Raw genomic sequence first — 576716 nt, 5'->3', positions numbered from 1 at the left:
GTGTGTTCAGGCGTGGGGCTGGAAGCGTGGCTTAGGTGGCTTGCCCACTTCTAGAATGTCGTGTGCTGGGGGCATGCTCTGTGCTCTACTTTTGTTCCCAGTTCAGTTCAGTTCAGCCGCTCAGTCATGTCCGACTCTTCGCGACCCCATAAATCACAGCACACCAGGCCTCCCTGTTCATCACCGTCTCCCAGAGTTCACTCAGACTCACGTCCATCGAGTCAGTGATGCCGTCCGCTGCTTTTTCTCCAGGCTCTCTAAAAGTGGCATTTGGATTTTTTGGGTCTCTTTGTATCATTTGTCTAGAATTTGCCCTAACTGAGCATTCATGTGGTTATTTTTAGTTCTATATAGTTTCTTTGTATACTATACAAAGTAAAGTTGTTGCAGGAGAGTTGTGTCCACCTGCAAGCAAAGCAGTGCTGCAGCAAAGGGTCTCAAGTTCACTTACTCCCTTAAGTGCCCTGGCCTGGAAGTGGCGCACATGGCCCTTGCTCACATGCTATTGGACAGAACGTGGTCACATGGTCTTACCTCACTGAAAGGGAAGCTGGGAAATGTAGTCTAGCTATGTGTCCAGCTTCAAATCTATCCACAGGAAGGGGAGAACAGAGTTGGGTGGGCAGCTGGCAGTCTCTGCCACGTGATGATAGAACGTACTTACAGGTTTATGATGAGAATTAAATGAGAGGATTTGTGTAACATCCTTAGCTTAGTGCATGGTGCGAAGTTAATGATATGTGTTTGTTCTAGGCTTATTCACAAGGAATTAGAGGGTCAGAGCATTTCTGAGCTAGGGGCCTTTTAAAGATCTAGCTTAGTGGGTTTAATACTGTGTTCAGTTGACCCCTTCCAGACCTCTCAGGAACCCCTGGGGTGTTGGAAGATGAGTGGGGAGTCCAGCCCCAACCTGATTTCAACCAGAGATACTCCTACATCACCCAGTTCACATACTGGGCTCCAGATAAGATTCAATTGAAGAGAAGGGTCTGCAGATTAAAAAAAAAAAACCCTTATAAACCACTTAATGGCCACTAGGGTGATCCCCTGAAGTCACCCAGCAGGGTCTTCCAACCTCCCTCGTCTCAACCTTGTTTCCCCAAGGTTGAGGTTGTCCAGGGCTGAACCCCAGCTTCATCAGGGCCACCAGAGGGGAGGCTAGTGGGGATGGTGATGGGAACAGAAGTGACAAGGGGATCAGCCATTGCCAGAGGCTATGGGCTGAAATCAACCGGAGCTTATCCCCAGTCCACCAATTGTCCCTGCCTCTGATGGGATGAGGGCTTCCTAGTCTGACTCTCCTGACCTAGGGCCAGGAAGCAAGTGGGGACTCTGGGATCAGCACAGTATATGAGTCTCTGGTGAGACTGCTTGGGCGGGGGCTTTGCTCCCAAGTCCAGGACTTCACATCTTTGCCTATACATTTCATCCTGGCATGTTGGCCTGGTGTCCAGGGCCCCAGCCTACCCAGATGGTTCAAAGCTGGCTCTGTTGTCTCCTGGCCTCACTGCATCTGTGAAAGTGACGAGCTTGCTTCCTGTCCTGTGTACTACCAGGAAGCTGTGGAGTTGAGTGTTAGGAACTCAGGCTTGGGGTCAGCAAACCCGGGTTCAAATTCTGGCTCATTTGCTTATGTGTGTGTGTGTGTGTGACCTTCAGCGTCGCCTTATCTCCCAGGCCTTCAGTTTCTCATCAGGCAAATGGGTATGATAGTACCTATTTCAGAGGGTTAGTGTAAGGATTGGGCTTCCCTGGTGGCTCAGAGGTTAAAGCGTCTGCCTCTAATGTGGGAGACCTGGGTTCGATCCCTGGATCGGGAAGATCCCCTGCAGAAGGAAATGGCACCCCACTCCAGGATTCTTGCCTGGAAAATCCCATGGACGGAGGAGCCTGGTGGGCTACAGTCCACAGATGGGGACTGCAACCGTGAAATTAAAAGACATTTGTGCCTTGAAAAAAAAGCTATGACCGACCTAGACAGCATATTAAGAAGCAGAGACATTACTTTGCCAACAAAGGTCCATCTAGTTAAAGCTATGGTTTTCCAATAGTCATGTATGGATGTGAGAGTTGAACTATAAAGAAAGCTGAGCACTGAAGAATTGATGCTTTTGAACTGTGGTGTTGGAGAAGAATCTTGAGAGTCCCTTGGACTGCAAGGGGATCCAACCAGATCATCCTAAAGGAGATCAGTCCTGAATATTCATTGGAATGACTGATGCTGAAGCTGAAACTCCAATATTTTGGTCACCTGATGTGAAGTACTGACTCATTTGAAAAGACCCCGATGCTGGGAAAAATTGAAGGTGGGGGGAGAAGGGGACAACAGAGGATAAGATGGTTGGATGGCATCACTGACTCAATGGACATGAGGTTGGGTAAACTCCGGGAGTTGGTTATTAAGCAAGATAATGTGTGGAAAGACCTCAGTGTTAAGTCCTCAATAAATCACAGCTATTGTCAATTATTTGTCATCTTAGCCAAGAGAAAGTGTAAAATTCTAAAAAAAAAGTAACAATAATAGACTTTCTATAAAAAACCCTGAAAGACATAAGTAAAAGTCTATTCCTCGTCTTGTCTTTCTTTCTCCATCCATTTCTGTATCTTTCCCCACTGGTTATACTTTTAAAAATGGTCTTTAATGAGCCACAGCCCCCAGATTACAGTCAAGAAACCTCATCACACTTTGTCTTGTAAGCGCTCTCATCAGCTTGCCCTGTCCTCTCTTCCTCTCTCAGCTCCCACTACCCTTCCCCTCTCCTCCCTCTCCCCTCTTTCCTGTTCCAGCTCCACTGAACTGCAGACCCAGATGCCACATCTTTGCCTGTGCAGTTTCCTCCGCTTGAAGTACCTGATCTCTCTCTCTTCTCATCAGCCTCCTTCTCACTCTTCAAAACCCAGTTCACCTGTCTCTTCCTCTTTGTGAAACTGTCCTTGACTGCCCACCTCCCTTATCCACAATATCATCCTGCTGGATGGACTGATACAGTTTTCTTGACCCCTGCATATAGGTCTGTAAAGTCAAAGCTGTGGTTTTTCCAGTAGTCATGTACAAATGTCAGAGTTGGACCATAAAGAAGGCTGAGCACCAAAGAACTGATGCTTTCGAACTGTGGTGCTGGAGAAGTCTCTTAAGAGTCCCTTGAACCTCAAGGAGATCAAACCAGTCAATCCTAAAGGAAATCAGTCCTGAATATTCTTTGGAAGGACTAATGCTGAATGAAGCTCCAATCCTTTGGCCACCTGATGTGAAGAGCCGACTCATTGGAAAAGACCCTGATGCTGGGAAAGATTGAAGACAGAAGGAGAAGGAGGGTGACAGGATGAGATGTTTGGATGGCATCACTGACTCAATGGACACGAGTTTGGTCCAACTCTGGGAGATAATGAAGGATAGGGAAGCCTGGCATGCTACAGTCCATGGGATCGCAAAAAGTCAGACATGACTGAGCGGCTGAACAACGACAACAATATGGCCCAGGGCCACAACCAGGCCACGGAGCTGGCTCTCAGCCTCCCCCATCCCCGAAGCCCAGTGTGAGGCCTCTCCCAGAGCAGGTGATGGGGAAAGTCTTTGAAGGGTTATGTTTCTTGTGGTTTACTTTTATATATAACCACAACCCTTTTGCTGGATTCAGCTCTGTGTTTCTAATTTCTCTTTTGTCCCAGGGACCACTGTGTGGAAGCCAGCCTGGCACTGTGGCTCTGATGGAGCTGGTTCTCCCTAGAGGTAGGTTGGTTGAATTTAATGAAGTTAATGGCCAGGGAGGGATTTGCTCCAGACAGCAAGCAGAGCGTGAACTCTGTCTCTGAGATGAATAGAGGTTCCTTAAGTGCAGCCATGGAGAGAGGAAGGAGGTGTTGGCATTTCTCCTCTCCCACTGGGTCTCTTTGGAGAGCTTCAATAGGACAAGCTTCAGGCTCCTGAGGGCCTTTGCCCATGGACCTCTTAGAATGGGACTGCTGCTACTGCTAAGTCACTTCAGTCGTGTCCGACTCTGTGCGACCCCAGAGACGGCAGCCCACCAGGTCCCCCGTCCCTGGGATTCTCCAGGCAAGAACACTAGAGTGGGTTGCCATTTCCTTCTCCAGTGCATGACAGTGAAAAGTGAAAGTGAAGTCGCTCAGTCATGTCTGACTCTTAGCGACCCCATGGACTGCAGCCTACCAGGCTCCTCCATCCATGGGATTTTTCAGGCAAGAGTACTGGAGTGGGGTGCCATTGCCTTCTCCAGAATGGGACTAGTGCATGTGATTGGGGTTTGGAAGCAGTATGAGCAGGTACAAATGTCTAGAACCTTCTGCCAGAGACCCTGGCAGTTGCCACAGCCTCTAAAGAGCCTTCTGTAGTCCCTCTGACTTGGAGATGGAGAAAGCCAGGTAGACACATGCCTGGTTGGCCCAGCTGCCTCAACTGAGTGTGTGGGCTCTGTCCCCCTGGTCATCTTGACCACTCTTTGGCTCTTGGACAGTTAATTTCCCTTCTGTTTTGTCCTTCTCTTCCTGTGTCACTCCTACCATTTCTGCACATCCTAGCTTAGCCTGTATTTCAAGACTCACTCCAAATACCATCTCCTCTGTGAAGCCTTCCTTGATTTTCCACCTCTCTCTCTAAGCTGGGATGGATTTTCCCCTTTCAATTAACAGGATACTTTTGGCATTGATTATCTGATATTCTAATATATTTATTTAATTTATTTAGTTGTAAAAGCAATGCTTACTTATTTTAGAAGTCAAATGAAATAGAGATTCGCAAAAAAAAAAAAAAAAAAAATCAAGAATTTACTGCTTCCACTTTTCTTCCCTCTCCAATCCTGCTCCTTTCCCCAGGAACCTCTGGTTTGGAGAGTTCTTTTCATTGCTTTCTTTGTGATTCATGCTAACACACACACACACACACACACACACACACACACAACTTGCGTAGATAGCTTCTTACATGGTTCCCAATGACCCTTACCTCCTGTATTCATGCCCTGTGCATGCTCCTGTCCTTAAGTGTGAGCTGGACCCAGTGACCTGCTTCTAATGACTAGAATATGGCAACGGTGATAGGATGTCACTTCTGGGATTAGTTACAAAAGACTGCAGCTTCTGCCGTCTTGGTCTTCTCTCTCTGGCTCTCCTTTTTGGCTTGTTCTGATACAGAGAGCCACCTGGCAAGGAAGTAGGGTGGTTTCTGGCCAACCACTGGTGAGGAACTGAAGACCTCCATCCAAAAGCCTTGGAGAAGTTGATCGTGCCAGCAACCATGCAGGTGAGCTTGAAAACAGATCCTTCCACAATCAAGCCTTTGGATGACTGCATCCCTGGCAGACACCTTTGTAAAAAAAATTATTTGTTTATTAGTTTTGTCTGTGCTGGGTTTCCGTTGTGGTGTGCAGGCATTCTCTAGTTGAAGTGAGAGGGAGCTACTCTTTGTGGTCGTGCGTCAGCTTATTGCAGCGGCTTCTCTTGCTGTGGAGCACGGGCTCTAGGGCGCAGGCTCAGTAGGTGTGGTGAACAAACTTAGTTGCCCCATGGAATGTGGGATCTTAATTCCCAGACCAAGGATTGAACCTGTGTCCCCTGTATTGGCAGGAGAATTCTTAACCATGGGACGACCAGAGAAGTCCCTCAGCAGAAGCCTTGAAGGCAGCCTCATGAGAGATTCTGAGCCAGAGGACCCAGCTAAGAAGTGCTTGGATTCCTGACCCAGAGAAACTGTGAGATGATACATGGGTGTTGTCTCAAGCATCTAAGCTTTGGGGTAATTTGTTATGAAGCAATAGATAAGCAATATCTATTATGTGCAAGTGCTTTTATTTCTATAGGATAAATTCATAATAGAGTTAGTGAAGAGTCAACAGGCATACTTATTCTAACTGTTAGCAGATTACTTCTAAAAGATTGTAGCAATTCCTGTTCTGTCCAGTCCTTTCCCTTACATAGTCATCAGAACTGGATATTATCAATCATTTACAATTTTTGCTACTCCAATATGTGAAAATGGCATCTTATTTTTGTTATCATTTGCATTTCCTTTACTCCTAGGGAAAGTGTTAGTCTCTCAGTCATGTCCAACTCTTTGTGATTCCATGGACTGTAGCCCACCAGGCTCCTCCGTCCATGCGATTTTCCAGGCAAGACTACTGGAGTGGGTTGCCATTTCCTTCTTCAGAGGATCTTCCTGACCCAGGGATCAAACCCGGGTCTCCCATATTGCAGGTAGGCTCTTTAACATGTGAACTACAGGGAAGCAAAATTTTTGGTGGTGTCGTGCAGCGTATGGGATCTTACTTCCCCGACCAACAATCTAACTTGTGCTCCCTGCGGCGGAGTCACAGAGTCTTAACCACTAGACCATCAGGGAAATCCCCACTACTAGGGAGGTTGAGCATTTTTCCCTTATATTTATTGTCCATCTCTATTATATTAGGCAAACATTTATTAATCCCCTACTGTTGTATTATAAAATATTTCTAGGACATGGGCCTTGCCTTCAGAGAGCTCACAGATCAATGGGGAATATGAACATGTATAAATATATATATAATAGCACTGTAAGTGCTGAAATGAATATTTGCATCTGATGTTCTGGAAACAGAAGGAAAAGAGACCAAAATTTCCTGGCGTTCCTTGATAAGAGAGATGGAGAAATGGATATTTGAGCAGGACACTGAAGGAAGTGCAGAAATTTGTCCCAAGGAGGAGAGTATAGCAGGGGCAAAGACCCAGAGGCATGACCACGCTGGTGTTCAGCAGGCTGGATCAGAGGAGGCAGAGTGATGGGAGAAGAGGAAGGATGGGGCTGCAGCCGGTTACTTACGGCTGATTGTGAGGATTCAGATGCTGGGCTCAGGGCTTTGGATACCATCATGCAAGTGCTCGGAGACCCTACTGTAGACTTTTCAGCAGGAGAGTGGCCTGATGGATTGACGTGATTGGGTATGTTGGTGCACCTGTCACATCTCAGTGATTAGAGGACACACCCCCTGAAGGTTTGAATCAGTTACATTTCTGTGTCTCTCCCAGCACCCAGCAGGCATCCATACAGATCCATGGGCTGAATGAAAAAATGGACCCAGACCCACGGATGGGACTGGCAAATGTGGGCTGAAAATATCAGTGGGGACATTGAGTTGAGAGACTTGGCTGGGACAGGTGGGACTCAGGAAGTGGGAGGAGAGGTGCTGGTATTAAAAGATGATCCGGGACCACACAAGCCTACCCCATGCCCAAGACCCGTCCTGCACGGGTTCCCTGCACCCGAGCCCTGTCTGGGGTGCTCTTGCTGCTGACCACACACACAGGCGCCTTCTCTTCATCCTGATCCTTAGAGACGCCTTACGCATTGGCCCCAACAGACAGATGGCTTGCTTCCTTCTTCTGCTTTGCCTGAGCATCTTCTGCTTCCCAACTAGCTGTGATGAAGGTGAACCATGCTCCTCATTGTATTTTAATAAGACTAGATGTTCTCATGGAGGAAAGAGAATGAGCTAAAAGGAGCCCTTTATATTTCTTTTGGGCAACAACCCTCCCTGACAAATGTAGTTCCTTCCCTCGTGCATGCACCCCAATCGATTTTCCCTCCGAGTCCCTCAGGCGTTGCCAGCCTCGTAATGGTAACCGATGGGGACACACCGAGCTTCTGTTGTTAGCGGGGCTGCCAATAGCCTTGGCCTGTCTAGGACCCACCCACGGAAGGTTTAAAACAATTCTGCTAATAATAATAAAAGCTACCATTTATTAAGTGCCTGCTAAGTGCCAGGCACTGTGCTGAGTGCTGTATGCCTGTCCTCTGGGTCAGCCCTCACCAGTCCGGTGACATCTGTACCAGCAGATCTTGTTTTATTGTACTTTGCAGATGTTCCATTTTTTCCAGATGGAAGGTTTGTGGCTACCACGCATCGGACAAATCTGCCGGTGCTGTTTCCCAGCAGCATTTACTCGGTTCATGTCTCTGGGCTGCGTTTTGGTGATTCCCACAATGCTTTGTCAACTTCCTTCAATAAAAAATACAGATGTAAAAATCTCAAATAAAATATTAGCTAAATGAATTTTAAAACAAAAATTTATACGGCATGAAGCTTCCCTGTACGGTACTATCATGGTGGACACATGTCATTATAAATTTGTCTGAACCTATAGAAGGCGCAACACCAAGGGTGAGCCCTGATTTTAACTGTGGACTTTGTTTGGTAACAATGTGTCAATCCACGATTCTCAACTGTAACAAATGTACCACCCTGGTGGGGGATGTTGGCAATGTGGGAGGTGACGCCTGAGTGAGCACATGGGGTGTGTGGGAAATCTCTGTGCTTTCTGCCCAACTTTGCTGTGAACCCAAAACTACTTGAAACAATCAAATCTATTAAAATTTTTCATTATTATTATATTTATTATGGTGACCTATGATCAGTGACATTTGATGTTACTACTGCAAAAAGATGACAACCTGCTGAAGCTTCAGATGATGGTTAGTATTATTTAACAATAAAGCATTTTAAAATTGAGTTATGTATACTGGTTTTCAGACGTAATAGTACTGCACACTTAATAGACTTCCCTGCTGGCTCAGGTGGTAAAGAATCTGCCTGCAATGCAGGAGACCCAGGTTTAATACCTGGGTTGGGAAGATGGCCTGGAAAAGGGAATGGCACCCCACTCCAGTATTCTTGCCTGGAGAATCCCATGGATAGAGGAGCCTGGTGGGCTACAGTCCAGAGGGTCACAAAGAGTTGGACACAACTGAGTGACTAAGCACGTGTACACACACACACACACACACACACACCTTTTATACGCACCAGGTAATCAAAAAATCATATGATATGTTTTATTTCAATATTCGCTTTATTGTGGTGGTCTGGAACCAAACTTGCAGTATTTCGGCCGTCTGACTATATTGTTTTGCCTCCACTTTACAGGTGAGGAAACAGAGGCCCAGGGGAATTAAATAACCAGGTCAATGCAATCCTGACACTAGGGAGAGGGGCCAGGACTTAACTGTCTCTGTGTGGAAGCCCAGCACCCTGCAGATTCATGTCCCAGCTTTAACCAATTCAAACCCTCCACTGCGGGTTCCCATTGTGTGCCTTGAAGGAATGAGACTTCAGATGGTGCCAAGTTGGTCATTTGTACAGTGTTTCCACATGAGTCTCTCCTTATGACTATGGGGGTAGGGGGTTGGGTTCCTGTCCAGGAGTTTCATTCAGAGGAAGAGGAACAAAATGGGCTGGTCTGAACCAACAGTCCTGATGAGCTTTCTTACTCCTCAGCTAAAAGGCACAAGGGTATGATAGGGAGCTGAATTAGATGACAAGGAACCTGGTCCCTGGAGCGTGGCCTGGAGGCAGGGAACTAGATTCTGGGATCACAGACAGGTGGTCTTACCTGGGCAGTGGGTGCCCCAGGTGAGTTGGCAGGAAAAGCTTAGAGTGTCTTTGGTGGGGGCAGGAGGGGGGCAGTTATCTTTGTCTGCTTCTGATGAAGTTTTCCCTTCTCTCCTCTCCTCTCTGCCCTCTTCCTCACTCTTTTTATTTCAATATGAAAATAGCACTTATTGTTTTTCTGAACATAAAATTCCATGCTCTTTGTAAAAACAACAGACAGTGTAAAAGTGTGAGAAAAAAAAAAAAGTGTGAGGATAAATGTAAAAATAACCCATAACCCCCACCATTCAGAAATGGACCCCACGACATTTTGGTGTGTAGCCATTCAGACTTGTTCCATCTTTGCCAGGATGGAGTCATATCATGCAAACTGGATTCCGTCGGAACTTCTCACTTCACAGTGGACCGTAATTCCATCTTGGCAATATCTATAGAGCTGCCTTGTCGTTTCATGTGCTGCGTGGGCTTTCATTTTTGGATAGTCGTCACTTAGTTAGATCTTATTGGTTGTATGTCTTTCCTAAAAAACAAACAACAGAACAGAATAGATGTGTGTCTCAAGGAGCAAGTCATGGCAACTTCTCACATTGTTCTGCTACACGGAACTGCCCCGGAACTGAGGGCCTTAGGGTTCAAGGGGGACCAAGGAGAGGAGGAAGAGGCTCACAGATCAGAGGAAGGGGACAATGAGAGGGAGAGAACATTCAGATACCAAACTGGCAGGACTCCAGGGCGTGAGCGAAGGGGATGTTGGGAGACATTGTTTATGCAGGCGGCAGCGCTCTGGGTGATGGACAGAGCTTTCTCGGGTAACCTGACATTCTAGACAGAAACAAATCCCTGGCCCACGAAGGAATGAGATGTCAAACTTCCATTCATCCATCAAATATGCATCAACATCCATCCCATATGTCAGGCTCGGTGCCAGGCACTGGAGATACAGAATCAAATAAATCACGGTCGTAAAAAGATTCATGGGAACGGAGGGAAGGGGAAGACTGTGACCTCTCTGGGACATCTTGGGGGACGGCATTTGAATCAGGCGGGGAGCAGAGAGGAGGGGAGGGCTGGAAGTATCAACTGGAAAAATAGCATATACTGTGGCAGTGAGGTGGAAAAGCAGACCCCATGACTGACATGTAGGGAGGAGGACGGGGTTGGAGGGAGGAAATTAACTGATGGAGGCTGATTAGGACCAGATCTTGAAGAGTTTTGAACGTCAGATGTCACGCTCAAGGATTTGTCTTATAAGCTTTTGGGCATCATTGAAGAAAGATTTGGAGCATACAGAAGATCTGATTCAGCAAGGATCCTGGCTACTCTCATGGAAGAAACTGGGGGCAGGGGGACCAGCTCAGGGCTCTGTGTGGTCTGTGGGAGAGATGGGGAGGAATCAAGCACCTGCCTTGGGGGTGGAGACTGTGGGGGCCATTGAAAGAGGAGCTAAGGACATAGAAGGTACTGGATTTGGTTTGGAGCAGATGTGGGGGATGGGGGGAGAGGGGAAACCAGGAGTGGGGCAGATCTCTGACTGTCCAGGGCGAGAAGCCCTATCAGCTCAGAGAGCACAGGTGGTGGGGAGGCCGGGGTGAGGCTGGGTCACAGACACAGCAACAGGGATTGTGCTCTCTCTCGTGGGCTGCCCAGGGCAGGAGTCAGCAAGTGATCTGCTTTGGTCTGTGTTTTGCTTCTTGATTGCCATAGACTCAGAGGCTCACTGTCAAGGGGGCCTGGAAGATGGTTCCACCCACCTCCACATTTTATGGAAGAGGAAACTGAGACCCAGAGAGGGCAGCCACAGGTGCAGGGTCACGCAGCAAGTCGCAGGAAAAGCTGGGGCCACTTCCCAGAGGCAGTGAGTCCCGGGACAAGGCGGCAGGACCAGGAGCAGAAGCAGCGGTGGGCTGTCGAGTCCGGCACCCCCGGCTTGGAATCTGGGCTCTGCTACCGTTCAGCGACCTTGGGCAGGTCCAGCAATGCCTCCAAGCTTGTTTCCTCATCTGGAATGTTGGACTAACAATCCTTGTCCTGCAGAGCAGTCACACAGAATGAATGAGACGTGAGAGAAAGACGTCTTGTCTTGTGCTTCAGCAAATACTGCCTCTCTACCTCTTTCTCTCTCTAAATCTTGACCTCATCTTTCCAATCTCCCATCTCTGGGCCAATTTTTTCATTCTTAATTAAAATTGTACAAGTTTCCTGAATCGACAAGGATTCAAATGAATGTAAACTTCATACCTTTAGCTTAACTCCTCTGGGACTCAGTGTTCTTCTCTGTAAAATGGGAGAAAATCCTCCCTACCTCCCAGGATTTGAGTGGCAGGGATTAAAGGAGACGAGGCAGGTAAAGCATTTAGCACAATGGCCAGCCCAAGACACACACTTAACGTCATCTCGGCATCTCTGGAGACTGATCACCTGAGCTCCTGGGAGGCATGGGAGACACTGTGCCTGCCCTTGGCAGGGCCACACCTGCATCAGAAGTACTGGCAAACTTTGTAGCCACACCTGCATCAGAAGTACTGGCAAGCTTGGTATTTCACAGCACTCTCCAGGGTACCCCGAAGCAGCTCAGAAAGGCTGATTTAGAAGGCATGTTTTCTTTCCTGCGTCTCTTTTTAACTTGGTTTGCTTTGATTTTTCAATTTGTTACTAATTGTGTATGAGTTACCTTCCTCTGTGATCTGTACATTAAATATGACTGTTCAGGGTGAGGAGGAGGCTGTGTTCATTCATTCCTTCCATCCTCCTTTCTGGTAACGAAAACAAGGCTTTGCACACGCGTTCGGCATGTAGTCTATTGTTTTCTGTCTCAATAGGGAGGGACGTTTGGATGGTGAGTGACCTTGGACAAGGTGGGTCAACTCCCTGGACTTGTGGATTAGCCTTTTGAATTTGATAGGCGCGAAAGAAAAGACGTCTGCTATCTGGTCTGCTCTAAAGAGCAATTTACCTTCTCACACTGAGAGTAAAAGCCGAAGTCCTTGGCTTGTCCCATTTTCAGGGCCTTTGCACACACTGCTTCCTCTACCGGGAATGTTCTTCACTCAGAGAGCCCTGTATCTTCTTGCTTCTCTACTTCTTAATAAACATTGTTTATAATATTATGATCGTGGAGTAGAAAATGTCAACCCTCTCTAGTATTCCTGCCTGGAAAATTCCATGGACCCAGGAACCTGGCAGGCTGTAGATCACAGGATTGCAAAGAGTCAGACTTGACTGAGGCACTGAGCACACACATGCCATTACAATGTGGTCGATATTATTTTTAAGGGTTCAGTGTGTTTTTATTGATTACAGTTATGTGATGTTGTAGTACTTCTATCATATGTATCACGTACAGTAACGTTTGTATGTGTGCAAGCTAGGTCGCTCAGTCATGTCTGACTCTGTGTGACCCTACAGACTGCAGACCTCCAGGCTCTTCTGTCCATGGGATTCTCCAGGCAAGAATACTGGAGTGGGTTGCCACTTTCTTCTCCAGGGGATCTTCCTGACCTAGGGTTTGAGCCCACGTCTCTTATATCTCTTGCGTTGGCAGGTGGGTTCTTTACCACTAGCGCCATCTGGGAAGACCAACAGTTGTGTGTCTGATACTAGAATAACTTACAGATAAATTCTAATCCTGAACACAGAATAGCTCTACTTCTATTAACCGTAAAAAAGCAAAACCACCGAGTTTAGCTTGGAAGATTTTAAATTCAGGCCGTTATTTCACAATTTGGAAGGCTGAGCAGTTCAACTTTAAGATGACTTTCTTGCTGTTGAAGTTGGTTCTGTTGGAGCGTGACCTGGGACCTCTTCTTGTCTCAGGCGCTCTTGCAGATAACGCACCTCTGTGATGGGATCCTGTAACTGGTCTTGGACTGTCCCAGTCAGTACTCTAGACTCAGCATCCCAGTCCCAGCCTTTTCCCAACCTGAGTGTGCTAGTGGAGAAACACCCTCAGTGCCTTTCTCAAAATGTCGTAATATCAGAGCATCCTCTTCTGTGATGCTCAGACCCTCCCTGTTTTCTTCAAGGGCCTCTGGGATCACACGGGTGCCCACCATGCCAACGGTTCTCCAAGCTGGGAAACTGACTGAGCTCCGAAACTGAGGTAGGACAAATACTATTTATAAATGATAAATACTTCTTTGTTTCTTTATCAGTGAGGCCTTCCTGAAACAGCCCATCAAAAACACTTTCCCATCGCTATCTCCTCTCCCTAGTTTATTTTCCAACCTAGTATTTCCCAGGTGGCTCAGTGGTAAAGAATCTGCCTGCCAATGCAGGAGACATGGGTTTGATCCCTGGGTTGGGAAAATCCCCTGGAGAAGGAAATGGCACCCCACTCCAGTATTCTTGCCTGGAAAATCCCATGGACAGAGGAGCCTGGCGGGCTACAGTCCATTGGGTCTCAAAAGAGTTGGACACAACTTAGCAATTAAACAAAAATTTACCACTAGTTATCATTTGCTTGTGGGTCCTTTAATTTTCTCTGTTCTAGACACACAGGGACTGTGTCCGGTTTGGCTCTGCAGGGTGTCCGCCATGCCCCAGCCACGCCTGGCCCAGAGTAGATACTCAGTAATAAGTTGTTGAATGGATATTAGTTGTGGGACTTGAAGTTTGAGCAGCTTAGGGGTGATAGGAGAGGCAGGGCAGCTGTTTAAGTCTGACACAGCATCTCTCAGCCCACCCACCAATCAGGTGCACTGCTGTGAGGGTGGAGGTCTTTGGGGTCGCCATTTGATCCCTTTAATCTCATTTTCTTAAAGTTTATTTTTAATTGGAGGATAATTGCTTTACAATGTGTTGGCTTCTGCCATACAACAGCATGACTCAGCCACAGGTGTACATATGTCCCCTCCCTCCTGAAGCTCCCTCCCTCCCTCCACCCCATCCCAACCCTCTAGGTTGCCACAGAGCACCACGTTGAGTTCCCTGTGTTATACAGCAGCTTCCCATTAGCGATCTGTCTTGCATATGGTAATGTATAAGTTTCAACGTTACTCTTTCAATTTTTCCCACCCTTTCTTCCCACCGCCCCCGCAACTCAGCTGTACACAAAAATCCATTCCCTAAGTCTGCATCTCCATTCTTACCATGCAGACAGGTTCATCAGTACCATTTTTCTGGATTCCATATATATGTGTTAATATACAATACCTGCTTTTCTCTTCCTGACTTGCTTCACTCTGTATAATAGGCTCTAGGTTCATTCACTTCATTAGGACTGGCTCGAAAGCATTCCTTTTTATGTTTGAGTAATATTCCATTGTATTTATGTACCACAACTTTATCCATTCATCTGTTGACTCACATCTAAGTTGCTTCCGTGTCGTAGCTATTGTAAATAGTGCTGCAATGAACACTGAGATACGTGTGTCTTTTTCAGTTACGGTTTTCTCAGGGTTTAGGCCCAATAGTGGGATCACTAGGTCATATGGTAGTTTTATTCCTAGTTTGTTTTTTTTTTTTTTAAGGAATCTCCTTTCTCCATAGTGATTGTATCAATTTACATTTCCACCAACAGTGCAGGGGAGTTCCCTTTTCTCCACACCCTCTCCAGCATTTAGTTGTGGATTTTTTTGAGGATGGCCATTCTGACTGGTGTGAGGTGATACCTCATTATGGTTTTTATTTGCTTTTCTTTAATAATGAGAGATGTTGAGCATTTATTCAAGTATTTATCAGCCATTGTACTCTTTGGAGAAATGTCTGTTTAGGTCTTCTGCCCACTTTTTGATTGTTGCTGGTTTTTCTGATACTGAGCTGTGTGAGTGGCTTGTATGTTTTTTAGGTTAATCCTTTGTCAGTTGTTTCAGTTTCTATTATTTTCTCTCATTCTGAGGGTTGTCTTTTCACCTTGTTTATAGTATCCTTTGCTCTGCAAAAGCTTTTAAGTGTAATTAGGTCCCACTTGTTTATTTTTGTTTTTATTTCCTTTTCTCTAGGAGGTGGGTCAAAGAGGATGCTATGTCATTTATGTCAAAGAGTATTCTGCCTATGTTTTCCTCTAGGAGTTTTACAGTTTCTGGTCTTACATTTAGGTCTTTAAGCCATTTTGAGTTTATTTTTGTGACCTTAGAAAGTGTTCTGATTTCATTCTTTTTTAAAACAATTTTTTACTGGAGTATAATTGCTTTGCAGTATTGTATCAGCTTCTGCCACACGTCGGCATGAATCAGCCATAGGCTTATGTATGTCCCCTTTTCCTGAAGCTCCCTCCCACCTCCTGCTCCTTCCTACCCCTGTAGGGTGTCCCAGAGCAGTGGGTTTGAGCTCCCTGCAGCATACAGCAACGTCCCACTGGCTCTCTATTTTCCACGTGGTAATGTGTATGTTTCCATGTAACTCCCTCAATTCTTCCCCTCCCTCCCTCACCTACTGTGTCCACAAGGCTGTTTTCCATGCCTTCTCCTCCACTGTTGCTCTGTAAATAGGTTCACCTGTATCCTCTTTCTAGAGTCTATATATACGCATTAATATACGATACTTGTTTTTCTCTTTCTGACTTACTTCACTCTGTATAATAGGCTCTAGGTTCATCCACGTTATTCGAACTGACTCAAATGTGAATGTCTTTAACCATCATTGCTGTGTTTAACCATCTCCAGCATTTATTGTTTGCAGAGTTTTTGATGATGGCCATTCTGACCAGTGTGAGGTTGTACCTCATTGTGGTTTTGATTTGCATTTCTCTAATAATGAGAGATGTTGAGCATCTTTTCATGCGTTTGTCAGCCGTCTGCACGTCTTCTTTGGAGAAATGTCTGTTTAGGTCTTCTGCCCACTTTTTGATTGTATTGTTTTTCTGATACTGAGCTGTGTGAGCTGCTTACATATTGTTTAGATTAATCCTTTGTCATTGTTTCAGTTGCTATTATTTTGTCTCATTCTGAGGGTTGTCTTTTCACCTTGTTTATAGTTTCCTTTGCTGTGTGAAAGCTTCTAAGTGTAATTAGGTCCACTTGTTTATTTTTATTTCCATTACTCTAGGAGGTGGGTCACAGAGGATGCTGCTGTGGATTTATGTCATCGAGTGTTCTGCCTATGTTTTCCTCTAGGAGTGTTACAGTTTCTGATCTTACATTTAGGTCTTTAAGCCATTTTGAGTTTATTTTCTTGTATGGTGTTAGGAGGTGTTCTAGTTTCATTCTCTTACATGTAGCTATCCAGTTTTCACAGCACCGCTTCTTGAAGAGGCTGTCTTTTCTCCTTTGTGTATTTTTGCCTCCTTTGTCAAAGATAAGGTGCTCATAAGTGTGTGGTTTTATCTCTGGGCTTTCTATTTTGTTCCATTGATCTATGTTTCTGTTTCTGTGCCAGTACCATACTGTCTTGATGACTGTAGCTTTGTAGTATAATCTGAAGTCAGGAAGCTTGATTCTTCCAGGTTCATTCTTCTTTCTCAAGATTGCTTTGGATATTCAGGGTCTTTTGTGTTTTCATACAAATTGTGAAATCTTTTATTCTAGGTCTGTGAAAAATGTCATTGGTAACTTGGTAGAGATTGCATTGAATCTGTAGATCTCTGTGTAGTATAGTCATTTTCACAATATTGATCCTTCCAATCCAGGAATACGATATATCTCTCCATCTGTTTGTGTCGTCTTTGATTTCTTCCATCAGTGTCTTATAGTTTTCTGTACACAGGTTTTTCGTCTCGTTCAGTTCAGTTCAGTTGCTCAGTCATGTCCGACTCTTTGCAACCCCATGGACTGCAGCACGCCAGGCTTCCCTGTCCATCACCAACTCCTGGAGCCTACTCAAACTCATGTCCATCACATTGGTGATGCCATCCAACTATCTCATCCTCTGTCGTCCCCTTCTCCTCCTGCCTTCAATCTTTCCCAGATTCAGGGTCTTTTCAGATGAGTCACTTGTTTGCATCAGGTGGCCAAAGTATTGGAGCTTCAGCTTCAACATCAGTCCTTCCAATGAATGTTCAGGACTGATCTCGTTTAGGATGGACTGGTTGGATATCCTTGCAGTCCAAGGGACTCTCAAGGATCTTCTCCAACACCACAGTTCAAAAGCATCAATTCTTTGGCACTCAGCTTTCTTTATAGTCCAGCTCTCACATTCATACATGACTACTGGAAAAACCATAGCCTTGACTAGATGGATCTTTGTTGTCAAAGTAATGTCTCTGCATTTTAATATGCTATCTAGGTTGGTCATAGGTTTTCTTCCAAGGAGCAGCTTTTTTAAATTTCATGGCTGCAGTCACCATCTGCAATGATTTTGGAGCCCCCAAAATAAAGTCTCTCACTGTTTCCACTGTTGCCCCATCTATTTGCCATGAAGTGATGGGACCAAATGCCATGATTGCCATTTTCTGAATGTTGAATTTTAAGCCAACTTTTTCACTCTCCTCTTTCATTTTCATCAAGAGGCTCTTTAGTTCTTCTTTGCTTTCTGCCATAAGGGTGGTGTCATCTGCATATCTGAGGTTATTATTTCCCCCGGCAATCTTGATTCCAGCTTGTGCTTCATCCCACCTGGAATTTCGCATGATATACTCTGCATATAAGTTAAACAAGCAGGGTGACAATATACAACCTTGGTGTACTCCTTTCCTGATTTGGAACCAGTCTGTTCCATGTCCAGTTCTAACCGTTGCTTCTTGACCTACATACAGGTTTCTCAGGAGGCAGGTCAGGTGGTCTGGTATTCCCATCTCTTGAAGAATTTTCCAGTTTGTTGTGATCCACACAGTCAAAGGCTTTGGCATAGTCAACAAAGCAGAAGTAGATGTTTTTCTGGAACTCTCTTGCTTTTTGGATCATCAGTGATGATCCAACGGATGTTGGCAATTTGATCCCTGGTTCCTCTGCCTTTTCTAAATTCAGCTTGAACATCTGGAAGTTCACATTTCACATACTGTTGAAGCCTGACTTGGAGAGTTTTGAGCATTACTTTGGTAGCATATGAGATGAGTGCAATTGTGTGGTAGTTTGAGCATTCTTTGGCATTGCCTTTCTTTGGGATTGGAACGAAAACTGACCTTTCCAGTCCTGTGGCCACTGCTGAGTTTTCCAAATTTGCTGGCATATTGAGTGCAGCACTTTCACAGCATCATCTTTTAGGCTTTGAATTAGTTCAACTGGAATTCCATCACCTCCACTAGCTTTGTTCATAGTGATGCTTCCTAAGGCCCACTTGACTTTGCATTCCAGGATGTCTGGCTCTAAGTGAGTGATCACACCATCATGTTTATCTGGGTCATGAAGATCTGTTTTGTATGGTTCTTCTGTGTATACTTGCCATCTCTTTTTAATATCTTCTGCTTCTGTTAGGTCTGTACCATTTCTGTCCTTTATTGTGCCCAGATTTGTATGAAATGGTCCCTTGGTATCACTAATTTTCTTGAAAAGGTCTCTGGTCTTTCCCATTTTTATTGTTTTCCTCTATTTCTTTGCATTGATCACTGAGGAAGGCTTTCTTATATTTTGTGCTATTCTTTGGAACTCTGAATTCAAATGGGTATATCTTTCCTTTTCACTTCTCTTCTTTCCTCAGCTATTTGTAAGGCCTCCTCAGACAACCATTTTGCCTTTTTGCATTTCTTTTCCTTGGGGATGGTCTTGATCACTCTCTCCTGTACAATGTCATGAACCTCCGTCCATAGTTCTTCAGGCACTCTGCTTATCAGATCTAATCTCTTGAATCTATTTGCCACTTCCACTGTATAACCATAACGGATTTGATTTAGGTCATACTTGAATAGTCTAGTGGTTTTCCCTACTTTCTTCAATTTAAGTCTGAATTTTGCAATAAGGATTTGATGATCTGAGCTGCAGTCAGCTCCTGGTCTTGTTTTTGCTGACTGTATGGAGCTTCTCCATCTTTGCCTGCAAAGAATATAATTAATCTGATTTCAGTATTGACTATCTGGTGATGTCCTTGTGTAGAGTTTTGTGTTGTTGGAAGAGGGTGTTGCTATGACCAGTGCGTTCTCTTGGCAAAACTCTTTAAGCCTTTGACCTGCTTCATTTTATACTCCAAGGCCAAATTTGCCTGTTTCTCCAGGTATCTCTCAACTTCCTACTTTTGCATTCCAGTCCCCTATAACGAAAAAGACATCTTTTTTGGGTGTTAGTTCTAGAAGGTCTTGTAGGTTTTCATAGAACCATTTAACTTCAGCTTCTTCAGCATTACTGGTTGGGGCACAGACGGATTACTGTGATATTGAATGGTTTGCCTTGGAAACAAACAGAGATCATTCTGTCATTTCTGAGATTGCACCCAAGTACTACATTTCAGACTCTTATTGACTATGATGGCTGTTCAATTTCTTCTAAGGGATTCTTGCCCACAGTAGTAGCTATAATGGTCTTCTGAGGTAAATTCGCCCATTCCAGTTCATTTTAGTTCACTGATTACTAAAATGTTGATGTTCACTCTTGCCATCTCCTGTTTGACTACTTCCAATTTACCTTGATTCATGGACCTAACATTCCAGGTTCCTATGCAATATTGTCCTTTACAGCATTGGACTTTACTTCCATCACCGGTTTTGTCTCCTTAGGTAGGTTTATTCCTAGGCATTTTATTCTTTTTGCTGCGATGGTAAATGGGATTGTTCCCTTAATTTCTCTTTCTGATTTTTCATTGTTTGCGTACAGGAATGCAAGGGACTTCTGTGTATTAAATTTGTATTTTGCAATTTTACTAAATTCACTGATTAGCTCTAGTAATTTTCTGGTGGCAACTTTAGGGTTTTCTATGTATAGAATCATGTCATCTACAAATGGTGAGAGTTTTACGTCTTTACCAATCAGGATTCCTTTCAGTTCTTTTTCTTCTCTGGTTGCTGTGGCCAGGACTTCCAACACTCGGCTGAATAACTGTGGTAAGAATGGGTGCCCCTGTGACGTCCCTAATCTTAGAGGAAATGTTTCCAGTTTTTCAGCACTGAGCATGTTTGCTGTGGGTTTGTCACGCTCTGTGCTATGCTTAGTCACTCAGTCACGTGCGAGTCTTTATAATCCCATGGACTGTAGCCCTCCAGGCTCCTCTGTCCATGGGGATTCTCCAGGCGAGAATACTGGAGTGGGTTGCCATGCCTTCCTCCAGAGGATCTCACTAACCCAGGGGAAAAAAAACCTAGATCTCTCGCATTGCAGGCAGATAATTTACCTCTAAGCCACCAGGGAAGCCCAAGAATACTGGAGTGGATAGCCTATGCCTTCTCCAGGAAATCTTCCTGACCTAGGAATCAAACCAGGATCTCCTGCATTGCAGGCAGATTCTTTACCAACAGAGCCACCAGGAAAGCCCAGGGGCTTGTCATATATGGCCTTTATTATGTTGAGATATGTTCTTTTTATGCCCATTTTCCCTTCACGCTCATTTTTAAAAAATTGATATTTATTTATTTGATTGTGCTGTGTCTAGTTGTGGTACACAGGATCTTTCGTTGTGGTATGTGGGATCTAGCTCTTTGACGGGATCAAACCCATGCTCCCTGCATTGGGACTGTGGAGTCTCAGCCACTGGACCGCCAGGGAAGTTCCCCTTCACTCTCATTTTTATACAATAACATTTTCCCTCTATTGAGCACAGGTCTGTACAGGGCTCTCTTCCAAGTGTCTCTGTGGATGAACTCATTTAATCCTCGTGAAGATCCTGTGAGCTGGGTACCAGTTGTGTCCCCACTTATAGATGGGGAGACTGAGGCACAGGCGTGTGATAGTTGGCCTGAGACTGCACAGCTAGTGAGTGGAAAAACTGAAATTTGAACCCAAGTATTTCTGGGTCTAGAAACCCCGGGTGCTGGAGTGACTCCTGCTTTCCAAGGGCCAGAGCAAGGAAGGCGCTGGCCCAAGGCATACAACCCCTTCAGGAGAAGCTAGAACTCAGGCCTTCTGCCTCCAGGATGGAACTCCTTTCATAACCGCAGGCTGCTTGGGAAGGGTGGGAGTTGGGAGTCAGCCCGATTGGAATTCAAATCCTTCCTGCAGCCAACCATTTGGCAGCTGCCTCCAGAGTCCTGCTGGGCCCAATGGCCTGGGAGCTGAGTACTTGCCCTGCTAGCACTGATCACTGAGGAAGAGAGCAGGGTCACCTGGACCCCACGTGCCCGGCCCCTGCCTTTTGATCTTACCAGAAAGAACCAGGGGCACCCTTCTCTGCCCTCAGCTTCTGAGGTTGGTGGGCCAGAGTTGACAGTGGCTTATCTGGGTGATGTAAGAGTTGCAGCCACCTGGGTCTAAGCTCCCCAGGTGTGGAGCATCTTCTTGCCCATGAATTTTGAAACCATGTGTTATAGGGGAGGACTTTATAAGTTTGTAAAGCATCCTCTCTATCTGTAGGCCCACCACTACCTGTCTCCAGGGCCTTTTGCCTCCAGTGGGTCAATGTACCTGGCAGGACCTTGATGTGGAGTCAATACTGGACTTGCAGTTAGATTACCCAGACAATATTTAGACTTTGACGCCTGCTTCTGGGTAACTTGGGGCAAATTTCTCAGCATCTCTGGTCTCCATTCCTCCATCTCTAAAACTGCCTCGCTTTGAAAGGGCTGTTGTGAAGTTTTCATGTGATATAGTAAGTCAGAGCTTCTCAAACTTTCCCACCAAAGCAAAACCTAATGGCAAAAGAGAGTAAACAGGTACCCTGAGGGTTTGAGGGTGTAGCTTTAAAGCAGCCTGCCACAAGCTCACAATTTATTTGAAGTCTTACTGGGCTTAAAAATTTATGTGTATTTTGCATTCTGCTCCATAATATATCCGTGTTCTTTCTTTTAGCACAAAGACAATGTTTTAAGTTATTTAACCACTGGGTAATTTTAATGCCAGCGAGATGGGCCACGTGGTTCTGCAAACTCCCTGGCCCATGGATGGGAGGCCCCCCCAGGGCATGTGCACCCCAGTTTAAGCAGCGTTTGTATACCACACGTGCTCTGGAGAAAGCAGAATAATGTTACATAAAGGTCAGAGAGTTTTAACGTGACTCTTAGCAGTAATGCGAAGAGGAACAGTGGATAAGGCGGATGAAGGAAGAAGAAAAAGAAGTGCAGGCAGGCTGTGAATGGGGATCCTGGACAGACCAGGCTTCAGCGCTGGTTCCTAGACCTTACCCATCCTCCTGCTGGGCACCTCCCTTCTCCCTTCCTCACTTAAGTGAGAAAGATCTCTAAGCCTCTTGGTCTATAAGTCCCAGAGAGTTTATGTGAAAACTGGGGTGGATCACGGGCCCAGCTCCCGGGGACTGGTCAGCAGGCACATGGGCTGGACTGTACCCTGGCACTGCTAGTTCCTCCTGTCCTTTCCTACTGGGTGACCAAAGTCTTGATACCACTAAGGAGGCTTCTGCCTGCCCCCTGGCACAGTGAGCCATGCAGTCATCCACTCCTTTGGCTGAGGCTGACTTTCCTCCACATGCCAGCCTCCTCAGAGTGTTTTCTTTAGCACTGGAGGATTGGCTCTCCATATTCCTTTAATGTCATAGGGTGTGAGATCCTTCCAGCAACTGCTCCCAATCCTCCTGGCCGGCCCTTCATGTAAATGCTCCCAGGAGAGCCACAGCAATGTCCCAGAAGCCCTCAGGTGGGTATGCAGATTAAGCTCCAGGGTAACACGGGCTAAAGAAGGTGCAAACCTCCTTTAGTCTCTTTTTCTGCTCCTTTTGGTATCTTTTCAAAATTGCAAAGCTCCCATGCAGAAATACGCACACTGCACAATATCACAAAACGTCTGAAAGCAAATATTTCCAAAGAATTGTGGGAGTGCAAGCAAATACCTTCTTTTCTTTCTCTGTTATTTCTGGGCAGAAGCAGATAATGAGTTACCCTTTTCACAATCAATGTTCGGTGGATTTTTGGCTACATTATTCGGAGCAAATATAAACAGGGTAAGTTAAAGGCATAGATTATTACGAAATAAAATTGGGATACGTGAAGCTTAAAACTCTTAATTTTAAACGACTCCACACAATCGGCCAGAACTTGATCCTCTGTAATTCTTTGCAAATAGCGTTTGCATTTTATTATCGAATGTGTTTTATAGCGGCGTAGGATGAGATTCGGCTCATGTTTTTGCATAAATATAATAAAAGGAGGCTTCCCAGTGAACATGGATTTGGGAAATAGTGTTTACTTATTTCTCTCAATTCAAAAGAGTGTGAACTGGAAATTTTTTGTTTCAGTTATTTTTTTTTTTCAAACACAAAGGCTGTGTATTGTTTCTTTCCATAAAGAACACAAGCCAATCTGGGGACAATTATGGTTTTGTATTTCTCTCTGGGGAGCACCGGCCCACACTGTGAACTTGCCAATCAGCAAACAAGGCTCCGTGCTGCCCAGACAGGCTGTGACTTGGCATGGAGATGACAGAGTTGTACAGAGCCAGGGCTCCAGGCTCTGTATCAGCAGCTGGTCTCCCCTGGGGCGGGCAGGCCTGGGAGAAGCTCCAGAGGGTGAGGGCCCTGTGGATTAGAGGCTGAGGAGGGAGCCAGCGAGAAGGGTGGGAGCAGAACCGAGGTACGAGGCAGGCGCCCTTACCACCATTCTTTCTGCTTATCTAGCCTTTCCAGAGGCTGCTGAGGTGATGAGGGGGGTATGCTGATTTCTGGTGGGCCCTGGAATCTCAAAGAGGCCACTTTGGGTCTAGAGCAGGTAGGTAGGAAACTAAAGAAATGGTGAGGGGGTCTGGAGTTGGCCAGGTCTAAGCCAGATCTGAATTCTTTCTCTGCCACTCACTAGCTCTTTGGGTAAGAGGCTTCACCTCTTTGAGCCTCATTTTCCTTATCTGCAGAATGGGATGATAATCGGACTTAATTCAAGATTGTTGTAGAGTTATGCTGGAGAAAAAAAATAAAAAGAGGAAGTAGGCACTTTGCTCGGTGCCTGGCCCATATTACTGAGTATTCTGGTTAGTTCACGCTGAGCTGCAACACCTACACTCAGAGGATGTGACCGTTCTGGACTTGGGCTCCAGCCTGCCTTATGTTAGGATTAGTTATTTAGGTCTGTCTTGATTATAGTCAAGGTAATCAAGGGTTGGGGCAGACTTAGCCTGACTCAAGTGCCTTGAATGCTCAGCAATTGAGGTTTCTCTTTTTAATCAGCCACTTCCGCCCTATTTTGAGCCTTCCCTTTGTGAAGGGTGGTTCTCCCTGGGGACTGGATGGGGGTGGGTCTAGGTTGGCTCGCTTATCCTTGGAGTACTCTTCCTGCAATATGTACTAATTACCACCAGGTGGCAGTAGAGTCCCAGGCCCCCTTTGGAAGCCAGAAAACAGCAGAGGATTTCCATTCTTGGGAGACATTGAAAAATGGATTTCTATTTATTAAACCAGTTCAATGAAATTAACCTACTCACCACCCCCTACTTTAAGCACGGGCAAGTTAATGAGACAAAATGCAAAGTGTTTGGTGCACTCAATTATCTTTTCTTAACTAATCTTTAAAGAGCATACAATCTGGTGCTCCCGTTCCTGTAGGGAAGGCTTTCTCTTCTCCTAATCCCCAAGTTTGCTCCACTTGGTCTTACCACTCGCTGGAGCTTCCTCCTGTTCTTGCTTATATTCACTCACTCAGCTAACACGTACTGTTCCTCTGCTCTGTGCCTGGTCCCATGGGGGATGCTCTGACTTTAGGGAGCTCACAGCCTTGAGGGGAGGACAGTGTTATGGAAACAGCAGGAGCTCACCAACCCAAATGCTCACAATGTTTGGGCAGATAACAGAGATGAGGAAGCAGGTCTGCAGTAAGAATAGGGAGCTGGGGGGCCTTGGCCATCTGGAGACTTTTGTTGTTGTTCAGTTGAGAAGTCATAGCTGACTCTTTGCAACACCATGGACTGCAATATGCCAGGCTTCCCTGTCCTGCACTATGTCCTGGAGTTTGCTCAGACTCATGTCCCTTGAGTCAGTGATGCCATCCAGCCATCTCTTCTGCCATCACCTCCTTCTTTTCCTGCCTTCAATGTTTCTGAGCTTCAGGGTCTTTTCCAATGAGCCAGCTCTGAAGACTTAGTGCTCATCTAAACAGCAGCTCAGCTACCACTCAGCTCCCCTGATTGTTGTCAGATCTTCCCATCCTTCACGATAAATTAATATATTGATTTTTAGACATAATTTGTTGTTGGCTGTGCTGGGTTTCTGTTGCTGCGTGCAGGCTTCTCTAGCTGCAGCGAGTGGGGGCCGCTTTCCAGTTATGGTGCGCAGGCTTCTCTAGCTGCAGCGAGTGGGGGCCGCTTTCCAGTTGTGGTGTGTACGCTTCTCTTGCTGTGGAGCACGGGCACCAGGGCACACAGGCTTCAGCAGGGCAGTCTTAGTTGCCCTGCGACATGTGAGATCTTCCCAGGTCAGGGATCGAACCGATGGACCCCTGCACTGGCAGCTGGATTCCCAACCGCTGGCTGTCTGGAGACTTGGTTGTTGTTCTTAGGTAAGAACTCCCTATTCCTACCACTGACCTAATACAGTGATTTTTTAAAATATAAAATTATTTACTTTAAATCTCTTACTGGGCCAGACTTGGCTCTGGAGCTGTGAGTTTGAGACTGTGAATGAGAGACTCATGCTGAGTGGCAGGGTAATCAGGAAGCTGTGTCTGGGGGCTGCAGGCACCCAGAGGAGTGCCCTGGCTCTGCCTGGAGCATATGCTAGTTCATTCATCCACTCACCAACTATTGCTTGCCTTCCTGTCGTGAGCAGAGCTCTGTGCTGAGTGCTGGGGATTCATGGTAGCCCAGCTCCCCTTGCATGGGGTATGTAGCCTCGTAGCAGGGCGCAGATGCCCTGCACGGTCCATGCTGTTTATGGTTTGGTTGTAAACTCTGCCACCTGAGGGACTGGTGTGCAGTGCGCTCAGACTCTGAGAATGGGTCAGGGAGGGCTTCGAGGAACTGATGTTTAATCTGACATCTGGAGGATAACTAGTTTTTCTTATCCACTTACCAGGTCAGTCACTTCTTCCTCCAGAGGTGAACTAAACACCCATTGGGGAGGGTCTTGCTCGGGCAGGGTCATGGTCTGGAGAAAAGGCTGCTTCTCAGGCAGGAGTCTCAGATGGTCGGTGTTGGAAACTTTTCCTCACGTGGAATGTGCTGGACAGAACAGCAGTGCATTGGGAATGAGATGAGGGAGGTGAGAAGTTTCTCCTGCCCTGTTCTGGGGCGCATGCTATGGGAGGAGAGGCTCTGGAAGGAGTGAGCAGCCCCTTCAGAGAGCCGAGGGAGGGCCACTGAGCAGCATTTCAGAAAGGAAGATGAGGCAGAGATGGAAGCAGAGACCCCTGGCTCCTGGGGCAAGGAGATTCCAGCTGCTGTGATGAGTGGTGCTCACAGTGGAGCCGAAAGCTGTGGACATGGAGGATGAGGATGCTCAGGGCCCAGAGTTACACCAACAGGGCTCAGAAATGGGGTGCACAGTTCCCCCAAGTTTGATGTGTGGGAGAAAGAACCCATCAGATCTGGATGCATATCCGGCTTCCCCACCTAGAGCTTACGATCTTGGGCAAATCACTTAAACTTCCTCAGCCTCAGTGTCCTCCTTCAGGATGGATGTTTTGTGCTCTGGGTGGTGGAGTCGGTGACGTCACAGGATCATCCGTAGAAGGGCCTCGCCTGGGGGCCGGCGCAGTGATGGCCAGTCTGTCTGAGTCCTGCCTCCTGCCCTTCTCAGTGGTACCGCCACTGGCAGGAACTTCCTGCCTTCTGCTCTCCTCACACCCACCAACCCAGAATTTGTCCTTATATCCTCAAGTCCTGAAGGTCACAGGGATGTCCTTAAAGTCAAAGGTCTCCACTCCAGCCTGTACCCTCTCTACACCCTCAGCCTCATCTGGACCTTATCCTGACCACTCTGTTCGCACACGTCTCTTTAGGAAACAGACTACCCATTCAAGAGAAGATCCATACATTTCCCAGTACGTTCTTTTCGGAACTGAGAAGACCAAGTTCATGCTCATCCCCAGCTCAGGATGCCTGGGAGAGCTGGGGCCAGAAGGAGGCTTGTCCTCAGCCTGGCTCTGACGTCCCCTCTCTGTGTGACCTTGGGCTGGATAACACATTAGAAAGTGGAACACTTCACGAATGCTGCTGTGTGTATTGTATGGAACACAGTGATCAGGAGATTTTCCTTGCCATCTTCCTACTTTTTTTCTGTTGAAGTGGAGGACTCAGGTCTTTCCCACCTAATTGTTAAAGCCCACAGTCTCCATCAGCCCATGAACCAGCATCCTAAGCTCCACCTGTTGCTCAGCCTGTGTGAGGCTCCAGGGTGAAGGCAGGAACAGGAGATGATCTTGCTGGAAACTTCCCTCAAGGAGGCTCTGTGAGGATGGGTCAGAGTTCAACACTGGGGCCTGGGGGCACTTGGCTGCCCTGCCCTGCCCCTCACCCTTCAGCAAGATCTTAAGGTTATTGCAGGTACGAAGCCTCATGCCTGACATACGGGAAGCTCCCATCAGGCCCTTGATGGGCCACTGTTATCTCTAGGAATTGTTGTTTATAAATGAGACCATGTGTGTGAATCACACACTCATGCCTGACCCAGAATAGCTATTTATCATAATCCTGCCCACGGTCATCATAAATAATGCACACAGCATGCGGGCGGGGTGCAGAGCTGGTCTTCAGTAAAGATTCTTAGAAAGTCCTGGGGGATTCTGATTGTAAACCAGTATCTCAGGGCCTCGGCATGCCAAGGGCTGGGTACACAGTGGTGCGGATGCTAAATGAAGTGGCTGGCATGACGCCGGGCATGTGCTGACGCCCAGGGCACACTTCTTCCCGTTGTCACCCTCCAGCATCAGGGGCACGTATCTCACATCAGAAGATGGGAGCCCCAGGCTGGAGGGTCCCTCTAGTAACCCCCAGGCACATAGCTGCCTCCCTCTCTATTGCCAGAGCTCCCTCCTCCTCTCCGGCTCCTTGAGCCCGGGGTCCCAGCTCTGGCTCAGCCAGTGACCTCTCTGGGCTGTTGTTAAAGCTTCCCTGCTCCTCCCACTCTAGGGCCATCCTCTGATGGACGAGCTCTTGCAGCCTCTGGGTTCACCCTGAAACTGAGACCTCTGTCTCTGCACCCAGAATCTAGGTTAGGGAGGGCAGCTCTGTAGCCCCCCTTCTCCTACCCTGGTTCCCAAGCCCTGGCTCAGAGGGCATCTGCAGCTTCCAGGCCTTGGGATGATCTTGGCGTGAAGTCTGAGGACCTGAGGGTACCTGGGTTCAGGGCCTCCATTCATCTCTCCAGGACACCCGGGGAAGCTGGTCATGCTGCTGAACATCACGCACCCCTCTTCAGGCAGACACATGAATGCTCACGCCCCTGTACGTGCTCCATCGGATGCACGGGATTCAAGCACACACACTCATACGCAGGGCTACTGCTGCACACTGTGTAGGCTCCAGGTCCAATGCACGTATGTGAGTACACACCCCTGGGCACTCATCTTTCCTTACACGCTGCAGGAAAGGAGACATGCCTTCACTTGGGGGCATGCATTTGCAGTCACACACATGCACACACAAAGGACTGAGTCCTTTCAGGTACACCCCACCCCCCATGCCCTCCCGAAGCACAGGTACACGAAAATATACCTTGCACATCTGTGTCACCCTCCTCACTCACCACAGACCCACACACCCCGGCACACCCCCTCCTCCTAAACTGGGCTCCAGAGCGATGCAGCGCCCCCTAAGTGCTCAGACATCCCAGCCACACACTGCTGCTCAGCCCCTCACGGGGCCCTCCAAGTGCACGCTTATAAAAACATTCCTCCTGTGATGGAGTGCTTCCTTTGGGCCTCTTCGGCTTGTAACAGATTAAAGGCGAACAGGCATTTGTCACGGGGAAGTGTACCCAGTTGTGCTGGAAAATGGACTTTTCGATGAGCGTGAGAGCTTGAACCTGTCACAGAGGGGAGGGCCCGTGTTACTGCAGCCTGCCGGGCTGCCGTGTCCGTCGCCCGCGTTATCGGCTGTGGCAGGCATCACCTCCGACTGAAAGGATCCCATTACGGTAAGTAATGACTTAATCACAGCCAGTTTGTGATGGAGATGACCTCTACGCATCCTGCATGCCTCCTCGATGGATGGCATCTCTCCACACCATGACTAACAGTGCTCCGTTCTGCTTCCCTGCCGGAGGGCCACCGGGCCCAGCTGGGACACAGGATCAGGCGGCTTGGGAAGGCTGCAGGTGGGACAAGGGCAACGATGGGAGAGATAGTTACTGAGATGATGGGCCCCACTGGCTCAGACAGGCAGGAAAACTGAGACCTGGAGAGCACGCCTCACAAGTCCACTGTCTTGACTTTAACTCCACGCCTTTTCACAGAACCTTGAACTTTAAAGCAGAATGCCAAGGACATGAAGAACTTCCATCAGGCGGGTGCCAGGATCTGCATTTGGCATTTTCCACACTTTATCTTGCTCCACTCCTAGAAGGTAGTGTATTACCACTGTCCCACTTTACAGATGAGGAAACTGAGGCTCAGAAAGCAAATACGTGACTAGCCCAAGGTCCCAGAGCAAGTGAATGAGAAGGCTAGGAACTGACCTCGGGGCTACGAGCCCTGAAGCCAGCATTCCTGGCCATTATGTCCAGAGAGCCTCCCATCAGCTGTCAGTGGTCTTGTGCTTTTGGGGGTCCCAGCGCCCTCCTCCTTCCCAAGCAGAGTGGGAGCTAAGTCTCCCGCACCCATGGGTTCACATGCCAGGAGGACTTCTGTCTTCTGCCTGGAGGTTGTGTGTGCCAGGCGCTCATCATCCACCCACAGCCAGCACATGGACATGGAAGCAACCTCTGTGTCTCTCTACAGATGAATGGATAAAGGAGATGTGCATACATACAGTGGGACACTACTCAACCATTAAAAAGAGTGAAAGAATGACATTTCAGCGACACGGATGGACCCAGAGATTATCATACTAAACGAAGTAAGCTAGACAAAAATTATAGATCACTTACAGGTGGGATCTCAAAAATCATACAAATGGATTTATTTAGAAAAAGATTAACAGGCATAGAAAACAAACATAGTTACCAAAAGGGGAAGTGGTGGGGGGTTGAATGTATTGGGAGAAGGGGATTAACAGACACATACTACCATATATAGAACAGATAAGCAACAGGGACTTACTGTGTAGCGTGGGGAACTATTTTCAACATCTTGTAATAAACCACGTTGAAAAGTGAAAGTGTTAGTTGCTCAGTTGTGTCCAACTCTTTGCAGCCCCACAGACTGTCACCTGCCAGGCTCCTCTGTCCGTGGCATTCTGCAGGCAAGAATATTGGAGTCGGTTGCCATTTCCTTCTCCAGGGGATCTTCCCAACCCAGGGATTGAACCTGGGTCTCCTGAATTGCATACAGATTCTTCACCATCTGAGCCACCAGGGAAGCCCTTATAAGCCATACTGGAAAAGAATTTTTTAAAAAGAGTATAGATACATACGTGTATATGTACAACTGAATCACTTTGCTGTACAGGTGAAACTAACACAATATTGTAAATCAACGATACCTCAATTTAAAGGAAAAAACGAGGCTGCAGAGGTGTTCTTTTCTGCAGGCTGGTCTCTGCCACTATACTCGTCTGCAAGGCTCCCTAAGACAAAGCTGCTGCCACCCGACGGGGGGAAGCAGCCACTGAGTTAGTTGCATTTACTTGGCAACATTTATTCAAGGGATATTTATTAAGTGCCTACTACTGGGTCAAGCAGCCATTGAGTCTCATTCACTTAGCAATGAATTTGCTGAATTTAATTCAGCAAATATTTATCAGGTGCCTACTACGTGCTGGCTGGATGCAGTGATGAGCTAGACAGACATGATTCCTTCTTCCCTGGAGGTGAGCCCAGGAGATGCAAAGAAATCCCAGCTCAGCGCCCTGGGGAGCGTTTGTTGAGGACATACTCTATGCCAGGGACAGATGAGTCCCTTCCTGGCATCGTCCTGACAGCTCTGTGAGAAGATACTAGAGTGACACCCATATTTTCATAGAGAAAGTGACTTGTGTGAAAGAGCATAAGTGACCTCCCCGGGGCTGCACAGCTGGTATGTGATGGAGCTGAGTCTTGAGCCCAGATGTGCCGAAAGCTCGTGCTTTTCACACCTACCTATGTGGCTCTGCCCTCTTGTCTCCTGGCAATGTCCCAGCAGCGGATCTGGGGCCCTGCAGATCTGGGCAGTAGGGGTGGATTTTGGGGGTGGCGCTGCACTCTCCACCTGGAGAGCTGCTTCCTTCCCTCCCTCCTGCCTCTCCCCCCACCCCCAGCTTCCCCCAGCCCCCAGTGTCTGGGTCTTGCCTTCTCTGCAGTTGGGGAGAGCTTATTCTCATGCTAATTGCAAAACTAATTGTTCTTATTGCAAAATCCATTATATAGTATATTTATATTGCAGATAATGAGCTGTTTGGATTAAATAGCTCACTAAAAGTCAATAAAAAGAAATTTGCTTCACTGTTCCTCCCCTCATTTTTCACCGGCACCGTTAACACAGCCGTCCTTCTCCCTGAAGGCTGGAATTCATTAAAACGCCTGGAGCAGCAAGGGGGTGTTGCTGTGTGGTTTCCCCTTCTCTTGGAAAAGGCATTGGGAGGAGAGGGTTGGAAGGCAAGAAGCAAGTTCTTCCCCTGGTTTTACTGAGGCAGGGGTGACTAACGCAGGAAAGTACATCTTAATTTCTAGCAGAATTGAAAATCATGTAACCTCTAGTGTGAAACTTGGGGCTGGATGGGTTGGGGGGGGTATGTTGGGAGTGGGGGGCACTGAGGAAGGAGCTGTCAGTCCCTGCCACCCTTCAAAGGGCTGGAGAAAATAGCCAAAGGCCTCAATGCTGGACTCTATAGGATGAAAGTTGTGGATAAGGCCCCGCTTGGGGTCAGGAATGAGGGCTCAAGAAGACAGGCTGGGCAGGTTTTGAGAGCGTGAATGTCAGGTTTGAAGTCAGGGTCTGGATTTCCAGGTTCTGATCCCCTTTTAGCACCACAGCATCTCTGTGTCTTCCAGAACTTTCCTAGTCTATTTCTCTGGCCTTGGTTCTAAACCTGAAGCTGGCTTGTCTAAGCTGAGTCCTGCCAGGAGCAGGGCTGGTCAGTGACGTTCCGGAGTTACTAGTCCTGGGGCTTCTGCCTTCACTGTGTTTGATGTGATAAAGCCTGGGTTTCTCAGGAAGGGCTGGAGTCCAGTCTTAAACCCTGGTCCCTGTACTTGACGTTCTATGGCACAGAGTAATCAAAGTGGGGGCTACGAGAAGGGCCTGTTTCTTATGTCTTTTCCTAGGAGCCATCCTCATTTTGGGGCTGATAAAATGGCATGGTCTGATAAAATGGCATGATCTGAGAATGGGATGGCCCAGATAGAAGTTGCCAGCTTCCTCAGACCCACGGAGTGTTCATCTTCTCTAAGGTCCATCCATCTATCCATTCATGCATCCATCCAACAAACACGTACTGAGGGCCGGTAATGTTCAAGACATTGTGTAAGGTCTTGGCGATAACTGAATAAAAACACACAAAGTCTTTATTCTCATGGAACGTATAGTCTGATGGGGACATGGGAGCAGATACTAATCAAATAGTCACACAAATGAGTGATTAATTAAAATCGAGGCAAGTGCCTTAGAAGGAAAGAAAGAACAGTTCTAAGAAAGCAGTCCTAGGAGGAACTAGTGTAGATGATGGGGCCAATGAAGGCTTCGTGAAGGCTGCAACATCTGAGCCGAGCTCTGCAGGGTGAATGTTTTAGACAAGAAGGGGAGGGGTAAGCTTGGACAAAGGCCCAGCCCAGGGAGGGGACGACGGATGGGAGTAGGATAGCAAAAAGCCAGAAAGGGTGAGGCTGGGATGGTGGGCTGGGACCAGGGCATATAGGGCCGTATCTGTCGAGAAATTAAGGAGTTTAGTCTTTACTGTAGGAGCAAAGGGAAGCCACTGGGTGTTTACAGCAGTGGGGTGATATGACCTGCACTCTGAAAAGCTCACTCTGCTGCCAATGACAGAGGTATCACTGGAAGGCTTGAGGTGCCGAGAAGGATGGTGGGGCCAATAGAGGGAGCAGAATGGAAGACAGAAGCGTGGGAAGGATGGGGAGGAGGATATTTGCCCAAAGGAAGTCAAAATTGTATCAGCAAGGGAAGTGAGATGCTATCTTCCCATTTAGTGCTGTGCTGAGCAGACTGTATGTCGGGAGGCTGATTTCAAACTCTCAAATGATAGAGGTGTGGAACCTGGCTTCAGCATCCCCAGAGAGTTCCCCAAACTGTTCTTGGGAGCTTGTCTGGGGGCCCTTACAGCATCTCCAGGGATGCTCAGCTCAGGGCTTGTGGGGCCAGTAAAGTCATGGCGGAGTTTCCTGGTAGGATGGCAAAGAGACACCAAATCACTCCAGCCCCGGTGTTGGCCAGCCCAGAGAAGGGACTTCAGGGCCCCCCAGACAGAGCAAACGGGCTTAATAACCAAGGGAAGGCAGCCTGAGAAGACCCTGCTCCAGGCAGCTGAAATGGCTGTAATCTACAGCCATCTTTACTTAACGACTTCAAAGGGAGATGGAAAGAGAGTGAGGCAGTGGGAAGGCTGGAGCAACTTGAGTGTGGCTGAGATCAAAGGCAACAGAACGTGGTGCCATGCATCCCCCTTCTGGGCCTCAGCATCCACATAAACGCTGGAGTGAAAGGGCCTTTCTATGGAGAAAACAGGTTCCAGAACATGGAGTCTAGCAGAAGGGACACCAGAAGCCACTTTCAGCCCAGCCCAGCCCAGCTCGACCCCTCTGGGAGAGGGGGTCTGAGGAGCTCAGGGTCCCTGTGTTCTGATGCTTATAAACCCCCTGCCCTGGCAATGACCGAGGATGTCCAAGAGGAAAGAACGACCTCTCTGAGGCTCTGGGGAGCCCTCTGTGAGGGTCTGTGTCTGCCCTTGGTTCTCATCCACTCCTTCAGAAAGTTAAGAAGTTGGTGGGTCAACTGGTACACGGAGTATAAGTAGGGAACCAATAAGTAAGAACAGGAAGGGCTGGTTCTTTCTGCTGCCTCGCTGGGGTTGCGTGATAGTTGCAGATTGCCCCCCTTTGCATGGCAGGCTTGTGATCCACCTTGCTTGGGAGCAGGGGCAGGGACTATTTGGCCATCGTATGGTAAACAAGCTTTCCTTCATAGGTCTTGATGGGGACCCTGGACCTGGGCAATGAGAGATTTGTGAGTGTGTGTGTGTGTGTGTGTGTGTGCGAGAGTAAGTGTGCCCTTCTCTGTGCCTGTGTGTATCCTAGGTGGTAGGGAAGCTGTGAATTTAAGATTCGGAGTGTATGTCTGAATTTGGGTGTTTCAGGGGTTTTGTGATGTATAAACTTGTGTGAAGCGTCTCTCTGAACGTGTCTGTGTTGCTGTGTGTGTGTGTGTGTGTGTGTGAGTGTGTGTGCTCCTGTTGCATGGTCCAAGGGCAGGAGGTGTTGTGCTTCTTTGGGAGAAGGGAGAGGTCTGGGGAGGGGAGGAGTGTGTGTGCACGAGCGTGCCGAGTGGCAGGAATGACAAATGATTAATCTATAGAAATCTATATTCTATTCTTCCATGCATCCACTCCGCCCTACTCACGCTCCCATGCATCACCTCCGGAAATCCATCACCCGACTCCCAGCCAAGGACGGACTGTGAGGAGCGAATGCTTACCTTATTGATGGACTTGGCTGGGCTTTTTATACATTTGGATGGACGGAAAAAGAGTGCTCACTCTGGCCTCGTCATTCACTCTCCCATTCATTTATTCATTCATTCAATCACTGGTCCAGCAAATAGTTCTCGTGTGCCCACTGTGTGCCAGGAATGGTCCTGGGTGCTCAGGGAACAGTGATGAATATAAGTAGACATCATCCTAAATTTCTCTAAATTCTGGGCCAGGGGGGTTTGCAGATAGCACGCTGGCCGTTTCAGCTGATGTGTTGCGGGAGGTACGGGGAGCTCTGGGAGAATAGAGGGGGTGGGAAATTAACCTGAGCTGGAGCTCACAGAAGGCTGTTAAAGGAGGTGACACCTCAGAGGAGCCCCAGAGAACGGGAGGAGAGGGGCCACCAGGCAGAGGCAGCAGCATGGGCGAAGGGCCAGAGGTAAAGAGAATTTCCCCTTTGGGGAAAACCAAGAGTGGTTCTGATGGCTGGGGCTGGAGCATAAAGATGAAGCGGCAAGAGATGAGGATGCATAGAAGGGGCTGATGACTGAAAAGAGGCTGGAGTACCCTGTTATGGAGGCTGGATTTCCCCCCGAGGGCAACACAGGGAGTCCCTGATGGGTCTAGGTGGGGCATGTTGCATTTTTAAGACAATCTCTGGTTGATGGTTGGGAGACTAGACTGGAGGCAGGGAGGCCAGCCATGAGGCTGCCCTAGCAGCTCCAGTAAGGATGGTGATGGCTTGGATTAGGATGGTGGTTAGGATGAAGGGATGTGAGCTGAGTCCAGAGACTCAGAGCTTGGCCAGGGATTGGATATTGTGGTGAGAGAGCAGTAAGCTTGGCCCTAGGTTGCTGGGCAAGTTATTCTTGCTCCCTCAGCCTCAATTTTCCACCTCTAAAGTGGGGTGACAGTTCCAGCTTCACAGGGTGGCTGTGAGGTTATTTGTGGCCACCTTTAGGGTCTTCTTTGGCAACAGTGTGTCTGTTTCTCCTCTCCCACTGGATGAGTCATCTCCTGATTTGCTCTTTTCTAGGAGAAGGCAATGGCATCCCACTCCAGTACTCTTGCCTGGAGAATACCATGGACGGAGGAGCCTGGTAGGCTGTAGTCCATGGGGTCGCTAAGAGTTGGACACAATTGAGCAACTTCACTTTCACTTTTCACTTTCCTGTATTGGAGAAGGAAATGGCAACCCACTCCTGTGTTCTTGCCTGGAGAATTCCAGGGACAGAGGAGCCTGGTAGGAGGCCATCTATGGGGTCGCACAGAGTTGGACACGACTGAAGCGACTTAGCAGCAGCAGCAGCAGCAGCAGCAGGAGATTTTCTAGAAGACTCTTGAGAGTCCCTTGGACTGCAAGGAAATCAAGCCAGTCAATCATAAAGGAAATCAACCCTGAATATTCATTGGAAGGATTGTTGCTGAAGCTGAAGCTCCAATATTTTGGCCACCTGATGCAATGAGCCGATTCACTGGGAAAGACCCTGATACTGGGAAAGACCCTGATGCTGGGAAAGATTGAGGACAAGAGAAGAAGGGGGAGGCAGAGAATGAGGTAGTTAGATACCATCACTGACTTGATGGACATGAGTTTGAGCAAACTCTGAGAGACAGTGAAGGACAGGGAAGCCTGGTGTGCTGCAGTTCATGGGGCTGCAAAGAATAGGACACGACTTAGTGGCTAAACAGTGATGAGGAGGTTTTGGGCTGCTCCACCCCCTGGGGGTGTTTCTTACCCTGCACCCCAGGCAACCCCCGCACTGTGGTGCCCCCCAGAAGCCCTCTGCTTTTAGCCCCTGAGGTCCTGCAAGCCACAGATGGGCAAACTGGCACTCAGCGAGGAAAGGACCTGTTGTTTAACCTTGTTGGTGCCCAAGGGGCCACACATCCTTAGGCAGGCTGACTCTCTAACTGCTGCCTTTCTTAGGCAGCACCACTTCTTAGAAGTGATTAGGGAGATGAGCTTCGTGGGCCAAGGCGTGAGTTTCCAGTCTTTCCTGGGGGAAAGAGCACAGGCCAGGCCTCAAGGAGGCTCCAAGGGCTGCTAATTTTTCACCTGACCATTGTGTGGTGTGACCAAACATCCAGAGAAGAGGTTTTCCTATGATTCTTCCTCTCCCCCCTCCCCAGGGCAGCCAAACAATTTCTGATCTAGGAAGCCTTCTTAACTTCAATGTACTGCTTCTGTACATTGGATAATGTTCCATTTGGCAAAACAACAGTCCTTTTAAGACACAGGCAGAGTTGACACTTATGACAGCAAAAACATTTTTTTTTCTCTTTTCTCTGTTTCCCTTCTGAGCGTGCATCTAATGATACTGTAAAGTCTGTAGTGCAAAGGCCTCTCCTCTGGGGAGTGGCAGCAAGCGGGGCTGTCTGATGGAGGAGGCGGTGGGGAGGGGAGAGGGAGGCAGGAGGGCGGCTTGGTTCGCCTTTCTGCCTGGGTCTTTGATGCATTGCTGTTTTTGCTGTATTTGCAGAGGAAATGAGACTGTGGACCAAAGGGGATGAGGCTCTTCTCAGGAAAAGCTGGGAAGTGCCAGGGAGATGGCCCTGCACTCTTAGAATATTTTCAAATTAAGTGACAGCGGGCGCAACATGATGGGGGAGACAGCTTGCGTTTCTTTGGAGCGTTCAGTCACAATTTATCATTATCCAATTTTTTTTCCCTTGGGTTTTTCTCTCTCACACATTTTTTATCCTGATCTGACAGCTAAATGAGGAATCACACTGCCTACGTTATCTGTTTTGTTCAGGAATTAATCCTGTCGTCAAACACCGACTGCCAAGCGGTTTGCGGGAGCCGGCTGGCTGTGCCATCCGGGACATAGAGTCAGTGGGGCCCTTTCAGCTGGTGGTCCTGAGGACCTGCTTGGGAAAGGCTGCCTCTGGGAGATGCACAAGCTTCTGGAGGAGCTTTGCATGTCCCTGATCCCTGGCCACAGGCTCCTTGGCTGGAAGAATGCTCTGGGAGTGTGTCCATCCCAATCTTTCATCAAGTTCATGAAGTCATTAGATATAAAGTCAGTGGGTGGAGGTCATGGTGTCCCTCCCTCTGCCTCTGGCAGCTTTGGGAAGAAAGGCAACACCTTCTCTGATTTCTGAGAAGGTGTTAATTCAGCCGACAGTTGTCCTCTTGGAAAAACCCATGTGTGTGTGCGTGTGTGTGTGTGTGTGCATGCATGCGTGCGCACGCGCTAACTTGCTTCAGTTGTGTCTGACTCTTTGTGACCCCATGGACTGCAGCCCGCCAGGCTCCTCTGTCCATGGGATTCTCCAGGCAAGAATACTGGAGTGGGCTGCCATTTCCTTCTCCAGGGGATCTTCCCCACCCAGGGATCAAACCTGTGTCTCATGTCTCCTGCATTGGCAGGTGGGTTCTTTACCACTGGGGCCCTGCCTTTCTTTTCTCCTTTCTCAATTTTGTTTCCTCCAGTAGTGATGAATAAGATGTGATTGTAAATAAGATAGATCTGGTCTCTGTGATTAAATCATTGTGAATGGGGTGAGTTCTAGGAAGAGGAGGCGCAGGGCAGTTCCAGACCCTGTAAACGGTGCCCCAGCTGAAGGGTCAGCTGCAGGAAGCTAGGTGAGTGACTTGGGGGTGGTGGTCATGGGGATGGAAAGAGGAATCCAGGAAGAGGCACAGGGTCCCAGGACCCTCGACTCCATCTGCACACATGGGTGTCATTGTTTGACTGATGTCAATCTCGCCTATAAGTCAGTTCGTTGTATGAGAGAGGGACCATGCCTGATTTTGTTCATCCATGAGGCCAGCTGCGAGCACAGAACAGGTGGAAGTGTCCATAAGGACCGTAAGCAGGTGTCCACCAAGGGGCAGGAGGAGAGAGGTGATGCTTTGAGCTGAGGCACTGACCCTACCCAAGGTCCTCAGGTTCCTCTCTGACTGGCAGTTTCCTACCAGTAACTGGTGCTCTGGAAATACTCTTGTCTCTAGATATCACCTTAGATGGCCCCCAGCTTGGATGGAGCGGGAGAGGATTATTGCAGGATGGAGCAGGGCAGCCAAATTGCTAAGAACACAGACTCTGCAGCGGGGCGTCCTGCCCCACTTCAACATCAGCTACTTCCTGTTTGTGAGAACACGGAACCTCAGTTTCCTCCTCTGTCACGTGCTTGATATGTACATGACAATAATAGGCTCTGCCTCCAGAAAGACAAATATCATCTGATGCCGCTCATGTGCTGTGCTCTGCTCAGTCTCTCCGTTTGTCCGACTCTGCGGCCCCATGGACTGTAGCCCACCAGGCTCCTCGGTCCATGAGATTCTCCAGGCAAGAATACTGGAGTGGGCTGCCATGCCCTCCTCCACAGGACCTTCCCAACCCATGGATCAAACCCAGTTCCCCTGCATTGCAGGCATATTCTTTACCATCTGAGCCACCAGGGAAGCCCAGAACACTGGAGTGGGTCACTCATCCCTTCTTCAGGGGATCTTCCTGACCCAGGAATCGAACTGGGGCCTCCTGCATTGCAGGCAGACTCTTTACCAGCTGAGCTACCAAGAAGGCCCCAATATCACTCATACACAGAATCTAAAAAAAATGATTGTTGTTGTTCACTCATTGTGAAGTTGTGTCTAACTCCTCGTGATCCAATAGACTGTAAACCATCAGGCTCCTCTGCGCATGGAATTCTCCAGGCAAGAGTACTGGAGTGGGCTGCCATCTCCTCCTCCAGGGGGTCTTTCCAGCTCAGGAACTGAACCAGTATCTGCGGCACTGGCTGCAGATTCTTTATCTTTGAGCACCAGGGGAGGTCCCCCCAAATGATACAAATGAACTTATTTACGAAACAGAAATGGATTTAGAGAGAAAACAAACTTACAATTTCCAAAGTGGAGGAGGATAAATTAGGAGTTTGGCATTAACATAGACACATTACCATATATAAAATAAACAATAAGGACCTACTGTATAGCACAACTATATTCAACGCCTTGTAATAACTTTTAATGGAAAAGACTGAAAAAGAATACATCTATGTCTATATAACTGAATCACTTTGTTGTACACCTGAAATTAACACAACATTGTAGATCAACTATACTTCTACTGAAAAAAAAAAAAAGAAAAGAATTGGCTCTGTCCCTTAGAGATACAACCAGGATGAAATGCGATGCTGTGTAGCTGGGGTTTGACACTGTTGCTGCCCACTACTGACTGTCGCAGCCCTGTTTTAAGAGGGGCCTGAGAAGCCTGTTGCAGGCCGTCTCTCTCCCACTCCAGGCCCCAGAGCACTCCTGCGTTTGTCCTTCTCTGACCAGCACAATGACCTCCAGGTCCATGCATCCTCTCATTCCTTCCAGCTTGGCTAGGTGGGGATTCTGGTGAAGAAGCAGATGGCAGCTGGGGCTGAGTGTGACAGTGATTACGCTCTGAAAGGGTGATAATTTATTCTGTTCAGCCTTGACTCGGAGTTGGAAGGAGAAATCTATTACTTCTGGAAGGCAAGGCTGAGGGTGACCTCCACTCTCTGACCTTGAACAGGCAGCTGGCCCTTGTTTTCCTGGCTCCTTAGCTGGGGGAAAGTGGAAAGTAGGTCTGGTAGGACCCCAGGGAGCTTTCTTGGAGAGGGACCTCCAGGGAGAATTGGAAGTGGTGAGGTGCGGGTGGCCTGGGGGAGAGGCAGGTGGGCAACAGCAGGACCCCGGTCCCAGGCAGAAGGAGTGGCCCAGGAGCGGTGCTGCTCTCCGTTTCTCTGACTTGGCGGGGGTACCGGGCCCAGCTCCTGCTCGTCTTCCTCATGAGTGGAGGATGCCTTCTAAGCAGTGAGGAGAAAGATGTAAAATTAATCCCCACTCTAATAAAACAGCCTCCCGATTAAATATGTATGAACACATATTGATTTGCGGATTAAACTGAAAAGAAAATTGAGCCTGTAATTGAGCTGGGGAGCATGTACAGGGTGAGACTGGGGATGTACTTCTCCAAACACACCTGCTGGGCCTAGGCCAGGTTCTGGGGCTGCAGGGCCAGGGAACAGGGGGAGCTCTATGTGCGGAGCCTCCAGTGGCACCTTGGGTACACGGCAGTAACAGGCAGCTCTCCAGAAGAAGGAAGAAGCTGAGATGGGATTCAGCTCATGGCTGTTTGACTCCAAGTCTAAGGTCCTGTTTACTATGGGCCAGACTGGGCAGTCTGATTATACGAGAGCTTGCGGAGTTGTAGAATCGTGCATCCTCTAAGCTGGAAGGGCTTTTGTCTTGAGTGCCTGAAACTGATCACCTTCCCCCACTGACACAAGGACATCAAACATCTCCTTGGGTGTCTCCAGGGATAGGGAGCTCACTATCTTTTGTGGGGAGCTGAGAGCTCTTGGAAAGAACCAAAGATAGTCTATCATGTCCATCTATGGGCTCCGTATCTGCTCGTTGCGTTGGAAAGAGGAGGACAAATGGTAAAGAACCCACCTGCAAGGCAGGAGACATAAGAGACATGGGTTTGATCCCTGGGCCAGGAAGATCCCCTGGAAAAGGAAATGGCAACCCACTCCAGTATTCTTGTCTGGAAAATTCCAGGGACAGAAGAGCCTGGAGGGCTACAGTCCAGAGGATCACAAAGAATTGCACGAGAAGAAGCATGCTGTCATCATGATCGTGGAGGCTGTTTGCTGAACACCTACTATATTCAGGCACCTTACCTACATGCTGATCCTCACAACAGCCCTAGAAAGTAGACATATTTTCTCAGTTGGGCAGAGGGGAGACTGAGTTTTAGAGGCTGGAGATATGGAAAGACACTGTGCAGCCCAACCACAGCTTGCTTGAGCTGGCCATTTTTTCTCTGTCCTGGAGAAGTGTGGCCTCCTGGTTCCTTGCTATTAACCCCTCAAGATTCCCCAGACCTGAGCCCAGCTGTGTGTGGTCCAAGCAGGATGGCCCTGTCTCCCTGAGCCTGGCTCAGGCCCCGGGACCACAGGTTTCTGCACATGCCTCTTCCTTGCTGGGACTCTGGCATCCTTCCTCAGTCTGCATCCCCTCCCCTCTGCTCTTCTCTGCTGTCCCCACCCACTGCCCTGACCCCTTCTGGCATCTGCCTTTCCCTACAGCTCTAGGCCCACACATCCTCAAGGTGCACTGCACTTCACCGTGTGTAGAGCAGTTCCACACTTGTTACCTCATTCACAGTCCACAGCAACCTGATATCCCATATGACAGGTGAAGAATTTGAGGAATCGGTGAGTGAGGCAATTTGCCCCAAATCACAGTGACATTGCTAGGTATGTCTGTCCAGGTGACGTTACACCTGTCCCAGGAGTAGATGCCTTTTTCAGGGCCCACACGCGATACAAAGAGGCTGTGTGATAGAGTGGAAAGTGTATACAGACTTGGGTTCAAGCCCCTGTGCTGCCTTTAGCCGGCTGTGTGATCTTGGACAAATTACGTAACGTCTCCGAGTCATATTTTTCAGGCTTAGCTTGGTGCCATCTATGGGGCTGGAGCCAGAACTCATATGGAATTACCTTTTAGAAGTGCCCCCAGAACTCGGGGTTTGCCCACTACGGCTAATCATCAGAGAGACATCTACCAGGACAGCTCCCCACTCACTGTGGATTTGGGATTAGGAGAAAGAAAGACGTATAATGTGGAGTGAAGGGACAGGAAACCCCAGTGCCACATGGCAGTACCCTGTTCATCCGGACCCCCGAGGATGGCTGAAGGCCCACAGGCCCCCAGCTGCAGCTGCCTCCGCCCTGTGGTTATTAAAACAATAATTTAATTTTAATAAGAGCCTGAAAAGTTCTTCAGGAAGCTGCTACCACCGCTCTGTCCCTGATTAAAAGAATGAATCAGGCAGGATCCAGCTTCCACCTAGCTAGGTTGGGAATGGGAACATTGCGCTGAGCTCTCTCCAGAGACTCCAGCAACTCCAGCATCCACGGAGGGAACCGCGGAGGCTTTGGGGCTGCGTCCTTCTCCATGGAGGTGGGAGGGCTGGCGGTGGAGGGCCCAGGCTTATACCATCAGAGTCCTGGGCCTGCCTCCTGGCTCCACTGTTGACCAGCTGCAGAGCTGGCAGGTAGGGACTTAGCCTCTCTGAGCCTCAGTTTCTTCTTCTGCGAAATGAGCATCATGATTTCTGGCTCAGACTCTGGGTGAGATAATATGAAAAAGGACAATAGGGACAATGTGCAGAGCCCACGCGTGGCTTATGTATGGCCGGGATGAGAACCCACGGATTAGAGTCCTGGTCATCGGGTTTCTCTCTCCTGTCTTAAGTCAGTGTTTCTGTGCCCCTGTTACATGTAGGTGATGACTCGAACTCGGCTTCTGAGTCCAAGTCTAGGGGCCTTCATGACCCTAACACACAGGCTGTGGGAAATTTCCTCCTCCTTCGGATGGTCTGTAGAATCTTGGGACTGTAAATTCTGGACATTCATAGGACCTAAGGGGGTCATTTGATATATAGTTCATCCCCCTGTCTGGTAGGCAATCATTCCCACAGACAGAGTACAGGGAGGGGGTACCCTCTTCTTTCTCCTGCATCCTTGCCTAAATCTCATGATGGCTGGAAGAAGAAACGTGTGGGGAGGCTTTAAAAACAGGGTCTCCCGTATCTCAGCCTGGCAAAGGTGAGTCTGTGGGGACTTCTGCCCCTCCTCTCCAGGTCCTCTTTCCCAGTTCCCCTCAAGGAAAGCCTTGGCCGTTTTATGGTTTCTTAGGAATGCCTACTTGGTGAAGGAAACCAAATTCCCTCATATTCAAGATGGTCCTGTATGCTGAGCATGTGGGTTTGTCCCCTGCAGGCTGAAGGTCCCTGAGTTTCTTGAGCTGGTTGTCACCACAGTCCTGTCCAGGTGGCTTAGTTCCCAGGACATGCCCTTAACTTCCTTCTGCCTCCCAACCACCATCACAAAGTATTTCTGGAAGGTATTTGGTCCAGGCTGTCAAGAGCAGAGTTCATTTGTCACCTCCCCCTAGAGGAAGGCAAAGGGTCCAAGTGAGATTCCATCACTCACATTCCTGGTATTTTTCCACTCTGCTTAGCCTGAAACCCAAGCCTCTCACTGTGACTTTCAAGGTTTTACCTATCTGAGAGCTGGAGATTTCTCGTTTGTCTCCTAAGACCCAGCCTTCACTCTTGTCCACTCATACAAGGTCCAGGAGGCTGACCCAGAAGGATGTCCTCGGGCTCCTGGCTGGCGCTGGCCCCTGGCTGTTACCAGCAGCAGATGGGGGAGGGAGAGAGCGAGGCTGGCAGTTGATATCATCGGTGCTCTCCCCGTGGGGCCACTGCAGCTTGGGTGTGTTCCCTCCCTCTTTACACAGCTTGATCTGCATCTAGCACCTGCTCCCTTCTTCACTCTCTTGCTGGGGATTCTTCCAGTTCTAGAGATCCGTTCCATCCTCGTCAGGTCCCTGCACACACCTGTTTAAAAAGTCCCTTTATCAAACTGTCCTCACATGACCCAGCTCTCATGCACCATCGTAGTCCTGCCAGGATCCTGGGTGACACACCCTTGCCCACCTGTCTGATCCTCCAGGGCTCCTGTCCAGCAGGTGTGACAGCCCTTTACAGCTGGAAGTCCCTTCTGGTTAGATGGTGCCTGTGCCCAGTTCAGTTCAGTTCAGTCACTCAGTCACGTCTGACTCTTTGTGACCCCATGGACTGCAGCACACCAGGCCTCCCTGTCCATCACCTACTCCCGGAGCTCACTCAAACTCATGTCCGTTGAGTTGGTGATGCCATCCAACCATCTCATCCTCTGTCATCCCCTTCTACTCCTGCCTTCAATCTTTCCCAGCATCAGAGTCTTTTCCAGTGAGTCAGTTCTTTGCATCAGGTGGCCAAAGTATTGAAGCTTCAGCTTCAGCGTCAGTCCTTCCAATGAATGTTCAGGACTGATTTCCTTCAGGATGGACTGGTTGGATCTCCTTGGAGTCCAAGGGACTCTCAAGAGTCTTCTCCAACCCCCCAGGTCAAAAGCATTAATTCTTTGGCACTCAGCTTTCTTTATAGTCCAACTCTCACATCTTTACATGACTACTGGAAAAACCATAGCCTTGACTAGATGGATGTTTGTTGGCAAAGTAATGTCTCTGCTTTTTAATAAGCTGTCTAGTTTGGTCATAACATTTCTTCCAAGGAGCAAGTGTCTTTTAATTTCATGGCTGCAGTCACCATCTGCAGTGATTTTGGAGCCCCCCCCAAATAAAGTCTGTCACTATTTCCATTGTTTCCCCATCTATTTGCCATGAAGTGATGGGACTGGATGTCATGATCTTAGTTTTCTGAACATTGAGCTTTAAGCCAACTTTAAGCCTGTGCCCAGCCAGTTGTTAAATACCGTGAATGTCACCCTTGACTTCATCTTCTCTTTGTCTCCCCTTCACTCAGTATGTTCCAGCCACACTGGCTTGTCATACTTCTCTTTGAACAATTCGGTCCTGAACCTACTGCTTCTCTGACCACCCTTATCTCCCAGCACCTTTTATTACACCTGCCTGTATCAGTCAGGGGCCCAGCAAGAGGAAAAGGCACGCTCAACTGGGAATATGAAGAGATGCAACCAGTGTGAGGGATCTGGTGACCAGAAGCTATGAGAAGCTGTTAGCACCCAGGGACCTGGGGCAACCTGCAGGAAGGAGAGCTGTCAGAGCCTGGAGACACTGGCGCTGCCACCATAGAAGGACGAGCTCTGTAGACCCAGGCAGCAAGGCACAGAGGGAGCAGGAGAAGAAACACTGGGCCTCCCTCCGCTGGTGCCCTCGATTCTTACTGGTTCCTTGTTGTCTGAACCCAGCTGGAAGCAGCTGGCAAGGGAGCCCTGGAGTGCAGGCCACAGGGCTCACCCTTTAGAGTGCAGAGTAGAGGTGGGGGCAAAGAACAGAATCGAGGTCAGGGGAAGAAGTGGAAAACCGGCCACACCCCGTGTTGCCTTTGTTGAGCTTATTGCCACCTGAAAGAGTCTTCTTTTGGGGTTGGCTGGTTGTCTCCTGGTTCTCTTCTCTATTGGAATGTCAGCTCCACAAGGACAGGGACCTTTCATCTTGCAACTTGGGACCCACCCCAGCACTGGGCAATGTGCCTGGCTCAGGGCAGGTCCTCCACAACTGTATTAAATGAAAGAATTAGGAGGGAATGACAACCTGCATGAGGCTTGAGGTTCATTCAGGCCCGCAGCTCTGTGGCTCAGGGTTCCCCAGGCCATCTTGGTCTACCTTGCGTTCAGCCTGGGGGTGCGCACCCCAGGGCAAGGAGGGAGTGTGTGCGCATTCTTCCAGGTTGGAGCCTGACGTTGACCCAGGCTTCATGGCCACTGTTGCTATGCAGCGATTAGACCTAAGGGGTGGGGTGGAAGCCCAAAGTCCCCCTTCCCCATGTCACAGGGGCTGAGCTGCTTGCTGGCCCGGCTTTGGAAGGATGGCGGAGAGTGGACAAGTTGCACTCTAGGAAGCTCCAGGCTTGGGGACAGGGTCCTGGCATGGACCCTGTGAAGGGACCCATCTTTGTTCCCTTCTAACCATAGAGGCAGAGACTGGAAGAGGAAAGAGAGGGTGAGCAAGAAGGAGAAACGGGTTTATTCTTCTGTTTTGGTCAGATGACTTGTTTCCACTGTTTCCATCCCATCTGGAGTCCCTGAAGTTCTCAGTGGGTCCTGGGAACAGTTCCAGAAGGAGCCCTTGGCCGTGGGGGGCCCATCACTTGGTGTATCTGGGTGCAGGGTGTTCCCTCAGGTCCTCCATTCCTTTGCTTAGCAACTGTGCACTCAGCACCTACTATGCACCTCACTCTGGAGACGAGCATGAACGAGGCACGGGCCAATCCCTCTACACATGGCCGATGTTTCCAGGGCCTCCTAATGGTGGTGTTACTCACATCCCCCAGCCATTCCCACAGCAATGTGCTCACTGATACGTAACCTAACAGAGGCAGTGGACCCTGCCGTGGGCGTTTGTGCGAATTATTGTGTCAGAGCAGCTCTGCAGGGAGACCTCACTCAGGTGATGTCCGCATTGCTCAGCAGGTCCCGCTAGAGCGTTACTTACATGACTGTGTGCCCTCCACGCCCTGGTGCTCATCGCTCAGGCTGCCCTCTCAGACATCCTTGGCATCCCTCACATGCGGCTCGACCTTCGCCGGACGTGTCTCTCAGGACCTGGATCACGCACCCTCTTTATATTATTGAGTCCATCACGGGAAAGCGGCTCAATTCACTCTGACTTAGATCTCCTAAATGTACAGGAAAATACTGTCTGTGGTGACGGGTGGTGGTGGAAGGGGGCAAGAGTCTAACCTTACTTTACTTTCTGTATGTCAAGGGCAGAAACGGGATCAGCAGAGACAGAAACGGAAGTCCAAATGCTCTGGGAGCAGGGAGAGAGGTTGCAAAACGGCTGCGGCTCCTTGCAAATGATGTATGAAATGCAGACCATATGCTGCGGCGAGCCTTCGTGCACAGGAGCTTGGCTGGGCTCCCCGGTGTCTCCCAGCGGAGCTGTTTGCTGCGGTTCTGCGCTCCCAGCCCCCACCGTTCTGGGAGTCCTCATCAGATCTCAGACTGTGGCAAGGCCACAGCCCCTCCTTCCTCTGGCTTCTTCCCAGGAGAAGGTGCTGCACACAGTAGGTGCTCAACCCATGCAGCAAACATCGTTTCTGCCTAGTCTGAATCTCATCCTCTGAAATCTGAGCAGAGCAGCGGAGGGCAGGGGGTGGGAACGAGAGTGGTAGTGAGTTGGGGACACCATCCAGCCCGATCTTGGCATTTCCTAGACCAGGAAGTTGAGCACAGAAGGGGACTTGACCACACCCAAGGTCACACAGCAGGTGGCAGAGCCAGGGCTGGATCCTAAGTCTCTTGACCTCCAGCCCTGGGGATTCATAATGAAAAGGGCTTCCCTTCTCCTGGGTGCATTCCAAATCTTGAGTTCTAATTGAATGGTTTTGGGCAAACCCTGTAACTTCTCAGAGCCTGTGTTCCTTCCTCATCTGTCAAATGGAGACTGGCGCACTCATCTGATGAGCGTTTTTATCTCAGTGAGCCTAGCCCTGAGCTTGGCTCATGGAAGGCATGCATCAAATGATGACTGGCTTATCTCCAGTCTGGGGCTTTCTCCAGAGCTCCAGCAGCTGGCGCCTAAAAGTCAGGATGTTAAAGAGGAAAAGCTGAATGCTGGTCTGAGGTTGCGGTACCCACAAGCACCTGGGCTGGAAGTCCCAGAGTCGCCCATCTCAGAGCCCACCTTCTGCTCCATCCGAGCAGGCAGTTCCCTGTTCTCCCCCATCTGTCCCCTCCCCTCCACTCTCTACCCTGCTACCTGCAGCCTATCTGTTAGTTTCTGAATTAGTCAAGGTTTTAACATTTTTTTCAAGTGATAAAACTCCAACTTAAATGGGAATTCAGTGCAAAAGGCAATTTACTGGTTCATGATAACGGCATTCTTCCGAGTGCTAAGGCCAAAATTCTAGGCAGCTTTCATCCTTGACACCAATTCCTCTCTCACATCCCACTTTCCATTCATTAATAAACCCTTGTTGGTTTCAACTTCAGGTTACCTCGGAATTCATGATTTTCTCCCCACTTCCAGGGCAAGCCCCCACCATCTCTCACCTGGATGGTCACAAGGGCCTCTTAATGAGCCTCCTGGCTCCTGCCCTTGACCCCCTGTCCTTTTAGAACTGAAGTCAGATCACGTCCCTCCTCTGCCCAGAAGCCTCCAAGGCTTCCCCATCACACAGCGTAGAGTCAAAATCCTCCCCACTGGGCTCTCCCTGACCTCCTCTTCCTCCCCCTCCCTCCCACATACCAGCCTCAGGGCATCTGCAGTTAGCTCTCCAGTGGCAGGGAATGCTGCTCCTTTAAGGACCCTGCGGCCCATCCTGGGCCCTGCTCAGGTATCCCCTTCTCCAAGCGACTCCCGTGTATCAGACCCACTCTTCATGTGCCCTGCTGTTTTTGCTCTCATGGTCCTCACCAGCTGACATTCATCAATTCGCTGTATGTGCTTTTCCACTGGAGAGAAGCCTCCACAAGAAGCAGCATGCTGTCAGTGCCTGGAACACAGTAGGTGCTCAATAAAAAATTTTGGAATGAATGGATGGATACGTGCCAGGTGCTGTGCTAGGGGCTGGGGCACAAAGTAAACATGCAGAGTGGTCCCAGACCTTTCTATTTTGCTATGCCTTGAAAGTGATGAATGTTAAATAATTTTGATTCAATTACTATTCAATACATTAAAACAAATGATGATTTAATTATGAAATTGAGAAATATGCTACAGGGGAATGGCACTGATATGACAGTGAATTAACCAAGAGCCCTGAAGCAGAGGAAAGGGTGTAGGGAGAAGGTATATCTGGGAGGACTTCTTTGAGGAGGTGATATTTCAGGCAAGACTTGAAAAACAGGGAGTTGTCTCAGCAAACACAGGAGGGGAAAGCAGTCCAGGTTGGAATGTACAAAGTCTTGGATTGGGAAAAAGTCAGTGCTTGAATGGAGCAATAGGAAGCCAGGTGGGCAGAGCAGAGTGGAGGGGGAAGGGATTGGAGGGAAGGAGCCCAGGATGGGAGTGAGGCTGTGAGCTCCCTGAGGGCAGGGGCCACTGTTCCTGTTTCACGTACCTCCAGCCCAGGCTCAGTCCTGGCATACTACTGGCAATGGGTGCCGTGCCAGGAACACTGGATAAGGAGTCTGGCAGATGCTAATCTTTCCTTGCTGTGTGTGTCTTTGCGCCAGGCCCATTGCTTCTTTGAGCACATCTGTACCTTCATATTTGATGCAGGGACCGGTGATAGAACCACATGGCTCCAGGTACCTGCTGTGTATCGTGGGGGGCCCATGCAGTCGGATGGGTTGCCAGCAGTGAGGATGTGAAGTTGTGTCCTGAGCAGGGGCTCCTGGAGGCATTCCGAACTTAGGCAATGTCTTTTCCTGGGCATCTTCTAGGACAAGAACCATGATCTGTCACAGGGTGGGAGCTTCCCTATCCACAGACAGCCAAAAAGAAAACAAAACACCCTTCAGCTGGAGTCACCCCCATTCATTATTGTTCCCTTGACTTGGAAAGTCAGGGAACCGCAGCCCATTTGGTTCCTTCCCGTTTCCCCCAGAGGGACCTGCCCAAGTGCACAGCCTGTCTCGGACACGGTTTACGTCTCCTGCGAATGCGTGACGCTTACGGTGAAATGAGATGCCCGCGTCTTGCAAGACTCGATCGTAAAGGGTGGCGATGACGGGCTCGAAGCAATAGGTCATGTTGATATTTTCACATTAGTTTTCTATTCTTATTACATTTTGATGGATGGAGAGAGTGGGGATTTTATCGTAATCTCATTCCTGTCTTAAACTGCTAATTCATGCCTGAGTTCCCTCTTCCATTTTGTTTCTACAAATTCAGTCAAGTGCTGATGGGATGAAGATTTAGTATGCAGCTGCAAGAAGAGGCATGCAGATAGGAAAAATGTTAGCTGGGGAGCAGCATTTTTAAGAGAACAGTCTAATCAAGTCATTTTGTTATGAAAGTGCCTTGTTACCCCGGGAGGTTGGGCTCCCCATATATAACAGTAATAACTACATAGCAACGGAACACTGTCTTACACTCATACGGTGCTTTTCGTTTTTCAAAGTGATCTATTTAAATGAGTTCTTTCCCCCCTCAAATCCTTCCAACAGCTCCATGTAACCAGGAGGATATGATTATTCCTATTTTACAGATGAAGGAACTGAGGCTCAGAGAAGGGAAGTGACCTGGACTAGCACCTCCCATTTCTTGTGTGCGGAGATGAATCACTGGGAGGTCTGGGGAAAGAATTTGCATTTCTAACTAGCTCCCAGGTGAGGTTCGCTTGGAGTAACAAAGATTTGATGATGTATATTTCTGTTCCTGTGTTGTTCTGGGCCTTTCTGTATATTTCGTGGCTTCCTTTCAACTGCCCTCCCCCAGCCTATCCATTTTGGCAGCTTAAACCTGCTCCTCACCGCCTCCCAGGATCCTAGCGTATTTATGGTCTCCCTTCTCCAGAGTTTCCTGGCGTACCTCATTAGTCTGCCCACCTCTTCTCCCTCTGTCTTTGATTTTTCCTTTTTCCTGGGGTGGCTGCTTTATTTCAGCTCAGCTGACAAGCCCGCACTGGTCCTTGGAACCCCCAGATTTCTCAGGAGGGCCTCCGACCCCCCCACCTTGGCATTTGGAGCGCTGTGAACTGGGGGTGGATCCTGCCAGCTGCCGTAGACCAGGGTGCTATAAGATGGGTGAAGGGGTCCTTCAACCCAGCGAACAAAAGAATCATGTAGGAATCACGGGGCCTGCAGGGCCTTTTGTGTGCAGAGTCCTATATAGTTACAAAAGGTCTAGGCAGCTGTGAACATCAGAACTTCACAACCACCCCAGGGACTCCCTCTTGGGACACATGAGGAAACTGAGGCTCCGAGAATTTCCATGACCTTGCCCAAGGTCACAAGCCACTCTGGGCAGAACCTGAACTCAAAGCAGTTCTTCCCACCCCAAGTCTGATGCTCTTAGTGGCTGCCTTGAAATACATCAGGGCTGCCTTGAAATACGCCCAGGCCAGCTCTTTCTGGGGGCATTGACAGCTGGTTCCGCATTTTGGACCAGGAGTGGAAGTCACACTGCAGAGCCCTTTCTGACTGCTTTCTGCCAGCTTGCGACGTGCAGGGTAAGTTCCATCACTGTGAGCCGAGCTGGCCGGCTTGTCAGTAGGCACGTGTGGCTTGAAACCTTCAGGTAGATTCCCCAGCTTCCTCTGCCTGCTTCGAGGCTGCTCCGGGTTCTCGCTGCCTTTCAATCACTTTCCCTCTCCCGCTGTTTTCTCTGTTTCTCTTTTTCTCTCCCCTTGTCTCTCTCTCTTTTCGGAGAATAAAAATGACTGGACTTGGCATTATCTGCTGGTTTCCATGGTAATAAAATCTGTTTCCGATAATGGCCCTTCCCTGGCTGTGGTTAGTTTTGGTAATTTTAGCAACACTGTTGCACAGGCCACCTGCATTTCAATACCAAGCGAGCTGGATGCCACTGCTGCTTTCAGGTTGAATAGAAATAAGGGAAAGTGCTTGCTCTCGAATTTTGAGGCGGGATAAATGCTCGAGAAGAAAAGGAAAAGTTATGTAAACCCTGCAAGTGCGAACATGAGTGTGGCTTAAGACACGAGTGTGATCCTGTCACTCCCCTCCTTAATACCTTCCCTCCACTGTGACCTCGGGGCTGGCAGGGTGAGTCCGCACCTGGCCGCCAATCCGCAGGTCCATCTTGGCTCCGGGGCCTCTCTTTCTCTAAGGCCCTGGTCTTAGAAGTGCTGTTGCTTGCTTTTGAGTCTTTGCACATGCTGTTCCATCTGCCTGTAATGCCATTCCTAGCTTGCTTGCCTGGTGTGCCCCTAGTCAAGCTTCAAGAGTCTGGCCACGCATACCTGTGCTCCTCTTTTCTAATGTTTCCCTGTAACTCGTACATTTTTCTATGATGCCAACATATCCCACCATATTAACCTTTCTGTTTCTTTTTTTCTCTTTCGTGTCTGAGTGAGTTTTTTAAGAACAGGGATGCTGGTTGGGTTTATCTGTGCGGCTCCAAGGCTTGGTACATAGCATGTACTCAGTCAGTTTAAAATATATATGACAACTGCTGTTAAGAGTGGCTCACTTTCTTCATGCACCAGGTACTCGGCTAAACACTGTATATGCATCTTCTCACTGCCCCTTACCCGATGAGTGACCGTGGAGGTTTTGCGCCCTATGAGGTACCATCATTCTGCCCATTTTATGGAGGACCAAACTGAGACCCCCTCAAAGGGGTCAAGACACTGGCCCCAGAGGACAAGGTTGGTTAATGGAATGCAAAGGGAAATGAACTCAGGTGGAACATTTGAATGACTGGCTCTGAGCTCACGGCCTCCTTGTGAATCTGTAGGAAGATTTTCTTGGAAATCTTTAGGGGGAGCTGTGAGGGTTTTGGTTACAGGCAGAAGTGGTTCTTGTCGATGTCTGGCATGGTGGGGAGGAGGGGGTGGTGGGAGGCCCGGAAAGAGGGAGGAGAGGAGAGCACAGATGTGGGGGAGCTGCATATACAGATTTGCTGATGCCACGAACGTCTGGGGAAGTGTCAGGAAGACCTGGGGTGAAGGGGCTGGAAGCCTCAAATAGCCCAGCCTGAAAATGGACTCTCATCTCAGCCCTTGACCTAGACTTGACTCCTCCTGGGGTGCTGGAGAGAGTCTGATGTGTGTCTGGGCCCCATGAAAGATTTAAGATGTGCGAGCAGTGTCTAGCTTCTGGGAAGGTGAAGCCGAGGGGAGAAATCACAGGGACCACTTGGAAGATGGCTCAGCTTCCTTCTGCGGCCGGCCAGCCGCGTGCCTCGCCGCCTGGACTGGCCGCGCTCTGATTCGCCTGTAAGCCCAGCCCACGGCTCCCCCAGGACCCACTCGGTGGCAGCTGTATTTGGAGTTAAAAATGGTTCCAAAGAAGCACTTAGTTGGGCCTGAGCCCACACGGCGGGCCTTGGGGACACTCAGAATGTTAGGTTTTCTTAAGCGAGTTGTTGCCTCAACTCCTCCCTGTCCTGTGGGATCATGACAGGAGTTTGCAGCAAAGCACAGAGCCCAGGGCAAAGCAGAGGCTTCAGCTCTTTTCACGATCCACCAGGATGGGGCCTGCAGGGCCTTCCCACAGATCAAGGTCTGTGGGAGGCTGAGGGCAGTGGACATGGCTACCGCCCAGCCTCCGGTTCCACAGGGGTTGGAGCTGGGCCAGCCTCCCGGCCTCCTCAGTCTCCCTCCCTTCCCAGCCTCCCTTGCAACACACAGTAACGCAGGACATCTGGCTTGAAAACAGAGAGTAGCCTGATGTTCCTTCCTCACTTGCTTTCATGTGAAATTGGGTGAACTGATTTCAGAGGCTCTGAAAAGGGGGATGACAGGAGGTGATTACTAATAATAGCAGCCAGGGCGTATATAGCACTCACTATATGACAGTGAAGTCTGATTACTATCCCATTTTACAGGTTAGAAAACTGAGGCACAGAGAGGTGAAGTAATGTACCCAAGGTCTCTCACACACACAAGGTGGAGCCATGGTTTGAATTCATATTCACACTCTTTTAACTACCATGCAAGGAGTGGCTGGTGGAAACATGAGTGGAACCTCCTTCCGCCATTCCATTGATAAATGTTTGTGAGCACCTTCCAAGGGCCAGCTTGGGCTCTGCTGTGATGATGGGAGGGTAGGATCCTAGGGCAGGAGAGGCTGTCCCAGATTCCAAGGATGCCTGCTGGGCTCCTGCCCCGTGGATGAGTTGCAAGCTGATGGGGCTGGGAAGCCAGTAATGACCTGGAGCTGGGCTTGGCGATCAGAGACCAGGGTGAGGCCCCCCAGTTCAGTTGCTTTCTACTTGCATGGTCTTGGGCAAGAGACCAGCATGCCTCCTAGTCTGGGTTCTTCTGCCAAATGGGAAGCACATAGTTCACGTCGGCTCTCCCGAAGGCTGACCTGTGTTTCCAAGATATGATAAATGGCTTAGTGTTTTATAAATGTAACGATCTCCCCTGAGGAGAGGGGGTTTTAGAAAATACATATTCTAGAAGGAATAGCCTACTTTCCCTCAATGTGGGGACCTTGAGCAGGGACCTCTTACTGGCTCACCCCCTGCTCCCTACGTGGCTCCTCTTCCTCCATCAAGCTCTCCTGTGCATCGGGAATCACTTTTCTGTCTTGCAAATGATGATGTCAATAACCATTGAACTGAGATGTGAGCTTGGAGATAGGGCAATTGTTGAAACGGCCTCTGGGACCCTTTCAACCAGTCTGGGACTTCTCACATTCAATTTAGGTCGACTTTGTTCCTTGACATTGAGAAGAGCTGCATAAAGTTATTCTTCTTTACTCCTGTTTTGCAGAAAGTAAAACTGAGGTGCCTGGAAGGCTGGCCCAGTCTGGAAAGTCTGACTTGCAACAGGGGACATGCCTCAGCTCTTGCTCAAGGTTTCGCCTCAAGCCAGGCTCCTTCCCTGGGAGGGGTTCTGCTCAAAGTAGGACAGACCTGTGAATCCCCGCAAAGATCCAGAGGAGGCAGAAGATGCCCCCATGCCCCCGCAACTCCCAAGGTTCTTCTCCTCCGAGCTGGGGCTTCCTGCTGTTGGTCCATGATGCCTGCTTGGCAGATGCTCTGAAGCGGCCTGCTCAGGGACCCCCTCCCAAAGCGGCACCTCCACATCATACTGGTCAAAGCTGGAAGGACATCCTAGTATAAGAGGGGAAACTGAGGCTTTGCCCGAGGTCCCTTTCCAGTCATCCTCAGTGAGTCCACAGCTCCCCTGATCTCCTTAGCTGATCCCCATGGAAGGACCAGGGCACCCTAATTCCTCTTCCTGTCAGGTAATAGCTGCCTTGTTTAAACTGTCTCTAGGATTAGTCAAACAACCAGAGATCACAGCCAACAGTCGCCCTGTTCTCTCATTATCGGGTGCCTATAATTAATATTTATAAACCGAGAGGGTGCTTGTCTTCCTTTGCTGAAAAGGAATTCAGTATTTCCAGGCAGTGACTGCAAACATACAGCCTCTTGTTACCCATCAAGCTGGACCACTTCAGTAGACACACTTGTAATTGTAGTTGGCAGAGAACGGATCCGGGCAGCAGGGAGGTGTCGGACAGAGCCCTGGGGTGGGGCTGTGGGGGTGGGGGGCGGGGGGAAGGGAGGCCCGGAGGCAGAGGAGACAGACATTCAGAGAGTGCTCGAGTCACAGAGACCTAGAGACACAGAGAAAGAAGAAAATAAAAAACAAGAGCATGCAAGCAAGACTAAAACCCCAGAGAAAGGCAGATTTAGCCAGAGACCCTGGTGGAGTTGGGGGTGGTGGTGAGGGGGGCGAGAGAAAGAGAACAGGGGAAGACAGAGACAGAGACGTGCGCACAGGAGACAGGCAGACAGACAGACAGACAGAAAGACAGGGAAAGGTGCAGAGGCAGAGAAGAGACTGGAAAAAAAAGAGGAAAAATAAAGACGTGAGAGAACAAGAGAGGGAAAGCTGGCAGAAGCTCACTGAGAGCAAGAGGATGAAGACAAAATATCCAGAGAGTCAGGGAGACACAGGGAGGCCACGGAGTGACCTGGGGAGACGGGCACACAGAACAGGGGTGCTCAGAGCCCTCGGCCTGCCCGCCACGCAGCAGGCCGAACGTGGCACAGAACCTGCCCCTAGTAAGACGTTCAGCCAGCCCAAGACTGGGAACCAGGTTGCTCCCCCAGCGCAGATCCTGGCCTAAGCTCCCCCATACAGAGCCTGACGCCTACGAGCGATGCCCCTCACCCCCGCGCAGATCTGGCCTGCTGTCGGTGGCCCCCGCCTGGGGCTGCGCTGGGCGTGGCGTTGAAACAATCAGTGGAGGAGTCCATTCCAGCCTCCAAACCTTTGCCTTGTGATCTACCCCACCTGCAACCAGCAGGGGGCGCGGGAAGGAGCACTGGGCTGCGAGTCAGAAATTCCAGCTTCTGACTGCTGCACCGGGGCAAGTCTATTTCCTTTCTCCTGCCTCCATTTCCCCAGAGGCTGATGAGCTGTGTCTCCATTTCCCCACAGGCTGGGTGGGACCTGGTTTCAAAGGATCTCTCGGGCTTAGGATTCCAGGACTTTAGACCCAGACTCCCTCCTGTCTTGGCCCCTCCGATTCCAGGAGCAGCTGAGCCACCCTCCCTGGGGCCCGCCTGGGCTGTGGGGCCAGCCATCCCAGCAAGGACAGGGTTCTTCCTGGGACTGCCTGAGGATCTCTGATTTGCACTTCAAAACTCAGGGAGGGTTTTTAGCTGCCCATGCCCCCGGGCCTCGGCAAAGCAGCTGGAGAAGAGGCGGCAGCCCAGAAAGAGGCAGTCTTGAAAGAGGGGCTCTCAGGAGCCGTGAACTTGGCCCTGTGAAAGGGGATGCCGCATGCTTATTCATGAGGGCGGAAGCGAGGTGGTGTGCGTGAAGAGGAGGAGAGGTGGAGAGGGCAGGATGGGGGAGCTGGCAGCTGCCTGGCTTAAAGGAGAGTCAGGGAGATGGAGGGAGATGCTCGAACCAGCCCCTCTATTTTACGGAGAGAGGAAAATGCTGTACAACAATCCACCCCCAAAACTCAGTGGCTTAAAATAAGTTATGAATGTTCATAGGTTTGTGGGTCAGCTGATCTGGGCCAAGCTCGGCTGGGGGCAACTCTGTCTCCTGTGTCTCTCCTCCTCTCCTCCTGAGACCTGGGTATGTCCTCTCCATGGCCAGGACAAATGGAAGAGATAAGCAGAAATACACACGTTCTGTTGAGGCCCAGCCGAGAACTTGGAGCTGGCTCACCCCCCATTGCTACCATCAGGCTGAAGCCAGTCACACGGCCTCACTCAAATGTAGAGATGGTGCAACACACCCACCCGCAGTGAGAGGGCAGTACAGGGTTCAAGTTCCATGGTGAAGGGCGTGAATCCAGGAAGAGGCAAAGAGTTGAGGTCAGTGATCAGTCAGTCAGTTCAGTTGCTCGGTCGTGTCTGACTCTTTGCGACTCCATGGATTACAGCACGCCAGGCTTCCCTGTCCATCACCAACTCCCAGAGCTTGCTCAAACTCATGTCCATCAAGTCGGTGATGCCATCCAACCATCTCATCCTCTGTCATCCCCTTCTCCTCCTCCACAACGATGTGACCTATCAAAAGCACCTACTCTGTGCCAGGCCCTTAGCTAACAGGGCATAGGGACTGCCTCACAAAGCTCGCAACAAACATGTGAAAAGTGAATAAATGATAGAATCACAGATTGTGAAATTAAAGGAGATCACAGGCAGTGTTGGTGGGAGGGAGGAGAAACTGAGGCATCCATGTTGATGGTCTGGGGCAGGCTTTCTGAAGACAGTGGAAGGGTAAGAATAAAGAGATGGAAAAAGAGCATCTCAGACCAAGGATACGGCTAGTGTAGACTTCAAATTTGGTGCTTTCTCCAAGCGGCCCTGCTGCCTCCTGGGGGAAAGAGCCTGGAGATCCTAGGGTGACTTCTTTTCTCCATCATCATGGCCCTCATCATGGTGTCCTCATCACCTCTGTCTGGATGACAATAGCTCCCCAACTGGGCTCCCACATCCTGGTCCTCTCCTATTGGTATACCTCCCATCACAGAGCCCCTTTGTGAACTGGGAATCTGACTATAGCATGCTTTGCTCAGAGTTCTTTAAGGGCTCCCGAGAGCCTACAGGAGGCAGTCCAAGTCCCTGAGCCTTGAATTTTAGGCTCTGTCCAAACCAGTCCAGCAACTTTGTCTCCCACTCCTTCTCTCCAACCAGACCAAACTTCTTTCTAAAACTTCCCCACCCTCTCTTGCCTCTGTAACTTCTGCCTGGATTGCTCGTCCCTCTTGTCTGTCTGGCTAACTCCTGCTTTTCCTTCAAGACCCAGCTCCCTCATGTGGGCTCCCACAGGCCCCTGAACGACCTCTGGTGAAAGTTCTTGCTGCACTGTGTTGAAGCCATCTGAGGAAAGTGCTGGAAGCATCACTGGAGCCAGTGAGATCAGAGCCCTTTTTACTGAATTTCATGGGAACCCCGGATGGCTCTGGATGACTCCCGTTCTCTATCCCAAGACCACAGTCTGTGTCTTCAGGTGGACGGTGGGAACTATGAGGGCTGGGGCTGCATCCTAATCATCTCTATGTCCCAGTTGCCAATCTGGGGACTGGCTGTCCCAGAGGAGGAGTCAACCAATGTTAGGTGTGACGAGAAGAAGGCACTGGTGTGCTTTGGAGTGGCACCATGGGCTGCCCAGAGGAAACTCTTCGACCTTTTTCCAGCCACAGGAAACATCATCCTCTATGTTCTGGCCCAGGGGGCCAGCCGGGTCTTAGGGTGGGTAGCAGGGGAGAGAGGTAGGGCTCCTTTAGGAACCAAAGGAAACTTCCAGACTCCCGGCAGGCACTAGCCGAGGGAGATCTCCACTTGCCTTCAAGCCATGGCCACGGGTGGGAGAGAAGCTGAGTCTCTGCTAGCTTTTGGGACAAAACTTTCAGCAAGAAGCAGGGTGCCTGTCACACGGGGTCTCCAGGGTTTGTTAAACGACCTGCAGGAAGATCTATGTATACTCACGAGCCTAAAGCCTGCTTCTCAACCTGGACATTAGAATCAGTGTTGTTGTTGATGTTTATTTACTAGGTCATATCCGACTCTTTACGACCCCATGGACTGTAGCCTGCCAGGCTCCTCTCTCATGGGATTTTCCAGGCAAGAAGACTGGAGTAGGTTGCCATTTCCTTCTCCAGGGGATCTTCCGGAAGCAGGGATCAAACCCGTGTCTCCTGCTTGGCAGGCGGATTCTTTACCACTGAGCCACCTGGGAAACCCAAATGGAGCTTTTGAAACACATCGGAGCTTGGCTCCAGCCTGGACGAAGGAAGTCAGACTCTGAGGCTGGGTCTCAAACATGCCATTTTCCAAAAAGTCCTATGTCAATTAGGTAAACAGTGCTGAACAGCATCTTAATGGTCTATAGTGGGAGAAGTCTTCCTTGCGTAAGTGAAGACCATTCTGCCTGGGGGTGGTTACATTCCCCGCAGTCATTCAGGACCCAGTTGGGGGAGGCTCTGTCATCCTCAACGCATGATATCCAGGGTCACCTGGGCTTCAATATCAAGTCAGCAGATGGGGAAGAGAGAGTGCAGGATTGCTTGGGAGGATTTTTATGGACCAGCTCTTGAAGCAATGTACACGACTCCCACCCACATTCCACTGGCTAGAGCTCAGTCAATGGTCCCATCTATATGCAAGGGAAATTGGAAAACTTAGTGCTTGGCAGGGAGGCCACTTCCTAGTCACACTAGCAGGGAATCATAAATCTTGGTGGCCAACTGGCCACTCTGTCACAGCTTCCCGGGTGACTCTGACGTGTAGGCTGCGTGGAGAAGGACTGGTCCAGAGCTTCACGACTTGATCAGAATATTGTTCCAGTTCCTCCCCACTCAATCTAGTGTGATGGACTGCAGATGAACCCCCACCTGGGTCGCCATGCCTTCCAACATCATGCTGTTTCTCCCAGCCCAGCACACAGGATGGCTGGGCACCTGCAAAGAATCTCAGGATGCAGCCCTCCTCCCGCAGGGGAGACTCACACAAGGGAGTGGTTGGAGGTGGCTCGAAGAGCCACCTGGGAGGCTTGGCCTCTACTCCGAGGCCATCAGAGGTTTGGAGGTGGGCAAGTGGCAGGATGGGAGGGAGATTTAGGAGGATTAAACTGGTTGTGCAGAAGCTTAGGGGGAAGGTGAGGCTACAGGTCTGTCCTGTTCAGATCAGGTTCTCTGAATGGTCCTGCCTGGTCTGGGGTCTCTTCAGTGCCCAAGAGGGTGATGGCCATGGGTAGGAGAGAAACTGAGTCTCTGCCAGCTTCAGGCACAAAAATTTTTGGGAGAATCAGAGTGCCTGGCATGTGGTTGGGCTCCATGACTTGTTTCCAAGAGGAAGACTTGGAGCCTGTGTCCTCAGTTCAGTTCAGTTTGGTCCCTCATTTGTGTCCAACTCTTTGTGATCCCATGGACTGCAGCATGTCAGGCCTCCCTGTCCATCACCAACACCTGGAGTTTACTCAAACTCGTGTCCATTGAGTTGGTGATGCCATCCAACCATCTCATCCTCTGTCATCCCCTTCTCCTCCTGCCTTCAATCTTTGCTAGCATCAGGGTCTTTTCAAATGAGTCAGCTATTCACGTCAGGTGGCCAAAGTATTGGAGTTTCAGCTTCAACATCAGTCCTTCCAATAAACACCCAGGACTGATCTCCTTTAGGACGGACTGGTTGGATCTCCTTGGAGTCCAAGGGACTCTCAAGAGTCTTCTCCAACACCACAGTTCAAAAGCACCAATTTTTGGCACTCAGCTTTCTTTATAGTCCAACTCTCACATCCATACATGACTACTGGAAAAACCATAGTCTTGACCAGACGGACCTTCGTTGGCAAAGTAGTGTCTCTGCTTTTTCATATGCTATCTAGGTTGGTCATAACTTTCCTTCCAGTGAGTAAGTGTCTTTTAATTTCATGGCTGCAGTCACCATCTACAGTGATTTTGGAGCCCAAAAAATAAAGTCTGACACTGTTTCCACTGTTTCCCCATCTATTTCCCATGAAGTGATGGGACCAGATGCCATGATCTTCGTTTTCTGAATGTGGAGCTTGAAGCCAACTTTTTCACTCTGCTCTTTCACTTTCATCAAGAGGCTCTTTAGTTCTTCTACACTTTCTGCCATAAGTGTGGTGTCATCTGCATACGTGAGGCTATTGATATTTCTCCAGGCAATTTTGATGGGAACCCAGCGTTTCTTCCTCCAGCTCAGCGTTTCTCATGATGTACTCTGCATAGAAGTTAAATAAGCAGGGTGACAATATACACCCTTGACATACTCCTTTTCCTGTTTGGAACCAGTCTGTTGTTCCATGTCCAGTTCTAACTGTTGCTTCCTGACCTGCATACAGATTTCTCAAGAAGCAGGTCAGGTGGTCTGGTATTCCCATCTCTTTCAGAATTTTCCACAGTTTATTGTGATCCACACAGTCAAAGACTTTGGCAGAGTCAATAAAGCGGAAATAGATGTTTTTCTGAAACTCTCTTGCTTTTTTGATGATCCAGCGGATGTTGGCAATTTGATCTCTGGTTCCTCTGCCTTTTCTAAAATCAGCTTGAACATCTGGATTTTCACAGTTCACGTATTGCTGAAGCCTGGCTTGGAGAATTTTGAGCATTACTTTGCTAGTCTGTGAGATGAGTGCAATTGTGCTGTAGTTTGAGCATTCTCTGGCATTGCCTTTCTTTGGGATTGGAATGAAAACTAACCTTTTCCAGTCCTGTGGCCACTGCTGAGTTTTCAAAATTTGCTGGCATGTTGAGTGCAGCGCTTTCACAGCATGAGCCTGTGTCCTACCTCACCTCTAACTCCCCCTTCTTTGACTCTTTGTGATTGGCCATCCTGAAACTATTCAGGGGAATATATTATAGACTCAGGAAGCAATTCTGCAAGCTAATTTCTAATGTCTTATGCTTTGGGAGAGCTGTTGTACGAATTATTTATTGTCTCCCAAGGGGATACCTTTGTGAAGGAAAGACTCCTTTGTGTATACAAGGTCTGGTGTGTTTATAAGGGAAAATACGTACGTTGTAGTTAAATTGTATTCACTCATTTATCTAACAAGTGTTTATGGAGCCCGGATCTGACACCAGGCCTGGGGGACATGACAGTGAGCAGGCCAGACATGGAGGTCCCCATCCTCAAGAAGTTCATGGCCTTTTTGCCTTTGCCCAGACTCAGAAGGGTGTTCTTTGGCAGATGATTCTACATGCTCCACAATGCCCATCACCGAGCCCTATTTAGACCTATTCACATTCAAGCCACCCACTGGCATCCTCTGATAAAGACCTAGTTGGAACACAGACACAAAGGCACCTCGCCATCGGGTGGAGTAAACAAAACAGTTTCCTCTTGAGAAAGCGTTTGTAAGGCATTAGGGCTTTGGAAATTGTGCTCAAAGATGGTGAAAGTCGCAGGACTAGTTTTTGTGCAGGCAGTGGTTCGTTTGGAACATTCCATTTCAGTCAGACTTAATAGTCTTAGCAGATTTTTTTTTTTAAGGTGCTTATTGTGTTTCTGATTATACAAGTAATATATAAAAGTAGAACATTCGGGAAACAAAGAAAGTAGGAGGAAGAAAATAGTGATCTCCCATAATCTTACCTTTGAGAAATTACCAGCAGCAACGTTTTGGTGTTTTTCCTTCCAGTTTTTCTTTTTATGCTTACATTTAAAAAGTCACTATCAAAGTATTACATTATAAGCATTTTCTCACTTTATTAACATTTACCATGAGCATCTTTTAAAATAACTACCTTGTGTTTGAATACATGCATATCATAACGCACTTTAATTCTCTGAAGTATTTAGATTGTTTCTAGGTTTTTTTTTTTTAATATTATAAGCAATGCTGTGCTGTACATCTTCATGGGTGAGGTTTTGTCTGCTCATCTGATTAACTCCTTGGTATTGATTTCTTTAGAAATAGAAAAAATGGGCAAACAATTTGAAGAGGCATTCATAAGACAAGATATGCAGATGGCCATTGCACATAAAAAGCTGTACATTATCATCACCCATCGTAGAAATGCACATTCAAACCACAATGAGATTATATGATACATCAGATGGATAAAATTAAAAAGACTAATGGCATCAGTGCTGGCAAAAATAAGGAGAAAACTAGGCTTCTCATATGTTGTTGGTGCAGCTCAAAATGGTACAGCTATTGGAAAATGGTTTTTCCTGAAGGTAAATACATATGCTATGACCCAGAAATTTTACTTCTAGGTTATACTTAGAAGTGAGTGTATATGCCCATGAAAAAAACCCAACAACAAGAATATTCATAACAGCTCCATTCCATCATAGCCACAAACTAGAAATGATCTAAATACTCATCAAGAGTTAACCGGATACTTTCACACAATGGAATATTATACAGCAACAAAAAGGAATGAACTTCTGGTACATGCAAACATATGGATGAATCTTATAGGTATTAAGTTGAGTGAGAAAAACCAGAAAAAATTTCTGTATGATTTCATTTATATGATGTTCAGTTCAGTTCAGTCACTCATTCATGTCTGATTCTTTGTGACCCCATGGACTACAGCAAGCCAGGCTTCCCTGTCCATCACCAGCTCCCGGAGCTTACTCAAACTCATGTCCATTGAGTTGGTGATGCCATCCAACTATCTCACCCTCTATCATCCCCTTCTCCTCCCGCCTTCAATCTTTCCAGCATCAGGGTCTTTTCAAGTGAGTTAGTTCATCGCATCAGGTGGCCAAAGTACTGTAGCTTCAGCATCAATCCTTCCAATGAATATTTAGGACTGATTTCCTTTAGGATGGACTGGTTTGATCTTCTTGCAGTCCAAGGGACTCTCAAGAGTATTCTCCAACACCACAGTTCAAAAGCAACAGTTCTTTAATGCTCAACTTTCTTTATAATTCAAGAACAGGCAAAATGAATCAATGTTTATTAAAATCAGGATGGTGGTTACTTCTGGGGGAGATACAGACTCCAAAGGTGGGTGAAAGAGGCTTATGGGTTACAGAAATGCTCCTTATCTTGATCTTGGTGGAGGTTACATAGGTGTAGAGAAAAATTAAAGAAGTTATCAAGCTGTATAATGAAAACAAATATTCTTTCAAAATTTTAATTTATTTTTAATTGGAGGGCAATTGCTTTATAATAATGTGTTGGTTTCTGCCGTGCATCAGCTTGAATCAGCCATAGGTATACATATGACCTCTGCCTCTTGAACCTCCCCTTCCTACCCCTCTAGGTTGTCACAGAGCCCAGGTTTGAGTTCCTTACATCATATAGCAATTCTTGCTGGCTCTCTGTTTTACATGTGGTAATGTATATGTTTCCATGCTGCTCTCTCAATTCGCCCCACCCTCTCCTTTCCCTACTGTGTCCACAAGTCTGTACTTTATGTCTGTATCTCCACTGCTGCCCTGCAAATAGGTTCAGCAGTACCATCTTCTAGATTTCACATATATGTACTAATGTATGATATTTGAAAACAAGCATATTTTATATGATTTCTTGTGTGTAGATTATCGTTCATAAAAATATTTTGGGTGGAATTTCAATGACGTCAGAAAGTATTTTTGTCAGAAATTCAGAAATGCCAGAAGCTGGCCTCCCCAGCCACTTGTCACCTGCATTTGAGAACTCGAAGAAGCACAGCACCAGAAACAACAGCAAAACTGGAATCAAGTATGTTTTGTTTTGTTCATAGCTATGAAAGTCCCGAACACAAGGCAGGGTGGGGTGCGTATTAGTCAGGGTTCTCCAGAGAAACAGAACCGATTGGATATATATAGGAGAGATTTATTATAAGGGATTGACTCATGCAGTTATGGAGGCTGGGAAGTTCCACAATCTGCCATGGGCGAGCTGAAGACCTAGGAAAGCTGTTGGTGTATTTCAGTAGGAGTCCAAAGGCCTGAGAGCCAGGAGATCCGAGGGCAAGGAGAGATCAACGTCCCAGCTCAAACCATCAGGCAGGAAGGGCTGACTTCTTCCTTCCTTCATGTTGTGGTCTAATTCAGGCCCTCAATGGGTTGGGTGTGTCCACCCACATTAGGGAAGGCAAACCATTTTATGGAGTCCACTGATTCAAATGCTATTTTCATCCCGAACACTCTCACAGACACATTCAAAATAACATTGAGCTAAATCTCTGGGCACCTCATGATCCGGTCAGATGGACACATAAAACTCACCATTACAGGATGCATAGCTTAAGTTTGAGTCTCGAGTGGGGCTGATGCTTCTCTCCTCCTTGGACTGAAGTGGGGAGAACAGCACCCTTAGGTGTGCCCATTAACTCCATCCCACAGGATAGAAGCAGGAAGCACCATCAGGAGCTCACTACAGGGTGCTGACTTTAATGCACAAAGACCTCATCTACTAAAGGACCTGAGACTGATCAACTGCCACCACCCCCCCAACTATGATCAATCAGATGGTGGCTTCTCCTTATTTGGGAGGTAGTGTGGAGTCCTAAAGGAGAAGGCAATGGCACCCCACTCCAGTACTCTTGCCTGGAAAATCCCATGGACGGAGGAGCCTGGTGGGCTGCAGTCCATGGGGCCGCTGAGAGTTGGACACGACTCAGTGACTTCACTTTCACTTTTCACCTTCATGCATTGGAGAAGGCAATGGCACCCCACTCCAGCACTCTTGCCTGGAAAATCCCATGGACGGAGGAGCCTGGTGGGCTGCCGTCTGTGGGGTCGCACAGAGTCGGATACGGCTGAAGCGACTCAGCAGCAGCAGCAGCAGCAGCAGTGGTGTCCTAAAGGGACCAGGCAGTGGATGACTTTTATGGGGGAGGTAGTTGAAGCATTTCTTCCCATTAGTGATTCCCAGAAGGGCAAAAGGAATGAATATTTTGAAGGTTTTGGTCAAATTGTCCGCTGGAAAGATCACATCAATTTCCATCCTCACCAGCAGTGCACAGGAAAGTGCATCTTCCCACATCTCTTCCAGAACCGATCATTATTATTTTGTCAGGCAGGCTATGAATCTACAAGGTGCTTGCTTTGGAAGCCATCTCCAGAACACATTCTTTCTTGCCTATGTTGCTCTGATTCTAATGCCTGGCTGAGTGAAATGAAACTGGGCATTTTAGCCACAGTGGATTAGATTTGGGATTGGGGAAATAGCTAGACCTTAGCTAGACCTGGTTTTCCCGGGTGGCTCAGAGTTAAAGGGTCTGCCTACAGTGTGGGAGACCTGGGTACTGGAGTCCAGGGTGGGGCTCCGTTTTGGGTGGGGTGTCCATCGAGTCCTGTCTCTGGGTGCCATTCAGAGATTTCTTCTGTAACCAGAAAGCAAGTGGCTGAAGCTTAATCACATCCAAAAGTAGGCTGAGCTATTTCTTTCTGTTTCCAGTGGGCTCTGGGCCAATAGCCAAAAAGATGTTTCTTTGTGACCCGTTCCACTTAGGTGTCTTGATGATGAACCCCCTACAGCAAAGAAATCTGCCCACAGACTTGTCTGTCTTTCCGTACGGACCCAAGCTAATCTGAGCATTTCCCCACCCCCCACTCCTCCACCCTCACCACAAGCCTTTTCTAATATGACCCACAAAAAAGGCTGTTGAAATCAGCCTTTCTTTGACCACTAGTGAGGTTGAACCTTTCTTCTTAGGTTTGTTGGCTACTTGTCCTGCTACTTCTGTGGACTTGCTGTGTCTCTTCTCCAACAATTTCCCTCCAGGGATTTCCTGGTGGTTTGACTGGCCTCAGAGCATCCCCTTCCTTTGCTGGGTGAGGTGTGGTCTCCATGCCTGTTTCGGATCCTGTGCCATCATGGGTGCGCATGGATGTATTTTTGGTGGTGGTGGTAGTTCTTGGCATTTTCGTCTACAAGTACTTTCCTGGGAAGCTGTGTCAGCCCTGCAATTAGTTCCCTCAATCAGGAAAGCAGCTCATCGTGAGATTAGACACAGCTCAAAGGCTGATTGCTGGGAATCTGGGAGAGAGCTGGCGGGCCATAATCTCCCACTTTCTCTCTTACTCTGTCTCTTTTCCTTTTCCCATTTTAAATAACTGCTTGATTGTAAAGAGGGATGATTCACACTTGAGGTTTCTTCTGTAACTTTGTAGGGAGGTTAAGAGAAAAGAACTACCTCTCCTCTTCCCCCTCCCCTCCCGAGCTCCCAAATCCTTTCTGTTCCAGTCGCTCCCACAGAAAGGCAGGAAGAAGGGGGAGAAAAATACAGCTCTGGCTGGGCCCTTCCTACGCTGCTGGGCACAACCAGATGGCCTCTCTCACTCTGACCCTCGCTCCGAGAAACCACATCCTAATTGCAATTCTCTTCCTAACCCATCACCCCATCTAGCTCCAGGGCCCTACCACTCACGCTGTTCAAAAAATGCTTTCTATGTCTAACTCAATCCCTCTTAATGAATTTCATTTAGTTTCATTCTCAAAAGTAATTTATTCCCATCTTCTCTGATGCCTTCCTCTGCGAGTACTGGCCAGCCTTCCCCTCTCTCCCTCCCAGCATCTCTGTATCCCTGCTTCCCTTCCTCCCTCTCTGCTTCCTCTTCCTTGCTTCCTTCTTTCTTTCCTTCCTTCTCTTTCTCTCCTTCCCTTCCTCCAGCAAATGTTAATTGAGAATCTACCATGTGCCATGCGTTGTTCCAGGTATGGAGGCTAAACATTGAACAAACCAGATATAGTCCCTGTATCACGGAACTTACATTCTACTTGGGGGCAAGGCAATAAAAAAAATACACGTGCATTCATATTATAGTGACAGGCAGTGATCCATTCAATCAAAAAGGTAGAACAAGGAGATAAATAGCAACAAGGGATGCCGTTTGTGGTGGGCAGCGGCAGCCTCTTTGAGGAGGTAATTCTTAGCAGAGAGCTGAATGAGGTCACATGGATATCTGGAAGGAAGAGTGTCCTGATACGGGAGCAGCAAGTCCAAAGGCCCTGAGGCAGGAGCATCTTGGTGTATAGTGGCGGCAACATCCTAAGTGAAGGGTAGAGATTTGGCAGTGAGGCTGGAGAGATAGGCAAGGACCAGTCATGCAGGTTCTGGTGGGTCATGATGAAGACTTACTTTTTTATTCTAAGTAGGATGGGAAGCCACTGACAGTTTTTGAGCAGAGGAATCACATGATCTGACATGGGCATTTAATGCCTCATCTGGCTTCTCTCTGCTGATTAGACTGTTGAGGGGCAAAAGTAGAAGCAGAGAAATAACCCAAATAACCCTTTTTTCCTACTCCCCTCTCAGTGAAATAATCCCCTCCCTCCAGCTGACAGCAGGGAGCATTTCAGCTGGAAGTGTCACCGGGAGCTCAGCAACTGTTCAGTGAGGCAGAGCCCAGAAGCCACCAAGGTGTAATTCGTCTTTTACAAAGAGAGGAGTTAAAAGGACAGATTATAAAATTCAGCCCGGTGGTTGTTGTTTTTTCTTTTTTTTTGTTCTATAAGCATCTACTGATTTCTTTCTCTTTCAGATGTTTTGCTGAACAAATTATATTCCTAACATTTTGGGGACCTTCTATGTTTTCCCAAATGCCGCCTAATGATGCCACAGTGCAATTAAGACTAATTTGTTGGCAGAAATAATGGGAAGTTGTTCATTTCTACAAAAGAACAAACCTCTGTGCTCTTATTATTATTATCCTTATTTTTGAGGCCATTATTATTGCTAGAGCATGTGTCAGGCAGGCAGAGAGAAGCAGAAGGGAAGATGAAAAAACATCTGAGAAGGGAAAAGAGGGGGCCTTTGGGGAAGTCAGAGCATTTGGAGTCAACCTCGCAGGGTACAGATTTCAGCTGCACCACCTGCTTGTTGCATGACTTTGGACAAGTGACTCAACCTCATCAAGCCTCAGTCTCCTCCTCTGTAAACTGGGTATATTAATATTATCTATATCATTGGATTGTTGAGGAGTAAATAAGATATTTAATTTAATTTGAGAGAGATGGAATATTGTATCATTTAGGACCAAATTTGGTTGTGACAAACTCAAAATAACAGTGGCTTAAATAAGAGGATGTTTATTTCTCTTTCACCTACAGGTTTGATGTAGGCAATCCAAGGCTGGTGCCAAGTATGCTCCTCAGGGACCCAGGCTCCTTCTAGCTCCTGGGTCTACAATAGTGGCCAAAGCTCCACCCATCATACCTACTGCCCAGGCAGCAGGATGAAGAAGGGAGACGAAGAGGGCATCAAAGGACACATGCCCATGACCTTTAAGGAAGCCTCCCCAAAGAAACCACATGGCGCTTCCACTGATCTCATTAGTTAGAACTCAGTAACAGGGCCATATCTGGCTGCAAGTGATGCTGGGAAATGTAGTCTTTATTCTGGGAGGCCTTTGCCCAGCTGAAAACTGGGGATTCTAATGCAACGGAAAAAAGAGAAATTGGATATTAGGAGATAAGTGGAGGTCCTGCCACAGAGGGCCCTAGAGAAAGGATAAGACAGGAAGAGGGACCCAGAGCCACCCTACACATCAGATTTTGTTTCTCTTTCTCCTCCCCACCCCTCTCCTCCATAGCCAGTCAGCTCCCATGTCCTGTTGGCTCTACAACCTAAAATTCTCTGAAATCCGCCTTCTCCCCTCAGTCTCTACGGAAACAGCCCTAGTTCAGATTTCATCCTCACTCACTTGGACCATTGCCGAGGCTCCTCTCTGTCTCTATTCCCCACCTGTAGTCCCTCCTCTTTGCTAATGAGTTAGTCATGACTGAGAGCCAATGGGGTTCCCATCGCCTATGGGATAAAATACAGCCCCCTGAGCTCAGGCTTCAGCATCCTTCAGGACGGTACCCAATTTTGTGTTGCTTCTGCTCATACACGCTTCCTGGCAGCCAAGCAGGATATTTTGCTGTTAGCTGGATAAGCCACATTCTCTGTCTTTGAATTTGCTTTTTCCTCTTCTTTTTCTCTCTTTCCTGCTTGCAGGGCTCCTATTCACGTTCTAAAACCCACATCAAATGTCCCTTCTCCGTGCAGGTTCGAGAACTGTGCCACTTATTTGACTGTTTGCCTTCAAATCCATCCCTTGCTTTTCCTCTTTTCTTATCACTGGAGGAAGGGAAAGGCTGTGTTTTCTAGGCTCCTGACAAGCTACCTTCTGGCTGAATTTGACCCAACTAGGAACCAGCAGGAGACTGGAGAATGGAAGGGAGAAATTGGGGGCATTTCTCGCCATTTTCTCTGCCTCAAACAGCATCTCTTGTAGCAATTACATCTTCTGCCAGATAGTGGCCCTTCTGAGGTTCCAGAGTCTTCCATGGGGTCTAATTCTCTGCAGGGAAAATCTGATTTTGAAATCTCATAAAAACCATCTCCTCTCACTGTTCTTTCATTCCTGGGGGTTCTAGAGGCTTCCTGCTACTGTTAATTTTTGGACGGTGCAAACCTGACCTCTCAACTCTTTCATCACCTGTGGAACTAACCCCCTGCATTGAATTTGCACCATGTGAAACACCTAAGATGTTTTCTGTTTTCTTCATCAGACCCTAACTGATTCAGGTGCCTGGTCTAGCGCTTGGCCTAGAGCAGGCGCTCAATAAATAGCTGGAGAATGAATACATGAATGGCACTGCCCATCGCCTTTGACCATGGTCTTCCATGGCCATTGACTCTAACATGTTTGCACTTGTTTGTGGATTCATCTGTCCTGACTGTGCGACACAGCTGGTAGTTGGGGATGTAGAGATGAGAATCTAGGCATCCTGACTCCTGGAAACCTTCCTTCCACCTTCTGCAGCTGGGAGCTGGGAAGAAAAGGAGAGGAAAATAGAAGGGAGCTGGTGGAGGGTTCTCCACGAGCCTCTCTGCTTCTCTTATATTAAACACAGGGCTTTGCTTCTGGTTCAGGCAAGGATTTATGAGTGTGTTTAGGCAGTAACACGAGGGAACCTTTGGCGAGAAATGTTCCCTGTCACACTCTGACAGCCTGTGGAGGAAGACAGCTGAAAACATCAGAGAGATTTTCTCGAGCTGGTAGAGGCTCCCAGCCCAACCCCCTGCCACCCCTTTAAATGCACCTGGAACTGTATGGGAGAGAGGGGAGGGTCCTGTTTTTTTGCTTGCTTGTTTGTTTTGGGCAGGATGGTGCTTTGTCAGAGAGGGAGCACTGAGTGTTCTCCGATTTTAGTTTGGGCTTCATTAAAGGCAGAGCCGGGCAAGGAGATTTACACTGCAGTGGAAGAATTTGGATTAGACCCTGGGAAGAATCGTCACCTCACCCTTGATGAGGTGTGAGTCGCTCAGCCGTGTCCAACTCTTGGCAACCCCATGGACTTCAGCCCGTCAGGCTCCTCTGTCCATGGGATTCTCCAGGCAAGAATCCTGGAGTGGGTTGCCATTCCCTTCTCCAGGGGATCTTCCCAACCCAGGAACTGAACCCAGGTCTCCTGCATTGCAGGCAGATTCTTTACTGTCTGAGCCATTAAGGAAGCTCTGTGAAGGCAGTCTCAGGAGCAAATCTCAACAATATTATCTCCCTCCAGTCTCCCTGCTGCCTCCACTCCAGCCCAGCTGGTCCTCATTCTGTCCCTTGAAAGTGCCTTCACCCCTATTGTCTTCTCTGCCTTGCCTGCCCTTCCCCCCACCACTGGCTCCTTTGGACACCAGTGTCCCTCCTCAGGGGCCTCTCCATCTAAACGGTCCACCTACTAGATTATAAGCTTCCCAAAGGCAGGAATCCTTTCTATTGCTTTATCCACTTGTACCCAACACCCAAAATAGCACCTGGATCTTACAAGGCACTCACTAATAATTCTATTTTATTATTTTTAATTTTGTCGAAGTATAGTTGATTTGTAATGGTGTGTTAATTTCAGGTGTACACCAAAGTGATTCTGTTATAAATATATTCATTCTTTTTCAGATTCTTTTCCCATATAGGTTATTACAGAATATTGAGTAGAGTTCCCGGTGCTATATAGCAGATCCTCGCTGATTGTCTATTTTATACATAGTAGTGTGTGTATGTTAAATAATTTTTTGAATGTGGGAGTGAGTTAGTTAACACGTTCAGTTATGGTGGCACAGAAGTGACCCTGGGTAGGTTCAGCTGAGGTCAGTCTGGGAGATGTTTCTGGGAGAAGGGAAGCATGGGCGTAATACAGGACTTCTGATCGTAGGCTGATGCAAGGATTGAATGATGTAATGCCTGCGATGTGCTTTGCTCGGGGCCTAGAACATCATCGAGGGCTGGGTAAGTGTTGGCCGCTGTTATGCTCAGACGTGCTCTGTGACGCTCCATGTGGGAGACGCTCCTGAGTGCTGGGGCTGGTGCCTGGCTTTCTGGGCTGAAGATGGGTGGGTACCAGGCCTGGGCTGGAGGTTGTCTGAGCTGGCCCTAGTGTGGAGGCTGCTGGTGTGGAGGTCAGGGACAGCATGCTCCCTGGGGCTGGGAAAGACTGCCTGCACTGTCTGTGAGCCTCAGAGGACCTTGTAGACAAGGACAGAATACAGCGGCCGGGAACGTGGACTCTGGAGCTGGCTTCCTGAGTTTGAATCCTGGCTCTACTGTTCGCTAGTTGGCAGGTTACCTAACTTCCCTAAACATTGGTCTTCCCATCTATGAAGTTGGACTAGAGTGATGCCTGGCTCACAGGACCCACTCAGCTTCGTAAGGACTTAATAAGAACAAGCCAAGCACTTAGACCCAGGCCTGGTATGAAGTGCTTCATGGGTGCTGGCCAATTACATCAATAACAACAGCAATGAATTTGTTGTTAATTCTCTGGGTGTTCTGAGCTGAATGGTGCCTTCTAGCCCCTCCTCCCATAGATCTCATTTGCTGAAGCCCCAACCTCTAGCAATTCAGAATAGGAACTTATTTGAAGATAAGGCCTTTTCCCTGGTGGCTCAGATGGTAAAGAATCTACCTGCAATGCAGGAGACCTGGGTTCGATCCCTGTGTCAGGGAAGATCCCCTGGGGAAGGAAATGGCAATCCGCTCTAGTATTCTTGCCTGGAAAATCCCATGGACAGAGGAGCCTGGTAGGCTACAGTCCACAGGGTCGCAAAGAGTCGGACACGACTGAGCGACTTCACTTCACTTTTAAAACAGTCCTCATAAAAAGAGACTGAACAGAGATTCACCAGGGATGTGGGCACACAGGGGAAGGCCAGGCCAGGACACAGAGAGAAGAGAGCCATCTACAGCCAAGGAGAGGCCTCAGGAGAAACCAAAGTGGCCAACACATTTATCTTGGACTTTCAGCCTCCAGGATTGTAAAAAGATAAACACATCTCTATTGCTGAAGCCACCCACATGTGGTATTTTGATAGGACAGCCTGAGCAAATTAATATGCCAGGTGAGGAAATTCAGGCACCCAGAGAACTGGGCTGAGTGTCCTCAGCCTCCAGGACATCCCAAAGGTGGGGACAACCACTGTGCAGGCCAGGCCTCCCTCTGCCTGCACCTCCCGGAGCCCAGCCACAGCTCCCGGGCCTCCGCTCTCTCTCCTGCGTGAGGGTCATCATCGACGTGGCCAGAGTTCCTTCACTTGGTCTGTCGGTGATTTGCTCATCTAAGAAGGCTGAGGTCAGCCTTCTTGAGATCTGAGCCTGGTGATAAGAAAGCAAACAAGCAAGAGGGCTGCCTTCCTGGGCACCACCACAAACACAACCTCTCTACCATCGGTCTGTGGGCTGGGGGCCAAGCTCAGCTCTTTCCAAGGATGTTATTAGTTATTTTGCTTCAGTCACAAGGATGGCCTGAGGAGAATGAATGGGAGGGTGTGGCTGACTCTCTGCAAACCTTCCCCACATCTAGACTGGGGAAATAGCTCAAAGCACCTGACGCTGTGGTGGGGCATCTGCAGCCCCCAAAGTGAGGGCTCCTCAGACTGAGAGGCTCTCAAAAAGCTACTCTGGAGGGCCCATAGAAGCATCCTACTTTACACATGGGGGACTTGAGTCCCCAGGAAGGCCCCATTGATTCCAACATAGCAGGAATACTGTTTAGTTTCAGAAACAGGGACAAACTGGAGAGGGTTCAGAAGTGAAATTTAGGAAAAGTGTGCTTGAAACTATTGAGGAGGGCCTTCCCTGGCGATTCAGTGGCTAAGACTCTGTGCTCCCAGTACAGGGGGCCCAGGTTCAATCCCTGGTCAGGGAACTAGATCCCACATGTGGCGACTAAAGATCTTGCGTGCTGCAACTAGGACCCAGGGCAGTCAAATACATAAACAAATGCATATTTTTAAAAAGAGACACCATCCCAGGAGATCAAGTGAAGAAATAAGTAGTGCAGCTTGGAGAAGGTCAGGCTATTCAGAAGGATTCCTGGGGCCAGAGGACGCACACCGGGGCTCTTAGGAAGGAGCCGACAGAACAGCAGAATGGTTCACAAAATGTAAGGAAGTCTCTTCCACAAAATAATCATAAACTTGGATTCCATTGGGCTGTCTTCAACCTCTTCCATCCACCTCACCTTCCCCTCCCAACTCTGCCTCACCCTTGGAGTCGTACCCTTTTCAGTCAGAGCCAATCGCAGAGAAGCAGGCAAGAATGGACCTGCCTGATTGGAGCAGGGAGTGCCTCAGGGTGGGGCCAAGTGCTTGACTGACAAGAAGAGCTATCTGCTTTGGCCGGAGCGGTGGCTGCAGGGACAGACGAGACGCTTAGAGCGGGGCAGCGTGGGTGGGCAGAGGCTCCAGAGCAGCTGGTCAGCTGGGGGCCTTTGGCAGTGGCGGCCGCTCTGCTCAGCTGGTGAAGTGATGTTCTCCTCTGATTGAGCTAATTATGCTGATTGAATTTCCTCCTCTCTTCAGGGCCTCCTGCCTCCTCCTCTCTCCTGTCTCTCCCCTCCCCTCTCCCTTTAGAGAGAAAGGGAAAGGTTTCCTTAATGTGACTGGTAATTGTTATGCACACAGTGTCAGATGTTAATGCAGGCCGTGATTGACAGCTAATCAGCCCATCAGCTGTACAAAAAGAGTGAATAACTCGGTAATTTGATTTCCCCTGATTCCCCTGCGTGGGATGGCAGGAAAGTCTAAATTAGCAATCAGGGAGCCGTTGGCAGATCCTAGAGGGTGGTGGTTGGGATCGAGGGGCTGCGGGTGCAGCTGCAGGTATCCAGGGTGGGGGAGCCCCCTCTGACCTCAACTTGGGTGGTTGGAGGAGGAGTCTCTGCACAGACTGTGAAGAGACGCTGGCATCTCTTAAATCTCATTAAATCCCCATCCTGCGGGCCACCCCTCCCTTGCTGGAGGTCCGGTTGAGAAGGCTTGTACTGGTTTCTGGCCTCTGCTGAGGCCTGGGCCTGGGGTGCGTTCATCCTGTTATCTAGGCGACTACCGTGAGGTGGTTGGGTTAAGGCAGGCAGGTGCCCCCACCCCTATCCTTTGGAGCTGGTTGCCAGGGTTTCCACTGTGTGACCCAAATTCTTCCAATTCAGAGAAATAGTTGTCCCCCGACTCAGCTTCTGGAAGATTCCATTCAGTTAGAACGGAGCACAGGAGAAGCACATATGGGTTATTTGGTCCCCAGTGAAGCCATCTCCAGTCCTCCTGGGCAGGCAGTAGTAGCTAATCACAGTTAGCATCCGCTGGGGACCCGCTGTGGCCCAGGAACTGTGCCAAGGGTTTTGTCTGCATCTGTTGAATAGAGGAAGAAAAATGGAATACCTGTTCCAAGTCCTATGGTGAGAAAGTTGTGGATTCGAACCCAGGGTAGAGCCAGCTTCTTGGCTGTGGCAGCAGAGGTGGGCTGAGCAGTGGTTTCCAACTTGGTCCAGCCTTGGGCGGCCATGTCCTGGCTAAAAGACCTCCCATCTTTCCCCATGAGGCCCTAGTCCTAGAAACCCCCAGCTAGAGAAATGGCTGTGAGTGTCCGTAGTCATACAGACATGTGTGTTAATGTCTGTCCTTTTATAGATGGGGGAACTGAGGCCCAAGGAGGAAAGGGACCTGCCTGAGGCTGCTTGAAGAGCTACTGATCCATCTGGAGCTGGAGCCCAGCCCCCTTGCCCCAGCCTAACAGTGCTCAACCCTGACCTCCTTCTTTGTCTTGTCTCTCCTTCTGTTCCTAGTTGCCCCCTCCAACCCACCCCCATCCCCCGGGTCTGGGGAAGAGACATGACGCAGGAGTCACAATCTGGGTCCTCAAGGGAGCTTGGGAGCCTGGATTTGCAGGGGAACACCAGCCAGATGGAGCAAGAGTTGAGAAGGAAAGCTGGGAAATGGTCTGGGGAGGGGCTGTGGTCAGAGCTGAGTTAGGAGGAGGTGAAGGCCAGTAGAGGCGGAAATCTGGAGAAGCCGTGTCCCTGGGAAGAGTTGCGGGACCGATTTTGTTCCAGCGGATGTGCTGATGAATGAGGGTAATTACCCCTCATTGTGCAGAGGACGAAACTGAGGCTCTGAAAGGACCGAAGATGTTCAAGGTCACACACTGAGGAAGAGGAAAGTCCAGATTCTGCTTTGTGTTGAGATTCCCCCTTGTTGCACTGAAAGACACAGTGGAGGCCAGGTTAGAGGAGCAGGAGGTGGGGGTGGAGCAGCCACAGTTGGGAGCCCGAGCTTTGAGGAGAGGCACCAGGGCTGTGGAGTGGAGCTCGCTGAGCGGAGGAACTCAAATATTTACCTGTGTCTCAGTCAACAAGTGTTTATTGGGAAAGTGCTGTGTATAAGGCTTTGAGCTACCCCAGTGAGCCAAGCAGATGGCTAGCCCAGTTTCATGGAGTTTACTGCCCAGCATGTGTGTGTGTATGTGTGTGTGTGTGAGTATACACGGATATGCGTGCAGGTACATGTGCATGGTGGGAGGAGGTGGGCGATATTAATCATAATACTGGCAGGAATGATTGTAGCCCCTGCTGATGGAGCCCTTATGACCTCAATTATTCCTTCCTGCAGCCCTTTGGTGGTACTCCTATTCTCCCCGTTTCACAGACAGGAAAATAGAGGCATCTTGAGGTTAAGTGACTGGCCCTAGACCACACAGCTAAGAAAGAGTAGAATTGGTTTCTGAACTTGGGCTGCTTGGTTACAAGGTGAGCATTGTTACTAATCACACAAATAAATATATACTAGCGAATTATGATGTGTATGGTGGAGGAAGAAAACAGGTTCTGCTGGGGGATGCTGGGAGGACTGTGTGCATGCCTGGAGCACTGGAGACTTTGCAAAGCACTTGCTGTTCATCGTGTCATTTCATCCCCTACATGGGCCTGGAAAACTGGCTTAGGACCCCTCTGCCACATGGGGCAATGCAGTTCAGAGAAGTCATCGTGTGCCCATGTTTGTGCAGTTAGTGAGGCCCGGAGCTGACGTCCTGAGTGCCCCTCTCCCACCCATGAGGGGGCCCCAGGGGCTGGCTTCTGGGCTGTCTAGGCCACTCAGCCCTGTACTCACCCTCAGTCTTCTCAGAGGTCTGTGGGCTGCCAACCCCAGTGTCTCTGGTGACATTTCCATGGTCTGACTTCTCTGGGCTGTGAGTGTCCGCCTGGAACACCCGAAGGGAAGGCTGACAGGGCCTCAGCTTGGGGAGGCCGTTAGCTTCTGCTCCTGAACTTGCTCATCCACTTCCTGTCCTTTTCATGAGCTGCTGCCCTCAGACTCTACCCAAGGCACCGACTGGGGCTCCTGACTTGTGTCTCCGTGGGGACCCCTGTTCCCCCAGGGAAACTGAGGCTCTGGAATCCTGGACCCAGGAGCCCCACCTCCTGACCCTAGCTTAGCTCCCACTGGTCACAGGGCTGAGCCCTGGAAATGTTCCCACGCCCAGACACTCACTCAGGACACGGCTTCTCTCTGCCCCTATCTGTTTACACACGACCCACACACAAACACACGAGCACAGAAGAAGTCCCAGCTCACAGATGTGCACAGTCACACACAAGCAAACACATTCACGCCCAGCAGATTTATCAAGCACTCACACATACACACAGCTCACACTCATACTCGCAGAGCACGACTAGATGAGCTGGGAGCCAGGCACCCCAGAATTCTGTCTGTTAGGTCTTTGTGACCTTGAACCAGGTTGCCTTTTATTTTCAAGCCTTTTCTGGTAACTCCCCCCATCTCCCCACCCCGGAAGTGATCACCGCCCCCCGCTGTGCACAGCCCACATCTCAGCACTTACAGTTTGCTGCTTCCCCTGCAGACTGGATCACACCCTCCTGGGGGGCCACCTGTGCCTGATTGCAGGGCTGGGCGGGCTCTTAACCCTCTAAATAGGTGCCTGAGCACTCTCCTTTGCACAGGCCTTCTCCTCCTCCCAGGCTCTAACCCAGTGACTCTCACCAAGGATCTTGTTAAAATATAGAATCTGATTTTTGTAGCTCAGGGGGCTGAGATTCTCCATTTTTAACAAGCTCCCAGGTGATAGGATGCTACTGGCTTGTGGACATACTCTGAGTTCCAACACTCACTTCTTAGACCCACCCCACCATCACCTCTGCCACAGACCACAAACAAAGCTGGCTCGAACTCTGCTAAGGACAGGGATGTTCCTACCTGCGGGGGTGAGGTTCCTTTACCATACAAATTCTGAGACTCAAATACTCTTTTCTCCACCAGGTTGAGTTCCATCTCCAGGTAGCCTTGAGGGATTGCAAACGAAGGTCAAGGCCTTCTGGGCTTACGTCCCCCTGGCTGCATGACCTGGGGCTGTCTTCAGTGAGCCTGGGGCTGTCTCCTGTGACTATTCAAAAGTTGGTAAGTTCCCCCTAAAAGGCATTGAGCACTGCATGCAACATCACAGGGAAGTCTGGCCTGAGCAGGTGCAGGGAGGCAATGACCTCCCTTAATCTATACATTATACTTCTATGTTGTTGCTTAGTTGTTAACTCATGTCCAACTCTGCAAGCCCTTAGACTGTAGCCCACCAGGCTCCAATTCCATGGACTGTCCCAGGCAAGAATACTGGGTTGTCACTTCCTTGTCCAGGGGATCTTCCTGATCCAGGGCTCAAACCTGCATCTCCTGCATTGCAAGTGGATTTTAGTGACCGTAATTGTAGAGCTAGGTTTCCAAAGAAAGCAAGGTTTTATTGTTGACGTTTAGTTGCTCAGTCATGTCCGACTCTGCGACCATGGACTATAGCCCATCAGACTCCAGTGTCCATGGAATTTCCAGGCAAGAATACAGGAGTCAGTTCAGTTCAGTCACTCAGTCCTGTTCCACTCTTTGCAACCTCATGGACTGTAACACACCAGGCTTCCTGCCTATCACCAACTCCCGGAGCTTGCTCAAACTCAATTCCATCGAGTTGGTGATTCCATCCAACCATCTCATCCTCTGTCATCCCCTTCTACTCCTGCCTTCAATCTTTCCCAGCATCGGGGTCTTTTCCAATGAGTCAGGCGGCCAAAGTATTGGAGCTTCAGCTTCAGCATCAGTCCTTCCAATAAATATTCAGGAATGATTTCCTTTAGGATTAACTGGTTTGATCTCCTTGCAGTCCAAGGGACTCTCAAGAGCCTTCTCCAACACGATAGTTCAAAAGCATCAGTTCTTCTGTGCTCAGCTTTCTTTATGGTTCAACTCTCGCACCCATATACAACTACTGAAAAAAACTATAGCTTTGACTATATGGACCTTTGTCAGTAATGTCTCTGCTTTTTAATATTCTGTCTAGGTTTGTCAGCATATTAATATGGGAGCATATTTGTCAGAATAATATGGGAGTGGGTTGCCGTTTTCTTAGGATATATCTTAGGCTATATCCTGAGATGAATTAAATTTCTTCAGCCATCACCTCACTCTGCTGGCCCATATTTTCCTCGTGGGCATCTACTGACTCGAGAGCTTTGCCTTCTTATGTACCAGCCCTTGTTGTTGTTTAGTCTCTCAGTCGTGTCCAACTCTTGGTGACCCCATGGACTGTAGCCTGCCAGGCTCCTCTGTCCATGGGGTTTCCCAGGCAAGAATAGTGGAATGGGTTGCCATTTCCTTCTCCATGCAAGAGCCCTAATAGGTGGCAATTTTGTTCCACAACAGGCCCATGGAACATGCTCAGTGAGCAGGGCCCCCTCCTCCTTCCCTGCTGCCCACGCGTGCACTCAGACATCTCTGCAGTTTCCCTGTTGGCTGGCCCCTCAGTGCATTCTCTTTAGCACACATGGAGCTCCTTCGGCAGTTTTGTCTTCCCTGTCCCCTGCTGCCCGTTGCAATTCAGGAAATACAAACCCTGCTCGCTTTTTTTTTTTTTTTTGGTCTCTCTTGGACTTTGGGAACCAGCTGCCGCAGGAGAAGTTCTAGATTAGGGGGAACTGATACAAATGCTTAACCTGTGTTTTCTTGAGGAGTCACTTTAGTGGCCGGGCTTTGAAGACCTTCATGTGCCATGCAGCGGGCAAGGCTCTGTTTGCCTGTGTCATTTGCCTGGACTCGAAAGTCCTCCAGAGAAAGGGCGGGAGGAGATGGAGGCTTTTGGAGTACTGTGCGCGTTCATCCTTCAGTTCTGCATTCGCTCAGTAGGTCTGTATTAAGTAACCATCCCGGCCGGGCACTGCTGTGGTCCTGGAGAAACAGGAGAGAATAAGATAGACGAGGTCCCTGTTTTCATGGGCCAGTGACATCCAATTGGGGTGACAGACAAGATAACCAAATAAAGATGGAGGAGGGAAAAAAAAAGATAGAGGAGAAGAGGCTGCTTTAGTCAAAGATAGTATATGGCATACTGGTGAAGAAATAGGCTCTGAAACTAGAATATCTGGGTTCAAACCCTAATCTGGCCCTGGGCAAGTTAACAGTCTCAGGTGGTGCTAGTGGGAAAGAACCTGCCTGGCAACAAGAAGCATTAAGAGACATGGGTTCTATCCTTGGGTTCTTTGGGAAGATCTCCTAAAGGAGGGCATGGCAATGCACTCCAGTATTTTTGCCTGGAGAATCCCATGGACAGAGAAGCCTGGCGGGCTACAGTCCATGGGGTCGCAGAGTCGGACATGACTGAAGTGACTTAGCATGAACACATGCAAGTTAATGGTCCATGCTTCAGTTTTCTTATTCCCTGTGTTGTTAAAAAGTACCTGGAGTAGTGCTGGCCCACTGTAATTCTTATTACCTGGGGCGGTCTAAAAAGGCTTCTTTGAAGAGGTGATATTTAAGGTTAAGTAGGAGCCAACCATGCACAGATCAGGAGAAAGGAGAGCAGCAGATGCAAAGGTTCTGAGGCAAGACGAAGCTTGGTTTGTTTTGGGGAACTGAAAGAAAGTCAGTGTGGCTGGAGAGGGTGAGTGGAGGGAGAGAAGATCAGATTCAGGTTGAGGGGGCAGGCAGTCAAGTGGTCTGGCTGGGAAGTCACTGTCAGTCGTTTGGAGTATAAGCTAAGGCCGATAGGGCCAATGGGCCAATTAGAACCCAAGTTCTAATTAGGGATATGGTCTGGTTTGCTTTTTCAGCCTTGTGTGTGCTGGTGCAGGGATGGCTTGCAGGGAGCCAGGAGGAGGGGAGAGCTGAGGACTAGACTCTCAGTCCTAGGCGGGCTCTGAGCTAAACCCATCCACCCAGCTTGGAACTCTTGCCAATAACGGTGTTTGGAGAAGACCTCCCCACTGTTCCTGAATCTTAATCCACCAGGGCCCTGAAGAGAGAAGCAAAGATGCCTGGAGGGGAGCTTTTAAGAGATGTTATTTTGCATCCTAATTGCCTGCTAAAAGGCCTGTGGGCAGGGCCAGCTGCAAAGCATTAGCCACCACCAACTCGGGTGACGCGGGCCACAGAGTCTTAAAATATTTATTTTTTGGTGCATTTGGAATTCAGCATCTGCGAGGGAGCCACCGCCAGGAAGAGAGAAGCAGAAGCAGAAACCTGTTGGCAACAGCAACCTGGCGAACAATGCAGGATTGGGCGGGTCCTGCCTCCTGGGCTGGGAGCTGGAGCAGCGCTCTGTGCTGGCTGCTAGTGGCTTGCGCTTGGCTGCCTGGCCCTCCCAGGCACCTCTGGGAGATCAGATCGTGGCTTCCTCCGTTACAAATTGATTTTCTGCCTTATAGTTTGGGCCGGTAGTTTGCAGTCCATCTCACATTCCTTTTGGGTCCATTTGAGGGGGAAAAAAAATCTAACTTTGAGTCCTGGACATGAGTTTAGTGGGCATATTCTGTGTGCAGCTGCAGTGACGTACAGATCTGATTCTCCCCAGGAACGTCAGCAGTGTGGTTAGAGGAGGGCGGAGCTGCAATTCACTCTTGCCACAGGCCAGCACTATCACCTTGGCCAAGGCGCTGTACCTCTGCCTTTTGTCTAAAGAGCGGGATGGAAGCTCCCACCTCACAAGGCTGTCTCGAAGCTTATATGAGGTCACTCATGCAATGCATCTGGGGTGGTGCCTAGGCCATCTGAGATCTCCATGAAACATGGTATTAATATTATTAGTGCATTTTCTAGGGCATGAGCCCTGCTCAGGGGCGCCCCCCTTATATATGGCCCATGGGGAAGCTGGCCATGGACTCCTGGGCACCTGGACACAGGGGAAGGCTCAGGCTAGGGACAAGACTCAGGGAAGTGGGGTTGAGTGGGGGAACATGCATCACCCCACCCCTCTTTCATAGGCATGACTGCTCAGGAGATGGGGTTGGGAGGGGATCTTAAATGTTCAATGACTCAGATCCATCTCTTTTATCCTGGAGCGTCTGCCGAGGCAGGGAGCAGAGCTAGATTACCATGAAGTGCTCCTAATTTGCAGAGAGAGATAAGGAGCTCATCAGGACTGAAGGAGGGGGTGCTGCTCTTCCCCTGCAGCTGCGTGAGCTGGTCCTAGGTGAGCCAGCCGCTCTGGGCTGGGGGTGGGGTGCCTGAGCTCGCTCTGCCTCAGCGGCCCATCACTGGGTGATCTCAGTCCTGGTCTCCACGGCAGGATGTGGCAGGGGAGGGCCGGATACTCCTAGGCAGAGGTGCTTGGGAGAGAGGTATGGACACAGAGAAGCCTGAACTCATATTTCTGAAAATTGGATCTATTATGAGCTTTGTGAATGCCTGTCCTGCCCAAGGGATACATGGCTGTAAGTTGGAGGCTGCGCTGTCTTTGATCTATCCCTCTTCCTTAGTCATCCCACCCAGACCCCTCAGGGGCAGGGGAGGGTGATCCAGTCACCTTTAATTGCTGGGGCTTGCTCAGTCTGGCACCTGGACTCCTGGTGCCCAAAGGTCACAGGGCTGATCTGGAGAAGGAATTCCTAAGGAAGCACCAGGAGGGGCTGGTGCCATCCTAGCTTCAGGAGACCTGTAGGGACAGGCTTCTGCCCAAGGTCCACTTTCCTGACCAAGTAGACACTGGCCTTGGGAGGTGGACAGGCCCTGACAGGGAGGGACAGGATGCGGAAATTTTTTAGGCTCAGAAGGAGGTCAGGTGGGCAATAGAAAGGTCTAGTGGTGGGGGGTGGGGGGTGGGGGGTTGGGGGGAGGACTTCCCTGGTGTCCAGTGGTTAAGAATCTATCTTGCAATGCAGGGTATGTGGGTTTGATTCCTGGCTGGGGAACTAAGATCCCACATGCTGCAGGGCAACTAAGCCTCCCTGCCACAACTACTGAGCCCATGCACTCTAGAGCCCACGCACACTGGAGCCTTCATATGCTGCAACGAAGATCCCGAGTGCTGCAACTAAGAAGACGTTGTCCTTCACATGGCAGTCCTGAGAAGTGGGAACCATCATGCCCATTCTACAGATGAGGAAGCTGAGGCCAGAGAGGGCAACCCCAGGAGGAGGGAGCCAGGATGGGGATGCTGCTCTTCAGACATGGAGGCCTGTTGCTGTTCTTCTCAAAAGCCAGGCTGGGCTAGGACAGGACAGAATCCAGCGACTATCCCTAGTTCTCATCGGCCTGACACCAAGGGAGATCACCGACTCCATCTTCATGTCGTCAAATCCTGTCTGTATCCCTGGGCTCACATCATATTCCTCCTCTCCCAGGAAGTTCTCCCCCTCTCACCGGTGAGCTGTGCTTCCCTGAACACCCTCTCCTTGTTTGCAGGGAAGGTAGCGCCCAACCCCAGGGAGACAGACAGTCACGAAGACCCCAGTGGCACCGTCTCTGTCTCCTAGACTTTAGGCAGGGCGGGACTACAATGTTTGAGGGTTACAGATTTCTCAGATATAGCAGTAAATTTATACGTTTTTTGTCTGGCAGGAAGAACTGTGAAGTTTACATCATCGCAAAATAAACTGAACTGTGACTTCTCTTTCACGATTGATGTGGGTCCTTTGTGTACTTTTGACAGTTCTTGCATGTCATTGGCAGTTACAAGATTTTCATCCCCTCTGTGGAGGATGGTTTCATGCAGCACCTTCCCTCTCTGAATGCTCTGCTTGTATTAAAGATGAGGAAATCATCATTCGGGGTGGGGGGGGGGTGATTGGCCCAAGATCACAGCATGGTAGATCCAAAATTTGAAGCCAGTTATCCGGTCTCAAGCCTACGCATGGTCTTTATATTATACTTATTCATTTATTCAAGAAATAGTCCTTAGTTCCTGCTATGTGCCAGATTCTGTGCCAGGTACTAAGAACAGAGTGACGAGCAAGGTTTTATTCCAGCCTTAAATCCTTTTAGTGTTTGCCTTCTCCTCTGACTCCTACTGGATTCCAACTTTCCCTGGTGGAGCCCTCACTTTCTCAACATCTCTCCTTCCCTGTGTCTACTGCACCAGTTTGAATTTGAAATGTGACTAGTTAAGGAGAGGTTCTCTCAGTGACTGGTTTGGGTGGAAATGTAGCAGGAACTGGCGTTAACGTCCATGGAGAACGGAACCTAACCAGATACAGAAGTTGGATGGAAAGTGATTAGAAGGCCTGGTGGAAAATAAAGAATGAGGTCTACGCAGTAAAGAAGCTGATTGGTTTTTCTCACTCTGTTTTCCTTTTTTGGCTGCACGTCGTGTGGAATCTTAGTTCCCTGATCGCAGATTGAACCCATGGCCCACTGCAGTGGAAGCATGGAGTCCCAGCCCCTGGACCACCAGGGAATCCCCAAAGCTGGTCTACTTTTAACAGCAGGTCCTTTCCACCCCTTGCCAGCCCCAGACTTCTCCCTTGTCCCCTCCATGGCCCTCGAAGAGTTAAACCCAAGCCACTGCCTTTCTGCCTAGTGAGCCAGGTGATGGGATTGAAGTTAATGGTAATTTGAACAAGTCTGGTCAACTAGAAATACATAAAGAGATTGAAACATGAAAATGTCCTAGAAATTTACACAATTGATATATTGTAGCTCAGTCAGCTGTTAACTCCTTTGTATGAAAAGTGGCTGAAATAATTGGTAACCAACCTCACATTTGTTTACTGAACCTTTGCAAAGAAGGACATGGAGGAGTCAGCTGTGTGGCAGGAATACCCCAGATGGCCCCAGCATGGCCCTCAGAGCAATCCCCTACCAGGCACGAATCACTGCTTGGTGGGTCACTTATGTGCTGGGCCATCTTCTGGGCACTGGGGACGCGATGGTCAACCAGAGGGAGAGAGCCTTGCCCTCCTGGAGCCTGCTTGCTATTGGGAGAGACTGATGATGGATACATGAATACTTGGGTGATAAAGTCAGGAGGTGAGGATCACTAGGGAGAAAAGAGGGCAGGGAGTGGGTGAGGGGGAGGCTAGGAGAGCTTCTGGACAGTTCCCTTGGGATTTTAATTCTTAAAATATTCCAAGTGCAGGCCTCACCTGGCTCTCTGCTCTATTGCTCCCATTCTATTATATTTGCTAGCTGCATGTTTTTTGAAAACTGACTTGACCTCTCTGAGCTTCAGCTGTCTCATCTGTCAAATGGGAATAAGACCTGTCACAGGGTTATCTGGGATAAAATGTGTTAAAGCTCACTGTTCACTGGAAAGCATTCAATGTAAATACGTGAACTGTTAGGACTGGAATTGTGGTGCAAGGTCATTCATTCATTTGTTTGTCTGTTCTTTCCTTTGCCAAATATTTATCACGCTCTTCCTATATGCACTGAAGGGCATTCCACTCCGGATTTGTTATTCTGCCCCAAGCATAGAAAGACTTTGGCCTAGTTGTGATTGGGCTGGAATATTTAAATAAGACTTTACCAGAGGCTTGGGGATGAGAGCAGGGAGATGAACATGGTGTAATTCATAGGTTGTGTGTAAATGAGCATATGTGTATGTCTGTGTCTATGTGCATATTTGTGTGTGTGTGTGAGAATATGAGTGTGTGTAGGTGTTTGGGAATCATGCTTCATTGCAGGGGGCATGGAGACTTTGCCCTATTTGGCGTCAGTAATGTTTCCAAACCTCTTAGACCCACCCCCTATCACCCTGCAGGGCACAGCACAACCCAGAGGGTGCCATTCCCATTCGGCAGATGACATGGAGGCTTCTCAGTGTCTCTGGCTTAGCGAGACCAGCACCACACAGCCCAAGTTCCTAGGCCAGCCTCCACATCACACAGCATCTTGTATACCCCATTTCAACTTCTTGGAGCTCTGAAGACTCTCAGATTCTGTCTCATCCGCTCTAGGGGTGGACGAGGACCTGGCCTGGCGGGAGTTGGTGTGCTCCCCACACCCCTCCAGCATTGCTGCCTGGTGCTCCTGGCTTCAGTCCTGGGCGCATACACACAGTCCACCACAGGCCAGTATGGGCCCTCAACCTGGGGCCATGGAAAGAGCTTTGTAGCCAGACCCTGGCTGAGACCAAGCTCACTGAGCCTCAGTTTTCATGTCTGTAATATGCTCCTAACTTCCTATGATTGCAGGGCCATTGTTAGAATAAAGGATGATAGACCTGCAGCCCCTGCATGGGGCCTGGCCTCTAGTAGGTGTTTGCTGCTGCTGCTAAGTCACTTCAGTCGTGTCTGACTCTGTGCAACCCCATAGATGTCAGCCCACCAGATTCCCCCATCCCTGGGATTCTCCAGGCAAGAATACTGGAGTGGGTTGCCATTTCCTTCTCCAATGCATGCATACATGCATGCATGCTAAGTCGCTTCAGCCATGTCTGACTCTGTGCGACCCCATGGACAGCAGCCCACCAGGCTCCTCTGTCCACGGGATTCTCCAGGCGAGAGTACTGGAGTGGGGTGCCATTTCCATCTCCACTAGTAGGTGTTTAGGGAACACTTATTCCCTTTATCCCCCAATGCTGCCACTATTCCTGGTAAGAGGGGCTTGTGTTTCTCACAATTCTTCCAGGACAGAAACCCAGTCCTGAACTTTTGTCCAGGAGAGTGGAACCCTGGGTTTTCTGCTCCGTTCCTGCCAGATTCCTCCTTCCTTGCAGCAAGACCATATCCCCTTCCTGGGCACCTGGCAACTGCCCGGAGACCTGAATGTATTCCTGCTCAGCCTTGGTCCTTAATCCTCTGATCCTTCCATCCAGCTCTAAGTATTGCTTCTGTCCAGAGACACCTGTTGCACTGCCTCCAGCCTCCACTGGGCTCTGAGGAGGTGGGAATCCTGGTGACGTGGCTGCCTCCTCCATATTCTCCTTTGTGAAGGCTCAGGAAACAAGTGTGAGATTGATTGCAAACTATTTCCACCTCTGTGTGGCTCTCTATGATGGTCCTGCCTGCTCGATGCTGTGCCTCAGTTGCTAGCATCTTCTACCCAACCCGTTCCCTGCAGCTCACTCCATCCGTGTTCTCTATTGGTTCTCCCACCGTGGGATTCCCATGTATTAGGACAAAACCTTCCACCCACTCATGTGTGTTCTCTTCTCTGGAGTTGCACATCATGAGTGCCATCCCTCCTACCTGTGGCACTCTTTAGGGTAGTGGTTCTCCACCTTGACTCCACATTAGGAGCACCTGAGGAACTTTTAAAAAATATTAGTGCCTAGGTCCATCTCAGATCAGTTGGAACAGAATCTCTGGGGGAGAGGTCTGGGTATTAGTGTTTTCTAAATTTCCTCCAGATGATTCTAAGAAACAGCCAGGGCTGAGATCCATTGCTTTAGAAGATGAATGATTGCTAGCTTTACTTTCCCCCACCCTCATCTCCTAGGAACTACTTACAACTTTCATAGGATTCCTTTTTGACCTTTCATCATTCTAGTCACTGTTCACATTATAGGTGACTGCCTAGGTCAAGACTAAAACCTCCTTTGCTCATAATATTATACCTCTATTAATATGACCCCAAATCAAATGAGCTCTTTCTGTCTATATACCATTCCATGACTTATTTAAGTTCGCTTAGCCTCTTCCCTTCAATAGCTCCTCTATTTTTCTACTGTTTCCACCAACATAACAATGCCTCTTCAAATAGAATGAGAAGTTAATTCGACAAACACATGCAATCAATTCCAGGAAAACCTTCCCGGACTTGGTGCAACTTTCTGCAGGGTTCAGAGTGATTACTGGAGCTCCTTTTGTTTCAACAGGTCTATCCCGAGGTTAGCTCCATTCATCGCCCCTGATTTGGGATGCACATAACAGGTTTCTAACTCCCATACATTCAATACCTGCTCTTCTTAAACTTAAATAACAGATTCCATTAAAAGAGCATTAGCAAGGCACTCCTGTAATTAATCTTCTCCAAAGAACTAATAGTTCAGAAGGCACGCAGTGGAGCAAGGGCATCATACATCACTAAGCTCATTTATCCTAATTGATTTATCTAAGAACTGCTGGGGCAGCTGGCCTTGTGCCCGCTGACCCATGGTGGGGGCCCCGTGGGTGCTTGGAGTTGGGGAAAGGATAGTGTGGCTGGAGCTGGCTTCATCCTGATCACCAGGCAACAAACAACATAATGGGCCAACCTCAGAGGCGGGCCAGCTCAGGGAAGCTTTTAGAGGCTCTCAGCAGCCCTTGTAGTGCACCCAGATTACACACAGAGCTATTTCACATCATTAACCCCCCCTGCTTTGTTCTGGGTGCTGCATGCTCTCTCTGCATCAGGCTGGGCTTCAAAGCAACTACTTTGCCAAAGCAGGTATAACTATGGTGGCAGGATGACCCTGGAGCACAGGGACACATTTGCTAGCTGTTTGTTTGTTTGCTGGCCTCCCAGACCTGGAGCTGGGGATGATGCGCTGAGGACCTGCATCTTCTCAGCCTGCCTGCTTAGGTTCCTACTGCCATTGGCACCAGGGGCTGAGGAGTCGGCAACCCTGGGCTCCAAGACCCATCAGAGGTCACTCTGGTGATAATCTCCCTGCCCTCTCCACCCCCAGCCCCAAACCACTCCTTCCTCAGGCTAGTCAACAATATGTGGGCAACTGGGAATGGTCCTCTAGTGCAGGAAAAGCTTGGGTTATGCATGGTCCCACCTCTATTTCCCCTAAGAAGCAGGAAACGAGGCACCAACAAGGGCGAGCAGAGTCCAAGGGGACAGACTGCTGTGCCAGGTGATGCCCTCTCTGACCTCCAGGAGCTCTTCTGCTAGGTGCTTTGTGCCACGACTGACCCTTCCCCAGGCTCATCTGCTTTTCTCTCATAACCTCCCGTCTGGAGCCCTTCCTGATGCCCAGCCCATAGTGCTGAATCTCCCTCCGAATTCCCTCTGCCTCCCCTGCTCCAGCCCATCTTGATCTCTGTTTCCCCAGTCTCCGTCCTTCCCAGCTTCTCCTTTCACAGATGCACAAGCTGGGTAGGCCCCTGGACTGGCGTGCTTGCTGCCAGCCTCTGTTATTGCCTGGGTTTATGTTTGCCTTCTGCAATGTTTTCCTGCTTATGTCTCCCAGGTCCTAGTTGGAAATAGAGTCCTGCCCTGCAAACCAGCCCATCTGTCTGGAGCACTAATGTGCCCAATCCCCATCTAGCTTTTGCCAGCTCTGTCCTCTCCTTGGGGCTGAATCCTGTTCTCTGTATCCCTGGCCAAACCTGACAGACCACAAGAAATCGTGTTGCTGCTATCCTCTGCTCCATGTGCCATTTTTGTACCCTACCCACTAGACCGACAGATCCTTGTATGGTGAACCAAGGTCACTCCTCCTGGAACCTGGAAATTCTGGCTCCTGTTCCCACCCCCACCCCCCACCCTCCTTTCCCCTGTTAGAGTCCTAACTTGCAGCAAGCCTGCATAATGTGGGACATCTACAGACTCAGTGGCTCATTCCTTCCTTCCTTTGAGCTTCAGTTTCTTTATCTGTGAGATGAGAAGGTTGGAAATAATGATTCCCAGGGGTTCTTTTACATTTGAAACAAAATGGAAAGCAAGAGACCCTGAAGACAAGAGGGATTAATACGTTGGTCAAATCAAGCTGGGTCTACTCTCCTCTTTGCCTGGGGCCGCCACATCACACAGGACTTGGCAGTGGATTTACAGAAGACTCTCAGCACAAGGGCCCTGGGCTCTCACCTTTGGAAAATGGTGCAATTTAATGGTAATGCAATTACAGATGTGCTGAGATTGAAACAGCCCATCTTATCTCAAACTCATCTTCCCCACCAAGTATCAGGGCAGGTGATGATTCCTAATAGCTGCTGAAATAAATTCACCAGGCAGCTGGGGGCTCCTAGAGAGGAGATCTGTGTGCAGAGAAAGGGAAGTTGAGAAGAGGGGAGAGAAACGGAGACAGGGAGGAAGGGAGCAGGTGAGAGAAAGGGAAGGAGAGAGCAGAAGAGAATGACACACGGAGAAATGGGGGAAGATAGAAAGAGGGTTAGAGGGAGGGGATGGCTAGGAAAGAGAGTAGAGGGAGGCAAAGAGAAAGAGAAAGTGACAAAGCAGGAAGAGAAGGAGGGAGCTAGTTACAAGGAGGGAGGGAAATAGAGAGGAAGGAGAAAATGGTGAGAGAGGGAAAAGAGAGGAGAAGAGAGGAAGTGTGATGGAGAGAGACACAGAGATGGAGGGACTGACAGAGACAATGAAGAAGATATCCGGGGGGAGAGGGCGGGAGAGAGAGGAGGGAGTGGAAAAGAGATTGAGAGGGTGTCAAGAAGTGGGTAGGTGAGAGAAAAGGACCAGTGTAGGGGTGGAGATGATGAGGAGATAGAAAGAGATACTGAGGTGAGGGGCCGTGAGTAGAGGGAATAGAGATGGGTCTGTACTTCTGAAATACTGGGCTTCCCAGACTCACCGGAGGCTCTGTGCCATGCTGAGGAGGTATCCAAACAGAAAAGAAAAAAGAAACAGATAAATCATGAAGTAGCTAGTAATACTGTTCTTAAAGACGAAGGCAGCCATCAGAGAGAGCAAGCAGGAGAGAAGGCATCTGAGGATTGGATCCAGAATTATACAGAGGCTTGGGAGCTCTGGAAAGAAGGAAAATGTAATGATCCAAGACCTTAGAATAGGCACAGCTCCCCAGACAATCAGCCAGTCCCTCTAGCCTCTATTCATTCCCACTCTCTGGCAATTCTGGGACGGCTTGGATTCAGAACCACGGACAGCTCCAAGCATCCCTCCAGGATTCAAGCTCCACAGCCTAGGGCGGTGGTACACCAGATCCCTTCCTGCAGCCCACTCCCACGTGGGCCCCTTGCTTCCCCTGAAAATGGCTCCTTTGGGCAGTTGGAATGCAGACCTGTGAGCTGCTGAATAGATTACTTATTTTTCAGACATGGTTTTGATCCTGGTGTTACTTCACTGGATCACTGAATGGAAAGGGCTCACAGAGAAAATGGCCTTTTTTATAACCCTGGCAAAATGCTCCCACACTGATGAGATGAGCCACCCAGCGAGTGTGCGTGCGCACATATGATACATAACTAACCAGAAGCATAATCTTCTAAATTGAAAGCCATAATGTTTGCTGTTGGAGCTAAATATTAACAGGGCGTTGTCTCCCAATGACCCTCGGGAGGCAGCTGGCTTAGCGGGAGGCTGTTGTCATATTCAAGCAACTTGATTAAATTCCTTTCTGCCATCAGAATTAAGAAATAAATAGTTTTATGAGGGTCATGTCACAAAGGACAGAGAAATGAAATGCTCAAGAAAGAGGGTGGAGCTGGATGCCTGCCAATACCTGCTTTGTAGTCCTGGAGGGAGCATCCTCACCCTTCCTAGGGTGAACTCAGGACTGCAGGCTGACTGCAGCTCTCTCCTTCCTTGGGGCATTTCTGCTGACCCAGCTCTGCAGCCTCCTTCATCCCTGTTTATCTGAGAGCAGAATGGATATGTGGGATCCCTCTCAGGAGGCCTCTCAAAGACTCACAGAGAATGCAGTAAAATCTAGCAGCTTAAGTCATGGCCTCTGAAGCTAGACTACCAGGGTTCAAATGACAGCTCTGCCACTGACTAGCTGTGTGATCTTAGGCAACTCACCTAGCCTCTCTGTGCTGAAGTTTCTTTAGCTATAAAATGGAGTGGTACCTGCCCTGCAGAGACATTGTGAGGATTTAATGAACACTAAGATGCTTAGTACATAGTAAGCACTATATAAGCAGTTAGTATTATAATTATTATCATACCATATAAGCATTTACTATTATTATTATTATCATTAATATCTTCATTTAGGTTGAGCCATATAAAATTGCTGTTTTGTAGATCAAAAAATTTAATACTAGCAACTTGATATGTAGTTTATACAGCAAGGTTTTTTTCCTTCTGTGGCCATCCTTTCCTGCTCTGTCATCCAGACTCAGCTTCAGCAGTGTTGCAAAGGTTCTATTACATAAAGATATGTTAACAATGCACTGCTTTTATACTCAGAAAAAATAATTTTGTAAAAATGGAAAAATTCCAGCTAACCTCAGACTCAGAAAGTTTAATCTGCATTTCCTTTGGAAGGAGGAAATCCTAGGGAATTATTATCTACTGGCTACCTTAAAGGGCTTCCCTAGTAGCTCAGTGGGTAAAGAATCTGCCTGCAATGCAGGAGACCCCAGTTTGATTCCTGGGTTGGGAAGATCTGCTGGAGAAGGGATATGCTACCCACTCCAGTATTCTTGGGCTTCCTTGATGGCTCAACTGGTAAAAATTACACTGGTTGTTCTCTGTGTGTTAAGTTTGTCTCAATGATTCTGTGAAGTGTGCATGGGAACCCCATCTTTTAGATTAAGAAACTGAAGCTCCCGGAAGTTGAATGATTTGTTGAAAATCACACAACCAGGGAGGGAGAACAAGAGTTCAGATCTACTGCCTCATTCTTGAGAAAGAGGGTAGAATGTGCTACATGTTTGATGAATACTGTCTGACTTCATCCATCTTTCTCTTTGGATTTCTCCTCCTGGTCTCCTCTCCTTGCACCTGTGTCTCCAACACAGACCTCTTTCTTTTCTCTTCTGTAAAGTGATGAAAATACAAGATCATGCAAATTGCCCCACTGTCTGTCCAGAAAGCCCACACTGACTTTTAATAATCTAGTCTTAGTAAGAGCCATGTTTAAATGAATGGCCCTAGCTTCTGGAGACCTGATCTTGTAAGTAAAATCCTGTTCATAGTAAACAGTCCAGAAAAAACGGGGAGGGAGTATAAATCACATGACCAGGAGCAGAACTTAAGTGAGCAGGATGGTGGTGGTGGTGGGGGTGGGGGGGGTGGGGAGACTTGTAAAGTAACCACCTGAAATGTTATTTGTATTGGAAAAAAAAGCCATGGAGGGAAAACAAGTAATACATGAAACCTCATTTTTTTTCTTACTTTGAGTCCATTTTGCCCCCAGAGAGAAGCAGGCAGAAAACGTTCTGTTCTGACCATGAATACAGTGTGGTCAGCCTGACCTGGAAAACTGTCTGTAGTGGTTCTTAGGAGGGTAAAGAAGAGGGGCAAGTGGCTTAGATAACCTTGGCATGGGCGGAGCCTGTGAGAGGGGCTGGCTTCCAATTTGTAAAGTCGTTGAGCCACTTGGGTGTCTCTCCAGCAGGAGCTCAGCCTAGGAAGCACCCTAGGGGCAGTTGGGGGCTTAGATGTGGGTGGAGGAAGAGAGGTACTATCATTCATGCTTTAACATCTTTATCTGATGCTCATCACAACTCTTTCGATGGTACTGTTATCTCTATTTTATAGAGCAACTATTAGTAACAATAGTAGCAGTGGGAACAGTCAAGTGGCAGCAGTGGTAGAAGTAGCTGTTGTAACTGTTTACTTTGAATCCAAGATATTTCGTAAGAACTTGTAGACATAAGCAGATATACTGGGTGTCTGTCCGCCATTGGCTTATATCCCCCCCTACACCCCTTCATACTGTAGAGATGTCACGGGGAAGTGCTATCCAGCCAGGGACTGTTTCTATTCCCAATCTGCCTTGCATCTATTAATGGATGGGGCCCATGGCTTGGTTTCATCAGTGGAATGTGAAGGGAGATAATGCATCTTCCTTCTGGTCCAAAGTGGATAAGAATAAGGTGTGTCTTCTCCAAATTTCCTTTCTACCCATTGACTGGATTCAGAGAGCTTCAAGCTTCTAAGGGGATGGAAAAGCCACTGGCTAGAAGTGGCCTGGGCCCCCAAGTCACATCTAAACAGAAACAATTTCATTTAACTGTGATGTGAATGAGAAATACACTCTATTGTGTTAAGCTACTGAAATGTTGGGGCTTATCTGTTACAGCAGCTATTGTTGTTGCTTAGTCACCGAGTCGTGTCTGACTCTTTGTGACCCCATGGACTGTTGCCTGCCAGGCTCCTCTATCTGTGGGATTTCCCAGGCAAGAATACTGGAGTGGGTCACCATTTCCTTCTCCAGGAGATCTTCCCAATCCAGGGATCAAACCCAACTTTCCTGCATTGGCAGGCAGATTCTTTATTGCTGAGCCATCAGGGAAGCCTATTACAGCAGCTACTTTGACTCTAACTAATATGCATACATTATCTCACTTAATTTTTGCAACAATTTTTATGTGGCAGATATCAAGAACCCATTGTAAAGACAAAGCAGCCTAAGCTCAGACGGTAAGTTTGCCCAAGACCACATAATCAGGAAGTGATTCAGCCAGGATTTGAACCTAGATTTTTCTGACTTCAGGCTTACAGCATCGAGTTGCCTCACTGTGATTTTCAAGACAGGGGAGAGTGCAGAAAGAATGAAGGGATTTCTAGGGTAAAACTATGGTATGAAAACCTGTCCTTTCCCCAGAATTAGAGCCAGCCTTGTGGGGCATTTCAGAACAGCTTTAGGGCTAATGAGTCAGAAAGGGAAACCTTCTGGCTTAGGTTCAGGGTTTAGGGCTTAGGTTCAGGAAGAGGAAGGAAGGGAAGAAAATGGCATAATGTGGGATCTGAACCTAAGAACTCCACACAGGTCACAGGGGCCCCCACGAGGCTTAAGTGAGGGCTTGAGGCCAACAGCATGAGCTTGATCTTTCCCTTCCAGGGTCCTCCCTCTGAGTGAGACATGGAGAACAAGAACAAGAGTGACAATCACAGCAATTGTCATAGGAGACGTAGCAGTGGAAGTAGCGGGAACTGGTGCTCATGTAGCACTTGCTATGTACCAAGTACTCTCATTCCGCAATGCATGCTCTTCAGCTCCCAGTAAGGACGGAGCTCTACATCAAGCTCCCACTAGCTCTCTGTTTTACACATGGTAGTGTGTATGTGGGGCTTCTCCAGTGGCTCAGCAGTAAAGAATCCGCCTGCAATGCAGGAGCCGCAGGAGCCTTGAGTTTGATCCCTGGGTCAAGAAGATCCACTGGAGGAGGAAATGGCAACTCACTCCAGTGTTCTTGCCTGAAGAATCCCATGGACAGAGGAGCCTGGCAGACCACAGTTCATAGGGTCACAAAGAGTCAGGCACAACTACAGCAGTTTAGCAGCAGTAGCAGTGTGTATATGTCAATCCTAATCTCCCAACTCACCCCACCATCCTCTTCCCTCACTGGGTCTATTCTCTATGTCCGCATTTTTATTCCTGACCTGCAAATATGTTCCTCTGTACCATTTTTCTAGATCCCATATCGGTTCAGTTCAGCTCAGTCATTCAGTGGTGTATGACTCTTTGCAACCCCATGGACTGCAGCATGCCAGGCCTCCCTGTCCATCACCAACTCCCCGAACTTACTCAAACTCACGTCCATCGAGTTGGTGATGCCATCCAACCATCTCATCCTCTGTCATCCTCTTCTCCTCCTGCCTTCAATCTTTCCCAGCATCAGGGTCTTTTCCAATGAGTTGGCTTTTCGCACCAGGTGGCCAAAGTATTGGAGCTTCAGCTTCAACATCTGTCCTTCCAATAAATATTCAAGGTTGATTTCCTTTAGGATTGACTGGTTTGATCTCCTTGCAGTCCAAGGGACTGTCAAGAGTCTTCTCCAATACCACAGTTCAAAAGCATCAATTCTTTGGCACTCAGCTTTCTTTATGGTCCAACTCTCACATCCATACATAACTACTGGGAAAACCGTAGCTTTGACTAGACAGATCTTTGTTGGTAAAGTGATGTCTCTACTTTTTAATATGCTGTTTAGGTTTGTCATAATTTTTCTTCCAAGGAGCAAGCATCTTTTAATTCCACATATATGTGTTATATGCAATATATATTTTCCCTTTTTGACTTACTTCATTCTGTATGACAGACTCTGTATAGCACAGAGAGCTCAGCTTTGTGCTCTGTGCTGACCTAGTTAGGTGGGATAAGGGGGTGAGAGGGAGGTCCAAGGGGAAGGAGATAGACATTATGTACATAGAGCTGATTCACTCTGTTGTACAGCGGAAGCTAATGCAACACTGTAATGTAATTATACTCCAGTTAAAAAAAAGAATGGAGCTGATTACAGAAGCATGACTGGGGCCAGCACTGTCTGCAGATAAGGATCCAGGTCCAACCTCAAGCAGAGCCATTTCGTAAGATAAGACTAGAACGAAAATTTAGAACTCCATGTGCCTGGGCTTGGTGAAGGCTGACTCAGTGGCTGTCTAGATTTGCTTATGAGCCTTCAAAGCTCTGGCTCTTAGTTCTCTTGGGCAACTGCCTCTGAAATTCCAGCTGACTTTTTGTGGGATCTCCCTAGGGGCAAAGAGTGGGTGAGGTCAGTGATTGGGATTTACTAGGTGTATGAGGTGGTGGATCAAGGAACATGCCTCTGTATGTTCTAAGAGGGCTTCCCAGGCGGTGCTAGCGGTAAAGAACCTGCCTGCCAGTGCTAGGAGACATAAGAGATGTGGGTTCAATCCCTGGGTTGAAACAATCCCCTGGAGGAGGACACGGCATCCCACTCCAGTATTCTTGCCTGGAGAATCCCACTGACACAGAAGCCTAGAGGGCTATGGTCCACAGGGTCATAAAGAATCAGACACAACTGAAGCAACTTCACATACACACACATGTTCTGAGAACAGAAATTCAGAACTGAGCAGGTCTAGGTCTTTGGGGTAAAGAAATCACCCAGGCTGGATCAAAGCTCAAATATGGGTGAAGGACTTTCCTGGTGGTCCAGTGGTTCAGATTCCATGCTTCTGATGCAGGGGACCCAGGTGTGAACCCTGGTCAAGGAACTAGGATCCCATGTGCTGCAAAGCACAACCCAAAGATGAAAAATTTAAAAAGAAATTAAAATTATTGTTAATGGAGTGGGACACATATATATATATCTGTGGCCAATTCATGTTGAGGTATGACAAAAACCATCACAATATTGTAAAGTAATTATCCTCCAATTAAAATAAGCTGTTTAATTAAAAATGGCAGAACAGGGAGAGAGTGTGGGCCCTACTATATGTGGAAACACACCCTCCCAAAACTTTTCCTGCAGTGAGAATTAGTGCTACCTATATCAGTTAGGTTTGCTGTGTAACAAACTGCCTTGGCACTTAGTGGCAGCAGGGTGCTTCTACGATATGGGTTTGGCTTGGCTAATCTCAGCTGGATTACTTATGTCAGCTGGGCCTGAATGGATTAGAATGGCCTTACACATTTAGTGGTATGGCTGCTGTTGGTTCAGGGGATGAGAGCGAGTGAACCACGTGTTCTCATCTTCCAACAGGCTAACCTGGGTGGGTCACATGGTAGTTGCCAGAATCCAAGAGCAGCAAGAGGCAACAGGCAAGGAGCAAGCACTTTTCAAGTTTCTGCTGGTGATGTGTTTCTTATACTGCCCCCCTGAAAGTAAGTCATGAGGTTAATTCCAGAGTCAGTGTGCAAGCGGGTGTACCCAGGGGCCAGGCTCTAGGGAGATGTGAACAAGTCAGGCCATGCCTTTGCTTTAGTGTCTGTATCTGTGGCAGAGGTTGTACAGTTAAGAAGAGGGCCTTGGGACTTCCCTGCAGTCCCAGTGGCTGTGACTCTGTGCTGCCAATGCAGGGAGCCTGGGTTCAATCCTTGGTCAGGGAACTAGATCCCACTACTGCAAGTAAGTGCCCTCATGACGCAACTAAAGATTCTGCATGCGGCAAGGAAGATCAAAGATCCTGTGTGCCATAGCTAAAACCTGGTGCAGTCAACCAACCAATCAATAATTAAAGATAAAAGACATGGAGCCAGCCTAAATGTCCATGAACTGGTGAAGGGATAAAGAAGGTTTGATATATATACAATGGAATATTACTCAGTCATAAAAAGAGCGAAACAATGCCATTTGCAGCAACGTGGATGAACTAGAAATTATCATACTACGTGAAGTCAGTCTGATAGAGAAAGACAGATGCTATATGGCGTCACTAATAAATGGAATAAAGAAAAAAACGAAAGAAGACAGTCTCTTTGGGAGACCCTCCCTAAAGGGGTTTAGATCTAGGAGGTCTGGGTTGAAGTCCTGGATTTACTCCTAAATGTCCTAGGACAAGCGACCTCAGTTTCCCTACTTCTGTATTGGATGACAGTACTATTGTGAAGATCAAATGAGGCGATGCTTGTGGAAGTCTTTTGCAAACCGTGAAACCCCGTACAAATGTCAGTTGTTACTTGCCTTCTGCACTAGGAATGTAGGTGGGCCTTATTAACCACTTGGAAATTATCCACTTGGTGGCAAACCCTCAGCCTCCAGGATGACTTAGCTTGGCTCCCCACCCACTCTGGAGCAGCCTCACTCATCACAGTATGCTTGGGGAATGCAAAATCACTTTAATATTGGCTAGAGACAAGAGTAATTAGGAAGGTAAATCTGCTGAAAAAAAATCATATTATGCAAATATGATTAGCAATGACTTTGGGTTTCTTTATTATCTCAGAGTTTCAGTTCCTTGGCACAAATGTGGAGAGTTGGTTACTGTGTTCACTGGGGTGACTCCTAGTAGGTGCTCAGAAAATGGGAGCTTGTGAACACAGGAGTGGGGAGAGGCGCCTGCAACCCTGGGCACTGGGAAGGGGGCTCCTCTGTCAGTCCATCAGGGAGAGGCTGTGGGTCCCCCAATCAAGTCTTGAGCTGATCCTTGTGGAGGAAGTCAAAGGAGCAGACCTCACTGATGATAAGCCTCCCCGGGAGGGAAAGAGGCCCTCTCTTCCAGGCTGGAGGCAAACCTGAAGAAGAAAGAGCTGGAGACGTGGTCCCGGAACAGCTGGTTCCTGCCATGGGGCTCCCCCTGTTAGAGGCTGGTGGCATCACAGTGGTTTGAGTGTGACCCTGGCTCTGCCTGTGTGAGCCACCAGATGGTAGATGGTGAGGGTCTGGGGCTGTCTCATGCCTGCTGGGTTCTGGTGTGTTAATTTACAGTAGGGGCATTCTTTCCCAGGATTAGAACACACTGCGGACTCTGCCAGATTCGTGCGTTCTCTGCACAGGGCTGGGGATGGTACCTCCTTGGCTTTTGGAGCTCCTTTTATAAAAGTCAAAAAAAAAAAAAAAAGAAGAAAAAGAGGTACCTACTTATTGAGTGTTTACTCAGTATCAGATGCTGTGCGACCTGCTTCATGTTATGACCTTGTTTAACTTTCCTAACAGTTAAACAAGGTGGGCACTATTAGGATCATTCCTATTTAGGTTAAGGAGCTGGCTACGATGGATGTTCACTAAATTTATTGTGGTAATCGTTTAACAGTATATGTTAAGTCTAATCATTATGCTGTACAACTTAAACCTATAGCGGTATTGTTATTTTAAAAAGTTAATTTAGTTATATTTTTGGCTGAGCTGGGTCCTCAGTGCTGCACACGGGCTTTCTCTAGTTTTGGCGAACAGGGGCTCCTCTCTTAGAGCAGGTTTGTGTGGCTTCTCATCGCTTGGGCTCTAGAGTGCCTGGCGCAGTAATTATGGCACACAGGCTTAACTGCTCCATCGCATGTGGGATCTTCCCAGACCAGGGATCGAATCCATGTCCCCTGAACTGACAGGGAGATTCCTAACCACTGGACCTCCAGGGAAGCCCAGCTGTCTGTTATTTATATCTCAATAAAACTGTGGGAGTAAAGAAGCAGCAGAAACTGAGGCCCAGAGCGGCTAAGCGATTTTCTCAAGGACGTCTCTGTCAGTAGTGGAGTCGGGATTTGAACTTGGGCCCTGTGGGATTCTGAAGTCTATGCTGTGCACCCAAGGCTGTGCACGTCCCCCTTTCCCTGCGGGGCATCCCATGAATGAGTCGGTGGTGACGCCTTCCTGCACTCACCTTCCTGTCTTCCCCTGCACATCCCTGTGCACGTGCGTGTGACCCCACGGAGGCTCTGATGTGCTCCAGCTTCTCCAGAATTTTCTGGAAGCTGGCAGTCCCTTCTCCACCCTGGGAGGGTAGGCCCTGTTTCTCCTCCTGGCTTTCCATACACTGATTTCAGCCCACTTTCTCAGGTCGTGGGAACATCTCGGTCTGTAGCAGGTAAAGGGTCCTGGGGGAACTCCTGAGATGGTCTTGTGGGCTCCCTCATAACTCATCCTCCAGCCCAGCCCTCCCTAGGTTTTCTGAGAACCCACCATGTCTGTGTGCCCCCACTTCTCTCCTGTGCCTTTGGCGGCGTGGGGCCCCAAGGTGACTCCCCCGCTCCCACCTGTGAAAGGAGTGCAGAGCATCAGGGAAGTTCTCAGAAGAATGCCTCCTGCCCCAGGTGTGTGCGTCTGTCACCAAGTGGGTGGGCAGACGGGATGGGGAGCAGCCAGCACCCCACTCAGGACCAGAGCAGCTGTGCTGGGGTGGGGAAACAGCTGTCCCAGCCCATCCCGGGGTCCCCAGGTCTCTGCAGGCTCCCTCAGTCCTCTCATGGGACTTCCCTGGTGGCTCAGATGGTAAAGAATCTGCCTACAGTGCAGGAGACCTGGGCTCAATCCCTGGGTGGGGAAGATCCCCTGGAGAAGGTAAATGGCAACCCACTCCAGTATTCTCGCCTGAAGAATTCCATGAACAGAGGAGACTGGTGGGCTACGGTCCACAGGGTCGCAAAGAGTTAAGCACGACTGAGCTACTTTCACTGACTCACTGACTTCAGTCCTCTCTAGTCAGCGAGTCAGGCACAGACAGGCCTTCCCTGACCTTCCTTTCCAACAGGCTCTGGATCGTTCTCTTTCCTGGAGCAGCTCCGAGTCACTGAGGCTGACATGTCCAGAGCTGGCCACCTCTTGCCCACATCCTGTTCAGGAAGGGCATCTGTGACGGTTCCTCACTTTCATGTTGAATGGAGGCTGGATCTCTCCAATGCGTGCTGCTCCCTCATCCCTCCTCCATCCACATGGCCTCGGGGTTAGCTCTGCCAAGACCCCGAGGTGGCCCAGCACACCTGACACCAGTCTCATCCTGGTTCACTATCACACAGAGGCCACAGTAATCTCCAAACGTGAACTGCCTACGAGTGACACTCAAGTCACTTGGACAGCATCCAAGCCCTGCTATGATCTGGCCTCCACCTCTCCTGTCCATGACCCCTGACACCCGTCATAGCGTGCTCCATACCGATCTGCCTTGCCTTATAATACGCTACCTGTGTGTGCAATGACATCCCCTCTTCTCTCAAGACAGTGTGAGGCTGTGTCCCCTACCACCCCGTCATCTTTGTCGGCTCCCAGGGCTGTGCGGCTCCTCCCCCAAAAGCCCACTCACCCTCTAGGTTCCCCCAGCGCTCTGTCTGCTTGCCTATTACAACCCGATTGCATTGAAGTTATTGGTTTGCACTCTCATCTCCCAACTGGCCATCAGCTCCTCAAGGGCACAGACACAGGATTATTTATTGCCGAATCCCCAGCCCAGCTGAGGGCCCAGCACATAGTAGGCGCTCAATTAGTGCTGGTTGAATCGAATTCCCTCACCACTCCTGGAACTGATTCAATTTGAAAATGACATTGAATCCAGAGAATTGATTTCTGTCTCCCCCAAGGGTGTGTGAAGATACAATTCATCTCCTTGTTGGTTGCTCTTTTTTACAGAAAACTCCTGTTTCTGGATGGAATTGAGCCTGCAAGACTGTGCAGGAGGGGCAGGAGGCCGTAAAGTGGAGCAGAGTTTGCTTTTCTCAGGGTAAGGTGTACAACAGCCGAGGCACCCTGTCATATCATGGCAGTGGAAGACTGGGGACCCCTGTGTTCCTATCTGCAATCCAGCCAGAGGCTAAAAGTTGCCTTTCATCCCTCCTGGCTGAAAAATAGGGGGAATAAATTACCCAGGCACTAAAAGTTGCATTAAGCAAATAAACATTTCGACAAGAATTATATGTGACATTCAAGAGAAAGCAAATAAACCCTAAGTTATGGGGACCTGTCAATGCTCTAGGAGAATTAAGTAACTAAAAATTGTTAGTAGCATCGGCGACAGGCTCTTAAACCTTCCCTGGCTCCCGCCCCCACTGCAGGGGCTTGGAGAGAGATCACATGTTCCCTGTCGTGTGTCTCCTGAGAAAGTCTCAGTCTCCCGGGAACTCAGGTCTGGAGAAGCCTCAGAAAGCCTGCAGGCCAGCGCTTTCAAGCACTGTTCCGAGGACTCCTAGGATCCTGCATAAACACTGCAGGGTCTGTAGGGAGGGGCAGCCCAGCAGGCAGAACCCCCCCCCCCCCCACCGCCCCCCGTCCTTTCACCCGCCACCAGCTTACACCTCTGCCCTGTCCAACCAAGGAAACTCCTCTTTGATCTGGATTATATTCTTTAGGGACCCCAAGAAACTCTCTTCAGGTAGATGGTTCTGCTACTAAGTGGCTTGAAAACCAGTCCTGAGCTTCATAGGTGGTGCTAGCTATTAAGAAAATACCTGCCCATGCAGGAGACGTAAGAGACATAGTTTGATCCCTGGATCATGAAGATCCCCTGGAGAAGGGCAGGGCAACACACTCCAGTGTTCTTGCCTGGAGAATCCCATGGGCAGAGAAGCCTGGCGGGCTACGGTCCATAGGATCGCAAGGAGTCAGACATGACTGAAGCGAATTAGCACACACGTACTCACCTCCTGGAGCTAACATGCTCTAGGGAATGGAGTTGGAGAAATCTCCCTTAGAAGACTTTGGTAAATGATTGTTCAGCCTCTTTTGAACACTCCTGAGGACAGGGAGCTCATTCTGGAATTTTCATCAGACTCCTCTACTCTCCTTTGCATGAGATTCCATCCTGGGAGTCTGGTGCCAGAGACTTGAGTTGGAATCCAGGTTTTGTCACCTATTCAAAGTTTAAATCTGTGTCTCAGTTTCCCTATTGGTGAAAAGGAGACAAAATGTATTAGTCTCCTTCGGCTGCTGGTCACAAATTATTTCAAGGCTTAAAAAAGCAATAGATAGCCAGTGGGAAGCTGCAGTGTAGCTCAGGTAGCTCAGTTCAGTGCTCTGGGATGACCTAGAGGGGTGGGATAGGGGTGGGTTTGTGGGAAGCTCAAGAGGAAGGGGATATATGCATACTTATAGCTGATTCATGTTGTTGTATAGCAGAAACCAACATAACACTGTAAAGTAATTATATTCCAATTAAAAAATATATGGCCTTTATGACTATAAAAATAAATGAATAAATAACACACACTCACACAATCCAAACAGAGAACCCCACAGATTTGTTACTATATAGTTTTGGAGGTCAGAAGCTCAAAATGGGTCTTAAGGAATTAAATTCAGGGGTCTCAAGGCCCGTGTCCCTTCTTGAGTCTCCAGGAGCACCCTTGCCTTTCTGGAGGCCACCTGCATCCCTCAGCTCACGGCCCCGTCTTCACTCTTCACAACACGTGGCTCTAGTCCCTGCCACAGCTCTAGTCTGCTCCTCTGACCCTGACCCTCTACCCTCTTATAAGGACCCAGTGATGATACTGGGCCCGCCAGGATGATTAGGCTGATCTCCCCAACTCAGGGTCTTTAATGTGACTGCATCTCCAGAGACCCTTCTGCCATGTTAGGTGACATCCTCACAGGTTCTGAGAGTTGGGATGTGGACAGTTTCGCGGGCCTTTGTTCTGCCCACCACATAATGATAGTGCTTATCTCCAAGGGTTGCAGTGAAGGTTAAACAAGGAAGTGAATGTCAAGTACTCAGTGCAGAGCCTAGCACACATTTGGAGCTCAGTAAGTCAAATGTCCCTCCTGTGTGTGACTCCTCTGAATATGCCCACATCCTCCATGCCCTCCTATAGCCCAGGGAGAGAATGTTTCAGATCTTGGCTTTTAGATGGTGGAGGCCTTATAGAGCTGATGCAAGAGTTTAGACCCAGACCTGAGGCTGTAGGAAGCCCTTGGGGTTGTCCAAGCAGGGGAGGGCCATGGCAAATTTGCTTTGTAGAATGAACTTTCCAACCACAAGCTGGAAGGGATAAAGCAAGTGCTAGGAGAATGGGATGGATGCTGCACCTTGGTCCAGGTGAGATGAGGAGACCTGGACCAAGGCCAAGGGGGCTGTGGCTGGACTCAAGAGCTATTTAGGAGGTGGAGGTAGGAAACCTGATGATTGATTGGATGCCTGGGTATGCGGGGCAGAATCCAGGAGGAGTGCCAGGTTCCGGTTTTGGCATCTGGGGCTGTTCTCTGATGATGGGGAACCAGGAGGAGGAACAGATTCAAGGGGGGTGAAGAGGAGGTGATAAATCCAGGGTGGGGCCTACTGGGGTGGAAATGCCAGTGTGATGCCCAAGGCAGGACGTCTGAGTGGGTGTTGGATAGATGGGTCTGGACTAGAGACGGCCCTTGCAGAGCAAGTTCTCAACTTAGAGGCAGTACCCGAGGGCCTGGTGGGTGGGTCAGATCACTGTAGAGGGAGGAGGAGAGGGATGTGTGAAGGATCCCAGGAAGCCACAGTGTCCATGGGACTAAAGCATAGTCAACAATAGAGGAGCCACACAGGTCAGGGAGTTCCCAAATGCAGCGCCCCCACATTCATTCCCCCGCTGCTGGACCTGCTGGAGGTATGTCACCCATAGCGGTACACCTGAGACCACACTTTGGGATTACAGTGGATGCATTTTCCACCTTCATCAGCAGCAACACAGTACCTTGCTTAATCTGTATAACCAGCCTGTTCTGGAGGGATTTTCCTTTTCACTTTAAAGTGAGGTTGTCAAGGCTCCAAGAGGCCCAGAGACTTGCTGGAGGCCCATAGCTTGGTCTAGTGGCTAGAATTGGGTGTTTGGATTTCACGGTGGCTCAGTGGTAAAGAATCCGCTTGCCAACGCAGGAGATGCGGGTTCAACCCCTGTGTTGGGACGATCCCCTGGAGAAGGAAATGGTAACCCACTCCAGTGTTCTTGCCTGAAGAATTCCATGGAAAGAGAAGCCTGGCGGGCTACAGTCCATGGGATCACAAAGAGTTGGACACGACTTACCAACTAAGCAACACCACCACCACCACCAACATAGCCAGCAGGGATCTGTGAGGGAATTCGATCCTACATCTGACTGCCGTGGATTAAGAGCCTCTCCACTCACCATGCACACAAGTGTTACAGGTTTGCACATCAGCAGGCCTTCCAGTGAGTTTTGGGTGAGGCTGAGGCTTTGCAGTTTCCAGGCTACAAACCCAGGCCTTCATGCCAAGCGTCCTTTGGGAGCTCTGGTAACATGTGGGAAGCCCTGGGTATCTTCGGAGCCTGGGGAATACAAGTTCAGATCCAAGACCCTGTCCTTTCTCAGAGGAAAGGAGGGTGTCACATTCCTCAATCTCAGATGTCTTGTCGAAGTCCAGCCATCAGGAGCTGACAGTGAACACTGCCTTAGGAACCTTAACGTGGGATCTCAAGGCAAGGGTCCTAGACAGGGCAACCTCCAGATTTCCAGAATCTCTGAACGACTAGGAGTAATATGGGTCCTAATATGCACTGGACTCTGTTCCGAGTGCCTGGCACAGAGTAGCTCATTGAATTCACACAACAGCCCTGGGAAATAGGCGCTATGGCTTGCCCCATTTTCTAGATGAGGATACTGAAGCCCAGATGGGTTGCCCAAGGTCACACAGAGCTGGGATTCCAGCCCTGGCTGAGTTCACAGTTTTACCCATCCTGCTCCTCCTAGCTCTCTGTGATGGGGGCGTGGGGGCGGGCGCACAAGTGTGCTGGCTGCCAGGTGCCCTCTGCTCACCCCTGAGATGATAATGTTGAAGAGGTAGGAGGCAGGACTGACCCAGCCTCGTCTTTTCTTGCCCTTGTTGGATCCATCTTTGTCTCTCACTCAGGAGGCCATGAGGGGGTGCACAGGAGGGTGGGCTGGAGTTGGGTCAAGCTGCTGTTCCCCCACCCTGGACTAGGGCTCTGGTACAGTCAGACGGGCTCTGGTTTGAGAACCAGCTCTTTGATATCTTCTGACCCTGGGCGGCTTCCCCAATCTCTCTGAGGTTCAATTTCCTCATTTATAACATAAGATTAATACTATGACTCCTTCCTCCCAGGATGGTGGGGGTGGGGGTGGTTCCCCTCCAGATCCTCCTTCTCCTTCATCACCGCTATCCCGACCAGCAGTTGTTACCTTCAGGCTGCCACCTGTCCTAGGAGCTTTGCATCAGTACCCCTTTAACCCTCAACAGCAGCCCTGCAAAGTAGGTATTTGATTCCCAGCACAGATGAAGACACTGGCGCCCGGAGAGGCAAAGCAATACCTCTGAGGCCACTGGGCTTGTATCAGTCAAAGGGTCAGGCTTGGACAAAAGCCAGGTCTGCTTTACCATGCTGGGCGCTCCAGTTGAAAACTAGCAGGCCGGGCACACTTAGGTTTCCCTTCCCTTCTGCTCAATATGCCCTTGGCAGAGAATCTTCCCTTCTCAGAGTCCTCCCTGCCAAGAGCCACAGGCTTTCCACTGCCCACTGAAGACCCGAAACAGGGGCAGGAGCCCTGCTGTCCCCTGTGCTCCACAGCCCGCAGCCCACCCACCAGCACCCTCCCTTCTGGGGACCGGCCCTCCCAGCAGCATCTTTGCGGCTCCCACTGCAACAGGGGATCTAAATTTAGACCCTGTGCTCTGTTAACGCTGTGAATAATGCTAATTAGCATAACAATTCTTCCTGCAATTAAGTTGGGGAGAGGGGGTGAGGAGGCGGTGCTTGGTCCAAGAGGAAATTACACAGGGAGGCCTGCCTTATTGCTAGTTTTCGGAGGACTCGCTGGAGGTGTCTACTTGGCATGGCTGTCTTCTTGGATGGCTGGATCCAGAAAAATGCCTATTTGGGGCGGAGGGAGGGAGTGTCTGTCTCTAACCTTATTGTGATGTGTTATTGGTGCATGTATTAAAGTGCAGCTTGGAGCCCTGCAAGGCAATGAATTAGGTTTTGTAAGCAAGCTGTCACCTGCTCTGAAAGGTGTGAAAAAAATTATGAACCACATTGTCCTGGAAACCACAAAATGGCACTTCTTCCCCGAAGTAAACACATAAGTTTGGGATATAAAGTTGAAAGGAAGTTACATCTGGAATGTAGATGTATTTGTTTAGGGAGATCTGCCACTTCTCTCGATTGACCGAGCCATGCCAAGTTGCCTGCCCATGGGTCTGGATAACCCTCTGGTCCAGAAGCTACCCACTGGGCCCCAAGACTCCACCTGCTGCTCTGTCCTTCCCAGGGAGAGGTCGGGAGGTCTGACATCTCCATGGGCTGGGAGGGTAGGACACCCGAGGAAGGGGCTGACAACTCTTCAGATATTTGCAGGCAACTCTTGTGAGCTCTGAGGCTCATCTCTCCGTTTTTTCCTCTCTCTCTTTTTTTATATTTGGCCCTATTGCACAGCATTTGGGATCTTAGTTCCCCAACCAGGATGGAACCTCACCCACCGTGTTGGAAGTGCAGAGTCTTAAACCACTGGACCTCCAGAAAAGTCCTCCCTGGTTTTCTTGAATTCTTTCATAGCACGTAGTTTTTAGACTCAACCTCCATTCTCATCTCCCTCTTCAGAGCATTCTTTCTGAGTAGCATAGAACAGAGAAGGTTGCTCTCCTCCATTACTCTGGTCCAAATACTTCTATTGAGACAGCCTAGCTAAGGTAACTTTTTTTTTTTTTTTAAGGAACCATCTAACTCTCTTGGCTTGTTTAGAGTTTGTGGACCTATAAATGGTAAATAATTCATGCAACCATTAACTCCTCATTCTCTACTTGCGTGAGGCATTTTGCTGGTCTCTGGGATGTAAGAGGTGAATCAGACCTTGTCCCGCCTCAGCAGAAGGGGCAGACCACCTGCGCTGAGGGAAAGAATGGGAGTGGGGTCAATGCCAGGTGCTAGAAGCGAGGTGCACGTGCAGGGGCACCTGGGGCAGGCTTTGCCTGGGCGTGAGGGGTGATCTGGCCTTGAAGGATGTGTAGGCCTTTATCAGCTCATGTTCACAAGAACTTCTGCCAATTCAGACCCCTTCATCTGTGTGCTGGAGACTGATATTTGAAAGTAGAAGCAGGATGTTAGATTTACCCTAATTAAGGGCTGTCTTGATGCTGACCCATAAGCGGTGAACCTGGGATGTGTTGTTGTTTTGTTCTGGGTCGTTTTTAGAATTGACCCAGCTTCTTTAATGAGTCCTCACGCGTGCCACTCAGAAGCACAGTCCCGAGGACAGGACCAGCCGGAGGGTCTTTTGTTGTTCAGTTGCTAAGTCGTGTCCGACTCTTTGCGACCCATGGACTGCAGCACGCCAGGCTTCCCTGTCCTTCACTGTCTCCCGGAGTTTGCTCAGACTCGCATCCACTGAGTTGGTGATGCCCTCCAGCCAGCTCGTCCTCTGAGGGTCTTCAGCGAGTGCTTTCAGTGGCTCAGTTCATGTCTGCCGCTCTGTTCCACTCTAGCCCCACATGGCCTCCTGCCTGTCCCTTCACCAGGAGTTATCAAAGCCCCCATTTGCCCGCTGTCTTGACCAGCCCCCCACCCTGCCTGTGCTTAGCCAGCAGTCTCTCGATGCCCTGGGGCTTATCACCACCATGTACTGAGTTATTGCTCCTATCTAGGCCTTTGGCTCAGTGCTTGGTGCACACAAAGCCCTTGGGGTAGGTAGCACTCAGTGTGTTAAACTGAGATTTTGGAAGCTTCAATCGTTAGCCCAGGGTTCCAGGGCTGGGAAGGGGGATTGGGCACCAACTCCCTTCCATGCTTCCTTCATCCTTGGGGGAGAGACTTTGGATGGAGATTCCAAGTCACCTAATCTGTTCATTGGCTTTAATTTCTGGATGTCACCCGGGGACTCGTAGCTTAAGTGGTGGGACATGTGGTCTGACCCATGTTCTCGCCCCTGTGATCTGTCAAGAGGCTTGGCACAGGGCTTGCTGTTTGGCGGACACTTGTTCTGACTCTTACCCTGCCATAGGCCTTAACATGTGGACAAATGGACACAGAAGCTGAAGTCCAGGTCATTCCAGTCTTCTAGTTGTCTGTCACCCTGCTCTCTTGACTTAAGCCAGGGCAGAGGCGACACACGGGCCATTGGTGAAGGCAGACCCTGCCCTCCCTTGTGAGGATGAGGCCTATGGAGCTTTGCTGGGCAGAGAGGGCATGCACACGCGCACACTCACACACAGACACACACACACACACACGCACGCACGACCTGGCGCCCTCTGCACCGCCATGTGCAGCGAGCTGCTGGCTTTCAGTGATGATGGATGTGTCTCCGTGTGCTGCTCAGCTCTGCCGTCCCCCCTCCCCCATTCTGCACTCAGGACTCGCTGTGTAAACGGCTCCACCCCACTGCCTGGCAGGGGTGGTGGATGGAGGGACTGGGGGAGGGAAAGGAGGAGTGGAGCCATTTGTCTGGGGCACCAGGAGGGGAGTTGGCCACTTACGGCTGTGATGGATGGTGACTCTGCTCTGCCATCTGTTGGGGCTGGCAGGCTGCTTAGCACAGCACTGCACACCTGGCTGGGCCATCCCTGTGGAGCTGCGCCTGCCTGTGTTGGGTCCCGGGGACCAGGCTCCCAACACACCAGGGCAGGAGGCTGGCGGGCAGGAGCTATGTGGCCCCAGGGCCCTGCGGAGGAATGTGTGAGCCTGCTCCGAGAAGAGGGCTTGGTGCATCCCAGCCACCTTTCACTGTTTTCCTTCCCATCAGCCTGGATCTCTGTGAAGACAAGAGGGACCATGCCTGGGCATTTCTGGGCACATCAGAACCTAACTGCCCACCTCCCTTAACAACAAATACTTGCAAAGCCCTGGACACAGTATCTAGCGCCCATGTTCTCAATAGAAGCAAAGTGTGTTGGCCCATGCTTTGCACCCAGGCCTTGGGAGATGGTGATGACCACAAAGACGCTTTCAAGGCCATCTGGCAACTTGGGTGGAGAATGGGAAGTGTCTTGGCCCCCTACTAGTGACACCTTCACCTGTGCAGTGGCCACCCTCTTGGATCTAAGAACATTGGAGTTACAAGAATACCTTGAGGCCATCTATTCAAAATCATTGAATTGAATGGGAAGCTGAGGACTGAGAAGGGAGGGGCCAGCCCAGTGGCCCCCAGTGTCCTGAGCTGGTGCTAGCAACCTGTCTTTCCTCCTCAGCCGGCTTCTCCCCAGGGTCTGGACCCTGGGCATGGTCAGCCAGGCGCAGCTCTAGCGCTTGGGTATAAGTGGCTGCCTCTTCCTTAGAGCTCTGCTGCCTCACCTCATACCTTCATTAGTCAGGCTTGCCCCACCTGTGCTGTCCTGTACGAATATGCATGGGTTCTGGTCTCTTCTTGGGAGCCACCTCCCTCTCCAAGTCAGAGTCTAAACATCACTGTTCTGGGGCCTCCCTCCTCCTTTGAAACAGAATGTTAGCCTTGGGGTGTGTGTGGCTAAGAACCCCCATCCCAACCCACAGGGAGGCACCTTGGGTCTTGTGGTAACAGCAGCTCCTGCTTGGCCAAAGATGGACAGACTTCCCCCAGATCAGCCTCTGAGCCTCAGCTTAGGGCTGAGTTTAGATTGAGTCAAAGAGAAACAGAACGTGGGACATCTTTCCCACACTTGAGTCTGCAGGGGCAAACCCATAGCTGGTCCAGGCATATGCGTTGATCCAATTTTAAGTAATGCATTGGTCAAGAAGTTCATTCGGTTTTCCCATAACATCTTACAGAAAAAAAGACCTGAATGAACTGTTTGACTGACCCAGTAGATTTAGGGGTGCTTCTAATGGAAGGGACAGCACAAGTAAAAGCCTGGTGGCCAGGAGGTCAACTGAAACCGTAACAGATTCTTTTAGGCTGAAAGAGACATTGCAGAGAGGCATCTTATTTTTGTCACTGACCTAGTGGAATTGCTTCATTGTGGAGAGGGGGAGACATGAACATATGGTACATAATATAAGAGACAGAGTAAAATTCCCATAATTCAGGCAGAATTAAGAAGAGAGGGGATGATATAGCTGCAATCTGGCAGGGCTTCTTGGAGGAGGTAGCATCCTAACTCTCAGGTCTTTCTGGAATCTCCTCTCCTGTAGGACCCAAACACATGAGGCAAAAACCCCATCAGGGGCCTGGGTAATGAATAAATAGATGATCTGACCTTCCTCCTGCCCTCTGAACTCTGACAAAGGAAGGAAAGTCCCAAGGGCCCAGGGTGTGCCAGGTAGGTAGGACGTGTGTCCCTCCAGTTCACATTCTCAGGATGACCTCAGGAAAGGCATTGTTGTTTCCACTTTGCAGCCCAAGAAAGGGAGGTTCAGAGAGGTGAAGTGGTTTGCCAAGGTCACACACCTAGGAGGCAGCAGAGAGGGGACTGTATAGACAGGTCTCCAAAGACTGGGTGAGCTTTTCGGTACCGTTACCCTGTGGAGGAGGCACTGGCACCCCACTCCAGTACTCTTGCCTGGAAAATCTCATGGACGGAGGAGCCTGGTAGGCTGCAGTCCATGGGGTCGCGAAGAGTCGGATAGGACTGAGAGACTTCACTTTCACTTTTCACTTTCGTGCATTGAAGAAGGAAATGGCAACCCACTCCAGTGTTCTTGCCTGGAGAATCCCAGGGATGGTGGGGCCTGGTGGGCTGCCGTCTACGGGGTCACACAGAGTCAGACACGACTGAAGCGACTTAGCAGCAGCAACAGCAACACCCTCGGCGGGTAAGCGTAGCTGCCCACTGAAGGGCTGGTTCCACAGGGGGTGGCATTGGCCACTGGAGGTGAGTGCTGAAATGCCAAGCCTGCTTCTAGACATGACAGCTGTTCTTTGTTCGCCAGGCAGCTGTGGGCTGCAGCGTTCCTGGGAGCTGGGAAAGACTGGCTCCCTGCAAAAAAGCAGGAGCATAATTTGGCTCTTCTTAATTGATTTGCAAATGTACTGAAGAATTGGTGGTAATTCCTTTAAAATTTTACTCTCATTCAAATTTTGGAGGTAAACATAATGAGAAAGGAAAGTCAGCACCATATAATGGAAGGAAAAAAAGGTCTAGCATTTTATTTTATTTTTACCCTGGGCATAAGGAAAGCCAACTCACTATGAATATCTCATTATTTGAAATTCAAATATTTCTCTGGAGTTGAGCACAAAAGGAAACTTAAAAAAAATATTAACACACACGCACACATACATACCCTGAACCATTTCTCCTCTTAAGTATGTGACTCAGAATGTCCTAGTTTAGGTTATAATAGCCCAGTTGCAAGAATCAATCAGCCCTAGATAGATGTGTTTACTCAGAAGTGCTTAGAAAGGAGACCAGTCAAAAGAACATTAATATCTTAAAACATTGAAATTATCTTTACCAAAGAACATTAGCTATAAGCATTAATATTTGGGAAATCTTTTTTTTTTTTTTTTTTTTGCCTGCAAAGTGTCTACATTCAGCTGAGCCCAGAGGTCAGGTGTGGGGGAGAGTGAGGAGGTGGTTCTCCGATGAAAGCACAGCATGCTAGAAAGAGCTCAGCAGCCCAAGTCCTTCATTTATTTACATGACAGTTATTAAGCCGTCAAATACAGAGTACAGATGAAAACCATGGGCTTGGCAGTCAAGCAGACCTAGGTGAAAATCCCTGCTCCATCACTTCATTAACTGTGCTGCTTTGTGTGAGTTATTAATTGCCTGGGGGCCTCAGTTTTTCCATCTGTAAAATGGGATTAATAATAGTGTTAGGCAAAGGAGGACCTTTCAGCACACTCAGCACAGGGCCAGTACAAAGTCACCCCTCAACAGAGGGTACTGATGTCAAAGCCTTTTCTATGCAGGGTTCTTATGTCCCAGGCACTGCTAAGAGTGGGGACAAAGGGTAAACCAGACAAACACAGAAACCTTCCTCCAGTGCTTATTAAGTAGGGCAAGGGGCAGTTACAACATCACTTTGCTGAAAAGACTGGGTCTGGCTGCTGGCTGAACCCACTTCTTAGCTGTGTCACCCGGCAAGTCACTTTATCTTTCTGATCGATCCTGATTCCTCATCTGTGAAATGGAGAGAAAACTCTGCTCCTCTTGACTCAGGGAAGTTATGAAAACCAAGGAGATAAACCACAAGGAAGAGTCTCTTGTAATGTAGTGAGATCTGGCGGGGGGAGTTTTTGGCTGGTGTGTTTAACCCCTTCAGGCCCAGGACCCAAGTGGAATCAGGAATAACCAGGAGTCCTCTTCTGTTTGGGTCAGGTTTTCTGGGAGGGACTCTGTTTCCGATTGTAGGGCCTTATGTGGTCCATCGCATTAGGAGTTGATATGTTATCCTGAGAACAATGGGAGGCCAGTGGAGGCTTTAAAGTAGAAAGTGATGGGATGAGACTGAGTTTGGGGAGACAGTTCTGACTGTGTGTGGAGGATGGGCTGGAAGAGGGAGCCTGGGGGAGAGGGCTCAAAAAGAGGTAACAAGGACCCTGACCAGCTCTAGTCAGGCTCGTCTGAGCCCTTTTTCCCACTGGCCTTGTCCTTGGTTTGCCATCCTTGATCTGCTGAACCCGGATAGCAAGAATTCCGCCAAGTCACTTTAGTAAGGTGGAGAAGGCAATGGCACCCCACTCCAGTACTCTTGCCTGGAAAATCCCATGGACAGAGGAGCCTGGTAGGCTACAGTCCATGGGGTCGCTGAGGGTCGGACATGACTGAGCGACTTCACTTTCGCTTTTCACCTTCATACATTGGAGAAGGAAATGGCAACCCACTCCAGTGTTCTTGCCTGGAGAATCCCAGGGACGGGGGAGCCTGGTGGGCTGCCGTCTGTGGGGTCACACAGAGTCGGACACGACTGAAGCGACTTAGCATAGCATAGCATACTTTAGTAAGGATCCTCCCACCTTGGTCATGTGACCAAGTTCCTCTTGGTAGTTTTCTATGCACTGACCCTGTCACCCTGGCTGCTGCCTACACATACCCAGTGGCTCCGGCTCTATCTGGCGCTGAGCTGTACCAAAGTCTTTCTCTCCTATTGCAGCAGCCCAAATAAAATCTGTCCTGCCATTTTCAGCAAGCATCTGGCACAATTTCACTTTGACTCAGTGCAAATGCCAAGCCACATTTAAGAAGACAGAAAGGATGGAGAGGCAAGGGCAGGCTTTGGAGATAGAATAGGAAGATCAGGCAGGAGAGGAAGGGGTCAGGGACCCATCCCAGCTCTCCTGTTGAAGCAACAGAGATGTGAAATCTGGGAGAGAGAGTGGCTTTGGGGAGGAGAATGCCACACTTGGTTTTGAACTGTCGAATTCAGCCTGGTTTTTCTTTCGTGTAATCCCTTTGGTGTTTTCAGCCCAGATGTCACCCTTTGGAGCTTCCCCACCCCATTCCCAAAGTGCTTCCTGAGTTCCCTCTGGGCCTGCTGCCTCTCAGCAGGCTCCCTTTTCCCTTAGCAAAACTCTTGTGTCTCATTCCCGCAGGAACTGGTTCTCTAGTGTCAGGGGACTACTTTAAACAGGAAATCTGGGCTAACGGATGCCTGATGCAGGGCTTCTCCACTCAGTGGATGTATTTGCATTTTAACAGAGGTATGTTGGAGGGAATACTTTTGCCCCAAAGACAATGAAATGAGGTCACAGAGGCCGCAGGCCACTGGTGGTGGACAGACTTGTAGAGAAGGGCAAAGAGAGCCACGGGCTGTGCCATCAGGCAAAGTCAAGTTCAAATCCAGGCTCAGAGCCCTTAACTGGGCAGCTTTGGTGGGGACAGTGTGCCTCCTCTGAGGAGCTAACCTATCACATCTGGGGCATGCCCCGTACCTCTCTGGGCCTCCACTTCCTCGTGTGGAGGGGGATAGTCGTGTCTCCCTTATGAACTAGCACACACATCTTCCCCACCCCTGCAAGCTCCCTTCATTTTTAACTCACCCCCACACACTCTGGTCCTCTCCCTCCTGGGTGGCCTTTGCTCACGCTACCCTTTTCTCTCCCTTGACCTTTGTGTGTGCTGGATGTTCGGTCTGAATCCCCAGTGCCAGAGAATTCCGCTGAAAAGCTTGTTGTTTCCAAAGATAAGTGGAGAAGCCCACCCTGTGACCCCTCAAGCCAGGAGCAGTGGAAGCTGGGGCTTCCAGGAGGTGGCCCTATGATTAATCCCCTGCATTCTCGCCACCATTGTGTCTTCCCTATTGAGATCAACCAATTAGCGGTTCCACACTCCTCTGTGTGGCAGCCACTTATTAACAGAGACAAAGGCAGCATTGATTCCAATTTGTCCTGCATTTGGCTGTTTCTGAAGTTAAAGATTGTGTTTTGGGTAGCAGTGCTGGGGAAGAAACACAGGGGCAATGTAGAGAGAGTGCCTAAAATTAGTTGAAATAATTTTAGCTCTATTGTGAATGGCTAAACTAAATATAAACAGAAGAGAGAAGAAAAATCTTAGTAATGTTAATTACCATAAGCACTAAGAACCCCAAAATGAGGCGTACAATTTGTTTGGTGACACTCTGATAATTAAATAATTTTCTCCCATTGAGGCTCCTTGCAGGTTTGTGCCGAGCCTGGTTCTTCCTGAGCGGTTTTCTCTGGCCCTGAGGGATGTTCCAAATTCTGCTTCCCAGGTTCCTGAATCCACAGGTTTTCTTCAGTCTGCATGAGCGGGGCTCTGCTATTGACCAGTTGAGTAATCAAGTGATCACTGGGTCTTGGGCCAGCCTGAGATATTTGAGAATAAGGTTGAGGTTGTGGTTGACACGGACAGAAAGCTTGCTCACTTCCATCTACCCATCCCTCTAACCATCCGTTTGTCCATCTGTTCACATCCATGCATTTTTTCATTGATTCACTCAATAAGCACCTTCTTTTGTGTAAGGCATTGAGGATGCAGAGCTAATAAGATGCAGTTCTTTCCTCAGAAGAATCTAGCTGGGGAAGGGAAGGATGATACGTATGTAGAGAATTATTTAACAACACAGTGTCAGAAGCCTTAAAATGGAGGTCTAAACAAAGTAGTTTGAGAGCATAATATTGACAGATTCATTTTGCCTAGGGAGTCATGGAAGTCTTCTCAGAGGAGGTGACATTAGTTCTGGGCTTAAAAGCATGAGTAGGAGTTTGCTGAGTGGGAAAGTGGGAAGAGGGACACCCCACCAGGGAGGACAGAGCAGGAACAAAGAAAGGCCCAGTGTTTCCAAGAGTCCTGGAAGACTTGGGTGAGGGTGAGAAGGCTGGTTTAGGAGGAGTAGCAACAACATCCATGACAACAGCGTATTTATTAAGCACCTACTACATACCTGACACTATGCCAAGTGTCTTACCCTCGTTATCTCATTTAATCCTCACCTCCACTCCCCCACCCTGAGACTTTTTATCCCCTCCTTGTTCTGATGGGGATTCTGGGACTCAGAATTTACAAAGCTGGGAAGACCTGTTGGTGATGACTCAGAGCTGTGTTCTTCATCACCGTGTCATTCTGACAGGCTGTGGGCCAGCCTGGGAAGAGCTTAGATGCCAAGCTAAGGAGCTGGGCTTTATTCTGCAGTTGGTGTGGATGCACGCCCAAGAGAAGGCCCTGACACTGAGCTACCATTTGGTCTGGTCAAGGAGTGAGGGCTTTGTCCATTGTGGGGGTGTGCATGTTGGTTTTGCCGCCTGCTCACTCCTCTTCTTGCCTCTGGGGTATCTTCTGTGCCACATGCTGGCCTCTTATGTCCATGGCCCCAACAAGGGCACTGATACAATCAGGGGCAAGGTGTGCCTGGTGACAGCTTCACACACTTTGAAGCCCTTTCTTTCTCTGTGTTACTTTTTGCAACATGGGTCTCATTGTCCCATTGACGCTGAGAAGGCTCAACTCTTAGAGATGTCATGTGACTTGTCCGAGGTCACCTGGTCTGTGTTTTGGTCCTGAACTGTCATCTGGCTCTTCCAACATTATCTTTCTTCCTCTTCCATCATAAAATTCACCCATCCTACATCCTTGAGGAGATCCCATGGTTTGGAAGGAAGAGATGCTGGCAGATTCTCCTCAATTTCTCAATGTCCCTTAGGACGTGGGCCTTCAAACTGAAAAAAGAGCATGATCCATAGCGCAGAGTAAGACCGAGCCAGGTGTGGGGTTAATTACTGCTTCTCAAGTGGTACCATGCCTCTTCCACTCATTACTCCATTTATTATGCTCTTTTGTGTGGCAAAATTTCTCAAAAGAGTTTCTTCAGTTGCTGACTTCAATTTTCACTTCCTAGGCTCTCTTCAACCATCTCCTGTCAGGCTCGGGCCCCATCACTCCATGTCCATGGCTTCGGGCAAGCTCTTTGATGCCCTGTGACCACCTCTTGCCATCACTGCTCTCCTCTTGGATCCTCTCTTCTCTGGTTCCTGTGGTCTCTGTCTATCCTGGATTTTCTCCTGATGCTCAAGCCTCTCCTTTTGGGCTGGGTCTTTATCTCTTGCAGAAGTCACGATCCTCTCCTTATCTCGCCGTGTCCCTGCTGCCGCCACTGGTTTTTCTTCTGTTCTTCCCTCTCAGTGGGTTTCTCTTTATTTCTCAAACCACAATTCATAGTAAGAAATTAATTCTATATTCTGTCCAGAGAGTCACCATTCTATAAAGCAAAAATGTAATGAAACAACATGTTAATCCTTACTAGGTGCAATGCTCTTTAGTATTTTTAGTCTATTCCGTTTCATTTTATTTCATTTGAAAATACCCATTTTGACTCAATCAATGTTGCAACCCACCGATAAGTTTTGGACCCTCATTTGAAAAACACTGTTCTAACTTTGGTCTTTCCCAGCATCGGGGTCTTTTGCTATAAGTCAGCTCTTTGCCGATCCTGACCCAGATGCTGGGAAAAATTGAAGACAAAAGGAGAAGGCGGGGTGGGGGTGGGGAGCAGAGGACAAGATGGTTAGATAGCATCACCGGCTCAATGACCATGAGTCTGAGAAAACTTTGGGAGATAGCAGAGGACAGAGGAGCCTGGTGTGCTGTAGTCCATAGGGTTACAGTCAGACATAACCTAGTGACTGAACAACAACTGGGTCAGACCCAACAATGATCTGGGTCAGGATCGGCAAAGATCTGACTTAAGAAAAAAGACCCTGATCCTGGGAAAGACAAAAGTTAGAACAGTGTGTTTCAAATGAGGGTCCAAAACGTATGGGCTTCCCAGGTGGCACAGTGGCAAAAGAATCCAATCCTTGAGACTCAAAAGACACGGGTTTGATCGCTGGATCAGGAAGATTCCCTGAAATAGGAAACAGCAACCCTCTCCAGTATTGCTGCCTGGAAATTTTGAACAGAGGAGCCTGATGGGCTACAGTCCATGGAGTGGCAAAGAGCTGGACACGACTGAGCTACTGAGCACACACACACACACACACACACACACACACACACACACACACTCCCTCCATCTTATTAAACTAGTTCCACCTAGGGGCCTTTGCACTTGCTGTCCCATCACCTAGAATGTTTCTTTTCCAGAGAGTCTGATAGTTGCCTCCCTCTTTGCTTTTACATTTCAGACAAACATCTTCCTCAAAAAGTCCTTCCCCAACTATCCCATCTAAAGGAACTGCATTACCTCGTCTTTCTCCCTTGACCTTGCTTATCTTCACCTTTCACTATTTGAAACTGATTTGTTCCCTTCCACTCATGTCCTATCTACTACTCTGTCCTAGAGGAGAGAGCTTATTTAGTTTGTTCACTGATGTGGCCTCAGTGTCAGGAGAAGTTAGTTCTCTCAGCTGAAACGAGGTGAGTAAAGAACAAGGGCAGGATGTATCATTTAGGCTGATTTCGGCTTCAAGTTTTAAACAGTGACCCTGTTTATTGCTTTACATAACAAGAAGTCCAGAGACGGTGACCCAGAGACCTATATTCCTTCTGTCTCTTCTCTGTTATCTTCTTTCCCTTAATCTTCAGACTGGTAGCACTACAAGGGATTATACCCTGACATCATGATGTCCAAAGGAAGAAGAAAGATCATCACTTCTTAAAAGAGTGGAAACTGTTCCCAGGTCCCCCAAGCACACTTGCTCTTTCTTTCTTATCGTCTGGACCTAGGTCCCTCACCCACTCCTTAACAAATCATGGATAAGGGGAATAGAATTTTCTTGCCTGGCTTTTACTAATCATATGGGCTGGAATTAACATTGGGGCATCAACTATAATGCTCATGAAACCTGGGGTAAGGTGACATAAATACGTGAAATATCCAGAAATATATATCATGCGATTCTGTATAGCTGCTGGAGGTAGGTTGTAAATTTCACTGTGAGTTTCCCAGCAAACAAGGCAAAAAGGGGAAGCCAAACTGTTAAAATGCTAACAATGTAAACTGTTAAGAATTTTACAGTGCCCCAAACTTGAAATAAACCAGTTGCTTAAGAGAATCCTAACTTTCTTTAAAAAAAGGTGTTTTTTTTTTTTTTTTTTGCTGTGCCACACAGCTTGAGGGATCTTAGTTCCCTGACAAGGGATTGAACCTGGGCCCTTGGTAGTGAGAGTGCGGGAGTCCTAACCACTGGACTACCAGGGAATTCCCTAATCCCAATTTTTTCTAATACTGATATCTGAAAATTTCTCCTTGGATCTTCATAAGTGGGGTATTGTGACTGTCCATTTTCAGGTCATACCCCCACAGGCAATGCAGTAGCATGCTAATGCTACAAAGCAAACTAAAGAAAAAATTCCGAAGTCCTAGCACCAAAGTACAATTTAAAAAACTGATCTGGGGGAGGAGTAAGAGAGGATGGGAGAGGCAGGTTGGAGCAAGTAGTTTAAGCTATGTACTTGGCTTTCTGATGGACTACACTGAATTTTACCCAAGGGTAGAATTTAGATTAGCTAAAAGAACAAATGAACAATTTGTCTCTCAGACAGTCCACCACGAATATCCTTTCTCTCAGCAAAGTTGTGGGCTGCAGGAAGTTCGAGGTTGTGTCCGCTGACAAGAATCCCCACATACAGATTTTCTCAGATCTTCATATGTTTTGATGGTTGACAGAGTAGATGGGACATTTCTAAAGTAAAAATGGAGCCTCCTGACCAGAATAGGTCCCTGAATGGATGTCATGGATATGGGTATGCTTACATTCAGCCTCCCCTGCGCTTGTGAAATCGATATTTTCAATCCACATTCAGGACTTCATACATCTCTAGGGTGACAAATCCCAGCAACCCGTCTTTTTGTTAGTATGCTCATTTTAAACTCTCAACTATGACATATTTGCAGAGAAATTATATGGCCGTTCTATACCTATCCTGACCTGAGTTTATCTTGTTAGCCATCCTACCATCTGGATCTCTGAACCTTGAGTCTGTTACAAAATGTGTTTGCTCCTCTACCTGGGAATCTGGGTATATACAGTATCATCTCTATCTTAATTGAAGGCCCACAAGTGAGAGGTTGGATAGGGATGTTTAGAACATAGGATGCGGGCATGTGTGTGTGTGTGTGTGTGTGTGTGTGTGTGTGTGTGCGCGCGCGCGCGCACGGCCCTAACAGTGTGAGGTGAGAATGTATGTGAATGTTATCCTGTGTGTGAAAGTATCTCAGCATCTGAGTGTCCCCCTGGACAGGTGCATGGGATGACAGGGCAGCCACATTTGAGTGTCTGCACAAGTCTTTGTCCCTTAAGATGGCCTGTAAACTCCAAAGGTCAAATCATGGGTTTCTTTCTTCTTGGAAAGTTGGCTAGTCTCCAAAGATGACACCTAATACTTGTACTTGGTACTTGTGCCCTTGCAAGCACCATCCTGCACGCAGTCAGGGCTGGCCTGTGACTCAACTAACAAAAAAAGATGCAGAGAAGGATGCTGTACCTCATCTTGACCCGAGCCTTAGGAAGTCTTGAAGTTTCTCCTTTTCTGCTTTTTGGAGTCCTGAACTGAGGACCATGCTGGAGAGACCGTGTGAAAAGGCTACATGGAAGAGAACACTAGAGACTTCACAGAAAGGGAAAAGAAACCCAGCCTTCCAGTCACTGCACAAGAAACGTGAATAAGCCAGCTCACATGTCCCTGCCGAGCCTGGTCCCCAGATGAACACTTTACGTGAGCAGAAGAACCACCAAGCTGAGTCCAGTCAGTCCTCAGCATCAACCCTGATGAAGTGGCTGATGTCTTGGATCCTTAACTCTGGGGGTGATTTGTTAGTTGCCACAGAGAACCAAAATGCTTGGGTAACAGTTCCTTTTGCCATCTCTCCAGCCCTGCTTGGGAAAAGGCTGCTGATTTGCAGGGGGTGTGGTGTGGTGTGTGAGGGAGCTAGGGGAGACCAGGTGCTGGGGAAGGGAAAAGCCACTTTCCTGTCCTCCCTCTTTTATTTCTCACCCAGCCTTGGTGGGAGGAGCCTGGGCTGGGAGCCTGCCTTCCTCTAAGTGAATGTTTGGTACCTGGTGTCTTGCCTGCTGGTCCCCTCAGAGCAGCTTGCAGGCCTGTTGGAATTCCACCAGCATGCCATCAGGCAGACAGGCAGCTGTTTAAGTGGGTAATTTCATCAATGGGAAAGGCACTCTGCACTCTGCCTAGAATTCTAATGGGTGAGGCTACTCAGAGAATGCATTTAAACCTGGGAGCACAGTGGCTGCACACTGCTAGTGCCTAAACTGTGGTCTCCACCCTGGGATTCAAACCTGCTTGGGACTGCAAGTAGGAAAGAAAGAGAGAGAGGTTTGGGGATCTACTTACACAAATGCCCAAGAGCCTCTAGGGAAAACTCACCTTAAGAGAAGAAGGTCAAGATGGTAAAACCAGTGTGAGACCACAGGCTGGGTGGGGAAATCTGAGCTCAGGAGAATCTTCTCTTAGAGGAGTTCCCAGCACAGCCCCCGGACCTGGCTCAAGTCCTGGGGCAAAGGAGGGTGGAATAAGAGAGAGAAACCCTCAATTTCTCTCCTTTCTTAGACTGCAAGTAATAGAAGCCCCATGCAAGCTGGCTTGGGTGGAAAAGGAGACTGTTTTGTAAAGCCAACGGGCATCTCCTGGAGACCAAAAGTAGGAATGCGTTTGAGCCCAGAGGACCAAGAATCAGGAGTTCCCCCATTTCTCATTTCTGTTCCTTTCTCATCTCTCTGCACATTACCTTCCTCTGCTTCTTCATACCTAGAGAGCAACAGGACACCTCCCAGACCCAAAGTTTATGTGCACAGTGCCAGCCACCTGCAGAAACTTGGCACTTGACAATCCTCATTCCAAATTCTCAGGAGAGAGATCTGACTGGTTTTGCTTGGTCAAGTGTCTCCCCTGGCCCATCAGCTAGGGTTGGGGGTGTGGCATCATTACAAAAGTGACTTCTGGGGGTTACTTGTTTTAATTTTCTTTTTTCTTAAATTGAGGCATCATTGATTGACAATGTTGTGTTAATTGTTGCTGTAAAGCAAAGTGATTCAGTTATACACATATATGCATTCTTTTTTATTCTTTTTCATCATCGTTTATCACAGGACATTGAATATAGTTCTCTGTGCTATCAAAGCTTACTTCTTCCAGTCAATCACTGATGTCCAGTTTCCTGAGAGTTATCATTGCATCCATTTTTGCTGTGAGATGCAGAGCATTCAGGGTATTGACCCCTTGCCAAAATTTTTGGCTACAATGGGCAAGACTGAGACTAAAGCAGCAGAAGCAAGGCATCTAGGAAATACAATTTAAGGAGGCAATCATGGTGGGTCTTATGAAAGAGCATGGTCAGCCCCTGCGCAACCCTGAGAGTGAGCTGGGCCCTAAATTTTGCACCCTGGCAGGGGAGTCTACACTCCATGCTCCATGCAGGAGTGATGCCCTGGACACTGCTATCCTCAGAACAGACAGTGGGTGCCCACAGGGTGGTACAATGCCCTGGGAGGGTGTGGGTGACACCTCTTTCATGTGCAGGGTTGCCAGGAATAGGGGACATCGTTTCAACGAGTCATAATGTAGCTGAGGCCACATGGTCACCTGACTATATGTGAGATGCTCCTGGGAGGTCCTAGAAGTCTGCAAGAGAATTTAAGTGGGGTTGGGTATGGGTGTGAGTGTGGAGTTCTCCTAGAGTGGGTGGAGGGCAGAACCAAGAAACACCAGCTTACCACTGTTCTTGTGAGCTTATTCCTACCTCTTAGGCTGGGGTCCCTTGGACTGTAAGGAGATCCAACCAGTCCATTCTGAAGGAGATCAGCCCTGGGATTTCTTTGGAAGGAATGATGCTGAAGCTGAAACTCCAGTACTTTGGCCATCTCATGCAAAGAGTTGACTCATTGGAAAAGACTCTGATGCTGGGAGGGATTAGGGGCAGGAGGAGAAAGGGACAACAGAGGATGAGATGGCTGGATGGCATCACTGACTCGATGGACATGAGTCTGAGTGAACTCCGGGAGTTGGTGATGGACAGGGAGGCCTGGCGTGCTGTGATTCATGGGGTCGCAAAGAGTCGGACACAACTGAGTGACTGAACTGAACTGAACTGAGGCTGGGGTGGCTTGGAAAACAGGTTGCATCTCAGTTGGTGCCCGGAGAAACAGTTTCCCTTGCTCACTATCACCTGTTCATTGCAGCGATCCTGGGCACAGCCAGGCATCACCACAATGCATGCATATCTGAATGAACCAAGGCTCAGAGGGGCTGTGCCACTTACTCAGCAGTTTGCATCATGGACTTTGTAGCATTGTTTTAACCTCGTCTCTGCACACATAGGGAAATCGAGGACTAGAAAGTTGAGGTATGTACTCACTGTCACACAATGAGTTGAGTCATGGAAATAAATCCCATTGAATTTAATTTCTAGCCATTATCTATCTTGCGAAACCAAACTGAAGCTTGAGGAGTACACCCTGAATTTCCAGACTGGAGACAAACTCTCTCAATCTGGTGTGACCACAGTCAGCACCCAAACTCTTGCAGACTGTTTTGGCATCCACACTGGTCTTCTCTGCCTGACTTCCCATGCTTCTCTTGCCTCCCCAGATGTCTCTTTGATTTTAGAGGATGTAGGGCAGCTTGATTTGGAGAAGGCGATGGCACCCCACTCCAGTACTCTTGCCTGGAAAATCCCATGGATGGAGGAGCTTGGTAGGCTGTAGTCCACGGGGTCGCTAAGAGTTGGACAGAACTGAGCGACTTCCCTTTCACTTTTCACTGTCATGAACTGGAGAAGGAAATGGCAACCCACTCCAGTGTTCTTGCCTGGAGAATCCCAGAGACGGGGGAGCCTGGTGGGCTTCTGTTTATGGGGTCGCACAGAGTCGGACACGACTGAAGCGACTTAGCAGCAGTAGCAGCAGCAGCAGGGCAGCTTGATTAGGATTTGCCACGGGTCTTTCTCAGCCAGAAGTTTCCAGCCCTGTCCCTGGTAGTCTTCAGGGGCTCCTCTCACCTCGAAGGAAAGCAGAAGGATGAAGTTTGGCAGGCAGCAGTTTGAGGGGTCGATCAACCGTGGGCACCCCTCTCCTGGCCTCACAGTCTTTGCCTAAGCCCCAGGTTCCCTCCAGGCAACCACGGCATCTTTGAAGCTTGAGCTTGTGTTATTTCTCTTTTTTAAAAAATGATACATTTTAAAGCAATAAAATCTGCACATTAAACACTTCGTCTGGGCTGCAGTAGCAATGGCTCCGACAGCCTTCCAGTGCCCTTTCCAGTCAGCTTTGCCAGGGGAGCTCCATTATCTCCAAGCTTTGCAGAGCTTCACCTCTAAAGCACATTTGCAAGGGGTATAGGGAGGGAGTAGGGGGGTTGAAGGAGATGCAAAGCAATACTCTTCTACATAACCCTCGGGTCAAAGAGGAAATCACAATGGAAATAGAAAAATATTTTGAACTGAGCAGGAATGAAAAATAGGAACAAATCAAAACTTGGGAAGGCAGTTAAAAGAATACTCAGGTATGTGTAATTTAGGATAAGAACGCAGAGTGCCTGTGAACTTGGTTGGGAAGAAATATTTATTTTAAATAAGCTGATGCAGAAAGTTAGCATTTCTTTCCACTTAGGAATAGGGACAGTGGATCACAATTGTATTCATGGTATTTGTGATGCCACCAATAGATATCACAGATAATGAATCTACACTCTCCATCAATTTAAGGATCCAAGTCATTTATTTTCTCTCCCTTGGTCTCACAATATGCACTCAGGCTTGCCTAGATACAGGGACAGAAATGGCAACAGTTTATGTTTTTTTTTTTTTTGTTTGTTTGTTTGTTTTATAAGCTATGTCAGCATAAGCACGGAGGAAATATGCCTAGCATTTTGCCAAAGAGGTGGCTTGGACAAGATTTTCAGGTTACCAAACATAGAAATATCCATGAGTGTATCTTGCAAAGAGGTCAATTAATAGACTCTTATAGCAGTCTGAAAAGTTCTCAGATCCACGCACCATCAGTATTATTTATATTTAAAAAGCACTTTTTATTTTGAACAGTTAAAATTCGCAGGAAGTTGCAAGGGTGGTATAGAGAGATCTAGTGGATCCTTTACCCAGTTCCCCCATGATTTACACCTTATGTAAATATCAAAACCAGGATATTTACATTGATAGAAAGTGTGTATATAGCGCTATGTAATTTTTGTCGCATAAGTAACTTTGCATAACCATCACCACTATCAAGATACAGACCTACTCCATCACCACAAAAAATTTAGAGAAGAGCTAACACCTATCCTACTCAAACTCTTCCAGAAAATTGCAGAGGAAGGTAAACTTCCAAACTCATTCTATGAGGCCACCATCACCCTAATACCAAAACCTGACAAAGATGTCACAAAAAAGAAAACTACATCATATCACTGATGAACATAGATGCAAAAATCCTTAACAAAATTCTAGTAATCAGAATCCAACAACACATTAAAAAGATCATACACCATGACCAAGTGGGCTTTATCCCAGGGATGCAAGGATTCTTCAATATCCGCAAATCAATCAATGTAATTCACCACATTAACAAATTGAAAAATAAAAGCCATATGATTATCTCAATAGATGCAGAGAAAGCCTTTGACAAAATTCAACATCCATTTATGATAAAAACTCTCCAGAAAGCAGGAATAGAAAGAACATACCTCAACATAATAAAAGCTATATATGACAAACCCACAGCAAACATTATCCTCAATGGTGAAAAACTGAAAGCCTTTCCCCTAAAGTCAGGAACAAGACAAGGGTGCCCACTTTCACTGCTACTATTCAACATAGTTCTGGAAGTTTTGGCCACAGCAATCAGAGCAGAAAAAGAAATAAAAGGAATCCAAATTGGAAAAGAAGAAGTAAAACTCTCACTGCAGATGACATGATCCTCTACATAGAAAACCCTAAAGACTCCACCAGAAAATTACTAGAGCTAATCAATGAATATAGTAAAGTTGCAGGATATAAAATCAACACACAGAAATCGCTTGCATTCCTATACACTAATAATGAGAAAGTAGAAAAAGAAATTAAGGAGACAATTCCATTTACCATTGCAACAAAAAGAATAAAATACTTTAGGAATATATCTACCTAAAGAAACTAAAGACCTATATATAGAAAACTATAAAACATTGGTGAAAGAAATCAAAGAGGACACTAATAGATGGAGAAATATACCATGTTCATGGATCAGAAGAATCAATATAGTGAAAATGAGTATACTACCCAAAGCAATCTACAGATTCAATGCAATCCCTATCAAGCTACCAGCGGTATTTTTCACAGAGCTAGAACAAATAATTTCACAATTTGTATGGAAATACAAAAAACCTCGAATAGCCAAAGCAATCTTGAGAAAGAAGAATGGAACTGGAGGAATCAACCTGTCTGACTTCAGGCTCTACTACAAAGCCACAGTCATCAAGACAGTATGGTACTGGCACGAAGACAGAAATATAGATCAATGGAACAAAATAGAAAGCCCAGAGATAAATCCACACACCTATGGACACCTTATCTTCGACAAAGGAGGCGAGAATATACAATGGATTAAAGACAATCTCTTTAACAAGTGGTGCTGGGAAAACTGGTCAACCACTTGTAAAAGAATGAAACTAGAACACTTTCTAACACCATACACAAAAATAAACTCAAAATGGATTAAAGATCTAAATGTAAGACCAGAAACTATAAAACTCCTAGAGGAGAACATAGACAAAACACTCTCCGACATAAATCACAGCAGGATCCTCTATGATCCACTTCCCAGAATACTGGAAATAAAAGCAAAAATAAACAAATGGGATCTAATTAAAATTAAAAGGTTTTGCACAACAAAGGAAACTATAAGCAAGGTGAAAAGACAGCCTTCAGAATGGGAGAAAATAATAGCAAACGAAGCAACTGACAAACAACTAATCTCAAAAATATACAAGTAACTTATGCAGCTCAATTCCAGAAAAATAAACGACCCTATCAAAAAATGGGCCAAAGAACTAAATAGACATTTCTCCAAAGAAGACATACAGATGGCTAACAAACACATGAAACGATGCTCAACATCACTCATCAGAGAAATGCAAATCAAGACCACAATGAGGTACCATTTCACACCAGTCAGAATGGCTGCGATCCAAAAGTCTACAAACAATAAATGGGTGTGGAGAGGGTGTGGAGAAAAGGGAACCCTCTTACACTGTTGGTCGGAATGCAAACTAGTATAACCACTATGGAGAACAGTGTGGAGATTCCTTTAAAAACTGGAAATAGAACTGCCATATGACCCAGCAATCCCACTGCTGGGCATACACACCGAGGAAACCAGAATTGAAAGAGACACATGTACCCTAATGTTCATCGCAGCACTGTTTATAATAGCCAGGACATGGAAGCAACCTAGATGTCCATCAGTAGATGAATGGATAAGAAAGTTGTGATACATATACACAATGGAGTATTACTCAGCCATTAAGAAGAATACATTTGAATCAGGTCTAATGAGGTGGATGAAACTGGAGCCAATTATACAGAGTGAAGCAAGCCAGAAAGAAAAACACCAATACAGTATACTAACACATATATATGGAATTTAGAAAGATGGTAATGATAACCCTGTATGCGAGACAGCAAAAGAGACACAGATGTATAGAACAGACTTTTGGACTCTGTGGGAGAGGGAGAGGGTGGGATGATTTGGGAGAATGGCATTGAAACATGTATACTATCATGTAAGAAATGAATCGCCAGTCTAGGTTTGATACAGGATACAGGATGCTTGGGGCTGGTGCACGGGGATGATCCAGAGAGATGATATGGGGTGGGAGGTGGGAGGGGGCGTTCAGGATTGGGAACTCATGTATACCCGTGGCTGATTCATGTCAATGTATGGCAAAACCAATACAGTATCGTAAAGCAAAATAAAGTAAAAATTAAAATTAAAAAAAATAAAAGTAAAAAAAAAAAAGAAAATAAATCAAATAGTGAAAAAAGGAGGAATTGTTAACACCAGAAGAAATGAAAATTGTACAAGAAAGGAAGTATAATCATGGTTCACACTTGGCACAATAGTGAAAAATACTATATGAAATATGTATGGGGAGGGAGGTGGGAGCGGGGTTCAGGATTGGGAACTCACATACACCCATGGCGGATTCATGTCAATGTATGGCAAAACCAATACAGTATTGTAAAGCAAAATTAAAAAAAAAAAAAAGATACAGACCTACTCCATCACCACAAAAGATCTCCATCATGCTACCCCTTTAATCATGTCCTATATGTGACCATCTCTACCCTCTGGCAATCACTGACTTATCCTCCGTCTTCAAAATTTTTTAATGGCAAGCTGCTGCTGCTAAGTCACTTCAGTCCTACCTTACTCTGTGTGACCCCATAGACGGCAGCCCACCAGGCTCCTCTGTCCCTGGGATTCTCTAATCAAGGATACTGGAGTGGGTTGCCATTTCCTTCTCCAATGCGTGAAAGTTAAAAGTGGAAGTGAAGTTGCTCAGTCATGTCTGACTCTCTGCGACCCCATGGACTGTAGCCTACCAGGCTCCTCCGTCCATGGGATTTTCCAGGCAAGAATATTGGAGTGGGCTGCCATTTCCTTCTCCATTTAATGGCAAGAATGTTCTATAAATGGCGTCTTCCAGTATGAGACTTTTGAGATTGACTCTTTTAACTTAGATAATGTCCTTGAGATCTATCCAGATTGTTGCTTGTATTAATAGTTTATTCCTTTTTAGCATAGTCATGGTATGAACATACCAGTTTGTTTAATCATTCATTAATTATTGAACATTTTGGGTTTTTTTTCCCAGTTTTTGTTATTTTTGAAGTGAGTTTCCTGTAGATATCATATAGTTGAATCATTTTTTAACTCACCTTGCTGATCCATTTTTTTCCTTAGTATATTTAGATAATTTATAGTTAATATAATTATGAATATGTTTGGGCTTAAGTCTACTGTTATATTTATTTATTTTCATTTTCTGTTCATGTTCTCTTGGTTTTTTTGTTGCCTTGTTTTCTTGTTCCTGACCTCCTGTGGGTTACCTGAATATTTTATAAGAATTCATTTTAAATTGGCTCTGCTGTTTTGAGTGTGTATCTTTGTATACTTTTTTGAAGTGGTGGCTTCTAGGTATTACATTATATATACATAGCTTATCACAGTCTACTGGTGTCAACATTTGTCAGTCTGAGTGATGCATAAGGGAGTGATAATTCCCTTTGTATCCCTCCACTTTCCCCCATATATAATATAATTGTCTGGAAAATTTGCTCCACATACAGTGAGAATCACTGTATGACTTTCACTTCACTATTAAATGTAACTTAGAAAACGCAAGAGGAGGAATGTCTACTTGGCTGTATTTTTGCTCTTTTCATTGCTTTTCTCCCCCTGATGTTCCAAGATTCATTATTTTATTGTTTTATTTCTGTATTTCCTTATTGTCTAATCTGCAAATCATTCTTTTATTGTATATTTGTTAACTAAACTATTTCTTAGTTTTCTTTCCTCTAATATCTTTTCTTTCCTCTTGATATCTTCATTTCTGAAGGGTATTTTTACTGAATGTAGGTTCCTAGTTTGATAGTTTCTTTCTCTTAGCACTTGAAACATTGTGCCATATCCTTCTGGCATCTATGGTTTCCGATGAGAAATAACCGTCATTCAAACTGCTTTCCCTCTAGAGATAAGGTTTTGCTTTTCTCTGCTTTCAAGTTTTTCTTTGTATGTGTGTCTTTAGTTTACATAAATTTGACTATAGTGTGTCTCGGTGTGAATTTCTTTGGGTTTTAGCTGTTTGAGGTTGCAGCTTCTTAAATTTGTAGGTTTGTATCTTTTGTCAAATTAAGGAAAATTTCAACCATTACTTCTTTGAATATTTTTTTCAGCCCACCCTCTTTTTTCTCTCCTTCTAGAACTCTAATAACATGAAAGTTAGATCTTTTATTACAGTTCCATAGTTCACTGAGCTTATGTTCCTTTTTTTGGGAGGGGTCTATTTTCCCTCTTATTCAGATTTGGTAATTTCTATGCTGCCAGTTCACTAGCTTTTTCTTCTGTTCTCTTCATTCTGCTATTGAATCAATCCATTGAATTTAAGATTTTCAATTCTAACATTTCTATTTGGTTCTTCTTTATATGTTCTGTTGCTGAATTTCTTTTTTTGTTTTTAAACAAAGTTTGTTTCAAATGTGTTTGTGATTGTTGAAACATTTGAAACATTTTTATGATGATGGTTGCTATTAAATCCTTTTCAGGTAATTCTAACTGCTGTTATCTCCATGTTGGTATCTGTTGATTGTCTTTCTCATTCAAGCTGCAATTGTCCTGATTCTCGGTGTGATGAGTAATTTTTTTTTTTAATTGAAACCTGATATTTTGGGTATGTTGTGATGAGACTCTGTATCTTATTTCAATCACCTGTTTTATCTGGCTTCATCAGACACAGCTCTCATGGGAGAAGAAGAGTTCTGTATTGCTACTGTTGGGTGGCAATGGAAGCTCAGGTTCCCCATTCAACGTCCACTGATACCATAGTGGGGAAAGGATTGCTTGTTACCATGGTGTGGGAGTGGGAGTTCAGGCTCTCTATAAAGCTTTTATTGATAACCTCTGGTTGGCAGAGGCGGAAGTGCCTCATTTCTGCTCCCCACATGGCTTCCACTAACATAATAGGGGGTGGTGGTGATGTTCATGGTGGTGGTGGCAATAGTGGTAGAGAGGCCTCATTATTAGTAATTCTGGATGGTGGTGACAGTTTTGACTCTTCTTAGGCCTGATACCACCTCTGCAGGAAGCATGAGGAGCACATTGATACTGCTGGGTCAGAGCAGAGGTCCTGCTGCTGCTGCTGCTGCTAAGTCGCTTCAGTTGTGTCCGATTCTGTGCAACCTCATAGACGGCAGCCCACCAGACCCTGTTGTTTCTACTGACACAGCATAGAGAAGCCTCATTACCACTTAGCAGGGGTGAAGGTCCCAGTTCCCCACTTGATCTTTTCTGATGCCACCCAGAGGGGGAGAGGGGAGGGTGGAACACCTCATTATCATTTGATGAGGATGAAAGTCCAGTTTTCTCACTTAGCCTTTGCTGGTGGGGGTGGGAACGGGGCTAAAGTTTTTCTTCGATGTTTGGTTGGAGTAGAGCAGTTATTCTCGCTAGGCTGCCCTTTCTTGGTCCTTTAGCTAGAAGGAACAGACTTTTCTCGAGGCTTTTTCTGTCTGCATCCGTGGACATTCCCAGGCTGCCAGTTTCTCCAGCAGCCAGTGGGTTATATGAGGCAAAAAGAAAATCTGGGGAGCTCACTGGAGTCATTCCTGGGGTCCTAAAGACCCTAGTCAGCCTGTCATCATCTCTTCACCTTTCAGAGTCTTATGTTTATTTTGTATATAATGTCCAGGTTTTCAGCTATACTCAGCAGGAGGAATAGGGAAAAGTATGTCTACACTATCTTTCTGGAAGCAGAAGTTCAGCCTCAATTACTAGGACAATGACATACGAAAGGAAGAAAAAACCAGATCAAGCTTTTTTGCAGATGTTGGGGCATTTTGATTACTTTGCCCTAAAGCTATGTCAGCAACTTGGAGAGCCAGTTTGCCTAAAGTCCTGGGCGTCTCCATAATTAATATCAGGCCTTGGTGTGATTATTAATAGAGTACCTCCACAGTTTGGCCTTACAGATTTTGATTGAGTAGGTTCAACCTTGGAAAAAAGAAACTTGCTCGATAAGCTAGTTTTTGTGAGTCGCTTGTCATGAAGGCGAAAGACAAACTCATTCAGCTCGTCCATATTTTCACATCAGGTTTTGATGTCTCAGAAACTTTGGCCATCAGCTCTCCTTGCAAACCTGGCATGTATTAGTGAGGGAGAACAGGATTTTCAAGGCACGTTCTACAAGGTAAGTATTCAAATGAGTCCTTATTACAAAATTTACCCATTTTGCTTCCCCGTTGAGAACACAACGGGAATCAAGAAGCAGAGCCGTTGAGGGGAAGCGTTACTGTGATTGAGGCATGGCTCTGCCTCAGTCAGGACGTGTCAGCGACCGCTCTTGCCACTTCTGCAATTTTGCAGAAGTTTACCTCCATCTGTTCACTTTCTCCAGTTGATACTGTGGTTTTCTCAGAAGCTCGCATTAACTTGTTAACATTTTCTTAACCAGCTATTTCACGTCAGGAAATTTGCATTGAACATCTTACAGGCGTCGTCGTTATAAACACTGCGAACAAAGATCAATAAAATGCCCTAAACATCAACATCTGTTCAGTCACGTGACTGTAAGGTAAAGACCCCACTTTCCCTTGGTCTCCTGACGGGTTGCTCAAACGTGCCTTTCTGAGCACATTAAAATGCTTAACTTTTCAGTTCAGTCTGTAAGGGTTTTTTTTTTTTTTTTTTTCCTAGCTTGGCTTCCTCTTTTGACGGAAACCTTCAACCATATGTAATAGTGTGGCCCCATCCCTCATCACGTGGGTTTTCCTTCCAAGGTGATTTAACAAAAATGTGGTAAAATATACATAACATAAAATTTACCATTTACCCAGATAAACGGATGGTAAATTTACCCAGATCCCTGAGTTGAGAAGATCGCCAGGAGGAAGGCATGGCAACCCACTCCAGTATTCTTTCTGGGAAAATCCCATAGACAGAAGAGCCTGGTGGGCTATGGTCCATAGGGTCACAAAATATCAGACATGACTGAAGTGACTGAGCATACATACTGCATCTTTTTTATCCATTCATCTGCCAATGGACATTTAGATTGTTTCCATATCTTGGCTATGTAAACTGTGCTGGTATGAACATTGGGAATTCTTGTTTGTTTTTTGTGAGAAAGAGTTCTCACTTATTTCATTAGATATTAAAGAGGCATCCTTCTCTATTCCACCATCTTTTCTGGACATTGCATCTTGGATTATTATTTTATTTTATTTATTTTGAAATTGTTATAGATTCACAGAAATTGCAAAAGTAGCATTTAGAGAACGCTTGGATTCTTCATTCAGTTTCTCTCAAAGATAACATCTCTGTAACTATATATACAGTTCATTATCAAAACCAGAAAACCACTGTTACAATGCACAGACCTTATTGAGAGTTTACCAGTTTTACATGCCCTCACTTATGTGTGTGTAGTTAGTTCTATGCAATTTGATCGCATGTGTTTTTCATATAACCACAGCTGCAATCATGATATAGAACTGTGGCATCACCACGAGGATCCTTTGTGCTTTCCCTTTCTGGTCCTAGCCACTGTCCTGCCCATACCTCTCTCTGTCCCCAACACCTAGCAACTACTAATCTGTCCTCCTCTGTAATTTTTTTATTTGATAATTTTGCATAAGTGGAATCATACAGTATGTGACCTTTTGTGATGGCTTTTCTTCTCACTCAGCGTAATGTCCTCAAGATCCACCCAGGTTGTTTTGGGTGTTGACAGGGTGTTCCCTTTCTTTTGGATTGCTGAGTAGTATTCCATGGTATAGACTTGCTGTGATTTGTTTAGCCATGAACTGATTGTAGGACATTTTGGTTATGTCCAGCCTTTGGCTCTTACAAAGAAACATACTATGAACAATCACATACAAGCTTTTATGTGGACATACATTTCCTTTTTCTGAGACAGTTGTCGAGGAGCGTGATTGCTGGGTCACACGGTAAGTGCATGTTCAGTGCTTTAAGGGCTTGCCGAACTAGTTTCTGTGGTGGCTGTGCCATCTTACATGCTCACAAGCAATGTATGAGAAATCCCCATCAGCATTTGGTGTTTGGTATTGCCACTATTATTAAATTTAGCTTTCCTAATAGATTGTACATTTTATTTAAAGTGTCACTTCAGAAGTGGTGGTCTCACACAGTCATCGCTCCAGGTTTTCCTGAAACAGAGATGCTAAACTTTAGGCTCAGCTACAGTCCCCAACACTCATATTTAAAACAAGCTTTAAGGCATCCTGCACTTCCCTCTCCAATTGCTACTACATTGTGGTAGCATCTTCTTCATCCTCAAATCTTCATGGGGAGCTTCAGAGGCTAGAACAAGGTTACCACCATGCTTGACGCTTTGAGGTTCTGAATTTTCCTCATTATCTGGCTGGAATAGTTCACTAATTTCAAACTAATGCTCTAGGCTTCCTACTTTGATCTATGATCCCATTTGATTTCATAATTGTTACATGATTGTACTATGAAATGACATAAGGAGAATGAAACGAAAGTCATGCAATCTAGAATTTGGGAGATTTTTTGAGGATTCAATGTGGAATGAATCACTGAATCCCCTTCCTGAGCCCTAGTTCCCATTTTTGTGTACATAATGCCAGCAGACAGACTTAATACCTTCTCATCCCTTCTACCCTATAAAGAATACTGGGAGTTTAGTCTGGAGAAACTGAATGCATGAAATTTGGAACTGAGATTCAGCAAAGTTAGCTGAAGATCTACAGATGAGATAATCGTACCATCAGCCTCATCACTCTGCTTAGTATAAAGACCACCTTGACCCCCTAGTAGGAAAGAAGGGTTTTCTCTGGAGAAACTGAACTGCCCTGGAGAAAAGACCTCCACACACTGATTTTTGGGGAATTCACACAAGCAATGGCTTGTTTCTTTCCTCATTACCCTAATATAAGCCCACTATGCATCAATCTTGCCCAGATCTCTGAATTTTAAGCCAGTTCTTAATTAAACATAGACAATCAAATGGCAAATAAGGAAAGAGAGAAATCTCTTTCATCCTGAAAAAGAAATCTAAGTAAAAACCAAAACTGAATAAAGGAATCTGGGAGCAGCAAAGATAATACAGCAAACAGAAGAAAACTTCCCAAACAGCCACCAACCCAGTCCTAATATGTATTTTCAGAGAGCAATGAGAAGGTATCGCATCAATAAAACAAACGAAGGTCTTATAAAGATCTCATGAGAATAAAAATTGTAGTTCAAATAAAAATGGGTGGAACACTAAGTCAAGGAAACATGACAAAAAGCAGAAAAAAATATATATAAAGGGCTGGAAATTATTGAGAATGGTGAAAAGAGACATAGAGAATAAATCCTAGAAATTTCACATCTGATTAAGAAGTTTCCAGGAAGAAAGAAGAGGAAAAAATGGAAGGAAACAGAGGAAAAAATCTATGAAAAAAATTTCCAAATGAAGGATATCAGGCTCCTAATTAAAAAGGCGCCTATCATAAACAGGAATCAGAATGAGGGAGAAAAGACCTCGGTTAAGGCACACCATAGAGAGGTTTTCAGTTCAGTTCAGTCGCTCAGTCGTGTCTGACTCTTTATGACCCCACGGACTGCAGCACACCAGCCCTCCCTGTCCAACACCAAATCCAGGAGCTTGCTCAAACTCATGTCTGTTGAGTCAGTGATGTCATCCAACCATCTCATCCTCTGTTGTCCCCTTCTCCTCCTTTCAATCTTTCCCAGCATCAGGGTCTTTCCCATTGAGTCGGTTCTTTATATCAGTTGGCCAAAGTATTGGAGTTTCAGCTTCAGCATCAGTCCTTCCAATGAATATTCAGGACTGATTTCTTTGAGAGAGGTTTTAGAACCTGGAATTAGGAGATTCCCCTAAAAGCTTCCAAAGAAAAAACAGTGCAAAAGAAGTCATACACAAAGGGCTAGAATCAGCGTGATATCAGAATTCTGAGTAGCAACATTGGGTACCAGAAAGCAACTGAACAATAGCAGCAAAAATCAGATGGGAATATAATTTTCAGCCAGAAACTTTATACCTTGCCAGTCCAGTGTGAAGGCAGAATTAAGACATCTTCATGTATCCATAGACAATTTGCCTACTTGAAACTCTTTCATAGAAAGTGTGGAGAAAATATCTCAGCAATCCTGAGTAGTTCAAAAGAGGGGACATCATGGAATCCAGGAAACAGAGGATTCAACTCTGGAGAACACTTAAGAGAAAGTACAGGCTGACAACAGACAGAGCCACCAGCTGTGAGTGGAGGAGAAAGTTGTGGAGATGGATATGGGAGAAGAATTAAGGATATGCATATGGAAAATTCTGCAAATGGAAATAACAATCAATTTTTAAAAACCACCCAAAAGCCTGTACATGAAAGGATATGTAATTGTACGCTGCTCAGCTCTGCAGTAAAACCACAAATAATTTGACGTGTGATAATGATGCAAACACTTCCATTGATGAGAAGACTTTCTTTTACAAGTAAATGAAAACTCAAAGTGGCTTAAGCTGTAAAGGGAATTGTGCTCTTGCCTGGAAAACCCCACGGATGGAGGAGCGTGGTGGGCTGCAGTCCATGGGGTTGCTAGGAGTCGGACACGACTGAGCGACTTCCCTTTCACTTTTCACTTTCATGCATTGGAGAAGGAAATGGCAACCCACTCCAGTGTTCTTGCCTCGAGAATCCCAGGGACGGGGGAGCCTGGTGGGCTGCCGTCTATGGGGTCACACTGAGTCGGACACGACTGAAGTGACTTAGCAGCAGCAGCAGCTCACATGATAGACATTTCGAAGTCAATTTAGGCTCCAGATAAGGCTTGATGCAGGAGCCATCTAAAATCTTTAACTTCCACCACTTCCTTTGGCTATAGCTATTCAAAGTATTATGGCTTTCCTCATGGGAGCAAGGTAGTTTCCAGTATTTTCTAGGGGTTGCTAGGATTCAGTCCATCAGCAAGAGAATATTTCTCTAGGGGCTTCTGCAGAAAAACATGAAAATTCTATTCCAGTTTCCTCCAGAAAACTTATTGGTCAATGCTGCGTTGCATGCCTTTTCTTGACCAATCCAATAGCCTGGGGGATGGGATTCAACAAGACAGGGCCCAACCCTGTAGCCAGAGATCGTGTCCATTTCCAAGGAAAGTGGTGACTATGTAGGGGAACAGTGGGTTCCCAAATGGAAATCAAGATGTAGTTAAAAGAGGAAAGAATGAAGGTTAGGTTGCCACTAAACTGCAATTGTCTATTTTACAACACAATTCAACGAAAAATAGTGAAATGGCTGGAGGGAGCCATGCAGATAGGGGGAATAAAGAAGCCAAGCCCACATCCATCATAATTGAAAATCAATAGAGAATGTCTGGAAATTAGGGATCAATAAATAGCAGTTTAAACATATTACTTAGACACATGGAGGGAGCTAATAGATAAAAAACAGCTGCGAGAGTTATAAAGAGATATGAATCACTATGTCTAGGGAGTTAGGCTGGGGATAGGGTGGAATAGGGGAAGGCATTATGGTTTTTCATGAGAAGCTTTTTGTATGATTTGATTTTAAAACTATGTTCAAATGCATCACTTTGATTAAAGATTTAAAAAAATCTCCAAGCTGTCATGAAAAAACGTTAAATTATATGATACGGAAAAGCAGGAGGTTGCTGACTCTGCCTTGTGAAAAAGACAGGGCAAAGTACAAAAATTCAAAATGGCACCTCCAGCCATTTTTTAGTTAAATCCACATGCCACAGATGTGTGTAGTATTCTGTGACTTCCTGTACCTTTAGCACACTGCTGTATATCCCCAGGGAAGGAAAGAATATGCCCTAGCTTGAAAAGTATAGATTAAGGCACATCAAGGCAAAGAATTTGAAATGTTTTAAAAAGGACAAACTCAAACTTTACCCTAGAGGAACACCAAGCCCAGGTCCCCTGTGAGCATAAGACAACACAACCACGCAAAGAAGAGGCTGAAGAGACGCTGGCTTTGGGGGCTGTCCCAAGCTTCGCCTTGGCGCTCTGCTTTCCCTGGGGGCTGGGCTGTTGCACTGCTCTTCCTTTCCTCACAGTTTCGCTGCTTCTGTTTCTCCTTAGACCACACGAGCTGCTTTCAGCGCTCACAGCCTTTTCTTAAGTTTGTGTTACCAGCCTGATCCAAAACCATTTGTTCCTCCTGGGACCCTGGGCCCAGCAGGATAACGTCACCTAAAGAGCCATTTCTGCAGCGCAGGGGCACACATGCAGGATGGCCCCCTTGGGGAGACATAAGTGTGAAAGGACAGATCACAAAAACAGAGGATAGTTTAAGCACTACCATCCTTCCCAGCTGCTCTATGTGGAGACAACCTCCAAATGATAAAGGCAGGCTCCAGTACTGATGACAAGAAATGAGCAGATAAGGTTCTGCTTTAAAAATGAGTGGCTTTCTGTGTCAGCAAGGGGAGATTTCTATGTATGTTTGAGGGCAAATTACGTCCGAATTTAAGACAAATCCTTTCTTGGGATTTTGGGTTTCAACAGCTGTAAAGCAAAACATTCTTCTCTGAAACAGCATTTTGGGAGCAGTGAGGAACTCAGCAGCTCCTCAAGATGGTGATAATGCTATGTGTCCACTTTGGGTTGTGTTAACGTGTCTGCAGATTAGGGAAACAGGGACCTGAGGTCTTTCCCCCCCACCCCCACCCCTACTCTTGCTGGACCCCAGAGGAGACTGGGAGGAGGGCGAGGATTTTAATTAACGTAGGGAAGACAGAGACAAACAGTTCTGTTGTGGAAAGGAAGCTGGTGGGACCAGTGTTGCAGCCCAGTGGAGCCCAAGGAGGCAGATAGCCCTCTGCACTGTAATTCCCTTTTACTTCCCCTAAGGTTTCAGCAAAATTTTGTTAAATGTTGCAATCTGGCTTACAATCTGGTTTCTGTGCTTGGGGAGAATTTGGGATGGGACTCTTAAGAGAGCAGAAATAATTCATGGAAATGCAACACACGAATAAAGGAACACGTTGACCAGAAGTGCGATAGCTGCTTAATATTCAACAACAACCAGGGTTTCTTCGTGGGGCACGGGACATGGAAATATCCCTCAGGGATTTTCAGAGCTCCTTGGGGAAAGAACATGAGGAAGGGTGAAGCTTTCTTTCAGTTAAGCCATTTAGGGACTCAGACTATCATTTCCAAGATTTTAAGTGAGAAGTTTGATTTTTGGAAGTCTGTAGAACTTTGGAGTATATTGGGCTTATTTTTAAGACCTTGAGTATAGTTCTGGGACTAACTCTAGTGTCTGAGCCATTTGTTTCTCTAGTTCAGTATTTTCCCAAATTCTTAATGGGGAACCATATAGCCAGTGAAGGATAACAAAGACCCAAACCCACACAACTGCAGGTATCTACAGCATTTAAATGCAGCAGGTTAGCTGTACTGTACCTAATACCACAATTGGACACACTCACTGAGCCAGTTCAAATGGACAATTCCCTTGAGCTCAAGCCTCATTTTCAATATTTCAGCTGCAATCCCTGACCTGCTTAAGCCTGAACTCATTCATTTTACATTCACTTATTGGCCACCCCCCCCCCCAACCCACCGCAATTATTACCAGCAATTCTCAGTGACTCTTGGGAAAACCTTGGAGTCTTTTTTTTTAAGAAGGGCAGGGGGGGAAACAGAAGCAGAAAATCACAGAGAATTATAGAAAAGCAACCAACTTCTCCTTCTTTCTAAATAAATATCTTTTCAGTTAGAATATCAGATTCTTTGCATGAGCCAGATGTGTAAGGCCCACACTGGAATTTCGCATTTTGTTTAGATGGCATACCCTTCCCACAGGACAGCAGGTAAGACATTTAGTCACTAGCAAGTATTCAAAGCCTACAGAAACAAAACCAAACTCCCACAATAGTTTTCATTCAAATTGCCATTGTGAAATTAAAAAAACCCCAAACTGAAGATCACACTCAATTAGAATTACGCTAATGGAGCCCCAAGTTTGTCTTCTTGATTTCATTGATCGAATCCCCTAGTTTTCAGCCATCGTTTTGCTGATACACAGTGTGTTGGCCCCACACTGGGCTGAGTTTTCAGGGAAGTAGCCCCAGCCACCTGGAACCCTCACAGCAGGGAGCCTCTCCCTGGTGGCTTCTGAGCAGCTGCTCTGAGCACCAGGAGGAGAGGTGTTCCCCTGGAGGGGTGGGGAAGCCCCTCACAGATGTCGTTTCTTCTTTCCTTTTCTTATTTTGCGCTGAGATTTCCCCCAGATTGTTGGCTCTCAGCAGCCATCCTTTGGAACTTGATCTCCTTTTTCCTCTCTGGTCTTCTAATCCACGAATTCTGAGCTGTCTTGTGGCTAAAAACTTTACAAGAGCCTAGTCCAGGCATTCGGTGGGAGGTGGGAACCTGTAACGTTCCAGCCCTCCCTTTGGCATCAGAGACAGCTGTTTATCCTCTGTATGACCTTGTGTGAGTAATTCCAACTTGGACCTGAAATGTGGGGATAACACAGTCCTAGCCCATGGGGTCGCTGCAATGATTAATGAGGTGGTGTGTGTGTAGCACTTGGTTCATTGCCTGGCACAATGGAGTGCCTCCAATAAATTACTGTTATTAATATCACCTCCTGTTGGGAAATAAGAAAGGGGACATCATTTAGCTTTATCTAAAATACTTTCATATAAAGTACTGAAGTACTTTCATATAAAATTCAATCAATAATAGCAATTGTTAGGCCAAGGCCCTGTTGGTTCTCATTTTCGGCTTGTCCTAGAGCAGAAACAGAATAAATAAGTGCAACTGAATTGTTTAAGAGTGTATCAACTCCCAGATAATCAATATGTAACTAAAGTCTTCTTTGAAGCAGGCCTAAAAGGCAAAGTAGACGTTTGTCTGACAGGCAAGAGGCCAGCCAGGATGGCAAACATGGAGCTGGCATCTTGTCCTCCGTGCACTCCCCACCCTTGCTGCATCTCCCCTGCCTAGGGCAGACATCATTAATCAATCATAGCATCTCATCTTGCTGAACCTGGATTCTGCCCTATGATGGTTTTCCTCCTGTGGTTTTCCTGTAGTAAAATATTCTAAAGCAAATCTTAAATATCATGTCATTATGATCCTGCAGGATACATTTCTAAAGAAAATGGCTGCCTTCTTACATAACAACAAGGCATTGCCTTAACAACAACAAAAATCCTTTGTGTTGTCTGATACCCAGTTCATGATAATATTCTCCTGATTGTTTCAGAATATTTAGGATTATGTTTAACACAGCTGTGGACCAGCAGTCAGAGTCTTTTAAGCGTGAGTCAGAAGCATCTTCAGGTTGCCCTTTGAGGAATGGAAACAAGGGACTTCTACTCCTAGATGGCTTTGTGCCTTCAAAGGCTTTCTCCTAGGGGTGGGGGCATCCATAATCTACCTTCCTCTCAGGGAGTTGCTAGTTCCTCAAATCCTTTCATCCGCCAGGAGGCAGGGGGACCTTTTTATAAACAGGACTCTGGAACTCTGGGGTCCCCAGGTTTTCCAGGGGTGACTATAGCTGATCAGGCCCTACTACGAGTGGTCATACTAATGGGGGGTTATGGGGGCCCTTAGCCCCCAGGAAGCTGCTGATCCTACCCTGGAGGGCTGATCATGGGAGTTAGATCTCCCCCTGCCCAGGTGGTCTCAGGTCATAGGTGTGTCCCCTCTGCATGCCAGGGAGCAGGTGCCCCGTGTGCCTTGGAGTCAACTGCCGGTGTGCCCGCAGAGACTGGTATGGATTTTCCATTTCCTGCGCACATCTTTGAGGAGATTGGAGACTCGATTTCAGGATGACTGGGCCTGCACAAAGGCGGTGATGATGACTATTGTCTGGGAAATGGCCTATTGTGGAGACGGGTTGGGGAGGGCAGCAAATTAGGGACTGTCGATTCCTTCCCCGGGGAGCTGAGACTGTGCCCTGGCAGACATAGGTCTGATTTAATGCAGGACATGCTGAAATCAGAGAGGACATTCTGCAAGGAGGAGCCGCAGAGGATCTCAACTGAGACCCTTGGTTCTCAGAGTCTTCCTGAGGTCAGGGGTTTGGGGGTCAGGACAAGAACGGGAACAGGACAGCCTAGTCAGGGCTTCCTGGGAAACTTTGGGGTGGAAAAAGAGACCCGAGGGTTTGTATGTTGATTTCAGCTTCTTTATGACCCCGCCTTAGCCCTTCTAGGGGGAGTAGGACATAGTTATTTCCTGTTTCTCTCTGTTTTGCTTCTTTCCCTGTCTCCCTCTCTCCTTCCTTTTATTTCTTCATGCATCTACCCAGTAACTGTCAAGAGCCTTCCTGTGTTAGCCACTGTGCCCAGGGAATAGGGTAAGACGGCTTGAAAGCAGACGTGGTTTCTGCTTTTATGGGATCTACAGTTGGTGGCAGAGACAGACACCAACTGAGGGAACACAGAGATAAATGCAATGGCTACAAGTTGTAGGAAGGATTATGAGGAAAATAAAAGGGCTGCGATAGGACATTAGGCAGTGTTCTGCCTAGCGGCAGCTGTTAACCTCTGACCAGCTCTCTGCCCTTGCCCATTGCTTCCCTCACAGTTATGACTTCTTACCTTCCTCTGCGACCGTTGGCTCTGCGTGGAGCCAGCTGACAGGGCGCCTCCCTGACTGTTGGCAGGAAGGATTTGAGAGCTCTGGGACAATCCTCTGGGACTCTGACTCCAGGTTAGTTCTCAACCTTGAGCCCCAGACCTATTTCTGTGTCAGAGATTCTGTCCTTAAAAAAAATTCCTAAAAGTTTTAAATGGAGATGTAATTTACATACAGTGAAATACACAGGCCTTTAGTTCTGTCTATTTTTACTTCATGTGTTTACAAGCTGTGTTCTTAGATGCATACACATTTGGGATTGTTCTGTCTTCTTGATTATTTGACTCTCCTCCTATGAAAAGTCCCTCCTTTCTTCTAGTTGTAGTCCTTGTCTTGAATCTACTTCATCTGATATTAGTAAACCGTTTGTTTTAATTCGTGTATCTTTTCACTTTAAACTTATCTGTGTTTTTATTTGTTTTATTTTAAAAGTTCTTCCAGATTCATCAAATTTGAATATTTTGCAGAATCTGCCTATCCTTCTCTAGCTATATCCATTTTGTGGGACTATTTGGGAGTAGATTACATACATTCTTCATCCCTTTGATGTTTCAGCATGCATTTAATAAGAACAAGAATATCCTCTTATGATACCCCAAAAGGGTTAGCAATTAGAAATTTTAACACTAATACAATATTTTAATCTAATATATAGTCATTACTTTAATTGTCCCAGATCTTAAAAAAAATTCTTTTTTTTGTGTATTGTTGAGTTACAAAATGTTACTTTCTGCTTGCTGTAAGGCAAAATGGATCCGTTATACATATACATATAGCCACTCTTTTTTTAGATTCTTTTCCCATGTAAGTCATTACACAGAACTTGGCAGAGTTCCCTATGCTGTACAGTAGGTACTTTTTAGATATATACATATATATATATATATATATAACATTTTAGTTAACATATATAAAAATAAAAATAAATGTCAAAAATAGAACAAAAGTTCTATATATAGTTAACTAAACTCTCTATATAAAACTAAACTATATATATATATCAATTTTATTTATGTAGTTGTGAGTATATGTCAATCTCAATTTCCCAATTTCTCTCTCCTCTTTGTGTGTTCTTACAAAGTGTGTGTCTTATTATAAAAGGATATAAGTTGGTCTTGCTTTTTTATTGTCAGACAATTTCTTTTAGTTGAAATGTTTAGTTCATTTACATTTAATATAATTATTTATTTGGTTGGATTGCAAGTACCATTTTGCTATTTGATATCTGTTTCTCCACTATGTGTTTTAAAAATTATCTTTCTTCCTTTTCGGCTTCCTTTGGGTTCTTGAGAATTTTTAATATCCTGTTTTTACCTCATCTACTAGTTTTTTTTAAAATTCTGCAGCTCTTGTTAAAGGATTGTTCTAGGAATTGCAGTATAAGAATGCAAGGATCTTATAACAGTAGATTTTAATTTCCATCTTCTTTTGTTCTATTTTTGACATTTATTTTTATTTTTCAGTTCAGTTCAGTTCAGTCGCTCAGTCATGTCTGACTTTTGTGATTCCATGAATCGCAGCATGCCAGGCCTCCCTGTCCATCACCAACTCCCAGAGCTTCTTCAAACTCATGTCCATTGAGTCGGTGATGCCATCCAGCCATCTCATCCTCTGTCGTCCCCTTCTCCTCCTGCCCCCAATCCCTCCCAGCATCAGAGTCTTGTCCAATGAGTCAGCTTTTCGCATGAGGTGGCCAAAGTACTGGAGCTTCAGCTTTAGCATCAGTCCTTCCTGGTGTTCACCCAGGGCTGATCTCCCTTAGAATGGACTGGTTGGATCTCCTTGCAGTCCAAGGCACTCTCAAGAGTCTTCTCCAACACCACAGTTCAAAAGCATCAATTCTTCGGCGCTCAGCTTTCTTCACAGTCCAACTCTTACATCCGTACACGACCACAGGAAAAACCATAGCCTTGACTAGACGGACCTTTGTTGGCAAAGTAATGTCTCTGCTTTTGAATATGCTATCTAGGTTGGTCATAACTTTTCTTCCAAGGAGTAAGCATCTTTTCATGGCTGCAATCACCATCTGCAGTGATTTTGGAGCCCCCCAAAATAAAGTCAGCCACTGTTTCCACTGTTTCCCCATCTATTTCCCATGAAGTGATGGGACCAGATGTCATGATCTTTGTTTTCTGAATGTTGAGCTTTAAGCCGACTTTTTCACTCTCCTCTTTAACTTTCATCAAAAGGCTCTTTAGTTCCTCTTCACTTTCTGCCATGAGTGGTGTCATCTGCATATCTGAGGTTATTGATATTTCTCCCGGAAATCTTGATTCATTGACTATGCCAAAGTCTTTGACAGTGTGGATCACAATACACTGTAGAAAATTCTGAAAGAGATGGGAATACCAGACCACCTTACCTGCCTCTTGAGAAACCTATATGCAGGTCAGGAACAACAGTTAGAACTGGACATGGAACAACAGACTGGTTCCAAATAGGAAAAGGTGTACATCAAGGCTGTATATTGTCACCCTGCTTATTTAACTTATATGCAGAGTACATCATGAGAAATGTGAGGCTGGAAGAAGCACAAGCTGGAATCAAGGTTTTTATTTTTACATATGTTAATTCCCACAATATAGTATTGTTAGTTTTTGGTCTAAATAGTCATTTTTCTTTTAAAGAGATTAAGAATTGAGAAAAGTTTTTAACACTGACTTTTATTTATGACTATTTCTGGCTCACTTTATTTCTTGATGGGGATCTTAGTTTTCATCTGGTGCTATTTCTCTTTAGCCTAACGAACTTCTTTTAGCATTTCTTATAGTGCAGATCTGCTGGTGATGAATTCTCCCAGCTTTGGCTTATTTAAAAATGTCTCTATTTCATCTTAATTCTTGAAAAAAATTTTTTTTGAATACAGACTTTTTAGGGTGATGGATTATTTTTCTTCTAGCACTTTAAGTTCTCCTTGCCTTCCAGCTTGTATTGTGTCTAGTGGTATATCTAGTGGTGATAAGTCTTATATTTTTATCTTAATTCTCCTATCTGTAGGCATTTTTTTGTGAGAAGGGAGCTGCTTTTCTTTTTCTCTTTGTTTTTCAGAAATTTTGTTTTGTGCCTTGATGGTGTTCTTATTGGTGTGTGTTTATATTGCTTGGAGTTTGTTGAACTTCTTGGATTTGTGGGCAGACATATTCATGACATTTGAAACATTTTCAGTGTTTTCAAAAATTAATATACTTTTTAGAGCAATTTTAGGTTCACAGTGAACTTGAGCAGAAAGTTCAGAATTTCCACTTATCCCCTCCCATCATACACACACAGTCTCCTCTGCCAACAGCATTCTGCATCAGTGTGGTTTATTATAATTAATGACCAACACTAACACTCTCTGACATAAATCGCAGCAAGATCTTTTTTGACCCACCTCCTAGAGTAATGAAAATAAAAACAAAAATAAACAAATGGGACCTAGTTAAACTCAAAAGTTTTTGCACAGCAAAGGAAATCATAAACAAACAAACAAACAAAAAAACCCAGAGAATGGGAGAAAATATTTGCAAACAAAGCAACTGACACGGGATTAATCTCCAAAATAGACAAACAGCTCATGTAGCTCAATAACCAAAAAGCAAACAACCCAATCAAAATATGGGCTGAAATCCTCAATAGCCATTTCTCCAGAGGAGACACACTGATGGTCAAAACACATGAAAAGATGCTCAGCATCACTAATTATTAGATAAATACAAGTTGAAACTATAATGAGGAATCACCTCACACTGGTCAGAATGGCTACCATCAAAAAATATACAAGCAATAAATGCTGGAGAGGATGTGGAGAAAAGGTAACCTTCCCCCGCACACTGTTGGTGGGAATGTAAACTGGTAAAGCCACTCTGGAGAACAGTACAGAGGTTCCTTAAAAAAACTAAAAATAGAGCTATTATAGTGATCCAGCGAGTCCATTCCTGGGCATATACTCAGAGAAAACCATAATTTAAGAAGATTGCTATATTTGTTTTTATTTGTTGTTCAGTTGCTAAGTCGCATCTGACTTTTTGTGACCTCATGGACTGTAGCACTCCAGGTTCCCCTGTCTTCCACTGTCTCCTGGAGTTTCTCAAATTAATGTCCATTGAGTCAGTGATGCTATCTAACCATCTATTCCTCTGCCACTCCCTTCTCCTTTTGCCTTCAATCTTTCCCAGCATCAAGGTCCTTTCCAATGAGTCAGTTCTTCATATCAGGTGACTGAATTATTGGAGCTTCAGCTTCAGCATCAGTCCTTCCAGTGAATATTCAGGACTGATTTCCTTTAGGATGGACTAGTTGGATCTCCTTGCAGTCCAAGGGACTCTCCAGAGTCTTCTCCAGAACCACAGTTCAAAAGCATCAATTTTTCGGCACTCAGCTTTCTTTGTGGTCCAGCTGTCACATCCATACATGACTACTGGAAAAACCATAGCTTTGACTCTATGGATCTTTGTTGGCAAATTGATATCTCTGCTTTTTAATATGCTGTCTAGATTTGTCATAGCTTTCCTTTCAAGAAGCAAGTGTCTTTTAATTTCTTGGCTGCAATCACCATCTGCAGTGATTTTGGAGCCCCCCCAAAATAAAGTCTGACACTGTTTCCACTGTTTCCCCATCTATTTCCCATGAAGTGATGGGACCAGATGCTATGATCTTAGTTTTTTTTTTTTTTAATGTTGAGTTTCAAGCTAACGTTTTTCACTCTCCACTTTCACCCTCATCAAGAAGCTCTTTAGCTCCTCTTCACTTTCTGTCATTAGAGTGATATCATTTGCATATCTGAGGTTGTTTATATTTCTCCCAGCAATCTTGATTCCAACCTGTGATTCATCTAGCCTGGTGTTTTGTGTGATGTACTCTGCATATAAGTTAAATAAGCAGGGTGACAATATATAGCCTGGTCATGGTCTTTTCCCAGTTTTGAACCAAAAGATGCACACACCCCAATAGCCAGGACATGGAAGCAGCCTAAATGTCCATTGACAGATTAGTGGGTAAACAAGGTGTGGTACATATATACAAAGGAACATTAACACGTGACATATAACAAAGGAGCATCACTCAGCCGTACAAGATGGATGAACCAAGAGATTCTCAAATGGAGTAAAGTCAGACAAATATTGTTTTGTATTTCTTATATGTGAAATCTAAAAAAAAAAGGTACGAATGAACTTATTTACAAACCAGAAATAGAGTTACAGATGGAAAAAACAATCATGCAGTTACCAGGGGAGAAAGGGGGAGGGATAAATTGGGAATGGCATATGCACACAACTATATATAAAACACATAACCAATAAGGACCTACTGTATAACACAGTACTCTGTAATGACCTGTATGGAAAAGGATCTTACAAAGGTTGGATGTATGTATGTAGATAACTGATTCACTTTGCTGTATAGCAGAAAGTGGCACAACATTGTAAATCAACTATATTTCAATTAAAAAATTGTTTTAAAATGATGATCATTGACATAGTTTTATCAACCAAAGTCCGTGGTTCATATTACAGTTCACCGTTTGCTGTTATATATTCTCAGTGAAAGTGTCAGTCACTGAGTCGGGTTCAACTCTTTGTGACCCCATGGACTGTAGCCCGCCAGGCTCCTCTGTCCATGGAATTCTCCAGGTAAGAATACTGGAGTGGGTTGCTATTCCCTTCTCAGGGGAATCTTCCCAAGCCAGGGATCGAAACTGGGTCACCTGCATTGCAGTTTTGACAGAAGGGTATGATATGTATTCACCATTACAGTATTAAATAGAGTAGTTTCACTGCTCTAAAAATCCTCTGTACTCCTTCCCTCCCCCTAATTCCTGGAATCCACTAGCCTTTTTACTGTCTCCATAGTTTTGCCTTCTCCAGAATGTCATATACTAGAAATAATACAATATATAGGCTTTGCCTTCTTTTACCAGTGATTGCCTTCTTTCACTTCGTAATATGTTTTAAAATGTTCTTGTATGTCTTTTCACTGCTTGCTAACTTGTTATTTTAATTACTGAATATTTTATTGTTTGGGTGTATTGCAGTATGTTTATTCATTCACCTATTGAAGGACATCTTGTTTGCCTTCTAACTTGGGCAACTATTCATAAAGTCAATATACACATTTATGTACAAGTTTTTTTGGGGGGTAAATATAAGTTTTCAACTCATTTGAGTAAATACCAAGAAATGTGATTGCTGGGTCATATGGTACAGCTATCTTTAGCTTTGAAAGTGACTGCCAAACTGTCTTCTAAAGTATCTTACCATTTTGTATTTTTACCAACAATGAGTAAGAGTTCATGTTGCTTCACAGACTTACCAGTATTTGGTATTGTCAGCGTTTTGGATTTGGTCATTCTCTATAGGTATATAGTGATGTATCACTGTTGTTTTAATTTGTAATTTCCTAATGATATATAAAGTTCAACACCTCCTCATAAGCTTATTTGCCATCTATATATCATCTTTGATGATAATTCTGTTCAGATATTTTGCACATTATAATTTTTTTTCTTATTGTTGAGTTTTAAGAGATTTTGGTATTCTTTTTAATCAGATATATCTTTTGTAATATTTTCTCCCAGTCTGTGGCTTATCTTTTCATTCTTGACAGTAATTATTAAAACAATTTTTTTTTCAACTCCAGTCTCTCTTTTCTTTCTTGGGGTTCAATTCCATCTATGTGACACTTTTTGGTATTGTTCTACTTCCAGTTTTCCATTTTTTTTCTGTGTACTTCAGTTTTCATGTCAAGTACTGCCTTTTCAAATACACTGATCTTTAAAAAACTTTTTCCAAACTGTTGTTTAATTCCAGTTAATTTTTATTTCCAGATGGTGCATTTTTCAGTTTTATTATTTTTATTTGGTTCCTTTTATAGGTTCCACTTTCTATTGAGATTTCCCATTGGTTTATTCACTATATGGTGCTCTTCTATAAATCCTTAAACTTATTTATAAAGGCTGTTTTAAAGTTCTTTACTGGTAATTCCAATACCTGTGTCATCTCTAGGTCTATTTCTACTGGTAAAAATCTCTCATGGTTATGGGTTGTATTTTCCTGCATTAAAAAACTATATATTGGACATTATGGATGCTGTATGGCTGCAGTCTAGACTTTTGTTGTCTTCTTTTAAAGAACATTGTGTTTTTGTTCTGGGAGGCAGTTAATGCACTGGTGAATCAGCTTGGTTCTGCCATTTCTTGGCTTTAGGTTTTGATAGAGTGAGTGTAGACTAGTCCTTGAGATCTGGTCTTCCCTCAGTCTCTGCTGAATGTCTGTGGTGTTCGGTAAGCTCTCTCCACCCTGGCTGCTCATCTTCCACCTCCGTGAGACCATCAGAATCTCTGTTTGGGTCCCAGTATGCCAGAAGCTGTTCCCTGTCAGGCAGCATAAATTCTCACTCTGTACGTACTCAGCTTTGTAACCAAAGACTCAATAAAGTCCCTGTGCAGATTCTGGTACTGTTCTGTGCCCCTCCCAACTCTTCTGTAACCTGCCCCACAGATTCCAGCTGCCCAAGCTCCTTCAGACATCATGTCTCACTTCCTCCACCCAGTGGGACTCTGCTCGCTCTCTGGGGGCCACTCTCTGTGCTGAGGTCTGGAGAGTGCCCACTGGCAGGAAGTTGGGATCGAGCTTGAATTAAACATCAAGCTCCTGTGCTTTCCTTTCTCAAGGATCACAGCCAGTTAGGAGTTACAATGCTGCAGACATGAAAGCCAGAGAAAACCATGCAGTTTTATTGCAGCTCCATTTCCCTTATCCTTCCTCCACCCTAGGCTTTCCTGGGGCCATTTTCTTGCAGGTGGGGATGAAAGAGTGGAGCAGGAGGCCAACGGGGAAAAGAAGCCTGGAGAAGGAAACTGGGGTATCGCCTGCTATATTTTGTTTACCTCTTCCCAGTGGAGCCCCAAAGAAGGAGGCAGCTGTGTGTTATTGAGCTCGTTGGAGAGGCAGGGAGGGAGGAGGGTGCTGGGAAGTGCAATTAGCCAACGGTTTGAGACTGATGAAGTGGATAATGAGAGGTGCTAGGACAGATTTTTGTGCTAAAAAAAGGAGACAGGGGAGAAACTGTTGCACATTAACCTGCTCAGGTCTGATCTGTCAGAAGCTGATTCCCTGCCAAGAGGACAAGGACCAGAAGGTTCAAAGGCTGGGCCAACACCTCCTTCCCAGGCAGCCTTCCTCAGCATTCTTATCATCCCCCTTCTCATCATTAACATCTATTGAGGTCATATGGGCCAGGCCTTATGCCAAACAACTCTCATGCTTTACCTCATTCAATGTCTAAAACAACCTTATGAAGTCGATCTTATTATAACCCATTTTGTAGATGAGCAAACTGAGATGCAAAGAGGTGAAAGACCTTTCCTAAGTCACATTGTTAGTAAACAGTGAAGCTGAGTCTCTTCTGTGGTCTGACACCAGAACCTGATGGACGCAGTCTTGGTCTCATGGTGAGGATACATTTGACTCCGCTGACTGTCCTCAAAAGAGAAGGGACACGTCTTCCTAGCACCTGCTATGTATGAGGCTCTGTGTTACATCTTGAATCAAGCAGGTTACATTTCTTCTGTTTTGTTTTTCAATTATTTCTAATAACACCCAATGAAGAAGATACTATTTTTACTCTAATTTTACAGAGGAGGAAACTGAGTACATATTAGAAAAATAAAATATCTTGTCCCCCAAACCAAATGGCAACCCACCCCAGTGTTCTTGCCTGGAGAATCCCAGGGATGGGGGAGCCTGGTGGGCTGCCGTCTATGGGGTCGCACAGAGTCGGACATGACTGAAGCAACTTATCAGCAGCAAAACCAAATCTAGCAAGCTATGGATCAATATTAAGATATAGTAAACTCCTAGCCAACAATTATATATTGAACACTTACTGAGTACCAGGCTTTATTCTAGGTATTAGAGCAATAAGTAAAACAGACAAAAACCCTGCCCTTGTGGAGCTTGTATTCTAGTGTGGGCAGAGAGGGGGCACTGGTAGATAGTAAACAAACCAGGTGGAGGTAAGTGATATAGAGAAAACCAAGGCAGGGAAGGAGAGGAGGGAGGGTTTGGTATGGAGGATATAATGTTGCATAAAATGTCAGGAAGGATGTGCTGAGAATATGACTTTTATGCAAAAGTCTGAAGAAGCTGAGGAATCCAGCCCTTGGATATGTTATGGGAGAGTGTTCTAGGCTAAGTTAGGAACAGCAAGTGCAAAGGTCAGGAGGCACTGAGTCTCCCAATTCTGTGGACAGTCTTCATGAAAGTGATTGTGTGAAGGGTGTCTTCTGGGGCCGTGTAGCGAGGGGACCTGCAGTGGGGGATAAGAGAAGTGTGGCAGGAGCAGTCATAGAGGCGAGAGGAGGGACCAAGAGTCAGAGGGGTAACTGCAGCTGAGTGTGTGGGGCTCTTTACCCATCATATGGGCAGAAAGGCCCCTCCGAGGGGAACAGAGAAGGGGGTTGACAGTGACCCCTGAAGTGACCGCCAGTTACTTTGATAGCCTCCAATTTGCCCCTGAGTTTTGCCTTCTCCTCATGTCCTGCCACCCCAATGCCTCCTGCCCCCTGGTTGAGTGATCCCACTTTAAATGCCAAAATGCCCACCAGCTCTCTCCCTTTGCCCAGGTGAGAACCTGGCACTGTGAAAAGAACTCACCCAGTATGTGTGAGAAAAGAGGGAACCTTGACTGTGTGCAGGCACCTGCCCCTGGGCCTGGGAAAGGACCAGAGAAGCCCTCACCTCTGAGTGGCTTAAGGCTTGAGTGAGGTGATGCCCACTTGGGGCAGAGATGGGAGGTCATCCTCTCATCTACACAAGGGCTGGCCCTGTGACACATAGCACGTGCATGCTAAGTCACTTTGGTTGTGTCTGACTCTTTGCGACCCTGTGGACTGTAGCCTGCTAGGCTCTTTGTCCATGGGGATTCTCCAGGCAAGAATACTGGAGTGGGTTGCCATTCCCTCCTCCATGGGATCTTCCCAACCCAGGGATTGAACCTGGGTTTCCTGCATTGCCATCTGAGCCACCAGGGAAGCCCAAGAATACTGGAGTGGGTAGCCTATCCCTTCTCCAGGTGATTTTCCTGACCCAGGAGTTGAACTGGGGTCGCCTACATTGTAGGTAGATTCTTTACCAGCTGAGCTACCAGGAAGCCCACGAATCCCACTACTCAGCCCTCAAATCATACATACAGTTTATCTAGGCCAGAGATTGGCACATTTTTTCTGATAAAGGGCCAAATAGTAAATATTTCAGACTTTTTATGCCTTTTGGTCTCTGTTGTAGCTACTCAGCTCTGCCATTGCAGCATGAAATCAACTGTAGACAATATATATTATAAATGAATAGGTGTGGCCACGTTCCAATACAACTTCATTTACTAAACAGGTGATGGTCTGGATTTGGCCAATGGGCCATAATTTGCCAGCCCCTAATCTATATCAATCCCTTCAGTTATCAAAAAGAGGAGAAAGAAGCCCAGAGTCAACAAGTCACCCATCCCGCGGTGGCCACATCACTCAGGGACTGAGGAAAGGCAGGCAGGCATGCAGGAAGCCTGATTCTCCAGATTCTTCCCTGAATTATTCTCTTATTGTTCCACTTGAGTTAGCTTTCTCTCCCCTGTTGGTTTGTCAGTTGCATGCATGTTAGTTACTCATTAAATATTCATTTGATTGGCTTCATATAACAACACATCTTTGACAATACATATAACAATACATTTCTTGGAAGCTTCTGCGTCGATCCTTTGGAGAGAGCTGTGAGATCAGAGAAAGGGACCATGAGTTGGTTCAACTTCCCAGGTGATGAGCTTGCCTGGTAGTCCAGTGGTTAAGAATCTGCTGGCAAAAGCAGAGGACATGGGTTTGGTTCCTGGTCCAAGAAGATACCACATGCTGTGAGGCAACTGAGCTCCTGCGTCACAAGTACTGAGCCCTTGGGCTGCAACTACTGAAGCCCGCATGCCTAGACCCTGTGCTCCGCAACAAGAGAAGCCGCTGCAATGAGAAGCGTGTACACCACAACGAAGAGTAAGCCCCACTTGCTGCAACTAGAGAAGGCCCTAGGCAGCAATGAAGACTCAGTGAAGCCAAAAATAAAACAAATAAATACTAAAAACAAAACAAACACCACCCTAAAACCTTAAACAAAGCAAGACAAAAACAGGGTCTCCAGGTGAGTCAAGAGTTCCTTATTCCCGGCCCTGGAGGATGTTGTCAGCATAAGAACAGCCTTGCTGCACCAGTGAGGCAAGGCTCTGCAACCGTGAAATTCTGCCTTTGGTTTCTCCAAGAAAACAATCTTTTAAACAATTCTTTAAAAAGAATCTTGTCTATTAATGTGATTATTAATCTGGAAAAAACCCCACTTCTCAATAAAATGAATCTATGACAAGACAGATGTAATAAACCTGGTTAGGATTTATGATGTGCCCAGGCAGCGTTTTGCAAAAGATAATGTTCCTCTGTAATGTTGATTTGCCGGATGAGAACCATGTAATTTATTCTGTCAATGTACATAAGAAATGTTATCTGTGTGCAGAATGACTGATGGCCTCATGAAAGCTGGCAGGGAAACAAATAAAACAATTTGGGCCTTAAAAATATAATCACCTAATGATCGTGTCCTGACGCTTGTGACAGAGAGAGCAGGATTGGGAGCTGTGGCTGCCATGAATTCACCTTCTGGAGTGGGGGCACTTCCCTTTGAGCTTGGCACCAGAGGGCAGCAGGGAGCCCTGAGAAGCTCTCTTGGCAGTCCAGGTTCCTCCCTCTGGGCCTTTGCCCAGATTGTTCCTGCTTTCCGGCTGTTATCCACGTGTCCTTCAAGGCCTGGCTTCCAGGGTCTCTCCTCTATGGTGGATTCCCTTCCCTGGTGGCTCAGAGGTTAAAGCGTCTGCCTGCAATGCGGGAGACTTGGGTTTGATCCCTGGGTTGGGAAGATCCCCTGGAGAAGGAAATGCAACCCACTCCAGTATTCTTGCCTGGAGAATCCCATGGACAGAGGAGCCTGGCGGCCTGCAGTCCATGGGGTCGCACAGAGTCAGACACGACTGAGCGACTTCACTTTCGCTTTCTTTCCTCTATGGTGAGCTGCAGTGTCGGGGGCTCTGCTAACACACATGCTGGCAACAACAGGGATTTTGCTTTCACGGGACTCTTGAAGTCACCCTCTGGGCCTCTTTTAGGCCACTCCCTTGGCATTTGCTCCCTTGGAATTCAGTGACTGATGTCATCTCCTCTTTGAGACTGAAGCCTGTCTTGATTTAGCTTTCTCATTGGCAGGATCATTTTGCAAGTGCTCACGAGATTTTGCTGAGTAAATTAATATTCAGAGGTAGAGCTATCATATGTTGAATGGTTTGAGTGTGTCAGGGACTTTACAACATGGCTACACGATGGAACCAGCCTAAGAGGTGGGAGCCGTCACTGTATGCAGTGGGAACTGGGGCTCAGAGGCCTTCTGACGTGTCCAAGGTCATATGCATCTAGCAGAGGATCCAGGTTCCAAACCCAGACTGCAGCGTCTACTGTGGTTGGATATGAACTCCTACACCATTGACCACCCTCTTCTTGAGACTCTTTCCTTCTTTGGTTTCCATACACTGTATCGCCTGGTTTTCCTGCCACTGTTCTGACCACACTCTAGGGGATAGCTTCTTCACAGCTCCCTGAAGCATTGGTTGAAAAGTCCATGGGTGGGGCCAGCAAAGGTTATGGAAAAGGAACAACAGGGACGTGTCTGAGCCAAGGCCACAGGGAAGCCTAGGCCAGGAGGACACAAGGCTTTGACCTGGACAACATGCAGCTTTGAAGAGAGGCTAGAGGGTAGGGCCGAGGACTGGGCAAGGCCTCTCATTAGGTCAGGGCCAGGTGGGAAGTACCTGGGGCATCAAGGGCCAGTCCTGAGGAGGACACAATGTCAGCTGTGGGGCAGGGAAGCCTACACCCCAGGCCTAAAGGTCTTGAAGTGGAGCTTGGATCTGGAGGGCAGTTTCGACAGGCAGGCTCAATGGCACCAAGGCTGGGCCATTAGCCCTTGAGTCTGGGGAATGTGATTGGATCATTTGGGGCAACGGTGAGAAACAGTATTCATCCGATTTGAATGGAGAAATTCTAATGAATGGATTACTCATGGAGGTATGGGCAGAATGAAAGGAATCAACAAGGGGCCACCCAGAGAAGCACACAGCAGAGAGTTTGTACCACCCTTACAGTCAAAGAGACAAAAGGAGGAGGCTTCTCTGCCGGCTCAGAAGGTAAAGAATCTGCCTGCAAGGCAGGAAACTCGGGTTCAATCCCTGGGTCAGGAAGATCCCCTGGAGAAGGGAAAGGCTACCCACTCCAGTATTCTTGTCTGGAGAGTTCCATGGACAGAGTAGCCTGGTGGGCTACAGTCCATGGGGCCGCAAAGAGGTGGACACGACTGAGCAACTAACGTATGCACAAGGTTACTGGGGTCCAGAGAGAGTTGGAGCTGGTGGTGGTGGGTCATAGCTGTTGAGAGCTGTTAGTCACAGAGGGATGTAGCTACTCCCAGAGACATGGCACCAAAGCAGGCATGAGTGGAGAAGAAATGACTCAACCTCTCTTTCCTCCTAGCCGGCAGTGACTCCCATCGCTTGAATTCGGCATCAAGGTCAGATTCCTAGGTCACGGAGCAGGTTAGAAAAGGAGGTAGAGTTGACCTGGCCAGCAGAGTGACTCACTGTTGACTCTCCCCAGCTGGGTACTGAGGGTGTATCTGGAGCTTATGGTGCAAAACTGACTCGTGTGCTGGCTGGTCTACAGGTGGAACCATGAGAAGATGTGGGTTTGGGATCTGGGGAGGCACAGGAAGGAAGGGAGAGGAGGAAGACTGGCAGTCCCCCAGGGAGACGGAGGTCTCCCTACTTGGCCCCTTTGTCTTTGTCTTGCTTGAATTTCAAGTAAGGATTGAGCATGGAGTTTGGGCTGAGATGAGGCTGAGACCATGATTTTAGGCTCAGTTTTACTAAGGATAGAATAGGGGTATTAGATCAAAGCAGCAATTCTCAAATGGTGTTCCGAGGAACTCCAGAGCTTAGTGGCGATGTCTCAGGGATCAGTGAGTATGTGAAGGGGAAGGCCAAGAGAGTTGGCTAAAGGAACCCCTAACCAATGCTAGTCCTGCTAGTTGACTAAAACGGAAAATCTTTCTTGCATTTGACTTCAGTAGAGCAGCTTAGATGAGCTGGACTGGAAGCATTTCACCCTGGATCTGGCTAATGCCTGGGAAAGAGGTGAGGTAATTACAAAAGCTTTTGGTTATCTCAGAATGTGGTCCATGATGCAAGGAGCAAAATATTGGAAGGCAGTTAGTGTGAGTCCCAGGCATGCCCTAGAAGATGCTATAAACCAAATTGGAGAGCCAGCAGGGAGGGAGAGAGTAGTCAAGGGTCATTTTGAAAATGAAAAAGTGAAAGTGAAAGTCGCTCAGTCGTGTCCAACTCTTTGCAACCCCATAGACTATACAGTCCATGGAATTCTCCAGGCCAGAATGCTGGAGTGGGTAGCCTTTTCCTTCTCCAGGGGACCTTCCTGACCCAGGGATCAAACCCAGGTCTCCCGCATTGCAGGCGGATTCTTTATCAGTTGAGCCACAGTCATTCTATGGGGAGAGAGTATAGAAACGTATCCAATGAAGCGTACTACTCTGAGAATCTCCTGGCTGAACCCTAAGGTTGCTTGTCATATCTGGTTGTTTTTTCAGGTACAGATATAAATGTCTCCAAGGTGGGTGGAGAGTGACAGTTCTAACTAAATTCTTTGGTGCATAGAGATGCTGACTCTCAGGGAGGCCACCTGACAGCCAGCAGTTTCCCAGGCCTTCTAAGTGCTCTCCCTGGTCCTGAATAAGGCCCTGTTCAGATTTTCCCCAGTGGCTTAAATCTCCTGCTCTCCGCGTTTGAGTCCTGAGCAGCCTAACTCAGCAACTCTGGCTTTTGCCAACCTGGTTCTGACTTCCATTTCTTGGGTTTTCTCTTTTTACCTCTTCTGTAAATGTCCCTGTGTCAGAATCCCACAGGGCTGACATCTTCCCTGGGGTTCAGCACTGAGCAACACTCACCCAGTTTAAGAGATCCCACCTTTGACTTTAGGTCTCGAGCCTCCTTTCCACCTCCCCCGCACGTCTTCCCTACTCATCCTGCCAAGACCCATACAGTTTTAAGCACAAGCTCACAGTCACAACCACAAGGGATCTGCTTTTTGCTGCAATGTACATGGAAAGAACAAATTGAAGAAGTGTTAACAAACAGCTTTGCATGTGCAAGTTAGTTTAATTTGTTTGTGGCTTACAATGATAACAGGGGCTAACACTTCTGGATCAATTACAATGTGCCAAATACTATGCTAGGTTCTTCACGCACACCATTTCAGCCCTCTGAGATTGTGCTTTTACTATCCTCAGTTACACAAATGAAGAAACTGAGGCTCAGAGAGGAAGTGCTTTGCCCAAGATCACACAGCTAAGAAGTGATGGAGCCTGGGAGTTCCTATTAGAGTCTGTGTGCTGAACAACTCTGCTAGTTACTGTTTGGGTTTGGGAAGAGAAATGAACAAACCCTTCAAACCTTCCAGAGGGCCCTTTTCAGCCACAAATTGAGCAAATGATACAAAACTGCAACAAGCAACGCAGAAATACTGATCAATAAAGCACCATCTCCAAGAAGCAGAGCAATTAGGTGAGGAAATGGAATAGCTTTCCTGTCTGTAAAATAATTGGCTCATATTAATTTTAAAATATTTTCACTTCATTGTCTAGAAGAAATTCAACTTTGATTCCTTCTACTTGGATCACTCCTCCTTGTCCCCTTGCACGGCTGAACTTTTCTCATCCTTCAGGTCTCAGTTTGAATGTCTCTCCTCAAAGGAGCCTTCTATAATTCTCCAAACGTAAAGTAGGTCAACCCCAAGTTTCAGTGCTGGCCCTCTGCTCCATCATAGCAATTCTTTGCATTGTCATCACGTACAATTGTGTGTATGTTTTTGTGTGTGAAATTGTTCTGTCTCCTCTAACAGGCTCTAACTTGGTGAGGCTGTGGACTATACTTGGTATATTCACCCTGTAGGCCCTGTACCCAGCAACATGTCATTTATGCAGCAGGTACCTAGCTAGCATTTGTTCAAAAGATAGATGAATAAATGTGGAATATTCTAATTTACAAGAGTTCAGAAATCTATTTTTATGTTCTCTGATCTTATTTAGTAACAAATCACTTAAGAGAAGTTTGATAGCCATTGCAGTATGTAAACTGGGCAATCATGTAAATACGGTTATAACTTTCTGGTTATCAATGATGCCCTCGTATTCTTGGGAGGGGGAGAAACAGAGTAAGAGAAAGAGCAATGCGCAGGGAGTTGGGTGATCTGGGTATGAGCCTTGCTTTTGCTGTTACTTGCTGTGTGACCTTGGGCATGACCTTTTCCCTTTCTGGTCCTGAGCTTCCTCAGCTGTAAAATGAGCTTGGACTGGCAGCTCTCTAAGGATTCTTTCAGCTGGAAAAGTTTAAACTCTGAAAATTACATAAATTGAACTTGTGTATGGCTGAAATGATTGGATTGGGGGCATCAAAGCATGTTTTGGGCAATGCTAGAGCTGAAATGGCATTTTATTGGGGTCCAGTCTCAACCTAAAGTCCGGGTGATGTCTTGTGCAGTCTCCCAGTCACTCTCTGCATGGTGCTGAGCCATGGAGGAGAGCAGAGCTACCCCCCTTCCTTTCTGATGGGGCTCATCCTTTGTCTGCCCCAGAAGTCCCGCAAAGCCTGGGAAGAAAGAAGCTGCAAAAAAACAATAATAATTTCCCCCTTTTAATCCTCCACTGCCATTCTCTCATCCTCAGACCACAGAGCATCCAACTGCTCCTCAGCAGCATGGCTAGAACAAGAGTCAGAGAAGATGCGACTGAGTTTCCAGGCTCTGTGGCCCGAGGAGCCTGGAGGTGCCTGCAGGTCACGGGGTCTGCCTGGACCAGTGCCGCAGTGCCTATTAATCGGTACTTAAGTGGATTCATCAGCGTGGAGCGGCAGCGGCGGCTGCTGAGCTCAGCCTGGGCCCAAAGAGCCGGGAGCTGGGTTAATAACACCTTATTTAGCAGAAAATTCCACTCCACTGGAGCATGTTTCAGAGGAGTTTGATTTGAATGAGGATTGATGTCAATCCTGCAAGGCAAAGGCGCCTGAAGCTGCTGCCACAGCCACCGCTTGTGAAACAAGCCTTTTGTGGTGACCAAGGGGTGCATCAGAACACTGCAGTGATCCACGCACCTCCACTCCACCCAGGCTAGGGAGCCACAGGCTTGCCCATCCCAGGTGGGTCGGATGGACAGTCCTTAGAGGACCAGTCAGCAGAAACCCTGTTGCACTGGGGATTCCTGGGCTTTGGAGCCAATATGAAGGTGAAGGTGAAGTCACTCAGTCGTGTCCGACTCTTTGCAACCCCAGGGACTGTAGCCTACCAGGCTCCTCTGTCCATGGGATTCTCCAGGGTTCAAATTTGGAACTGCCAGTTCTTAGCCGGGTGATCTTGGGCAACTTGTGTAACCTCTGATAGTCTTGGTAGACTCATGCCTACCACAGAGATATTGATACCCACCTTGAAGAGTTGATGTGAGGATTCAGGAGCGAGGGCACCGTGGGTTAGAGAACTAATACATTTCCTGCCAAGGAGGTGGCCCTAAGCCCACTAGAGACCCCATCTGACTCCTGTCCCAGGCTGAGGTGGGGATGGCAGGGGTGGGAGAACGAGTATGGGTTGGGTCCAGTCGGGAGTTTGGGAGGGGCTCGTATGGTTTCACCGTGACTTGCCTCTCAGGCTTTTGCTCCAGCCCCTGGTGAAGAATCAGACCTTGTCTGCCCTCAGCGCCAAAACGTAGGGCTGGCAGGGCCTGGTGGCTCCAGATCCAAGGCTATCCCTGGGATCTGGGTTAGAGTCAGTACGATCGGGTGGCTAGTTTCTGTCAATTTGTCTGATGAAGGATGATAAGAAATAAAATATCTTTTTTTCCTCCAGTTTTAAAATCCTCTGCTCAGGGTGCTCAGGGCTGGTGCACTGGGATGACCCAGAGGGATGGGATGGGGAGGGAAGTGGGAAGGGTTAGGGTTAGGGTTAGGATGGGGAACACGTGTACACCCATGGCTGATTCATGTCAATGTATGGCAAAACCCACTACAATATTGTGAAGTAATTAGCCTCCAATTAAAATAAATAAAAATAAAATAAAATCCTCTGCTATTGTGGTGATTCTCAACTTGCACACTTACATATGCCGTGTGCTGTTAGAGAAAGGCCTAGAGGGTGAATCTGGAGGCCTGTGTCCTTACCTTTCCTGAGGCCTTGGACCCTCCCCTCTCATTGGCCTTCAGGACCCCACTAAAGATGGAAAGCTGTGATCTCTAACAGCTGCAACATTTCCAGATTTTGAATCTGAGCAGGGAAGACGTTCTGCATCACTGTCTTCACAGGCCTGGCCAGAGCCACCGTCCCTTCTTCAAGGCAGGAATCAAGAGCCAAGGTTACGTGATTTGCAGCTGCAGAGGGCCCTGAGAATGGGCTTCATTGTGTCTCTACTGAAGGACTTGGTGAGAGCCTCTGAATGGGGCCTAGAGCAGTTTTCATGTTTATTTTTAAATCTCTTTGGGCTTGCTGTTCTTGGTGGTGCTGGTTTTAATTCTTCTCCTTCTTTGGCCCTTTCATACAGAAGCTGGATGACAAGGCATGGCACGATTGTGTTTGCCCAAGTGCAGATAAGATCAGTCTTGGCAGATCTGCTGAGCCCCAGCTTCTAAAGAGAAATGGAACATAATAAACAGGTGTGGGGGGGGGAGTAAACAGGGAGGATTAAATCTGAACAAAGGCAGGAACATCTGGGACATACAAAAGCTTATTCGGAGAATTGCCTGGGAGAAAAAGAAATGAAGAAGAAAGCAGCCCACTCTTACCTGACTCCCCTACTGGTCTTCAGGAGCACAATGCACCCAGGGCGGGGGCCTCTTGAGAAAAATCTGTGCTCCAAGAGGATCCCAGATGGCAAAACTCTGGTCAGCCCCCACGTGTTGCTGCAGCAGAGGCCAAGGAACACGCAGGCCCCCAGCCCCTTAGTCAGCCTCATTGTCTCCTCCCAGGAGTTACTTCACTCTCCACTGGGGATTTCTGGAATCTCTTCTCTCAGAAAGCCTTTCTGGGCTGCCCAGAGATAAGCAATGCTCTTCATTGCATTGCATCTGGGATGATTCCCTCTGGGTCTGCTTGTTTGATAGAGTGTGAGTCTCATTTCAGCTCCTGATTGACTGATTAGACCAAGGGAAAGAAAAGAGTATTTTACACGAGCCCCTTGGACTGATCTACTTCTCTGCAGCCATACTTGTCCTGCTGCCCTGGGAATGGCAACCATCACTCGTCCCCAGTTAGATTCGCTTAACCAGCCCCTTGCTGCCTGTCCCATCCCTCCAATTAATTCTCAGTGCTGAGGTCAGATAGATTTTAACAAGATGAAGATCCGACCATGTTAGGCCTCCAGTTAAAACTCTTGATGAGAGAAAAGCAGGCTCAGAATGGCAGAACAAGAACCTCCTTGAACATGCTCCTCCATAAAAGCAATAAGAACACATGAAAAAATGCTCAAAATTAACATTTTCAGAACTCTGGAAGTTAGTCAAAGACTTGCAACAATCCAGAGTGTTTATTCAAGAAAAATGATATTAATATAATCTCAGCAAAAACAATGAGCTCTGCAGCATTTTAGCTTGTCCTATTCCCATGCCTCTTTCCCCAGCTCTGCAGTAGCCTTGAGAACTAGCAGCATCAGAACCACAGTAGCTGTGAAAGCTAGCAGTCACTGGATGGGGAAAGAGAAATTTGGAGATCCCCAAAACCTCCATCCTCAGAGAATTGTCACGATTTGGCTTGTACAGCAGTTCCCTGGAAAAGCCTTATTCACAGGACTTGCCTTTATTTGATCTGACTCAGAGCTTTTTCAGTGAGACCCTTTATCCATAGAGCATTTGTCAAAAATAATTATAGGCAATTGTTTACCATCACACTTACCTGAGGTGGTGATGCCTGCTGGGCAAACAAGAACCTGGCCCAAACCTTAAATCTGGTGAATGAGAAGTCCATAGGGAACTTTGAAAAGCTCTGACAAAATCCTGAGGATTTAGAAGGCTACACACACCTGTGCAAGGCTGTGTGTATCCCCAGGAATGACTGAAAAAAAAATCCCAGTCTCTTGCTTCTAGCAAATCTTGGGATTCTGAACAAACAGGAATGAAGCGTTCAGGCAGAGTCATAAATTGCCAGAGCCTAGAAGGTGTGCACCAATAGACACATAGAAAAATACACCAACACACCCTCAGAAAAAGATGGGAGAGGTTTTATCGGGTGAAAGCATTTAGGAAATCTCCATTCAGTCGTTAGATAATCAATAAACTAACTGAACAGAGACCTCAGTGGCTGCACATGACAAAGAACATAGACTACAGAACTAGGTCAGAAAAGACACTAAATAAATACCAACAGCAACGTCACAACCAGCAATAATGGAAGCCCAGGGATGGGGGAGCATCTGGTCTCCAGAGCTGCCACATCATATTATTCAAAATGTTTAGTTTTCAACAACAACAAAAATAAGAGACATGAAAAGAAACAGGAAAGTATGGTCCACACAAAGGAAAAAAAAAGTCAAGAGAAATTCTTCCTGAGGAAGTCCAGATGTTGGATTTACTAGACAAAGTTTGCTAATAACCTTGTATTATAAATTGCTTGAAGAAACTAAAGGAAAGCACAAAGAATTAAACGAAAATTGGAGAACAGTGTGCCACCAAATAGAGACTATCAACAAACAGATAGAAATTATTTTAAAAGACTCAGATAGAAATTTTGGAGTCGAAAAGTAAAGTGTCTGAAATGAAAAATTCACTAGACAATCTCAGCAGTGTATTTGAACTGATGGGAAAAAAGATAAGGAAACTTGACGATAAGTCAACTTAGATTATCTTGTCTGAGAAACAGAAAGAAAAAGAAGGAAAAAAATGAACACAGCCCCAGAGACCACTGGACACCGTTGTTGTTGTTGTTGTTGTTGTTTAGTCATTAAGTCGTGTCCGACTCTGCGCGACCCCATGGACTGCAGCACGCCAGGCCTCCCTGTCCCTCACCATCTCCTGGAGTTTGCCCCAGTTCATGTCCATTGAATTGGTTAAGCATACCTATATATATGCATAATGAGAGTGCCAGAAGGTGAAGAGAAAGAGAAAGGGGCAAAAAGAATGTTTAAATAAATTATGTCTTTCCAAGAAATAAAAGAGGAAGAAATACTTTCCAACTTGTTCTGTAAGGCCAGTATTATCCTAATACCAAAGACAGACAAAAACATTACAAGAAAACTATAGACGAAAATCCCTTGTAAACATAACACAAAATCATCAACAAAATACCAGCAAGATGAACCAAGAAATAAATAAAAGTGATTATACATCATGAATGAGAGGATTATCCCAGGAACGCCAAGTTGTTTTAATATCTGAAAAGGAATCAATAAAGTACACCATATTAATAGAATTTTTAAAAAACCTAGCGGTCACCTCAATAGATTCAGGAAAAGTATTTGACAACACATATTTTCCTTTCAGATAAGAACACTCAATAAAAAAGGAGTAGAAGTGATGTGTAAAGTGTAACGTGACCTCCTTTACAAGTGATGAAAGACTGATAACAGAATGATGAAGACTGATAACTTTCCCTCTAAGACTAGGAATAAGACAAGGATGTCCACTCTCACTACTTCTATTTAACATTGTAGTGGAGGTTTTAGCTAGGACAAATAGGCCAATAAAAGGAAGAAAAATGCATTCTGATTGGAAAGGAAGAAGTAAAACTGTCTCTCTTTGCAGATGATATTGAATATAGAAAATACTAAAAATGCACACACACAAACTCTTAGAATGGTTCTTGCATGATTGCAGAACATAAGATCAATAAACCAAAATCATTTATATTTCTATACCCTATCAACAATCCAAAAATGGAACTAATAAAGTTTCCAATAACATAAACTTAACAATAACATAAAATCATAAAATACTTAGGAATAAGTTTAAAGTGTAAGACTTGTACATCAAAAACTACAGTTGAAAACTGTTACTCAATAACAAAAAAGCAAACAGCTCTATTCAAAAGTGAGCAAAAGGCCTAATAGACATTTTTTTCCAAAGAATACACACAGATGGCCAATAGGCACATGAAAAGATGCTCATCATTGCTAAATTATTAGAGAAGTGCACATCAAAACTCCAACGAGGTACCACCCTACACCAATCAGAATGGTCATCATTAAAAAGTCTAAAATTAATAAACGCTGGAGAGGATGTGGAGAAAAGAGAACCCTTGTATACTACTGGTTGAAATGTAGGCTGGTGCAGCCACTGTGGCTCATAAAGCTAAAAATAGAATTACCATATGAGCCAGCAATCCCACTCCTGGGCATATATCCAGACAAAACTGTAATTCAAAACGATACATTCATCCCTTTGTTCATAGCAGCACTGCGCAAAATAGCCAAGATATAGAAACAACCTCATGTCCATTGACAGATGAACGGTTAAAGCAGATGTGGGGCATATATACACGGGAATGCTACTCAGCCATAAAAATGAAACACTGTCCTTTGCAGCGATATGGGTGGATCTAGAGATTATCATAGTAAGGGACGCGTTAGAAACAGACAGACACCATATACTCTCACTTATATGTGGAATCTAAAACATGACACCAGTGAACCAGTGACGTTGCTCAGCTGTGTCCGACTCTTTGCAATCCCATGGACTGTAGCCCACCAGGCTCCTCCATCCACGGGATTTTCCAGGCAAGAGTACTGGAGTGGGTTTCCATTTCCTTCTCCAGGGGATCTTCCCAACCTGGGGATCGAACCCAGGTCTCCCACATTGCAGGCAGACACTTAACCATCTGAGCCACCAGGGAAGCCCCCCAAATATGACTCAAATGAACCTATCTATGAAACAGAAATGAAATCACAGACATAGGGAACGGACTGGTGGTAGCCAAAGGAGAATGGGTGTGGGGGGGATGGAGTGAGAAGTTGGGGTGAGCAGGTTAAGCTTTTATATATAGAATGGATAAACAACAAAGACCCACTCTATAGCACAGAGACCTATATTCAATATCCTGTGATAAATCATAATGAAAAAGAATATTAAAAAGTACATATTTATAAGCACAATTGAGTCACTTTGCTGTAAAGCAGAAATTGAAACAATATTGTGACTCAACTAAACTTCAATTAAAAAAGTTGAGAAGTTAAAGAAGACCTAAATAAATGGGAAGACATTCATGTTCATGATCCGAAGGCTTAATATGATGAAGAATGTAGTACTCCTCAGGCTAATCGACAGATTAAATGTTGTCCATATCAGAATCTAAGCTGGCCTCTTTGTAGAAATTGACAAAATTCTAAATTCTAAAATTCTGATTCTAATCTTCATATGGAATTACAAGGATTCATAACAGCCAAAATTATCTTGAAAACCAGGAACAAAGTAAGAGGAACTCATACTTCTTGATTTCAAAACTTAATACAAAGCAATAGTAATCAAGACAATGTGATACTGGCATAGATATAGACATACTGATCAACTGAACAGAACCGAGTCCAGAAATAAGTCCATATATCAATGTCAATTAATTTCAGGACAATGCAATGGGAGAAAGAATGGCCTTTTCAACAAACGACTAGTGCTAAACACTATTGCTGGGCACTAGACAGCCACACGCAGAAGAATCCCTATCTCAATTATACACATTAATGAACTAAAAATGAATCAAATACCTAAATGTAAAAGCTAAAACTATAAAAATCTTAGACAAAAACATAGGACCTTGGAATTGGCAACAATCTCTTGGATTTGACACCAAAAGCATACATGAAAAAACAAAACGAAAATTAGACAAATTGGATTTCATCAAAATTAATGCTTTCATGCTTCAAAAGACACCATACAGAAATGGAAAAGACAGCCTAATGAAACAAAATATATTTCAAGCATATATCCGATAAGGAACTTGTATCCAAAATACATAAAGAATTCTTACTGCACTAATGAAAAGACAGATTAATCAATTTTTAAAAATAGGTAAATAATTTGAATAGGCTTATTTCCAAAGAAAAACATGCAAATTGCCAATAAGCACACAAAAAAATGCTCAATACTATTACTCATTAGGGATATGAAAATCGAAACTATGATGAGCTACTACCTTATACTCATTGGGATCACTGAAATAAAAAAGGAAGGCAATAACAACTATTGATAAAGATATGTGGAAATTATAATCCTGACATATTGTTAGTTGAATGTAGTGATGTAGTCGCTTTTTGAACAGTTGGTAATTGCTCAAAAAGCTAAACAGAGTTACTACATGATCCAACAATTCCACTCCTAAACACATATTCAAGATAAATGAAATCTTATATTTATACAAATAGTAGTACATGAATGTTTATGTCAGCATTATTCATGATAGCTCCAAGGTGGAAACAACACAAATATCTACCGCATGATGAGTAAACAAACAAAATGTGGTATATCCATCAATGGACTATTATTTGGCCCCTAAAAGCAATGAAGTACTGATACATGGTGCAACACGAATGAACACTGAAAGTATTACACTAAACGAGAGAAGCCGGTTACAAAAGATCCATAATATGTGATTCTATTCATATGCAATGTCCAGAATAGGCAAATCTGTTGAGATAGAAAGTAGATCAGTGGTTGCCAGGGGCTAAGGGGAAGGGAAAATGGCGAGCGACTGCTAATGTATATGGGGTTTCTTTTGGGGGTAATTAAAACATTCTAAAATGAGGTAGATGGTTATTCAACTCAGTGTATATACTAAAAATCAGTGAATTGTACACTTCAAGAAGGTGAATTTTATGGTATGTGAATTACATCTCAATAAAATTCTATGTTAAAAAAACTCTGTGGCTTCTTAATTGCTCTCAGGATGGATTCCATCTCCTTAGTGTGACCTACGAGGGTCCTGCAGCATGTGGCTCCTGCTGATCCTTTTGCTTCCCACCTCCCCACCTCCAGCATTTAATGCTGCAGCCTAAGAACTAATTCCTAAACATGCCTCCCAAGCTTTTACCTCTGTAGCTTTGAGCTTGCAGGATATGCAAGGCAGAGGGTTTGAGCAGGGGCTCAAGAGTCAGTCAGGTCTGGGTTCACGTCCCAGCTTTGCAATCTATGTTGTTTACGTGCAGTCTCCCTGCCCTACAAGGACCAGACCACTGCAGGCTGCATTTATGAACACTGATGGATGCACTAAAAAGCCTGAGAACCTCTTAAACTGGTTGGTTCCATGGCTTGCCTTTCCCTCAGGCTTTCCTAGGGATCCCATGTTTATTAGCTATTTACGAGATATTGGTAACTTAATCCAGGAGATACAGAAGCTGGTTGGGTGGTGGTGGGCTCTCAAGTTGAGAAGCCAGGTAGAGTCAGGGGAATGGGATAAGTACCCAGAAGAAGCTGGAGAGAGATGATGGTGGGAGAAAGGAGAGACTGAGCTGCACTCCGATCCTTCATTCTGTGAGAGGCTCTGTATCTTTTTCATAATGTTCCCTGTCTCTTCATATGAGCTTTCTGTTCTTTTGAAAACCAAGTGGGCCTCCCAGATACCCTGCTTAAAAAGGACAAGAACACCTTTTCCTGCCCTTTAAGACCTCAATGGGACCATAGACAGAAGCTTTGTCCCATCATTTAGTAATACACCTTCTGTTATTATTCATTATACCATTATATCATTCAAGATCGGGTGGAAAATTTTCGAGCTTTAGCTCTCCTAATTAGGGAACTTTTCAAGATGATAGTCTTGACCTTTAAATGTTGTACGTCCCAAATTTAATTTTTCATCTTTCCTTGCCTCACAAGTACTTATAAACCAACCACCTGCCATCACTGTGCACTTTGGGGCCGTCACCACTGGCCTGCCAATCCCTCTGGTGGGAAGCCCGGCTGTCAGCCTGACTCCTCCTCCTTTCTCAGCCTCCAACAGTGCATCCTTCCTGCAAAGTTCTCTCTACCAAGCTGCCTCTCCACTGGCCTCCCCGCCTCCAGCCTCTCCCCCTTTTCTGTTGCTGTGCACACATTTGCTGTATGACACTCCACAAAACACTGCCTGTGATCAGCTAAAGTAACTAACAGCTGTCAAGTACCCACTGTGGAGTGGTAGCCTGTGTCAAGAACTTTACATTTTAATTCGCTCTCCCAACAATCTCAAGAAGAGGCTTTCGTTTTTCTCCATTTTTATAAATGAGAAAATTGAGGTTCAAAGAGGTTAAGTAGCTTTCAGTTCTATCTCTCACTCTGTACGATGTCCTGCTTTAAATTCAGGTGTGTCTGGCCCCCCTCTTTCTTGCTCACTGGACTCGGTCAAACCATTCCCCTTCTCAGAGAATGTTCATATTTCTATTTTCCAGACATAACATTTAAAGTTTTCCCCTTGTTATTCAAGTCCCCCCATGAGCTGTCCCCACCCTGGATCTCCGACTAGACTGGCCAGATGGTTGCTCATGTTTTCCCTTGTTCCTTTGAATTTTCATTTGGCTTTTACACCTCACAATGAAAAGTTCTCCCTCTCATTCTAGCAGGCATGGTCCCTGAAGTATGCCTACTGTGGGCTTTCCCTGAATACGAATAGATTAGCTCCTTTTTGCTCTGCAATAGGAGAAGGGATTTGGCGCATTCAGAACTTGCTTCTTGAAAGAGAGGGCAAGAGGACCGGGAATGAAGGGAAAGCAGGACATTTGTGATCACTGAGCCCAGTGATTATTATTGGGAATAATTAGGATGTCTATATAATTTATGATCCAAGCTAAAACACACTTTTGAGAGTAAAAAGGGTAATTGTGTGTATGCTCAGTCATGTCCAACTCTTTGCGACCCCATGGACTATAGCCAGGCAGGCTCTTCTGTCCATGGAATTTTCCAGGCAAGAATACCAGAACAGGTTGCCATTTCCTACTCCAGGGGATCTTCCTGACCCAGGGATCGAACCTGAATCTCCTGAGTTTCCTGCATTGGCAGGCGTGTTCTTTACCACTGCACCTATTCATTCTAAAATTGGGACAATGGGCAAAAACTGAGACTCCCAGGAAAACAGGCTGTGTGACCATCCTGGTAATTACCTCCATTATGAATCCCGCTTTTCCAAGAAAGAAATCAGAATTCACTTTCCCAGCCCCGTCCTAGCGAGTAGGCATATGACCTGGAATCCTGCAATTGGCTCTGAGACACTGCAGTTCAGAAGAGGGGAAGAAAGGTCCATGGGAAAGCTATGCTGTTAGCAAGGGGTGGCAGTGGTGGAGGGCCATCAGGCTTTCAGAGGGAGCAGTGACAGAGGTCCTGGGGATGGTGCCTTATGACCTACTCTGGGAAGCAAGCTTCAGTGCCTGGGCCTTCGACTTGTGTGCTAAGTTGCTTCGGTCGTGTCTGACTCTTTGAGACCCCAAGGACTGTAGCCCACCATGCTGCTCTATCCGTGGGATTTGCCAGGCAAGAATATTGGAGTGGGTTGCTATGACCTCCTCCAGGGGATCTTCCCGACCCAGGTATTGAACCTGCGTCTCTTATGTCTCCTGCATTGGCAGGCGGGTTCTTTACCACTAGCGCCACCTGGGAAGCCTGGGCCTTGGACCGAGGGACCCTATTAGCATGTGGGCCAGGCAGGATAGAAGACCAGCTCTTTGGCCTTCTCTGACATTCTGTGAGCTGTCTAATATCTCCTGATACATATGTTTTCTTTGTAAAACCAGTTAGAGTGGGATGTGGGTTCTGACTCATGCAACAGGGAAATGTGTAGGTTTTTGTTATTTTTTTTTTTTTTGGTATGAGAGAGAGAGAGAGAGAGAGAGAGAGAGTGTGTGTGTGTGTGTGTGTGTGTGTGTGTGTGCATGATGGAAACAAATTTTCCAAAGCATAGAAGCTAGCAGCCTTAGAACCGTGGGTAATAGAGTTAAAAACACTTTTGTTCCCAGCCCTGGGCATCCTCTAGGGGCTGACAGTCAGGCAGCTCAGCTGTGTGGCTACCCTGAGACCAAGAGTCTGCTCTTACAGGAAGAACAACTGGGGCTCCGCAGAACCTGAGGCCTCATAAAATGCATCTTTCATCTTGCTTTCCTGTCTTTGGCCTGTTACTACATTTTTTCTTGACTTGCTATTCTGAGAACTTTCTCTCAGTCTGTGATGGGAGATTCCTGGAGGGCAGGGTCTGTCTAGGGACCCTTGTCCAGTCCATGTATGGTGAATATTTTGTCTAGTGGTCTCCAACTCTAGACAGAGCTGATGGAGCCCTCCCAGTCTCAGTGCCCCAGGGCAGCCAGTCCAGCATCAGCTTAATCTTGTCCTTGCCACATCCTTCAAAACCTGATTCAAGGGACTTCCTTTGTGGTCCAGTGGTTAAGAATCTGCCTTCCAAAGCAGGGGATGCGGGTTTGATCCCTGGCACAAAACTAAGATCCTACATGCCCTGGGGCAACTAGGCCCATATCCTGCAACCAGAGAAGTCCCTGTGTGCAGCAATGAAGACCCAGTGCAGCCAAAATAAATTAAAAAACAAAACAAAACTGATTCAGATTCTTCCTCCTGCTCCAAGTCCTCCTTGCTCACTCAGCTCAGTGTCATCCTCCCAGGGCCAATCTGCTCCCACCCCTGCCATCCATAGCTCCCATCACCTGGACTGCTTATTCAACAATTAATCACATTGTTTTGTTTAGAATTATTCAGCTATCTCTTCCTTTAAAATGATCAAATTTGTTACATGATTCTGTTTGGTTTCCCTGAGTAGCTGGTGAGTTCTTGGAGGGAAGAGATGATGATTTATACTCCTAATTTCTTGCCCTTATTTTTCTTTATAGAATTAACTGAGTGGTTTCCTTGCAGGAGATGTTGAAAAATATTTTGTGTGAAAAAAAAAAAAACCACCAATATGAAGTAGAAAACTTTCTAAACTGTTTGCTTGTATTATTGGCTGTTTTTAAGTACACAGAAGCCTGCTATTTACATATTTAGGCCAGTTTCTGTGTGTATACCCATGGGGACAGCCCATTTTCCCACGAAGTCACAAGTCACCAGTTCAGCATTATGGCTAAAGAGGATTTTCTGCTCTCCTCCACTCCTCCTGGGGGAAGCACTCTTTGGAACAAGCAAGGGTGTTGGCCTGTCTTATGCGGCACATTCTATATCAAAGACAGCGTGGTCTAAGTCATGAGAGCAGGGGCTCCAGAACCAGGCCCTCTGGGTGTCATTCCCAGATCTTCCATCTTTAGTGATTACACTCTAAGCAAATTATTTACTCTCTCTGTGCCTTGGTTTCTCCATGTGATGAGGATAGTCTTAATATCTACCTTATAGGAATGTGTATTGTCACCTTACTTATTTAACTTATATGCAGAGGACATCATGTGAAATGCTGGGCTGGATGAAGCACAAGCTGGAACCAAGATTGCCAGGAGAAATGTCAATAACTTCAGAAATGCAGACAACACCACCCTTATGGCAGAAAGCAAGAGGAACTAGAGAGAGCCTCCTGATGAAGGTGAAAGAGGAGCAAGAAAAAGCTTACTTAAAACTCAACATTCAGAAAACTAATAGCATCCAGTTCCATCACTTCATGGCAACTCAATGGGGAAACAATGGAAACAGTGACAGACTTTGTTTTCTTGTGTTCCCAAATCACTGCAAATGATGACTGCAGCCATGAAATTAAAAGACGCTTGCTTCTTGGAAGTAAAGCTACGACAGACCTAGACAGCGTATTAAAAAGCAGAGACATTATTTTGACAACAAAGGTCTGTCTGAGTCAAAGCTGTGATTTTTCCAGTAGTCATGTATAGATGTGAGTGTTGGACCATACAGAAGGCTGAGTGCTGAAGAATTGATGCTTTTGAACTGTGGTGTTGGAGAAAATTCTTGAGAGGCTCTTGGACAGCAAGAAGGAGATCCAACCAGTCCATCCTAAAGTAAATCAGTCCTGAATATTCATTGGAAGGACTGATGCTGAACCTGAAGCTCCAATGCTTGGGCCACCTGATGCAAAGAACTGACTCATTTGAAAAGACCCTGATGCTGGGAAAGATTAAGGGCAGGAGAAGGGGATGACAGACGATGAGATGGTTGGATGGCATCACTGACTCGATGGACATGAGTTTGACAAGCTCTGGGAGACGGTGAAGGACAGGGAAGCCTGGCATGCTATGGTCCATGGGGTTGCAAAGAGTCGGACAGGACTGAGCGACTGAACAACAATAGCAACAAGGACTGTTTGAAGATTAAATTAGCTATGACATGTGGCATGCTCAGAGGCACTGTTAAAAGTACTGCCATGATCATTATTTAAAGGTGATACTGTTGATAATGCAGAGCATGTGTCAAATAGAAAGTCATCTAACAAATCCAAATGGTTTACCAAAGTCTCTGGCCTGCACACATACCTATGGAAACCTCCAAATGAAGACAGGAGCTGAAGCTCGGTGAGAGGGGCCATGGAGATAAGGGCACTCTCCTGGCGCTTGGAGACTCTGTTCTGAATGACCTTCCAGCACTGACGGCCTGGCCCCTCCCACTGTGTACCAGACAGATTCACATTCATCCTAAAGCAAGTGTTGTTGTTTTTTTTTTTGCTCCCAACTCACATTGGAGATCCCAGAAAAGCAGTTCTGTTTCTCCTTTGGGCAGTTCTTTGGTCTCTCATCCATCTTTCTGTGGCTATTTCCTATGAATTCCATCTACCTCCTTCCTCCCACTTTTTTTTTTTTTTGCCAGTAGAGAACCCACTTCTGATTTCATGCCCATGGCAGCCATCACTGATAATACGGCCCTCCATTCCTCCTGAGACAACACTTCCTAGCTTCACTGCAATTGCATGGAGACGTGGAGCCCGTTTTGAGCAATGGAATGTGAGATATGGTGACAAAACGCATAAGAGCATGTTTGAGATCTCTCACATGCCTTTCTCCTGCTTGCCTCAGTGACCAAGACCAGGCTACAGAGGGTGGCACCTTAGTCAGCCTGGATCCTTGAGTGGCTGTGAGAAGCAGAGACCCCAGGCCAACCCACAGTGAGCCTGAAGTGTGAGCAAGTAATAAGACGCGGTTCATGAAACCCCGAGGCTTGGAGCTTAAGTGGGGAGTGCAGTGTGGCCTAAGCTAGTCTGACAACTACCAGGATGCTTGCATGACTCTCCTCTAGGGATTTGCAGACAAAAGCCTCCTCCCTGCCCCTGGTCTTGGTCACTCTTTAGGGTACCAGCAGCCTATTGTCTGTAACAGCATCTAAAGCCAAGACACTCTGTTGGCTGTTTCATACGTTTTGAACTTGGAATTGTAATTGCTCTGTCCCTACCTAGCTCCCCTACAATGCATTCTCCACCCAGCAGCCAAAATGATCTTTTGAAAAAACACAATATCAAGTCAGATCATGTGACTCTCTTGCTCAAAGCCAGTCCATTCAGCCTCCCTTCCAAAACATAACACTCAGAACCAGTGCAGAGTCCTTGCTTAGAGATCCTGACAATTTCCTCGGCCTTGTCTTCTGCAGTCCTCCAGCCACGTTTGTTCCTGTTTTAGCGTCTTCTTACCTGGTTGTTCCCTCTGCGTGACTTGTTCTTCCCTCTTCTTATTAACCAGGTTTCAGCTTAAATGTCGTCTCAGAGGGGTTTTCTTTGACTATCACTACCAAAGTGCCTTTTACCTATACCCTTGCAGCTCTCTTCTGCCACTCTGATTAATGCCCTTAGAGCACTGACCACCATCTGAAAGCATCTTCCTTAATTATTTATTTACCTGTCTCTTCTCTTCCCTCCTCACTAGAATATAAGCTCAAAGAGCTTTTTTGGGCCTTTTCTGTCTTGTTCACTATCATATCCCCCGTGGTTAGCACAGTACCTGATACATAAGGGAGTCTCCATAAATATTTCCTCAAGGAACAGATGAATCAGTGAACAGCTCATCGTCCATATTACTGCTCACATACCACCCCCTCCTCTGTGAAGCTAGCTGCCTTTGAATTTGACCTCTTTGGTGAAACAGCTAGTTCCTTCCTTAGCCTTTCTGATCTGATGTTCCTTCAGAAGAGTTCAAGGCGACACTACTTTCTATGAGCCAAAGAAAGTGTCAACATATGGGTGAAAACCCACTCCAGCATTCTTGCCTGTAGAATCCCAGGGACAGAGGAGCCTGGTGGGCTGCTGTCTGTTGGGTTACACAGAGCTGGACACGACTGAAGCGACTTAGCAGCAGCAGCAGCATGGGTGAAAAAGCCCTCCCTTTTCTAGAGCGTAAAGCCCCTTCTTTATATGTAGCAGTCTCCTCTGGTTATTCCATCCTGGGACTTGGGGTTAGTCTGTTACTATGGTATAGCCCAGGCTGTCCTGATGGATAGAAGGACTTTGGGGAGATTCCTCTCTCCATAGATCAGGTTGTGCCCTCTGTGCCATCAGGTTATGGAAGGATAAACAACTCAAAACCCAAACCATAGAATGTTAATGTCAGCGGGGAACTGAATGGCTAGCAAGTTTTCCTTTTGCAGATGAGGAAACTGAGGCCACAACAAAGGAGGGAAACTGCCCAAGGCCTTTGGCTTGTTGGTCACATGTCTAGGAATTCCCATCCCAGTGACTCTTGCTGGGGAACAGAGCCCATTTCCCATTTAAGAACATGCAGACGGTATGTATTCCCTTTCTCAGGCTCCCTCATAGCTAAGATGCGGACACATGACCCTGACTCTGCCCATCAGGCCACCAGCCTCAGTCTCTCCAGCAGGAGTTAATAGCGTAAAGAGAGGTGGGAGTGGCTCAGCAAGTTCAAGTTCCCAGAGCATCTGGAGCACAATTCTTGCTGGAGGGGTCAAGTGTCCGTGGTTGGGAATGGTGATGTCTCAGCTGAGGGGGTTTGCTCTCACAGAGGGTGACAGTGGTCAAGTTGCTAACACTCCCCATAGAGTGTTACTAAGGGCCTGGTTGCTGAGGGCCTGGTCTGTGGCTGGCCATTGTTCTACTGTATGACCCTGAGCCCTGTTCTCCAAAATGTGCTGTGATTCTGTGATTCCCAACAGCCCCATATAATAAATCTCTTTTCTCCTTAAATCAAGCCTGGATGTTTTTGTTGCCTGCAACAGAAAATCCTGACTGATCTGTTTAGTCGTTTACTTATGCTTGTGGCTCACCTGGTAAAGAATCTGCCTGCAATGCAGGAGACCTGGGTTTGATCCCTGGGTTGGGAAGATCCCCTGGTGAAGGGAAAGGCTACCCACTCCAGTATTCTGGCTGGAGAATTCCATGGACTGTAGAGCCCATGGGGTCACAAAGAGTCGAACACGACTGAGAAGATTTTACTTTCACCTATGCAGTCTATGCTTTTAGACGTCTGCTGTGTGTCAGGCACTGTACTAGGCATCAGGGAAACGATGGTAAGCAAGACAGATGAAGTGGCTCTCTGGAAGCTTCTATAGCAGATGGTTAGACAAGTGGACAGAGAAAACACATTAAATTGCCATACATACTCCACTGGAGGACATCCATAGTGATATGGAGAGTGTTAGCAACTTGACCCCATCTAGCAATGATCATAGAGTACTTCCTAGAGGGGGTGATATTTATGTGGAAGGAGGAGTAAGCATTTTCCAGTCAAAAAAAAAGAAGGGCAAAAAGACAGTTCTGGAGACATCTATAAGGGTCAGAGGTCAGAGAGCATGGTCTTCTGAGGTACAGTGAGGTGTCCATGGGAAGAGTGATACACGAGAAACAGATGGGCCCTGGGAGGGCAGGACCTTGTCTCCCACTTCAAGGAGTTTGGAAATCATCTTAACAGCAAAAAAAAAAAAAAGAAAAAAGCCACTGAAAGTTTTAAAACTGGCTGATGACCATGCTAGGACTCCATCCCAGCTATCCTTTCTCCCAGTCAGCACTTTTCCCCTGCACCAGTTGCCTTCAATTTTTCAACAAAGATGGAATTTGGGTCCTGCAAGTCACAGCTGAAGCAATTCAACAGGAAGGTGGAAAGTCACACATGCTTCACAATGGTCTCAGAGGAAATGCGATTTCTTTGCCTATTTTTTTCCTGTGACTGTGGGACTGTTTGTGCCTTCACAGTCCAAGGTGACACTGCCAGTGCTGAGAAAGCGTGGTGACATCGAGAGCAAGATTGAGGAGCACTCTGGCTGCCTCTGAAGGATGGTCCAAGGAGAGTCAGTGAACAGCTGTCCTCCGCGTCTGCTCAGAGCTGGGAGGGGGGACACAGGCTGAGGGGACAGGACGGGGAGCCTCAGACCCCACCTGGGGAGACAGGTGAAGCAGCCCCAGTCTTGGACCAGTGACTTGCCAGGGCCCCTTCCACAGAGTAAGTGCACACTGGGGCACGTGGGGGCCTGGGAAGGTGGGCTCTGGAGGGAGAGCGACCATCGAAGGCTCTGAGTCCCACACTGTGTAGCAAATTTGAGTTTAGTTCAGGGAATATAAGTGCAAAGCAAAGGCTTTGGAATCAGTCTGCACTATACTCAAATTCCAGCACAGTCACTGCTTGCTGTGTGACCTCAGGTAAGTTACTTAACCCCTCTGTTCCTTATTTCCCCCATCCATAAAATGAATATAAATAATAATAACAATCACTTCAAAGGCTTGTGCAGTTGGAATGAGATAAACTCTGTAAAGCTCTTCAGTCTTGTGACCTTGGGAGTGGGGCCAGGCAGTGAGAGTCTAGGGACCCAGGAGAGTTTGGGTCAAGGCCATCAGCACCTTGGCTATGATCAAATCAACCTAAATGCAACTGGAAACTGACCTTAGGGGGATTAGGAAGCAGGTGCCTGCTCTGCCCCAAGAGAGGAGACAGGAAAGAGCTTGGTGGGTCCCAGAGCTTCAGCCAAGAGAGACAGAGTTTGGGACAGGCAGGCTTCTGGTCTAATCAGGGAAACTGAGGTACAGATTGAGCAAATACGGTGAGAGGTGAGCAAGGACTGCTCCACATGTGAGTGAGGAGCCCGTTAACCAGAGCCACTAATTCATACAAAACTAATGAATTGAGCCCTAGTTACACGCCAGTGTCTGGGCTGGCACTGGAGAGACGGCAGTGAGCAAAAGAGATCATGGTGGCGGTCCATGGGAGCTTCCACTCTAGCGGAGAAGAGTAAGTTGTAAGTACATGAAGTGACAGCTGTGCCAAGGGAAGTAGAAGATGCCAAGAACTATACAACAGTGGGACTCAGTGAGGCGTGGGGTGGCAGTCAGGGAGGTCTCCCAGGAGGAAGTGATTTTTTAAATTTTATTTTTAAAATTAATTTTATTGGAGTATAGTTTACTTACAATGTTGTGTTAATTTCTGCTGTACAGCAAAGTGAGTCAGGTATCCATATACATATATCCACTCTTTCATAGGTTCTTTTCTCATATAGGTGATTACAGTGTATTAGTGAAGTTCCCTGTGCTTTATGGTAAATCCTTGTTGCTTATCTATTTTATATGTGGTAGTAGAGTGTTGAGTGGGAGAAGGAAATGGCAACCCACTCCAGTGTTCTTGCCTGGAGAATCCCAGGGGCAGAGGAGCCTGGTGGGCTGCCGTCTATGGGGTTGCACAGTCGGACACGACTGAAGCGACTTAGCAGCAGCAGCAGAGGGTTGAGGGTTAGTCATGCAGTCGTGTTCAACTCTTTGCCACCCCATGGACTGTAGCCTGCCTGGCTCTTCTGCCCATGGGATTCTGCAGGCAAGAATACTGGAGTGGCTTGCCATTCCCTTCTCCAGGGGATCTTCCCAGCCCAGAAATCAAACCCAGGTCTCCTGCATTGCAGGCGGATTCTCTACCACCTGAGCCACCAGAGAAGCCCAATATAGTAGTATGTGTATGTCAATCCCAACCTCCCAATTTATCCCTCCCTCCCCTTTCACCTTTGGAAACCCTAAATTTGTTTTCAACATCTGTGACTCTATTTCTGTTTTGTAAATAGGTTCATTTGTACCTTTTTTTTTTTTTTTTGAATCACTGGGGAAGTCCTTTTTTTTTTTTCTTAGATTCCACATATAAGCTATAGCATATGCTATTTGTCTTTCTTTGATGTAGGAAGTGATGTTTCAGTTGAGAGCTGAGGAAGTAGTGAGGGGAGAGGAGAGCATTGCAGGTAGAGAGCTAGCATGGGAAAGATGGGCAGGGAAAACATGCTTTTTTGAGAAAGGGACAGAAATCCAGCATCTTAGAGTTAGAGATGAGGGTGATAGAGCTTGAGGTGCCTGAACAAGTAGGCCAGCCAGGACTCTGGGAACCAGGTTGAAGAGTCTGGACTTTACCTGCAGACAACGAGCAAGTTAAGAACTGATTTTATTTATTTTTATTTAAAAAAATGTCTGTTTGTTTATTTTTGGCAGTGCTGGGTCTTTGTTGCTGCTGGGGCCTTTCCCTAGTTGGGCAGGCAGGCGCTACTCTCCAGCGGCGGTGTGCGGGGTCCTCACTGGGGTGGCTTCTCTTGCGGGGCGTGGTCTCTAGGGCGCAAGGGCTTCAGTAGTTGTGGTGTGTGGGCCTAGTTGCTCCGTGGCACGTGGAATCTCCCTGGATCAGGGATTGAACCTGTGTCTCCTGCATTGACAGGTAGATTCTATATCACTGAACCACTAGGAAAACCCAAGAACTGATTTTAAATAGCAGGTGAGTGACACTAATGGGGATTCATTCTCCAGAGCTGGGCAGTGAGCCACCAGCCCAACTGTATGCCGTGGTCCAATGGGACAGAGCTTCTGAATGTCTTTCCTGCCTGGGTCATTATGTGCTCTGGGTGGGGTTGCAGGGGTGGGGAGGGGCCACTTAGACCCTCTGGAAGAGAAGCTGACAGCCACACAAGATGAGAATGGTCTTCATGTGCCCTTCCAAAGGAGACCATGCAAGTCCCTCTTTGTGGCAGTCGCTGCAGGGCTGGGGGCGGGGCAAGAGAGGAGGGGGGTGAGCAGTCAGCTTCCCCAGAGCCCCTCGTCCTTTGTACCATGACACCAATGGAAGTTACGATGACTCTCAAGGTGATTGACTTCTGGGATCAAGACATTTCTCAGTGTGAAACTCAGTTTAAGAAAAAAATCGATGTTTCACATTCAGCGGTGTTTGGTTAAAAAAAGAAAAATAGCTGCAGCTTGTGCTTTAACGGCAGAAAAGAGTGAGCCCCATCAATTACAGCGGGGAAAACAACAGTGTCTTGCGGCGGTTTTGTTCCTTGTACTCCAAAAATATTAAGTCATTTAGCCCTACAAACCGTCCGCTTGGCGAGTGGCAATGTCTTCATTTGAAAAGCGCTGGAGCCCTGAGGCTCTCCTAAACCAGGAATGCTGGGGAGCCTAGGCCCTAACACAGAGAAAACTCTGGGGTCCTCTGTCTAACCTGAGATTCCCTCCCACAGAAGCTGGCTGCCTCATCCCACAAGGCTTGATCCACATGCCCCACCCAGGCCATTGACTCCAAGCCCTGAGAAGCAGCCGTCCCCGTGCCTGTAGCATTTAGTGCCGACTTCAAGTCGAGCCCCTAGGAAGTGACAGGCACCTCCATCCCTCCAAGCTGAACCCAAGTTCAAGGACAGCTTATGCCAGTGTTCTTACCCTGGAGCTCACTGCAGTCACCTGGGCTCTGAAAAACTCCAGTGCTCAGACCACACTACACCTGAACTAAATCACAGTATCTGGGGGAGGGATCCTCGCATCAGTATTTCTTTGAAAAATCTTTTCATCTGAGGCCAGTTATGCAGGCCAGGTCCAGAAGCAGACAATATAGAGCTCTTTTAGAGCGTCTGCTCTGAGTCAAATGCCACCCTTCCCACGCTCCAGTCACTCCTCTTACAAGCCCTGTTTGCCCTGGTGAAGTTGAGTATGTGAGATAAGGATGTCAGAGGGGGAGGTATATGCTATTCTGGATGGTTCTTCTTAGGGGCCATACTTTAACAGGGATGCCAGGGTTCAGCCGGACACATTCAGATAATCAGTATGCCTACAGGGACTGAGACTGAGGGAAACAACTCAAACCAACTAGTCTTATAGAAGCCTGATGTACAAGCCAGCTGCCACTTATTACAGGGGGACTATGCTGCTGCTACTGCTGCTGCTAAGTTGCTTCAGTCGTGTCTGACTCTGTGTGACTCCATAGACTGCAGCCCACCAGGCTCCCCCGTCCCTGGGATTCTCCAGGCAAGAACATTGGAGTGGGTTGCTATTTCCTTCTCCAATGCATGAAAGTGAAAAGTGACAGTGAAGTCGCTCAGTCGTGTCCGACTCGGCGACCCCGTGGACTGCAGCCTATCAGGCTCCTCGGTCCATGGGATTTTCCAGGCAAGAGTACTGGAGTGGGGTGCCATTGCCTTCTCTGAGAGGGAGACTATGCTGCTGCTGCTGCTGCTGCTGCTGCTGCTGCTGCTGCTGCTGCTGCTGCTGCTGCTGCTAAGTCGCTTCAGTCGTGTCCGACTCTGTGCGACCCCATAGATGGCAGCCCGCCAGGCTCCCCCATCCCAGGGATTTTCCAGGCAAGAGTACTGGAGTGGGGTGCTATTGCCTTCTCTGAGAGGGAGACTATAGAACCCTTATATTTACCATTCAGAGAAACTTCCTTATGGTAAAAAAATATTTGCTATGTATTTCCTTCTTGTCTTTATTTTTCCCATACATATTTTTCCTTTTCACAAACTGTAGTCCAACAATTCTTAAAATATACCCAATCTTCAGTGATTTCCTGTGTAACTATATAACATTCATAATCGTGCTAAAGTTCCATTGAGGAATTACACCATAGTTTACTTAGAGGCTGAGTTTTCAGGCATTTTACTTTTTTTTCATATTTCAGATGTGACATCATATAAGTAGTTATTTCCATATTAAGCACTCATGGTTTAGGCTTGATCCTAGGAGTGGGACTCATGACTCTGAGATGGGATTATCTCTGGGATAGCCAAAGATCTTGAATCTTCTCTCCATCACTATGCATTGTGCAAATATTTGATGAGATCAGTAATTTCCTCATTTTCCAGAAGGTGTGAACAGGTGCTTCTGGAGGGGATGAGGGATGCTCTGTGGTCAGTTAAATTACAAAGTTGGCTTAAACAAAATATGTGTTTTAAAATCAAGACTTTTGTGAAAATTTAAAGTTGAGTCAAATAAAGTTAAGATAAGAACTCCTTTATATCAGGGCTTGTCTGGGCCTTTACTATTTGCTGATGTGCGTCACCAGTGCTGGTATTTCCAAAGCTAACTTGGCCCTGGACATCTTTTTTCTTTTAATTTTTATTGTAATATAGTTGATTTACAATGTTGTGCTAGCTTCAAGTGTACAGCAAAGTGAATCAGTTATATCCATACATATATTCACTCTTTTTCTTTTTTAGATTCTTTTCCCTTCTAGGCCATCAGAGTGTGCTGAGTAGGGTTTCCTGTGCTATACAGCAGGCTCTTATTAGTTATCTGTTTATAGTATAAATAGTATAGTAGTGTGTATATGTCAATCCCAATCTCCCAACTTATCACTCCCCCCTCCCCTGGTGACCATAAATTTGTTTTCTACATCTGTGACTTTATTTTATAAATAATTTCATTTGTACCCTTTTTTTTTAGAGTCCACGTATAAATGATATCATATTATGTCTGTCTTTCTGTGTCAGACTTACTTCACTCAGTTTGACAGTCTCTAGGTAAATCTACATTGCCACAGTTGGCATTATTTTGTTCTCTTTATGGCCGAGTAGTAGTCCAGTGTATATATGTGCTCTTCTTTATCCATTCCTCTGTTGATGAATATTTAGATTGTCTGCAAGTCCTGGCTGTTGTAAATAGTGTTGCAATGAACATTGGGGTGCATATATCTTCTTGAATTAGGATTTTCTGTAGGTATATGCCTACGAGTGGCATTCCTGGGTCATATGACAGTTCTATTTTTAGTGTTTTGAGGAATCTCCATACTGTTCTCCATCTGGACATATTTATAGTGAAACCTCCTGATGGGGTCAGTTTTCCACACAAGATATTTTGGGAAAAGCCAGGCTAGGAGGTCTTGAAGAGTCCTTTCTGCTCTGAGGTTCTGAGATTTTCCATCCAAGTAGCAAATCCAGCTTCTGCTCCCCCCTCGTAATTCCAGGGCTCCCTTTTCTAGTCCATTTCCCCTGATGCTGTCCTACACTGGGTCTTCATTCTCTCTCACTTGAATTGCCCCAACAGCCTTCCGCCGGCCACCTCTTCCCTGCTGCTTCACCCTCTGCAGCTTGGCAGACCCTCGGCTTCAAGCTCCGTTGCTCTGACTGCATTATTCCTGGCTCACAGGCTCACATCCCACCGCTCCACCCAGCTCTCCTAACCTGGTTGACGTCTGCCCTTTTCCCCTCATGCACTCAAGGAACACATGAGCCTGTACGCGGTGCCAGGACCTCCATCCAAAGGAGACCAGATTTTGGCTGCCCTGGGGAGTCCCAGAGGGGAGTGGGCAGCCGTGAGGTGGCAATAGGGAGACAGGGAGAGAGCAGTGTGAAGACTACCCCCTCTACGTCTTCTTAAATAGCATATAATCAGAAGGAGAAGATGCTGCCTCTGGTGAAGAGACCAGTGCCCTGGGCTCATGCTCCCCCATCTCCATGGCAACCAGCACGTGAGGCCTACGCAATGGAGTTGGCAGCTGGGGGTCTGGGTCTCACCTCTTTTTTTCCTGGAACCCATGCCCTTATACTCATAGGCCCTTATACTTCTTTTCCTCTCTCTTCCTTCTCTCTCTGCCCTCCTTTTTCCTACATTTATCCATCAGCTCATATTTAATGAACCTCTCCAAGTGTGGGTCTTCGACCCGAAGATCCTGTGTAGGCCCAAGATCCTGTGTAGGCCCAGTCTCTGGATTTCAGCCGAGCATTTATCAGGGGCTCCCGTGACACACAGAGAACAGAGCTGTCATAAGGGAGACCATTTATTGCATCCCTACCGGGTTCCAGGCCTCTTTCATATACAGTATTTTATTTACTCATAAATCATAAATTGTCAGAGCTAGAGAGGGCCTTAGGGACTATCATTCCAGTGGTTTTCAAACTAACTCTTGGCGATGAACTTTTTTTCCTAAGTGAAACTTTTCTGCAGAAGCTCTGTATACAAAGCAGATAAAAGAGGTGCTACTTTGGTTGGAGCAAGGTGGCACAGAGCTCAGATCTTTTCACCTTGTCCTCCTCTTTGCCTGTAGGGGATGCTAAGGCCAATGGAAAACCACTGGAAAGCCACTGAGCCTCACCTCTTATTTATGGAAGAGACCTGAAGCTCAGAGAAAGAAGGGCACTTCCAAGGTTACACAGTGAGTGAAGGCTGTCTAGACTTGGCTTTGCATCTCCTGACCCACAGTATGGTGTGTTTCAAGTTTCTCGCCCTATCTGGGGCTATGCGCTTGTGTGAACAAAGCTCTGGAAGCTTCTGTCTGGCTGCCAAGCCTTCTGTTTACACTGTGACCAGTTGTGTCCAAGATAGAGTGATGCTGTGGAGCAGCTGGTGTAGGCAGCCCCTGCTGATGCCATTGGAACTGGCCAGATGTGCGGGTACCAGCTGCCTTCACAGGGCAGGCTAGCCACTTGTGCCACTGAGATCCACCTGATCCAAGGCTACAGCTACTCTGAACATTTCTAGCACCTCTTGGGAAACAAGCCCCTCTCTCTTTCCCAGCAAAAGCAGCCCCCCACCCTTGATGCCAGAATGGGAAATAAGCTGCTCTTTGTCCTGCGAGTAGCTGACCCTGAGGGAGCCACTGGTCATTGGGAGGCCAGATTCCCAGCACCCTGCCTAGGGGGAAGTCTGTTCAGCAGGAGTTGCCATGGTCAACTTGAGTTGCCGTGTTCAGCAGACCAGAAAAATGTCAGCTGGCCATGCATGTTGAGAGGAGAGTGCCGGGAGTGTTAGAGTAGGAGCCGGGTGGATCCTTCATGAAAACAACTTTCAGGTTCATCAAAAAGGTGTTCACACCACTTATACAAGAGGAGTGAAGGACAGCCAGGCCTGATTCTGCTACAAGGCTGACACTTGTTTGGGTAAAGTGAGATTTGAAACTAGCTATAGAGATGCGGATGATTGTGGTTGAAAGGGTGGAGTAGGTGATGGAGACAGTGATGGGGAGGTGGCAAGCCTTCCTTGGTTACCCGTTAAACATTACCTGAGAGGCTTCTGTGCCAGAGACTGCCAGGGACCAGGAACACAGACAGACACAACTGCTCCCCTCAAGGGGCTTCCTTGAACCACTCCCTGCCCCACGTCCAGGTCGATACTCCTGCTATTTGCTCTTGGGAATGCGTGAGTTTCCTTTGTGGCACATATCACAGTGTGTGATTAGGAATTTGTGTAATTATTTGGTTTCTGCTTGTGTCCACTTCTATTGCACAAGTTTTGGTCACTACTGTGTCCTCAGGTCCAGTAGAGTGCTTGGCATATACTAGGTACGCCTAAGATATTTACTGGATGAATAAAAAGAGTCACTTTTGGTGATCACAGCATGGGCCCCCTTCAGAGTCCCAGAGTTTCCCCTTTCAAGGAAAGACTGTACACTCACAGTTCAGGGGCTGTACATCTCTGGTTGGGGGCAAGCAGGTGAAGACATTTTTGGCTCAAGGGATGTAAAATCCTTTAATGCCAATGAGTGAGGGTGGGTAGGATTGATGGCAGAGCGTGGGGCCGGTGGGCAGCAGAGAGGAGAGGGCTGCGGCTCTTATCAAATGGAATCCCTGGCCTTCCTTCTGTCCCCCGTCAGAGTCAGGGGCAGGAAGAGGATGTGTACACATCAGGAAGCCATGACAAGTTGTCCTGCTCATTTAGGCTTTAAGGGAGTGTTGGAGAAACTGAGGTCCCAGTAGATCATGCCCCCTTGGCTTCCAGGTTCTTGGATGGGGCGTAGCATTGGCACCATCAAAGCATGTGGCAAGAAATCCTGCCATGCCATGGGGAGAGCCAGGAGACCTGCAGAGTGCGCCCCCAGGACCTGGGCTGGGGACTCTCTCATCGTGGGAGCCTGTAGGGAAGCCTGTTGTGAGGATGGGGGTGGAGGAGGGGGATGGGGGAGTCCTCCCCAGGTGGTTCTTGGCAGTGACTTCCTAACCCCGGAAGCTCAAGGAAGCATTGAGACAGACACTTTGAGAGGAAGTGTGACACCTGGATATTACACACTGTAATGGAACCAGCCAAGTGGTAAATGTAGCTTTTAAATAGATTTTGTGTTCCCCATTAACTGCCCTGATGTTGATTAGCCCTGACAGCCAAGGAGAAGGGACTGGTCAGCAACTTTCCCCTGACAAGGCCTCCGGCTCCTGGGGGCTACGAGAGCTCGGCCTCCCTTTTTGGCCGTGTACAGGAAATTGCATAGACAGGCTGATGGAAAGTGTGGTGGGGAGTGCTTTCCAGAAGGAATCTGGTGGGCAGGCTTGGGCCCAGGCTTCTATTCTCTTTTCACTTTTTTTTGCCTACCCCTGCGCCGTAAGTAGAATTGACCATGGTGATTTGGAGGAAGACATAGAGAATGACCTCCCTTTAATACACAGGTGTGGAAAGGGGGCCACACTAACGAGGAAGTTGCTCAGTCTGAAGGTGTCCTGGGAACAAATTACCATTTGGAGTCTGAAAGACTTGAATGGCCAACTGGTTCTGACCTATTTAACGACCTGGTCTAGAGATACCTTCAGACTTGGTTTTGGAGACAGGTCCACACTCAAGAGTCAAGGAGGACATGTGGAACGCAAGGACCATCCCACCAGGATGCCAGGATTTCTAAATCAAGGACAATGAGTGAAACCATGGAAGATTCCAGAAACCTGGTAGCTCTCTGCCCTCATGGAGCAGCAGAAGGAAGCTGTGGGGTTGCCCTTGGGAAGAAAGAAGCAGGAGCAGCTGGGGGGATTGAATTCTGTCCGATCAAGTTTCATAGGTATTATGGTAGCTCCAGAAGATGGAGAAAGCAGGATGTGTCCTTGATCTTGCAGAAAGAAGGAATTCAGGGAAAGCTGATCTGGGGCAGAAGAATGACCCCAGGAATTTAACCCCAGGGAGTTGAGCCTAGAGGAATGGGAGGAGGTTGGTGGGATGTGTTTCTCATTCTCTTCTGTCATCGTATATTCTTGAAGGCGTTTTTGTCAGCTAATGTCATATGTTGCCCAGTTCAGGCCCCACGTCCAGAATATCTGGCCAATGGAGAAATGTCCCCTCTATGTGCCTTTCTCTGGGTGAACTGCTTTTGCTCAGCCCTGGACATGAGGAGACAAGGTTGTAAAGTGATGGAAGCTTATCATCAATAGTTCCCACCTCCTTTTACAACTGTCTCTGGGGGTTGCCTGCCTCTGCCTCACAATCCTTCATCTCCTCTCTCTGGCAAGGTCCACTCCTCCCACCCTCAAGACGAAACCTCTAAGAATTCTTTCAACTCACTAGCGGTAAATTGCAGAGCTGTGTTTTAACTCTATTCTGTCTGACTCCATGCTCACGCTCTTTCAATCACCCCACATGGTTTTCACATCAAAATGCTCATCATAGCACAATCTACAAAATAAAAAAACTGAAAATAACCTTAATGTTCAACAATTAGGGGGTTGTTTAGTAAATCATGGTACATCCGTTTGTTTGAACATTATGCAGACATTAAAAGTGATCATTATAGAGACTGTAGAACAACTTGGGAAAAGGTTTATGATCAGACACAAAGGGAACACACAACGCAAATACTACAATTGCTTTAGTTGCAATGATGGAAAATATGTCAGTGTGTCAACCAGGACTGAAAGATAATATGCAGAAGTGAGAAATGACTGTGGTAGGGTGGAAGACAGGTGGGTTTTTTTTTCTTTTAAAATGATTTGCTTCTTTTTTATTCTTCTTTTGCTTAATCCTTTTCCCTTTGAGATACCTTTTTAGTGTTGGTATAGAGCATACAGAATATAAGATCAGATAAGGTCAGAATCTGAGAGACCCCCTAGGCTGCAGATTCTGACTCTTTCATGTTAAGGGGCCCCATTCAGAGAGACAGCCTCTGTATTGTCATTAAGAGTATGAGTGTTACAGTGAGATAGGCACGGATCAGAGTCCCAGATCTATTACTAGCGGCTATATGGCCCTGAGCCTGACCCAGAGCAAGCACCCCTAACTTTGCAAAAGTTCAGTCAATGCAATCAGATATAGAAGATAAAATTCCAACACATTTAAGTACATTTTAAGGGCATAAAATATCTTACCAACACCTCCTCCATCATCTGTCTTCAGTGCTGTTTTAATTTCCCTAAACTCTTCCAAAGCAAAACATAATGTTTAATGGATGGGGAAGGGAAGAGGGCTACCGCATCGGTTGTTGTTCATGGTCCTGAATCATTGCTACACATGCTAGTGCTATTGCTAAGTCGCTTCAGTCGTGTCCGACTCTGCGTGACCCCATAGATGGCAGCCCACCAGGCTCCCTGTCCCTGGGATTCTCCAGGCAAGAACACTGGAGTGGGTTGCCATTTCCTTCTCCAACGAGTACAGGATTATTTGAGACATTGAAGGGGGCTGATGTCTCCCCTGCCCTACTCCATTCCTCCCTGAAACTGGTTTTATGATATCAAGTTTATCGTGGTCTTTATCAGTGAAAGAATGAAAACATTAGGATTTCTAGAGCTGGGAGGAAAGAGAATTAGAATAAGCCACAGACTGGAGGTCACAGAACAAGTTACAGATTGATTTCCCAGGTGGCTCAGTGGTAAACAAACCCCCTGCCAGTGCAGAAGACATAAGGGACGCAGGTTTGATCCCAGGGTCGGGAGGGTCCCCTGGAGAAGGAGGTGGCAACCCACTCCAGTATTCTTGTCTGGAGAATCCCATGGATGGAGAATCCTGGCGGGCTGCATACAGTCCATAGGGCTGCAAAGAGAGGGACATGACTGAAGCAACTGAGCAGGCAAGCAGGCAGGCATGGATTGGAAACAGGGGAGGAAGCTGACAGGTCAGCCCTGACTGAGTTATGACCCTGGTTAATGGCACCAAGGCATACCATATACTGAACAGAAAGCTAAAGCTTTAAAGTCACAGTGGCCTTTGGAAGCATTGAAGTTGGGAGTGAAAAACTACAGGATCAACAGTTGGTGGTGGTGCCTCTTCCCTAATCTACAATTGTTACAGAGTCTTGCTGTATTTTATAAAGTGTAAAAAAGTGGCTTTGATGATCTGTTCTATAGACTATCTCTGAAGTGGTGCCTGATAGCAACTAGAAAACACCAAGTCTGATAGGAAGTAGTCTTTGCCCACTCTGTCTCTGTCATATTTGTTCTCTATTTATTTCTGTCTTAATCTGCTCAGGTAGTCTCTCTCTCTCTCTTCCTCCCTCCTCCCCCTCTTTCCTCAATCTATTTTTGCTTGTCAGAAAAACACCATGTAATTTTCTTTAAAAATTAATTCTACGCTACAAAATATGTCTAAAATATTCAAGAGGGAAAAAGTTTCCTTTAAGAGTTGCTTGCATTAGAACTGCTTCTTCTAGCATAATCAGGTTAATGAGCACTCCCTTAGAATTTAATGCAAAGTAACTTTCACACTGGTGGTAAGCTTCAAAGATGGCTGAATAGATAACTAATAGCATAGCTTCCCTTGGCAATCAAGATAAACTTTGATCCTGATTGGTTAAAAACAGTCAAGGAAAGGATGGAATTGAGTCCAAACAGCCATATTTGTCACCAGTGCTCTTTGAAGCAATGAGAAGAGAAGAATGGCAATAATGGAAAGTGGAAGAGGATAGGGATGGATCATGAACCTGAAGCTAGTTTCAGAAAATTGTCTTTTTGGACTATGGGAATTTGATCTGGCTTTCACTGGAGGAACTAGAAGGCTGGAGTGACATATAATTCTAATAAAACCAAGAGCAAGCAAAAACTAGTTTCTGTGTGTTTGAATATAGAGGCTGGTCAATGCATGAGTTGCTGGCACAGGGGATCAGATAGAATTGAGTCCATGCTGTTCATTAGCTCCAAAAACCAGAGCCCAAGGCAGAGCAAACACAACCCAGGAAGGCTGCTGATATAAGGACATGTTCAAAGAAAATTTGCAATCCAGTCAGTCTTTGAAGCCTGGAGACTCTTTATACTTAATGCCATTTTAATTCATTCATTTTCTCTATCCCCACCGCCTTTACCCAAGACTTTATCGTGTCTCACCTGAACCACTGCTGTGTCTTCCTAACTTGTTTCCACATTGGCCAGAAAGGGTTCTAGTCACCACTCAAATCCAGTCACCTTATTTCCTGCTTAAATCTTTTCAAAGGGACTGGAATACTTGGCACAACATGAGGATACACGATATACACGCTCTAGTATTGAATGCAAGTTCCCACTCCAGTTCTCACTCCAGTTCCTCTTCCAGCCAGCCACACTTCCCATCTCTCCCTCCCAATGCCCCAACATGCAGTCCACTGTGAAACGTTCTGAACATCCTGCTGGCCCACTAATTTTTGTATTGTGCTCTCCCTTTTCTCTGGGTTAATCATTCTGAGTGAAATTCTCTCTTCCTCTCCGACCCTTTTCCAACTACCCCATGTCCTTCAGGATTCAGGGAAGGATGACCCTTGGTTCTCCTGACCACTACCTCCTTCAAGGTCTTGGCTGATCACCCTTACGCTGTGTTTCCCAAGCGCTCAACACATATCTCTCTATGGATGGCTCTCACCTTGTCTTGTAACCGTGTATTTACCTGTCTTTTTGTCTTTACTATAGGCTGCTAGAGGCCAGGGACTGTGTCTTGTTTCTTTCAGCACCCAAGCTCTTAGCATGGTGCCTGGCATATGATAGGCACTGAGTAAATGTTTGTTGAATAAATAAATGAACCTGAGATTTCCAAGTTGAAATTAATTACAGACAAGGTTGAAAGTGAGGAGGGAATAAATCTGTCCCCTGACACTGCATTTATTTAAGTCTGTCTTTAAATAGAATTTTCTCCTAATTTTAATATATAATTGGGGAGTTAATGTCACCAATATTTGTGAAATTTTGTGCTTTCAAGAGAAGAAAAAAATTTCCTCTATACACAAATGACAACCATAAGTAAAATATGAATGGTGATAAGATGAAATGCTTTGGGAGAATAGAGGAGAGACAGAGAGAGACAGGGAGAGATTGCTGCTGAGCATGCTGAGACAGAGGCATTTTACAGCAGTTAGGGATTGTCTACCCTGACCCCAGGCTTCCCTGGTGGCTCAGCCAGTAAAGAATGCATCTGCAAGGTGGGAGACCTGGGTTCAACCCCTGGGTTGGGAAGATCCTCTGGAGGAGGGCAGGGCAATCCACTCCAGCATTCTTGCCTGGAGAATCCCCACGGGATCTCAAAGAGCTGGACATGACTGAAGGACTAAACACACCCTGACCCCGTGCCTTTAACTTACTTGGTGCCCACTCATGCACCATGACTCATGGCTAAAATGCTGAGTTTCTGGAACCTTAATCAACTCTGACCATGGCAGTGGAACAGTGTCTCATTTTTTCTCACCCCTGTTCTCATCCCCAGTTTGTCCCACTGTCTCTCTGGCTTCTGACCCTTCTGACTGGGTCTTTTCTTCCTGGTCTCATGCTTGCTTAAAGATGTACTCTCTAAGCTTGTCTTGGACTCTCTTAAGGTTTATGTCTATCAGTTTCTCCCTGCTACTGGCTGTTTTGGAGGAGCCCTAGGATCTTACATGTGTTATCTAATTGGCTCCCTGCAATAGGGGATAGGAAGGAAGTGAGCCTTAAAGAATAATGGGAGCTTAATAGGCAGAAATGACTGACAGGGCCTAAACTTTTCCAAGTGAGGGACAGAGTGAGTCCATGCGTGAGTGGGAGATCAGAGATAGGGTGTTGATTTGGCCATTGTGTCTATCCCAACCACAGCTGCTGTTTCGTGAGAAAGCATGATTCAAGGAGGGCAGTTGCTGTGAGCAGAGTTGGGAGCATGGCCAAGATCTCAGACCCGGATAGTACATTAAGAAATGCCAATCTGCATAGGTCATTTTAGGGATCAAAATTGACAGGGGCAACCAAGAGACAAAAACCAAGAGGAACGAGTGGCTGGCATCAGGCAGGATCACCCACCCACCCCAGACTTGAGACTGCCCCAGCAGGTACAAACCTACCTGCATCCTAACGTTTCCTGGACCTCAGTATAACATCTGAAAACTTCACGTAGAAGGGCTACATCTATATTATTAAATACTAAAGAGATATGAGTTCAAAAAACAGATATGAGTTCATTGGTTTGGATAATTTGGAAAATAACAGAGGGCTTTTGAGAGACTTATTTGAGAGGAAGAATAATGAGATGAGTTATAGGAAGTTGGAGGAAAGAACTATCTTCCCTCAACAAGCATGGCACAGAGGAAGGCAAGAACTCCGTAGCCAGATGGCTAAATGGAGGCTTTTATGCTGTTATTTTAATAGGTGTAGGTTGCATGCAAAAGGCTACCTGGATAGATGGTGTACATCCACTTCTGGCCATGCGCTCCCCAAGAAGGACCCCACCTTCACCAGGGCTTCAGCGCAGGCAGCACAGCCCAGCGCTGGGCAAGATGAAGAAGCTTGCTGGGACTGTCATCTGAACACTGGGCCCTTGGATCTTCTGGGGTCTGTGAAGACAGCAGGGCTTCTCTTTCTGTCTTTTGAACTGTTGTCATCATCCCCCAAAACTCAACACAAAGGATGCATTTACCTGTGATCAGACTGTACAAGGCTGATGACTCAAATGGCAGATTTCTTTGCTTCTGGCTGGAAGTACAGCAACTCAGTATGGCAACGTGAGTGAACCCCTGCTGCTCTGAAACTCTGATTGCCAGTTATAGATGTTTTTGATGAATAAAAAATGGGAATGCGAATTAATTATTACTTATGAAATGCAGATTGTTTGGTAGACAAATATCTTTCAAACTTTAGGGCCCATCAGGGAGGCTCATAAAAGTAACAATGAGAAGATGATGAGAAGGTTGGAATTCATGGATCCAGGGACAGTTTTGAAAACTCCATTCCACAGTAAGTGATGGCAATAGTCTCTGTCTCTCTCTGGGTTTCTGGTCCAGACTTTCTGCCTCCTTGACCCTGGGTTTCTAATTTTCTCTGCTTATGCCTTTCTCATCCTGTTCCATCTTAGGCCTCCTTGATGCAAAGCACAGCTCCATGGTCTTTGTCTCCTTTCTCATCCGCCACTGTTTCTCAGGCATCGTAACTGTTGTCTCTCTCTCATGGCCTCTGCATCTCCTGGTTTCTCTGGGGTCACTCTTCTTGTGGTTTCTCTCCCAGTGCCTCCTCTTTCTCTCTACCTCCCCTCCATCTCCCTCTTCTTTTCTTCTCCCTTCCGGGCTTTGGTCTACTCATGGTCCCTTTGACATCGTCTACCTCCTCCCTATCATCTCCGTCTCCCCGGTTCTCAGTGTTTCCATCCCCTCGCCCCATTTTATTTTCTCATTGCTCTCTGAAATCATGTCTCTCCTACCCTGACCTGTTACTGGACTGGACAGGACTCTTTATGGGAGCAGGGTGTTGCCTCACTCATGGCTGTATCTGCAGAACCTAGAACAATGCTTGGCACATGAAGGGGAAGGTCAATAAATATTTTTTAGCTCAGTGGATTCTCTGTCTCAGGCTCTACCCTACCCCTCTCCCCCCACTCTCACTTTTTAAAAAAATTTCTACAACACACATCTGTTCTGGGCTTTCCATCTCTCTGTTGTGGTCCCTAACCTTTGACTCTTCCTCATGGTCTCTGTCTGCCCTGGCATTCCCCTCAGGGTCTCTGGTTCTCTCCTCTCTTAGCAGATGGGGCTGGAGAGCAGCCTGGTCCAGTTCAGAATCCAGACCAGTTGTCTCAGACTCTGCCTCCTGCGCAGCCTGCTGTTCGGCCTCTCTCTAGGACCTTGGAAGCCAATAGTGGTGGCCCCTGATAAGACAGATAAGGCTGTCTCTGATTTGCATCACCCACCCTCCCTGCAGCTGCTTTGTCCAGTCCAGAGTTTTGAGAGCATCCCTGGACAGTGACTGTAGGTGACTGGTCCCTGCCTGGGTTGTGGCGTGGGGGCCACTTTCTTGGCAGCTTCTTGCTTGTGAATTCTAGACAAACAACATTGTTCCTGGGACTAGCAGCTGACTCCCTGGACCCATAACTCTCATTGGCTTCAGCCAAACATATTGCAGGGGCAGAACCCTAGGGAAGGGTCAGCTCTTGGAGCAACAAAACCTTTTGGGATGAGGTTCCATGTTGTCAAGATTAAGAGCATGAGTCACACAAGCTAAGGTAAAATTCCAGTTAAGCCACAGACCTTATGTCTCAGTTTTCACATCTGTAAAATGTGAATGATCACCTTTATCTTGTAGGGTGGGAGTGGATTAAATGTGATGATACCTGCAATCATGGTATCTGGTCTGCAATAAATACCGTGTAAACAGTAGATATTAGAAATGGTGGCAAGCAGAGGGTACACACGGGAGATTTCCTTCTGAAGGAAGGAGGCACGGCACTAGTCCTATGACAGGTGAGTGTATTTTCAGCAGTGATACATCCAGAGCTGAAGAACTCTAGAGGCAGATGGAGCCTCACCTGGCCATCTGGTCCAGCCCCCTGCCTTAGGCAGATGACTTTGCAGACCACCTGGAGCAGGTGGAAGATGTTCTCTTTCAGAGTTTCCCCAGGGGCAGACACACTGCAGCCTTCTCCATCACCCATCGCTACTTCCTTTGCAGTCAAGTTGGCTTCCTAGGATCCCATCTAAAGCCTCTTGCTTTCACACTGGCCTGGTGGCTTGTGGCGAGTGCTCTGCAGGCCTGGAGAAGAGCCCTACGCTATCATCCATCATGGTGGTGGCCCTTTGGACAGTGTCTCCCAGGCTGTGGCCGCAACTTCTGATGGAAGCCTTCAGGGTCCCCAAGGACCTTGCCGTACGAAGTTAGGGATAACACAGAGTCTGCAGTGCAGAGCCAAGAACTCACTTGAAAATAACTCCAAGTCTTTCTCCAATTTTCTGGAAATTGATGAGTGTTTCCAAGGGCTGGTTGGGCCTTGCCTTCCTCTCCAACACTCCGAAGTTCACAAGCCCTACCCCACACGCTGAGTCAGCCTCACTGTGATTCTTCACCAGGCTGGCCCACTTCCCTTGATGCCTTGATGTGGCCCCATGGATCTGGGCACCTGCAGATGCTGACAGAGAGGGAAAGAGTTTTGGGTGAGACTTGTTCCCATCTTTGCTCCAGATGACTCACCACCTGCCTTAGTTTTTCTCTTCCCATCGTTACGTAATCCTGACTTCAGGATTAAAAATATTCCACTGACTACCCCGTCCATCTGTCATTCTCTCTCTTTCTCTCCCTCATATTTATACATATGATCTTATTTTTAAAATACTTTGGAAAGAGCACTTCCATCATACGCATTATATCAGACATGGGTTTCCGAGTCATCATTGGCTTCCTCCAGAACAGCAGTCCTGGAGGAGTGAGATTTCCCCAAACCTCCAGGACTGCAGTCTGCCTGGTGCCTCTGTCACTCTCGTAGGCTTGCGGCATTCAGAGGACCTGTGTCGGGAGCTGTCCAGCCCTCCCTCAGGGCAGCTCCTTGGCCAGACTTGCCAGTCTTACAGCCTGGGCTGGGTGTGTCTCCCTTACCAGCCTGGGAGTTAGAGAAGGTTGTCTGGCTAGCTCAGGGTTCAGGTGGTAGATGGCCTGAGTCCAGTCCTCAGGATGGGGGCACATGCCTCCAGCTCTGCTCCCCATCTTACGACCCAGCTCCCCTTGTCTCCATATGCCAGGAATCATCCTTGGATTGATGGAGAAAAAGCACCAGGGTTCATTTCTGTTGTCTTTGTTGTCATACAATCTGAGGACTGTTGAGAGCCAGAGGGAGCAATGCTTTTGACTGAGGACTCCTTTATTCATTCTTTGCTCATTTGATATACTGATAGGGGGGTGGTTTACCAGGTAGGTACTCAGTGGGCCAGACTTCCCAAGAGGGTGCAGCCAAGGTAGGAGAGCCTACTCGTGAAGGCCAGCTAACTTGGCATCACAGGGTTCCAGTGTGTTCTCTGCTGGATGCTAGTCATGTGACAATCATTGGAGCTCTCAGAGTCTGAGTGTCCCCACACGTGCCATGGACACTGTGAATTCTGCCTCCTGGGGCTGGCGCAGCTCTCAAGGGATTGACGGTGCCTTGGAGCAGCAATACCGAGCAGAATGTATCATCGTTCCCTTTGTGTGCTTTCAGACCCCTCATGAACCTTGCTCATGAGCCCTGCCTCCTATTTTGCCTCCTCTGATCTACACTTCACGTGGGCCAGCAGAGTATTTAATCCAGAGTTTATACTGCTATTTCCCCACTGGTCACAGCACCCAGTTTAAACTCCTCAGAATGACACCCAAGGCCTGCCTCCCTTATCCTCTGTGGACTCCATGGCTGGCTGATTAGGCCCTGCTCTTTCTGTTCTGTGTGCTTGAGTTCATTGATTAACTCTCTGTGTCCAGTTTCCTGAACTGTCAAATGGCGCAAATAAGAGTATAGGCAGACCTGGAGGTACCCCAGGCTTGGTTCCAGATCGCCATGATAAAGCCAATATCAAAATAAAGAAATGAGTTTTTTTGGTTTCTCAGAGCATGTAAAAGTAGCTTTATACTATATTGTAGTCTATGAAGTGTGCAATGGCATTACGCCTAAAGAAACAGTGTATGTACCTTGGAATCACACTCCCAGACTTCAGACTATACTACAGAGCTACAGTAATCAAAGCAGTATGGTACTCACACAAAAACAGACTTATAAATTAATGGAATAGGATTGAGAGTCCAGAAAGAGACCCATGCATTTATGGTCAATTAATCTATGACAAAATAGGCAAGAATATACAATGGAGAAAAGACAGTCTCTTCAATAAGTGGTGCTGGGGAAACTGGAGAGTTACAGTAAAAAATGAAATTAGAACATTCTCTAACATCATATACAAAGAAGAGAGAAACAAACCCAAAATGGATTAAAGACCTAAATGCGAGACCAGATACTATAAAATTTCTAGAAGAAAACACAGGCAGAACACTCTTTAACCTAAGTCACAGCAATATCTTTTGGGATCTGTCTCCTAAAGCAAAGGAACTAAGAGCAAATATAAACAAAGGGGGCCTAATTAAACTTAAAAGCTTTCGCACCACAAAGGAAACAGTCAACAAAATGAAAAGAAAACCTACCGAATGGGAGAAACTATTTGCAAATGATGTGACCAACATATATAAACAGCTCACACAACCCAACATCAGAAAAACAAACAACCTGATTAAAAAATGAGCAGACGAACTGAATAAACATTTTTCAAAAGAGGAAATGCAGATGGTCAACAGGCACATGAAGAGATGCTCAGCACCACTAATTATCATGGAAATACAAATCAAAACCACAATGAGATATCACCTCACACATCTGAGTAGCTATCATCAAAAAGAACACAAAGAACAAATACTGGCCAGGATGTGCAGAAAAGGAACCCTTGTATACTGCTGATGGAAGAGTACATCGGTGCAGCCACTGTGGAAAACAGTGTGGGGATTTCTCAAAAATGTGAAAATAGGACTACTGCATGACCCAGCAATTCCACTCCTGGGCATATATCTGAAACAAACAAAAACACTAGTCCAAAAAGATACACGCGCCTGCTGTTCATTTCAGCATTATACAATCACCAAGATATGGAAGCAACATAAGTGTCCATCAGCAGATGAATGTGTAAAGAAAATGGAGTATACACATGTAATGGATATTACTCAGCCATAAAAAAAGAACTAAATTTTGCCATTTGCAATGACAGAGATGGACTTGGAGAGCATTATGCTAAGTGAAATAAGTTAGGAGAGAAAGATGATTACTTATATGAGGAATCTAAAAAAATACCACAAAGTAGTGAATATAACAAAAAAGAAGCAGACTCACAGACGTAGAGAACAAACTGATGGTTATAAGTGGGAAGGGGGTGGAAGGGCAATAAAGGGGAGTGGGAGGCACAAACTACTAGGTATGAGTAAGGTGCAACATGGGGAATATGGTCAAAATTTTGAAATGATTGTAAATAGAAGGTAACTTTAAAATTTGTATGCATTCTAAAAAATTATAAAATAAAATAATAGATTGATAAAAACCAATGTATGCACCTTAATTTTAAAATGCTTTATTTCAAAAAAATGCTAGCAATTCTCCTCCAATTAAAAATAAAAAAAATTAAAATAATACGAACAAAATCACTGCAGATGGTGATTGCAGCCATGAAATTAAAAGACGCTTACTCCTTGGAAGGAAAGTTATGACCAACCTAGATAGGATACTCAGAAGCAGAGACATTACTTTGCCAACAATGGTCCGTCTAGTCAAGGCTATGGTCTTTCCAGTGGTCGTGTATGGATGTGAGAGTTGGACTGTGAAGAAAGCTGAGTGCCGAAGAATTGATGCTTTTGAACTGTGGTGTTGGAGAAGACTCTTGAGAGTCCCTTGGACTGCAAGGAGATCCAACCAGTCCATTCTAAAGGAGATCAGTCCTGGGTGTTCTTTGGAAGGAATGATGCTGAAGCTGAAACTCCAGTACTTTGGCCACCTCATGCGAACAGTTGACTCATTGGAAAAGACTCTGATGCTGGGAGGGATTGGGGGCAGGAGGAGAAGGGAATGACAGAGGATGAGATGGCTGGATGGCATCACTGACTCGATGGACGTGAGTTTGAGTGAACTCCGGGAGTTGGCGATGGACAGGGAGGCCTGGCGTGCTGCGATTCATGGGGTTGCAAAGAGTCAGACACGACTGAGCGACTGAACTGAACTGAACCACCATCTGAGCCATAATCTTTTTGCAATAATAACATCAAACTTCACAGATCACAGGAAATATAATCACAATGAAAAATTTGAAATATTGTGAGAATTACCAAAATGTGACACAGAGACACTAAATGAGCAAATGCTGTTGGAAAAATGGCGCTGATAGACTTGCTCAATGCGGGGTTGCCACATACCTTGAAACTGTAAAAACAAACAAACAAAAAACCACATTTCCGTGAAGCATGTGAAAGCAAAGTACAATAAAACAAGGTCTGCTTATAGATATCCAAAGAGAATAAACCAGTGGAAATGTGGAAAATGCTTGAAACAGTAAGAAATGGTTAGTAAGGGTTTGTTGCTGCTGCTGCTGCTGCTAAGTCACTTCAGTCATGTCCGACTCTGTGCGACCCCATAGACGGAAGCCCACCAGGCTCCCCCATCCCTGGGATTCTCCAGGCAAGAATTACCAGTATCAATTAGTCTGCGTGCCTTTATACATGCTGTTTCCTCTGTGGGGAATATTCCATTTCCACGACCTCCCTCCACCCTCCCTCTGGAAAGCTCCCACTCATTTCAAGATGCGTTTTAAAGAGGAGCTCCTGTGTGAAACCTGCCTCCGTTCAAATACACAGGCCCCGCCCTTCTCAGGGCCCTGCTTCCTGCCTCACTGTGTACAACTCGGTTTATCAGCAGGCTGCCTTTCCAGTACTGAGCACCCACCATTCCTCTCTCGCCTCCTTCCCCTCCCCTAGGTCTTACTATGCTCAGGTTCTGTGAGCTAGTAATTGTTGACTTTGGGGCCAGTCTGGTTGAGCCGTGTTTCCTTCACCTCCAGCACATACCTTTGGGCTTGTGTGAGCTCCTCCAGTGAACCAGGCGATGGCTAAGTGATCCCTCCCAATCATCCCAAGAGAGACTGCGTCCATTGCATGGATGAGGAAAGTAAAGGCCAAGTGAATTAACCACGGCCCCAAAGAACTGACACTGGCTTACTTTGGCTTCAGGATCAGGCATGGGCCTCCTTTCTGCCCGCATGCCTGGGCCTCCCAACCCTGGGGTGCCCACACTTGCCTTCTTCATCCTGCCCCAAACTGAAAGCCTGGCAGGAACCTGCTTCTGTGGCCTGGGTGGGGTAGGGCAGGGAGAGGAGGGCTGACCAGACCCCTGCCCCTCTTTCCTGGCCTAAGTCATGCGTCTGTTCTTCCATGAGGTGTGCCCCCACACCCAGAGCAGGACCTGCCCCTGGTGAGACTGAGGAGGTCACCGAGCACAGGGACCTCTGCTCCATCGCCAGCGTGACCCAGAGGTACCCTGGCTGCCCACCCTGGGCTGGCCTCAGCTCAAGGGGGATGTCTGGCAGGAAAGAAGAAGAAGGGAAGGAAAATTGCTTTTTCGCTGCCCCACCGCAATCGCCTCCAGGCTGTTATATAATCAATAAAATATCAGTGCCTGTGAGAAGCACCCAACCTCCCATCCCCCTCCTCCCAGGAAAGCCAGGCTCTCATCTCAGGGTCTGCTCTGATCGTGACCCGGTGGGTGGAATGGCTTTCAGGACGGTTTGGCGGTGGAAGGCGTCCAGCACGCTGGCTCCTGCAGCGTGCGAGCTGGCTGCCCCTTCCCCTTCCAGCAGCCTCTGTCTCTCCCTCGCCCCCATCCTGCCTGCCTCCAAAGTCATCCAAGTCTGGTTCAAAGCACCACCTTGTTTGTGCCATTTGTCCCGGGGTGGGACTATCACAGCTGACAGCTCTCAGTGCACACTCCCCACCCCACATACACACGCCCTCCCCGTGCACAGCAGACACACGGCCACACTCTCACACATCCAGAGGCAGCCTGTCTTGCATGTATCTTTTGACATTCTCAGTTCCCCCTCACAAATGCACCATGGAGTCGGAGACACACTCACATGTGCCTACACACACACACACACACACACACACACACTTGTACACACACACACACACACACTGCACATCCATCCTAAATTCTGAGCTGCTTCTGCCCATCCCTTCATTTCTCTCTCTCTGTAGGAGATGAGGGAAATTTGGCAGGCAGGTCTCTTTGTCTCTGAGTCTGTCTCCATTGGGCTCTCTGGCTTACTCCCCGTGGCCCACAGCATCTGTACACATGGGCACGCAGAAGCCTGTGAGGCTGCACACACATCCACTCCTCACACATAACCATGCAGGACCCAGTCAGTCGCAGGGTTCTGATCTATGAGGTGGGAGACCTGGGAGGGATGGGGCAGACAGTGAGGGATTCTAGGAGGTGGTCCGGCTCAGAAGCCTGGCAGACAGCCTTGGCATTGGGACCTCTGATGACAGAAACAACAATACCCAGAAGAGGACGCCACTTCTGTGTAGAAGGCAGATGCAGCGTGGGACTCAGAGTAGACTCTCAGGTTTGAAAATCTAGCTCTGGCACTTTCCTGCTGGTCCAGTCATTAAGACTTTGCCTTCCAATGCAGGGGTGCGGGGTTTGATCCCCAGTCGGGGGGCTAAGACCGCAATCCCTTGTGGCCAAAAAACCAAAGCATAAAACAGAAGCAATGTTGTAATAAATTCAATAATTCAATGGGCTTTAAAAATGGTTCACATCAGAAAAATCTTTAAAAAGGAAAAAATCTGGCACTACCACTTACTAGCTGTGTGGCTTTGGGCAAGTTATGTAACCTCTCTGTGCCTTGGTTTCCCTAAACCAGGGGAAATGTAAAATGAAAGTGTATCAGCACCATCGTCAGGATGGTCATGAATTAAATAAATTACATGGGTAAAATGCTTAGGACACTAGATGTGCTAGCTACCTGCTGGTCCAGTTGGGACAAGCCATAGTCCTGCTATTCAACCTTCTGGGGACAAAGTAGGGACCTGGGTGGGCTGGCATCTTCAGGGGCAGAGTCAAGCATCAACAGGCGCAGCTGAAGGGCAAAGAAAGGACACAGATGCTCACTGATGTGTACTGGGCCTGCGGGCCTGGGATCTCATTGACGGTATGCCAGAACCCACATGGCGGGCATTCTCATTTGCATTTTCAGCTGCAGAGACTAAGGCTTAGGTAGCTAAGGCTTGCCTCAGAATGCCCAGTGGGCTATACCAGGGTCCCTGGGATCTTCCCCTAACCAGGGTAGAGCTGGAGGTAGGAGATGGCCAAGCAGCTTCCTAGTGACCCCAGTAGTAAAAAGCAGGGGGTGGGGCAGGAGACCAGGCACCTTAAATCACAGACAGACGTTGGAAGTCCCAGCATCCGCCTTTGGCGCCCTGGTCCTGTGACCCAGTGGGAGCTGTGTGGAGCTGGGGTTAGGAGTAAAGTTGGTTTTGTGTTTAGTGAGTAAATGCACATCTTCTCCCTCCAGGAGCAATTTCTTTCCTTTGCTCCCCTTCAACGGTGAGCACTAAGCTGTTTCTTCCCCTAAAGGGCAGAAGTCCAACCCCACTGGGTAGATCAGGGAGAGGGGAGACAGTGGCAGGCAGGCTGCTGAGTCACCTGCCTCAGCTGCTGGGCATAGGATGCAAGGCTGGGTGGGTTAACATTCGGGCTAATTCACACACACACACACAAACACACACACACACACACACACACACACTCATTAACATTTTGCAAGGAAAAGCTGAGTTTCCAGGGGTGGCAGCACCCCTGCTCTAGTCTGGGAGGGAAAAGGGTCCTCTGGCTCTTCAGCTCTGCATATGTCGGGGTGGTGGGCGGCAGGGACTGGGAGGAGACGGCAAGGATGATGCTAGTGCTCTGGGTGATGGTGGGCGGTGGGCAGAGAAGTTGCACAGGGGCAACTGGAGCTGTCAGCAATGATCTCACAGCCCAGCCACACAGATGCAACTCCTCCAAGTGCTCAATGAGACTTCACATTCACCCAGGCAGGGCAGAGACTGTGTCTTAGTTACCTCCATCTAGTGGCACGTGAAGACCTACTATGTGCCCAGAACTGTACTAGGTGTTTTGATCCCTCCACCTGTAGAGCTTGCAGGCTCGGGGAGGAAGCAACCCACAGAAGCAGTCATGATACGTTCCTGCACGCAGACATACGGGAGCTGTAGAAGCATATAGCAGATATATAGGTCTACTCTCTAGGGCCAGACTATGAGCTACATGAGGACCGTTCCCTGTTCCCACTGGACCCCCTTGCACATTTTAAAGGTCAATAAATATGTGTCAGCTTAGTGAAGGAAGAGATGAGTGACATTCAGCTTGGGTCTGGAGTATGATGAGCCGGCCAGGCTCAGGAGAGTGGGAGCAGTGTTCCAGGCAGAGGGAACAGCAGGGGCAAAGGCTTGGAGGCAAGAAAGCACTGGTTCAGCACCTTTGGAGGAGTGGAGGTGGGCATGGGGCGGGTCAGGAGGGGAGAAGTAAAGCAGGTGATAAGGTTCTGGAGGCAGAAACAGGGCCAGGTCATGATGGGATCACAGCCCTTTGGGGGTCTTTGGGGTCATGAGGAAGAAGGAGGTGTGAGAATGGTTTGTGGTTCATCCTGGTGTGGAGGTGGATTGGGCTGGGGCATCCTGAGTGCAGGGGGGCCCCCAGGGGCTGTGGCAGTACCTGAGAAGGGAGACTACAGCAACCCACCTAGGGGAGGGGGTGGTGGCCGAGGGGATGGAGGGAAGACATGGAAGAGCAGGACTTGGAGATGGATGGATGCAGGAGGGTGAGGGGCCAGGTAGAGTCATGGGTGCTCCCAGCTTCTGTTAGGACCATTGGACAGAAGGTGGTAGCCTTTGCTGAAATAGAAAATGAACGCATAGGCAGAGGCGTGGAGCAGACATGGAGAGCACGTTTCATGAATAAATTAAACAGAAATGTTTGTACCAGGGATGCGATTGCACTCAGGTCTCCTCAAACCACTCCATCCCCCATTTGTTCTCCACACAGAGCCTGAGAGGTTGCCCTTAAGCATGGATCTGACCACATCATTTCTCATCAAAACACTCAATGACTCCCCAGTGCTCCTACGATGAAGTCTAAAATCCTTATCACGGCCTCTAAGACCTTGTGCAATGAGGCCACGCTTGCCACTCAGCTCTCGTCTCAGGCAGGCACTTTCCCCTTGTTCAGTATGTAGCAACCCATGGGCCTGGTTCCATTTCCCCCTTGGCCTAAGCCCCTCCCTGCTTCAAGGCCCTCACAGGGGCTGTTCCCTCTGCTAGCATGCTTTCCCCCCTACTTCCTATGTCACCAGCTTCTTCTCATTCCTTATATTTTGACTTTAAAAGTCACTTTATCAGGGAAAACTTCCTTTACTCTCAGACCAGGCTAGCTTCTTTATCCTTCCTCCTCTGCAAGTTTCCAAAATTATAGTTAAATTTGGATAATTGCACCTCCACACCCCCTCCACTCCCCCTTCAAACTCTACGCTCTGGAGGGTGGTGACCACATCTGTTTACTTGCATCCTGTAGCCCCAGGGCTGAGCACAGTACCTGGCAAAAGAATGAGTAGTTGTCACTGAGTGAATGCAGTATGTGATATATTTAAGATTATTTGTATCATGATGTATGTTTAGCAACAGTTAATTTGCAACATTAGGCAAGTCAACAGAGACCAAAATAGCAGAAGCATTCCCTTTCAAATATAACCCTCCATAGAGATGACTCCCGGGCCTGCACCTCCATCCAACACTCTCTGAGCACAGCCTTTCCCTACTTCTAGTCAGTGTCTTCACCTGCCCTCTGGACCTCTGACCCTAGGTATTTGTCAGGCATCTCAGGCCCAAACCTGGGCTGAGCTTGGCCTGGTCAGGCCCCATATGCCTTCCAGGGATGGGAAGAGTGACCTTGCATCATTAGGTCTTCCTTCTAGTCTTTTCCATGCACTCCCATTTGGGGAGGTGGGATGCGGGGGCAGGACGTGGAGACCACCAAGCAGAGGGGCGTGGCCGAGAGGCCTGTGGGCTTCTGGAGGGACTGGTCAGCATTCCACAAAAGGGTCTGGGCAGATCCACAGGCCACAACAGGGATCAGGCAGAGGCTGCTGCTGAGCAGATAAACAGGTGTGCAGCCAGAGGCAGAGGCCAAGCCGAAATGCCAAGGCACGGGCTGAGAGAGCATTCCTTCATTCCTCTATAATTTATGATCCTGCCTACATCTGCAAATGATGTGAGGTCACTTGCTACAAAAATACTGATAAAAGCCTACAGGGAGATTCAAAATAGATGGTAGGGAGATCAACAACCAAACAGATGAAGGGGAAGAAGACAGCAGCGGGCACAGAAGCGTCGTCTCCTATTAGAACAGTGTTTACGGTTTGCTGGCCTCGGTCCTGACAATCCCAGCCTCATATGACCTCTGCAGTCCCCCCAGATTCTACGGACGGCCAGAGAGGCAAAGTCACTCGCCCAAAGGCAGTCAGCTGGCCAGTGGCAGGGAGCGGTGGCTGTGGCCAGGGGAAGGGGAAGGGTAGGATGGGGCAGTCCAGGAGCATCTGTCCTCTCAATTTTCTTGCCGTCCCCTCCCAGCTTTGGGCTGCAGGCCCTTGATCTTGCCCGTGCTTTGCAGAAAATGTTCTGCACCTTTGTCTACTCTATATAGTAGGGCCAGATTGGTCTCCTGCAGCCCTGGGGTTGTGACCCCATTGCTGCTGGTTCAACAGCTCTCCACCATCTGCGGGAGAACCAACACCCCCTCTGCCAGCACCATCCTCTCTGCTCAAGCTGACCTGCAGTGTCAGCTCAGGTCCAGTTCCTCTTCTTTCCCACCAGGGAGCGGCCACAGTGGAATCTGAACACATTCCAAATCCATGCTGGTCTGTCCCAACTCTTGCACCTTTCTGCTTGGAGAGAAAAGACAAAAGTGTGGTCAGGTGCATGGACCCTGGAGCCAGGCTGCCTGTGCCCAGATTCCAGGGCTTCTACTTTAGCAGTGCAAGCTTGGGCAAGTTCCATCCGCTCTCTGCTCCTCAGTTTCCTCATCTGCCAAATGGCCTGCCAGTTGGGTTTTCATGAGCATTAAATGAGGAGGTAATACCCTAAGGGCATAGCATTGGGCCTGGCCCTGCTGAGTGCTGCTTCTGCGAGGGGTTCATATTCTTCATCCCACTTGCTGGGGGAAGGGCCCCTAAAACTGCCTCCCCCACCCCAGCAGCCACTGAAATCCTAAACATCCTGAGTAAACATTCTAGCTGGACTCCCTCTCCTGCTTCCGTGACCAACTTCTGCTTGCAGGAATGGTTCCAGCCCTGTCTTTCCCCCAGTCTGAGCATTCCTTTGAGTTCTAGGATGTTTTGATCATGAGGGTTTTCCTTTGTTTCTGAGAGCGTCTTGATCCCTAACAAGACAGTGAACTCCCAGGGCAGGGGCCCTCTCTTATCTTACTGTGTGAATCATAGCAGATGTTTTGCAAACACTTGTTAGGTTTATGTTTTATAACATGAACCCCCTCCTGGCCTGGTAAGTCACTCTGCTCACTCTTACAGGGGGTTCTCTAGGCTTGGAGCTGAGACAGTGGACAGGCTTTTACAGATACTGTTGTATATGCTACTAGAGCCGTGTGATGCAGTCATGTGTGGGGGTGGGAGGAGGCTGCCAGCCAGGCGTCGGGTAGCAGGAGAGCAGAATCCCATACCTGGAGGGAAATATGGGCTGGGAGGTAGGACTAAGGCTGGCTGGAGCAGATGGTCTCAGCCAAGGACAAGAGCAGACATGGGAGCTGGGGGCCAGGAGGCTGACCCAGGGGAAGGAGGGGTCCGTGATTAGAGAAAAAAGAAACATGTGATCTTCTCTTATTGTTCCGATCTTCTTACTTCTTCCATACTAGCATTCCAGTCCTTCAAGACCTCTCTCTCTCTCCCAGCACAAGCATGCCATCTTCTAGTGCCTGACCTTGGGAAAGCATTTGACTTCTGCAGCCCCATCTGTGTAGAGGGACTAACGGTCCTCTCTTCATGGCATTCTGTTGAAAAATATGATATAAAGTATGGGTTCCCAGGATTTCCCTGGTGGCTCAGACAGTAAGAGTCCACCTGCATTGTGGGAGACTTGGGTTTGATCTCTGGGTTGGGAAGATCCCTTGGAAGAGGGCACGGCAACCCACTCCAGTGTTTTTGCCTGAAGAATCCCCATGGACAGAGAAGCCTGGTGGGCTGCAGTCCATGGGTAGCAAAGAGTTGGACACAACTGAGCAACTAAGTACCGCACACATGCGTTCCCAAGCCTAACTGGGAGGGGAAACACCAGGCATCACCTATAAAGTCAGACACCAGGCCCCACTTTATTCCAGCTGAATCAGATTTTTCATGGTAAGGAGCTCAAGAAACTGTATTTTAAATAAACAAGAACAAAACTGCAGGTATTCTAGTGCAGCTGGTCCAAAACAGTGTTTGAGAACCACATTAAAAAAAAAATGTCAAAATAAGTTCTCAGTCAATGTTAATATCCTTTCTTATTCCCTTTTTTCCTTTCTTTCTAACTAATATGGAGGGTCGCCAGGCTTACTTAATGAAAAGCCCCAAATACCCAATGGTTGGAGAGAATTTCTGTGTGACTGCTGTTTAGGGTGCTTGTTTCGTGGGTCAGGGTGGCAGCAACCCCTGGCAAGGCCCTCAGAAAACTATCACCCGAGGAGTGAGTCTGTAGATGTTGAGGGGAGGATCGTTAGGAAATAAGCATTTTGAATCATTTCCCCTCTCCAGTAATTAAGATCTTCTGGCCGTGATTTGTTTTTACGCTGTGTGTTTACTCAACAAACTCACTCATTGATTCAACAAGCATGGAGCATCTTCTTGGCACCAGACTGAGAGACGCACTGAGGACTCAGAGATTAAGAAGCAAATAACACACACGCAGTCTCTGTTCCTCAGTCTAGGGGGGGAGGCAGATCACCGAAATGAAAGCAACTGATCCTGCTGGAACAGGACCTGTGGGACCCCAGAGGAGGGAAGGTTGGGCTGGACATGGAGCCCTTTTAGGTCTCACACAAGAGGTGCTGTCTGCATGGATGTGAAACATAGTGGGGACAGGCATGGCCTCTGTGTGTCATTAAGCAAGTTACTCAACCTCTCTGTTCCTGGATTGCCTCTCTTGTAAAATGAGAATGATGATTTGCTTTATTCTGTAGGATTTCTGTATTAGATAAGTTAACATACGAAGATACTTAGAGCAGGGCCTGGCGTATAGAAACATGTTTTTTAATGTGAACACATGCACATTATTATTATTTTAAGAGTGCACGAGGCTTGCCACCCAGAGAAAGGGAAGGCACTCTGGACAGGGAGAAATGACGTGGAAAGGAACTGAGGTAAGAAGCATAGGGTGAGCTCAGGAGCTGGTGAGCAGTTTGGTGTGACCAGGCGTCAGGTCAGAGGCAGGGCCATATCTAGAGATGAGGTTTTTGGGACACAGACATCTCCATGCATGGGGCTATAAGGGTTTCCGTTCTACTTCCCTGGTGGTCCAGTGGCTAAAACTTCAAACTCCCAGTGCAAGGGGCCTGAGTTCCGTACCTTATCAGGGAACTAGGTCCCGCATGCTGCAACTAAGACCCGGTACAGCCAGATAAATAAATATATCTCAGATTGTTACTGGGGTTGAGATCGAAACATGTACTCTCTGCTATATTCAAATGGATAACCCACAAGGTCTGACTGTATAGCACAGGGAACTCTGCTCAATGTTACCTGGCAGTCTGGATGGGAGGGGAGTGTGAGGGAGAATGGATACATGTATATGTATGGCTGAGTCCCTTCGCAGTGTGCCTGAATCTGTCACAACATTGTTAATCGGCTGTACTTCAATACAAAATAAAATGTTTAAAACAAAAATGAAAGTACCCGATGAACAAAACAGGGCTTCTCTTCCAGTTCCAGTCCATATTATCTCTCACTGGGAACCAGTTGAGCCCAAATTAACTGGACTTCACGGTGACCTGAAAACCATTTGGTAAGAGCTGTGGTCATTTATGGACTGCTCACTTGAGTCTCCACCCCAGCTGCCACCACAGTGAAGCGTCATCTGCCCCGTCCCCCTCACCCCCAACCTTGTGCTGGATCAGCTCGTTCCTGATGCCTCCTCACCTGACCCAGCCAAAGGCAGGTTCTGAGTCATTCTGCAGGTGTCAGTCCAGTGGGTTGTAGACATTCGCCTTGTTTTGGGCCGCATGGGCCCCTGGCCCATCCTCTTGTGTTTGGCTAGCCTCCAGGCCCACATGCTCTTCATCTCCAAGGCTGCTTTCCCAGCCCCCTTTATAGCCAGAGAGTTGGCAGTTGACCTGGGCTCCATCAGCCAAACTCACTTGTACAGACTCGCTGAGAAAATGAAGAGTAAATTGGGAATGGGGGCTCCTGTGGAATGCATTTTGCTGTTAAGCAGGAGTGTCAGGGTTGTTGGCTCTGGGTGGGCGGCAGGGGTAGAGGATAGAATTCCTGGGGCCGCAGTGGCATTGGCACTGGAACCCAGGACCAGGTGTGCAAAATGCAAGTTCTCAGCCATGGTGTGAGCAGCTTGGCCTGGTGCTTGGCAGGAGGGGAGGCGGCAGAGGCGGCTTCCTCGTCAGAACAGCTCTGCTGTGTGGTTTTGGAAGCTCAGGCTCAAGCCGGTTCTCTGGACACTCACCATTCACTGAAAGATTATCATTCCTGCTTGGACATATTTAGAGTCAGTTTTCATTGCTTGTAACTAAAAGCCCTCTTGATACACAGCTCTGCCCACTTACTGCCTGTGCGTCTTTGGGCGAAACCATTCTCTGCCTTGAATCCCTCCTCTATTTTATATACATATATATATTTATTTGTATTATTTATATATGTACTTAATATATTATATTTCATATGAAATGCTAACAGTAGCCACTCTGAGGCCTGTTACTAAGACTCAGTGAGGCTCCGCACATTCCTTCGCACATATATTAAGGCTATTTTCACTAAATCTAAGAAAGATAAGGAAAAGGCCTTTGTTAGCTAAAAAGGCACTGAGAAGTGAAGTGACTTATCCAAAAGCCACAAAGTGAGCAAGGGAGAAGGTTTGGGGCCTCCAACGCTCAGATTCTTTCCTCTCTCCCGAGCTGCCTTGCCGAGTGTGCGTGTGCGTGTGTGTGTGTGTGTGTGTGTGTGCGCGCGACATTCTTTATTGCATAAAGCCACTGTATTATGTGTGCTGTCAGATATCCTATTAAAAAGCAAAGTGGAAAAAACAGTGAGCAGTCTTCCTCTGCCTGTGCTTTCACTGATTACAAAATTAAATTAAGCTTTGTGGCTTGCTGCTGCTGTTTGATGGGGAATACAATGAATTGCTCTTTGCCTCCCTATAAGAGGTCCCAGAAAGCAGTGCTGGGGGAGCTGGGCCCAAGATAGTATTTCTTCTTCCCAATGCCCGGGGGGCAGAGTCTTCCTCTCTCCAGAAATGTTAAGCCCCTGAACCAGGCTGCCTTTTTATTAGGTTAATAAAACACCAGGCCCATCAAGTCTCAGGCTCGTAAAGGTCAGTGAGTCACGTCTGAGTGCAGGGGAGAGCTGGTAGGGCAGCGGCCAGCTCCCCAGGGCCAGGGGAGGGAGGAAGCTCTCCCTCCAGGCCAGCTCTGACTTTGGGGCTAGGATGAAAGACACAGGCAGGGCTGTGAAGGCAGAATGGTCAGGGATCCTTACATGCCCTGCTGGCTCCCTAGACCTCAGCCAAGCCGGGTCCCTTCGGAAGGTGGCTGGAGAGAAGGGACCTGAGTCTCAGGGCTGGGCTGGCGATGGACAGGAGAGTTTAGCGTATGGCATCAGTGATCAGAGAGGCTTTGGTGTTACACGGCATGGAGGATAGGAGCAGGATCTTGGAGTCATTGAGTTCAGAATTCGAATCATGTCTATCTGCTTTTGCCTTCCTTCAATCTGCTCTCCCATGTTCCAATCATCTATTGCTGTGTAACACACCACCTCAAAACTTAGCAGCTTAAAACAGCCACCCCCTGCTTGTCTCTCAAAGGTCTGTGAGTTAACTGGGCTCAGCAAGCAGTTATCCTGCTCCATATGGTGTTGACTGAGCTACAGTCTTCCGAGGCTTTACCTGGCTGGCAGCTGGAAACTAAGCTGGTGCTGTTAGCTGGAATGCCTCCATTTGCCACATGCCTCTCTGGGTAGCTTGGGCTTTTCGTCGAAGAGGCTGGGCTCTAATGGGAAAAATCCCAAGTGGCCAAAACAGAAGCTAGAGATCTTTGAAGGTTCCATCTTGAAAATTATTCAGCATCACTTTTGCTGCATTTTCTTGGTCAAAATAGGCCAAGGGCTAAACTTGAGGGGAGGGGAAACAGACTCTGTCTATTGATGAGAGTAAGTAGTGGCCGTGATTAGCGCACCACCCTCCCAAGTCAAACAGCGATCTCCTTAAAACGTAAATAGCCATGTATTCTTTGCTCGTTGGCTTCCCTTTGCCCTTGTGAGAAATTCCAAACTCCTTCACCCTGGTAGCCTCCAGGAATGTGGTCTCTACCCACCCCTCTAGACCTCATCCCATGCTACTCATCGGCTTTCTCACTGTGTCCTGGCATCATCCACTTCCTGTCAGTAACTCCAACATGCCAAACTCCTCTCACCTCCGGGCCTTCGCACGTGCTGCCCACTCTACCTGGCGTCATCCACTCCTTGTCTAACAGCTCTCCTTCACTTCTCAGGAGTTGGGAAAAACAATACTGCGTGACCTCCTTTTTCATGTAGTCACTCAGCAAATATTTACTGTGCTAGACACCGATCTAGGCCTGGGATATTCTGCTTCAGCATCCTCCCCCAGGTTTTTTGCTCTAATTAAAGCCTATAGTTTTGTTGTTTCAATTCTCTTTCCTCTTTTTCATATTCTCTATCTCTCCCCTTGGAAAGAGGGTGGACCTGTCTGGATTCACCCCAGTTTCCCATTTGAGAGTAAATGTTCAACAAGTATGTTTTGAAGGGATGAATGCTGCGTAACTTAGCTTTATGACCTTGGTCAAGGGACCAAACCTCTCTCAGCCTCAATTTCTCTATTCGTAACATGTAGTTATGAAGAGTACCTATCTCAGGAGAGTTGTGAGGATAAAGAGAAATGAATGAAGATAAAGCCCTTGCAATGTTTGATATATAGAGGTGGGCTACAGTCCATAGGGTCACAAAGAGTTGGACGTAACTGAAACAACTTAGCATGCACAAGTCTTCAATATAACGGTCCCTGACCCTTTATAATTATTAATGTTGTCATTATTATTTTATGGAAGTGAGATTTTGGCTCTACTGTGGCAAAAATTAGCCGGCGAATTCTGTAAGGGTGAGGGAACTCTGCTGGCTGCTTCTGAGTTGTGGGTTAAGCACCTAGGACAGTGCCTGACTCTCACGAACTGCCTGATTCAGGTTGCTTAGATGAAGAAACACGGAATGGACGCCTTGTGCTGCTTGAATCGTCTGTCCCACAGCAGGAAGTACTTCTAGCTAACACCTAACATCGTCCTCTCATACCAGCTAATGTCCAGCATTATGAAAACTCGAGAAAAAGCTGCTAGCAGCAGATGGATGCCCTCCCACTGTGGAGCTCTCTGGTCACCGTGTGGCCTGGTCAGTATACCACTGACCCTCCAGAAGGAGGAGCTGCCTTCGTCTCGCCCTGCTCATAGCCATCAGTCATAAAGGACAGCAATCACCATTTACTCGGTGTTTGCTGTGGGCCAAGGACTGTTACTGCTTTTTGTGTAGCATTTGGTCAGGCCAGTAAGCTACTGTCCTGCCTGAGGATCAGAGAGGTTGAGTGGGCTGCCAGCGGTCCAACAGTGAGGATCTGCGTGATTCTGAGTCCAGTCTCTTGTCCACTGTTCTGTGTACCGCATTGCTAGTGCCTGGCCCTGTCCTTCCTGCGGCACTCCCGTAATCTCTATAAACATCTGTCATTACCCTGTGCTTATAGCCCTAAGGCAGAGCTGACTTCATGGGCACACAACCTGGGCAGTCACACAGAGCCCCAAGCTCAGATGGTCCCCATGCTTGGTTGAACGCTCTGCTATCGCTGTCTTGAAATCCTTAATAAGTTTTGAACAAGGAGCCCTGCATTTTCACTTTGCACTGGGCCCCTAAGTTATGTGGCCAGTGCTACCATACCAGCTCCCCTACCAGCCTGTGAAATGTTACAGGATAACCCATGAGTATGGTTTCCCTTTTGGATCTTCAGCACCTCGGATTCAAGGGCACTGGGCCAAGGTAAGATAGCCATAAGGGGCAATGCCTTTGGCTGGGACACTCCTCAGAGAAGTGGCTCCACCACCACTTGCTGTGTGGCCTCTGGAAAGTCACATCGCCTCTCTGGGCTCGGCTATCCTTCTTGTTTTCCAGCCCAGTTGGGAGTCAAGGCAACACAGGGCGTGGTGCTTTATGATCCTGAATGTCTGGGGCTAGTGGGGACACAGAGTGTGTGGGAGGGGGGTGTCGGGAGCCCGTTCTTCCTCCAGCAGAGCTGGCTGCTGAGTGGAAGGGTCCAGAAAGGTTCTTCTTGCCAGACTCTGTGCTCACTTCCCCAAGTGGGAATGGTCCTCGGAAGTGACAGTTACGTATGCCCCCCCAGAAGTGGAGATACGGCACATGAAAGTCCTTATACATTCCCCGTGCCCAGCGCAGCCAGACAGTTGGCTGTCCTCCTGGCTGGCATGCCAGCTTCCGGCACTAAGACTCCTTGCCTCCTCCTCCTGCATGTGTAAATGTTAAGTGCTGTGGAGGGCAAACACGCTCAGGAAGCCCGGCCGCTTTTCCATTTACCTGCCCCACTGGTTGGAGATCAGAGAGCTCTGGAGATCAGATGCAAATTTCAACCACAGAGTCTGTACCAACAGTGATGCCGGGGCGGCCCCTGGAGGCTTTGGCTGCAGTGAGGAGAGTGGGGACAGACCCTGTCTTCTCTAAAGCAGAAGAGAACCCTGCCTGGGCTGATTTTGTGGAGGATGACGTTTGGGGCAGACAGCCCCAATCCAGGCACGCTTTAAGGAAGAAACATCCTCTTCTGACAATTTCTCCCACGTCTCTCAGGTCCTCACGCTGTCACCCGTGTCATTTGGGCCTAGCTTCACTGTCCACCAGGCAGACACAGGCTCCTGTGCCCAAGGGCTGGCAGTTGGAAGCGGCTCTCCTCTAGTCCTCTGGGACTAGATCCGCTCAAGAGGTGATACAGGCAGAGAGCATGACTAGGAAGAGACAGATAAATGCCTCATAACTGACTATGTGGGTCAATTAACTGGTCTAGGTTAGTACAGGGCAGTGCTTTGGGGATAATGAATATCCTAGAACGCCCCCTAGAGTTGGCGAGTCTGGGGAGGGGGCAGGGATGGGGTGTCAGAGTGGATGGGAAAATGTCTTACAGCTTTGTAAGTGCCTCATGCAGAGGAGGGCATGTTATCCTTAAGAACTGCAAGTTGTCAGCAAACATTTCAAAGGTCAGCATGAGAAGGCAATTCTTTCAGTATCTTTGCTGCCTGTGACCATCTCCCTGGGCGTCTCTCAGCCCAGCCCCGTGAGTGTGCATCTTTCCTATGTTTCTGGCCCTCTCTCTCCACCGTCCTCTCTCTCAGCCTTTTCTCCTGGCTCTTCCATCTGTCTGGCTCATCTCTGATCTATCTTGTCTGCTCTCTGTGTCTGTCCTTCCTCTCCCCAGACCCCTGACCACCCCTGCCACCATTTCTTCTGCCAGATGCTGTGTCTAAGCCTGCACACAGGTTTTTCATGTCCTGAGTGATTTACGGACATGGCTCCGCCTGAGAGATGCTGAGTGACGTCTGTGCTACTCCAGGAGCTGGTGTCTGCAAAGCAAGCTCCACCCTTGGTCCCCAGGCAACCATCTCTGGGACATGTTCTGAGTTTCTGCTTCCTTCTGATGGCTAGGTTCCTCCCTGGGGTCCCCGTAGATGGATGCCTGGCTCTGAGCCGCACCCCCACCCCCGGCCGTCGCTGCTCAGTCCCTCTGTGCCTCTGATATGACTTCTGGCTCTGCTTCCGTGCATCTCTGCTCCGAGTGCAGTTTCTTTGCCTGCCTGTCTCCATCTCTGAGCCTGGGGTATGTCCCCACCTGCCCATCTTTCTCTCTGGCTGCTCCTCTGCCTCTGCCCAGGCTTCTTTCCAGTTTCGCTCCTGTCCCTCCCTGATTTTGCAAACGGCACTTAAGTGATACCAAAGCAGCAGGACAACCCTCAAGCACGTTCTCCAAGCTGGACTACCCTCCTCAGGCCGCTCAGGCTAACCCGGACCCAGGGCCACGCTGCGCCCCTTCTGCCCCCCTTGTCTTTCACGTCACGTAGGGGAAGTTGCCTGAACTCTTGGTGACACCGCTGTCAGGGCCCGACTTACCAGGAGAGCATGAATAATTAAAAGCTGTAGCTGAGGCTTGTTCCGATTTAAACTGTATTAGTGTTGCCAACTGTCCTGACCCATTTAATATTCATGCCATTCTTGGCTCCTTTAAAGAGAGGGGAGTTTGCTACCTGATTTAAATTGTGCCTGTCAGTTTCGATTAAAGATCAGGTTGACCACAGTTGCAGGGAAATTAAATGAACATTCTCTTAAGCAGTATCATAGAATTTAATGTAGCAATTAATATCTATTGCAATGTGCTGCTGCTAGGAGCGGCTTGGAGTATAATCCAGGGCTCAGGGAGGGGTGAGGCCACCAGGGCCCCCAAAGTCTTGATTCTCCAGAAATGGGGTCCCCAGTGGGCCTGGTCTGTAACTCACTCTCCCTCTAAGACAGGCAGAAAGCAGAGACACAGATGTTGCTTTAGGGTCGGTACAGGTCATGCAACCTTTTGCCCAAGTCACATTTGGGGAAACCAAGGCAGGGGGCATCAGAGGTTTGTGCAAGGCCAGTTTTGATCTGTAACAGACGTGGAACACTGGCTGGTGGGAAGACCAACCTCTCGGGTCCAGGAGTGCCCCAGTGGCAGTCAGGTGTGGTCCACAGCTGAGGAGGGGGCAGAGGTCTTTCAGACAGAAGGGCTGGGAGGACCACTAGGGCCTGCAGAAGTGGAGGTTGTTTAGGCTGAGGGGTGGAAAACAGGTTTTAAAGTGTGGACCGACCTTAATTGATTAATGACACCTGCCTACAGGGGGCGGGTCTTGAGTCTGTGCCATGATCCATCAGCTGGGTCTGCTGGGGGCATGGTGAGGGAAGAGGTTTATGAATGTGCTCCCTCCTGCTGGCAGAAGTTTGGCTTGGATTCCTCTTCTGGAAGATGGAATAATAACTAAACTATCCCTGCAAGAGCCAGTTAAGAGCTAAGTAGGATAATGGAGGCAAACCACGGGCTCAGTCCAGTGGTTAGGGACGCAGGCCCAGAACTGGGTGGGCTGGGGGGTGCATCCTGGCTCTGCCACTTAGTGGGTGCATGTCCTTCAGTGAGGTGGCCTCTCTGACTCAGTTTGACCATCCGCAAAATGCAGATAATAGTGATACTTTTCATGGAGGTCAAATACATGTAGCGCATCTAGAGAAAGACCTGGTCCCAAGGGTCATATGAATATTTGCTGTTATTACTGTGATGGTAAGAACTCATTGGATAAGCAGGAGGGAGATTTGTTGTTGTATATATAACATATCACACTTTGGCCACCTCATGCGAAGAGTTGACTCATTGGAAAAGACTCTGTTGCTGGGAGGGATTGGGGGCAGGAGGAGAAGGGGACGACAGAGGATGAGATGGCTGGATGGCATCACTGACTCAATGAACATGAGTCTGAGTGAACTCCGGGAGTTGGTGATGGACAGGGAGGCCTGGCGTGCTGCAATTCATGGGGTCGCAAAGAGTCGGACACGACTGAGCGACTGAAATGAACTGAACTGAATGATATCACATATATATTTATATACAAGATATTATAAGAATAAGACATTCTTCTTTTTCTAAATTAACATCTGATTCAAATAAAAGTATGCATGTGTATATGTGTGTGTACTATGAAGGTAATAAAATGAACACTGATGTTTCCACCCCAACCCAAGAACTAGAACATTCCCAAACTACTGAAACTCTGCCTTGCTTCTCCCTCATGGTAAATCCTTGCTCCCTGTCAAGGGTCACTCTAGTGAAAATTTGCATTTATCATTCCACTGTTTTCTTAAAAACATAAAGTCTGGGTTTGGAGAGGTTTTTAAAAATTAATTCATTGGCTGCTCTGGGTCTTCATTGCTGCATGAGGACTTTCTCCAGTTGCGGTGAGCAGAGGCTACTCTTCATTGCCATGTGCTGGCGTCGTATTGCAGAACACAAGGTTCTCTCGTTGTGGAGCACAGGCTCTAGGTGTGTGGGCTTCTGTAGTTGCAGCATGTGGGCTTAGTTGCCCCATAGCATGTAGAACCTTCCTAGACTAGGGATAGAACCAATGTCCCCTGCACTGGTGGGTGGATTCTTAACCACTGGACCACCAGGGAAGGCCAAGCTTTTATTTATTTTTTCCTCTTATACAAAAAAGGTAATTATTTTGCAACTTCTTCACTCAAAAATCCCATTTTTAAAGATTCCTTCAAGCTGATTGTGGAGCTGCAGTTCACTTGTTCTTACGGCTGCATAGGGTTCCAGAATGTGCCCATGACACACTTTGTTTATCCAACATTCAGTTATGATCCCCACCCCTGGGGACATCCCTGGCTGTGTCTCCAGGTACACATGGCAAGCGCTTCTCTAAGGTGTGAACAAGGGAGTGATCCCTGGGCCCTAGTGTTAAGACAGCCTCATTTTTATGACTTGATCAAATCCCTGGATGCAACTGAAATCAGACTAGGCCGGCCTGGTCCTGCCCGCAGATGAGGATGGGGCATGGACATATGGCCTCTCAGGGCTCTGGGATGTTGGAGAAACAGTGCCAACTCTTTTGCTTCTGTCCTACTTGTTCCCCTTTTACCTTGAACACTTCATGGAGCTCCCCAGGACTGCAGGAGCTCCTTGGGAAGTGAAACAGGGTGAATCCATGGGCTGCGGCTGAGTGGGCTCTGCATCTGGCAAGATGTGGGCTCTGCATCTGCTCCTCCCACATCTTAGCATCAGGGAGAGGAAAAAAGCAGTACTAGAGGAGAAATGGAAGGGTTATTGATACCTTACCAGTGAGAATTCTTGTCAGTGTATTTTAATGTTATGGTTCAACTTCCCTATGGGGGTAAGAATGTCTGCCTCATGGGTTGTTGTGAGGGTTAATGAATTAATACAGCACTGTGCTTCTATGCAGAGGACACCTTGAGAAACGCTGGGCTGGAAGAAGCACAAGCTGGAATCCAGATTGCCGGGAGAAATATCAATACCCTCAGATATGCAGAAGACACCACCCTTATGGCAGAAAGTGAAGGGGAACTAAAAAGCCTCTTGATGAAAGTGAAAGAGGAGAGTGAAAACGTTGGCTTAAAGCTCAACATTCAGAAAATGAAGATCATGGCAACTGGTCCCATCACTTCATGGGAAATAGATGGGGAAACAGCGGAAACAGCGTCAGACTTTATCTTTTGGGGCTTCAAAATCACTGAAGATGGTGACTGCAGCCATGAAATTAAAAGATGCTTACTCCTTAGAAGAAAAGTTATGATCAACCTAGATAGCATATTGAAAAGCAGAGACATTACTTTGCCAACAAAGGTCTGTCTAGTCAAGACTATGGTTTTTCCAGTGGTAATGTATGGATGCGAGAGTTGGACTGTGAAGAAAGCTGAGTGCCAAAGAATTGATGCTTTTGAACTGTGGTGTTGGAGAAGACTCTTGAGAGTCCCTTGGACTGCAAGGAGATCCAATCAGTCCATTCTGAAGGAGATCAGCCCTGGGTGTTCTTTGGAAGGACTGATGCTAAAGCTGAAACTCCGGTACTTTGGCCACCTCATGCGAAGAGTTGACTCATTGGAAGAGACTCTGATGCTGGGAGGGATTGGGGGCAGGAGGAAAAGGGGATGACAGAGGATGAGATGGTTGGATGGCATCATCGACTCAATGGACGTGAGTTTGAGTGAACTCCGGGAAATGGTGATGGACAGGGAGGCCTGGAGTGCTGCAGTTCATGGGGTCACAAAGAGTCGGACATGACTGAGTGGCTGAACTGAACTGAACTGTGCTTAGAATAGTGCCTGGCATATAATAAGCACCCAGTAAATGTCAGATATTATATTATACTCACAGACACACAGGCATCTGTACACCAGAGCACACATTCGTTTAAACTTTAATACAACCCTATGACAGAGGGATCACTGCTCCCACTTTAAAGATATAGAAACTGAGGCCACATGCTGCTGCTTCTGCTAAGTCACTTTAGTCGTGTCCGACTCTGTGCGACCCCATAGACGGCAGCCCACCAGGCTCCCCCGTCCCTGGGATTCTCCAGGCAGGAACACTGGAGTGGGTTGCCATTTCCTTCTCCAATGCATGAAAGTAAAAAGTGAAAGTGAAGTCACTCAGTCCTGTCCATGCTCCTCCGTCCATGGGACTTTCCAGGCAAGAGTACTGGAGTGGGGTGCCATTGCCTTCTCCACTGAGGCCACATAATACTTGACAATTCAAACACAGGCTCTTCTCAAAAGACAGGCTCTTAACTCTTAATCTGCATGGTCTCTACCCCATTTGCCCTTCTTCCCACATACATACCTGGTCACCCCCAAACATCACATATAGAGATCCTCATTCATTTAACATTTGATTGAGAACATTTTACATAGGGGCTGTCAAGAAGAGACATGTCCTGTAACCATCACTGTGGAAGGTGGCTGTTGTTCTATCCCCACTTGACGGGTGAGGGAACTGCAGTTTGGAGAGATGGAATGGCTTGCCTCAATTCACCTGCTCAGTAAGTGGCAGAGCAGGGATCCAAATCCGTCTTGCGCTCTGGATCCCCTGTGGTTGGCAGACAAGGGGAGAAGTTGCTCTCACACCTTGCAGACAGGGGACAGTTAAGAGTCAAATTACACAGGAGGGGTGTACCCCCTGCCCCTCCCTAGTCTCATGTTGGAGATGGACAGTAAGGGGCTACTGAGATGCTGTGTGAAGCCTCCTGGGATGGCCTCAAGGGCATCACCTAATTCACTGTTGGTTCCTGCCTGAGGAGTGGATGGGAAAGTAAGAGGGGGTCCTTTATAGAATCTAAAGAGAGTGGTGCAGGAGCAGAATACTGGCTATCTGCTTCCAGTGTGGTCCGGGGAAGAAGGTGTTCTCTTTGATCTGTGCAGGGGAGTGTGCAGTGATGGTTGGAGAGTTTCAGGCCATATAGCTCCTGCTGAGACACTTAAGATTCCTTTTCTCAAATCCCTGGGACTGATTCCAGGGCCCCAAGTGGTTTTCAGATGGGAATTCAGTTTCTTTCATTCATGTTGCTGTTGTTCAGTCACTAAGTCATGTCTGACTCTTTGCGACCCTATGGTTTGTCCATGAAGAAGGTAGTCCTGACAGGGTTCCACTCTACTTGGCTATTCTATTTCTCACCACAAAGTGATATATTGGCTCCTGTGAATGTGGCTGAGCAGTGAGGGGTTCTGAAACTCCAGAGAGAATAAGTATATTGCTTGCTAAAGTTGTAAACCTCTGGGCCCTTCTCAGGGTTTATGGTTCTAGGTCCTCTGAGGTGGAATCAAGTATGTGCAGTTCTAATAAGCTTCCTGGATGATTCTAAAGCCAATAGTCCTAGACCACACGTGCAGACACACTAGGTGTTAACTTCTGCAATCAGGCTAGGCTAGGCTCTACTGCACTAACAAATACAGTCTGACATCTTGGGAGGTCACTACAACAATACTAACTAGTATTTGCTCAAATATGTAGTCTGACATGGTTGAGCAGCAAGCCTTGAAGCTTTCTTCCTAATAGTGATTCAGGGATCCAGGCTTCTTCTATCTTGTGATGCTGCCATCCCCAGTGCATGGCCTCCAAGGTCCCTGATGAAGGGGAAGAAAGGGCATGTGGTTTGGCTTACAGTTGATGCAAATCCATTCTGCTTATAATTAGCTGGTCAGACCCCATCACATGACCATGACTTAACTGCAAGGGAGGCTGGAAAATGTAGTCTTCCTTCATGTCTGCTGCTGCTGCTGCTAAGTCGCTTCAGTCGTGTCCAACTCTGTGCGACCCCATAGACGGCAGCCCACCAGGCTCCCCCGTCCCTGGGATTCTCCAGGCAAGAACACTGGAGTGGGTTGCCATTTTCTTCTCCAATGCCTGAAAGTGAAAAGTGAAAGGGAAGTCGCTCAGTCGTGTCCGACTCTTAGCGACCCCATGGACTGCAGCCTACCAGGCTCCTCCGTCCATGGGATTTTCATGAAATAGGATTTGGGAAATATAAAGCATTCTCTCTGTCACAAAGCTTGATCCACTTTGGCGCATTAATAATGCCAAATTTCCACAGTTGCAGTGTTGAGGACAAGTGTTAGTCCGTGTCTAACCCTGGGAGGCCCTGCCAGCTTCTCTTTCATGTCTTTTGGCCCATTTTGAAAGAGGGTCGATCTCTGTTCCTGTGGGTCACAGCTCAATTCACAGCAAGGTCACCACTCATCCATCCTGCCCATATGGTGAAGGACTGGTCTATAGGATTCATCTTTGACTGAGTGCAGTGTTGGCTGAAGTAGAGTTTTCGGAAGCCACAGTCAGACTCGGGAAGTTCTGTGATCGAGTAGTGATGTCTGCCATGGGATGGGAGGGGGCAGTGGCAGCACGAATGCCATGCATTTGGCATCCTTGGCGTGGCTCTTGTCAGAACTGACTCTGCACAGCCTACTCCAACTTCTCTGAGTTAAAGTCTAGCCTTCTGGGAGCAAAATTAAGCATGAGGGTAGGAATGGCTTCTGGTATATAATAAAAGATCAGTAAAAGTTAGCTATTATCCAGGTGGCTTCTGAATTCAGGATAGTCTCTGCATTCCTCTCATGGTAAGATTCCCAAGGGTTAAATTCAACTTTGTAGACATGTGCTGATCAAGACAGAGTAGAATAAAACTTCCCCCTTTCTACACTCTACCTCCACTGACAGAGCCAAAGACTGTATTAGGTTTTTGGTGATATCACACCAGTGATGTGCTCTGATCTGTTTTCTGAGACCACAGATCTGTCTCACATATATTACACCCAAGCCCAGTGTCTCAGTCTCCCTGTCTTTGTTCAGATTTTCTTTACCTGAGATTCGGACTGTGCACTGACTCCTGTTTTATTTTGTTTCATTCAATTCACCTTCCAGATAGTCAAGGTCTCCTTTTTTTTATGGCATGAATGCTCTTTTGTCCAATCTTAAATTGACTTTTCACAACCAGTGTAAAGACCGAGTTGGTTGGTGAAGAAATCTAAGCTGTGATAGTAACAACCATCCACCCAGCGCTTGCTGCATGTCTAGTATTATGTTCTTTACAATATATTATCTCATTTGAGCTCTATAACAACATCGTGAAGTACATATACTAATTAGCACCATTTATAGGTGGAGAAACTGCTATCAGTCCCAAGGTTTCATTAGTAGAAAATGTTAGGGCTGGGACTTAAACCAAGGTTTTTCTAAAGCCAGAGTTGTTGGTCTGAACCACGGCACCATACTGCTAGAGTGGAAGGGAGACCAAAGCAGAGCCTGATGCTCGGGAATCTTAGTTGCAGAATGAATCCACTCCAGGTGCTTTTAAAATAAAGGGATTTATTTTACAGGTCAAGTAGCACACAGAATTATTGAGAGGGTCAGGAAATAAAGCCAAGAGAATGTCCCATCATAAAATAGAACTGCTCTACTGAAGCCTCTTGGCCACCACCTCCCACTGCGCAGTGCCTATGACTAGGGACTTCACAGAAGACTCTTAGCCAAAATTCCTGTAGATGATGCCACAGACACCACATCACCAGGCTCACAACGGCCTTCCACATCTCATCAGACCTCTCTGCTTGGCAAAACCTAGGTTACATGCAAAAGCTTAGTTACAGAAGGTGTCAGAGAAAGGTAGTTTTTAGCTTCTTAGAATCTGCTATACAGGAAGACATCTCCGAGGTGACAGTGAGTTATCCACCATACTTGGGAACGTCTGGGAATTTAAAGAAAATCTTAGCATCCTATCCTCTGAATGAGCTCCTGCTCAGCACACACGTCTCTTCTCAGATGTGAAGTCTGTGTGCTTCCTCAGGTTGATTCACCATGCCTTCTTCCCTGGCCTTCTAGAATCCCTCACCTTGCTGAAAGCCACCGCACTGTATTCCACACCATGTCTCCATGCCCCACTAGCCCAAGCCTTCCTCAAGGCTAGGACCATGTGTCTTTATCTGTATCTGAGGGACCCAGCATGTGAGCCATCATATAGTCAGCACTAGCAGTTCTATTTTGAAAGCATGAGTGATTATGTGGGTGTTTGTAGAAGACACCCTCCTATCCTGGCTATTTTCAGAAGTGTGTGTCCTGCAGGGAAGTGTGTGGGATGCTGCTGCTCTCTGAACCTGAGGGCAGTGCAGAGATATGGTCCCCCTTCCCAGGAATTTATTTCTTACTGTTCTCAGGAATGCATTTACTCCTTACTGTATCTGTGATACTGCCCCATTCCTTGGGAACCCTGGAGCAAAGTACATAGAGATCACTGAGATCAGCTTGCCTCACAGACCCAAGAATCATAAGTCTAGGCCACATGACATCCAAGAAACAGCCCAAAGGATTGAATTTAATAATAATAATAAAAAATATAATTGTACAAATCCCTTCCTCGTGGGTGGTTCCCTGCCAGGTCAGGCTCTCTGAATCACTGTGACCACCTGCATCCCATGACAGACAGTACAAACCCTTCTCCCAGGGAGCTTTTCATGTTTGCCTCCAGGAGACCCACTCAGTCTTATCTTCCTCTTGTGGGTTTTTGCTATGCTGCTGGATTCTGTCCAGGCTCTTGGTTGCAAGTTATAGAAACTCAACTTTAAAGTGCAACCCCAAAGGAACTGTATTAGAAAACTCATATGATTGTTGAAGGGGTGTAGCTTGGTCTTGGGGAGAACTAGAACTACTAGGTTTTCTCTATCTCTGTATGTCTATTTTTATATCTCTACTCTCTCTCACTCTCACGCACACACTCTGTATCTCTCTTGCTCCATCTTTCTTATCTTTATGAGTCAGCTTTGTTTCCTCAGACCAAATTTCTCCACATGTCAAGAAATGACTACTGGTACGTTCCATGCCTTGCACCCCTCAGTTTAATCAGCAGAGAGGACCAACCCTTCTTCCCTTAATTCTGGGTCCAAAACTCTCAGGGAAGGCCTCTGTCTGGCCCAGTGCAGGTCTCTCATCCATGATTAATCTATACCTGAAGTACAGAGTTGGTGATGGACAGGGAAGCCGGGCGTGCTGCAGTAATGGGGTCACAAAGAACTGGACACAACTGAGCAACTGAACTGAACTACACAGGGGTATAGCTACTACCATGAGGTGGGTATACCATGAGAGTAGGAATACCTGCTACCATGGGGTAGGTATTATAATTAGCAGCCCACCAAAAAATCACACTGTTGGAGAGAGAATAGGAATCACTATACTAAAGAAGGGGCAGCTGCTTCTAGAAGATGAATGGGGTGCTAGGCAGACATAATGTTAAATGAGCCCCATCCAATCAGCACTGCATAAGGCCCCATGTATATCACGTACTCCCAGACTTCTGGGGCCAAATTTACTGCTTGGAACCACAAACATCCTCCTGAACATCCTGCATTAGTACATCAAAGCTAAAGCAAATGCCAAGATGGTCTTCATGGCCAGTGTTGAGAAGGTCAGTAATTCCCATTCTGACCCAAGTTAATCATTAAAAAAGCCACAAAGCAGACTGACAGCTAAGTTTTATCTCATCTTCAATTGGTAGTGGCTGGCTGAAGCTCTGTATTGAAGAGGTCTCAATCTACTCCCAGCCTCAGCAAGACAGAGTGTCATGATCGATTAGTCATGTCTGCCACAGGCAGAGTATTGGGGCTGGTTGAGGGCACCACTTCTGCTGTAAAATGCTCTATAATAAAAGGCATTGAGGAAGAGAGCTCCAAACACTGGCCAGATTGGAGAAGCATGTTTGGGGTGTCCATTGCTGAACTTCCCCTGAGAGGCTAGTTTCTGAGTGGACAGCTGGCCACTGTCCCTTTCAGGGATTTCTTTTTTTCAGCCTTCCCTATACTCTCAATAGCTATTTCCCACGTAGGATCACAGCTTCAGGTCTGCATGTGTATCTGTGCTGCTGCTGCTGCTAAGTTGCTTCAGTCGTGTCCAACTCTGTGCAACCCCATAGACGGCAGTCCACCAGGCTCCCCCGTCCCTGGGATTCTCCAGGCAAGAACACTGGAGTGGGTTGCCATGTCCTTCTCCAGTGCATGAAAGTGAAATGTGAAAGTGAAGTCACTCAGTCGCGTCTGACTCTTAGCGACCCCATGGACTGCAGCCTACCAGGCTCTTCTGCCCAAGGGATTTTCCAGGCCAAGAGTACTGGAGTCGGGTGCCATTGCCTTCTCCGTGTGTATCTGTAGGTGCCTCATTATTTAAAACCAGCCAATCGCATCCTGACTATGTTGCTATGGGGACCTCCTGTCCCATAAATGGTACTGAGGTGATTGGCTGATTGTGTGGTTCAGACTTTGAGGACTCCCTTAGCTACAGCTTTAATTCTTTTCTACAGCTCTAATTCATCCTAATGGTCAAGTGTTGAGAGACTAACACCGATTAAACAAGAGGTCCTATTATGCCCAGTAGAAGCCCAAACGATGCTTGCTCTGTGTGTTCTGAGATAGCTGTAGTTGTTTGTAGTAGCATCTTGTTGGTGGCACAGCTGCTAAAAAGAAACTCTGATTCTAGGCTTTCCTCTTAATCAGTTAAAAATAGTCCTGAGCCTTTGATTAGATCGTTCTAGGAAAGTTAAGAGAGCTGGGCGCTGAGTGGAGCTAACATCACAGCTTGGATCGTTCAGTTTCCCAAGCACTGATTGCTGCTTTTGGTGTGCCGGCAAAAGATGGGATGTACAGATGTGGCCTCTGTTCTGTCCTCCATGGGCTCAGGACTCAAACCCTGGCTGCTTGTGACCAGGGCCAGGAAAAAGAAAACTGCACCAAATGATCTAATTGGCCCATAAGCCAACACGTTGTGAATGTTTTAAGCCTCTGTTAGAAATTTGCCCTTGACCTCCAGGATCAAGTTCAGTCTTCAAAACTCTGCATAATTTTCCTGTTGTTAGAGGTTATATTCACTGGGCCCAAGGCCCTCAGGGTGTATACATTGCTATGTAAAAGAAAACCACCATCCATCCATCCATTTATCAAGATAGAGTGCCATGACTGATTAGTGATGTCTGCCACAGGCAGAGGTGGAGGATTGGTGACTGCGCCATTTTCTGTGCTCCATCTTCCTGGTCCCAAGCCCTCTGGAGCTAGCCTCCCCTTTTTGCTAACTTCTGCTAAGGGGGTCAGGGTCCCTGTAATCAGGGACCTCTGCCTGTTTTTCCTATCTCAGGTACAGGAAAGAACTGATATAGTCTTGGGCTCCATAGGACACTCTAGTCAGGGGAACTGCTAGGATTTCATCTCATCTTTTTCTCTCTCATTATCTCTCTGTCTGTCTCACTTCAGGCCAGCCAGCCTCTTCTCTGCCCACAAGTGGCCCCAGAGTACCAAGGTCTCCCTTCCCCAAGCTAAGACCTCTGGGTAGGTAGACCACAGGTACCCCATCCAACCTGCGCCACCTGGTTACCTAAGCCCTCTTCTGGGGCAGTGGGCAATGGGGAAAGCCATGATGTGGTATCCAGAACTACTGGCAGGAAGCCTCATAGTGGGAGGCAGAGAGGTCCAGGTGGAGGTTTCCAAGTTCTCTGCAGCTGTGGGCTGCGGAGTCGAGTGCATCCCCATGTGAATCTAGTGTGACTGCACACTAGTTACAGAGCCTCCCAGGCCCTGAGCTCTCTGTCGCTGGAGGTTTGCAAGAAACAAAGTGGCAAATGGCTTCTGGGAGATTTCTTACCAGGCAGAGATTCAAGGGCTCTTATTGTCTTTGTGTGTGAAAAGGACCTCACAAGGTTATTGTGTGGGTTGAATACTGTACTCAGGGTACACTGGGTCCCTCTGGTCTCTGCAGAAGCTGGTGGTCCCTCTGGCTCTATGGCCCCCATCCTGGTTCTGAATGGCCACCCCAGCTTGGCAGGATTCTCCCAGGGCTCTTCTGGTTCTCATCCTTGAAGAGCTTTCACTAAACCAGCAGGGGAGCCCCTCCGAGCCTCATCTCCTGCAATCATGAGCTCGGGCCTGGTTCCAGCTCTGTCTCCTCTCCTCCTCCTCGTCATTTCCTCTCCTTCTCCAGGCGTAGATTCTTCACCCCCGTTTTGCTCCCTCCTAATCATCAGCCCACTCCCTATTTGCATTTATAAGCAACCTCATCTACATAGGGGCTTCCCTGATAGCTCAGTTGGTAAAGAATTCATCTGCAATGCAGGAGACCCCAGTTCGATTCCTGGGTTGGGAAGATCCCCTGGAGAGGGAATAGGCTACCCACTCCAGTACTGGGCTTCTCTTGTGGCTCAGCTGGTAAAGAGTCCGGCTGCAATGTGGGAGACCTGGGTTCGATCCCTGGATTCATCTCCTGGAGAAGGGAAAGGCTACCCATTCCAGTATTCTGGCCTGGAGAATTCCATGGACTGTACAGTCCATGGGGTCGCACAGAGTTGGACACCACTGAGCGACTTTCACTTTCACTCTTCTTTCATCTGCATAGAATGTCTATCTGATGGCTTCTGGGTGATGGGGACAATCTGTGCTACTACACAACCCTCTGGAATTTGCATCTCATTCTATTCCTGCTCGGGGTGACTCACTTTCTTTACAGCAAAGTCAGTTTGGCTCGTTTGATGAAAGCAAAAGTTGCTCAGCCATCTCTGACTCTTTGCAACTCCACAGACTATACAGTCCATGGAATTCTCCGGGCCAGAATCCTGGAGTGGGTAGCCTTTCCCTTCTCCAGGGGATCTTCCCTACCCAGGAACTGAACCAGGGTCTCCTGCATAGCTTGTTTGATATTTGTGTTAAAAAGATTGAGGAGATAGAGAAGACTATAACTTTATGTGAGCCAGGCGGCTGATGTGACTATGAGGAGGTATCATTAGAAGTCAGAACGAGGGAGGAGAGGGCCTGTTTTGGCCCTGCCCTTGCCTGGGGTGTCCACACCACATTCTGGGGGTGTTGAGAAGAGGAGTATCTGGATCAGCATGACAAGGGCTATTGTGGCAACCATGGGAGGGAGGTCCTGCCACCCTCCCAGGTCCTGCCACCCTCCCATTTTACAAATGGGGAAGTAGAGACTTAGGGAGGTTAATGTGCCGTGTTCACGGGCACTAAAGTAGTAAATGGCTGAATCAGGATTTGAACCTGAGCAGTCTGACAATCTGGCCAGATAGGCTGAGGAGAGAGCTGGACAGGACTGGGCACTCTGAGCCCTCAGTGACCCATCTTGGGAAAACTCTATTAGAAAATCATTGAAAGGTGTTGTGGAGACCTTTCTTTACAGGGAGATCTGGCTTCTAATCCTATCTCTTCCATTTTCCAGCTGGGTGACCTTGGCAAGTTCTTTAACATCTCTGAGCCTTAATGCCATCATTGGTAAAGTGTGGATGACGTTAGTTCAGACTCAGGGCTGTTTTGAGGAATAAGGGAGCTAATGTGTGTTGAGAGGGCACAAAGCCTATCTCAGAAACGTGAGGTCCTGGGATCTGAGGTTTATGCCGGCACGTCCCATCCCAGTGTGTTTGTCGTGAGGAGGTTACATGCAGGATCCAGTGTGGAGGAGGAAGACAGAGGCTGGAGTTGACAGCTGCTTCTCTTTTTGCGTCTTACAGGCACTTGAAGCCTGTCTGCCTTCCTCTGAGGGGTCTGACAAGTGGAATCATACAGTTTAGCAGGAACACTAATGAGTCTCTGGATACGAGATGTGTCACTGGCTGTGAGCAGGGCTGGCTGCAGGCAAGGCCTCCAGAAGACACCTCGAGGAGGTTTCCACCTGGCTCCCAGACAGCCCCTCCCCACCGTGTCCCCTGCCCTCTGGAGCTGGGCTGGCGGGACTGGCAGGGGGAGGCCAAATGGGGTCTGGGCACTCTGAGCCCTCAGGACCTGTTTCTGGAAAATCTAGTCAGGAAGCATGCTGAGAGATGCTGTGCAGGGTCTGGGGGCTAGTGGAGTGCTGTCTGGCTCCCCTGGGTCCTGGGCAATTGCAGGAGGGACAGAGGCAGCTGTGTTCTTCTTACCTCTAGTAAGTCAGGAAAGATGCAATGTGGTCCAGCCCACGGGCAGCCCAGGATGAAAACACCTCTGGGAGAAATTACCCCCGATCTCTCCTCCCTGCTCCTCATGGTCAGCAACAATCTTCTTTTATTTTCCTGGGAAGACAGAAGCAATCGGAAGTGAACTTCACAAACTCCCACCACCCACGTCCACAGAGCTCCCTGTGCCCATGTGGTCTGCCTCTGGCCTGGGACTATGGAGGAGCCACCCAGCTCCAGGGCAAGGCCAGTCCCTGCACTTGGCCATGGGACTTGAGTCTGTGGACCTACTGGAGGACATGACACGCAGCTGTCCCCGCCACCTGTTCCCACTGGATCATTCCCATCATAAACATGGTGCTCTAATTATACACTCGATCTTTAAAAAGACCCCTCACTAGACTGCACCCTCTCTGACAGCTCCAGGCCCCTTTGCAGCGAAGCCCCAGAGAGGGTGTCAGTGTCTGTTGGGTCCAAGCCTCTTTCACACTTTCTCTCTTGAGCCCATCTCCCCAGGACTGCCCTGAGCACTTCCAAACCCAGCAGTCAGTCCTCTGACCCTCGGCGGCAGGTGACTCACTGGCCGTGTCCTCTCCCTTGAAGCCCCTTTTCCACGTGGCTTCCTCCACTGCTGTTCCTGTCTCCCTGCGGGTTCCTCACCATCTCCCAGCCCCTGAACGCTGAAGGGCTTCAGGGTTCATTCTTTTTCTCTGTCTGTACCCCGTCCCTGCACTATCCTTTACAGGCCATTCAGTCTACCCTCCTACTCTCCAGTGTCTTCCCCAGATCACTCAGAATTAAATCTAAAGTTCCCACTGAAGTGCCCAGGGCCACATGTGATCAAGCCCCTCTGATGTCACTTCCAAACACACAGAGTTGTTAAATGAATAAATGGGTGGGCAGCAGGGGTGATCGTGTTCCTGGCCAAGCCAGCATCACCACCCTTCCTCTCCAGGCTCTTAGCTGATCTGCCTCGTGCTCCCTGCCCTCAAGGGACTGCTTAGCCCCTTCCCTGTCCTTTGTGAGATGTACCTGACAACCAATCCCGGGCCTGCTGGTTTCCCCAATGCATGACCACCCCCTTTCCCATCTTCGTTTCCAAGGCAGCCATAGGAGCTGCTGATGGTTGCTGAAGCAGGCCAGGCTTTTTCATATCCCTACACCTTGACACCTGCCAATCTGCCTGGAGCTTCCTTTTTATCCTTCACCCTGCTTGTTCCTATTCTTCCTTCAAGAGCCAACTCAGGCGTCATCTCCTTCAGGACGACTTCCCTGCAGCACCAAACTAAGGAGTGCCTGGGACACCTGTTTTAAGAGCCCCTCAGTCTTCACTGAAACTTACAGACCTGGAGAAAACTTTGTTCAGCAGAACTCCTCTCAGACAGAGTCCTGGGGATGTACTTTGATAAGCAACTGGAGGTATGGATATTGGTGGGGAGTGAGGCCCTCAAAAGGGAAAGAAGAAGAATGGGTGGGTCTGATAACTTTTGAGCTTTTATTTTGAGAGGCAGGATATATGCAAATATAGGGGCAGAGCTGAATTGCTCAGGACCTAGGGGACAGGCTGAGCCTCTTATCAAAACAGGTGAATGATGTTGGTTAGAATTGGCACTGGATCGTGTGGGGGGTTCTTGTGGCTGTTCATTAGGCTCTTCTCACTCTCCAGTCTGAGTTAGAAGCCCCCAGTTCTCTACGCAGCATCTTTTCTCCAGGAACTGCCATGCTCTGTGAACTTCTGTATCCCCCCCCACCCCAAACTGTGGTCTCTTGGACGGTGAAGTCTATGTTATTTCTGTCTTTATGACCCTAGCTGTTAGCAAGTAAGAATGGCATGCAGTAGGTATTTAATAAATGTTTAGGATTCCCCAGTGGCTGAGAGGGTAAAGACTCTGCCCGCAATGTGGGAGACCTGAGTTGGATCCCTGGGTCAGCAATATCCCCTGGAGAAGAAAATGGCAACCCTCTCTAGTATTCTTGCCTGGAAAATCCCATGGGCAGATGAGGAGGCTGGCAGGCTAGTCCATAGGGTCGCAAAGAGTCAGACATGACTTCACTTTCACTTTTCTGATTGAACAGATGGATTTTTCCCCTTCTCACACACATGCTGGGTGACTTCTTTCCGTGCCTGAGATTTGAGGTTTGTAATCCATTCTGAGCTCTGTGTGTCATCAGTTTGTGGGTGTACAGATTAGACCATGAGTGTGTCATAGAATGTTTAGGGGACCTCAGAGGATGCACTGGGCTTAGGCTCAGGAAACACAGGGTCCTTCCCACTGGGTGGCCTTAAGATGGTCATTTTCATCTAAGTGTCTATCTTTCTATGAGAAAGAGTAGTGGATCTCAAAAGTCCTCACTCTGAGAGAAACTATGAGGGTAAGGGAGGGCTCCTGAGGTCTGGAGTCAAAAGAACTGACTCATCCCTACAGACCTCAGTTTCTTCATCTCTAAAATGGGGGCAGTGGGGAGGATTTAATAACCTAAGAGCTGTGAATATGCTCAGGAAGCTACATGGGACTGTGTCCATGGAAGGGGCTGCAGACAAAGGCTGCTATGTGTGATTGCCCCCATATCTGGCAGCCACCATCTGTCTCATAATCTAGCCCTGATTCACGTCCCTAGAGACCTTTCGGACTTTCACTCACACTTTCTTCCTGTCCTCTGCCTTCTCATTCATCAGTTCATTCGTTCAACACTTTTATTGAGGCCCCGAGGCTGCGATTGTACAAAGCAACCAAAACTAGGTATCAGTCCAGCCATTAGAAGCTAGTGGCCTAGGGAGCAGTGATGGCAGTTTACTAAGATTCTGTGCCAGGCCCTGAGTTAGGGGCTTCCATTGTGGTGATCTCATTTCATCCTCATGTATTACTTTCTCCATTTTGTAAATGTGGAAACTGAGTAGAAAGGCTAAGTTACTCGCCCAGCTAGAAATGCTGGAGATAGGATTTGAATTCAGGTCATTTGGTTTACGAGTCTGAACATCCCCCCATCCCATTAAGCTGTTCCATGTTGCTGGGCCCATGTTCACAACCAGTTGTTAAAGATAGAGAGGCATGTGATATCTGCCTCGAGCTCACATCCGCCCCCTTCCGCATGCACACACATGCACACAGAGGGAGTGAGGAGTTCCCAATGCAGCCAAGGGGGCAGACATCGCCTGGGGCTCATCACTGAGCCCTTGGCCATTTGCTCACCTGGGTGCACAGTCCAGGACACGGAATGAGAGGACCTCGGACTGTGGGCTTCCTATGCTCCCACAGCCCTGCCACTTCTGCTGTTCTCTCTGTTCTTGCTCCCAGGTCACAGGGTGACAGCCTTTTCCTCCTTCCTGAGGAAGCTGTGATCTGAGCCAGCACTGGGGCTTATGTCAGAGCTGCTCAGAGGAGGATCTAGAAAAACCCTGTCACCGCGGGACCAGAGCCTGCTGGGCTTGATGTCTCTAGAGGGAGTTTGGGGCAAACCCCTCACACTCACAGACTCTCCACTGATGACAGCAAGAAAGAATCCCCCAGAGATGGAGGGGAAATAGTGTTAATTGCTCAGTTGTGTCTGACTCTTTGCGAACCCATGGACTGTAGCCCACCAGGCTTCTCTGTCCATGGGATTCTCCAGGCAAGAGTACTCCAGTGGGTAGCCATTCTCTTCTCCAGGGATCTTCCCAACCCAGGGACTGAACCAGGATTTCCTGCATTGCAGGCAGGTTCTTTACCATCTTAGCCACCAGGGAAGGTCAGGAGGGGGAATAAGATAGGGTTTAGTTCTCACTGTTGTCTCCTACAAACCCTTCTGTGGGTGTTTGTGCTTGAATATGTGCAGGAGAGTGCCTGTGAGTGCAGGTGCATATATGTATATTCATGGGGGCTGTTGTGATGCCTGACTCTGCTTCTCTGAGTGTGTGTATCTCCCTGGATGTGTTTATTTGTTAGCTCTTGCTGCATCAGAGACCACACTATTGCTCATTGTCCAGGTGTCTGTGGATTGCCTGGGCTCAGCTGATCCATGCTGGGCTCTGCTGGAGCAACTCTGCTGCTCTCTCTCACCCTCCTGCTGGAACCCGTGGCTAGACAGGCATGTTTTTTCCACGGTGTTGATATAAGCGTTGGAGGTATAAGGGTCAGAGAAGTCGAAACACATGAGGCTGCTTAAGTCCTCACCTTGGAGCTGGCGCATCATCACATCCACCTTATTCTATTGGCCGAAGCAAGTCACATGACTGAATGCAAAGTTAAAATCAGGGAAATGTGTTCTGCTCCTCTCCGTGGGAAGCATTGCAAAGTCACATGGCAAAGGATGGGAATCCAGGGAGGGTCAATATTGTGTTGCTATCCTAAGCATGCATCTGTGTTGGCACAGGCTCGTTCACATGTAGGCAGTGTCTGTGGGTATGTGCATGAGGGTATACAGCTTTATGTATGCACAAGTGCCCCTCCACACGAGTGCAAATGTGTGTGTGCAGTGGTGTACACACATGAGAATGCCAAGCTGAGCATGTACCTGCCTTTCTGCAGGTATTTGCATAAAAGCATCCCCTAGACACATGCATGCCAGCATTCAGCCTGTCTACACCAGGGAGAGAACAGGCTGATCCTGTAAAGTGAGTCAAACCCTCACCAAGATACCCATGGGATGCTCCAGCGAGTCTGGCGCCGTCTACGTGTGCTGAGGTAGATCTTGCTGCTTTAGTGGCCCCGAGAAAATTCACTGGTCAGTTGTCTTGTAGTCTGTTATTACCCAGATGTCTGTGTGTTCCAAACAATTGTTTTTAAATTGCTTCATTAGTCTGTCTCGGAGAACCAAATCTGCTACACTTGACTGGCTCAGATTTTCTGGAGCAGTGCTAGTGGGAGCTGGGCAGGTAGCTTGCTTGCACCTCCTAGAAGGGGGCACAAACGAGGGTTACCCCAGCAGAGATGAGGAGGAGGTGCCCCAACCCGGTTGACAAAAGAGGCAGCAATGAAAGGCTGGAGTTAGAAGAGATGATTTCAAGTCCAGAATCTGACATTCACACTCTGCATGGATGGATGCTGGACTATAAAGAAAGCTGAGCACCAAAGAATTGATGCTTTGAACTGTGGAGTTGGAGAAGACTCTTGAGAGTCCCTTGGACTGCAAGGAGATCCAACCAGTCCATTCTAAAGGAAATCAGTCCTAAATATTCATTGGAAGGACTGATGCTGAAGCTGAAGCTTCAATACTTTGGCCACCTGATGCGAAGAACTGACTCACTAGAAGAGACCCTGACACTGGGAAAGACTGAAGGCAGGAGAAGGGGATGGCAGAGGATGAGATGGTTGGATAGCATTACTGACTCGATGTACATGAATTTGAGGGAGCTGCAAGAGTTGGTGATGAACAGGGAAGCCTGGCATGCTGCAGTCCATGAGGTCACAAAGAGTCGGACACGACTGAGTGACTGAACTGAACTGATGACCTTATATAAGCTCCTTGAGCCTCAGTTTTCCCTTCTGCCCGATGGAGTCATTTTCACAATATTGTAAGTGGGCATGAAGATGGAGGGAGATGCTGCATATGGCCAGTGGCTGGAATATGGCTGGCCCCTTTCCCCTGCTTTCAAAAAGAGCCTCTGATCTCCCTGCAGAGGCCAGGCCACCCTCAGGACTGAGCAACTGAGTAGATGGCACCAGTGGCCTCTCAGGTGAGTCACTGACATTCCAGGTAACTTTACCTGCCGACTCAAATCTAACAGACCCTGCTGTGCCCAAGAACCACCCTGCTGGCAAAGACAGGACACAGGACCCAGAGTCACGCTGCCTGGACTCAGTCCCCTGCTCCCCACTCCCCACTGGCATGTGGTGGGCTAGCGGCCAGTCCTTCCCAAGGCCCAGGCTGCCCCTTTGAAAGCAGGGGTCATAAGAGTTCCCAGTTCACTGGGCATGTTTTCTGCACAGTTAGTGCTCCGCCCTGCAACCTCCATACTCCATCTCCCTCGCTGGATGGGAATCATCTGGGAAGGCTTATCCCAGTCCCTGCCTCCCTAGCTAGAGGAGACAGTCTCTGATGACTCGGGGTCAGGGCTGGGGAGCCGCCTGGGGCTGAGCTGTGCCGTCTCCTCCTCTCATTAGCTGTCTCCCCTTCAGCAGCCAGGGTGCTACAGAGATGCCCCGGCACCCCTGCCCCTCACCCACTACGGCCATATTTTCTGTAAAGGGCCACATAGGAAGTGTTTTGGAATCTGTGGGCCAGCTATGATCTCTGCCACATATTCTTCTCTGTGTCTTGTTGTTTGTTTCAACCCTTTAAACATGGACAAACCACTCTGAGCTTGACAGTCACCCAAAAACAGGCTAGATGTGACCCTCGGGATGTCATCTGCCAATCCCCGGAGAGACAGGTTATGTGAAAAATGTATGTTAAACCAAAGTTTTCAAGTCTGTGAGTGAGAACACTGCATGCCTCTGGGTCAATAATGCCAGGTATTTAAAGTCATTTTTCCCTTGTAGGTAAGAGGTTGTGTTCCCAAGACTTCTGGACTCTTGGTCTCTTCATGGGTGTGATGTGCTTGCCACCCCCTGAATGTTCATTCAGCACCCATTACGTCCAAGGCGTGGTCCAGGTGCCTCCCTCTAATTGATGTTACCTATTTCTCAAACAACCTTGAAAATGAAAATGACTCAGTCGTGTCTGACTATTAGTCCATGGGGTTCTCCAGGTCAGAATACTGGAGTGGGTAGCCTTTCCCTTCTTCAGGGGATCTTCCCAACCCAGGGATTGAACCTAGGTCTCCCACATTGCAGATGGATTCTTTACCAGCTGAGCCACAAGGGAAGCCCAAGAATACTGGAATGGGTAGCCTATCCCTTCTCCAGGGGATCTTCCCAACGCAGGAATTGAACAGGGGTCTCCTGCATTGCAGGCAGATTCCTTACCAACTGAGCTATCTAGCAACCTTAATGGAGTGGAAATTCTCAAGTCCATTGTACACAGGGAGTCAGAGCTGACATGACAACTCTGGCCACTCCACTCCAAAGCCCTCACTACAGAGAAGCTTCTGCAGGAAGATTTGAAGGGGACATGAAGGAAGAGCAGGGTAGGGAGAGGGTGGAGGAAGAGAAAGCACTGGAATTCTTTCAGCTCCATCCCATATTATAACACTGACTAAATAGCATCCTGAGTTTTGAGAATGTGTTTATAATTTTTTTTTTGGTAAAAGATGATATGTGTTCATTCTTTATAAAAACCAGCCACAGAAATGAACCAAGGAGAAAGTAGAAAAGTCACCCTTAATCCTATTCCCAGCAGCAACCCCTGGTACCATTTTGGTGAACGTTCTCAGACACCTCTGTCTGATTGTAAACACATATGTACATGGCTTTAAATGAACAGGAGCAGACTCCACATGCTGTTGTGTAAAATCTTTTTTCTCTCGACAATATGTTGCGGACATCTTTCTATGTCAATAAATATAGAGCAACAGCTTTGTGTTCAATGGCTGCATGATATTCCATCACATGTACAAACAGGACTTTTAAATGCAAAAGAGGCATTGCGTTCCCCCAGTTCCCAAAGGGGGTGTTCGTGGGACGATGCTTGGAAAGCAGCCTGGGTGCCTGAGCCACAACACCAGAGCTGCCAGGGCCAAAGTTCTCAGACTCACCCCCTTAGAGACCAGGTCACACCAGGTGGGCTCCTGCAACCTTAGGTTCTGGAGAGCAGCCTTGAGCGGGGCTATTGAACATAATCAGGGGCCCCAACTCGCTCCTAGAAAGACATTGCCATCCTCATGGACCCAGCTCTCCTGGGGTTTCTTTTTGAGGTACCCCAGTGGAGCATGGCTGATATCTCCATTCTACAGAGGCTGTGGTGTTCCGAATTTGCATGTCAGAGAAATGGAGCCAATCGCTCACTGAGACAGTATGGTGAGTGATTAAACACAACTCACTGATTCTGTGATCCTGGGCAAGTTATTAAAAATGCCCTCAATGCAGTTTCCCCATCTGTACACTGGGGATAATCATAGTCCCTAAATCACAGAGCTGTGGAGGGGATTAAATGAGATCGTGAAAACCAGCTCTGAATACACTGTCTGGTGTATGTAAGTGTTCAGTCAATATCAGTTCCTCTCCTGCCCCAACCACCTTCTTTTTCTCCATCATTCTTCTCCTTCATCCTTTTTGGAGACCTGCAGCTTTTTTTTCTGACACCAGCCTAGACAAGCAAGGGATGAATAATCTCTTCATACAGGGATGGGCTCTCTGGGAAATGGCTGTGAGTCCTGGGGGTCAGACAAGAGAAGACCTGGGGTGGCGATCTTGGTTTTCCAGTCCCTTCAAGAAGCAGATGGGTGGGGAAGGGATGAAGGACTCAGGCTTAGACCTCCGTCAATGGAGGAAGGTGCTGGGACACTGGGATGGGTCAGTAAGGGCGGAAGTTTCTAGTAAGAGAGCTTCAGTGGGCTACCTCGAGAGGTAATAACCTCCCCATCACTGCAGGGCTGTGGGCACTCAGGTAGGGATGACCCATGAGAAATCTTTTCAGGTCCGAGTCTTTGAGAATGGTCTTCAGCCTGCGGCTGCTCGCCAGCTTGATGGGAGGCAGAGGGTACCGTGGGGCGAAGGTAGTGTTTCTCACCTGCTCCCCTGGGGTAGGCGGGGCCCCAGCTGCTGCCTCTGTGATTTGCATTCAGCCCTTGTCTGTGACAAACTCAGCATGCGGCAGGCTGCTCCCAGAGTTGAGCTATTTTAAGTGCTTCCCCTCCGCCCCTAAGGGTGCCATGTGTTTATCTTGCTTTCGAGTTAAAAGGGAAAATCAATTTCACTCTTACCTTAGGAAGATTTGGGGGTGGGGGCCATGGGGTGGCTTCATTTCATTAAAATGAAAGTGGGATTGGAGAGTGGGGCTGGGGGCAGGGGGCGGGGGCGCGCAGGAAGGGCTGCAGAGTCCGACCTCAGAGGCCAGTTATGAATAAACAATAGCCTGGTCCCTCCCCGTCAGCCCAGATTGTGGGGCCGCAGGAGGCCCAGGGTTCACCTGGGTGATAAGGGATAGGACTGTGGGAGAGAGGGAGGGAGAGCGGAGCCCAGCTCATCACTGCGATGGGTGTGTGTGAGTGTGAGTGTGTGCGTGTGAGTGTGTGCGTGTGTGAGTATGTGTGTGTGTGTGTGTGTGTGATGGGAGGAAAAAGAGAGGGAGGAATGGGAGAGAGAGAGGTGTCTTTTGGCTTTTGTTTCCCCGAATGCCCATTTAGAGAATAAATTCTATTTATTGAACTCCTATTGCATTCCGGGGGCCACACTAAGCACAAAGGATCTGACAGAGATCAATTAACAGTCTCTACCCTTAAAGACCTGTCTGCGAGGGAGGAAAGGAGGCCAGGAACTACTGAGCTTCTAGCGGGTGACATCCCACCATTCTGAATTCTCTCATTTAATCCTTGGGTCAAGATTACCTCTCCATTAAAGGTAAGGAAATTGAGCTGTGCATTCCCTGGGGAGGACGAAAGTCGCTCACTGATGGCTGTAGCTCCAGCCTCTGGAATAGTGTCTGGCGCGTGGTGCGGATGCTGACAGAATGAGAGAAGATGGGTGGAGCACTCCCTCTGTAGAGGAACAAAGCAAAGGCTGTACGTGTCACTTCTTTCATCCTTATACTTGTGTGGGGAGGTGGGTCCTGTCAGTCTCTTCCACAGATGAGAAAACTGAGGTTTAGAGACACAAATATCTCGGCCCAAGTTCGCACAGCTGCAGTGGCTGCATTCTGGGGGCCATTGCTTCAGGCAGCCTGGGCCAGCCCCTGGCCGAGGGAGAGACACAGTGCTGGGTGGGGGATGCTAATCCTTTCCCAGCACTCTGAGGGTCAAGAGTTTGGGTAGCTGCTGGGGGATGCTTGGGGTTTGGGCTGGAAGGATATTGGCTGTAGAATATGAGTGGTCAGGACTGCCGTTGAATTTGGACCTCCAGATGCTGACTCAGGTTTCTCCCAGGGTGTGTGTGTGTGTGTGTGTGTGTGTGTGTGTGTGTGCGCATGCACACATGCATGTGTGTGTGTGTATCTTGAGCTAGTCTATGTAGGCATGCATACATGGACCCATGGGCGTGGCATGGTTCTGAGCTCTGGGCACCATTTTCTTGGATGGACATGGCTCTGGCTTAGGATCCTGACGGGCTGTTCCAGACTCAGCTGGGCTAGACTGAGTCTGGCCACCCTCCTCGCCCTCCTCGCCCTCCTCTTTTATAGCTGTCCCCTTGGTGGTCTGCATTTCTACTATCAATCTCCTCAGCAGTTACGAGGGAATCCCAGCTCCAAACCTCAGTCCAAGGCGCTACTCTGGGGCCTGAGGCAGCCACATTGAGCTTCCATCTACAGGGCAGGAGGAGTCTCATCTACAGGATCAGTCTCTCTTTCCTGTCTCTGGAAATGTTGCATGAGAAGAGCCTTTGGGGTTGGAAGTTTAGAGAGAAGAGGAACGGAAGACCAGAGGTAGAGTCTTCCTACAGAGTGGTCAGCGTGCAATAAAAGGTTGCCGTTCAGTCTCCCAGTCGCATCCAGCTCTGTGCCGCCCCATGGACTGCAGCATGCCAGGCTTCCATGTCCTTCAGTATCTCCTGGAGTTTGTTCAAGCTCATGTCCATTGAGTCGGTTATAAAAGGTAGATGGTAAATATACCTTTACTGCTATCCTTCCCTAAGATCACCTACCCTGGGAGCTTCAGAGGAAGCAGTCTGAAGGTTGCTGGGGTAAGGGCTTGGGTTTGGTTGCCCACTTTTCTTTCCCACCCATCCATGTTTCTAACTAGCATTTATTGAAAATCCTTAGGTTCCAGTCTATTCAAGTAATCTCCTTGCCTTCCAGTTGAATGACACTTCCATGCACTGGGCTGATGGAGAATGCAGCCATAAATCAGATGAGGTTCCTGTCCTCAAGGAGCTTACCATCCAAAGGGAACCAGACGTGGAAACAGTCAATGAGGCAGATGTTCCAACGGAGACTTGAGCAAAATGTGGTGGGAGTGAATGTGTGGGGGCGATTCACTCTGATGGAGACTTTCGGGCCAAGTCTCATGAAGGAAGTGGAGTTTAAGCTGCCTCTGATAGGATGGGCAGGGATTTACAAGGTGCTGAAGCAGATGAGGAGAGACTCAGCCTGGGAAATCCAGCTTGAGAGATGTTCAGGGACCTGATGTGCACGGTGGTCTGGGGGCTGTGAGTAGACAGGATCAGGGTAGGGTAGGTGGGAATATGCCCAGAAAAATGTTATCCTGAAACCCACCGTGGGTTCAGTACTCTGCTTAAGACTTTACAACTTTCATTCTATCCTTACATCTATCTTTCAAGGTCAGTATGATCATTCCCAATTCATAGGTAAGATAACTGGGGCCTAAAGAGACAAGTGATTTGTGCAAGGTCAAACCGAAAGTGGCAGAGCCGGGATTTGAACCTGAGTCTATATGAGCCCAGAAGTGGTGCAGCCAAAAAGAGGCTTAGGAATTTGGGATTTATGATATAAGTGGTGGGGAAGGACTTGGGGTCTTAAAGGTTTTGAGGAGAAGCATAGAAAGGTCTCAACTGTTGCCTTAAAAAGATCAGTTTGTAAGGGTGGTGGGAGATGGAGGGAACAAGCTTGGAGAAGTGTGAACTACGGGCTAACCCAGGCAGAAGAGCAGGAACAATGCGATGGAAATGGGAAGCAATGGCAATGGCAGTGGAGGGTCTGGGGAGAATGCAAAGAACAGGGCTCGATGACAGCGGGATCGGGATGGGGAGGTGGTATCTGTGGAACTTTCCCCACCATTTCACAGAACCCTTGGATAGGGAGTGTTCACGAGGCCATGCAGCCCACTCTCCTGTGTACCTGACCCTGATGCTTGAATCCCCTTGTAAACAACCTGGGCTTTGGGAATCCAGTGAACCACTCCACCAGAATTCAAAAACACCTCCGCATTCAATCACACGGCTCCAGCACAGGGGTGTTCACTTTCTTTTGATTCTTGGATGCTTCCGACTATTAAAAAGGTCTCCTTTCAATTGAAGTGAAACTTGCCTCTCCGCACTCTCCACCCAATCAGTCCAATTCTGTCTCTTGGGACAAGGCAGAAAGGGTCTGATGCATATTTCATATGCCCGATCATCAGATACTTGATGACAATTTTCATGTCCTCCCAAACTCTTTTCATCTCTAGGCTATACAGTAATAATGGTAATAATGTGAATATTTATTGTGCCTTTTCTGTCCCCGGCACTGTGCTGAGAGCTTTGCATATCCTGTCTCAGGGGTGGATCATGAGTAGCTTTGAAATGTCTTCATAAGGAGTTCCATTGTGATCCCAAAGGCAGGAGGGCTTATTGCAGAATTTTAAGTAGGAGATGGGGTATTTTAGAAGACTACTCAGGTGGCTGGTGTGAAGGGTGCCCTGGTGGGAGTGAGAATGAGGCAGGAAGGCTGTTAAGAATAATCTAGTTGAGAAATGAATGGGATCTTCATTTCTTCTGTGGTGGTAAAGGGTATGGCAGATAGGATAATTTGAGAGACATTCAAGTGTTAAATCAATAGGGTCTGGGGGGATTTCCCTGGTGGTCCGGTGGTTAAGACTTTGCCTTCTAATGCAGGGAAAGTGAGTTCGATCTGTGGTCAGGGAGATAAGATCCCACATGCCTTGCGGCCAAAAAACCAAAACATAAAACAGAAGCAATTTTGTAACAAATTCAGTAAAGACTTAAAAAAAATGGTCCACATGAAAAAGAATCTTAAGACAAAATAGAGCCTGGGAAGTAGTTGAATATGGGAGGTGAAGGAAAAAGAAGAAGCCAGGTCAACCAAACTTTTGTCCCAGGTGGATTCTATGAGACAGAAAGTCTACGAAGAGTATCTGGATCACCTTTTGAGGGTGATGAGGAGAGATTAAAAGGAGAAATGACTTTCAGCTTTGAATATATGGAAGACAGATGCCAGTGGGATACTATACATTGATTTAACTTGTTCATTCACTTGCTTAACAAACCTTTATTGGGCACTGACTGTGCACTCTGCCAAGTGTGGAGGTTGCAAAAACTTGGTCGCCTCTGTTCTTAAGGGGCTTTCTATCTAGTGGAGGGAGACAGGCATGTAAATTGTCAAGTGTAAAAAATTTGTATTGCGAGATTTCCTTCAGTAGATGAATGGATAAACTGTGGTACATCCATACAATGGAATATTGCTCAGTGCTAAAAAGCAGTGAGTTATCAAGCCATGAAAATATGTGAAGAAACCTTAAATGTATACTGCGAAGTGAAAGAACCCAGTGTGAAAAGGCTGTATGACTCCAGAGATCTAACATTCTGCAGAAGGCAAATCTGTGTAACAAGATAGTAACCAGATCAGTGATTATCAGGAGTTAGAGGGGAAGGAGGAATAAATAGGTGGAGCCTAGAGGATTTTCAGGCTGTGAAACTACTCTGTATGGTACTATAATGATGGACGCATGTCCATTTGTCAAATACATTTGTCAAAACCTTTAGAATATACAACACCAAGAGTGAACCCTAATGAAACCAATTCGCTTTGGATGATAATGATTTGTCGATGTAGGTGCATTGATTATATCAAATGCACCATTCTAGTGAGAGAGGTTGATATATTGGAGACATACATGTGTGGGGAAAGTGTGTGTGTGTTTTCTGCTTAATTTAGCAGTGAACCCAAAACTTCTCTAAAGTCCCTTTTAAAAAATTAATATTACAAGATGCTTATAATATTACATTATTATAATATGCTTACAATATTACAAGAGATTAAAATCATATAAGGAATAGAATTCTAAAGGGGGAGGAGCAGTCAGGGCTTCATCATGGAGGTGACCCTTGACTTGTGAAAGGCATTATGGAGATAATGGATCTACTAGTCCATTAGAGCTCAGGAGAGGGCCCCAGGCAGGTAATGATGATTGAGAATTCATCAGACCATCAGCAAACACCGTGGAAGCCAAGGAAACCCAGGGATGAGTGAGTCAAGTTCACTGGAAAAGAGAAGTGAGGTTGAGACCCCCAAAGATGCCAATGTTTGAGGGGATGAATGACTTTGGAGGAGGTGAGGAGGCATGTTCTCAAAGGGAGGTGAAAAGGAGAAGAGAGGGCCACTGGGTGAAAGGAAAATGCTGGTAAGTGGGAGAGAGGCTAATTCTGTACAAGGGCGGCACTAGGAAGCTTGGAAATGAGGGAAACAGATAAGTCTCTGAGAGCCAATTTGAACCAATGAACTAGAGCAAAGATACGCTGGGTCATCTAAAAATGAAAAGCAGTTCTGGGGCCAGGAGCAGTGGACTGTAACCCATATCGTACATCTAGGAAATCTAAAGTAAGAAGGGAGTTAGTCACTGAGCAGAAGAATCCCCAGAGCCAAGATGAGCTCTGCCCATCTAGGGCTGTCTAAAAGAGGAAACTTTGGCTTCTGGTCTCAGAGAATTTGGTTCCTGAGGACAGGAACAGCAGGCCATAAGACTCTGTCTGGTCCCAGAGGCAAGACCATCTCAATGGCAAGATGGATGGATGGATGGATGGATGGATGCAAGAGACTAAGGTGGCCCCTGGTCCTTTCCTTCAGCATCTTCCTTTGTTCTGAATCTACTGCTCAAGCAGCCTTCCAGCACCCAGGCAAATCTTCTCCTAGGGTATCAAGTCCTGAGCCCAGCCCTTCCCAGCTGGAACTTTGGTATTTATCTCCAATTGCTCATCAAATTCCCACATGCCCTTTCTTCTCTTTACCTGGCCTCACACTTCACTGGCAAAATGTAACTCCCTCATCTTCCCCCTACCAAATCTACTGACCTGCCAATATCCAGTGTCTAAACCTACACCCAGAGCCTTCCCTTCTGTCCCAGGGACAAAGGACTCCTGTGCTATTTCCAAATCCTCCATTTATTCCCCAGACTCCACCCCAGCTAGCCTTCTCGAGGACTTTTCTTTTTGCATCCTCTTGTCCTCATCTTCATCTGCATCCTTAGCTGCAGATGTCCATGCTCCAGAATGACCCTTTTTAAAGAACCCTGCCACTGACCAGATGTCTCTTTCCATATACTGTCCCATTTTCCTGCTTTTTTGCACAGCAAGACACTTCAAGTAATTGTCTACAGTTACTGTCATCTCTTCATCTATGATTCTCTCCTTAACCTTTTCTACCTGGGCTTCCTTTCCCACAACTCCACCCAAACTGCTCTTGTCAAGATGATTTGGGACCCAGATGTGGCCAAATCCAATGCTCATTCCTCATGGGCTCTCCAGCTGGATGAGTCCTTCCTTTTCTTTAAGACGGTTCCTCTCTGAGCTTCCAGGACACCCACTCTCCTTGATCCCTTCCCACTCCATAGTCTCTCTCTTATTTATTTATTTATTTATTTTTATTGAAGGATACTTGTTTTACAGAATTTTGCTGTTTTCTTTAGCATCTTTTGCAGGCTCCGCATCCTCTATTTGTTGGAGGTTTGCTAGCTCCCAGCACTGTGTCTTCAGCCTTGACCTCTGCGAAGCCCCAAGCTCACCTAGCACACTGCGCCGTTGTCTGTGACCTGTGGATGTCTATCAAGCCTCTCAGATGGCACATGGCCAAAACCAAGCTCTTCATTTTTTCACAAAAACTGTGCCCTACCTCAGGAAGTGGCACAACTATTTATCCTGGTGCTTGGACCAGACTCTCAGGAGCCACCTGTGATTCCCCCCCTGTTCTTCTCTCCTGTGCGGGTGTGCATGCTCCGACACTTCAGTCATGTCTGACTTTCTGTGACCCCATGAACTGTAGTCTGCTAGGCTCCTCTGTCCATGGGATTCTCCAGGCAAGAATACTTGAGTGGGTTGCTATGCTCTTCTCCAAGGGATCTTCCCAACCCGGGAATCGAACCCACATCTCCTGCACTGCAGGCAGATTCTTCACCCACTGAGCCACCTGGGAAATCCTTTTCTCTCCTATCACCAGGCCAATTATGAATTCCACAGGTTCTACCTCGAAATTACATTCTGACTCTGCCCTGTTCACATTTCTATGGGACCACTTACAGTAGGTACTGTGGGGTGGCCAGGCACCCATCCTTCCAGCTGCTGAGTCCTTTTTGAGGAGTTTCCCCTCAGCTGAAGAGAGAACTCCCTTGCCTGAGGCTGTGCCCCCTCCCCTGACCCATACCCCATGTCCAGTGACTGGTTGATTCTAAGGTAAGGAAGCCTGGCCCTCTTGCCTTAGCTTAGGACAGCTTGAGGGAGTATCCCAGCTCTGCAGCTTCCCTTGGGGTAGGCAGAGGGCCCTCATGCAATTTCATTAGTCTGATTTCTCCCTCTGCCCAATCCTGCTTTCCACCCTCTCCCATAGGTGCTGTTCCTAAGTGCATTCCCCAATGAAGCACATGCATACAAATTACAGAATTTCAGAGCTGGTCTCCTGGAAACCTGATCTGTACCACTCTAGTCAAAACTACCAATGATTTCCCCACTTCACCACCACACAGCCAGCCAACTGATCTCTCTGTTTTGGCACTTGCCTCCCTATAATCTATGTGGCAACCAGAGTGATCTTCTAAAACAAAAACCGCATCATCGACTCCCCTGCCTTAGACCTCTATTCAATCACTGTTGCACCCGGAATAAAATCCAAACTCCCCACCACAGTCTACAGAATCCCACTGATGTCTCTGGCTTCATCGGCCGCCTCTCACCTACTTGCTCAACTCTGTTTCAGCACACTGGTCTTCTTTCTGCTCCTTGGGCAACCCACGATTTTCCCTATATTAGAGTTTTCCTCTGGCCTAGAATTCTCTTCTTCCAGGGTCTTCCAAGGTCCCATAGCTCTTTATTTTCATTTAGACCCCAGTTCAAATGTCACATCCCTAGAGAAGCCTTTTCCATCCACCCAGTTGAAAGTAGCCAGCCCCTTGATGTAGCAGCCTCTATCATTTCACCCTATCTTACTGTCATGATAATTCCTACCATTCTCTGAAGTCATACTGTTTGTTGACTTATTTTAACCTGTGCCCTAATGTGTAGAAAGTAATCTCCACTGAGAGTGGAGACTGTGCCTAGGCTGTTGAGTTCTTTAGTGCTACACCTGCAAGACCCAGAAGTGTGCAAGTATATGAATGAATGAATACATGAATGCATAAGGAAAGTTACCAGGAGTCACCCTGTCAAGGATCTGATCCCTCTTGGGTCCTCTGAAAGAGATTTAGATTCAGTGAGTGTCTTTGGAGGACAAGACTCTGAGGCACGTCAGTCACCAACATCAGAGGCCACAGAGAAGTCAACTGCAGAAAGGATTCAAACCATTCATCAGATTCAGTAACTAGGAGATGACTGTGACCTTGAGAAGAAGAGCTTCAGTGGAGTATTCAGTGGAGTAGAGGAAACAGGAATCAAATTGCAGCAAAACGGGAGTGAACAGAAAAGCAAGTCATGAATACAGAAAACTCTAGGAAGAGATTTTTCAGGGGTGAAAAATAAAGAAGCTCCCATTGATTTTTGAGATGGGTTTTGCTTGGTTATACTCTAAGGGAAAATTGCTAATCTGGAATCACCGCTAGCACTGGCTAATAGTCGTAAGCTGTGCCAGACTCTCTTCTAAGCTCTGTGTGTATTCATTTTCCATTGCTATAACAAATTACCACAAATTTAGTAGCTTAAAAGTATTTATTATTTCGCAGTGTGTGTCAGGAATCCTGACATGGCTTTATTGGATCCCCTTGCTTAGAGTCTCACAGTCAAATGTAGATTGACACCTACAATCAAAGTGTCAACTGGGCTGTATTCTCATCTGGAGGCTCAACTGGGGCAAATTAAACCCACTGAGATTATTGGCAGGATTCAGATCCTTGTGGTTGCAACTCTGAGTTCATTGGCTCTTGCTGGTTGTTGGCTAGGGTCTTCGCTGAGGTCCTAGAAGCCGCTTGAACTTGCTACAAGCCACTTGCAGTCCCCAGAGGATGCACAGAGCTTCCCAATGAGGCTGTGAGCTTCATCAAGCCAGTGAGGGAATCTCTGTTTTCTAAGATGGAGTATTATATAATGTGACATAATCACGGGAATGACATCTTATCATCTTTGTCATATTCTGTTGATCAGAAATGTAGCACAAGTCCTGCCCACACCATCAGAGGGGATTACACAGAAGCCTGAACAGCAGGAGACGGGGATCATGAGAACGCCCTCGAGTCTATCTACCCTGATGGGTATGAAACCATTTGTGTGCCTGCGTGCTCAGCCATGTCTGGCTATTTGTGACCCCCATGGATGAGCCCACCAGGCCACTCTGTCCATAAGATTTCCCAGGCAAGAATACTGGAGTGCGTTGCCATTTCCTTGTCCAGGGGATCTTCCCAACCCAGGGATCAGACCTCCATCTTCAGTGTCTCCTGCATTGGCAGGTGGATTCTTAACCATTGAGCCACCTGAGAAACCCTTAAACCCATATAATTCTCACAAAAACACTATGAGACAGGCCTTTCTATTATCCCCATTTTATGTAGGAGAATGCCGGTGATAAGAGAAAAAGGAGAATTAACGGAGCAAGACCCTCAAGGCAACAGGGAAGGAGAAAATGCAGAGCAGAGCTGAAGAATTCTCCTGTAATTGAAAGAGAGACACCTCAGCCATGGATGTTGAAGAGAACAAGGGAAGGCTCCAGATTGGCTTTTAAGAGTGGAGTAATAGCCTAGCTATCTACCCAAGACAAATGAAAACATATGTCCACAAAAAATGTGCATGTGTGTGTCCACAGTGGTATTATTCATAACAGCCTCAAAAATGGAAACAACTCAAATGTCTATCATTTGGTGAATAGCTACACAAAATGTGTTACATCCAAACAATGGACTGTGTGTGTTAGCCACTCAGTTGTGCCTGACTCTTTGAGATCCCCCTGGTGCAGCCCACCAGGCTCCTCTGTCCATGAGATTCTCCAGGCAAGGATACTAGAGCGGAGCGCCATTTCCTTCTCCATCTCCAAACAATGGAATACTATCCAGCAATAGAAGCAAACCAATAATGATGCATACTACAACGTGGATGAACCTCAAAAACATGCCAAGTGAAAGAAGTCAGATACGAAAGGTTGCATGTTGCATGACTCCATTTATATGATGTGTCCAGCAAGACATATCCGCAGAGAGAGAAAGTAGATGTGTGGTTGCCTGGGGCTGAGGATGAGAATGGAGAGCGGCTGTGAAGAGACACAAGAGTTCTTTCAGAGGTGATGGGGGTGTTCTAGGATGAGAATGTGGTGATGGTTATACAACTCTGTCAATGCACTAAAAATCATTGAATTGTAAACTTCAGTGGATAAATTTTATGGCATATAAATTACACATCATAAAGCTGTTAAAAAATTGGGGCAATAAGTTGACAGCTGACAATAAGTTGACAATAACTTTCACCCTCCTCCTCAAATTGGCCTTTTCTCTCCCACGGAGGTGATGGTCATACACTGAGAGTGAGGAGTCCAGCACTGGAGTGGGTGGGGGGCTTGTCAAGAAGGGACGAGGGTTAAAACCTCAGTAGGAGACAGTGGACAAAGCTGATGCATAGAAGGTCATTGCTGGCAGAGCCGAGGGTCCAGCTGAGGATGGAGATTGTGAACTGGGTCATGTCCCAGTCTATAGTATAATATTTTCCAATCTTGCTCCCTACAGAAGCCCCAGAGCCTAAGAAAAAGAAAAGCATAGCTGGGTTATATCAGACTTGGCATTTTGCTGGATGGGATGGGGAAAAAATGACAAGAAGGTGGAGTGTTGGCAAGAATGGGATCATTATGATGGTGGTGGCATCTCTTATGGGCAGGAAAGGAAGAAATTCTGGGGAGGTGCTGAGGACCAGGACATCAAGAAGGGCTCAGAGAGTGGGGGTCTCAAGAAGGTCGAGGCACCGTGGGAGCTGAGGGTCTCAGGGGTAGTCAGAGGAAGTCTGGTATATGCTGGTTCCTTTACCTTCATGTCCTCAACTGTCAATGTTTTTTTGGAAGCATGGTCCCCAGGTCTGAGCATCCCATCCCAGTGTGTTGTGGCCAGAGCAGGGCAGAGCAGATGTCTTTCTCTCTTGGGATAGGTGTTAGGCTTCCACTGAAGCAGCCCCTGTTGATTTATTTATTTTTAAATTTTCATCTATTTCTTTTTGGCTGCTCCGGGTCTTTGTTGCTGCGTGCGGGCTTCCTCTAGCTGCAGTGAGCAGGCGCTGCTCTTCGCTGTGGTGTGCGGGCTTCTCATTGTGGTGGCTTCTCTTTGTGGAGCATGGACTCTAGGCGTGTGGGCTTCAGTTGAGGCGTTTGGGCTCAGTATTGTGGTACACGGGCTTAGCTGCTCTTTGGCACGTGGGATCTCCCCAGAGTACGGATAGAACCCATGTCCCCTGCGTTGGCAGGTGGATTCTTAGCCACTGGACCACCAGGAAGTCCCCAGCCGAAGTTTAAATAGTCCTTGGGTTTGCAGCCAGCTGGTCTATATTTCAAATCCTGCTTCCCCCACTCTCCAGGTCTTAGAAGTCATTTAACTACCCTCAACATTAGTTTCCTCATCTCCCTGGTGGGGTAATAATCGTGTGTCTCTGTAGGGCCACTGTGAGGATCAAATGGGATGTGCCATAAAAGACCAGTATGGTACCTGGCCTAAGGAACATGCTCACACATGTCTACCATCACTGGTACCTGTAGCAGAGAGTCGACTGATGCTGAGCTTACTTTTAGCTCATAGCTCTAGAGCTACATGGTAGGGGCTGCTGTAAGCCGGTGGTTGGGTTTGTAATGCAGGGGCAAAATTGCACATTTGTATTTATATCATTTCATTTTATAAATATCTGCATCTTGGTCTAGCCAGAGGACATCTGTTTGACCCCACTGCCCTGGCAGCCCCTCCACAGTCACCTGAAACTATGTCCTGTGTACCTGTTTGCAAGCAGGTACCTTCTGGTGATTTGCAAGTCACTGGTTGACAGAGCACGAGATGGCTGGATGGCATCACCGATTCAGTGGACATGAGTTTGAGCAAGCCCCGGGAGTTGGTGATGGACAGGGAGGCCTAGCATGCTGCAGTCCATGGGGTCGCAAAGAGTCGGACAACACTGAGCAACTGAACTGAACTGAACTGAACTGAACTTAAGTCACTGGTCAAAGGCAAGATCCTGGGCACCGGAGCCTCTTATGGCTCTGAGACCCTTTGATCATTCATTCCAAGAAGGAAAACACAGAAAAATCAAAGCCCTTGGGTCTTCAAAGCCTTGCTCGGGGAGTGGGGCACCGTGGGGGAAGGGGGACCATCTCTTACTGGGTGCCTCCCTAGAGTTAGAACCTCCTCTCCCCCAACCAGTCTGCCCTGTGAAGGTGAAGCTGATTTCACCACAGCCTCCCTCCTGGGGCGCTTTCTGTTCACGCTCCAAGTCCCCCAGGCAGGAGGATCGATGCTTTCTGTGTCTCCTGGAGACAGACCGTGCGTTCCTGCAGGACTATTGACAGCTTCGCCTCTCTGTCGTATCTTCCATACTTCATTTGTGAAAAGAACTGTAATTACCCTCCGGAGTCATTGGAGAAAAGTGTACAAATTGAAAAGGACTGGAAATGGGCACCTCTGGCTGCGGAGAAAACACTTTCAATATTGAACCATTCTCTCCCGGGTCTGTGCGTTCTCCTTTGCTGGGCTCTTCGTGTTTCTGCCACGGACTGTGGCTGCCTTTGTGCCCACCCTGACAATGGGCAGCTGACACGGAGGGCAGGGAGATTAATGAAAGACTAGAGTTTTTCATTTCTTCCTTCAACAGCTAACTACTTTCTTTTCAATCCCTACTGTTAAATAGCTCAGACAATTAATAAAGCTTTGGTTGTGCTTGGTTTTTCTCTTTTTTCTTCTTTTCTTCCCACACAGTTGGTTGTTTATGCTGTCTTAACCTGACCGTCCAGTGGCCTTGTTAACTGCTCTGGAGATTCGGCTCTTGCCAAGTATGGAGAGCCCTGGGATTTAGGGAAGAAAAGGTCCCATTTTGGGGGCAGTTATCTGAGGACAAGATGCAGAAAGCTTTGTCCCAGGCCCTGGAAGGTGACCCTGCGCCAGGACCCACCTCCAGGCTCCTCTCCCAGCTGCCTGGTCCGAGGGTGCCTCTTGGCCTTGAGATCTTTCTGTCCGGGGAGCTGTATTTATTTCCCAGGGCTGCTGTAGGAAATTATCACAAACCTGGTGGCTTACAGCAACAGAAATCATTCTCCCACAGTTCTGGGGCCCAGAACTCCCCGATCACGGTGTTGGCAGGGTCGGCTCCTTCTGGAGGCTGGGAGGCAGAGCCTGTTCGGGCCTTTCTCGCAGCCGCGGGGCGTCACCAGCGATCCTCGGTGTCACTTGGCTTGCAGCTGCATCCCTCTAGTCTCTGCTTCCATCATCATACGACCTTCCCATCCCAGCAGCTCTGCATCTTCTCCTTTCCGTCTCATGTAGGTTATTGGATTTAGGCCCCACGCTGATCTGGGATGATGATCTCATCTTGAGATCCTTACCTTAATTACATCTGCAAAGACCTTGCTCAGAGTAAGGGAGTTACAGGTGACTTCTCTTTCGCGGGGGCGCAATGCTAACCATCCCAGGACCCAACCCAACTCTGTGTCCCCTGGACCTCAGAGCTTGGGCTTCTTCAAGCTCCACTCTCTGCCCAGTGCTAGAGGCTGAGGACCTTTCTGTTCCCATAGCAGCTCTCAGGAGGCAAGTGAGGTTGGCCATGAGGCAGGAAGGGCAGGAGAGTGATCATGAGCCACTGTAGCCACGGGGTGTGGTGGGCGCCTCCACTCGCCTGCTCCCCCGCAGTCCACCCTGCACAAAGCAGGCCCTCAAACACCAGCTGGGGTCTGAGGAAGCTGCTCAGGACCCCGTTTTCCTCAACCCACTTCCTCTCCATCTTGACTCCCTAACTTTGAACTCTCAACTCTGGGACACTGAATTCAACTTGCCTTTGACCTCTCTTTTTGCTTCTGTCCTTGGACTTTTGTTCTTGCACAGACTCTGCTGGGTTCCCTCCCTGAGCTCTCGCTCTTTCTACTGTCCTACATGCCAGTCATTGTATTGATGGCACACATTGGTGGTGCCTATTCGGTGCGAGGCACAGTTCTAAGCACTTTGTATGTGTTAGATCATTTAATCCTCACATCAGCCCAGTGAGGAGGGTTCACATCCCCATGTTAGAGAGGAGGAGACTGAGGCACAGAAATGTTTAGTAATCCACCTAAGGCAGGGTTTCTCATTTGTCCTTTTATACGGTTCATGAGGTTCTCATGGCAAGTATATACTGGGGTGGTTTGTCATTCCCTCCTCCAGCATATCACATTTTGTCAAAACTCTCTACTCTGACCCTGCCATCTTGAGTGGCCCTACACATCATGGCTCATAGCTTTGAGTTACACAAGCCCCTTCACCATGTCAAGGCAGTGATCTGTGAAGGATCCAAGAAGCAACAGTTAGAACCCTGTATGGAACAACTGATTGGTTCAAGATGGAGAAAGGAGTATATCAGGGCTGTCTGTTCTCACCCTGTTTGTTTAACCTATATGCTGAGCACATCATGAGAAATGCCAGCAGGATGAGTTACAAGCTGGAATCAAGACAGGCGGGAGAAACATCAACAACCTCAGATATGTGGATGATACCACCCTAATGGCAGAAAGCGAAGAACTAAAGAGACTCTTGATGGGGGCAAAGGAGGGGAGTGAAAGAGCCGGCTTAAAACTAAATATTAAAAAACTAAGATCATGGCATCTGGCCCTATCACTTCATGGCAAATAGAGGGGGAGAAATTGGAAGTAGTGACAGATTTCCTCTTCTTGGGCTCTAAAGTCACTGTGGATGGTGACTGTAGCCATGAAATCAGAAGACGATTGCTTCTTGGCAGGAAAGCTACGACAAACCTAGACAAGGTGATGAAAAGTAAAGACGTTACTCGGCCGCCAAAGGTCTGTGTAGTCAAGGCTACGGTCTTCCCGGCAGCCACGTACGGTTGCGAGAGCTGGACCGTAAAGAAGGTGGAGCGCTGAAAACTCGATGCTTTCACGCTGTGGTACTGGAGAAGACTCCTGAGAGTCCCTTGGAGAACAAGGAAATGAAACCAGTCAGTCTTAAGGGAAATCAACCATGAATACTCATTGGAAAGACTGATGCTGAAGCTGAAACTCCAGTATTTTCGTCATCTGATGCCAACAGCTGACTCACTGGAGAAGTCCCTGATGCTGGAAAAGACTGAGGGCAGAAGAGGAAGAGGGAGTCAGAGGATGAGATGGCTGGATGGCATCACTGATGCAATGGACATGAACCTGGGCAAACTTCAGAGATGGTGAGGGACAGGGGAGGCCTGGAGTTCTTCAGTCCATGGGGTCACAAAGAGTTGGACACGACTGGGCGACTGAACAACAAGGATTTCTCAACCTTATCACTATTGACAATTTGGGCTGGTTATTCTTTGTTGTGGGGTCTACCCTGTGTATTGTAGGATGTTTAACAGCATTCCTGGCTCTGCCTCTAGATGCCAGTAACATCCCCCTACTCCCTCAGTGGTGACAACCCAAAACATTTCCAGTGGTTATTGCCAAGGTCTCCTGAGGCAACAAAACTCACCCCGAGTCGAGAACCATTGGCCAAAGATCTTATGGGAGTGGCCAAGTCAAGGCTAGAGCCCAGGAAGTCTCCACCTGACCCTCTGTTTCTCTCAATTCAATGCTTATTCTGAGCTTGACTCTGTATTGTTCCGCAGTTCAAAGTTAGGGATAAAACTTTAGCCTGCACCTTGTGAAATCTAATGTATTCCATGGCCTTTCACTTATGCCATGCTGGCTCACTGGACACTGGGAAGAGGGGCACACACTTTCTAGAACAAGTGACAGTCTTCCCAGCCCTGCACAGCGCCTGTCCTTAGGACAGGGGGTGAGTCCCCTCACCTCACAGAGGTTTGCTAGGGAAAGGGCATGGATTCCCCCTTTCCTCCTTAAGAACTTGAGATTCCCACTTGTACTCGCTGGGGGAAGGGATGACCTTTCAAGGTCTCTCCTACTCTGGCTTTTTTGGATTCCAGAAGTGGTGAGGGTTTTGGAGTCTGCAGAGAAGGGCTAGTAATTAAAGAGTCGAAGTTAATTGCTCCCACCCCCCACCCTGGCCATGGCCAATAGCCTTGGCTTCTGTCCATCTCTTCTCCTGCAAAGAAGAAAGGACGGTATTAAGGTATTAAATTAGTAGAACCAGAGAGGGTTGCTAGTTTCTGTGTCCCATCACCCCCCGCCCATAAACACACACATGTGTGTTCAGCACTTTGAAAAGCTCTGCAATTTTTTTTTTTTAAAGAGCCCCTCCGCCTGATTCCATAATGAACAGGAAAGGACACAGTCATGTCATTCTCAGGGGAAGCGAATCCGCTCTTTCTAAACAGACAGTGGTTACGAGGCGCTCGCTGCTTTTCGTCGTCTTCTATAATCGCGTGGTTTTTTATTGGCACATAAAAGGGCTTCCTGTAAAACATATTAAAGCTTCCAATTCTGAATGAAAAGCACTTGATGTACAATCTCCCCGTGAACAGGAACCTCAGTAAGTGAGGCTGATGGCATCTGCCCTGCGGGGAAGGCATAGAGCCACCTCCAGTGTGGTCTCAGCATCACCCACCCTCCAAGGAAGTCATCCTGGGGAGGACACTGCCTGGCCGACTCCTCTGGGAACCTGGGCCCTGGCTCCTTCTCCATGGCTGAGCCTGCCACAGATGTGTTCAGGCACGTACCAGGAGATTCCAAAGCCCCGGGCAAACATGATCCATGTCTCCCGGATGCCTGTTTTATTAGAAGATTCGAAAAGAAAATGTTATTATCTTCATGTGCAAACAAACATGGCAATACTACGGAGTAGAATACAAAATATGTGTGCACTTTTAAGATTAAAACACAAGGTATCAAAGAAAGTTCCCGGCTCTGAGCAATGCTTCTTTCTAGCAAGTGTCTTTCAGCAGACAAGTTTAAGCAACATTCATGTTTGGATCCAAGCACTAATTCTGCAGCATTCAGAATCTTTTATGATCAGGGTCCACTTCTGGGGCGAAAAAGTCCATCTGCCTAGAACTGAAGCCCCTGTAATGCTAATCCTGTTTTACCTGGGTGAGGGAACTTGGGTTCAGGGGGAAAACTGATTTGCCCAGCAGCACACAGTCAGCAGCAGTGCCAGAATGCAAGCCTGGATCTCCCGACTCACCCCCTGCTGCCTCTGGAAGCTGCTGCCCTCGCTGAGACTTCCTCCCCCAGACCAAGCTCCGGCTTCACCAGTGTCACGCTGACAGCCCTGAGATGGAGAGACGTTGTGGGTTCACCGCGAGTTAGTACATAGTTCAAGGTTAGCGCTGCAGGAGCTAGATTTAGCTCCCGTTTACATACTACCTGTATGAACACAGAGGACTATAGTGTTAGCTCACATTTAACAAGCGTTTCCCATGTGCCAGGCACTCTGCTCTTGGTAATAGGCTTACGAAGGAGTCACTATTATTATGCCGATTTTACAGATGGAGAAATTGAGGTACAGAGTGATTAAACAACATGGCCAAGGTCACACGGCCAGGAAGCAGAGGAATTCAGGTTCTGAATGTGGGCAGTCTGGCTACAGAACAAGCACATGGCTGTCTCTTCAGTTTCATGGTACCTATTTTTCTTTAGAGCAGTGTTTTCAAAGAGTAGTCCCCAGACCAGCAGCATCAGTGCTAACTTGGGGACCTGTTAGAAAAACACATTCTCAGTCTGCACTCTGACCTCCGGAACCAGAAGCTTTGGAGCTGGGCCTCTGCGGCCCAGTTTCTTCCTCTGACTTAGAAACCTGGAAGTCTCTGTGACTTAGAAAGTCCCTTGGGTGATTCTGATTCATGCTAAAGTTTGAAAAACACTGCTTTAGAGGGTGTTTTTTTAAAATAAAATAATGTTTATAAAATTCTTAGCACAGCATTCAACAAATGTTGGTTATTATCATGACCAGCTTTATTTGGTGAGAATGAAAATACTGTTGTGGGGAATATAAAAAAAAACACCTGTCTGCTTGGTAAGGTGCCATATGAAGCAACTTCAACTGGCAAGAAGAAAAAAGAAAGGTATTCAGGCGAAGACTGAGGGGGGAGATATTGACAAAACCATCATGGTGCACCTGGCACCTGGCACCTGATCCATTCTAAGTGAATGCAGCCCACCCCAAGGGGCAGAGCTCATTTTGTCATATGAAGAGTGCTGCTACCTCCTCCAAGGACCCGAGGAATGTGCTGGCCAGCTGGTTTACTGGCTGGCTTTAGAGCTAGATGCAACCCCAGCTCCCTCCTGGGCACCCCAGTTCCTGCCTGTGTGACCTCCTGACTTAAGAACAAGGATGAGCCCTGGCTTCCTATGCCTAACGGGGTATCAAGAAGATACTTCCCTTCAAGCATGACCTGCCCCTTGTCACCGTGTGTCACCCTCAGTGGCGAGGGGCCTTCCCTGTTCCAGGATGGTTGCGTAATTGGCCTGGCATTACCCAGCAGTCTCTGGGGAATTGCTTCTGTCAGGAGCGGAACAAGCTTATCTGTTTAGCCTGAATTATGTCACCGTGTGCCCCGTGTAAATCTGACCGCCTTCCCAAAGCGCTGGGCCTGGATGGATCTGTGAATAATTTCACCACCACAATTATTTTACAATTTTGAATCTTCTCTGGCAACATAATGCATAGTTTGCAGTAAGAAGCCACATAAATCAGGACTTCGAACAAAGGCTCTCCCACCAGGCGAGGGACTCCCAAGGACCCCCGAGAGGGGCTGGCGAGCGCCTCACTCAGGGGAGTGGGGTTTCCTGTGCCTGGACCCCCAGGCCACACCTCAGCTTGGAGCTTTCGTCTGCCCTGGGGGCTTTTATTGCTCTCCAGGCTAGATTTTTCTTGCTATCTCAGTGCTTGAGTTGATTTCCTCTTTATAGATGGGTGTGAAGGGTGACAGTGGTTTCACCTCCTCTCTTCCTGCTTCTAGAACCAGTTCCCTTATCTTTCCAACCTCCAGAGCATCTGTCAACCCACAAGCTTTAAGAGAATAGACTATCAGGATGTCTGAACTAGCAGGGCCCATGGAAATCGTCTAGTCCAGCATTTTTCTTTCCCTTTTTTTATAGGAAGTTATACATGATATGCAATATTATATTAGTTTCAAGTGGGCAACATAGAGATTTGATATTTTTATACGCTGTGAAATAGTCATCACAAAAGCAAAAATAAACAAAAGGGGCTGTCCCAGCGTTTTTCAGTGTCTGCTCCCTGGAGCCTCAGAGATACTTCAAAGGCTACCTTGAGGGGCAACAAACAGGCGTGGGTGAGGCTCTGCTGTGTGTCAGTCAGAGGCAGCTCCTTTTTACTTATTTTACACATTGGGATTCTGTTTGAATAAAAAGGTTCAGGTGCCAAAAAAAAAAAATTTCAAAAGCTGGCAGTCTCATCTGACTTCTTTGTTTTACAGGATGGGAATTTGGGGTTCAGAGAAGAGTGGCATTGCTAAGTAAATTTAAGGGAAAGCACATGGGTTAGAAACTCAGACTCTGCAAATGATTCCCCAAGCTGGCATCTTTCACTCACCAGCTTGCGTGACCTTGAGTTAAGGCTACTTAACCACTCTAAGATGCAGTTTTCTCATCTGTTAAATGGGGGTCACAATGGATGTGTTCTGTAGGTCCCATGATGTCATGTTTAAAGTGACAGCGTAGCATCTGGCCCATGACAAGTACTCAGTGAATCAGTAAGTGTGGCTGATATTAGGGACTTGGGTCTGCTAAATTCCAGCTCCAAGAAAACCCTTTAGGAACTCTTTTGTGGTAAGAGTCTGTCTGTAAGGAAGGAAGAAACTGCATGGATTGAGCCCCTATCGCCGGTCAGCTTCTTATCATTTCATCTTCATAATCAGCATGTGGATTCTCATTTACATTTTGCAGGAGGGGAAACTGAAGCTCCAAGAGGCAGATTGACTGGGGCAGCCTCCCAATGTGGTCCCACCTTCCTTAGACCAGACACTGGCTGGGCAGAGGCTTCTCTAGCCGTTTTCACTGAAGAGGACTCAGGCTGGGCTATAAGCAGGTTCTGTAAACCATGTTAGCTGTTCCCCCCACATAGATCTTACCAGCAGACGTTAATTTCTGTCTTCTGACTGTGTTTACTCTGATAGCATTCAATAGCTACAGTGTGTTGTCCTATTAGTTACCTTTTCCCGCAGTTTTGCTTTGTTTTTATACTCTCCCCACTTTTGCAAATGATGAGAAAGACTCAAAGGGGCCCCTCGTTGGGGAGGGAGGACCCAGGAGAGGGATGCTGCAGTTCTTGAGAGCTTTAAGGGGCTAGGAAAATGGAAACTGTTCTTTCTCTGCGCATAATGGACAGGACTGGGCATTTCCTTATTCATTCAGTAATTTAACTGATATTCATCAAGAACCCCCAGGCAGTAAGGGTACACCAGTGGTTGAGAGAGACCTGCTCTCTGCTGTGTGAGACTCACAGTCCAGTGCGGGTGGGGAGGGCAGCTAAACAAGCCCTGGGAAGCCAAGCGTTGCTGCCACGATGAAACGTTCTTGCTGTGAGTCCTGGCAGCTCTTCTTGGGGCCCCAGCCCAGCACCTGGCTCAGGGCACAGCCCAGAGCATGGCTTGGTAACACGGCTCAAGGAGCATTGGTGAGGAAATATGAGTGGTATCCGCCCATCATTCCCGGCCCTGGCCCTTTCCCTGGAGCCTGTAGTCAGTGTCTGCTCAGACCTGCAGTCATTCCAAGGAGCGACTAAAAGGCTAGGGCAGCCCTCTGGGGATTTGCTTTGTTTATTTTCAGGATAGTATCATTCCCAGGCTCTTCTGGGTACCCTGGCTTTCCTTCCTTGAAGTCCACCCAGGACCTAAGTAAGTCCAGCTGGAGCAAAGATGAACAGAAGAAACAAAATGCCTACCACGTTTAATACGCACTCTCAGACACATACATACGTGTACAGGTACTTAGTACACACACCGACCTGCAGACTGTGTGCACAGATAAGCGTGCACATCCAGAATGACATGCTCCCCTACTCGGAGGTACATGGCAAATTCACATACATGCACACACACTCGCACACACACACACTCACACACACACACACACTCGCACACACATACACTTTTTACCCAGTCACTTAATTGTTATGGAAAACCTACTATCAATGGAATACCACGCAGGGCACAGAGGATAGCAGGCACACAAAGAGAGACTCCCTATCCTCATGGAGACAAAGACTAGATATGAACACATGATAAATATACGATTACAAATGGAAATCAGCGCATGGAAGGAAGATAATTGGACATAGTGAGAAAAATACAGCAGAGAACATTTTCTTTGAGTTGGATAAAGAGGTAAACAGCAGGGAAAGTGTTTCCAGCATGGGAGCACACACGTGGAGGCCTTGAGGGTGGAAAGAATTTGGGACAGTTAAAGAATCAAAAGATGGCATCAATGTTCATATGGATGTTCATCAACGTTCATATATGTACATTGACCTACACACATACTAGCGTGTGCATCAAACACACATCGACAGGCTACAAAGTACACACATGCTCTGAGGCCCATGTACCTGTGTGGACAACCACACCCACACATGCACCTGTGTAAACACACAGGCAGTACACAGGGGCACATGGAGCCTTGGTAAAGACAAGCACACAGGAGCAGGGAGTGCAGCGAGGGCACCGCACACGGACGGGTACACACACACGCACACACACACGCGCACACACACGCGCACACACACGCACACACACGCGCACACACACACGCACACACACACACACATTCACCTGCAGGCGCGCGGACCTGAGAGGAGCGCCCCCGTAGCTACCCGGTCTGTGCACACCCACCCTCTGCACGTGGCGCACACACACACACGTGCAAACACACAGAGGATATAGCATGTGCTCCAGAGCCCCCACAAGCTCCGTGATCCCCGGGCCCGGAATCATTAAAGTCAATGGCCGTTAAGTAAGCTAATCCTTCATTCAATTCTCTGAACATTTGGGAGCATAATCCGTGGCCTCCTCCGACTGCACAGCTTTGAAAGGATTCTGGAGCGTGAGGACAAGCGAAGGGAGGCTGGGGTCTTAGAGCCCTTGATGTTAAGTTTTTTCCGCGGCAGCGTCTGCCTCCCTGGGCTGTGTGAGATGTCAATCTGGAGCTCCGCGGAGGAGGTGGGGCTGAGCCCTGTAATTCACTCTCCTCCGCTTTTCTTTGGAGATTACACCAGCGTCCCGCTGGCCACCAAGACCCGCCAAAGCTCCCTGGGGCCTGGAGGCTTTCTTTCTCCAGTCGGGGAGGGTCTGGACCTCCCTCTCGGCTGTAGGGTAAATAAAGGAGGGTCGAGGTGGGGCCTGCTGTCTGGAGACACGTGGCCCAGCAGACTTCCAACCTGCACACCGCTGGCCACATGTCAGTCTCCCCACGTCCACCTCCCAAACCCCAGAAGAGTCGGAGGCTTGATGTTGGTGGGGCTCAGAGGAAACCAGCAGAAGGGGCTCTGCTCGGTGTCAGGAGGGAGAAGCCTGCGGTTCCCATAGAGGAATGCCTGGCAGAACCGGAGTCCAGGAGGAAGTTGGGAGGAGATGATCCTGGGAACCACTGTCCACGGATTGCAAGGAATCTAGGAGCAGCCCTGACCTCCAGGTCCATTAAGGTCATAGTGTGAAGAAAGCCAGTGACCGGGGAAGTAGGAGGTGTGTCCTGAGGGGGACGGGCTTGGATGGATTCTCAGAGAAGAGAGGATTTGGAGAGGCATGGCAGTGCCCCTGTCCTGGAGGGAAGACTGGCTGAGCTGAGCCTACAGCTAATGGGGCTCATCAGGGGACGAGAGCAAGCTATTCCAGGGACCTGCAGGTCCACAGAGGGACAGCCTAACAGGGCCAGGTCCACGCCTGTCCCCTGGCCATAGTGAGCTGAGTCTCAGTTGAGACAGCACTGACCTGGGCAGGAGCCTCTGCTACAGCCCCTCTCTGGCTGCCTCCTCCCCCAGGGTCCACACAGTGTGCAGGAGGCTCCAAACATGTCCGTCATGCCTGCCCCTGGGGAGGCTGAGCAGAGTTCACTTGACTCAGCCATTCGGCGCGTCTGTTAAATTAGATTGAGCAATTAAGCGCAGTTTAGAGGCAGAGTGATGGAGCAGGAGGAAGGCATGTCAGAGAAGGGGACGCAAATGCGTCACTCACATTACACGTCTGATCCTGACTTATGCCGCCTGGATCCTGACAGCAAAGCCCACACACAGGAGCGCTGAGCAGTCCTGCCTGTCCTGATCCAGCAGCTCAGGCCGAGCCGGGGAGAATGCTCAGAAAAGGGAGAGGGAGACAGCTGGAGGATCTGATGCTGGTTGATCAGAGAGGAAGCCTCGAGGAGTGGGCATAACATATGGAGCAGTTTAGGAGAAACTCCTTGGGGACCGCGTTCCTAGGAAAGGGGAGGAAAACAACTCATTCATTCACTCAACAAATATTTACTGGGCACCTCAGCGATCGTGGGAGAGTTCACGAGAGCAATGAGATTGAAATGTTTGCGCCAAGAGCAGAGACCTGAACCTGAATAGTGAACTTGGAGTCCTAAGTTCAAGTGCTCTCATTTCTTCTTGATCGAGAGAGTTCAGAGGAAGAATCCTTGACTTGACAGGGAGGTGGGGACCGGGAGAGGAGCCAAAGGTGGAAGTAGGAAATGAACTTGGAGACGTCTGTGGCAGCCTGACTAATGAGCCTTCTGTGCCAAGCCAGCAGGAGTGCCCGTGCCCATGGCTGGCTCAGCTCCCTCTGCAGACAGTGATGGAGGCCTCTACGCTCTGACCAGCTGAGCGAGGCCACACGTGTGCCGGAGGTGGCGAGAGGAGAGGCCAGGGGCAGAGGTAAGAGCAGACGGCGGGGACAAAGGCAGTGGTGCACATCCGGGAGGCCTGGTGCCCGGGGAGAATGCCAGGCTGCGGAGGGTGTCGTGGGGGTGGGCGTCAGGACACCAGGCGTGTGCTTCCACCGGTGCTGCTCCAGAGTGTTTGGGGTGGGCCCAGTGCACAGCCAGAGGGACGGGGGGAGCTCAGCTCCCGGGCAGGGGCATCTGAGAAGCTGGCTGAGATGCAGGGCAGGCACATTAGACCCAGCTGAGCAGAGCCCTGGCCTGGGTCCCCATCACCACCCTGCCTTGGCCAGGTCTGGTCAGGCCAGGTTCAGCGACCTGGCAAGTGAGTGAGCAGAAAGGGCTGAGGAGGGCTGGGTGGATTGGGAGAAGAGATGTAGCGAAAGCCAAACAAACGGATCTGTCCCCGGGTGATGCTGTTTAGATGGTGTGTAGACGACACGGGAGCACACGCTCTTTGAAATAGGTGCTTTGGCCCATTTTCCTGAAATGTTTATTTGGTTTGAGGAGGGCGTGCGGATGAACGGAAGAGAAGGCCTGCATATGGGTCCAGGAGAGGAAGAGAGAAAGAAAGGCCTCATAGGGCAGTTGTTGAGGGGTGTTCTTCATGGCAGCCTGCAGTAGGGTTGGGGGACACTGGACCCATCTGCGCTCAAGAATTGAGGGCTGAGTTTGCAATTCTTGTTTAGGAGAAACCCCCCTCCACCCACTAGATTGGTGGCAGAACCATGAAGGTGGGAGGAGCTGTGAAGAGTTTGAGGAAGGACCACCATGTGATACCAGTTATGCCCATTCAACTGGTAAAAATCAAGCTGCCTAACAGTAGCATGTGTGGAAGGCCTGGTGCTTTCAACACTGCTGGAAGTACGCATGGGCACAACTACTCTGGAAAACAGTTTGACACTGTCTTATAAAATTGAGCAATTCAAATACCCTCTGCCCCAACAATTCCACTCCCAGGTATATACGCTCAGAAACCCTTGCACCTGTGCCTCGGGAGACACACACACAGCGGCTCATAGCAGCAGTATTCATAAAAGTAAACATAAAAGACGCCGAGACCTGGAAACAGCCCAAACGTCCAGCGCTGGAAGGATGGCTAAATAAAGTGTGAAACCCACAGTATAGAATGATGTAGAGCAATGAAGAATGAATGAACTGGATGAATGAATGAACACGCAGCAACCTGGATAAATCCTGGTCACAGATTGTGCAGTGAAAAACCACATCTCAGAAGACGGCATGCCATTTGCTGCCCTGCTTATAATGAAAAATTCAATGGTAATTGCTTCGGCATACAACATGTGTTGGAATTAAGAAAGGAAGGAAGGAGGGAGGGAGGGGAGGGAGGAAAAATTACCCATTGTAGTAATTACCTAAAGAAGGGGCAGAGGGCAGAACCATAGGATTAGGGAAAAATGCATAGGTAGATGTGAATTCTAATTTGGGGCTTTGAGTAGTGGGTTAATGGTTGCTTGTTGCACTGTAATTATTAAACGAAAACTTTAAAAATCACTAAATGCGGGTCATGACAAAACAATGTTTCATGAACAAAAGCTTCTGATGAATATGATCCTGTGCTCTGAGGGACAAAACACGTGGACTCCCCCTTGAAGATGCCAGTGTTGTCAGGATGTCCCCAGGTCCCACTTTGGCTCTTTCCTCCTGCCCCTCCCTTCTGCCGTCACTTCCTCTGGGCATCTCTTTGAGCTCTGCCTGGAGTGAGTGCTGAGGAAACAGGGCCGTGAAGAGAGGGGACCTCTGAGATGAGGAGCCAGAATTCCTGGATTCACTCCTGCATCCCAAGATCCTAGCACAGAGGAGAAGATGCTGACCATTCAGCAAAGAGCAGAGGGAGAAATGGCTCTTTCTGCGTCTGCTTTTGGTCTTTGCCCTCCTCATGCTCTGAGCAACTTTCTGACATCCCTTGCTGCACCTTTCTGCCTATGATGGGGTGAAGGGAATCTCTGTCAATTCTGATTTCTGCAGGCTCAGAGATCTTAGAATTCCCATGACCCCTGCTCCAGCCACATCAGTGGCTTCTCTTCTGTTCATTCATTCAATCAAATATATTTACTAAGGGCCTGCAGTGTGCCAGGCACTATCCTGGATGCTGAAAACAAAGCGGTGAACAAAGGGCGCAAAGATGCTTGTCTTTGTGGCGCTTGTCTTCTTGGTGGGAGGCAGGCAGGCGAGGAGACAGACAGTTACAGGACAAACATGGAAAAGACCTAGTGTGTTATACGGGTGGTGTTAAGTGTTGTCAGAGGAGAGAGGAAACCAGGGGTGATTATAAGGGGCAGGCTGCAGTTTTAAATAAAGTCAGGAAAGGCCTTCTCACCTTGTTGAGAAGACCTTGACATTTGAGGGGAGAGAGTGAGCCGTGAGCACATGGGGAAGCACTTTCTAAGGGTAATAGCAGCCAAAGGTCTGTTGTGGGACTGCCTGGGTGGAGAGGAGCTGGGGAGAGGAGGAGGCGAGCTAAGGGCTGAGACAGACAGAGGCGTGAGCTTGCCGGTCTGACAGACAGGTAAGGAAGCTAAGATTACCTGGGCAGTAATCAGCAGTGACCTGGGTGAAGTTGGTAGCAGTGGAGGTGATGAGAAGTGGTTCAGCTCTGAGTGTACTCTGAAGGAAGAACTGACAGGGCTGCTCACAGACTGGGGTGTGAGCAAGGTGTCAATAGTGACACTAGCATTTTGTCCTGATCCCCTGGAAGGACAGCACTGTCATACAGTGAGATGGCAAACCTGTGGGTGGCACGGGTCCAGAGAAGAGCAGGAGCTCTGTTTTGGATGGTTAAGGTGAGATGACAGTGGGATGTCCAAGCAGATGGTCAGGGGACAGGTAGGGAGTAAGTGGTGGGGAAAGAGCCCTGGTCCAGAAGACTTACCGTCCCTCTATCGATCATGTCCCATGGAACCTACAGGCTTCAAGAAGGCAGGGATCATTTCCTGGGCATCTCAATTTCTCAGTGCCTAACACAGAGCCTGGCCATAGGCAATGTTGAATGAATGAATGAGTATATAAAGAACAAGGGTGTTAGCTTGCCAGTCTGAGAGAATTGCCTATGTATGACCAAAGAGGAGGAACTGAAGTGTTTCCCTAACTGTGGGCACATTTTCAGAGGGATCTGGTAGAGACAGTGACCCACCCCACTTGTGAGGTCTACTGCAGGAGACCGGTGCTCTTGTGGGAATTGATCATAGTCAGCAGGAGTAGAATCCCCGGGGGCAGGGGACCCCAGGCTCCACAGAGCATGGTTGAGAGATGGAAGGAGTCATGTATAGATGTGAGAACTGGACTGTAAAGAAGGCAGAGCACCAAAGAGTTGATGTTTTTGAGTTGTGGTGCTTGAGAAGACTCTTGACAGTCCCTTGGACAGCAAGGAGATCAAACAGCAAGGACAGTCAAGCCTAAAGGAAATCAACCCTGAATATTCACTGGAAGGACTGATGCTGAAATTGAAGTTCCAATCTTCTGGCCAACTGATGCGAAGAGCTGACTTACTGGAAAAGACCCTGATGCTGGGAAAGATTGAAAGCAGGAGGAGGAGGGGATGACAGGGGATGAGATGGTTGGATGGCATCACCAACTCAATGGACATGAGTTTGAGCAAGTTCTGGGAGGTGGTGAAGGACAGGGAAGCTGGGTGTGCTGCAGTCCATGGGGCCGCAAAGAGCTGGACACAGCGGAGCAGCAACAACAAACATCCCCCGTGCTTGGTCAGTGACTGGCTACACTCAGCAACGCCGACTCCCAGTCCCACCCGGAGACTCTGAGTCCGTGGGTCTTCTTTGCCTAAAGGGTAAGCCCTTGGCCTCCTGTTTCCAGGCTTATAATCATGTTCCCTAGGGTCTGTGATTTGGACTAAGCTTTTACCCTCTTCAAGCCTCGGTTTCAAATCTCATAAAAATGAGGATTCGCCAGTACCTTGTTTGCAGGTGAGGATTCTGCAAGACAAAGCGCCGACAACCGTGGCTGTTCTCGCTTGTTTCTATCAAAAGGCTCTTTCAGGTGGAGCCAGGTTTGGGGACAAGTAGCGGGGAGGTCGCCACCACCCTGAGGATGCCATTGTTGTCGGATTCCATTGAGCGGCTCCACCATCCTCTCTGTGTTCAAGCACTTTACATGCAGCTGCAACCGCCTGCCTTTCCCCTCACCCTCTCCCCCTCTGCCCTCCCTCCCTGCTTCTCACCTGCCTCCTCTCAGCCCGCACCCCCCGGGGACCCTGGAGAGGGACGCAGCCCTTCTGCACAGCATCACCTGTGAGACTAGCAGATGCTAGGGGGACAATGGACTTCTGGCGCATCCCCTTCTTTCCCGCGGCCTCTCAGAAATTGGGGGCAGCTTCTGAAGATGCTGTTTTTGGCCCAGGCACCGGGAGCCCAAACAAAAGCATTTTCTGTGGCTGCTGGGAAGGCGACAATTGTTTCCATTTAGCAAACGTTCGCTGCCAGCACCAGTGTTTTCTCTCGGAAGCCAACGTTTGGTTGAGAAGACAATGCCAAGCTAAATATTTTCTCTGCATAAAAATCCCTTTAATTTTTTAATCACTTGGCAAACGCCTCCTTCCTCCCTCCTCTCGCCCTTCTGCTCCTCTTCTCCACCCCCGCACCCCCCACCCCCGCTCCCTGTCTCTGTCTGGGTGTCTGTGACACCAAACATCTGGGCAGGAAAGGAAAGATTTGGTGGGTCATGCTAATGTCTCCAGACCTATAGGTGGTGGGCTTGGTGCAGACACATCTGGCTGATGTGTTAACATTGTTTTTTATTTTAAACAACATTTTATCTGACTCTTTGAGGTTGGTGCAGACATGGTCTTTTCAGCTTCTGCCCTATCCTAGTTCCATTCTAGCTGCTTGTAGTAAACTTTGGTTAAGAGAAGCCAACCAGGACTTCGTTGGTGGTCCAGTGGTTAAGACTCTGCATTTCCAGTGCAAGGGACACAGGTTTGATCCCTGGTGAGGGAAGTTTCGCATGTTGCAGGGTGCAACTGGAAAAAAGTTAGAGGCCAACCAGACAGTGATGAGAGCTCTCTATGCTGCCAGCCAGGGCAGGGGAGACAATAGCTCTCCATCACTCTATGGCTGATGGCTGGAGCAGCTGTGGATCATCCAGCTCCTCTGGCTTCCTGAGTAGCCCCTGAGGAGGACCCCCATCCTTTTCTCTGTGCCAAGGTCTGAGGGTACTGAAGGCTTCAGCCCTCCAAATTCTCTAGATCCAGGAGGGAGCTTTCCCCACCCTGCGTCCCATAAATCTTCCTTTCTCGCACATCATGGCTTGTGGCTGGACCACTTTCTCCCACCTCTACTGTGTGCCTGCCCTTCTGGAGCTGCCTTCCCATCATACTTCCTGAGATCAGGCCTCCTCCCTGCCCCTTTCAGTGCTGATTCACACCTGGAATTCTTCAATTTGGACTTGACCCAGGTCTCCCTCTCTGGAAACTTGACTTTCTTGACCACAACCTAGATGGTGACGCATATATGGACAGGATTCACAGAATGAATGGATCCATGGATAAATCAGTCAATGAATGGATAAGTCAATCGAATGGGCCAACTCCAGGGTGAGTTAGTGAACATGTGAATAAGTGAATGGGAGAGTGAATTAATCACCAAACTGTGAGAGACCAAGTGAATAAACAATCTCATCTCTGCATCTGTGCCCAAAGGCAAAGCGTGTGCACTGATACCGGAAAGGAATACACTAAGCGTAAACCTGTGTGGCTCAGCGAGTCCCCATGGAAGATCTCACCAGGAAAGGGGGATTGTGTTTATTCCTTGTCAATGACAAAAAGGCTACACTGTCCTCAGGAAGAGCACCAGCTTTGGAACCTGAGCCTTACATCTGGGTTTTATTCCTGGCTTTGTCCTTTCTTTGGCTTATGACCTTGAGTAAGTTGCTTCACTTCACTAAGCCTCAGTTTCTTCTTCAGTGGGGTGAATGGGTACTTATCTGTTGGACTATCTGGAGAACTGGGGAGGAGGTTGAACATAAGGTGCTTCCTAAGTATGAGTCTTTTCTTCCTAAAAGAGGGCGAGGTTTTCAGGTCATTGGGAAATATAACCTTTGGGGCCAGACAAGGAGTGACTGAAGGTTGCCTAGCAGCATAGTGAGTGAACGCCACCTTTGGGCTCCTCGGGAACATCCCGTTGTGCAGAAGGACATCTGGATATAAGAGCCTCTGTGAGCACGTGGATATGCCCAGGGGACGTTGTCAGCTCTTTCGCCATTCCCATCCCAGCTCCTCGTGAACGTCTGGTATCACATGGACCAGGCAAGGGTGGGCATTTTCAGGAGAAATCCTTCTTGGCATGAAGAAGGGAACTTCCTAGAAAGAATCGCTACTGAATCCTAGCAGGGGAAGATCAGAGAGAATGTCCACTGGGGCTGAACATATTAATCACCAAGGCCAACAATTTCTGTGAACCAGGGAACAGGCAATGATGTAGAGCCAAGGCAATGCTGATGAGATACTTACTTGCTTGTGACCTTGGCAAGCTGTTTAACCTGTGTGCCTCTGTTTCCTCATCTGTGTAATAGCAGAAGAAGTATCTACCTCAGTGCTTGGAATAGAGCCCAGCACATGTGTGTGCGCTCAATTGCTCAGTCATGTCCGACTCTTGTGACCCCCTGGACTATAGCCTACCAGGCTTCTCTGTCCATGGGATTTCTCAGGCAAGAATAGTGGAGTGGGTTGCCATTTCTTTCTCCAGCAGATCTTTCTGACCCAGGGACTGAACCTGAGCCCAGCACATAGTGAGCAATATGTGAATGTTAGCCGTTGAATATTGATCACGGCCCTCAGCTCTTCACTCCTCTCCTTTACAAGAGGATTACACAACTTCTCCCTGTTGACTTTGGGCTTGGCCATGAGACTTGCCTTGACCAGTGGAATATAGGTGGGTGGGACCATGTTCTAGTTCCAAGAAGAGCTTTGAAGAACATCTTCGACACACTCTTCATCCTGCCTTTACCAAGGAGAACAGCAGAGTCTAGATAATGGTTGTTTCTTTAGCTTTGGAGTTGGGACAAAAAGATACACAAAGCCCAGGCGAGTCTGGTCAAGGGCAGGTGAGCTTCAGCTTTTGTGTAATGGGAACAAGAATAAATGTTTGTTACTATAAGCCATAAGCCATGAGATTTGGGGGTTATTGTCATTGCCACAGAGCTGACTAATACAGCTGTTATTACTATCATTCTCTCTATTTTACAGATGAGGAAACTGAGGCTCCAAGAGGTTAACTTCCTTGCTCGTGTTTACACAGTAATTAAGGAGTACAGATGAAATTCAAATGCAGAATCACTCATTCATTCAACGACTAGTGGCAGGCCTTACAAAGGTAGAGAGGACCCTGCTCTCACGGAGCTTACATTCCCATGGGTAGAAATAGAGAAATACATGTCGAGCAGTAAACAAGCAAGAAAATTTCAGGTGGCCCTAGATAGCCTGAACCGTATAAAATATGGTGATGTGATCATGAATGGGGAAGGAGTGAGGGACTAGCTTGGAGAGGACAGTCAGAGAGGAGCCCTGCAGGAAGTCACATTGGTCTCAAGATGTCAAGGGTAAGAAGGAGCCAGCTGTCGAAGGCAATGGGAAGAGCATGGCAAGCAGAGGGAACAGCACATTCAAAGATCCAGAGGCTGGGACAAAAGGTTTCAGGAACAGAAAGGGGCCGCAAGTGGTTGGAAGGGAGTGAGGCAGAGTGGAAGATCAGGCAATAAGAAAGGCAATGTCACGTGTGACTTTGTTATCTGCACTGCGTGCGGACTTCAGAATTTATTCTGAGCACACAGAGGATTGCAAGCAGAGGAGAGGTGTGTTTGGATTTATGTTTTAGAATTAATATTCTTTTGTACAGAGAAGGAGTACAAGAGGCCAGCTTGCAACTATGTAGAGTGTAGGAAGGAATGGTGGCTAGGTCCTCGGGTGATGGGGTGGAAATAAGCAAAGAAAACTGACCTGAGGGATACTTTAGAAGGAGAAGGCACACGTTCACTGGAGGTTTGGAGATGGGGATGAGATAAAGAGATGATTGGGATGATCTGTTTTGTGATCTTGGGTGGGACGGTACCAGGCTTTGACTTGGGGAAAGTTGGAGTGAGTTTTCCATTAAACATGCTCACCTTAGGAGTCCTGTGGGCCATCCAGGGGAGCTGTTAGGTGGGCAGTGGGTGGTCCTAGGCCAGAGTTCAGGGCTGGAGACATAAATGTGGGCATTGCTCCCATACAGGTATGGTTTTAAATGGACAGGATGCGATGACCTGGGGAGTGAGGAAGAGGTGCAGGGCTGGGTCCTAGGAAGCCAGCTGGGGTTAAAAGAGTCAGTAAAACAGTCTGAGAACAAGAAGCCAGCAAGTTACTTCTATACAATCCCAGAGGCAGAACTCATTATTAACAAAGCCCCATGACCCTCGAGGCCTGAGACCACGCTATATGGTAAGATGGTAGCCACCAGCCACATGTGGCTATGGAGCATTTAAAATGTGGCCAGTCCACGTGGACACAAGCTGTAGGTGTAAAGCACACACCAGATTCCAAAGGGTTTGTATAAAAACCAGAATGTAGAATATCTCATTAACAATTTGTTTATTGATTACATGTTGAAATGATAATATTTTGATATACTGGACTGAATAAAATATAGAAGTTAAATTGATTTTACTCATTTCATTTTACTTTTAAACATGTACGCACTGCAATATATAAAACAGATAATGAATGAGGACCTACTGTATAACACAGGGAACCCTACTCAATACTTATGGGAAAAAAACCAACAGTGGATAAGGACTTCCCTGGTGATCCAGTGTCTGAGACTCCACCCTCCCAATGCAGGGGGCCTGGGTTCTATCTGTGGTCAGGGAACTAGATCCCAATATGCTGAAACGAAGAGTTCCACGCTGCAACTAAAAATTCCGAATGCCGCAGCTACAACCCAGCACGGCAGAATAAATAAATGATTAAATGTCTTTAAAATAGAGTGGATACACGTATATGTATAACTGATTCCCTTTTCTGTACAGCAGATCACATGGTCAATGAAATCATCTGGGAACATGTCAAAACACATTGCAAATCAACTATACCCCATTGAAAAATGTTTTAAATGCAGCCACTAGAAAACCTATAGCTACTACGAGGCTCATGTTTGTGGTTTTGTACTGTATTTCTATGGGGCAGTGATAGAAAGACCACAGTGGGATGTCATCCCTATGTAATGACTTAATTCCCGAAGCACTGTCCAGAGCTGTCTCCGAGAGTTGCTGGGCTTCCCCAGTCAAAAATAAGTGTTAAATCTCTCTGCAAAGACTCAACTGACAAGTTCTCACTCCGGCCCATGAGGACCTGTTTTTTCCTAGAAACCACATGCAGTTTTCATCAGAAAACACACACACACACACACACACACACACACACACACACACACACACACACAACATGAAACTAAAGAAAGGAGCAGAATTTCCCTGACGCACTGCCAAGCAACTGTTCCATTTCCCACAACACCCTGCAGTTTCTTCAAACACAAAGACGTTTGCCACATGGTCAATGAAATCATTTGGGAATGTGTCAAAAGAACATCCGTGGCATTGGGATGTCTTAAGAGTCACAGGATTTCCCCACGCCTTGTAACTGTCTCACCTGTCTCCGCAGCTCAGAGTTCCCTGGGGAGCGGTCCCTGAGATAACTCCACAGCCCCATCAGACCCCACACTCCCAAGGAGGGTTGCCACTGAGGGTCTGTGTGGGCCTTGGGGGCACCTTGGGCTCTGAACAATTATCATTTTCCCTTCCTGGAGGGTGTTTGAACTCAGCAGGGTCAGGCAGTGTTTGGAAAATGTGGCATCTCCTTCCTGCCTGCTCACAGCCCCTACTGGCTATGTCACTTTGCCCCAGAGCCATTGAACCAAGCGGACCCTCAGTGGGGCAAGACAGAGATCTCAGAGCTGCAGAGAGAGGCAGATTCAAAGAGACTGCACAAAGATAGAACCTGGAGATGGTGAGACAGAGAACAAAGAGAACACCGAGCAAGAAGGATGCCTTGGGCCCTTGGGTGGGGCCAGGCGTGGAGCCAGCTCAGCAGAGGGGAGTGCTTTCATTCATCCACTCATGGAAACACAAGCAGTCTATCTGCTAGGCACTGCACCCAGTGTGGGCAACACGCAATGAGAACGACAGATCTGCTGTCTGCCTTCATGGATGTGATGGGAGAACGTTAAACAAAGAACCTGGACATGTATTTATAAAGAAAGCGGCAGGTGCTGGGAGGTTAGGGATACAGTGTTGCGACATCCCCATCAGAGACAGCTGAGCTAACCTGGGAGACAAGGAAAGGAAAGCCCTTCTTGAGGAAGAGACCTGTGAACAGAGACCTGAGGGGAGGCTTGGGATTAGCTGCACAAAAGGAAGACTGGACATGCTGAGCGGAGGGGGAGCATGTGCAAAAGCCCTGCGGCAGAGGGAGTAGGAGAGAGAGAGAGCAGTGTGGCTAGAGCAGAGACCGCTAAGGAAAGCCTGGCAGGAGATGAATCTGGAAAGGAAGGCAAGGGCCAGATCACACAGGGCCTCATAGAAATGTCAGAGTCGGAGTGGGAAGTAGGGTTGAGACTCTGAAGCCAGAGGCTAGAAAGAGCGGGAGATTTGTTCATTGCTACAGCCAGCATGCTCATGGTGATGCATGGCTGAGGCAGTAATAGAGGAAATGTGACTGAACCATGAGCGGATCACACCTGGAGTCAGCCAGATCTGGCTTCACAAGATAATTTTTACTTTGTGGGAGGGTATCATGAAGATTGAATGGGATAATTCCTGGGATGCACACAGCAGAGCTCTGGTCTGTGGTGAGTGGAAACGTATATGTTGTTGCTCAGTCGCTCAGTCGTGTGCGACCCTTTGCGACAGCATGGACTGCAGCAAGCCAGGCTTCCCTGTCCTTCACCACCTCCTGGAGGTGTTCAAACTCATGTCCATCGAAACATATTAGAAAGACAGTGTTCATCTGCTATTAATATTGTGAAGCTGGGATGGGGCAGCCAGACAGGGAACCCCACAGCAGAGCTGAGGCTTAGGGATAGGATGCTCTGGGTCCATGGAGGACCAGGGTTGGTAAGAGGCAAAGCCAGAGTCAGACATCCTGGGCAGGGCACTGCCAAGTTCCCCCAAGCTCTGCCCCCCAAGTCCTAGGACCTCAGTCCATATCTTTCCTCCCACCTGCCAAACAGTCAGGGGTTGGGCTTCTGGCTGGTGTCTCCCATGAGGCAGGGGGATAGAGGAGGCATCTTGGTGTCTCCTTCTAGCCACCTTAGCTTTGGAGCTTGGACTGAAGGATGAAGACCCTTATTCCTTGTGCAGTGACTGAGCATCAGCTTCTGAGGCCTCCTCTGGGGGTGCAGTCACTGGGCACAGACTGCGAGGGAGCCTGGGAGGTTGGCATCCAAGGACCGCAGACCTCAGGGTCTAAACAGGGTTTAGAGTGTTTTAGGTTTCTCAAAGTTCCCAGAACTTTTTATCTGCTTTCCAAAATTATTGTTTTCAATTTCAAACGTTTGGGGCTGTTTTTTAAAATGCTGCCCATGCCTGAAGAAATCTGAACAAAAGAACTTCGGGATTTGGGAGGTAAATAGTATACATGTAGTGTTTATTGGTTTTTTTCTTAATTATAAAAGTAACATATGCCCAACCTGAGAACATGTAAAATGCAAAAAAGACAAATTAAAAAATTGACCTAAACCCACTGTCTATATACACTGAGTATTAATAGTATTACTATTCAGTATTAAGGCTATTACTATATATTTGAAATTGTTAGTTGGTCAGTCGTGTCTAACTCTGCAACCCTATGGACTATAGCCCACCAGGCTCCTCTGTCCATGGAATTCCCTAGGGAAGAATGCTGGAATGGGTTGCCATTCCCTTCTCCAGGGGATCTTCCTGACTTGGGGACTGAACCTGGATCTCCCACATTGCAGCAGATTCCTTACCATCCGAGCCACCAGGAAAGCCCATTGGAGCTCTCCTACTAACACAAAACAGCCATTACACTTGACCTTTCCATACATGTCATTTTGTCCTCATAACAACTCTCTCAAGTATATACCGTTACTATTTCACAGATGGGGACAGTGACGCCTAGAGCAGCTACACAGTTTGTTCAGCCGTTCAAATCAGGTGAGAAGAAGCAGAGTCGGAATCCAAGCCTGTCTGACCTTGGACCCCCACCCCGCCCCCGCCAGATCACCACTCAATCAGCTTCCGTCTTGCGTCACATCCTGGTAGTCTGCCTTTCTGTGCATATGTGTGCACTTAGAGTTACACTTACATTGACTGCGTTACCCAGATTGTTTTGCAGTTCACCCTCTGCACTTTGCAACGTATCATGTTTATTTTCTCAAATCTATATCTATTCTTCTTTAACATTATTTTTAATGTCTGCATAGTACTCTGCAGTTTAGACTAACAGTGGTTCTCAAGCATTAGCTCCAGCATCACCTGGGAACTTGTCAGGAATACAAATTCTCAAGCCCTATGCAGAACCCACTGCATCAGAGATTCTGTGCGTGAAACCCCAGAGTCTGTGTCTCAGCAAGCCCTGCTGTGATTCTGCATGCTCAGTCATGTCTGATTTTGTGTGATCCCACAGACTGTAGCCCACCAGGCCCCTCTATCTGTGGGATTCTCCAGGCAAGAATACTGGAGTGGGTTGCCATTCCCTTCTCCAGGACATCTTCCCAACCAGGGATCGAATCGGAGTCTCCTGTGTCTCTGGCATTGGCAGGTGGATTCTTTACCACTGGTGCCACATGGGAAGCCCCTGTGATTCTGATGCAGGCTAAAGTTTAAGAATGGATCCTTTGGATATTCCGTATTTTTCTTAACTGGTCTTCTATAACTGGTACATTTAGATTGTGTCCAGGTTTTGGCCATCAAAGATAAGGCACAACAAGCACCCTCATTTGTCCATATCTGTGAAAATTAAGAAAGTGGTTTTCAAATAAAACAGGTGAAATCAAATAAGAACTATTAATTAGTAAATGTTACGTTTAGCAAGGACTTCCCAGATGGTTCAGCGGTAAAGAATCTGCTTGCAATGCAGGAGATCTGGGTTCAGTCCGTGGGTTGGGAAGATCCCCTGGAGGAGACAGGAAAATCAGGAGAGATTCTGGTCAGACCCAAGAAAGTACTTCCTTTGGTGGCAGGACCACCTGGCAGGAGGACTGTCCCTGGGGCACTTTGTCGCCTATGGCTCAGTCCCCAGACAGCCTGGGAGGCCTCTCCAGCACTAAAGCTAAAAAGCTCCAGGCTTTTTCTCACAGTTTCTGTTCTTTAGAGCATAATGGCTGAGATGTTTATTAAAGAGACAGCTGCTGTCTGGGCCCACCCAGCAGGGGGAGGGCAGAGGGGCTCAGTAGCTACAAAGATGGGTCTAGAGGGCAGGCTGACCGCTCACCTCCCAGCTGGCCATTTTCATTAAGCAGGGGCTGCCAGAAGGCCTCTGTCTGTGGCTCACTGCTGTTGCCCTGCCAAGCTGCGTGATCATTAGCCCAAGGCCAAGTCCAGACTTCTGAAACAAACTCCAGGCCGTTCCCCAGGGTCTCAGAAGACACCCTCCATCTGATGCCGAGAGAAGATCTGTCGATAGGGCATTTCGCTGCCTGCTCTGGAGCCCAGGCAATCACTAACGCCTGCCAGTTTTCATCTCCCGTCCAGCTCTCTAGCTGCCTGTTGGCAGAAAAACTTTCCCAGAATTGGATGGGCCTGAGAAAGACTTCATAAGGAACTCAGAAAAAGAAATGATAACTTTCTGGCATGCACCAGTTTTCTTGCTTAAAAGACAGGAGTAGCAATGTCCATCCAATGACAAAAGGGACACACTCTGGGCTGTAAGCAGTAAGTCTTACACAAAAAGTGGACTGTTGATGTCATGGCTATTTTTGTAAAATTGTGTAGTTTATTATTTATGCTACTATTATTATTCTGAAAGCACAGGTCTTTGGGGACTAACTGGCCTGGATTCAAATCTCAGCTCTTCCACTTAGTGACTGTGTGACCATGGGTGAGGCACATCTCCTTCCTGAGCTGCCGTTTCCCCCTCAGTTCAGTTCAGTCCAGTTGCTCAGTCGTGTCCGAATCTTTGTGAACCCATGAATCGAAGCACGCCAGGCCTCCTTGTCCATCACCAACTCCCGGACTTCACTCAAACTCATGTCCATCGAGTCGGTGATGCCATCCAGCCATCTCATCCTCTGTCAGCCCCTTCTCCTCCTGCCCCCAATCCCTCCCAGCATCAGGGTCTTTTCCAATGAGTCAGCTCTTCGCATGAGGTGGCCAAAGTACTGGAGTTTTAGCTTTAGCATCATTCCTTCCAAAGAACACCCAGGGCTGATCTCCTTGCAGTCCAAGGGACTCTCAAGAGTCTTCTCCAATACCACAGTTCAAAAGCATCAATTCTTTGGCACTCAGCTTTCTTTATAGTCCAACTCTCACATCCATACATGACCACTGTAAAAACCATAGCCTTTACTAGACAGACCTTTGTTGGTAAAGTAATATCTCTGCTTTTCAATATGCTATCTAGGTTGGTCATAACTTTCCTTCCAAGGAGTAAGCGTCTTTTAATTTCATGGCTGCAGTCACCATCAGTGACACAGAATTAATCACACCTGTTTCAGAAGGTGACTGTGAGAATGACACGGGTCAGCCAGGGAGAGTGCCCAGCACGTGCCGGGCACACAGGAAGTAAGACTGTTTAGCTCCAGTCTGGATCGACCCTTCCTGCTTCGGAGCCCTCCTGTGGCTTTCTGCCTGGAAACGGTCACATGTCAGACACCTGCCAGTCTGGGTCCTGTTAAAGTGTTTTCCAGCCTTGAACACATGATGTCACCTCTCTGTGCCTCAGTTTCCTCAACTGTAAAATGGGAAGATGACAGCTCCTACTTTATAGAACTCTTGAGAGAATAAAATTATATCATAGTCTTTAGATGTGAGTGATTGTTAGGTATCACTGTGCCTATTGTTCCTAATGTGACAAAGCCCGAGTCTCTGTATCATCAAACATCTGGAAACGCGGAAAGGGTGGGAGCGTCGACAGCTTTCCCATTTTGATTGGATGTTCAATGACCAGATGTTAGTTGAGAACCAGCTAGGTGGCAGGACACTTATTGGTCCATCAGCCCTTTGAGTTTGGGGTTTGTGGAGGATTTTCCACATGACAGAGAGACCCTGGAACTGGAGATGCTGGAGGTTTGAGGGGGTCACTGTGAAGGTCAGAGGGAGTGGACAGCCTTTGCAACCATCCAGTGAGGAAGCCACCTCTCAGCTTTTGTGTGCACGTCTCAGAAAAGTTCCCTGCTCTGACAGCCCCTGTCCTCCCACCTCCAGAAAAGCAAAACTTTGAGAAACTTCAGGTTAAAAATCAGCCCTCAAATTCCACTGTAGGTTATTCAAAGGAGAAAAAGAATAAAAATCAATGCAGGCCCAGTCTCCGGTTCTGAGGGAGCAGTCGCATCTTGTTTGTAACCTGAAACGATCAATAAGAGATGCTTCTTCTGGTCCATTTTTTTAAGCTCGATACCATAGATGCAATTTGGTTGACAATTATGAACAATCAGTAATCTTGTACAGTCCCACTCCCGTCATCAGCCTCCCTTCAGGCAATCATGAGCTATTACCAAGGGGGTGGCATTGGTGAGGGGCCGGCTCCTGTGATGCCCTCTCCAGTGATCACTCAGAAGTAAACGAAATTTGCCGATCAATTGAGTCATTGGGATGGAGAAGTTATGAATGCTTTGAGGCAGAAGCCTGGCTTCTCGAGTTTTCGGACCCATTAGCCAGGGCATAGATTACTATTGATTAAATTATACATCTCCCTGGCATTGGCAGTCTCAGGGGCCAAGAGTCTAGGTTAGAACTTGTAGGAGCTCAGAAAATCAAATGCCTTTTATTATCATAGAGAATGCAGAGGGACAATTGTCTTCACAACACGGATATCTAAGTTGGGTGGATAAAACTCTGTGAGCTGCCCCTGGGTGTTTAGGTGCCCTAGACACAGACCTGGGCTAGAGCTTGGCAATTCCCTTGAGGGGAACATTCCTCCAAGATTCTTGGCATGTGGTCACTTGGCTGTAGGAACCCACAGGAGCAGCCCTATGCGTGGTGGCTGAGCACTGAGGATTTCAACCTCTTTCGGGTCGCCGTCATTGTTGTTCAGTTGCTAAGTCTTGTTGGACTCTTTGAGACTTCATGGACTGTAGCACACCAGGCTTCTCTGTCCTTCACTATCTCTCAGAGTTTGCTCAAACTCATGTCCATTGAGTCAGTGATGCTATCCAACCATCTCGTCCTTTACAACCCCCTTCTCTTCCTGCCCTCAATCTTTCCCAGCATCAGAGTCTTTTCCAATGAGTTTGGCTCTTTGTATCAGGTGGCCAAAGTATTGGAGCTTCAGCTTCAACGTCAGTCCTTCCAATGAATATTCAGGGTTGATTTCCTTTAGGACTAACTGGCTTGATCTCTTTGCTGTCCAAGGAACTCTTTGGAAAACTGATGCAGGCTCTTCATCTTTTCTCTAGAAAAGTGATCAGATACCATGAAACCTGGGATACGAATGCAAAGCCAAGGGTTTGGGCTTTTGCAAAGAAATCTTAATTTTTTACTTAGCAAACTGTGATCCTGGGCAAGAACCTTAGTTCTCCAACCTGGAGTTTCCTCTTTATCATGGGAATGGTAATTGTGTTAACCTATAAGACAATCCAGGTAAAGCAGTAATCCATATGCCTAGTGTATAGTAAGTGCTTAATAAACATTAACCAGTGGCACTATTAACATGAATGGTAACTGTTAGTAGTAAATAGCTATAAACCATGTAATCTCTCTATGCTGTGTCTATAAAATGAGGATATAAGAAAACCAACGTCACAGACACACTTAAGAAAGTGTTACTTAAAAGGATGTGTGTAAAGTATTTAGCCCAGACCTGGCACATTGTAGATGCTCAATAAATAGAGGCTATTTATGGTATTATCTGGGGCTTCCTAGTGGCTCAAATGGTAAAGAATCTTTCCACAATGTAGGACACCTGGTTTTGATGCCTGAGTTGGTAAGATCCCCTGGAGAAGGGAAAGGCTACCCACTCCAGTATTCATGGGCTTCCCTGGTGGCTCAGATCGTAAAGAATCTGCCTGCAATGCGGGAGACCTGGGTTTGATCCCTGGGTTGGGAAGATCCCCTGGAGGAGGGCTTGGCAACCCACTCCAGTATTCTTGCCTGGAGAATTCCATGGACAGACGCTATGGTCCATGAGGTCACAAAGAGTCGAACACGACTGAGCGACTAAGACTTTCACTTTTCATTGTGATTATGCTCATTCATAGTTTTTTTACTAGTAAATATTTGATTATTTCCTGGATACCTCGTATCTGCCCAGGACTATGCTGGGCCTGAGGGGGAGTCTGATGAAAGCCTTGGCCGGTGACAAAGATCATGGGGTTCACGTTGGACTCTGGCAGGGTGGCAGGGGCGGGGGAGGCAACAAAGCAACCGCATGATGCAAGCTATCCCATCCAACTCTGTAATGGATATGCTGTGTGATCTTAGCTAAGTCTCTTTCCCTCTCTGGGCAGCACTTCTCCAGATGTATGGTAGAAATCAAACTTGATGATTTCACGTGGTGTAGGCTCTACATGGTTCAACCCAGCTAGTCGGTTGCTGGAGAGATTTCCTGTAGCTGACATTGGGTCTGATGAGTGTGGCTTGATGCTGAGGCTGGACCAGAAGGAGACACCATGGGCAAACCCACGGAATCCTCCTCTCTTACTCCCTCCTTTCCCTTGGGAAAGTTAGGCTCATGGACTATAGGTGTTTCCCAAAACATCTGGGAATGTTCTCCTGGCCACTGTGGATCATCTTTCCATCACATGTAGAAGCTTCATGTTGGGCCAAGAATGCTGAGTATCACTGGCCCAGCAGGCCAGGCATCCAGGTCCATCTCTCCATCCTTCCCCACCCTTACCTGAGACCAGGAACTGTGGCTGCCTCACGCCTGATGCTTTGGCTGGGGTAGTGGGAGGCCCAGCCTGTCCCACCTTCACCATTTGCTTACTGGTGAGGCCTTACTTTGCTTACTCTCCAAGCTTTAATTTCTCCTTTTGTGGAATAGGATGGACAGTCCTTGCCTCCCAACTCTGAGGAAGAAGGGCAGGACCTCTCCATGTAGAGCAGGAACAGCAATGGGCCACCCACAAAGCCATTGTCCCTTTCCCCAGCCCTTTGAGCAAGCTGGTTCACTCAGCTATGTATCCTCAAGACCCTTATGGAGGAATTGCTGATGCCTGGGATGGGAGGTGGGTGGGTGGAAGCTGCTGTTTCTCATTCTGGATTTATCCACCCCTCCCCACCACCCCCCCCCCCCGGCCCAACTTCCAATGCAGAGCCTCCTTCACTTGAGTGTTTCTCCCCAGTTCCAAATTCCTGATGCCATATACCCGTCTCTCTCCTCCAGCAGTTGATCTGATGTTCATCTGGACTCTTTCTTGGCACTGCCTGAGCTCCACTTCACTCCAGTTGGCCAGCTCCTGGCTGATCTTGCCCCTTCATCCCTGGACCCCTGGATCTTTCTCTGGCACTGTTTTCATTCTGATTCACAGGCAGTGTCACAGCCATCTTCTCAGGGGAAGTGGGAGGAAGAGGGACTGGGTGACTCCTAAAACCCTGGGCTGCATGATTAAAGGCATGCTATTTAGGAAAAGGGAGGGGATAGTCCTGCCTATGGCCCTGCCAGGTCACCCAGGGGTTGTATTCAAATCAGGAGTTCTGTTATCTGTTCTCAGAGAACTCAGTGATCTTCCTTTAGGTCTCAAGGAAGACTCATTTATTTATGTGATTATTTGTTCATGTCTAACCTCCTCACCAGACTGCATGCTCCCTGAGGCCAGGGGTCGTATGAACCGATTTAGTTTATCCTTGGTATTTACAGCTGCCACATTGTAGGTACTAAATATTGATTTACTGAATATATGCATGGATGACTGTATGCTTGGATGGATGGAGGGGGAGTTTAAGAGGGAAAGCAGACTTTTATAGAACCAGCCCCTCACAGGGTTGAGTTCAAAGGACGTTAGGAGGGGGGACAGCCCAATATGCAGAGGATGGTGTTCTGTGCATGTCTACGGGGCCTCCAGCCTCTGAGTTAGAGCCCAGGTCTCCTCCTGGGTCAGGGCATCGACAGTAGGAACAGGATGGACCCAGGGGTCCTGGACACGCCCCTGCCCCTTCCCCAGCCCCTACCCTTCTTCCCGCTGGATGGCAACCTTGTACTCTTGTATGTCTTGTCCCAAACCATCTTGCTTTCAGGAAATGATGCGATCCTTTTAGGAGTACCTGAGATTTAACTGGATTCCATTCTTGGGGTTACTTGCATTTTAATAACCAGGGGAAAAACATGCAAACATGGTGAGACAGCAGAGGCTCTTCCAGGTGTTTAGAGAGAAGGTCTCTCGGTGAGGAGGACTTAGGCCCTGCCGCTCGATGTCGTACGGGCAGGTTTGGGGGCCATGCAGCTTTTCTTCCTGCCTCCTACCCTCAACACCTCCTGTTCCAAAGCTGTTGTTTATTTCCAAGATAGGACTGGGCTCTCGGTGGTGGGCATCATGGCAGGCTTTCAGAACCGGCTGCAGTCTCTTCTTACCCTCTCCTCCCCAGCCAAAGGTCCCGCTCCCTGCTCAGGCACCCAGCCTACCTGGAAGCTCCCAGTTCAGCGCCTCCCAGAGACACAGCTTCTGTGTAAGCGCTGGAGCTTCTGCAGGGGTGGGACTGAAAGAGCCAGGCTGCTAAGAAGCTAGAACCGGGTTTGCAAGCAAGCCCCAGCCCCGCCCAGTAATTAGGCAGGTGCTGGTGAGGAAGGGGAGGGGGAGGGGAGAGAGAACAGGCCTGCAGCACCAGAAAAACCGCGTGAAGTGCCTGCCTGCGGGATTCTGGGTTCAGACGGTCTCCTGAGCCATCTCCGACCCAGATGGCTAGCCGTGACCTCAGAGAGACCCCTGAGGGGGTAGGGAATGGGTAGAGATGGGCTGAGTGGAAAGGGGCCGTTTCCCAGCCTCCCCGGTGGGGAATTGCTCTCCTGATGAAAAGCAGGCCCACTTTAGAGTGAGTGGCTGGTCTGCGCAGTGGCGCATTCATCTGGTATTCATAAGCCTGGCGTGTTAGCTCTAATGGCAAGGCACCGCGGGCTCTGGCTGAGAGACTCAGCACGGCTTTGCAGCGAGCTCCCTTTCCCGGCCCACTCTGTGATTTCCCGTTAGAGAAATGAACACGCAGAACTCAGATGACAGCAGCTTGGACTGCCAGGGGCACACACGTGCACACGTGCCTGCACGCACGCAGGCACACTGGGCTGGGTTCTGATCCAACGTCTGGGTGAAGGTGGCAGGACAGCTACTTCCCAACACAGCTACACATCCTCGAAGGTCGGCTATGGCTCCTCTGCATCGCAGATTGCTAGAGCGTCGGAGACAAGGAGCACAGACCGGAAGTCGAGAGACCAGGATGCAGTCCCAGCTAAGAGCTGGTTGCCTGCGTGTTCCCATCTTCCTGGCACTGTGCGGTGTGCAGGGTGCACCTCATCGCCTCCAATTGCCACAAACGTGCTCAAAGTGGTTATCATTATCCCATCCTGTGGATTAGGAAACCAAGATGAAATAACTTCCTTGACGTCATATAGCTAAGAGGCAAAGCTGGAACTCGAGCCAGACCTGCCAGAGTACAGGGAAACAGACTGTTGCTGTCACGCCATTTCTTACTAACTTCATGACCTTCTGGGAGCCTCAGTTTCCTCATCTGCAAAATGGGAACTCATACATCTTCTACCTCCTACACAGGATTGTGATGAGGCCACAGGTTATGTACATACTTACTCAATGAGATTTTTTTTTTTAAAGTCTTTATTGAATTTGTTACAACATCACTTCTCTGTTATGTTTTGGCTTTTTGGCTGCGAGGCATGTGGGATCTTAGTCCCCCAACTGACCAAGGAGCAAACCCTCATTGCCTGCATTCAAAGGTGAAGTCTTAACCACTGGACTACCAGGGAAGTTCTCAATGAGATTTTTATGTTGCTTGGTCAGCACCGAAAAACTGATGCTTTTGAACTGTGGCATTGGAGAAGACTCTTCAGAGTCCCTTGGACTGCAAGGAGATCAACCCAGTCAGTCCTAAAGGAAACCAGTCCTGAATATTCATTGGAAGGACTGATGCTGAAACTCAAGCTCTGGTACTTTGGTTACCTGATGTGAAGAGCTGACTCATTTGAAAAGACCTCAGTGCTGGGAAAGATTGAAGGCAGGAGGAAAAGGGGACAACAGGGGATGAGATGGTTGGATGGCATCACCAACTCGATGGACACGGGTTTGAGCAAGCTCCAGGAGTTGGTGATGGACAGGGAAGCCAGACGGGCTGCAGTCCATGGGGTTGCAAAGAGTCAGACATGACTGAGTAACTGAACTGACTCGTCCATGTTAAATTCTGGACCAGAGAGACTCAGACAGTCTTAGATAGCTGAGAGCATTCTGAATATTCATTGTAAGAAAACCCCACTCCAATAACTTGGAAAATGTTCTTTTCATTTTGAGAAAGAGTGGAACTGATAGATTGTGGAAGAAGCACCCTAGCCAGAGTTGGCAATGCCTAAAAAGGACTCAAGGTGATGCATTTCTCAGGACTTTCACCTTGACCCCCCCGACTCATTGCCTTGAACTCAGAGAAAAGGAGCAGTGATGGTATCTAAGGCATCTGATGCTTCAGCCTCAGGGCTCTTGCTCATTCAGAAAACACCAGAGCCACCCCATACTTTCTGCCTCTGACTGTCTTTGTTAACTGTCTCCTAGGTCAGTTTTCTGGTCTTAGACTAAAGGAAGACATTTACTTTTGTTTGTACTTGAGTCAGAGACCATCAAGAAAGCATGAGTTGGCAGTCAGAAGGCTGATTTTCATATGTCTTGAGGCCTGAACACAAGATGCATGAAGCCATTGGGTCAGACCTGGTCAGACGGAGGTCACCGAATTTCTCCTCCAGACAGCGGCCTTCTCCTTCCACCATCGTGCGTGTGAGCCAAGCCACAGCCACTGGCATGGTGGGGCTGGAAGGCCGTCTGACTTGCCAGTCTGTCACCTCCACAATGAGGTGTCCCAGCTGTGGGCCCACGGGGACAGGCGCATTCCAAGTGTGCAAGGTGCCAGCAGGTGGTGTTCTGTGGTGAAGCTGATCTGAGCCCTTCGTCCCAGACCCAGGGTGTGGGCAGTGGAGGAGCTGAGGGGAGAACCACAGGAGAGATACTTGCAGGCCCCGGAGAAAGCTGAGCTTGCAGGGAGCCACCTTTTGGTTGAAGCTCCCTCACTCTCACCTTTTCCTGCTCAGGCCCCAGGAGCAAAGGAGCCAAGAGCCTCCTCTCCTCACTTTACCTGCAAGATTCCTCTCCCCACTCTGGGAGCGCTTCTGGTCACATCTGCTTGTGTGAGTTAGTGCACTTTTCTCAAGATGTATGTGTAGTGTGTGTATACATGTACTCGAATAGGAGCATACATAGGTATTTGCATACGTGAACATGTTGATGTGTGTGTGCGTACAAGTGTCCAGTACAAGCACAAGCCCTTGTGTTTGCACGTATATGTGCATTCTGAGCCCGCTTCCTCCTGACTCCTCTCCCTGCCTGGGTAGGACATCTCCTGGGTCCCTGCTTGTGGCTTCTTGTCTCCTGAGCCTACGCACTCCCAGGGGATCTGACTCTTGTTCATAGCTTCTTTCCTTCCTTCATGAAGACAAAACTCCCAAATCCATGCCTCCAACCTCTCACCTCTTTTTCAAGCTCCAAGGCCTTATTTTCAGTTGACAATCTGTGTACATCTCACCCAATGGTCCCAAATTGCCTCTTATCACCCTTTCCCCAAAACCAGGTCTCCCTCCAGCCCCAAAGATGCCTGAGATGGGCACAGCTGCCCTCCCAGCCTCCTTCGCTCTCACATCTCACCCCACAGAGGCCGGGTGGCTCCTTCTTGTGAAACACAACTTCTCTATTTCACCACTGCTGTCCTAGGCCAAGCCCTTCCCATCACGTGCCTGTGACCTGGTCTCCCCACATCCAGGCCCTCTGGCCCCAGTGCATCCAATTCAGAGGAGTAGAGTTCTTTTTATAAGCATGAACCAGACCTTATCATTTCCCATTCCAAACCTGTGGCTGGGTTCCTGCAGCCTTTGGAGCCAACTGTATCTCTTTTTTTAAAGTATATTTGATTAACAATGTTGTGTTAGTTTCAGGAGTATAGCAAGTGATTCAGTTATATACATATATGTGTACATATATAAAATTTTTAGATTGCTTTTCCATTGTAGGTTACTAGAAGATATTACACAGTATACAATGCTGTACAGTAGGTTCTTGTTATTTATCTGTTTACTATATAGTAGTATTTAGCTGTTGCCCTCAAACTCCTAATTTATCCTTCTCGCTCTTCTCCTTAGGTAACCATAAGTTTGTTTTCTGGTCTGAGTCTGGTCATTTCCTTTCTAAATTCCACATATAAGTGACAGCAGATAACATTTATCTTTCTCTGACTTGCTTAGTATGATAATCTCTAGATAATCCATTTTGCAGCAAATGACGTTATTTCATCCTTTTTACGGCTGAGTAGTAATCCATTTCACATTCTTCTTGATCCACTCCTCCTTTGATGGACACTCAGGGTGCTTGCAAGTCTTGGAAGCCAACTGTCCCCTAACCCGATTCTCTCCTCTGGTGCTCACTGCCTGTGGGTCCCCGGCCATGCTCCTTGAACTCTGAGCCACACCAGGGTTTTCATGGCGGCAAGATGACAGCTGGGCAAACCAACATTTGAAAGTACCGCCAAGTGTCTTGTATGTAAAAGATATGCTTTTATGTGTTGTATAAATATGTATAAGTATTATATAAAATATGTATTTTCTTCAAGTTCCTTGGTTTGCAGGGAGAAGCAGTATGTATTTATGTATGTGCAAATTTGCAAATATGAAGGGAAATGAGTGTTGCATATAACTGCATGCCCTGAAATACTTTTATCTTTCTCATTCTTTCATTCAGCAAGCAGTCAAGTAAGCATCTGTTGATCCAACCATGTACCATGTGTTGGTTCAAATGCATAGAAAGACCCAAGTTCTAGTCCTTAGGAATCTGGCATCATATATGAACTTCCTCTCAAGTCAGAAGCCCTGAGAAAAGTCCAGATTTCGGCAGTCAAATACTAACTTCCTTGCTCAGTCAGAGTTCATGGTGGTGTAAAAATCTTTACAGTGTTTACACGAATACCCGGCTGGCCCTGTCCCTCCATTGCTGAGGGGCCTCTCACCTGGAGTTACTTGCCCTGGAAATCACCAGGCTCCATGGAGTCCTTCTGCAACACAGCATGTCTGTCCTCTGCCCAGCTTTTTTCTGCTGAGCGTGAGTTCCTGGCCAGTGCAGACAATGGCCTAGGCAGAGCTGGGGCAAGGCCCCGGCACACAGACCCTGGGAAAGAAAGCCACACTTGCTCTTGTGGGGGGCAGGGAAGTGGAGGTCGCCGAGACTCCATCAAACTGAAGTCTCTCCAATTTACTTTCAGGAAGGAGCTCCATTAACATGAGCGTTTGGGGAAAAAAACAAAAACACTAATCACCATCCAAAATGTACATGCTATTTCCCATCTGGTGTGCAGAATTGGATCATCTCGGGAGTCTCGGGAAAATGCAGCAGATGGGCTGGGTTTGGAGCGCGTCTCCCCACAGGCAGCGAGGAGAGGAGGAAGAGACTTGGCACGGCAGCCAGCCTGAGTGAGGGATGCTGGGCCCTGCCGGGCCCCCATCAACTGGTCCTGCAGGAACCCTCCCCACTGTCAGATGCCTGATGCCGCCAGAGCAGCTGTGTTGGCTGCCCCTGTGGCTTCCGGTCCATCCTGGGAAGCAGTGGCTCATGCTCTCGGTTTGCAGCAACTCTGCTGCAACTCAGGCCTCAGCGGTGCCAGGGAAAGATTCGAGGACGTCACACGTTTGCTGCTACTGCTTCTTCTCTGTGCACCAAGGGCCAGCCATTCAGCAAGGATTGTTGTTAGGGCTCCCAGAGTCACCAAGCGGGACCATTGCTGACCACTCTGCCTGCACACGGTATTGCTTGGTTTGGATGCCTCCAGGGAGGGGATTTAGGGGTGTTCCAGGGAGGATGGGGGCAGAGAGATGCGCTTCTGCTGGGGAGAAGGCATTGTCCTCAAGCTTCTGGCCAGCCAGACCAGGGGAATAGGTGACCAGGGTCTCCAGGCTACACCACTGCAAAAGGGGCTGTGTGTCCCTGAGAGCAGCTTAGCCTGTGACCTTTGAATGGATTCAGAAAGGAGAGAGGTGTGTGCAGCAGGCAGGAGGCTGGATCAGCTCCCGGCACATGGAAACAGAGAAACCGGGAGGGAAAGCCTCGGGTGCGGAAACAGGGCCTCTGGAGAGAGGGACCATGGAGATGGCAGGGAGTGAACAAATCTCTCCATTCCCCGTTTACAGGGGCCTCTAGAGAGGGGATGGCCCCCTCCTACTTCATCTGACCCTGCAGATGACTGCTGTCCTATCAAACAGCAGGATGCCACCAACACCTCTGCTGTGAATTTCGATCCCACTCCCTGGGACAGCCCTCCCCACCCGCCTCCCCACCATCTAATTAAAGGAAAGAAAGTAATTAAGGAAGGGCATGTAACATTCCCTGTAACACTGAACTTAATAATGGCCCTCGGCCCCTCCCCCTTCTGATCCATAAATATGACAGGCAGAACAACTCTCCACAACACCAAATTGTTTATTGCTTGCTAAGCTGGAAAGCACTTGAATTAACCTCCTGCATAAGTGGAGTTAGGAAAGATCCAGGCGTCTTTAAGTGGAAAGAGCCAGACAGCGTCCTTGTCAGAGAACCAAGAGGATGGGGCCTCACTCACACACTCACTCATTCATATAAGCATTCACTGAGTGCCCACCATGTAACGGACCATTTGGTAGCGCTCAGAATGCAGAGGAGAATAAACAACACCGCCTTGGCTGTTGGAGTCATATCCTGTTTGCAATTTCAAAAGTGGCAGCTGTGACCCAGGAAGAGGAGGCCCCGATGCCCCAGGATAAGATCCTTGGGGCTGATGGCTAAAATGAGATGGGAGGGCAGCACCCCAGGGCCCCACCTCCCGGTCCTGGCTGAACCATTGCTGATCAACAAGCCTATTTTAGACACCAGGCGCTGTAGATATGCAGTGGATGGAGATGAAGCAGACACTGCCCACCCACTCAACCTAGAGAAATTCACAGTTAAGGTGGGGAGATAGACTAGGACACAGCATGAACTATAGCATAAAAAGAGCCACTCCTTAAACAAGATGTGTGCCAAATGCAGGAAAAACACAGGGACAGGAACAGTTAACTCTGGGGGAGTTCTAGAAAGGATCACAAAGGAGCTGACATTGAAGTTGGGTTTTGAAGCATAGCTAGGAATTCCCAGTGGAGAAAAGGGCACAGGAAAATCTAGGTATTAGGAAAAGTTCGTGCAAAGACTCAAAGGCATGGAAAGGGAGGTGGCCTGTTTGGGCTGAAGTGGAGAGGGGTTGGGGGCAGGTGAGGGTGGGGAGGGGAGCCTTGGAGACAGCTAAAGAGAGGAAAATAGCCCACAGTCCATGAAAGGTGATGTAGCCTAGAGGTTAAGAGACCTGGAGAAGGTGACCCGGATTCAAAACCTGGCCTCACCACTTCTACCTGCATCTCATTCCATTTCCTCATCAGTAGAGCAGAGTGAATAATAGTACCTACTTTACAGGGAAGTTGTGTGGATCAAAAAAGTGAAAAACCCTAGAGTGCCTGGCACACAGCAAGAAACAATAAATGTATCTGATTACCACTGAATTCATATCACCATTCCACCTAACATATTCTCCCTGAGCCACGGGGAGGGTTTGAGCAGAAGAGCAACACCCTATTCGCAGGGTGCACTTGGGACTGATCCCTCCAACAGTGGTTTAGACTCAGTACGTTCCCAAACATCACCACAGTCCCAGAATGCCCCAGCATGCTTGTTCAAATACGTATTCCCAGGCCTGCCCCAGAATCACCGAGTCCAAGTCCCCCAGATCAGGAGGGATATTTTGGAGAGGATAAAAAATATTCTAAAACTGGATCGTGGGGATGGTTGCACCACTGAGTTTACTAAAAAATCGTTGAATTGTACACCTAAAACAGATGAAATTTAGGGCATGTAAACAGACCGCAACAAAACCATTATTTAAAAAATCCCCCAGGTGACTCTGTAAGACAGCTCAGCCTTGGAGGTCAGGGAGGGGTTAGGCAGGGAACTCAGAACCACAGGGCTGGTGGGCAAGCTGGGGGAAAAGAAGGACAGTGATGGTGGAGAAAATCCCTCAGCAGCCTGTGCCAGCCCGCCTGGATTTGAGGCCGCTTCGCTGGGCTTAAACTCCTCTCTCATCTTTATCAAGGAAGCCATTGGATTTCGCTGAGGGCTCTCCATCCTCCGTGGCTCCCTCGGGTACCAGCCCTGCCCACCTGCTATTGTAGGGCTTGGACCCATCGTCGAGTGTGCTGCTTCCAGGCCTGGCTCTCCAGGTGCCCTGAGAGCTCCTCCAAGGCAGGCAGACAGAGGGGCACAGACACATGGTCACCCAGCACACGGTGGGTGCCCCATGCAGGCACTGCCCAGGCTTCCTTTCTGTGTGGGGTATGGATGGCGCTTTGGCACCTAGGTGGGGCCCCAGGCACCTGGCTTTGCAAAGATCTTCCCAGGAGCTGATGCTAAGCTTGGCCTTCTGCTCCTAGTGGCTCGGAAGCTACTTTCGCTAAAATGCTGTGTGTGTGCTTGCACACTCAATTGTGTCTGACTCTGTGACCCCATGGACTGTAGCCCACCAGGCTCCTCTGTCCGTAGGATTTCCCAGGCAAGAATACTAGAGCGGATTGCTGTTTTCTTCTCTAGGAGATCTTCTCGACCCAGGGATCAAACCTGCGTCTCTTTTTTGTGTCTGCTGCATTCTCAGGCGGGTTCTGTACCAGCTGAGCCACCAGGGGAGCCTCTGCTAAGATACCAGGTTTTCCTGTAGCATCTGATGGAAAAATCAGAAAGCGCTTTTTGGCCAACCCCCAATTTATTCATCTCCTCCCCCTCCTTCCTCTCTGTACCTCTGCCTGCTCCTGACATCAGTCTTCATCTGTGTTTCTTCTCCTCTTCAAGGCTGGGAGCGGCTTCTGGGGGGCAGTCTGCCTCCCAACCCCCAACCTCGCCCTTCTCTTCCCTGGGTCACCACAGCTCCTACCTGTCTTTCTTGGCTGAGTTCCAGGAGCTCTTACTTTAGATGACCCCTAGTTTATCGCTTCTACAGATTCTAAACTTCTCATCTGTCTCCTCAAACACTCCATGTATTCCTTCCGTCCTTTGCTGTGACCCCCACAATCCCTTCCTGCATCTCCTCATCACGCCCTGTGCCCCTTGACCTCCACCATTTATCCCATGGACCCTACCTGTGATCGTGTGGTCCTCCCATGTCACTCAGCCTCCTGGTCTCCCCCTGCCAAAAATGCTTGTTGACAAAGAACAGACGAATGAATGAGGGAAGCAGCTGTGCAGATATTCAGAACTAACTTGAAGTGTGATTGGTGCAAAGTGCTTTTCCTTGAATTGTCTGGAAAATTGTTTCTATTTTTTGCTCACTGGTATGTAACTCCCCACCAGAAACTGGAGTTCTTGTCCATACCCCTGTTCTTCTGTTCTGATCTCTGGCCATGGGATCGAAAATCAGGAAGATAATAGCCCTCTGCCTAAGGGCTCCTGCCTCCCCGGGTTACATCCCACACACTGGCTCTCTCAGCGGGCACCCAGGAGAGCCACATAAACAGCCAGCCAGGGTCCCATCCTAGCTGTTTTGTTGTGGGACCACCATCCAAAACCTCAATGACCTAATGTGCAGGGAACCTCCTGCACTTGGCAGGGAAAACCAGAGGGCCATCCAGAGTTCCCAGTATCTGAATCTTGCTCTCTGTCCCCATCCCCTGGTTCTCACCTGTCCTCAAGCTGCTCAGAGCTTTGGGCTTCTCTGAGTATCTCTGAGCATCCTGGTACTTGGAAGGGATGGACATACATGCTTGAGAGCAAAGGGACTCAGTCAGCTGAGTCAATAGAATGAAATGAAGCCGAATCAGAGAAATAAGGCTGTGGCCACCGGCACCTGTCCTGTTTACTCAACCCAACGCAACTCAGGTGGAAGAGGGGAGCCTGGGATTAACTGACTGGCAGAACCTGCTTCCCCATTGCTCTGTCTTGCTGGTGCCTGAGAGATAACACAGAGCTGGGTCTGGCTCCTGCAGGCTGGCCTCCTCCCTCCCCAGTGCAGGGCTCCCCCCCGAGCCTCCTCTCCCTCCTCTCATCTGCAGCTGCCTTCCTCTGTCCGCAGGGAGCACAGCAGTATTCACAGCTCAGGGCTTGGGGACCCCAGCCCTCCCTGAAGTCTCTGAAGGCTCCCTGCTCTGAATGGGGTAGGAAGGGTGTGTTCTCTTTCTAAATGGAATCTTCTGAATTATGTCTCTTACAGGTTGGGAAGTACTCCCGGGGATCAGAAGATCCTAGATTGAGATCAGAGAGGAGTCAGGCACATCACCAAGGACAGGACCAGCAGGAAGCCCAGGTGAGTAGGGGTTGGGGCTTGCTAGGGAGGAGGGAGCCTGGAGAGTTTTCCAAGCCTGACAGCAGGTTTGGGGATCAAGCTCTAGGCTTCCGTTTCCCCTGGCCGCCAGCCTGCCCATTGCATGAACACAGAGACTCACCCCCAGTGCACACACAGCTTCTGTGGATGCTGTCCTCATAGTGGGAGTGAGTGGGGGGAAGGGAGCAGAGGAATGGCCTGACCTGCATCATTCCTCTGAGCCCCTCCCGCTCACACACATCCAGTGAACCCTGGGGGCCTGGAGCCAGGTGTGTGCATGTGTAATACAGGCTTGCAGGAAAGAGGGTTATTTTTTCCCCCAGGGTGGACTCAGGTGTCTGACATGTCCATGAAGAAGGGAGAGTTCATCACTAAGTACAACACACTCTGACCATGTGCTGGGTACATTTCTGAGGACATCACATGTATTAATTCATTTAATGCTGACAACAACCCTTCTGGGCAGATACTATCATTATCCCCATTTTATAGACAAGGAAAGAGAGGCACGAAAAATAAGGTAAACTGCCCAGGGGTACTCATCTGGCAAGAGACAGGGCACATGTGAAGCCAGCTGCCTGGCTCCAGTCCCCACTTTCACTAGTACTAGGTGGATGCCAGTAGCTGAGTGTGCCAGTCTGTGCATGCCTGCAGTAGCACAGGCACCTTTTTGTACTCAAGTGTTTGTGTGTGCAAAGCGCCAGGAACAGGTGCGCTCTTGTGCTCGCCTGCCCAGCTTCCTTCAATGAAATCTTGAGGAATCTACCCCTTCTTCCGCCAGAGGAGCCTATAGCTTTCCTCGTTCCAGGCTGCATCTGACCAGCTCCCTGAGGCTGGTGCTTTCCTTCTCCATGCCCTCCCTGCTGGGGACAAGACACCGGAAGGAAGACCAGCACAAAAGCAGAGCACACCGAGTGTTCAGATATGATGCAGGGTGAGCTGGATTTCCAGCACCGGCTGCAGCTGGAATTCTGGCCACCCCCAGCCCCGTTCTGCACGCAAACAGTAGTACTTCCTTCCACCTTGGACAGTTGCTGGAGGAAAATCTCTTCCTAGATCCAGGCAGGATAGGGACTATATCCCTGGAGATCGTCTGTATTATGAGATGGGGGCTGAGACTGTCTGGATCAGAGCCCAGATCTGACATCAACAGCGAGTTGGGGACCCAGTGCCCACACCCCTCCGGCCCTGGGGCAGGAAGGCAGCATCTTTTCCCCTGAGCCTGCTGTCCCCATCTTCCCCGGGGTCCTCCACCCAAGGGCACGTGCTCCTCTCCACTCCCAGCCTGGCTGCCTGCCGCCTCGCCTGTCTTGCGGGCAGAGCAGCGCCATACCTGCATGCCAGAGAGGCACAGGTGTGCCCGCGCCGCTCACACAGCGTACCACCTGCTGGAATCTTGGCGGAGGGCGGGCTTGGGATGGGATCCACGGGAGAGACAGTCTGTGGCATAATTAAGAGGGAGCAAAACACAAAACGAAACAATGTTTTCCTGCCTCTCTTTTCTGCCACTTGCCCTGATTATTTTCCCACTTTAAAATTCTACATCAACTTTAATTAAGCTGGCCTCGGGCAGGGAAGTCTGGCAAACTTGGAGAAGTTCACTTGTTTATTTTCTTATCGCTCGGTGATTGGATTTTCGTGTTTCGCTTTCTCGCTCTCTGAGGAGGGATGATGGCAGCCTCCTGCCCGTGGGGGCACAGGTGCAGACAGGACTGCTCACCACAGCCTCCAAAAGAAGGTACTTCTCCGGAAAAATCTACCGATGGCTGACTTGTGCTCTAGTTTTGTCCCACCTCTTATGACACCCTGCAAGATCAGGGTGTGGGAGCAGGGCGTCAACACTGGACTTGAGCTCCAGGAACCTGAGTCAAAAGCTCAGTGTTGCTGCAGATTTGCTGGCACAGGTCACTCACGTAGTCATTCATTCCCCCATTCACTTGCTCATTCACCTGCTTTCTCTCACCTATCCATTCGCGAATTCATTTGGTCTCCCGTCGTCTACTCTGCAACACCCTGAGCCAAGCACATGCCTGCTTCTGCCCCACCCTCAACCCCAGCAAGTAATTTGTTCTCACGTTATTTGGTTCCCTTAAACTCCTTTCGTCATCTTTTGGTTATTTCAAGGACAAAAAGATCACGTGAATGGAAGCCAGCGTGGCTTCTGGCTTGGTGTGGTGGCATCACAGCTGGGCTTCCCTGGTGGCTCAGATGTACAGAATCTGCCCACCATGCGGGAGATCCGGGTTCAATCCCTGGATCAAGAAGATCCCCTGGAGAAAAGAATGGCAACCCACTCAAGTATTTCTGCCTGGAGAATTCCATGGATAGAGGAGCCTGGCAGGCTACAGTCATCAAGGGGCACCTCTAACATTACATCCATCATCAGACCTTGGCTCTGGGGCGTTCTGGGCCTTGGTCTTCACTGGCAAGTCAAATGCACAGACCATCTCCAGGGTCAGGTAGGTCAGCTGAATCCTGAAGGTTCCTGAATTTCATGATAACGCAGGGAGCTAGGTGCTCTGAAGGAGTCACAAAGCTTGGGTAGCTAACTGGTGAGTTCAGTACAGCGCTGCGGCACCCTGGGCTGTACCATAAAGTTGGGTGGCATTTGATGCTCAGGCTGAAGGCTGAGGACAAGAGAAGCAGGCAGTGGCTGCCCAGTCTGGTGGGGAGGCAGCACACGTATGGCAGTTAGTGAGTGAGTGGCTGAGAGGATGAATGTGTGAGTATTTAAGGAAGTGGGTGACTGAGCAAAGGGCCGAATACATGAATGGATGAGTGAACAACTGAATGCCTGATGAGTGCCCGAACGAAAGAGCAGATGACTCAATGAATGCATGAATCCACGACTGAGCGGGTAAAGTGAATGCATGGGTGAGCGAGGGATGAAAGAGCAAACGAGTGAAGGGTGAGTGAGTGAGTCATTAGGGGATTGAATGAGTGAATGAATGAATTAGGAATGACTGAATGGATGTGAGGATGAATGCATAAGGGACTGAGTAATGAATCAGTGAAAGAGAAAGAGTGGATGATCCTACAAATGGGTGAATTAGTGTGGCCATATGAATGTCTAGCAGTGACCGAGGGACCTCGTGAATAGATTAATTACGGAATGACTGAGTGGCTCTCCTCCCCACCGCTGGTAACAGGGGTTGGATGGGGATGGTTTCTGATGGGCAATTCTCCTCTCCTCCTCTCCTGCTGTGCAGCAGAATCCCCCCTCAGCTTTGAAACCATTGGAGACTGTTCCATTATGCATAGATACAAACAGGACTGCCTTAGCGTTTACTTCGCCCCCAGAACTGCACCCAAACTATTGAAATGTAGGTGTCAGGAAAATAATAGATCTCTGGTGGCCTGCTTACCTGTCCCCCTTACTGCTGAGAAATAACTCACAGCAGCAGGTTAAACTGACAATAAACACAGGAATTGACTTCAGTGGGAATGAACTTGCTTGACTGTTGACAAAAATTTAAGGTGATGCAACTCTCGCAGGGCTTGCTGCTTGCTCAGGTGGCAGCCAGCCGCTCTGTGCTTCTTCCTTCTTGGAGCAGGGACAAAGGACGCAGGATGACAAAAGGGTGCCCATCCCTGAACCAAGAGGCAGGTCACAGCATCTTAAGAAGGGCCGAGGCTTAGCTCTGGAAGTTGGCACAGGGGGATTTTGCCGAGGAGAGGTTGCTGGTAAGTGAAGAGAGGGGATGAGGAAGGCCTCCCCTCCTCCTGCCTCCCGTTCAGGAAGGTGACAAAGATCAGGCGAGGGCTGGCAGCTTTCTGTCCTGGCCACCCTCCAGGTTGAGATGGTGGTGAGGTTAATTTCTCCCCCCATTCTCATCAGGGCTCCCTGAGCACACACCAGGCTAGCGGCTGCCACTTAGGGGAGTGGCCAGAGCCCGCCTGCAGCTTGCCCGCCGGGCAGTCTGAAGGGAGATGAAGGTAGGCAGGCTTCGGCAGAGGGCACTCACGTCCTAGGAATCTGCACTCAGCAACCACACGCCTGTGTTCCGTGGTTTCCTGGGGAAGCGGAGATCATGAATCTCGGTAACTCGAGCCCAGGGCCCCATCACTCACCGTGATTGTGGGGGGATTGAGAGCTGGAGTGGATCAGTCTAAACAAAACACACACACAGGGGACTCTTCCAAATGGGCCCGCTTGGCCATCACTAGGGGAGCCCTCCCGCCGCTGGGCGGAAGCAGGGGAGGCGCTCGGGAGGGGCCCTGCAGCTTAGGGTTTCCTCCTCCCCCATCCCCACCTGTGAGCCGGTGGGAGACATGAATCTTGCTGGCAGCGACTTGGGCCAGCTCAGCCGTTTTCAGGGATGTTAATGAAATGCAGGAGCACTTGTCCTTTCAGACAGCGGCCCCTTTTATTTTGGAATGAAAAGCTGCATTAGTCTGAATGAGGTTGGGAGGCCTCATAAATCCGCTCTGCCTGCCTCGTGGGGGAGCAAGGAGCGGAGGCCTGGCTGGTGGGATAGACTTGTTTACCAACAATTCAAGAAGCAGGGATTGGTGGCTCCCAATCCCCGGAGATGCCGCTTGAGATCGTGCCAACCTTGGTGCCTGCTGGTGGCAAGGCAGCCGGGAGAGGTGCACGACAGCAGAGACAGGGGGCTGCAGGTTCCTCCCGACGCATGCTGGGGACAGCGGAGCTCCCCAGCTTGCTCTACTGAAGGAGTCAGATCCTAGTCCACCCGCAGCCTTTCTATAAACAGCCAGAAGCCCAGTAGGTTTGCATAGGCGGTGATGAAGGTCCTCTGCTGGAGCCTGTCCCCTGCTCAGTCCAGGTGGGACAGGACAAGGGTCAGGCCCACAAGCTTAGGATGCAGATGGGCCTGCATGGGGGTCCTGGCTCCCAGCCCACAAAGCCTGGCGGTGATGGCCAATGCAATTAGGAGGGAAGAGGAAGGAAAGGAAAGGGGAGAATGGGAGGGGACGAGGGGAGGGGGAGGAGAAGGGTCACACACTAGCTGTGTGACGTTGGACCTCCCCCACTCCTCTGAGGCTCAGAGTCTTCAACAGTAAAATGCAAAAATCGTCCAGATCCTATCACAGAGGGCTGGGAGATGGTCAGATGAAGTGATGCACAGAAGGGTCGCTGAGCAGGGCATCGCCTGGAGTACAGAGAGTGTGTAATAAACACTAGCGGCCCCTGTCATCACGGCTGTTATTTCTGTTGTAGTGCATCCCATCCTCCCCTGACCGGGAGCGAGCCGGCTGCTGTCAGTGTGAGGAGACCTCTGCGTAACACAATGGTTCGCAGCTAGGTCCAGAATAAGGCCTGGTCCCCCTCTAGGGGCAGCCAGCTTCCCGCTGACCCTCGGTTCCAGCTGGATTTCCAGGCCCATGGACTGAGTCCCACAGCCTCTGCAGCTGGAGGCTTTCCCCAACACAGCCAACATGGCAGCAGAGGAGAGCCTCCCTCCGCAGCGCTGGCTGACTCCCGCTCAGTCTGGGATGCGGCAGGAACAAGGCCTGGCAGATGCTGCTTCCCTGGGGGTGCTGAGGGGGCTGCAGGGCTACACGCTTGAGCCCCGGGTCCTCAGATTGCCCCTCCGCCTTCCCCCATGTGCTTCTCCAGGGCCAATCTCTTTCTTGGAAGCTACTGCTTCCCTCTTCCTGCTCCTCACCCTTCATCCCTCTCTCACCACTGGCCTTTGCCAGAGTTCTGATTTATTCCCTGTCCCTCTCAGGGCAAGAGGCTGCCTGCAGGATAACCAACAGAGACCTAGCATCCCGGCTCACCCTTCCTCCCCCAGACCCTAGCCATTTCAGGGCCCAGCCCTAGGAAGATAGGTACCAAGCAGCTTGCAAAGGTTTTTGGGTTTGCTTGCGTTCTTGTTTTTCCTTTTTTCTTCTTGGACACTGTTGGCGATGCCTTTTTAGCCTTACATCCACTGCCTTGAGTTCAGATCCTGACATTGCCTTTTCCATTTCCCTCGCAGGCCACTAGAATTTCCTTCTTTAGTCATCAGCCAGGACTTTCTGGTTCCTTGGAACAACTAAGCCAGCTGTGGAAGCTGATAAGTGCTGGGAATGGGGTGTCCACTCTTGAAGAGGCGCCTTCAGCTTTACCCTAGAGGGCGGGGCCTTCTGCTCCCTTCTCTTGCACGTCCTCATTGCCGGTGCCCACTGGGACCCGTAACTCTCTATCAAGAGGTGGCAGCTGCTGCTTCTCTGGCTCTGGTCTGCATGTCCTTCCCTCTGGTCCCTTGGGCCACATTTTTCAGTGGCTGCTTGGGAAACCAGCCACTCCTGCTGGAGGGTGAGGAAGGCCCAAAGTCTGGCAAAAAAAAAAAAAAAGGCAACCTTTGTTTGCTGGCAGATCTTTAAGGATGTCCTCAAGACCTGCACACCTCTTTCCCTTCTGGAGAGGAAATCCTTGGGAATTTCCCTTCTTGCTCCTTCCAGGGTTGCTCCCATTTCAAGAGGGAGAGGGTACCTCCCCCGCCTCCCCCAATCATCAGGATTGGCCCTGCTGTAATACCCACTTCCCCACACAATGCTTCCTCTGCCTGGACAGGGAGGGAAAGAAACGACGGGGAATTAACAAGCCAGATAGAGCCCGACTCATAGCCTATTTGTAAGAAAATTAAAGATTTGTTTTTCAGATGTTGGGGGCCATGCTGTTACCAGACAGCTGGCAAATGGGAGAGATTGGAATGATGGAATAGATCAAATTATTTAAATGAGAAAAATAAATTCACACACAGCCTAGCCGCTGCCCGGTGACAGATTCGTTTATTTATCTACTGTATCGGCACCGCTTTGTCTCTGTCAAAAAGGTCATTAAACTCGCCTAACTGCGTATTTCGCAGCCTCCTGCTCCAGCCTCGCTCCACAGCTCTTCTCTTCCCTCGACACCCAGCGCCACTTGAAAAAAAATTTATTATTGCTAATAAACAAGGTTTTTTTTTTTTTTTTTAAACCCTTTCTAGCTTGCTCTCCCTCGGGTCCTGCTCCACCCCCAAGGAAAATTACAGTTTCTCTTTATTCTTTCTCAGGAGAAATGGGGAAGGGGGCCCGTCCTCCTGCAGAGTTGGAGAAGAGAGATGCGAAGTACCAGGGTGCATCTCAGCCGTCCCTCTGTATCTAAGGATTTAAGCCATCTTCCTCCGAAACCCCTTAGTGGCGGTGCAAGGTCAAGTTCGGCTTTCCACAGCATAGGGTCTGCTGCCCTGGGCTCTCCCACCCCCACCAGCTCCGGCAGCTCCCCTAGTCCAGCGCTGGACGATCCTCCTGGAATTTCGTCTCCCCCGACTCCCGGGCCCAACTCTAACTCTGCTTCCACGAGGGATGGGGGTTAGGGAGGGAAACCGGCTCCTGGGTCAGTCCCCGGCCGCTGCCGTCCAGCCAGCGCCGGCTGCGTGGGAGCTGGAAGGCGAGACTCCGCCGACGGCGGGCTCCGGGTCCCTCTGCTCCCGGCGGGCGCGTCTCTTCCAGCTGGTCGGGCCGCTAGGCTGCCGCCGTCTCCCAGCTCGCGGTGCCAGCTCTCGTGCTCCACGCCCGGCTCCCAGGCTCCGTGCCCTCGCAGTCGAAGGGGACTGGGGGCCGCAGGGCGGATGGGGACGTCTGAGAAGCGAGGAGAGTCCTTGTTCTCCGGCCGTCCCCCTAAAGCGGGTCCCGGGCCCCCTTCCCCGCCCCCTGCGCAGGTGTGAGCTCGCGAGTGTACGCCTCGGCGGGTTTGAGTGTGAAGTGTGTGTGCGCGGGGGAGTGCGCGGAGGGAGCGCGGGCGGCGCGGGAGGCGGGAGGCAGGGCGCGAGGGAGGGGGCTGGGAGGGAGTGTGTGCGCGCGTGCAACTCCACTCCGGGGCTTTGTGCGAGCCCGGGCGATAGCATCCGCCGCGGCTGGAGGAGGAGCGGCCGGAGACGCGCGTGCAGCCCGCCTGCCAGCGCCCGGCAGCCGGGGCAGGTGGGAGCCCGCGCGGGAGCAGAGCCGACGCGAGCCGCAGCTGAGTCCGAGCGGAGCCCGGGCGGAGCCCAGTAGCATCGCTCGAGGGGGGCCCGTGGGCGGCAGCCGGGCGGGGCGGGCGCCGGCGGGGCGGCCCCCCAGTAAGATGTGCGCGGCGCCGCGGGGCGCCCCCCACTCGCAGCGGCGCTCGGGAGCCGGGCTGCTGGCCCAGGCGGCGCCTCGGGGGCTGCTGCGCGCCCGCGCCTAGAGCTGCCGCCCCAGGGAGCCCGCCACGGCCGCGCCCCGGGCACGCTCGGCGGCGCCCAACGATGACCGCTCCCTGGCGGCGCCTCGGGAGTCTGGTTTGGGAATACTGGGCCGGGCTCCTCGTGTGCGCCTTCTGGATCCCAGACTCGCGCGGGATGCCCCACGTCATCCGGATCGGTAAGGGCTCCCGGGAGCCGAGGGTCTCCGTGCGCCCGGGCGGGGGCGGGAACGGGGGGCCACTGACCGCGATCCCAAGAGATTTCCCAATGTCTCTGCGGGCTGCCGGGGCCGGGTGACCACCAGGAGCTCGACCCGGTGAGGACAAAGTTCCCAAGCCGGGGTCACGGGCCTTACTTATTGGGAAAGAGGCGGCTGGGCTGCGGCGGGCGAGGGGCCCTTGGCGCGCTCCTGGACCGCCAGACCTGGCGGAGTGTAGCGAAGCGTTCGGGTCCCAGCCTGAGTCGCGGGCGCATTGGGGCGCATTTGCCCGCGACTGCCAGCAGGACCGGCCGCGCACCGAGTTCTGGGACCTGGCTCCTCCGCGAAGAGGGAACCCTGGGGAAGGCGCCAACTTCTCTTGCCTCCCCGCTTCCCGCGGGCCCCTCGCCCCGACCTGGGGCAGGGCTCGAGCGGCCGCGGCGGGGAAGCAGGGTCCGGCTTCGCCAGACGAGGACGGCCGGTCTCCTCTCCCGGTGGCCGCCCTCGGCCTCGGTGGCCCCCGTTCAGCCCCGCGGCGCGGGGCAGGGGAGGGTCGCCCCCTCCCCCGGTCGCTCCAGCCATCCATCGCGGCACAGGCCTCTCCCCCGCCTGGGGCAGCGCAGAGCCCGAGCGGCGCAAGCGGGGAAGGCGAGGAGAGGGATGCCAGCGGTTTTTAAAGTTAGCCGAAATCCCTCAGCAGCTGGCGGCGGCTGGCGGGTCTGCGCGCGGCTCTGAGGCTCTCGCGTCTCCGCGTCTCTTCTCGCCAGAGACTCTTACTCGGGGCTTTAACTTTGTTGCGGCCGCCCCAGGCATCCCGAAGGCAGCTCTCCGGGCTGTGCGGGGAGGGAGAGTGGTGGCGGGGGAGAGGGTGGAGGGGCGAGTGTCCCAGGCCCGAGACCGCCAGGGCTGGGCCGGGCCTGGCCAGGCGGGAGCCTCGGCCACGCAGGCCCTGCGCCCGCAGCCAGGCGGGAGACCTGGGCCGCCTGGGTTCGCGAGGCGCCCCCACCAGCATCTGGCTCCTCCGAGCCAGGGCCGCCTTCCTCCCCTGTGGCTCTAATCCAGGCGCGGACTCTGGGCTGCCCGCGGCGTGACGGGGTGCAGGCAACCGATATCGAGCTTGGCTTCCGTACTTGAGGTTTTCCTAGGAGGCAATCAGAAATCCCTTCTCTCTCTTCCCTGGTCTCCCCTGGATTCCAGGTCCTCTTGAACTGGACATCTGGGCGAGGGTAGAACACAGTCCTCAGCTCTGCCCGCGCTGGGGTCTTCCTGTTCCTGCCCAGGACCCCAGCAGGCAGATATTTGAGGCAGAGGAATCCAGGCACCCGACTCTGGGGACAGCCCTCACGACTAGGCTTAACCCTTTGCAGTCCAGACTGCTCCAGGCAAGCCAAAAATATTGTTTCTATCTCTGCACCTTTGCCTGTCCGAGCGCCCGGTCTGGTTACCGTTCCAGGAGCAGGCAGCCCCTTAGTAGTGGGCCAGGACTTCCTTTATTCACTCTGTTTTTTTGTTTTTGTTTTTTGGTGTGTGTGTGTGTGTGTGTGTGTGTGTGTGTGTGTGTGTGTGCGTGTGTGTGTGCAGGGGCCTGATTGATAGGGTGCCCTTGGGAGAAGAGAGGGGACCCAAAAGGTGCTATGCACCCAGCCCACGCATTGCGGTTCCCTCTCCTGCGTTCCTTCCCCTGCAGGGGTGGGAGGGGCTCTCTCAAAGTCCAGCGTCAGGGGGTGGTGGTCTTTGGGGGCCCAGGAAGCCAGGAGCAGGTGAGGGAAGCCAGGCAAGGATAGGCTGAGGAGGGGCAGTATGGTATATCCTCACCCGCTCCCTCTTAACTGTGAAATTGACTTTCACCGGGGGACTCCTCACTGCCCTGAGGGGAAGCCCCAAGCCTGCCCGCCCTTTCTTGGGTTCAGCGTGTAATAATGCAATTAAGGATGGCAAAGCCCTCCTCTCTTCTAATCTTCTTCGTATTAAGCCCCAGGATTAATTAGCGTGTCGGCCCAAGCCATTTATATCCAAGAGCCCTGCCCCATTTGATTCCCAGCCCGAGGACTGGGGTGCTGTGCCAATGCCAAACGTGACCACCGGAGCTCTGCCAGCTTGGATGGAGGATGGGTAGGCTCTGAGATCCCTGGGTTTCTCTGGAGCTCCCTGGGGAGCTGAATTTGCCTCCTTCAGAGCCCAGGCTGGAGTTTCAGCAGGAGCCAACAGCTACAGTGGACACGGTGTGTTGAGAGAGACACACACAGAGAATAGCATGTTGAAACCCAAACACAACACCTTGGCCGGGCCCAATGCCCTCTCCTTTCTTCTTTCTCTCTCTCTCCAGCCCTGAAATCTCAGGGCTCTGGCTGGGGCCACAGGAATTGAGGCCCTGGAAATTGGGTGTGCTGGATGGTTCTGGTTCCCAAGACGGGGGCCTGAGCTGGCTGTGTTGGGAGCCGAATCCTTCTCCAGTAGGCAGGCGTCGCCTAGCACCAGCCCAGGAGAGGATTTTCCTGCAGGTGTGCGAGGGGCTCTCTCGACTGGGGAGCAGCGTACACGCCCCCTCTCTTTGTGCCTTTTTTGGGGGCTTAAATTTCCTCTTAGACAAGGAGATGGATAGCTCAGCAGTGTGACAGAGTGTTCAAACAATCCGTCTTGAATAGATGAATTGCATTGCTCTGTCTTTTTGTAATTGTGTCTATCAGAGGGAGAGGTCAAGGCATTGATTGCTTGGATGGTTTGCAAGTAACAAAGGAGAGTGAGGGAGAGAGTGAGGGAGAGAGAGTAATTGGATTGTAGTCTGCAGGAAAAAAATGATCATTGATTATTTTATATGAATATGTGGAAGATGTATTCTGTGTGTTGTTATCAAGTGTTGCTCGTTGAAGGTTTTCAAGACATTGTTCAGCATTTTATTATTATTATTATCATCGTTATTATTGTTCAGATGGATCCTAGTCTTAACTCACGGAAAGCAGCTTAATGCATGGGTCCTTCCAGTGCTTCTGTGGCCTCATGTGGGGACCTGGATTTCCTGGCTACTAGACCTAGACGCTGATGTGGAGGGACCTTGGGCTGGGAACCAGGAGGCCTGGGTTTCCTACTCTGCCTTCCACCAATTTCCTGAGCCATCTTGGTCAAGTCACACTCTCCCACAACCCCGGAGCCTCAGTTTCCTCATCTGTAAACTATTGAGTTGGCCATGATGCTTGGGATACTCTGTGATTTTAGGTTACCTTTTAGTGTGGGCTGGTGGGGACTGTCCATGCCTTGGTAGGTTTCATGTCTAGATCATCCCTTATTTTACATACATAGCATTTGAGAAGGGAACCAGACAGTGGTGGCGTTAGCTGGAGGAGCTCCAGCGGATGGTGGTGATCTCTAGCCAGCCAGGGGGAGGTTCAGAGCCAAATGACTGCAGAGATATAAAGCAGGTGTATGTGGCGGGGTGGAAGGTGGGCGGATCGGGCAGACTCGCCCAGCATCTACACTCGGAGCAAAACAGAGTTTTGAGACTCTGAGCCTGGACTGGGGGCGGGGAAGCCCAGCGGACACTGCAGTCAGTCCCAGGGGCTTGAGGTCCCCTCCCCAAGTCAGCCCTGTCTGCATCCCCTGCCATCAGTTCACCCAAATGGTCCTGAACGTTCATCTCCTGAGTTTGGTAGCTGCTGTGTGTAAAACAATGAGAAATTTCTCACAGTGACTGGTGATGCGCTGAAACATCGCGGCCGTGTTGGAGCAGACAGCCACTGAATGAAGATCAATAGGGTTTTCCCCCCTGGAAGTAAATAGCTTCAGACAAGACCTGGGAGTGGCCCGAGGGGCCTTAGAAAGCATTAACTTGAGGAATTTCTGCCTCCACTTTCCAGCCCAGCTGCTCCTGTCAGCCCGGGCTTCCCTCCTTTACGAGCTGGAGTTTATAATTTCTTCTTGATGCCTGCCTCGCACTGCGCTAAACCGTCTTTTGACGTCAGGATGATCCGGGGTTTTTAGAGGTGGCTGATGTGGGGTGAGCCAGCACAGCGTCCCGACTAGGCCCTTCCAAGGTCACTCGAGTCCCCCTGCCGCCAGCATGATAGCTGACTTCAGAAGTCCAGCCCGCTGTGTTCTTTAGGGCTTTGAGGAGCGACTCTTCGTTCCCACCCTTCCAAATGCAAGGGTGCTTCGTTGCTTCCTTTGTGGGGCCTGTGAGGGTCCTTGAGCCCCCATTGCCACAGGCCTCCTGTCCTGTCCCCAGGAAACAGAGCCAGCTTGGTGGGGGTCGGGGGAAGAGGCACAGATGCCCTGTGGGTTCTAGGATGACCGCATCCTCAGGGGTGGGGGGTGCAAGGTCATATGCAGGGGAGGCTCAGGGCTTAGGGCTGCTTGGGATGTCCATGCAGGGCAGCACCTGGCTGTGCTCCACCACTGGGACCGTTTCTGATCTGTTAAAGCCCCTGCTTTAGCCCCACACTGCTTCAGCCTGCACGTCCCCACCTGCACCTTCCCCCTACCTGCCCCCTCCAGCCCCCTCCTTGCTTACTCAGGACCTTCCAGAGGGAACCGAGGGGCTCCCCAGGCCCTGCCTGGCACCAGAGAGAACTGAAAGTCCAGGAGCCGGGCCCTTCCTCTGGGGCCAGCATCCAGCAGGCCCTGGCATGTCCTTGCCAAGGTGCTTTGATGGACAGATGGGCCAAGAGTGGGCCTGGTGCAGACACAGACCGGCCTTGGTCTTGTTGGCTGGAATAGCGCTTCTTGCAGGCGCCGATTCCCCCGCGTGAGCACCAGGGGGCAGTGTGCCTGTGCTGAGGTGGCAGCACCGTCTCCTGCCTGAGACCCCACTGGGTCTGGAACAACACACAACGGAAATACAATGGTCCTGGTTTACTGAGCACTTACTAGCTGCCAAGCACCGTGCTTTTCAAAGAATGACTAGTAGTGTGACTAGTAAGTACTTGAGACCGGTAGCTGTTGCGTATTTTTTTTCTTCACCATCTGGTTTAGCCTTCACCAGCCCTGCCTGGAGACATTGTCCTCATTTTGCAGATGAGGAAACTAAGCTCAGTGAAGTCACTTGCCCAAGATAACGTGGCCAGTAAGTGGTGAATGCAGGATAAGAGCTCTCACCAGCCAGACCCCAGATCCTGCGCTTTTACCGTGTAGTCTGTGTAGTCGGAAGACAGGAGGCACTGATACTCCTGGGTGCTGAGTGCAGCACCCCACCGCCATGCTTCTGGGTGCTGAGTGTGGCCTCAGAGTCCTGAGCTGTTAGGCTTTCTATGGGGATGATTGCATGGGCTCTGTGACACTGAAACCTACCAGTAACTGGTTTTCAGCATCAAACTGTCCTTGCAGATGGACCAAGTGGTAGATAAGCTTTACCGAGAGGAAAGGGATGTTTGGTCTTTCCCACCCCTCCTGCATGTGCGACGCACATCCTTACACCCCACCTTGTCTGGGCTTCTGGACTCTGCTTAATTCTTTAATCCGAGTCCGAGATAAAGGTGGGACACTCCTTTGGGTGTGGCCAGTCCACCCACAGGAATCCCTCTGCTCTCCAGGAACTCCAGCCTACAGTTCACCCTGGCAGCCTGCTGGCTGTCCTCAAAGACATCATCAGAGCCTTGAGGAAAGCCCAGGGCTCTGCGTTTGTGTCTCCCTCCATGCTCTTCAGCTGGTGGCCTGGCCAGAAAAGGGGGTCAGCAAATTTGCTCTTGTCCTGCCTTCCTTCCCCACCCCATCTCCCCTCCAACATCCTTTCTAGGCTGATAGGTTGTTTTGGTCATTTTTTAAGCAAGACTCACATTTTGACCTTCTAAGTAGAGCCTGCCTTGCTGTGAGCTGAGACTGGTGGACCATCAGAGGATAAGGTCCACTGATACTGGGCCCTGGAACATGTTGCTGTCCCATGAACACTGTGGGTGGGGTGCAGGGACCTGGGCGCAAGAGCTGCCCATTCCCCTTCCCATGCCACCTCTGCCGGAGCAAAGGTGAATCCATGCTTACTCTTCTCCTGCACTGTGTTCCTTCTTCCGGGGGCACGGCGAGACGGGGATGATGGTGGCTGCTGGGGACGGACCTGTTCTGGAAGTAGGGGAAACTGCCCTGCTTAGAGTCCTCACAGAAGGGACAGCTGTGGAACAAGCACGATAGGAGGGGTCATGTTATTTTCCAGGGTCTCAGTTTCCTCATCTGTAAAATGGGATGAGACTGCTTGCTTCATAGAGTCAGACAGATGGGATATCGTTTCAAAAATCTTGAATTCTGTTCCATTCCAAGATCAGCACTTCTTGTTTTTGTTGGAGGAGAGGAGTCTAACACCAACAAACTGGGTGGGACCGGGGCCAGGGGAGTGTGGCCGCCAGGAAGCAGGATTTAAGGAGGCTCTCGAATGGTGGTCATGCTCTCGCATGACTGACCGTGACAGTGAGCGCCTTCCTTAAATTTTGTGCTCCAGATGCCTCACTGGCCTATGCTTATTAGCACCTGTGTTTCCTGTGAAGTCCCTGTTTTCTTCCGCTTCTCTTTGTGCTCCAGAAACCAAAGTTTAATTGAGTGTGGCTGGGAGATCTGAGAAGACTGGACTAAGGGCAGGGGACCTGAGGACAGCAGGTCATTCTGATTTTGCTTCGTTTCCCCTCAGCCACACTTCAAAGGTGCGGCGCCCCAGAGCTCTCCACCCTCACCACACTTTGGTTTATTTCTAGTCATCTCCAGGGTCCACACTACCTAACCTCCAGCCAGGCTTTCTGCTCCCCACAGAGCTTGCATTCCCACGTTCCTCTCCTTGTTTCCTTTGACCTTTGCAGTTTCTTCACCAACGCTCACTGACCTTGATTATAGCTATGTTTGTGGGTTTGTCTAGGGCTTTCTCTCAGAGAAGTTCTGTGAGTCACTTAATATATCTCACTGATTCTAACATCAGCTCTTCCCCCGACATTTTCACATTTCTGAAATCAGTCTGGATCTCACATCAGGTTTGAGTTTACTTGCAGGATTTTTTCTTTCTCGGCACCTTTAAACATGACGGTATGTCTCAGGTTTGATGAAATATAGTGGATCTGAGCTTGAGTGGGAGTCTGAGGTGCTAGCTGTGAGACCTTGGGTGAGTCACTTCACCTCCAAGCCTCCATTTCCTCATCGAGGTGGAAATATTAATATTGGGTTAAACCACTTTCAGCTGATTTGACCTATAAAAATTTCATATTGTTGAAACTCCTAAGGTCTTCACAGGGCTGTTGTGAGGATTAAAGGAAATAAAGTATATAAAGTTCTTTGCACAGGACCTGGTGCTTAATAAATGTTAAGGAGAAAAAGATTCCCCAAGGATCGAGACTGTCTCCACCCTCAGACTTTGAGCTGTGAGGCTATCTGCTTCTTATCTGCCCTCTGCCTTGTGCCAACCATGTTACCAGTATCCCCTGCAGCTCAATATGTGGGTATTTGGCCGCGTCTCACATACCCAGCAATGGAATGAATGTCTCCAGCAGCCTGTGATAGTTACCTGCCATGCTAGTGAGCAAAAGGGGTACTCTTCCTAGCATGCTCCTGTATGCCCAAAGCTCCCAGGCACCTCTTGGCCTGTTATTTATCACACACCCAAAGCCCATGAGGTTCTGGTTCTTCCCTACATTTGCAGTGTTTTGACTGAAATGTGATTTGCATGTATTCAGAGCTGGGAAGACCCTGGCTATGCGATGCTCTTGAAGGATTGGTCCAGGGAGTCCTGATCAGTTCTTCTTGGATGGGGAGTCCAGGGTTGCTCCTGAAGCAAGCTGGTGAATTCTAGAGAGTGTCTGTGGCTGGAGACTAGGCCCCAGGGGATAGGCACTGCTGGCTCTGCTGGGAGACTCCAGGTAATGAAGCCACGGAGTGAATCCCATGGTGCTCTTACAGATGGGAGGTAATGAAATGGGGTGAGGTCGGGGAGAGTGGCAGCTTCCACTCCAAATCCTTTGATGCTATGCTGAATGGGGGTTAAGGAAGACAGAGGGAAAAAGAGGAGGGAGAAGGAGCTGAGATCCCAGTTTGTGTGAAGAGGGTTCCCATCCATAGGAGACAGTGAAGTCTTATGCTGTTAAAGGGACCGATGCAGACAGGCTGTGTTGGAAGGGGGTTAAGAGTATTCTCAGAACCACTGCAGAGATGAGCTCTTTAAATATAGGAATGAGGGAGACTTCTGCAAAGCCTTCCTGCATCTGCTTTGCAGAACTGAAATATGCTATTTCAAAAAGCCTGCCCAATTGGGTGGAAAAGCAGGAGCAGGGAGCCAGGGCCTTCCCAGGGCTCCAGGCATCACATTTCCTGTTTACAGTGAAGAATCACAGAATCCAGGCTGAAAAGAACCCCAGGGGTCAGTCTAGGCCTCTGCTTCTCCAATATTAACATGCGTCTGAGTCACCTGGAGAGCTCAATAAACTACAGACTGCTGGGTCCCAACCCCAGAGCTTCTGATTCAGTGGGTCTGGGGTGAAGCCTGAGAATTTGCATTTTAATGGATTCCCAGATAAAGCTGATGCTGCTCATCTGCCTACACTTTCAGAACCACTGTTCTAAGTCACTGGAGGACCCCTCCCCCATCCCCAGTAAGTGGATATCTAGTCTCCGATTGTATACCACCCATAACAGGAAACTCATCATTTTTTGATTGTGCTTTGTTCTTTATCACAAACATATTGGCCCACTCCAATCTTTGTTGCAAAATTTGCCTTAAAACTGGTTTTCCTGCAGTTCCAGGAAAGGTAGTATTACTTACACGTTGACAGTGTAGGTTCCGAAATCCATGTCTTGAGTTTGAACTCTCATCTCTTCCTTCCATGCTGTGTCACTTTGGGTAGGTCACTTAACTGCTCTAAGCCTAGACTTCCTCACCTGTAAAATGGGGATAGTAACAGGTCTGACCTCCAGGGATCATTGTGAAAATTAACATGGCTGGCCCAAAAGAAGCCCTCTATAGAAAGTAGAAAGTGAAGTCGTTCAGTCCTGTCCGACTCTGCGACATGCTCCCCTGTCCATGGGATTTTCCAGGGAAGAACACTGGGGTGGGTTGCCATTTCCTTCCCCAGGGAATCTTCCTGGGTCTCCTGCACTACAGGCAGACTCTTTACCATCTGAGCCACCAGGGAAGCAAACTCTATAGATTTTAGCCATCTAACATTGTGGATAAGCTCACAGGTTCTGAAATCTGACAGGCTGAGTTTAAGGACTACCTCCATCACTTCCCACCTGAGTGACCTGGGACAAATTATTTAATCTCTCATAATAATAATAGTAACACCTGCCTTACGGTGTTTTTATAAGGATTAAATGAATTAGTGCACATGATATGTTTGGACCATAGCCGTTGTAAGCTCTCAATAGATGTTACCTATCATTCTTACTATTACGCTCACCCTGCCCCCCTGCATCTGGTTTGGATTTATAGCCTGTCCCACAGTGCAACCCCACAGGAATGTAAAGGCATCTTTCCAGACCAACGATGCCCAGTCCTTTCAGTGTGGTGTCCAGAGCCAACCACAGTCCTGCTTATGTACTGACAACAGTAAGCTCATCCCCTCCTTGCGTCTCAGCATTGGTGTCTGCTTATACACCCCCAGACTATTTCAGCCTTTTCTGCAGCCATTTCACTCTGTTGATTTATACTGAGCTGGTGGTCTCATGAGATCACAAGGTCTTTTCCACAGGTATGGCTGCCGATCTATCACTCCTCTCATCCTCTCTTTGGCAGTTGATCTTTTGAGCCTAAAGGCAGGACCTGTCATTTATCCCTGGTAAATCCTATCTTGAACCTTCAGGCAGTTTTTCTTGCTTGCTGTTTCTGGACCACCAAAGCCTGTTCCCATCTCTCCATCCTTGGGAGGTAGGCAGGGATTTCACCCTCTTCTTCCTCCTTGACCTCCCGCCCACTGCCCCCCAGGGGTCTGTGGTAGAGAAGTAAGTGGCTATTGGCCCGCAATGTGGTTGTGGTTGAGAACCATGGGTCTGGACAGTGAAGTTTTGTGCCTCCCTTTCTGTTGTCTGGCATGCTTCATGCCCTCTGAGCCTTGGACGAGCATGCTCTCCTTCACTTCATCTATCCATGCCACCACGCATTAGGCAGGAAATGACCAGTGTCAGAGTCTGTCGACTTTATTCAGTGGTCTTGAATCCACCACCTACGCTTTAACCAGAGTTGAAATCCCACTGGCTTCTTCATGCTTTCAGGCCCTTTACGACTGCTGGGTTGATATCTGCAGGCTCATGCGCTGTCCCTCCTTGCCTCACACACACTCCCTGCTCCTCTGAACTGAACATCCAAGTCCCTAGAAGTCACTGTGTCTTCCCTTACACTTGACCTCTGCTCTTGCTGTTCTTTCTGGCTAACTTCTTAGTCATCCTTTGGGTCTCAGCAAACATATATTTTCCTCCAGGAAGCCTTTCTTGACTTCCATCTCCTTTTATGAGTCCCCACAGCATCCTGAACTTCCTTTGTCATAGCACTTCCTGGATTGTAATTCGTGGTTACCTTACGGACAAGCTTTCTTAGAAAATCTTAGAGACAAGCATGAACTGCAACTGACTTATTCACCACTTTGCCCAATGCACCTAGCACCACGTGTGGTAAATAGTGGGTGATTAATAACTATCTGTTAAATAGATGAATGCCTTGATACACACAGGTTGAATATAAGTCTATCTAGCAGCCTTGTCATTCAGCTCAACACTTTTTCCATGTTGCCAGCAAGGATTTCATGAAAGACATTGTTAGATTCTTCTGTGAAGTCAGTATCCTAATGCTGCCCATGGTGGGTCTTCTGCCCCATCAATTCAGCACCTTCTATGCCAAGGCCTTTCCTATGAGGTCTATTGGGCAGAGCTGGAGTGTTTAGGGGGATGGATCTTTCTTTCTTGGGTCTAGGATTGGTCTTTACATCCATTTTCTAGTTCCTATCATGATGATTCTTCTCTTGAGAAAGGCACAAGCTGTCTACTTCAAGAAGAGGCAAAAGAAAAGACCATGACCCTCCTGTCTTTTCTGACCTCACCCCTCTCCTCTTCCCGTCTGTCCCTCGGCATCTCTGCTGCTCCCTCTGGGAGCTGAACCATAAAAGAGAACTTCTGCAGTTCCAGCCTCACCAGGCAGGTCACTCAGGACAGCTGCCAGGCAGAACTGTAGCTGGACCACTTGCGCTATCACCAGTCATAGGTCAGGCTTCCCCTTTCCCTGTTTATGCCACATCACAGGGTCCTGCTAGGATGTGTAGACAGCAGGTCTACATGACAGCTTTGTGTAAAGTGAGGTGTTGACGGGTAAACCTGGAGATTCGGGCTATATAGACAGTCAGCTTGGGCCATTCAGCTTTGAGAGTATAAATGCCATCCACATTGAGTCTGGTGAGCGGGAGTGTGTGCACGTGTGTGTGTGTGTTTGTGTACTTGTAAAGGATGACCAATTGAAGATTCGCTTCTCTAGCATAGGCTTCCCAAACTGAGGTTCAACAGCCATTCTTTATCCCAAGTCTGATGAGTGGATACAGTGACTTTACTTTGGATCATGGGGGAAACAGAGTAATTTCCCACTGGCTGGCCTGACTGTCTACCATGTAGCTGAGAGTCAGGGTGGGACAGGTTGCAGGGCAACCCTGAGCTTCCCCCCTGAACATGACAGGACTGGGCTCTTCATTAGACTAGGACCTTCCCTTTCTTGCTTCCCTCCCCCAAGGAAACAGATGACACATTATAAGCAGAAATAGCCTGTTGCCTACATGGCCATTTTTCCTGCCCAGTTTAATAGAGGTGACAGCCGTCTATTTTACTTGTCTCATAACATCGAATCAGTAAATAAAATATGGGTGAACTCTCAGGTTTAGCTGAGTTATGGCTGGTCCATGGGGAGTGAGGGCTGGGGGGAGAGTTGAGCAGAGAGAGATTGAATCCCTGACTTCTTACAAGAGAAGCTAAGCCTTGTCTCTTCCTCTGGATCCAGAAAATCTCCGTGTGCTGGAGGAGGCCAGGCAAGGTCATCCTGTTTGATAGTCTCTGAGTCCCTGAAAGAGCCAGAACACAGGTGGAGGCACTCTGAATGTCAGCGCTACAGTACAGTACCTGTCCCAATCTTTCCTATCACAGATTGAGAGGTGCAAAAGGGAAATGGCTTGAGCCACATCCCTTGGTGAGCCGTGGAAAAATCAGATGAAAACATGGATCTCTGATCACCACCCCCAGTCCATTAAGAAACTCCCATCCACTTTCCTGTCATACACACACAAACATGCCCACATTTGAAGCTTTAAATTTACAGTCTTAAGAGAGAGAAGAGAAGGAGACCAGATTTTTCCAGTGTTGCAAAACAGACCTACGAAACCTTTTTCACATTGAGGGAGAAATACAAATCAGATGTATGTGTGTTTATAAAAGCTCGTAGATAGTGATAACACTCTGTGTTGTCCGGAGAGCAGCAGAGAAATTAAGGTTCACCCCGGTCTCTGTGTTCAGCACCATGGAGAGCAGCCAAGCCCTGGGGGTGGTGAGTGGGCACCATTTGCATGCTGATTCTTATAGTAAGGGCAATGTGGTTATTGTAAGGTCTTGCTTAACAGGCATTCTTTTTCCTAATGCTATTCCTCTAGGACTCTGGTCTTCGTAAACCAGACTGAGGTGTTGAGCAGGTACACAGTAGGCTAGTAAGAACTATTATTTGTGGTCGTTCAAATAGAGTAGCTCACAGTAAAAGAAAATGGAGCGAATGGATAGAATTTTCTCCTTTTTTTCTCTCTCTCACATAAATTGTTCTTAAACCTTTGGTGCCTTGTACGGCTTGTATGCTCAGGAGCAGTAGCAGATGACAAAACGAATGAACATTCCATTGTCGAATATCACACCTGATACCGAGCATCTTTGCTCAGCTTGTCAGCATCATCTTTCACATTGCATTTGGTAAGTAGGCTTGTGTTATGTATTTTTATCCCACTAAATGTGATTTCTTTAAAGTATTTTGTGTGTTATTATTTCCTGAATCGTGGAGCCCTGCATACCTATAATAGAGCCGTATTTTCTGCTAGTAAATATAATTACTCCTTGTTCAGGTGACAGGAATTAAATGTGTCACTGCTCTGTGGCATTCCCCAAAGAACCCCAGCTATACCAAGTGCTCCATCACCTGGATGTGTCTGAGAAGATTTGTGATCAGACTGGGTGTTGACAAAGGTCTCCCCAGTTAGGAAAATCATGACATGGGTGACCTCAGTAGGCCTCAGAGAAAGGGAGAGTTTGCCCATCGCTGGGGTACTGAGAGTGGCCGAAACACCTGGACTTGAAGCCAAGGTCATAGAAGGCTAAGAGTGTTAGAAAGACAGGATCTGAAGAATTGGCTTTGGCCTCTGAACAAGGAGGGAAGCTTGGGTAAATGGGCTCCCAGCGTTTAGGAGGCAAGATGGCACCTTGAAGTCATACTGAAGGTAGAAAGGTCAGGAAAGACATGAGCTATGGTTTGTACAGAGTAAGGCTACTCCAGACACCCTGGATTGAGATATCTTAGTGAAAGGGGATTGAAGGTTTTGCTGCTCCTGCTTGGGTTCGCAGAATCAGAAGAATCTGCTTTAGAAATGGGGCTATTTTTATGCTGCTTGTAATTTAGTGTTTATTTCCTGTCTTTCTCGCATAGTCTCTGGGCTGACTCACTGATTCAGCAAACATTTCTGGATCACCCACTCTGTGTACTGCAGAGCACACAGGGCAGGGGGTTGAGGGAGTCTGAGGGGTGGCACAGCATCTGAATGGCCTCGTGGCAGGTCCAAGTGGGCGACCTTCAGTGATAGCCACAGTTCCTTGAACATTTAGGGACGTGCAGTTCAGGCTAGAACCTTATGCCTAGATTGTTCTTTGTGCCTTGTTCTCCTGTGTTCTGGGGAGGAGTATGGAGGCTTAGAGAAGAAAAGAAACAAGGGGAACACCTCACAGAAGGACCAGCTGGGAAGCCACATCTCTTATCTTTCAAGCATCACTGCCCCCCGCCGCCACCTTGTTCTTGCCTTTGCTCCTAAATCATTTCTTCACTCATATTGTTCTGAGAGTTCCCCCATACCTGAGCTGTCACACCTCATCCTCAAGGCCCACCCAAGGTTCATTTTGGCCAATTCTCTGTCTCTTGGTAGAACTGAGCCTTAACTTTCCTAGATGGAGTGGTTCATGTGTAAGTAGGAAGGAGAAGGTAGGGACAAGCATAAGTATTCAATTTTTTTATGTCTCCAAGAGATATAATTCTGTCTCCTTGGTGAGAAAGTTCTTTTTTCTGGCCAATTCAGATTCTTCCTGCTGCTGTGTAAATCCATCTCATCCATGGTGTGATGTGGCCATTCATAAAGCTTGGGAGAAACCTCTAGATTTGTAAGTAGTAGCTTCAGGGACTCTTTTCCTGGGGCTATAGCAAAGAAGGGCTCAGACAATTAAACTGAAATGGCTACACTTTCACTCACACGGGTTCAGACAGATTTATAATATTTTCTTTTAAAAAAAATTGGGATTGTTTTTCATGGAGACAATGATTTATGGAATAATCAATTTCTTTATCTACCTAATCCATGGGAGTGATCTATCAGTGTAGGCATCAATCTCCCCTAGAGGTTGAGGAGAGTGGACAGCCTTTGAGCGTGAGTCACCCAGCGGAAGGCAGCTTTTACCAGGAGCTACTGTGATCCCAGATCTGGATCTGAGGCCTGTAGGAAGGAAGGGGTGGAGCTCCTGCAGCCTCCCTCTCTGAGCCAAGATGCTCATTCTTTCTCCTCATCAGTCTTATCCCCACCCAAAGTGGAGTAAGGTGCATCACGTGCTATTCCCATCGTACAGGCGTGGAGACTGAGTGCCAGAAAGGATGCTCAAAGACCAGATGTTGGAGACCTGACATCAAGAGGGGCTAGCCCTCTATCTCTGAGGACTGCAGCATAGAAGAGAGGGCAAACCTGATCCAAGAGGCCCCAGAAGAAAATTGGGACCCGCTGGGTGGTGGTCCCAGAAGGCAGAATTTGGTTCAACATCAGCTCTCTCCTAGTCAGTGTTCTTTGAAGATTAAGTGAGATACCTTAGGAGTAGTGAGCTTCTTCCCATGGGATATGTTCAAGAACAGATTGGCCTGGGATGTTTCAGAGGAGCTCTGGATTCCTTTCACTATGAAATTCTAGGCATCCTCAACTATGCAATTAGAGATGCCATAAAAATTCCAGCTCTCTGAGTTTCCTAAAAGACTAGGCTTGTACCTGCTCTGGGTTACACAAACTCCATGAAGGCTGAGCTCAGGGTGGTGGTTATAAGGAATATTCTTAAAGATAGACCCTTCCCTGTCTGTCTTCTAACAGCAGTTCATCCCTTGGCAGTGCCCTTGGGTCAGAAAGGAGCCTGGTGGCTGCAGCCAGCTCCAGGCAGGGCCCATCAACATTTCTGAGCAGTATTATGCCAAATACACTGGCATGCTTGATACCACTTAGTTTGCACATCCCTCTGATATAGGAATGGTGACCATCCTTTGCAGATGTAGAAACTGATGTCTGAGGGAGGTGGATGGTTCAAGGTCACGTGGCTGGTTGGGGTAGAGCTTTGTCTCTCCGTTCATATGTATAGTTGGTTGTCTAATGAGCCTTTACTGGGCACATGCTGTATGCCAGTCCTCCGTGAGGTGCCAGGACTAAAGGGTGAGCAAGACAGACATGATCCTGGCCCCATGGAGCTTTCAATCTAGCAGAAAACAGACAGCAAAGAATCACTACAAACTCCACGCATGTCACAGAGGGACTTGCAGGTTACCAGGGTAACATCAAGAAAGGCTCCCCCAAGGAAGTGACACTGGGGAGGAGAAAAGGAGTGGTTAGGTGATGGTGATGGTGGGGAGTAAGGGATACGTTCTAGGCAGAGGGTACAAATGCCCAAGGCACAGGTGGTTGTGTTAAGTTGATGCCCTATAAGCTTTGGAGGTCAGACATGGTCAAATATCGGCAATTTCATATGTTTCAAACCAGTGTTTAAAAAACCTCAAGCAAGTCTGCTGTGAATGGAGCAAACAGAAGGGAATGTGAAAAAAGAAAAGTAATATTTGAGTAGTGGGAATATGGAAGGCTGGATAAGCAAGGTAAGGAGGCAGGACTTTAACCCCAGGGCACTGGGGAATCACTGAGGGCTTTATGAAGGGGAGCAGCGAAACCACACTGTAGCTTTGAAAAGTCGACCTAGTGGCTGTGTGATGTGACTGCAGGTGTGAAGCTGGAAGATGGGGCAGGGGCAGGGCTGTGGGGGACAGGCATCAGGAAGCTGTTTAAGTAGCCTAGGTAGGAAAGGACAGGGAGATGTAGTGTGGAAGGTTGTTAAAGAACAAATGTCCTGATTCCTGGTCCAGGACTCTCCCCAGAAGCCTGGCCATCCCCTTTGTCCCAGGCTTGAGCACTGAAGGCTGGGCTGTGTTGTGCATGAGTGGACCCTTCCTGGGGCCACCCATCTGTTTCCCGAATCAGCCATCAGTGGATGCCACATCCACTGTCTGCGAGCTCAGCTGGGCCTCCAGTCCCATTTCATGGTTCCTGGTGGGACCGGAAAGCCCTAGGTGTGTTCCAAGGCAGCAAGCATTCCTTGAGGGGTGGGGATGGGGTGGGGTGGGATTAGGGGGGTGGTTGCTCCCCTGATAGACTCACCCAGCCAGGACTTCTGTGAGTCTTCAGTATCTATGACAACCCAGCAGGGATACCCAAGAAATGGGCATTGTCTGGTCTCGATTTTTCCCTTAGAAGCCTCCACAGGGCCAGGAGCTTCCCTGTGGCTGAGCTGAAACCTCTCCTCCCAGTGAGGGTGGAGCCATCCTCCTGTTCCTTGGCAGATGTGGTGGGAGTGGGGAGACCTCAGCCTGTAGGACAGGTGCAAGGGTCACTGATACCTAGGACTGTGGCAGCAGGGGTAGGAGGGCAGCCCCACACACATCCGGCTGGGCTCTGCTTCCAGTACCCTGAGCTAACCCAGTGTAACTATACTCGTGAAAATAATAATAGTGAACCCTGGATCCCTCGAAGGCTAACAATGTGCCAGATACACTGTGCTAAGCATCTTCCAGACATTCAGTCACTTAATGCAGCAAATCTAAGAGCTGAGGACTCTATCGCCACTTTTTAGATGAGGAAGCAAAGCCTGGGGTGATGAACACAGAGGGAGCATTCCATAGAAAGGTGGCCACATCCTCAACACATCGTCATGCTTGCTGTGGTTTAGTCGCTCAGTCGTGTCCACCTCTTTGTGACCCCGTGGACTGTAGCCCACCAGGCTCCTCTGTCCATGGGATTCTCCAGGCAAGATACTGAAGTGGGCTGCCATTTCCTACCCCAGGGGATCTTCCCGACCCAGGGATCAATCCCACATCTCCCGCATTGCAGGTGCATTCTTTACCACTCAACCTGGGAAGCCCCATGATTGCTGATGTTATTTTAAATAGTGGACATAGATAGCTATCACAGTGCCAGCACATAGTAGGTGCTCGGGAGTGTGGGTTGAACCTGTTTATTCAGATTTGGCCAGAAAGTGGGGTGAGTCGGCTGGGCCTGGAAACCAGCACAGGACAAGGCTCTTCCCAGCCCTCTCAGGATTCGTGGATCTCTAGTTCCCATTCCTCTAGCACAGGATTTTCTTAGCCCAGTCCCACCCCTTTCCTTTGTACATAGCCTGTCTTCCATTTCTCTAGCCAGGACACCTGATTCTCTGGCCTCCCTGGGTACCCTTTCCTGGCAGCTGCAAGGAATGCAGGTTCAGCCCTCAATACCCCCGATTTGGGTGGGGAGTGAGGGTTATAAAGGGTGTGCTATCCTAAGACTCACCTCTTCCAGGAAGCCTCCTCTGATGCACCCAGGCAGTGGGTCACAACCTTCCCTGAGCCTCCCTGGAGCCCCCTTTATTGGTGCAGAAATGTCTCCTTCCCCACTCCTCTTCCTCGTGACCCCCGGGCTTATAAATTGAGGCCTGTAGATCTTTTGTATTTGCCTCAGATTGACATAGTTTTGTTTGTTTGTGTTCTTTTTCTTTTTTGGCTGCGTGGTGTGTGAGATCTTAGTTCCCCAACCAGGGATTGAACCTGAGCCCTTTATAGTGCAGTGTCTTAACCACTGGACCACTAGGGAAGTCCCTAGACTGTTTTTAAAATCTTGTCATTAAAATAACAACAGTTTCTGATAGTTTATCCTCTTGAAAGACAAAATCCTTAGCCTGGAATTCAGGGAATTATTTTTCTGAACTCTTTGGGGCTTTGCCCTTAATGTCCATCAATTTAATTTTAAGTTGCATTCATTTTTTTGAGTTAGCTGACATTCAAAAATGGGGATGTTTTATATAAAATTTTGGATTTCCAAGTTCTTTTCCCGCCATATCACAGTCCCCACACCTCCTTATCATGCCTCCCTTGTGCCAACACCATTGACTCTCACATGTGTGAGAGTGGAGTTACTTACAATGGAGTTTCCTTACAGTGGAGTTAAGATGGAAAAGTAAAATGTTTTGTATACCTGTGTTTTTATTATCAGGAATAAACAGAAGACAAAGAGGGCTGTTTATTTAGAACATTTCTCTCTCACCAGCCTTGCTTCTCTTTATGTTTCCTGTTGGAACTTCTCAGAGACAAGGCCCTTATCGTATTCTTGTTTATCATACTAAAACAGCTAGTGTTCATTGAACCCTTTTCTGTCTCTTTTTTATTTTCTTTTTTCCCCAATTTCTTTTTAACCCTCCTGGTTAAAAGGAAGGGATCTGAGCCCCAGCTGGGTGAATGTACCCCTTCAATAAATGATGGTGTGCCCAGGATTTGAATGTCCATCCACCTGGCTCCCACTCTGTTCGCTGTGTATTCCCAGCATCTGCCTCAAGTGATGCCCACAGTGGGTGATTAAAAAGTGCTGGACAAATCTAATTGAATTCCAGAGTCACAGATGGGATGGAGCCGGGTGGGGAACCTCCACCCTTTTGAGAAGGGATACCTTCAGGATGCTCCTGTCTTTCTTCTTTCTGTTGGCACCTGGCTCCGAGCTCTTGCTGTGCACCTCTAGGGTAGCATCACCCAGAGCTGACACATGCTGGGTGGAAAATCTGCCGTGGTCCATTTGCTTCACCATGTCTTTGAGGTACCAGAACCTGGTGCAGGCATCAGAGCCCTGTGGGAGGATTTAACAACCTCTGTCCTTGTTCGCTCCCTGTAGGGCTCACAGTGGTCGCAGGCCCAACACTCTGACACAGACCCAGTGACTAATTGGGCCTGGATAATGGGCCACGGGCAAATATGCCCTTTCCCATCCTCCTGAGACTCCGAGGTGGGGGCTGCAAAGGAGGAGACTCTGCGAAGCTACTGAGGTACCGACTCTGCTTGGTGGGGGTTGAGGGAGAATGGGGAGGGAGGAGGAGAATGTGCCCTCAACCAGGAAAGCATGAGGTGCTAGGCACCCTTGCCGTAGCCAGGTCTTGGGCGGGGTCCCTTACAGTGAGAATGTGGGCTGTCTGTTGCCCAGCGTCCCCTGTGGACGTTGTCAGGAGGTGCCTGTAGGAGGAAGAGTTAGAATAGTGTCTGTAAACCTCCCCCCCCCCCCCATGGAGATCCTGAGATCTTATTACGCCACCGGTCCCCTGGAGCCAAGTGGCAACGGGAAGCCTCAGGTTCATTTGGGAGATGTTTTCTTTGCAGAACCTCCAGCTTTCTGTACAAGTAGATTAAGTTCTGGACGCAGTAGGGGTGCTTACTTTCTTAGTATTTGGGGCTGGCTTTACCTTCTGCCTGCTGGGATGTGCTTTGGGCACATGGATTAACCCCCAAATCCAGACTCAGGGATTCTGGGACTCAGACACACTTCTGGTATGAAATTCTAGACATCTAGTCTTCCTGGGCCTGGAAGCAGGCCCTTTCCAGGGAGAGAGTATCCTTGGTTGAAGGTGTTGGGTGCAGTGTCTTGGCAGGGATGAGGAGGGACTTGGTCCTGACACCACCCGGGAGAAGGCCAGAGACCGCTTCCCTGGGCCAAGTTCAGGCCTGCCCACGGGGGAAACTGAAAGGTCTCGACCTCCTGGAGATTGCAGTGGCCTGGAGGTCAGATGGGGGCTCAGCTTCTGTGAAAGTCTGTCTGCCTTCCTTCTTCCCAGCCCCAAGTAGGTCCTGCTGGGGTCAGCAGACCTGTCATGGGTCAGCAGCTCTTGTGTCTCCACTTCCTGGGATTTAGAACAAGAAGAAGACCATGAAACATACAACCACGCTCACGCTCTGTGCTTCCTGAACCTGCTCAAAGTGTCTCCATCATGGGCCAGGATGAGGCTCAGGTACCCTTGCTGGGTTTAGAAGGAGCGAGTCCAAGCAGGGCTTCTCAGAAGACCGCAAGCTCTGTCTCTCCCTTGGGGGGTCTTTGCTTTAGCTGCAGGGTGACCTGCAGGGAGATAGGGCTTCTCCTCTCTGTCCTACTCAAGGTGGACAGCACTGCCTTTCCTCACTGGTCCAACCCAGAGGATGGGTGGGGCGGCACTGCAAACAAACAAAGTGAGAGCTAGCCGGCCGAAGCCAGGAAAAGATTATTGTAAGGTGAGTGCAGAGGAAAAGGGAGTGAGCTGGGCAGTCAGGCAAGAAAAGGGAAATATATTAGAGGGAAACGAGAGGGTGACTGGCCCTTGAGGAGGACCAGCATCCTCCCTTTCTGGTGGGGTCTTTCTTACAGCCCACCAATGAAAAATTCTCTGAAGGATGGTTAAATTTTAGCTTGTAGTTGAGTCCTGTGGTCACGTAGCCGGAGGTCTGGAATCTGGTGGTCTCGTAGCTTTGAGAAGGTAGGTGCCAGTGATAAAACAGAATGTCATTTGAGCAATTTGATCAGTCTCAAGAAGCTCTGTGATTTTATTCTTTGTTTGTGAGGTCAACATAATGAGCCGTCTTAACAATGAGATCCCATGTGGGCCTCATCAATTATAGCCAGTACTTATTGGACACTTACTATGCCAGATACTCTCTGCACATCTCTGTAATCTTCTTTAATCCTCACGATGCCCCTTGTCCCCGTTTTGCAGATGCAGAAATTGTGGCTCAGAGCAATGAAAGGACTTGCCTGAGGTCACACAGCCAGTAGATGGCAGATCCTGGATTCCAACCTAGATATCAGGCTCCGAGCCCTGGCCATTAGCCATCTCACTCTAGGAAGTCTCTGTTTACTTAGAGAAAACCTACACTATTGTTTAATAGTAATTTTTTCCCCACACAGACATAGAGATCAGACTTGTGGTTGCCAAGGGGGAGGGGAGGTAGGGGAGGGAAGGACTGGGAGTCTGGGGTGAGCAGATGTAAACTGTTACATGTAGGGTGGATAAACAAGGCCCTACTGTATAGCGCAGGGAACTATGTTCAATATCCTGTGGCAGATCATAATGGGAAAGAATTTGTGATGTTTATGCATAACTGAATCACTTTGCTGTACAGCAGAAATTAACACATTGTAAATCAACTGTATTTCAATAATTTTTTTTAAATAGTATTTTCTTCTGAGCCCAGAGTCCTAAGAGAATGTGGGTAGGAGTTTCTTCGGTTTCAGGATCCCTTGATGCTAAGATGGAAATGGGTTGTTTAGACTCTGTTTTGACCCCACTGGTTTCACACCCCTGAATGAGCCAGTGTGGTTGCATTCTTACTGAGAGATAAACAGCAAGTCAGAAAGAGGAAGCCAGTGACTGAGACAGAGGCACTCGGAGACAAGGAGAGAGAAGCAAAGAGTTGAGAGAGAGACAGGAGAAGAAAAGGAGAGGAAATGGGCTGGGGCATTGGGATGATCAGGCTCCCTGGTGGGGTCAGAATATCCTTAGTCCAAGTGACCCCTGGCCCAGATGTCCACCTGGATCACTTCATCCTGATCCCACCAGTCTTTCTGTACCCTCTGCCCACCTCCAGCTTCTTTGCAAATACACCACTGGTTGTGGTCTATTGGTGGGTGAGTGCCATATGTAAAAAACCTAAATTGTGCCAGCCTGGCACAGAGTGGGGTTCAATAAGTTATCTGAGACCGTTTTCCTGGGAGAACCAGATCATCTAAATGGGATCAATGTGAAGGAATGTCTGAGAAACTGCCAGAAAAACAACTCTATAGGTGGACACACCCATCCCTGTTGGCCTGCAGTTCATCTTGCCTGGTTTCTTTCCCCTCCTCCCTCCTCAAGCCTCTTCTCCCTTTAATAAATTCTGGTTGAGCACCTACTGTGCACCGGGTGGACTAGCAGCTGGGTCTGGAATGATGACCAAAGAGACGAGATTCCTTCCTTCATGAGATCTTGTCTGTTCTACTCGGGGTGACAAGCAATAAGCAAGTAAGCAGACAAGTAGACACCTGGTTGTGAATTGCAGCAAACGCTGCGTGTGAGGACAGCGGGGAGACCACTCTGGTTTGGGAGCAGGGAGGGCCTCTCGGAGGAGGTGACATTTAGGTTGAGGCTTGGAGAATGGGAAGAATCCAGCAGGTGAAGAAGGGGGTGCATTCCAGGCAGACAGAAAGCATGCGTGAGGGTGTTGAGGTGGGAAAGGGTGCAGAGTGGTCAAAGAACAGAGAGAAGGCCCGTGTGCCTGGGGCTTGGTGAGCAAGAGGAGAGGCATGGCGTAAGATGGCATATGGGAGGTGTGTTTTCAAAAGCTCGGGGTCATTCCAGGGCTCATACTCCAACCTCAACCTGCGTATCACTCCTGCCACAGACCATTGGCTCCTTTGGTGCTCAGCCACATTCTCCCCTTCCCTGCATCCTTCCTTGAAGCTGCTCTTGGTAAATGTCATCCCCTCCCAGCAAAGGGCCTCACACAAAGCCTGTCCTAAGCACATATGACCCAGTGGCAGAGAAGCCGTATTGCATCACTGGGGAGCAGAGCTCTCTGCAGGGTGGGGCGGAGTGGGGGGGAGCCCTCTCTTCCAGGGAGGTTTATGTCTCCTGGGAAATCCTTACCATCCAGGTAGGTGAACCCATGGAAGCCTGAAGGTGCTGATCATGCTGGGAGCAGGTGGGGAGTTAAGAAGCAATGGTTCTGATTGGCTCTGTCCTTGAAGCCCATGCCAGAATTTGTAGCTAGGCCTGGCCGACACGTCTGGAGGAAGAGTCCACAGCCATCACCCAGATGTTTCAAGGATGGGATAGCAGGCCGTCCAATGCTGCTTCAATCCATCGATGAATTACTCGGCATGTATTAGCATCTGGGCTCAGGCTAGGAGCTTTGGGGGCTCTTGGAGGAGAGACCACTGGCTGGAGGAGTAGAACTCTCCTCCATTCGTCAAGTGCATTCACCTCTGTATGTAGTTCCATGCTCCCAGCTGTGAGCTCTGCAGACAGGGCAGGACCGAGGCTCCCCCACATGCACGTACAGAAACCGAGAGTCACTGAAGCCAAGTCACTCATTCAGAGTCACGCTCGTATGAGCTGGATCAGGCAAGTTCTGAAGTCAGATCTGAATGTGAATCGTTCCTTCACCCTTTAGTTACTCTGTGACTGTGGAAACACCAAGTTGTTTGGCTGCCAAGTTGTGTCCGACTCCTTGTGACCTCAGGGACTATAGACTGCCAGGCTCCTCTGTCCATGGGATTTCCCAGGCAAGAATACTGGAGCTGGTTGTCGTTTCCTACTGCGGGGGATCTTCCCAGCCCAGGGACTGAATCCATGTCCCCTACAATGGCAGGCAGATTCTTTACCCCTGGGCCACCAGGCAAGCCCTGGGGACACAATTCCAGCCTCTTTTCCCCCATGTTTCTCTCAAATACAGAGAAGCAGGGTAAGTGTTAAAGCATTTAGCTCTGGGTCTGGCAAGCAGTGGGTGCTTAATAAATGCACCGCTCCATTTCCTCCTGGCCTTCCGCCTGACCCTGGGCTGGCGTTCCCTAACCCATCACCTTCTTTCAGGTTCATCGTGGTGACCTTGCACGGAGACATCTTCAGGTAGACAGAACATCTGGAAGATTGGCCCGTCTTTTCCCTCCCCATCCCGGTGTTGTGAGGTCATGAAGATAAAGCCACAGAGATGTAACGGCCAGGGCTCAGTTCCCAGAAGGCCATCAAACGCAGGCGACTCTGCCCAGTCCTGCTCACCGCAATCCAGCAAAGTGCTCCTTGCCTCCAGCACTTGGTTATTTTTTACAAAATCGCTGAACTAGCCATGTTAGCTGTATTGATCAATAAATTACTTTGATGAAAACTCAATAGGCATTGCCCCCCTTCCCCTGGCACTCGTTCCCACACAAAGGAAGGATTTTACACTTTTCATTTCTCAAAAACCTTGGTGCTAGGTCCTGTGCTACTTTTCTCCTCTACGTATCACTCCCAGGGGCCGCTGCCCTGGCCAACACGGCCTCGACAGGGCTTGGAGATTTATGGACCCACAGGCAGGGATTCTTTTGGGCTAGGGCTCAGGGGACCCATGGAAGGAGTTGATCCATCTACCCCAGCCTCAAAGAAGCGTTTCCCCTTCCAGGGCAGTGTGGACACACAGCCATCACTACTGCTGGGCATCCCCCGAAATTAGCTGGCCTGCTGGGGGAGTGACAGCCAGTCACCGCACTGGCTTCCCTGCTGGAAAGAGCCAGGAGCCACAGCAGGCCAACAGTCCTCCCTTAACTTCCCTCCTTCATTTATTCACTTGGCATTTTCTGAGCCCCTGCTCTGTGCTGGGAGCTTTCTGTGTGTAATATTGAATCTATACCAAAAAGCAAACTTTTGAAGTTAACTTTTCACCCCCTTAGACCTAGCAATAGCCTGCATTGCATGCTTATTAGAAAAGGCCGGTGCTGGGCTAAGGCGTGGGCGTCGGATGAAGCAGAGGAGCCGTATTGGTTATGAGCCCAGATATTGAGAGCTCACTGCTTGGGTTCACGTCCTGGCTCTTGACCTTGAATGCGGATTTTGAACTTCTTTGAGCTTCAGTTTCTCCATCTGTAAATTGTGCATGGAATAGTGTTTTCCTCACAGATAGAGGAAAACACTTTCCTGACTAGATGGGGTTACTGTGGCTATGCTCCTTATGCCTGGAACACATGAGCATCAGGTAAGTGTTGGATGCTTTTAGCTGGTGAGGGTCAAACGAGCTTGCTGCTGGTGCTGCTGCTAAGTCACTTCAGTCGTGTCCGACTCTGTGTGACCCCATAGATGGCAGCCCACTAGGCTCCTCTGTCCCTGGGATTCTCCAGGCAAGATTACTGGAGTGGGTTGCCATTTCCTTCTCCAAAGCATGGAAGTGAAAAGTGACATTGTAGTCGCTCAGTCGTGCCCGACTCTTAGCGACCCCATGGACTGCAGCCTACCAGGCTCCTCCATCCATGGGATTTTCCAGGCAAGAGTGCTGGAGTGGGGTGCCATCGCCTTCTGTATGTGTGCAAAGTGTGTAGAACAGTGTCTGATACCTAGAGCTCAACATGCATAAACACAGATCATCATCACCGTGTGTTATCTTCACAGCAGTGCAGTGAGGCAAGAACTGTTCCCCTCCCCATGTAACTGATGAGAAAGTGGAGGTTAAGCAGATCACCCAGCATTTCAGAACAGAGAGTTAAATAGAGCTGATCTGACTCCAGTCTCAGACGTCTTTCTATAGTCCTGGACAGCATGGTGCCATCCTAGTGCTTTGGAGTTGGAAAGCACCTAGAAGATGCCTGGACCAGCAGAATAAACATGGTATAGATGTGAAAAACTGATGCCCAGAAAGGTGCGGTGACCTGCTGAGAACACACAGGCATTTGGGTCAGTGACTCTTGGGTGCTTCCTGCATGCGTTGCAGCCGGTGCTCACGTGTCCTAGGGTTGTCGGGCTGTCCTGGGGATGATGAATAGCATCTCCTTCAGTCCAGGACTGTCTTTCAGAGCTCTCAGACTTGCTGGGTTGGAATCCTGCATCCACCACTTCCCATTGGTCATACTCCCTGTGCCTCAGTTTCCCAGCCTATAGAAAGGGTCGAGTGCGACAAGATGCCTGGTGCTCAGAAAGCACTTGGTTGACTTTACCCCTTATTTATTCTTCTCAAGAATAAGCACTAAAATGAAAAGAATAGATATTGATATGTAGAGCTCTAAATGTATGTACAGCCTGTTTGGGCCCTCTGGGAGATGGGAAGGGTAGAGTTCGTCTCTCCTAATTTGAGGCTGAGAGGAGAGGTCCAGCTCTCTTTCAGGGACTTGTCCAGGTCACACAGCTGGCTGGTGAGAGAGGCGAGACCCAAACTCACACCCGTGGATCTGCCAAGTGGCCTGCTCCCCTGCACTACACCTGACCCCTTTGTAAAGGCCCAGCTGCAGGGAAACCCAGCCACCTGCAAAGCAGCTAGTGTATAGCAGCATGGGCCTCTCATACAGCTTCTTCCCTCTTCCAGGTGTAGGTGAGCTCTCAGCATGCATTAAGGGTGGTCTGCCCAGCTTAACGCTTGCCTTGTCTTCTTTATTATCGAGACATTATCCTAACTCTGCCTCCTGCCAGACCCTGGCCTCTGGCCCCTCCCATAAGCCTTCTTGGGACTGTGGCTGCAGGCCAGGGGACATTTTTCCCAATTACGGCGATTGCCCAAGTTCCTGATTCAGCCTGGATGGGCCCAGCCCCATTTGCATACCATTAGCTATGATGCTATGCATTATGGATTCATATTTAATTTTAGTATTTTTTAGAGGCAACTCTAACCTGATTAAATCTTCTCCAAGAACCTGACATTTCTCTGAACTCCGATAACATGGGTTGTGCACGAGTGGACCACACACACACACATCCCTCCAGCCATAGACACGTACTGCCATTTCAGCCCCAGTTCCATAGATTCTGTTTTTAATGAAAAGGGAGAAAAATGAAAAAAAAAAAAAAAAGTCTTTTTTTTTCTCTAAGGTGATTTGTATGCAGACTTGGCTCTATGAGCCCCGCGGAGCTTGTGCCCAGAGAGGCTGCCGGAGCCAGGCTCCCTGAGAATCTGGGATAGTGGAGTAGTGGAGACCCAGGCTCTAGCTCAGCCTTGACGCATCTCCCTCTGGGAGTCATTGAGCCTGCCCTGGCCTCAGTTTCCCTTTTTCTGAGATCATTGAGTTAAAATTCTCAAGTCCCACACCAACATGTTTCCACTCAGGCAACATGAAATGAAGTATGTGAATTTTTTTTTTTCCTTAATCAAATGAAAATAAAATAGCCGGGCAAGAAAGGGATGAATAGATCAGAGTACAGGGGATTTTTATGGGGGTGAAACTCTTCAGTATCATATGACAGTGGTGGATACATGTTATTGTATGTGTGTCAAATTGCATGGAACATACAACACCAAGCGTGAACCCTAATGCAAACTCCAGGGTCTGGGTGATAATGATGCGTCAATGTAGATTCATCGATTGTAACAAGGGTCCCACTCTGGTGGGGGATATTGATCGTAGGGGAGCTTGTGTGTGTGTGCGTGTGGGGGGGGGGTAGGGCATATATGGGAATCTCCAAGCTTTCTGCTCATTTTTTCTGTAAACCTAAAACTTTTCTAAAAAAATAATGTTTTGTTAAAATTAATAAATAACTTTCTTTGAGTGCGCGCCATTTTACACGTGTCAAGTATCTTACAGGCATTAACTAATTCCAGCTGATCCGTGAACAACGTTGGGGCGGGGGGCCCCAACACACTGGAAAATCCTTGTACTGCTGTCTCTGCCTCAAAAACAAAGGATGTGGTACATGAATCACCTAGGGGCAGGAAGTGGAAACACTTCGGATAGAATCGGGACTCAAACCCTAGTTCTCTTGATTCCACACATTGTGATCTCTAATCAAATACAAACATCCCCCCACATTTAATTTAAAGATCTCAGAAATGAGGTTTTACTTTATTGAGAAACAGCCACATATAACATGGACCGATGCAGTTCAAACCCATATTGTCCAAGGGTCGACTGTAATTCTCACAACAACAATTTGAGGTTGATGTTATTATTATAACTATTACATCTGCAGTTTACAGATGAGGTTCAGAGGGCCCCATCACTTGCTCAGGGTCACACAGTGAGAAGATGGTAGCGATTGGATTTGGACCCAGACAGTCTGATTCCGGAGCCCAGAACTATAACACAGCTGCCTCATCCTTTTTACCAAAGAAGAAACCAGGAGTGATGGGATGGAATTATTTCATTGTTCTAATTCTATGATAATGGCTTAATTCTCACCTGACTCGGAGGCAAGGTGTGGGCCACCGTTCATCTCCCTGATATTTCTCAGAAATCAGCAGGGCGAGTTTTCTGACCAGGCTCTACTGGATGCAGTGGAGCTCAGACCAAACCTGGGAGCTGGGCCACCCCTCAGCCAGGAGGTCAGCTGTGTGGGATATGGTGAGAGTGCAGAGCTCCTCAGGGAGCAAGGCCCCTGGCCCAGTGCCATCAAAGACCCTCACCATCAGCTGTCCAAATCCCTTTGTCCTTCCACATGTGGAACAACCAGAAAGATGCGTCTAGGTAGGTTGCTTTGTTGGGTTTGGTGCTGGGTTTGCAGCATCCAGGGAAGAAAATGCAATATTTATTTTCTCCAACATTTAATTATGAGACATTTGAAATGTACAGAAAAGTTGCGAGAATTTTGCAGTGGTTGCCGCTGTGCTCACGTGGTATTTCTCTAGTTCTCATCTGCCTTGTGGTCTGGCACCATCCCAGATGCCCGTACAGTCATTTCAGTCCCCACACAGACCCCATGGAGGTCCCCACATCACCCCCATGGCACAGATAAAGACACTGAGGCTCAGACAGAGGAAGAAATCTGCCTAGGGCCCCAGCTCTGCCAGGGTGGGAACACGAATTGCACTTAGAATTTTCTGACCCTAAGGCTGTTCTTTTTTTTTCTTCTCTGTCCTCTATTATCCCCACAAGATTTGGGAAGTCCTCTTGACAGTGGCAGGCAAAGCCCTCCCCACCCAGAGTGCTCTGGGTGCTGGGAGGAGATGTGCACTGTGGTCAGATGAAGGAATGGGAGATGCAAGTGAGATACAGGGTATTACTCTCAGGCAAGCTCGCACCAGGCACATTAACCTTTATGGCAAAGGCTCCCACTTCTGGGGCTGCTGGCCCACCAGGGACCCAGGGCTCTAAGGAGCAACTGAGCCCCTGTTGCAAGCTGGGTGGTTCCCAGGCTCCAGGGTCCTCCCTGCCAGAGGCCCACTCCCACCCTTCTGTGGCCACCTGCTATGTCTGCTACGCAGTGAAGGCTGGGTGAGGGCTGTGTCCCATCACCGCCTTCTTCAGAAGACTTGCCTGGCTCCCGCCATGCTCAGCCCCCTTAGCTGGGTCTCTTCGGACAAGTCACTTCACCTCTTTTGCAGGACCACCATACTTCAACTGTGAAGCAAAGAGGCAATCATTGAACCAACCGCGTGTGGTTGACAGTATTTAGAAAACGCCTGGCAAGCGCATACCCTGGGCCTGGTACACAGTAGGCATGTAGTGTGGTGATGTTCTCGTGTTCTCCATCTGCAGCTTCCCAGGGAGATTTGTACCCTTGTCCCCAGCCAGACCCAATGGCTCCCAAATGCCACCACACACTCGGTCCTTTGTCATTTGGTCCTCTCTGCCTGGATGTTGCCCTTACCAACATCCATCTGGGTCAGCTCCCACCTCCTCCAGAAGGTCCCCCGGGTAGGAACTACCCCCTCCTCAGACTTTCCCTGGCACTTGACCTCTGTGGTTAGAGGCACAGAGTCTGGCGCCAGCCTGTCTGGTTTGAGTCTCACCTCTGTCACTTACTGGTTGCATGATCTTGGGTTAAGTTGCTCCTCTGTTCTAGGCCTCAGGTTCCTCATCTGCAAAATGGGCACGATGATAGTCCCTTCCTTGTTGGGAGATCTTAATGGGTTACAACATGAAAGAGCATTCACACAGTGCCAGCATTCACACGGTACCAGCACGTAGCATCTCGGAGCCCTGTGCATGGTGGGGTCGCCCGTGCTTGTCTGCTGAGTCAGAACGACTAAGGTCAGCCCTCATGTGTGAGACTCAGCGAGGAGGGGGCCCTGCAGTGACAGGATGCTCTGAGAGGCAGAGCTCAGGACAGCCGGCAGGCTGGGGCGGGGAGTGGGCACGTGGCAGGGCCGAGGCAGGAGCCTCTTTCCTGCCTGGGAGGTATCTGGGTGAGAAAGGTGCTCACAGGGCCACTGTGCTAGTGGTTCGGGGCTGTACAGCAGAGTCTTGGTCCAAGAAGTGGCTCTGGGGACACATAGCCCTGAGTTCCATTCCTGGCCACCCCAGGCCTGCAACGTGACCTTGGCCAGGTTCCTCAGGCCCTCTCGGGCCTCAGTGTTCCCTCCTGTGAAGTGCAGACAGTGCTCGTCCCCACCTCCTAAGGCTCTTAGCGCAGCGAAGCCGCAGCCCTTACAGTATTTGTGCTGTGACTGCAGATGGTTTGTCTCAGGCCTGGTCTCGATGGCCTGCCTCATCACACAGCCCCACCAGTGATGGGGAACAGAGCTCTGACCCAACCCACGTGCCTGGTTTGCATGGGGCCTGCCTGCCCTTTGTCCAGAGGAGTTTGGATTCTTAACGAATAAGTTCACCTGGGTCCTGCAGAGCATTGACCAGGAAGGTCTTTGACTCCAATCTCCCATTAGCTGTCTCCTCCTCTCCTGCCGAGGCCTTTGCAGAAAATCATTTAATGTTTTCTCTGTGTTTAAAGAAAGCTCTGAGGGGCCATCGGGCTCAGCCTGGCTGGCTTGATCTTGAAACAAAGTGTAGTTCCCAGTGGAACAGGCCAACCTCTGCTCTTAAGTAAATTCAGGGGAGCATTTCTGCACATGGCCTGGCTGGCTATATTTAGGCCTTGCGAGGGCTTTGAGTTCCTCCCCCACTGCATTATCAAGGCGTCTGGCTGCCTGAGAGGGCTGAGGCCCCCAGGGCAGCGGGAGAAGCCCCACCTCGGTGAACACAGCTGGAGTTTGCCTTGCAAGGTGTGGAATTCATCTTCCGTCTGCCAGTTGAGTGTTTAGAGACAAGCATCTCACTCCATCTTGCTCCCGCCCCTCCCCACCCAACTCAAATCCACGCCCTTCTCTGTTGCTTCCTCTTCATTCCCATCTTTCTTGTCAGTGATTCTCAGTCTTTGGCACGTATTCACAAGTCACGAACCTCGCTCAGAAACCCTCGAGGGCTCCCCGGTTCCTGCGCGATAAAGCGTAACCTCCTCAGCCTGGCCGTCGAGGCCTTCCACGACCTGGCCTTCACCTACCTTTTCATCCTCATCTGCAACCGCAGCCCCTTTGAGAGGGAGCTCCGTGGAGATCAGGCCTTTCATCTTTTTTATGTACCACAGTATGCCCAGGGCTTTGGAGAGTGTCTAGAAGGTTGCAGGTGCTCAGTGAGTATTTGCTGAATGAATGATTGAATGGATAAGACAATGAATGAACGATACCCTGATCTGCAGTTTCCCCACCTCGTGTTTTTGCTTTGACAGCTATTGGCGGCCTGGCCAGCCCTCCTGCCTTCTTTGCCTACTGTGTTCTACCCCTTACAGCCCAGATCCTGCCTGCTTCTTCTGTGTACCTCCCTGGAGGCCCAGCCCCTATGATTCCTGCTGTTAACTTTGACATCTGTTGTCAGATACCCAGTGCCTGCCTTGGTATCTGGCTTTCCAGAGGCCCCACCTGCACGTGCCCCTCTGAGGTCTAGAACAGGTGAGACTGCCTTTACCCCCAGCCTCCCAGTACAGGCAGCCCTTGGGGACACTGTTGGTTGGGTTCCAGGCCACCGCAATATAGCCAGTATCACAGCAAAGGGAGTCACACAGATTCTTGGTTTCCCAGTGCATATAGAAGCTGCATTTACACTGTGCTATTGTCAATTAAATGTGCAGTAGCATTATGTCTAAAAAAACTATGTCCATACCTTAGTTAAACAATGGTTTGTTGCTGAAAAATGCTAACCATCATCTGAGCCTGCAGCAAGTCATCATCTTTTTGCAGTAGTTACATCAAAGATCGCTGATTACAGATCACCATGACACATACAAGAATGAAAAAGTTTGGTATATTGTGAGAATTACCAAAAAGTGACACAGAAGCACAAAAGCAGATGAGTTTGGAACACAGCGCTCACGGACTTTCTCGACGCTGGGTTGCTGCAAACCTTCAATTTGTAAAAATTGCAGTGTCTGCAAAGCACAGTAAATTGAAGCACAGTAAAATGAGGTCTGTCTGTACCTTGGAGAGTCCCTCTGCGGCCTTTAGTGGATGTGGGACGGCAGAGTGGTCAGCTAGGAGGGGACTTGGACTGTCTGGGAGCGCAGAGCCACCCCTGGTGGGCTCGAGGCTGGGGCAGAGACACAGCCACAAGTAGGGGGTGGGGTCCTCTCAGCGCAGAGCATGATGGCCACAGGCGCTGCCAGCCAAGGTCAGGTAGGGACCCAGGCAACAAGGCCACCAGTGAGGTAGAACACGGGCCAGGAGAGTGGCCAGAAAGTGACAGAGCCCAGAGCAGGAATCCCAGGTGCCAGTCAGCTTTGGTGGTCCAATAGACAGCAGACAGAAGGGGGCCAGGGCTGGGGGCTCTGTCGTTGGAGTAACTGTCCTTAAAGGGAAGAGGCTATGAGACAGGTATCTGAGACCAGCACTGCAGCCCAGGAAACAAGCAGGAGCCCTCACTACACCCAGGAACTAAGACTGGGGCTCCAGCCAGCCAAGGGGGCTCTTGATGGTGGGACCACTCTCCGTAGTACAGAGTTGACTGGTTAAGTAGTTTCTGTCTCAACTGGGGTAGGGTCCAGAGATCTGAAGGGCCTAGACCTATAGGAAGATTCCAGGGGTCCACAGGGAAGGAGATGGGGCTGCTCCGGTTATACTCAGTAGGCGTTTTGTAAAGATAGACTTCAGCCACTGCAGATAATGATGGTTCCCCTCTGCGGTCACCAAGCTTAAGTCAAACCTGTGAAATTTCCCGTATTGGAAAGCTTTAGAGGACACAAACATGCACACACACACAGACACACATGTGCACCCGTACACAGATACACACAGACACACAGTTAAGTAACAACAAAGGGACACCGGGCCTGGCACCTGGCGAGGGACCGATGACCCCTGGAGACTCCTGCTCTGAGCACTCAAGCCTGTGGATTCAAGGGGATAAATGAAAACGGGGTGTTTCCATTTGGGCAACGGGTGCAGAGGCAGGGACCTCAGGCTACGCCCCGCCCAGATCTTGAAGCTCACTTTCTCCCTGGTTCTTCTGCGGTCACTTAGCTCTGAGAGGGAACAATTGCAGTAGCAATTCTCTACTCCTTTGTGTGGTTCTTTATCCTTTTCAAAGTCCTTTTGTGCAGCGTTTTCAATTTGATTCACCCTCTGTGAGATAGGCTGGGATCCTTATCTCTGCTTGAAAGATAAGGAAGTCGAGGCTCAGAGCAGGTGCGGAGGCTTGTCCGAGTCCTGTTGGTGGGTGGGCTGTGGAACGGGGGATTAGAACCGGGAGCATATGACATTCTGCCCTGTCACATTCTCCTCTTCCCTCTGATATGATCCCCCCCGCCCCCCGCGCCCCCTTTGGAGAGTACTTTCCTCCCGTCATGCCGCCTTGGTGCTTTCTGGCGTGTGTGTGTGCATGTGCGTGTGTGGGTGTGGGTGTGTGTCTCTGTGTCGGGTGTGACTCTGCCTCTGTGCGTGTCTGAAGGGTGCTGAAGCCAGAGGCTGGCCAAGCGCTGCTCCAAGAATTCCATCCTCCCCTCTTCAGCCCTCCCTCAGGGTGACTTTGGGCTTCCTGATGGGTAGCAGCAGCCATTCCCAGCTCCCTCCCTCCCCTCCCCGCCTCTGCCCAGCTCGGGGAGCATCCACAGAAGAGTGGGGGTGCTAAGAATCCAGTGGGGTGGCAGTGTGGGGATGGGGAGACTAGAGATGGCTTACTCAGTCCAGAAGGGTGGCAGCTGCCGGGGCTGGGTTCAGAGTTTGTAAAGACAGAGGGGCTAGAGAAGGAGCAAGCCTAACTCCCTAGTACCCACCGAAGGGGTCTGTCCTGGGACCAGAAAGGACACGTTTTAAGAAACGTTCAAAGGAGAAGTTCAAAGGAATTTGGAGAGAGATGTGGATTTATTGTCAGTTGCTCAGAAAGGCCAGGAGTTGATTCAGGGGACAAATGATAACAAAAAATGTGGTGATTCCACTTGGGCGAGGGGCAGGGAGGTGTGGGGGCTGGGAGACTCTTGGCTAGACCCCAGACAGACTCCACCCCCGTCTAGATCCTGAATCTCAAGCACCTTCACCTTGTGAGACTGGTGTCAGGAGGGGGAGCAAAGGACCTTTCTCTTTCTCGTGTCCAAGGCAGACTCAGCAGCTGAACATGGCACTGACCCAGGAGGGCATCACTGATGTTTCCTCTTTGTGTCCAGAAGTGCTATTTGCAGTCGTTGGCTGGGCTTAATTTTTAATTGATGAATTAGTAACTACTTCATCTCATTCCATGAAAGTAATTTGAAGTTGTTTACAAGAATTGCGTAGTTCTTGTACATCATACATCATAAGATAGCTAACTTATCATTCAAAGAATTCAGGGCCGGGGGTGGGGGAAATATATATATATATATACACATTAGAAACACTATGTTTCCTAGGAGGAAAAAGAAAATGCTATACTGAAGTCATGACATCCATAACAGTTGCTGTAATTGGCCCAAACATTTGACTCTGCACTCCCTGGTGGCCAAAGGGAAAAGAGAAATACTACTAGTTATATACGTTTACATTTTCTATGTGAAAAAAGAAAAATCACCCTAGTATCTCTGAGACAAAATTAAGCTTTCATTAACCCTTCACTTGAAAATAATGATTTCATCTGGGGTTTTAAGAGGAAGATGCTGAGAAAGACAGTATCTTTCTAAAAAATGGCAGTAGCAGATTTCCTAAGATGGTGCCTGGTATTCTGTCTGCTCTGCTTCTCTGCTGAAGGCATAAAGACAGAAGACCCAATGACAAACGCCAGGAGCCTAGGCACGCGGTCCGAGTGCACAGCTTCATCAAGGATACATCTGAGAATAACTGGAGATATCAGTGGCCAGTCCGCTCTTCTGCCTGTTCTGCAAAAGGTCATTTTTTCCCATCAGACTTTGGATTTGTGCTGGGCAAGAAGTGACCGTCTCTGGCAAGACCCGCCATTTGGGCTGTTGTTTGGTTAGATGGAGGCAGCTCCCGTTTAATTTCAAGCAGTGATTGCCAGGCTTCTCTGATTGATAATGATCACCCCTTAGTAACAAAATTTAGCATGTATCCCAATAAAGGTGATTTATTCTCTGTAGATTGTCTACAAGTACACCCAGGTCAGTCTACTATGTATATAATAAATCATACACCAGTATGTGTGATTAAAAAGGATGAGATGCAAATCAATGTAGGTAGAAGTTAATAATCTCCTCCTTTCCCCAGTGGGTTGTCTTGAGTACTCCTTAACTGAGCGCATATACCTTTAGATCCTTCTGCAAGCCCAGGCTGCTCACTGAGAATGCCTGCCGTTCTTTCCATACAGGCGAGGACAAGAGTGGATGCACCAGGATCCCAGTTTCCTCTTCCATCTGTTGGGATAACTCTGCAGCAGGCTCCACACCACCTCCCAGAGGTCCCCAGCAGTAGGCAGTGGCCACACTGAGCTCCAGCTGCCCAAGTGCAGTTCGCTTGGTGAGGCACCCATCTATCAGCTGCCCTCCTTTCCCCAGCTCACCCTCCTCTTCCCTCTCAGATACCCTCAGATCTGTTGTGGTTTAGTCGCTCAGTTACATCTGACTCCTTTGCAACCCAATGGACTATAGCCTGCCAGGCTCCTCTGTCCGTGGGATTTCCCAGGCAAGAATACTGGAGTCGGTTGCCATTTCCTTCTCCAGGGCATCTTCCTGACCCAAGGACTGAACTGGCATCTCTTACTTGGCAGATAGAGTTTTTACCACTGAGTCACCAGGAAAGCCCCAAACCTTGAGGTCACCTCCAAATAAACTACCAACAGTCAACTCTCGGTCTAGAGTCCTGTCCCCAGGGAAAGGCAAATTCCCTCAAAGTTTTCTTTTGAAGGATATTGAAACTTCTGTTTTTTTACTTCAACATGGAAAAGGGCCCTGGGTTTTTTCTTCAAAACCAGTCCTGTGTCTCTTCCTACAAATGAACAAATGAACAGATCTATTCCTGGTGTGATGATTCTGGGCTGAAATTTCCCTATCAAACATCATGGGCCCCCCTCTAGGAGCAGGGAGAAATTCCATAATGTCCTCCAAGAGGGCAGGCTGGTAGAGCCCCACGGCTTCCTGCCTGGGGATCAGGTGCAGAACACTCCCCATGTAACTAAGTTAAGCTCCCTGCTGTATAGAGTTATTGAACATAAACTTGTTAAATTTAAGAGGACAACTGCCAAATGCAATTGATTTTTCCTTTAGAACAATTGATCTCAGACAATTCTTTCTGACAATAGGCAGATGAAGGACCACTTGTCTATTTCAGCCACTCCTGGTCTGACAATAAAATGAAGCCATTGGTTCATGGAAGCTCATCTTTCTGAGTGCAATGATCAGCAGGGCTGGGGGACATCCATTCACAGCATCTGAAGGCATTTCAATTCTGTAAGTCTGAATGAAGATTACTGGGTGGTGATCCCAGGAATATCCTTGTTATTTTTTGACAGATATTGAAAGTGGGCTGTTACTTAGGCGTTTTACTCCCTGACCTCTGCAGCCAGGTACCGCTGCCAGCTTTCCTGGCTGAAGATTAGGTGAAATCAGGGCCCAGCACACGACTTTGTTATATATCAGTGGATCTGTGTTACATGTGGATTTCAGAGATGGAAGCCTCCTCACAGGCATTTTGACCCAAGAAAGGAAGCGGGATCTAGACCACCCTTTCCAAGGCTCACCTTCCCTCCCACTCTGATTGCAGGTCCCTCTGAATGTCCACCGCTGATAGGAAGCTCCCTGTCCAGGTGGCCACAGGGGGAAGGAGGCTGGGTTTAGATTGAGACAGATGTGGGATTGGATGTAGCCACACATCTTGCTGGCTGTGTGACCTTTGTCAAACAGTTGCATCTCTCTGAGCCTCAGTTTCCTTTTGCACAAAATAGAATGATTGCCTTACAAGACCGATATAAGCATTAAATGATAGGATCCACGTAAATCACTCAGCTGTGTGACCTTGTGCAACTTACCTTACTTCTCTGAACTCCATTTTCCCCATCTGTCAAATGGGGTTAACAGCACTTACCTCCTAGGGTTGTTGTGAAGATTGAATTGGTTAGATTTATGGGAGTGAAACATTTATCCCAGGATCTGGCACATAGGAAGTGCTCAATAACGTTGGCTGTTAGTACCGTAATTATTATTCACTCATATATATGGGTGAGATAATAAAAGCAACACCTGTCTTGTCAACCTTACTGATTGAAGGGCTGAAAGATCCAATGAGACAGTGGATTTCTGAAGGTCATTCATTCATCTATTCAGCAAGTATTTCTTGAGAGTCCACTGTGTGCCAGGTACTGTTCCGACAAACACTGGGGAGTGAGCAGAGAGTAAGACAGCAGCAGTCCTCACCCTCAGAGAGCCTGCATTCTAGCGGGACACTAACCATGAGCATTATCGTTAAAGTAAAATGTAGCGGGTGCTTGATGATATTGAGTTTTTAGAAGACAAAATAAACAGGGATGAGGAATAGGAAAGGGAAGAAGAAGTGGTGTGAGATCGCGGTTGGGTCCCCAGGGCCTTAGTGAGAAGGATGTTTGAGCAAGATCTGAAACAGCACTTTGAATGTGTCAAAGGGACATTTAAGGGACAGTGATTGGTCCCTGCTCTGCAGAGGCCTTTTGCAGAGAGTGGACTGAGTGTGCTGCCCCAAGTCCGAGCCAGAGAACCCGCCTGCACTGTGATGAGCCCGGGCTGCTGCAGGGAGAGCTGAAAACCCTGAGCTGTGTGGGGTTGATTAGGTGACCTTTCTTTAAGGCTGCTTCCCAGCTGCTGCAGCCTCTTTGGCTGGGAGCGGGGAGATCGACTTAGGGCCTCAGGGTGCTTCCCGGAAAGGACCTTTTCAGAAGGCAGCCCTGCAGATCAGATGCTGATGCTGTGCTGTCTCCCTGCCCTGGTGCTCACCTGGTTCCCCATACCTGCCCCTGACTTTCTGTTTTCTTCCTTCTGAAAAAGCAACATCCAGCCCTGGCCTGGAGAGATGATCTGCTCTCCATTAGCCCCTGAAGCCGCCTCTCCCACCTCGGTGCACCTGGGCCGCTTCCCCAGGCCGTGCACCTCTGTTCCTGAACTCTGTGCTCTGATTATTCCTACAAGTGTGAAAGTTGTTCAGTCATGTCCGACTCTTTACGACCCCATGGACTATATAGTCCATGGAATTCTTAGGCCAGAATACTGGAGTGGGTAGCCGTTCCCTTCTGCAGGGGATCTTCCCAACCCGGGGATCAAGCCCAGGTCTCCTGCACTGCAGGCAGATTCTTTACCAGCTGAGCTACCAGGGAAGCCCCTGAGTATTCCTGGGTTGTCCTAATACGTGGGGCTGGCTCACTTTCCCCTGCCCTTATGCAGTCAAGTCTCCAGCCTTGGGCACCTGTCCTTCCACTCTGCATCCCACATCCCAGCAGGTCACCTGAGCTGCCCTCCCAGGTCTGGTATCTGTGGGGTCCTCACCCCTCCTTTGTTCCCACCCCTAATACATACCACCCACCCCCACTTACTTCTGAAGTTCAGCAGAGCAGGGTTAGAGGGGATGTGACGGGAACTGCAGACCACACAGACGGCTGTCAAAGGGCGTAGCAGGAGCCTCAGAAGCCCCTTGGACTTGAGCCCCTGGGAAGGGTCCTTCAGGGGTTCTGGGGGCCCCAAACCTTGCCTTGCTTCCCTTACTGCCTTGAACTGAAATCCTAACTGCCACTCACAGACTGGGAGAGGGGGGTCCCTTCAACACTAGCATGTTAGGGAGCTGTGGGAGGCTTCTCTGAGCTTCAGACTCCTCTCCTGTAAAATGGAGTTGATAACCCCACATCCTAAAGACGTTGGGAGGGTAGGGTGAGATGGCGCAAGTGAAGTGCTGAGGACAGCACTTGGCAAGTGATGGGGAGGGAGTCCAATAAACGACAGGCAAGATGAAGAAGCTGCTGGTACTTGCCCATCAGTCATCTGCATGTTCATGAATCATCCTAGCAGACACTTATTAAGCGTCTTCTGTGTGTAGGCCTTGGCCAAGGGTGGAGACACAGAGAACACTAGTTATGGGGCTTATCTTGGGGAGGCCATGTTCTTAACTGGTGAGGTGGTGTTAACTTACAAGGCCTTGTGGTCAAGCCTTAACAGCTGTGAGATGGAGTGCCTGGGAGACCAGCAGGAGGGCACAGTCAGAGAAGGGTTTCTATTTGAACTTGGTGGGAAAGGGCTCCTTATGGTGCGGTTGTAGGCCATTTTCCAGCAGGAGGCAACATTTTTGACTCCATCCTCCCATTCCCCAAACCTGGATCAGGTTAAGAACTGCTTGTTTTACTGGTATCCTCTAATCAGAAACTTGGGCTTGAGGGAGTGGCATGGCCAGCTTTGGCCCTTGTAACCCCATGGCCTGGACCCCACTGCCTCCTCCCACTCATTCATTCCGCTATGCCTACTATGTGCCAGGCATTCTATGCTCTGAATTTACACCAGGGAGCAAAACAGATCCCAGTCCCTGGATTAATAGAGCTTCAGGTTTATCTTGGGAAGAGATGGCCAATAAAAAGAAGCCAGTTACCCCAAGCTCCTCCCAGGCTGGGCATGGCCATCCGTGGCTCCTCTTAGCCTGGATTTGGTCATGTCCTTTCCAAGACTCAGGTTTGTCCGCCCTTAATCCCACCCAGGTTAGGTCTGGTAATTCCTGTTCTTTCTTCGGACCTGACCTTCACGGTACCGCTCAGGCTAAGTGTGGCCACCCTGGCCCCTCCCATGCTGGGCCTGGCACTCTTATTTTCCCCAGAAGCAGCCCGAGTAGTAGGAGTTGGCAAGGGCTTTGGATTGAGTCCCTCTACTGCCCGAGGCTCCTTTACTGTCAAGGTTGCAGCCTACCGCCCCCCAGCCAGTACTGCGGAGGGGGACCCTGACTCTCCCTCACTGTGTGTGGCATTGAGCTCTGGAATTATATTTCCTGATTTAACAACTGTGAGTGTTTGCTGCAGCTTTACTGCCTTAAAAATGTTTTCTAATAATCCCCAGGTGTTTCTCTCACATACAATAGTCTGGCTTGTTACAGCCCAATTAAATCCTTATTTGAGACGCTTAATTAAAACTCTGAACAGAACAAGCCATAAAGCTCTCTCCTTCCCACCCTCATACCTGTCCCTTCCCCTGTTGGCTGCTGCCCCCTCCCCTCCTTTTTGGCGCTGCCCCTGGCATTTTCTATTTCCCGTTAACTTGGTAGAGTGGGGAATATCCAGTTTCCTGCCTGGGGGTTGGGTTGGGGCATGGACGCTAAGCTCTGTTCAGACACAGGGAGGGGGCTCCTTGAACTCTTGGTTCCCACCCAGAATTAGCTTCTTCCGGCTCCCTGGAGCAGAGTTCTGCAGCCTTTGCACTCTTGACATTGTGTGCCAGATAAGTCTTTGCTGTGGGAACTGTCTTGTGCATTGTAGGATATTTAGCAGAATTCCTAGCCTCTGCTCACTGGACCCCAATAACATCCAAACCCTGAGTTATGATGACCAAAAATGTCTCCAGACGTTGCTAAATATCCCCCAGACCAGAGAGGGTTGTGAACCACTGTCTCAGAGGAAGGGACCATCTCAACACATCCCAACACCATGGATCCAGGAGCCAGGACACAAGCAGGGCAGCCCCTGGATGCTAATTCTCAGCTCCTATCTCCTCCCCATGGGGAAGCAGCGGAAACAGTGTCAGCCTTTAACTTTGGGGGGCTCCAAAATCACTGCAGAAGGTGATTGCAGCCATGAAATTAAAAGACGCTTACTCCTTGGAAGAAAAGTTATGACCAACCTAGATAGCATATTCAAAAGCAGAGAGATTACTTTGCCAACAAAGGTCCATCTAGTCAAGGCCTTGGTTTTTCCTGTGGTCATGTATGGATGTGAGAGTTGGACTGTGAAGAAAGCTGAGCACCGAAGAATTGATGCTTTTGAACTGTGGTGTTGGAGAAGGCTCTTGAGAGTCCCTTGGACTGCAAGGAGATCCAACCAGACCATCCTGAAGGAAATCAGTCCTGGGTGTTCATTGGAAGGACTGATGTTGCAGCTGAAACTCCAATACCTTGGCCACCTCTTGCAAAGAGCTGACTCATTGGAAAAGACTCTATGTTGGGAGGGATTGAGGGCAGGAGGAGAAGGGGACGACAGAGGATGAGATGGCTGGATGGCATCACCAACTCGAGTGACATGAGTCTGAGTGAACTCTGGGAGTTGGTGACAGACAGGGAGGCCTGGTGTGCTGCGATTCATGGGGTCGCAAAGAGTTGGACACGACTGAGCGACTGAACTGACTCACTGGCTGACCTCCTACCCCCAGCTGAGTTCTAAGAGGTGTCTGACTCTTTGCCCACCCCTCCCCGCCCCCACCAGGGACTGGAGCACGCCAGGCTTCCCTGTCCTGCACCATCTCTCAGAGACTGCTCATACTCATGTCCATTGAGTTAGTGACTCCATTGAACCATTTCATTCTCTGTCGCCCCCTTCTCCTGCCTTCAATCTTTCCCAGCATCAGGGTCTTTTTCAATGAGTTGGCTCTTTGCATAAGGTAGCTGAAGTATTGAAGCTTCCACTTCAGCATCAGTCCTTCTGATGAATATTCAGGGTTGATTTCCTTTAGGATTGACTAGTTTGATCTCTTTACGGTGAAGGGACTCTCAAGAGTCTTCTCCAGCACCACAATTTGTAGGCATGAATTCTTCAGCACTCAGCCTTCTTTATGGTCCAACTCTCACATGTGTATACAACTACTGTAAAAACCATAGCTTTGACTATATGGACCTTTGTCAGCAAAGTGATGTCTCTGCTGTCTAGGTTTGTCCTAGCTTTTCTTCCAGGAGCAATCATCTTTTAATTTCATGGCTGCGGTCACCATCCATGGTGATTTTGGAGCCCAAGAAAATAAAATCTGCCACTGTTTCCACTTTTCCCCCATCTATTTGCCATGAAGTGATGGGACAAGATGCTGTGATCTTAGTTTTTTGAATGTTGAGTTTTAATCACAAGCTGGAGTCAAGATTGCGGGGGAAAATATCAACAACCTCAGATATGCAGATGATACCATGATAATGACAGAAAGTGAAGAGAAACTAAAGAGCCTGTTGATGCGGGTGAAAGAGGAGAGTGCTAACTGAATGAGGAGTTATAGGTGACAGAGACACCTCTGTTCCCCTCCAGGAGCGTGGATGCCCTGATAGCAAGAAAGTGACGGGGGAGAGGGGGGAGCTGAGAGGAGCCCTGCCTTGAATGCAGACACAGATCTCTGCCTGAAGTGCCTTCTTTGCTTCCCATCTTCTTAGTCTTCCCTTCTCCTTACACTAGGACCTCAGTTTAGGACCTAATGTAGCCAGGTTCCTTTGAGTAGCCTTTCCCTCCAGGCAGAAGCTCAAGGTAGGGTGACCAGCATCTCCCAGTTTGCTGGAGGCTTTTCCAGTTTTAGCACTGAAAACCTCACGTGCTTGGAGATTCCTTCTGAGAAAATCAGGATGATGGGGAAGGACTGTCCATTGCTCATCCCACCGAGTGGTCCTTGGAACACCTGCCCTGGAATAATGAGTTGTTAGTTATAAGCCATGTGCCCTACATGCATCATCTCATTTCATCTTGCAGCCTGGAGAGTTTGGTGGTATTAGCTTCATCTTATGGGTGAAGAAAGTAGGACTCAGAGAGACTTGCCCATGGTGACCCGCAAGTGGAGAGAGAGGATTCAAACTAGCCCTGCCTCTCCCCATTCTGCTCTCAGAGGCTTTTCCCACAAGATCCCAGAAAGGGGGGACCTGGACACCTGGGGTTCCCATCTACAAAGAGTCTCTCTTTGACCTTGGCTGTGGAGAAAAAGGGTCTGTTTTCCTGGTGCTGATTTTGCAGGCTGATGCAGAAGTAGAGTTGACTGTGACAGGAGAGCCAGATCCCCAGACAGCAGCTAGGAGTATCCTTGGAGCCACACAGATCCTCCAGTGAGTTCTTGACTTGCCTGGTGACAGTTCCAACTCCCAGAACAAAGAATGTGATTGGAGGAACTGCCTGGGACTTAATTCTGACCAACAAGAAGGTGGCTGGTGAAGGGGCACAGTGGGGTCCAGCTCTTGTGTGATGTCAGAGTGGGTGTATAGCCTGAGCTTTAGCCACTGATGTATTAAAGCTCAGAGGACACATCATGAGCAGCCTTCTGTGGCAGGAGACAGGAGAAATTTCAGGTTTCTGTTTCTAAAGGTACAGTTGCCAATTGACCCCAGGAAATAGAAGGCTGTGGGGTGATTCCTAAGGAAACCTTCCTGGTTGCATAAGGGAGCTCTCTGGAGAGACTGGATTTATGGGGGTCATTTTCCAAGGATGGAAAGAAGGGAGGTTAATCAAGAAAGCACATCAGAAGGGGTGTGATTCCTGGAGCCCGTCATTCCCCAGGAGGAATTTCAAATGCTGAGACTTTATGGCAGCATACAGAATATACCTAGAGAAAATAACCATATGTCATAATAATGGCTGTTATTTACTGAGTGCTTACTATGTGCCAGATAAGTGCTAAACATCCTTCTTACAATGCCAGGGATAATCCTCCCAACAGGCCAGGATTTAAGCAGTATTTGTCGCCCTGTTTCTTCAGGTGAGAAAACTGAAGCAGGCTATAGCACTTGCCCAAGTCAGACGGGTAGTTAGTGCTGGAGGCAGGGTTCAAGTTCAACAGACCAGGGTTGAAGTTGTGCTTTGGCTACTCTCTTCCTTGCTGTGTGGCCTTAGAGCAGTTATCAACTTCCCTTTTCTTAGAATGGAGGTTGTGAGACTTGAAGAATTCATCCATGTGAATGATGATACATTGACAGTGATGGGTGTATAGCTCATGTCCAATACGTAGGAAAGCCCTTCTTTTGAAGAGACAGGTAACACTAGCCCTTGCATGGGCTGTGGCATGGAGGTAGAAGGGAGCAAATGGTAGGCCAGAGAGAATGAAAAGTCTCTTCGATTTCTATTGAGGATGAGAAAAGGGTTTCACGTTGATGGGTGATGAGGGACAGAGGTTACATGTCACTCCTGTTTTGCTTTTGCTATTGCTATTGAAGGGAAGTGTTGTCAGCCTGCAGGGGCAGCCCAGGCCTCAGGGAGAGAAACAGCCCCAGAGCGGGCTTTCCCAAATTCCCCTGCCTGGGTACTGGGAGAGTTTGCCACTGAGATGACTAAATCACTGCTGGTGACTTCTGGAGCCCAGGATGGGCAGATTTCAAAAGGGAGAGTAGTTTTCAGAAACTACCCATCAGGGATCTTGCTTGAGGCTGATGTTGGTGAACACGGGTTCACTGTAAACAAAAAACAGGTTTTCTTGAAGCCCTATCATGTGTCACATGCTGTTAGGTGTGAGCCTGAGTTCTGCCAGCTGAAATTTTCTTGGAGGGGTCAGCAGACTTTAGACCAGGGGAAGGCCTATGCCTGAATTCAGAAGGAGAAACTTCTCAAGCTCTCCATGTGGATACAGTGGAGAAGTGCAGATGTCAAGGTGGGTAATACCTGCTCACTGATGATGTTCCGTCTACACAGAGAGGGGTCTCTGCTAGAGTGCCTCTGGGCTCTGTCCTTGGCTCATAGGTCGAGTGTGGGGGTGGCTGGAAGCAGATGCCCTCTCATGATCTCAGGTCATCAGGGTTTATTGCCATGATACGTGTGTGGGGGACCCAGTCAATGGGAAAGAACCAGGACTCCAGCATAGCAAACGCTGAAGGGTGCTTGGGGTCTGGAACATCCCTGGGGACCTTCCGGAGCACCCCATAGACTGGGATCAGGTTCCCCAGTTTCTGCCCCACTTTCCCGACTGCCCATTGCCTTCTCACCCTGTTCTCTGCCTCGCCAGCCAGGTCCACACATTGCTCCTGTCCTCTCTACCTGTCACTTGAGTGTGGTCTGTCATGACCTCCCCTTCCTCCTCCCTAACCTTGTGGCCTTTCAGCTTCTGCTACCCATGGCTTCATGCTTAGCCTGGCCTCGTTCATTCCCAGGAGAATAGATCTCACGGGGCCATTGGTTTTTCGCACGAGGCTGCTCTCGTGGGCTTTGGGCAACTTGTGGATGGCTGCCAGTCTCAGCCAGTCATTTGAAGCCCAGGAGGAGGAAGGTTGCAGGATCACAAGATACAAAACAGAGGTGCCCGCGGGCTGCCCTTTCAATAGACGTGGTGGATGGAATGTGACCACCGTGACCAATAGTGATAATTGTTATTATTGATGGTGTGGCTGATGTAAGTGTGGTTATTAATTTCACATGTAATGTGAAATTGTGGGAAATTGCAATTACGCTGGACAGCAGCAACATTTCTGAGGATCTTGATGGCTCTGTGATCTTCATGAAACCGCTCCCTCCCCTTACTGGGCACCTGCCCAGCTCCAGTCTTTGGCGGCTCCTTCTCTGTCCCCACTGCTCTGCAGAGGTCACTGGCAGGGTCTCTCTGTCTCATTTGTGAGCTCTCTCTCCTCTTCTATTTGTGAAGGGCTTTCCCCAGACTAGACCAAATCAAAGAAGGTTAACTGTCGCAGAGATAAAGCTGGTGCCTAGCACACAGATTCGGAATCCAGCAATAGTCAAAAGACAAAGACATGCTATGAATGTATGTGTGAAAGGGTTTTAGGGGTGGGTTTTCCCCCCAGGAATCTGAGAGTGATGCTTGGTGTGGTGTGGCAACTAGTGGCTAGAAAGAATCATCCTCCAAAAATTCTGGGCAGCATGACTAGAAATAAAAGAGCCAAACTGGGAGGTGGTAGCACCACATTTTTCCCAGTGGCTCAGCAGTAAAGAATCCACTGCCTGTTCAGGAGACGCAGGAGAGGTGGGTTTGATCCCTGGGTTGGGAAGATGCGCTGGAGAAAGAAACGGCATAAGAGACCGTAGCCAATAGCATTGCATTTTAGCTCTCAGAACCAACTAATAAAAGAGTTCTGAAGACAACAGCCGACATCTATTGAAAACCTACATCAGGCAAGACACTGTTCCCCAAGTGTTCTGTGGATGAAGTACTCAATTTTACAATAACTCTATGGGACTGGAGCCATTTTTGTAGATAATAGAACTGAGGAAGAGAGAGATTAAGTAACTTGCCAAAGGTTGCTCAGCTTAAAGTAACTTGAAACTTTGACGATTATATAATTATTGGGGAAATTGGGACCAAAAAAAATTTAAGTCAAATGGTGTGAAGGCAGAGCCCATGTTACATAACCAAGGAGCACATGAATATCTTAAGAAATGTTTCTTAGTCTAACACAATTCTTGCGTGAAGTGAGAGTTCCTATGCCCATTTGATGAAGGAAGAGCCCAAGGCACAGGGAGGTGAATTAACTTGTCCTGGGTCACAGTGTTAAGTAACAGAAAAGGGGATAGCGCTGACTATGGAACGCATGCTGGATGAGGTGTGGGATCCTCAGAGAGGCCAGTGCAGCTCCCGGAGGGAGCCCCAGATAATGGCCAGCACTGTCCACCGTTGAGCTTCGCAGGTAGCTCGGGGGAAAAGAATCCACCTGCCCGTGCAGATGCCACAGGAGACTTGGGTTAGGTCCCCGGGTCGGGAAGATCCCTTGGAGGAGGAAATGGCAACCCACTCCCATATTCTTGCCTGGATAATCCCATGGACAGAGGAGCCATGGCTCCATGCTCAGCCTGGCCTCGTTCATATTGCCACGAGAATGGATCTGCTGGGGCCATCAGTTTGGGCCTGACTGCAAAGAGCCTCTGCAAATGGTCAAACACGACTACGCAACTGCACACACTCATGCACGCACGCATGTGCACTGATGGTCTGGGTGACATGTGGGCTCAGTGATCTCCCGGCAGGCTATTTATTAGGGAATGCTCTCAAGACCCACCGCTGTGAAGGATGGGACAGGAAGGTTTAGTAGAGAGAAACGTTGCTGCAAGACAGTGGCACACGGGGCCTCTGCAATCCCATAAGAAGCTCTGGAGCTGGAATGGCCTTTCCGAACTGAACTGTACTGGGATGAGAGCACCAGGCTGGTACATCCCTGGGCTGGTCGGTTGTTCTATGTGGGCCACCCCTGGAAGGAGGCATGACCTTGGCTGAGGAAGTCCCCAGAGTGGGCTGCTGTCTGAGAGCCAGTCTAGGGAGTGGGGGGAAGTGAGAATAATCTTTCTTCCTGAAGGGGACTTTGGCAGCATGTCTCAGTGTCCACCACACCCCCTCCCCGACTTTCGTGTGTCATCTACACAGAGTTCACGCAGGCTCACATCACATAACCAAAACTGTGAGGGTGCTTACAGATAGCCATCAGGTTTCCTCTTAACAAAAGGCTTTTGAAAGTTCAGTCACATTTTATCCTCCCAAATACCCTCTGAACAGAGAATTATTAATGTCCCCACTTGATAGAAAATGGGCTCGCATGCTCAGAGTTAAGATATTGGTTTAAGGATGTACAGCCAGCAAGAGACAACATGGGGACTCATCAAATCCGGCCTCCTGAGCCCAGCCAAGTGCTTCTCACATAAGGTCCCCAGGGCTCTCTCACAGCACGTGCAGGTGGCACCCTAGGTTTGCCACACTCCGTCAGCCTTCCCAGCTCTTCCTCTGCAGCTGACCCATTAGCCATCCCCTCCATGACCCCCCACCCCCACCCCAGGGCTTCATCACCCGTGTCCCTGCTGATGCCTCCAGAATTCCCATCTCCCCCAGCCCCGGGATTCAGGTCCATGTTTGCTCCCTATTAGCCCACCCAGATGTCCTGAGTCACCTCAGACTTGCCATGTCCAGCACTGGCTTTCTCATCTGACCCCAGGGCTGCAGGGCAGGAAGGTAGCATGAGCTCAGGGCTCAGGCTCAGACTGGGTTCTTATCCTGGCTCACCACTGCCTAGCTGTGGCCTTGGGAAGTGGCTTAGCCCTTTGTGCCTCAGCATTCTCATCTGTAAAATGGGGATAAAGATGGTGTGCCCACATCCTTAGGGATGCTGTGAGGATCAACTGGGCAAATGCACATAAAGTGCCGACAGCAGGGCCTGGCGCACCGTCAGTGGCCCAGAAACTTGAGCTGCTTTGACTATTGTTCATGGTGGTGCTTAAAGGTACCACCCTCTGCCAAGTCCCAGGTTGAAACACGTGCTCCCTCAGCCCCCTCTCCTATTGGTCTCTGCCTCCCCATGTGCTGTGCACGCGCCCCCTCCTGGCCTTCCCCATTGCCACTGCCTCAGTCATGGTCAGTTTCCCTTCTGCCAGGACCCACTGTTTCCCAGGATCCATCCTGTTGCTCAGCCACCAGAATCGGACTTCTCTGACACGACTGTTTGATCATGGCCCTCTTCTGGGCCACTCCTTCTATGACCCCCTGTCCCCCTCAGGTTGTGGTCTGGCTTCCCAGGCGGGTGTCTGAGGCCCCTGCCATTCCCCCCATGCCTTCCTCCCCACCTCTCCCCGAGGCCTGCACATTCTGGGATCTTGCCTCACTCAACACCCAATATCTCCCTTGCATGTCCTGCCCTATGACCTGTCTCCCTTGAGTGACCTTCCTTCCTTGAAGTCAGCCTGCCTTACTTCCCCAAACTTGGCATGGGACAGAAGATGGCATCTTGTCCCTCTCTAGGCCCCAGTAACACCATTACTGGTGTTCAGTGAACTTGACCACAAGGAGAAGCACACAGCGGGAGGTTGCTAGCTCCACTGGAAAGCAGGAGTCAGCTTTCTTTTGGGGGACCATCCCTATAAGTCCCCTGTTTTCCCACTAGACGTTGGCCTACCCCGACTCACAGAGGCACTGCAGCCCCGTCTGCCCTCCCTGCCAAGCCACACCTGCTGTGCTGGAAGCGGCTGGGCCCCGGCTGCCCCAGCTCTAACCAGCACGGGGCCTCTTCCACCAGGTGTGCCTCTCAGCCCACAGCAGGACACAAGTCCCTCTGGACAGAGTCTCATATGCTGGTCCCAGGCCCTCCCCACCACCTGGCTGAGAACCTTCACTATTACTGTCACATTTTTCCTGGGCTGGCCAAGGGCTGAATTCAGAAGGGGCAAACCACCTGAGAATGCAGCCCTCGAGGATCTCAGTACTCAGCTGCAGAAAGGCAGATTCCCAGAAGAGCGCCTTTGGACCTGAGCACCCTGAGACCTGGGTTCAAACCCCCACCTCTCCCCTTGTGTGGCCCACACTCCTTCCCCTCCCCATCGTGGTTTTTCCTCTGTAAAATGAGGGTTCTTGCTGGAAAGTTCATAAGTCAGCCTCTTGTGCAGGTGAGCTGATGGGAGCAGCCGGGGCACCACGGGAAGGACCTCTGCCACTGCTCTGCCGTGTGCTTGGGGTTGCCCACTTCCTCTCTCTGGTCCTGTAAAGCTCAGGAGATAAAGAAGATGGTTTCTGTGGCCCCTTCGGCTCTGGCCTCCGATAGTCTAGGACTCCTGTGAGAGGGAGTCTAGGAGAGGCGAGACAAGGAGTGAAAGAAGTGATGCTTATGAAGTGCTCCGAGGTATTCAGCACTGTATCAGGCAAGCCTTGCCTGTGCGAGCTCACTGAATCCTCCCAGCCTCTGGAGCAGTGAGGGCTTCTATCCTTAGTCTTAAGACGGGCTCAGAGAGGTAAGGTGACCTGCCTAAGGTGACACAGCAAGGACACTATAGTGCTGACTCTGAAACCCATGTGTTTCTCTCGGGCAGCTCAGGGTAAACTACATACCCTACTCTACTCTTCTCCCACACACACTGAGCATGGGGCAGCTGGGGAGCAGGGGATGGACAGGCGGGTGGGGGCCCAGCCTCCACAGCCATACGGACTACGGAGGCAAAGTCCTTGCCCCTCTCCAGGAGGCGCATGGCCCCAGCAGAGCCTGGATTTGAGTCTAGAGCTAAGCAAGTCTCCATCTCATCTGCCCCCAGTGGCCCCCAGTGGCCCCCAGGGCCCACTCTCCCCACTCCCTGGAACTCTGGCTCTCACCAGCAGTCCAGGCCCTGGGCTCAGCGGTTTGCAACTGCCAAGTTGCTCCAGACCCCACACCAGTCCCCTTTGATGCCCTCCACAAATGCCCTCCATTTGATGTTCACGTCCACACTTACAAAGGAATTGTGGCATCCATTCCTCGAACAGATCTCAAGATCCTGTTAGTGCCTTCATTGGTCACTCGAGGAAATGAATGTTGTTCTCCTTCTTTGTAAGTTGGGCCTCAGCCCGGGCAGCTCCCTGGAATTCAAATATTAAAAACAGCAAATTAATGGGAATGTGCCTGGGTGGAGCCCTCCGGCCGTCCAAATGCTGCTCCAGAACTTCTGGCCTATCCTCCCTACAGCCTCCGAGGCTGTCCGGAGCCTGCCCCAATTCTCCCAGTCCACAGGGATGCACGGACGTCACTGGTTCTTTCGAGCTGGTAGGTAAACAAAGCAGGATCTCGGGATGGGGGACGGGATGATGTGGACCTGGCTTTGTGGGGAAAGCCTTGCCCAGTGGACACAGCCAACTGGGGTGAGGACAGGTGGTGCCCAGGCAAATGGGGCATCATGATTGTCAGCGCCGGCTTGTATTTCAGAACCAGGACACCAGGCCTAGGGTGGGCAGCTGGGAGGGCTGGGCAGGAGCTCAGGGCTCAGCCTGGCAGGTCTGAGGGCTGTGGTCAGGCCAGGGACCTGGAGGGCAAGCTGTGAAGGCCTCATTATAGAGTCAGGGTTAAGGTGTGTGCGCTGAAGCGGTGCTGCTGGAGGTCGAACCCTACTGCCCTGTCGCCTGGGGTAATGTCTTAGACGAGCTCCTTGGCCTCCCTGTGTCAGCTCCCCTCTGAAAACTGAAGATGAAAATAATGGTATGCAGTCTGTGGGATGCCAGGGAGGCTCAAAGGGGATACCGTCTGAAAGAGGCTTAGCATGGTGCCTGGGATGAAGCAGTTGCTCCAAAAGGAGGATGTGGTTGCCCCGGCACTGTGGGTGCTAGGTGGGCCAGGCAAGGCTGTGAGTTAGGACTACTTCAGCCTGAGGCTGGGGAGAGGACAAACTCTGGCCCCAGAGGCCATTCAGGAAGAAGACCCTATGGAACCCAAAGTGGGTGAACACGAAGGGCAGCCAAGCTTTTCTGGGCTGAGTAGGGACCCGGTCTGTGTCCACTGCGTGGTGGGCAAGGCTGTGCTGGGAAGCAGTGAAGGACCGGGCTTGGTCTCCCCAGAAAGATCCCAACGATCAGAGCATGTGATTCACAGGGGCCATTCTGCGGACAGCTCTCTCCGTCACACCAGACTCCAAGCAATTAACCAGCCAGGCCCCTGGGAGGAGCGCTCCGCGGCAACCAGAGAGTAACCTTGACCTCCTTTGCGTGCTGCCGCCGCAGCCGCCTCCTGCCTCCCGTCTCCAAGGTGCTCGCGTGCTGTTGAAGGGCAGCTCCTCCCCTGCCAGCCAGAGCGGTGAGCAAGGGCTCCTGGGCCCAGCCACAGACGCTGGCACTCGGGTCTCCCACCTGGGACAGGTGGCCTCATTTGCCCTTTACACACTGAGAAACTGTTCACGTTCTGGGTATCTTTCTTAGAGATGCGTGATGTCCTCATCTTGTGTGTGTGCGTGCATGTGTGCACGGGCCCACACGTGTGCAAAGCAGAGAAGGGATGCAGGGCGTGTGTGTGCATAGGCGTGCAGAGGTGTTGACACCTGTTTGCCTGTGTGAGGGGAGAGGGCGTGGGTGCTTGTGATGGTGTAGGAAGATGGACCAAGGGTGCAGGAGCTGGGAGGGAATCGGGTGTGTCTGGTGGGGAGGGGACGAGGTGGGGCGTGTGTGGAAGGGGAGGAGGAACTGTGCTGGAGGGGCAGGGGGAGTGTGTCTGAGGATCACGTGAGAAAGAGGCGCTGGAGGTGGGGGAGATGGCGCGAGGGGTGTGTATGGCTTCGGTTTTAGGATGTAGTGACAGTACACTCCCGCCCCCTCTCTCCACCAGCTCGGGCCTGTACGTTTCAAATACTTCATTGTCAGCCCTGGTAAAGCCTTTATTTATAAAGCGCGGGTGTTTCATTCAGCTTAACTGAAAAGGCCTTTAAATCACCGCAGCTGGGAGGGCTAATTGCAGTTAGAGTTGTCAAGGACTCTCTTGTCTGCTTTTGCCATCTGTGACATAGTGAATGCAAAGATCATTTTAAACATAGGCAGTTAATGTAGAGAATAATTTGAGAGCTTTAGATATTTATGGTAAATTATTTAACTTTATAGTTGAGTTTTATTGCCTCATTATTCCATGTGTGAAGAATCTTGGCGTTTTCTGTGACTCGGCACTTTGTGGAGTTTCACTTTGCAACACTCAGGAGTAAAGTTACTCCGCACTTAACAGGAGCTCTGGATCATAACCAGTCCTCCCACAGAAGGGACTCTGATCTTTGCCCGTCTGGCTGACAGCCGCGGCTTCTCCTCGCCCCGCCATCAGGGTCTCTGGGTGGACTTGGGTGCTTAGCAGAGCTTTCTGGTGCTTGTTACCATTAAACCAACCCCTGCTTCCTGCTGCCCCATAGGTGGGAGGCAACTTTGCCAACCTCAGCCCTGCGCCACCCCCATCCCTGCCGAGGACTCCACAGGGATGCCCCTGGGGCCAGGAGGATGGTGCCGGGGCATGGGTTTTTATTTGCATTAAAGCTCTTTGGAACCTCTGTCCTGGCACCTTTTGTACCCTACCTGAGTCCTATTAGGCAAGCACTTGTCATCTGGATGTCATCTATCTGAGTTGTCACTGATCACTGTTTGGAATTGAACCCTCCCAATTACTTAGATTTCTCTTGAGTGGCTGAAACTTAACACTTCCCTCACAGAAGATCACCTGTCTCTCTCTGCCACGGTCCAGGGCAGAGGTGGTCCTGCCCTGGACACTGCAGCAGAAACCATTGGTGCTGTGCCCATAGGCCCTTGGTACCCATCATTCTGTTCATGTTGATAGGATTTTACTGCAAGTGCCTAAGACTCCTTCCCCAGACCAAAGAGCTGGGGTGCTGATGCCCCAGGAACAGCCCTCAGGCAATGGTGGATAGAAACTGGAGAAGCACCCTGGCTTCCTAGCAGCTCTGGTGGTTTAGTCGCTAAGTCGAGTCCGACTCTTGCAATCCCATGGACTGTAACCCGCAAGGCTCCTCTGTCCATGGGATTCTCCAGGGAAGAATACTGGAGTAGGCTACTATTTCCTTTTCCAGGCGATCTTCCTGACCCAGGAATCGAACCCGAGTCTCCTGTGTTGCAGGCAGATTCTTAACCAACTGAGCCATGAGGGAGCCCTCCTAGTTCCTCTAGAGGAATCTTTCTGGGGCGCTGTCTGCACGTCTCACAGAATGACCCAGCGAGCCTGAGCCCAAGTGGTCCTTGGTGGTATATACTCATCGACATTCTCATTTTTGGGCTCCCTTCCCTTCCCTGCCTCACATCCCCTTTCTTCACCAGTGTTTATTGGCATCACATTGCAAATAAAATACTTGAAAGCAAATCCTTGTCTCAGGTCTAGGTAAAATACCTGGCAGATGTACAATTAAATCCCAGCCCTGCCCACCAGCTGGCCTTGGAGCTGTGACCCTTGAGTTCTGTGAACCCTTCCAATCCCTGGCTTAACTTTGACTTTGGACAAGACATATCCACTGTTTGGGGCTCTGCTCTTGACAGTTCAACTTTGATCAGGATGTCTGTGAGAGGGGCAGACACTGCTCAGCTAGCCAGAGCTACAGTAGAGCCCCCTAAATGCATAGGCTGGGATTTCTAGGGAAAGGTTTTGTCCTTGGGAGGGGCCAGTGACTATTTTCTGTGAGGCTCCGATTGTTAGTTCAAGGTCTAAAATGACTGCGTCAAGTTTGAGCTCTGTGGCCGGGGAGGATTTAGTTGGAACCCTAAAGTTATTAGTTGTGAAGCTAAAACTGTCACAGAACACCTGAGAGATGTCAGGCTGAGCTCTCCCCGTCATCTCCGGCTGGGAGCCTGCCACTCATTCTACAAGCTCGGTTGAATGTCACCTCTGCCAAGCCTTCCCTGGCTCCTCCAGGCTTTGGCCCATGTGTTTGCACAGCTGTTTGTCTGTCGCCCGGTAGCTGCACTTATCACGTTGTCCTGTCGTGTATCTGTGTCCACATCTGGTCCTGAGCCAGACCAGAAGCTCACCGAGGGCAGGGACTGTGTTGGTTCATCTGCTCTGTCCACAGGGCCCAGGGCCTGGCGCAGCTATAGCTTAGGGTGCATGACCTGAACTAATGGAGGGATGAGTACATGGGTGGGTGGATGGGTGGGGAGGTAGGTGGATGGATGGACAGACTTGAGGGGAGGATGGATGAAAGGACAGATGCGGAAAGGGAAAGGATGGGCTAAGTGGGTTTGTGAGTTGATGGATGATGGATAGATGGATGGATGGACAGAAGACTTGAGGCATTCTATGTTTGAGCTTCAGAATCAGTAAACATCCACTTTCACCAGTGACTCCTCAGGGTCCTCCCTGGAAGCTCAGAGAGGGGGCCATAGTGAGTCTGAGTCTCTGGGGGTGTGGTGGGCTCCTCAAAGCACACTGAAGGGTGAGGTCCCTTCCTCTTGCCTGGGTAAGGAATGGTTGGGATGGGAGCTGTGATCCAGGGAAACCTCTTTCCCAGCCTTCTTCTGGAGTCAGCATCGTCTACTATCTTGGCCCCCACAACTTTATCAAGACCCCACAGCAAGGAAGGGGGAGGGAAGTCAGCTGGGAGAGGGTCTGCCAACGCCCTCCATTGCAGGCCCTATTTTGGGAGAGATGGGACAGAGAAAGGTCCCAAGTGTGACATGCCTGGGGGGCGGGGGCCGGGAGAAGGAGCCCACATACAACTCCAGCTCTGCAACACAAGGTCTGGGAGTGGCAGAAGTCGGCAGCCGCCCAGAGGGCAGGAAGCAGGAGTGTCCAATGACAGTAGCTGGGGGCTTAGGGTGCAACCTCTGAAAAGCCACTGTCTGCCATCCAACAATTGCTGTCATGTGGTCCCAAAGCCTTTCCTCTGCCCTGAGATGCCGCAGGAGGAAAGGTTACCCCATCACCACACTGAGACCATCCCAGCCATCCTGGGAATGGGCAGCACCCATGCTTTTTGCCCAGCGATGACAAAGGAGGCCAGCAGGATCAGAGGCATGCGTGCCCAAGTGCGCGCCAGTCTGCACACACGTCTCTGTGCAGGACATGGTGCATTCGGGCATGGTATTCACCCTGCCTGCTCTTGCTGCCCCACCCCCTCCACACGAGCTGCATGAAGACTGTGCTCTGGGCCCGAGCCCCAGAGTGATGGCAGCCCCTGGGGAGGCAGGTGATCTGACGGGGTGTGGCTGGTAGAGAGGGGGCATCAGGGGCCCTCGCTGCAGGGTGGCCCTAGCTTCCAGCAGCTTTCTTAGGGGTGGACAGGGACATCCTGGCCTGCCTTGGGGCCTAAGGGGGGTGGGGGGATGGGCACAGCAAGGGCAACCCCGCCCCCACCCCCCCTCCCAGAGCTTGGACTAGGCTCTCTTGCTGCCACCCTGAGCCTGTCCTTTCCCCATCCCCTCCTTGTTGACCCCAGGCTTCTGTCTGAGCCCTCTGGCCCACCTCCTGGTCCCCAGGGCTAGAAGCCGCCCCTGTCGCCCGCATGCTGGACATCCACCGAGGGGGCGATCCTGTTTGGGGGTGCACTGTCAGTGCCCAGCATTCTTTCTGCTTCTGCCCTTGCTTCCAGGCGCCTGTGACCATCGTACTGCTCCCTGCCCGACTGTAGCCCGTGTCCCAGCCTCCTTGTCCAGCCAGGTCCCTCCTCTACCACTCTGCCTGCTCCACGCTCTGCCTGAGATGTCCCTGGGGCCTGGCTCGCCCTGATTCATCCTCAGCCTGCACTCCATGTTCAATGTGTCCCCGCTGATCTGGGCCCCACGCCCTCACTGCCCACACGGCCGCATGATTCTGATGTGGAGGTCCTGCCCCTTCAGCTGGGCTAGAGGGGGCCACGTGGAAGGGAGGGGGTTCGGTCCTCACCCCAGGCCAAGCCCCCCAAACCCAGTCACTGCATCTGTCTCCCTTCCCTCCTGGCCGCCACCTCCCACGCTTCCATCCCCACACCCACCCTTCCCACCCTGAAAGCACCCCGTTATCCACTGACCCCACCTTCCCGTTGCCCAGAACCCTTAAGTCCCAGAGCTTAGACAAGCAGGGAGTAGCCTCTTAGTGAGCTGGGGCAGGAGCTCTGCTGTCCTCTGTTTCCTGCTGGAGCTCCTGGGTTCACCCGTCCCCACCAGTGGGGTGGGTGCCGTCAGTGTGCACGGGTGCGAAGGTGCAATGAGAGGGTCCTTGGGAGAGTGTGTGTGTAAGCATCTGTGAGGCTGGGGACCCAGGGCTCCCTGCAGGTGGGCATGCAGCTGTGTGCAGACACGGGAATGAGTTGTGACAATGTTGTCTGTCTTTTCCACACATCTGTTAATTCAATCTAGACTCTTACTGAGGACCTGCTCTGTGTCCCAGGCACCCCGGGGGCAGTGTGGACAGAACCCCCAGCCCCATGGGAGTGGACAGCAGTGGGAGAGACAGACCGGAACAGGCCTCAGCACCCAGCACAGTGCTGGGAAACGCTCCACCAGCACTTGTCGAATGAGTGAGTGCAAGTGAGACAAACTCATAAATATGTCATTAACTGTGGTCACCAACTTCAAGGAAAAGCCCAGCACACCCCAAGACCATATGTCAGAGGAACTAATTTAAACCTGGGGAGGGGCATCAAGGAGGGCCTCAGCTTTGAATGTTTCTTGTCGTGAGCTGAAACATGGGATGGAGCCAGAAAGAGTCTTGATCAAGAGCTCCAGTTTGAGGCCTAGCTCTGCTGCTTATTAGCTGTGTGATCTGAGCCGGTGCCTTGACCTCTCTGTGCCTCCATGCATGTGAAATGAAAATCACCATGGCTCCTACCTCCTAGGATGGCAGTGAGGAGCGAAGCCGTGAAAGGCTTTAAGACATGGTCTGTAGTGGGAGTTCCCCCACCCCGGGTGCTGAAAGAGGTGTGCATACGTGTACCACCGGTGCATAGGGATGTGAGAAGAAGCATGCACGTGGGAGAGTGTAGGTGACTGAGCAGGTGTGGGGGTGTGGGCTCATCCACGCCAGAGTGTGTTTGTGTGACTCCCATGTGCGTGGAACAGGGCAAGTACACTGCGGCTGGGGAGGAGGCGGAGGTGCATGTGTTTGCGTGTGCACCAGGCCTAGACAGGCGGTCCCCAGAACCCTGGGCCCCCGGTGTGTATGTGGGGAGGAATATGCCAGCCGCTTGGTGTGCGTGGCCGTGGGTGGATACCAGTGTGCAAGGTGGGAGGGCACGAGTGATGGTGTAACTGAGAAAGAGCCAGCGTGCGTGTGTGTGCCAGAGAGAGAGACAAGGAGAAAGAGGGGGAGAAGGAGAGAGAGACAAGCAGGGGTGGCGGGGGAGGGTGAGAGAGGCAAGGAGAGAGGGAGAGAGAGAAGGGGAGAGAGAGGGCTGGAGCTAGAGCCGCAGCAGCAGGTGGGCCTGGGACCGCCAGGGCTCTCTCGAGACAGCCGGGTTTTAATTGTCCGTGGAGATGATGGGGCTCTGGGGAGATGTCAGCTCGCTCTGAGAGCTGCAGTCGGCTCCTTGCCCTACTTGCTGGCCAGCAGCCTTCAGCTCGCCTGCCTGGCAGCGGCTGTGCCCGGCTCCCTTCCTCCTTCCTCCTCCTCCCCTCTTCCTGCTCGCCTCCCTCCCTGTCCAACCTCAGAGCTCCGTGTCTGACCCCTTCACCCTTCTCCATGCTAACGGACACCCTGACACCCCAGCTCCTGTCTGCCTCTTCCATCCTCCCTGAGCAGTGACTTGCCAGGATCCTCCCTCCAGCAGCTCGACTCCATCCTCACAGACCCAGTGGACAGCCGTCCTGAGGCAGCCTTCCTCCAGTCTAAACAGAAGGATCATTTCTTCTACAGATCTGATTCCGGGGGCCTGGGGTGGAGCCTGAGATGGAGCCTGAGATGGAGCCTGAGATGGAGCCTGAGACTCTGCATTTCTAACAAGCCCCCCTAGATCTGGTCTGCATACCGTAGCAAGGTCTTAAGTAGCAAGGACTTGAGGCCTTCGGTGTCAGCTGTGAACCAAGGGCCCTTTCTCAAGAACTCCGTGTCCTCCCCACCCTTCCTCTCGGGTGATGGGCTGAGCCAGGCCGCCTCCTCTGGCAGCTGTAGAATCAGTAGCCACATGTGAGAGAGCCCAGCTCTACACAGCCACAGCCCACAGCAGTGCTTCCAGCCGGCTGGTCTGGGCACCTGGCCACTGGTGTCCTCTCTTGGGGAGCTGCCTCTCACCAGCACCACTGACGCCCTCCACGTGCCCCACCCAGTTCAGCTGGACAAACTGAGATGTTGCCCTGAGAGTCTGCAGGACACGTGCCTTCTGGGGCTTCCTCACCTGAGCCGGCTGAAGGAGGGACTACAAGGAGTGGGATTCAGGAGCTGGGGGCCTGGGGATGACTTGGCAACAAGGTAAGGAAGAACCCTGGAGAGGGCGCCTTCCCACCTGCAGTGCCTCCTCTGGGCCCGCTTGCCACTTCACATTCCTTGGCAGGCACAACCGAGAGAGCCTCAGACGCGTGGCTCCCTTGTAACTGGACTTGATGTTGCAAGTTCATTCACCGGTTTGTGGTCTGATTTCCGCAACGGGACTCTAGGCTCCAGGATGGACTTTTCTCGGTGTCATATCCTCACTGTGAGCACGCTAGCCGGTATATAGTAATTGCTTGAAAATATTAACTGCGTGGATGCCCTAGGCCGCCTGTATACCCTCCTAGAAGAATAAATAGGAGTAATAAAGAAGAGGCACAAGCTGCCCCTCATCCTTATCCTTCCTGGAGGAACCACCAGGCTGGCTTCTGGGAGGTAAAATGGAGCAGATGACAAGCAGGGGCTGATCAGACAGGCCTGGCTGTGCTCCCAGCTTTGGCCACTATGAACTGTGTGAGTCTCCTAGGCTTAGTTTTCTCAACTACAAAAGGGAAACAACAATCTCCATCTCACTGTAGTGATAAGGAGTCTGAGAACATCATCTAAGTGGCTGGCTGCCTTACCACCCCACCTGCCTGGTCACTAGGCAACCAACAAAGGGGGTGTGGTGATGCCTGACTCACTCCCCTTCCTGGAGACCTAGCTCAGAGTCCCATGGTCAAGGCAGGTGAGCACCTTCTAGCCCTGTCTCTCTCCAAGTACCCTCCAGCCACTTGCTTCCATGGAGAAGCCCCAGATTAGCCTGAGTTGCCTGAGACAGCTCAAGTTAGTGGAGCAGGCATTAGTTCTGGAGCTAGATTGCCTGGGTTTAAATTCAACCCTCGCTTAGCAAGTGAAGGACTCTTAAAGCCTCCCTGAGCCCCAGTTTCTTCATCTGGTTAATGTGTTGTAAGAATGAAATAAAATCACCAGTGTCAGATACTTAGCACAGTGCTTGGTGTATGGCCAGCACTCAATAGATTGCAGTTGTGGTTATTATCTTTGGATATAGCTCATTGTTCTTATGGCCAAGCCAATGGGACAGAAATGTGGGTGAGGGGAAGATGGAAAGATGGTGGGAGCTTTAGTTTCCTCATCTAAAATTGAAAGAGCAAGACAATCTTTCCTATCATTTCCTGCTGCTATGGACCCTAAACTTAGCGTTCGTATCCCTTGCTAGCTATAGTCTATACTCTCTTCTCTGGGGGGATGGGGGTTGGGGATGGAAGAGAGAAAAGCCAACTCCACAGAGGGAAGCCAGACCCTCCCAGAACTGGGGTGGGCGGGGCTGACCTCAGGTGGGCGGGGCCTGGAGCTCCCCTGGTGCCTGTTATGAACTCCTGCAGATATGGTGAGGTCAGTCCCTGAGTGTGCGTGAGCAAGGCTTTTCCTTGAGGATGTCCAGGCAGGTCCAGTGTCCAAACCATATGAACTGATCCTAGGAGCCACGGGGGCAAATGGCACCCCAGGAGGAGGGAGAGTGACCCAGGCAGAAGGAGAAGCAGGGGCAAAAATTCCATGTGAAAAGAAGCAAGGCCCATTCGTGTCCACATGGAACCCAGCTAGCAGGGGAGGGGAGTGTGGCAGGAGATGGGCTGGAAGCCTGGCCACAGGCCAGACCACACAGAGCTCTGTAGGCCTTGGGAGGATTTGCAGTTTATCTTAAGAGTGATGGGAAGTGTCCAGGGGTTTTAAGGAGGGCTATAGCCAGATTTAAATTTTAAAAATATCCCTCTGGCTACTGCATAGAGAACAGGTTGGAGGTCCATGGTTTGGTCCTGCTGGTTCTGCTACAATGAAGTTGTATTCTTTCAAAGGGAGCTTTCCTAGGAAACTGAGAAGAACATGAGGAGACCCAGACATGCTGGAGCTTGTGAGTTTGTAGAGGGTTGTGGTTAATTAGGTTTTTCAAGTTGCAGGAAATAAAAGCCCACTTAGGAGAACTCGCTGTCAAGAAGCACGTGGATTGGAACTGCAACTGGAAAGCCTTCGGGATCCAGGGGACCCTGGAGAGCAGCCTCTCTTTATCTCAGTTTGCCACTCTGCCACCACCCTGTCTCAGGGGCGATGTGGCTTCAGGCTTGTGAAGTCTGAGGCCCCCTGTTCTCCTCCTCCACCCTCTGTACCTCATGGCTTCTCCGTGCCATCACTGGAGGTCCTTTCTGGCCTGATGAAAACCTTATCCTCTTTCAGCTGCAGCTCCTGCCACTGACCAGCAAATTGTTTCTATTTCTTAATTCAAATACTCAAGAGAAGAAATCTAATTGGATCAACTCTTCTTTATGAGCCAGGTCATAGATTATTTGTCTTTGGTTCAAGTGCCTGCCCTTTTGTCTAATCAACTGTGTCCAAGGAAGATGTGATCCAAACTGTGGCCTCCAAGGCAGCAAGGGCTTTGTAGGGGAAAGCCCCGCTGCTCCCCTTGGAGAGGGTGCACATACCTGCTTATTCCAGACCTAAAGCATTACCATGCTATGCCTTCCAGATCTGACCACTCAACCAGCTGAGCTGGAAGACCAAACCCAGGCCTTTGAACTCTGGGTGGACCAGAACTAGACATGAATCTCCAGCTATAGGTTAAGACCTAACTCTGACTTGTTGGTTCGTGAGTCTATGCCACTGGCGCCAACAAGGGAATGTGAATGGTTCTTGGCAGTCCGATGCTACCATCAGACCACAAGTTGTAGTGAGGACTGGTGGATCTGGGGTCCCCTTCTGTCTCAGTGCCTAGCCTATTAGACTGGGGTTGGACACCACACTTAGAGGCCCAATTCAGTTTATAGAGGTTATCATAACCAGTAGCAATCCATCTGTCCCTGACCACCACCCCCCCAGAGGGCTACACTGCTCCATCATCATGAAGTGGCACCTGAGCATGGCCAGTCCAGCCTCTCTTGCTCTTCAAGTATGTATAGTTCAACATCTCCAGTAGTAGGGTGATGGCAAATGGCTCTAGGTTTTCATCCCTCCCTGCATCCAAGATATAAGCAGTATAACTGCAGCATCTCTTGTCAAGAGGTGAAGTCTAGTTTAGCCAATAGAATTTGCAGAAGGCACATTGTGCCAGTTCTAAACCAGACATTAAGACTCCTCGCCTACTTTTACAATCTCTCTCTTTCTCTGTGAATCCAGCTACTGCCGTATGAATAAACCTGGTATGCCTACTGGGTGATGAGAGATGGGATGGGTGGCTAAGTCACCCCCATCACCCCAGTTGATAGTCAGTCAACTGCTAGACATTAAATGAGGTCATCCTAAACCAGCTAGCCCCTGTAGACACAGACACACTAGTGAGTTCTGCCTAGGTCTCCCTAGCCTGGCCCACTTCAGTAGAGCCATTCAGTTATCTGTAGACTGCTGAGTGAGTGAAGTCACTCAGTTGTGTCTGACTCTTTGCAACCCCGTGGACTGTAGCCTACCAGGCTTCACTGTCCACGGGATTTTCCAGGCAAGAGTACTGGAGTGGGGTGCCATTGCCTTCTCCAAGGGAAGTGCTAAGCAGTAGCAAATGTTCATTGCTTTAAGCCACTGAATTTTACAGTGGTTTGTTACACACCAATAGCTAATTGATACACCTCCCTGCTGGGAGACCTCCAGGAACGTGTTCATTTACCCTTTTTAATTTAGTCGCCGAGCCTGGGAGGTCCACTCCTCGAAGGCAGGACTTGAAACGTAGTCAGTCTCAAGTTGCAATGATGACTCTGTATATTGATAGATGCCCCGTAATCTGGGTGCGGTGTGTGCCAGGCAGCTGCACTTCCTGCCACTTACAGAGAATTTGCTGTAATGCATTGTGATGCATTAGCATAATAATTGCTAAGCATTCGCAAATGAATAGCTCACTGACTGATGGATTTTGTACAGAATCTGTGAAGGTTACATCGAGGGTGAAAACATTTCACTGTGTCAATGAACATACTTAATTTTTCTGGAAGTGCTATTTAAATTGCATCGTGCTATGACATTAGCATAACAAAGACATAATGCATTCGTTTATGCTGTAGTAGGGAGCACTGCCTTAATCAGCGGACACAATGCGGGGGGAGGGGGGAGGGATCTGTAGAGAGTGGCCTGGGAGCTAGCAGCCCGATTGGTTCCCTGTGACCACGTAGGGGAGGTCCCAGCCCTGCAAGCTCCGCCCTCAGCTTGGCTCCAAGGGCCCTGGGCGCTCTGGCAGTGGGTGGACTCTTTATTGGCTTGTTTTCCTTCCACCGGATTTTCTCTTCTCACAGCACTGGCCACCAAATCCTGCTAATGGGTGGGTGGGTCTTGGCTGTCAGTGAAGAAATCCTCAGAAGAATTAGGAAGCATTCAAATCTGGCAGGACTCACCCACCCCCTTCAGCAGGGCAAGGCAGCCTCCTCAGAATCAACCAGCTGGTCCCAGGAAGCTGGGTCTTGCGCCCTTGGTCTTTCTATCCTCTTCTCCTAAAAAGGGCCATCAGAGCTGTCATAGAAATAGAAAGCCTCATGAGGAGACTGGAGGATGGCTCTATTATGGTGTCTTAATTTCCTACATTTTCTGCGTATCTGGCTCTTCAAAGGGGAAGTGTTTGGGGGAAGAGAGAGCCTGCTAATAGTATATGTTGCTTGGCAGGCCCTGAGCTCCCAACTTCTCAGCCAGCCATGCATAGATGCTGGGTTTCATGGTCCAGCCCTGGGTTAAACAGATTTTTGCAGAACTTTCTAGAACCTTTAGTATTATAATGAATCTTACATGTCTCGAAGAGGGAGACAAAAGTGTATCAAAGCTTTAAAACAGTGGAATATGGTTTGGGAGAGGCAGGCATGATTTCATTTGTTGCTTTATAAGGACTCAGTGAGGTAAAGATTATTAACCCTATTTCAAAGCTAAGGAAATAGAAGCTTCACTAGGAAGTAATTTGCACCGAGCTGGCAAATGGCCCAGGTGGGATTTTAATCCACATCTCCCTGGTTCTGACACCAGAGGGATAGCATAAACTGGCTTCTTGAGGGGAAAGGAGGTGATTGTCAGCCAGCCTGTTGGAGGGACAGACCAAATTGAGGACCGCCCACAATTGCTGCTGGTCACACCCCATTTGGACTCCTACGTATGACCCTGATTGTCTGAGGGAGCCGTTCTGGGGATGCTCAACTGAGGTCCAGGCTGAGAGAGGAGTAACTCTCTCTGTCCCATGGCCAGGGGCCCTTCTGGCAGAAAGCGTGTGGCTCAGAAGTGTAACTTGGGAAGGGGTCAATCAGCCCTCCCTGACCCCAGGGTTGTGGTTCATGGAAGAGGTCACTTGAGTGTCACTTGGGCTAGTGTGGAGTGGAGGGGGTGCAAGGAGGTTGCAACTGAGACCCAGGTGGTGACTCAGAGCCCTGGAAAGGGTGAAGAATCAGCAGATTCAAGAACCAAGGGGAGGGGATGGAGTCAGCCCCAGCACCATCTGCTTGAGCATAGCAGACCCTTGAAATACAGCTGATTTCACACCCCTGAGTCCCAGGTTTCAGTTCAGGTGGTTTTGAGGTCTGCATAATGGCTGAGCTTCCTGGGTGGGCCCCTCTACTTTCACCTGCCAAGGTCTAAGGCCCATGGGGATGGGGGGACAATTTGAGTGGGTCTCACTGGCTTTTTCCTTGGAGCCAGGAATTTCTCACTCTTCAAGGGAGCACAAATCCTTCTGGAATCTGATGAAAGTTATGGAGTCTTTCCCCAGAAAAACACACATTCATATAATAAGTTATATACAATATGAAGGATCACAAGGGTCAGAAAGACCAACCCCCAGTAAGGCCTCCTATCTTGGGGTGAAAGAATCTGAGACTTAAGACCCTGCCAAAGGGAAGAGGCAGGGAGCCTTCCTATTGGCTTACCAGGACTCAGCCAGTTGCCCTCGGTTGGCATTCCAGGGCTCATTTCTCTAACCACACATACCTGCCCACACCCCACATTCCTGTCCTCTGCTCCAGCCTGGCATGACAGATCACTGTCTCCAGAACATGCCATGGGTCTCTACTTTAGGTTCCCGCTCGGGCTGCTCTTCTATTAATCCTTCTGCTGTCAGAACAAAACGTGTCCACTTTTCCTGATAGCTTCTGATTCATTCCTGTTCAATGGAGCATGTATTATTGAGTACTTTCCACATCCTCTGTGCTGGGATGCAGAGAGGAACAGGTAAGATGAGTCACTGATTCCATGTGACCAGTAGGCCAGTGAGCAACCAGACAAGGAAATAAGCATTTACCAGTGTGATGAGTATTATAAAAAGGCAAAAGTGGAGGGTGTTCTGGGAGCAATGGTGGGGCTTCGTTTCATGTAGGGTGAGGTTTCCCAAATTCTGATCATTTAAATTCCATCCTCACAATTTTTGCCACATCAGCATATCATCTGTACTGTTATTTCTTTTTTTTTTTCTTCCTTTAAACTCTAAATAGGCTCACTGATCTTCTTAGTCTTGTCCTAAGCAATATTATCTGTGAGATCTTGGATATTAATGTACTATTTATATATATATATACATATATATTTAAAGTTTGAAGTTTTATTTATTGTGGTAAAATAGAAACTTCAGTAAAATATAAATGAATATGAATTTTAAGCATTTTAAAATGTATTTGGGGGCATTAAGTACATTCATGATGTTGCACAACCATCATTGCTATCCATTTCTGGTTTTTTTTTCATCATCCCAAACAAACTATACCCATTAAACAGTAATTCCATTATCTCCTCCTTCCAGTCCCTAGTGACCTCGGTTCTACTTTGTGTCTCTATGGATTTGCTTATTCTAGATAACCCATAAGGGCAGAATCATAGAATATTGTCCTTTTGTGTCTGGCTTGTTTCACTTAGCATAATGTCCTCAAGATTCATTCATTTTTGTAGCCTGTATCTGAATTCCATTCTGTGGTGGTGCAGGGGTTAGGACTCCACATTTCCCCTGCTAGGGGCCTGGGTTTAATCCTTGGTTGGGGAATAAGACCCCGAAAGCTGTGTGGAGTGACCAAAAACAAGACAGACAAACAAATTCCTTTTTAAGGCTGAGTAATATTCCATAGCTCAGTCGGTAAAGAATATGCCTGCAACGCAGGAGACCTGGGTTCAATCCCTAGGTTGGGAAGATCTCCTGGAGAAGGAAATGGCAACCCATTCCAGTGCCTGGAGAATCCCATGGACAGAGGATCCATGAGATCCTCTGGCAGGCTGCAGTCCATGGGGTCATAAGAGTCAGGCACTACTTAGCAACTAAACTTCCACCACCAATATTCCATTGAGTATATATAACACATTGTTCATCGAGTCTTCACTGATAGACATTCAGATCATTTCCACCCTTGGGTTATTATGTGTGCTAGTTATATTTCAATATATGTTGAAACATATACATAACTATTAAAGTAAGAAGATAGTTTCTTTGTGATCATTTGTCCTGAGAACAGAGCCCAAGATAAGGTCTTCTAGGAAAGGACTTGAGTACAAATGGTTTATTTGTACTCAAGATAAGGACTTGAGTAGAAAGAAAGAAAGAAAGAAAGTGAAGTCGCTCAGTCATGTCCGACTCTGCGACCCCATGGACTGTAGCCTACCAGGTTCCACCATCCACGGGATTTTCCAGGCAAGAGTACTGGAGTGGGTTGCCATTTCCTTCTCTAGGAGATCTTCCCGACCCAGGGATTGAACCCCGGTCCCCCACATGGTAGGCATTGTAGGCAGACACCTTACCGTCTGAGCCACCATTTGGGATTGCTTGAAGTGGAACGTGGGTGGGGAACTGTCCACTACAGCTGTGCTGAAGTCAGGTGAGCAGAAAGGATGCGGTGTACTATATCATAAAGACTGCTACCTCATCTAAAGACATTTCTTATACCTGATTCTATCCTTCAGGAAGTTTGGCCCTAAAGAAAGTGATGTCTAAGCATCACCTGAAGAAAGAGTAAGAGCTAGTCAGGCAGAGAGTGTGAGAAGGGTGTTCTTGGTGGAAGGAAGGCCTCAGGCAAAGACCTGGAGTACAGACAAAGCAAGGTATGTTTCTAGACCAGAGCTGCTGAGGCACGGAAGAGGAGCAGAAAGATGGCTCGGGGGAGGTGAGCAGAGGACAGGCTATGGAGGGCCCTGAGTGCTGCAGTGATATCTGTATGTTATTTTAAGAGCCATGGGAAGCCTAGGAAGGATTTAAACAAGGTTTGTGTGATGTGACCACCTGGTGCCTTGCCTTTCTTCCATTCTCCTGGGGCAGAGAGTAGACTGTCATGGGTCACTCACTTATAATACCTGACTATCTCCCCGAGGAACTACAGTGGGAGCCTGTAGGGGTTTTGCATTCCCAGGATCCTTTGGTATCTTGTACATGATCAGAGTTGATAGTGATGATGGTGGAAACCCTAAGCCTGAGACCACCTTAGCAGGCTGCCAAGCCCCTATGTATCTGGCCAGTTTCTTCCGTGTTAGAGAATCCTCCTGTGGACACACACATTCAACCCCATCCTTTGGCCTCCAGTGTAGCAGAGAGGAAAGGGTCCCATGGAACTGGGTCCCACTTCTGCCACCAGCTATCCGAAGAACTTTGAGCAAGTCATTTTCTTCCCGGTGCCTTAGTTGCTGGGCTGTTAAGCAGGAGGAATAGTGTTTTTCTTGCCTGGTTTTGAGATAAGTTCCATGAGAAAAATTTACTAAGGGCACAGTTGCTCAAGACATGGGGATTTCTTTTCTCAGTCAGTTCAGTCAGTTCAGTTGCTCAGTCATGTCCGACTCTTTGTGATCCCATGAATTGCAGCACGCCAGGCCTCCCTGTCCATCACCAACTCCTGGAGTTCACCCAGACTCACATCCATAGAGTTGGTGATGCCATCTAGCCATCTCATCCTCTGTCGTCCCCTTCTCCTCCTGCCCCCAATCCCTCCCAGCATCAGAGTCTTTTCCAATGAGTCAACTCTTCGCATGAGGTGGCCAAAGTACTGGAGTTTCAGCTTTAGCATCATTCCTTCCAAAGAACACCCAGGGCTGATCTCCTTCAGAATGGACTGGTAGGATCTCCTTGCAGTCATCTTGACTCCCTGAACATAGTGGCCCAGCCTACCTGAGGGAAAAGCCACATAACAACGGCAGGAGGAAGGTCTCAGGATAGTAGGATCCCTTATAGGACAGGATCCCTCTCATTTCTCAAAAGTCTGCCTCTTCCCCTTCCATTCTCTCTGCAATGCACCCTCATCCAGGGGCTGACTAGGGTGGTACTTTGCTTCCAAGGTGTTGAAGCCAGGCAGAGCTGGGCCATTCCAGCAGAATCTGTCCACTTCCAGTCTGGGCTGGCTCTTTGGACATAGACAGAGTGGAGTCCTTGGGGGCTGCAAAGCAGCTCCAGGCCCAGGGAGGTTCTGACAGGCAATTCCCAGGGCTCCCAGGCCCTGTGGATTTCCCTTCAGAAATAAAGGCCTTGTTGGGATGCTGACCACGTGGCAAAGCCCACGCCAAAGATGGATCGGGAGACTCCACGTGTGGCCCGGCTGGGATGATTATAGCCACTAAGTAAATTGCCAGCGCCTCCTCGAGCCCCATTCTGCCTGACTTTGTGATTCATTTCCGTTCAGAGAAGTTTAATAATTAGCAAAGGGGATTTCTAACAACAGATGGCTCCTGGCCCTGGGGAGTGGTTCTGCTGCAGACGTACTTCGCAAAGAGGTAAGCTGGAGATGTTCTCTGCTCCCTCCAAACAGGTGTCTCCAGGGTTCTGTGACTGTTAGGTCAATTTGCATAATGTGGCTGCAAGATGAGCAGGAGGAAGGGAGGATATCATCTGGGCACACACGGGGGTTCGTGGCTCTGCTGGAAAGGGGATGCCAGGCAGTGGTCTCCTTCACTCTGTTATTCATCTGGAGGTCTTCAAACATAGAAGGTCAGCGCAAGAGCCTTGAGAAACCACTCGAGAGCCTCCTGGGATTGAAGCAAGATAGCACAAATGGGCTAGGAGCCTCCAGGAACCTGTAAGAGGCCTCTGATGTCTAAGCAGAAATTTTTCCTCCAACCACTTCTGAAAGCAGAGCAATTTGCTCATCTCCCGTCCTCTTCATGGTACAGAGGAACAGCTTAGACCCTGGTCTCAATTTTGGAAACCCAGCTCAAAGAAGCTTAAATAAAAGGAGAATTGGCAGGCCCTCTGAATTGGACAATTGAAGGGTAGGCTGGCTTCAGACTTAACTATGCCTACAAGACCAGGCTATGTCATCTTTGGCTTTGCTTCTGAAAGGCCTCGATGTAGCCCCATTCTCTTCTCTGGCATAGATTTTCTTCCACTGGTGTGGGAAAGACGTTTCCCCTGGTAGCTCTGTCATAAACCCTCTGATGGGTCTGGACTTGGTCATGTGCCCATCCTAGAGTTGATCTCTGTGGCAATGAACAGGACTATGTTGATTGGCCAACTTGAACATTTGCCCACCCTTGTGGCTGATTGACAGTCCCACCCGAACCATAAGGGGTAGAAGGTTTTCCAAAGGAAGGGCTGCAGAAGAGCCAGACCAAACATGTTCTGGAGGTCCAAAAAGAAGTGAGAGGAGAGAAATCAGGCTTTACTTGGCTGGTAGCTTCTCATGCCTTGGCATAGCTCCCCAGTGAGGGCTTGTTGTGATCCCATCATCACCTAGTGAGTTTCTCCTGGGACTTGTCCAATGAGCCAGGACTGTGTTGGAACAAAACACAGGGTGTTTATTTTTGTGGTAGTTGTAGGCTACCTGAAGAACAGATGTGAAAAGTTGCAAAACCAAGAAGAATTAAGAGATGTTGCAGGGTAGTTTGTGGAATTAAGGCATGATTTATTTCCTGGTGAGCCCAGCAGATCCATTACCAGGAATTAAGATGAACAAATAATCACTGTGGGATGGAATGGATTGGGGGTGGGGAGGAGAGGTCCTGGAGGGCTTGAGAGGGAGAGGTCTTATGAGTCAAATTTTCAAAGGTGAGCTGGATTTAGATAGGGTATTCCAGACAAAGCAAACGACGTGATGGTAGGACCTACCCAACCATTAATCCGCCCACTCACCCTTTTATTCATTCTACAAGATACTTATTGAGTACAATTTATATGCTAAGAGTTGAAGTTACAATGGTGATCAAAACGGTAGAGCATGTAAGGTAAATGATGAGTAGAATGACCCAGCTGGCTTAGAGAGTATTGCGAAAGAAAAGGCTGAAAATGTAGTTTGGGTCAGACTATGGGAGCCTCAAATACCAGACATAGGCATTTGAGAATTTTTCTGGGGGCAGCCAGGCCTGGCATGATGAGGTGACCTTACTCAACACCCAAGGATGCCGTGGGAACAGCCTCTTAGGTCAGACTAGAGGCTTCCGGAGCACAGAGACCCTCCACTGCTCTGACCATCGAGTGATCTTTTCCCAGATCATAGAAACTGTGCAGTTAGTTGATAGGATTTTCTCAATCACCCCAACCCTACGGCATTTTAATTAAACATTTGGTGCCCGCTAACACTGGTTCCCAGGAGTCAGTAGCAGGTGACATGACCAATGACCATTCAGTTTTCAGATATCACACCTGACACCAGGCATCCTTGCCAGCCTGTTGACCTTACCCTTCACGCTGTCATTGGTGAGACGACTTGTGTTACGTATCTTCTCCCTGCCAAAATGGGATTTCTTTACAGTACTTCATATTGTTTTGACACAATCATAATTTCTGTTGGCTGAATTGTTCTTAGCTTATGTGATAGAGTTCTATCCAGCCACATTTTCGCAGTGTTCCACAGAGTGCACTGTGATTTCTGGGTATGCCATACCAAGATGCACTTGGAAAGACTTGTGTTGCAGCCTGAAGCGAGGACCCCATGACTCTATTGAACTCTCTGAGCTCCTTGTCACTCCTTGATGAATTCCTACTTATCCTTCTAGTAGCTATGCCAATGTCCTCTTGGATTTGAAACCCTTTCTGATACCCTTAGAAAATAATGAATCTCTCCCCACCACAGGCTCATGGGGCACCTTGCACATAGCTCTACCCTAGTACTAATTTCATCATCAGGGTTTTCATATCTGTGCCTCTGAGGCCTAGGTACAGGCCTGGTACATGGTTGCTGCCAATAGATAGTGAATGAATGAATCTATCAGTGATCGTGTGTGGAGGAGGTTAAATTTTCAAGACCAAAACTCTGAAAACTCTGTTCCTTAAAATCCTCAACAGTGCAAAACCCAACTCCTGTTCCCAGATGGCAGACTCAAAATAAAACAGATCCCACTCACCCGGTTAGCTCCTGCCACTGGTCTCACAGGGGACATACAGGATGTGGATGACCAGACGTAGCCCCCATGCTGCTTGCCAGGGCAGGGTGACCTCCCTGTATGAGTCCATTCCTTCCCCTTCTCCCTGGCTGTCTCAATGGGCCCCTACCACTGTCACGGACCTGCTCAGCCTTCAAGGAGGCTCTTGGCAAGAGAACCTCCAGGGCTGATTGAGGAGATGAGCTGGAGGATACTTGCCTGGCCTTCTGGAAAGTTTGCTTTGTCTTGGAAGCCAGAGTAATTTGGGGAAGAGAGGGTAGCATTTGCAGTCAAATCCATTAATCTGGTTTCCCCATAGGAAGCAGAGGGAGTGGACAATGGGGGCTGGCTCCGCAGTGGACGCTCTGGTGAGGCCGCTTAATTAGTTTGCCTCCCTTGAGAGAGGATTGGAAAGGCTCGCTGCCTTGGTTTTGTCTCCAGGATGAGTCATTCTCTTTCAAATTGTCGATCATCAAACCACAGTCAAGAGTGTGTCCTGGGTGGAGGGTCAGTGCCGTCCTGACAGGCATATCTGTTCCCAAGACCCCTGCAGCTGGGAACTGAGGACCGTGCTGCTACCAAGTTACTGGCCTGGATGTCTTAGCAAGGGCTACATGGAGACCAGGCTGGCCCCGTATGGAGCTGTTTCTGGAAGATGGGAGGTGGGGGTTCCAGGCTAAGAGGAGGAGGAAGCTCTTGAGACTGTGTCCCTGTGTTGGTGGACTGGTGAGATGTCTGTGTGTATATAAGAGAATGAAAGTAAAAGTCGCTCAGTTGTGTCCAACTCTTTGTGACCCCATGGATTATATGGAATTCTCCAGACCAGAATACTGGAGTGGGTAGCCATTTCCTCTTCCAGGGGATCTTCCCCAAAGTGAAAGAAGTGAAAATAGTCATGTCCGACTCTTTGCAACTCCGTGGACTATACAGTCCATGGACTATATTGTCCAGGTCAGAATACTGGAGTGGGTAGCTTTTCTGTTCTCCAGGGGATCTTCCCAACCCAGGGATTGAAGCCAGGTCGCCCGCATTGCAGGCGGATTCTTTACCAGCTGAGCCACCAGGGAAGCCCAAGAATACTGCAGTGGGTAGCCTGTCCCTTCTTCAGGGGATCTTCCTGACCCAGGAATCGAACTGGGGTCTCCTGCATTGCAGGTGGATTCTTAACCAGCTGAGCTACCAGGAAAGCCCATATAAGACAGGGGTAGATAAGTCAGAGGCCTTTGAAATAGCAAGTGAAGCTAGTGTCTGAGCTGCCCAAAGCTTGACTGGAAACAGGTTAAAATATTCTTTGTTCTTGGGGGAGCCTCAATACCTGGGGGAAGGATATTAATCAACCCCCTTAACAAAGAACTTCTCACTTAGCTTTTGGGAACATGTGCTATTCTCAAGGGCCACCAGTTATCTTTCCCTGCAAGGCACTGGTAATGATGGAGGGGGCAGAGACAGAGAAGGAGAAAAATAATGCTGGAGAGAGAACATGACCAGAAGGAGACAATATGAAGAGACATAGATAGAGAGGCAGAAAGAGACAGATGTATCAGCAGGTGAAACTGTGGGGAGGTGAATAAAGGTGCTCCCATAACCCATGATGAAAGTTCCTACCTTCAAGAGGCGGATATAGATGGGGTAGGGTGGTGGGGAGTGGGGGTCTGTACCATCACAGAACACCTGCCCTCTGCTCTCGGTGGAGTAAAGGGCCTGGAGCTGAATCTGGGTTTCTGTTCCCAGGTGCTTGGGAACCAGGTCTTTCAGAAGAGGCTCAGTTGATGAGTATATGTCATTCATATACTGACTCTTATTGATTGAGTGGTTACTATGGATCACAGATCCATTATCTCAATTAATTCTCACAACAAGGATATATTTTTGCCATTATTAGCCCCATTCTACAGATGAGGAAACTGAACCTTTGGAAGTTGAAATAACCTTCCTATCAGTGGCGAAGTTGGGCTCTAACTCAGGCCTGTCTCCAAAGTGTATCTTCTTTGCCCTCCTGTCATTCACCTCTCATCATACACCTTCCATGGGCACTGCCTAAAGACTCCTCTTGCCCACACCCCTCTGTGTCTGTCCGGCTGCATTTTCTTCTTGGTTTTCCCTCCTACTTCCTCTTACCTCCTGTTCTGTCACCTCCCACACAGCCGTACCACAGACTGTGGTTCTGAGTCCTGGTGTTGTCTTTTCTCAGCTAGACCCACGGATCTCTGCTCCCTTAGGTCCAATGTTAGGCCCCTCAAAGGCCTATAGCGTGTATATGGTGTGACCCCCTAGGTGGGGGCCAATCAGCTCCTCCTGGGCATGGAGATGGGAGCAGAAAGCCAGAACAGGCTGGACAAAAGCAACAGTTAGAAGCACTACTCAGGCCTTGTGTTGTCCAGTAGAAGGGGCCCAGGACTGAGCACATGGCCCCTGGTATCTCAGCTTTCAGTAGGGAAGGGATGACCAGGGGCTATGAAAGAGAATGGAGGACCAGAAAAGCTCTCCTAGGCACCCAAAGACCTCTCTGACTCCATGACAGTACAGCTCAAACTATACTATCATTTTCAACTCATGCAAATTGGGTCTGTGCACAGGTGATTGGAGGGATGAGAGGAAAGTTCACTGGTTTTCCTCTGTCTTTTATCCTTAATGCTTCTGACGCCAGTTACTTCCTCCCCCCGCCCCGCCACACCAAGTAATTATCCAGTTTTCTGCAGACACTGACTGGGTATCCTATAATTTAACTCAATTTTGACCCAATCTACTGGAGTTAGTATCAGATTTCGTGGGTTAAGGTGCTCAGTTCCAAAGACTGCCTCCACTTCAGACACCAGTCACAGGCAGCAGGTCCCCAGGATACCCACACTTCTGTGTAACTTGGCTATAAACTGGGGGTTCTCACAACCTCCTCCTCAAGTTAGATAGTTCTAACAGTTCACAGAACTCAAAGAAACTTACTTATGTTTAGCAGTTTACTATAAATTAAGGGATATGAGCAAGGACATAGATGAACAACCGCAGGTGCAGAGGAAAGAGCTTCTGTCCCTGTGGAGCTGAAGTGACCCACTCTGCTGGCTGATGGATGTGTTCACCAACCTGGAATTTCTGTGAACCCACACTGATCCAGAGATTTCTATGGAGGCATCATCACATAGACATGATCAATTATTACCCAGTCCCTGGTGTCTTTCCCCTCCCGGGGCTCACCACTAGTGGGGCTGACCACTCCAAGTTTCTGATCGTGGCTTGGGCTTTCTGATGACCAGCCCGTATCCAGAAGCCCACCAAGAGTCATCTCGTTAGAACAAAAGACATTTCTGTTGCCCAGGAAATTCCAAAGGATGTATAAGGTCTGTGTAAAATACTCCTATCAACTCCATCACTGAGGAAATTACAAGGATGTTAGGAACGTTGTCAGGAACTGGGGTCAAAGATCAAATATTAGTAGGAGGTGGGGGGCAGAGACCAAATAAATCTTATAAAGTCACAGGTAACCCCTCAGGACAAAAGATAATTACATTAATACACAGCTGGCTGGATTAGCACTCTTGGTGGGGGCCTCTCACCAGCCAGCATCCCCTATGGCCCAGCATCTATTGGGATCATGGGCCATATTTCTCTTTCAGAGCAAAACTTGTGTTTCGGGTGGGGTTGAGAAGTGCCGTCTCAGCACGATGCTTCCCCGGCTAATATAGCAGTGTGAAGGCTCATCCCTGGAAGGGCAGATTAATCATTTCCGCCTGGAGTCACCATCCGGGCCAGATTTACGGTGGCGGGAGCATGGGAGCCCCAGACTTTATGGTCTTGTAAATTACAGAGCTGCTTGTGCAAGAAGCAGGCTGGGCTGTAAATCATGTGTAAGTGCTTGTAAATTGGGAAACAAATAGTATTTTTGCTTAAATTACCCTCTTTGCCATGTTTCTTAGGGAATTGAGGTTCCATAAAGGACCTTTAACCTCACTGGGACCAAAATTCCCACTGGGACTCAATATAAACCATCTCAAAGTCTTTCAAAGCCACATCCCAGCTGGTCTGGAGGCCTTAGGGTCAAATGGGGAAGAATTGACTGCGGTTGTCATAAATCCCTCTTTTAGGCAGGCATAATCCACATTCTCCTGGGGCCTCCTCCCCACCCCCACCCGCCCCCGGCTTCATTTCAAATTAACCCCAGTCCCAGCTGGCCCCTCACTACAGCCAGTCCTCCCCAGGGCTCTGGGAGGACAAGCTCACGTGCGCTGCAGAGAATCCGATTTCATTCCTCCTTCTCCCCCACGCAAAGGCAGTGACTCACTGTGTACTGGTAAGCGTGGCCTCTGTGTTAAGACGCTATCTGCTGGCTTTTTCTCATCTTTTCCCATTTCAATGAAACTACATTTATAATCTTTTTGCCTGCCTTGGTCAACTTTGAAGAGTCATTAAATTTGCTGATAGGCAGCCTGGCAAACTTTAATTGAATCAGGAACCATGGGCTCCTAGAAGGTTCAGCCTTCAGGGGACCTTGGGGACCACATAATTCAGCTGCTTCATTCGACAGATGAGGAAATAGAAGCCTGGGATGGTTAAGTGACTTGCCCAAGGTCGTACTCTGAGGGAGGGCAGCTCTGGGATGAGAGCTGAGCCTCCCTGCTCAAGTGCGGCGCGCTTTCCGCTCCGCAGGGCGGGGCCCCTTGGATATAGCTGTCACTTGTACGGCTCTGCTGTGCGATGAACCCTAACAGGATCAACAGGCATTTGTCTTATTACTGGGAGAATTAGCTCATTTCAAATCCTTCCCCAGGAGACTGGGGCTGTGATGGGGGCCCCTGGCAGCTCTGGGAGCTTCCTTATGGGCTCTGGCATATGATTTTTGTCAGATGCCTTGGAAACTCCACTTTGTGAAGTGGCGCTTGAGGCTTGACTTTGATGCGCAGTTACAGCTGCACTGATCACATCATGTGGTTGCAGGGAGAGGAGCGGAAAGGACATGAATGGCCTTGGATCCAGGCGGGGCTGCTCACTGTGGATGTGGTCTTGCCCAAGTCACCCCCCTGAGCCTTGGTCTCCTCAGCTGTGAAATGGGCCTCAGGAGCTTTCCCTGGCAGTGTTCCTGTGAAGACAACAGATACAGAATGAGAAATCATCTAGGCACATGGCGAGCCCTCGTCCACGCTGGTTGTATCAGAAGGGCAGAGGTGTGGAAAGTGAAAGTGGAAGTCGCTCAGTTGCGTCTGACTCTTTGCGACTATATAGTCCATGGAATTCTCCAGGCCAGAATGCTGGAGTGGCTAGCCTTCCCATTCTCCAGAGGATCTTCTCAACCCAGGGATCGAACCCTGGTCTCCCACATTGCAGGCAGATTCTTTACCAGCTGAGCCACAAGGAAAGCCCAAGAATACTGGAGTGCTGAGCTATGAGGGAAGCCCCCTGAGATGTGGGGCTTTGGGTTTTAAATGACCTGAACTTGTCTGGGAGGCTCTATATGTAAGAAGAGGGAGAGGGATAACTGTGTGGAGGGCATCCGTGCTCATGTGGAGTCTGGGGGCTGACTTCCTGTCCTTCGATCCTCATCAGCCATGCTAGCCGAGGCTGCCGGGCCAGAGGTCATGAGCCCTCTCCACAGGGAGGTCGCCTGAGCTCTGACAAACCCTGAACCTTCAGCTGGTACCTCTCTGGGCAAAACAAGGTGAGGGGGATACTGTCTAGAGAAGGGCTACAGGGTCGTCCAGAGGGCTGGCCCGCCACGGTAGATGAGGAGCTCCCACAAGGATGGCGCTCTCCTGCTGCTCTTCATACATCACTAGGACTAGAAATTTCAAGCACAGGTTCAAGTCCCGGGCCCACCACTTCCCAGCTGAGCCACTTTGGGCGAGCTCCCGAACCTCTCTGAGCCTCAGATGTCCAGAGGGAGTGAGTCCCAGTACACAGCTCAGAGTGGCTGTGAGGCTCATTGAGATAACGCCAAGAAAGAGCTTAAAACGGTGTCTGCCATGGAGAAAGGTTTCCTCGACATTGTGGTTATTCATGGAACTCCCAGGCCTCCTTCCGGGCCAGCAGGAAACCACCGGGAAGCGTGACGGGTGTGACTTTCATGTTCAGCCCGGCGTCCTGAGTGTCCTGGTCTCAGGAGGCTGAGCAGGAGGATTGTTTATTCCTGGAGCTGTTTTCTCCACCGCCTGCCTCCCCCAGACATACTTAAGGAGCCAAGTGGGCAGGAGGCACGAGGGAGCCCTGCCAGCCTGATGGAGTGGAAGACTGCGGACAGCTCCTGTGGACAGACAGATGGAGCAGCAAACATTGGGCCGGCGGCCCCCTGCCCAGCACCTTGACCCCAGGCCTGGCCTGGCCTGGCTTAAGGCCCTCCTCCTCCTCCTCTCCCCCTTCCTGCATCTCTCTCCTCCCTGACCCTGGCTGCTTCTGTCTCTTCTACCCTTCCCGTCCTTGCCTTTGCTCCCCCTTGCCTCCACCCACCCCACATAGTTGTTGCCTGTTTATCTGCCTCTGTGAGCTTTTCCTCTTTCCTCCCTTCCACTCCTTCCCTTTGTATGGGCTTTGTCTGTTTTGACCCTCCTCTCTGGCTCTCCGTCTCTCTCTCTCTGATCTTCTCTTCTCTGCTCGTCAATTGTCTGGCTCATTCTTTCTCTCTGTGTGTCTCTTTCTCTAATTTGTTTGTTTTCCCTCCTTCCTCCCCCCACCTGTCCCTCTGCATGAACTCCCTCTCCAGCCTTCGACCTGCTCCCCTCAGGGTTGATCAGCCTGCGCTGCGGACATGCCTGGCTCTGCTCAGGTCTCTTAGGTCTTCTTTACCTGCTGGGTGGCTCAGCTCTCTTTCTCCTTCCCTGCCCCTTCCCCCAGAAGCCAGAAGCATCACTTCAATTCTTTTCTAAGTGGATTCTGGGCTGTATCCTCCTAGAGCATGTATCTGGGGGAGACCTTGAATCCTTTGGAGCAGAAAATACGGGGACTTGAACTTAGTACACTCTACCCATGGCCATTTTCTGAGCACAGACAAAACTTCCATTCGATGAGGATTTGTGGGGCCCACTGTGTGCCTAGGACTGTGGGAGAGAGAAGAGAAATGCTAGAGTGCCCACTTGCAAGGGTCTTTCTACCTAGTTGTGGCTGAGAAACTAACACATCCTTGTGGAATTGTTCAGAGGCAGGTACTGGGCAGTTGGGGAAAACAGCCATCCACCAGGGGGTCTGGAGTTGTTAGGGCCAGCCCCAGCCCCTCCCCAGTACTTCCTTGGGTCTCCCTTCCTTTAGAAACCCTTTCATGTCATCCCCAACAACCTGGATCCAGTATCCTTCATTCTCATTCCAAGGGCACTTGTATTCAGGCTCTGAGACCAGTGGTCACAGCATATTGAAATCCCCTGGCTGGATTTCTCTGTCCTCCACCCCATCAGGCTGGAAGCTCCCCAAGATCAAGGACAGTTGGCTTTTCTGGTCCCTGCCAGAGTCCCCTGTGCCTAGCACAGTGCCTGGTGCAGAGAAGGGACACATTCTGAGCTCTTCATGAGAAAAGCTGGGGAAATAAGAAAATGTGACCTGAATTACAGCAGGATAACCTTGTTGCAAGGGTCTTTGCATCCTTCGGCAAAGTGATTTTGTCTGGTACATGCCAGCTCTGCCATCTCCAGGCTTTAGTGTTGGGGTGGCAGGACCTTGAGCTCGCTTGGTCCAGCTCTCCCAGGTCACAGAGGGGCATCTGGTGCCCATGCTGGGCCTGGTGTAGAGGGAGTGGAGGAAGGAAGGGCTCCCTCGGGCTCTGCCTGGGGCCAGCATCCCTGCTTCCTCTTCTGGATGGCTGCTTCCCAGAAGATGCCACCTCTCACCGTGCCTGTTGCTGTCTTTGTCTCTGCCCCTGGCTATCTCTCTGTCTGCCACTGTCCTCGTCCTCTCCTGGTTTCTTTTTTTTTCCCCCTCTGATGGGATAATTATGCTAATCAGCCTGTCAGAACAAAGATAATTTGTGGTGGGCTATTATTTCAGACTTTGGAATTCAGGCCGAGGCCCCTTTCCTGCCTGCCTCTGCATGCTGTTTGACCTGTGGCTCAGGGTCTGAGCCAGGCAGGTTTGTTGAGGGAGGGGTGGTGGGCATTCGGGGGCAGATGGCAGGGTAAGGGTGTGGATGAGTGCATAGGTGTGTACATGCAGTGTACAGGGCCCACTTCTGCACAGGCACACGCTGCATGAGATGCCTGCAGACACCAGCAGAACGTGGAGAGGCTAATCAGAGCCAGTGGCCCTGTACACTGCCTGTATACACCTACGCACTCATGAGCTTCCGGCTTCTGGCTTCCCCTCTGGGGTGGGTGACCACTGACCGCCCCAAAGCTCTGATAGTACTGACATGCACATGGTGGTCCCCTGATACAGGCCAAACCAATACCCTTTCTCCTCTGGGGCTTTGAACCCCATCCTCCACTCTAGCCAGTCCTGGGCTGGAAGGGGCCTTGGCACATTCACTCACTGGATGCAGTCGGTCATGACTGTGGGGAAACGGGGCTGGTGTGCCAGGCAGCAGGGCCAGAGGGGTAGTTCCGTGTCCCTGGGAACTCCAGGGTCTAAAGATACGCATTCACGAGGACCCAGGTTTAGCAGCGGGAGTCCTGGAGGTGCCAATGGGGCGAGCCCAGAGACTGGACACAGAATTCTGGGCCACCCTGCCTGCTCGTGTTTCTCTGAGATTCTGAAATGGGTCAGGGGAGAGTGGCCTCCACCAGGTAGGAAACAAGAACCCCGGAGGCCATACATATGGCATTCTTGCCTTCAGTGTCCCCTTCCTTCTCCAGGGGCCACCAGTCCCCTCACCTTCCTCTCACATTCATCCACTTGACAATATTTATTGAGCAACATGAGTTTGAGTAAGCTCCAGGAGTTGGTGATGGATGGGGAAGCCTGGCGTGCTGCAGTCCATGGGGTCACAAAGAGTCAGACACGACCGAGCGACTGAACTGAACTGAGCAGGGGCCAAGAACTGTGTCAAGCACTGGAGTTACAGAGGATGCTTGCCTGATGGAGCACAGTGCAGACTCACAGAGCTTCTCACAGCCTCGCCACTCCCTGCCCCAGCCTGGGAGTTCCCTGCAGCATAAATGTCTCCTTCTGTCTCTCTTAGTAAGAGTACAGGCCCCTGACCAGTCTTATTCAGGGGCTGGTTTGTTTGAGCCTCAGCCTTATACCTGTCAAGTGGGCGTTGTGCTCCTTGCCTCCCAGAAATGTCAATGAGGCGATGGAGGGATGGTGTCTGGTACTCTATGGGGCTCAAAGCATGGTGGCTCCACCTCCACCCCACCGCCATCATTCTCTTTCTCCTACCACCACCCCCAATACACCCAGCCTCCTCTCTGCCCTGTCCTGGCATTTGGCTGTTATAAAAAAACTCATCCAGCCCATCTATAAATTCACCTTTAAGGCTGGCCTCCTCTGCCCCAGCCCAGCCCCTGTCCACTAGGCTGCTTTCCCTTTCCTCTTGGCTTCAAAGGGCCGATCCATGCTAGCCCCTCTGGGTGGAGTGCTACCCCCATCCATCCTTCTCCAAGCATCTTCCTTCTCCAAGCATCTTCCTGCTCGTCACCCCAGACCAGCCTGAGTCCTGCTCTGCAGCGGGTCGCGGGGATGGGTCTTGCCTCTCGTACCCTCATAGGTGCTCAGCCTCACCCAGAGAGACGCAGATGAGTCCACTGGACAGTGGGTGCTCTCAGGAAAGGGCCTCCGAGAAAGGGATGGTTTGAATGACCGCGTGATGGAGTAACTGAGAGATGGATGAGTATTATCTCTAAGAAAGGGGATCCGGAACTTAAACAAATGAACAAAAACCCTTTTATTTCAGAACACTTCAAAATATGCCAAAGGAGAGAGACTGGACAAGTGAGTCCTCATGTGCTCATCAACTCAATTGTCAGCTCGGGGCTGGTCCTGCCTCGTCGATTTCCCACCTGCCTCTGAGTGATGGGAGCACCTGCAGGAGCTTTCACTCTGTGCTCCCTGTCCCTTCCCAAGAATGCTGGGGCTCTGGGTCCGGCTCATTTTAGGAGTCTTCTAAGACTGCCTCGGCAGTGCTGATGGGGTGCGCAGGCCGAGGGAGGGTGGCGGACGTGAACCCGGCAGCCCTCCTCTCAGAGACAGAAACCCACCGGCCGCCGGCCAGCACGGAAAGAGTTAGCGGCAGTCCTCCCTTTCTCTGGTGTGCAGTTGGCATGCCGCCGTCCTGGTAAATTGTGGTGGTTTTGCAATCGAGGCTTTGAGTCATTTAAATGGCTGTGGGTGAGATGCTGCACTGACTCACTTCATCTTCCTAAGTAACTTTCCTCTCTTGTGCTTGTGCTTACGCAGCACCGGGCGGTCTCATCAAGGCGGCTGCCAGACCCTGCTGCTCGCCCGCCCGCCCGCCCGCCAGCCTGCACCCCCAGCTCCCTCCTCCAAGGGCTTCCTCCCCCTCTGCTGCCCTGGCTCAGCGCAAGCTGGCTTAGCAGGAAAGGGGAGAGGTCGCTGTTGGAAAGGTGGGTGTCAGAGCTCCCGGTGCTCCATGCCCCAGGCTGAGGACCGAGACGGATGAGCAGGACGCCTTGACTCCTGCCCAGGGGTCTTCCACATGACACACTAGCTGTCGAGGGAGCCTGGAGGCCTGGGAGAGGAGGCGGCACCCAGACTCTGTGTCTGAGCACTGTTGCCTACCAGTCCCGAGAATCCTGTCCAGACGCCAGGCCTTGGCTGTGAAGGCCTCGGTCATAGCAACCCCCCAGGGGTGACCAGCCAGAACACCAGACCCTGGCCCTGTTGGCAGTGAGGGGAGCCTCGTGTGGAAGGCCTGCAGACACTCTGTGGCTGTGTGTGTGAATGTACGCGTGTGCAGCGTGTCTGCCTGTGTGTGTCCTGATCCTGAATGCCTTGGTACTTTGGATGCGTTCACATCTGTACGGCATGTACCAGGGTGTTTCGAGCCTTCTGCTGTCGTGTCCGCATATACGTGTGCTTCAGCGTGTGTATGTTTTGTGTGCTCTGGGTGTACCTGGTATCTTTTAGCATGCGAGTGTGTGTGTGCGCTCTGTGTGACTGCTGGAGTCTGTGTTTGTCCTACTATGCCTGTGTGTGGCCACATGTGTGGGTGCCCCGAGTCCCCCTGTACCCAGGCAGTGTATGTGGTGTGTCTGTTGTGAGTCTGTGCCGTGTGTCTCTGCCTGTGTGTTCGGATGATGTGAGGGTCTGTGATGACTCAGTGCACTTGAGTTTCTCTTGTGTCAGTGCCGTGCATGTGTTCACGCCTCCGTCAGCCTCTCTGCTTCTGTGTGCGTTTGCATGCTTGCCCACATGTGCGTGTGTGACCCTGTCTCTCGAGGTGAATGGGGGTGGGGGAAGCACAGTCAGGGTGGTGACTGGTCAGGCCCGGCCCGGATGTCCTGCGCCTGCCCCTTCCCATCCGCTGTCGGGTTGAGGACAGGCCGGCCAGGCCCTGCCATCAGCCAGGTGGGCTGTCACTCAGCCACAGCCTCTATTATAGGAGGGGAAGCAGCTGACTGGCAGACAGATGTGCTCACCCTGAGCTTCAGTGAATCTGTGAGCTCGAGGCCCATTTTGGGCACCCCTGCCTCTGCGGAGGGCTGTTGAGGGCTCCCCAGAGCTGGGGGCCCACGTGAGTAAAGCCTCTGCCCATATGGCCTGACACACCACCATCTAACACAGAGCCAGCTTGGGCTTTCCTGCCTGCTCTTGAAAGAATAGGGCCTTGCCCAGGGCTCCTATGGGCCCCTGCACACGTGTTTGTGTGTGTGTGTGTGTGTACACATAGGAGTGTGTCCCTCTGGGCATACCTGCAGGCCCTTGTCCATTCTCCCCTCGTGTGCTGAAGCACCTTCGTGTGGCCTGAACTTGTGTGTCCCTGCATGTCTGTGCTTGGTGTTACCCGTGATATGTATGTGTGGGTGTTTGTCCTCATGTGTATGCAGGATACGCATGTGCCTCTGCAAACGTGTGCATGGATCTGTCTATGTGTGTGTGGCTGCGGGGGGTGGTTTGCTGTATATCCTCTTTTCCCCAGCTTCCTTATACTAGCCAGTCTGTCTTTTGGAAGTTTGCTGTCATTTCCTCCCCTGAAGGACATCCACAAACCTTTCTCAGTGCTGGGCCCTGGGAGATACAGGCAGGAGCGAGCACAGCTTGGGTTCCCATGCCTCTCAGGCCAGTGCAGGGGCAGCATCCCCGGCCTGGGACGTAAGGCATGCTCGAGAGACAGGGATGTTCCGCCAGGTCCAGGTCCTCTGTGCCTCTGGTCCTCTGTCTCCACCTATAGAAGCCACCTCTGTCTTCAAGGATTCCTTCTTGAGCCCCCTTTTCAGGACTAAAGACACAGGCTTTGCCTTCCTCATGCCTACATGGCAGCACCAGACATCGTGCTCCTGGGAGATCCCTTTTCTTCAGGGACAGTAGGTTTCCCGAGCCAGGGCTGGGGCCAGCAGCCAGCTTGGAAGAGGGGGGCCAAGGGCAGGGGCAGCAGGGGGAGCACTGCAGGGGCAGCACTCTGGGGAGAGACGGGCATGGCGGTGGCTCCCTGGTGCCCGCAGTGCCATCCTGGGAGTCCTCTTGTCACTCTCTGGCTGCACTTCCCTGCAGTTTTCCCATTCAGACTGTTCGTTCTCAGGGTCCCTCTTTGCATCCTCTGCAGGGAGCTCTGCCAGGGCCACACTTTGATTGTTGTTGAGCCAACAAAGCCCTCGTGAGTATCTCCTCTGAGCTCCAAGCCCCAAGTCTCCCACAACTTGCTCCACGTCTCCACGTGGAGACCACAAAAGTGCCCAACCCCCAGCCAGCGGCACCTGCAGGGCTCCTGTTCCACAGACTGGGAAACCACAGTTTCACTGCTGACTCCTTCCCATCCATCTCCGCTCCCCTCACCTGGCCCATCACTCTCTTGTAGGTTTCCCTTTCTAAGGGTGCCCGGAACAATTTTCTTCTCTCCATCCTTTCTGCCACTCCTGCCCTGGGCCACTGTGATTGCCATCTCTGCTGCTCTCCTGCATCTGCTCTGGTCCCACCCCTTCATCTGTTCCACCTATGGTATCTGCACATTCCATCATGGGGACCCCCTGCTTAAAGTCATCAACAGCTCCCCATTGGTCTTACAATAAGACTCTAGCTCTGTGCTAGGCCCACTAGTCCCTTCAGTCCATTAATTTCTCTTCATCCTGCAGACCTCTGCTCAGCATCACACATCACACATCAGAGAGGACTCCTCTGACCTCTCCTCCTTCCCAACTTGTGCCAGGCCAGGTCATCCTGCCACCTGCTCTGACCACACTGAGCACCTCTTAGCACTTGCAGCGACAAAAGTGAGATGCTTATTAGGGATTATCTATTTCATTAGCTTCCGAGACCTCCTCTAAGGGCTCTGAGGCCAGGGCCGTATCAGCGTTTGCCCAGTGCCGGCAAGGAGGTTCACAGTCTGCAGACTGGGAGCTCGGCAGATGTGTCTTGATGAATGGGTGAGTGGAAGGAAAAACGAGTGGAGAGAGCCCCATCTCTTTCTCCTTTTTCCTCCTCCTCCTCCAGGCAGTCCTGGGTCAGCCTGTAGAGCCCTTCAGAGGAAGGTGTGGACACCTAATGGTTCACTGATGCTCCCTGTGACCTTTCTCTACCTGGAGAGCTTCCCCTTGTCACCTGGCAAGGGAAAGCTCCCTTTGAAAGTTCCCTTCCTGGGGAGGACTTCCCTGGCACCACAGGTAAGTTAGACCCCTCCTAACACTCTCTATTGTGGTATCTTGTCTTTTTCCTCCAAGCACTTAGGCAGTTGAATGTCATTCATTCACATGCGTCTTAATTGTTTGTTTGTCCCATCAAACCATAAGCTCTCTGAGGACACAGATCACATCTTTTTATTCCCCACTGGTTACCCAGAGCCTTCTTGGCACTCAGTAGATGCTCAATAAGTGTACACATGAATGAATGAGAGATTGTGTTATGTAATTTATTTTCCAACTTTGCAATGGATCCATTTTAGAGGTGAGAAAACCAGGGGCCAGAGAGGCTGAGAAGCTCACCAGTGGTCTGGAGATCATGAGAGGTAGAGTAGGGATTCAAACCCAGGTTTGTCCCATTCATTCATTCAGGGCCTGCCCTGTGCCTGGGACTGGGGCACAGAGGTGAATCATCAGACTTGCTGCCTGGGAGATGTCTCGGGCCAGCTGAGGGTCTGACCCAGATGATGGCCATTGGGAAGGACAGACAGAAGGAGGTGGTGGGGGCCCTGCAGAGACTTCCTGGAGGAGGTGTTCTTTGAGTGGGGTTTTGAGGGATGCGTAGGCATCTGTCACTGCGTGGTGCGTATTGCACAGCAGAAAGAGCACCGGACAGGGTCAGGAGGCCTGGGCTTCACTCATTTACCATGCCTCCCACCCATGACTTTGGAAACTCACTTTCTGCCCCGAACTGTTTCCACATCTATAAAGCAAGGTGGTTGATCCTCTCTGCCAGTGAAAGGCTCAAGTGGCTGATTGGCAGGACACTGGTTTTCCTTCACTCCTCCCCTTACAAAGGCCCTGGAGTGGGGGGCTGTTTGGTGGTGAGAAGCATGGGGCAGCGGCTGGGCTCACTTCCTTCCCTCTGCCCCCTGCCTCCCAGCACCCCCACTGCCCGCTCCTTCCTCCCTCCTGCTTCCCTGTTCCTACTCCCTCCTCTTCCTCCTCGTGCCCCTCCTCCTGTCCTCTCCTCCCTGCCCCCATCCTCCTTTTCCTCCCTTCTGGGCCTCCTCCCATTCCTCTCCTTCTGCCCTGCCCTAGGGGGAGAGCACAAAGGGTAGTCATAGTTAATTTAGGCTCAAGTAGCTGGTCACCTGGAAACAAGGCCAGTCCCCCGGCACAGGGCCTCAGCCATGGCCTCATTAATCTGCACAAGACCAGCCTTGTCAGTGCTGATCTAAGTAGGGCAGAAGCCACGCTGCCGTGGAGAAGGGACCTGGTGCTCTGGCCGGTTGGCCCCCAGCGGTCACATGGCCAGCCCCAGGTGTGCGGTGGGAGGAAGACAAGGAAGAAGCAAGGAGAAATGAAGACCCTGGGGGTGTCTGCGGTCCCATCCTCCCTATGTCCTTGCTGCTAGCTTGAGGACTCCTGGGCTTCTACCGTGCCTTCCTTGTATGTGTCCGTGACCACAGTCCACTCCTCCCCACCCTCCCCTCCTCCCCGAATGCAGGGCTATGTTGTCCCCCCTTCAGAGGGAGGGTGCTGCAGAGCTTGGGGTCCCCAGTTCCCGCCTCTGCTCGAGTGCACGGACCCTCAGACAACTTCTGTGTCCAGCCTCGTGGCTGCACGCCTCTGCCATGGGAGAGCTGGGTGACCCCAAGCAGCTTGGCTCCCTCCACAGAGCCACCTCCTCCTGACCCCAGACCTTCTCCTCTGCTGGGTGCTGCTCTGGGACGTTTTCCCTGCAGGGCTGAGTACATTGCCTCTGTCCTGCCTTGGCTAATATGTTTAGAAGAACCTCTGACCCCAGCCTGCAGCAGAGGTTCTGCCATGCCCCACCTTAGGCTTCAACTGGCCTATTCACAGTAGCATCATAGGCCCCAGCATTCGGGGGAGACGGGGAATGGAGGTGAGGGGGAGTGTGTAATTGATAGGTCAGAGTGCATGATCACTTGTGACATCAGCTTCCGCAGACTGTGACCCCCAAAGCCCTAGTTCGGCTCGGCAGTGAGGGAAACAGCACGTTTTCATCCAGACAGCCCCTGAGGATAAACTGGCAAAGGTCGTGAAGGCTCTTGCCTTTCCCAAAGCCAACTGTGCAGCAGGCTGGAGGGTGCCAGCTGGGCCACCGTGTCCATCACACGTTCCCCCGCTCTGAGCAGCTCGCCAGCTGCACAGCCTGCCTGGCACAGCCCAGCCCAGTCCAGCCCAGTCCAGAAGCAGGTTGCCGAGTCTATTCTAGCTTTGCTTCTGAAAATCTGATCCATTCGGAATGCAGGAAGATGGATGTAAACATTGGCTACAACCTGACTGCCCAACTGTTGGGATTTGTCAAGGGAATTATGGAGCATCTACATTTTTTTATGGGAAAATATTTTATTGAATGGAAAAATGTTATTTTATACATGGAGAAATGACTTGAAAGGACCTGCACCACAATACAGACAGTGATTTTTCCAGATGGTGCAGTTATAAGTGCTATTAATTTTTTTTCTATTATTCAGTGGATGTGTATTTTGTAAGGAGAGATGAGTATATTTCAGAGTCTGAGTTTGAATGCCAACTGATCTAGTCTCAGCTGTGCTGTCTTTGGCAAGCCAGCTCTCCTTTCAGAGTACCAATTTCTACACCTCTAGGACTGGGTAATAAAAATCATTTCATATTAGCATTGTCCCGAGAAAGAAAATGAGATTGTGTGTGTGTACATACTGAAGCAGAAGCTGGTACATATTTAGAGCAACTCCAGTGTGATGGGCACATAGGTAGCCTGGATTCAAATCCTGACTCTGATACTTACCAGCTGTGTGAGTTTGGAAAAGCTGCTTAACCACTCTGCACCACTGTTTCTTGTCTTTAAAAAATGGGGTTATTGGGAACACGTGTACACCCGTGGTGGATTCATGTCAATGTATGGCAAAACCAATACAGTATTGTAAAGTAAAATAAAGTAAAAATAAAAATTAAAAAAAATGGGGTTGTTATAAGGGATAAAGCATTAGTAGCACAATCATGTTTGACTCTTTGTGACCCCATGGACTGTGGCCCGCCAGACTCCTCTCTCCATGGAGTTTTCCAGGCAAGAATACTGGAGTGGTTTGCTGTTTCCTACTCCAGGAGATCTTCCCGACCCAGTGATCAAACCTATGTCTCCTCTGTCTCTTACATTGCAGGCAGATTATGTACCATTAATTAATTATGTACCATTCATTAATATATGAAACACACTTAATATGGTGCTTGTATACAGCAGGTGCTCAATAAAGGCTAGCTGTTATTCTGGTTCTTATCATTTTATTATTGAATATGTATTCTTTCACTTTCTTTTCAGGCCATTAGGATTCAGAGGCTCGAGGAGCCATGGGGGTCACCTTTTTCAGAGAAGGTTCTTCCCGCCAGTTTCAGAGTCAAACAGACAGGGATCCTCTGGTGACTTCAGTCAAGGGGCTGGAGGCCACCAGGAAGATTGGGGTTCTCTGTAACAGCTGGGGTCAGAGATCAGATTGGGGTGATAGGGTTCAGTCTGGGCTCAGGATTGGGACTAATTTGGGGCCCAGATCTGTCTCGTGCTCCCCAGTGGAACCAGACAGTCTGGGGTCTGATCCATGCTGCTGGCTGGGCATCCAGAAAGGACCTTGCCATGGGTCCAAGCCTCACTCTTCGAGTGAATCCATCCTTTAACTTGTTTCAGCATCCCCACAGGCCCCGTGATACCTCCCTTCCCAGGCAGACTGAATCCCCCAGCAGTGCCCTTGACCTGTCCTCCCCAGGAGTTGCCCACTGTGTCCTGGCCTCTGAGCATCCTCCAGCGCGAGGAGCATCCAGCTCAGCTTGGGTGTGGGGGAGGAGCATACCTGCCCCCCCAACCCCATACCTGGGCCCCCAACCTTGGCTGTACTTTTAGAATCATTCCTGCCTGTCCACCTGGTGGGCAGTGGGCTGGAGACAGGGAGGCCGGCTGCCCCTTTCCCCAGGCAATGACAAGTTGATGGAAGGCCCAGATGCTCCCTAGAGCCAAGCTGGGCTCCTGTGCCGGCCCTCGCTGGTGATGAGCAGGCACGGAGCTGTGTGCACAGATGGCCCTGCATGTGCTCATAATTTGCCAGAATAAATAGTTATTATTAATCTCCCCTGTGCTTTCCTTCTTCCCCTTCCTCTCCTATTTACTGTCCGTCCTAGGCTGATAAGGAAGCGCTTGAAGGCAGGGCCTGACTTGTGCTCTTCTTGTTGCCCCAGTGCCTGGTTCAGGACTGGCACACAGTAGGTGTACTCTCAGCATGAAGCCAAGCACATAATTGCTCCTTCCTCGTCCCTCCATCATAAGAGTTCTTCCAAACAAGATCTGTGCACACTAGGGTTTTGGCCAACTCAGGCTGGCACACAGTAGATGCTTTCTTGGCCTGGATCCTGGCATAGAGTAGGGCCTCTCTCAGCATGGGACCTGGCTCATAGTAGAAATTCATCCAGCATGATATTGGACACACAGTAGGGCCTCAGCCAACCCAGAGTTTGGTTGGGAATAGGTAGGTTTCAGACAAATATTTACCAAATCAAGTTTTCATCCTCTCTGCTATGCTCAAGAAATACTTATAAAGTACTTAGTATGTGCCCACTTTGGTACCAGGTATTGTGAGGATTGCTTCTTGGGAGAAAAGCTATGTCAAACCTAGATGTGCTGTGCTGTGCTAAGTTGCTTCAATCATGTCTGACTGTGACCCTATGGACTATAACCCAGGTTCATCTGTCCATGGGATTCCCCAGGCAAGAATACTGGAGTGGGTGGCCAGGCCCTTCTCCAGGGGATCTTCCCAATTCTGGAATCAAACCCACATCTCGTATGTCTCCTGCATTGGCAGGTGGATTCTTTACCACTAGCACCTCCTGGGTAGCCCTATGACAAACCTAGACAGCATATTAAAAAGCAGAGACATCAGACATCACTTTGCTGGCATATTAAAAAGCAGAGACATCAGACATCACTTTGCCGACAAAGGTCCATACAGTCAAAGCTGTGGTTTTTCCAGTGGTCATGTAGGTAGGTGAGAGGTAGACCAAAGAGAAAGCTGAGAGGCAAAGAATTGATGCTTTCAAACTGTGGTGTTGGAGAAGACTCTTGAGAGTCTCCTGGACAGCAAGGAGCTCAAACCAGTCAACTCTAAAGGAAATCAACCCTGAATATTCATTGGAAGGACTGATGCTGACGGTCCAACACTTTGGCCACCTGATGTGCAGAGCCGACTCGTTGAAAAAGACCCTGATTCTGGGAAAGATTGAGGGCAGGAGAAGGGAGTGACAGAGGATAAGATGGTTGGATGGCATCACTGACTCAGTGGATATGAGTTTGAGCAAACTCTGGGAGATGGTGAAGGACAGGGAAGCTGGGCCTGCTGCAGTCCATTGGGTTGCAAAGAATCAGATACAACTTAGCCACAGAAGAGTAGCAGCAAATTATGAGAGGAGCAGGGCAGGTTAAGACAGGGACCATTCTTTCTTTTTTAAGGAACCTACAGCCGAATGATGAAGCACAGGCCCTATACAAAAACCCCATCACAAGGTGGATTGAGTTGGGTGTAAGAAGGGGGAGCTGCCTGGAGGAGGAGGTGCTGGAGATGGGTCATGTTTCCTCTGTCCTCTAAAGAGCAGAGGTGAGTGATAGAGCTGTGAGCTGTCGCAGCTGTAGGTTGGCAGGGCGGTCATTCATTTATTCAACAAGTGTCAAGTGCCTGTGATATGCTGGCACTGCTCTGAGCCCTGATGGCATGGCTCAGAATAAAAGCCTCCCCGCCTTCGTGGGGACGGCGGATCGAAAATCCAGTGTATTAGATGTCAGCTGGTGATTGTGCTTTGAGGAAACATAAAGGAGGGAAAGGGGATGGAAGACGGGAGGGGGTGAGCTCTTTTGCAAGGTTTGACATGAGGTGGTATGATGACACTTGAGCTGGAAGCTGACCCAGTGAGGGACAGAGCGTGTGGGTTAACAGAGGGAGAGCCTGGCAGACGTAGGGAAGGGGTGTGGGGGGTGCTGATTAAGAAGGGCCTTGAACACCAGGGTGAAGAATCGGGACCTGATTTTGTCATGGCAGCCAGCCTTTGAAGGCCTTTGAGCAGAGGAGGGATGTGATCAGAGCCTTAGGAAGAAGAACTGGCAGAACTGGAGGCTGAGGCCAGGCAGGGGGTGCGTGGCCATGGTCTAGGTGGGAGAGACAGGCCAGGTGGTGATGGGGAAGGGGAGGGGCAGACGCCACAGGTTATTAATGGTGGGATTGGTTGTGTGAGATCAAGGGAAGGGGGAAAACAAAAAGGCAGTGAGAGTGACTCTCACTGTGAACCCCTCCAGAGCCTCCCCTACAGCCTAGAAACGCCACAATCTAGGTCCCCTTTCCTCGCCTCCTCTTCTTTCATCTCCCTGTGTCTTTCTCTGTCTCCTTTGTCCTTCACACCCCTTCTGAGCCAATATTTTTCCCTGGAGGAATATTAAAAATCAAATTGTCAAGGCCTTCGTGGAGACCCCGTGGCCTGATGGGGCAATGGCCACATCAGAAGTAGTTAAGCGCTCTGTTTTTTTTATCGGACAGTAAAGGGTTTGCATCCCAGCTCTGCTGTTGACAAGCCACACGATGGTGGTTGAGTTAATATCACTGAACCACTGATTCCTCAGCTGTAAGATGAGAGGATGCCAGTGCTAGCCCAGGGCCCCGGCGAGTTCCGCGAGTGTGGCTGTTGCTCTTACTGTTGTTGTTCATTAACCAAATGGGAGGCTGTTAACATAGGTGGATCCTTCAGACACTACAGCCACTTTCAGGGAGGTATGACTGATTCGGAATCAGGTCGGTCTGCCCAGGTCACTCCTGATGCTGGGCATACCCAAGGGTCCAAAGTCCCCACTCCAGGAAGGCTGCCTGGAAACCACTCAGGATGGCCTTTCTGCAGCCCCCAGCAGGCACCCAACCCTCAGTCTCCCTGTAGAAGGCCCAGAGGACACTGCAGACCCTTTGATGCCCGCTGGAGCTGCAAACTCTGGGTTGCCCCAAGGCCTGGACCTCCCTTAGCCTGCACTGTGATGCCCCTGGGACCTGTGTTCCCTCAGCTCTCCTAGGGTTTGGCCCTGCCTCCCAGCCCCACGTCTCAGTTGTCAGGGCTTCCACAGAGGCTCTGGCTGCAGAACTCACTTCCGGTCTGGCCTGGGCTGGGCCCCGGGGCCAAAGCTTTAATGGTGGAACTTTTGGCACCTGTGCTATCCACTGACCACAGGCCCATGAATCCCTGGCTCTTTACCATTACCCCTAGGCTGGAACTTCTTGGGGGCCAGGAATTTGTCATCCTGGGCAAACCAGGATGCCCCAGAGGGTAAGACTCTTTGGGGCACAACAAGGGTTCACAAGGACTCAGGGGAATGAGCGAAGCATCCCCATCAGGCATGGGCTGGTAAGAGCAGAGCATCCTGCGCTGCCACGCATCAGCTGTGTGACCTTGGGCAAGCCACATAACCTCTCTGAACTTCTTTTTCTTTATCTCTGAAGTTAAGACAAGTAATTCCATCCTTTCAGGGCCAGTGCACTGATTAAATGAGATTATAAACAGCAAAAGCACATTATGTGCTGGGGAATATTGGCTGTGGATCAATACCTGAGCCATAGACTCAAGCCCTGCCTCTGACTTGATGGACAACTTTGAACCATCAATACACTCTCTCTCGGGTCCCCAGTGTCCTCCTATCTGTTGTGTGAAGGATCCGTTTAAATGATGTTGCAGGATGAGTCTTAATCATGTCACAAGTCCCTGCCAGTTCTGAAAGTCAGTGATGGGCACCTGGACATTTCCGTCCCCAGTGGAAACCTTGAGGCCTGGGAGCCCCTCCCTGCCCAGACCTGGTCCTCAAGACTGGTTCAGGGCCCTCTCTAGCTGCCCGGTCTCATCCACTCCCCCACTAGCCTCTCTCCACGCCTCTACCCCTTTCCCCCTAAACGGATGTGTTGTCCAGAAAACTAACTGCTGTGACTCCAGTGTTTATTTGGAGACAATACAAGCCGATTGAAACTGCCGCATCAGGAGAAATACGTTCTACTTAGATCTTTAAATTAGCTCGGCACCGGCCTTTGATGAGGCTGGCCTGGGAGAGGCATCTGCCCTCACGCTCTGCTGATCACTGGCCACTGCGGGCCATTTGCTTAATGAACAGTGTGGCCAGCAGCCAGGGGGCAGGACCAGCTGGGCACACCTGCTGCCCATGGGCCGCATTGGCTGGAGTGACCTCACTGTGCCCTGGCCTTGGACTTCTGCTCGGCATCCTGCCCTTCTGATTGAGGAGGACACTGAAGTCAGCTCAGTCACTGCTAATGGCCCTGATATAAAGATGGTCCCATTACTGGGTGCTTCCTGCATCCCCTGTCATGCAGGCTGAGCTCTCTGCAGACATTACCTCGTTAAAGATTAGAGCAGTCTCTAGAGGTTGGGGCTGTTGTTCACCCATTTTGCAGATGTGGAGACTGATTTAGAAGTGCATGGCAGTCATGGGGAAAGGACAGGAGGAAGGGGACTGAAGTGGAGGATGAAGAACCGTATACTTCCTGTCAGAAATGCAAGGTCAGAAGGACCGTTCCCTTAATGTCTCCAAGGCCCCTTCCTCTTCCCTTCTCTTCCTGCGGCCTCCCTTGGTCCTGGGAGCAGTCTCTGCTTCCCGACAGCATGCTCCGCTGCCTCTCCTCATCCCTGTCCTCCTCTGCCTTCCTCTTTTCTTCTTTCCACCTTCCATCCCTCACCCTGCCCTGATATCCTGCAGTCCTCAATTTCCTGCTCCCTCACCCCAGATTCCTGGACTTGCAGACTGTGGAAGGCAGAGGAAGGCTGCGACCCTTTCAACCCTAAGGGCCTTCCAGCAAAGATGCCCCTTTGCCATCTCCCATATCCATCTCCAGGAAATGGCATTCTCAGATGTTGGGGATTCACCTTGCCTCCCAGCTGTTCTATTTACTAGCAGCCCGCTAGCCCTGGGAGTTGCTCTTGTCCTTCCTCTCCTTGTTTCCTCCCATGGTTATTCCCAGCCCTCCTCCTGGGGATGGGGTGAGATGTATACATTAGGACAGCAGCCCTTCAAGGGGCCCCCTGGTCTGGGCCAGCTGTGCGCCTCCCTAGGGGAAGGGGGTTGTAAGCCCTGGGAGTCAGTTACGCAATTCTGTAGATTCCTCTGATGCCTGTGTGAGATGCAGGTCCTGGGTTGGCTTATGGCCTGATGAGAAGGTGTTAAGGGGGCAGAGCTCTCAACTCTCCCAGAACTGCTGCACCTGCAGACCTAGCTGATGTCTCTGGCTGAGAGTCAAGCCTTCACCTGCAGCCGCGTACCTGGCAGGTACCTGTGAGTCCCTCCAACAGGTTGGGGCCAATGCCTGAACCAGCCCAGCCCAGCTTTGCAGGACTTCCTCCTAGACTGTGAGCTCCTCCAAGGCAGGGCACATGCCTCGTCTTCCTAAACCCCTTGACTACTGTCCTGCACATGGTGTAGCAATAGACCAAGAATGAATGAACGGTAGCTGACTATCATTCATTCAGCCACTATTCATTCATTTTTCTTTTCTTCATTTGCTCATTTATTGTCTACTCTTGCCAGGAAGTTTCTGGTCCAGATTCTTAACATGTAATTACCTCCAGGGCCAGACTAGGGAAAGACTAATGAGGTGCCTCAGGCACAAAATTTAAGGAGACACTTACTCTCAGGGTCATGCGAGTACCTGATTAGCTCAGTTCCTGAAAATGACCTTGCTGATAGGTATTGTAATTTCCATTTTAGAGACGAGGAAATGGAAGTCAGAGAAAGGCTAATTACTTCCGTGGTCACCTGGCTGGTAAATATTTGTTCCTAGGTCTGTGTGATTCTAATGTCTTTGTGTTTTCTTCTGAATGGCCCTCGGTTTCCTTGCCCTACCTGACCTCTGAGCAGGGGGGCCCCCAACACTAGGGAGGAGGGCTGAATTGCAGCCCCTTCCCTCCCTGTGTTATGCTCGCCTCCAGCTCGTCTTCTGAACAGACTGTCTGCCTGGAGTCTAGTCCCAGCTCCTCTTCTTAGGGGATGACAGTGACCTTGGGCAAGTTACTTAAACTCTCAGGGCCTCAGTGTCCTTCTCTGTAAAAAGGGACACAACAGTAGAGCCTGTTTCATGGGTTGCAGCGAGGATGCAAATGAGTAGGGCTATAGATATGCACAGCACTTAAGACACTGCCTCCCACATAGCACACTCCGTGGACGTGTGAGCTGTTACTTTCAATAGCTGAGGAATCTATTATCACCTGGAAGTGGGTAGAGTCTGCGCTGAGCCCCAGACCGTCCTCAAACTGAGCCCTCAGGGTTCAGTCCCCACCTCCCCAGGGTCAGCAGCTCTCAGGGTGTCACCTCAACTCTCCTGAGATGACAGGGTCCAAGAGTCTTTGGGAGGTGGAACCAGTTTGGTCCCTGACACCCCAGTTCCCCTTCAGCTCTGGGAGAGCAAGCAGCTTGCCTGGCTCCTTCCAGCCTGAGCTCTCCTGGAATTCACAGAAGGTTTGAAGAGAGAGAATTCACACTTCACTGAAAATGTGTTTCAAACAATTAGCAGGTCTTTACCAGAGGAGCCTTTGAAGTAGAAGCCCAGACCCATCTCTGTGAAGGATTTCCCCGGAACTGACAGGCTGGCAGACAGCACCACCAGCTCAGCCCTTCCCCGGGTGCCAGGAGCTCCTGCAAGCCCCTCTGTGTGGCAGCTCCAGTGTCCTCTATGGCACAGAAGGCTGCTGCTGCTATAGGTTGTACCATGGGGCTGGACTCCCACTCATGTCCTGTGTTAAATCCATGGGATTTTTTTTTTCTCCAGATCTTCCAACATATAGACCAGGGCAGCTGAAGCCTTTGCCTGTGAACTCAGACCTCCTGCATCCTTAAACAATGCCTAAAACCATATGTAGTTATCACTTGAATAAATGTGTGCATTCCTCCAGTGATTGGCCCCATGGCCTGAGGCCAGCTTCAGCCTCCCCATCTGCAAGCTAGAGACAGGTGGGGTGGGAAAGGAGTGGGCTAACTGACTTCTAGAACTCTCAGCTAAACCTCAGTGTCCTTGGAAGGGCCCTGGTGGCAGTGGAATGAAGGTCGGATCCTAATTCTGCTCCCTAAGCTTTTAGCTGCATGATCTTGAGCAAGTCAGTGAATGCGTCTCAGTTTTCCCGTCTATGGAAAGGGTAAAATAATCCCCTTTATTTTGTAGAGCTGTCTTGAAGATGAAATGAGGAAACACCTAGAAAGTTCTTGGTACAATAAGTGCTCTGGATTTATTGAATACAGCTACGATTCTCATTGTGCCTTTTCTGACCTCTTCTTCTTGAGCCAAAGTGACCGGTTAGCTATGGTAGGAGGGACCCTTTAAGCAGTATCCCTCCCCCACAAAACCGAGGGGAGGAAGGGCAGTACGAGCCAGCACAATGGGAGCTGAAAGGGCCTGTCCGCATTCTCATGGCCCACGAAGATGCCCGCCTCCTCCCCCCACCCCCCCACCGCCCCCCAAGCCTGGGTCTCTACGCTGCTGTTTGATTCCCTCTCCCTGACATTCCATCCATCATCATAATTGCTTCTCCTGAAAAATGAATTTGTAGTTGATTTCTTCAAAAGAGGGAATCAGCCAACAGATAAAAAGGTTGTTTTATTTAATTTGCATGAAGAGGCTGCCTGCTGCTGCCCCGCTGTGCTGGCGGGGCTTGTGGGGAGGGTGCCCGGCAGTGTGCAGCGGCTGTGCACAGGTAGGCATGGCCGCTCCCTGGCTCCGGGCCTGCCTCCCAGGTTGTTGGGATCCTGGCCCCAGAGATCGGATCCTTGGTGGTTAGTCTGAGCTGAAATTGTTCTATTTTAGTAGGTCCCTCGCCTGCCCCACATCTGTTGTTCAGGGGCAGGACAGGGCTTCTAGTCCAGGAGGCTGAAGGTTGCGAAGCTAGATATTCATGAGGGCAAAACTCAGGAGGTCAGGGCTCTGAAAGGCCAGGGGCTCCGTACACAGGACAAACATCAGTGAGCTTTCTCAGGAGGAAGGAATATTTATATAACGTGTGTCCAGATCAAATTGGGAACCCCGGGCTCCTCTCTGAGATAGATTTCCTCTACAAGGGTGTCGTGTTTCCTGTCTAACTCAGCAAACACCCGGTGATTCTCCTTTGTGTCCAGGGCATGGCTGATTCTCTCCAGAAGCTTCTCAGGTAGGGAATATGAGCTCCATGTTCAGGAGAAACCTTTGGCAGGGAGTGGAAGTTAACGGCCAAGGCAGAGCTACCAAGGGATAGAAGTGGGAGCAGGCAGGGAAGGCATCTGAAGAGATGCTTTCTCCTTTGCCAAAGCGCCTCAAGGGTGGAACAATGATCAGGGAGGTGGGCCCGAGGTCTTCTGGGGCAGAATGTGGTAGGATCCCTTGTGTTGTTCCACATCTGGAGAAGATGTGAAACATCCATTCTGGCATGAGGATGCTCCAAGGATCCAGAGGCTTGGGTACTTCACAGATGGGGGGGAGCATATAACTTATTATCTAAACCTGGACACTTCTGCAAGTGGAAATGGGTTCTATTAACTACTCCAGGACAACAAGTGTAAACTAGAACTGTCCCCAGTGAAGCAGACATGTGATTACTCTAACCATGTGCTGAATGTGATAGGGACTTAGGCCAATAGGGCATCCTCCCAAGAGTTGCCAAAAAGAGCATTGTATACTTCTGGATAGAACCACAGCACATCCTTGGGGCCACAGACTGGAGGCAGCAGAGCAGCTGGGGTAGAGCAAGCAGGAGTTGAGTTTCATCTCCCAGGGCTGCTGATTAGAGCAAGTCACTTACTCTCCCTGGACCCCCGTCTCCTCTCCATGAGATGCTGAGGATCTTTTATATTGATTACAACCTGTAATTGTCTTGTTCCTTCATTTGTTTACTTGCCTCTGTCCCCAACTGCCAGGTAAGTCTCTGAGGACGGAGACCTTGTCTGTCTTACTCACTGCCGTGTCCCCAACTTCTAGAATGAGTAGACACTCAGTAAGGCGGACACAGATTTAAGGAGCCTGTGAGGGGGTCTCGTCTGTACATTTTCAGGTTCAGGAAGATAACTGTGTCAGGGTGGTCCAGGACAACTTTGGTGAAGGCAGGTGGTAGACCAGTTGTCTTCTGGGAGCTCCTTCTTGGTCTCTGCTGCTATTTCCTTGTCCCCTTCTCTGACTCACATGGAATTCCTCTGCCCGTCTATAATATTATGTAATATCCTCTGTAATATTCTGGATACAGAACCTTGGTTATAATTATTAAGGCAGGTTTAGGGGTGGGACACAACAGAGGGGTCCCTGACTTAAAACTTTGTGAAGATGACAACAAGATTATCAACAATGACGAAACACTAGCAGTAAACTTAAAGAGCATTGTGAACAGCCACTGTAACTCACCCTGATGGGCTTCTAATACTCATTTCTACTTCTTCTTTCTCCTTGAAGCCTTGGTGAGAACCCCTGCCTGAGATCTGCAATTGTACCATCCGAATTGCTCCTCTACCGGAGTCAACCCCCGATCTCTTTGTTCTCTGAGTGGTTCTGGTCCCACGCACTCTAAGCTGGGATGTGCAGCCTTCTGTCAACATGGACCTCTTAGTTTTTGCAGAACAGATTGGTCCTGCACTGGCAAAATGCACAAACCCACGTGTGGGGTCTTTCTCTACTGTTCTGTTTGGGAGAGTTTCTTCCTTGGCGGCAATCCTCCAGGAGAAAGGCTGCTGTTCTGACCGTGTCAATCCCCATTTGGGTTGCGTTATTCTGCAGGCACTGGGCCTCTCCCACCAGCTCCCTCTCTGGTTGCACCATCAGCTTTCTGTGTCCTGCTTCTGCGTGCCATGTGTTAGAGGGATATTAGGCCTTGATTACGAGTGGTGGGAACCTTGTATCAAGCAGCTGACGTATCAGTAGAGGCCTTTATTGGCTCATGCAGCCAAATGCAGGGAGGCAGGGGCAAGTCAGTGCCCCCCCTTTGTCTCTCTCTTTCTCTGTCTCTCTCTGCCTCCATCTCTCTGTCTCTACGTGTTTCTGTCTCTCCCTCTTTCTTTGTCTCTCTGTCTTCCTCTGTCTCGGTCTGTCTCCCTTTATCTCTGTCTCTCTGTCTTTTTATTATGATTTTATTTACTTATTTACTTATTTATTGGCTGCGCTGGGTCTTCGTGGCTGACGTGGGCTTCCTCTAGCTGTGGCGAGTGGGGGCTACTCTCTAGTCGCAGTGCAAAGGCTTCTCGTTGCAGTGGTCCCGTGTCTCCTACATTGGCAGGTGGATTCTTGACCACTGGGCCACCAGGGAGGCCCTCTCTCTGTCCTTGTCTCTCCCTCTCTCTTTGTCTCTCTCTGCCTCTCTCTCTCTCTCTGTCTCCCTCCGTCTCTGACTCTCCCCATGAGTCAACTTCATTCTTTCTAGCTGGTGTCTCCAGGAGGCCCAAATCACAGCCTCCGGGAACTGCAGGCTTTCAGCTGTTATGGTCTTATGTCGAGAAAAGAAAAAGTTCTTCTCTCCCATCTCCTGTTTGAAAGACACCAGGAAAGGACTCAGTTGATTCACCTTGGAGCTGCTGACCCTACAACCAATGACTGTGGTCAGGGAGTTGACTCAAGAAAGAGGATAATAGCCCCCATCCAGAATGCTGGCCAAGAGTCAGGGGCAGGAGGCTGCTGCCTGAAGAAGGCGGCAGAGAGTGGGACGACACAGACGTTGCTACTGGAGGGATGGGGTGAGCTGGGCAAAATCACTCCAGTTTATGACTAACACATGAGGGGCGTTTCATCTCCTGGCCTCTCAGCAGGAAGAATGTGGAGAGTCAGTCCAGGCTGCAAACATATTTCTGCAGTGAAGAGAAATGCAGGCGCCACAGAGTTCCTGACTGACACCATCGATGCCCTCCCGGCAGCAGCAAGGCGAGCAGCTCCTTGGTTCGTGATTCAGCTCTGGGCTCCAGCGGGCCTGCCTGGAGCAGAAACACCCCACCGCCTTTGAGGGAGAGGAAGTCAGGTCTGTACCCCCTTGTCTGGCCCGGAATGGGGCCTGTCTCCCCATCCACTCTCGGCCTGGGCTGGCTGAGAGCCAGACGTGGTGAAACCAGGAGGCACTGTCCATCTCCCCTCGCTCATGCCCCACCCTCCAGACCCAGCCCTCCGTCTCTCTGCTGCTTTGCCTGGGATTGCAGCCTGCCTTGAAATGGTGCGTGTTTTCCTCTCCTGCTCGTCCTTGGGCACCCAAAGGCCACAGGCTAGGTCTTGTTTGTTGGTTTGTCCTAACATGTGACATAGGGCAGGGCACCCAACATATCCTTAAGGGGATGCTTGTTTATTATTTGTGAATAAAAGAATGTGTACAGGCTCGGAAGGTGCGCGGGCAGATGGGGTTAGCAGAGGGCGAGGTGTCCAGCAGAGACCACTCTGTGTGGCCTGACTAACATTTATCTGAGGGCCTTCCAGGCTGCCTGCACAGTGCGTTGCCCTCCAGCTGGGTTGGTTCATGACTGTAGTGGCCCTTGGACCATTGTGAGTAGCTGTGGAACTTGACTGTTCATTATAAACCTGAAACGATCACAGTTGGAAAGGCTGTTTGTAAGAGCTAGTTTTCCCCTCCCTCCCTCTCTCTTTCTCTTCCTTGGAGCCTGACTTGTCTCCTCAGCTGGACTGTCAATTCCACAAGGCAGGAGCTAGGCCTTAGCTGTGTCTGCTCCCCACCTCCACCCCGACTCTAGTCACATGGGGATGTGAAGGGCTAGGCATGACTCTGGGGTTATTTTTCCCCACAAGATTTCCCTTTCATTGAATCACAATGAACTCAGGCTGAGTTTATTTATCTAGGGGATCTGAGACAGTGATCCCATGATGAGGAATAGCACACAAAGCCTGACAACAGGTCCATCTTTCAGCATCAAATGTTGAACCTCAAAATTGAGTCCAGTTCCATCTATACCCCAGAGTGAAGTAACATCTCATTCTCCTCCTCCTAGATATTCCACTGATCTCTGTAGCTTTCTGGGAAACTGATTCACACTGGGCTGGTTGATCACTGAACGGGGTGTCACTGAGGTACGTCACCCCATCCTGCACTGTGGTCCAAGAATGGGATTCAGTATACTCCTGGGACAGCTCATCCCGCAGGGCTGGTCCATTGTTCCGGCTTGCCAAGATTCTTCTATCCTGATTCCCAGCCATCCCTCTGGCTTTGTGACATGTTTCTCATTTGCTGACAAGTTGGGGGAAGAAACAGAAAGTCCACCTTGGTCTTTTGGCATAAGTTATGTTTTCCAGTACAACCCTTCTAGGGAAGATACAGAAAGAGGAAAGAATGGAGGCATCCAGGACACTGGGGCAGCTCATGACTGGCTAAGCAGTGCCTCCTCTCCCGTGCCCTTCCTTGGCCAGGAATCCCAGGCACCCCCAAACCCAAGGCCCCTTCGGTTCTATCACCCAGTCTTGTGGATTCTGCCTTTTTCTCATCCTCCAGGCCTGTACACCTTCTCTTACAAGTACTCAATATGGTGAGGAAGCAAGACTCTTTCACCCCAGGCTTCCTGGGGAAGGGTGTGTATCCAGCCTGTACAACCGCCCCTCCACTCCCCTCTCTGGGGCTTCCCTGGGTCTTCTCTGGCAGGCAGCCCAGACAAATATCCAGGAGGCCTCTCTGTCCATGGTGACTCGGCGCCTCTGCTCTCCTCTTTGCCAGCTCCCATGATGTCACTCTTTGCTGGTCACCTGAGTACCTTTCTGAATCTCATCTTCTCCCTGATCCTAGCTAGCCCCATAGTTTTTTCCTGCCTGAGCCATGATGACTGTGATTCAGTGTTTTAACAAACCAGGCTCTTCCCTGTCTCAGAGATTTTGCAGTGCTGTTCCCTCTAATGGAAGGCTCTTCCAGCCGTCCACTTTGGCTACCTTTTTTTAAAATTTAGCTGTGCTGGATCTCTGGTCAGAGCATGCAGAATCTTCATCGCCACATGCAGGCCCTTAGTTGTGCACTCGGGATCTACTTCCTCAGCAGGGAGAGTTACCCCCTGCGTTGGTTACTAGACCACCAGGGAAGTCCCTTGGCTAACTTATGTCTCAGCTCAAATGTCACATCTTCAGATATGCCTTCTCCTCCCTGCCAATTTTTGTTCTTTTCCTTCAGAGAATTTATAACAAATCAAAATTATACGTGAACGCTGCCAAAGTAACAGATCTCCCCAGATGATCCCCTCACCCGTGAGCCCCTCTCTAGTTTCCCTTTCTGCGCCTATCTGTGCCTCCTTTTCTTCTCCTTATTTGGTCTCGATTTCCTACTGTATTTGGAGTAATTTTGCCTCTTAGTTCATAAATGCCTTCCTCCTCCCCACCAGCCAAACAAACGGTGTAAAAGAAGCAAGAGAGTATCTAAGAAGTGCATTTGTGTTGAATACATACATGAAGGTGTATTTGTTTGATGACAGCCTACTACTATATTGCAAGTTTCATGACACTTTCATGTCTTCAGGGACACTTCATCACCACTGTATACCCAGTGCCTAACATGGTTTCTGGCACACAGTACAGGGGTTGATAAATATTGTCAGGATGAATGAATATCATATTTCTGTAGTGAAACTCATACTGACCTCAATTTGAATGTTGAGAATCCCTGGATATCTAAATCTGGGTGACTGCCTATATACCAATTAGAATGTTCTTGTAGTATAATAAGGAGGATATATGTGGTCTTTGTCCCCAGTTCTTGACACAGAGCTCCAAAAAATCTTGGAATTTCCAGAGTGGTAACGGTGTTGAGGGGCTCCTTGGTGGCTCAGTGATAAAGAATCTGCCTGTAATGCAGGAGACTGGGGTTCGATCCCTGTATCAGGAAGATCCCCTGGAGGGCATGGCAACCCGCTCCAGTACTCTTACCTGGAGAATCCCATGGACTAGGAGCCTGGCGGGCTATGGTCCATAGGGTCACAAAGAGCTGGACATGACTGAGTATACATGCATGCTAGGGTGATAGGAGCATCTTTCATTCCAAAGAGGTAATTCTTGGGGGGCCCCTTGTAGCTTCAGGATGAGGGGTGATTGCCAGAAAGACCACCTTGATTAGAAGCTTGGAGCTTTCTGTCCCACCCCACCAACCTCCTCTGGGAAGGGAGAGGAGCTAGAGATTAAGCTAAATCACCAGTGGCCAATGAGTCGATCAACCATGCCTGCGTAATGAAACCTTTATAAAACCCCTGAACCATGAGGTCTAAAGAAATTCTGGGCTGGTTAAAACAAGGAGGTACGCTTTCTAAGTTGTAGCAGTAAGTCAAGGGTGTTCCTAAGTTCTGTAGCTGTTCTAGTAAATCACTGACCTTAAGGAGGGGATCATGGGAACCCCTGATGTATAACCAGTGTGTCAGAAGTCCAGGTAGCCCAGGATTTGCAGCTGTTATCTGAAGTAAAGCTTGAAGTAGGGAGAGACTTGGAACCCTTAATCTCTGAGGTCTGCACTAATTCTGGGTAGTCAGTGTCAGAATTGCACTGAATTGTTGGATACCCAGTGGGTATGGGAGGATCAGAGAACTGGTTAGGTAGAGGAAAAAATCATCAGAGTCACCAGAGCCAGCGGACATTTCTAGTCTTCTTAACTTCCTGGGACAGGCGTTAGCATCCAGAACTCTCAACCACGTTTGGATTACACTCATCCCATTTAGGTAGGGGCTCCTCTGAATCTGGAATAACGGGAAAAATCATCTCCTCTCCTCCTCCCCTCCCCTATGGTCTCTCCCCTGCCCTGCCCCCATTCCAAGTAAAGATAAAGAGATTGTCTGAACAAGCATGAAAAATATGGAAACTTCCCCCCTGAATGATCCTGCTAATGGTAAACTGATGGGATTGAATACATTCGAGTCGGAAATGATCCAAATATATGCTAATGAAGCTGAATATGCATTATTTAGACTAAAACAAACTAACTGCGAGTCAGGAAATAAAGTAGGTGAATTATTAGTTTGGCAACTCAAAGAATTGGAAAACTCAAGCACCGTTCCAGAGACAGGCAGAGGCAGGCAGGAAAATGTGGTTAATGAATTCTAAACAATTAACCGCAGATTGATGGCACACTCAAAGACTCGCCACCCCCGACTCAACTCCCTCAGATTACTTTCTGAAAATTTAAAAAGGAAACGCTGTTGCCACGCACTTTCCTTGTTTCCACTTCCTACATGTGCTCCCCTGGAAACTTGAGTGAAACCAAAAAAGGAAGAAAAGTAGAAAACTACAAACAGATTCCCGAGATGGGGAATAGGGCTATTTTGGCTACAGGGGAAGATAAATAATGCAAGGAGGATTTTCTCAATTCTTCTTTGTCAAAGATAGCCATCCTCAGACTGAAGAAAGGAAAGCAAGTCTTGACGGAGGAGAGCTCAAGTCCCAGATGGAGAAAAAAATATAACAACACACCTTGCTTGTCCAGACTAGACTGCCCTGGCTGAATTCTACCCTGGGGAACAAAAGATACACACATTAGGTCCCGGTGAGAGTGTGAGACTGAGGAAGTCACAAGGAAGAGGTTAGAACACAGAAGGTGGCAAAGAAGGAGTCCATAAGTTTCAAAGCATTGGATGACGATCATCGAAAAATCTCAGGTTCAATTCTTAAAAATGTGTAGGTTGTGAGGTCTCAGGAAATTGAGCAGTGGTTAGCTGGAGCCAGCATGGGTTCCCCAGGTACGAGATCTCTGCCGGAAGGGCACCTTTCTTGGTGAAGGCTCTCCTGCTCTCTACAGAAAATAGCCCTCCTCACCAGCCCCAACCCCTCATCTTGTGCATCCCCCATGGACTGCCTTATTTTCCTCCATAGTATTGCATGTCATCCAATACACATATATAGTTGTCCCTTGATGTGTTTGAGGGGCTGGTTCCAGGACTAGCTGCAGATACCAAACTCCAAAGATGCTCAAGTCCCAAAGTCAGCCCTTTGTATCCGCAGTTCCACACCTAGGGATTCAATCAGCAGCAGGTCACATCATGCTATATGTATTTATCGGTGGAAAAAAATCCATATATGAGTGTCCCGCACAGTTCAAATCCCTGTTGTTCAAGAGTCAACTGTGTTTACTTGTTTATTTTCTTCTCCTCCCACTGGACTAAAAGTTCCACGAGGGCCAAGACTTTGCCTGGTGCCTGTTAGAGGCTCAATAAATATCTGTTGGATGAGTGGGACTTCTCCCTCATTTCACACTCACCCATATTGGCCACACCCTCAAGGCAGACCGGTCCCTACCCACCCACCCTCTCACAGACAGAAATTCTGAAACTGAGCTGGAGGGCAGCCCCGGCCCCTGCTACTCAGGTCTTGACCTCTAAGGCGCATAGCCTGTCCACTAAGAAATATGGACTCTGAATACTCAGATTGACTATTCATTCTCATCCTATGTAGGGCATGAGGAGGGGGTGGAGGAGGAAAGAAGCACCCGGGGGAGCTCTTTCTTCCTCTAGAAAAAAGCAGAAGCTTGAGAAAAGGGGCAAGGATTCTGTCCTCCCCTGGCACTCCATCTAACCAGTCGAGGAAATGGAGGAGAAGGCATAGCTCGTGAGTGCTGACTCTCAGCCCTGTACCCCTTCGACTGTACTCTGCTGTTCTGAACTTGGAACTAACGTTGGAGAAAAGTGTGTAAGACATATGAAGGGCTTCTGCTGCCTCAAGCCAGCCAGAGCAACTGGAGATATTCTGCCTTTGATTAGGAGAGAGTCACTCAGTTATCTGTGGGTAAATTAACTGGCTTGCAGGTAAACCATGGAAAAACATCATAATACAGAAAATAATGGGGCAGGGGGCAGACGTGGAAAAAAAAGTCAAATTGATTACCGATCAGTAACAACCTCCTTCTATCAGAAGATGCCAGCTGTGTGGAACACGTGCTTACCTGGAGGTCCACATTGTGCCCTTGGCAACATGGAAACCTCCCCTGCATCAGCAGTCCGTTCTGACAGAGAATGGGTGAAGGCAGAGAAGTGAGGGCTCCACGGGTGACTCTCTGTGACGTGTGTGGACTGAGGTCTGACACCTTGAGCCCAGGGGGGTCACCTGGCAGAGGTGGGGGTCGGCATGGGTGGGGGAGGGGCTGCTTACTAAACCAAGCCCCCGAAGCTGCTGGGCTTTGTCACCTTGGCCCAGGCAGGCTGCCAGACTGTTTAGAAAGCAAAGAGCTCAGCCTGCTCAGTGACAGACCGTGTTAGTGTAAGCTTTGTTCTCAATTCACACACGAAAAAGATAGCTCAGATAGAAGCAGACAATGTAACAGACTGCAGAATGAAGGGTAAATGTGTTTGTACATATTGGATGTGACTGTAACAGAATCAGCTGACATCAAACGTGTCTTTGGCATGTTTGGGGTTTTAGTGTTAGCAGTGACTTGGGGTTCTTTCTGGTCTCTTTCCCCCTCCATTAACCCAGGACATTCATTCAACATAGATGTATGTGCCAGGCACTGGGTAGAGATGCCACAGTGAGCAAACAGATGTGATACCTGGCCTTGGGGTGTTTACAGGCAAAGCCTGATGATAGATGCGCCCGGCAGAGTGGCTACGTGTGACCACCTCTCTGTTGTTCAGTCACTGAGTTGTCAATGACTCTGTGATGCCTTGGACTCTAGCCCTCCAGGCTCCTCTGTCCATGGGGTTTCCCAGGCAAGATTACTGGAGTGGGTTGCCATTGCCTTCTCCAGTGACTGCCTCTCTACTCAGATTGACTACTCATCCTCATGCTATGTAGGGCATGAGGAGGGGGCGGAGGAGGACAAGAAGCCCCCGGGGAAGCTCTTTCTTCCTAGTTTCCAGAGATTGGGTGCAAACCACAACTCCAGGTTGGCTTTGTATGCCTGGAAGATCTATAGCATGATAAAAATTAAAATGAGGATTAGATTAAGTCACGTAGAAACTAATTCAATCAAATTAGAGTTAAGGTCAGTCATCAGGAAATTGCCAGCATCGGAATCCAAGTCTGAAGATCCTTCATCTTTGCCCTGGAGAAGGAGGAACAAGCCGAGAGGCCAGTAGGTAAATGGGATGCTGGCCCCCAAAGAAGCCCCGAGCATAAACTGGGTTTACCCAGGGAAGAGGAGAGAGCAATGAAGCCAGGCTGTCCCAGCAAACATTGAGGTCCAAGATGGGTCTTGTCTCTGGGGTGGCGGGGGGCTGGACAGGGTGGAGAGAGAGAAGTGGCCTGGCAGAAGGGTTGATGCCAAGCTTCAGAAAGATCCAACCAGAACCAGACAGGATGAAGGAGCAATGGACAGTCCACTCCTGAGAAATAGGGGCTGACAAGAGCGGGGTCAGCCCCAGCCAGCCAGCCGAGGAGCAGGCAGGACTCCTTGCTGGATGCCAGAGACACAGCATCTGAAACCCAGACGGAAGGGGATGTGCACGCCTCTCTGTGGGAGTGGGTTGGAGAAGCTCTCATCTGGCCCTGCTGCCAAAATTAGGAAGGCGGACTCTCCTCCAGATGTCTCTACTCTTGGGCATATGGCAAAGGAAAACCCTCTCCTATCAGGGCAAGAACAATCATTCAGAGAGTGCCAGCACTGTGCTGGGCACTGAGGACAGGGCAGGGAATCAAACCGTTACTATCCACATCCTCCTGAAACTTGCAGTCTAAAAAGGGAGGTGGTGAACAAGCAAACAGCACATGGATAAGTAAATTAAGTGCTATGAAAGAAACAAACAGGATTCAGAATGAAGATGAATAGAGTGAGTAAACCTTTAAGGTGATCAGAGAAGGTTCTTGGAGGAGGGTGATGTTTAAGCTGAGGCCTGCAGAATAATGAAGACTCACTCTTGCCTCTCTTTAGGGGACACTGGGTCTGAGATGGAGCTTACTTCAGCAGGATGAGTGGGGTGGTGGTGTTTCTATTTCTATTCAGTCTTGCTCCTTATTGAATTCCCCGTTTATCTTGATTTTATCATCATCTGAGGTTTACTGTAATAATTGGACAAATTTAGTTTGTAGCGAGAAAACATGCTTATGGAAACTTGTGACAGGTATTTTGAGTCCTAAAGACTGAGTGCAGGTGAGACCTTGAAACTGGCTCCACCAGCCACTCGTGACAGTGACCAGAAAGGCAGCCCCTGTGTCTGGAAGGACAGTCCCTGTGAGTGCTCTGTACAAATTCAAGCTGGGCCAGAGATACAGGGTCAGCAGGCAGCCCGGTGGCCACAGCTCGCCCGTCCACAGCGGCACTGGTTCCTCTACTGTGTGGGTGGCTGAGCTCATGTTTGGAGAGGCAGGTGGGTCTCCAAATCAGGTTTTGAGAATGTTCCTGGGGTCCCCACCACAAGGACTTAAGAAGCCCTGAAATAAAGGAGCCTCTTGAGTTTTGTTTAACCCAGAGTTCTCTAAACTCACTTGACTATGGATACCTTTTTGTGCCTAATGTTTCCAGGAATTCATGCCCCTTATCGTATGTTTGGGGAACTCCTGTTCTAGGACAAATAGAAGATTTGAAAGTCACTAATGCACTGTAATCTCATACCTGTGTTACCCCAGGGTCTGTTTGGGTTCAAAATATATCTACGTTCATTCATCTATCCATTTAACCACATTCCTGCCTCATCTCTGCAGGAACCCATCCTGGGTCCCAGGAGTACAGAAATGAATCAGGCAGTCCCTATCTTCAAAGGCTCACAGTCCAGTGGGGTTTAGCAGGGTAGTTAGGATGAAGGCTCAGATGTTATAATGCCTGATTCTGAAGCCCAGTTCTGTCCCTTACAAGCCGTGTGACCTGGGGCAAGTTCCTTCCCCTCTCTGATTTAGTCCTCTCATCTGTAAGTAGGCACTAATAACAATGATATCTGGCCCACAGGGAAGGTTTTAGGATTCAGTGAAACATCAGAGGTAAAGCACTGATTCTGTGCCTGGCACATAGTAAGTATCGAATAAACATGAGCTATTCTCCGAGCGCCCAAGAATTGATGCTTTTGAACTGTGGTGTTGGAGAAGACTCTTGAGAGTCCCTTGGTCTGCAGGGAGATCAAACCAGTCCATTCTAAAGGAGATCAGTCCTCGGTGTTCTTTGGAAGGACTGATGCTAAAGCTGAAACTCTAGTACTTTGGCCACCTCATGCAAAGAGTTGACTCATTGGAAAAGATTCTGACACTGGGAGGGATTGGGGGCAGGAGGAGAAGGGGACAACAGAGGATGAGATGGCTGGATGGCATCACCGACTCGATGGACATGAATTTGAGTGAACTCAAGTTGGTGATGGAAGGGAGGCCTGGCGTGCTGCAATTCATGGGGTCACAAAGGGTCGGACACGACTGAGTGACTAAACTGAACTGAACTGATTCTCCTTATGTTTGTTGTCCTTTCTGCAGAGTTTAACATAGGTGCCATTTTCTCCAGGAACTGTTCTCTAGAAGCTGTGTCCCCAGGCTACTTAAGGTGCCCCATTCTCTCCTTCTTTGAGAATATCATAACTTTATCCTGCTGCCTAACTGGGGACAGCGAGGAGCCAGAGCAGAGAGTATAACAGCATGAATGAAGAGGTAGGGATGGGGGCCCTATTTTTTTAATTTTTATTTTTTGGTCAGGCTGAAGTCTCAGCTAGATTCACTGGGAGATGGGAAGCCAGGGAGGGTTGGAAGTAAGGGTGTAGACAGCCAGCCCTCCACCCCAAGCCTGGCTCACCCTGTCATCAAAATGATGTCCCACAAGGCAGTCCTTACCCCCTTGTGCGCAGGGTCCTGTTCTAAGCCCTGTGTTGGCAGCCAGTGGTTTTGCATAGCAAGGGGGGGTAACATCATCGCTTTCGCCGCCCTATGGCACTGCCACTTTTGTTCAGACATGTCCAGTTTAGCAGGTAACCCCCTTCCTGGTTCACCTGGGCATCCACAGTGAAAGGTTTGAGTGATGGTATGGAAACCACTGTGGTTCCTCAGGCCTGCATCCCTGGGGTGGAGGGAGCGGGGACTAAACCCTGGCTGTAGGAGTTCCTTGCCTTGTTACAGCTGCAGCACACACTCTTGCAGAGAACAGCTGGTAAATGCGCTTCGGTGTCTGCCTCCCCCAGCCCCTCCCTGCGCCCTGTGTGGGTGGCTGCCTCTCCATCAAGACACAGCTCTGAAGGAGCCTCCAGATGACTCCGAGGCCCACCCAGCTCCCCAGGGACAGCTCCCAACCAGCAGGCCTGGCTCTGAGGCTCCCTAACCCCCCTCCCAGCCCATTCTCTTTGAGCAGAAGCAGCAGCCTCATTCCAGCAGCTCCAGGGGGGTCCAGGCGAGGCCGGGTGTCTCCACCTCTGCTCTGTTTCCCTCTCACACACAATTCGGCAGGCGGAATTCTAGACAATCTCTTTTTCTTCTTAAATCTGTGAAATCAGGGACCAGAGGGCAAACTAGGGCTCTGGGTCTCCAATTATCTCTCTCCCCTTGCCTCTCGGGGAGCCTCACACTCTCCCACTCGGCTCCAAGCAGTCAACAGCCTCTCGGAACCTGTTGAAATCTATTACCGACCTTTGGTCTCATCACCACAAAGGAGCTTTCTGCAGCGCGGAGATGGATTAAACAGAAATGAATTGGCTGACGAAGGCTTTACGACCCTCTTAGGTTTTTGCCTTCCCTTTTCCCCCCTTCTCTCCCTGTATTGCACTTTTATTTTTTTATAGAAAGCCAGCTGGGCAGAGCTGAGATAAGGCAACGTGGCCTGCATGGACTGAGGTCACAGATACCTGAATGAAATTCACTTTGTTCGTTTTGCAAACTAGGACACTGGCAGTTCCACGGCACGGGGCCTGTTAGCGCTAAATTCATCGTGTCTGGCAAAAAAGAAAATAAAACAAAATGAAAAGCCCATAAAGTTGAACCGTTAAATATTTAGGGCTCATGATAAACAGCATGTCATAATATTTGTTGAATTGCATTTGCTATTCAATGCATCTTTTCCACTTATGGCCCCAGTTTGGGGAGGTAGATGGAGGGAAACTAGAAGAATTGGGTTGCGTCAAAAATAAAACGTGGGCTTTAATTTAACCTCAAAAGACAAATCTCTCTGTCTGCACATCCTGAGCTGCACGGCTGTTAGCGCTCTTGAACGGGGGTCTTCGCCTCCCCTGGAGCCTGTCTCTTGGTGTTCACACACAGCTCTGCGTGTAATTAAGCAGATGCTCTTAGACGTTCGACTTAAATTATCAAATGTCAGGACATGACGCTTTATTTGTGTATGTTTTCCTTGCTTAGCAAATCAGGCAGTACCTGGGGAAGGGGTTGTGTTTCCTCAGCTCTAGGAAGGAACCTATTCCTGTTGCTCTGTGTCTGAAACTCTACCCTTAGAGGTTTACTTCTTGGCTTATTAACTCTTCGCAGGCACATTCCCCAGGAAAACCCAGGCAGACTCAGTTTCTTACCTGGTCAGAGGATGGGTTAATAAGATCTTTTCTTGACAGCAAAAAAATAAGAGTGTATATGAGAACTTGGGGGAATCTAAGAGGTGATGGGGGGCTGGCTCTGGTCCAGAGACAGTGAAAGTGAAAATGTTAGCTGCTCAGTCATGTCCAGCTCTTTCTGACCCTACGGACTATGGCCTGCTAGGCTCCTCTGTCCCTGGAATTCTCCAGGCCAGACAAAATAGTAGATTCCTTTTCAACAGGCTTGGGAGATCTTGCTGAAGAAGTTGGGGTGGTGACAGGAGAAAGTAGGAAGGGAAAGAGAGGGAGAAAGGGAGGAGCCCTTCCTCCTCAAGCATGTAACTTGTATGTCAATTACAAAATTCCCCAGAAGCACACCCCACCCCTCCCTGCCAGCACCATCCCTGCCCTGTGGTACTCACCATCTAGCTGGGAAGTTTGACTGTTCCAGACTTGCCTTTCTGTCAGGAGCCCATAGGGCCAAGGCTGAGGACAGAGTCAGATCTTCCTCGAATAGAAACGCAGCCTCAGAAATGCTTGGCACTGACCCTAGGAACCACTTTGATCTCAGGAGTCAATCAGAAATGGTCTTAAGTGTCTCTTTCCAATCACTGCCCAAATCATCATGCATGACCTTGGGAGTCAGTGAGGAATGACCTTGAATATTACTGAGAAGTTGGTCGAGAGCATCACTTTTTAGTGGCCTTGGGAACCAGGAAGTAGTGACCTTGAAAATCAGTGAGTACAGATCTGGTGACTCAGTGAGTGATGACGCCCAGTGGAGGGTGCTCAGAGAGGCCTAGAGGTAGTGGGTCAGGCCAGGTGCCCAAGTGGGCAAGGCCAGTGGGGGCTGAGATATGGCTGATGCTTAGGGTTCCCTAGTCAGACTCCTACCACACTAGCACTGAAAGCCTCTCTGTCCCCTGGGTTGCCTAGACCCAAGTAGTTTTTTTTGCTGAGCTGCCCAGGGCTCTGGAGAAGTCCAGGCACCGGAGCTGAGCCCTCCCTGCCTGTTGCCAGGCTGTTGTGCCAGGCTTGACTCATGGTTCAGGCCATACTGGCTGCACTATGAGCAGAGCCCCAGCCTTTGGGAGGGCTACGCAGCAGGGCCTGGCTGTAGCTGAGCTCCCAATTTCAGCAGACTTGTTTGTTTCCATACAGCATCTGGGGCCTACTGCCACCATCTGGACTTGCTCCCTGTCAAAGCCCACTTTCTCTTGCCAGCTGCCAGTGCTGTTATCAACAGCAGCCAGGTAGCCTGCTCTGAACCTGGGGAGGTTGCAGGGAAAGGACTTGAGCACATGGACTGGCTCCCTGGAGGCAATGTGTCCAGGCGCCTGAGGGCACTGAGGCAGAGGGTACATGGCTGGGGAGGGAAGTATTTGTGCTGAGTGTGTGTATGTGCGTGCAAATGTGTTTCTGTGAACAAACGTGTGTGTGAGTCCAAGTTTGTCTCTATGCGTTTGTTCATGTCTGTGTGTGTCTGTGTGTACACATGAATGTATGTGTGTGGGCAGGTGTGTGGTGGTGTAGTGAATGGTAAGAACTCTAGCTGTGGAGTCAGCCTGTTGGAGACTCAATTTTATCTGAAAAATGGGGCCATGATAAAACCTCTCATCTAGAGTTGTCAGGAGAGTTGGACTATGTAACACCATCTAATCGTTTGGAAACAACACACGTGGTAAGCGCTCAGTGTATACGACATATGGGTTTGTGTGTGCATGTCTGTGTGTGCACGTCTGTTTGTGTATCGATGGTACTTATGTCTCTGGGTCCCTGTGTGTCTGGGGAGTAAGTCTGGTGGATGTTTGTATCTGAGTGTCGGCATGCTGTGCCCCACGTGAGCAGGTGTGCGCGTGTGTGCTGGAGGGCCTGGCGCCTGCTAAATATTTGTTTTGCTGGGCCCTGGGGAGCACAGTTGGCAGAGCTGCCAGCACTGCGTGCAGTGTTTCTGACAGCTCGAGTGCGGCCTCCAGAAGTGTGAACTTTCTCAGGGTAAACAGCTAATGATACTGTGATGCTAGTGCTGACCCCCTCTAGGGCCTCCTCGCAGGCTGGGAGTGATTAGGAGGCTCCTGGCTGGCGCCTCCCTCCCACTCCTTCAGCGTGGCACCTACAGCCAGAAGCGTGTGAGAGAGAGTGGTGGGGCTCAGTAGCGAACCCACACCCCTGCCGCTCCCCACCCTGCCTACGGCCGGCAGCCTAGTGATGGAAGAGGATAGCATCTCCTAGCCAATCTCTCCCTGCCCTCAGCCAGTCAGCACCTTGGAGAGCTCCTGAGCCACGCTGGGGGCGAGTGGGCAGGATACAGCACCAACCCCTGCTGTTAGTCCAGGTGCCATCAAGACTGGGTTGTGGGACTGCAGCCACTTCAGGTCTCTGGATCAAGGGAAGCCCTGGTGAGGATGTGATTACTTGTTAATTTATTCAAAACCTCACTCTTGTCTAAATTGGGTCACAGCCTCTGGGAGCTCCTGAAACTCTGGCAAGAAACCTCTTTCGCTGATGAGAAAAGTGGCCCTTGATCCTTTGCCCTATAGCAGCACCCTCCCTGCCCCTCACTCTGCTGCTGCCTGCGCCTGGCCAGGACAGGGCTTCCTCTTCTATGCAACTGCGTGTGCACTCATATGGGAGCTCTGCGTACGTGTGTATCTGTGTGCAGGCTTGCTTGTATGCGTGGGTCCCTGGATGCAGATGTGTGCCGGTAGGGGTCAGCCAGTGCGTAACAGCAGAGACACGTGAGGACTTTTCTGTGCTTGTGTGTCCCAACAGGGGTTTTCTATAAGTCGTGCAAGGGCAAGGGATGTCTGGGCCTCAGCTCTTACTAGGTTATCTGCTAAGAGTAAGGACAGAGTAAACACCAGCATTTATCCTAGAAGCTGGTGATGTGGGAGAAGCAAAAACTGGGAGGAAGGTGTTGAGGATTGTTTCATTCTCTTCCCCAATTTACAGATGAGAAAACGGAGGCCCTGCCAGGCAATTGACGTGCGTAAAGTCTACAGGAGCAGAGCCAGAGCCATATCGATGATCCTAATTCCTGCACGGTGTGCCCCACCCCCAACCCCAGCACCATCCCACCTCATGACTGGCCAACTACCTGGCCTTGAACCTGCCCCGCAAGGCTCCAGAAAATCAGGGTCAAAGACTCCAAAATTCTCAGGTCTCCAGTCAGGCCCAAGGAAGCCCCCTTAGGTCTCTCTTGCCTGCCATGCCCCGTGCCAAGCAGCTGAGGTCCCTCTAACAGATGGGTCAGGCCCCTACCCCCACCCCCTGCCACTGCTGCTGAAGAGTGAGAACCTTTCCAGACAGCCCCTGTCTGTGTTTCATTACAAAGACGCAGCCATATTCCATTAATTCCTCATTTGCTATGGGCTGAGCGCTGATACGTACATTTTTACCTGGGGTGGTTTTAATCAGTTAATTTAACCAGAAGCATTAATAATGTATTTCTTTGCCACTCGACTGCCCATCTGTTGAACAACTTACCTGTTGGAGAGCAATGTCACCTCCTGTGACTCGGAGCCCTCGGCTTCCCAGGAACAAGATGAGATCCTGCATATTTAATGGCTTTGCAGACCAAGGGTGAGAGCTGAGAGTGCTTCCCCCTGCTCGGCATGGGCCCTAGGCTGCAGCTAGCAGCATGGCCTGCCTTTACCCCAAGGTCTGGATAAACACCACCTTCCCGCCTTTGATCATGCTTTGTGGATAGATTCAAGATTGCAGGAGAGGTTAAGGAGTGGAGGGGGCTATGTGAACCAGGAGATAACCAGCAGACAGATCCAGCACTCTGAGTGCCTCCTGGCCTCTGCTTGGGCAGGCAGCTGCACCCCTGAGCCTCAGTTTCCTCCTCTACTTCTTGGGTCTGTTGGAAGGACTCAGTGAGGAAGTCTGTGTGAAGTCCAGGCTACAGGGCCAGGCACAGAGTGGGTCCCCAGATAAGGTTTACTTCCTTGAGGCTGAGTAAGCCCATGGCCCCATAGAGTCAGGACTGATCCCAAGGAAGCTGAAAGCTGGAATTACCTTAGGGGAGGCAGGGGTGATACTCTGTATAAGTAACCGCCAGTCTGGGAGGAGGGGCAGCAGCCAGTCAAAGCTTCTTTTAGGATTAGGCCTGGTGGCTCAAACGGTAAGGAATCTGGCTGCAATGCAGGAGACCCAGGTTCAATCCCTGGGTTAGGAAGATCCCCTGGAGAAGGAAATGGCAACCCACTCCAGAATTCTTGCCTGGAGAATCCCATGGACAGAAGAGCCTGGCAGGCTACAGTCCACAAAGGACACAACTGAGGGACTAACTTTCACTTTCATTAACCATTTAGCTGCTGGTAAAGGATCCCAGGGAAGGGATTGAAGCAGTTGAGGCTGCAGCAGCACTTCCAGAGGTTTGGGGGTGCTGTGTTGGCTGAGGAGGTCAGGGGGTGCCAGCCATAGGACAGAAAGTGTGACCTGGCCTCCCTTAAATCTCGCCTTTCCTGGGCTTCTCAGCTTCACGTTCCTTCCATAGAAACCAGGCAGCAGCCAGAGCTCTGGGTGCACCACCCCACTTCAGAACCCACCCCTCTGGGCCTGACACGCAGCCAGCTCAGGTCTGTGTCCTGTTCTCCCACAGTCCTGGGGTCACTGGAGGGCGGCGAAGGTGCTGTGCTCCCAGCTGGTGGCTCAGGATCCCAGTCCACACTCACTGCCTGGTGTGCTGCCTGGCCACCAGCTCTCAGCCACCGTCACCTCGACGGGGGCCTCAGGAGCAACATAAAAGCAGAGCAGATGCTTCTCTGTTCAAGAGCTTCCCTGTCCTGAAGGACACTGACCTCACTCCCGAAGAAAAAGCAGGCGGGTGACAGGGAGAGGCAGGTGGGTTAGGAGGGGACATTGGACCCCAGGTGGCCAGAAGACCTTGTTCCCGAGGGGGCCAGGGATGGGGGACAAGGCCAGCTGGATACCCTCAGGACACAGCAGGGCCAGGCCCTTGGTGAGAACTCTCCTTGCCTTGGTCTGTTTTGATTTCATAAATACTGAAACACCACTGACGGTAAGGTGCGTAATTTGATGTACTTCCCTAAGAAAGAAAAAAAAAATGCCACCAATTAAACTATGACACAGTGCTTTCTTATCATCTATTGCAAGACTCATCTCCATTTCAGGGATGTTAAAATGTGTGGAAAAAAAAGTGTGATTTGGAATCAGTGAAATATGGTCATAGAAACAACACTCACTGCAGTTTATCAAGTTCTCTGCTGAGGGCTATCCGTGCAGCATCTCTTTCAATCCTTCCACACCCTGTGAGATATCGTTCAGAGAGGTTAAGCAACGTTACCAGGTCACACAGACAATCCTAATAATACTTAGTGTATGACTAAATTCAGATACCAGCACGATTGCTCTACAAATCTATAGTTAAGGACTTTGAGACACCCAGAGCTTGACAAGCTTATCTGAGTTCCTGTAGCCTGTAGGTGGCAGAGGAGTTGGGGCTGGCTGACCTCCCTACCATCCTGTGAGCAGCTAGCAGGGGTGGAACTGGGCCTCATATCCTGCTCCCTGGAACTCCAGGCTGTGCTCCTAGCCACTGAGCATCACTACCTCTCTTCAAGAGAAAAGGGCACCAAAGAGGATGGGTCTGCACGGGTGTCTACCTACAGGACTCACCCTCTCTCTGGCCCTCCCAGGCCTCTGGGGGCTGCTCCTCACTGTCCACCCCCCTCCTCTGGATGGGCATTTCCTTTCCCTCCTGACTGGCCGGTAGAGGGTGATTCCCACCTCTCTGGCCTCCTTCAGAATCCTAAGAGCCAGTGGAATGAGAGGGAGCAGCAGGCAGGCAGAGATGAGGCAGAAACAGAGAGCGAGAGCTGCCTTCGAAAACTCACAAATTGGTCCCAGAGAGAAATGGAGTCTCTTTTTTGCCCATCAGCTCACTCCCCCAACCATTACCCAGCAAGCAGAGTGAGGGCCTGGGCTGGAGTAAAACCCCGGCATGGGTGTGGGGAATGGCATTTTAGGGCAGCCATGGCTCCCTCTCAGAGGGTCAGGGACACCCTGGGAGCCAGCCTTGGCCCGGCCTCCTCGGAGGAGAATTGGGCAGGAACACACAGCTGGTACCTGGGGAAGACTTGACCCTGCTAACTTCAGGTGGATGGGAGAGGCCAGGACCTGCTTGATGCAGGGAGCAGGGGCAGGTGCTGGAGAGACAGACCCAGGGGGCTGGGGTCCCAAAATCTACCCCAAAGCAGACAGTGACTTCTGGGGATCAGGCATAGGCAAGAGATGGGGCTTGGAATTATAGATTCAGGAATCAGAGCCTTATCCCAAGCTACAGGCAGAGAGCAGCGAGGAAGGAGAATCAGAGGAACATTCACAATGTGCCCAGCACTGGGCCAAGAGCTTTAGGTGTATCACTTGCTCTAACCCATCCAGCAGCACTGGGGGGGTGAAGTTTCCATTTCACAGATGCAAAAACTGACATTCAGAGCAGATGAGTAATGGCTAGTCAGTGGCTGAGCCTGGATGTGAACTGTACCAAAGCAGTCTGGCTCCAGACCACCATGCTCTGGTGCTTCTAGAGAAATGAGGCGTTAGACAAGCAAGCCAGGCCAGACAAGAGCTAGATCAGAGCTGGATCACACAATCAGTACAGACTAACCTTCAGGAGCTAGTACACCGTGGCTCCTGAATTCCCTCCCAGCCCTGCTCAGCTGTGGTCCTTAGTCCTCAGTTCAGGGTAGGGCTGAGTGTGGGGGAGATAGGGGTGGGGACATAGGCTTTGCTTCTAAGAACTGGGAGCCAAGCAGGTTTCCATAACTGCAGCCTGCACACTTCTGCTGACACCCTGGATCGAACTGGCTGTCCGGCTAGGAGGGGTGTTCCATCCTTTCCCCTGCATCACATGCCTCTCTTCTGAAAATGAGGATGCTCGCCAGCCTGGGAGGCGCTCCCACTGTGCTTCCCCACAAGACTCTCCACTGCCACACGCTGGCCTCGCAGGCAGCCCCAGTGCCTGCTGAAAGATGCAAAGGAGATGCAGTCACAGGGTGTCTGCTGTGAGCAGAGCATGGTGCTGGAGAAAGGAGCAGCAGTTCCTAGAGGCAGCCTGTCTATCTGAGTCAGGGACTGAGAAAACTGATACCTGGGCGGAGACCGCCTGGCAGGCGGGGCCGTGACCACGCCTGGTCCCTACCTGCTGCTACAATCACCAGACTCTTCCATGCTTCACCCCTGCTGTTCCTCTGCCCATTCGGTGCTTTTACTATGCTGCTTGATCAGCTTCTACTCACTCTTCGAGGCCTTGCTTAAAGATCACGTCCTCTAAGAAGCCTTCTAGGATTTCTCCTGGCAATTTCATTCCCTAAAGCACTTCATATTAATCACAACAGAACAGCTATCACCCTTATTGTTAATTATTTCTTTGACTCTTTACCCCTTCAATCTGTGAGCAACCCAAGGAGACAACTACTCTTATCCAATTTTTTTATCCCCCTGCACTGAGAAGGTAGCAATAAATGTTTGTTGCATTGAACTTCCCTTGGGAAAAACATTAAAAAAAAAATAGCCCTCTGTAGATACTTGTTATCATCTTACCTGTTAATTCTTCTCATAGCTTTTATAACAAGAAGGTTAGCACTTAAAAGGCAGGGAGATTATTTGCTTCAGTTCAGTTCATTTCAGTCACTCAGTCGTGTCCAACTCTTTGTGACCCCATGAATCACAGCACGCCAGGCCTCCCTGTCCATCACCAACTCCCAGAGTCTACCCAAACCCATGTCCATCGAGTCGGTGATGCCATCCAGCCATCTCATCCTCTGTCATCCCCTTCTGCTCCTACCCTCAATCTTTCCCAGCATCAGGGTCTTTTCAAATGAGTCAGCTCTTCGCATCAAGTGGCCAAAGTATTGGAGTTTCAGCTTCAACATCAGTCCTTCCAATGAACACCCAGGACTGATCTCCTTCAGGATGGACTGGTTGGATCTCCTTGCAGTCCAAGGGACTTTCAAGAGTCTTCTCCAACACCACAGTTCAAAAGCATCAATTCTTCGGCACTCAGCTTTCTTCATCGTCCAACTCTCACATTCATACATGACCACTGGAAAAACCATAGCCTTGACTAGATGGACCTTTGTTGGTAAAGTAATGTCTCTGCTTTTGAATATGCTATCTAGGTTGGTCATAACTTTCCTTCCAAGGAGTAACTGTCTTTTAATTTCATGGCTGCAATCATCATCTGCAGTGATTTTGGAGCCCCCCAAAATAAAGTCAGCCACTGTTTCCACAGTTTCCGCATCTATGCCATGAAGTGATGGGACCAGATGCCATGATCTTCATTTTCTGAATGTTGAGCTTTAAGCCAACTTTTTCACTCTCCTCTTTCACTTTCAAGAGGTTTTAAGTTCCTCTTCACTTTCTGCCATAAGGGTGCTGTCATATGCATATGTGAGGTTATTGATATTTCTCCTGGCAATCTTGATTCCAGCTTGTGCTTCTTCCAGCCCAGCGTTTCTCATGATGTACTCTGCATATAAGTTAAATAAGCAGGGTGACAATATATAGCCTTGACGTACTCCTTGCTTAGATCAACACTATCTCCCCAACTCTAGAAACAATCCTTTAACACAGAGTAGATGTTCAGTAAACACTTGTTGAATTAATGCGTGAATTAGAAAAAGGCTGCTCTGAGAGTTCAGACACACAGGGACTGATGTGGGTTGTATTCCCACCTGCTCTCTGGTAGCCCAGCTGGTAAAGAATCTGCCTGCAATATAGGAGACCCCAGTTAGATTCCTGGGTTGGGAAGATCCCCTGGAGAAGGGATAGGTCACCCACTCCAGTATTCTTGGGCTTCCTTGGTGGCTCACATGGTAAAGAATCTGCCTACAATGCAGGAGACCTGGGTTCGATCCCTGGGTTGGGAAGATCCCCTAGAGGAGAGCATGGCAACCCACTCCAGTATTCTTGCCTGGAGGATCCCCATGGACAGAGGAGCCTGGTGGGCTGCAGTCCATGGGGTCACAAATAATTGGACACAACTGGATCGCTAAGCATGGCATATCACTGTACTGAACACAGGATGATACTTTCCTTACAGGTCCTGCAGTCTAGTTGGGGGACCAACATGGAAACAGTGACAGGTAAATGTCAAACCAAAGATTGAGCTGTAGTCAGGACATACCTGAGCACACTTGGGATCCAGATGTGAATGGAGAAGTTACTACTCTATCTAAGTCTCAGTTTCCTCATTCATAATATAGTGAGAATCTGATATTTAGGGATATTGTAAAGATTAAACAAGATGATGCTCATAAAGCATTTGGCACAGTACCTAATGCCTGAGAAGGCATCAAATACTTTGTCACCGTTAATAAGGAACATAATGTCATGAGCAAAGGCATAAAAGTGTGGAAGTTAATGGAGTAGTTAAGAAACTGATGGAGAGACGTGTACATGGATAGACTCAAGATAAGGCAGAAAGATCGATGCGAGCCAGATTTATGAAGATGTTGGAAACCAAAATAAAACTGGGCACCGATCTTCTGGGCAGGAGGAAGCCAGGGAGGCTGAAACTGAGCACTGGCATCGCCGAGTGTGTGCTTCGGGAATCCCTGATGTGTGGAGGGCAGACTGGGGAAAGAGAGGGTGGAGGGAGCAGGAAGGAGCTGGTGCCACAGTGCAGGGCGTGGGCTGGAGGGTGACGATGGAGATGGCAAAGACGGATCCCAGAGTCATCTGGGGGACAAAAGGTGATGCAAGAGATGGGGTTGGGAGGTGAAAATGATGCCTAGGTTTCTAGTCTGGACCACTGAAGGGCGTTGGTACCCTTCCCTGAGATGGGAAGCCCAGAGAAAGCATAGTTTTGGGGAGAAGATGCTATGTTTGATTTTGAAATGTCGGGTTATAGATACCATTGAGAACTTGAAGGTAGATCTTAAGACAGAGATCCTTAACCAGACAAAAGTCCATTTCTTACCCACAGCCTGGAGGCTGCCAACCCCTCATCAAAGGCCATGTGGAGGTAAGGGAGGTGGAGAAGAACCCTCTTCTGGACAAGGATGACAAGCAGCCCTCTCAGGCATGAATAGGCCCATTCTAGAAGGGGGCACTGACTTGGTCTGTTTTTGTGGAAAACAAGCTTTCATCTGTCTTATTCTCATGGCCTGATTCCCTCTGCTTGTAAACACTCGAATATTTTTGGTTTTGTTTTTGTTAAATTATAACCTTTAAGGCAATGGAAGAATTCATTGGAAAAGATTGAACCCAGACATAGAATGAGAACCCCACACCGTAAGTCTAGCAGTGCTAATTTGTGAATAACCTACAGACTTAAGGACTCTCTGGATGCTGGTGTTAATTACCAGGAGAGATCCTTTCCCAGTTGAGGCTTAGGAAGGACGTTCTTTCTTGGTTCTAGGCTAAAGACTCATTCATTACCAGTATACTATTTACAATCTTAGTATGTATTCTTTGAAAAATCAGAGCAGAGCATGATTCCTGGATCTGCAGAAATATGCAGTTTTGGACAAATCACTAATTTCTCCGACCCTCCAGTTCCGCCTCTGAAAAAATGAGAATAATAGTAGAATCCCCTCATCGAGTTGTTATGAGGATTAAATGAGTTAATGAGTGGAGAAGGCTTAGAACATACACTCAGTAGGTATTAGTGATCCTTATTACTGTTATTATGACCCCTGCACTGCTTTTGATCCCCTGCTAATTCACACCAGATGGTGAGGCAGAAAACTCTGTCTCTGTGTTTGTTCAAAGTGCAGGGTTTAGAGGAGGATGTCTTTAAGTCTTTATTTTGTCTTCCAGTTTTATTGAGACATAATTGATATACAACACTTGTATACAAGTTTAAGGTGTACAACATAGTGATTTGTCTTGTTGTACATATGTCAAGAACTGATTACCACAACAAGTTTAGCAAACATCCATAATCTCATATACATGTAAAAGAAATGAAAAAGTGTTTTCTTCTTGTAATGAGAACTCACAATTTACTATCTCAACAACTTTCATAGATAAAACATTCTGCAGTGTTAATTATATGTCATGTTGTATGTTACATCACTAGTACTTATTTATTTTATAACTGAAAGTTTGTACCTTTTGACCACCTTCATCAAATTCTGCCTTTCCCAAACCCCTTGCTCAGGTAACCACGTATTTGACCTATTCTTCTTTCTTTTTTCTTTTTTTTTTTAAAAACAACTGAAGTATAGTTGGTTTATAATATTTTATTAGTTTCAGGTGTATAGTAAAGTGATCCAGCTATTTTTTTCAGATTATTTTCCATGATAGGTTATTACAAGATACTGAATATTGTACCCTGTGCTATCAGCAAATCCTTGTTGCTTATCTATTTTATGTATAGTAGTTTGTATCTGTTAATCCTATACTATTAATTTATCCTTCCCCTCCTCCCTTTCCCCTTTGGTAACTATAAGTTTGTTTTCTGTCTGTGAGTCTATTTCTGTTTGTATTATATATTGATTCATTTGTATTATTTTTTAGATTCCACATAAAGTGATATCATATGATATTTCTCTTTCTGTGTCTGACTTAACAACACTTAGTATGATTTTTCTCTGTGTTTTCTCTATGCAATCCATCTATGTTGCTACAAATGGCAATGTTTAATTCTTTTTATGGCCGAATAATTTTCCATTGTGTATATATCAGTTCAGTTCAGTTTCTCAGTCGTGTCAGACTCTTTGCGACCCCATGAATCGCAGCATTCCAGGTCTCCCTGTCCATCTCCAACTCCCCGAGTTCACTCAGACTCACGTCCATTGAGTCGGTGATGCCATCCAGCCATCTCATCCTCTGTCATCCCCTTCTCCTCCTGCTCCCAATCCCTCCCAGCATCAGAGTCTTTTCCAATGAGTCAACTCTTTGCATGAGGTGGCCAAAGTACTGGAGTTTCAGCTTTAGCATCATTCCTTCCAAAGAAATCCCAGGGCTGATCTCCTTCAGAATGGACTGGTTGGATCTCCTTGCAGTCCAAGGGATGCTCAAGAGTCTTCTCTAACACCACAATTCGAAAGCATCAATTCTTCAGCACTCAGCCTTCTTCACAGTCCAACTCTCACATCCATACATGACCACAGGAAAAACTACAGCCTTGACTAGACGGACCTTAGTTGGCAAAGTAATGTCTCTGCTTATTCAGCCATAAAAAAAATGAAATCTTGACCTTTGTGACAACATGGATGGACCTAGAAGGTATTATACTAAGCAAAATGTCAGACAGAGAAAAACAAATGCCAGGTGATTTCACTTACATGTGGAATCTAAAAAACAAATCAAATCAACAGACAGAACAAAATAGTCACAGAGAGCAAACAGGGGGTTGCCAGACAGAGAGAGGGGTTGAAAAATGAGTGAAACAGAGGAAGGAAATTAAGAGTTACAAACTTCCAGCTGCAAAACAAATGAGTCATGGGGCTGAGATGTACAGCATGGGAAATAACAGTCAATAATTCTGTAATATCCCTATATGGTGATGGATGTTAACTAGACTTATCATGGTGATAATTTTGTAACATATAGAAGTATTGAATCACTATTTTATGCATCAGGTACTAATACCATCTTGTAGGTCAATTATATTTCAAAAATAAACTCATAGAGAAAGAGATCAGTGCAGATGACATTAACACTTTATGTAGAGAACCCTAAGGCTCCACACAAAAGCTATTAGAACTAATAAATGAATTCAGCAAGGCAGCAGGATTACAAGATAAACATATTGAAATTTGTTGCATTTTTTACACTAATAATGAAATATCAGAAAGATAAAGATTAAAAAAAAGTCCCATTCAAAATCATGTCCAAAAAAAGATACCTAGGGATAAATTTAACCAAAGAAGTTAAAGACCTATACACTGAAAACTATGAAACACTGGTAAAGGAAACTAAAGCTGATTCAAAGGAATGGAAAGATATTCCATGCTCTTGGATTAGAAGAATTAATACTGTTAAACTGGTCAAATTACTCAAAGTAATATTCATATTTAATGTGATCCTTATCAACATATTCTTGAAAATTTTCAAATAATACTAGAATTTATATAGAACCACAAAAGACCCAGAATTGCCAAAGCAATCCTAAAAAGAACAAAGCTGGAGGCATAATCCTCCCAGATCTTAGACAATACTACAAAGCTACAATAATCAAAACAGCATGGTATTGGCTCAGAAATAAACATATGGGTCAATGGGACAGAATAAAGAGGCCATAAATAAACCCACACACCTATGGTCAATTAATCTACAACAAAAGAGGCAAGAATATTCGATGAAGAAAAGTCAAACTCTTCAACAAGTGGTGTTGGAAAATCTGGACAACTACTTGTAAACCAATGCAATTAGAACACCCCCTCACACCACATATAAAAATAAACTGAAGATGATTTGAAATATAAGACACAACAGCATAAAAATCCTAAAAGAGAATACAAAAAAAAATTCTCTGACATAAATCATAGCATTATTTTTTTAGATCAGTTTCCCAAGGCAAAAAAAAAAAAGCAAAAATAAACAAATGGGACCTAATCAAACTTAAAAGCTTTTGCAAAGCAAAGGAAATCATCAAAATGAAAAGACAACCTATGGAATGGGAGAAAATATTTGCAAATGATGCTACCAACAAGGGATTATATCCAGAATATACTAGCAACTCATAAAACTCAATATTAAAATTAAAAAATGGGAAGAAGACCTAAATAGACATTTCTCAAAAGCAGACATACAGATGATCAATGGACACATGAAAACATGCTCAACTCTGCTAATTATTTGAGAAATGCACATTAAAACCACAATGACGTATTACCTCACATTAGTCAGAATGGCTCAGAGAAGGCAATGGCACCCCACTCCAGTACTCTTGCCTGGAAAATCCCATGGATGGAGGAGCCTGGTAGGCCGTAGTCCATGGTGTCGCTAACAGTCGACACAATTGAGTGACTTCACTTTCACTTTTCACTTTCATACATTGGAGAAGGAAATGGAAACCCACTCCAGTGTTCTTGCCTGGAGAATCCCAGGGACGGGGGAGCCTGGTGGGCTGCCGTCTATGGGGTCGCACAGAGTCGGACACGACTGAAGCGACTTAGCAGCAGCAGCAGCAGTCAGGGATGGCTACCATCAAAAAAAAAAAAAATCTACAGATAATAAATGCTGGAGAAAAGGGAACCCTCCTATACTGTTGGTGAGAATGTAGATTGGTGGAGAAACTGAAAAACAGTGTTCAGGTTCTTTAAAAAACAAAAACTAGAGCCAAGATGTAATCCAGCAATCCCACTCCTGGGCATATACCCTGAAAAGATTAAAAACCTCTAATTCAAAAAGATACATATACCTCAATGTTCATAGCAGCATGATTTATAATAGCCAAGACACGAAAGCAACCCAAGTGTCATTAACAGACAATTAGTTTAAGATGAGGTATATGGTTTTACCTGTGGTCATGTATGGATGTGAGAGTTGGACTGTGAAGAAGGCTGAGCTCTGAAGAATTGATGCTTTTGAACTGTGGTGTTGGAGAAGACTCTTGAGCGTCCCTTGGACTGCAAGGAGATCCAACCAGTCCATTCTGAAGGAGATCAGCCCTGGGATTTCTTTGGAAGGAATGATGCTAAAGCTGAAACTCCAGTACTTTTGCCACCTCATGAGAAGAGTTGACTCACTGGAAAAGACTCTGATGCTGGGAGGGATTGGGGGCAGGAGGAGAAGGGGACGACAGAGGATTAGATGGCTGGATGGCATCACTGACTTGATGGATGTGAGTCTGAGTGAACTCCGGGAGCTGGTGATGGACAGGGAGGCCTGGCGTGCTGCGATTCATGGGGTCGCAAAGAGTCGGACACTGAACTAAACTGAATATTCTATTATAAACACACACCACAACATTTTTACACACTCAACTATCAGTGGGCACTTAGATTGCTCCCATAGATTGGCTATTGTAAATAATACTGCACTGAATATTGGGGTTCACATATGCTTTTGAATTGGTGTTTTTATTTTCCTTGTAAAAATACTCAGAAGTGGAATTGCTGGGCAACATGGTAGTTCTATTTTTAATTTTCTGAGAAATGTCCATACTGTTTTCCACAGTGGCAGCACCAGTTTACATTCTCACCATCAATGCACAAGTGTTCCCTTTTCTTCACATTACTGATAACACTTATTTGTTGTCTTTTGGATAACAGCCTTTTGGACAAGTGTGAAATGATAGCTCATTCAAGTCCTGATTTGCATTTCCCTGATGATGAGTGATATTGGGTTTCTTTTCATGTACCTGTTGGCCCATTTTTCAATTATTTGTTTTTGTGATGTTGAGTTGTATGAGTTCTTTGTATATTTTGGATATTAAGCCTGTGAATATTTTCTCTTGCTCAATAGGCTACCTTTTCATTTTGTGGATTGTTTCCTACACAAAGAAGAAATCATTCCTTCCAAAGAAATCATTCCTTCCAAAGAAATCCCAGGGCTGATCTCCTTTCTGTGCAAAATCTTTTTGGGTTGGTGTAGGACTATTTGTTTACTTTTGCATTTGTTTCCTTTGCCTGAGGACACATATCCAGAAAAATGTTCCTAAGGCCAGTGTTAAAGAATGTACTGCGTATGTTTTCTTCTAAGAGTTTTATGGTTTCAGGTCTTATATTCAAGTCTGTAATCCATTCTGAGTTTATTTTCGTATATGGTCTGAGAATGCAGTCCCGTTTGATTCTTTTGCAAGTGACTCTCTAGTTTTTCCAACACCACTTATTGAAGAGGCTGTCTCTTCCTCCATTGCATATTCTTGCCTCCTTTTTTGTAGATTAATTGATATAATTGTTGGCTTATTTCTGGGCTCTCTATTCTACTCCATTGAGCTATGTGTCTTTTGTGCCCGTGCCATACTGTTTTGGTTACTGTAACTTTGTAGTATAGTTTGAAACCAGGGCGTGTGATACCTCAAGCTTTGGTATTCTTTCTCAAGGTTGTTTTGGCTAGTTGGTCTTCTGTGTTTCCATACAAATCTTTGAATTATTTTTTATTGTTCTGTGAAAAAAATTCCATTTGTATTTTGATAGGAATTGCATTTGCTTTGGTTCGTATGGTTATTTTAATAATATTAACCCTTCCATTCCATGAGAATGGTATATCTTTCCATCTGTTTGTGCCATCTTCAATTTTTTTCATCAACGTCTTATAATTTTCTGAATACAGGCCTTTTGCCTCCTTAGTTAGATTTATCCCAAGGTATTTTGTTCTTTTTGATGTAATTGTAAGTAAGACTATTTTCTTTCTTTTAAGACTATTTTCTTAATTTCTCTTGATACTTTGTTGTTAGTGTTTAGATATGCAATATATTTCTGTATATTAATTTTATATTCTGCAACTTAACTGAATTCATTTATTAGTTCTAATAGTTTTTTTAGTATCATCTTTATGATTTTCTATATGTAGTATCATGTCATCTGCAAACAGCAACAGTTTCACTTCTTTCTTTCTAATATGAATTCCTTTTTTTCTTTTTCTTGTCCAATTGCTGTGACTAAGACTTTCAGTACTGCGTTGAATAGAAGTGGTGAGGGTGGTCAGCCTTGTCTTCTTCCTGATCTTGGAGGAAATGCTTTCAGCTTTTCGCCTTTGAGTATGTTGTCTGAACATTCATCAGATATGGCCTTTATTGTGCTGAGGTATGTTCCCTCTATACCCCCTTTGTTGAGAGTTGTTTTTTTTTTTTTTTTAATCATAAGAGGATGTTGAATTGTGTCAAATGCTTTTTCCACATTGATTGAGATGATCATATGAGTTTATTCTTCAGTTTGTTAATTTGGTGTAGCACACTGACTGACCTGTGGATATTGGACCATTCTTGCATTCCTGGAATAAATCCTACTTGATCATGGTATGTGAACCTTTTACTGTATGTTGAATTTGCTTTGCTCATGTTTTGTAGAAGATTTTTGCATCCATGTTTATCAGTGAGATTAGCCAGTGATTTCCCCCTTTTTGTGGTACCTTTTCCTGGTTTTGGTATCAGGTGGTGCTGGTGCTGCAGAATAAGTTCAGGAGCATGCCTCCCTCTTCAGTCTTTTGGAATCATTTGAGAAGGATTGGTGTCAGCACTTCTTTAAGTGTTTGGTAGAATTAACCTGTGAAGTTGTCTGGTCCTGGACTTTTGTTTGTTGGGAGTTTTAAAATTACTTATTCAGTATCATTACTGATATCTGGTCTAGTTTTATTTTGTATTTCTTCCTGATTCAGTCTTGGGAGATTGTACATTTTCAGGAATTTACCCATTTCTTCTAGGTTATCTATTTTATTGGCATATAATTGTTTGTAGTAATCTCATATGATTATATTTCTCTTTTAACTTCTCTTTCATTCTGATTTTATTTATTTGGGCATTCTCTCTTTTTTCCTTGATGAGTTTGGCTAAAGGTTTATCAATTGTATTTATCTTTTCAAAGAACCATCTCTTATTTTCATTGATCTTTTCTATTGTTTTTTAGTCTCTATTTCCACAACAACAGCATGATTAAAGACAGAGACTAAAATAACAATAGGAATATAGATAGCCTCACCAACACAATGGACAGGAATCTCAGCAAACTCCAGGAGACGGTGAAGGACAGGGGAGGCTGGCGTGCGGCAGTCCATGGGGTTGCAAAGAATGTGACATGACTTAGCAGCTGAACAACAACCACATGATCATTATTATTTATTTCATTAACTTCGGTGTTTGTTTGTTCTTTTTATATTTCCTTTAGGTGTAAGCTTAAATTGTTTATTAAACCTGAATTTTAAAATAAATTTTAAAGTATTCACCATGGCTGTTGACAGTCTATGCAAATTTTAGGATTGCAACTTTGTGTAGGATGTGAAACAGAGGCTGTTGTATACTTTTGCATGTGGCTCTCTAGTATTTCCAAGACCATTTATTGAAGAGACTATCTTTTCTCAGTTGTATGTTCTTTGTCATAAATTAATTGTCCATATATGTGTGGGTTTATTTCTGAGATTTCAGTTCTGTTCCATTGATCTATGTGTCTGTTTTCTGGCCAATACTGTGCTGTTTTGATTACTATAACTTTGTAATATAATCTGAAATCAGGGAATATGATACCTTCAGCTTTGGGGTTTTTTTTCTCAGAATTGCTCTAGGTAATTGGCCTTTTGCAGTTCCATATAAATTTTAGAAATTTTGTTCTATTTTTGTGAAAAATGTCACTGAAATTTTGATAGGGTTTACAATGAGACTATGTTTTGCTCCAGGTAATATGGGCATTTTAATTACCAATGTTAATTCTTTCAGCTCATGAGCATGAAATATCTTTCCATTTCTTGGTGTTTCTTTACTTTCATTCAAAAATGGCTTATATTTTTCAGTGTACAGGTCTTTCCCTTCTGGTTAAATTTATTCCTAGATATTTTAGTTTTTGCAGTTGCAATTATAAATGGGATTGTTTTCCTAACTTCTCTTTCTGCTAGTAAATCAAAATGGATCAAAGAGTTGAATGTAAGACCTGAAACCATAAAACTCCTAGGAAAAAAAGTGGTGGTTTGCCCTTTGACATCACTCTTATCAATTTTTCTGGATACCTTTCCTTAGGCAAGGGAAACCAAAGCAAAAATCAACACAAGGAGCTACATCAAACTAAAAATTTCTGCACAGCAAAAGAAATCGACAAAACAAAAAGATGTCTACCAAATAGGAAAAGATATTTGCAAATCATAGATCCAATAAGAGATTAATATCCAAAATATATAAAGAACTCAATGATAAAAAAAAATCTGATTGAAAAATTGGTAGATTTGCACATGAAGAGATGTTCAGTGTCACTAATCATCAAGGAAATGCAAATCAAAACAATTAGATGTCACCACGTGCCTGTTAGGATGGCTATGGATGAAAAAGTCAAGAAAAAAGCACTGGAGAGGATGTGAAGAAAGGGAATCCTCATGCATTGTTGGTGGGAATGTACATAGGTGGGGCCACTATGGAAAACAGTATGGAGGTTCCTCAGATTATTAAGAATAGAATTACTGGGGCTTCCTTAGAAGTCCAGAGGTTAAGACTCCATGCTTGCCCTATAGTGGGTAAGGGCTTGATCCTTGGTTGGGGAACTAAGATCCTGCAAGCCACACATCATGTCCACAAAAGTGATTTTTAATTTAAAAAAAAAAAACCGAACTACCATATGGTCCATCATTTCCACTTCTGGGTATTTAACTGAAGAATAAAAAACACCAATTTGGAAAGATATGAGTGTTCAATTGCTCAGTTGTGTCTGACTCTTTGCGACCCCATGGACTGTATGTAGCCCACCAGGCTCCTCTGTCCATGGAATTTTCCAGGCAAGAATACTGGAGTGGGTTGTCATTTCCCACTTACTCCAGAGGATCTTCCCAACTGAGGGATCAAACCTATAACTCTTGCATCTCCTGCATTGGCAGGTAGATTCTTTACCACTTACCACCTGAGAAGCCCATGGAGAGATCTACGTATTTCTATATTTGCCACAGCATTCATTATAATAGCCAAGATGTGCAAACAATCTAAGTAACCCTCAGCTGGTGAGTGGATAAAGAAGGTATGGTATATGTGATTGACCCTTGAACAAAGAGGAGACTAGGGATACAGCTGAAAACCCAAATATAACTTATAATCTACCCTCCACATAGGCGGGTCCTCTGTATCTGCAGTTCCACGTCCGCTGATTCAACAAGCTGCAGATGCTGTATGTATGAGATGTACTATTGAAAACAATCTGCAAAATAAGAAAAGAAAATAATCTGCGTGTCAGTGAACTCACACAGTCCCAACTCATGTTGTTCAAAGGTCAACAGTGTATAGAATAGAATATGACTCAGCCATAAAAAAAGATGAAGTCTTGCCATTTGTAACAACACTGAGGGTAAAAAGTAAGTGAGGTAAGTCAGACAAAGACAAATCCTGTATGGTTTCACTGGAGTATAGAATAAAATAAAATGCATAAGCCAAATCAAACCAGAACAAGCACATAGATAACAGAGTAGCAGTTACTAGAGGAGAAGGAGGGTTGAGGGGAGGGCAAAGTGGGTAAAGAAGGTCATAACTGTGTAGTTATGAATGGAAACTAAATTTCGGTGGTGAGCACGCTGTAGCTTCCCAGGTTGCTCAGCGGTAAAGAATCTGCCTGCCCATGCAGGAGACACAGGAGATGCAGGTTCTGTCCCTGGGTTGGGAAGATCCCCTGGAGAAGGAAAAGGCAACCCACTTCAATATTCATGCCTGGAAAGTCTCATGGACAGAGGAGCCTGGCGGGTGTTTACAGTCCATGGGGTCACAAAGAATCAGACATGACTGAGCATGCATGTGCACACACATGAAACTTATATAAAGTTATAAACCAATAACATGAAAGCGATTGCAATTTTTCTCTAGTCTTGGGAATGCACCTGCTGTCCTGCCTGTTACAAACTGCCTTGGGCTTTTCTGAATGGCTGTGACTAGAAGGGATTATGAGTCTTTCTGGCTTTTGGCAAGAAGTGTTCAGCTTTCTGATCTCAATGCTTCCTATAAGGAATCTCCCCCCACCGCTTAAAAGCCCCAAATTATATTCTTACTTTTTGTGCTGTCCCCTTCTGTCATTTGTTCTGTCCTTCAGTCGTGTCTGACTCTGCAATCCCATGGACTGCAGCACACAAGGCTTCCCTGTCCTTCACCATCTCCCAGAACTTGCTCAAACTCATGTCCATTGAGTTGGTGATGCCATCCAACCATCTCATCCTCTGTTGTCCCCTTCTTCTCTTGCCCTCACTTTTTCCCAGGATCAGGGTCTTTTCTAGTGGGTCAGCTCTTCCCATCAGGCGACCAAAGTATTGGAGTTTCAGCTTCAGCATCAGTCCTTCCAATGAATATTCAGGACTGATTTCTTTTAGGATTGACTGGTTTGATTTCTTTGCAGTCCAAGCAACTCTCAAGAGTCTTCTCCAACATCACAGTTCAAAAGCATCAATTCTTTGGTGCATAAAGAAAGTTCAGCCTTCTTTATGGTCCAATTCTCACATCCATACATGACTACTAGAAAAACCATAGCTTTGACTAGACAGACCTTGTTTGCAAAGTAATATTTCTGCTTTTTAATATGCTGTCTAGGTTTGTAATATCTTTTCTTCCATGGAGCAAACATCTTTTAATTTCATGGCTGCACTCACCATCTGCAGTGATTTTGGAGCCCGGAAGTAGAGTCTCTCACTATTTCCATTATTTCTCCATCTATTTGCCATGAAGTAATGAGACCGGATGCCACGATCTTTGCTTTTTGAATGTTGAGTTTCAAGCCAACTTTTTCACTCTCCTCTTTCACTTTCATCAAGAGGCTCTTTAGTTCCTCTTCACTTTCTGCCATAAGGGTGGTATCATCTGCATATCTGAGGTTATTGATATTTCTCCTGGCAATCTTGATTCCAGCTTATGCTTCATCCTGCCCGGCATTTCACATGATGTACTCTGCATAAAAGTTAAATAAGCAGCCTTGACATACTTGACAATATACAGTATTGGCGATATACAGCCTTGACATACTCCCTTCCCAATTTGGAATCAGTCCATCATTCCATGTCCAGTTCTAACTATTGCTTCTTGACCTGCATCCATTTTTCTCAGGTGCAGGTAAGGTGGTCTGGCATTCCCATCTCGTTAAGAATTTTCCAGTTTGTTATGATCCACCCTGGCCTTCTATCTTGTCAAGGCATAAAAGACACCATCCATGCATCACCTCCTTGGAGTTTTGTTGTTTAGCCATTTCATGCTTGCTTATACTTGTCTGTTCCATACATCTTCCTTTACAGTTGAGAAATACTAAGTGCTTGCTATGTGCCAGGCACTAGAGAAAAAAATAATGAACAAGCTCTTCCTGCTCAAAGAGCTTATATTATAGTGGTAGAGGTGCAGGACACAGGCAGACTCTAAGCTAGATAACAGATATTTGAGAACATTTCAACCTGCATTAGGAGCTTTGGGAAATAAACGGGGTGTTTCAGGGGTAGAGGTCTCCCCTATTGTTTATCTGCTGCGTGCCTGGTGTGTGACTCATGGGAGGTGCTCTCTGAGTATTTGGAGAAGGAAAGAAGGGCTGAGCAGATGACCCTCTCCATCAGTGGTGTCTGTGGGAGGTAAGGTCGCTTGGAATTCCTTTGTAGGATCTGAGAGCTTACGAAGATGCAAGCAGTCTCATTTCCTAATGATCATAATTAAGTCAGAGTCTCTTAGTTCAACCCAATGCCTTGGGGAGAGAGGCACAAAGCATTGGGTTGATGAATTGGCTCCCCACGCTTCCCTCCCTGCTGTGCTCCCCCCAGTTGTGTGCCCACACCTGCCCAGGTGCACACAAACACACGTAGACACATGCTAATGAGAGCCCAGCAGAGTAATCACACCCCTACGCTGCGTTAAAACAACCTGTCCCTGACGTCCCGGAATCAATCCAGTGAAAAGCCAAACCCATCACACCGGGCCCCTGGTGTTAAATAGATTGAATACCTTCACCATCATACTTTGTCATACAGTCTTCATTCTTTCTGGTGTGTCTCTGGTTCTCAGTGCTGGGGACCAGCTTCTGTGGGGCAGGCTGACCTATGAAGGCTTTAGTCCTGAACATCAAATAGCTCACTCCTTGGAAAGGGAAAAAAAAAAAAAAAAAACTTTTGCCCAAATCACTGTAATGCAGCGATTCCCAAAGTATGTTTTCAGTGAGATGCTCTGCCAAAAAAGGTTTCCACGGTTGTCAAGTAAGTTTGGAAAATGTCACTTACGCTCCCCATCTCTCAGACGCAGCGCGCAAGCACAGTACAAGCCCAGAGAAGTTCTGCGGAAAAGAAACTGCTCAATCTTGTTTAACTTGTAGTTTCCCAAACATCAGGAGGATGGTAGCCTCCCAGCACACTGACTGCAGTTTCTCTAAAACAGCAGTGGCACACTTTCCCCTCCAGCCAAAGTAGAGGTGCCCAAGCTCCGTTCTACCCAAGGCAGCCTGGTAGATGGAGCCAGAACCTGGACAGGGAGGGAAGAGAAAGCAACAGGGCACGTCTCCTGAGCGGGAGAGGAAGCCACTGTTCCTGGGCTGAGGAGCCCTGGCTCCCTCAGCTGTGGTCCAGGCACCCCGGGGCCGCAGCCTGGGATGATGAAGAGGGAGCTATGGGAGGGTCCAGAAGAGTGCCAAGAGAACCTGAACTGCACTGCCTAAATCCAGAAGGCCAGTCCAGAATCACGAGCTGAGACCCCAGAGGTCAAAATGTGTGAGCAGAAAGTGGACTTGGAGCAACTTGGGCTGCGTTTGTGGTTTGGGGGTTTTTTTTAAGCAGGGAGGGCCTGCAGTGTGGGTATGGTGAGAGCAGACAGCCGTACTAATATTTTCAGCATCTTGAAGTCCTGCCTTTAAGAACTTCCACCTGGGAAAGCTGTGCCCAGGAGGCCCACCTGGGGGAGCTCATCCCAGTCAGGGGCCTGGTGTGGGGGTTGAAGGCGGGTGGGCAGGGCCTGCGGGGCAAGGTTTGGGCTGCTTCCGAATCAAAACAACACGTGTTTTGCTCCACCAGACCCCTTTCTGTCACTCCAGCAGCATTGTCAGAGAAGAAACAAAACAAAATAGAGAAATGGAGGTTGATTCCATAATTAGTGCAGTTTCTTCACTGTTCGTTCAGGATCTCCAGAGATCAATTAGCTTGCTTTTAAGCTAAAAGGCATCTGAATAAGTATTTAACCTGCATAGCAATTGATATTTAAAACAGATGAGGATGGGAGTAATAATGCAGAACGGGCTGGCTCCTTCCTCCTCCACTAATTTCCCAGGTTCTGCTCCCCCTGCCCCTTACCCTTGCCCATTCCGCATCCCAGTGGCCTTAGATTGGCCTGCTGGCATTCTCAGGGCCAGGCTGTGGGTGGGCAGGCTGGCACTGGGGGGCTGCTGGAGGCAGGGTGATCTTCCAGACGCGAACACCGCTGTGGAGCAGGGTCCAGGGTTTGGAGAGAAGCTTCGGTTAGGGCTACTTGTAGGGTCCACACCCAGCCAGCGAGAATCAGGCCCTTTCTCTACAGCCATCCAGCCATGTCACTGGGCACATGGCACCCTATCTACCCCCGCAAGGGGCAGGCACCTGGAAGTGTACCTACTGAGGACACCTGAGCCTCAGCTTCCACCTCTTTAAGAGCCAGTCATGGCCAGATATGGGGAGAGGGAGAGCTTGAGAACTGTAGGACCTGGGTGTCTGCCCTGCTGGGCATCTCCATGGCAGGTGATCTGGAGGATGTTTGTGTGTTTTTTGCTTTGTCACGTACGTATCAAAGTCCTGAATAGGAATTAGCTTTTAAAAGCAAGTAGTGGGCTTCCCTTGTGGCTCAGCTGGTAAAGAATCTGCCTGCAGTGTTCGAGACTTGGGTTCAATCCCTGGGTTGGGAAGATCCCCTGGAGAAGGGAACAGCTACCCACTCCAGTAGTCTGGCCTGGAGAATTCCATGGACTGTATAGTCCATGGGGTCGCAGAGTCGGACACGACCGACACACTCAACAGTTACTCATCTTGGGCTTTCCTGGTGGCTCAGGCAGTTAAGAATCTGCCTGAAATACGGGAGACCAGGGTTTGATTCCTGGATTGGGAAGATCCCCTGGAGGAGGGCATGGCAACCCAGAGGCAACCCACTCCAGTATCCTTGCCTGGAGAATCCCCATGGACAGAGAAGGCTGGCAGGCTGCAGTCCATGGGGTCGCAAAGAGTCGGACACGACTGAGCAACTAAGCACAGCACTGTGTGTGCGTGTGTGTGTCTGCAGGCACGCACTCATGTACTTATGTATGTATTTATTTAACAAATGTATCTTGACATCCTCTCTGTGCTAGTGTTCGACATTGGGGAGCGGGAAAGAGATGCCTGGCCCGTGCATCTAAGCTGTGCCCGCCCACCACAGATGACCACAACCAGATGGGGAGGGAGCAGGGCACAGGATACCCAGCACCCATGAGGGCAGAGAGGATGCATTTGGACCTCAGGGAAGGCATCTTAGTTGGGAGCCCCTGAGAGCAGGCAACAAGAGTTAGGATGCGTGTAGTTTACCTGGGAGATGATTCCGGGAAGCATGGTGATGGAGCAGGGAAGCGAGACGGGGAAGGAGAAAAGCCAGTGAAGGAGAATCATCGGGGGCTTGTGCTGTGGGTGACTGGGGCTCAGCCTAGCCATGGACCTTTGAAAAACTGCGTGGGTCATGGCCCGGAATTGCACTCTGAGGGCTGAGGATGCCAAGGTCCGTTCACGGCTCCGTGCGTCCTCAGCCGAGGCTCTGCTGAGCTCAGCTCCCTGGCTGTTGTGTGCTATCCTCGCTGGTCTCACCTGTGCCATCGCCAGAGAATGTCCAGGATACAAAGCCCGGGGTGGGGGCGGGGGCAGAGGAAAGGTCTGCAAGTGGCCCCTGGGGGTGGGAGGAGGACGTAAAGGACAGTGCCTGTGACACCGGCTCAGGAGAGAGATACGGAAGCCAGGTTTAGAAGGAGATAGAAGGAAAGGCGAGCCAGGCAGAGAAGGAACATGCTCGCAGGCAGAGTGGCCTGAAGAGGTGGCTGACAAGTGCGGTGACAAGTGCGGTGGACGGAGGCGTCCTGGGGGAAGAACTGAGGCTGGAGGAGGTCGGGCTGGACCAGGAAGGGTCTCGAATGGCAGGCTTATGGTGGGCCTTTCTGCTGTGGGCAGGCGTGCAAGGGGCGGGCCGTGTGTCGGCTCCACCTGTCCAGGAAGTGAGAGCCCCACCAGGGACTCGGAATTCAGGATCATCGTTCCTTCGGCCCCTCCAGCAAGGGCGCTCATGGCCTCTTGGGCCCCTCCACCACAACCCTGTTCCCAGCAACCCTGCTCCAGCTCCTCCGCCTGATGACAGCCCATCGGTCATCAGGGTCTCTGGGCAGCCCGGGAGCCTCCGGCCATCCTCCCGACATGGTCGATCCTGCAGTATTTGACTTGTGCATCCCCGAGTTGTACAAAGCTCTGTATATCGCCAGATCAATTAAAACAACTGCTCCCAGGCCCCAGGACTCCATCAGGAGCCCTCCCCTGGGCCCTCCCCCAGGATTGCAATCCTCTCCTCTCATCCACTGTTTTTCTGGATACCTCGATCTCAGTTTTAAAGGCCTCCCCGCCACAGCTTCCTTGTCATTACATAATAATAATTTCTTGTCCTTATGAGGGCTTACAATATGCCTAAGATGATTTATGCCATTTAAGCCTTAAAGTAGAGCTATATTGTAAGTGCTATTAATATCCCTGTGTTCAGTTGATCAGACAGAGGCATGGGGCAGGGAAGGGACTTGCCCAAGGTCACACAGCTTAGAAGTGATGAGATCAATTCCAATCCAGGCAGGCTGGCTGCAGAGTCCACAGGCTTGACTGCACTCCCACCCTGGTTCGGGATCCGGGGTCTTCTCTGATGCTGCCTCTGCCCTACCTCCCTTCATCACCTAACCCCTGACCAGTCCTGGTGATAGAGAAGCAAACCCAGCAGCTCCCCTCCTGTCTGGCCCCCTGCTTCACTCCCTCCTCCCGGACTGCCCAAGCCCAAGTCCTCCTCCCCGGGAACCCACCCAAGGCCGTTCTCCCCTTCGCTGGTGCCACATTCCTTCCATAGCTCAGCTCTGAGTGGAGAGGATGCTGCCTCTTGCATGGAGACATCCGTGACTCCGTCGTCTCTGAGCCTCCGCAGCTTTCTGTTCACATGGACAGTTTTTACCCTTTTACTACACAAATCAAAAAATGCTTTGATTTATGCACCTCGTCTTGCTTCTTCTTCTGAGCTGTGAGTTCCTGAAGACCTGGGAGTATTGCTTAATCTCTCTCTCTGACTCATCTAGTGCCCAGTGGGGTTCCTTGTGAACCGTTGTAGCCTGTAAACTGCTTGGGGAATGAATGAATGAGTCAACAAACCCACAGGAGGGGAGACATTCATACTCCTTGTCTCCTTTCCCTTGCCTAGGACCTCAGAAAGCCCATCCCTAGCCCTTTTCCACTGGGCACTGCTTACCTTCTATAAACCACCTACTATGCCCAGCAGGGAAAGCCAGCCAATGTGTTCCCCGGCTCCTTCTGCTGAGACCAGGAAACAGAGAGCCCCAGAAGCAAGACCCCAGGCAATGCCGGGACCTCAGGGGCTGGTGCATCAGAGAGCAGAGCCTTGTTTTTCCAACCCACAGTCTGCACAGAGCTGCAGGGGCCCCGGCAGCGAGAAGAGAGAACCCTGATCAGAACAGACAGGGAGGCGGCCCTGGAAAGAGGCTATTAGCAACCACCTTGCTGATCAGTGTCTCAATTAATCTCTATGACACATTGGAAACTTCAGAAAGAGAACAAAGCAGATTCGATAAAAAAAAAAAAAAAAAAAAAAAAGAACAGACTCAGGCCCCAGAGGACAGGTGCCTGGGCCGGATACTGGGAATGTGAGTGTCTCTTGGGACTCGGCTGCCAGACAGTGGCAGTGCGTTGCAGACCATACCTGAGTCTCATTGTGCCAGGGGCTGGGCTGGCTGGGCCAGCCCTTGCTTTGGCAAGGGCCAAATTCAAAAGCACAAAGTTGTTCAAGAGAAAGGAAAATCTCAAGATTCCAGAGGGGCCCTAGACAGTCATGAGGCCATGAGCTTAAGTCGGGGACTCAGTCTTCTGCCTACATCTGCCCTGGGAGCTGTGTGTTGGAGACTCTCCCAGGCCACCTGCCCAAAGGAGTGTGTGTTGGGAAAGAAGGAGGTGTGGGGTGCCTCCTGGCCCTTCACGATGAGACATGGCAGGACAGCACCGGGTTGCGAAGGTCACGTTCAGCTTAACACAGGCCCCCATAGCTCATCTGAGAGGCAGACGATGCTACCATTTGGGCACATTTCTAGGGACAGAAGAAGCCATTTTAACAATAAGAGCCTTTATGCTCAGGGCAGTCAGAATGTTTCTGGAAACATTTGACAACATGTCATGATATAGAAGGCGAAGTGTTGGTTGAGCTGGCCCAGCTAGTTCGAGTCCTCCGCTCCCACCTGGCTCTGTTTCGCTGTCTGCATATGAAGTTAGTTTGGAGAGGTGGTTTTCATGATGTCCCTGGTGGAGCCCTGAGAAGAGCTATGGAGCCTTCTCGGTACCTGTGGCATCCAGTCTTTAAGAGCCCAGAGGACAGAAATGGGTTCAGGCAGTGTGGGCTGGTAATCCAGCTCTCCAGGAAAATGAAGCCCTCCTTTGTAGCACCTGCTTATTCCTGTGGTGTAAACACACTGACCATGCCTGATTCCAAGCTGCCAATGGTTTAGCGACTTGCTTTCAAAACTCCTGAAAAGTTAACAATTGTCCCTAACAAGCTGGCTTTGGTTGCAGAAGAAAATTTACCGCATGGTAATTGTCACAACGTCTTTAACCTCCCTGGGCCTCCATTTTCTCTTGTGTGAAATGGGATGATAACAGTGTCTATGTAATGGGATTGTAGGGGTTGTAGAGGTTCTTGTGAGTGTTAAATGAAGGGGGTGGAATGCACTCAGCATCATGCCTGGCACATGATCAGCGGTGTTGCTGTTATTATTATAGTTGGTGTTATCTGTTTTACCCATTGGGCTTCCACTCAAGGTTTTGTTGGAAGAAAATGATCCAGCTGCACCCATGCTCTCCCTGCTAACATCTTCTGGGACCCATGCACGCACGCACGCACATATACACACACCCCATCCCATTTCCTCAGCAGCCTTGGTGTCTGCTCCATTTTATTAAAGCAGAAAGCAGTGACAATTATTTTCATAATGAACTGGCTCTTCAAATTAATGCCAATTACACTATGCAATCATGATTAAGATTATGCATTAATCAACGGTGCCAACCTACTTATTAGCCTCTTTAAATAACGATCGTGAGGAATGTATAACGATCGTGAGGAATGTATGGGAAGGAAGAGAATAGAGAGGAGCCAGTTGGATGGGGGAGCTGCCTGGAAGCGGGACAGGGTGCTCTCTCCAGAAGCCAAGACCCAGAGCAAACTTTCGTCCTTGGGGTGGAGCCTGAGTCAGAACCTAAGCCCATTAGACCCTGAGCTTCCAGACTTCCTGCTCTCCAGAGCCCCCTGCACAAGAGAGAAAGATCAAGAAGACCAGAAAGGAGAAGGGAGAGGAACCCTCAACAGATGAGAGTTTTTCAATAGCTGAGGTTCGGTGCCCCCGTCCCTTCCTCCTAGAGCCCTGAGAAGTGAGTGTGGCTGATACTTGCCTTGGATCAATGTCACCCCTGTCTTTGGCTAAGTCTCTCAGATGCAGAGCCTGAGTCAAGGATTCAGGTGCCGAGGGTTGACGCGGGGAAGGGCGTGCTTTAGGAAAACCCCATAGGGGAGCGAGCACAGCAAAACAGAGAAGGGGACAGAGCTGGGCAGCCTCGGGTGAGATCTGGCCTCTGTCCGATGTAAGGTGGCAGTGTTGGAAAGGTCTCGGAAGCATCCATGCACCACAGTTACACCCACCCTGAGACAAGGGGACGACCCTTTATAGTGATACTGCACCCAGCATCACTCAGATAGGGCTTCCCTGGTGGCTTAGTGGGAAAGAATCCACCTGTAATGCAGGAGATGCTGAACACTTAGGTTCAATCCCTGGGTCGGGAAGATCCCCTGGAGGAAGGCATGGCAACCCACTCTAGTATTCCTGCCAGGAGAATCCCATGGACAGAGGAGCCTGGTGGGCTACAGTCCACAGGGTCGCAAAGAGTCAGACACGACTGAGTGGTTGAGCAGATCATTCAATTATTGCCTCCGCTCTGCCCCCAGGACAGCTGCTCCTCCTAAGTCGCTTCAGTCGTGTCCAACTCTGTGTGACCCCATAGGCGGCAGCTCACCAGGCTCCGCCGTCCCTGGGATTCTCCAGGCAAGAACACTGGAGTGGGTTGCCATTTCCTTCTCCAATTCATGAAAGTGAAAAGTGAAAGTGAAGTCGCTCAGTCATGTCCGACCCTCAGCGACCCCATGGACTGCAGCCTACCAGGCTCCTCCATCCATGGGATTTTCCAGGCAAGTGTACTGGAGTGGGGTGCCATTGCCTTCTCCGGCCCCCAGGGCAGAGGTAAGAGCAATTCTCTAGAAAACGATAGCCTGTGAACAGAACTAAGTTTCAAAACCGGGTCTGCTGCACCCAGAACCCACTCTCTGAACCTCTGTGCTGTATCTAAATATTTGCTCTCTGGGTATCCCAAGACATTCAAACTTTAGGGGTCGCTTTGCCCCTAATTTTCAAGTAGGATGACCCAAGCTTGCCCTGTGTTTGGGGAATAGAGGTTGGAGGGCAGCCCCTCCCTAGCACCTCTGAGATGCCCTAGGGCTCAAGTTTCTCATCTCCTCTTGTTCCAACTTCCTTTTCTGCTGAATTTTCCATGCCCTCTCTCATCCCAGCTCCTGCACCTCTTTTCCTCTTTCTGCCCCAATTCACCCCGTGTCAGGCTTTGCCCACCTTCCTTCTCTGTTCTCGAAGAACACAAGCCAGGGGTAGTTTTCTGTGACTGGCCTTGGTAAACTATGAGGCTCCTGTAAGTAAGGAGATAACAGCACAGCTCAGGCTAAATGGGCACTAAAGTGTTAGCATGGCCTTTCCTGCAACGAGGTCACTTGCCTTTGGTCCTGGGATATACTGTCCTTTCCTGTCTCCCTTTTGGGGCACACTTCCTCTTTCTCTTGGGCCCTTCTCACCCATCCTCCCCACACAAACAATCAACAGCCTACCTTTGTTTCTTTCGCACAGCAATTTCCGAAGAAGGCAATGGCACCCCACTCCAGTACCCTTGCCTGGAAAATCCCTTGGACGGAGGAGCCTGGTAGGCTGCAGTCCATGGGGTCGCAAAGAGTCGGACATGACTGAGCGACTTCACTTTCACTTTTCACTTTCATGCATTGGAGAAGGAAATGATAACACACTCCAGTGTTCTTGCCTGGAGAATCCCAGGGACAGGGAAGCCTGGTGGGCTGCCGCCTATGGGGTCGCACAGAGTCGGACACGACTGAAGTGACTTAGCAGTCAGTACTATAAATGTCTTTTCTTCTCCATCCAGGTCTTAAGGTGCTTTTACCTCTAAGATAAAGGCTGCCCTTCACTTGGAAGAGGGGACAAATTGCAGCCCCCACTGGCCAAATCCGGCCTACTACCTGTTTTTGTAAATAAAGTTTTACTGAAACACAGCTGCACCGTTATTTACATATTGGCTACCTCTCTCATGCTGCAATGGAAGAGTCCAGTAGACCTTCTGGCCCACAAAGCCAAAAATATTTACTGCTGCTTCTTTACAGAAAATGTTTGTCAACCCTTGACCTAGAATGCAGAAGCTCAGAATTTGTTTTTTTCTAAATAGCATTGTTTCACCCCTCCTTTAATAACTACTAAGTCCTGGCCACATCCCATGCATTTAGCGACATTGTTTTCTTTCTTCCTCACAGCAATCAACCTTGGAAATATGTACCCCATTTTGCAGATGGAAAAACTGAGTCTTGGAGAGTGTAACTTCCTCCTGTGACTAGAGCTGGGGTTTGCACTGAGGTCTGGCACTCCGCTGTTGGTTCTAACAGCTGACTACCACCTGTATGTGCTGGTTATGGTCATCTGTTTATTGTCAGCTGAGTCCTCCTTGAGAGCAGGGGCCCAGGACTGACTTCTCTCATTCCAGCACCCAGTGATAGGTGGGCACATGAATACCAATGGGTATTCATGGAACCAAATGGTGTAGCCTCTGGGCTTGGGTCTCAGTGACTTGAGACCCCTCTCTCTTCTTTCCCCTCCTCCACCTGCCACAGTCTGAGAGGCAGGCAAGGACATGTGAAGCCCTAGGAAATGGCCCTTTCTCCCATGACCTTTGACTTTCATTTGAGATAGGACTCCGTAATGGCTAGTTTTCTCCCTAGACTTTCTCGTGGAAAGATTTTTTTTAATGTTTATGTTTTAAAATATTAAAAATAATACTCATTCACAGAAAGTAATTTGGAAAAATCAAGAAACTACAAACAGCAAGACTAAAAGTATCTATAAATCTCCTCTTCCCAGAGAAGCTCACTGGTACCATGGTACAAATCCTTCCAGTCTTTTTTCTATAAATGCAGTTATGTGCTTTTTATTTGATAAATAGGTTTCATACTGTAATATTACTTTGTTGCCTTTCGGGGGAAGCAGAATGAGCATTTCCGGTATCATTAAGTATTTTTTAAGAGCATTTTTTAAAAGCTTTTTTCCTTTTTGCCAAAGCTCTTCTTCATTGCAGAACACTTGGGGGAGAAAAGCACTAAGCAAAAGGAATCCATTATCTTTTTACTTTCTAGAAAGAACCTCTGTTAACGTTTTGGTGTATGCCCTTCTGGTATGTCCTTTTTGATTTTAATTGGAATTGCATTAAATTTATAAATTAATTTGAGGAGAACTGACATCTTTACAATATTGAGCCTTCCCTTCCAGGAGAAAGTTATGTCTCTCCATCTATTCAAGTCTTCTTTTATGTCCCCCAGTAAAGTTTTGTAGTTTTCTTGATATAGGAATTGCACGTTTATTGTAAAGTATTTTATTTTTTTGCAGTTGCTTTTGTGAATAGGGTTTCTTTTTTCCCTTGTAATTCCTCGCTGTTTATTGCTGATTTATAAGAAGGCTACACATTTTTCTATATACATTTTTTATGTGCTGGCCCCTTGATGAGCTTTCTGTTTACTTTCTACTAGGTTTTGATATGACTCTCTTGAGTTTTTAAGAAAATGGTAATAAGCATCTTCAAATAATACTGTCTCTTCTCTGATTGCATGACTGTGATTTGTTATTGTTACCTTATATACCATGATTTTGAAGGCAATTTTATCATGGAAGATATGCTTATATAAGCTTGTGCTTAGGGAGAATGGGATAGTGAATCCCTGTGTACTCACCACCTGGACCAACAACCCATGACTCTTCCTATCCTATCTGCATTCCCTTCACTTCTACTCCACCCATATTATTTTGAAGCAAATCCCGGACACCACATCCTGCCGTCCTATTCCCTGACTGTTAATGCCTACAAGTTGTTCTGCCATGTGGGTGGATTTTAATACTGCTTTGAACATCGAGTTGTTTCTATTTTTTCAATATTATGTCAAAAATATCCTTATACATAAATGTTTATGTGTCTCTAACTCTCTAACTTCTTCTAAATTTGTATCTGTAGAAAATGGAATTACTGGATCATATGGTATTTTGATCACTTATTTTCCTCTAAGCACATACACACCATCACATGACGGCTTTTCTGATTAGAAATATAACACATGTTCACTGCAGAACTTTTTGAAAATACAGAAAAACACAAAGAAGGAAATTAAAATCATCCATAATCCTTCCACTCAGAGAGACCTCCTCTTAACATTTGAGGCGGTGTTCTCCTTGTCTTCTTTTATGGACGTGCTGCAACCCCACACAGACTCACATGCAGGCACACTCTGTGTTACGAACCGTAACCCTGCTGGAATACCAGCATGGGGCTGGGGAGAACAACAGATTTATTTGTTCACTTTTTTAAACATTCAAAAAATCATTTTTTAAAACAATGAAACAACCTGGATACCCATCAACTGGTGGTGAATGGGTAAATAAGATATGGTACAGCCATACATAGGAATACTGTTTAACAATAAAGAGAAACGAAGTACTGATACGTGCTACAACATAGATGAGCCTCAGAAATATTATGCTCAGTGAAAGAAGCCAGATGCCGAAGACCACCCGTAATATGATTCCATCTAAAGGAAGTGCCCAGCAAAGACAGATCTCTAGAAACAGAAAGTAAATTAATGGTTGCCTGAGGCTGGAGCGTGGAGGGGACTGAAAACAGTGATTGACTGTAAGTGGACACCAGGGATCTTATAGGGTTGCTGGAAATGTTCTGAAACTGGATTGTGGTGATGGTTATGCAATTTAGTAAATTTACTAAAAATCATTGTACCTAAAAGGGTGAATTTTGTGGAATTTCTTCATGTAAATAATACCTCAATGAAGTTAATGTTTTTTTTAACAAATGGAGGTTTATATGGGGAAAATAAAAAGAAAGAAAAAATTAAGAAATCTATTACCTAGGACTGTTTACTGGTGTTGCTTTGAAATGCCTTCTCTTCTTTTGTCACTGATATAAATACCTCCTCATCTTCCTTTTTATTCTTCCTTCTCTAACGTGGGGTCACACTGCATCCCTGCTTTATAACTTTTGTTTTTCACTTAAAGCAGTATCATGGATATTTCCCAATCGTTAAATGCTAGCTATTATATGGAAATATATAGCTATTTCCATGTAATAGTAAATGAAGGACAAAAAAAAAATTGCCATTCATTTACTATTTCTTCGGTGTTGAGTGTCTTTAGATCCACCTCCTTTCACATGATCTGTGTACCCATTGTTGAATTCAATTACTAGAAACTGAGGTGTTGAGTCAAAGATCTGCGAGTTTTTAAGGCTTTCTGTATATTTCTAATAGCCATCAAGGAAGGAGGATGTACTGGTTCCTACTTCTACCAACAGTTAAGAAAATGTCCATTTCCGAACCCCCTGGGCAATGCTGAGTGCTATCATTTATTTTTTGTTTGTCAATGGGACAGTCCGAAAACGGTATCTCACTGTTGGCTCAAACTGACTTTATTTGATTATTAGCGGGGATGACCATTTCATCATGTATTAATAGTTCCTCTGTATTGTTCTTTCCTTTTGTGAGAAGCCCATGCTTGCTCTTTGCATAATTTTCATTTGAGTATTTATCTTTTTAAAGAATTTTAAGTGGTTTTTGTAAAATTAGAGCATCAACCTTTACATGTTACTGATATTATTTCCAAGTTTGTTTACCATTTAATTTTGTTCATGGGGGTTTTGAAATCTACACATTTTATATTATCTCTATGAAGTTATCAATCATTCTCCTATAATTTCTGACTTTATTGGAAGGTCTCCTCCACTTCAATATTATATAATATTCACTTATATTTATTGTCTTTTTGGTTCTTTTATAGTGTTTTTTCCCCTTCCTTCCCTTACTTCCTTGCTATTTAATCTTTACTCCATCTGAAACTTTCTTTTGATATATGGCTTAAGATTGGAATCTAACTTACACTTCTCCCAAATAATTGAATAATTGTCTCAGCACAATTAATGAATAATTCATCTTCTGCCTTCTGATTGGAAATAGCCATCTTTATCATGTCTTAAATATTTATCTCTACTAGAGCCTCTTTCTGGGGATTTTATCTCATTCTATTGACTTATCTGTGTTTTCATATGCCGTTAGGGCTTGGTTTTAATTATTTTTGCATCATGATAGATTTTAAATCTGGCAGTGCAAGTCATCTCTCATCTCTGTTTAGGCTGTCTCCTGTTTAGTCTTTCAGATGTATTTTAGAGCTGTTTTGTCAAGTAAAAAAAAAAGTGTGTGTATCAGTTCAGTTCAGTTCAGTCACTCTTTCGTGTCTGACTCTTTGCGACCCCATGAATTGCAGCACACCAGGCCTCCCTGTCCATCACCAGCTCCCAGAGTTCACTCAGACTCACATCCATCGAGTCAGTGATGCCATCCAGCCATCTCATCCTCTGTCGTCCCCTTCGCCTCCTGCCCCCAATCCTTCCCAGCATCAGAGTCTTTTCCAATGAGTCAACTCTTCGCATGAGGTGGCCAAAGTACTGGAGTTCTAGCTTTAGCATCATTCCTTCCAAAGAAATCCCAGGGTTGATCTCCTTCAGAATGGACTGGTTGGATCTCCTTGCAGTCCAAGGGACTCTCAAGAGTCTTCTCCAACACCACAGTTCAAAAGCATCAATTCTTCGGCGCTCAGCCTTCTTCACAGTCCAACTCCCACATCCATACATGACCACTATATATATATATATATATATATATATATATATATATATATATATATATATATATATATATATATATATATATATATATATAAAAAATACATATATATTCTATGATTCTGATTGGAATCACATTAAACTGAAAAAGTAATTTAGACACCTCTAGCCTTGACCCTGACTGCCCAACATGACATGCTTCCTCATTTAACATGCCTCCTATTTTTATGTCCCTCACCTAAGGTGTTTTGTTTTGTTTCATTGCCATTTTTAATATTGGAGTTGGTTCATGATTAGTTATTTAATATTTGCTGATATTGCAAAGGAAATCCTTTGGCCATTAAGTTTTTACTGGTTGTTGTTTATTTAAAGTAACATTTAATTTGTGCTCACTGGTCATTGAACTTGAATCTCCTACTAGTTCTTATTGGTTTTCATGTTTAGGGATTATTTTAAGAGTTTTTACAAAGGCATTTATATCATTTGCAAATAAGAATTTTTTTTCTTCCTAAGAGGTGTGCCTCTGAGTTATATTTCCTTCTTATCTCAGTGGTTAATGGTGTAATGTAACTCTTCACACACCTCCTCTTTTTTTCCTTTAATGAGCATGCCTCTTGTGTTTCACCATTAGTTGATATTAAAGGCCAATTTGAGCTGAAGATGCTTCAAGTAAGTATCTTTTCTAGAGCTAGATTATTAAGCATTCTTAACAGCAGTAGATATTGAATTTTATCAAATGCCTTCCTGCATTTTGTGAGTTGATCATATTTTTCCCCTTTGAACTACTGATGTGATGGAATGATATTCATAGATTTCTCTATATTGAACCACACTTTACATTCCTGGAATACAACTCTGTGATCATGGTATGTTATCCTTATAATAATATTCTGGTAGATTCTATTGCCAGCATTCAACGGAGAATTTTCATAGCAACATTCATAAGTTGGTCAGTTTCATTTTAGCTCTGTTTGTCAGTCTCTGTTACCAGGAATTTGCCAGCTGAGTGAAATGAACTAGGAGAATTTTCATATTTCTTATGCTCCAGCACAATTTCTACATAGGGGGATTATCTGGCATATTGTTGAACACTTGGGGTAAGAATCTTGCCCGTAAAACCTTCTGAGCCAAGCATATTTCTTAGCATACCTCCTCCTTCACCAGCACACACAGTGTTCCCCATCTCTCGCAGGAGGAATCTTTGAGTACGCAGACGGCCCCAACGCCCAGGTCATGAATGCCGAGGAGCATGCCTTTCGATTTTCTGCCAACATCATCAACAGGAACAGAACTCTGCTGCCCAACACAACCTTGACCTATGACATCCAGAGGATCCACTTCCACGACAGCTTCGAGGCCACCAAGAAGGGTGAGTGTGCTGCCCCACCGTCCTCTTTCTGGCCTTGGGGGGCATAGGCCTATGTTTGTTGTCCAAGGTCCTTAAAACATACCAAACCTCTGGCTGGGTTTGGGGATTAGAGCCTTTTCTGCCTGGTTTTTGGACCAGCCTCAGGCCCAGTTAGGCTTAAGTTGAGTCACCTCCCACGAGCAGTGGTTTGTCCATCAGGAGTTCCCAGGCCACAGGCAAAGGCCATGAAGGGCCTTGGGAAGGGGTGGGGTATGAGGGATGGAATCCAAGATGGGTGAGGAGGCAGCCCAGGTCTTCATAGCCTATGAACCAAAGCCAGCATTTTCACATTTACTTTTTCTTTCATTGAAATCCTGCCCAGTAAATTGGTATTTAAAATATATATAAAACAGATTATGTAGAGATTCAAACATGCAACATTTACTTGCTATAAAAGGACTTGCTAAAAACAAAAACAGCTGTGTCTGTGGCTGCAACAATTTGACCCCAGGGATGGATGACACTTGAGGTCTGACTCTGACCTCAGCTTAAGTATGTTTTCCTTTTTTTTTTTGCTGCATAATAACAATAAAACCATAATTCACAAAAATAATTGTAGTAAATCCAATCAAACAGTTTTCACCATACCTGAGTTTTAAAAAGTCAAAACTAAAATATTGGGTTATATTCTTTCACGTTAGTGACATGTTCACAGTAAACTCTAATGCCTGCACAGAAAGGACTGGAGAACTTTATTCCAAGATCCTCACGGGAAAATCATGGTAATTTGTCAATACATGAATGAGCTACCAGTTTCCAATGCGGCATATAGCACATCTGAGTATACAAGTACGCCCTTTTGTTACTGTCTTTTTAAAATACCATATACATATATTTAAGTGGAATTTAACTTAAAGGCCTAAATAACTTTGGGAATAACTTCCAAAGAACCCTAGAGGTCCCTGGAACTCCATTTAAAAAAACCCTCAGACCTAAGGAATCTTGGTTCCCAGAGAAACCTAGGTCATTCCTCCCATAATATTCTTTTATAGATCCTCACTTTTCTTCTTCAAGGCCCTTATCAGAATTTTAAATTAAATCACTGTAGGTATTTAAAGTCTTTCCCCTCCTTACCAACACCACTGAAAAGAAGGTTCTCTCTTAGTTAACTGATATAGCCTGGCACCTAAAAGGCTGGCATATAGTAAGTGCTCAATGAAATGGCCATTGAATGAATCTGTGAATGCGTAGTATGAGGACAGGGCATGGGAGGCTGAGCATCACTGCCCAGGACCACTGCCCAGGCTGAGCTGACTGCGACATCCATGCATCTTCAGAAGACAGCCCATCCACAAGATCCCCTTGGTCTTTCTAAGGGCTTCCCAGTAGCTAATCCAGGTCTCCTGGGCTCTCAAGTGCAGACTTGCCAAGGTGCTGCCTGCTCCCAGCTCTTTTGCAAAGCCCCCTTGTAAAGTAAACCTCTCCGTACAGAAAGGCAGAGTAGCATGGGCTTGGAGCCAGACGGCCCAGAGTTGCACCCTGTCCACTTTGATATTTGTTGTGTGACCTTGCACAAAATACACAGTGACTCAGTTTTCTCCATCTACAAAATGGGCACACCTCTGTGATTAGAGCAGTGCCTGGTTCACACAAAGTACCAGCAGACTTTGCTCCTTTTACATTGGCTGCCTTGCTGTCCAGCCACTGAACCATCAGGTCAGGGGCTTCACACCTTCAGGCACTTTCCCGTTGGTGGTCCCCGTCTCACCCACCCTGCTCCTTCTTGCCTTGTGCACTGAAGATCGAGGGGTCTCTGACATTGAACACAGCTGTCACTGAGATTTTTGAGGCCACTGCCTCAGGGCCAACCTGCACACAAACTAGAGGCACTCACCCTGCTAGCCTTGAAGAGTGGTCCTTCCCCATCACTCCATCACTCACCTTCTCTGGTGCTGGCGTGCTCTCCTCCCTACCTCCATCCTCCTACCCATCTCCCAGCAAGCACTGCGGCCAACACCGTGCAGTCAGGTCTCCATCTCCCTGCTGAGAGTCCATGCTGGCACCCTCTGCCTGGCCTTGTCCAGCTGGAAAATTGTTGACCTCAATCAAAACTGCCCAGTAAAAAGGTCAAAACACAAAACCGATGCCTGGAGACAGAACACAGAGGCCTGTATGCACACAACCACCCCAGAGGACCCGGCTGTGCCTTCTGTCCATTTCCCCCAAAATTCACTAAAAGACTATGATAACTCTCTAGTGGTGCGCAAGCCATTCAGTGCAGAGACCTTGCCCAGCAGTGAGCCAGGAGCAGAGTTTCAGAGCCTGCCGAGAAGCTTCCTCCAGTGGGAACTCACAGTCCCACACTATGTGGAATTGCCTGGCGGTGGGTGAGCAGACCCGAGATGGAGACACTCAGCTATGAAAGTCCAATAGATTGGTCCAAGTGACCAAAGCCACAGCCCCTCCCCATCCTACGGGAGGTCACATGACTTGTTTGTGGGCTTGTCTAGCCTATCACCAACGTGGCCCACCAGCCACATCTGCGTCGCTTGCCCCTGTCTCTGGGTTCTAGTCGTCCCTGCTGTCCTCAGGACACCATGCTTCCTCCCACCTCAGGGCTTCTGCACATGCTGTTCCCTCTGCTTATAACTCCCTTTCCCCATCCCACCTCTTTGTCTAAATAACTCCTCCCTCTCCTCAGCCTCCTGGTCCTCAGGGAGCCCTCCCCAATCCCGTAGACAAGGTCAGATTTCCCTGCTTCCATCTCTTAACACCCTGGACCTTTCCATCACATCTCTGACCCCTGGCTGTGTGGATATGGGTGTGTGGGTATATTATGTGATTGCTCCATTGCTTCTGCTCAGTGGCAAGTCAGTTTGCCTCCTCGATGACGTAAATACAGAATCATGGTTCTGGTGCCATACACTAGTTTTGCTTGTCTTTGAACTTTCCCTGAGTAGAATACCAATATATACTTTTCTGAGTCTCGCTTCCTTCACCCTTCAATAGATCTTGAGATTCATCTCTGCTGCCAGATGTAACAGTGGTCTCTTGTTCTTCATTGTCACGTAGTATTCCATTATATGAATAGGCCACAATTTTTAAGAAGCAAATTTACTGTTGAACATTTGAGTTGTTTCCATGTGAGGCCACAGAGTGCTCCTGCTAGGAACATTCTTGTGGATATCTTTTGGCGCACAAATGCGCACATTTTTCACTGGCTGCATACCTTGTTGTTGTTCAGTCGCTCAGTCATGTCCGACTCTTTGAGACCAGATGGAATGCAGCATGCCAGGCTTCCCTGTCCTTCACTATCTCTCAGAGTTTGTTCAAACTCATGCCCTTTGATTTGGTGATGCCATCCAACTATCTCATCCTCTGTTGTCCCCTTCTCTTCCTGCCTTCAATCTTTCCCAGCATCAGGGTCTTTTCCAATGAGTCAGCTCTTCGTATCAGGTGGCCAAAGTATTGGAGCTTCAGCTTCAGTATCAGTCCTTCCAATGAATATTCAGGGTTGATTTACTAGGATGCATACCTAGGAGTGGACATGTGAGGTCATCCAGTGTGCATATGTTCAGCCTAACAGCTTTCCAACTAATTGCTGTACTGATTAGCACCCCATGCCCCTGCAGTAAAGCAGGACAGTTGTGGTTGCTCTATGTCTTTGCTAACTTGTGGTGAAGTATGTTTTATTTTTGGTGGTTTATGTGGCGGATGTCTCACTGTGGTTTTATTTTGTATTTCCCTGATGACCAGAGTTATTGAGCATCTTTTCATATGCTAATAGATCATTTGGAGCTTCTCTTTCCTGGAGTGTCTTTTCGAGGCTTTCAACCACTTTTGAAAATTGAATTGCTTGTCATTTTCTTATTGATTTGTAGGAGTCTTTATACATTCTGGACACGTGTCCTTTGTTGCATATACGTATTGCATATATTTATTGCCAATGAGCTTGCCTCCTCACTCTCTTAGTAGTATCTTTTGGGGAGCAAAGTTTTTCATTCAAAGGAGTCCAATTTATCAATGTTTCCATTATGGCTAATGCCTTTTGTGTTCTGTTTTTTCCTATCCTAAGGTCATGAAGATATTCTCCTATGTTCTCTTCTAGAAGTTCGATTGTTTTATCTTTCAGAGTTAGCTTTATGATCTGTCTCAAATTGATTTTCTGGGTAGGGTGGGAGGTATGAGTTGAGGTATATTTTTTCTACATAATGCTGGTGGGAGTGAAAACTGGTTCAACTTCTCAGGAGAACTGTGTGGAAATATTTACTAAAGCGGAATATATGTGTGTAAGGATATTCCTAGCCACTTTCTTGATAATAGCCAAAGTTGGAAATAAATGAAAGGTCCATCAACAGCAGAATGGATAGATGGGGGAGGGTACAGCTATACAATGGAATTGAATCAGCAATAAAAACAGAAGCAACTCTTGCTATGCGTACCATCACGGATGAGGCTCACAGACATTGTTGAGTGAATGAACAGTGATTACTTTTGGAGGAGGGAGTCCAGTGTATATGAACTGGAAAGGGGAAGACAGAACCTTCTTAGGTGTTGCAAATGTTCTGTATTCTGATCTAAGTAGTAGTTACATCAGTACATTTATATGTAAAAATTCATAGAAGTCTATGCTTAAAATTAATGCACTCCACTGAATTATATTATATCTCAATAAAAAAATTAAGTGGCTCCTGTCTACCGTCACTCTCCCTTAATGTCCTTCTGATAACACACCTAAGACAGACCCCTGCTGTGGTTAGAATCATCGCTGTCTGACCCTGAAGGCATTTCTGCTGTTGGATCGTACTCCCCATTGGGTACCCTCTATCCCTCGGGGAACCCCGTGTTCTGTGATCTTTATTTTTCCTTTTGATCTTTGGTTTTTAAAAATGTATTTCTTGGGAGCATCATTAGGACTCTTCCAGGGGGGTGAACTTGGGCCTCATTCTAATTAACCCAACGGTAATTCATTTTTTTCTGGGCAGAGGTTCTCATCACAGCTGGACCCAGCCACCTCAGGCCCTGTGGGTTGAGAGGATGCAGAGGCAGAGAGCCTGGCACCGCCTGCCCGGCCAGCCCTGGTTGAATCAGTCCTTCCCTCCACATGAGGCCCAGAAGGTCTTTTCCCATTAACAGGGACATTCACTTATTGTCTTTATTTTTAAATGTTTTGTGGAAAATTAAAAGAAGAGTGACTGCCAGGCAGTGCTTGAGCCAACAACTCAGAGAGCGTCTGTGTTTTCTTCCAAGCCTGACCGGAGTGAGCCTGGAATCGACCCAGCCCTCCCCAGGCTCCTCTGCCTTCATTTATTCTCTGGGCGGCTCAGTTCCTTTTAAGACACAAATTGATTGGGATAATTTTTGCTATAACTACAATTGCCATGGAAAGGGGGCGGCGGGGGGGGGTGCGTTCAGGAGGTGGACTCCTGCAATGACTGTGAACCACTGAGTTACTGTAAAATGACCAGAAAATGGATTCAAAATTGAAGTCACAAATAATGTAATTACTGCTGTGTGTGTTCAGGGCTGCCAGAACAAGAGTTGGCTGCTGCCCTGGAAACATCTGGAGATAAAGCTGCGGCTGCTATAACCCTACTCTCATCCCTTTGGGGCAGCAGTATTCTTCCAGGCCGGAAGCCCCTCAGAGGGTGGAAGGAACATGAAGGGAAAAGGGATGTGGAGAGAGTCCACAGAGAAGAAACAGGTGAAAGGCAGGGCTTACCCCTCCTGTAACCCAACAGTGGGATCTGGTCATTGCATCTCTGGCAGAATGAAGCCCAGTGTGGTCACTGTCATCGTATCACACTGTCATCACCGCTATCAACACCTCAACCCCACTGCCCGTCACCACAGTCACTATTGCCCCTGTCAGCCGTGGCATCACCCCCACTCCTGAAGCGTCAGCACTGCCATCGGCAGCAGCAGCATCACAGCAGTGACAGCAGCGTCTTCATCATCACCAGTCTCATCCACGCCAACATCACCACCACCATTCCCCTATCGTTGCCTCCATTGCAGTCACAGCATCAGCGTGATCATGACCAATCTTATCCGTGCCATCAAAGTTGTTTCCAGCTCCATCTACATCCTTGCCAACATCACTCTCGCATCATCAGCATCCTCATCGTCGCCTCTCATCACCACCATCGTCACCACCATCAACACCACTGTTATCACCGTCAGCGTGGTTATCACCTCCTCTCTCATCAGCACTACCATCTTCATTCCTACCATCATCATCACCATTACTTGCGTGACACTGACGTATTTAGCGTCGTCAATCCCCTCGTCACCACCCCCCCATTGTTACAGCATCATCACCGCTCCACCCCACCAGTGCCATCACCATGATCATCAACAGCCTCACAACGTGGTCTGAAGACACCATCATGACTATCATAACTGTCACGACAGTTCCTTTACCATCTCACAGTCAATATCAAAATCATTTCCTTCAAGATCCCTCTTACAGTCCTCAGCCCAGTTGGCTCTGTGCTCGCCTCCAAGCCTACATGTGCCATCCTCTGGAGGTACAGCCACGCTGCCACGGTCATACTCCTAGGCCCTGTCCAGGGGTAGCCAGTAGACAGCTCCTTGTAAGGGGTGTGGACAGAGCTTGGACATGAGAAGTAGGGTGTCCATATGATGCGTTCAAGGCCCTTTGTGGTTTAATATGAAACCAGTGGTCAAAGAGGAGGGGGCAGGGAGTGGGGGAGCTGGTACCACCCCTCCCCACATCACTGAGTAGAAGTCTCCATTCTCACCTGACTTTCCAGGTTGTTTTGAGTGTATTTGCCAAGGTAGAAGGAAAGGGCATGTTTTATAAAACAGTTTGTTAGCTTGACTTAAAAGTATTTAAATATTTAGCCACTTGATATGTGGGCCTCTATTTGATCTCTGGCCCTGGGCTTTGCAAACCTTAGGGGTAGGTCAGAGCCCAGAAGGCCTTTCCCAGAGGCCCTTGAGGCAGCCAGGACATGTGTGAATCCACTGTTCATCCATGTCTTGCCTCCTCCCACATGCACCGTGTGTTCATATATGTGCACACTGTGTCATTCCCATGGCGACAAGCTGGCGGCCACAATGCTGCGTTGAGGGTTGCAAGTGACAGAAAGCCAAATCCTAACTGGCTTAAGCAGAAAGAGAACCTATTGGTTCGGGTAACGGAAGTCCAGGGTGCCGCTTGATCACGGGGCCCATATTTCTTTCTGTCTCTTAGCTCTGCTCTCCTCCACAATGACTCCATTCACAGACAAGCACCAGGGTTTTTCTGTGAGCACCAGGGGCTACACTACCTCCAGATCTTACCTCCTCCCAGGTCCAGTTATAGCAGGAAGTTTCCCCTTTGCACCGAGAGGTCTCATGCCATCCCATTGGCTCCAACTAGTCACATGACCAGCCTCCCAACCAATGACTGGCCTGGGGGTGGTGAGTGAACAGTCCAGCTAGAGCCTGTCGCCCTGCCGCTCAGAGGCTGGAAGTGGGAAAGGCAGTGGAGCCCAGAGGAAAACTAGAGATAGCTGCCAGAGAAGGGGCAGTGGCTCCTGGGGAGCCCTCCCCAGGGCCGCCCCTGGGGTCCCACCTATGGCTCTGTTAGGCATGGTCCCTGCATGAGCCTGTGCCCTGCTTTGAGCCCCAGCTGCCCTGGTTCCTACTCATTCCATGCTTCCGCTGTGCCCAGTGTTTCTTGCCCGTCCCAGAAGCATCTGCCTTCTGAGCTGCCTAAGCCCTTGGGCCTCCGGCAGGACGAGTAGCTGTTTGAAGGCAGGGATTCAGCCTCCATTCACTCAGCAGTTGTCAGCTAAGCACCAGATACTGTTAAGCACGGTTGATACACAATCATCATTTCTGCTTCATGAGAGCTGTGCTGTTTTTTTTTTAACTGAAGTGTTACAGTGTGGTTTACAATGTTGCGTTAGTTTCAGGTGCACAGCAAAGTGATTGAACTACACACGCACACACACACACACACACACATACACACACATACATATAATGAGTATAGTTCCCCGTGCTGTACACTAGGGCCTTGTTGATTATCTATTTCACATATGGCAGAGTATATCTGTTAATCCCAAACTCCTAGTTTATCCCTATGCCTCTTTCCCCCTTGGTAATCATAAATTTGTTTTCTGTGTCTGTGAGTCTATTTCTGTTTTGTAAATAAGTTCATTTGTATCATTTTTTTTTTCAGATTTCACATATAAGTGGTACCATGATATCTGTCTTTCTCTGTCCAACTTACTTCAGTTAGTATGATAACTTCTGGGTCCACCCACATTGCCACAAATGGCATTATTTCATTTTTTATGGCTAATATTCCAGTGTGTGTGTGTGTGTGTGTGTGTGTGTGTGCGTGCACGCACATGTGCCCCTGTATGCCACATGTTATTCATCCATCATCTGTCGATAGACGTTTAGGTTGTCTCCATGTCTTGGCCATTGTAAACAGTGCTGTGATGAACAATGGGATACATATATTTCTTTGAATTAGGGCTTTCTCCAGATACATGCCCGGGAGTGGGATTGCAGGGTCATTTGGTGACTCTACTTCTAGCCTTTTAAGCAAACTCCGTATTGTTTTCCATAGTGGCTACACCAACTGACATTCCCCTCAACAGTGTATACTCATTATCTCATTCAACTTTCCTATGATTCTCTAAGGCCGGGACTATTACAACCCCAGTTTTGAGATGCAGAAACTGAGGTTCAGAGAGCTCATCAGTGGTGCAGCCTCAGAGTGGTCATCAGGCTCACAGCCACTCATGTTCACAGTGCCCGGCTGCCTGATGAGACAGCATGACCCCTGTACTGTCCTTCCCTCCCTCCTCCCGTTGCAGCCTGCGACCAGCTGGCGCTGGGGGTGGTGGCCATCTTCGGGCCATCCCAGGGCTCCTGCACCAATGCCGTCCAATCCATCTGCAACGCGCTGGAGGTGCCCCACATCCAGCTGCGCTGGAAGCACCACCCGCTGGACAACAAAGACACCTTCTACGTGAACCTGTACCCGGACTACGCGTCTCTCAGCCACGCCATCCTCGACCTGGTGCAGTACCTCAAGTGGCGGTCGGCCACTGTGGTCTATGATGACAGCACCGGTGAGTAGCCACGCCTGGCCGCACCAAGAGCAGGAGGGGAGGGTGGCAGAGCCCCGGGATCGGCTTCTTTGCTGCTTGCTCAGCTCAGCCGCCCTGTCCACACTTACACCCAAGCCTCATCCAGTCACACTGATGCTCGCCCTGCACTCACCCACAACCCTGTGCGCACCAGCAACACCCACCCAAGCTGCTCCACACCTGCCCCGAACTGCCCCCGCCCCAACCCAGGCAGCATGCTCCAATCTGCACTCACACCTGCATGGCCACGCCCACACCTGCCTACACCCTCATGTTCACACATTCTCACCAGAAGCACACACATCCAGCTCTGTGCTGTGGGGCTGTGAGCACAGACTCTGGATTCAAACCAAACAGTGCATGATGTGGGCTGACCCTGCACTTAATAGCTGAGCAGCACAGAGCTATTTCCTCTCTGCCTCCTTCTTTCCGAAGACTCAAGTCCCAAAACGTTTCTTAGCCCTGCCTCTTAGAGAGTGACCTTGGCAAGTCACTTAACCCATCTGGCCCTGCTCTGCCACGTGACAAGCCAAGAACTATAGCAGCCAGTTTGGAGAGAGCCCTCCAGCTCTCAGCTCCCTGTGATTGGATGTCAGCTCTTGATTACCTCCTAATGGGGAGTCAGGGTAGTGGGGAGAGACTCCCTCAGAAGAGACGCTCAGAAGTTGTTTCGTTAACTCGGGATTCAACAAGCATCTCTGGAATTCCTGCTCTATCCGAAGCACCAGACGGTAGATCTTGGGTGGCAGAGATCCCCCCAACCCCTGCTCACTGCCCCCAGCATTGAGAGGCGCTGATGCCCAGCTCCAAGTCTCAGCCTGCGTCACCGCAGCCCTGTGTTTTTGTCTGTCTTCACGCACCACTATGAATGATTGTCTGTCTCGGAGCCTGTTTCTGCATCCAGACCATGAACCTTCTGTGCCTCTGGCGTTTAGCACAGCACCTGGTACAATGAATACTGTTTAAATATTTGTTGAGTAGAATTGAGCTGAAAATAAAATGGAAATAAACTGTAATTAAATATGGCAGGAAACGGCATGTTGGGCACTGGTAAGGAAGAAGAAATAAAGATGAAGTTATCCCATCTTCTTTTGAGAAGTTAGTCATATTGAAGGGGAGTGAGTGCCCACCCAGAGCTCACTGGTCTTTTCCTGGCCATCAGAGCTAAGAACCAAGTGACATGTTCATACAGTCAGAGCTAAAGGCACTTGGAGAGGGGAAGCTCCATGACCTTGGCTAGTGTGGGCTGATACCAGAGGAACAGTGACATGAGCCTGGCTTTGAGGATGGGTGGACAGGAAGAGGAGTCATGAAGGCATTATACGAAGGAGGAACCGCAGGGGATCCCAGTATGGTAGGTGGGAGGAAAAGATCAGATATACAGTGTGTATCAGGCTGTGGGCAAGGTCTCTGCAGTCTAGCTTCAGAGTTCAGACTTTATCTTGTAAGCAGCTGAAGACCATTGAGTGTTGTTGAACAAAGACATAGAATAATAAAAGCAGAGTTTTAGAAAAGGGTGGTACTGACAGCTGGCCACCTGATGTGAAGAACTGACTCATTGGAAAAGACCTTGATGTTGGGAAAGATTGAAGGCAGGAGGAGAAGGGGACGACAGAGGATAAGGTGGTTGGATGGCATCACCGACTCGATGGACATGAGTTTGAGCAAGCTCCAGGAGTTTATGATAGACAGGGAAGCCTGGTGTGCTGCAGTCCATGGGGTCGCAAAGGGCTGGACACGACTGAGCGACTGAACTGAACTGACAGCAGTGTACAGAGAGTTAGAGGGAGAACGTGGAGCAAGAAGACTGGGGCAGAGGTGGCCATATTGGTCCAGGCAGGCACAAAAGGGTTGCTTGGAAGAGAACTTGGGGCCAGCATAGGAGAGAAGAGTTAGATATGAACGGATCGTATTGAAATTATGTAGGAGTGTCATGGGCACAGAGTGGCCGCAGTAGACACTGACGTAAACTGCTGCCCAGCAGGACTGAGGCCTCCATATGCTGGATGCAGGTAGAGAGAGAGGCTTTGCAGAGGAAGATGCTGTGGCATCAAGGTGGTCCTGGTGAGACTGGTCTAAGCAGATGCTGAGATCTGGAACCTCCTCTCCCTGTGGATGTCTAGCTCTGATTGTATGTACACAACACCTGATTCTTGGCTCTGACGACCAGTGGCTGCTGGGTGGGCACTCACTCCCCTACAATATGATTAACTTCTTAAAAGAAGATGGGATCCCATCTTCATTTCTTCACCTTTCCCAATGCCCAACACACTTTTTCCTTCAGCATTTATCATTTTATTCAATTTTTATATTTAATTCGATTCAACAAACATTTTAAAACGTAGGGTAGTCAGTAATGGCGTTGGTTTAGTTAAGAAGACACTTAGTACTAGGTATTCAGTCAAACAATGATATGACTTTGATGAAGAATAGTATTAGTAGGAAGTATGCTCCCAGAATCAGGATATTTCAAGGGGACAGCTTGTGGGTCATCAAGCCCATGAAGTGGGAAGCGCTTAATAGCAGGCTTTGACTGTATTTGCTTTGGGGGTTGTTTCCATTAGGATATTTTGGCTGTAAGTAACAGACAACCCAACTCAAATTGGCTGGAGCAGTAGCCACTTAGTTATCTCACTGACAAGAAGTCTGGAGATGGGCCCTTCCAGGACAAGTTTAGCAGTTCATCCGAGTCAGGATGCTGGATCAGTATCACTGCAGTTCCCATAACTTTCCCCCTCATGGTCACAATAAAGATGCTCCAGCTCCAAATATCAGATCCTCGTGTGATGATACCCCAGGATGTGGGAAGGAAAGAGGTAGAAGACAAAGGGATTTTTCTTATTGTGATTTGTGCCTGTTCAGGGAGGAAAATCTGTCTCAGAACCTTCCAGCATACCACTCTATCCAGTTCATTGAGTCTGTGCCCACTACCCTAAACATCCCATTCAGATAGGAATGGGACTCCTCCTGATTGATTTCACCTACCATGAGTCATTTCTTAGGGCTGGTGCACAGCCACCAAAATCAATGGTTCTCTTAATATGCTAGAAGAGGGGACATCAGTTATCTATTTCGATGATAATTCTGTATAACAAACCACCCCAAAACAATGTGGCTTGAAATAATAAGCATCTGTTTAGCTCACAAGTCTGTAGAGTCAGTGACTGAATGAAATGGGCCAGGCAGTTATTCTGGTCTCAACTGGATCACTCACCTGCCCAGGGGTCGGCTGAGTGTTGGCTGAAATAGACCGGCCTTGGCTGAGATGAGAGGGTACCTCCAGCAGGCTACCCCACGCATGTGGTCATGACGATGGCAGAGGGGAAAAGGAAAAAACCAGTGTACAATTCCATTTCAAGTATTTGATTTCGTCATGCCTGCTGATACCCCATTGGCCAAAACAGTTCACACAGTTGAGCCCAGTGTCGTGGGTAGAGCAAGTCACCTGCCCACAGTTAGAGGGCACTGCAAAGTTACACAGCAAAGGATGGGGATGTAGGGAAGGGTGGAAATTGGAGTCATCACTGCAACCCACTACAGGTAGAACTGCTTTAAAATGTACCTGGGATCTAAAGAGTAGATATGACTAAGTGATAACACAGAGAGGTCAATGGCACGAGAAGATGAGTTGTTACTTACAGTTCCCTAAAAGCCGAAGGGGGCACACCATGGCACCTAGGGCCACATGCAAGGCTGGTCAGGAGGTAGGAGCAAGGGGAAGACACAGGCAAGAGCCTTTATTACTCTAGAGCCTCTATTACTTATTCCCTGGTGGCTCAAGTGATAAAGAATTCTCCTGCCAATGCAGGAGATGTGGGCTTGATCCCTGGTCCAGGAAGATCCCATGGAGAAGGCAATGGCACCCCACTCCAGTATTCTTACATGGAAAATCCCGTGGACAGAGGAGCCTGGTGGGCTACAGTCCATGGGGTCGCAAAAGAGTCAGACATGACTGAGTGACTGAACAGCTATAAGATTGCCCCTGTTACTACTAGGTGGAATTTGTTAGGTGCCACCATCCCATATGGGGTAGGAAGCAAAATACAGATTTGGGAGTTTGTGACTGAAGAGTTTATAATATGATTTTGGTGTGCCAGGAAAACACAGGTACTAGGGATACAAACAACTTTGGTCATTAGTTTGGCCCATGGATGCCAAGTCATCAGTTACAGAATATCAAGAATGATTATTCCAGGGACCAACAGTGTTTGCCTCTCGAGTTTTGCCATGCAAACCTAATCTGCGCACAAGCCAAATTTAGATCAAGAATGAAAGGAAGGGGCTTAGAAAAAGCTGGGGTTAAAGAAAAGGGCCCAGCCTAAGAGCCCAAAAGATTGGGTCTTGAATTTTGATCCCATTGCTAACATTCTGCAGAATCTTGGGAGGATCACTTAACCTTTATGGGCCTCAATTTCTTTATCTGAATATTGGAACCAAAGCACCTGCTCTGTATGTCTTCTAGGACAGGGAGATGGTTAAATAGGGTAATGAATGCAGAAGTGCTTTGTAAGTGAAAAGCATGACTTCAACAACCATGATTCACTGCAGATATTTTGAGAGAGATTGATTAGGGAAGCAGCCAGGAAGGAGTGCTAATCTCAGGCAAACGAAGAGCCTAGTCCTCTGCTGGGCTGGGCTAGGATGAGCCTCTGGTCTCCTTCGGGAATACGCTGATGGGAAGGAGTTCTGACACTTGCTGTGAGAGAATGTGGGTCACTGTGTATTACACGGGGCAATGCACTTGGCTGACAAGAAGGCTCTGATGGCTCTTCTCCAGCATCCACACTGTCCCTGTCCTCATGTCCTGGGTCCCCAAAGCCCATGTGCCTACTGATGCTGTACCTGGGTCTGAAAACTGAGCCAGTAGGAGCAAAGTGTGTGCTCAGAGCCTCGCAGGGTAACAGGTGTGAGCAGGCAGAAGCATTCAGCCAAACCAAGGACTTCTGGGGTTCGTTGAGGAGGGAGGGTAAGAGTGGGGGTGTGTGTTTGGGGGAGCGTGCGGCCCTTCCCTCCTCTGCTAAGATTACCTGATATCCCCTTCCTGCCCCCATCAAGTCTGGTATTAGGAGGTACTGGGGTCCCTGTTTGATCCAGATCCCTCCAGGACTCCAGAGCCCTCTCCCAGCCACACACCTGGATCTGAGACTAGCCAGGGGACCAGGGGTTCCTGATGCCCACAATCATGGCAAAGCTTGTTTGGAAGCTCTTTGGGAGGCTTAGGTCCTAGAGAAATATCTCTGTCCTCCCCAGCAGAGATAACTCCCTGGTAGTTCAGGTGGTAAAGAATCTGCCTGCAAAGCAGGAAACCCAGGTTCGATCCCTGGGTTGGGAAGATCCCCTGTAGAAGGGAATGGCTACCCACTGCAGTATTCTTGCCTGGAGAAGTCCACAGACAGAGGAGCCTGGCAGGCTACAGTCCACAGGGTCACACAGAGTTGGACACTACCGAAGCGACTTAGCACACACACACATCTATAGGGCTTAATTTCTTTCTATGTGTCCTGACTTCTGCCCTGTTGGAATCCTTCTCAGGTTCTAAGTGGTGACCCCCAGACTCACTCCCTCCCACCCCAATTTGAAGTTAAATTTAAAGAGAGTTATCTCTTACCAGTTGCCTTGGCACAACTCCTGGGAGTCATCTGCTAAGACCAACTGGCATCTCACATCCGTCTCGTACCTATACCTCAAGCAATGTGTGCGCTGATTGACTGGGGTGGGGGTGGGGGGGACAGATTCTGTGTCCCTAGAGTGGGAACAGATCCCTTCTGAGTCATGTGGACTGAACATGGGGGAGGAGTTGTTCCCCGAAGGAAAACCAGAGTGCTGTTAGCGGGGAAATGGAGCGTGGCTGAGTGGACGGTGCAGCCAGGACGCAGACACCAAGCCCTGCGTATGGGCAGTGAGCCCAGCAGGTGGGAGGGGCCGGCCTGCCTGGGACCCTGGCCCGGTGCTGCCGCAGCCCTCCCTGAGGTAGGCGGGGCTGTAGAGACCAGCAAGCAGGCTTGTTTCCAGGCGAAGCACACAGGAGTCAGCAAGGAGGGACCTCGAAACAGGGATGGAAATGAACTTAATTAGGCCTAAGCAAGCCATTTGTCTCTAGGAAGTGACATTCAGTTTTCCCTGGAAGTCCCCAGATTAACTGGTTTTGCAAAATGCCAAGGTGGAGGGTGGATTTTTCAGTGTAAAGAGAAGAAAAACAGTAGCCAGTCCAATTATGGAAACTGGGGTTGAGTACAACCAAAGGGCCAGGCCCTGTGCTGTGGGGCTGTGGAGACCTAGCCCCCCTGATGTCGAAGAGCTTGTGACAGGACAAGGAAAGTGAGATGAGGTCTGAGGAGGCGAGCACTGAGGGAAGAGGCCACTGACTTGGTTGAGGGGGGCGGGATGGGAGTTGGGTAGAGAGATCTTCTCCGGGCAGAGCAGTAGGGGTAGGCTTCATGGAGGAGGCGGGTGCACTGAGGCTGGAAGAATGGGAAAAGTTTACAGAGGGAGCCTGCTCTTGGGGCTGGGGGTGGGGGCGGTAACTCAGCACAAATGCCCCCTGGCCTTACCTGGTCCAACAGTGGGTACAGCTGAGCCTGAGTTGCCGCTTGTGCCGCATTCTGGCAGCAGGTTGCTGAGGCTGTTTCGGAAGATTATGTCCCGTGCTTTGCAGTGTTGTAGGGGGCGGGGGAAGGAGGAGGGGGTTGCCTCTAATTCAGGCTCCATAAGCCTCTACAGCCACTGGATGAGAGAGGAGCAGATGGGTGGAGTCAGCGGGGATTTGCTAGCTGTCTGTGCCTGCTTTTGAATCTACAGGTGTGTACACGTTATCTGTGTGTGCACACACCTTTATCTACATGTATAGGCATGTCTATCAACCCAAGCATATGTCCTGTCTGTAACATGCATGTGTGTATGTAAGCATGTGTGTGTGTGCACACATGTGTGTGTGCATATGCAGGCCTGCACAGCTGGGTGCACGGGTCTGTGCCCCAGTGTGCCAGGGCCTGTGTCTGCACACGTGTCGCTGTGTCCATGCACAAATCTCCGTGGGCCACACGTCGGTGTCTATGTGTGGTTGTAGACCTGTGACCACCCAAGTCTGTGGTGTCTGCAGCTGTGTGTCCATGTGCTCACGTGTGTCTTTTGTGCCCCGGGCCCTCTCAGGGCTCATCCGACTGCAGGAGCTCATCATGGCCCCGTCGAGGTACAACATCCGCCTCAAGATCCGCCAGCTCCCCCTTGACTCTGACGACTCGCGCCCGCTGCTCAAGGAGATGAAGCGAGGCCGGGAATTCCGCATTATCTTCGACTGCAGCCACACCATGGCTGCCCAGATCCTCAAGCAGGTGCGTGGGCACCGGCCAGCGGGAGGGAAAGCTGGGATCTGCTAGCCATTTCTCCCAGCCACGCCCATTTCCCAAACACAGGCCTGACGTCAGCCAGATCCGAGTTAGATCCCTAGTCCGCCTCTTTCTGGCTGTATGACCTTGGGTGGTCACTTTACCCCTATGAGCCTCAGTTTCACCAGGAGCAAAATGGGCACAGTGGTCTTGGCACCCCGACTTGGCGGGAGGGTGGGATGGGACAATGGATCAGCTGCCTAGCCAGGCCTGGAGCGCAGAGGGTGCTGAGTTTCTGCATCACCTTGATGCAAGTGGGAGGCAGGGGCTACTGAGGAAGCATAGGACACTCGAGGAAGCACAGAGAACTGGGGGTATCAGGAACAGCCTCCAGACTGCCTCTTCCAGCCACTAACTCCCTGCAGCCTGTGGCACTCAGTGTCAGTCTCCGATCACTGGGAGGTTTATCGAGGCTCCGCATCCCATCTGCTCAGCTCTGCAGTGACGGTGGGGGAGGAGAGTGGCTTGCAGTCCTGGCCGCGCCTCCATTCCCGGACGAGCCCAGTGTGGCGTGCTGGGAACCAGACCGAGCTCTGCCAGCCACCCAAGAAATCAACAATGAAATCGCTCACAGCCCCCTTTGGGGGTGTCGCGGCTGAAACCAAAACCACTCTGATTCGAGCCAGTGCTTTGTGTAAAAGGCAATTATGTGGTCTCAGAAAGCGTCCCTGGTGATTGGAGGAGGCATTCTGTGGGGCCTTAAAACATGACTCCGGGAGAGGCAGGTGGCAGGTAGGGGACGCAGGGATGCCGAGGGAGAGCTGCCGAGCTGAGGCCAGGAATCTATTCAAGGCCTGACGGCCCCGCCCAATCCTGCAAGGGGTGCCAAGAGGAATAGCAGCCTGTGTCTTCCCCGAGGAAGCCTCCCACCAGGCACCTTCACACAGCAGCTTAAAACTCAGTTGAGGGCGTGAATCCTGTTCCTGCCCTGGGGCGTGGTGTACCTGAGAGCGAGTGGCCCCAGGGTCATCCCCTGCTCTATAGACGGAGTGAACGATCCCTCCTTCATCTGGTTCTGGAGGATTTGGTGAGACTAGTGAAGGAAGGAGTTCATCCTTGTGCCCAGGGCACAGTCAGCACTGGATGTGGCGCAGCTTTAAACTCAAAGTGGGAGAGACAAAGCTCCCGCAAGTCCCTTAACCCTCGTTCTCTGGCCCATGGCGCCCAGCACCTCTCTCCTTTTTCAGGCACGTGGAACCAAATAATAAAGACCACCACTGCTCAGGTTCACTGAGGAGTGACTGTGCAGTGTACACACACCCCTGGGAAGTGGGGCGATTATCCTGCTTGATTTACCAGCAGGGAAACTGAGGCTCCAGGGGAAAGTCCTGGGCCTGAGGTCACCCAGCCAGAAAGTGAGAATTCACTCCCTAGTCTGCTCACGTGGAAACCCCTAGAACTGGAGATTCTGTGTTCAGCCTGACACTGAACTAAACCAAGGTGAGCGTGACTGCAGCCCGAGGACTGCTCCAGCCTTTCACCTGCGAATGCAGGCTGTGAATCCCCTCAAAGACCGGGAAGAGATGAGAGCCATTTTCAAAGTATACTTGACCTCGTGACATTTCCCCCTGAGCACTATGTGGGCCCGCATTCTGAAGAACTCTGTAGAAAATGCATTATGGTCATTAGTACTATAGAATAGAGGCTTCTAATAAATTACATAATATAAAATGCAGACTTCACGATGGTGGGTGATAATAATTCACACAGCCACGTGGCCCGCTGTGTGGTCAGCCAGCACCCGGGAAGCAGGGATGTCTCACTGCTTCCCACTGGGGATCCTCAGACCAAGGATAGACCCTGCTCTTTAGGTTTGGCTGGGTTGGTGGGGTCCGGGCTCCCACAGACATCTTTCCAGAGCCAGGACAAGTGGATTCAGCTGAGTGGAGTCAGGGCACTAGAGAACCCAGTGTTCAGTGGATTCCATCAGCATTTCTCCGAGGGCACAGACCTGGAGATGCTTCCTGAAAACTCAGACACCCGGCCCCCACCTGGCCCTGCAGAATTTGGCATCTTTAGAGAGTGCGGCCCAGGATTCTGCACTTGAGCGTGTCCCCTGCGATTTTGCTGCACACTCCGGAGTGAAGTCCCCTGCTGTCTGCCAGCCAGCCACTGTCATGGTCAAAAGGTCTCACAGGACATCCCACTCTGAGCATCCAGCCTCCCCCAGCCCACTGCCAGCCAGCCTGTGACGCCCCCGTCCTCAGCCTGGCCCCACGCCAGGGTGGAGAGGAGGAGGGGCTTCTTGGGTGCTCCCTGCAGGGCGCTCACGCTTTGCTCTCCCACAGGCCATGGCCATGGGCATGATGACCGAGTACTACCACTTCATCTTCACCACGCTGGTAACGTACCTTCAGGTCCCGGCATGGGTCAGGGTGGGGCTCCCTCCGAACAAGGTCAGCCTGGCAGGGAGGGACAGTTGCTGCAAGAGATTCAGACGGGACTTGCTTCCTAAGGCTGTAGGCGTAACCCCAGACAAGGGCGCAATCTGTCTCTGTGGCCCACCCACTTTGAGAAGGTGGGGACTTTAGAACCTGCCGGTGTGAACACATGCCCCTCTGCCTGCTGGCAGAGAGACCTTGCAGAAGTCAGTTCTTCCTCTGCAAAATGGGCACGCTCGTGGCTCCTGCCTCCTAGGACTGCTGTGGGAACTGGGCGGGTTCACGCACTGATGCACTGAGGGCAGTGCCTGGCTCGTGTGAAGCGCTGTTATTAGGACAATGACCCTTGGCCCCTGGCCCACGCACCTCCACACAGGTCTCAGGCCTCACGCAACAATAGGAGCTGCCACTTTGGATTCCTGCAGCATCCACGCTTAAGTCTGCCTACTCACCGTCAGCCGGGCCAGCCCACCTGCAGGCTCCAGATGGGTCTTTTCCAAACCATGAGAACATTTAGGACCATTTAAACCCATTAGGATAATTAGTTGTGGTCTGAGATCAGCAGAATGAAGAGATCCCTGTGCCAAAGGGGTACCAACTCCCAGCCACCCTGTCTTGGAGCCAGATGCCCTCAGATGTCACTGGGCCCCAGGTAGACTCTTCTGTCCAGCCCAGGTCTGGGGCAAGTGACAGCATCTTTAACCATCCTGTTGATGCAACCATCTCCTGAAATCTACATCAGACTTGCTGCTGCAGCTCTTCAGGCCTCTAGCTGTGTTCCTTCAGTCATCCAGCACCTGGCTAACATTCCTTACCCAGGGCCTGTGTTCGGCTAGGTGTCTCAGGATGCCTGATGCTGAGGCCTGCCCTCAAGGAACTCCCATCCTGTCCAGTCTGCATCTGTATGTCTAACTCATTCAGCAGACGTGTACTGTCACATGCCTGGACAGATTGCCGTGGGGCACAGTGGAAGGAGGCGTCAGATGCCGCAGGGCTGGTGGAAGGAGGGGAATTTCAGACTGCCTTTATAGGAAAGAAGATGCTTGAACCGGGCCTTGAAGGGTCAGAGGGAATTCACCAAGGAGAGAGAGCAGTGACATTCCACAGAGAGGGAACAGCATAAGCAAAGGTCAAAGACAGGTTAGCTCTTCGAGGTTCATCCTGGTTGAGTCAAAGTGTCAGTTGCTCAGTCGTGTCTGATTCTTGGTGACCTCACGGACTGTAACCCGCCAGGTTCCTTTGTCCATGGGATATTCCAGGCAAGAATCCTGGAGTGGGTAACCATTCCCTTCTCTAGGGGATCTTTCTGACTCGGGGATCGAACCAAGGAGGGTCTCCTGCATTGCAGGCAGATTCTTCACCATCTGAGCCACGCTCCTTTATGTACTGGTTGATTGTCAGAGCCAATTGTGTTCATCTCTTCCCAACTCCATATTCAATGACATCACTCAGGTAGCTTGAAATTAGTCATGGCAGGAGTATTCATACTATAGAAGCTGGCAGATGCTACAAATAAAAGACACTTTCCTACCATCCCCTGAGAGCTGGTTATTAAGCATTTCCCAGCGCAACACTGCCTCTCTGCACCCCCAGCCACTATACCTTGTACTCATGTCTGAGTCACCATGCTCCCTCTCCTGATCCAGAGCTCAGATCGGGGCCCCTGCCAGGAGCCGTGGTGGGAGAAAGGGATTCTGGAAGCTGATGACTGAGACCAGGCATCTTCTTTCCCAATTCCCTTTGGGAATTCTATTCACCCAAGCTGGCTTCTCTCCTGGGAGAGTCATCGGAGGCTGGGGATGATGCCATCAGATCCCCAACATTCCATCTGAAGCTAGAAGCAGGGAAGAGGAGCAAGTCTGGGAAGGTGCACACATTCCGGGGATCCCAGGCTCTCTCTCCAGGTGTGGCAGCCCTGGCATTCCCCCGCTGGGCTCCTTGGGTGCTGAGACCTCTGCACCCTTAGAGGTCCCCACTAGCCCTGTGCTAGCTCAACACATTCTTCCCACACTTCCATGCTGCTGGCTCACCTCCCTGAGTCCTTGCTGCTCTGAGTTGCTATAACAGAGCCTTAGAGTCCCCGTAGGGAAATACAAGGGAGGAGCAGGCAGAGCTCCCAAGGTGGCCGTGGCCCCCTGCAGACCATGCCCATCCCTGCTTCACATTACTGGCCAGCGCAGTGATGGGAGAGCAGGCCTCAGAGGCACAGATAAGGATGAGAGTTGCTGTTCCACCACCTCTTGGCGGTGCCCGTGGGCAGATTGCTTAACTTCCCTGGACCTCAGTTTCCTTGCCTTTAAAATGGGAATAATTCTGATGCCTTTAGGCCTCAGGGGTTTCTTTGGTGGCTCAGACAGTAAAGAATCCACCTGCAATGTGAGAGACCAAGGTTCAGTCCCCGGGTTGGGAAGATCCCCTGTATTATTCTTGCTGCCTGGAGAATCCCCATGGATAGAGGAGTCTGGCAGGCTACAGTCCATGGGGACGCAAAGAGTTGGACATGACTGAGCAACTAAGCACAGCACACATTTAGGCCTGAGATCCCACATTTAGCCTCTTTTGATCTCAAAAGAGCAGCAAAACTCACTCAAGTAACCTCAAGTCACTAGGAACTCAGGAGTGAACTATGAGGCTTAAGAGCAGACATGGAGGGTGGTTCTGGATCCAGAGCATCTCTGAACATCATGGGGTTTATGGTCCAACTCTCTGCCCTGAGACTCAACCAAGCTTCTCCAGTCCCCTCTCTCTGCCCGTTGCTCCCTCCCTCCTCTCTCAGCCTCAGCTCCTTCCCTGTGATCTCTGGTCCCTGGAAACTTCAGCTCATCTCAGCTGCCCTGGGATCGTCACATCCCAACAGACCGTCCATTTGGCCTCTGCCACTTTTCAGCATCTCTTTCTCTGAGTGTTGTCTGCCTTTCCCAGGTCAAATTTCGGACTGGCCAGGTACCAGTCAGGGCACTATATAGGCATTTGGGGCTGGACAGTTCCTCCTGGACTATCCTGCCCAGTATACAGGGTTTAGCATCCCTTCTCTACTTATTGATTTCCAGGGTTGATGACAAATAAATGCCGTCCCCACATTTTCTACAGCCCCCAGGAGAGTCATCAGCCAGATTGTAGCAACCCCCCTGGGAGGTGACGCCCTTGGCTGGTCAGCTGAGGTCTGACGGTGGGAGGCAGAGTGCACTGGATTCACAGAATCTAAGACTTGGCCACCACGCAGAAGGACTGGGGCACTGAGCAGTCCCTTTCAAAGTGGCAGGAACAAAATCCACAGATCTCATTCCCCAGCGCTGAGTATTGCCCCCTCATCCACTGTGTCCACACAGGACCTGTGTTTAAGCCCTCTCTGGGCCTTGCTCCCAATCCTGGCTCCAGAGAGTCTATTAAAGGCAACTCCACCTGGCTCATGCCCTCATTCCAAGACCAGAGGGGTGTCCCCTCAAGGAGCTGAAGCTTTGAACTCTCAGCCCCATGGTCTGACCTGACCTTCTAGGCAAGTCTCTGGGGAAGGTACTACCCTGGTGACACGGGTGGCTCCCCACATTAATGGCACTGCAGGCACGGGGTCACGGAGAAGGCAATGGCACCCCACTCCAGTGCTCTTGCCTAGAAAACCCCTGGACGGAGGAGCCTGGAAGGCTGCAGTCCATGGGGTCGCTGAGGGTCAGACACAACTGAGCGACTTCACTTTCACTTTTCACTTTCATGCATTGGAGAGGGAAATGGCAACCCACTCCAGTACTCTTGCCTGGAGAATCCCAGGGATGGGGGAGCCTGGTGGGCTGCCGTCTATGGGGCGCACAGAGTCGGACATGACTGAAGTGACTTAGCAGCAGCAGCAGGCACGGGGTCAAGGTTGGAGGTCCCGGAGGGAAGGGCAGGGCCAACGTATCCTTGCATCCTGAGGCAGTATCCTATTCACAGAGTGTCTGCTTTCCCTAAGTTTTTATGTTTTTTGTTTGTTTGTCTTGGGGGGTTGTTGGAGTCTTTTGCCTCGAAGCATGTGAGATCTCAGTTCTCAACTAGGGATCAAACCCACACACCCTGAAGTGGAAGCGTGGAGTATCAACCACTTGACCACCAGGGAAGTCCCTGCTTTCCCTGCTTTTAGATACCCTCCGTTCAATCACTCATCACTCACTATCCAGCGGCTGTATACATACGCTCTCAAGGTCCTGAGTACCGAGCTAGACACTTAGGTGAGGGGTGAGGGGGGTGTCTAGAGATGGATCCAGCACAAGTTCACCAGCTGGTGGGCCTCCTTTGTGCATATTAGACTCAAGGATACTGCCCCTGTATCTCCAGTGACCAAATAGAGCCTGGAATACAGTAGGTGCTCACCGATGCCTGAATGAATGAACACAACATGAAGCAGAAAGTAATCGGTGTAGTCAGCATCCTCATCAGAGCCAGAGAGAAGACCACGCACTCTGGGGCCCGTCTGCCTGGGTTAGAATCGAGATTCTCCCACTTACTTGGGCAAGCTACTTCACTTCACTGTGTCTCATTCCCCGTCCGTAAAATGGCCACAGCAACAGTACTGCCTCGTAGAACTGGTAAGCGCTAAGCATTAAGCAGGTATGTCGACACCAGTAAAGTTCTATGGAAAGTGCGTGGCATTTAGCACTATGTAAGAGTTAAACAGATCGATAAAATAACCCTGCTTCTATTTTTTATGTGCTCAGCATACCCCATTTCATCCAAAATTCAGAACAACTCTCCTAGGAAGGTATGACTTATCCAGTTTTACGAAAGAGTAGACACTGAGACTCAAAGAGTCTACTCAGTAAGAAACGGGAAGAGCAAGGATTTGACCAGCTGGGGGCTGTCTGACTCCAAAGCCCTCTGCTAGGCTTGTAGCAAAAGCCTTCATGCAGTGTTGCCTGGCCTCCTCTGGCTGGCTCAGGCTCAGATTCCGCAGGCCATGATGGTCTAGGCATAATATGATTGACACTAATGGCGGGGGTAGGGGGAGGAGGGGAAGCCTCGACAAATCCCTGCAGCACCCACACTTGACAGGTTCTAAAGCCCTTTCTCCACGTTGCTGATTTTCCTTTTCACAGGGCAGTTTGTGATTGATGGGGAAACCTGGGACCAGAGAGGTTGAGTGAGCTGCCCCGAGCCCCACAGCAGATCAACGACAGAAACCTAGGCTCCTGACTTCTTTTCCAACCCACTGCCCTCCCTCCCCCCACCTCTCTGAGGGCCAGGGAGAGCCGATCCTTCTAGAGACACAGTTGCTGCAAGATAAACAGTTCTGCAGTGGAATATGCATGTGTGTTGGAGGGGGCAGGTACCAGGGCATCTCCCAGCAGCTCCCCACATGCCAGGGCATCAGCTATGTTCCCCGGGTCCCTGCGTTCTGCTTAAGCTCCAGCTCCAAGGCCCTCCTTCCAGCTCCACTGGCTTAGGAGCCTACCTCGTGATTCTGCCTCTTGGTGCTCATTGTTCAGTCGTGGCTGGATTTGGGAGGGCAATGGCATTTGACATTTATCTCCTTTGCTTTAGGAAACCCATGTGTCACCAATTCCTCGCCTCAAAATAATTCTCCAAACTTGCTTCTCCCACGCAGAAGACATTTTAATTACCCCAGCTGCCATTATCTGTGCCAGCCAGCTTTGAGCCATTCCCAGATAACCCCACGTTAATCAGCCCCAGCTGAGCCCCTGGTCCATGTCATGTGTAGGTAAAAGCCTGGAGGTGAAAAAAGAATTATAATAAATTAATAGATAAGCAATCACAATTAATGCCACTTCCCGGCAATAACAGTTATATCATGGGAAAGATATTTTCATCTGTCATTCCTTAAGGCGATGTTTTCTGAGCTTCAGCTTCTACCCAGTCAGACCCATGGGGTGCTAATGAATTAGTCTATTATGTTATGCTGAATGTTTCTAAAAGGTCCCTCGTCGATCCTGAATTCAATGTGTCAACATTTGGCATGGAGAACAGCAACTTTTTGCCAAGCAGCAAGGTTGTGCACAGTTCACTGTGTACAGCACATGGGGTCTCAGCCCAGGGCAGTTTGGACAAAAAATTGTAGCCAGACAAAGAGGCCTCTTTTCCAGCTCCCTGTTGTCACCGCCCTCATGTCACAGGGATGGTGGCACTTGGTGCCACAAGCCTTGCAACACTTTGCAGCTGAGCCCAGGCTCAGAGTGACAGGGATGAAGATGACCCTCCCAGCAGTGCCACCCCATCATGCCCCCTCACAGGCTGTGATTGGCCACAGCCACTGTGTGAGTGTTAGCCAACCCAGCGCTGCATCTGGAAACTGGAAGGGCTGACATCGCCAGCACCCGAGCCCCACCAAAGCCAGAGATGCTGCCCTCCACACCAAGTCCAGAGGGCCTCTGGTCCTCAGGGAGGTGAGCCAAGTCAGGGAGGCCCTAGGTAGACTCGTGATGGGCATCTTTCAGGCTTTAGGTATCAGCACTGAATCGGAGAAGAGGCTGAGCCTCATTACAGGGGAAGAGGGAGAAGGGCGCCCGCTGGGGGCAGAGCTCAGCTTTTCTTCTGTGTCCCAGGCAATTCAGCTCTGGCCCGAAACTTGCATTCACCACTCTACAAAGCAAAATCCCTCCATCTCCCCAGACCCACCTTCTTCAAAGGCAGTTTAGGGAAGATCTGTTATTTCCAAAGCAGTCCCTTGAGGGGCTCATCCACCACCCCAGGCAATTTACCAAATCACTCCTAACTTCTAGCCCCATAGAAAGCTCCCTCTGAGAGGAGGTTATGAAATTCTACTCTCTCATTTCCAGGCACTTCCCAGAAAGCTACCCAGCTAGCTGATCCTTCTATCCACTTTGATTGATGGGAGTATTTGGTATGGGAGCTTGTAGGGGAGACAGATGCAGACATAGAGAGTTATCATGAGTGGGATGAAAGCCAAAATGTCCCAAGATAAGAGCAGAAGCACCTTTGACCCACCCGATCATGTGTATCTAGAGTAGCAGTCAGGGGAGGCTTCACAGAAGAGGCGACACTTGAGCTGAATCTCAGGGTGAACCCACCCAAGAAGAGTTGAGAAGACAGACGTTCCAGCCCAGAGATAGATAGAGCACACACAAAGACACTGGCACAGGGAAGCTGCATGATGGGGAAAGGGGCCACAAGGAATGAGGAAGGGAGACGAAAATGGTTTGGTGCTCCTGGGGCAAAAAACTGAGAGGGAGTGGGAAGAAAAGTGAGGCTGGAGGGGTGGAGAGCCTCGCAAACTACACTAAGGAATTTGTGCTTTATTCTGAGAAGCAAGTAGGATCCATTGAAAAACACCAAGCAGGGGAGTAGCAGGTTGGGCTTATTCTTCAGAAAGACCCCTCTGAATGCCATGTAGAGGGTGACTGCAACATCCAGTGGGTGGGAACTGAGGGCTGATCATGGGACAGAGGGAGGGCTTGGGAGCTGGCAGCCTGGCTTTGACACTGTTGCTCCCAAGTGTACAGCTGTGAGCAAAAGACCTAACCTCTCTGTGACTGAGTTCCTTCCTCTAAAATGGAGCGATAATAACACCTTTATTGTAAGGCAGAAATGTACATTTAGTGAGTTAGCATACATAAGGCACTTAGAAACTGTTCTGAGGTTTATAGGTGTTCAGTGAATGTTAGTTCAATGTCATTGTTTTGATATCGCCAAGAGGGGTAAGGCAGGAAGGATGCAACTCAGGTCTGTTCCTCTCCTCCAAGAACCCAGTCGTGTCCTGGGGGGCAAGTCAATTAGCTGTCACAACCTGCTGCCAGAGAAGGCAGAATATGAATATTTATCAGCACTTCTGTGATGTCTACCATGCACCAGACACGTTCTAAGTATGTCTATTAACCCAGTTCTTCTTCAGGATGACCCTATATGGCAGGTACTATTTTCATACCCATTTTGCAGATGAGGCAGGTGAAGTAAGGAGAGTAGATGGCCTGGCCTCACAATCTGTGCTCGTAACCATCGCCTGGGGCTGCCCAGTGAACTGTTCTCAGGGAGCAGCTGTGGGAAGAGAGGCCTCTTTCCTCTGTGTCCCCTGCCTTGCTCTCCATCTCTGATTCCACAGGTCTCCACATCTAAGCCCAGAGCTGTGTGTTTCCCCGTCAGGAGTAACAGCTTAGATGAGCGACTTCTCAAAACACGGATTGCAACCCCACCCCACAATCTCAATGGCCCATACTTTCCAAAACAAGTTCTCCAAAAGCAATTCTGATGCATATCTTGTGTCTGACAACCACTGGGGACATAAACACAGGAAGTTTTAAATAGAACAGACACTGTGTACTAGTAAATGTATACAACCAGCTATCCAGATAGCTATCCAGCTATCTGGGGGAAAACCCAGATTTGTAGTGCTTGCCAATCTTCATGGTGTGAGCTCTCCCACCATGGCCAATGTCAAGCTACCAACGAATGTCACTGAACGTAGAGTCGGGAAGTGTTGATGATTAGCTCTTACAAGCCGATGGGAGCCAGCTCCAACACCCCACTGAGCTGGACCTGGGAACAATTTCTGCACTGCTTCCGTGAGCTCTGTGACCTTAGGCAAGCCACGTCACCCCTCTGGTCCTTGTTTCCTCTGCAAAAAGGGAATGCTCTTGAACACCTACTTTAGAGGGGATCAAGAGAATCAGATGACATGCTCCACTTGAAGGGCTGAGCACAGTGCCCACCCCACTCACTCCCCACTGAGACTGGGGCCACACAGACACCCTCTGGCCAATTCCACGGGGACTCCTCCATCTACTTCCGCCCAGCCCCTCACCCCTCCCAAATCCTGGTCTTGAACCAGGGCCCCATTTGAGCAAGGTTGGGACTAAACTTTCTTTCCCAGGCTCAAAACTGCCCCCAGCCTCTCCCCTAATCCCTATACTCTTAAAGAGGAAACCAATACTGTGTATTTCAGAAGGAGGCCAATCAGAATTACAGGAGGAGTTCCGCGTGAATTAGGAACATCTCAGAGGCCAGAGGAGAAGCGCAGTGCAAAAGAGCTGCTCTGTGGGCTCCAGGTTTATCCCTCATTATCTTTCCATGACCCATCATGGATTTAACTGAAGCTGGGACTGTGATGGGGCCAGATGTTTCTCCTGATGACTGCAGCCACGGACCATTCTGACCCAGCGTTGGACGGACTGACTGAGTTGAGGGACCTGGGAAAGATGATGGGCCAGGTTGCAGGGGTCTGGGGTGAGAGCGGAGGAGGGAGGGGAACAGTGGAAGGCAGCTGGATGCTAGTGCGGAAAAGAGCAGACGATAGATGAGGAGGACCTCAGACTAAGACCTTAAGACTCATTTTCCTACTAGTGGAATGAGGCCCATCTAGATTATCAGCGTATATGTTTCAAAAAGTAACGTGACTCTTATGCAAATATAGAATGAACAGGAGGCAAAGATGTATTCAGCTCATGAACAAAGGAACCAGTAGGATGACAATGCTGGCTCAAAGAGCATTTGAAGGATTGAGTATTTATAGGTATTTGGTGTAGGGGGAACATCATATAAGTCAGCTAAGTTAGGTACAAAACGGATTAATGTCCTACAGGGCAATAAAACCACCAGCTTGAGGATTATCTTTTCTATGGGCAAAAGTCTACATGTTAACTCAGAATCTGGGCCTTTAACCAGGGGCTGACAGTGCAGTCAAACCCAGGTGAATTCTCCCAGAGAATCGCACAGTCCCCGGAGGGCCTGGTGAGCAATGTGTCCACGAGACGTTGGAAGGACATGCTGGTCTCCAACTCCCTTATCTCCAAGTTTGGGAAGTTTTTCTTTCTTTTCTCCTTTTTTTTTTTTTTTTAAATTGGAGGATAACTGCTTTACAATGTTGTGTTAGTTTCTGTTGTACAACAACATGAATTAGCTCTGTGTATACACACATCCCCTTCCTCTTGGACCTCCCTCTCACTACCCTCATCACCCCTCGAGGTCATCTCAGGGGACTGAGCTGAGCTCCCCACACCACCCACCTCCTGACATCCCTTCTCAGCCTAGCATCTGGCTCCTCCCTCTGCAGCCAACCCCCTTTTTCCCCCCGCCCCCTCCCCTCACCAGCTCACGATGTCCCAGAGCTGAAGCTAGGTTGCCCCCATGCATTAAGACCTGTCTTCCCGGCTTTTAGACCCGTGCACCAAACTGGATGTGACCTGGCCAACAGGCTGACTGCTCCTAGGATGCAGGGTGTCAGGGGGCCTGGCTGGTGATGTGGGGTTGAAGAGAGAGAAGAGGGCCCTATACTCCTTCAGTCCCAGGCACAAGAGTCAATTTTAATTCTTTTTATTGAAGTAAGGTTAATTTACAACGTTGTATAAGTTTCAGGTGTACAACAGATGATTCAGTTAATGCGTGTGTGTGTGTGTGTGTGTGTGTGTGTGTGTGTTAATCACTCAGTCGTGTCAGACCCTGTGACCCCATGGACCCATCAGGCTCCTCTATCCAGAGAATTCTCCAGGGAAGAATACTGGAGTGGGTTGGAGATCTCCAGGGGATCTTCCCGAGCCAGGGATCAAACCCTGGTCTCCTGTGTTACAGGCAGATTCTTTACCATCTGAGCCACAGGGAAGCCCCCTCAGTTATGCATATATACCTATATATCTATCCTTTTTGAGATTCTTTTCCATTATAAACTATAAGACAATGAATGCAGTTCCCTGTACTATGCAGTAGATCTTGTTGCTTATCTGGTTTATATATAGTAGTGTGTATCTGTTAATCCCAAACTCCTAATTTATCCCTCCCCCGCTTCCCCTTTGGTAATCATAAATTTGTTTTCAGAAGAGACTATTTTAAAATACCCTCTTTGGGAGGATAAAATCCTCCCTCAGCCTCCCTCTGGGAACTTGGAGATGCCCAGACCCAGTGCCCTTTGTCTTCCCAAAGGAGGCCTCCCCCATCAGAGGAAGTGACGGTCAAGACCATTATCCAGCTTCTTTGCTGTTCCAGGCTGGGCATTTCATATGAACTGCTTCACTGGGGCCTATAAAGGAGGCACGATCCCCGTTTTGTAGATGAAGAAACAGGCTGAGCCGTGTGTCTGAGGTCCGGCAGTGAGTCCGTGGGGTCAGCCACCAGGCAGCCGGGTCTGGCCGACTCCAAGTGCAGAGCTGCCGTGAGTGCTCCATCAGCCGCCCTGAGCCTCCCTCCCCAGAACTCTGCAGGGAGCTACAGAGAGCAGAGCAGGGAGCTGCTCTGGGGCCCCAGTAGGAAGTGTGGGAGGTAGGGCTGGAGCTCACAGCCGGGTCACATCTTTGTTTATTGAAACTCTCTCTGTCAAGGATCTTTACGCGTTAGACCTGGAGCCCTACCGCTACTCGGGCGTGAACCTGACGGGATTCCGGATCCTCAACGTGGACAACCCTCATGTCTCGGCCATCGTGGAGAAGTGGTCCATGGAGCGGCTGCAGGCGGCTCCCCGGGCAGAGTCCGGCCTGTTGGACGGAGTGATGATGGTACTGCCGCTGGGTGCGCCAGACCCAGGGGCTCCCCTCCCTCCCTTCCTTCCTTCCCTTCTTCTCTCCTTCCTCCCTGTTTCTTTTTTCCCTCTCACCACTTCCCTTCTTAAGACCTACGCTGTGTCTGCTAGACCTTAGGCCAGGGGCCGGGGACGCTCAGGAATCAGACGCAGCCCCCCTCCCCCCACCCAAGTGTGGGAGTGCAGGCACAGAAACAGATGGTTACAGAGAGTGGGGATAATGTCCTGGACGTGGAGGACTTTCAGCTGTGGTGGGCAGGAAGCTGGGGAGGCTGGAAAGGTGAACCAGGCAACAGAGAGACGCCGGGGGTGGAGGGCCTGGCAGAGAAGATCTGAGCTGCAGAGGGAGGGAGTCAGGTGTCTGCAGAGCTGCAAAGACACCCCAAGCCCGGCCTCTCATCAGGAGCCAGGTCAGGGCGTTTCCCTCTCCAGGACACCATGCCTTTGGCGAGGGAGATAAAGGGAGACAGGGAAGGGTGGGCTGAGGACTCTCAGGGCCCGAGCCACTCTCAGGCAGCCCTGGGCCTCCCCCCAGACGGACGCGGCCTTGCTGTACGATGCCGTCCACATCGTGTCTGTGTGCTACCAGCGGGCACCGCAGATGACCGTGAACTCCCTGCAGTGCCACCGGCACAAGGCCTGGCGCTTCGGCGGCCGCTTCATGAACTTCATCAAGGAGGTGAGTGGCCCCTGCACCCACCCCCACCAGGGCCATCTCCTGGGGGCCACAGAGCAGTCAAGGGCCCAAGTTTGGGAGTCCAGTCCATGTGAACTTGGGCCAGAGCTTGTTTCCTCAGGTGCAAAGGGGCTCAGCAGGGACCAGTCTTACAAAGTGGCAGAGAGGCTGCGTCCTTGGCACATAGTAGGTGCTCAATGTGTGGGTGGCATTGTCAGCAGGACACAGCCTGGGTTTTAAACAGCTGAGCGTCTTTGCCTCCAGCTGTGTGACCTCAGGCAAGCTAGAGTACCTTGCTGAGCCGGGTATGAAGCATGCCCATCTCGTGCGGATGCTGTGAGGACAAAATGAGGCGTCATGTGGAGAAGGCTTAGTGCTGAGGGCAGAGGCAACTCAGTAACTCGTAATCAGCTCCACAAACTCCTCTTCACATCACGGGCCCATCAGCCTGAGGTCCCTAGTGGGACCTGGCTCTCCTGGCACCATGGCAACTGTGAAGAAGTCCCATCCGATTCAAAAAACCAGAGAACATGTCCTGCTGCCGAGAGGATGACCATGGAGACGCACAGTGCCCACGTTTCCTTTCAGATGCTCCATCACTGTCGTCCTTACAAATGCAGAGTTTATTGTTCCCATTTTACAGGTGGGGACACCCAGGCCTGGGTTTGTACCCTGGCTCCATGACAACAAGCTGTGTGACTTTGGGGAAGATGATTAACTCTTTGATCCTCAGTCTCCTCAACTATAAAATAGGTATAGAAAGAGTCCCTGCCTCAACGCATTGTTGGAAAACTAGTGTGAAAAACTGTAAGCAAAGCACATAGTCCAAGACTGGGCAGAGTCAAGTCCCAGTAATGGTAGGTGAGGAAGGCATATAGGGGTGAGATCTAGGCGTGTAGGGGTGAGATCCCTGGGTCAGAAGGAGCAACCTGTCCAGGGCAATGTCAAGTGCAGTTAGGAGAAGCCTCCTAGGAGGGCTTTGCATAGACCACGTCTTTGTAGCCATCACAATGAACCAGGAATGAAGCAGACTGCCTTGAGAGTTCATTCAGTTCATTTATTCACTATGTGTGTGGGTCTGCTGAGTGGCCAGCACTGAGCCTGTGCTGGGGATCCAGCGGGGTTAAACCAAATAGGCAATGGCGTGCACAGAGCTCACCACCTAGGGAAACGTCAATCAGGGCATTCCATTAGTGAAAGTAATCCCATATGCAAAGGAAGGCAGCACAATGAGGATAAATAACAAAGAAATTCACCACTCAGCAGACAGGACTGCTCCCCTAGAGATCCCAGCTCACCATTACTGCTTGGGACAAGGGCAGTAACACCTCCTGTGTTTTGTGCGTGTGAAGTCACTCAGTTGTGTCCGACTCTTTGCGACCCCATGGACTGTAGCCCACCAGGCTCCTCTGTCCATGGGATTCTCCAGGTTTTAGAATGACACTAAACAGCATATGTCTTTAGAGTCTGATATCAGAGGCTTGTCTCTGTCTCTTCCCAGCTGTGTGGTTTTATACAAACTCCTGGACATTCCTGAGTGTCAGTTTCCTCGCCTGGCAAACCATGTCATAGTCCCTGTGAGGGAGCAGTTAATTCCTTGGCACTGGTTCCTTCACACCTAGAAGAAACTCCGGTGTCAGTTGTTTTGGTAGAAGAGGACCATGAAGGTTCCTTCTCATGCAACCCCTCAAAACTGTGGAGGAAGTCTGATTGTCCCATGCCCTGAGCGAGGCCTGGCTGGCTTGCACAGTCATCACCTTGTTCTTGGGGGAGCGTGGAGGCCTCACACCCCACCCCCTGAGCCTCCTACTTCTGCAGGCCTCCAACCCAGTAGCCAGAGACTGGCGTGGATCTTTCAGTGACAGGGGCCACAACTCTAAGACCCTTAGGAGCCAGACATAAGTGACTTTGAAACCTAAGCACTTTTCAGCGGTGTGATCTTAGACAAGCTACTGAACCTCTCTGTGCCGCAGGGCCTCCGGCACAATGGACAACAGCAGTGTGGTCGTAGGTGTGAGTCATGATGTGTGGAGTGCTTAGGACAGTGCCTGGCACAGCAGACACTGAGCTGATTGGCTGCTGTTATTATTTCTATCATCACGACTGTCTTCACAGGGGTTTCTTGCTCCCTGGTGGGTTTCCAGCTACAGAGAATCTCCAGGCCACAGAGCTTCAGAGAACCCCCTGGAGTGCTCGAGGCTCAGTCCTGAAGCCTCAAAGGGAGCAGATGGCTTGCAGAGCAGAAAGGGGCCTCCCACCCGGGACTGACGGGCCCTGCTGGATTATCCCGCTCTCCTGTTTCCTGGCCCCAGCCCAGTGAACAGCCTTCACCACACACTCTCCTTCACACAGTACTTTCAGAAACATCTTTGTCTCAATTCCATGTGGGGGAAGTGGAGACCGAGGCCCAGAGCAGCTGTGGGGCTCCCCGATGGCCCCACAGCTGGCCACCCCCAAGACCCAGGCCCCCTGCATGAGCCCAGCACCCGGTCTTCCCTCAGACCATTTCCAAGTCTCCCGTCTCCCCATCTGACTGCCTGACAGTAAATCATTTTAAAGACTTGGCATTTCCGAGAGGAGCTGGAAAATACCAGGCCGGAGTTCAGAGCTTGTGAAGCATCTTTCATTTAGGGAGTCCTGCTCGGCGGCTGAAAGGGGCGGGAGGGCTGGGAAATGTCATGGGGCGGAGCTCCAGCGGCCCCCTGGCCTGGCCCTGCCCCTGCCTGCCCGCCCACAGACAGGCCGCACACCTGCTGACATTTAAGTCCTCTGGAGATGTCAGAGAGGAAAGCTTCCCTCCCGTGCAGGTTTGAAGACGCCTGCCATGATTTCCCCAGGGGGCCCGGGGAGGTAGCCTCAGGGGGCGGGGCCCAGGCAGAGGAGGGGGAGGCGGAGGGACTGGGGAGCCTGAAGGGAGCGGAGCTTCCCTGTGAGGTCATACACAGCGGCCTTCACATTCACTGATGCATTTTTAACTGAAGTAAAATAGTGCATGGCCTTCCTGGTAGCTCAGAGGCAAAGAATCTGCCTGCCAATGTAGGAGACGCAGGTTTGATCCCTGGGTTGGGAAGATGCCCTGGAGGAAGGCATGGCAACCCACTCTAGTATTCCTGCCAGGAGAATCCCATGGACAGAGGAGCCTGGGCTATAGTTCATGGGGTCGCAAAGAGTCGGACACGACTGAGTGACTAAATAAGAACAAAACAGTGTATAACATGTAAGTTTCAGGTGTAGGACATTATAGCTCCGTAACATCGGTGTATGTTACAGAATAGTCCCCGCTGAAGGTCTGGTTACCATCTATCACCATACAGTTGACCCTCCACACTTTCTGCCCACCCCCAACCCGGTGCCTCACTGTTAACCACCAATCTGTTCTCTGAATCAGATGCATCTATAAATCTCCATCCCCAAGTCCAGTCCGCAGTTTCCTGGGCTTCATAAACTCTCGCCACTCAACTTGGACTCAGGGACCCCAGCCCTTCAGCTCTGCTCAGCACAGAGGGGATCTGCCTGGTACCACCATTACTTGGGACCTGCAGAGCTCAGCCTCTCTTTGAGCCTCAGTGGCCATGACTGTAAAATGGGGACAATCATGACACCCACCTGGTAGGACTGTGATGCAAACCAGATGAGCTCATGCAGAGAAGTTAATCATGGACAAGCCTTCTGTGATAGGTTTCTACGGAGGTGGTCCACGTGATCATCCTCCCCCCTGCCAAGGGCCAGCCCTAATCCAAGGGAGCCCCACAGGAGGAAGGGACCAAGGAGAAATCATAGCTGGGGTTTTGTGTTCCAGGCACTGTGCTAAGCCCTTTATACACCTTTGTCACCACCTGTGAAGTAGGTCATTGTCCTCTTCCTGAAGCTCAGAGAGGTAGGATGCCTTATGCAAAGTCCATGTTCCACCCACTTTTGATTTCCAGCCCCCTGGAGCCCTTCGAGGTGCACCCTTCTGCCTGAGCTAGCATAACACATGCCATCTACACCCTTATACACAAGACTTTACAGTGCCAGACGGCTGCCCAAGTGCTCGGAGATTCCCATGGGTTTTAGCTTCAGTCTACAGATGGGCCTTCAGGGATCCAGGAACCCATGAACTTGTGTGTTATATTGTGTAAGCTTGGGTGCTGGGGAAACTTCAGCCTTGGAGAGGCTATGGAGCCTTCTTCAGAGTCTGCAGGGATCATGACCCCAGTGGGGTGAGGCACCCACTGAGCCCATCTCCCAGGGCTGCTGCGGAGGCTTCATGGGGCGAGTGGAAGGAAGGTCCTTATAGCGCTAATGCTCTAGGCCCACGGGAGAGGCATTGGCTAGAAGGGGAGATGGCAAACTTTCTATACAAAGGGCCAGATAGTGAATATTTTGGACTTTGCAGACCAGGGCTTCCCAGGTGGCTCAGTGATAAAGAATCTGCCTGCCAATACAGGAGATGTAGGTTCGACCCCTGGGTCAGGAAGATACTCCAGTATTCTTGCCTGGAGAATTCCATAGACAGAGGAGCCTGAGGGGCCACAGTTCATGGTGGTGGCATACATACCATCTAATGGGTGCCACAAAGAGTCAGACACAACTTAGAAACCAAATAAAAACAACAACAGACTGGACAGTCTCTACAGCAACTATTCAACTCTGAAGCCACAGCACAAAAGCAGCCAGAGACAACCGGTAAATACACGGGCGTGACTTTAACAGGAAATGGGTCCACGTGTATCACCAGCCATAGCTCCCAATCCTGGCTTTAAAAGATGGAGCCTTTCTCAGCTTAGCCCTGTTCCTTCTCTGAACCTCTGCCTGCCTCTCTGTTAATGATGCTAAAAGCAAGAAAAAGTAGAGAAAGCTACCATTTATTCAGGGCTCAGGTTGTACCCATGGGCATGAATCTGAACCAACTCTGGGAGACAGTGAGGGACAAGGAAGTCTGGCATGCTGCAGTTCCTGGGGTTGCGGAGAGTCGGACACGACTTAGCTATTGAACAACAAAGACAACAGGTTGTACCAGGCACCATTCCCAGTTTTTCACGAGACGTACTTCATTCTGCCCTCACAGTGTTTTGGTGAAATGGGTAGTATTAGTTCCATTTTACAGATGAGGAAACTGAGGCAGCGAGGCAGAATGAAATCCCCAGGTCACGCAGCTGAGGTTGGACCCTGTATTCTGACCCCAGTTTTTAACCAGGATGTGAGTGGAGCTGGGGTGAGAGACCTGCTCTGTCAGCCCTGGCTCTCTGGGGATTACTCTGTCTGGTCCTACAGCCAGAGCTGGCTTGGTCCCTTGCCTTTCTGCCCCTCAGCAGGTCTCACCTGCCACAGTGTACCCACTTGCCTCTTTGCCCCTCCCTGGGGACCTGACATGGACCGGACTCCCCCCTTCTCATGGCTTCGAGGCGGGGCTCATCTGAGCGCATCTGAGATCGATGTTGTACACGAGAAGGTGCAAGTGTAAAGCTGGCTAAAGAGCATAATAGAATTTATGGAAATCGCTGGCTCGCACCACAGCCCTAGCAATGATGGAGGTGATTATTAATTAATCATGGTCTTGGGGGAACAGTATCAGTGCAAGGAGTAATTAAAATGAAGCATTGTACAGTTGTACCGAATGATGATTTATGAGCCCGAGGAACTGCCGCTCTGCCCTCTCCCCTCCGGCAGGCTCAATGGGAAGGATTAACTGGACGGATTGTTTTCAACAAAACCAGTGGCTTACGGACGGATTTCGATCTGGACATCATCAGCTTGAAGGAAGATGGCTTGGAGAAGGTGTGTGAGCTCAGCAGTGGGGGGGCGGGCCAAGGAGCAGGGGCTGTTAAATCCTCCACGACAGATCCCAGGAAGAGACCCTGAGCAAGAGGGCAAGACCCCATCCAGCTGCCCCCTCGGGGCTCAACACGACCCAGTGTGGCCACTGCCTTGGCCCCTCTTGGCCTTCTCAGCCTGGAGGGGTGCAGAACCCAGTGGCCTGGCCGTGGCAGATACTCAAATGATCACCCTGCCAGCAAGGGCCATCAGAGAGATGCTTAACCTGGGAAAGGCTCATGGGACAGACAGACTGTCTCTAAGTCCTCTGTCATGGGGCAGAGGGACAGACGTGTCCTTGGGTAGGAGAAACTCTCTAATAACTTGTGGACGCCTGCCTGGGGAGTAGTGAGCTCACTGTCCCTGGAGACATTTCAGCAAAATTGAACAAAGGGATTGCTTGTCTGGGAGATTGGAGCTGATTCTTATCCTTGGAGAGAGGTGGAAGCATATGGATTCTGAACTCCCCATGCTAAGCTTCTAAGGCCTCTGTGATTCTGAGAATTACAAGGAAAGCAAGCCCACAGGGCTGGCCTCCCATCCCGCTACCATAGAAATGTTTGTAATGGGGCCAGTTCTGACCCCTGGGAGTCATAAGCAATATTGTGACAAAGTCAGGCTGCTGGGCTGAGAAGGGGATTTAACATTAGCCCTGATTCTCAGCATTTCATCGGACCTCAGGACCAAGGGCTCAGCCACACCCACTGGTCCCTGGGAGCCACCAGGGCACCTCTCCAACCCTGGGAGAGGGAGTGTATAAAATGAAGAAGTGGAGGGGCCACTCCTGGTGCCTGTGATCCTTCAGGGGCCCTTGATTCCTCTCCTATCTTCCCCTGCCCTCCCTGGTCCAGGGCTCTTCTGTGGACTTCTTTTAACACCCCACCCTGGCTTGCCACTTCTACTCCTGGACCCTCCATCCATCCCGAGTGCACACACAGATGAAGCTACCCAATGCACAGCGCTGCTCTGCCCTGGCACTGGGACTCCCCAGTGCCAAGGCATTCCGCATCTGCCTCTCCCCCCAGCCTTGAAAACTGTCCAGGAAATGCCCTAGTTTCCTCTCCAGGACTAGTCTCCACTGCCCCTCAAATATTCCTCGAGGCCCAGCCACACCCCTCCCTTCTGCACCTCCAGGCCTTTGCCCATGCCATCCCTCTGGTTACAGGAACAGCCTTTGTCTCCTTGGTTCGTTCCCACAGACACAAACCCAGCTCTGCCTGGGTTGTACTTTGTGGCCAAGGTGATGCCATTTAGTCCTGAGTTTCCCATGGACTCGTGGGGCCACTGTGCTGGGGCCAGGTGGCCAGGGCAACCTCACCACTCCCCTGCCACTCTTTCAGCCACTTATAACACCAGTCCCCTAAGGACAAGGTGCTATACCGTCTCTGCCTAAGATGATCCAGCCCTGTTGGTCTAACTCTATTCAAACTATAGCTTATCAAGCACTCTGCCAGCTCCTATTTAGACTCCTGCAGTGCTGGGGAGCCCGCTTCCCCCTCTGGCAGGACCACTATAATAGTTGTCACTCGAGTAACTGTCTCATTTTTGCTCTCTTAACTGTCCATCTCTGGGGATAGCCTAAAATTCTAAGGATGGCAATTAGATGGCATGTATACCACCACCTCCCACTCTCATATCGATGGTAGGCATCAGTAATTGCCCATCAGAGCACTTTTGCCATCTGAGCCTACCTGCAGCTCCTACTAGCCCTCTAGCAACTGCAGACAGACCACAGCTAATACTCAAGAAAACCTCTCTACTATACCTAGATACTGGCTGACCTGCAGAGGCCCCACCAGAGGCTCCTGGTCACAGCCTCCCAGATAGTGGGCAGAGAGTCTGTGAAAGCTGGGTCCTCCTCAGTCTTAACTGTTCTCTGATGCCCATGGGAGATAGGGCATCAATAGCTGCTTGCTGGAGCAAGGGTTCCTGCTGGTCACCTGGCTGTCAGCCAGCTGTTTGTTGAGAGCTTTCTGCACCCAGGCCTGCCACTAGGGTCCCTCATGCTGGGGCTGGGCTCTGCGCTTGGCCCCCTTGAGAGAAGAACCTCTTTAATGCTGTCTGCTTGTTTTCTCTCCTCTGGGCTCTGGGGGTCTGCATAGAGAAAGATGCTGCCCAGAGAGGGTGCTGAGCTGCCAAACACAGCCATGCTGCCTCTCATCACTTCTCTCTCATCACTTCTGTTTACTAAGCCGGGTCATAGCTGATTCAGCCAGCTCCAGCCAGTGGCTTTGGGGGGATTAAGGCAGAATTACCCAAGCATAATTACATGTCTCTCTGCTATCTGCTTTGCACAGCTCTCTTAATGGGATGTTTGCATTCGGCCTCCCTGTTTAATTGATTAGGTTTCCTGAGTGCCGTCCCCCCAGCCCCCAAGCAACTGGGCCAAGGACAGGATGGTCAGGCCAGAACCTTCCTTGAGAGGTGCTGAGATGGGCACAGAGAGGGGCAGAGCTGGATCCCAAAGGATTTTCAAGAGACCCAGGGCTTGAGAACCATTTGTAAACTTGATCTTCCCCTGCCTCCTTCCAACCCCAGGCCCGATGTCCACAAAGGCACTATGGGAACAGAGATTAGGCCACCTCAGCTAGAACATCTGCCAACTTTAGGTATAATACTACAAAACAAATTGCCTTCAAATCCAGTGGCATCCACTGCCCTCTGTGAGGGTTTTCCACTCTGTCTGCCACCCCCTGAAATAGCTGCGAAGACCAGCATCCTGCCCAGACTGACTTCCTGCACAAGACACGTCTCCTTGTCCTTCCACACATGCCTAGGGAACATCTCCCTCACTCCAGGCCCTGTCCTGGGCTCTGGAGGGCATCTGGCCCCAGAGCTGGCACAGGCTGAGACCCAGTGAGTGAGCAGCTGGTGCCCAGCTCTTCCCTAGGAGGCGGGAGGCCGCCCTCCACTCCCAGGCTTGGAATGACTCTGACCCAGGGCAGGACCTGGCCCTAACACTAACTTGACTTCGTGGCATCTGCTCCACCCCAGGCTGGCTTCCACTGTGCTCCCTGGGCTCTCCTTATATTCCTCTTATCCCTCTGCACTTCCCTTCCATCTGGGGTGGGTTTGCCAGCAAATGGGGAGGGAGGAGAATTCAGGAGAATTCAGGAGACTCGACATCTCGGGGGCTTCCTGTGGGAAGAAGGAAGGCAGCAGGGCTGTCAGAAAAGTTGGCTCAGAACTTGTCAGCGATGACGATGCTCCTGAAAGGTGGGAACAAGATGGGCTGCTTGCTGATGTGAAGAAAGGGTGGAGACACTGTGCACTCAGCCCCTGTACTGCGTCGTCTGCCCATCCAGGTGGGAGTGTGGAGTCCCGCCGAGGGGCTCAATATCACGGAGGTCGCCAAAGGCCGAGGCCCTAATGTCACCGACTCGCTGACCAACAGGTCTCTCATCGTCACCACCGTGCTGGTAAGAGCTGCAGCCCTGCAGGAGGCCCCCTGTGAGCTGGGAGATGGGCTGGCCCTTGGGGCTAGAGGGACCCCTCCATCACCCCGCCGAGCATAGACCAGCTGCCTCTTATGGGGCTGCTGAGAGGCTGGAAGATGAGGGAGGGGAGCTGAAGGAAGCTGGAAACACTGAGGGTCCCTCAGAGAGCCCCCAGAGAGAAGTTGAAACGTAGCAATACTGCTCATGGTCACAGGTCAGAGACACCAGGAGGTAATTGGGCTGTCTCTTCCCAAAGGCAGAGTGGGCCGGCGCTCCTGCCTGGACCTGCTTGGCCAGCCCCTGCTGCAGAGGCCTGCGTGTTTGTATCCCAGCCCCACCCGCTCCTTGAGCCCCTGATGCCTGTGTGGGAACTGTGATGGGTGGAAGGAAGGAGGGGTGACCTGCTGTCTGCACCAGGACCTGAGTCTGCTTCTTCCAACCCAGTTCCCAGGAAAAAGGCCCTTCCCAGTAGTCCCCCACCCCAGCCTGGCAGGTGCTATGGTCATACCCAGGGAGCCCAGCGGGTGTGGTGGGCCCTCACACGTGCCACCCCCACAGTGTCCTGACCCAAGTGCTCCTGGCCATGGCTGTGACCATTCTCCCTGCCCTCCTCCCTCCACTGCCCGGGACTAAATAGCGCGTCCTTCTTCTGACCATTTAAACCCAAGGAATTGCTCCTGGGGTCTCCCTAGCTCCGTGCATCTTAGAGCTCAGGGTGAGCAGGACACCCAGGCAGTTGGCCTCCTTTGGCTGCCACTGTGCCCACTCCATGTGCACCAGCCCCTCCCGGAAGGCCTCCAGGGTGTCCAGAGGTTCAGGACGCTCTCAGAGGCGCAGCACTGCTCCTGGGACCCAAGCTGGACCAGAGGGCCACCTGGTCACAGCCCAGGGGATTCTGACCAAACACCCTTTGAGGACAGTCTGGCCCCGGTCAGCTTCTCCTTGTAATGAAGCAAATATATTTGTCAGGACCACGTGCTGAGGATATTCTCAACCAAAAAAAAAGGAGCTCAACCCAGTTTGGAGCACTTAGATAGAATAACACTGTCACAGGATGGACCCTGGGAGCAGGGCTGGGAACCCCACTCTGGGTCTTCACAGCACTCAAACAAAGCTTGTCCCGCCTGCCTCCCGCCAGCGGCAGCTCAGCCAGGCCCTGTGCCTTCTCTCTAGTGCCAGGTATATGCTCAGTGACTGGGTGTTGGACACCATGGAGGAAGAAGGGATATCACATTTCATTCTCCCAAGAATCCAGTGAGCAGCGGACTCCAGGGGCAGTGTCAGCATCTGAGGAGCGATTTTTACCTATGAATCTCATCCTCAGCCTTCAGGCTTATGACTATTAAGACAGTCCATGCTAAAGATTATGGATACCTAAGAGCTCTGAACATGTTGCTGATGGGGCCAGAAGGAGAAGGCTGGGGAGACACCTCCCCACCCCCTTTTGGGAGTGAGACCCCCACTGGTATCTTCCCCAAAACCATACATCCTGCCTGCCTTTATTGATTTTTTTGTTAACAGAATAAAATACAAATACCAAACTATAAAACCAGTAAGTCAAAAGATCTCATCAGGAACAGGGAGAAAAGTATAAAAAATAAATTAAAGACTAAAAATAAAATAAGCTATAAAGATATATTGTACAGCACAGGGAATATAGCCAATATTTTATAATAACTATAAATCGGGTATAACCTTTAAAAATTGTGAATCATCCTATTGTACACTTATAAGTTATATAATAAATAAAAAAGAATAAAGCAAAAAAGATTAAAAATAAAAAGACATAAATAAAAGGAGCAAAAGGGATAGAAGTAGAATGATGAGCAATTAAAGGAATATTGATGTGGATAAAAATAGAAAGGATAAAAGGAGAGTTGAGGGAGGACAAAATAAAGGTTAAAAGGAAGGTGATAAAGAGATAAATGAAAATAAGAGACGAGATTAAAAGGAAAGCTACCCAGAGAGAGGAAAAATTAAAATAAATAATTAACAGCTCCAGCTAGAGAAGGTGAAAAATGTAAAACCGAAATGTCAGAAAGCAAAAGGATAAAAGTGTGACAAAGCTGAAATATAAAAGGGTAAAAATAAAATAATAAAAAGGTGGTAAAAGATTAAAAGCGGAGCTGCATAAAATGTGAGATATAAATAAAACACTTTTCAGAAGACAAGATTAAAAAAAAAGATAGAACTGCTATGCTCGGAGAGATTAGGAGAGATGATTAAATGAACAGAGATGATTCAGCCACAAAACAATACTCTCACGTAACAGGAGAGCTAAAGATGATACAGCAGAAGGATGCAAACTACACCCCCTTCAAAGACCGCAGGTTAAATTTTATTAAAGTAGCAGGAGCCTGGTTTAAAGGGTGTAAGACCCTTCCGCAGAGCCGCAGGACATTGAGGCACACCTGCAGGGGCAGAATCCCGCAGGCTTCCTGTGCTCTTCTCACAGCTTTTTAGCCAATACTAGCAGCTTCCCTGATAGATCAATTGGTAAAGAATCCGCCTGCAGTGCAGGAGATTCGGGTTCGATTCCTGGGTTGGGAAGATCCCCTGGAGAAGGGATAAAGCTACCCACTCCAGTATTCTGGCCTGGAGAATCCCATGGACTTTACAGTCCATGGGGTCACAAAAAGTTGGACACGACTGAGCGGATTTCACTTTCACTTTCTGAAGCTCCTTTCAGGGCTTCCCAGGTGGCGCTAGTGGTAAAGAACCCACCTGCCCATACAGGAGACATGACACACGGGTTTGACCCCTGGGTTGGGAAGATCCGCTGGAGAGTGGCACGGCAACCTACTCCAGCATTCTTGCCTAGAAAATTTCATGGACAGAGGAGCCTGGTGGACTACAGTCCATAGGGTTGCAAAGGGTCAGACACGACTGAAGCAACTTAGCACACACATGGGAGCTTCTTGCAGAGGCCCCAGTTGCTCACTGAGGGTCCCACCCGCAGCCTCCTGCTGGCTCCCAGCAACCCCCAGAGAAGGAGAGAAGCCCCCTTGGCCAGTAGCCTGGACACAGCTCCATCTGTCCCCCTGCCCCTCATCTGGGCAAACATGAGCCCAGCAGCTCTTGGGGGCGTGCAAGAGTGACCAGAACACAGCAGTCAGACTGTGAGGTGCTTAAGAGACTCAGACCTTTGCATTTGAGTCCTGGCTGTACTGTTCTCTAGCTCTATGATCCTGAGAAATTGCTCAGTCGATCTGTGCCTCTCTTTCCTCATCTGCAAAAGAAAGGTGATAATAACTGTATCTCCTTCATGGAGTTGAAAGAATGAATGATGGAATAGAATGCATGGCACCGGGGACTTCCCTGGCAGTCCAGTGGTTAAGACTTCACCTTCCAGTGCAGGAGATGGGGGTTTGATCACTGATCGGGAGCTACTATCCACATGACTCATGGCCAAAAAACCAAAACAGAAAACAGAAACAATTATCATAGCATAATTCAGGGAAGACTTTAAAAAATGGTGCACATCAAAAAAAATCTAAAAATAAATAAATAAAAATAAGTAAATGGTACAGAGTGGATGCTGTCAAGTAATGGCTGCTGTTGGTATTATTGATTGCAGATCCAGTCCCCAGTAAGCTCAGGTTTAATACAAGAAGCACAGTGAGTGTTCTAGAGAAAACCTCTGCTTCCGTCCACAAGCAGGGCCCTGAACGTCACTGAAGATTGACCCCTGACCGTGGTCACAGAGGTTATCTCTGTCTAGCACAGGATGCATCATACATGTGGAGCTAGGGTTTAAATGCCTTTGAGGCCTGGCTCACTGCAGACCCCACCACTCCCTCTCGCTTACTCTGGGCTGCTTCTTATACAGGCAGTTCTTGACTGTAAAGCCCTGGGGTGTGAGCCACTCTCTAGACTCTCATCTCCTGCTGATACATAAGACTTCGCATCCCAACCGCCACCTCATCCCCTGTCCCGGCGGAGGTCTGAGCCCCTAGCACGGACATTGTGATAATCCCCTCCCCCGAACTTTGCCTTGACCCCAGACGTGGCTGCTGACCCACCTGAAGCAGACATCCCACCATCCTAACCTTATTATGCAGTGTCAGATATTCACATGGCCTGGGGGTGAGCCATGATCCAGCTCTCTCCAGCCCCGCTGCCCAGAGACCATGCGGAATTAGGTCTGCCTCTTCCCTGAGAGAAGCCCAGTCTTTCCTAGAGGCAGGACGGGGACCGAGGATGTGACACACAGCCTTTACAATGGTCTCCAAGAAACTCTCTGTGTCCAGCTGAAAATGTCCTCGGGGTCCCCTGAAAGTCTCAGCATGGTCTGCATGTCCCAGAGCCCGGGGTGGGGTGGGTGGGGGTGTGATGCTCTCAGCCTGGGCTCTGGAGGACACCACCACCTGTTGTGTGGAGTGGCCCAGGCTGACCCAGCCCAGCTGCTCTGGGAAAAACCCCAACCCCAAGCTTGGCAGCCTCAAAGCAGGGCCAGCAACTCCCGCAGAGAGCACTGGCCCCTGCCTCTCTGGAAGTGTGTTGTCAGGGCAACGGTGCTTTGAGTGACAGGCCGGTACCAAGCCTGAGTACAGGAACATCCACCAGCTTTGCCCCAGAGAACGGGGCTGGACCTGCACCCACGCTGAGGGGGTCTCTCCTCCTCTTCTGGTCCCTAAAATCTGGATGTGGCAAGAAACACAGGGAGATGTAGGGGCTGCCCCCAAGCTCCATCTTTTCTCTCCCATCCTGAATCCCGGGGTTAGGTGCTTAGGGCTCATTACCCTGGAAACAGATGGACAGAGCCTGGACCCCGCCCTCTCTGGCTCATCAGAGCCGCAGGCTCTTCCCCCTTCTTGGGGCTGAAGCAGCAGCAGCAAGAGGCTGGAAGCCTGCCCTCCCCGCCCTCTCCTTGCCAGGCCCCAGCTTCTGCTCAGGTTTCCCTCTTCCATGAGCTCATGAAAAATTCATCTGCCCAAACCTCAGCTCACACACCGAGAAAACACACTCAGCTCTCTCCTGGGGGCCCTGCTTTGAAAGGTTCAGGGTTCTTGGGGCCACTGAAGCGAGCAGCTGTGTCGGCATGCGTATGGATACCTGTGCCGGCGTGGGGTTGGCTATACAGAGGGGTGTCTGGATTTAAACCGATGGGTGTGTTTGTGCCGTGTGTACATTGTGACCCATTTAGACTCAACTGCCAGGCAGGCTGGACCTGTGTGTCCGCTACAGGAGAGGAGAAGCTGCGGAGACCAGAATATGGGCTGGGAGAACCATTCCGGGCCAGGCTGAGGACCTTTCTGGGCCCCACCTGCTGGGAGGACCGGACTCCTAATGCTCTGCCCTGGTTCTAACTGACAGAAGCCAAGGCCTGAGGGCCAGGGTCCTTGACCTCTGCCTCTGAGCAGGGCAGAACATCCGAGAAAGTGTGTCTTCGTGCCCGTGGCATTGTGTGTGTACAGAGTGCATGCGCGTGCAGATGTGTGTTGAGATGGCCTAAGCCAGGTGGACTTGGGAACGCAGCTCTTGGGTAGCTAACCCTTGGCTCCCTGCCCCCCAAAACCCCCTCTTCCAACTCCACAGGTCCCGTCACTGGGAGAATCTGAGCACCAGGCCTGGCTCTCATGATGGTGAAGCTCGACTAAGAAACTAAGAGCCCTAGCGATGAAAAGTCAGAAAAGGTTATTTTTCAGGACCCTTGTTTCCTGTGACTTGTTGCAGAGAAATATTACCCCTGTTCTTACCGCTGTTCTCCCAGAGCAATAGGAGAGCGTGAAGTTATGAAATTGAGGGCACCTTCACTGAGCAATCGATTAGCAGCCGAGAGAGCTTGTGAATTGGCTGTCTGGACATTTCCAGTAATAAATTGTGAAATAGTCCATGAATAAGTAGTTGGCGGAGTTCAGAATTACCCCCTAGGAAATGTTGCAGGTCTAGAGACATTACTAAGGCGAGCACCATTTTAATGCTCTGGGCTTTGGCTGTTAAATATGTATGCCATCCGCAAAGCACTTCCCGAAATTAATGGCATTTTACAGCTGCTCCGAAGGCAGCGTATTTATATGGAGATGTATAGATTCTGGGGCTTGGTGGCTTCACAAATGAAGTGCTAATTTTAGAGGATAGGGCCAGGGAGGGGCTGAGAGATAGGGTCAGGAAGTGAGCCATCTCAGGGACCTTTCTGGAAATAGTTTTCCGCTGCTAGCTATGATTTTTAACCTTTGGTGGCTTTGGGCATGGCCTTGAGGCTGGAAAGGTCGCTGCAGTAACAGGCCACGCAGTGCACAGAAAGACAATTATGATATTCATAATAATAATAATAATATTGCAGTTTACATTTGCCAAGCACTAAGTGCTTTTCACAGATTAACCCATGTAATCCTCCCAACAATTCTGTAAGGTAGGGTCTATTATTATTCCCATTTTACAGAAGGAGGTCGATTTCACTTAGGAGTCTATGCGTGGATGGTGATTCTCCTGCAGAGAAGTTGCCTTCTCTAATTTGTTCCTGAGCTAACAGCAGGGCCACCTAGTGCAGCGGTGTAGGCTGTTCACTGCGCAAGAGCTTCTGGCCTACAGTTGAGACAGGATTGAAATCTCCACCCTGGCCTTCTCCCCAGGCCCCATGCTGGGGTCCCAGGCAGCATGGTCCACACTAGCCTAAGTCCCCTTCTCTCCAGGCAGGCCCAGCCCCTTCCCCGGCACCTCCTAGACTCTTTTCTCCAACCTTGTGAGCTGCCTACTTGGTTGGAGGCAGGGATGGGGGTCCTTGAGACTTAGCATGGACTCTAGTCAAAAGACCCAGATTTCCACCCAATTAGACAGCAAAGTGGTTTTCTCAGAACCCCTTAGGTGTACAGATACTCCCTTGCCCTTTCTCTGAAGCATCCCAAAGGGCTGTTGAAACTCTAGAGTGAATCAGTCATGGGGTAGGAAGGGATTTTGAGAACTAGTGTTGCCAGGGAAACAGGGCCAGAGAATGAGCCCATCTTCTGCAGTGGGAGCCTGGCAAGAGGCTGCTAGTGGGTTTCTGCACCTGAGGACCCCTAATGAAGGCCCTTCAGGTTCAGCCAGCTCCAGGGGTCCACAGTGGCAAAGGAATGACCTCATCCTCTCATCACCACTTGAGAAAATGATGTGCTTAGTCGCTCATTCGTGTCCAACTCTTTTGCAGCTCCACGGACTGTAGCCCGCCAGGCTCCACTGTCCATGGGGATTCTCCAGGCAAGAATACTGGAATGGGTTGCCATATCCTCCTCCAGGGGATCTTCCCACCCCTGGGATCGAACTTAAGTCTCCCACACTGCAGGTGGATTCTTTACCATCTGAGTCACCAGGGAGGTGCCTCCAAAGGAGATATGTGCTCTTCTTGTGGGTCCAAGGACATGCGCTTCCCAGAACAAGTGTGTTCTGTCAGCCAATGATTGTCACCCATCAGCTGAAGGCTTGAGGCATTCGGACACATGAGGGTGCAGAGGTGGCTGAGAGGAGGGTTAAGGTCCGGAAAGGCCAGGGAGCTACAAGCAGGAAGGACTGGACCTGGACTCCATCTGACTATAGTTCAACTCCTGTGTGGCCTTGGGCAACTTACTGACCTTCTCTGAGCCTCAGTTTCCTCATCTATCAAATAGGGATAATGTCACCTGTCTTACAAGCTTCAATCAAACGGCTTATGAAACTGTTTGTCAGTGCCTGACACACAGTAGGAACTCAATAAATGACTAGTTTGCTGAGTTGAGCCCGTACACTGCAGTTCCTCACTCTGTGTATCTCATGCTAGACAAGGTCAACAGCTGTTTTCACCATTTTCCTGTCTCTGTTCCTAGTTATTGGGCTTCCTGGGTAGCTCAGCTGGTAAGTTCGATTCCTAGGTTGGAAAGTTCCCCTGGAGAAGGGATCGGCTACCTACTTCAGTATTCTTGGGCTTCCCTAGTGGCTCAGACAGTAAAGAATCTGCCTGCAATGCAGGAGACCTGAGTTCAATCCCTGAGTTGGGAAGATCCCTGGAGGAGGGCATGGCAACCCACACTTGCCTGGAGAATCCCCACGGACAGAGCAGCCTGTTGGGCTATAGTCCATGGGGTCACAAAGAGTCAGACGTGACTGAGCAACGAAGCACAGCACATCCCTAATTATTCTTTACAGGGTTGTCAGTGTTTATTTCTAAGTGAGAAATCAGACAGAGGTGGGCCCTTTGAGAGCCCATTACTGGCTCCCCATCACCTTGGAGGGAGGAAACCTGACATGGGACAGCTGCCAGGTGTACTGTAGAACCCAAGCCACCTCCTGAGGACCCCCCCTGCCCACTAGGTAGAGGCACCGTGTGACTCAGGTCCTCTGGCACAGTGAGGTGGTTAAGAGCTCCCGCTCTGGGATTATACCAACCTGAGTCCAGATCCTCTCTCTATGGCAGCTGAGTGACCTCTCACAAGTCACCTTGTCTTCACCAATTTACTCTCTGCATGTACAGGATGAGGTTATTAGTATCTATCCCAGAGGTTGAAATGAAGACTAACAAGGTGATACCAGCTACCTCCACTGAACCCCACTGCTCTGCTGGGCTCTGCACTGGGCTCTCCACAGGCACCACTTCATCTGCTGGTGTCTGGCCCGTCCACATGTAAATGCAAACTGTCCTAGTTATCAGGAATCACCAGCAGATCCTAATGCTGGGGACTAGACCCTTGGAAAGAGAGAAAGGCATCAGGGAGCGGGTAGGTGTAGTCTTTTTATGCAGGAGTTGGGGGAGATGGCACAGGCTTCCCCTGGTGGCTCAGATGGTAAAGAATCTGCCTGCGATGCAGGAGCCCTGGGTTCGATCCCTGGGTGGGGAAGATCCCCTGGAGAAGGGAATGGCAACCTGTTCCAGTATTCTTGCCTGGAGAATCCCATGGACAGAGGAGTCTGGCGGGCTACAGTCCATGGGGTTGCAATGAGTCAGTTGGACATGACTGAGCAACTAACACTTTCACTTACTTTCTTGGGGGAGCAGTCGGAAGAAACTCGATGAAGGTCTTCTGGAGCAGTGTGCTCACACTTGAGCAGACATCAGAATCCTCTGGAGGGCTTCTCAAAGCACACATTTCCAGGCCCCACCTAAGGGTTTCTGGTTCATTATTTCTGGATGGGGCCTGAGAATGTGCAGTTCTGACAAGTTCCCAGGTGATGCTGCTGGTCTGGGGACCACATTTTGAGAACCATCAGCCTGCGTGGATGGTGCAACAGAGAGAAAGTGAGATTCAGAATCACAGTCTTGAGTTCAAATTCCAGTTCCACTAGCTTCTAGCTCTGTGAACACTGGGACAATCAAATCCATAAGGACCTACTAAGTTCTGCATGCATGTCAGTAGGTGGTCATCTGTGAGGCACTAACTTGGCTTTCCCTCTCCTGACTTAGTGGGCCATTCTTCTGAGCCACCCCGAAAGATGGCTTAGAACAAGCTTGCAGAGGCCTGGGCCCAGGCTCTCTGACCCTAGGTGGCCCTGTCCCATCCACTCAGCGTCCATCAGCCCCTGTCCTCTCTCCCCGCAGGAGGAGCCCTTCGTCATGTTCCGGAAGTCCGACAGGACCCTGTTTGGGAATGACCGGTTTGAGGGCTACTGCATCGACCTGCTCAAGGAACTGGCCCACATCCTGGGCTTCTCCTACGAGATCCGGTTGGTGGAGGACGGGAAATATGGGGCACAGGACGACAAGGGCCAGTGGAACGGCATGATCAAGGAGCTCATTGACCACGTAAGTGGGGTGGGAGCACCATGGACAGGGCCGTCCGGGAGGCTTGGCCAAGTCCTCTATGCACATCAAGACGGGGCATCCTGGCAGACCGCAGCCCTGGGGCAGGGGAGATGGAGACAAAGGAGCCATTGGTACAGGCTCCCCCGGCACATTCTAAACATTACCTGCCCTCCAGCTCAGTGCCTTCGCTTTCCAGAAGCATTTTTCTATCCAGGGCCTGCTAATGAATGCAAGGACATGATCTGTACCCCTTATTTCTTCTGTCGTTTATCCTTACAACAATGCAGTGAGGTGGGTACTGTTATTACCACCCATTTAACAGATGAGGAGGGTAAGGCAGAGAAAGATGAAGGCTCCCAGCTAGTAAGAAGTGGAGCTGGGACTGAGAGAGTCTTTTGGAGGCTCTCTGCTTATGAAAGCCCTGGGCTCCCACGTCTGCAAAGAGCCATCTGACCACCAGACCCAGGGTTCATGCAGTCAGTCTTTTCCACCTGAAAAGCATCAGCCAGAAGGATTATTGTCACTTTTCCTCTCCAAGTGCAGACAGGTAGCCTCAGGACCTTCTTCAGTTAGCCCTCTTGCCCCTGTCAGAGGGGAGCCAGGAAGAGAAGGAGGCTGGAACTCAGAGCTAGAAGGCTCAAGTAGAGCCTCAGTGGTGGAGTCATTTCCTCGGCCCTAGAAAATCAGTCCCCCAGGGAAGGCTGATGGGAGAGGCTAATGGTCAAGAGAGTGAACCCAGTCTGGACTTGATCCCTAGTCTTCCACTTACTAGCTGTGTGCTTCTGGACAAGTTTCTTAACCTCTCTGCTCCTCAGTTTCCTCATCTGTAAAATGGGAATGATAATAATGGCCCCCCCTCCCCCACAGGCTATAGTGAGGACTAAGGTCACATGTGCGCACTACACAGACAGCGCCGTGTCAGTCCTTGCTTGTATTATTTTAATCATTATGGCTACTCCTTTGAGGCGGGGAGAGGGCTTCAGGAAGTCTCTTTTTCTCCCTAAGCTCATTTCCTACCTCAACAGTGAGAATAATGATGCCTGCTCTGCGTTCTTCCCTGCTTGTTGGCGGAGGTGACAACTGGTGGGGAAGCAGCTCCTAGACAGTGGAATTCAGTCTAACCGGGAGGGAGGGGTGTTGTCACCATTATTAGTAATAACTGTAATTATTATGGAAATTAGTCAGCAGGCCCCAGAGACATCTCCATTTATCGGCTCCCCCCTGAGCGTTATGAGTGGGGCTCTGGAGCGTGGGGCTCTGGGTGGGATCTGAGCATGTCATTTGCAGAAGTGAGCTGGGCTGGGGAGGAGGGCGGGATCCCATGGACAGTGGACGCCACATTTGGAGGGGAATAAGGCTAGTGACGCTCTTGCCATCCACAGCATCCCCAGCAGCCCAAGAGCTCTGCAGAGCCATTTGCAAGGGGGAAGACCAGAAAACCCATCAGCTTCCGAGGCTGACCCTCAGCTGGAGGAAAGAGGGGGTCTTGTTCATGGCCTGCATGCAGCCTAGTATCCATCAAGACCATGGGCCCTGACGGCACATGCAGGGACCTTGTTAAACCCAATTCCCTACAATTGATGAGCCTATTAATCCTAGCTTGGTGCCACTTTTAATAACATCATAACCATTTATTAGTGTCGTCAGATAATTAGTCTTCTCACTAGCTCATAGAAAGCGTGGCAAAGGCTTGGCAATATTATTACTTCCTTATTAGGGATCTGAACGCAGATGTAAAAATGATGAATGCCCACCTTTGCAAGAATCTGCCCCCTGAGGGCCATTTGGAGGCCCTGGGTGGAGCCTCTGACCAGCAGGACTTAAAAAGTCCTTCACTGATACTCTCTGCTCATCTCTGTCCATGCCACAGGCCATCCCAGGAGACAAGATTATGGGGGAAGGTGGGGGATCTAAAGGGTGTGTCCCCCTCTTGCTCACATCCTCGCCTTCCTCCGAGTTGTCTCCAACTACGGGAGCAAAACAGATGATTGGACAGAGCAGTGGTTTCTCCATCCATCTCCTGGTCTCTCAGATCATCACTGTTCCCATCCCCACTGCCCGCTCTCTCTCACCGCCCCCCCCACCCCCTTTGGAAGTCTCCTGCTGGAATCCATGCCTTAAATTACTCCCACGTGTTTTAATGTCTTTGGAATCCAAGAGAGATGGGTTCAAATTCAGGGTCCAGCACATTTTAGCTAACAGTAGGAAAGCTATTCAACCTCTCTGGCCTCTATTTCCACATCTAGGAAGTGGGAATAATAAGTCTTCTGCCCAGGGTTCGTGGGAAGATTTAAAAATGCTTAGCCAAGTGCCTGGTGCTCAGTAACTGTGCGGTGCACAGGACTGTCTTGCTCCTCACCATTTCCTCCTGTCTAAAGCACGTACGTGCGTGGCCATGATGATAGTGAGGGAGTCTGCCCCTCAGCCATGATCACCCTGGTGGGCCACAGTGACCCGGGATCTGAATCTTGCCCCTCTGAATCTAAAAAGGAGACTCAGGGAACTGACTCACACTGATCAGAGTCACAGGGAATCGAGGCACACATGAGACATCACCCGCTTACGGCACTGGAGACCTTTCCCGACACCTGCCGTCCAGAGCTCCTGTTCTGGCACCAGGTGCCTGGGATCTTGCTGGGGAGTATGGAGACAGAGCTCTAAGTGTGGAAAGCCTGGAACCAAGAGGAGAGACTGCTGCTGCAGAAAGGGGCAAGAGATGAGCCTTGAAGGGCCTTGGGTGCTACAAGGCACAGTTGAAAGATGTAGAGCAAGGGAGTGACATCAAATTGGGACTTGTGCTGCCAGGCTGAAATGGAGCCAGTCTGGAGGCCATCCCTGGGACCTGGGTGAAGGAGAGCATGGTGGCCCCCAAGGATTGTGGTCAGAAAGGAGAGAAGTCGATGGCACAGGATGGAGCCATGAAGGCAGAATCCATGAGGTTGGCAGTTGACTGGATGAAGGAGGAGAAGGGCAGGGAGGAATCAAGGACATGGTGTGAAGTTTTAGCCTGGATGTCTGGGGAGGGAGTGGCATCATCCCCAGAGACAGAGCCTCCTGGGAAAGCAGAGGATCCAGGAGAGGTTCTGACATCATGTTGGGATTGGGGTTCCTAAAGGCTGGGGTTCCAGGCACAAGGGTTCCTTCCTTGTGGCTGGACACTCAGAGCGGGGATTGATGGGGAGAAAAGAGAGGAGGACTGGGGGCAGGACCCTGAATGGTGAGAGAATGGGATGAAAAGGAGGCCTCCACAGGATGCCCACTCCTGCAAAGCCAGAGCGGAGGGAGGAGAGCCAGGGAGAGTGGGCGATGGAGCCAAAGGAGCAAAGAGGCTGCTGGGAAGGTGTGGGCACAGGGTGTGAAGCAGCAGGTGAGGAGGTGGAGGCAGGTGAGGATGGACCTGCATCCATGGGTTAGCATGAGTGCCATCTCCCAGGGGTACAGGTCAGCCCAGCACGGGTTCTGTGACCACCCTGGCCTGGCCTCCTGCAGGCTTTGTGCTCAGAGGCCAAGGAGTCCTGTCCTGGCTGCTCTACCAGGCCCTTGAACAGTAGGGGAAGGAGAGGGAGCAGGAGCCTGGCCTCAAGGGGAGGCCTGACTGCCCTCCAGCCACAGGAAGCTGTTCATTCTTTTATCTTGAAATTGTTACATCTCACTATAGCATATAAGGCAGTTTGCCTGGTTCATGGAAGGGGCTGGACCAAAATGGGTTTGGACCAAGATGGATAGGAGTGGTCCTGGGTAACCCTGATGTCATCCCTTCCCCTGTGAAAGAAGTAGCACTGCCCAGATGTGATTCCCCATAAGACGGAGAGCAGAGCAGGGGAGTGGCGCAGCTCCACAGACCCATGTCCCAGCCCAACTCTTCTTCTGGACAGACAGTGCCTTTGGATTATACTGGCACTGCCCGCACCTGGCGTGGGGCTGGGCTTGCAGAGCAGGCGTTGATGGGTGAGGGGCGTGTGAATGAGCACGTAGACTGGCATGCCTTCCCCAGAGACAAGGCTGTGGGGTCATGACTACTGAGCCTCCTATCCAAAGTGTGTGAGCGGAGGGTCTAGTGTCAAGGTCGTGACCCCATCATGCACTGTCTCCCACCTCCAAAGCAGGAACCAGGTCTTGGTTCTGGCCCGCATGCATTGGTGTTAGAAGGAGCCCCAGACCCCTGTTTGGGTGGCCGGGAAATTCTAAGCCAAGCCACCTCCTTCAGACTGGCCAGTGCACTTTGAAGCAAGGCATGCTGGGACCTCACCTGGGGCAGGTAAGAATCCTGAATGAGACAGAGGAGGTGAGGGCAAGGAAGCAGATGGATGAAAAGGTAGCCTCTTATCAGGGCATCCAGGTTGCCCAGAGCAAAGACTGAGGCAGTCTGAGGAAGCTCAGGATCTACCTGCGGACGACCAGATAAGCAGGTGAGGGAGGCAGGAAGGACTTGGGCTCCGTTGAGATGCACCCCAGGGCTGTCAGCTGGACTCAGCAAGCAGAGACCAGCCTGGAAAGATGTGGAAAGAGCCTGGCAGGAGGTCAGGGTCTAGACAACCAGGTGTGAGAGAGGACAAGAAGCAAGGTAGCAATAGAGCTGCAGGGGCGAGGTGGGTATTGAAGAGAAAGTGAGGTCAGAGGGAGCAACGGGAACAAGCTAACCCCCCTGCTGAGGACTGTTCCTTCATTCTTTCTGCAAAGCTTTATAGAGGCCTGTCTCAGCCTGGGATCCTGGGGGCGGGGCCTGGGCTCCTGGGGGCGGGGCCTGGGCTCCTGAAGGGCGGGGCCTGGGCTCCTGAAGGGCGGGGCCTGAGGAGGAGGCTTAGATGCCACTGGTGACTGAGTTAGAGGGTGTGATGCTGGGGAGAGTCAGGGCAGGGAAGTGGAGCAGAGGGGAGGGAAGGCCAATGCAAGGATGTCATATTGAGCTGGTCACCACCGAGTGAGACTAATCCAAGTTGGCACCCCAGAAAAGCCTGACAAAGCGTGTCTCAGAGCCGTCTCTTGGGGTGAAGGGAGAAGACGAGCAGGTGCATCCACTGGCTCCTGACTTCCATGCATTTCTGGGTTTGGCAGGGCAGGCATGGGAACCAATCAGGACCCTGCCAGAGCATCAACAGGAAGTTATGGGGTGGAGGTGTCTGTGTGCAAGAAGTGCTAAGGTAGACAGGAGGCGAGATGCTGTCAGCTTGTGCCTGTATGAGGCTGGTGGTGGCCAGAGGGTCTGACCTGGTGCATGAGAGGGGTGAGCCAAGCAAAAATGATGTACCGGACCCAGGGCGGGGACAGGAAATGTAGGAGCAACCAAGGTCAGCGTGATCCCTGCCCCTCTAGGAACAAGCAATGAATCAGCCGAGTTAAATTTCATTAAAATTTTGATCAGTGCTGCAAGGGGGAATATGTATAGGGGACTTTGGGAGTATAAAGCAGGAAAATGACTCAGACTTCCCTGCAGAGGTGACTCTTGGAGCTGAAACTTGAAAAATGAAGGAGAGATATTCAGGGCTTGGATGTGAGTACTGACCTGGATGGGGGCACCTAGATTGCTGAAGTCTCTGCCCTCGTGGGGGCCTGTGGGGTGAGCAGTAAGGTTCCCCAGGCGGACCCTGGGCAGACACCAGCCTTGCAGATATGCAGGCGGTAGGGGAGGGGGTATATTCTAGAGATGGGAATGGAGGTGTGGTGTATCCCCCATAGAGTGCCACAAAGTGGGGAACGCCAGCTGAGCTGTCCTGAAAGACAGCCCTGCAGGGATTCAGGAGTAGGCCGTTCTCCCAGGCCTTGGAAAGGCACAGGCTTCAAGTCTCACTCCTGGGCGTCCATCAGCTCAGGAGGCCTATGTGTGAATCATGGGTACACAACTCCTCGGTCAACACTTAGGAATTTTCTAGCACCTGTCCCATCTCTTTAGATATATACAAGCTTTTGTGAGGTTATTGGTAGCTGCATTGCTGATTGAAAAGTGCAGCCCTGGCTGGCTGGAGGGACATCAATGGACACTTCTCGTGACTCAGGGTACCCTCCTGCAAGAATGGCGGTGCACCAGGCCCCAAGAGAAGGCTCACTGGGTGATCTCTTCTAAACCTCAGAAGGGGAATCCAGCCAATGCCTCCTTTGATCGGGTTATTCATTCATTTGTTTATTCAGTTAAGTCCCATGCTAGGTGCTGTGGATACAGTGTGAACAAAACAGTCAGGATCCCTTTCCTGAGCCTCAGGATCTTGCGTTCTAGGAGGGGAAACAGGCAGTAATCTATGACTGTGTGAATAGGTGTCACTGTTCTGTGAGAGGAGTGTGGTAAGTGAAAGAGCTTCCCTGGCTCCCAGGCTGGGGCCCGGGCTGAGAGATCCCGCCGAACGGAAACCAGTGGGAAGCTGCTGATGATCCATCCCAGGAAAGCCTGGAGGAAAGTACTGGAGACTTGTGAGAGGTGAGGGTAACTCAGGAAATGCCTTTCCCATGCCCTTGGCTGGCAGCATTCAGAGAGATCCAGGGAGGGGGTCTGGGTCATGTCTAACTCCCTGGCATGCAGCAGAAGATGGCACATGAGGGGCAGAAGGAGGAGGGCCATGGACTTGGGAGGATGTCCCCCAGTAACAGCCACAGCCTTGAGACTACGGCCTCGGGCCTCCCAGCCTCCAGGCAGGCTGGCATATGTGCCAGGAAGATCTGGTCTCACAGACACACCACCATCGCCCTCCTGTGTCCCATCTTCCTCCTAACTGGGACAGAGACCTTGTTTCTGTCCTGTATGTGTTGGACCCAACCCCTGTTTGCAAGGCCGGGGGCTGTCACTGAGGGTGCCATGGAGCTGAAAACGTCGCTAGGCCCTGACTGAAGAGGGCCCTGAGGACAAGTGAGGGCCATCACTGAATGCTCAAGACCACTGATGGTCATAAGAAGGGTTGCCGTTAAGGGCAAGGACGCAGCGCAGCATCCAAACTCTGGAGGGAGGCTGGAGAGAGACAGTCAGGACCTGGCAGACTGGCAGGGGTCAGCATGGCCTCAGAGAGAAGGGAGATGCTGAACCGGGAAACAGGCCAGAGCTCAGCCCACAGGCTGGAGTAAGGGCTGATCAGAACTCTTGGGGGTACTTTGATGCTAAGTCTTCCATCAAAACCATACTGAGCCCCTTCTTTTTGCCTGCCTTGGTACTAATCCTAGAGATGCATCAGAGTGTGAAGTAAATGTAGCCCCTGCCCACCTCCCCCCACCACCACCAGAGCTTATGTACCAGCAGAGGAGCCAGATATCAAGCTGCTGCTGCTGCTGAGTCGCTTCAGTCGTGTCCGACTCTGTGCGACCCCATAGACGGCAGCCCACCAGGCTCCTGCGTCCATGGGATTTTCCAGGCAAGAGTACTGGAGTGGGGTGTCATTGCCAGTGACTTACAAATCAATATTCAGCTGTGTGAGGACCAGTACAGGGGCTATGGATAGGTACAACTCAGACCTCACAGCCTGTAGAGGGTGGGGGCTCCCTGTCCCTAGGTCCTTGGGCTTGACTGGGCAGGGCCTGTCTGGGTGGACACCACCCTTAGGTCCCTGTGGGATGGGGAAAGAGAACCACTATAGATAGGAGATGGAGCCATAGCTCATCCTTCCCCAGGGTCCCTGTGGCTACGAACCAGGAGGACCTGCTCATGCTTCCTGGAGACAGAGGTGCAGCATGGTGCCTGCCGGGACTCAGGAATCAGCTGCTCTCCCAGGCCAGGGAGAAACACAGCATCATTCCGCACTATCAGGCCATGAGGCTGCCGTTAGCTCAGGAAGCTGGCGTGTGAATCACAGGTGTTGGTAGCAGACCCATCCACTAACATTCATGAATTTACTAGCACTCCTTTCCCCTCTGTTCAGATGTGTGGGTTATTGAGGTTGCGGGCTGTCGGATTAACATCTAGGGCTTTTCAGGGGGCTCTGTTTTCTTTAGCTCAGAGTCTGGGGTTCATCAGCAGACACTGTCTGTGACTTGCTCTTAGAAGCTGTGAGGTGCCCAGCCAGCTGGCTCTGAGAGCATGCTTGCCGATTTTCTCTTCTAAACCAGCAACATCCCATTCATTCAGTCCCCAGGTCTCTACTTGGAGGCCTGCTATGAGCTGGACACTGTGTTAGGTGGAGGGCATACCGTAGTGAAAAGACACTGACTCAGGCCAGCTCTCAGGAGCTTATGGGCCAGTAGAGAGGAAATCACTCAAAACCTCTGAAATCACAACTGTGATCAGTGCTGAGAGCGCAAGTGCCTGGTGCTGTCAAGAGTCATCACTGGGGAGGCTTGATTTCATCTGAGGATTTTGTCTGTGGAAGTGATGTTTGAGCTGAGATCTGAAGGAGAAGCAGATATTAGCTAGACAAAGGTTCAGGGAAGAAGTTCCAGGTAGAGAAGAGCATTGTCCAAAGGTCCTGAGGTGAGCATAGACTGGAGGGTCTGAAAGAAGCCAGTGGGAAGAGAACCAGGGGGAACAAGATGGGAGGTGAGACCGTAGAGGCAGGCAGGACTGAAACTGCACTTTCTAATGCAGGAGCCACCAGCCACATGGGGTTGTTTAAATCTGAACTTTAATTAAAATCAACTGGTTACATTAATTTAAATTACTTAATTTACAATGAATGAAATCAAAGTATAAATTCAGTTCCTCAGTTATACAAGCCACATTTCAAATTCTACTTGTGGCTAGTGGCTGCCATATTGGACAGTGAAGATACAAAGCATTTCCATCATCGCAGAAAGTTCTGCTGGACAGCACCAGCTAGATTGTGAATGGTTTCATGAACCCATAATACAAATTTTCTGGAGGGCAGAGGGAAAAGTCTTAACATATACTAAGCAGCATTGGGAATCAGAAAAGATTCTATTTGGAGAAACAACACTTTAGGGAAAGAATGGAAGGTGAATTCCATGGATCCCACACACTAGAAATGTGGGCAGAGAGCCAGCAAACAGAGCCCTGGATTCAAGTCCTGCCCATGTGGCAAGAGTAAGCCTTGTTTTCTTGGGTGGCTTTGGAAGTAGAAGTACAAGGACCTGGTAGAAAGTAGGGGCAAATCAGCATGTTCCTGCAGCCACAGGGTTCCCAAGCATGACCAGGTGTTGCAAAGTGTATTCTGGGGAGGCCCAGGTAGTCATGGTCAGGAGCCAGAGTCAAGTTCAGGTCTCTGGGGATGCAACGTGGGCTCAGGAAGGGCAGGGTGGGCCCAGCCCTAAAACTTGCCAACAGAATGGGCCAGGTGCAGGGGCGGGGCTGGCAGCAGCTGGTACAGGGAGTTGCATGCGTCCCCCCCAGAATCTAAGTAATATGTGTATGAGTGTCCTTGGGCTGTCACAAACCCGGGGACTTAAAACAGCAGAAGTTTATTCTCTCTCAGTTCTGGAGGCCAGAACTCAGAAATCAAGGTGTCTGCAGAGTTGGTCCCTTTGGAGGGAGCATTTGTTCACTGACTCGCCTAGCATCTGGTGTGGCTGGCAATCCTTGGCATCCTTGGCTCAAAGCTACATCACTCCAGTCTCTACCTCCATTATCACATGGTCTCCTCTGTGTGTATCTGTGTATCCTCTCCTCTTTTATAAGAACATCAGTCATTGGATTTAGAGCTCCCCCTAACCCAGTATAACTTCATCTTAGCTTGGTGACTTCCACAAGAGCCTAATTTCCAGAGCTTCTGGGTTGGTGAACATGTGAAGATGAGGGGAGGATGGGACGCCCAGTGAAAAAGAGAAAGCATGGAAGCACCATACCCACTCCTATATAACCTGCCCTATGTATCTCCTCCATCTAGCTGTTCCTGAGTTCCGTCCTTTTATAATATCCAGTAACTTCAGTGGCTTCACCATTGTACTCCCCACCAACCACCTGTGAGGGATCCAGTTGCTCTGCGTCCTCATTGCCATTTGGTATTATTCCCATTGTTTTATTTTGGCTCTTCTGATAATTAGGCAGTAGTATTAGGGGGATTTTAAACCACGTGGGCTGTGTTGCTGGGGGACAGCTGAGGGAACTACTGTGATGCACAGAGTCTGAATAAAAAAAAACAGGCTTGTGCCAGGAGACTTCACAAGGCTGCACATTCAGGAGAGGCTGTTTTGCACACCAATGGATTTAGGGGCACTCGGCAGGAGCCAGAGAGAAACAGATCTTTGGGGAAGTGAACAATCCCACTGAAGACATAGAAAGTGAGGCCTTCCTTAGCAAAGTCCCAGCTAGTCTACCCAGGAATTTCTCCAAGATTATTTAATCATAGTGGCAACAATAAGATACTGTTTTAGTGGGGAGGAGGGGAGGGGAGGAGGAGGTATTTCCAGGTAATGTCACATTCATAGGTACCAAGAGTTAGGACTTGAATATATTTGGAAGAGGATGCACAGTTCAACTCATTGAATGTGGCTGGTATGGTAGAGTGATAAAACATTTGAGTTTGAGGTCATGGTCAACGGGTCCATGCACTGGCTCAGCCACTCACCAGTGTGGGAGGCAGCTCTGCTCATTTCTGTATCACAAATGTCACTGACCACTCACAATCTTGACCAAATCCCCTAGCCTAACTGAAGCACATTACCCTTACCTGGGATGTGGTGATCATATTTACTGCACCATGGGACTGCTGGGAGGTCACATAAGGTAATACATATAGTACACGTAGCAGTGCTTGGTATGTAAGAGAAAGTAAAATTTGCTCAGCTGTGTCCGATTCTTTGTGACCCCATGGACTTCCATGGGATTCTCCAGGCCAGAATACTGGAGTGGGTAGCAGTTCCCTCCTCCAGGGGATCTTTCCAACCCAGAGATCGAACCCAGGTCTCCCGCATTGCAGGCAATTCTTTACCAACTGAGCCCCCAGGGAAGCCCAAGAATACTGGAGTGGGTAGCCCATCCCTTCTCCAGCGGATCTTCCTGACCTAGGATTCAAACTGGGGTCTCCTGCTTTGCAGGTGGATTCTTTACCAGCTGAGCTACCAGAAGTACCCACAAAAGATGGTAGTTCTTTCCACAGAAGGTATATGTAAACTATAACAGGTCACAGTCAACAAGCAGATGCCCAGGGGAACCCCAATCAAGAGGCAGAGCACATAGATGGGGAATCTGGTTGAGATCATGCTTAGGAAGCAAAGTAGGCAGGGACACCAGACACAGGTAGCAAGCTGAGGCTTTCCAGGTTTCACTCCTCAGGTATGTGGCTAGTGTCTGACCAGCAGTCAAGGGGCCTGGATACTAAGGGCAAAAATGTGGAGCTGTAGCCAGTTAAGCATTCTTTCCTTCACTTTTGGTTGCAGAGATGCGGTAAAGTAAGTGGTGCCAATCGACCTCATGTAAGCTTGGAGGAGAGTAGGACAGCTTCTTTGTAAGTAGAAAGCTGCTTATGGTGATGAGTTCTGGAAGTGCTATCCTGTCTGGTCCAGAGGTTTACAGAAAAAGGTATGGAAGGTCTTCAGTGAGGCAGATGGAGCTAACAAACCACCCATAAGACCAATGAATATGTCGGACGAGTCAGAGGTTTGGTTTGTTCAAGGACGTGATTACTGACAGCAAAGTCTTCGTACCCTCTGTGAGCCTCAGTTTCCCTCCATAAATAATACAGGTTGGAATAGATGTGCTGAAGGTCTCTTGTCCAGCTCTGACAGCCTATGATTTTATGAATCATCCTCAAAGAAAACTTGCACAAGTAGGAAGAGCCTGCCAAGATTGGGCCTTTCATTCTGAGTAATGAGCTGAAACAGCAAAGGCTTGACATCTGTTCGGCTCTTTCAAGGGAAGTTGGACAAAATAATGCCTTTTTCAAAGAAATCGTAACCAACAGTGAAATGTAGTATTTCCTGCCCAAACCAAAGTGGAGAACTCCAGCCTTGCTGAAGCCCAAGGGAGAACACACATCAAAACTTCTCATAAAGAAATTCAGGTTGACCAGCTGTCTTGCTGCTGTAGGCACAGAATGCCTAGACACCCCAGCCTTTTAACACCATTAAAACCAGAGAGCAGAAAGGCTGGTGGCAAGATTCTGAAGATTTCTGAGACCATCTGGGGAAAGAAAGAGGGCCTGTGGCCCTGTGGTTGGCTTTCTGGATAGCCCGGGAATACTCCTGGTTGGGATAAGCATTGGCCACAAACACCTTGATCTTCGAGTTACTAACACTCTCATCCAACCTGCCATCAAAAGCCAGAGGAAGATTTGCCACCACTGACTTTGAGGTTCTTCCTAAGAATCCATTCCAAACCCCAGAAGCCATTCCCAGAGACCAGTTCCAAATGCATTCTGAGCAGTGATGATGACTTTGGAGTCAGAACAGAGCCTCCCAAAGTGCTGTGCTTTGAAAGGACAGGGCTAGGGAAACAGTGGAAACAGTGTCAGACTTTATTTTTTAAGGCCTCAAAATCACTGCAGATGGTGATTGCAGCCATGAAATTAAAAGACACTTACTCCTCGGAAGGGAAGTTATGACCAACCTAGATAGCATATTGAAAAGCAGAGACATTACTTTGCCAACAAAGGTCCGTCTAGTCAAGGCTATGGTTTTTCCAGTGGTCATGTATGGATGTGAGAGTTGGACGGTGAAGAAAGCTGAGCACTGAAGAATTGATGCTTTTGAACTGTGGTGTTGGAGAAGACTCTTGAGAGTCCCTTGGACTGCAAGGAGATCCAACCAGTCCATTCTAAAGGAGATTAGTCCTGGGTGTTCATTGGAAGGTATGATGCTAAAGCTGAAACTTCAGTACTTTGGCCACCTCATGCGAAGAGTTGACTCATTGGAAAAGACTCTGATGCTGGGAGGGATTGGGGGCAGGAGGAGAAGGGGACGACAGAGGATGAGATGGCTGGATGGCATCATCGACTCAATGGATGAGTTTGAGTGAACTCCGGGAGTTGGTGACGGGCAGGGAGGCCTGGCGTACTGCAATTCATGGGGTTGCAAAGAGTCGGGCACAACTGAGCGACTGAACTGAACTGAACTGAGGGGAAGCCAAGTTCTAGAATCATGATATGCCAACATTATAAAGGATCCTAGAACTTCAGGACTTAAAGGGATCCTCCAGAATGTCCTGCCGCAGTTCCCACTGCACTTGGAATCTTATCCACAGTCTCCAAAGGGGATTCCCTTGCCTGGAAGCTGCATGAGAGCAGAGCTGGATCTCTTGCTCACCTCTACCCCTGACTGTTGCACAGTAGGTCTTGACCAAATACACGCTAGTCACTGGGCACCTTCCCTGACAGTTCTCTCTCCTTTTGTTGCTTTCTTTTGAACACACCCTGAGATGAGAGTACTCCAGGGAGCCGAGGTAGCAGCAGCTGCTCATTTCTTCTCCCTTGCCTTCAAAGCTAGGCAAGTTCCAACACAAACGTTTAGAAATTTACCAAAGTAAGATCCCAGTATGAAACAGCCTTTCTAATAGGCTCCCCTTCCTTGATGTTCCCAAGTAGTCCTGCTGCTAAGTCACTTCAGTCGTGTCTGACTCTGTGCGACCCCATAGACGGCAGCCCACCGGGCTCCCCCAAGTAGTCCTAAGATTCACTAAACCCTTGGGCTCCTAATGTCAATAATCAGCCATGGGGGCTGGTGCTAGAAGGAGAAACACTGGGGTGAGCAACACCAGGGTTATGTGTTTGCCAACGTCCCCCAGCCTGGGGCACCAACAGTCATTTCAGAGCTGGGGTTCTACCCATAGCAATCCTCCTTGCCTTGAAGTCTCATTTCAACTTGGTTGCTGGTTTCCATTCTAGGATTGGTGGAATTGGAGGTGTGTTAACAGCTATCACTTGGAAAAGAATCTGATTAATGTCCATTTTCCCTACTAGACTGTAAGCCCCATAAAGGCAGAAGCCACGTCTGTTTGGCTCAGCTGTGTATCCCTAGTGCCTAGTGGAGCTCACAAAATAATTAATTAATTGTTTAATTAATCAACTAATTAAGCTGGGCCAAGTCAGAGGGTGACTGCCTAGGGACTATTGTTTGGAAGGGGATTCTAAGAGGCAGCTGCCGCCACCCTTAGCTAAAGGGTCTTTAGTGCTGATCTTTAGAACTCAGCCTCCCTTTCTGTTCTGCCCCATCTGAGAAAGGGAATTGATTATTTTGTTCACATTCTGGTAAATATCCACAGGAGCCCAAGGGAGAGCCTCTGAGAGGGTAACATTATTAATCAACAAACACTGCATAGGCTGAGATGGGGCTTGGTGGTAGAAAAACAGAGCAGTGAATCAGCCACAGTCCCAACTATGCTTAGGGACTTACAGGTAAGTAGGCAGATATGACAAAAGGGCACATGCCAGCACATACTGCCATTTCAACTGAGCAGGTTAGGACCTTACCACAGGACAGAAGGAGCTTCACGGGCGTTCAGAATTGCAGGCTATCAGGGAGGACTTCTTGGAAGAGGTAGCATGTGCAAAGGAATATTTAAGGTGGTGAAAGTTAGACAGCAGGGAGAGGCATTCTCAACAGGCACAGTGTGTGTAAAACATAGAGGTCAAGAAGGGAATGTGGTAAACAAGAAGCAGTTAAGTGGGACCTTGTGCTCGAGGAGAGCAGTGGGGCAAGCCTGCAAAGATGGGAAGGCGAGATTGCAGATTTTTAATCAGAAAAAGCTCAGCCTAGAGATATGAAACTTTAATTACTCCCCTTGTTAGAACTGTGATGGAGTGAGCTCTATCGGCGTGTGAACATCCCTAGCTTTCTCCAACCCCTTCCCTGCCTCCTCTGCTCTGTCCTCTTCCCGCCCCTCTGCTACTACAGAGGGCTCAAAATTCGTTTCATTTCTCCCCTAACCCTTTCCCACCAAAGAGAGTATTATTTTTGCCCAGCAGGTTATGGGGGCTTTGAGGATATATGGAATATCCAAAATGGGGTAAAGCATGCAAGAAGTAGATAGGAAAGGAAAACGGATATAAATAAGGGGTGCTGTGGATTCTGTGTCCTCTTCATGACATTTGAAAGTCACAAAAAAAGAACACAAGCTATTTTTAAATGTTCGTAGATTGCTGAACTATATTTGACAAGGCACCATTTCGAGAATGGACCACATGGGTTACAGCTGTAATAGTGTTCCACTCTCCACATGTTGATACCATGTCCTCTTCCTCAAGGCCATCAGCTCTTGGATAACAGGGGTTAAGTCTAATTCACGGTTGTCTCCCAGCACCCTGGGCATTGCCTGGCCCAGAAGAAGAATTAGTAAACAGTGAAATTGAAGAGTGTTAAAGTGTTCCAGGGTTCAGGCAACAAACTCCACTTCCCTCCCTCGTCTCTCCTCCTTTCAAGAAGGGATGTTCTGTCCCCCACTAGCTTAGGCTTTGTTCATAGTCTGTCTCTGTCTCTCTCACTGCAGAAGGCAGACCTGGCCGTGGCCCCCCTGACCATCACCCACGTCCGCGAGAAGGCCATCGATTTCTCCAAGCCCTTCATGACCCTCGGCGTGAGCATCCTCTATCGCAAGCCCAATGGCACCAACCCTAGTGTCTTCTCCTTCCTCAACCCCCTGTCCCCAGACATCTGGATGTATGTGCTCCTCGCCTACCTGGGTGTCAGCTGTGTCCTCTTTGTCATCGCCAGGTAAGGGCAATGCCCTGGCCAGAGCTCTGGCCCAGGGTTAGGGGCTCAGGGAGCCAGGCAAGTCCCCCCCGTCCTCAGCAGTTGGCACAGAAGGCCCAGGTTCAGACCACTGCTTACCTGCTCCTGTCTCTTTCTCTGAGGCTCAGATCCTTTCATATCCTCCAAGGAACATTTCACGGCCCTCTAACTTAAATCCCCTAGTCCTCACCCTGGTCTGTGTCCATGACTTTGAGAGGTATCAGTTGTATCCTAGGTCCTATGACCAGGCTTGGAGAGGTTCAATCACTCCCCAGAGCTGGACCACTTGGACCAAGCACCCAGTACAGCAGACCCAGGTGGCCCAGCAGGTAGCTTAAAATTTACGAAACAGACTGTGTCCATCCACTCCACAACAGCAGGAGGAACAATGCCACATAAACTCACTCGCATACACACATGCAGAAACTTGGCTTGCACTCATCCTTCCCCGCCTCTAACACATGCTAGCAATACCCTTGCATATTCAGTTGTTCATATGAAGTAGGCATAGTACATCCTTACTGGTGGGTCATAGGTAGAGGCCACTGGGAAACAGGTTTAGCCCAGTGCTTACTGAGCACCTACTGTGTGCCAAGCACCATGCTCTGTCCTTTATAGCCAGTTATCTTATTTAATTCTCATGGCCTCCCATGAAGGGGAGACATCCGACACTCAGAGAGGCTCAGTACTCCTCCAGGCCACCCTAGCAATAAGGGATACATCCGGCTCACTGAACTCAGGCCACCAAGTGTTTTATCTGCAACCCACATCTCTGCCACCTGGACATCTGTGTTCTGCTTCCGCCCTAAGTTGGTAGCTCCTGGGCCCCGGCCCTCTGCCCCCTCCCTCCAGGCTCCAGCCCCAGCCCTTGCCCTGGTTCTTTTTTCTCTAAATTCTAACAAGGTGTGATGCGAGACTTCTCCGGAGAAGCAATCTGAGATCCAAGGACTTGATGTGTCGGCCTTTTTCTCTGCTGAGTCTTCTTTGAAAGCTTTTCCCCACCCTGCTCCTTTTCACTCCCTCCTCCCACACAGACACAGACCAAAGGAAAGGATGTGAGAGAGGAAATTGTCCTGCCTCCGAAACCCTTTGCTGCCGGCAGGCCTGGTGCTGCCTGCCTGCTCGCCCAGCCGGCAGCCCAGCCTGCCACAGAGAGACCTTCATTATGCCTCTTGTCTCTAATGGTCTAACAAGCCTTTGAAAGCCAGGAGCCATTCTCCAGAGCTCTCACCATAATTTTAGCAGCGCCAGCCGGCCTTTTGGCTCCCCACCCCCTCGAAAACAGCTCGAGCTTTCCCAGCATCAGCTTTGCTCATTTGTTGTGCATCCCATCCCCCTCCGACTTGTGGCCTTTCATCCCCTGCAGCCGAGCCTGCTTTCCACCCCTTACCTTCTGGCCAGGCAGGTAGGAGCCCCCCTTCCAAGGTCAGGATGAGGAGACTTTCTGGAAGAGAGGGGATTTCTGGAGCTGCTGGAATGACACAGAATGCCTGAAGAGAGAGGAGAGGGACAAGGGTCTTCATCACAGACCCATGAGTAGCATCACAGGACTATCATCAATGCACCACTCACACAACTCAATTCACGCCCATCTGTCAAAGCCTTACAACAGTCCTGGTAAAGTCAGTATAATTATCCCCACGCTACAGAAGCAGAAACTGAGGCTCAGAGGGGTTAAGTCTTTGCCCAAAGCCAGAAAGCCTTTTGCCGCAGAGTTGGGCTTCAAACCAAGACTTGCTGGACTTTTAATCAGGGGTGGCACACACAGGAAGCATGAGGGAGTGAAGCATGCTGGGTGGTAGGCAGCAGGGGGTGGTGGGGACTGAGGCAAACTCGAGCACACACCTGGAGAAAAGAGTCATTACCATTGAGCTTCAACAGACCATGCCAAGCAGGAATGCAGGCCAGTGCTGTGGGAGTTCATGATTTTAGAGAGTTTCAGATCTTCATGTGATGCCTCATGGCTTTTATAAGTAGCCACTAATTTGATTTTTTAGAATGCCGTTGAGGTCAAGCACAGCCCATCTGTAGTGTGGAAGTGGCCCTCTGTCCCCTCCCCTCTGTATGCCCTGTGTCCTTTGGACCTCTGCTTGCTGGCTACCAGAGAGCTAGACACAGCTGCGCAAGAGACAGGGTCTGCGAAGGGTGAGTAGGTGTCTAGATTCTTTCTGGGCAGCTCCAGCAAGACACAGGACTGTCCATCCTACAAACTGGCTGGCCTATGCCTGGCTAGCATCAGGGGTCTAGGCATTGACCAAGGCCTTTCTCTGTGAGAAGTAAAAGGAGGGAGAGAAGGAGGAAGGGCTGGAAGGCATGGGGAGGGACGCTGCTTCCCATCATTTAGACCAGGCCAGTTGGCACTCATGACAAGGAAATAATCCTAAGTGCTTGACCCTGGAAGCAGGACTGAGGGCAAGCCGCCAGTCCAGCCCCTCAAGAGTCACATTCCAGCCAAATCCAGTACAGATGAGAGCCCCCGGGAAGAGGTGATCCCAGCCACAGTCTACACCTGTCATCTGGGGCTGGAGTTTAGCCTTCACCCTTCAGGGAAGACAGGGTATCTCCAAGTCAGTCTCTCCCACTGACTTGCAAAACTTGGAGAACCCCTCATAGCCACAAGCCGTAAACCCAAGATCCATCATTCACTTTGGCGGCACCTCCCTTACTGTACAGCAGCCCTTCCACCCCTCTGCCCTCCTGGGGCACTGGAGTTGGAATCTGGGCCCTTCCGCCCCCTGACTGCAGGACCACTGCCAGCTGGAGGGCCCAGGCTGCCTCCCTGCCTGTGAAGTGGGCATCTACTGTGCTGTCTGCCCCTCAAGGGGTAGTGAGGACCCAGGTCTACAACAAGACTTAATAACCCAGAGACCCATTCTAGACCAGTTATTTTTATCATGGTAAGAAATTCCACCTCCGGGAATGTATCCTGTTGAAAGTCACCACTGAGCCTCACTTTACAAGCATGTGCATGCTTGGTCACTTCAGTCATGTCTGACTCTGTGTGAGCTACCCCTGGACTGTAGCCTTCTCTGTCCATGAGATTCTCCAGGCAAGAATACTGGAGTGGGTTGCCATGTCCTCCTCCAGGGGAGCTTCCCATCCCAAGGATCAAACCCATGTCTCCTGCAACTCCTGCACTAAGGGCAGATTCTTTACTGGTGACCCACCGGGGAAGACCTGCCTCACTTTACAGTCCTCGTGAATCTAGAAACCCTTCTCAGCAAAGCCCTAGACAAGGCTTCCCTTTGGCCTGGAGACTCACAGAAGCGTGAGCAAGGATGTTTCTTTCAGCAGAGTGTATCACAGTGGAAAAAAAGGGCCAGGCTGTGTCAACAAAAGAGGAGTGATTAAAAACACCCACTAACTGAAAAATTACACAAATGAACTTATTCACCAAACAGAAAGAGATTCACAGGCATAGAAAACAAACTTATGGCTACCAAAGGGGATGGTGGGAAATGGGGAGGAGGAGGGTAAAAATTAGGAGTTTTGGATTAATACATACACGCTACTGAACAGAAAGTAGAACAACAGGGACCTACTGTATAGCAAACGCTATTCGATCACACATGCTATGCTCAATAGCTTATGATAACCTAGAATGGAAAAGAATCTGAAAAAGAATACACATAGAGAACTAAAGCTATATGCCTGAAACTAGCGCAACATTGTAAATCAACTATACTTCAATATTAAAAACATATTTTTTAAAACCCTATTAAGTAGTTATAAAGAATAAAGGGCATTAGGAGTAACTGGTCTGAAGGAGGCTGATGGCTTATTCAGTGAAAAATCAAGACCTAAGACATTATCATGGTATGATGTGATTTTTTTCTATGTAAAAGGATGATTAATGTATCCTATCTATCTATTTATATACATATATATTGTGTGTGTGTACATTAAAAAAGCAGGGCTCATGAGATCTCATCAGAAATCACCTTTGCTTTGTCCTTCACCCACTTGTCACCCACCTGCCAGGAGAAGGAGCTGGCAACCCACTCCAGTACTCTTGCCCGGAGAATCCCATGGACAGAGGAGCCTGGTGGGCTACAGTCCATGGGGTCGCAAAGAGTCGGGCACGACTGAGTGACTAACACACACACCTTTCAGTGTGTACAGAGAAGTTCTTTGCCCCAGTGGAAGCTCTGCTGGGACCTGTCACTTTTTGGATCACTTCCAGAGCACAGAAACCCTAGGTCTCTCTCTGTAGCACAAGCACACTTTCGACTCAGAAGTTAGAAGACTATACTGGAAGTTAGTTAGACTATACTGGACGATACTGAGTCCAGTATAGTCCTCCGCGTTTCTATCGTCACGCACAGTTCAGACTTCTCCCCTTGCCCCGTCGCGGGTCCGCTTTGGCAGTACCTCCTTAGTCGGCCCACTGCCCTATGGCTTCTCTCTGTTGGAGTCTCATTGCCTTTCTTGGATATGAGTCGCAATGGCTCTCTCTTCTGTATAAGCCCATCTGGTCCAGGAAAACAACCTTAGCCCTGACCGCGCCAGGCCTGCAGGCCAGTCCTGTGCAGCAAGGACTTACTCTTCTGTCTCTCGTAGAAAACATGCATCAGCCCAACCCCTGCCCTCCAGATTTCCCAGCTAGCGTCCACCACATCCTTCCCAGGCTCTCCCAGCCACCCTGTGGAAGCCACTCTCCCTAGACTTCACTGTGGGAATGCAGGGGCCCCTGAGTACACAGCTCTCCAAAGGCTTTCTCTAAAACCCTTCTCACAACAGCCTCTCATCTCCGCTCTCTTCATCCTCTATCTCTTCCTTGTGGATTTTTAGAGCCTCTAGCCAGATCGTGGTCATTCCCTTTGAAAATCCCCATCTTGATTTGAAGCCTCACTTTGGAATTTCCTATTTGCAGGATCTTTCCACTTCGTGAAAACCAAATTCTTTTCATGTGAGCATTTTGGTGATCGATGTTTAATTTACTAAAGCTTTTAGAAGAGAGATGGAAAGTCACAGACTCACTCTTAAAACTCATCACACTTTAAAAAACAAAAGAAAATTCCATCAGACATGTCTCTCCTTCCCGGTCTCTCATCTCAGCATCTGACCGTACACCAGCCACTCTGAACACACTCTCAACAGCCACGTCAACCACACCAGTCACACCAACCACACTAGACTGGTGGGGACTTTCTCCAGAGTCTCTCAATCTCTCCAGAGTGTTCCAGCTTCCTCCAACTTACATTTTCTCAACTGGAATTCACACAATAAACAAAGATTCCTCCAGTTATCAGGACTTATCTTCCTTAGAAGGCAATGGGGGCGGGGAGGCTTAAATAACATTTTTTTTTCCTGTCATGCATGTATTTGTATATTCAGAGAGAAAAATCTGAAAAAAACGATAGAACACATTGTTCTTCCCAAGAGGTGGGATCATGGAGTACTTTCACTTTCTCATTGTGTTTTATACTGTCTGAATATTTTATGAAGAGTGTATTTTACTATTTTTCCATTTCAAGGTTTTTAAAGAATATAAGTAATTTAAAAGCCTATTTTCATTTTTCAAAGTTCATGCAGTACATACAAAGCAACAGGCTTCCATGAAATTTCTTCTGCGTTTCCCCTCCCCAGAGGTCAATAGTGATTTTTTTTAGATGTGGATCCTTCCAGACTGTATATGCATTTGTATTCAAATGTACATAAATAGGAATGCAACTGTGTCTTCAGGAATCTATTTATGTAAATGTGATCATATTGTTCTTATTTTTATCACTTAAAAAAAAAAACAAACAATATGTGTTGTAGATCTTTCCCTATTGGTGTATCTCTTCTAACGGCTGCGTGCGGTTTCAGGGTGCGATTGTGGCGTAGTCTATTTAATCATTCCTCTATTGAAGGACATTTAGCTTGTTTCCAGTTTTTTGCTATTACAAACAATGCTTTGATAAACACCCCCATGCACTTCTCTTTATGCTCCTGGAAGAGTGTTTTTTCTACGATGGATAATGAGTCGCAGAATTGCTAGGTTGAAGGGCATGTGCACTTTTAATTTTAAGAGATACTGCTGAATTACTTTTATCACCAGAAAAGGGCACTAACAATAAAAAACGAGAAGCAAAATGATTCTGGTTTCCCATTCCCTGACTCTCTAGCAGAACAATGAGGGAATTGATGCTAAAGTGGTCGGCACATCACTGTTTGCTAAACCACCAGCTTGTAAGGCGTGAACACCCCTTCCTCCCATCTCCCCGAAGATTTGCCTCATTGCTCCCCTCTTTCTGCTTCAGGTTCAGCCCTTACGAGTGGTACGACGCTCACCCCTGCAACCCCGGCTCCGAGGTGGTGGAAAATAACTTCACTCTGCTGAACAGCTTCTGGTTCGGAATGGGGTCCCTGATGCAACAAGGTATGTGTGCCCTTAGAAGGTTGCAGACACCTGGATGCTCAAGTGTGTGCCCTTTCCCAGGTCGCTGAGCTCCACCTCTGCTGGAGCCAGCTGGACTGGCTCACTGTCTGAGGCTGAAGCATATACCAATACCTGCGGCAGGCAGGGCTCATCCCCAGCCCCTCCTGCTCCAGCTGGGATGGACATACAGCATCCTGCAGTCAACCTGCAGTCAACCCCCTGATTCTCACCACCGCAGAATCTCCCTGAGCAAAGCTGGGCTGAGGATGGAGGGAGCCTGGAGGCAGGGAGGCTGGGTGGAAGGCCACTGCAGAAATGAGATGGTGAGACCTGAGCCAGGGTAGTGGCTGCGGGAGTGGAGGCCAGAGATGGACTTTGAGAACTTCAGGATGTAGCGGGGACTGGACTTGGTGACTGTCTAGCTCTGGGAGCCCAGTAGAAGGAAGGGGGCACATCTGTGTTGGGGCCATTAGCCTGAGTGCATCAAATCTGGTATACCCAGAAGGATGCCATTTCTCTCACATCCTCCTGAGGGAGGTTAGGATAGGGTACCTGTCCCCTCACCACCACCACCACCACCCCCGCCCCCACCCCCCACCCCCCTCTGGTAGCCTAGCTTCTGGAAGGATTTGCAGCTGCTCAAATATCTCAGAAAGCAGAGCACCTGCAAGGAGCAGAGGCTGAAGGACAAGCAGAGCGGGAGGGGACCCCAGCCAGGAAAAAGCCCCAGAAGAACCCTACCCCCACAGTCCCTGATGACCAGGAGCCAAATGCTGATTGCCTCTTGTCTACGGAGTCACTGTCAGAGCCGCTTATCTCAGGGAATGGGACGGAGGCAAGGACCAAAGTCTCTGCCTGGGTTAGGGCCCCACAAAGGGACAAAAGGGGGCCAGGGAGGGAAGGAGATACAAGGGGCAAAGACTGTCCCTGTCCCTCCCTCACGTGTGTATTCTCAAGGCCTGGCACAAACCCTGGTCCTCAGTAATGTCTACCAGCAAGTGCTGCAGGCATGCATGACTGATGTTATCTCAGCATGTCCTGAGTGCCCACGACCTGCCAAGCCTTGTGAATGAAGGACCCTGGACCCGAGCAAACTCTCAGCCATGACAGAGGCCAGGGGTAGGGTCTAACAGAGCCTGACCGAGCTCGCCAAGCAAACAACTAAAATAAGTCATTCTCCCTTTGGGGGCACCTCCAGCCCCTTGTTTGGGGGAGGGCCAGGCGGATGAGGCTGGGGTGGGGGTGGGGGAGTGGTCTCTGGCAGCTGGGAAGTGACAGGCAGCTTGAGGGGGAAGCACCTCATTCTGTCCCCACGACTAATGAGCGTCCTGAAGCCTCACCTTGCTGCTCTGTCCATCATCTCTGCTCAGTGACAGTTAGGAAAGAACCTGAAGGCCCCTCCACACAGTAATAGCTTCTCTTCCACCTCCTGCTGCTATTCAAAGCATTGGCCCCTGATGTATTCCCCGCGAGGTTTTGATTAGGAGGGAGAAAAATGGTTATGTATTTGAAAAACTCTCCCTTGAGTGATTTCTTTGAGAAAAAAAAAATCATCCATATCAAAGCCGACGCTTTTCAGATGCAGGTCCAAATATTCTGGAAAGTTCAGGAGTCACTTGCTATTTAAATCTCTTGAAAGCTGCCTAGTTAATTACTTCAGTTAAAAGGTTTCAGCCAAACTGTGCTCCGAACCCAAGGTCGGGAAGGAAGAATGATCGGTACTCTTTCTATTTCGGCAAAGAGCTTCGAAAAATGTTGATTTTTCTCCTCCTGCAAAGCGTCGTATAGCAATCTTATATTTGTATACCACTCACATTTCCAACACACTTTCCTCCTCAAATTATGTCATTGCAGCAGAATCGTGAGGCTGGGATAGAAGAAGGATGATGCTTTGCTGAGTCCCAAAGAGGGAAAATGACGGGCACAAGAAAACACAGACAGCTAAGAGCAGGATTTACTCAAGAACCCAGGGGTTCTTGAACCTGGGACACATTCAGGTGTTCAGAAGCTGGGACCACACGTGTGGTTCACAGATATGCATCAGAGGGTCTGACATGCCTGTGAAATAAATATTCTGCTTGTGTGTGTTTTTATCAAGCAGTGGTTCTTAAATTTTAGCCCAGATCAGGATCACCTAGAGGGCTTACTGAACCCAGATTGCTGGGCCCCATCCCTAAAGTTACTGATTCAGTGGGTCCTGGGTGGGACCTGAGAGTGTGCATTTCTAACAAGTTCCCAGGTGATGCTGTCAGTCCAGGAACTACACTTCAAGAACCACTGGTCTAAGGAAGAGGTCTCCGCTGTTACTAGATGATCAGTGGAGTCTGTGACCCCGAGGACCGAGCGGCCCTGGTCTGGGCCTTGTCAGGGACCACGTGTCTCCTCCTTCCTCCCAGGGTCTGAACTGATGCCCAAAGCCCTGTCCACACGCATCATTGGTGGCATCTGGTGGTTCTTCACGCTGATCATCATCTCCTCCTACACGGCCAACCTGGCTGCCTTTCTGACCGTGGAGCGCATGGAGTCACCCATAGACTCTGCGGATGACCTGGCCAAGCAAACCAAAATCGAGTATGGGGCTGTCAAAGACGGCGCCACCATGACCTTCTTCAAGGTGAGACCCTCTCCCTCCCTTCACTGTCCTTCCTTAATCGCACGGAGCCAGAAATCCCGAGGGCTCAGCCCCTCCCTATTTAGGAACAATTGACTTTGGGGAGCTGTAGTGATATGGCCAACTGGATGGGTCCCAGCGCAGATCCTAGAAGTTTCCATATCTGGGACAAGCAGCATGAATATGCTGTGTTTCCCTAAATCATCAGAGGAGAACATCAAAGGAAGCTGGAGAAGGGGGAAGGAGAAGCATGGCCCAGAAAACACACAAACAGGCCCTGGGGCCAGTAGGCTCCCTACTCTTGGCTTTGCATCTCAGTGGCTTTCATCTCCAAGAGGCTGACCTGAGCTTGGGGTGAGCTGGCAACACCGAGGGGGCAGCAGGGGTGCATCCTCCAGGGAAGGCTTAAAACTTAAGCAAGCATTTATGGATGTCTACCAGCATGTTACGCTCGTGGAATGCTGGTGTCCAGGTAAAGCCTGTCACCTGCTTAGGTTCCTGCTTTCGTGGGGATCTGGCATGACTTCGTTGCGTCCTGTTTTGTAAAGCACTGGCTCACTTCCTTAACATTTTTTCACCTAATACAAGAGTAGCTGAGGGTTTAGAAAACTGGCTGACCCTGACTACCAGTAGCTATAAATGTTCCCCAGGAAATTAAGGTAATAATAACTATAGTTGGCACCACTGAGAGCTCACAGTGGGCCCGGCACTGCGCTGAGCTTCATTTAATCTTCATGACAAATCCCGTGAAGTAGGTACTGCAGTTATTTCACACGTGTGGAAACTAAGGCTCGGAGCCATTAAGTGAGTTGTCCCAAGGACTCACAGCTGAAGCAGCCTGGGTCTGGCCCAGGTCTGCCTTCCTCCAGAGCCCATGTTCTAAGCCGTGGTTCTCAGACTCAGTGTCTGTCCAGATCACCTGGAAGGCTCAGGGAACGCCAGGTTGCCAGGTCCCAACCTCTGCAGTTACTGATTCAGCAGATCCAGGGGCAGGGCCTGGAATGTCCATTTCTAATGAGTTCCCAGATGATGCTGATGCTGCTGGTCCGGGGACCACACTTTGAGAATCACTAATGATTTCTCAGAAATGGTCAGGATTGGGACCTCTGTGGCTCTGAGTCTGTTCATTCATGTATTTATTTAGTAGTCAATTGCACTCAGTCAGTCTGAAAGCCTAGGGTGTTTTCCTTTCCACTGGGCCCTGGTTCCCCATCCCCTAGCCCTTGCCTCCTTCCAGGCTAAGCCTCTGAGTGATGGATGGTGCCTCCAGTGAGGCCTGAGTGAGGAGAGAAGGAAGGGGTTGGGTGGAAAGCCTTCTACCTCCTGGGCATGGCCACTCTCCTCCCCCTCCCCTGCACCCCATTCCCCTCCCCTACATGCTACCCTGACCTCGCCTGTTATGGGCTCTCCCTGGTGGCTGAGGTGGTAAAGAATCTGCCTGCAATGCAGAAGATCCCCTTGAGAAGGGAATGGCAACCCACTACAGTATGCTTGCCTGGTGAATTCCATGGACAGAGGAGCCCGGCAGGCTACAGTCCACAGGGCTCCCTTCTTAAAAGTAGAAGCAGTTCTGTGCTTAGTGAGGAGGAACGAGAGGAAACAGACTCCCCTCTGGAATGCTGCTACTGGCAAACGCAGTCTTCCTGTGAGGTCACCCCCATGTATTTATTTATAGTGAAGGGGAGATAAAGCACTGTCATAAGCACACTAGGGGCTCTCTGGGACCCTGTGTATGTATTCACGAGGGTGAGCAAGTGTGTGAGTATGTGACTGGATGCACGGTGCACGGAGCAGTATATGATGTGTGTATGTATATGCACATGTGTGCCTACACACGAGTCAGCCTGTCTGGGTGCTCGTGTGTCTTTCTGCTTGACCACAAGTGTCTGCATATATGCACTGGTGAGCACATGTGTGCCTGTGTCCCTGTGATCTGGGCATGTGGACACGTGACTATGACTCTGTGAAGTATGAGCTTAAGTGTCTACATGTATATGTATGTGGAGAGTGCACACATGTCTGTCTGCTTAAATATCCCCATGGGTGTGCTTACATAAGTGTGAGTGGGGGGATGGGCCCATGTATGTGTGTGTGTGTGTGTGTGCACATACACACACACGCCTGCTCCTGCCAATCCCCAGGCTGCGGCCCAGCCCTTTGACTATGCCAGAGCATCCCTCATGCATTACACATGAGCCCGTCTCTAAGCAGAGCTCCCGATCAAAGGGAAACAGCATAAATAAGCCCAGTGCAGGCTCATTGGTGCTGATTGGATGCCCTTGCCTCCCTCCATGCTAAGATGCTCAGATTGGTTTCCAAGAACCCGGTCCCTGCTCCCCACCGAGCTGCTGTCCTCGGCATCAAGCAGCACCTCCCGCAGCCCGCGCCGCCCTCACCCACCTTCCCTGCAAATGGTGCAGCGAGGAGGGCAGGGGAGGGACGCAGATGCTACCACCCAGCTGGGATGCTGGGGCAGAAGGGCCCAGGCTCACCAGGGCCTTGGGCCAGGAAGAGCAACTGCACAGCCCCTGAAGAACCAGCTCCCCTTCCTCACTCTCCTGATTGCCAGTGAATTCCGCTTGCTGTCTGGCCACCTTGTCTCCTGCTTTAATTCAAATGAAGTGCTTCCTGCCCAGCCTGATACCAATGGCATCAGCCATGGGACTGTTATATAGGCAGAGAGGAACCTGAGTGCGGCTAAACCTCGGATGATAAGCTAGAAGCAAAGATCCTCTCAGAAGGTCCCTGGACAAACTTCCTTCCTCCCTGCCCCACCCCTACCCTGCCTTGCCTAGTCATACGTTCCTCTCCCAAGCCCTCCTCCTCCCCCACACCTGTACCGGGCCTAGGGGTAGCCTCCTTATGGTAGCTTTCAAATTAGAGCTGGAAGGAAACCTGAGTTTAACCTAGAGAATCAGAGGCCCAGAGGGGCTGGGTGAATTTGTCAAGTCTCAATGGAGCTGATGTACGGTCGGTTACTCTGTCGGCACACACATTGCCCTCTCCCACATCCCCTCTAGGGTCTTCTCCTGGAGGGGTGGGCCTCTCCCCTGCCCATGAGTGTGTACTGCAAGGTTGGCACTAGGGTTGAACAGGAATTGACTCCAGAGGTTGCCATTAGATGTCCTGGAGACACTGGCAAAGTCCACAATTACAGTAACATTTATTGAGCACTTACTGTGTGCTAGGCAACGTTCTAAGCACTTTATCTGTATTCACACCTATCATCCTCATGACATCCCTAGAAGGCAGACACTATTATCACCCCCACATCGAACATATGGTGAAAGGAAGGCTCCGAAAGTAACCTGAGTTCATACTTCTTGCCTCACATCTCACAGCCAGTGAAACGCAGCATTGGGATTTGAGCCCAAGTAGTCTTGCTCAACGGAGAAGGTGATGGCACCCCACTCCAGTACTCTTGCCTGGAAAATCCCATGGATGGAGGAGCCTGGTAGGCTGCAGTCCATGGGGTCGCACAGAGTCAGACACAACTGAAGCAACTTAGCAGCAGTAGCAGCAGCAGCAGTCTGGCTCAAAGGCCTGTGCTCTTTGTCCCTGTATCCATAGCATTTCTCCAAGGAGCCAGCTACCATCCAAGAATTCCTTGGGGGAAGGAATGAAGCCGTATACTCGTAGCCTAGAACAGTCCTGGTACATCGTAGTTGCTTAAATACTACATGTCGAGCGGGTGCCGTTGTTGGATTAAAGGATGGAAGGAAAAGACGGCAGGAAGCAAGTAAAGCAAACACAGGAGACCATGTTGAGGCTAGGGCCCAGCAGGGAGCACCCCTGAAGGTTCCAGAGCCCAGGGCAGATGAACTTTGGTTCTGCGGTTAGCCTGTTTCCAGGTTAAGCTGCAAACCATCTTAAAAAGCATACCCTGATGGAGAGGAGCACTCAAGGGAGAGAACGCATCCCCATCCAAAGATGGCAACAGCAGGAAGTGGGGCGCCGGTCTCTCGGGGGACTGCGGATCCCTCGCCCCCTACTCTGTAGCCTGGGAGACGCGTGGCTGGAGGCAGCCCGTCATTCCAAAGGAAATTTCATTTGAAGAGTTGTCAGGGGGCAGCAAGCATCACAAACAGCGTCTCCTGTGTTGTGCTCCCTCCGTCTTGGAAGATAAAAATTAATTAGGAGATAAAAAAGGAGGCCTTTGAAAGCGCTGTTTGGCTGTAAAAATATGTAGGCAAAAATGTAAAGGAGGATGTGGGGAAAGCGTGTTCTCGGCAGGGAGGGTTGGGGAGCTTTGAAGAGAGAGGGTGTCGGAAGGCAGCTTCTCCAAGGATTTAGCCCTCTTTGGTCTCACGGTAAGAGAGACATCACACATGGGAGAGACTGTGTGTGAGCCACAGCTGCTTAGGAAAGCGACAGAGCTGGGGACCAAGACTTCCAGGCTCCCAGGGTCCCTGGCACCATCAGGCCCCACTGAGGCCATAGTGTTGCCCCATGCTAGCAACTGAGTCTGGAAGATTCCTGGAGAGGCCATCCAGTCCAACTCCCACCTTCCAGCTGCTCAACAGACTATGCCCTGGGGCTGGAAGTCTCAGGAGGGTGCTCCCGAGCTCCGCTTGTAATTCCTCCTGAGCTGATTGCTGGCCTCTCTGATGGCACTTGGCAGAAGCAGAATAGGACAGAAATGCAATGACCAGGCAGGACTGGGTGTGGTGCAGCCTGGCACAGTCAAGTCACATCAGTCTTAGAGTCAGACAGACCAGGACTCGAGTCTTGGCTGTTGTCTCTGCTGGGTGACCATGGGGAAGTCATGTTATTCCTCTGAGCCTCAGTCTGCCCACCTGGATGACATGGATTCTGAGTCCCACTGCACCACAATTAGCAAGGAGATTCAATGAACTACCATATATACAGCAGTTAGACCAGGGCCAGGCACACAGAGGCAAAGGCTTTCTTCTCTGATGTCCCTCCGTATGGCTGACCCAGAAGATGGGCAAACAGGCTGGCTCCTTTTCTCCTTTTTCCCTGTAGTCCCCTCCTGAGGCAAACAGGAGCCCCATGGAGAAACCACAGCCCGCAGACACCTGGAGAACCTCTCATTTTCCAGGTTCCTCCAGATTAGGTCCGGGCGACATTGTGGAGGATATTGGTGCCTCTGTCACAGAACGGCTGTCTCCCTCTGCACAGAGCCGAGCACTTCAGGGGAGCCCAGAGGCCCTCAGAATAGAAGAGACCCAGAGCAGGCAGCCCGAGGGGCAGTAACAGGTGCAGGGTCAGCCCGGGGATGATGGGATGTTATTGAGAATGACTCAGTTACTGGTGAGCTCTCTGAGCCTCGGTTTTCTCGCCTATGAAATGGGTATAATAATGATACTCCGCGCACCCCCCCCATTGAGGTGATTTTTGAGAAGATTAAATAGGATAATTTATATAAACAACTTCGAGCCATACCTGACACTGGATATACATGCAATGAATGTCAGCTCTTTTTGTTGTTTATTCTCGGTGATACACAGCCCTGTTGAGCCCACAGATATGATTTTAGGGGCCAGATATTTCTTATATAGTTTAATTAGTGATCAGCATTTTAAAATAGGGAGATTTTTGCATTAAAAATAATCACATATCCAGCTTCTTGAAAACATGAAAGATGGAGTGTCACTGAACCAGCACTCATGCAGAGAGATAGACTGTCGGGAGCCAAGAGGGCACTCACCCTCTCCAGCTTACCAGAACTCCATTCAGCCGTATTTACAGTATCCCTGCCTGGACCCTGTCAGCCCTGGCATTTTCTACCGCTGAGTCTTATGTCATTTCATTTCTATAGGAACTCTGCACTCTAGAAATTATTATCCCCAATTTCGGGATGAGAAAACTGAGCCTTACAGAGAATTAAGGAGGCTTAAAAAGATAGAATGATGCCAGCCATTCATCAAGCACATCCTAGGAACTTAGCTCTATGCTAAGTGTATCCCTATTTTACCCACGTGGAAAGGGAGGTTCAGAGATGTAACATCACTTGCCTGTGGTCACAGAAGGAGTTGGCATTTGAACCCAGGTAAGTGTGACACCAGAGTCCATGCAGAGGGACCAACCTCTCCCATTACCTCCATCCCCCACCTGCAGCCCTCACCTCCTCACTCTCCCTACAGGGGCCAGTCTGCACCCCTTACCTCCTGACTCTCCCCTGCACAGGCCAGCCTCAGGGGCTCATGCAGTCTGTAGAAGCAGCTGCTAGGCCAGAGGATCGGCAAGTCTGTGCTGGGAAGGTGGGCAGAGCCCCCTCAAGGAGCCCCCTGATCCCCATGAAAATAACCCAAGAGACATGATTAACTGCTCGAGTATGTGGATCCGATAAGGCCAAAGACTCCACATCCACGGATAAGAAAGCCAATTAATCTGGGGAAAGGTCTCCTATCCAGTATGGAAAATAACCGAGGTCTCGCATGGAATCACATTGCCACTGCCTCCCCGCATACATTCCCTGAGATTCAGCTCCCTTTGGAATTGATTTATGTTTATATATATATATATACCTATATACATTTTCTTGTACAGAAATGTTAAATTCTCAAGATTAAATATCTTCAGTTGGGGAAAATCAATTTACTTCTTTGAGAAGGCTAGAATTGAAAGTCGTGAGCCTGAAACTTACTTTCTTGCCAATTCCACTGATAAAAAAAGCCTCTCCGTCCTGGCATGTCGCCCTGTATCAGCTGCTCCAAACGATTCCATTAATTGACTGGGTGACTGGCCCTGAAACAGTGCTTATTAAGGCTCCTACCGGAGCTGGGGGACAGGCAGGATTGCATTGGAGCCATAGTAATGTGGGGCCATCCCCTGGGGTGGTGACTACTCGGGCCAGTGATGGAACTCGGGCCTCTGGTGACCCGGCCCAGGAAGGTGGGAGAGGGGGCTGAGATTCCAGGAAGGGCCCTGGCTGTAACCCTCCCTGCCTCCGAGGTACCAGAAGGAAGTTTCCCAGGGATGTACTTGGAATCATGGACTATCACTCAAGGACGGGACAGAATCTAAGGGGAATTAGAAACCATGAGTGGGTTTTGTGGAAAATGGGGATCCCAAGATATGAGACAACACAGGAGGTGGCCTGTCTAGGGAGGCAGGTTTCAGGCTCACCTGCCTGCAGATGATGGAGGTAGTGAATTTGTTGACACTGGAGCCGGGAGAGCCAAAACTATTGAAATCAGTATCACAGCCAGCTTCCCGCTTTATTGTTACTTTTCATCTGAACTGGCCCAAGTTCTCTGGTGTCCTTTCCCACCTTCCTCATCCTGGTCCTTTACCTGCTGCAGGCGTCAGAGCCCATCAGCCCCAGTACCAGTCCCTGCCCCCTTCAGCCTCCAAGGGAAATTTCTGTCTACATTTATGATGGGGTGTTCCTGGGAAGAGCTTATGTTTTGATGTCTGGCAGGCCTATGTATAGGAGGAGCTAGGTGTTGGGGTGTTAAGGAAGAGGATTCAGGGAAGGGTTTCCAGAAACAGGAGAAGTTCTCCCCTTCTGACACAGAGAGAATGGGACAAGGCTCCCTGAATGGCTCATTGTCAAGTTACTGATGGCTAGCTGTGGGGAGAATGAGTGGGTAAGACGGGTGAGGTGAAGAGGTGCCAGGATGGCTGGTGATGGGTAGGTGGATAAGAGAATGGGTGGGTATTGGATGGATGGATAAATAGGTAAAAGATTGGGCGGATAGTTGTATAGTTAGTAGAATGAATTGGTGTGTAGATAGCGTGAGAGAGACTAGGTGAGAATATGAACGTGACGAATAAGAGAATAGATGGGTGGGTGGGTGGATGGATATGTAGATGGAAGGATAGATAGTTAGATGGATGGATACATTAGGAGATATAAGGGGAGCCCTGAAGGCCTCAGCCACTCCTAATTCCCACCTCTAGGAGAAGAAGGACAATCTGGAAAGCAGGAGAGACTGAGATGGAAAAGGAGTTGAGGTGCTGAAATCACTGATGAGAGAATAGCATTTAGTTTTTATATGGCTCGGGGTTCCCTGGTAGCTCAGGTGGTAAAGAATCTGCCTGCAATGTGGGAGACCTGGGTTCAATCCCTGGGTTGGGAAGATCCCCTGAAAGAGGGCATAGCAACCCACTCCAGGATTCTTGCCTGGAGAATCCCCATGGACAGAAGAGCCTGATGGGCTACAGTCCTTGGGCTTGGAAAAGAGTTGGACACGACTGAGCAACTAAACAACAACAACAAACCGAGAAAGCAGAGTGCCTGAGGCCATGTGTCCCCGGCAAGCAGGAATAACTGGACTGGGATAATCTTATGAGGAATAGTTGCAACTGATTATCTGAGAAAGCAACTATATTGGGAATAAAAGCAGCTTGTGTCAGCATGCGTGTAAGAGAGTATATCAGTTACCTGCTGCTAAATAACAAATTACCCCAAACTTAGTGTCTTAAAACAACAATAGTATGACCTCTCAGTCTGTGGGTCAGGAATCAGCACAGCATAGCCGGGTTGTCTGCAAAGGGCCTCTCACAGGCCAGGATCGAGGTGCTGGCTAACGCTGCACCTCCAGGTCCAGCTTTCAAACTCACAAGTAATAGTTGGCAGCTGTCAGTTCCCCCTAGGCTGTTGGACTGAGGGCTTCCAACTCCCCATTGACTGTTGGCTAGAGACTGCCCTCTGATCCTTGTCATGTGGACCTCTCCACGGGCCAGCTCACAGCATACCAGTGAGCTTCCATCAGAGCAGCAAGCCAGAGAGAGTATAAGCAAGGCAGAAGTCAGCCTCTCCTGTAACCTAATCTCAGGTATGAGATTTCCCATCACTCATGGAAAAACGAAAGTGAAAGTCACTCAGTCATGTCCAACTCTTTGCGACCCTATGGACTATGAAGTCCATGGAATTCTCCAGGCCAGAATACTGCATTGGGTAACCTTTCCCTTCTCCAGGGAATCTTCCCAACCCAGGGATGGAAACCAGGTCTCCCGCATTGCGGGCAGATTCTTTACCAGCTGAGCCACAAGGGAAGCTCAAGAATAGTGGAGTGGTGCTATCCCTTCTCTAGCAAACCTTCCTGACCCAGGAATCAAACTGAGGTCTCCTGCATTACAGGTGGATTCTTACCAGCTGAGCTATCAGGGAAGCCCGTCACTCCTGGGGGCAGGGGTTAAAAGCAATTCACTGGGCCCAGCCCACACTCCAGGGATCACTGGAGCCAGTTTGATGTTTCAGGCTATGAGAATCTGGGCCGGAAAGGGGACAGACTGAGAGCAGACCGGAGGGAGAAGCTGGAGGGGGCAGAGTCTGGATAGCAGAGGTTATCTAGAAAATAAGAGACGTCTGGAGAGTTCGAAGAGCTGAAGATCAGGAGTGTTCTTGAGGGCAAGAGTAGTTAAGTGTGGGGTGGGGGTGGGGAGCATCTGGGGCTATGGGAGGATGAAAAAGTTGAGGAGCAGGAATAGCTGATCATGGGACAGGCTGAGGATAGGCAGGAGTGGGATCAGCCAGCTTGCTGCTCCAGTGGAACCCACTGAGGGGTTCCAGGCATCCGAGCCCTCCCAGACCTTCGGCTTCAGGGCAGATAAACTTGCAGGAGGAGAGTGTCTGTGAAGGTGCCCTCAGACCCTATGCCCGAAGACAGCATCACTGGCACTCAAGAGATTCTGGGATCAGGTGGAATCTCGAGTGTGGAGCTGCCTGCTGCTCTGGCGCTCCCTCCTGCCCAGGCACTTTTGGAGCGACAGCCCTTAAAACTAGGAGGCACCTGGGGAGTGGAAGGTCCACTGTCCTCCCAGCCCCCTCCCCCACCACTCCTGACAGTCACAGCTTTTCCCTTCTCCCCCAGCCCCACAGCAGCCTCTTGGAGCACACCCATGCCATCACGCACCCCAGAGCTGGGCCAGGTGCCAGTCAGACAGGCTGATATCACAGACAGGCATGGCCAGACTCAGAAAAAGCCGGGGACAGTGGGGACTGCAGAGCCACCTGCTCCCTTGGGATCCATGGAGGTGGGGCTGATCCCTGCTGGGAGCAGGCAGCCGGCAGACACTAAGATCCCAAGAAATCTCATGAAGGCATACATCTTGTTCTGCCCAGTCCTATCCGGCAGCAAGAGACACTGAACCTCTCCTGGCCCCAGGCCCTCCCTGAGTGCCCCCAGCTGGGGATCAAGGACAACAGCCCACTCACCAGCCTGTTCTCAAGGATGCTGGTTCCACCCAGGCGGCAGCATCCAGCCCGGGACACTCTGGAACCGGAGGGTGAGGGGGCCACCAGACCACCTGCTCTGACTACCCCTACTCTCCTGCCCTCTCAGCAATGCTCGCCCTGCTTCTCTTCACTATATTCATGGAGAACAGACAGGAACCCTTGCCTGAGACAAACCTTCCCCAGGAACATGGTGCATAAGAGGGACTGCTTGAAGTGGGAGTAGGGGGCCTAGAATCCACCGAGCTTTGCCCTCCTCAGCATCCACCCACCTTCCCTGCCACCCTCACAGCGGTTTCTAAGAGGCAGTGAAGCTAAGTGGTTAGGAGCATGGACTCTGGGGTCAGATAGCCTGGTTTTGCCAGTTTGTGTCTGAGTAAATCAGGCAAATTGAGGCACAGCTAAACTCCATTCTCTTATCTGTAAACTGGAGCTAGTGATATTACTGGGTTGGCCAAAAACTTCATTTGGGTTTTTCCATAAGATGCCGTGGAAAAACCAAAACAAAATTTTGGCCAACCCATACCTGCCCCCTCTGACTATGGGGAAGAATCAATGAGTTTATGCAGGCAAAGCACTTGGAACATGACCTGCATGTGTTTAATTGTTTAATAAATCTTAGAGAAATAAAAAAAAGTTTTTTAAGAAAAGCCTGAAGACCTCTTGTGCCACAGCAAATAGTCAAGGGTTTCCTTGTGGGTGGGCCCGAGTCTGACTCCCAGCTTTACGATCAGATGCCATGTGTTTGAGGACATACCCTCCCAGGGCCTCAGTTTCCACATCTGAGCAGTGGGTGGAACTCACTCACTCTAAGGACTGTGCACAGAATTCAGTGACCCAGGCCTGCGAAGAGTGAGCAGTGCTTGGTCCCTGTGTGCTCAGTAACTGTGCGTACATGACCCCCACTGCTTCCCCATGGCCCAGAAATCCAAGATCTCCACCTTTGAGAAGATGTGGGCCTTCATGAGCAGCAAACCTTCGGCGCTGGTGAAAAACAACGAGGAGGGCATCCAGCGGACGCTGACGGCCGACTACGCGCTGCTCATGGAATCAACCACCATCGAGTACGTCACCCAGAGGAACTGCAACCTCACCCAGATCGGGGGCCTCATCGACTCCAAGGGCTATGGCATCGGCACGCCCATGGGTGAGCACAGGGGCTGCAGACGGGAGGGCGGGGGGGACAGAGGGTGGGCGAGACCCCCAGGTTCACTCTTGCACACACGTGGCCTCCCACTCCCTCTCTCAGATCACCGCCTGAGCCTTGAAAGGGCTCAGCCCAGAAACAAAACGGCAGAGCCACAAGCCTCATGAGGTCAGCGCCGGCCTGAGAAGAGGAGACCCGGGGGCGGACACAGAGATGGGGGTCAGTTCAAGGTCTTGCCTCCTCTCTCTGACCTCACCCCTGCTGAGGCAGCTCAGATACACTGGGTCTTCCAGAGGCCTGCGGGGACAGGGATTCATAGGCAAAACTCTCCACCCTGGATCCGTGGAGACACCACTGATGGATTAAAAGAGGGGCCTCCTGGCACTGGGGGCCCCCTTCGGAAGAGCGTGCTGAGAGGGCTAGTGATGGTGGCTAGCCCCAGCCAGGGTGCTGGCAGGGGTGCACAGACGGGCTGAAGGCTGCTGATGGCCAGGGTCCCCTCTCCCCCACCCAGGCTCCCCGTACCGGGACAAGATCACCATTGCCATCCTGCAGCTCCAGGAGGAGGACAAGCTGCACATCATGAAGGAGAAGTGGTGGAGGGGCAGCGGGTGTCCTGAGGAGGAAAACAAAGAGGCCAGCGCCCTGGGCATCCAGAAGATCGGGGGCATCTTCATCGTCCTAGCCGCCGGGCTGGTCCTGTCTGTGCTGGTGGCTGTGGGCGAGTTTGTGTACAAGCTCCGCAAGACCGCAGAGCGAGAGCAGGTAAACCTCTAAGAACTGGAGCGGGCACTGGGAAGGGACAGAACAGATCAGGGACCACACTGGCTTCACACTCCTTAGGTGCCAGGTGCAAGGCGGTGTCTGATCCCACCCCTCCCCACATAGCCCGCTCTGCATCCCATTCACCAGGAAGCCCTACCAGCCCCATTCGGCACGCTTTCCCATCACGCTGGCTCCATGCCAGGCCATGCCCATCATCCCCAGCTGGACCACACACTAGCCTCTGGTCGGGTCTTCCTGCCTCCTCTCTTCCTCTCCACCAGCTGCTCTCCATACAGCAGCCAGTGCCCTGTTTAAAACTTAATTCGAACCATGTCGTTCCCCTGCATAAACCCCTCCAGGGTAATTGTGGATGCTTCATGATGCTTACATAGGGGTTCATTATACTGTTCTCTTCACTTCTGCATATATTTGGAAATTTCCATAATCAAAAGTTTAACAGAGAAAAAGAGTTAAGAGGGCTAGCCCAAGCTTGCTAGGTTCAACCCATCTGATTAATTCACGTGTGGTTGGGCAGTGGTTCCGGGTCCCAGTAGCAAATTGGAATCACAGGGAGAAGTGTTTTAAGTGCTAATACCCTGACCTCACTCCCAGAGACTGTGTTTTAATTGGTCTGTGGTGGCCTCTGGGATTGGCTTCTTAAGAAAGTGTACAGAGTGATTTGAATGTGCACCTTGAGTGGAGGGCCAGTGGTCTGTGGGGAAGCTCTTCTCACAGGGAAGTTCAAAGGGAGACAGGGCAAGTGTGGAAGGAGATTGTGGTTAAGTCTTCTGTATAAGATGCACTTACACATCCACCCAAAATTCAGGGGAGTCGTTTCTAATCAGTAAGCCTGAGTGAGCAAAGAGGAAGAGCAAAGATAATTCTTGGTGTTCAAGTTCACACAGGTGTGAGAAAAGGGACAAGTTACCACATTGCTCAGGGGGAGTCCAAGAGGGTAAGTTTCTGGAAGGTAACTCTGCAGTATGGCCAGAGTCTTTAAAGGAGGCTACATGTTTGGATCAGTCAATTTCTACTTTTAGAAATGCACCCAATGGAAGTGGCCAAAACATGTGCAATTTTATTGACAAGAATGTTCATTGACGTGTTCATTGTAATGTGAAAAAAAATGTGAGAAAACCTCAATGTCCAATAATTGGGAATGGTTTTAAAAATTATGATTCATCTAAGAAGAACAATCAAATCCTTTCGGTTAAATTAGAATTACATTACAATTGAAATGAGCTCCAAATTCCATTAAAAAGCCTATACGATCTAGTCCTTACCCACCTCCCCAGCCTCCTCCTTCCCACTCTCCCCTCTCTTACTCTGCTCCACACACACTGGCCACGTTTTTAGTCCCTAACCAGCCAAGCACACTTCTGCCTTAGGGCCTTTGCACATTCTGTTCCAGAACCCTGCACTGTGCTTCCCACAGAGCCCCATATTCTTAGAGTCTTCTGGGCATTCACCTGAAGCTCAAGTAGTCTTTCCCACCTATCGCCCCTCCCTACCCAACTCCATCCCATTTCAATGCTTTATTCTCTTAATAATAGTTAACTCTTTCTGGAGCTATTTATTTGCCCACATGTTTATTACCTGTTTCTATCCCATCATCAGCATTCCCTGAGCGCTAGGGCCTTGTCTGTCTGCTTCACTGCCATGTGCCTAACACCTAGAAGTGCCTGGCACAGAGTTCAGCTCAGTTCAGCTCAGTTCAGTTCAGTCACTCTGTTGTGTTCGACTTTTTGAGACCCCACGGACTGCAGCACACCAGGCCTCCCTCTCCTTCACCAACTCCCGGAGTTTACTCAAACTCATGTCCATTGAGTCGATGATGCCATCCAACCATCCCATCCTCCGTCGTCCCCTTCTCCTCCTGCCTTCAATCTTTCCCAGCATCAGGGTCTTTTCAAATGAGTCAGTTCTTTGCATCAGGTGGTCAAAGCATTGGAGTTTCAGCTTCAACTTCAGTCCTTCCAATGACTATTCAGGACTGATTTCGTTTAGGATGGACTAGTTGGATCTCCTTGCAGTCCAAGGGACTCTCAAGAGTCTTCTCCAACAGTTAAAAAACATCAATTATTCAGTGCTCAGCTTTCTTCACAGTCCAACTCTCACATCCATACATGACTACTGGAAAAACCATAGCTTTGACTAGACGGACCTTTGTTGGCAAAGTAATGTCTCTGCTTTTTAATATACTGACCAGGTTGGTCATAAATTTTCTTCCAAGGAGTAAGTCTTTTAATTTCATGGCTGCAGTCACCATCTGCAGTGATTTTGGAGCCCAAAAAGATAAAGTCTGTCACGGTTTCTGCTGTTTCCCCATCTATTTCCCTTGAAGTGATGGGACCAGATGCCATGATCTTAGTTTCCTGAATGTTGAGCTTTAAGCCAACTTTTTCACTCTCCTCTTTCACTTTCATCAAGAGGCCCTTTAGTTCTTCACTTTCTGCCATAAGGATGGTGCTATCTGCATATCTGAGGTAATTGATATTTCTCTTGGCAATCTTGATTCCAGCTTGTGCTTCTTCCAGCCCAGCAATTCTCATGATGTCCTCTGCATAGAAGTTAAATAAGCAGGGTGACAATATACAGCCTTGAAGTACTCCTTTTCCTATTTGGAACCAGTCTGTTGTTCCATGTCCAGTTCTAACTGTTGCTCCCTGACCTGCATACAGAATTCTCAAGAAGCAGGTTGGGTGGTCTGGTATTCCCATCTCTTTAAGAATCTTCCACAGTTTCTTGTGATCCACACAGTCAAAGGCTTTTGTGTAGTGAATAAAGCAGAAATAGATGTTTTTCTGGAATCCTCTTGCTTTTTCAATGATCCAACAGATGTTGGCAATTTGATCTCCGGTTCGTCTGCCTTTTCTAAATCCAGCTTGAACATCTGAAAGTCCATAGTTCACATACTGTTGAAGCCTGGCTTGGAGAATTTTGAGTATTTCTTTACTAGCGTGTGAGATGAGTGCAATTGTGTTGTAGTTTGAGCATTCTTTGGCATTGCCTTTCTTTGGGATTGGAAAGAAAACTGACATTTTCCAGTCCTGTGGCCACTGGTGAGTTTTCCAAATTTGCTGGCATATTGAGTGCAGCACTTTCACAGCATCATCTTTTAGGATTTGAGATAGCTCAACTGGAATTACATCACCTCCACTAGCTTTGTTTGTAATGATGCTTCCTAAGGCCCACTTGACTTCACATTCCAGGATGCCTGGCTCTAGGTGAGTGATCACATCATCATGACTATCTGGGTCATGAAGATCTTTTTTGTATAGTTCTTCTGTGTATTCTTGCCACCTCTTCTTAATATCTTCTGCTTCTGTTAGGTCCATACCATTTCTGTCCTTTATCGAGCCCATCTTTGAATGAAATATTCCCTTGGTATCCCTAATTTTCTTGAAGAGATCTCTAGTCTTTCCCATTTTATTGTTTTCCTCTGTTTCTTTGCATTGATCACTGGGGAAGACTTTCTTATCTCTCCTTGCTATTCTTTGGAACTCTGCATTCAAATAGGTATATCTTTCCTCTTCTCCTTCGCCTTTCACTTCTCTTCTGTTCACAGCTATTTGTAAGGCCTCATCAGACAACCATTGCCTTTTTGCATTTCTTTTTCTTAGGGATGGTCTTGATCCCTGCCTCCTGTACAATGTCATGTACCTCCGTCCATAGTTCTTGGGTACTCTGTCTATCAGATCTAATTCCTTGAATCTATTTCTCACTTCCACTGTATAATCATAAGGGATTTGATTTAGGTCATACCTGAATGGTCTAGTGGTTTTCCCTACTTTCTTCAATTTGAGTCTGAATTTGGCAATAAGGAGTTCATGATCTGAGCCACAGTCAGCTCCTGGTCTTGTTCTTGCTGACAGTATAGAGCTTCTCCATCTTTGGCTGCAAAGGATATAATCAGTCTCATTTTGGTGTTGACCATCTTGTGATGTCCATGTGTAGAGTCTTCTCTTGTGTTGTTGGAAGAGGGTGTTTGCTATGACCAGTGCATTCTCTTGGCAAAACTCTATTAGCCTTTGCCCTGCTTCATTCTGTACTCCAAGACAAAATTTGCCTGTTACTCCAGGTATTTCTTGACTTCCTACTTTTGCATTCCAGTCCCCAATAATGAAAAAGACATCTTTGGGGGGTGTTAATTCTAGAAGGTCTTGTACGTCTTCATAGAACCGTTCAACTTCAGCTTCCTAAGCATTACTAATCAGGGCTTGGATTACCGTGATATTGAATGCTTTGCCTTGGAAACGAACAGAGATCGTTCTGTCATTTTTGATATTGCATCCAAGTACTTCATCGGACTCTTTTGTTGACTATGATGGCTACTCCATTTCTTATAAGGGATTCTTGCCCACAGCAGGAGATATGATGGTCATCTGAGTTAAATTCACCCATTCCAGTCCATTTTAGTTTGCTGATTCCTAGAATGTTGATGCTCACCCTTGCCATCTCCTGTTTGGCCACTTCCAATTTGCCTTGATTCATGGACCTAACATTCCAGGTTCCTATGCAATATTGCTCTTTACAGCATCAGACTTTACTTCTATCACCAGTCACATCCACAACCGGGTGTTGTGTTTGCTTTGGCTCCATCTCTTCATTGTTTCTGGAGTTATTTCTCCACTGATCTCCAGTAGAATATTGGGCACCTACTGACCTGGGGAGTTCATCTTTCATTGTCACATGGACCACAGCCTTGTCTAACTCAATGAAACTATGAGCCATGCTGTGTAGGGCCACCCAAGACAGGCGGATCACGGTGGAGAGTTCTGACAAAACATGGTCCACTGGAGAAGGGAACGGCCAACCACTTCAGCACTCTTGCCTTGAGAACCCCATGAAGAGTATGAACAGTATGAAAATGGCACAGAGTGGGTCTTGGTAAATAGTCGCAGAATGAAGAGGGGAGGGAAGGAGGGAAGATGTCCTGCATTTAGTGGAGGAGCAAGAGGAAGCTTGGTGAGGTCACACAGAGGGTAAGAGGCAGAGTCAGAATTCAAAGCCAAGTCCTCGTTCCCCGGTACCACATGACCTAACTACAACCTGTCTGAGTGCTGATGCCCAGGCCTCCCCGGGCAAGTTGAGACATTGGCAGCCTGCTGCCTTCTCAACAAGCCATGGGACAGCCTCAGGCAGCTGGTCTCATAGAAGCCCCTGCCATCAGATACCTATGGGCAGTGTGCCCTTGGGCTGTCCCTCTGGGACACCCACAGGGACCCAAGCCAGAAAAAGCCCTACAGGGACCTGCCTCCCCACTGAGAAATCTACACTAGGCTTTCCTGAATGGGAGCAAAGTGACTCCTCCCTTCAATGAGAACCCCTCTCACAGAGGTTATCCGTATATTCATCAAGCGTTTCTTAAGCCCTGACTCTGAGCCAGGCCTAGAGCCGGAGGCTGGGCTCATAGGATGAAACTGGCTGGTTCCTGCCCTCAGAAGCTAGTGGAGAAAAGTCAGGCGGGTAAACTACTCAGACTTTAATGTGCATGCCTGTCAGAACCACAGTTTGTTCATCAGTAAAATGGGGCTAAGATGATATCACCTGATTCCAAACAAGGACGTTATGCTTTGTAAGCTGCTCTCCAAACTACCTGGGCTTCCCTAGTGGTTCAGTGGTAAAGAACCCACCTGCCAATGCAAGAAATGCAATTCAATTCCTGGATTGGAAAGACCCCCTGGAGAAGGAAATGGCAACCCACTCCAGTAATCTTGCCTGGGAAATCCCATGGACAGAGGAGCCTGGCAGTCTACAATCCATGCAGTCGCAAAAGAGTTGGACACAACTTAGCGACTAAACAACAACCCACACTAATCACCTTGCAGGGGGCAGAGGGCGGGTGGTGTAAACGTGTGAAGGAAACCCGGCGGCCTTAGCACAGGCTTTGGGAGGAAGGGGAGGAGTTGGCTGGAGTTCCACGGCGGGCCTCACCCCTGTGCTCCTTCCCCTCCCACCCCCGACCCCAGCGTTCGTTCTGCAGCACCGTGGCTGATGAGATCCGCTTCTCCCTTACCTGCCAGCGTCGGGTCAAGCACAAGCCGCAGCCTCCCATGATGGTTAAGACTGACGCCGTCATCAACATGCACACGTTCAACGACCGCCGGCTTCCGGGCAAAGACAGCATGACCTGCAGCACATCACTGGCCCCCGTGTTCCCCTAGGCACAAGTGAGCTGGGGACCGCCGGCCTGGGGGCAGGGCAGAGGAGAGCAAAGGACACTGGAAGGAACATCCCCAAGCCCCACGCTGGACTTGGGGACCAGAGCTGCTGCCTGCCTGTTGGGCCAGGAGCCCTCTGCCCTTACCTACCAGGAAACCAGCAGGCCCCTAGGCCAGCTGCTTGGGCTTCACCCTCCTGTTGTTTCTTCTATGGGTTTCTAAAGCTGCCAACCAAGACAGCCAAGGCCAAAGGAAGCACATGCCTCTCTCAGGCCAAATCCACCTGCCCCTCAACGCTCGTCTATAGTCAGAAGTTTCTACCATGGCCCTGCAGGGTCAAAAGGAAACAGGAAACAGCTCTCATGTTGCCGCTCCTTCCCCACAAGGCCAGGCCTCCTGGAACTTGACTATGAGACCAGAGACACAGACCTTGGGTACCGAAAAGGATGCTATCGTTTGGCTGCCAATGGGAGCTGAAGCTGGAGGACAGCCACTCCACATTCCTGGTCAGAAGGAAGAACTCGTCCCCCAGGGGCTGCTCACATGGTCCTGATCTCCTGGACTTGACACCACCCATGGTGGAGCCCCTGTTTGGGCAAAGTTAAAGGCAGGAGCCCCACAGGGAAAAGGAGGAGTTTGGAGTCTGGGAGAGAGGAGGATGCACAGAGAATGCCAATTTGAATTCTTCTGGACAATGTCCCAAAGGGTCCCGCTCCTCTAGAAGGTCTCTAGGAGTGGGAGAGTGGTCAGAGCAAGTTCTCTTCCCCATTGTGACTGGAGGAGAATGGACCCCCGGGATCTCTCACAAAGGATGCCCAGAGACACGGGCAGAGGAACAGTGGATTCCATGGAAATCCCACAGGCCCTCAAGCCATTGGATTTTATTTTGCTGGTCTCCAAGCTGTTTTCTAAGCCCCAGTGGCATTAGGACGCTTGAGCTCTTTGCCATCTATTCTTCAGCAACTCCCCATTCCTGGACAGTTGACCTTGACTGTCTTCTGTCATCATGAAAGGAGGAAAGTGGCCTAGATTGAAGTGAACATTGTCGCCCATCCTCCAAGGAGGATCAAGTCCACTGCACAGGCTCACTTTGGGGTAGCTGGATTGGGGGGGCGCTTAAAGAACTCCATGCCTCCTGGACTTGTCAAACCTAAAGATGCCCCGCAGAGGAAAAATGTCCAGGGGGCAGAATAGCCTTCCTGGTAGAGGCCCCTGGAGTGGGGAGGGTGAAGCTGCCTCCTGGAGGATTAACCAAATACCCCACACAGAGATACAAGGTCATGATAGCCCCTGGTCTCTTGTCCAGAGGAGCTAGGACCTTGTGGGGTTTGGGGGTTCAGCAGAGGAAGTGCAGCGAGGGGTGGACCAGGTGATATGTGGGTTCCAGCCAGCTGGGACAGATACTCTAGGTCTGAGACTCTTAAGACTCTGGGAGGAGAATGAGACGTGGAGGGATTAGGAACAAAGTGTCCTTAAAGAGAGCACGATGAGGCCAGCAAGGCTGCCCATGGCCAAGGGCAGAGGGCAGGCTTTGCGCCAGGGAAAGGGGGCTGGAAATCTGTACAGACACCAGGAGACACCAGCCACCCACCCCCGCCACTCTTCTGCTTCTGCCTGGGGACCCTGGTTAGGAAAAGAGCCACATTTAGGTCTCAAGAACCTTCTCAGCTGGGGTGAAGGGTAATCTCTAACTCTCCTCAGGAGTCCCAAAGCAGGAGAGCACAGTGGACGCATGTGAAAACTCTCGTTTCTTCTCCAAACTGGGCCAAACCAGCTGGTTCCCAGGGCCACAGCGGTTCCGACAGGCTGTGAGCACTGGAGGTGGGAGAAGAGGGATGGAATGCCACGTGGCCAACATGCATCATGATAGGAAAAGCCATGCTGTTGTGAGCTCCTGGATGTAGGAATGTATGTGTGTCTGTGTGTGCGTGTGCATATATGTGTATCTTCGTATGTCTGATCTTTGGGGGCTGGGCATGAAGGATAAAAGGGCATGTAACAGAGTCCTGGGCATGCAATAATAGGAGAACCCTTTGTGATCTGATGTGTGTGTGTGCACGTGTGTGTGAATTTGGGGTGAAGGAGATAAATCTGGACAAGCAGCAGGACCCCATACATGTAAAAACAGGAGAAGCCATGCCATATTGGGGTTCTGGTGAGTATACATATGTATACATATGTGAACAACTGTGTATGCTTGTGTGTGTGTGTGTGTGTGTGCACGCTTTTGTGCACCTAATGGCAGAGGGTGGAGGACAAGATAAAATATGTTTTAGTGGAGAAGCTGCTGCTGCTGCTAAGTCACTTGAGTCCTGTCCGACTCTGTGTGACCCCATAGACGGCAGCCCACCAGGCTCCCCCGTCCCTGGGATTCTCCAGGCAAGAACACTGGAGTGGGGTGCCATTTCCTCCTCGAATGCATGAAAGTGAAAAGTGAAAGTGAAGCCGCTCAGTAGTGCCCGACTCTTAGCGACCCCATGGACTGCAGCCCACCAGGCTCCTCCACCCATGGGATTCTCTCCAATGGAGAAGCTAAGTAAGTTTAAATGGAGAAGCCATGTCATCAAGGGGTCCATTTGTGAGCGCGTGTGCATGTGTGTGTGTGTGCAGTGGAGCGTGGGAGGGAAGACAGAGCTAGACCTGTGCACAGCACAAGGAAATGCATGTTGCATGTGAGGAGCCATGTGGGCCTGGAGTTCGTGTGTGTGTGTTCATACATGTTTGTTCAAACATACACATATGTTCCAGCTCACAATAGGAGCAGAGATGGACAATCAGGAAGGGAACTAGAGTCTGGGTCCACTTCTGCCATGGAGAGAGGTCATTTGTCACAAAGATTTGCTGAGATTACATAGGCCTGAGGAGACTGGCCAAGTGGGGCGAAACCCTGAAGGCACCCACAGCTCATGACTCCTTTGCTCTCTGTGGAGTATCCTATTTGAAGGGAAAATGACTGTTTTTGGCAATTTCTGGATAACCAGATTCTGATGAAGGTATTTGCCGATTTTTTCTCACCAGTCACAGACATGAGCAACTCTCTCTCTTTATCCGGTCTACCTTCATGGCACACGCCCACATCCATGTTCATATCACACACTCGACCGTGTGTGTGCTTTTGTGTGTGACACGCCATGAATGTGTCATTTCTTCTGAGGCTATGCACATATATAGACTGTGATGACAGGAAGACTAAGAGCTGGTGGGGTAGGAAGAGCTTCATCAAAGGAGGGGAGGAAGGTGGAACTCAGTGGCACAATTCCATTAGGGAAATCCCCCGAAAGGGACTGAAATGATTTCTCAAGTCCTACATGGAGTTGGGAGGACCCGCAGCCTGATATTGCCTCCCATTCGAGCCTTATGTCCGTGTGTGGATAATGGTTCCAGCTCTGCCTGATGACCTGTGTTTGTCTCCGAGACCAGCCCAGCATTCAGAGTGCAGCAGAGGTCGCTTCTCTCCGAATGTGAGCTCTATCCCAGGGGACGAAGGTGCTGCTGTGTCTTGGGGTGGGGGCCGGGGAACTATTCCCAGCAAGGTGGGTCGAGTGGAAATAACGTTCAGGCCCACCCGCCCGCGGGCGTGGATCTGAACCACGGTGAGTGCGCGCACGCACACACGGAGGCGCTGAGGTCAGTGGCAGCTCAACACTGGTTTGGACAGAGCAGAGGATGGGACTGGCCCAAGCAGGCACTGGACTGTTCCTCTCCAGCACGTACCGGCCCTGAAGAGAAAAGCACCCCTGCCTTGCACCTCCATCCCCCACCCCAAAATGCCAGTGCCTCGCCTCAGCCTGCTCCAACTGGCCAGATTGAAGGGCAGCACTGGATACATACACATCTTGTCAAGGCCCTGGGGGTGGGGCCACGAGGCCTCATTTTCTCTCTCCCCTTGACCTGTTACTAGTCCATCTTCTGTGGACAGATAAGAAAAACCTGAGAACTTTGTCACCATTCAGTGGGCCCCATGCTGGGTGCGTGTCTCAAGATGAGTAAGGCCCCCTTGGCTGAGGAACTGACTCTGAGCCTCTGAAGGGTGGGAGCATCTCCCCTGCTCACAGCCAAGACTCTGTCTCCACTAGCCAAGCCCACGGGTTCCCCGCAAGGTCCCGGGCATGGGCAGAGGGCAAGTCCAGCCCTGGATGGAGGAGGTCTCTGGCAGTGGAGAGAATGCTCCACGTGGCTAGAAGTCACTCCCTCCCTAAGCCCCAGGAAAGCAGAAGTCAGACACAGGCACCCGCTCACCCCAGAACAGTGGGAAGCTCCCTCCCAGACATCTCCCAGGTGGGTGTGCCATGTGTGGGCTGGCGGCTGCGGCGTCATTACTCAGCATGAAGCACATCCCTTCCCAGACCCTTCCCAGCTCTCTGTTCCGGCCCACATCTCTGGTCCTGTGTGGACAGCCATCTGGGAAGGCCTTAGCAATCTGGACAAACAGCTGTATGGACTTAACCTCTGAGATGGGCTCAGCCCCGTGGACAGACTCGAGAAGTGCGCCCAGCTCTGTAGACGGGCCTCTGGACTAGACCCATCTGGAAAAGCCCTGGGCTGGGAGGACCCATCTGGAACGGGCCCAGCTGCTTGCCCCAGTAGAAGGGTCCCACCCTCAGTCCCCCGGCCAGCCTGAATGGAGCCTTCCTTTCTGTCCTGGCTTTGCCCAGGAGTTAGAAGTTCAGAGATGAGGCCATACGTGAAAGTCACAAAACTGTTTTTGGTAGAAGGTTAAAGTTCTGTACAGTATATATATGAATGTAAAAAGATATATATATATGCTGTATATATATATGTATATATGCACAGTGTATATATGACCTGTAGCCCATGTGTATACGCACCCCTCCCCGCACGTCTGCACACAGAGTGTACATTACCCAGCCAGTGTGGGTGGGGACCAGGTGAGCGGCGGGGGCTGCAGCTGCAGAGTTTGGGATGGAGGCTGCTTGGGGCAGGGGCTGCGGAGAGCCCTGTGGGGGACGAGAAGGGCCGATGCATGTCAGAGCTGCAGACCCTGAGGAGGAAGGGAGAACTGAGGGGCTGGCGGATAGGCCTCCTGAGGACAACAGGAGTGGTCCAAGGGCCTTGTCTGCATCTGAGAGGCTCTGAGGATTGTTGGGCCTCTGTCTGGGGGGGCAGTGTCATACAGTACTGGGCTCCTGGGCCAACGTGACAGCTGCAGTCCCAGGGCAGTTAGCAGGGAGCTGGAAGGACTGGGAAAGAGGGGGCCACTCACTGGACCAGCTCTCAATACCTGTCTGCCCAGCCACCAGGGATGCTCTACCTGGAATACCCTAGAAGGCTGGAGTAGGGCAGAGGCCATTGCCTCACATTCTCAACCATACACAAGGACAACCCAGCTCCCAGCTAAAAAAAAACCCTTTTTCAGGAGGACGGCCCCCTGGCCATTGCCAGCATGCCAGTCTGATGTCCCCGGCCCCTGTCTTCTAGAACAGACTTCAGATCACCCCGCAGCGTCTCTAGTTTACAGATCAAAACTCTGAGGCCTCCAGATGTAAGAAAACGGCTGTGGAGCCCGCAATTCCAGCCATGAGTTTGTCCCACCCCAGACAATCTCCGCAGCCCCATTTGACCGCAGGGTCAGCTGTCAGGGAGTGACTGGGGAGCCAGAGATGTGGGCAGAGCAGTGACAGGGGTGGAAGAGGCGAAGCCGAGAGGGCAGTCTGAGCACAGCCTCGTGCCGTATGTCTGCCCTCTCCCCTACCACACCTTCCCCGCAGGGCAGTTGGCATAGAGCCTGGCCCCACCCCTGCGGTAGCTGCAGACCTCCGTCCCTACCACGCTCGGCTCCGTCTGTTCCTTCCCTTCTAACCCTTCAGCGAGTGGTTCGGCTCCATCACCGGCGAGAGCATCTCTGGGCCACGTGGGAAAGGGTCTGGAGTGGGCTTCCGTGTGGTCAGCGGTCTGCCCTCTGCGTTAACCCCGTGCGTCAGACTGGTCTGCACTTAACTCTGGGTCTGCCTCTGTTTGGGGTCCTGACGGAGCATACCTGAACCCAGCCTCCTGAGGATGGGCCTGTCCTGACTCCAGGACAGGAACAAGAGGCTCCAGGGGCCCCCTTGCCACTGTGCTCCAAGCCCCCAGCCCACCTCTGCCTGGGCCAGCTTCCTGGCCGCGCCTCCCACAATGGGGACTTGGGTTCCCAGCCCCTTGGTGAAGCCCCAAAACAGCACCATGTGAGACCCCTGGCCTGTCCCACCACCCAGACCAGAGTGCCTGGACACCCTCCCAATCCCACTCAACATAGTTCCCACACACTGGTCTCTGGGCCATTCAGGGGATGCCCTTTGTGGACATGCAGAATTTCTATGAATATAGTTTTTTGTAAACATTTTGTAACAATTTGGGTTTCATAGTAACTGTGTTACTTGCCAATCATTCTAGGCTGATGTAAATAAATTTCCAAACAAATCTGATTATTTTCCTTTTTAAGACACTGTGATATATCAAAGTGCACAGTTTGCTGTATGAAGTAATATGGTTTTAAATTTTAAATAAAGAAATGTTTCTAGAAAACAGGGCCCTCTTGAGATGTGTTTTCTGCTTCTCTTGTCTCTTTAGAACCAGAGGGTCCTGAAGTTGTGCAGTCTTCACCCAAGGGTGACAGTGTTCTGGGCAGGGGCCCCTGGTGATGAGCAGGTGACTCCAGCCCAGGCTCCTGGTCCCCATTTCAGATGTTTATGTGGGACATCAGTATTGATATCATCTGACCTCCATCTTACCTTTTTTGGGCACGTTCCTCTCCATCTCCTCTCCATCCCATAGCTACCTTCGAAGTTGCCACATCCCTGTGTGATCCTGTTCCTTTGGCAACAGCTGAGGAAGCAAGGTAAGCCTCTTATCCAGAGTTGGCCAATCAGAGGTCTTGCCTGAGCTTTTTCAAACTAGAAATTAGAGAGTGCTCAGTTGGATACTCTTGAGTGATGGAAACTACACATAATAAAGGGCAGGACACTTAAGCAGGAAGAGGTTGAATACAGATGTTTACAAAACCAGTGAAAGATAAGGGAGCAAGGACATGCTGGGCTTCCAGTGGCTCTCAGAACAATACAGAAGTGACCCACTAGAGGAGCGACCCCCTGCAAGACTGGTACTAGTATAGGGAGGCAAGACACACCAGACAGCTATGCCCTCAATGTCAAGGCCTCCCTTCCCTTTGACATTGGTCACCTCACCCTCCTGCTCCAAGTTCTGAAGACCCAGGCCCAATACAACAGCAGCACAGAGCTGGACCTGTCCCCATTTAACCCTTCACCTGCCCTATCTGAAATGCTTATGAATTCCACCTCTCACTGCACTGCCCTATTCCTCTGTCTTGTCTAGCCCCAGAATGTGTAGGTTGGAGTGGACACAGATCACTCAGCATCCCTCTGCTTAGGCCTGATGACAAGCCCCACCAAGCAGTACAATCAAGGAGGCCGGGGTAAACTTGCTAGGCTCTGCCCACCCCCACCCCACCACCGCTGTGTCTTCTTCAAGCTTCAGTCTCCTCCCCTGCAGAGAGGAGAGGCTAAGATCCACCTCCCGAGGTTGTCGTAGGGATTCGATGACACTGTAGCTGCCTTGCACTGCTATGGCTCATCATTTTCTGGTGGAGGGAAAGTAACAAATGACCGGACACCTCCCCAAATATTCCAAGAGTCAGAGTAGCCCAGGAACAGAGAAATCAAAGATAGCCAAATACTCACCTTTGTTCAGCTTCAAAGAGGTGGGTTCTTGTCTCAAATCCAAAACATCTGGAAGGATACATGATCCCATCACCCCTCCAGCACTTCCTCAATTAGGCCCAAGATTCCACGGCTGGAGGAGGGAAATGGGGGAGGGACGGCCAGACAGAAACAGAATCATGTGTGGAGGGCTCCCCAGGTTGCCAGCGCTAGCCAGCTCCAGGGGGTGGACCCTAGTCTCCACCTGCACAAAGCTGGTACAGATGCGCCAGACTAGAACATCCTCAGCACCTCCATAACAACCGCTTCCTAAGCAGCCAGATGATGCCCCCTGGCCATCTTGCATGACTGAAGAGCCATTTGTAGCCTGAGAGCTCCCCAGCCCACGTGGCTAAGTCCTCCTTTATTGAATCAGGAAATCAGAGCTTTGTCCTGAATACTTAGAGGGTGGGTGGTGGTGCGTTGAGGCATCTCCGCACCTCCAGCCAAGTGAGACTGGACTAGAGGTTTCCCTCTGAGTCATGGAAAAGTCCCTCTCCACTGTTTTATTCATCACCATCATCATTATTGTGGTGGTGGTGGTTGTCACTTCTGCTTCCCAGGGGGTGGTCAGGAAGCCCTGGTGTCTTGGAGTTGATAGGCCAGGATGGTTCTGGAGCAGGTTCTGGTTAGGCTCCTTTTGGGCCTGTAGGTCTGGGGAAGTCCCATCTCAGATAACTATACCCTCAGTGTCAAGCGCTCCCTTCCCTTTGACTCTGGTCATTTCACCCTGCCCAGAACACAGAGGTCTGAGACCCCTCGAGCTAGCTTTCACATCCTGTAGGTCCCTACCATCCTCCAGGTCAGGGACACACCCTCCCCCTTGACATCTCCCATGGCAAGGGCCTCCGATCACTCATGTCCAGAATCAGGGACAAGCTTCAAGGCCCTCCTGCCACCTTAATTTGAGCAGGTGATCTTGGACCATTCACAAACCTTAGCTTCTCTCCTATGCAGTGTGAATGCCCACTTTGACTGCCTCAGGGAGCTCATGTAAGAATGAAGGAAAAAGCTCCCATGAAAGCACATGTTAAGTGTGAGGCATCAGGCTCACTAGCTGTGAGGGTCCTTCTCTGCTCTTCTGTCAGTTTCCCCTTCTCCCACATCTGTCCCAGCCCCCAGGTCCAGCTGAAGTGAGCAGGAAGGGTTCAGGGACCAGGCACTCCTGGGGCTGCAGGTTGCCATTCCAAGAATCAGGCTGGGGCCAGGGCTTGCAGCTCCCCCGGGGCCTTGATGACACTTCCTTGGGAAACAGAAGCTGAGTGTTTAAGAAGCATCTGTCATTATGGAAACAAAGTTGCCAGGCCATTTTTTCTTTTACTATTTTTACTGCGGTTTCATTATCTTATGCAAATGAGGCCGCTGATGAAGCCTTTCTGCAGGGTGGCCCATGCTGGGACCAGCTCCACCAAGGGGATTTATTGCCTGCCTCAGCCTCCAGACTCGATCTGGGATGAGGAGGCCCTGTGGAGATGGCTTCCAGAGCAGCTGCCCCGCCCTGGAACACATGACTTCCTGCCAGACAAGCCCCCAGGTCCTGCCTCTGTCCTAGGAGAGCCCTGGTCCTTTATTTCCGAAGACGTAAGTGTCAGCACAGCCTGGCCCAGGCCTCTGTCCCCATTTCCTCAATAGTTGGAACTCCTTGAAGACAGAGTTGCCAGTATCCAGCGGGATGCAAGGGAAATGATGGGAAGCAACTGGGGCTCCGTCCCTCTAGGACCTCTGGGAACAACATATAATAAGCAACTCAGTTTCCCATTCAAAAAGAAGAGAGCTGGGCGAGGTACACCCCCACCTGGTCTCGGCTGGTCTCTGGAGGCTGGCATCACACACGTTTCTGGCACGCCCCGGGTGTAAGGTGGGCTCTGGGGTAGGATAAAGTCTCAGGGAAAGCAATGCAGGTGGTGGCAACCAATAACGGGGTGGTAATTATGCACAAGCAATAACTGTGCAGACGTGTAAGGGCAGGAGATACGTGTAAGACAGTGCCAGCATCTGCTATGACCCCATTTTAGAGATGAAAGGCCCAAGGCTCAAAGAAGCCAAAAAACTTGCCCACACTCCAGGGCTGTCTGCCTCCCCGGCTCAAGGATCCCACAGTCGCTTACTGTCTCCTGACTCTTTGCTCCTCCCTCACACATTTCCTCCCAGCTCGAAGTGTGCTGGCCAAGCTCACGTTCTTCCCGGTGAGTCCAGAGGCTCCCAGATGTGGGGAGAATTTCCCCTGAGAGTGCCCATCCTCTGTCCAGTCCCTCTGGCCCCAAACTTGCCCTTTCAGTGTACCATTAGGACCAGCCTCCCCTCCTTCTGCCTACTTTAGTCTTGGAAACTCTCTCAAGTCTAATAAGGCATGTTCAGACACAAGAGCAGGTCAAGCCTTCAATAAGAGCCTTCTGAACTATGTGGGCACTTCCCTCTATGAGGTGGTCTAACTCAGCCCATATTTCTCAAGAGTTGGGCATTGATGAAATGCTGTGAAAAGTCAGAAGTTTCTCAGCCTTGCTCACCTGAAGTGGGTGTGGAGGGAATAAGGTCCCAGCCGTTGCCATAACCCAAATGCCCTGCTCTGTGCCTTCTTGCATTACCTTGGCTTCCAGACCCCCACAAAATCTAAGAGACAGGTGCCCCCTGCACTCAGAATCACCCTGTCATCTGAGGACCAGAGGTTAAGAGCTCTTAGTGCTCAGCTCTTTCTTTTCCAGGAGAAGCTGTCATTAATAATAAAATAATAAAAATAACAACAACAATAATAATAACTAAGCAACAACTCCAGACCTGGGACAGTGTTCAGCACTTTGCATATCTCATCTTACAGAATTCTCACCATAACCCTATGAGCTAGGAGTTATTGTCCCCATTTTACAGATGTGGAAACTGAGGCAAAGAGAAGTAGGATAACTCACCCACAATTACCCAGTCAGTATCAGACCTCCTTCAGCTGGGACCTCTACATCATAGATTTGATAAATGAGTGAATCAGAAAGCAGTCAATAATCAATGGTGTTTAGAGACACTGGGGAACTCTCCTACTTATAGAAAAAAAATCCAAACTCGATTGGACCAAAAATGAGAATTACTAATTACAGCCGCTCACAGGAACGACCTACCATTTATGCCTAATTGCAGTGCAGTCCAATAACAATTATGCACATCAATAAATGTGTCAGATTAACTTGGGTGTAAGCTTTATTTGCTTGCAACACTAAAGCTGGTGGTAGCTCAGACTTGGGAGGCTGTGGCCCATCCTTGGAAGCCCATGGTCCCTTCTGGAAGCAAGGTTGGTGATAGAGGGGAAGTGGGAGGTGGGGGCAGAGAGGAACAGAGCTCTCATCTGCCGTGGCAGGTCTGTTCTGGCAAGCTCGGGGAAAAAATAGTTTGGCAGGGGGTCTTTGTGGGGCACGCAACGTCACAAAGCCTCCCCTCCCTCCCTCAATGCCAAAGGCAGCTTCCTAATTAGAACATCCATAACCCTCAGCATCTGCTCCAAGAGAATTCAGCTGCTCTAAGATGGAGAAGTCCATTAACTTTATTGCAAAAACGTCGGACTTGCTTTTAGACAGAGGATCATTGCCAAGTGAGATAAACTGCCAGGACCTGCCAGGGGGACAGGCCAGAACTTCCTGCTGTCCCCATTTGGGTCCTCCTGACTGCCTCCTCTCCTAGCCAATGCCCTGGGTGGGACCACAGCCTCCTGGGAGGCTGGAGCTGGAGAAACTGTGAATTTCAAATGCAGGTGCAGTCTGAGCACACTGGCTTTCCCCATGCAATTCACAGCCTGCTGGATGGCAGCACCAAACTGGCACTATCTAACTCCCAGAATGCACCAGGAGCCCACTCCACGGTCGGGCCCCTCATTCCTGCGTCAGCAGGAGTTGGATTTGTTGGTGTCCCTGGGAGCAGTGGAGCAAGGTAGCTAAGAACGGGCTTTGGAATTAGATCTTCCTGGGGCTGAATCTCGACTTTGTCACTTAGGAGTCGCTGTGTGACCTTGCAACAGTGGCTTAATGTTCTGAGACTCCATAGTCACCTCTCAGAGGGTTAGACGAAATGACGCCGGGAACCTTCAACTCGGTGCCTGTCACGCAGCAAGGGCTCTGCAAACAAGAGTATCCCTGCCAGGTCTGCAGTGTGGAAATGGAGAGGAAACCAAAACCCTAAAAGTGTGTCAGGGAAGGGAGTAAACACCAGGTTGGAGTCAGTCGGTCCTGGCGTCTAATCCCAGCTTTGCCCTATGCTTTGTTAGCCTAGACCCTCAGTTTCCTCATCTGTAAAATGGGATGGATGGTCCCTGTCCTCCTTTCCCCAAAGGACAATTAGGAAGACGTGAAAGTACTTTGAGGCCGCTAGAGGGTATTCAAAGGTGCCACTTTATTGCTCCTGTTACTCTGGTTGTCAGCCTGATGTCTAGTGCTCGCCCCGGACACACCAGGCCTGAGGCTGGCTGTGCCCCAGCCTGGAGTTCATCTCTGCCTCAGCACCCCACGCCACAGCCCTTCTGCCTCGTCCTGGGTGGCACGGTTCTCCACAGGGAACAACCACAGACCTCCCAGGCTTTGCAAACGTCTTGCCAAGTAAGCCTCCTGGGTGTCCTTTCTCAGATTTGGATTGTTCTTAATATGAATAATTAGCAGAAGCAATCCGAGGGGGAGGCAGCCGCCATAGCAATCGACCCCCGTGATTTCCGAGCCGCGGGGAGAGCCCAATTTTGCTCCAATCCGGATGCTGTAAATTCCCATCAAGCTAAGAAAATATAGTGCAATTTAGAAACACTGATACGGCAATAAAACACAGATCTCCGGCAAATGGAATTCAGCAACATCTAAAAATGGAGCCATACATTACTCCGCCTGCAAACTCCCTCTGGGGACACGCTGCTGGGAGAAGTTGGGGGAGTTTTAGGTCTAAGCTGATCTTTCCTTTCTGGATGAAGGCAGGACCACCCATGGCTGGATCCCAGGCAACTGTCTCAGGCAGGCCTCCTCTGTGGGTCCAGAGAAGAATCCCAGCAGAGTTCCCCAGCCAGAGGCCCTGTGGCCTGGCCTCTATCATCCAGCGGCCGCTGGAAGAAGCATTTCTGAATGGGTGGGAGGGGAAGGAGGGAGAGAAACTTACCACTGTTTAGTCCTCACATGTGGCCTTCAAGGGAAATGTGATTGTTCTTATTTATCAGATGAAGATCCTGACATTTGGAAGTAAAGTGACATGTTCAAGGTCATTCGGGGACAAGTGGTAAAAGCTGGATTTGAACCCACATCTGTCAGCCTCTTTCTCTTCTATGTACATCCCATTACTGACTCTACAAAAGCCAGAATGGAGCCAAACATCACTGCTCACTGCCTTCTGGGAGTGTAGATAGGAACACAGTCCACAAATGGGCTCATCACTCTGCTTCCTGGTGTTATTAGCCCCACTCTACAGCTACTGAGCACACGCATATAACATAAGACGCAGGAAGAGGTATGCTGACAGAGTCCTCTGACTCCTAAACAGGTCAGGGAGACCTGAGTTCCCTTGGGAAGGATTGGTGGACAGAGGGCAGACTCACAGCCCCTAGTACACCCAGTATCTTCACTTCCCCCTGGAAGGGGCTCAGGGGCTCAGCACACTGTTCTCTCTGAGCCAGGCCAGCCTCCTCACTAAACCCATTCCATCTCACCCTCAATGATACCCATGCATACATGCATGCACATGCATGAGCACACGAGCACACACACACACACACACACACACACACACACACACACACCATTCATTCTCACCTCCACACTGGTCCCCATCAGACTGTGAGCTCCATGGGAGCAGAGTGGGCTTGTGGTCCTTGACTGACTCCACTCAGGAATTCCACCAATACCTGGGTCTCTCTGGAGACAGCTTTCAGATGCTCCCCTGGGTCCTACTACACCCTGGTGCCTAGATCCCAATAAGGGCAGAAAGACTAAAGTGGCCTTTCTGGAATTTGTGTGTTAAGAATCCCAGCTCTGGAATCAGACAGACCTGGGCTTGCCTTCCAGCTCTGCCACCTACTAGCTGTGAGATAACTTGTGGAAACTACTTAATCCCTCTTAGCCTCAGTTTTCTCACCTGCAAAACAGTTAATAATAGGCCCTGCCTGGAAGTAGGGCTGCAAAGATTTTTTGAGATTATGTGTGTAAAGCACTTACCACAATACTTGACCCACAGTAGGTGAATAAGAAACTGCAGTTAGTCAGGCTAGCCTAGGGTAGGCTACAACAAATATCCCCACATCTTCATGGTTTAATACAGTTCTCTTTCTCCATGGATCTGGTGACCACCTGGGACAATTGTCCTCCACTGTGAAAATCGGTGGTCCAGGCTGCTTCCATCGTGTGGCTCCAGCATCTCAACAGGAGGCCTTCTCTGTAATCACCTCAACAAAGAAATAAATGGACTGAAGCCTCATATGAGTGCTTTTTACTGCCTCTGCCCAGAAGAATGGTACGATGTCCACTCACATTTCATAGACGAGAACAGCCCTGGTGGTTCAGATGGTGAAGAATATGCCTGTGATGTGGGAGACCCAGGTTCGATTCCTGGCTTGGGAAGATCCCTTGAAGAAGGGAATGGCTACCCACTGCACTATTTTTGCCTGGAGAATTCCATGGACAGAGGAGCCTGGCAGGCTACAATCCATGGGGTCACAAAGAGTCAGACACAACGCTTCCATCCTTTTCATGTTTCATAGGCTAGAACAGCCAGACCTAGACTCGGCTAACTGCCATCAGCAGTTGGAGTGTGTACCCCAGATGGAGAAAAGAACTGGATGCCAGTGAGTCCCCGTAACTTCTTCCACCATCCTTAGCTGTTATTGTCCCTCTCCTGCATCTGTATCTCAGTTTGTTTCCTAGACCCGGAGCCAGCTGTACTCCCCAAGATTTTCTTCTTCCCTCTTTTCACTTCTGTCACGTGTGCTACAGGCCGCCCTGTGCCCCTCTGGCTAAAGGCCAGCCCTGGCCCAGGGTAGGTGATTCTTTCAGAGGAAGGGCTATTTCTGAAGCCCTTCCTGACCCTCTCCCCGGCCCCTCTTCCACTGACTGAAGAGCCCTCGTCAATTTGTTGACAACCCCGAATCAGGCCTCCAGCATCTGATTACAGCGGTGCCTCTGACTGTCAGGGATAAATGTCTGTTGTCTTTAGGAAGATCTATGTTGATGGAGGTGTCAGCAGAGACAGTGGTGGCGGAACCAGAGCCCTCCCCAGTGAGATGTCATTTGTGGGCAAGTCAGATATTTCCAGTTCCTGGCAGAACTCAGGCCTCTGAAGAGAGTGGAGATAGGATGGCTGGCAGATATGTGAGGCTGCCTGGGGTGAAGGGCAGGGAACCAGAAGCCAGAAGTGAGCAGATCATGTGTGAAGTGGCATCAGCGACCCAGAGGGGAAACTACTTGAAAGAAGCTAAGCTTCTGGGCTGCAGGAGACCATGAAGATCCCCCAAGCGGAATCTAGCAGGCCTGACAAACAGGGATCAGAGCACAGTGCAGGTATGGTCTCTGGAAATTAGATCTGACTCCTGGTCCTATCGCCAGACAGCTGTGCACCCTTGGAATAATTGCTCAGCCTCCCTGTGTCTCCTTGGTAAATGAGTGTTCAAAAGCCCTGCCTTGTGAGCGTCTCATAAAACTGCAGTGAGATGGATGCAATGTGTTCAGCATAGGGCTTGGCCCACAGCAAGACCTCCATCAGGGGTGAGTGGAAGCTCAGTGAGAGGGAAACAGGCCCATTCTGGAGATGCTGGGCCACTGTAGCATGTTCCTCACCCAGACTGCCTTTGCCTGGACGATGCACCCATTCCTCTGTGAGTGTTGGCTGCTAATGGCTCCCAGCTGTCCCCTTCTCACTTACCACTGAGGCTAGGTTTCCCATTTCCTGGCACCTGGGTCAGCTCACAGCCTAAGACCTGCAATGTGGATGTACAAAAGACCTCCTTGTTTCCTTAAGATAGGACTGACTCCATGTGCTCCAGAGCTCAGCAGCAGGACCAGCATGAAGTTAGACTCCTGCTGAGACCGTGAGCTTGCCCTTATCTTATCCTGCTGCTCTCTGGAGAGCATCTTCTCAACACATGGGTTCTCAAGTCCCCATCTCAAGCTCTGCTTCTAGAGAATCTGACCAAGACAGACATCAAATAGAAGGCCAAAAAATGAGATCTAAGGTTGTCTCAGGTGGCCTAGAGCTGGTCATGACCTGGGTCTGACCCCAGCTGGGCAGCCAGACTGGGCTCCTGCACAGACACTGAGTTATGTGGCCTCTGGTGAACTTTGATCCCTTGCCTGGGGGCACTGGCCCAGAGCTGGTGTGGCATTTGGTCCGGGCATTTAGGATAAGCTTTAGGGAGATAGGGAGGCAAAGCAGGGAAGAAGAGTGAATTCCCAGCCCTTCCAATTTCTCTATTTATTGCTTCATTCATGGACGCCTTATCCCTATGTACTTAAACAGGATTTGAGGAGCTTAAAACTAAATGCACTTAAAAGGGAATGATCGTAAAAGCAAAACAGCACAAAAACCATGTCAAAGGAGTGAAATATTTTTATTTCCTTGGAGGTTAACTGGGATAATGAAGTCAGAGCTTCTTACTTAGATCACCAGGAAAGCGAGTTATTGCACATAGCGCCCCTGAAGAGTCAACGGAGCCCTTACTTCCCTGGGAAGTTGCTCCAGGAGTTCTGGGACCCCCGCAGGTATCCTCCCTGTCCAACCCTGGAGCTATGCCTCCTGACTTCAACAGAGGAGGCAGAGGCTCCCACCCCACCCCCAGCACTTTGCAAGGCCTGGGGAATGTCCCTCCCCTGTCCAGGCACTTGCCACCTCTGCACAATGAGGGGGTTGAGCCCGATGATCTCAGGAAGTGCTCTCTAGCTCTGAGACTCAAGAACCCCATCTAAGAAAACCAGAGGCCAGAGTTCCCAGGTCTCAAGCAGGTGGAAAGTGAATCTCACACTCCCAGGTGGTAGGAGATGCAGACACTGGGAGATGCTGAGAACCCAGCGCTGGGTCTGAAGTGAAGTGAAAGTCACTCAGTCATGTCCGACTCTTTCTGACCGTGACTGTAGCCCTCCAGGCTCCTCTCTCCATGGAATACTCCAAGCAATAATACTGGAGTGAGTAGGCATCCCCTTCTATTTGGAGATCAAACCTGGGTTTCCCACACTGCAGGCAAATTTTTCACCATCTAAGCCACTAGAGAAACCCACTGAGTCTGAAGCTGATGGACAAAAGTAAGGAGATTGGATACAGTGTCGAGCTAAATCCAAGACAGAGAAAGTACAGGCGAGGGACATTGAGGCAGGAGACCAGGACAACCTGCAAGCTCAGAAAAGGACTGGAACAACAAGGGACGTCTCTGTCCCACCGGGAAGGTTTGATCTGAGCTAGGGTTAGAACCAAGAGAAATGAGCAGAGACAGACAGGAGACCCTGCCCTGGATGACGGGACCTGGGGGCAGGCAGGAGAGAACTCGGGGGACCTGGACCAGGGGTCTTCAGGGTCTCCACTCGTCGTTGGCCCCTTAGCTGGAGGCAGGCACTGTGCTAAGCCCTGGATGTGTGCTCCCTCTCCTATTTCATCCTCCCAATGCTCTTTGAGATGGATTCCATGGCAAGCTCCATCTTGGAGGTGAGGCCAATGTTAAGACTCTGCCCCAGGTCATCACCTGGTAAGAAGCAGAGTCAGGTTTTGCCTCAGTTACCTTTGACTCAGAGTTAGTGTTTTCCTGCCATAATGCCTCTCTCAGTGGGACTCAGGGCATTCTAGGTCCTGGGAGGACCCAAAAGAAGTCAGGTCCCGCTTTGCTAATTCCATCACTTTCTAGTACCACATTTGTGTTCTCACTTTCCTTCAGGAGCTAAGCCCTTCACAGTAAAGGCACTGGTGGCAGGAGGTGGGGAGGGGGTGGCTATCAGCCACCAGATAGAAGAGGATGGGAGAAGAATCTTAGCAAGTGGGGCCTTTCGGTGTCCATAGACGTCAGTTGGTCAGCCAGACCCCTATCTGATCTAGCACCTGACTGCACCCACCCCGAGATCTCTGCCCTAAGCGTTTGCATTTCCCAGGACCAAGGAGGCAGCCTCTGAGTTTCAGGGCACCCAGCGATGCTGGCTTCAAGCATTCCTGGGGCACCGCTGGCACAGGGGAGACGTCAGGGGCATCTGCCACTTAAAGAGCATTTTTGTGCACCGAGGTGCCAGGAGTGCACAGAACTGTTTGGCACAGTGGAGATTAGTGAGCTGAGCCTCTCATTTTGCAGGCAGCCCTGCTCCTTGGTGCTCAGAGACCAACATTTCACGAGGAGCATCATCCAGGTGCAGAGCAGCTCTTGAAAGAAAACCAGGGCAGACAGTGAGAGATGTGAATGGTGTGTTCCAGGCAGGCTCCCTGAGCAGGGACCCTGAGGATCCAGAGGCAACCAGGCTCAGGCCTGGCATTGAGGGCTAAGAGAGCATCACCCTGATTTCCTGGCCCTTCAAGGGCCCCACAGAAATTCCAGAGTTACCACCATGCTGGGCATGAGGTTGATACTGCCATTATCCCCCTTCTATAGCTGGGGAGACTGAGGCTCAAATGAGAGGGGCTAGTTGAGACTGAGGTTAAGAATGTGTTGGACCACACTGGTCGGTTGAATCCTGACTCGACCATCTTCCAGCTTTGTGTCCTTGGACAAGTTCCTTGACCTCTCTGAACCTCAACTTTTCCAGCCATAATGTGAAAGAAATAACAGTACTCCTAGATGTCATATGGAAATCAGATAAAAAGTGAGAGCTTGGAGATCAGCACCCAAAGTCCAGACGTTTCAGGGAGAAGTGAGCAGGAGATCAGAGTTGGGAAGTGAACCTCAGAAGGTAAGATATTAGAGGTGGGTTTAGGGGGCATGAGGCAGGTGTGGACGGAGCTAGGTAGGCATGTAATCACACTCGACCTAAGCTGCTTCAGCCTCTGCCTCACCCACCCTCTCCTGGCACCAGGAACGGACAGTCTGCTCAAGAATCTGCTGCTGGTCCTGGAATGCTCAGCCAGCTTGGCTGAGGGTGGGTGGCCCTGTGGATCCAGACCCCCTCTTTACCACTTGCTGCCACACCCTGGTGGTGTCTTCAGGATACCATGAACATAAAATGTAAGAACTAAGCATCTGGGAACTCTTCTCTTTCTGTTCTGCCTAGCATCCCCAGTTCCCAGAAAAGGCTTTACCTGCAGTCAATGATCAAGGAAGCTGCCCATGTGGTCCAGAAATTTGGCTTTCTTGGACAGTTCCTGAGTTGAATTACAATAAACTCTCTCTGTCCCTGTGTTTCCACTTCTCAGTCTCTCTCCCTTTTCTTCTCCTTTCCTCCTCTCTCCTTCCCACCTTCCTTACCCAATTTTTCCTACCACATTCAAGTCCAAGAATCCAAGGCACCTTAAAACAATAGATGTATTTAACAAACTTCAAGGGAAGAGGAAATGAAAGCAAGCAAATTCAGAGCATGGGGTCAAGACAGAAAACACAAACCAGAAGTTACTACAAGGAATTTGGCTCCAGGCCAAAGCAGAAGGAGCTGGGATCTGTCACTGGACCTGGGGGTCCACAGGGCAAAACCAAACAGGCTGCTCACGTGTCCTGGGTCTACAGACCACAGAACCATTTGAATGCCCTCACCAGCAGCTGATGCAAAGAGCTGACTCATTGGAAAAGACCCCGATGCTGGGAAAGATTGAGAGCAGGAGGAAAAGAGGGTGGCAGAGGATGAGATGGTTGGATAGCATCAGCAACTCGATGGACATGAGTCTGAGCAAACTCCAGGAGATTGCGAAGGACAGGGAAGCCTGGCACAGTGCATTCCATGGGTTCACATAGAGTCAGGCATGCTTAGGGACTGAACAACAGCAACTGACAACTGACTCAAAAATCCTGCCCTAAAATCCTGCCCAGGGCCTGTGAATTGGCAGTGCTCTCTGGGGCTGCAACCTGACCCCCTGGGAGGACAGATGGCAGGGATCCAGGCTCTGCATCCCAGCCTGAGGGACCTAAGCCCACAGGGATAGCCTACTTCCCCGGTCCTTCCAGCTACTGGCTGGTGCCTCTTATCCAGGGCAACTGCTATCCTGCCTCCTCAGATTCACAGCGAATCAGAGGGGCTGGCGGGGTTGGTGGGGGGGGGAGGCACATTTACTGAGCTCCTACTGTATTCCAGGCACTTGCTCACCCCTTTACACCTCCCACGGGCTCTTTTCCATCTGGGTCTTGGTTAATCCCTGTGCCTGAAATGTTCTTTGCCATTGGACAAATCCCTCCCAACCAACACAGCATCTCTCCATTAGAGGTCCTCTGCCCATCCCTGCATCATGCTTCCTATCATCCTCTCTCATAAGCCACTTCCTCTCCCCTCGCAGCACACAGCACAATTTATGATGCTTCCTAAATGCTTGTTAAACGTGCATGTCTGCCTTCTTTTGTGCTCTGTTCTCCTGTGTGTCTGTGACATTTATGACACCGCCCGGTGCCTAGTAGGTGCTCAATAAATATTTGTTGAAGGAGGAAAAGATTATTTCTACTTATCTGGTGTGTCTGGGGTGGGGGGATTTAAATAATCTGCTCAAGGTCACACAGCAAGGAGGAGCTGGAGCCAGGATCTGAGCCCAGATGGTCTGGCTCTAAAGTCCACTCTCTTTTCTCAGCATTAGCGAGCAGACTCCAGCTAAGGATGCGGGTGAGGGGACAGTAGAGCGGATGGCTTTGGGGTCCCCAGCAGCTTGGGTGGTAGGAGGCAAGAGGTATTTGGCTTTGAATCAGTCATGCCACAGCAAAAAGCATTGCAAGGAACATTTCCTGCCACCTGTTATTCATAAATTCTAGAAACATTTACTGAGTCCCAAACACTGAGCTTGGTGGCAAAGATTCAACAGTGAACAAGACAGAGGTGGCCCTGCTTCTGTAGACCTTGTAGCCTAGCAGGATCACCTAGACCTGTTCCCAGTGGGACGCTGGCACAGGCCCAAACCAGCTCTCAAGGACCGATCGTCAATTTTTCAAGAATTTTCAAGCTGGCTGATAAACACTGGCACTATTAAAAATCAAATGATGCAAATGTGCAAACAAATAAACTCTACTATAAACAAGTGTGATAAATGTTCAAAGCCCATAGTGTATGCGCGTGTCCTCTGTCATGTCCAACTCTGTGCGACCCCATGGACTGTAGCCCACCCGGCTCCTCTGTCCCTGGGATTCTCCAGGCAAGAATAGTGGAGCAAGTTGCCGTTTTCTCCTCCAGGAGGTTTTCCCCAACCAGAGATCGAACTCCAGTCTCCTTCCTCTCCTGTTCTGCAGGCGGATTCTTTACCACTGAGCCATCAGGGAAGCCCCAAAACCCATCTGGTCTTGGCTATTATCTATGACTCAGAGATTATTTTTATCTATTGAATCTGGAAATACCAAATTTCCAGTGATGTCATATCGTACTTGGAAACTGGAAGTCTTTACATCAGGTTACCGGCAAACACGACATATCAGGGTGTGTTACGTTGTGTTGTGGTTGTTTGAGAGCCAGTGGCTAAGCACTCAGCATCCCCCACTGCCGGGCCCCCATTACACAATCCAGATCATCTTAGACCACCTCAGCTCCTCACTGGAAGAGCCAGGATTCAGGCTGCAAGGAGAGGACCTTGGCAGGGGTACATTCTGCACCCCTCGTTCCCTCCTCCTTGGCCTCTGGGTGAGTTTACATATGCAGGGCCCCAGCTTACCACCTCTTCACCTCCTCAGAAAAATATCTAAGCCCAGTCATTCCATCGGAAAACAGCTGTTCCCCCAAAGCTTTCAGGCTTATTTCCGATCACAGACACAGCTGGACAGCAGCTCCCAGGCCGACATGTAACTAACTTTCACTTTACTCACATTCACAGGAAAATTGACGATTTTCTGCCGTTTTATTACACTTGACGATAATTTAAAAGGCAGGTTTAGTGCATCCATAAAACCAACTTTGCAACAAGCTTGTGATGATAGAAAAATATATGCAGCTGGGACCTATTGTTTGGAGTTCTAAAATGGAGGCCAGGGAGAGCCCTCTGGAGGGGCCGTGTCTACCTTCGGCTTCTGTTTCCAGAACCTTGGCCCACCTCTGTTCCACTTCTGGAGGGGCCAGGCCAGCCTGGGGCTCTTTCCTGCACATCCCCATGCCAGCCTGAGCAGAGCGCTCCCAGCCTCCATCCCTGAGCGGCCGCTCACTGACCACCGATGCTGGAAAACTTGACCCACGTTCTGGGGCACACACGCACCAAGTGCTCTGCTGAGGCCTTCAAGGGCAACACTGGCTTCCGAAAGGAAATTTATAGCCAGCTAATCAAAGCTTAATTACAGCAGCTCAGCGGGCTCCAGCAGGAACTCAGGCCAGAATGGTTTTGCTAGGAAACTTTTTACGAGCTTAAGCAGAAGCAGCAAATTAGCAGGAATGAGAGGAAAATCGTCCTGTCTTTGCCGTGTCCCCGAGCTGGGGATCTGCAGAGTCACCCGCAGAACGTGGCTCTGGGTAGGCCAGGAGGCGGAATCGGGGGGTGTGGTCCCCTGGGGTCAGCAGGTGGGATCCACATGTCACATGCACTCCTGCCACTCTGGTGGTGAGAAAGAAATGGTGACTGCACACCTCTCCTCACCACCACCCACTAGCCCCCACCCTGTTCCATCTCCGTGGCCACTGGGTGTGGCTGAAGGTCACCCACAATCGTGTGACCTGGAGTCTCCTCCTTCCTAGGCATACCCTTCATCTCAATCCTCAATTCCTTCTAAGTGTTTCTGATCAATAAACTCTCCCACCTTTCCCCCATCCATATTTCAAAATTCCTCTGTTCTCTGTCCAAAAGCCTGCAATCCGCCACTTAACTAACTCCTTCTCTTCTGCTCAAAGACCTGCCTCCAAGTCCCCAGAAAAACCAAAGCTATGAGTCAGCACTGTTTCCAAACCCTGACCTCTCTACACCCAGCACCCACACATGTCTACATGCTCACGCCTCCTTTCTTCCTCCCTCACTTCTCTAAGGAAAGGCCACTTTAGAGCAAAGAGCCACACCTGGGTTTGACTCTTGTCCCCGCCACCAACTAAAATGTACTTCCTTAGACAGATAATTTAGCTTCTCAGAGCTGCAGTGTCCTTGTCTATAAAATGGGAAAAATAAAATCTTCAACACGAGGTGAGGCGCTACATTGAATAATTCACGCGCCATAGAACTCCACACCTGCACATTGTAACATTCATACGTGATGGTTATTATATTTAATTACAACATGGGCAGCAGAAATCCGAAGAAACTATAGTCGCCCCCTGAATCAAGGGTCTGGGGTTTGAGAGCTTCTGGATCCCTGTGTCTGTTGTAAGTGGTCAGACCCAAAAGACGCTGTCTCTGCAACTGAACTGGGGAGAGGGTGCCCCGAAGGAGGTGTGCATGGCACTAAAGACAAGCAAATTGGAAGGATGGAGGCCTCAGGATAGATAAAAGCAGGGGCCCTGGAGCTGGGTGGGCGTTTCTGCCTAGATGAGTCGACCACGTGTAACTCCCAGGGGCACAGAGCAGGAGGGAGGAGGGTATACTGGGTTCATTTTAATTTCTCAGCTGAAGCAGCCTTTGGGGATTAGTCATTTTATTTACAAATTAAGAAAGGACTGAAATATGCCTGGTGCTGCTTTAGCCCATGTAGATGCTTGCTTTCGACTTTATGAACTTCTTTAACAATGAATAAAACCACTCTGGCATGACAGGCGCCTGTATTATTCTGTGCGGATTCCTTATTCCTAATGTCATCAATTACAATAATCAGAAAACTGTAACACCAGGTTGGAACAGGGATGTTGCTGGGGAGCGGAGCAGACGTGCGAGACCACGGCTCTTCAGAACAGCTCACTCGTGCTTTTAAAGCACCGTAAGGTGGTGGGAAATGTGATTGCCCTTAAGTTTTAAATTACCTGCAATCATTAAAATAATCTAGTTCTTATTCATAAAGCTGTGATTATATTTTACATATCCAGTAAACACTTTATGAGACAAACCCACAATTCTGCAACGAAATAAAGAAACTCAGTCTGGTGGTGTCAAAATGCTAAGACATGTTGGCGTGAAATTAGCCCAACACGCTGAGTATGGAGGGTGAACACTCCTCATGGTGCATACCCTGTGTCTCTCTGGTGGGTGGTAGGGTGGGTTTTTGAAAGGATGTTAAGCAGATGAGGAAGAGAAAGGACAGGAGAGGAGGAGGCAGCCCATTTCTGAGCTTCTGGAATTGTCTTCAGCCTGTGTCTCTGGGTGACCTCTGTCCCTCTGACCCCTCTGGTGCCAGTGGGGAAGGTCACTACCCATCATGCAGCTAGCCTGGCACTACAAAAGGCATGTTGGGAATCCTTGAAGGAGAAACTCTTGTTTCTCTCATATGATAGATGAGGAACCTGAGGCTCAGAGAGGTCAACTGATTTTCCTAAGATCACACAGTAAGTGGCAACGCCACACTCGAGCTGCAGGTCTGTGTGACACCAAAGCCTATACATCGCACTTTTTTGTGGGTGCCTTGGCCCAGGTCTCATGGCAGTGAACGCAGACTGGTACCCTGCTGGCTGGTGACTGGTCTGGCCTGACCCCACTCAGGCATTTTTTATTATGCTGAGTCATACTGTAATATGGTCCAGGTAGCCTCAGCATTCAGTGAAATGTCAAGGATAAGGCCCAGGGGGCACTGGATCTGAAGCCAAATGTTTTGGAAAAAATCCCTGACTCATTAAAGAAAATTATCCATGTGCTTCCCAATTTTTAACAAGATATTTTTTTGACACTATTCATGCTTAGGAAAACCCAATAAATAGGGTCCTTCTTTTCCCACCAGAATTAGACAAGTGGAGATCAGAGTACCAGCCTTAGTACATATGAGAACGTGATTTAAGTATAAGAGTCATGTGGCCCTGTCAAGTTGAGATCCTTACATTGAGCTTCCTCCCCTTGACTGCTGACCTGCCTCTGTGGGCAAAGCCCCCCCCACCACAGGAGGGAAAGAGATGGGGAAACCTCTCTGCAGGCAGGCAGAACCCAGGGAGGAGGGGCCTGAGCTGAGCATGCTCAGTGAAGTTAAGTGACGTCAAAGTCATTCAAAAAGTCCTGTCCGACTCTTTGTGACCCCATGGACTATACAGTCCATGGAATTCTCTAGGACAGAATACTGGAGTAGGTAGCCTTTCCCTTCTCCAGGGGATCTTCCCAACCCAGGAATTGAACCCAGGTCTCCCGCACTGCAGGCAGATTCTTTAGCAGCTGAGCCAAGCATGCTCATTGCCTTTGCCCAAACCACCAATCAGAGGAGTTCCTCCTCTTCCCAAAGTGATCAGAGGCTGAGCAAATGCAAAGGTAGGTCCTAAACGTTGTTCCAAAGGAAGTGCCTCTACCTGGAACCCCAAGCTGTGATAAATGAGAGCTGCCCTTACCCCAAACAATAAAGGTAAAGAGAGTGAAAACCATTTCTAATCCCCTCTCTCCGGACCTTCTCTGGAGAGAGAAGTCACATGACTGTAGTCACTGGGCACACCCATGGCACTTCAGTGTCAGCTATCTCAGGGATTACTAAGGCTGCTCAGAATCATCACAGCCACATCCACAGGCTGGGAGTGTTTCCATGGGGCAGGAGCCCACCACGGAAGCACCCTCTGCTTCTCAGTGACAGGACAGGGGCTGCTTCCAGAAGGGGCATGACAAATAGCTCCTGATGGTACTGAGCTTTCAGCCTGGCCTTGGCCATTCTTTCATGCATGTGCTGGCCACCCAGACCCCCACCAAGTCTCAGCATGACTTTGGTTGGGAAGTAGCTAAAGGGCTAAAGGAAGTCCCATCCCCTTACAGTTCCAGGGAGAGATATGTCTTTTCCAGGTGTGCACTCATCTGGGTCTTAGCAAACAGTGGTCATTAGTGAGAAGGACTGGAGCCCCACTAGGCAAAAAATGATTGAGATTTAGCACAATCGCTGTAGTTCAAGAGCCGCTCTGTGGTCTCCTCATTTGTTAGTATCAACAGCCAGCATACCTTGTAGATAGGTACCTGACACCTGCCCTGTACACCAGCCTCAGAAGCAAGTTTGACACAGCTCAAGAGCAACAGTCCAGCAACCATCTGCCCATAGGCTGTGTTAAGAAGCATTCTGAGACTACCTAAGGAACAAAGTGGGGCCCAGGTTCTCAGAAGTGTGCTATTTGGGAGCAAGGCCAAGATGCCAAGGAGCCTGAGCCTTCTGTACTCCCCTCTGTCCCTTACCTCCCTTAGCTCCTCCCAGTCCACCACCAGATCCTGCTGAGTCCCCCTCCTAACATCGCTCTTGGATTGGCTGCTTCTCCCCATGCCCGTGGCTGCCCCCTGCCCATCCCTCCACCCTCATCTCCATCACCTGCCCTTCAACACTAGGCCAGCTCCTTGAACACACCACTGAGGCATGAGGGAAAAATAAATAGCTCTCTCTTTCTTTCTATGTTCAGGCTTGGACTCCCGTGGGAGTCTGGTGAGAGAAAAGGAGAGAATTGAGCAAAGTCACACTCTTAAACTCACAGACGACTTGAGTCTCTGCTTTTCCCTCAGGGAGGGCCAGGGAGAAGCAAGGGGACAGAAGAACAAGGTTACTCTCCCTGGAGGAGACATCTCCTCCTGGAAACATGAAGATGGGAGGCCAGGATTCTCCCTGACATGTTTCCCACCCCAGGGCCCTCACACATGTGCTTCCGCTGCAAACATTTACCTCCCTAATCCCCTCCCCACACCCTCGCATCCTGTACACCCAGCTCAAGCATCTCCTGCTCAGAGGAGCCTTCCTAATTCCCCTGTAAGGTGCTCTCATGGCTCTTCACACACTTCCTCAGATCACTCATCACAATTCCATTTAGACACATAGTTGAGGAAGCTATTGTTTAATGTGTGGGTCCCTATTACAGTGGAGGTGTCCTGAGTGGAAGATCCTTATTTGCTTGCATCTCCAGGCTCCTGGCCACAGGAGGCACTCATTCAATATCACTGAATGATGGAGCAATGGAATACTACCACCCCACCTATGCCAACAAGAATTGACCATGTTGCATGGCAGCAACAAACAATCCCAGGATTTCAGGGGGGTTAACAAGATCTAACTCTAACTCAGCATTACTGGTCAAAGTGAGTCATGCGTTCACCTCCCCCTTCAGGGGCTGACAAGTAACAATCCTATCCTGTGCCTAAGAGAATGGTAACATTTGATGGGCAACACTAATGACCTCCACACCACCCGTCCAGTCCCTGATGCCACCCTGGGCTTGGCCCTATGCTGGTACTGGGTGGAGACCTAAGTCCCAGACACTGAGATGTCCAATACGGTGGGAATATATGACAGTCAAGCACTTGAACTGTGATTAGTCTGGATTTAGACATGCTCCAATTATAAAGTACACACCCAATTTCAAAGACCTGGCATGATGGAAAGATTTTTAAATGTCTCATGAATAATTTTTAATTTTGATTACATATTGAAATGATGCCACTTGGGTTAAATAAAAGATATTATCAAACCTAATTTCACCTCTTTTTTTCATCTTTTTAATGTGGCTACTAGAAAACTTTATGTATGAGGCTGGCCTGTGTGGCTCACGTTCTGTTTCTATCAGCCAGCACTGCTCTAGAACCTATAATTCTAGATGTGGCCAAAAGTAGGACTGAGACTGCAAATGAAGTCAAGAGGGCCCACCTGTGGGAGGGAAGGGAGCAGAGGGGTGGGAGGGAGCCAGCAGGTGGGGTAGCTATAGCTTTCACTTTGTTTGAAACCTCACCAGCCCTCGGTGAAGATGAAGCCACTGCTCCATCCCTGGGTGGAGACCTCATTTACTGGTCTGCCTGGAGCTCCCTTAACACAGGCAAGCCCTGGGGTGTGGCATGGAGCATCGCTGCTACAGTCTGATGCCCCAGGAGCTGCAGCCAAGAAGGCGCTTTCGCCTGCAGAGGAGTGTTAATAAATATTTACCGAGGCCTTTGACAGCGCCAAGGGAGAATACAAATCAGCCCCAGCAGGCGCTGAAATGAGCCTCCCGGGGCTGGCAGCCAGAGACGCTGGCCACACAGGGCCAGGCAGCGCACTGACCTTCACCCGCCTGCACCTACCCCGGAGTGGCCCAGCCATCCCCGTTTACAGAAGCCGTGAAATAGAACAATCTCTCACTATTGATTTTGTGCCTGTCCCTGTGACCGCCGCCCTGGATAACTCACAGTGTATGGATTTTTCTATAAACCCCCAAATTAATATCTGCAGCGGGAGGGAATATACTGCTGTTGGATGTGGCAAAACCTCCTGGCCCCACCAGGCTGGAAATTGGAGGCCACGTGGCCTATGGTTACTTCTCATGGGTCTGGGTGCACAGCCTGACCTCTGCTTGCAAAAGTCAGCAGGCCAGGGGCATGAAAATTGCCCTGCTAGCCTACCCACCTAACCACCAGGGGCTCTTGGTGATCTCTGTGTTTGAATGAGGTTGGGCATTGAAGAGTATCACCTCAAGATCCTACAATTTTTAAACAGGAATAGCAAGGAAAGAGCAGTTTTTGCATTCGTTGAACTTTGGTTTACTCTCGGCTTTACCACCAACCTGCTGTGTGACTTTTGAAAGTTACTTAACCTCTCTGTGCCTCCATTTCCTAATCAGTAAAATGGGAATGATATGATATGAACATTACAGAGTTGTTTCGATGATAATTTACTCATTTAACAAGTGCAAAGCAATAGAATTTCCACTTGGATAAAAGCTATAAGGAAATAAGCAGGAGGCTGATCTAAATGGTAACTTGGGAAGGTCTCTTGAGGGAGGATTGTCAGGGAGGGTTTCTCTGAAGAGGTGACATTTGAGTTTAGACCTGAAGGGTGAGAAGAAGCCCTGCAAAGAACTGGGAAAGAAAATTTCAGGCAGAGGGGACACAAGTGCCAGATCCCAGAGGAGAAGGTATGGTCAGTGCACAGCGCATTTCCCTGCAGGGAGAGGGAACCCAGGGATGTGAAGTCTTCTCTTTGCTTCAAGGGAAGGGACCTTTGTTAGGGCGGTGAGTGGGAGTTGGAGACAGTGGAGAGAGAGTTGGGCCCTGCTTACCTCCAACTCCCTTCTTCTGAGTTCAACCCTCCCTCCTGGTTAGAGGCAACAAGAGAGTCAGGGCGCTGTCCTGGGTGCTGAAGTGAAAAGGAGGTGGCAGGTAAGATGAGAATATAGGAGAGAGGCAGCCAGGGTGTGCGTCCAGCCAGACAACTGCTCCAAGGGCCAACAATTGACAGAGAGAGCAGACACATTAGTGAAAAATGAATAAACTCCCCCAGCTAAAGTCAAGTAAACGTTTGCTGCAGAGGCGTCTAATCCAATTGTCTTTAATAAAACTGTTAATTGGGTTTGGGAGTCTCCTCGGGGCCTGGCCAAGCCGGTTGGTTGCATAGCCGCTCCTCAATTCCTCCCCATTCAAGGTCCCTCCTTTGCTTTCATGAGTTAATTTGACTTGACACTTCAGGGCATGGAGATGTGGAGATAAGTCAGGGCCAAAGGAACGCTCGTGGTTAGGGTAGGCATGGGCGTGCGCTTGGGTTGAGGCATGCATGTGTGTGTGCTTCTGGATGTATGCATGTGCCACTGAGAAGAAAGTGGTTAAGGATGCCAGCTCTGGAGCCAGGCTGTCTGGGTTCCAATCTCAGCTTTCTACAACTTACTCAACCTCTTAGGTCTCGGTTTTGGCATCTGTAAAATGGAGATGAAAACAAGAGTGGAAACCTCAAACTGCTGCTGTGAGGATTTGATGAGATAACCCATGTAAAGTGCTCAGTGAGCACCTGCTCCCTGGCCCACACTGCTAACCATGCCCCAGGCTGGGCGTTGGGCCTCAGTTTTTCCATCAAGTACTTTGGTGCCTCCTCTGCTGATTCTGAGGCCTCCTGCTTGCTCACATCCCTGAAGCCTGCAGAGTCTGTGCCTATATCCTTGCTAGGAGCTAGATCCTGCTCCCAGGTCCTCACTGCTCTCCTGGGACAAACCAAGTCCTCATCCTCTCACTTCTCAGGCCGGGGGCTATAACTATGTCAGGTCTTATCAGTCATACAGCCTCCTCCATATAGACTGGTTCCCATGCTAGCAGCTGGCTTTGTGCTTCCTGGCTCCTGGGCCAGTCTAGGCTTCTTTCTCTTTCAGGGTGGCAGGACCCTGAGCCCCTGAGCTGCCAGCCTCTGACTCCACTCTCTCCTGCCTGTGAAGGGAGTATCCCAAGTGTCCCAGGCCCAAAACTGTTCCCATTAATATCTCATACACTTATATGGGAGTATGTATGTCTGTGCAAGAGAGAGTATATGGATGTGGGTCTATGCGTGTATGGGAATGTAAGAGGGGAGTGAAAACATGCTTTAAAGGTGAATCTAGTGGCAGATCCAGAGGAGAAAAGAGGCAAAGACCATACAATACAGGCTGGATGGGGTGGCCCAGGACAGGGAGGCAGGGCACAGACGAGGGCCCAGTGCTACTGCAGAGGAGGTGATGCCTGAGCTGAAGCATGAGACACACACAGAATTAGGTGAAGGGCTGCCGGGGCAGGGACACTGTGAGCAAGCCAGGTGGTTGGAGGGACCACCGTGCAAGCCACCACCAACGCTGGGGTTTTGCTGGAGCCAAGGACAGGTGAGTGGGGTCAACAGCATCTGGGGTTCTGCTAGTCACAGGGAGGGATGAGGGGAGAGCTGGGCAGAGTCCTGAAGATAAGAGAAGCGTGAGGAAGAGGAGTCTCCCCTCACCCATGGGGGCAAGAAAGGGAGGGTGCTTGTGGAGAGAGGACTGGAGTTGGGGCAGATACAGGAAGATGAACTGATGCTTGCCCACCAATGAGCCAGTCCAGCAGGCAGAGAGCTGGACTGAATGGAGTGAGGGGCAGGGCCCGTAGAATAGAGAGGAGATTGTGGATCAGAACTGACCCCTGTGGCCCCAGTGAGCCCTGGGACCACGAATCAGCAGGGTGCTTGGGCCCTGGTATGTGGTCTTGTCCAGGTGGCAGAGCCTCTGAGTAAAAGTGGTGGGAAAGAATTGGGGAAGAATCCATGCAAGGCTGGGCCCTACCAGGCAGACAGAACATGGGCAAGGGGTAAAGGTACAAGCAGATGGTACAGGTGGCTCCCTACCTGGTCTCAGGCTGAGCAGAACAAAGAGGGCTCAGAAGGGGGTGGGGAAAAGAGGGGATAAGGAGGAGGCAGAATGGAGAGCCACCATGTAGGAGACCTACTAAGTGCCAGGCACTGGGCTAAGCACTTGATATACATCAACACTCAGAGCTGGCAGCAGCGCTGCAAGCCAGGATTAGTAAACTCATCTTAGAGATGAGGAAGCAGAAGCTTGGAGGGATTCAGTGACCTTCCTGGAATCATACTGCTAATTACTTCCACCGAGTAACTTAAAAGGACACTGAAAAGATAGGAGGTTACAGACAGAGAGAGCAGTTAAGATTGCAAAGCTGCATACGACTTAAGTGATAAGTTGGTCCAAGGTGTGGCACCTCTGACAGAGAGGCCAGAGTGCTGGACAGCCTGTCCACATGGCCCCTGAAACCCCCAGGATGCAGCCACGTATTTTACCAGCAAAATGGGCTTATTTGAATATAGGAGAGAATTGTGATTAGGGACAAGCGTACTATAGCAAAGACTATAGGCAAACAAAGGAGAGGGACATTACATCGTAGACAAACGAGAACGCTGGGATGCGTGCTTTGGATGAAAGACCATCGGAGGAAGCGAGAATTCAGGGTGGTGAAGGCTTCCCACTGCCTGACTTGCAATGGTTCCCATTGGCTGGGTTTGTTGCTGGGTAAGGAGAAGTCTTTCTTTCTCCTGCTGGAATGGTAAAGTAGACACTTTCTGCTGGGAATGCAGGGTAGGTCTCTTCCTGTTGGGGTCTCTGGCTGGAGTGGTAGTGTGTGGGAGCTCCCTCTTCTGGCCTCCTGGTTCCATTTTGAATGAAGTTTCCGTTATTCAGTTTCATTGCAGGACTTGGGGTGGATCATGTGCCAAAGTCATCATGAGATCTCCCTCCCATCCTTCTTCCCTTGCCTTCTTCCCTCCCTCCTTCCCTCCTCTTTCTTCCTTCCTCCCTTCCTTTCCTTCATTCCTTCAATAACAATATTTCTTGAGCACTGGATTCAAGGTATGAACTAGATAAATTGGCCCCTCCCTTTTGAAAGAATTCTATTTCAGTAGGGGAGAGACAGAGGTTTCCCTAGTGGCTCAAAGGCAAAGAATCCGCCTGCTGTTCAGGAAACACAGCAGACCTGGGTTTGATCCCTGGGTTGGGAGGATCCCCTGGAGGAGGAAATGGCAAACCGCTCCACTATTCTTGCTGGGAAAATCCCATGGACAGAGGGGCCTAGCAGGCTACAGTCCATAGGGTCACAAAGAGTTGGGCATTACTGAGCTACTGAGCCTGCACACACAGGGAAGAGACAATTTTCAAACACAAATAAATAAAATAATTCCACTCGTGATAAGTGTTAGTTGTTCAGTCATGTCCGATTTTTTGTGATCCCATGGACTCCCACTAGGCTCCTCTGTTCATGGGATTCTCCAGGCAAGAATACTGGAGTGGGTTGCCATTCCTTTCTCCAGGGGATCTTCCTGACCCAGGGATGGAACCTGGGTCTCCCACATTGCAGGTGGGTCCTTTACCTTCTGAGCCACTAGGGAAGACCCATTAGTGATAAGTTCATAAAGAAAGTAAGTAGGTGATTGAACTGAGTGCCCAGGAAAGGTTGCCCTAGAGAGAAACCCAGGGATGGGAACGAGTCAGCTATGCAGGGTCTCTGGGCAGAGCATTCCAGGAAGAGGGGCATCCCTGAGTAGGGAACAACCAGTGGATTAGAGGTGCAGCAAGAAGTCGTGGTGGGGTGGGAGTGCTGGGGGGGGGGTAGGGGCAGGAAGGAGAGGACTTGAAAGGTTACCAGGGCTTGAGCTTGAAGGGACTAGAAAGGGTTAGAATCTATTCTAGTTACAATGAGAATCTCCTGGAGGCTTTTAGCCAGGGGGAAAATATCCCTTATTCACATTTTAAGAAATCTACGTCTTCTCTGTGGACCATGGACTGTAGAGGCAAGAAGAGGAAGCAGAGTGGGCAGTGGGGAGACTCCGGTTGAGCCCAGGAGAGAGAGATGCTGGGGGCCTGCAGGAGGGGTCAGGGAGGAGTTGGCATCAGACTTGGGAGATACGGGAACAAAGAGGGATCACTGAGAAGCTGGCAGTTCTAGTAGCTCCCTATGCGCTGCGTGTTTATATCCATCCTCTATCCCTTTGTGCTTATATTTAGTGAGCATCTGCATGAACCAGATGCTGTCCTGGGAGCCAGGGGTACAGCCGCAAACCGAAGAGACAAAGGTCCCTGTTCTCAGGCAGCACCCATTCTAGCGTGAAGAAGCGAGACAACCAGCACCTGATGACATAGACTGTCAGGCGGGGGCAGGTGCTGGGGAGGAAAACAAACAGCGAGGAGGGATGGGGAGTGAGCAGGGGAGGGGCTGTCATTTCAGATCAGGGGCCGAGAAAGGCCGCACAGAGCTGAAGATCTGCGTCAGCAGAAGGAGATCTGGGGAAGCACATTCCAGGAAGGGGGAAAGGCAAGCGCAAAGGCCGGAGAGGAGAGCTAACTTGACAGGACCGAGGAATAGTGAGGAGGCCCGTAGGACTGGAGCAACGAATAGGAGAGAAAAGGCGAAGAGGTGGGAGAGGTGGTGGTGTCTCGGGGGATCCCCTGTGCAACACTGAAGGCACTTACCGTGAGCCCCACTTCACAGATAGGGCGAGCGAGGGGTGGAGGGCCGAAGCTGGTGGCCAGCGGCCAGGACACAGCACGCCCCAGAGTCAGGATTTAAACCTGGCTGGTTCCACAGCCAGTGCACTGAGTACCTGCCTCCGCCATCACTGGTTGGCAGAATCAGGGAAGACAAGATGCAGGATTGTGGTGCGGTCACTCAGCACCACAGAATATCAGCCAAATGCTATTATTCTAGTACTAGACCCATTTTACAGATGAGGAGATAGAGGCAGCGAATGTTTAAATCAGTTGCCTGAGGCCATGCTGCTAGGGAAGGGTGGAACAGGGCTTCAAACCAGATCAGTCTGACCCCAGTGCCACGCACATACCAGCTGCTATAGCTGTTGATCCCTGAGCTTGGACAAGGGTAGCCCTGAGCCCAGGAAGAGGGGCCCGCTGGGACAGAATAAAGCACAGACTCTGCCCACCCAGCCCTCTATCCATCCATCCTTCCATCCACCACCACATTTGGACTCTGCTCCTAGGCTTCCCTCTGGCTCAGGGGCTGGCACCAGGGCTGACCCCAGGGTCACCTCCCTGCCATAGTCCACCCACCAGCTGCCCATCAGCATGACACATCCTGGAACTTCTTGTCATTTGCCATCCAAGGTTCCATCCCGAGGTGTGATTGCTGAACTAATAGACAGATAACGGATCTGTCCGGGCCCTGCCTGGAGCACCGGGCAGCTGCCGGGTTTTTCCCATTAGCCACAGGGCTTGACGGACAGTAATGGATTTCATACTGATGCCAGAGCCTGCGGCGGATAATTCCATGATAACGGTTTATCAGGCGCTGACGGGAGGTAATGGGTAATCACCAGGCAGAAAGCAAACCCGTCAGGGAGCCCTGGCTTCCGCCCAGTCTGGTCCTGCTTTTGTTGCACCAACTGCCATCTTCCAGCTCACGGGCAACCTCCCCTCTGTGTCCTGAAGGACAGCAGAGCGCTGGTCCCGGCTGGGGTCCGTAGGACCGTTGCAGACGTGATTCTCATGGATGACGTCCTCCCAACAAGCCTCAGACACCTTCTTGCCCTCTGGGACATGAAGCAAACTCAGGAAAAGAAACATTAGGGGTTTCAAGGAAAAAGCAACCCAGTGTGGCCCCCAGGTTCCAGTCCTCCTGGCACACAGAGCCCTGTCCCGGCTCAGCATTTCGAAAGGGGGACCATGCCCAAGTCAGACTCTGGCCACTCTTTGCATCCCCCGTGGAGTTAACCAACATCTCTGCCTCCCTGGTGGCTCAACGGTAAAGAATCTTCCTGCCAATACAGGGGACACAGGTCGATGAGGGTTTGATCCCTGGGTTGGGAAGATCCCCTGAAAAAGGAAACGGCACCCCATTCTAGTATTCTTGCCTAGGAAATTCCGTGGACAGAGGAGCCTGCCTGGAGCCATGGAGTCGCAAAGAGTTGGACTACTGAAGCAACCAAACAGCAACTGCAGCCTGGAAACTACCCCCCGGACCCTGGGGACCCAGGAGTGTCGAGAGCCCCCTGCCACCACCTTGATGGCCCCCACCCCCCATCCACACCTTTGCAAACATCTGAGAATGCCACCTACTTCTCGCCCTATAGCATCTGTCTTTTCCAGATCTGTAGAAGAAGAAAATAATGAAATGAATGGATACAATTTCCCCTACTTTAAAGTTTTCTGCCTTTTAATTATTTTTTAAACATCCAGCTCCTCCTTATTTCCCCGTGACTCCTGAAAGCAAAAGAAACAAATAGGGAATAAATGGTCACTAATGAGAAAGCCCACGGCAGGCTTTTCATACCTTGATCTGCCTGGGTTTCCTTAATATGGTTAGGATTTTCCGGAGTGGTTTTTTTTTTTTTTTTTAACAAATGTGTAGCTTATTATATTTAACATTTCTAAGCTCCTCCAACAAAAGATGCCTGAATTATAACTCAGTGCAAAATCCCAGTCCCCTGACAGAATGTCAGTCACTACAACGTGATCTGTGTCTGGGGATTCCCAAAACCCTCCCCACAAAGGACCAGGTCTGGGATCCCTGATCTGAGCACAGGGAGGTGGAGAGCTCCAGCCACTGGCTGCAAATACTGGCCACAGAGAAAAGGGAGACCAAGAGTTAAAGAGGGTCCCTTCTAAAGACCTCAGGAGGAGCCTGGGGAGAGCCAAGGCACCATTCATTCATTTGCTCATTGCTCTTGTGCATATAGCTTAAAGGTAGGCTCTGAGAAGACAGACCAAGTGCAAGGGGAGATGTAGATGTGGGAACAGACAGTAGCAGTGAGGGGTAAGGACTGGGGAGAGAAGCCCAAGCTGGCCCTGAATGAGCTCCTTCTCAAGTGTGAACTGATCAAACAGCCTGCCTGATTACACAGGCTTCCTGCTGCTCTGCGAGCCAAGACGGAGATGGACTCCCTGCCTCCTGCCCCAGTATCCTCTCGGCCTGATGCCCCTCTGCACCCCTAGACACAGGCGCCTTTCTTTAGGGTGCATTGTCCCTGGGGCTCAGGGTTCCCTTTGCTTGGAAATCGCACACACACACAAACTCATCTCCCCTCACCTGGTGGATGTCCCCTCACCCATCAAATGTCAGCTCAAATGCCATTTCCTCAAAAGCCTCTAGACCACTCTGGGCCTTTCACCCCCACCAATCCCATCCAGCCCCCCACCCACATCTCTCTCTGAGAACATCCCATGCCCTAGGATGAAATATGCTTCTGTATGATTATTTGGCCAATGTCTGCTGTCCACTTCCAGACTAAAACTGCAGAGACAGAGCCTTCACCTT

At 49.1% G+C, this 576716-nt stretch overlaps 1 protein-coding gene across 1 annotated transcript; it reads left to right on the top strand.

The window, feature by feature from the left end:
- On the top strand, window positions 299643-542302 carry GRIK3 (glutamate ionotropic receptor kainate type subunit 3). Its single transcript, XM_018041765.1, has 16 exons — window positions 299643-299849; window positions 447614-447790; window positions 456610-456867; window positions 464035-464216; window positions 466559-466612; window positions 477901-478074; window positions 478633-478776; window positions 484426-484533; window positions 487875-487988; window positions 497494-497697; window positions 512984-513207; window positions 519471-519589; window positions 521986-522203; window positions 533272-533494; window positions 534009-534259; window positions 540232-542302. The coding sequence occupies exons 1-16, from the start codon at window positions 299735-299737 to the stop codon at window positions 540424-540426; spliced, it is 2760 nt and encodes a 919-aa protein (XP_017897254.1). The 5' UTR covers window positions 299643-299734; the 3' UTR covers window positions 540427-542302.

This window comes from Capra hircus, chromosome 3 (assembly GCF_001704415.2).
Source record: "Capra hircus breed San Clemente chromosome 3, ASM170441v1, whole genome shotgun sequence".
Classification (NCBI taxonomy): domain Eukaryota; kingdom Metazoa; phylum Chordata; class Mammalia; order Artiodactyla; family Bovidae; genus Capra; species Capra hircus.
This window is presented reverse-complemented; position numbering and strand designations above follow the sequence as displayed.

Coding starts and splice junctions, on each gene's coding strand:
- GRIK3 (XM_018041765.1), top strand. CDS start 299,735: ATGACCGCTCCCTGGCGGCGCCTCGGGAGTCTGGTTTGGGAATACTGG. Junction 464,217..466,558: donor CTGCCCAGATCCTCAAGCAG/GTGCGTGGGCAC, acceptor GCTCTCCCACAG/GCCATGGCCATGGGCATGAT. Junction 519,590..521,985: donor GGGGTCCCTGATGCAACAAG/GTATGTGTGCCC, acceptor CCTTCCTCCCAG/GGTCTGAACTGATGCCCAAA.